We start from the raw sequence: 487,505 nt of genomic DNA on the forward strand, positions 1-487,505 counted from the left end.
CCGGGGCTGCCCTAAATAACCTTTTTTTTAAAAAAGGAAAGAATGGTTTTGTCTACAAGTAGCAAAATAATCAACCAGTAGCAATGTCAGCAAGCAGGAGTCTATTTGTCTCACAGTAAAAAGCCCAGAGATAGGTACTTGCCGGGATTGGTTCTGCAGTTAAAGAGTTGGGGCTGACATCTCCGGTTCTCTTGGCCTTTCCTTCATGGCTCCAGCCTGTCTGCGTTCCAGACCGGATGAAGGGGTAGGGGCAAGACCACTGGCATTCTACTCTTGTCTCACTGCCCAGATGGTATCCCATGGCCACTATTGGCTGCAAAGGAGGCTGGGAAATTGAATGTTTTGCTTTTATAGTCTCTGTGGCACAGACAAGAAAGGAAAATGAGGGATCAGGTGTTCGGTGAGCTAACCTACAGAGTCTGCAGAGCTTTCAAATTATATTTTATCAAGCACTGTTTAAATATAGAAACAGCTGATAGATACATAATAATAAGTTGTTAGAAAATGTTGATATGAAAATCAGGCATACAGATCTCCACTGTCAGTAATTATACATCGTAGTTTTGGCCTTTCATTCTCTGTTGGAACCAATTCTAGTCTTTGAAGAACCTCTGTGCCTTCAATCAACTGCCTGTATAGGAGGAAAAAAATGGAAAATTTAGTCATAAATGTTCACATTAGCTTCCTTTCCTAAATCGAATCCTATCCTGTTTAGCTAAGGCTATTTCCTATAAATCACATTAACATCAGTTAACATCAGTCATAAGTATCATAAATAGCTCTAGATGTGTCCACTTTGCCATAGTTCCTCCACATCTGTTCTGGGACCCCCCTTTCAATCTGTCTCCTCATTACTGTTAGATCTCTTAAAAATGAAAATTTAAAAAAGAAATTGTAAGTCTGATCTCACCTCCCTGCTTAAAACACTTCAATAATTTCCCATTATTATGATAAAAGACCGAAAGTCTCCATCATGACCTGCCTTGGTGGCCTCCCCACCCCCTCCAGTGCTGTCCTGTGGCGCCCTCCCCTGGCTCTCTGCCCCAGTTGAACTGACTTGTACCTCAGTATCCCATGTTGGTGGCTTTCTTGCCATAGCTGTTTTGCTCCTGCCCCCCCCCCTTCCCCTTTGCTTCCCCACCTCCCGATCTTCCTTCAGATTTTAGCTCAGTCATCATTCCTCAGGGAAGTTTCCCAGACCCATCCCTGCTTATGTCAAGCTTCCCATTGTCTTTATAGGAATTATCAGGGTTATTTGAACATCTATTTATATGCTTCTTGGATTAATTTCTCCCGTGAGGACATCCTTCATGCTTTACTTAGTACTCAATGCCTAACACAGTGCCCGCCCCCATAGTAGGCACTTGATCAACGTCACTGAATATGTAAATAAAAGCTCAAAGCCATGCTTGTTTGGATCTCTGTAGACATTGCTGGCCAAGAGCTGGAACTCCCTGAGTGGAGCTAGACTCATATGATGGTTCTTTCAACTGAAAGAGAGACAGCCCTAAACATAGGACTGGTACCCTCAAACCAGTGTTTGAGTTGAGGCAGTGGCTGGGGGAAGCTGCAATTTCCATTTCATGAACTTTCATAGGGACATGACAGTGCTAACACTGGTCATGCTCTAGTCATGTCTTTGCCTCAGATTATCCCAATCAGAAACCATGACACAGAGCCCAACACAAGGTTGCTGAGGATGAAGAGCAAGAGGTCAATGGATAGATTCACCTCTGACCAAAGAGGATGTAGAGCCTGTTCTCTAGATTGGTTTCACAGATACTGAAGGAGCACCCCACTCTGTGCATCTCTCCACTCTGACAGGTGTTAGAACAGAAGATGCAAGTTTTTACAGTGTGTCAAGGAGGACAAAGAAACAGTATGATTTGGGTAATCAGGAGGTTTCTGACTGAAGCCTTGAACAGGATTTTGGCAGACTAAAGGGAGGCAGATAAGCAAAGGTCCAGAGGCTGTCTTGGGAGCAATGGAACTCTGGTCCCGCTGCAGTCCAGCTGCCATGGTGAGAGTTTCCAAATCTCCATTTCCAGCCTTTGCCCCCCTTGAATACCTCCTGATGGTACTCCAGAGTTGCCACCTGCCTCACGTGTGTAGGTGTCCTAATCTGAAGCATAACTTGTCCATCCTGAATTCATGAACTTCTGTCCCATATTCTCTGTCTTGGTGAATGGCTTCAACCACCCAACCAGTTCTAAAATCCTAGGAGTTTCTCTAGACCTTCTTCATTGCCCAGTACGGTAGCCACTGGCCACATGTGGGTATTTAAATTTAAAATTTAGTTCCTCCATTGTACCAGCCATATTTTGAGGGCCCGGTGGCCACATGTGGCTAGCAGCTAACATACTGGATAGCACAGATTGTAGTACATTTGCCTCACTGCAGAAGAGTCTGACATACCACTGCTTGATCCTCTTCCCATGATCTCCCCACCGCCATCTAAATAATCATGAGGTCTTGTTGAATCTACCTTCCAAGTGTCTCTTGAATTTTTCTTTTCCTTCTCTGTACTGCTGATGCCATGGACCAGGACTTCATTTATGGCACTACTACCATCCCTTCTTAACTGGCCTTTCCAATTTCATTTTCATCCTTTGCCAATTAATTAGTTACTTCTGCTTCAAAGAATTTTTTCAAAATGAGAACCTGGTCATGTTGTTTCCAGTTAGTTCCTTCGTGGCCTCCCATCCCCTTTGGGTGGGAGTTCCTACTTAGCAGCATGACACCTATAGACCTTTGGAACCTGGGCCTTGACCATCTCCTCTTCTCCATCCTCCTGTCTCTCCATTCACCTCCGGGGTACTAAGCTCTAGCCAGACCAAATGACTTGTAATTAAGAGGCTCTCCTTATTCCTTAAAGCCCCTCTGCAAAGGCTCTTCACTCTTCCTAAAATTTGATTTTACTCATTTTGATTTCAGTTTTCTCTGGCTAAATTCTACTTGAATTTCAATACTCACCTCACCTTCTCCTGAAGCTTTCTATGACCCTTTCCCCGTATGGAAGTCCCTCATAATGAAATTAATTCCCCCCACACCAGTGTCCCCAACATATACCCCTTCTACCTATGCATGTGTGAATGGAGAGCTTACAGGCTTGTGTTTTGATATTTCCCTGCGAAACTGCTGGGCAAAACTATGGGTTGATACAGTCTCCCCTGAAGGGCATTTCTAGTGTCATCCATCTGTAGGGGCAAGTTCATATATGAGAAACTAGGGGTCAAAAGGAGGATCTGTCTCTCTGTGGACCTTGCTAAACAGGTCTGGGATTCCAGAAGCTTGGATAAACGTGGGGATGCTCTGAGATGATAGGAAGAGACAGCATTAACACCAGAGGCAGCCCTACAGTGGGGAAGGACGGTACCCCTGAAAGAGTTACACTTTGTCAGAGTATCTGCTTGCCTTTTGTGGTATTGCCTTTCAGCTTATCCCTAGTGTTTCTTTAAGGTCTTGTTTAAATACTTCAGCCCAGACTCAGCTCTGATTTGGAGATTTAAAGGATCAGTTGATATCATACTTGGGCTAGAACAATAAAAGAGGTACAGTACCTCCCTAAAAACCAGTGTGGTGGTGACAATGAAATTGAGTGAGCAAGATCCCCCTGGAGGAAGATGAATCACATAGAAAATAATAATCATTAGAAGGAGACCACATCCTCCACTCCACTGCTATCCTCTAGGGATCTGTGTTTGCTTTTACTAGAGGAGTTGGATGGTATCTTCCCTCTCTCTCCTGTATCCCCAGTGTACTCTCTACAGAACTGGCATAGCCTATGTCTCACGGGCTTACAGTTGTTGGTTTCTAATACACTATAAGCTCCCTAAATAGGGCAGAAGTTGTGCCTATTTACTCTTTCCCCAGGACTGAGTGCCATGACTGGCATACACTAGGTGCTTAATAAAATACTGGTTCAATGAATGAGTCAGGAGGTTAACAGACGTGAAAGCTGGAAAAGATGTGGGGCCAGACAGTAAAGACCCTGAGTGCCACTGTAGATTTGAGGCTACATGCATCTGGGGGTGGAGGTGGTGAAGAAGGAGGCATTAAACATTTTAAGTAGTCATGTTTGTGTCTGAGAAAGGTACCTTTTGGAAGATATGAAGGATCACCAATCATGTGGTTAAGATGACAGGAAGATACTTAAATGATCCAAGAAATTGTGTGTTATTTGGATCTTAAAATAATTGAAGAATGCATTTTCAAAATCAAAATACGGTTTATTAGGATCAGGGAAAATAGAAGACAACACATCATTTTAGGTTATGCATCTATTAATATAAAACTGTCTTTTTAAAGAAATTTCCTTTGGATGAAAATACACTTTCTGCTTTTTCAGTCTAGAAATATCACTTGCATTATACTGTAGGGATAATTGTGGTTTAAATTAAAACTACTGTGAAATTTCTTCATGGGATGAAGAGTCAGTAATTACCCCAGTGGAGTGGCTGGAATAATTAATACTTATTTAGAAAAAAGAAAAATTCTAACACTGCATCATTTCAAGGAAGGCCAAGTAAGCTTCAACTCATATTCACTTCACTATTCAAACAGAGGCATAAACACTGGAATGATAAAGGGTACATTCATCTATTTTAGGTCCACATGCCTATAAGCAATTTTCTAATAATAATTTAACCTGAGTTATTTCCACATTTTAAATTGTTCAGTTAAAAAAGTTACTTGGAATTTGAATAGTTTTCATATATCTTTTCACAGTGTTAATAGGTACTTAATGGCTTCACCTCACTTATGCATCTAAATATATCTCTGTGATGAAGCACTACAGTATCATTCATAGTAAGAAAGATAGTATCCTCAAAAAAAAAAAAAAAAGAATGACAGTATCCTTGAGGCTGAAGATAGAAGGATGGATGGATGGATGGATAATCAAAACATTACAATGGCTGGGCCTTAATGCTTTATGTATTTTTTATAAATAGCAATCTTCTTATGAAATATTTGTTCTAAACGTTTGTCTATATTTGTATTATTTTTGCTTTAAAATTTTATCTTCAGTTACTCATAAACTATGTACCAAATCTTTTTGAACCACAGTTTTAAAAAAGATTTTATTATTTTAAAGCGTGAGAGCAGAGAAAGAGGGACAAGCAGACTCCACGGTGAGTGTGGAGCCCCACTTGAGGCTCAATCCCACAACCCTGAGATCATGACCTGAGCCAAAATCAAGAGTCAGGCACTTAACCAACTGAGTCACCCAGGTGCCCCAAACCACATTTATGTATATAAGCATTATATATAGACAAACTTACAATGCACATACCCAAAAGCCACATATTTTTTATCTAGATAGGGCGTTGGTTGCAGTGTGATGTAGAATTGTGACCCGTTGCTGTGACAGCCTTTGTTGGCCATTCCAAGAACTCCCCTTTTATTATGAGGAATTGAAAAGTTTTCATCTAAAAGAGACAGTAAATAGTAGGTCATTAATATATTTCTAAATTGTATTGTTTCATATTTCATTCAACTGGACTGTTAGAAAAGATAAGCTATAAGGTCTTAATTAGAACTATTTTGAACATTTGTCTACCTTTAGTTTATCATTACCTAAAAACAAGTGTGCTAAGGAAATTAACAATGTAAAAGGAAGTACGTTAATAATGTCAAAGGAAGTACACTGCTAAGAAAGATCAGCACATTTTCTTGAGCTGTTTTGGCACTAGTATTTCATTCAAACTACTGATGTGATCATTAGAAATACCCTCTTTGAGAGGGCTTTTGGATGTGACCCTTCCCCTCACAGCATCTCATACAGACCTCTGTGGTAGTCTATAGCACTGTGCCATTGTTTACATGGCTTTTCTTCTCTCGTGGGTACAGGCAGGGACCCTGTCTCAGTATAGCTTTATTCCTGGGGCCTCCTAGCACATTAACTGGCTGTATGTGTCCTTAAATATTGGTGACGAAAGGAAAGGAATTCATGCTTAGTTTTACTAGTCTTTAAATAAATATTAATCTCAAACCTTATATAGATTGACCAAGATTTTGTGGAAAGTGGATTTTTTTTCTTTTCTAGTGTAAGGGTAACAGAGAATTGTATGGTGGTGAATTAGGCTACGGTTTTCAGGAAGTGCTGTTTCTAGCATGAAGTAAGATTCACTTCCAAATTCAAAAACACAGAAGGAAGAGGTGGAAGAGGAGTTCACTAAAGTTTTCATTCAATAACTATATAAAATTCTGGAAATAATTGAAAGATATGAACATTAACTGTTAAGATTTAAGATTTATTTGAGTGAGAGAACATGAGAGAGTGCAAGCAGGGGGAACGGCAGAGGGAGAGGGAGAAGCAGACTCCCTACAGAGCAGGGAGCCAACCGGGGGTCCCATCCCAGGACCCCAAGATCATGACTTGAGCTGAAGGCAGATGCTTAATAGACTGAGCCACCCAGGTGCCCTTCATTCTGGTTTTGATTTGCATTTCCCCGATGATAAGTGATATTGAGCATCTTTTCATGTGTTTTCATGTGTTTGTGAGCCATCTGGATGGAAAAGTCTCTATTTATGTTTTCTACTCATTTCCTAACTAGATTGTTTCCTGGGTGTTGAGTTTAGTTGGTAAATGCAGTTGCTAAGTATTCTAAGTTTCAGAGCTAAACTAACTAAGTAATTAAGCCATATCTGTAGTAGTTACTTTTTGCTTGTTAAATTACAAACTGAGTATAAACCTCTGAAATCTTATGGAATGCAAATAAGGCATATAGACCCATTTTTATATAAATGAGTCTATATAATTACATTGATGCTCCATATTCATTTCAGGGGAATTAAGAAATAATCCATTAATTTTACAGAAAATTGCATGGCATAGAAGTCTGCCCAAAGCAAAGGTTCAGAGTTTTAACAAAATCATATTTGTCATTCATTGTTCTTAGATAATATGATAAATTTAAATTCTGTAAGCAATAGGAAAGAAAACTTTCAAAGCTTAATGAACTTTTAAAGTTAATATGTAGGTATTGGCAGCCCCTAACTTATAAAGTGTGTTTACCTCAAAAAATGTGTAAAAATTAAATAACTCTGTGAATGATCATTTTAACAGAATGTTGCTGTGGAACTTAAGGACCTGAGGCTTGTTGCTTCAAGACTGGCAGTGACGGCAGAGCAGAGGGGAATTGAATGTGCCACACCAGGTAAAGCCCTTGGGTAAAAGCCCACCTGTTCTTGCTCCTGGAAGGCATCCCTCTGGGGGGAGGGGGGGGGCTTTGCTGTGAATAACAAGTTGTGGTGACCCTTACCATATATACTCAGCATGAGCTGCAGCTACGACTGGGCTGTAGGAAACTCCTTCATAGCTCACTTGGGGAATGGAGTGGACCTCCAGCCATGCTGGAACATATTACTCACTTAAAGATGGGAACCAGTGCCATAACAGTGTTCTAAATAAAGTTCCGAGAGAAGCTTTTCTGAAAAGTAGATATCCAAATAATATTTTTACATTAATAGAGAAAATTTTTTTCACAAATAAGATGGAGAGTGAAGATCCTAGGTTTAATTCAACATTTGTTCATTTGAAGAATATGTTTTGAACACCTAGTGTATTCTGAGTGCTAAATACAGAACTTCAGACTTTTCCATTATATAACAAAAATGTACATTTAATGGGCTCACAATTTTTTTAGGACAGGGAAAAAAACTAATCCAGAAGTCTACCAACCCTCTCCACAGCCCCCCACCACTTTGTCTGTGAATGGGATAATTAACTATTCTAGACTATTTTAACTCTATCAGCAGCCCTGAATGGAAAGGACAAATTTTAACAACTGACAGAAAAATGTTTTGAAGTAGGAAGAACAAAAAACATCTTTTTATTGCTTGGCAAAAATTTTAAAATTTCGGTGCTGGCTAAACTAGCATAGCGTAATTAGTAATTTTATTTTTAGGTCATGTTAATTGAGGCATGGAAGGAAGTTTAAAAGCTATGGTAGGAGCTCAGAACTCTCTCATTACATTGTCAGTGACTCAGGAATTCCTGCCTCTGCCACTTACAATAAGATATGGAAGATATGAAATTGTAGTTACTGCTCTCTGGTTAAAACTGGCATCATTTATAACATACATTACGGGTAAAATGTAACTATTTGACATAAATATCTGAATTTATGTGCTGAAGAAAAGTAGTTTCTGAATTTGTTTAAAATAGAGCTCATTCTGGTGCTTATAAAGGAAGCAACTACAAGTCTGGGAAAACTGCCATGCATTCTCTCTGGTAAAAGTATAATCAAACAGTTTAGGACACTTCCATATAATCTGACCTGATTCCTGCAATATCAATTTTGTAAACCAACTGTTCTATTTTTACTGTCATATTTAAATAACAGCTATTCACTATTTATTATTATATAAAAGTACCTGAAAGTGTACTACTTAGCATATTTTAATTGTTGCTTTAATGAAACATTTATATATAAACATGTTGACTGTGTGTGTGACATTAGGAATGAATAGCCAGTATTCATGAACACTTGAGTGGATAAATACTTAGGGTGTATTTATAATATTGAACGCTAGTGACAATGTGAGAATTCTAGCCATAGACAACATGAATGAATTTCATAGGCAGTGATGAACAAAAGAAGCATGACACACAATGCTTACAGTAGGATTCCATTTGCATAAAATTCAAAAATAGGCAAAATTTATATTGTTTAGGGACATACACATGGGTGGTAAAACTATCAAGAAAAGCAAGGAAAAAAGTCAGGCTAGTGGTTACCTCTGAAGGAGTTATTGCTGAGGATGGACAAATAGAGTGCTTCTGGCATGCTGACAGTTTTTCTTTCTTGACAGGATGGTAATATGGGGGTTTGCATTATAATTATGTTTTAATTGTACATATGCACTTTCCATATATAAGTCTCACAATTAAAAAAAAAATAGCCCTTAAATGGCTACCCAGACCATACTATCTTCAGTTATTTAGTACTGACAGTACATCAGGCTCTGTGCCTTTTATTAATGAATGCTTTCATTTAAAGTCAAGGAGGTTTAAGAATTAGACAGATGGATACTAAGTGCTATATTTGTCAATTAGGGCACAAGCTAATATTAAGAAACTTGTTTCTTAATGTAACAAGGATAATACAGTATTTTAAAATATATTCCTTTTTTCTTTTGCTTTTTGTATAAATGACATTTTCTCTAGTCAGCCCAAACCACCTAGTCGCCTTCCCTCAGCCAGTGGGAAGAATTAAGGGTATTATGCAAGGAGGAAAAAAGGGCTAATATTCAGTTTCTAACATTCAGCATAGGATGTGGGAAGACAATTTAAAAAGTGGTTTAAAACAGCAAAATGGGAGGGCACTTGACGGGATGAGCACTGGGTGTTATACTGTATGTTGGCAAATCGAACTTCAATTAAAAAAAATATGTGTGTGTGTGTATATATATATATAAAATGGCAAAATAGACTTTCTTCAAGTTAAAAAAAAGATTAACCAATTTATAAAACAATCATCAATTAAATTATTACATTCTTTTAAATTTATTGGGCTCAGCTTAATAAAAATGACTTTTGTGGTTGTAGTTGTTTTTGGCAAGGAAGGCCCAAGTTTCAATTCTGCAGCTCTTAGTCATAGGGCTCAATGAGAGAGACGTGAAGGAAGGACCGGCTGACCGATGTATACACCTCCACGGTGGCAGGGGGCGAGGGGTGGTGGTGGTGGTGGTGTGAAAGACAGAGAACAACTCCTTTGCTGTTCCAAGCAGTCACTCATCTTTCCTTTGGGGCATCTCTCCTTTTCATTTGATGGGTTACTGAATTTCTAATTCTGTAGGTGCAGACATCCTGAGTAATGGAGGCTTCCCTAAACACTGGGCCAGGCACCAGAGGACAGTCATCTCCATTCAGAGACTAACTCTCCCCAAGAGTGTAAAGATAGGACTGAGAGATAATCACCCGAAGTGCAGGGCTGTCCAGGGGGCAGGTATGTCTCCTGCTGGGCAGAAACCCAAGTTGTCTGAGACTGTGCCTCCAGACAGGAGTGCTGACAGTGGCCATGGGGTGGACAGGTGGGATAGATTCTCATCAGGGATAAAGCCTATCAGGAAAGCGTTCAGGAACATCCCTTCCCCATCTGTATGTTTTATTTTAAGACCCAGCCAAAGCTGCTCTGGGCCACTGCCCCCAACTCTCCCAGGCAGCTGTTGGTTTTTTTCCCACAGTGTTCAGTTTTTCCTCTGCAACTGCCACTGGCCCTGTGCCTGTAACTAATCTGTTTAAATATCTGTCTGCACCAGACCTAAAATCCTTGAGGCCGGAAGTTTGGTCACATCATCTTTGTTTCCTGAGATCCTAGCCCCATGTAGGCACCTAAGAGTTGCATGTTTTATTAATGAATGAATAAATAAATTGCGTCATTTGCATGGTTTCACTTGATAAAGCTGGCTCTACATGCATGTAGAAGGAAATTGGCTTTTCCTTTTCTCTTCACTTTGGTATTGGTTCAATATTACTTTTTTAAAAATCTTTTCATTGCATTAAAAAAAGACACAAAAGCCATAGAAAACTAATGTATAGGGCAGCCTGGGTGGCTTAGCGGTTTAGTGCCACCTTCAGCCCAGTGTGTGGTCCTGGGAGACCTGGGATCAAGTCCCATGTCAGGCTCCTTGCATGGAGCCTGCTTCTCCCTCTGCCTGTGTCTCTGCCTCTCTCTGTGTGTGTGTGTGTGTCTCTCATGAATAAATCTTTTTTTTAAAAAAAGAAAACTAATATATAGTTAAAGTTATTATTAGTTACTATAAGGGAAGCACCCTTTCCATCCCTACTCAGGCTAGCTTTCCCCAAAGTGCCTTGTCTGGTTCAAAAATAACCACTCCTCTGATTTTTAAATGCTCTCATATTTAGTGTTTCCTTATACAGTTGACCTTAGAACAGCACTGCTTTGATCTGAGGGGAGTGGGGGTCACCACTTCATAATATGGAGGTTTCTCAATAAGTACAGTATAAAACTGTAAATGTATTTTCTCTTATGATTTTCTTAACATTTTCTTTAGCTTATTTCATTGTGAGACTATGGTATAATACACACAACATGCAAAATACGTGTTGATCAACTGTTTATGTTTTTGATAAGCCTTCAGGTCAACCATGTTAATAGTCCATAAAATATTAGTAGCTACTAAGTAATATAGTTTAGTCTATGCCATTTTAAAAGACTTGTTAGGCCTTTTTAAGTCTCTTACTCTTCAAGTTCTGCCTCTGGCCCTTGACTTACTTTTATCTGATTATAAACCTAAGCTATTTCACCTCTAGAATTTCTCCCAGTCAGAAGTTTGCTGATTGCACCTGCATGGGACACTTCGGCATGGTTCTCTATTCTCTGTCCTTTTGCCTCTAATACCTGTGTTGAAAAGGCAAATGAGTTTCAACTTGATTGACAAGTTAGGGAACAACCGAGCATCATGAATCTCACCTGAGTTTATGTGCAATTTCTAGGAGAAACACCAGGTAAGTGTAGAAACCCTGCCGAACCTTGCGAACTACATAGGAATGCGCACACCCCTCCAACATCGGCCACAGGGCACCACACTGTGAGCTGCGTCCACCCATGTCTGATGTTACAACTTGCCTCCGATTTCAGAGAACCCGCCTTCCACCACTTCACAGTCATTCACTAGCCGCAGCTCTTTCCACGCCACCTCCACAAACGTCAGGGAGCTTTCAAGGTAGAGTGCCATATCTATTATAGTATTTATGTGTTTCTTGACCATAAAGTATATGTTAAACTATTACTGTTGCATCAGGTTACTCCTTATTTTAATGTGTCACTAAGAAAGGGTTTTTGGTACCTCACTTTTGTCATAAGTCCTGTAGCTTTTATTGCAGGATTTTGCACAGTGCAGAGATCTTTAAGACCATATTACGTCAGAACTAGTTGTATTTCCTTCAGATTGGCAGCTGGGCCCAGAGGCCTAATCAGACTCATGTTCTATCCCTTAGGTGATGCATTCTTTCCACAGAAGGCTCATAATGTCTGGTTGTGTCTGTTTTTGTGAAGTTAGCAGATACTAGATCCATTATTTCACTGGGGGCAGCAAAGTGGTGCTATTCTAACTTTGTTATTTCCTTCTCATTTATCTACTGGATACTTTTATAACTAGCAATTTTCTCTTATCTATAGTACAGTTCATATAGGAAAAAAAATCTTATCAGTTTTTAAGATAATTTATTTCCCATCATTCCCCCAAAGACAAGCTATTAGACTTTATTTTATAATATGTCATTAGGAACTCATGGATTGAAAACATTTGTTGGGTTTCAATTATTTGTGGTTACTATTCTTTTTGAAGTTCAAATCTTTGGCCAGTGAGAGCCCTTTCAAATTGTCTCCCAAGGCCTTTGATATGACCCTGGTATATCTTTTTTTTTTTTTTTTTTTAAGATTTTACTTATTTATTCATGAGATACACACACAGAGAGAGAGGGAGGGAGCCAGAGGCAGGACTCAATCCCAGGACCCTGGGATCAGGACCTAAGCTGAAGGCAGATACTCAATCACTGAGCCACCCAGGCGTCCCAACCATGGTAAATCTTTAATAGCTTTCTTGCTATCTGGTAATAGCATGACTGAACATGAAGTTCCAGGCTCATTTTGTAATTTCCTGTCCCGGAACTAAAATCTGCCATTTCTCCCAGGAGCCCTGGTATCTTTAAGTGAGAAATGAGATTTCAGAACAACAATCTTAATGCTAGGAGTGTGTGATGCCACTAGGTGGTTGTTGTAGACCAAATCAGTGGATAGAGCTATATATGTAGGTATGATACTTTGTGAGTTTAAACTGATATATCCAATACAGGATATTTTACTTATTAGCCTCTGTCATATTTCATTTGTATCTCCCTTCTTTCTGCATTGCAAATCATGATTCTCAAGAACACATAAAATGAATTTAGAATATCCTATAATTACTTTTTCCATATTACATATACAGCAGTCTCAAAATAACAATATTAGTTGTTATCACTACTGAAAATAGTTAAAAGTTTTTGCATATATTCTCCCTATTTTCTTCCAGTTTTAAAGAGGCAGGCTAAAGACAGAGTCATTACATATCATACTCTCACGCTTTATCCCTCGTTAAATTTTAGTTTCGCAAGTCATTCTGTGATTAATGCTTATCACCAATCCTTATGTCAAGGTCTCTCTCATAATTTGTGTGAAATTCCTCAGGATCAAGAAGGGCTTGTGGCAACATTATTCCCTAAAGTTTTCCATATTGAAAAGTCTATGTGCCCCTCATAATTCTGACTGAGTTTGGCTGAATATAAAAATTCTTAGCTCATGGGTAGCACAGGTGGCTCAGCGGTTTGGCACTGCCTTCAGCCCAGGGTGTGATCCTAGAGACTCGGGATCCTTGCATGGAGCCTGCTTCTCTCTCTGTGTGTGCCTCTTATGACTAAATAAATAAAATCTTTAAAAATATATATATTCTTAGCTCACAAACAAAAAAAAATTATTAGCTCACGTTTCCTTTCCTTGAGCATCTTAAATGTATTACTCCATCTTCTGGTGGCATGATAATATGATGTCAGAGAATACGATGATAACCTACTTTTCTTTCCCTTATAAATCACTTGTTCTTTTCGCCTACTGGCCAAAGAATTTTTACTTTTTCTTAACTGTCCAATAATGCTGCTAAAATATGTCTTAGTGTTGGTTGCCCTGGTTTAATCTTATTAAATGGCATTTTTCTCTTTCAATAAGTATAAGGTTTTTATACATATATTTTTACTTGAGATATAAATATATGATAATACACATTTATCGTAAATGTTCAGTTTGATGCATTTTGACAATTGTGTGTAGCTGTGTAACCACCATGAAAAACAAAACTAGAACATCAAGTACTTTTTATTTTATTTTTAAAATTCTTTATTTATTCATGAGAGACACCGAGAGAGAGAGACAGAGACACAGACAGAGGGAGAAGCAGGCTCCATGCAGGGAGCCTGACGTGGGACTCAATCCTGGGTCTCTAGGATCACACCCTGGGCTGAAGGCAGGCGCTAAACCACTGAGCTGAGCCACCGGGGCTGCCCCATCAAGTCCTTTTTAAATTCAGGACAGTGTTTTCACTCTTAGTTCTTAGTATTTGTTTCATTCCCTTGCATTCATTTAATCCTTTGGACACCTGTCCATATGTTGGATCTTCTCTTTCCAGCTATTTGTCACTTTCTTATAAATCCTTTTTAACTTTCTTCATTTCTTCTTGGTTTAAAAAAATTCCCTCCTTCCACCTTTGACTTCTTTTAAGACTTAGATTATCTGTCATGTTTATTTGATCCATGTTCCTTCTAATTTATTTCTGAAGTGTTCTTTTACTGCTAATTCTTCCCTAGTTCTGTAACCACAAGTCTGTTTTTCTAATTCTGATTTATGAGTTCTTTCCTGTCTTATATTTTCAATGGCTTCTGGCTCAATCTGAAATTTGTACAGTTTTAATCTGTTTTGTGAGCATGTCTTTCTAGTGTACTTTCATTATCTGTAGTAATGTTACTCTGCTCCTTATTCTCTTTTACTACATCTGATAACCATGAAACTTTTTGTGGCTTGTTTTTATGTAAAATTAGTTTTCCTATATGTTTAGAAGGGTGTGTGGCTTTAGAAGGGAGATAGCTTTCCTGATTTCACAAAGCTCCCTCTTGTGCTGTTTTCATGTAGTGTTCAACAACGTGGCAACTTGCTTTCTGAGATTTCTTGGGTCTGTCCTCATTCCTTCTTTGTCACCGTTGCCTTATATTCTGCATAACTTTGAATCCATTCACAGTAACACCTCCTCATTGTGGACCTGTCCTGGAAACCCTTTCAGATCAATTTTAAGAGTCCAGAGAGGTTAGGCTGCTCTGGCTTCTCAAACCATACTAGGGACCCCTTGCACTCACCCACTGTTGGCCATTTTGGGGTGCTGTTATTCTCAAGGCCATCAGATGTGCTGCTTTCTCCCACAGAGATGCTGACACCATGCAGATTTCATGGCTGTAGGTAATTTGTCCTCATCTGTTTGTATTGAGAATTCATTTAGATACCTTGTCACCCAGTTTTGTTGTAAATGTTATCCATGGGTTTTTAGTTTTTCTATCTACTTGTATGATCTGTTTTCATATTGGAATTTCAAAAAATTTAAAAACTATGCCATCACCACTACCCCATCTTCTCAGGATCCCCAATACCAGTCTTAATGGGATGATTATCAAAGTACTAAATTCTGGGTACGAGCATGGCAAATTACAAGCCTTAAAAATACAAATACAAATTATGCTAAACATCATCTTATTTGGAGTTATGAATTGTCCAGTCTTGATAGATTTGAATTACCAGCTGATATGTGACTGACAGAATGTAAAGTACATACCTTCAAATGTTGGTCCATAAATCGACTCTCCGTCATCTCCTTTTCCATATGCTATATCTGAGAAAGAACAATAAACAAACATTAGAATTTTGTTTAGAGACTAAAAAAGAGTATAGTAATGGTCAGGGGGAAAAGCTTTAAATTATGATTCCACTTATACCTAAGATACATAATTGTTTAATATCTAAACCATTAAGATATTACCATAATGATTTCACTTGTATTTTGTAAGCACTTTAACATTCATGATCCCATTTTTCCCCCTGATCATAACTCTTTGAAGTAGGCTAAATTGAAGTCGGCTAAATTATAGTGCCAAACCTTTGAAATGATGAAGTATTATGTTATAATTGTGATCACAATTTAAAGGAAGCATGTTCATATAAATCCTTCTTGCTTCACAAATTATCCCATAGTCCACCTTGCTTTTTGGGAAAATGGAAAGATCAAACTGGGAGAATGAAATAGGAACGTGAGGCCTTTTTAGAGAAGGAATAAAAATAGATGCACTAAAAAGAATAAACGTTCAAATTTTCATTTCTTGGAATCCTAGAGAGATAATTCATTTATTTAGCCAGTTATTTTGGAAAGGAAGTTCCTTTAAAATGTTAGAAGGTGGTGGTTGTTTTTTTTTTTTTAAGTATTTGTCATGTCCCATTTTGCATTATATGCCTTATAAAAATATTCAGGCTCAGGCAATGCTCCTACTGTAAACATCCTCCATGCACAAGTTACTTTTTCTCTATCTACAGCTAAAAGGGAAACCCAGCTGACTATTGGAAATAGCGGACTCTAGTGGAAATAAGGGTCTCTAAGCTCTGCACCCCCCAGCCTCCCCATCAGCACCTCTTTACTTCTTCCCCTCTCATTCACCCTCCTCGAGTACAGTGTACAATACATCTCTGTTGAAAGGCTGTGCCTTTTTAACGCAGTGTGAGTGATATACCTGTAATAAAAGCACACTGTTTTAAAGAAATCAGATGCAACAGCAAGCATGTGGAGAGAATTTATTCAGGACTGGCAAGTAGCATTTAAATTCCATTCACAGACTGGTTCAGAAGTTAATCATTAAGCCTGCAGTCTTCAACCCTACTCCACCTGATATCCCCCTGGGCCCTCAGCAGCTCTCAGGAGCATACTGCAGGGGCTGAAGGCTAAATCCAGCAATGGGGATGTCGAAGGTCCTCCAGCACCAATTCCTTAAGATCCTAGAGTTTGCTTTGCTCAGACAAATCTGCCTGTGATTTGCAACTTCTACTGACTAACTCACTTCAGTGTTCATGACACTCCTTTGCCCTGTCTCTCCAACACCCACCATTCCTCTTGCCATTTGCTTCACATCTCCCAGGTAAATATTTTATATTGACACCATTTCCATCAGTACTTGAATTCAGCCATATATATATATATATATATATATATATATATATATATATATGATACTATTTCTGTACTTCTGGCAACAAACTACACAATGCAGAGTAGTGGTTCAAAGTAGACTTTAAAATCAGACGAGTCTGATTTTAATTTTGATGTTAGTTCCCTTTCCCAAGGTGTTTCCTCATCTGTATAGGCAGGAATAATGGTAAGTGCATCCCAGGTAATTCTGAGAATTAAACAAAATCATGTTCTACCGACAGCACTTAGCGCATTGCCTGGAAGAGCATAATGCTCGTTCACTGGTGGCCATGGTCATGCAGCATTGCATGCTTATGGAAGACATCTTCTCGTTACCACCTTCTTCACCATCATTATATTGATGATGATTGACAAAATGTATTAAACTCTATCTCATGAGTTCCTTCAGAAGTCAGTGGGCCTTGTGGGAGCCACAAAAAGAAAATCTCACCAAACTGGCTTCACGACTTGGTATCTTCTTTCATTTTGTGCTTTAGAAGTGAGCAGAATGTATGTTTCCTGTTTATCTGTTTATTTGTTCATCCTTTCAAAGATATTTTTTAAGCACTCACTGTATACCAGACACCGTTCAGTGAACAAAATAAATAAAATCCTCTACCCTCATGGAAATTATTTATAGTCTAATGAAGAGAAACAGACACTAAACAAACTCTCTAGGAAATAAGTAATAGTATTTCCAGTGATGAAAAGTGCTATGAAGAAAAAAATAAAAGATTTTATTTTAAAAATAAAAATAAGGGGCTAGGAGAAGCAGCAGGGAAGGGAGTGAAGAGACTATCCTGTGTGGATAGGAAAGTGGCAGTTTTAAATAAGATGGTTGGGTAAATCTTGCTGAGATGAACTTGGCCAAAATCCAAAACAGATTAGAGGCTGAAGCAAGGGATATCTGAGGCATAGCTGGGTGGGGTGTGTTCCAGGCAGAAAGAAACAACAAAAGACGCCAAGCACATGTATGTTTGATGTTCTTAGGAAACAGCAAGTAGGCCAGTGTGTGGAGGAGAGTGAGAGGAGATGTCAGAGGATGAAGGGAAGCTGGGGGTATTATAGACCATGTAGGCCCCGCTGGTCCCATCAGGAAAGCAGTGGTGTTGGGAAGCAGTTTCAAGCACAGTGGAAAACCACATTTAGCACCCATATTCCAAAATTCTCCCCACAGCCTGGTGGGAGTCTGATATCTGAAAGGAAAACGTTTATAGAACTTGGTACTTCCAGTATACCATGTCACTGAATCCTCACTACATCCTATGATGTTATAATTTCCCCCATTTTATGATTAAGAAACTGATTCAGAGATACTAAGTGCCTAAGTACTAAGTGGTACAACTTGTGTTTATCATTTCAATTTGAATCTATAGTAATCAGCATTTTTTTTTTCCCAACTGCCCTTAACATTGCTGCCTCATTATTTGGAATCATGACCCAAGATCTGTGCATTTTACTGTTTGGAATTTTTATTTCAAATAGTAAACAAACAAGTAATGTCACCTACTTTTCACAAATCTTAGTCTGGGGCTCTGGAAGGAGAGGTGTACCTCTACCCAAAAACCAAAAATAAAACAAAAAAGAACATAGCTGAGAGCCCACCACACAATAGTCAACACTGAACTAAGTTTCAGGAGACCCTGATACTGGCCCCCTTGAGGATGGTTTTATACCAACAAATACTTGAAAACAATCTAAATGTTCACCTATGGAGAATTACAGTTGGCCTTTGAACAATGCAGGGGTTAGTGATGCCAACCCCTGCACAGTTGAAAACCCCCATATAACTTTTGACTTACCCCCCCGCCCCAATTTAACTATTAATAGTGTACAGTTGACTAGAAGCCTTACTGGTAACATAAACAGTATGAATGTTTTGTATATTATATGCTATATTCTTACAATAAAGGAAGCTAGAGAAAAGAAAATGTTATTTAGAAATCATAAGGAAGGGGCACCTGCATGGCACAGACGGTTAAGCATCTAACTTTTGGTTTTGATTCAGGTCGTGATCTTAGGGTCATGAAACTGAGCCCCATGTGGGGTTCCACGCTCAGTGTGGAGTCTGCTTAAGACTCTCTCCCCATCTCCTTCTGCCCCTACCCCACCTATGCGCAGTCTCACTCTCTCTCAAATAAACCTTTAAAAGAAAAAATACATTTCCTCTACTGTACTGTAAAAAAAATGTGTATAAATGGACCCCCAGAGTTCAGACTCCTTATTGTTCAAGGGCCAACTGTAAATTGGTACAGCAATATGAAAAACTAGGTGGACCCTAAAAAATTGTATATGTTTATCGACATAGGAAGATACATACCATATGTGTATGTGAAGTAGGAAATAATAAGGTTAGATAACACTATGGGTGCTATCTCAGTTTGTGGAGACACTGAGGGAAAAATAGTTGTTTTTCATACAAATGCTTGGATTAAATCTACATTTTTTTCATCAGCCTCAGAACATTCCAGATTGTAGAAAAATATTTAAGCATTATTAATTTCAGCTTCTGCATATTTCATCAGGTTCAAGCAAATCTTACACTCTAAGCCAATTATTTTTAAATTACTGTCTGATTATTCCCTATGGGCTTCTTCCCAAAAGGCCTTCAAAATTTAATTTTGTGCTGTTAGGAGAGACCTAGTCTGTGTGAAGTCAAAGGATTGACCTGAAAAGAGAGCAAAAATGGAGATCAAAATGCTTTAGCTCTTTTACTTTGTAACAATGTAACATCTTTGGTGAGAAATAAGTTGTTTTCCATATATTCATTCTATTTTAAAATTCCTACCTTTAGAATGTCTCTTAAAAGCACTGGATTTTTTAGGTACTCCTATTTTTTTAGGTGAGCATTTTTTTTTTTTTTAAGAGAGGGAGCGGGGTGGGGCAGCAGGAGAGGAAGAGAATCTTAAGTAGACTCCACACTAGGCATGGAGCCCAACATGGGTGTTTATTTCAAAATCTAGGACATTTCTAAAAAGAGTATGAATATCTTAATCCTTTGGCCATATAACATATCCTTTCAACATATATAATATCTAATATTAAATACATCTAATTCTATGTGCATTTCACAAAGGTAGACAACATTTGGGATATTCTGATTTGATGCTATAATTAAGTTGTATTTAAGATTTTAAACTTACCTCCTCCTTGTATCCAACCATTTGGTACTACTCGATGAATAACTGAACCTATGTAATGTAGCTTGATGCCACTTTGAGAATACCCCGCTTTTCCTGTGCATAAGACCTGAAAGTTTCTACACGTTTTGGGACATGCGTCAGAGTATAGCTACAAATAAAAAGGATTCAAAGATTAAATATTTAATATTTTGACAGTTACAGATTCCTACTTCCACTTCCCACATATCAAAAAAATAAATAAATAATAGAAATAAATAAGAACAGCAAAAAACCTCTTACCTCAAAAATCAGTCTTCCAATTGGATGAAAATCAATAGAAATGTCCAAGAACACAAAATCATGCTATTAAAATAGGGAGAAAAAGATAATGCAGGTCAGTATCTTGGAAGAGAGTTTTATTTTTTTCATTTTTTTTTATTTTTGGAAGATAGTTTTAGAAGTCACCCAAAATACAGGAGAATAATGTTTTCAGTGATAAGATTTTGAAATCATTAACAGTGGATAATGTTAACAGCAAATTTAAAAGACTGAAAAGAAAAAAAAAGGACTGAAAAGTTTGTTTCATTTTCTTATATCAAGTCTTTACAACCTATTTGAATAACATACTTTTTAAAAACCCTTTATTAGCCAAGCTTTGAATAACCTTAACATGTCACACCAGGGAGAGATCACATGGCCTAGATGTCCCCTACACTGCAAGCTAGGTGTGGAGAGGAGCACTGGTTGGTGCCTTTGGGAAAAGAAACAGACTGGGAATTTTCTGTCCTGTGTAAATTTGGGAAATATCCAACCTGAATGCCATGGATTTGGTTACCGCATGTTTTGGATTTTGACAGACATGAAGATTAGCTACCCAGAGCCAGGCCATGTCCTTTCTGAGTCGGGAAACAAGGAGACCATATCCATAGGAGGTATGGGACCAGGGGAAGAGAATATGCTGTGCTTTCGTGTTATTTCAACCATGCTCTCCGGCTCCCAGGTGCCCCCAGCTCTTGTTTTCAGCTGGCATCCTTTCTGGTAGAGACAGCTAACATTTGTGTGACCTCGTGTAGCTTCACAAGGAGGCATCCAAAATGAAAACACAGTCTCCATCATGGTAGCATTCATTTAAGGAGCAGAGCACATCTAATGGGTTACATTTCAGATCTTGGACACCATTCTCAAACATAGAGATGCCATCGGATTTAACAAGCTATCTAACTTGCCCTGCCCTGTTTCTTAAGAATCTAGGAAACATAAATGAAATCACTTTTACGGTATCACTGTCACTACTTTCTATCACTTGAGCCTTTTTTTTTTTTAATTAAAAGACTGGAATAATATTACATTATTTGGCATCCAGGAATGAAGTACTATATCCATAGTAATTATGATGGACTTTTTTGTGCCTCTCGGCTTCTGTACCACAAGTCCTGAATTAAAAAAGAATATTTTAGCTTTATTATAAAGGTACAACATAGTAAACTTCACAGGCTTGGGCAGAAAAAGAGGATACGCTAGAAATCACGATTCATTTATGAAATGGTTAAGTCCCTTCAGGCATCATTGAACTTCCCTCTGTGTCCATATATTATCTTTGTGCAGTTGTCAGTAGATAATTATAACAATTCTAATGAAAAACACAACACAAGGTCATGTCACTTAGTAGCCAAACATTTAAACAGAATTGTCTGATATATCATTCCAACCCAGAAGTAAACAAGTCCCTGCAGCAAGAAAAAATCTAGCCTCTGCACAAAAAAATGTAAGGATTTTCTCTGGAATCTGGGTCCTCCCTCTCCACTGCCATTAATTCAGGCTGTCATCATCTCTAGCCCACATTATTCTGGCAGTGTTCCAAGTGGTCCCCTTGCCACCAAGCTCTTCCCACTCCACCCTGTTCTTGCACAGCCCTAAAACTTCTTCCAAAAAAGCAAAGATTATGTCGTACTCTTCATGAAAAAGTTCTGTTGGCTCAGCTTCCTTCTAGAAAAAAATCTAACTCCTTAGTTCAGAATGGACTTAAGTTCAGCCTTTCTTAGTGGATCTGTTTGGGGTTTTTCCCCTTTCTTAACATCTGGAGATGTTTCTAATTTGGGGAACTCCCTACTTGACCCACCACCCTCTAAAGACACTAAGGGGGGGCCGGATTCTCCCTCTCGCCGATCTGAGAGCCAGGGTGTGTGGGCATATGACTTGGGCTGATTAGTGAGGTGCACCCACCGGGGGCCTTGGATCTCCAGGGAGTGATGCAGACATCAGTTGAGAAGTTAATTCTCTAAGCCTGGGCCAGCAGGCACCCACCGCAGCATCCTAACTGCACATTCCTGGGACCTGACCCTGGCCACCATTTCAGGCTGCCAGGCCTTCCTTGGTTCCCACCTGCTTTCCAAAAGCTGGTTCCCCAACTTTCCAGTCAATTGTGAGGTTACTAGTATCCTTTCAATGCATACCTTTTCTCAAGGTAATCAGGGTAGCATGGTATTGTTGGGACTGTAACTCTCATTTTTCCAGCCTCATTTCCTATTAATTCTGGCCTCCTTGATGTGTCCCCTGCCATTCCCTGAATACACGATGTACTTATAGGCTCTTGTCCTTTTGGAAATTAACTACTGTGAACATTACATTCCTCCGCATACCCTCAGAGTTTCTAATATTTTCCAACTGCATGGTTGATTCAACCAGACATTCACTGAGCTCGTACTACGTTTCAGATTGTGTTCAAGGCAGTAACAGTTAAATGAAGATAAAGGAAGCAAGGTCTTTGCCTTTTTACAGCTCAAATCCTAGCACTGGGGACGCCTGGGTGGCTCAGCAGTTGAAATTCTGCCTTGGGCCCGTGCTGTGATCCCAGAGTTCCGGGATCCCTGCAGGGAGCCTCCTACTCCCTCTGCCTGTGTCTCTGCCTCTCTGTCTCATGAATAAATAAAATCTTAAAAAAAAAAAAAAAATCCTAGCGCTGGGTCTTTCTGTGGGCACAGGCCACTATAAGCATGAAATGATTTGCAGCATGTGGTTCTTGTTGGCATAACAAAGTTTCTGAGCAAAATTACAAAGTACTTTCACCTCTATTGCCATTCCCCCCTGTTGTCTTGTCTCTCACTCTCCTGGACCTCCGGCTTCATGACTGTCCACTGGAAACCACCCCAGGGCCTTAGCTAGTCTGGTCCTGCTCTTGCCACCTAAGTGCCTGCTTTACAATGTCACCTTTCTTCTCAGTTCAACTTTCCACTCTCTTAGTGCAGCACCTCCCACTTAAGGCATTAGAAAGTACAAATTAAAATTTTTTCATACTAAGCGTGAATGGATAGTAGTCTCAACCTTCCCTGAAGCAGGAGGAGGCGTCTTTATGTCTTAAAATAATTAATGCATATCTCTAAGGGAAGTAGAAAGGTTTGAGCAGAGATGCTTTCCTCCTGTGTAGTGTGCCTGCTGTGAGGTATCCTTGCTTTACACACTGTTCAGCCAAAACCTGCAATATTATATGTAATCTTTAACTTAAAAACTAGTCTTCCGCTGTTTATATTCCTTTGTTAGGATATCAGTAATTAATGCTGAATCAATATAAATGAAAAAGATTCCACTATTGTCATTAACAGTTAGTGAAACTTGCCTTGGTATCTCTTAAGTATTTAGCAGAATAATCCACAGTGAGCGCCTCATAAAGTTCAGGGGGCTTAACGTCAACTATATCCCACATCTTGTGAGCCCATTTCTGAAGATCAGCTGCGTCACCCAGGAGCTGATCATTAACAAAACACATCACATAGGAAGAATATTCCCAAATTTCATTCTTGAGCTCCTATAGAGGAAAAGGATAAAAAAAAAAAAGCTGTATTGTTGGGAGGGGATAAAACCGACCTTGCCAAACCCACAAGCCACAGCTTGGGATAGACTCTAACCAAATCTTTAAAAAAAGGCAAAACAAAACAGACTTTTTGCCATCTTTTAGAAATTTGCTTTCAAACAGAATTCAAGAACATTTTAAAGAATCTGACATCACTGAAAGCAGAATGACCTAAAAGTAATATTAAAAATAGTACAGTCATTGAAAATAGTGATCTGGTAATAAAAATCTGTGTGCGTAGCATCTGTGTGAACCTGAAAACAAAATGCAGTCTCTGGCTTCATTTCTGAAGTACGTTTTACTGTGTGTATGCTTGGAAAGGCTAGGGGTTCTGAGTAATACACGGTTTTCAGTGCCAAGGATGGAAAGAATGCTTTTTTGAGGGGGTAGGGTCAGGGAAAGGAAATACCTCCTGGAGGCCGGCAGGCCTTCTGATGGACCCCAGGTGCAGGAAAGGCAAAAACTCACCTTTGTCCACATCTTTCGGTCCTAAGCCCCTGAAGATGAAGTGCATTGAGTGTGTTTCTCCAAATACTAACAGTCAACCTCCTAAATCCCAGTGTATGGCCATGAGTAATGCCCCTCGGAAGAGATCTGGTTTATTATGGTCTGGTGCCAGTTCTGGCAAAAGCATGAATAATCTGGGACAGCAGTTCTCAAATTTTAGGAGGCAAGCAGAATTATAGATTCCTGAGCCCCACCCGAGTTTCTGATTCCAGAATGGAGCTTGAGAATTTGCGTGTCTAACAACATCCGAGGGCATGCTGATGGGGAAATGCTGGTTTGGGGGGTGGCTTGCCTTATTTGCTGCACACCCAGCTCTTCTCCCAGATTTTATTTCCCATTTCGACGCCCATATCAAAACCTGGCTCGAGGAAAACAATAAACTTGTTCATGCTGAACTATATAAATCACTGATAGAGCCTGTAGGTCAAGAGTCCCTAAACTGTTTACATTTATCAGTGTTATCACATTTTATAGAATGGAAAACTTTAAAAAGGGATATTTATTTAGCCCAGGTATGGTTAATGTGGATAATTATGTCACCTCATGGGAAATCTATGTCACCTCGTGGGAGTACAGTAGAAGGTAGACTTTACTTGGAGGCTGACACTGTAGATCCCTCATCTGTGTGTGTCCTCTGGGTATGAGGGGGCCTGCTCACATACCTCAAGATAGTGGGCTGGACCCAGTGGTTTCTGGGGCTTTCTAGCACTGAGTCATAAGATGCTGCCTTTTTTGGAGAGAGAGAAAGGCTTTTCCAAAGGTCCAGAAGCCACCACTCAGGGGTGGCATTACATTCTGCTGAAGCATAAGGCCAGCCCGGACCTAACATTAGATGTGCTAAGAAGCAAGACATGTGACACAAAGCATAATGCTTTCATTAAGGACAAAAACTGGCCTGAAACAAGGATAAGGTGACAAGTGTCCAAGAAATGAAGGTGGGAAAAGGAAGAAAGGGAGGATAGGGAATAAAGAATGGGTGGAAAGAAACAGCTGTGGTTACCTAAGCCTCATTCAGGTCTTACGAGAAAAGTGAAAGGAAGAGAACACGAACCATCCCAAGGTCAGTAACCCAGGCTGAAATGGGGGGAAACTGCAGAATGGAATCCACACTAATCTTTAATACAGTGGGAATCTTTAGGAGGAATTGGGTACAGACCACAAAGCATGAGCTCATGGCTCTCCTGGTAGGCAGTGTAAGAAGTTTGGTGACCAAAAATTAAGAAAGATGTATTTTATGTTAAGGTATCCAAGTGTCCTGACCAGCTGCCCCAGTTTGTCTAGGACTGTCCCAGGTTTAGCACTGAAATTCCTGCTCACAGGAAACTCCTCAGAACCAGGCAAAGCAGGACCACTGGTCACCCTCGTTGTTGTAAGGACTGGAGTTAATATATGCATAATTACCATAATCTATACCTATATACACCATCTAGCATATGATGAACACGTATGTAGGTGTTTGCTACCATTCTGTCTGAATGCCAGTGAAAATGTATCATGGCCATGAGAATGGTATGAGACTTAACAAATGTATCCTGGACTCAGTCTTGCAGCATTCGTGTGACTACAGTGCAGTGGTGTCATCCAGCAACACTGTGTGATAACCACAGGATCACAGGATGTCCTCGTGCAGCCACTGCTCTGGTTAGGGGACATGGGATTTCATCAGTCACGGGGAACATGCGGTGCGGCAGGGAAACCAGGACGGGAACTTTACTGTTCTGGGCCAGGGATGGCAAGCAGGAAGTGTACCCATTCCAGCCTCACCCCAACATGAGGTATTGCTGGGCCAGGGTGCCACCTTAGAACTCTTAGTATCACAGCACCTGGGCAGCACCTAGAACCCTAGATCGGGGCTGGCACCCGAGAGGAAACCTATCTGTTGTCCCTAAGGCAAGCTCTGCTAGCCCTGGGGCCTGGGGTTTTCCAAGAGCGGTGTTAGTGGGGAGAAGGCAGAGAGGAAGCTTTAATTAGGACAAGGCTGCCCTGTGGGAACTTGGTGCCTGTCATCAGAGCTCCCTAGGCCACAGGTCCCTCCCACCCCCACAACCCCCCCACCACCACCCCACACACAAGCCCCCCACTGTGTCTGTGCTATACACCACCCAACCCTTCCAGGCTAAGGACCCTGAGTGTCAAGAGGTCACAGGAAGTATGAGTAAGCAGTGTGCGGGGAGAGCGGGCTAGCCATCAGCAAGGGAAATAGCAGCACTAAGAATTTAAAACTTACCTCTAATCAAGTCTTTCAAATGTAAATGTTTTTCTTAAAATCAGCCTGGTAAAGTGATTGAAATGATTTAGGACAAGTGGATAATTTAGAGAAACCAAATCTAGTTGCTCTAAAATCACTGCTCCAGTTTTTCCAAAACAATGCATAGATAAATAATTGAGACAAAACTTTACTCATTTCCCATACCCCGAATAGCCTTTACCCTTTTTTTCTCCTGTAGATATTGATTCCATGCAAATTCTTGAAGAGGAACTATTATAGGTTCTTCAAATTTGGATGGATAATTACTCTTCAGACTCTAGATTTCAAGACAGAATAATTATTTTAGAGTACATTCTCCTTTAAAGTAGAAATCATTTCCCCCAATTTTTATGGGGACTTCAGGAGGGTTTTATACAGTGCATACCCAGGCCACACAATTTGGCTTAATGCCCCCTGCTTGCTCCCAGAGACCCCGGTGTTTACCTCACACTGGGGACCAAGACTATATCCTAGTTTTCCCACACTCCCACTGGCTTCAACATCTGGCACACAATGGACCATCCAACATAGCACAGGAATGAGCAAATGAACAAATAAATGAGTTTATGCCAAAGTCTTGTGATTTGCCATGTTTTTTAAGGACCAGTTTTTCCCTAAATTAAACTTACTAAGTCTCAGTGGACCTACAGATACTTTTTTTTTTTTTAATGAAAAGATGTTACTTTATTTAACTGCAGTGTTTTATTAGTTTCAGGTGTACAATATAGTGATTCAACAATTCCATATATCACCTGGTACACATCAGGACAAATGCCCTCCTTAATCCCCATCCCGTTTAACCCATCCCCCCACCCACCTCCTTCTACAGATACTTTTAACTAAAATAAATGTTAATTTAATTCATTGATATGTGGAGAATGCCCAAAAGACACCCTTTGGGAAAAAGTGAAGTAAATGCTAAATATGTTTAGGTTTAGATATTGAGCGTGTTTTCGTTTAACATATATTATTTTGTCTATATGAATCAGAGAAAATTCTTACTGGTTAATAATCCCTGTCAAAAAAAGGGCGGGGGGCAGCCCCGGGTGGCGCAGCGGTTTAGCGCCGCCTGAAGCCCGGGGTGTGATCCTGGAGACAAGGGATAGAGTCCCACGTTGGGCTCCCTGCATGGAGCCTGCTTCTCCCTCTCCCTCTGCCTGTGTCTCTGTGTGTCTCTCACGAATAAATAAATAGAATTCTTTAAAAAAAAAAAAAAAAAGGCGGGACGCTGATCTCAGGTCTGGGTATCCAGTCCTGCATTAGGCTCCCTGCATGGAGCCTGCTTCTCCCTCTGCCCATGTTTTTCTCTCTCTCTATCTCTCTCATGAATAAATAAATAAAATCTTTAAAAAAAATTTGTTTCCTGATATGTTGCATTTTGTCTCCTGGTCAAGCAAGAGAAGGCAGATGAGGTACTAGCAGTGAGGCCTCACCTTTCTGAGTGGGGCTAAGAAGCACATCTGTCCAACAGGGAAGAATGACAGCTGGCTGCTGTGCCCCACACTTTCTCCACTAGCGACAGTGCCTGGAGGACCAGCTGTGGTCTAAGAGAGGACACTGGCCTGGCATGCTTCATCAGGGGTGGATATTCCAAGGGGGAGAAAGCCAAAGCCAGGGCCTGAGCGTATCCTGCTCTTGGGACCAGGGGGAGCCGAGGTGGGCAATGGCAGTTGGGTTACTTCCTTAGGCTCCTGCCCAACCAACAGATGATCATGTTCCTTTGTCCCAGTTCCAAGGTCTGTGCTCAGTTTGAGGCAATGGTGTTTCTAACTGGAGGGCCATCTGGAATAACTAATAAGCCCAACGATTTTCAAATTAAGCATACTTCATCACACTTTCTGCATAATTTAGTGTCTAGAGTGGACTACATCCAAATTAGAATCTGTGTAATATGTCTTACAAATCTAAATCTCTGACAGTAAATTAGGTGTTCAGGATTGCTCAAATGGTCATGTTGAGAAATGACTCAAAGATCCTTTATTCTGGTAGAACTCAGTTTATACTGATAGGGTTTCATATTCAAATAAGGTTACAGTAGGCAAAAGCTTAAGAAAGGGAAAATTAATATATATCAAAGACATAGTTTTCTTGACTTAGTATCCTCTACCACAGGGGCCGGCAAACTGACCCAGCTGACCAAATCTGCCTGTTTTTGTAAGACTTGAAAGCTAAGAAGAATTTTTAGATTTTAAGCAGTTGAAAAAAAATATTTTGTGTCATGTGCAATTACATGCAACTCAAATTTCAGTATCCGTAATTGGAAAACCACCATCATTTACATACGGTCTGTGGCTGCTTTTGTTCAAGGACACAGCCTAGTGGTCTAAGAGCCTAGGGCCCTGAAGGCCTAATAATTTAATATCGAGGCTTTCCAGAAAAAAAATTGCCAACACCTTCTCTACAGTGTAGAGCAGGCACAGAAAACATGCCCTCAGGAAAGGAGCAAAGAAAAACAAGGGGGGGGGGAATTCCTCAAATTCATGAACTACTTGGGATTCCTGGGGGCTCAGCAGTTTAGCACCTGCCTTCAGCCCAGAGCGTGGTTCTGGAGTCCCGGGATCGAGTCCCGCATCGGGCTTTCTGCGTCTCTACCTCTCCCTCTCTGGGTCTCTCAGGAATAAAATCTTAAAAAAAAAAAAATCATGAACTACAACTTGAGCCATAAACTATAGATCCCATCAGTCCAGCTAACAGCCCATGATGCCTACCTATTTTGATGATCCATGTATTGTTTTCACAGACATGTGTTGTGTTCTCTTCTTCCTGATGTAAACACCTATTTCACAAATCAGTTACATGAAACTAGATAAAGGGAACCTCGCTGACAATGGAGCGGGGAAGCCAGAAGGGGGAGCGCTCAGCCTTACCACCACCACTTGGCAACTGTAGTCCCAGTAGGTCAGGAGGAGACAAACGTTGCATTCCCAGAAGCAGTAAGTATTTTACTCCTCCAGCCCAAAGGAAGAGAGAATGTTGCCTTGCTCAGCAACAAGCGCAGTCAGTAAGATCATGACTCACTGAGAAACCATCACTACCCTGAACTCTCTCTCTATCCAGGGGCTTTCCTTCCAAGCAGCCCCCTCCCAGTTTCTTCCTTTTCTCTATAATGTTCCTGCCCTTTGATCTCCCAGATTGCCTTTGGTTTGCCATTGTTGCTACGTCCCAAATTGCAATTTGGGTGCTATTATCAAATAAACCCATTTTGCTGGTAAAATAATTGGCTGTTTTAAGGTCGACAGTTACTATTGCTTGATTTGATATAATTACAAACTTAATTGTATTGATATCATTGATTATATCAAACAATTTGATATAAACTTAAACTCTGTGGGCTTAGAGCAGGCAAGAAAGCAGGAATTGCTTAAGATTTCTTGTTTGAGAACATTTGGTGTCCGGTATCCAGCTGGATACTTTGGGAGATTCAAACACGGACAGGGCATGGTCCTGCAGACTGGTGGGGTTCGGCATCACCTTAACAGTAGCATTCCCGGAGCAAACCCCAAAGATGTGCCCAGTTCTGCATTTCTCCTGGATTTGGATAGGATGTGCAGTGCCCCATTGTTGATCTGGCCACATTCTTCCAGCTGCTTCAAGTGTTTTTTTTTTTTTTTATATCGTTCTGTGTGCTTACAAAGAAATACTTGGATTCTCCAAAGCACTTGAGGGTCATTTGTTGAGAAATTCCCTTAAGCACCTGAATCGACTGGAATGCAGTAAATGCTGCAGAGAAAATGTAAAGATGAGGGGGAAAAAAATCCCAAAAGAACTTCTCAAATGAAGTTCCCAAATGAAAAATCCCAAAAACCACTTGGGGAGGGAGTTCGTGGCAAAACAGAAAGCAAACAGAAACCCGTAGTCACGCGTTATCACTTCTTCCTAAACATTTTTCCACGAATTTTTAATAACCCATAACGCCAAGTAAAAATTACTGTGGAGATGAAGTATGTGGGTACCTAGAGGGGAGGGCTGCCCTCCGCCGCCCAGCAAGATTCCTGAACCTTCCGTCGCGCCGACCTCCCTTTAAAGATTTTATTTATTTATTCGTGAGAGACCCAGAGAGAGAGAGAGAGAAAGAGAGGCAGAGACCCAGGCACAGGGAGGAGCAGGCTCCAAGCAGGGAGCCCGACGCGGGACTCGATCCCGGGACCCCGGGGTCACGCCCTGGGCCGAAGGCGGCGCTCAACCGCGACGCCACCCGGGCTGCCCCGACCTCCCATTAAAGGTGGCCCCGCACGGAGCGGGGCACGGAGCGGGCACCGAGCGGCCGGGACGCTCCCCCCCGCCCCCCGGAACGTCGGCTCCCGTCGCCAGGGGGCGCGAGCCCGGGCCGCCCGCACGAGGGCAGCTCCCGCGGTTACCTCAGCGGCGCTCTTCGCCCTCTGGAAGCTGGAGCTCGTGAAGAGCCCCACCACCTTCACCCGCGGCGGCGGCTCGGGCGGCGGCGGCGAGCGGCACGGGGCCGACCTCGGCCCGCACGGCGGCGGGCTGGCCATGGCGGCGCGGGGCCCGCTCGGGGCACAAACGCTGCGCGTCGCCAGGGCAACCGCGCGGCCCCGCCCCCGCCGCCCGCGGGAGGAAGGACGCCGGGAGGGGGCGGGGCGTGCGGCCAGGCCCGGGCTTCGCTCCACTTCGCGCCTGTTGCCGGATCCCGGGAGCCGGGGGCACGAGGGGGCGCGCGGGCGCCGGTGGCCGGGGACAGCGCCTCCGCGGACGGGGACGGGGACCGCGCGCGGCCCTCGCCTCCCGGGAGCGCCCGCTGCCGCCGCCGCCGCCGCCACGCCGCCGCCGCCGCCGGCCTCTCCGCGCGGGCGGGCGGCTGCCGGGGGAGCGCGGGGCCCGGCCGCCGCCTTCCGGGGAGCGCGGGGCGGGCCCGACCACCTGTGCGCGCCGGCCGCCCCGCGGCCCCGGAGCCCGCCCGCCATGAAGCCCAACTTCTCCCTGCGCCTCAGGATCTTTAACCTCAACTGCTGGTGAGGGCGCCCGCGGGGTGGGCCCGGGGCCGCGGCTTCGGGGGCGCTCCCCGCCGCCCCGGAGCCGCTGCAGCCGCCGCCTCCCGCCCTCCTCGTCCGCAGGGGCATCCCCTACCTCAGCAAGCACCGCGGCGACCGCCTGAAGCGCCTGGGAGACCTTCTGAACACGGAGAGCTTCGACCTGGCCCTGCTGGAGGAGGTGGGCGGGGGCCCGGGGGCGCGGGGGGGGCCCGCGGGGGGGAGCCCGCCGGGACGGCCGCAGGCAGGCGTCCGCCACCTCCCCTCAGGTGTGGAGCGAGCAGGACTTCCAGCGCCTGAGGCAGAAGCTGCTGCCCGCCTACCCCGCCGCGCACTACTTCCGGAGGTGAGGAGCCCCCCGGCCCGGAGCGCGCTCCCGGCAGCCTGTGCGCCCCCGGCGGCCGGCTGAGGGGAGGCGGGGGCGGGGGCGGGGGGGGGGGCGGGTCGGGGGAGAGGCGGCCGTTCGCTTCCGGCCTCGCTGGCTATGCCCCGGGACTCGGTTCGCAGCGGCGTCATTGGCAGCGGTCTGTGCGTGTTCTCCAAGCATCCGATCCAGGAATTCACGCAGCACGTCTACACCCTCAATGGGTACCCCTACATGGTGAGCCTTAGCCCGGGTGCCCGCCGCGGGCTGCGGGGCCTGGGCGGGGGCGGGGGCGGGGGCGGGGCCGCAGTACCGGCGCGCGGCCTCTCCCGCCCCAGGTCCACCATGGAGACTGGTTCTGCGGGAAGGCCGTGGGGCTGCTGGTGCTCCACCTGAGCGGACTGGTGCTCAACGCCTACGTGACCCACGTGAGTGAGGCCGGCGCGCGTGGGCCCGGCGGCGGGTCCTGGGACGGGACGGGGCGGGGCGGGGACGGGGACGGGACTGGGACTCCTCCGGCCGGGTGTGGGGGCGGCCGACCTCGACCTCCCGTCGCGAGGCCAGATCCGCCCTGGTTATGACCGAGTATCTCGCCGAGCGACGGGCACAGCGCGGTGGAGAGCGTCAGGGAGCCTCGTCTCCCCTGCTGACCTCCCCTGTCTTGCTCAGCTCCATGCCGAGTACAATCGCCAGAAGGACGTCTACCTAACACACCGCGTGGCCCAAGCTTGGGAACTGGCCCAGTTCATCCAGTGTGTGAGCCTGGGCCTGACAGGGGAAGTGGGATGGGGCCCGGGCTTGAGGGGGCTTGAGGGGCAGCCCGGGCGCCACTTGCAGGGGGGCGGAGCCGTCCGGGAAGAAGCCCCGCCTCACCCACGCGGTTTCCCCAGCCACACATCCAAGAAGGCCGACGTGGTTCTGCTGTGTGGGGACCTCAACCTGCACCCGAAGGACCTGGGCTGCCGCCTGCTGAAGGAGTGGACGGGCCTGCATGACGCCTACCACGAGACCCGGGACTTCAAGGTGAGGAGGACCCGCCGCCTGGTTGTTCCCACGTCTGCATCCGCGGCTTCTCTCCCCGCCCGTCCTAGCATGAGGCACCTCTTCACCCAGGGCTCTGAAGAAGGCTGCACGATGGTACCTGAGAACTGCTACGTCAGCCAGCGGGAGCTGGAGCCATTTCCCTTTGGCATCCGCATTGACTATGTGCTGTATAAGGTCAGGCCTGTCCCCTCGGGGTGTCGTTACCCCCTGTGTGTCTTTTTTTTTTTTTTTTAAGATTTTATTTATTTATTCATGATCGAGGGAGCGGGAGGGGCAGGAGACACAGGCAGAGGGAGAAGCAGACTCCATCCTGGGACTCGAGGCTCACACCCTGGGCCAAAGGCAGGCACTGAACCGCCGAGCCACCCAGGGATCCCGTGTGTGTGTCTTTACCCAGCTTGTGCCGACCTTCTGTCCAGCAGGCCCTGTCTCAGGTCATCACCGACGGCTAGGCAACGGGGAGAGGCCCTCAAAGAGGTTTCTCTCTGGCCCTTACTTTTCCTAGGCGGTTTCTGGGTTCTACATCTCCTGTAAGACTCTTAGGACCACTACAGGCCACGATCCTCACAGTGGCACCCCCCTCTCTGATCACGAAGCCCTGATGGCTACCCTGTGTGTGAGACACAGCCCCCCGCAGCACACCCCCGACCCTACTCAGGGTAGGTCACCCCCACCCGTTCCCTGGGTCCCGCCCCACAAAGCAGCCCCTCCATCCTGACTCTCTGTCTCCTGCCCCACTGCCCTGCCTTTGTTCTAGGACCAGCAGAAAGGTCGAGGTTGATCAGCGTATTAAAGGAGGCCTGGACAGAGCTGGACCTGGGCGTGGCTCAAGCTCGGTGGTGGGCCACCTTCGCTGGCTACGTGATTGGCCTAGGGCTGCTTCTGCTGGCACTGCTGTGTGCCTTGGCAGCTGGAGGAGGCGTCAGGGAAGTTGCCATACTCCTCTGGACCCCCAGCGTGGGAGTGCTGCTGGGGGCGGGTGCAGTCTACCTCTTCCACATGCAGGAGGCCAAGGGCTTATCGAGGGCTCGCGCTGAGCTCCAGCACGTGCTGGGAAGGGCAAGGGAGGCTCAGGATCTGGGCCTGGAGTCTCAGCCAGCCCTGCTCCTGGGGCAGCAGGAGGGGGACAGAGCTGAGGAACAATAAAGCTTGACACTTCCGTGGCTCTGCCTTTTCCTTGTAGAGGCAGTGACTGGGGCCAGGGGTCGTCATGACTGTCATCAGACTGTCCTAATACATATCGTCGGGCTCCCACACATCTGCCCTCCCTGCCCATCCTACCACCCACATGCACAGGCAGCCCAAGCCCTGTCTGTGGCAGAAATACTTTTATTGTAAACAGTGAGGCTCCCTCCCAGGCAGCCCGGACGAGCAGGGTGGCACAGTCCTGGGGTGAGGTAGTCCTCCGGGAAGAGATGAGGCCAGCAGCCCCCTCCCCTTAGCCCTGGGGCCTTGGCTCAGGCCAGCTCACTGAGCCTGAGTTCCTCCTGGAAGCGGATAAGTATATCTCGTTGGTTCACCACATCCACCAGCTTCTTCAGGAGCTGCTCCTCAGCCTGCCGATCGGCAGGGGTCTTCAGGGCTCCTGAAGATGATGGATGACAAAGCTTAAAGGACGGGGAACCCGGCAGGGAGGCAGGAAGGGCGCAGCCCAGTCCCAGCCTACGTGACTCCCACAATTTGGGCTTTGTTTCCTCATACCCAAAATTGGGCCTGCCCATGCCAGTGGTTGATTAGCACTGTTGAGCAGCACCGTTTTCATTTTATTTTGGATGCATTGATCTATACATCATATATATAACACATACATATGATACAGAGGTAATCTCTACACCCAGTGTGGGGCTCGAACTCACAACCTCGAGATCGAGTCGCCTGCTCTTCCCCGGAGCAGCCAGGTGCCGCGCAGCAGCACTGTTCGTAAAGTAAGCAATCTTAACACAAGCACAGCTGTGAAGGCCTGACGGACGTCAGGGCAGAGCAGGGGCCTGGAGCCTCTTCTCTGGCTCCCTCCTAGAACGCCTCGTAGGGCTCACAGTAGAGGACCGTGTTGCTGGGTCAGTATCTTAAGTACTGAGGCTGTGTAGACACCAGCCCCAGATGCCCACGTCTCCCTACATCCCACCTACCTTCCTGGTTCAGGTAGCCTCGGAGCTCCTGGTCCAGATGCCACTGTTTCTCCTCCAGGTTCAGCTCTTGCACCCTGTGGGGGGCAGGGGTTGAAGAGGCACAGCTGCCCAGGGTGCCCAAGGTGCCGGCTGGGGTCTTGCTCATGTGTTGTCACCATGCCCTGCCCCTTACGTGATCATGAGCTCGGCCTCCTCCGCCAGCAGGCTGTTTTTCTTCTGAACAAGCTGTAGCAGCTGTTCCATCCACAGGGTGTTTTGCTGTTCTGGGGATCCTGGTGGGAAGAAAGAACGGGAGGGCGGTCAGAAGGCCTCCGACCAGTGTCACGGGTGTCGGGAGCGTGAGGGGTGGTGCCTGCTCGGAGCAGTCTGGTGGTTTGAGGGACTGCAGGGGCTGAACACAGCGCTCGGAGGCGGAGGGATGTCCTAGCTCGTCCCTGCTGTCTACTCACCGCCCTGGCTCCTCAAGGCCAGCTCCACTTTCATGCCCTCAGCCTCCAGGTCCCCTAGAGCCGTCTCAATCTCATGAAGTCGCCGCTGGACAGCCTGAGGGGCACGAGACAGGAGGCCTAGGAGTCTCTGGGTCGCTCAGGTACAGCTCTGGAGAAGCTGACACCTCCCCCCACCCCCGCCGAACCACGGACCTGTAGACCTCACCTGGGCCTTGCAGAACCGCTTCATCTCCTCCTCCCTAGCCCGGCGCAGCAGAGTCCGTTGCCATGTTGGGTACTTGCTCATGGTGCCTGAGTTCTTGGCCAAGGTCAGCAGAGCCTACAGCAGGGCCAGGCCAGTCAGGGGTAGGGCTTCCCTCCCTCCCCTGCCGTTGGATAGGGGCTGGAGAAGAGGATGGGTGCTGGAGAAGAGGATGGGTGCTGGCAGGAGGCCAGGTTCTTCCTCTCACCTGCTCCATGTCTGAGCCCAAAGCCGTGGTTTCCCCTGCCGCCGCCTCCTCCTCCTCCTCGCTGGAGGAGGCACTCTGTTCCTGCTCTTCCTCCGTGGCCACAGGAACTGAACAGAGGAGTAGACGTGGCCTGGGCCCCGTGCCTCCCTTTCCGTCCCCCAGCACCCCCTTCCGGAGTCCCGGTACCACCCAGCGCACCTGGGCAAGGCAAGTACCTTGAGGGCTCTGGACTGGCATTCCCCACCCCACGAAGCTGCCCTCCAGGGCCTGGCGGGCCAAGGCAGCGCAGCCACGGGGAGGCTTGGGTGGGGGCTCCAGTTCTGGCTCGGGACTGAGCTGAAGGGAGGACAGCCGCTGGCGTTCCGGGCTGGAGAGGCGGATCAGCCGTCGGGTGGGCTGGGTGGGCTGGCCGGGGCTCGGGGCGGCTCTGGTCCCCTCTGGGGGAGTGACAGCCGGTGAGGGCCCCGAGGGCATGCTCGCTTCCTCCTCCACGGGGAGGTCCTGGAAAAGCCAGCGGGCAGTCTGGTCAGTGACCTGCCGCTGTGGGGCAGGCAGCGCTGGAGACACCGGAGATACGTCAACAAGTAAGAAAAACCTGCCTGCGTGGAGCTTTCCTTCTAGAGAACATTCAGTTATCATCCCCGGCAAGGTCCGCTGGGCGTGGAGGGACCCCTTCACTCTTTCCCGCACCCCAACACGCAGTCCCGTAGCTCTTACCTGACTCCCGGGGCCTCGGTCACCGCCATCCTCTTCGGGGCCCTCCTGGGGCAGGTGCTGGAGGCAGTAGAAGTGTCCTGGGAAGGGGTGACCAGGGGTGAAGACGTGAGGCGTGCGCAGCCCGACGCCCAGATACTCTGTTTCTCAAGGCAGGGGGGGACAGGACTCGATTTACAGGTGAATTTCTGGTGGCCTCCTGCTTCCTTAGAACCCCACGTTCGGGGACTTGGATGGGACGGAGAAGACCTTGAACTCAGGGGAAGAAAGTGCCCTCTTGGGTTTGTTGCCTCCTTGTACCCAGCACCCCAGCTTCCCTCCAGTTGCAAGCTCCTCACCCCTGGCCGGGCCTGCTTACCATCTCCTGGGTGCTGCCGGTAGCCACCTGGCCACAGCGTGGCCTCACAGGTGTGGCAGCGGAAGCAGCTCCGATGAAAGAAACGGCCGTCGGCACAGAGGCGCTCCAGGATGTAGAGGTGCTCCCCACAAAGTGCGCACAGGTCCCCAGCGCCGGCCTGCACCGACCCCCAGACCACAGGGTCAGCGGGGGTCCAGGCCAGCTGCCAAGGTCTTCCTTATCCTTGCAACACCCCTTCCTGCCCTCCCCGGGCCCCTGTCCGCCGACGGGGCCCCCTCTCTCACCTCCTGGTGTTGGGATGGGGGTGTCGGGGGTACACCAGACTCTGGGACAGGTGGCTCCTCCGTACTTGGGGTCTTAGCTTCTCCCTAAGGAGGCAAGTGTTCAGGGGGTAATCTAGAAGGGCAGGCTGAGCTGGAGAGTGGCTGCGTGCAGGGGATAGAAAGGTCTGGAAGAGAAGTGAGCCAGGAAGGGCACCTGGACAGGGAGGTTATGGGATGCGTGGTACCCAAGGACCAGAGCGGGGGGGGGGGGGGGGGGCTCAGCAACCCCCACGTGCATTTACCTCCAGGCGCGGCTTCTTGCCACCAGTATCCTCCCTGTTTTCCTGCAACACGTCCTACACTCAGCATGGCTCTGAGCCCCAGCCCCTCCATCGCCCCAGGGACCCCCGCAGGAATGCCCCGGCCCGCTCCGGCCCTGCCCAGCCGCCGCACCTGGGCCCGGGGCCGCTGCAGGGTCCTCTGCAGCTTGCCAAGGAACAGCACGGCGCTGGAGGTCCCGGGAAAGCCCTGGCGGGTGGGGCCTGCGAGGGGAAGGGGTGCCAGGGTGGAGGGCGAGTCCGCGCAGCCCCTCCAGCGACTCCAGCCCAGCCCAGGATACCCGGCCCCCGAGGCCCGCATCCCCCCACCTACCCTCCGGGCCCCCCGGGCCGTGGGCCGTGTTCTTGAAGGTGCTGTGGAAGTGGCTGAGGTAGGCGATGAGACCCAGCGGGTCGCTCCCTGCCACCACCGCCTTTGCGGACAGCACGGGCGGGATGCCCAGCTCGTGCTCTGCCACCTTGAGCGCCCAAGCTGTCGCTTCCAGGGCCCCCACCCCTTGCAGCTCTGCTGGTTCCCTGAGGGACGCCAGGGACAGGAGTCAGGGAAGGACCAGAACCTGACCCCATCAACGGGGTGAGGCCGGGAGCACAGGCAGGGGCTGGTGGGGCACAAAGGGAGCACAGGGCATGAGGGGTTCTCTGCCCTGGAGCACCCCCTACCCCCACCCACCCGGTGGCCTCGGCGACCGCCACTACGCACAAACCTCCCTGCTGGGTGCATGTGACTCACGAGACTCGGGGGGTGTGGGGGTGTGGGGCTTGGGCAGAAGGACCCCAGCATGTGGGGGCACTGGCCCCCGTCCACAGTGCACCCCCCAAGGCCACAGTGCCTGAGGCCGCGGGAGGGATGGGCAGGAAGGAGGCACGGGGTGCCAGGGCCCCCTTGAGCCAGGGAGCAACTCACAGCAGGCCAGGCCGCAGCCGGTGCACCAGGGCGCACAAAGCCCGTCCGTCGGCCCAGGAGGAGGACAGGTCGGTGACGTGGACACCCGGGTACCCCGCCGTCTGCTCCCGGCACCAGCGCAGCAGCTCCTTCTGGGTGCCTGCGGGCCGAGAGAGGAGGCTGCGCCGCGCCCGACGGTCCTGGCTCCGAGGGAGCCCAGACCCTGGGCACGGGGCTCCGTGTGGGAGGGGGAGGGAGGTCTGCTCACCTGTGGCTGGCTTCCCTGCGTCCGGCCTGTCGCTGGGTCTCCTCCCAGGCTCCTTGGCCATCACGTCATACAAGTCTTGCACCTAGGGCGGCCCGTTTCAGGTCTCAAAGCTGCCTGATCCCCCACCCCAGCCCGGGGGCCTTCCGGCGGACGGGCTCACCCACGGGGCAGTGACGGGGCAGGCCCGGGCGGCACGTCTGGTGGGTGCCAGGGAGTCTGACCTGATGGGTAGTCACAGCCCGGAGGTTCAGGGTGGGGTAGCGGGTGGCCGGGTCCAGCTCATACTGGGCCACGTTGCGGTGCATGTTTTCTGGGGAGGTCTGTGAGAGGAGCTGGTACAGGCTCTCCCTGAGGGAGTAGGTGGGAGGCGCCCATCACTGCCCATCCCCCAAGAACGGGCAGGCCTTCCTTTTCTCTCTTGCCCGCGCCCCCATCTATTCACCCCGCACCCCCCCATCCTTGTCCTTTTTCTAGCCCTGCCCTCCTCACCCCCCAACTCAGGCCTCACCGCTCCGCCAACACTTCTAGGGGCCCAGCACCCTCTGCCCACCGCTTCACCATCCAGGCGGCATCAAAGGCGGCCAAGAAGCCCCGAGCCACTCCAGTGCCCAGAGGCCAGAAGGGCTGCAGGGTCAGAGAGAGGAAACAGCTCCGTGAAAGTCCAGCAGGAGTGCCCGAGCCCCCAAAATCCTAGCCGACGGGGCCCCACATCACACCAAGCAGCCCTCAGCTCCTCCCCACAACCAGCAAACCTTTTCATCCCCTCCTTCCCGGGAGGCAACCTTCCTCCCCCCAGCCATGGAACCCCTGTGCCTCTACAAGGAGATCCTGTTGCCGGAAGCCCCAGAAGCCCAACCTCTCCCTTAGTCGGAGCCCTGACCCCTCACCTCCACCAGGCAGTCCCCCACCAGCCCCAGCAGCAGGCGGGCGCCGTCCTTCTCCTGCACTCGAGCAGAGCTCTCTGCCCGCATCATGCTCGTGAAGTCGAAAGCAGAGATGTCAGGCCGCCCGTGGGCGTCCCGGGCAAACTCCAGCTTCCCGAGCTTGCCGTTGGTGGCGAAGTCAGCAGCCGCCCGGACGAAGCGCTGCAGAGCCTCGGGCACCACGTTGGCACTGCCCAGCAGCCGGTCGATCTCCGGCCAATCCTACAAGCCAAAGATCCGAACCCGCGGGGTCAAAGGGCAAAGGCGGAAGAGGCCAGGCTCCCTCCTTACCAGAGGGGACACTGTGTCCAGGGCTGGCCTCTACCTCCCAGGGCCCACTGCCCAGCCCCTCCCTGCCTGGGCCTGGGCCCCACCTGACGCAGCACCCCCAGCCGCAGCAGGCACTGCTTCTTGGCTGTCATCACAAAGTAGTGGGTGTCATCCTTGTAGTACACAATGTTCTCCAGATCAATGCCTGGGGCGGGGGGACAACACAGGGGGACATGTGTCTCCTCCACACTATGTGTCACCTCTCCAAGCACCCAGCCATGCCTGACCTCTGAGAGCTGGAATCACAGCTTAGACTGCAGCAGGTGGCCCCTACCCAGTGGCCCAGGAGTTCTGGTGGCACGATGGGCCCACCTGTCCTGGGTCCAGGAGCAAAGAGAGAAACTTGGGCGGGTGGCAGCTGGGAGACCTTCACCTTCCTTGCAGATGAAAGCCTGGCTTTGCAGACTAGGGTGTGTACACCCCAGGGAGTCAGGGCGGTGCCAAGCCAAAGGACACAGGGGGCATCTTCTTGAAGCACCACCTTCAGTTTGAATTTTTATCACTTTTATATTAAATCGTGTATAAAGAAGCACAAAGCAAAATCCCATGCATTCGTGAGAGATTTCCAAGACTTCTCACGCTGGGCGGCCAGGTGGGGCTGGGCCCACTGACGCCCCCAGGGCACAGGCTCTTTGCCGCCAAGACTACAAAGATGGGAAAGTGTGGGATTCCTTGGACTGAGAACAGGTCTGGCAGGAGGAGGGAGGAACCAGTCCACAGTCGGGGGGGGGGGTGGTGGTGAGGGTGTGGATCCTGTGAGGGGGTGTCCGACCTGTGGCTTTGAGCAGGCTCTGGAAGAAGCTCTGGTTGTAGATCCTGGCCACGCCGCTGATCTCGGGCACCTGCGTCTCTTCCACCGTGCGCCTGTTCACAAAGTTGACCGTGATGCCAATGGCCAGCTTGCCACGCATTTCTCGCACGGTGAAGCCTAGAAGTGGGGGCGGGGGGGGGCGGGTAGGTATTGGCAAGAGAGTGAGGGGTTCAGCAGCCTAGGAAGGTCCGCGAGGCTGGCTTCTTTGAAGGAAGGGCTCACTCACCTTCAGGGACGAATTTACCTCCGGCAGCAGAGATGAGCACGTCGAATTCATAGTTGGCCAGTGGGGCCGGGGGGTGGGGCTGGAGCCGGGCACGCCAGCCACTCCCTGGGGCAGAAGGTGTGCGGCACAGAGGTGGGCAAGTCTGGAGGGGCCCCTCCATTCCCAGGACAAGCCAGTAAAGCAAACAAATGCGTAAAGCGCTCTGCCATTTAGTTTAGGGAGCAGTGACCCGCTGTCAACCTTCACCTTCACCACAGTGGTGGACGTAGGTGAGGAAGGCCATGCTTCGCACGGGCTCACAAGGAGGCCCAGTGTGGTCTGTGCGGGGCCTCGCCACGGGGGGCAAGGGCGACCCACGGACGCCCAGTCGCCCCCTCTCCTCCCACAGGCCAAGATATCCTGGGCAGACGGGAGTCTCAGGAACAGAGACGTACTCACCCTTTTTGGGAGGGGGCTGGAGGCCAGTGAAAGTGACCCCCCAGTGAATTTCCACCCCGAGCAGTAACACCACTTTCAACAAGAGGAGCTGAAGCTGCCGGATGCCTGGAAGGGAGAGGAGATTAGGGACCGCCTCCCCCCCCCCCAGGTCCCCCAGGTCCGCCAGGCCCCAGTGTGCTCCTGGTCAGAGCTGGAAAGCATCTTAGACATCACTCATTTCAACTGCCCGTCCCACAGATAAGGAACCTGAGTCCTGCAGGTCACCCGGCTAAAGTGAGTCCTGTCCACTCTGCCCCCTGGCTGTCCCAGCAGCCCCCCCCACCCCACTGGCCTGTGGGTAGGCCCAGCTCACCGCCCCTCTAGGCCCCCGAGGTGCTCACTGATGTGGTCCAGGGTGCCCGTGCAGAAGCGCCCATAGAACTTCTTGGCACCGAGGGCCCTGAGGTCGTGGATGGTGAAGGGCCAGAGGTGCAGCACGTTGTGGCGAGAGAACTTGGTGCGCTTTTCCACGAGCACCACGCGGGCCCCGAGCAGTGCCAGCTCCACCGCGGCCCGCAGCCCGCAAGGGCCAGCCCCCACCACCAGGCACTGAGAACACACAAGGCAGCGTGGGCATGGCCATGGCGCCCCTCCTGCGACTCCTCCCGCGCCCCGCCCCGTCGCGGGCAGCGGGCGCACCTTGGTGCGGGCACAGGCCCGGCCCTGCTGGTAGACGGGCTGCTCCGCGCGCTTGTCCAGCTTGGCCCACAGCGACTTGGCACTCCAGTAGTTGAGCTGGGCCTTGAGCTTGTGGTACTGGGGCAGCCCCCCGCCGGGCTCCAGCCCCAGGGCCCCGCAGAGCCCCTGGAAGCTGCTCAGCACATCCTGGCACAGCTGGGCCTGCACGAAGCTCTCAAAGTGGGCATGTGCTGGGTTGGTGGAGGCGGAGGAAGCCATGGGGGCCGCGGAGGCTCCGGGGCGAGCGCAGCAGCTGCTGGAGAGGAGGGAGGAGACGGGGAAGAGGCTGGAGGAGGGAGGGAGGGAGGGAGGGAAGGAGGGAAGGAAAGAAGGAAGGAAGGAAAGAAAGGGCGGGGGCACAGGCGGCCGCTGTCCCCAGGGGCAGCCCCGCTCCTCTCCCCCAGCCCCCCGCAAGGCCGGTCTTTGCCAAATTTGGAAACGAAAGCTCGGCAGTGTTGGGCACAGCCGGCAGCGGGGCGACGGGCCTCGGAGCTCCGGTCCCTCCCCGGGGCCAGGTCCTCACCGGAGGCTGCGCAGGGGGCGCCCCCAGGGGCGGCGAGGTTGGGCCCCGGGAGCAGAGCCCCTGCGCGGCCGGGCAGCCCTCGACGACCGCAGGGCGCGCGGGGCGTGGGTGCGTGGCAGCAGGAGCGCCCGCCACCGCCTCCGGGGGCCACGGCCTCGCCCCGCCCGGCGCCCCAGGCCGACGGCTGCAGCTATTTCTGACTCACTGCGGTGCGAACACTTCCTCCGTGACCGGCGGGGCCCCGGCCCGTTCGCGCCCCCCGCCCCCCCGCCCCCCCCGCCGCGACGCCCCGCCCCCCCGCCCCGGGCGCCCGGCGCGCGCTCCCAGGAATGTCCCCGGGACAAGGCCTCCCTTTGTCCCCCGCTCGAGCCCCCACGCCGCTCGGGGGGCGTCGGGCGGCCCTTCTCACGCCAGGGCTGGGGGAAGTCGGAGGGCGCGGAGGCCGGGGTTGCCCACGGGGTAACGGGGGCGTCGCGGGGCGGCCCAGGCCGAGGCGGGGGGCGGAGACTAGAGCCACCCGCCAGGGCCGCCCGGACCCGGGCCGCCGGGAAGGGCGCAGGTCTGTGCTGGGGGCTCGCGGGACCGCAGGGGGAAGACCTGAGCCCGGAAGGGCCGGGACGCGGGACGTGCGCGGGGGGGCGGCGGGCGGAGGATGGAGAGCGAGGCGGGCCGCCGGCCCCGGGCGGGTGGGGGCGCGAGGCGCGGGGGGGCGGCGGGCGGGAGCGGGGCTACTCACCGGCCTCTCGCGGGCGGGGGGGCCGCGTCCTGCCCGGCGGGCGGCGGGGGCGGGGCGGGGCGGGGCGGCGGGGACCGGGAGGGCGGGGCGGGGGGGACCCGGCGGGCGGGGCGGGGCGGGGCGGGGCGGGCGGCGGAAGCGCGCGGGGGGCGCCGCGGGTCCCGGAGTTCGGCGGGGTGTGGGCTTCGGCGCGGGGCGCGGGGCCCGCGGGCTTTATCCGCGCCTAATTAGCATCTCGTGCCCGCGGGCCGCCCACGGCTGCAGGGTGGTGGCCTAGGGCGTGGCGCTGGCTGCCGACGCCTAGTTCCGCCTGGGGTCCCGGCGGGGCCCGGGGCGCGCGACTCCATCCCGGGGCGCGCGGCTCCATCCCGGGACCCGCGGCTCCATCCCGTGGGCCCGCGGCTCCATCCCGGGGACCCGCGGCTCCATCCCGGGGCGCGCGGCTCCATCCCGGGACCCGCGGCTCCATCCCGGGACGCGCGGCTCCATCCCGTGGGCCCGCGGCTCCATCGCGGGGCCCGCGGCTCCATCCCGGGACGCGCGGCTCCATCCCGTGGGCCCGCGGCTCCATCCCGGGGCCCGCGGCTCCATCCCGGGGCCCGCGGCTCCATCCCGGGACCCGCGGCTCCATCCCGGGGGCCCGCGGCTCCATCCCGAGGCGCGCGGCTCCACCCCGGGGACCCGCGGCTCCATCCCGGGGACCCGCGGCTCCATCCCGGGGCCCGCGGCTCCAACCCGGGGCCCGCGGCTCCATCCCGGGGGCCCGCGGCTCCACCCCGGGGACCCGCGGCTCCATCCCGGGGACCCGCGGCTCCATCCCGGGGCCCGCGGCTCCATCCCGGGACCCGCGGCTCCATCCCGTGGGCCCGCGGCTCCATCCCGGGGACCCGCGGCTCCATCCCGGGGCCCGCGGCTCCATCCCGGGGCCCGCGGCTCCATCCCGTGGGCCCGCGGCTCCATCCCGGGGGCCCGCGGCTCCATCCCGGGACCCGCGGCTCCATCCCGGGGCGCGCGGCCCCTTCCCCAGCGGGCGAGCCTACCCACCGTGGTGCGGTACCGGCGCCGCGGGCCGCTTCCCAGCTCCGGGCCGATCGGGCGCGCGGCGGGGCAAGAAGTTCGGCGCCGCTGGCGCGTCCGTGGGTGCCCTCGTCGCCCCTCCTACCCGGAGAGCCCCGGCGCCCCGCGACCGAGCCAGGCTCGGGGTCCGCCTCCCCGGCAAGGCCGCGCCCGGACCCGGGCCGCGGGCAACGGGCACGGATGAAAGTCCTGGGAACTGGGCAGCCTGCGGCTTCCCCGGCGGCAAGAGTGAGGGCTCGGCGGGGCGGCCGGGGGCGGCCGGGGGCGGGTCCCACCGCCACTGAGGGGAACTAGGAGGGGTGTGGGGGGAGGCGAGACCCGCGGCCAGGCGCGCCTTGGAGGGAGCCCCCGCGGCCTGGCGGCGCCGCAAAGCCTGCAGAGACCTCTGGCATCGACTTGCTCGTAGTCCCCCCGTAAGGAAACACGGCTGAATGCGAAGGGGCCCGAGGTCATCCCGCTAATTAATGAAGGCAATTCTCGTTGAGCAGTACCAGGAGCACAGCCATAATTTCAATGATCAAAACGGTCCCGTTTCGCTGTTAGAGAAACTGAGGCACAGACTTGCACCAGGTTTCACAGCAAGTGGCAGGGGAGCTGGGCTGGGGCCCGGTGTGTCTGCGCTCGGCCGCACCGTGTGGCTCACCCGGGACGAATGAAAGGCTGGCATTATAAGAAACGTTTCTTGGGACAGGCCCCAGGCAAAAAAAAAAAAAAAAAAAGAAACATTTCTTGTGTAGAGGAAGTGACGCGGTTACATGAGAAACATTAACAAAACAGGAATAGACGGGAGGGTCCCTCTCCTTGAGATCCTTTTTTTTTTTCCCCTCCTTTCTTCTCTCTTTGGTTTTCTCTGAAAACCCTCAGGGACCCAGTAAGACTTGCACACTCACTGCTCCCGGTTGGAGCTGAGACGGGGGCAGGGAAGGGGGGGGTGAGGGGGAAATGCCTGGTCTCTGCGGGGAGAGGCAGGGAATTCAGCAGGGACACACTCAGGAAACTAGGGCAGCCTCCCAGCCGGGGCCCTTCTTAGCTCGAGTGTGACTTGTCACTGGCCTTGAAATGAACGTGCTCCAAATCAGACACACCCATATTTAAATACAGTGTAAAAAGCGTTCTAAAGTCCACGATCAACGGGTTACCAGGCTTGGAGAATCATCCCATTTAGCTTTCGTTAGCAGATGTAAACAGCTGGCTGCCCCAACTTGGTGTGTTTGCAAAGGCCCAACAGGATCTGGCCCTTTGCTGTTGGCAGCCAAACGGGATTATGTGGCCCTCTGAGTGATAAAACGGTAAAATTTATCTTTAAAAAAGATCACAGAACAATAATGACTTCAGGGCTGAACATCTGCTGACTCGGGGTTTCATTCTCTGCCTATTAAAGATACACACTGGAGCAGAAAGCAATGGGGAATATACTGGTCTAGAATCCAGGTTTGGTCGGATTCCGGCTTCACTTCACTCACTCACTCAGTGTGACCTTGAAAAAGTCACCAACCACCATGCTTGAGCCTTATCATTTCTAAATGAAGGCAGTTTAATACCTCAACCTCCTCATTTCCGTTCTAAAAATCCTATTAATGTTGGCGACCCCAAGAAATGTACAGACTCGAAGGGCCAGACCCCAAGCCATTGAGACAGGCTCCCTTTCTTCTAACCCACATTGTGTTCCGTGTCCCAGCGGTGCCCTCCCTTGCACTGCAGGTGACGTGTCCCAGCCACCCTGTAATATGGCCTTGCACCTGTGGGTCTGTGAGGTCAAGCACCACACCCACAGTCCTGGGCCAGGAGCTAGGCTGCCCTGTGACCAGGCTGACACAGTTCCTGAGGTAACTATCGTCAGGAGCTGAGTCTAGAGTGCTGTGAACAGATATGCCAGGGCAGCCTGATTGAGATTAGAGGGTTGGGGGCACCTGGGTGGCTCAGCTGGTTAAGCGTCTGCCTTTGGCTCAGGTTATGATCCCCAGGTCATGGAGCCCCACTTTGGGCTCCCTGCTCAGCGGGGAGTCGGCTTCTCCCTGTCCCTCTGCTCCTCCCCCTGCTTGTACTCATTCTTTCTCTAATAAATAAAAGCTTTAAAAAAAAGGGGAGTGGGAATTAGAGGGTCAGGGAAGGCCTCCCTGAGGAAGACATTATACTGGTTGCTGACAGATGAGCAGACATTAGGCAGAGTAGGGGCAGAAAGCTTCCAAGCCTGGGACATCACCTGCCTCCAGCCCAAAGGCAGGATATTGCTGAGTGAATTTGGGGGAACAGCAAGGAAGCGAGTGTGCCTGAAAGTGAGAATGGGGAAGGGGCCCAAGCGGGCAGGGGAAGGGAAACGAGGGGAAGCTGTGTTGGATTATATTCTGAGTGGAGTACAGTGGGGAACTGCAGAAGGTTTTAAGCAGAGGCATGACCATATTTGCTTTAACAGGACACTGTCCGTCCATTCAGCAAGAGCCTCTGCTTGCCACTAGAGGCACAGTGGGGAGCCCAAATGCATCACCTCTTCCAGCGGAAGAAGGGTGGGAGGAGGGGTAGGAAGGGTCAGACAGGCCTGGGCCAAGAAGGTCACAGTGGGGATGGGACCGGTAGTGGATTCAAGAGTTGCAGAAACAGACACCAGGTGGGGATGGATGGGGCACGGCAGGGGAGGAGGGCCTATCAAGAACGGCTTCTAGCTTTCTCAGCAGACAAGACTGGGTGAACCACACGTTTGGGTCCCTCGATCTTTTCTATTCTTCCCTGCAAACTTACTCCTCCTCTATATGCTGCTTTCTATTCCAGGACTGTCTCCAGAAGTGAAAACATGATTTCATAGACTCCAAGATAACACGGGGGACAGAGATTAAAAATACACATCGGATCAGGATCAGTTTAAATACTTCCTTGCTTTTGGTAATGAGCGCTTTCGTAGTTCAAATACTAAGATTATAGGTGAACATTGTCCAGAGCCATTTAACCCTACTAGAATTCTCTCTGTGAGGGATATTTTTTTTTAAATGTAGAGTTTTGTTTTTAATTCCAGTTTCACCTCAGGACACTTCAGTTTGACTTTTCATCCAACAAGGATAAAAGTACTATGAGCTAAAACCAAAAGCCAAACTGTTCTTTTTGGAAAATCTTCAAATACGTATTTTAAATGATCTACTGGATATTAAGATACTAATCTATGGATTCTGAAATTCAAAATAAATAGTAAACCTATACTCTTAGACCAAGGAAGTTAGTTCCCTGACTTGACCCTTGCTCAAATTTTTCCCTCCTTCTGCATGTCATATTGGATACAGTACTTTTCAGATTCAGGTTTATAAAAAAAGAAAAAGGCTACAAAGTCTTGGTAATGTAACCTAAGCATGTTCAAATTCCTATATTTTGTGATTAAAATATGATTTAATGAATTTTACTTTAAAAGCTCTCCTAGTGTGGTACATCTTAAGTGAGAATGATTTTATATATACAGTGTGTGCATATATATATTACATTATATACAATAAACTATATATTATATATACTACATATATTACGGCAAATATATATGCATATAGCAGCCAACAAAAATGTAACTGTTGCTTAATTATGTGCAAAGACCTTGAAAGCTAGACAAACTATCATGGTGACATTCCTGCTTCTTGTAGAGGTCATTCCTTGACACCTCCTGTTTACAAAAGACAAGGGGGACTTTTTTCAAGGCTACTCCTCCATGCCTGCTGTTTACGAGAGACCAAGAGTTTTCTTGCAGTTCTTAAGGATTTAGGCTTAGTTTAGTCTGAAAAGTGAGGATAAGAATTCATCTGCAAGCTTAACACAAATAGCACAACTTAAACAAGGGGTCCCTGGGTGGCTCAGTCAGTTAAGTGTCTGACTCTTGGTTTCAGCGCAAGTCATGATCTCAGGGTTGTGGGATCGAGCCCTGAATCAGGCTCCAAGCTGGGCATGGAGTCTTCTTAAGATTCTCTCTCTCCCGCTGCCCTGCCCGCCTCCCATGCTCACACTCTCTCTCCCCATCTCTTAAAAAAAAAGTCTACCCTAAGTGTAAAAAATCCTTAGGAGTTTGAAAAAAGGGCTCACATTAATTCATGCTAAGACATTTTCATGTCAGCAGTAACTTTCATCCAATAGGTAAATTTCTAAGCTTTAAATCTAAGTAATAGGGCAGCCTGGGTGGCTCAGTGGTTTAGCGCCGCCTTTAGGCCAGGGCGTGATCCTGGGGTCCTGGGATCGAGTCCCACATCAGGCTCCCTGCATGGAGCCTGCTTCTCCCTCTGCCTCTCTCTCTGTGTCTCTCATGGATAAATAAATAAAATCTTAAAAAAAAAAATCTAAGTAATAAAATTCTAATGAGTATTAATATGGTAGTTATCATTTCTGTAGGACAGACTATGTCCCTTTTACAACTATTGTTTTGTGTAAAAAAGTTTGTGTGCTAAGATGTTAGACACAACAATTTTTAAGTGAGCTCTACACCCAACATAGGGCTGGTTCCGTGAACCCCGAGATCAGTTGTTTACTGACTGAGCCAGCCAACTGCCTCAGATCCTCAATTCTAGTCAAAAATTTGCTATTATATCAAGCAGATCATATATAAATAGAAATCCAGCTTAAAGTATCAAAAGACTGGTGATCGAAAGCCCATCTGGTAGAGGCAGTGAAGTGGGATCAGCCGGCCCCGTGCATCAGTTCTGGCTTTGCCAATTACCGTGTGACCTTGGGCAACAGGCTTCATCTGTTCGGGCCTCAATGTTTTCATCCGTAAAATAGGCATATTAGCTACCTCATAGAAATGTCATGAAAATTAAGTAAAATAAGACTGTGCTTCAGACAGATTGTAGGTACATCCCAGACTCTGCTTTCCCTCATTCCAGATGCCAGTACTCATGGGCTGAATCATGCCCCCACCAAATTCGTGTTGATGTCCTGACCCTCAGCACCTCAGAATGTGACTCAGTTTGGAGATAGGACCTTTAAGGAGGTAACTAAGTGAAAATGTGGTCATTAGGATTAGGGTAGACCCTAATCCAGTATTGACTGCTGTCCTTGTAAGATTAGGACAAAACACACAAAGGAAAGACCATGTGAAGACACAGGAAGGAAAAGAAGAAACCAACCCTCCCAACAACTTGACCTTTTAGCCTCCAGGATTGAGAAAATGTATTTCTGTTGCTTAAACCACCCACTCATATCTGTTGTGGCAGCCCTAGCAAGCAAATATGCCAGTCATGGAGGTGACTGGAGTCCCCTAATTGCAGGGAGCTGGAGAAATCCTACTTGGTGCACCACAACACAGAAGACAGTTGAGGAGCACTAAGACACAGACCTAATGTGCTTGGCTTCACCCCTGGCCTATGGTTAAAGACTCAATATGGCAGACATTATTATCCAATTTATGAAAACCTAGATGTAAGCATCAGTGATGAGAATATCATTATATTCTTCAGCATTTCAACCAGTTGCTCACAACTCTCAGAATACGGGAACCAACTGCAGAAAATAGAGTAGAGGTGGAGTTTCAAGAAGCAGATACAGGGCCACCTGACTGGCTCAGTGGGTAGAGCATGTGACTCTAGCTCACCATCAGGAGTTCAAGCCCCGTATTGGGCATGGTGCCTAAGTACAAGCACAAGGAATAAGTAACTTATTCCGATGGCAGGAGCTTTTTCTAAGGCTAGCCTTCTACTGAGAGAAAACCAAAGATTCACTTTTGAAAGTGGTAAGGTGCATGTCAGTAACCCAAAGCAAAATATTCTATTTCCTGTGAAGTACACTTTGTATTTCTGCACTTATTAAAACAATTTAAAAAAAAATTAAGAACTGTACAAGTTTAGCACAAAATAGCTTGTGAAACACTGAGCCAGCAATTTCTCAAACACACAATAGAAACATTTTTATGTACATGACATTTCCTTTGGGTACGGGGGCACTGAACTTTAGGATGTGGGATTTCAGAGGGCACAATGTGTATCTGGGACACAAAAGAGAGGCTAGATTTATAAAGCTCTCGTTTTCTCCTTTTCCTCTGATGGCTGGTCAAACCAAATAGAATTTATCCAGAAGATATTTTTATGGCTGAGACTGGCTCTCAAGTTAGAAACAGGTAGGCCTGTGTCATACAAACCAGAAGCCACTTGCAACACATGTGGCTACTGAGGACTCACAGTGTGGCTGGTGTGATCAAGGAACTGGTGGTGGGTTGTTTTTTGTTTTTTTCGGTTTCTTTTCTTTTTCTTGTAATCTCTTCGCCCAACGTGGGGCTTGAACCCTGAGATCAATAGTCGCATGCTCTTCTGACTGAACTGGTCAGGTGCCCAGGTTTCAATTTTAAAGAAGTTTAAACCAATAATCATTTCAGTTATTGAAAAGAAATTCTGTCTGCAACTGTATGTGAAGCTAGGTTTTCAACTGTAAATTGTCTGAACTATATAAATACAGGGCAGGTGTGTCCAAAGAACATTAGCATCCAAAATGAACGTGTATTAAGTGGAAAATACACACCAGATTTTGAAGACTTAATGTGAAAAAATATATATATAAAATATCTTATTAGGGGATCCCTGGGTGGCTCAGAGGTTTAGTGCCTGCCTTCGGCTCAGGGTGTGATCCTGGAGACCCGGGATCGAGAACCACGTCAGGCTTCCTGCGTGGAGCCTGCTTCTCCCTCTGCCTGTGTCTCTGCCTCTCTCTCTCTCTCTGTGTCTCTCATGAATAAATAAATAAAATCTTAAATAAAATAAAATATCTTATTAATACCCTTTAATATTGATTACATGTTGAAATGGTATTTGGCATAAGTTGAATTAAATACTTTTATTCAAATTAATTTCACCTTTTCATTTTTAATGTGGCCACCAGGAAATTCTGAAGCAAGAAAGTAACTGATGTACAGATCTTGCTAATTTTAGGATCACCCTACTCTCCACCAACATGGTGGTAACTCAGATGTACTAGTGCCCATCCTCTCTGCTCTAAAACCTTCTATCAGTTTACTCGAGAGAAAGCAATTAGAAGCATTTAATAAAGTGCACTGGGCCTGAAAACCTAACCCACATGTAATTTCAACTTTTGAAAATTATTTAAAATCCTACAGTTATAGACTGGCTACTAAGGCTCTGAGGTTCAAATTATTTTTGAGACTTGGCAAAGATTGTACTTTTTAAAATGAGGTGTCCATTTGTCAGATTTAACATACTTTGCAGTAAAAATAGATTATAAGGTCCCAACTCCAGAAAGTTATCAGACATAATACACAGATCACTTTCAGGATTAATTAGAATTCAGTAGAGTATATTTGACACTTAAATTACACGGAATAAAATTTTATATTCCAGGGTAACTGAGATAGTTTAACTTCATGAGGAAGAACAAGTATCACTGCTGACAAAAATTCAGAATTTATGGGTTGAATGTCTCTTGATCCAATTTCACACTTTAATTAGACTTTTAAATTTTCAGTAACCTGCTTTTAAAAAATATGTAAATCCAAAAAAATATGTAAATCCATGTTTCTCAGAAGAGTTCAGAATTTTTAAAATAACCTTGTACTTTTTTGACTTTCTTGTGATATTCATTTTGAGTTAAAACAGACTTTCAGTTTATGTCTTTGAATCTAACTCAAGCATGACACAAGCAGCCCACTGTACCAGAGAGATTAAATGCTGACAGTTACTCTTAGGGGATTAGCAGATAATAAAAAGGACAGATTCTCCAAGATCGTCATCTGTCATACTCAGCCCTGACTTATCTGTAGAAGCAATCGTGCTGCCGAACAGAAAAAAAGAAGTAGAACAAACCATTCTACCCAATTCAACCAACGTACGACTTCCTTTGTTCTAAAAAAATATAAATAGCAAAGTCTGCAAGACCAGAGCCTGCAGCCTCGAGCATTGGAGACTTCGAGAACTCTAATTCAATGCCTCCAAACAAAAAGGACCCAAGACTTTAAGGGACGTAGTAGAGGAAAATGAAAACCATTCATCAATACTGAATGCTAAACCCAATCAGGACGCCCTACACGACACGAATCACACACCTTGTCGCCCAGGTGGAAAGCACAGAACCGTGAGCTAGCTGGGGAGTGGAAGGCTCTGGGTGTGAGCGTCACAGAAAGCCTGCCTTCCAGCGCACGGTCAGAGGCAGCCGGCGGGGAAGGGCCCCACAGGTGACACGTGCGCACAGGTCAGCTCTGCTCCTGGCTCAGCGGTGTGGGTGGCGGCGCAGCAGGCTCTGGTGTCAGCTGCAGGTGCTGAGCCGGGTCTGAAGCGCTCGCTAAGCCGAGCTCCCCTGTTGGCTCTTGATGGGCGTGAAGATGTTCCAGGGTTTCCTTGGACAGTGTGATGACGTGCACGGGCTCACTCTGCGAGGGTTCCATCGGGCTTTCAATCATGTTGAGGCCCTGCATGTGCTCTGATTGCTCCTGTTGGGCCGAAAGGATTAAATTCTGCAGGTGTTCCGGCTGCTGCGCGAGCAGGGTGAGATTCGCAGCCTGGTCCGGGGTCATGTTCTGAGAGCTCTCTGCAGTGACGATGCTGATTCCCTGGCTAGCGCCGGGCATGAAGTTGAGGTTATGCACAGAGTTGGTCACCAGAAGCTGAATTTCCTGCTCTCCAGATGCAGAGAGCTGATATGGTTGCAGCTGAAGAATATTCCTGACCTCTTCGGTATTATTACTGCCAGAAACACTGCTGGCATCTGAGGCCGGTTTTTCTTTGCTGTGGATTTTCAGGTGAGCCTTCAAGTTGTCTAAGCGAGCAAACTGTAAGTTACACTCAGGGCACGAGAAAGGCTTTTTGCCCGTATGCAGGATGCAGTGTCTCCTCTTGGCACTGGAGTCAGAGAAGGATTTGCCACATATGCCACAGGAGTATGGCTTTTCTCCTCTAAAAAGAATACACGTTTTATCTTAAAAACAGATCTGTTTATCACTTTCTGATTATTTAGGGAGCAGAAGTCAAGAAGAGAGGAAAATTAACTCGACTAGGAGTCCTAAGTCATGGGTTCTTCTACTAACTTAAGGAGTCAGAGCAAGTCACAACTTTCAGGGGTTTCTGTTTCTAATTCTCAAAGAAAAAGAAAAGGGTGGACGTGGTGGCTGAGAAAGGGTGGTGGGTGGGGCTGGGCTACAAGTGATAACATTTTATGATTCCATAGTCTGTATTTCACATAGGAAAGCAAATATTTATATATTACACATACAGCCCCTTTTTGTGTTCATTTTCACTGCCAGATTCTTGTGGCCAAATAAGTATATGGGTTAAGCGACCGACTCTTGATTTTGGCTCAGGTCACAATCTCAGGGTCATGGGATCAAGCCCTTAGTTGGTCTCCGTGCTGAGCACGGAGCTACTCAAGAGTCTCTTCCCCACGGGACGCCTGGGTGGCTCAGTGGTTGAGCGTCTGTCTTCAGCTCAGAGTGTGGCCCCGGGGTCCTGGGATCGAGTCCCACATCCATCAGGCTCCCTGCAGGGAGCCTGCTTCTGCCTTTCCCTGTGTCTCTGCCTCTTTCTCTGTGTCTGTCATGAATAATAAATAAATAAAATAAAATAAAAAAAAGTCTCTCCTCCCTGCTCTTCCCCACTCCCCAACCCTCTATCTCCCACTCTCTCCCTAAAAACGAAAAAACAAAACATCCAAGTTGAGTAACCCTTAATTACTTGTTTTAGAATCAGATCTGCAAGTCGTATGAGTGAAAACATTTACTCAGAAAACATCAAATTCAGTAACTATTTTTGACTGAAGATTTAACCTTTGGATCAGCCCCCAGCCCAAAATAAAAATTCAAGTAACGAAACTTTTGCTAGCCAGAACCAGTTTTCCTGACTTTGTCTAAGTGAGGAATTGCTTTATTGAAAAGATAAAATAGTAAACTACACAGAAAGTTCAACCCATGCAGTAGTTTGGGGAAAAGGGCTAGATAAGCAACATATGTCACCCAACCCAACACCAGGGTGGCTCGAGGACTCCCACATAAGAAAAGTATCTGTAAACTTTACCTATGGATTCTGATGTGGGTCTGAAGGGAACTCTTTGCTGTGAAAGATTTGCCACAGATTTCACAGGTAAATGGCTTCTCACCTAAAAAAGGGACAGTGTTTAGAAATACACATCCAACATAAAGCAAGCAACAGTAATCAGGGGCGCCTGGGGGGCTCAGATCGTGATCCCAGGGTCCCGGGATCGAGTCCCGCATCGGGCTCCCTGCATGGAGCCTGCTTCTCCCTCTGCCTGGGTCTCTGCCTCTCTCTCTGTCTCTCTCATGAATAAATAAATAAAATCTTTAAAAAAAAATGAAATAAAGCTTCTGGGTGACTGAGGCCTGCAGCCCAGCTGCGAAGGCCCGTGTGACACAGGCCCCGGACGCCTCTGCTGTGCACCTGCCCGAAGCCTTCCGGCGCCCACCGCCCTGGTGCAGCCTCAGTCACAAGTGCCTCCTGGCATCTCTCTGGCAGGTCAGAAACTCTTGTGCCTCAGGGCTTTGCATCTGCCCTTCCCTCTGCCTGGGATGCTCTTCTCCCCGATGGCTGTCTCACTCCCAGAACATCCAGATCTCCATCCAAGGTGTCCCCTCAGCAGTGAGGCCTTCCCAGACAAGTCCCCACATAAAAGGGCAGCTCCCCTTCCCACAGCCTGCCCTTAGCCTGCGTTTAGCTCCTCACAGCACTGACCCCCACCTAACGTGCCAGGCAGCCAAGTGTTCTCTGCCCTCCCTGGTCAGACAGCAGCCCTCAGCAGCAGGGGCTCTGGCCACCCCACTCGCCGCTGTGTCCTCGGGACCCAGGAGCAGTGCCGTGAATGGGTGTTCAACGGCTGAGTTAACTTTCACAAAACCTGTTCATGCAGAAAGATTGTACAGAGATCCATGTTCATAGAACTCCTACCCTATGAGCCAGTGATTTTAAGAAAACAAATTACTTTTAAGGAGAAAAATTTGTGCTTAAAAAAAAAATGTTCAAAGCGGTATAAACCAATCTGACGGATAATTTTCGTAGACAATTTAACAGAATCATTAAAGAACCAACCTACAGTAGGAAGCTTTTCTTAGCAAATCTAACAGGTTTATTTTTAAGAAGTGCTCCTTACCATAAGGTCTAAAAGACCCAAACTTTTAACTTCAACTGAGAGTGTGACCTGCCCTGATCGATCCTGCCTCCTCTTTATCCCCAAAGCTGATTTCTCTGGAGGTGGCGATACATAAGCTTATACCTACTGGTTCTAGGGAAGAAAGTGAGAAAACCCTCAGTGCCTGGGCTACCTTCGTGTTTGTTTCACTGTTTCCTTTTCTAAAAAGATTCTCTCATTAAAAGTGAAACAGAACCAGACTCAGACTGGTTCCTTTTCTGTTCTTTTTTTTAATTTTTATTTTTTTATTTATTTTTAAAAATACTTTATTTATTTATTCATGAGAGAACACACAGAGAGAGAAGCAGGCTCCATGCAGGAAGCCGGACATGGGACTCGATCCTGGGTCTCTAGGATGATGCCCTAGGCTGAAGGTGGCGCTAAACCACTGAGCCACCTGGGCTGCCCCCTTCTTTTTTTTTCTTTTTCTTTTCTTTTCCCTTCCTCCCTTCCTTCCATCTATTTGGAGTTCAATTGCCAACATATAGCATAACACCCAGTGCTCATCCCGTCAAGTGCTCCCTCAGTGCCCGTCACCCAGTCACCCCAACCCCCGCCCACCTCCCCTTCCACTACCCCTTGCTCATTTCCCAGAGTTAGGAGTCTCTCATGTTCTGTCACCCTTTCTGATATTTCCCACTCATTTTTTCTCCTTTCCCCTTTATTCTCTTTCACTATTTTTTATATTCCCCAAATGAATGAGACCATATAATGTTTGTCCTTCTCCGATTGACTTATTTCATTCACTCAGCATAATACCCTTCAGTTCCATCCACGTTGAAGCAAATGGTGGGTATTTGTCGTTTCTAATGGCTGAGGAATATTCCAGTGTATACATAGACCACATCTTCTTTATCCATTCATCTTTCAATGGACACCGAGGCTCCTTCCACAGTGTGGCTATTGTGGACATGGCTGCTAGAAACATTGGGGTGCACGTGTCCCGGTGTTTTACTGCATCTGTATCTTTGGGGTAAATCCCCAGCAGTGCAATTGCTGGGTCATAGGGCAGATCTATTTTTAACTCTTTGAGGAACCTCCACACAGTTTTCCAGAGTGGCTGCACCAGTTCACATTCCCACCAACAGTGCAAGAGGGTTCCCCTTTCTCCACATCCTCTCCAACATTTGTGGCTTCCTGCCTTGTTAATGTTCCCCATTCTCACTGGGGTGAGGTGGTATCTCATTGTGGTTTTGACTTATATTTCCCTGATGGCAAGTGATGCAGAGCATTTTCTCATGTGCATGTTGGCCATGTCTATGTCTTCCTCTGTGAGATTTCTCTTCATGTCTTTTGCCCACTTCATGATTGGATTGTTTCTTTGCTGTTTGAGTTTAATAAGTTCTTTATAGATCTTGGATACTAGTCCTTTACCTGATAGCTCATTTACGAATATCTTCTCCCATTCTGTAGGTTGCCTTTTAGTTTTTTTGACTATTTCTTTTGCTGTGCAGAAGCTTTTTATCTTGATGAAGTCCCAATTATTCATTTTTGCTTTTGCTTCCTTTGCCTTTATGAATGTATCTTGCAAGAAGTTGCTGTGGCCAAGTTAAAAAAGGGTGTTGCCTGTGTTCTCTAGGATTCTAGTCTCATATTTAGATCTTCCATCCATTTTGAGTTTATCTTTGTGTATGGTATAAGAGAGTGGTCTAGTTTCATTCTTCTGCACGTGGATGTCCAATTTTCCCAGGACCATTTATTGAAGAGACTTTTTTTCCAGTGGATAGTTTTTCCTGCTTTGTCAAGTATTAGTTGACCATAAAGTTGAGGGGCCACTTCTGGATTCTCTATCCTGTTCCATGGATCTATGTGTCTGTTTTTGTGCCAGTACCACACTGTCTTGATGACCACAGCTTTGTAGTACAACCTGAAATCTGGCATTGTGATGCCCCCGGCTATGGTTTTCTTTTTTAAAATTCCCCTGGCTATTCGGGGTCTTTTCTGATTCCACACAAATCTTAAGATGATTTGTTCCAACTCTCTGAAGAAAGTCCATGGTATTTTGATAGGGATTGCATTAAACATGTAAATTGCCCTGGGTAGCATTGACACTTTCACATTATTAATTCTTCCAATCCATGAGCATGGAATATTTTTCCATCTCTTTGTGTCTTCCTCAATTTCTTTCAGAAGTTCTGTAGTTTTTAGGGTATAGATCCTTTACTTCTTTGGTTAGGTTTATTCCTAGGTATCTTATGCTTTTGGGTGCAACTGAAAATGGGATTGACTCCTTAATTTCTCTTTATTCAGGCTCACTGTTAGTGTATAGAAATGCCACTGACTTCTGGGCATTGATTTTGTATCCTGCCACATTGCCGAACTGCTGTATGAGTTCTAGCAATCTTGGGGTGGAGGCTTTTGGGTTTTCTATGTACAGTATCAAGTCATCTGTGAGGAGGGAGAGTTTGACTTCTTCTTTGCCAATCTGAATGCCTTCTATTTCTTTTTGCTGTCTGATTGCTGAAGCTAGGACTTCTAGTACTATGTGGAATAGCAGTGCTGAGAGTGGACATCCCTGTCGTGTTCCCGATCTCAGGGGAAAGGCTCCCAGTTGTTTCCCCACTGAGAATAATATTTGCTGTGGGCTTTTCGTAGATGGCTTTTAAGATGCTGAGGAATGTTCCCTCTATCCCTACCCTCTCCTTTTTTTTTAAGTAGCCTCTACCGCCAGCATGGGGCCCAACATGGGGCTTGAACTCCCGACCCGGAGATCAAGACCTGAGCTGAGATCAAGAGTTGGATGCTTAACCAACTGAGCCTGTATGAATTTCCATACAGGAATAGTGCTCAGTTAAGTCATCTCTGTGTTACTAAGAAATAGAGATGGGATCTCTCCACAGAACACTGTTGACAGCCTTCCGCCTTGGGCTTTTACATGGTCTTCTAAAATTCCCACCCAATTTATAATAAATGGAGCCCAAGGAGGGGACTCTTTCTCACTCTTCTGAAAACATGCAGCGTACCAGAAAGGAAGGACGGGATGTGAGTTTTACCTGTGTGTGTTCGCAGATGTTTCTTTAGCTGAGACACATCCATGAATTTGCGATGGCAGTGGTTGCATTCCGGTAATGAGTGGCCTTGTCGCAACAATAAAAAAAGTGTCAGTGCATATACGCGCTCTCTCCCTGCACTTCTTCAGTGATTTGTGTTAAAGCACCTCCCTGAAAAATAATCACTTTAAATATGGTACTTTAATAAAACAACAATATTTTTTATTAATTTGGTAACAGTATTTTCCTATGCATCTCAACTCCCTGTTTCCCGAGGAGAGCTGGGACCCTGCCCATGTCCCTAAAAGTACTCTTCTTTCCCTGAAGCATGGGTGTGACTGTAGCCAACTGATGTCAAATGTTACTTCCAACCCCTCATTCAGTTCTTACTAGTTGGCGGGAGAGAAAAAAAAGGACCGTGGATACAGTTGGGTGGGAGAAAGCCTGGACTGACAATTGTGGGGTGGGGAATATTTCTGTCTAAGCACCATTAATAACCAACCAACTGGCGCCCTCTTATTCAAGTGGCACTTTTGAAACATGTCAATTCTATAGGGTTTCTGTGACACCAAACTGTACTATTAAAAAATTAAATATAAATCACCAGGTAAGAGAATAACACAAGGATATCTAAGGATATTTTAAGATTCTTTCCCTAAATACAAATTATCTTCCACAAATATGAACCTATTGTTTCAAAATAATTTGTATTTGTGAATTGCTCCCCCAAATCCAAATTTTCTCTCACTTTATTGTACCTGTATGGACTCGGTAATGGCTCTTCAGTTGTCTTTTCTGGCTAAAATATTTTCCACACTGATCACAGGTGAAAGACTTCTGTCCTGCCAAATAAAAAACAGGACACTAAAAAAACATGCCAAAACTATAAAGAACAGTAACACAGTGGACCCCGGTCCCCATTTTCTGTGAATGATACAAGTGACTTGCCTACATATCCAAATGCCCTCAGAGTCAAAGCACAGGTCCATAAATGTACAAAGGTACGTAAAGCAATAGGGAGCGGTGGGGACTGGGGCAGAACTGGAAAATACAAGTTTCCCCCAAAGTCACCCAAGTAAAATCATTCTAAACTCTGGGGGTTGAACAAAACATGTTTGCACACTGAGCTCCCGCCCAGCAGCCGATTTATAAGCCCTAGCGTAAGACACAATGCTGTGCACAAGTCTAAACCTTAGTCTGGCAGAGGCGTAATTCTGTCCCCTTCAGTGACACTACGTGGGAAACGCCCACCCCAGGAACCTGGTGGCAGCTGGCCCTCTGCTGCAAGCCCAGCTACCTGAATGCAGGCTCATGTGCTCCAGCAGCGAGTGCTTGGTAGTGAGAGCCTTGCTGCACACGGTGCAGGTGTAGGGCCGCTCGCCTGTGTGCATCCGGGTGTGGACCTGCAGGGAGTGCTTCTGGGCAAAGCCTTTTCCACACTCATTACATTTGAAAGGTCGCTCCCCTGGAATAAGAGGCCCAGAAGCACAGTGTAAGCAAGAACATGCACATCTCTGTTTCCTCCTAGATTAAAATGACAATAAAAGGGATTTCTGCTAACAGGCACCTATCCAAAAGGGCCAGAACAGGAGAGAAAACATCAGCACTCTGGCAAGCTGGAACAGATGCATCCGATGCCAGCAGGGCGGAGTGCTGTGATACATACAACCCAAGGCAGAGCCTCCACAAGGCTCAGGAACTAGTGGCACCTGTTATCTCTGAAAACGGAGTAAGGGAGGATAAATGACCATCTGTTTCAAAGGCCCTGAGACCCCCCTGACTGGACCCAAGGAGCCAGAGGACTGGCCTGCTCTCCAACAAAGGATGGGCACTGTTCTCTGAAGAAGGTAAAACAGTCCCTGGACTGAGGGTCTTCGGATTAGAGGTCTCCAGGCACAGTGGAGGGGGACTGCTCCAGGGACAGCAAGGCCAAGTTTACATTTAGGGTGAGGAGACTGCCCAGCCTCCTCCCCCGCTCCCACTCTAGAGACTGGCAGCCAGGCCTACAGCCTCCAGGCGGGACGGTGGAACATCTTCGGGAACGTGGCAGGCCAGGGTAAGAGGGCTGCAGGTGCAAGGCCAGGCGTCGGGGAGGAAGTGGGCCCCCCCTCCAGTGAGGCCGCTGTGTACAGGCCCGCTCCACCCCACCGCAGTGGCCAGCAGCTTTCACTCAACCATTCCAACAATGGGATTAAATATGGTTTTTCACACACCACTGTTCAAGGAAGGCCTTTTAGTAGCTGAAACAGATACCAAAACAGATAAGGGAAAAAAAAGCAACTTGCGGAAAACAGAGGCTGCCCATGGGGGGAAGAAAACATTAAAAACTAAGGAACAAACAAGTCACTGCTGCTATTAACGAGCTCGGGGAGGGAAGATACACTGTGAACCAAAAAGAGGATTCACGATCATAATTTTTAAAAAATAATAATTTAGAGAATAAAAAAGGGGTCCTACAAATAAAATAGAGTAGACATAAAACTCTTAGAATTGAAAGATAAAGGGAAACTCTCCCAGAACAAAGAGCTAAAAGTGATGAGAAATAAGAGGTAAGGACTTCAGAGGGTGGAGGTGGGTCCAGAGGCTCAACATCCAAATTCCAGGGAGTTCCAAAAAGAGAGAGCACAGAAAACCGACGGGAGATAACCATCTATGAAAGTTTCAGAAAATTTTCTGGAACCAAAAGGTGGGAGTTTCCGAACTGCATGGCTCTACGGGCAGCCACCGAAAGGGGATGAAAACAGACCCATGCTAAAGTGACTCACTGCCAAATGTCAGAATAGTGGGGGCAAAAGGGAAGATCCTACATGCCGCTCTCCTTAACAAATGTTACAGAACTATTTAACCCTCTGTTTAGCCATCCTCTGTTACAGTTCAACAAATGTTTCCCAAGTGTCTACTTTGTTTAAAGAACCGGAGATTCAAGGTTCTCGACCCATCTTTCAAAAAACACCAAGGCCCCCAACTAAATCAGAAGTTCTGGGGCTGGTGGCCAGTCACTGGCAGTTTTAGAAGCTCCCTAGCTGATTCTACTGTGTGGGCAGGGTGAGGATCACAGGGCTAGATCCAGCTGGGTCAGAGGTCGGGAAGTTGCCAGGTGACAGGAGACTTAACTACTACTAGTCCCTATACTTAAGTTTTGTTGTTGTTGTTTTTTTTAAAGATTTCATTTATTTGTTCATGAGAGACACACAGAGAGAGGCAGAGACACAGGCAGAGGGAGAAGCAGGCTCCCAGTCAGACCCTGATGCGGGATGCGATCCCAGGATTCCAGGATCATGACTTGAGCTAAAGGCAGATGCTCAACCACTGAGCCACTCAGGTGTCCCCCTCTACTTAAGCTTACAATTAGGTGAGGGGTATTTAACTGGTAACTACAACCCGACCCAGCAGAGCAAATTCAGTAAGGGAGGGCTCAGAAGGAAGGGATTTTTGCCTAGGGCTTGCACTGTCCGATACGGTCCCAGTTAAATTATTAAAATAAAAAATTCAGTTCCTCGGTCACACTCACCACAGGTCAAGTGCTCAAATCACAAGGGGCTAGTGACCACAGAGGTCTACTGGCCAGCACTGGGCTAGAGGCACCAAGAAGGAGAAGACATTTACAGCTAGATGGGTGAGCGAGAAAGCTGTCCCGGGCAGACCTGGGCAAAAGCAGTCAAGATGAAGAACGTTCACGAATCTCAAAGTGGACCAAATCTGGCTAGTTTGAACCCCGGGCATTAGAGCCTTGAACCAATGACTCCAAACAAGAACAGTGTTCTGCAATCAAGCTCCCTGGGTTCAAATCCCAGCTCTGTCACTAAACAGGACCTGGGCAAATTATTTCTAGGACTTGGGTCTCTTCACCTGCCCGATGGGGATACCACTCCCTACACCTTGGGGGCTTGTTGTAAGAACTAAATGCAGTAACACGCATAGAAAGGCCTTATTCTAACGCCCATCACATAGAAGCTGCACAATAAATGAAAGCTGTCATCATCATCATCATCATCATCATCACTCCAACACCTGTTCAAGGAAGCTGCGAAAGTGTAATTACCCGTGTGGCTCCTCTGGTGGATTGCCAAAAAGTGATTATACTTAAACACTTTGCCACAGTCCTTACAGCAGGCCTCGGGGCCACCGGGGCGCTTTCTCCTTCCACAGACCCTTTTGGCTGAACCCTGCTCGTCTTCATCCCCGACAAGTTTGTAATCTTTAAGTTTGACGGACCTCCTGATCCTCCGCTTGCTGTACCGACTCTGGCTATCCTGCCCATCCTGGGTCTTGGGGTCACAGTTCTCATCTTTCTCAGCAGGCATTTCCTCCCCTCTACCTGGCTCACGGGCCGGCTCAGAATCCTCCATTTCTTTTGCTGGAATCTGGTCATTCAGGAAGCCACTCTCTCCCTCTTTGACCACAAAGTTATGCCTATTTTGAACGGAGTTGTTTACCCTCAGCTGTATTTCTTCTTCTGCAGCCAGCTGTGATTTCCCCTCCTGCAAACTGTTGACTTTTCTCGGTCTTCCCCGTTTCCGTTTTGGGGGGTCGTTCTTCTTATTAGAAATAACCACCACTGGAGTGCTGCCGGTGTTCAGAGTCGATGGCTTCGGGGAGCTATGATTATTCTGGAAATCTGTGTAAGCCTTTACCAGGTCATAGACTTTTAAGAACTGAGCGGTGGCCAGGATTTGTTCTGTACTTTTCTCACTGGCCTGGAGACAACCCGTGTAGATAAACTCCAGCAGGACACCGAAGGTGTCGGCAACCATGCCTTCCAGCATATATATGGACTGGCCGATCTCCCCCTCCTCGGCAAACATCATTGAGAAGTATTCGCTACTGGCAGCGAGTAAGGCTTTGTGAGCCCGGAAATGCACATTCTCCACGATCAAAGTGATGTCACAGAGAAAGCCTTTCTTCCGCTGATCCTCCAAACTGGCCAGAACAGTGTCACTGTGCGTGTCTGAGTGGACGACCAGCTGCCCAGAAGGCTCTGAGGATGTGTCTGCCATTTTCCTTAGAGGGCCAAGGAGCGTGAAGCCTGAAATAAGAAAGTGATGATCAAAAGAGGAGGAGGCATCATCTAAGGGGTTCATCCCGGTCCAGACGAACTACTACGCGTGTGACTCACTGTTAACCCAACTTTCCCATGTCACCACTTTCAGAAAGCGATGTAAAAAACGTAGCTGGGGACCCTCCCCCTTGCCGGACACCGGCACCTAGCTCGGCGAATTTCCAGCAGCCGCGTTCCTCCTCGGGGTCTGCGTCCTCCTCCTCCGGAAAACGAAGGAATGGGAACCGACCATCTCGAAAGTCCTTCCTCGGCACTAACTTTGCACCGCTGCACACACGTCAGGATGGGAAACTACGGGGTCTCGAGTTCACGCCCTGCTAACCATCTTGTCTGCGAAAACACAGAAAAAAGGGGCACAGGAAATGGACACGAGCGACGGGAATCCGGGGGGAGCTGCACTGGAGGAATGACCGCGGCGCAGCGGGCCTTGGCCTGCAAGGGTGGCACGACCCCACCCCCCACCCCGGGCTGGCGCCGGACGGACGGTTCCCCGGGAGCCCCCGGGCCCGCGGCGCGAGGAGCAGGAAGCAGGGGAGGCCCTGGGGCGGGACAGGACTCGATCGCGGGGCGGGGGGGGGAGCCCGCGGGGCGGACCTACCTCTCGGGGCGCCCAGCCCACCCGGCGGCCTGGCGGGCGCACCCCCGCACCTCCGCCGGGCCCGCCCTGGCGCCCCGCTCCGCGCCCGCCGCCGCCGGGGTCTCCGCGCCGCGGCCGCCGCCGCCAACCCGGAAGCGCCGGCGCCGGGAGCCTGCGCGCGGACGCCGGACCACGTGGCCGCGGACGCGGGGCGGGGCCTGGCGGACGCGGGGCGGGGCCTGGCGGACGCGGGGCGGGGCCTGGCGGACGCGGGGCGGGGCCCTGTCGCTGCGAGGGTGTCAGTTTTCTGTCCTATTAGGCGTAACACGTGTCAACCCGGATCGGTGTTGTCTCTTCCCAGTTGCGGAAGGTCGCGTGAAGGTCTCGGATGTGTGACGAATGAATGACATCATTTACACGCACTGCCATCATCGTCACTGTCATCATCTAATGCGAATGTAGTCATTATTACGGTTGGCCTCCTAATTATTTTACGTTCATTACCATCATCGTCACTGTCATCATCTAATGCGAATGTAGTCATTATTACGGTTGGCCTCCTAATTGTTTTTGCACGTCTGTCTTGTCCTTTCCCTTCCCACGCCCAATTTCCCGGGCCAAGGGCGTGAAGAGAGGCGCTCTCTCTAGTCCGACAGCTCTGGGGACTGAGTGAGCTTGGGCAGATTACTGGTCCTCTGAACCTTGTTTTACCTTACCTGTAAAATGGAGGTGTCAAGGCCAAGAGTCAGCCTGGTTGCGTAGCTGTGGGCAAACAAAGATTAGGTGGGTAATGAATTTAGTGTCTGGTTTAATTCATATCTACCATGATTAAAATGATCATTATTGTTAGTCAGACTTTCATCATCCTTCTTCTATAGACTATTAAGGGTTTCTAGCCAGTCTTAGCTGCAGGGCTGTTCTCTCCAATACACAGGAGTAGGGAGATCTTTCCAAATGCAGATCACATTTGAGAGTCTAGAGCCATTCCCCTGATTAAAATCCAATGTGCCCCCCTTTGCCCCCCCCACCCCATGTACCCTCCTAGTAAAGGCCAAGCTTCTTGAAATGGTCTACAAGCCCCAGCCAAATTCAGTCCTCTCCTACTTCTCTCTCCAACTATTTCAGCATTTCCACGCTCTCAGTTTATGATTCACCAACACCTAATAGCTTATACAGATCTTCCTCCACTTACAATGGGTGTGTGTGTGTGTGTGTGTGTGTTGTGTTACACCCATCGTAATTTGAAAATATCATGTTAAAAATATTGTAAGCCGTGTAACACACCTAACCTACTGAACATCATAGCTTAGCCTAGCCTGCCTCAAACATGCTCAGAACACTGGCCTTGGCCTGCAGTTGAGCAAAATCATCTAACACAAAGCCTATTTTGTAGTAAATGTCGCTTGTCTCCTGTAATTTTTTTTAAAGATTTTATTTATTCATGAGAGACACACACAGAGAGAGAGAGAGAGAGAGAGGAGAGAGAGAGAGAGAGAGAGAGAGAGAGAGGCAGAGGGAGAAACAGGCTCCATGCAGGGAGCCCCTTGTGGGACTCAATCCAGGGTCTCTAGGATCACACCCTGAGCCATAGGCAGGCAACAAACCGCTGAGCCACCCAGGGATCCCCTGTCTCCTGTAATTTACTGAATAGCGTGCTGAAAGTAAAAAACCAGAATGGCTGTATGAGTACAGAGTGGTTGTAAGTGTATTGGTTGTTCACCCTCATCATGATCACATGGCTGATTGGGGCTGCAGCTCACTGCCACTGACCAGCATCACGAGAGGGGATCCTACTGCATTGTCACTAGCCTGGCCAAAGATCAAAATTCAAAATTTGAAGTGCAGTTTCTACTGAATGCATATTGCTTTCTGCATCATTGTAAAATTGAAAAATTCTCAAGCCATCATTGTCAGGGACCATCTGTACTTTATCCCCCCCACCCCAATACACACTTCCAGAGCTCCAGCATGCCATCTATTAGGCTCCAAGATTTTGAAATTGAATATGTGATTACCAGCCTGGCTCTTTTTAAAATTTTACTAGTTTACTAGTTAAACCCCTTCTCAGAGGTTTTCCCTTTGTCTTGAATTGTCTCTAAACCCCAGCACTCGTGGGGGGCCAGGTGGAATGGGCTGCTCTACCTGACTTCTACAGCAGCAGAAAGAGAAGTCAATCTGAGGAGTCAGCTACCCCATGATTTGTCACTGCCACAGAACTGCAGGAAAAACATTGCTCCTATGCAGGTCCTCAATCCAACAGCTCAAGATGACTCAGGGCCCAGTTAAGCCAGGCACTCCCACTCCCCGTTTCCATCACTGCTCACTACACCCCAAGCTCTGTGACAGGAGGGGGCTCTGGGGGATCTTCCAGCATCTGCCACTCACCCCCAAAGACTAGTCCTTTCTTCAAGGCAATTTTGTTTAGGATTCATATTGACTTTTCTTGAAATATTTGTTCTTGTTCTCTTTGGTTACAGCCAGCCAGCTGTTCTACCTTCAACAGATCTTCATAACCTTAAATCTTGCAGAACAGGTTTTGGGGTGCCAATTATTCATCCAACAAATATTTATTCAGTGCCTAACAAGTACCAGGCTCTATGTCAGGTGCTGGGGATACAGCAACTAACAAGGCCCTTGCCCTCGTGAGGCTTACATATCTACTAAGAGGAGAAAGGACAAAAACACCAGTAAACAAATAATGTAATTTCAGAAACTGTTAAGCTTTATAAGGACTGAGGATGGAGATTGGCAGGGAAAGGGAAAGTGAAGTTAGTAGGGTGACACTGAGCTGAGATCTCAATGATACAGAGCCAGCTATCTGAAGATCTGGAATTAAGAATGCTCCAGGTAAGGGAAAAGCAAGCAGAAAGGCTCTGAGACTGGAAATGAGCTTGCTACTTTTGGCGGACAGAAAATCCTGTGGCTGGGAGCCCTGTCAATGAGCGGGGAGGATGACTGGAAGCAAGGTTGCCAGATTTTGCAAATAAAAGCATAGGCCATCCAGCAAAACTTGAATTTCAGATAAACAATGAATAATATAGCATGGGACACTCATGCTAAAAAAATGCATGTGATCATCTGAAATTAAAATTTAATTGAGCATCCTGTGTTTTATCTAACTATCTGCAATGGAAAGGATGCCTGATTCTGACAATACAGGAAGTGAAATTATGAAAGCCTTTTATGAAAATTATGAAAAACAATTCCACTGCAGGATAGCTAGAAACGACAGCAGAAAATGCATAACAGAGCTTAAAGGAAAGTAAGGGACCAAAAAAGTAGAGGGATTTGAAATCAGAGTAATAAGCTACGCTTGGAGCCATGGAAACCCTAAGCCATGGTGTTTTGTGAAACCAGAAGCTCGTGGTTTAAGTTTTAATGGGTAAACTGGAACCAGAAGACAACACCTCCCTTGATGGGTATGAGGTAGGGAGTCAGAACAGAGATCCTCCTGCAGAAACCAGGCCCTTCTGAAGGGCTACAATCTCCATGAAAAGGTGGGCTGGGGGCAAAAAAATCTGCCTTCTGGCAAAGGGAGATAGCAAGAGAAAATATCTTTCCTGGCCTTGGCTCCCATTGAGGAGGAAAAGACTCCTCTAAAAATTTGTAACCATTCAGAATTTTAAAAAGAATGACTACTCGGATAGTCCTTCCAGAAGTTAAAATGTAATCAATGAAATTTAAAAAAAATTTCAATGGATAATAGTTCAATAATACTTAATACATTACTACACACAAAACCCCACGAACAGACTAAATGGTTCATCTACCTAGAAGGTAAATCTGAAAATATTGCCAGAAAGCTAGTCTGAAGAGATTGAAAGCATGGTAGAGAGGTCAAGAGACACAAAGAACAGAGTAAGAGTGATTTGTCATATAATCGACCTGGGATTTCAGTTAGAAAGATTAATGAGAATGAGAGAGAAACAATATTTAAAGATGCTGGTGAGAATTTTCCCAAATTGGTGCAAAACACAAATCTCCAGATTTGGGAAACATAATAAATTCCAAGAAGGCTAAACAAATGAAAACTTGCAACTAGATACATTGTGGTCAAAGTGGAGATCATCAAAGGTAAAGAGATCTTTTTAAAAGACTGTAGAAAGAAAATATTAATTACCTATAAAAGAAACCCGGTCAACCTGACAGCTGACTTTTCCACAGCAACAGTGGAGGCAAGAAGTCTTCAGTAGGCTGATATTTTCAATATTCACCTATTATTTCCCCTTTAATATAGACTTTATTTTTTAGAACAGTTTTAGGTTCAGCAGCATTTGCCAGGTCTTCAGACAAAAAGTAATGTAATGACAGTAAGTAAAATGTGGAGAACAGGGAAAGGATTTTGTACTTCTTGTTTTCAATGGCTACATTCAGATCCACCAAGTAAATATAGTGTATTTGACCATTCCTGTGGCTGGACTGCGTGCTGTTATATATTATGTTAAGAACTGCTGTGCTGAAACCTTTTTCCTCATATTTGGGATTATTAGCCTGCTACAAATTCTAGGAAACGGAAGTATGAGGTGAAAGGAGATGAATTTTTTTAAAAGAAGAAGATAACACCAAATGATGGCCAAGGAGTAATAAAACGGGTGGTGTTGGACACCCCGGAAGCACCACGAGTGGCTGAATTATCTAGACAGTCTTCGCAGAGCAGAAGTCTTTCATTTGAATGAGGTCCAGTTTATCAATCATTTCTTTCACGGATCACGATTGGTATTGGATCTAAAAAGTCATTGCCATACTCAAGGTCTTCTGAGTTTTTTCCCATGTTATCTTCTAGGGATTTTATAGTTTTCCATTTTCCATTTTGATCTGTGATCCATTTTGAGGTGACTTTATGAAGGGTATAAAAATGTGTCAAGATTCATTTTTTTGCCATGTGGATGTCCAGTTGTTCCAGCACCATTTTTTGTTGAAAAGACCATCTTTGCTCTATTGGATTGCCTTTGCTCCTTGGTCAAAGATCATTTGGCTGTATATAATTACGTGGGCTCTCTTTTCTAGCCAAGTAATGATATACAGTAGGCAGATGTAGACAAGGATCTGGAGTTTAGAGGTGAGGACAGAATTTGAGATATTATTAATTGGATTTATCAGAGTATAGGTTACAAATTACTAAAGGATCACTTACAGAGTGAATATTGATAGGTAAGAGGCTATCCAGATTTTTTTCTCTTTCCTCTCCAAATACAACCTCTACCCTTCTTCCCCATCTTTTGGCCCTGGAAGCTGCAAAGACCCACAAAGCCCAGTACCAACTGGCTTCTGGGTGAATTGGGTCAATGAAGAACCCAGTAGGAGTTTGAAGGAAGGAGAAGATCACCATCATTTGGGATTTAGAGGTTGGTAGAGGTCCTTCAACATTATGAAGGGCATCAATAACATCCTTGCAGGCTATGATGCTTGACTGATGGATAATTGTAGCAGGCAGAAACTAGAGTCCAAAGCTCATGACTTAAATGTATTTGAAGGGAACAGAAGAGTGACTGACATTGTCCAGTGCCCATACGGCATTTTTATAGGGACAATACAGCACCTCATAGAGATTTTGCAGCACTAATTCAGTAGTGCTCCAGTTTCTAGGCCCCATATCGTCTGCATTTTGCAGGGATGATGTATATCTGTTTATGTTTTTATTTCCTACCCTGGACTGGAAATATACACATGACTGTATAAACTGAGCAGTCTTCCACTGAGTCAGTCTTTCTGACTCACAGGTTGTAAAATATACATATTTTTCAATTCCTGGAATATCTTTCACCCTATGGTTGGAATCTCAATTCTAATTTTTTCTCTGATTTTACCTGCCTTGACTCTAAACGGCCCATTTCATTCGAATGTTAACCCTTTAAGAATTCTTCCCAGAACCACCCATAGTTAAGGGATTTCAGGCTCTCTAGGTATAGCTCTACTCAAGCCTTCATTCATGAAAGCAAAAACAAAAATGATGAAACAAAAAATCACCCAATACTAGACAGAGGCATGCATATGTAAAATATCTTTCATTCCTTCCCTATTCTTGAGCTCCTTCCCTCTCACCAAATTCATGAAAACTTTCAACAAATGAATTGAAAATAAACAAAATACACATAATAAAACAAAATCTTTTAAAACTACCTTATTTAGTACTTCCAGTTTTGATGAATTTAAGACCACAGTTGACATCATATCCCACAATGAATTCTAGAAGCCTTAAAGAATTAACTATAGGATTCCTGGGTGGCTCAGCGGTTTAGTACCTGCCTTTGGCCCAGGGTGTGATCCTGGAGTCCCAGGATCGAGTCCCACATTGGGCTCCCTGCATGGAGCCTGCTTCTCCCTCTGCTGTGTCTCTGCCTCTCTCTTTTTCTCTGTGTCTCTCATGAATAAATAAATAAAATCTTTTTTTTAAAAAAAGAATTAACTATAAACATGCACACATAGTAGAAGAAAACAGAATATTTATTAAAGCTCTGAAGATGAAAAAAAAAATAAAGCTCTGAAGATGAAAGAACTTCCAGAGCTTAGAAAAATATTCAACATCATAAAAGAAAGATGAACAGGTTTTACTTTGGTAAAAAAAATAGGATTTATTTACTGCAAATCTGAAGGATTGATGTACACATTGCATCATGTAATATATGTATATATACATTATAGACAATATATACATATACATGATGTATATATGACATCAATAAAGAGCTCATGCAAAACAATTTAAAAATACCCAAGGAGGGATCCCTGGGTGGCGCAGCGGTTTGGCGCCTGCCTTTGGCCCAGGGCATGATCCTGGAGACCCTGGATCGAATCCCACGTCGGGCTACCGGTGCATGGAGCCTGCTTCTCCCTCTGCCTGTGTCTCTGCCTCTCTCTCTCTCTCTCTCTCTCTGTCTGTCTCTCATGAATAAATAATTAAAAAAAAATACCCAAGGAGCAAGAGGGCAAAGGGCATGAAGAAATAATCCACAAAAGAGGAAGTGCAACTGGTGATTAACATATGGAAGATTGTCCAATATTGTTATTAATTCAAATTAAAGCAACAAGGGTCTGTTTTCCACCCATTTATTCTTTTGCACCATAGTTCCTATCAGTAAATTGCCTTCCAAAATAACTACAGCCTCATGGTGCTTCCAGGGGTGTCCAATAGTACCAGTTTTATTACTCCTTGGCCATCATTTGCATTTTCTTCTTCTCTTCCTCCTCCTCCTCCTCCTCCTTCTTTTTATCTTCTTTTTTAAAACCTCATTTCCCTTTGTTTCCCAGAATTTGTATCAGGCAGAGGGAGAAGCAGGCTCCCTGTAAGGAGTCCAATGTGTGACTGGATCCTGGATCCGGGGATCACACTCCGAGCTGAAGGCAGATGCTTAACTGCTGAGCCCCCCAGGCGTCCCTAAATCACTCATTTTAGAGATTGAGAAATAAAGGCTCAGAGAAACTGAGACTGATCCAAGATCATATAGCTAATGGTTGTTTTTTTTTTTTTTTTTTTTACTTTTTGAAGAGCCAATCTTGCCATTTCATATTCTACATTTCTTACACTACTGTTGAAAAATTGATAACCTTATTTTACAAATCTCATTTAAATTCAGTTTAGTGAGTTTTCCTGTAACACATTCGTCTGGATGTCATATGATAAGACTCCAGATTTCATCCTCCTCAAAACTCCAGGTGATTTCTAATTATATTTTTTAAAAGATTTTTATTTATTTATTCATGAGAGACAGAGAGAGGCAGAGACAGAAGCAGGAGACTGACGTGGGACTCTATCCCAGGTCTCCAGGATCACGCCCTGGGCTGCAGGCAGTGCTAAAGGGCTGTGCCACCGGGGCTGCCCTGATTTCTAATTATAAAATAATGCATAGGGGGATCTCTGCGTGGCTCAGTGGTTTGGCGCCTGCCTTTGGCCCAGGGCCTGATCCTGATCCTGCTTCTCCCTCTGCCTGTGTCTCTGCCTCTCTGTGTCTCTCATGAATAAATAAATAAAATCTTGGAAAAAATAATGCATAAAGCTTCCTTCTTGAATACTTAAGAAAAAGAAAAGAGGCAGCCATTTAGTTATCTCAAATGCTTTTATTTTGTTGGGAAAATGACAGTGTCTTATGTGCATGAAGTTTACAACTCTTTATGTTGACAGTGTAACCAATTTTCTATTTTATTTATATCAATGTTAATTTTGTTTCTTGAAGATTACTAACATTTACTGAGTACTTTTCTTCAACAGAGGATGAAAATATTTAAAAGGAAATTGAACAATAGATTTATTAAGTAAAATAAGTTATCTAAATATTCTACATGGGATGACAATGTTGTTAGAGCTTGAATGTTCAGGCAAAGAGCAATACCTTTTTAAGTTATGTTAAGACGTATGCTTCCAGAAGAGCACTCCTTCCTGACTGGCAGAGCTTTGAGTCCATCTGAGGGCTCACTCAGGAGGGTGAAGTCCAGCACAGATGGCCAGATTTTCAAACTATTTCCTCAGTCCCTTTCAGATAACTCTTGACTCCTGGTTGCAGTTGCCCAAGCAAACTACCCATTGACTGGGTCTATATTTCTGAGAGAGAGAAAGATCTGTAATTTATGATCAAAGTCAATGGCTCTAAACTGAGGTTCCTTGTATTTTCTGGTCATCTTGGCACCCAGGTATGTAATGAGTTCACATCTCTCCATAAACTGCTCCAACTTCTTCTTATACTTCCTTCTTGTATATTCAGACCCTTTAGGGTTGAAGGCTGTGGAAAATGTCACAAAACCCAATGTTTCCTGTTAGGTTAGTGAGTCATTAAACTGAAAAGAAAGAGAACTATGTGTGTGAGAGAGTTGCATAGCTGAGAAGATATCCAAATCCCAAGTAAGATTTAGGGATTATTCCATTTTAGATCATAATTGCCTCTGTTCACCTTTCTCTATGGTGTGGATTATTGAGAGCAAATTGTATTACTTGTAGCCCTTGCTTTAAAAACTGGAAACTCAAATTTGATATTTTCATTAAAATATTTGCTATCCACACAGACACACAGGCATCCATACCAATGCAGGCAGCCGATTCAGCTCAACAATCCGATATATTTGTCACATATACTACAAATAATGTTGAAATAGTTCCGGGTAGCGTATCATTAAAGAAGACATACCTTTCAGGTGAAATGCTATATATAGTAGTGCAGATCTCTTTACACTTAAGAAGGGGAATTTGGGCTTTAAGCATCCCACTGCATTCATTGCTTTAATTAGGGAAGTTGCGACACCCTGCAGGGGGACAGTATAAATCACATGTATATTTGAGTTTGACTTTTAGTGGCAAATAGATAAAGAGGCTATTCTTTGGGGTTGGGGATGGGACTTATAAGGTGGTTAGATGACTACTTAACCAACATGGAAAGGAACACAAAGCACTTTTGGTCAGGAAAACTGAAAATTACCAACTGCTGAATGTCAGGTGGCTGATACATGGGCCTCATGACACAATTCTTTCTGTTTTTACATTTGATATTTTCCATAACAAAATGTTAAGGATAAAAAGAAAAAGCTTTGGCCCATTTAAATTTCCATTGCCAGAAGCTGCCAGACTGCCTCTGCTATCAGGACCCTTGACCACCCGGCAAGGAATTCCAGAAACCACAGTTGCAGCAAAGATTCTGGAGCCCTGAGCGGGCAAAGATGTGAGGCCCTCCTGATGAAACGTGGCCCTTTTATGAGAATACTCCTCTCTGGGTGAGCCTCATCTTGCCTTTTGATATTAAACCAGATTGAAGACTCGCCATCTAAGCAAGTCAGGAAAAACAAAATGGTTAAGAATTTGTGAGAAAGGTATGAGATTGTGCCCTAGGCATTAATTTTATGGAGTTTTTTTAAAAGCACTTTTAAAATAGTGGTTGATTACTGGTAAGTTTTATTATGTTTAAAAAGAGTTGTATTTAGATAAATAAAATGTGACTTGAGTAGCATTTGGGGGCATTTGCCCCCAAATTTGGGGAAAATATGACTTCGGTGGCTCAGTCTTGGTGGTATCTCAACTCAACACTTCCAAGCAGTGAATAAACCTCTCCCAGACTGAATCTGCACCTTTCAAAATTAAAACGGTTTACAGACACTGGAATTCAAAACGGGAATCTAACCACAAGTCAAGTAAACAATTTCTTGACCATCTGCTTTCTCTCCACTTTATTGCAGGTATTTGGAAATAAGCTACAGAGCAGGGGCTTTTCTCACTTCTTATTTTCACAGCCACCCGAAACCAAAATAGGGTAAGAGTGGATTTGTAGCTTAAGATCAGAAAACTCTGCCTTGAATTTCATTGTTCCAAAATAAAAATTATTGTTAAAAATACTAATACTACTAATACATGTGCACAGACAATCATGTAAGTGAACCTGTTCCAGATATCCAGGCAAAGGAAGACTCGTGAGGTGGATGGGCTCCTTTAACGGGGGCAGTTTGTATGGAAGCTTCTGATTCCAGTATTTCTCTGGCAACCTGAGAACACAAAGTTCGTTAGATGGGATGCTCACAAACGCCCCCACTGAGTACACCGGAATGTGGCTGTGTAAGGGACAACTAAGAGATCAAGTTCGCCAGCTTATTTTCTCCACTGGAGAGAATGTGACAAGTGAGAAGATGGAAGCTTCTAGAGATCTGAGACCTGCAACTTTGCCTGGTCCTGCACGCTGCTCACTGCACCTCACTTTTCTTCTTTTTCACAGCAACGCTGTGTCCTCCTGACTCCCAACTAACCCTGGACACAGATGTCAGGTTATACAGACAGAAGCCACTCTAATGGCACTTCCTCAACTGCTCACCACAAGCAGAGCCGCACACACTTCCTCCTTCCGTGGGGGAGCTTACCTCCCGTGTCAGGGTTGTCTCCACCCTCTCCATTCGACTTTGGATCCCCCTCCCGCCTCCCTCTCTACGGTAATTTTTCTCCCTCTCCCCTTCGGCTTTCCTTCCTTTTTTGGATCCTTCCCATTAACCTGCATTTAAACGTCCCCATAAAAAAAAAAGATAAAAATAAAAATAAACATGCCCATACCTTCCTCACTGAAAAAAAAAGGACAAAGAAAAACGACCTTCACTCCTTCAGTCCTGTATCACTTCTGACAACTAGTGTCTTTTCTTTTGAAACTTCTTTAAACAGTGAGCTTCAGTAGAGATCACAAACTACTGCACAAATTCCATCCGATCTGATCCACGTAGTATTTTTAGAAATTTAAATCAGTTGTGAACATTAAACACACACACACACACACAGAATAGTTTGTTTTAAAAAGAAAAATCTGGTTTCCAACTGGTTGCGAAACATAGAAGCTTCTGGCAGTAGAGAAGTAGCCTCTGCTCTCTTTATGTGGGGCCTACCCCCCCCACCCTGGGGTCCGCAGCAGACCCCACCCTGTCCTGCGCTCTCACATCCAGCCTGCTTCCCCCAGGTGATTCACCCTCGCGGCTGCTGTGGGTAACCTCTGTGCGTGTCGTCTCTGGACTCAGCAAGGTCTGCAATTCCTCACCTGGCATCCACCGTGTGGCACGCGATAGTTGCCTTCCACTCACCACACTCTGCTGAACCAATCTTGCCAGGATCACCAGTGACCTGTTATAACCGAAATCTGACACACTTCTCAGCTCTTCTCTGGCTTGAACTCTAAACCGCCTTTAAACTTGTTGCCCCCCCCCCCAGACTTTCTCTCTTGCCCTCCTCCCCAGAGCCTCCCCAACCTGGCTTTCACCTCTCTGTAGCTTCTTCTTTGTTATTCTCCTTGCAAGCCCACGGCTTTTTCCACACTGGTCTTCACGGGTGACCTTGAACGTGCTATATTATTTTGGACAGGATCATTCTAATAGCCTCAGCACTGGTATTTCTGCCTCCAAACCATGATCAACACTCCGATGATGGTCTCTCTCCAAAGCAAATTTGCTTCTAACACTCAAAACCTTAATGTATTCATACTGCCTTTTGGGTCAAGTTCAAATGATTTATGATGATTTTATCTGGCATTCACCCCCTGGCCCTGCTCACCATCTCCAGCCTCACGTCTTGACCCTTTTACTCTCTACATCACGTCTAGCAATGCTGGATTTCTTGCAGTTCTGTGATTCCCCTGGGCCAGGTTTGTTTGTCAGTCTCTCTGCTTGGAGCCTGTCCCCTTTTCCCTTCATCTACGCAATTCTCACTGCTCATTCAGGCCTTCTCCCAACAGACAATTCAGTCAGACTTCTGGGCTACACTTTACCGGAACTCCTGGCATTTCCTCACCCTAAGTGCCATCACAGTCTGCTATTGATAGGCATGTGAAGTCTAACTTACTCCAGAGCTCAGGATTTGGGACAGCATGAATCTCATCTACCATCATACGTGTATGTATATATGTGTATATGCATGTACGTACGTATGCATGCATGACTGTGTCTATACACACAAATATATACTTATGCATGGACGCACGCACGCACACACACACACACACGCACCAGCATGGTGCGCTGAACATAGAAGATATTCGCTATTTGTACCTTAGTGAATGGTCTCACCTCAAAAATTTCTCGAGTTTTTCTCTACTCTCACAAATATATATACGATCACGATATTCTAAAGCATAGTTAATGCTACCGGGTACTAGGGCCTCGTATCTGAAAGACAAAAACAACAACTATTGGATACTTAATGTGCAGTCCTGTGTACATAAAATGTCAAAAATGTCGAATTCTCTACCTATACAACCCAAGAAAGAAAGAAAATATTTTCCAGTGAAATAGTAGTGACCTTTTGACCGAAATGGTAAGACCGTTATGGGAACTGTGTATTCTGAGTAGAGATACCAGCCTACACTCCCAGGGGGCGAGGACCTGCCTGTGTTTTCCATCCTGATAGGTCACTGGACAGTAGCCCTGGAGCTCCGCACACTTGGGGAATCGGCTCTTCAGCTCCGACAGCGTCAGCCTCTTGGGGATCATGTCAGCAGGTGGCAGTGGATGAGGTGCTAACGGAGGCACGTACAATTCTGGGTTCTTCAAAAATTTCTGAAGGAAACGATTACAGCAATAAGACCGTTTCAAACAGGAGTGCGAAGCCAGTCAAAGACCCCGAGGAGGCCTTCTGCTACCGTCCAGCTTCAGCAGCAAAACCACCGGGAGCCGGGAGCCGGGAGCCGCCCTCTGGCCGCGGGGGCTCCCTTCCCGGCTGGCAGCCCCTTGCAGTCCTGCTGCCAGTGATGACATCGGAGACCCCGCTCCTGCTCACTCTCACGGATTCACGGCCTCACGCCCTCACTCACTCATTCGCATGTAAGAGCTTCGTTGAGCTTGCACTAGGTGCCAGGCTCTGGAGAGGTCACAGTCACCTGCCGGGCCCGTCTTCCTGTTCTAGGGTGTGAGGAAGGACGCAGGGGCTGTTTGGTAGGTGAGGGCACTCTACGAGGGAGGGGGCAGGCCAGATACGCGAGCTCTAGTGCCACGTCCAGTTTTAAAGCTCTGGGATGGCCATTTGCACGGGCAGGAAGGAAGAGCCACTCCTCCATACCGTGGCACAGAAGCTTCTAACTCTAGAGGAAAGCAAAATGCTCAGAGGCACCTGATTAGTTTTCAACGACCAGCCCAGCCTTTATCTTAACAAGTTAGAGACCTGATTTTACAACGGATTTGTATCCTGTTGCTTTAAACAGAAAGAGAGTACACAGGCGTAGGGGGACGCCTAGTGCTGAAAACATGTCAAAGGAAAGGAGACACCTGGGGGAGGGCTTGCTTCACTTCTCAGGACTAGGCCTTCCCTTCTGTACTGTGCGAGCTTGATCCCCGGGGCGCCCAGCTGCGGGCTGGGTCCTGGGTCCAGGTGCTCAGCATCCCCTCCGTTGGTGGGAGTCGCCGTCAGGCTTCCCTGTAGGCCAAAATGTATCTTGGGGTGCAGCATCAGGACTGACCTCCGAGGTGCCTCGTTGGCCTGCATGTCCTAGGTTCTGGTATCGGGGCTCCTGGTCTCCAGTTCCTGGCTGTTCCCAGCTGCACCCACCCTTTCCTTATCTGCTGAGTCCTGACACCGGGCGTCGTCTTTCCCTAGTAAATACGTGGCGCTGGGAACAACTTACATTCAGATTTGCCTGAGAACTCATTTTATAATAGTGCCCTCTGAACTCTGCTGCCCATTCCAAGGACCCGGCCATCGAGCAGTCAACTAGTTCACGTGACTCTGCCAAACTGACAGGGCAAAACTGCTCGAATTCACCCAGGCGGGCCATCAGATCTTGGGGTGTGATGCACAACTTGTCGATGCAGGCAGCTTTTCCTGATAGGAACAGGGGAACTATTATATATACAGTATTAAAGTTATATATTTTAATATAGAAATATATATTATGCATTTTAATATATATTTTATATAAATATATATTTTAATAGAAAACATGGTGATTTTAGAAATTAAAATGATTGCAATCACACGCACATTATATGACACATATAGTTTGTAAAATTCCAAGCCTCAGAGTAAAAAGTAAAGGTTTCTCTTCACATCTTCATCCTCTCGATTCAACATTCCTCCTGAGAGTAATCACTGTTGATTTGTATCTTTTTCAGACTCTTTTCTCTTTTTTTTCCTTGCATTATACACATTTACTTTTTGCATTTAGCACGCTTATGCCACTATACTGTAAACATTACTCTGCAACTTGCTTTGATCAGTTACTTATGGTCTTTGACATCTTTCTGTATCGGTTTATGTGATTTACCTAATTCTTTTTAACTAATGTAGTGTATTCCGTTGTATAAATTATGTATTGTTTGCTTAGCCCTTTACCTGTTTTTTTTTTTAGCCCTTTACCTGTTGATGAATGTTTTGGTTGCTTTTAATTCTTATCTATCATAAAAAAATAATAATAAATAAATACATAAATAAATTCTTATCTATCATAAATGATGTGTATATATGTTATAAACCACATATATGTGTGTGTATATATATGTATATGCATGTATGCATACCCACTTAGACACACACATGCAAATTTGCTACATATTTTTAAATTTTCTATGAGGTAGATTTCAAAAAGTAAATAGTTTGTTGACATGATGATCCTGTGCCCAGATGGCACACAAGAGAAGGGAAGAAATGTTTTTCCAAAAGTGACTAGGTTTACCCCCAAGAGTCCATTTTAAAAAGGAAGAGCCCAAGGTCCTTCAGTGAACAGGTTTAAGAGTTTTCTCCCCAATACTGTGCTGGAATGGGGCTTCCAAAGAAATAAGAGGTGTTAGAGAAAATGAATTTTTTTTTTACATATCTTAGTTAGAACGAGTAAAACTTGACCCTTAATATGTTTTTTTAATGGTTCCTTTCACTGGTGAGTTTTGCCTTTTATAAATTATTATTATGCCTAGGAAAGTCTTAAATTAACTATAAAATTATAAATCATGGTTTGTTATGTGACAATTAAACATATAAAATTGATCCTTAGGATTGGAGTGATGGTCTACAAGCCAAAGGATGCAGAGGATTGGTGGCCACACTGGAAGCTAAGAGAAAGACATGGAACAAATTCTCCCCTGGAGACTTCTGAGAGAATATGGCCTTCATAATATCTTGATTTTTAGCTTCTAGCCTCCAGAACTGTGAGGGAATACATATCTGTTGTTTAAGCCACCCAGTTTGTGGTACTTTGTCACAGCATGCTTAGGAAACTAAAACAATTATGAAAGACCATGACTTTTGTACTGTTGGCACTCTTTCTTGCCCGCTCAACCCATTCACTTGATAAAACAAAGGTGCCATGTTGGAAAGGTCTATATGGGAAGGAACTGAAGGTGGTCTGTGGCCAACAGCCAGCAAGAAACTGAGGTCCTCAATCCAACAACCCTCGAGGAATGAAATCTTGTCAAAGATAATACATGAATGAGTGTGTAGTAGATTTTTTCCCACTTGGGCCTTTAGAAGAGACAATAATCCTAGACAATACCCTGATTAGGATTGTGAGAGTTCTTGAAGCAGAGAATCCAGTGACTGGACTCCTGACCCACAGAAATGTGTGTGTGTGTGTGTGTGTGTGTGCGTGTGATTTTAAGCTGTTAAGTTTTGAAATAATTTGTTATGCAGCATAAACTAATATCCTATTCCATCTGTTGTATATGACACAGAGGAAAAAGTTGAGAAGCCCTAATATTCCTTTCATACAAAGAATATTACGCTACTATAATACTACAGTGGCATAATTTTATTCTAAAGTATTATAATGTACAGTACTATGATATAATAATATATTATATTATTAAAGTATATAGTATTATGTAGTGTTATAACATTATACTATATGGTACTACAGTATTACAATCCTAGATGCTCTTTAGCTTAGATGTGCTGAACCTCACCAATCCTGACAGTTTAGTAACAGGGTAATTTAGAATCACATGGCTTCAAATCCTAAAAGATACTCAAATATCTCTTCTTCTGTAATCTTGATGACATCTGGCGATGGCTATATATCTTAATCTGGGATTTGGCAGAATGAGGAGGAATCTCTTTAATCTTCCAGCTCTGACCTTACTCCACCTCATTAGTCAGAGTAAACTTTGGTGCCCTGATAGGAGAGGATCATTTGAATAGCATACAAAGGAAATGTGGACTGAAAAAAGAAGTCAAAACTAAATTTAAACAATCAGGTACAGGTTAGATTATTAGGTGGAAATTGAAGCAGAAGATCAATAAGATAGACTCCAATTAGATTAAACTATTCAAGGCAGAGGCAAGTATATACGGAATAATGAAGTGGATACCATGGCGCCTCATCCAGATCCTGATGCAGCCATCCCCCAGATGCTAGGAGCATCAGTGCTGATGGGTCACGGGTGCACTGGGAATTGCCCATTTGTCACAGGTTAATCCCCCCTCCCAGAGTAACCTGTGGTCAATGACAGGCCAATAGAGGGATATAGAGCCTGGCTCCTCCCCTCAATTTGGAGCCTCTGAGGGTGCATCCTCACTCCAGGGCTTCCCTATTGGATCTAATGCAAATCCAATATGCAGTTTCTCCTTCTGTCCAATTCTTGTCCTCACTTCCCACAGGTTTATTGCCTGATTAACATACAGGATGCCCAGTGAGTTTAAATTTCAGATGAACAACGAACAATTTTTAGTATAAATATGTCCCGTGCAATATTCGGGACAACTTACACTAAAACTTTATTTGTTATTTATCTGAAATTCAAATTTAACCGGGCATCTTGTATTTTTTGTTTGCTAAACCTGGCAACTCAAATCCTGAGAATACTTTCTGATAAAGCTTCTGCATACTACTTTTAATTTTGTTTAATCTTGAATCTGTTTCCAGGGAACTCAATCTAAGGCAGGGAGGGTGAAATGGGTTAACAGAAAGATAAATGAGACTCAAGTTTTGCTTTCAAAGTCTGCCGTGGAGTGTTTTACTAGTGTGATGCTATCCAAAACATCGTGAGTAGGTTTCTAAAAACTCATTTCTTTCTTCCCTTATGCTCATCATGCCTTGTAATCCTCAGATGAAAACAAATTCCCAGTCTTCAAAGAGGAACCAGAGATACTGGTTATGCCCAAATAATTAATGATGTAGAATCCTCACTGCATTCTTTCTCGTACAATATTCTTTTAGTCACATTGCTCTCATACCTCATTATATCTTCTCTGTAGTCCCATAGTTAAACCAAGTCACTAAACAGATGACTATGAGACCGTTACAGAAAAATTCTTTAGAGTCATCACTGTTTTTAGAGAATTCAGATATAGATAACTTTTCTTCTGCTTTATGTATTTTTAGAGAAAAGTCAAGAAACTTAAAGGAATATATAATCAAACATTTTCTTTCACGGATTCTGAATATATATTAAAAGATGTTTTATGCTCGTTTAATTTTTTACTTTATTCTATTTTAAAAATTTAGTGTTTTCTTACCTGCTTTTATCCTTTCCAGGTATATCTGCATATATTTATTAACCATTTGAAGTTTCTTAGTGACTTCATTCCACACCCACCATTTGTTGTGAAATCCATCAATCACATACCAGTTATGATGCTGTTCTTGATAATATTGCCTAATATCAACAATATTTTTGCGGTGTTTTGAGTTTTTGACAGCTATAATCTGTGTGCTATTGTGCAGTGGATAAGGCAAACTAATAGAGAAACAGAATGAATGGAAAAAGCTGTTAAAAATAGAGTTTTTTTTTTTCCTGGATGACTAAAGTTCAGTCGTTGATTTCATCACATACATTACCTTTGTTCCTTTTTTTTTTCCAGGAACAATCTTTTGAATATCTCCTTGGAAGGAACATCCAACTCAAAGATGACCATGGGGATGACTGACCTAGCTTCCAAGACACTCATCTGATATTTAGTTACAGGGTAGCCATCGATGATAACACTAACAAGGAGAAACATGAAAATAATTCCAAATTTCTTTTCTCTCATATCTTCCTTCCTGTCTTCTAGAGCCAGTTTATCTCTTTAGGAATAGCCTCTTGCTCTTTATTTTATAACTTGACTTATCTTCTTTGCACTTTGCCCTCTTTATCTCTGTATTTTTAAGCTGCGTCAGCCCAAGAGCCAGATGTAAGGCAGCAAACAGACAGACACAGCTCTGAATTCATACACTTAGCCTCACAGAGCTAGGCTTTGGCAGAACTCAAGAGGTAACAAATAATGCCTTGAATGTTGTGTTATTCAATTGGTGCTATTATTCTAAGCATGAAACAGTGAAAAGAATACAGGTTTCAGAGGCAGACTTAGATTTGAGACCTAGCTTGACCTTTCTGAGCCTGAGTTCTCAGTAAAATGGGGAAATGATATTCAACCCTAAGAGTTGTCCAAAAGACTTATAGATCTAGTATGTAAAGCAACTAGAATAGGCTCTGGCGCAATGAATAGTATCTTACTAAGAGCAAATATGGGAAAACAATTGTGCTCTAAGCTTAGTTTTTCTTTTTTAAATATTTATTTATACATTTATTTGAGAGAGAGCAGGAGGGGAAGGGCAGAAGGAGAAGGAGAAGCAGACTCCCCAGCTGAGCAGGAAGCCCCATTTGGGGCTTGATCCCAAGACTCTGGGACTATGACCTGAGCTGAGGGCAGATGCTTAACTGACCGAGCTAGCCAGGTGCCCCTCTAAGCTTGGTTTTATAGTAAAGTTTTGTGGGAAGGCTGGGGGTGGTGGGAGGAGAGATGGGGAGTTGGTGAGAGGACTCGTAATTATCTGGGAGAGAATCATTCCATCAGGACTCATTATGCTTCTGAACAGAAATGACAGAGAATTTAAGTTAGTCCAACAATCTGAGATAACGAGAATATAACTATCAAATTGAGAGGAAGAATAAAGGGTGTCCACAAATTCTAAGAGGAGTGGCCCCCAGTCAGGAAACTCCCTCTGACATGGGAGCAAGCAGGGCCTGCTGGCTGATGGTCATCAGGAAAGGCTGATTTAAAGGAAGTCACAAGATCCCCTTACTCAGTGCTCTCCAGCCAAGTCTCTAGCACTCGTTCTAAGTTCCATGGCAGAGAGGATTTTAAGTTAATGAAGCCAGACAAACCTAATAGAGAATGTTATGACACTGCCATTGTTGTGTTTTGGGGTTTTCAAAATAGAGAGTAGCTTAATTTCTTTGCTTGTGAAGGGTTTCTTGGGTGGTCTTCAAGATTAGAAAAATTCAGAGTGGTTGGCTAGTCACTGTCCTGGTATTAAGGTAAAATAAACCCTTTTTGACTCAAGGTTGCTTCACTGAGATCTCTTGTGAGATCTCAAAGCTGAATGCCAGGAAGGAGGTAACTCAATCTGTGTAAGTCCCAGGGTCTTCTCTGGAGGAAAAAAATCTGACACCGTAGAATCTGCTCTTCCATAATAGAAATTAGGAGGACTATCTGAAGACTTGATTGAGGACCAGTAGCGGGGAGGGGCAAAAAAGCCTCCTAAAGTAATACAACCTTGAGTAAATCAGTGTAATTCTAGGTCAGTGACATGGGCTCAAGAGTAGGGCCTTAGGCTGCACTGGCTTTTACAACTGGGTGTGAGCAGTGGCTGCATTGGGGGAGTAATGGTTGAGCAAAAAACTGTAAACTGAAGAGATAGCTCAAGCCTGGGGCTCTCCAAATGTAACATTAAGGGAGGGGCACTGCTACCTGTGCAGAGAGCTGGGCCAGTGAGAAACCATCTCCCCCCTTCTAGGGGAAAGGGGAGGGTCACTCCTTCAACATTCCATGGGGCAGTTGGAGGGTCTATTAGGCTTTGGAAGTCACAGTGGCCTCCTTGGTTGGCAGTGTAAGTTCAGAGATTTTCGGACAACATAGAGATGCTGTAGGAAGTGAAGTGGCCAGCTTGAATTCTAGCATGTAAATGTTCAAGCCAAGCTTTAGCCTGACATAAAATTAAAATATATAACCATGTAGGTGCCTAAGTTTTGAGAAGTAGATCACAGCATTTCCCAGAGCTTTAAACCTTGTTTAAGATGAGTATCTTAAATTCTGTTAGTAATTTCTTAAAAGATTTAACTCCTTCCCCATCCCCATCCCCACTTACCCTGCAGTATTACATATACTTTCCATCAGACAGATTTCTAAGGCTTGAATAGCCAGTTCATCAGGTGCTGTCATTCCTTTATGAAGATGCCAATTTAACATGAGTGCCAGCTCTGTGTCTGGTTGGTTGTTCAATATATAACGCAAAGCTTCTCCTATTGACAAATGCTTTAAGCCATATTCACTTGAAATTTTTTTGGCCACTGAAAAACATTAAAACTTTAAACTTACTCTATTTCACAAATTCACCAGTTAACCTTATTTTAAATTTCTGGTTCACTGACATCCGCAGTGGCCTAATCTTCACATTCCCCAAAGAAATTATGAAAATTAAAATTGTTACATTTTATTGAATTAATTTTGTCAAAGGTCAATCATTATTAGTACTTCAAGTATGTGGCTGATAGGTCTGGTTAATGAACCAACTCTGTGGGTTTTTTCATAACCAAACACTTAAGTGTTTTCTTCCTTCTGCACAAGGAAGCAAAAATCTTGAGAGCCTTACATGGCATACTACATGTATTATTAATATTTGGTATTATATACAAAATAACAATCTAACGCTCTTGTGTCACTGGACTGTACTATTTCCCTGTCTATCCATTCACGGTCTTCATGCTGCAATCAGAATAGCATACCCCTGAACAGTTAGGTCTCAGTTAATCCTATATGAAATATTTTTTAAAAATTATAATGCTGTACTTGACATTTTATTTTTTAATCTTTAAAAATATTTTATTTATTTGAGAAAGAGAATATGTATAAGCAGCGGGGGGGTGGGGGGGAGGCAGAGGGAGAGAGAGAATCTCTCCAGCAGACTCCACGTTGAGTGTGGAGCCCAATTAGGGGCTCGGTCTCATGACCCTGGATCATAACCTGAGCCAAAATCAGGAGTTGTACACAAAACTGACTGAGCTACCCAGGTGCCTCATATCTGACATTTTAATAGTAATTTACAGCTCATGAGGCAATTTATCTTCTGTGACTTTGATATTTTCAACGATCCATCAGATGGGTAGAATGGATATTGAAATTCTAGTTTTATAAAGGAGAGGACTGATGCCCACTAAAATGGAATAATTTATCCAAAGTTACACAGATATTTCTATTGGTTGAAAGAGGACTCACCTTGACCTTTTACTTTTCTAAATGAGACCATAGGCAATGGCTTCCAGTAACTGTTAAATGTAGACATGCTCTGTGGTGGTCTATATACCCCAATACATCATGTCTGGAGACAGTGGAATGTAGAGGACACTGAGAGAGCCCATCTTATCTTATATGGATTGCAGATTAGGGCCACCCCAGTGGGAAGCCCCTGTGAGAGCCACAGAGCCCTTAATCTCAGATTTGCCACAAATGATGGAATCAGACCTATTTTTAAGTTCTAATAATAATAAAGCTTTTATAATTTGATATCTTATTAAAATTCACTTCTTTTTCAACAAAGAAATAAGAAATCAAAACAATATGGTATTGATACAAAAACAGACATATAGATCAATAGAACAGAGTAGAGCACTCAAAAATAAACTTGCATGTGTATGGTCAATTAATTTATGACAAAGGAGGCAAGAATACACAATGGCGAAAAGCCAGTCTCTTCAATAAATGGTGTTGTGAAACCTGGACAGCTACATGCAAAAGAATAAAACTGTATTACTTACACTATACATAAAACTAAACTCAAAATGGATTAAAGACCTAAATGTAAGATCTGAAACCATAAAACTTCTAAAAGAAAATATAAGTAATCTCTTGGACTTTGGCCATAGAAATATTTTTCTGGACATATTTCCTTTGGCAAGGGAAACAAAAGCAAAAAATAAACTTTTCAGACTACATCAAACCAAAACGTTTGAAAAGTGAAGAAAACCATTAACAAAACACAAAAGCAACCTATTAAACCAGAAATATCCATTAAGGGGTTAATTTTCAAAATATGTAAAGAACTCAACTAATAATACTAGAACTCCCCTAATAATAAATATCAAAAACCTCCCAAATAATTCACTTAAAAAATGGGCAGAAGACCTGAATAGACATTTTTCCAAAGAAGACATACAGATAGTCAATAGACACATGAAAAGATGCATAACATCAATCAGTGAGATATCACTTCATACCAGTCAGAATGGCTAGTAACACAAGACAAGAAACAACAAATGTTGCAAGGAGAAAAGGGAACCCTAGTACCCTATTAGTGAGAATGTAAATTGGTACAGCCACTGTGGAAAACAGTATGGAGGTTCCTTAAGAACTTAAAAATAGAAATACTATATAATTCAATAATTCCACTGCTGGGTATTTACCCAAAGAAAACAAAAACACCAATCTGAAAAGATACATGCACCCCTATGTTTACTGCCGCATTATTTACAATAGCCAAGGTATGGAATCAAAAAAGTGTCCATTAATGGATGAATGGATAAAAAACAGGTGATATTTGTGTACTTATACACACAGTGGAGTATTACTCAGCCATAAAAAGGAACAACATCAATAGAAATCAAAAACAGACTCTTAACTATAGAGAACAGATGGTTCCCAGAGGAAAGGCAGGTGTGGAGGTAAGTGAAATAAGTGATGGGGACGAAGAGTACATTTATCTTGATGAGCACTGAGTAATATATGGACTTGTTGAATCACTATATCATACACCTGAAATGAATATAATATTGTATATTAACTATACTGGAATTAAAAAAAAAAAGAACAATGAAGGCAAACACACTCTTACCTGTAGTTTTTCCAGACTTTGGAGGCCCCAGAATTGCAATCCGAATGGGCACGGTAGGCTTAGGTTTGGGTTGGCGGATATATTTGATTGGGTTCTTCATAAATTTTTCTTTAGTTTCCTTACTAGATAAAAAATAAATATACTGGCGATGGATTACAGCATAGAATGGATTCTCTGAAGTTTCAGTTGGTTTGATTGTCTCTCCTTCACTTAGCTGCAATATATATACACCATTGAATTCATGAATTAACTTTAAGTTATAGAGCATTTCCCCCAAATCCATTTGAACAAATTTGTAAAATAAGAAAATTTTCTTACAAAATATAAGAAAAATAATTATAACCAAATATTATTATGAAAAAGTGTGTAAAAAGAACAAAGTATTTTATACCCACATGTAATTGATGAAATCTTAAATAGCTTTCAGTTTATGACAATTATAGTTCTCCTACTTCCTATATAATGTATTTAGTGTATGTTTTTGCCAAGAAGTATAAAGTTATTTGCATATATCCATGGGCCAATTTATCCTCACAAACAGGTCCATTCCTAAGGTGGTATTATGGATGGAAATGTGTTCCCCTCAATTCATAGGTTGAAGCCCCAAAGTGACTGTATTTGGAGGTAGGGTCTTTAAGGAGGTAATTAACATTGAGGTCATAAGAGTGGGGCCCTATCCGCATGTCCTTATATGAAGAGGAAGAGACACCAGGAGTTGCATAAGCTCAGAGGAAAGGTCATATGTGGACATAGTGAGAGGGTGAAAATCTGTAAGCCAGGAAGGGAGGTCTCACCAGAAACTGTCCCTGCTGGCACTTTGATCTTGGATTTCCAGCCTCTAGAACTGTGAGAAAATACGTTTCTGTCGTTTGAGCCACCAAGTCTGTAGTACTTTGTCATGGCACCCGAGGAGGTTGATACAGGCAGGATCCTGGGTTATCTTTGGGGGCATACTGGTAGGACTAATCCCACAGTCTTTTCATCCACATTTTCTATAGGCAAAATCCCACTCACATAACATAACATAAACATCAAGAGCAGCAAAAAAAGGGGAAAATAACTGAAAGGCTGCTTAACGCATAGGTAGAGGAATGGAGTGGGAGGAATGTTCCCACCTATTTGCATTAGTTCAGGATGAAAACTGGGTAATTAATTGATGTTAGGTCTGGATATCTTTTTTTTTTTTTAGAGCATCAGATGGCCAAGTATCAGCCCATAGGTATGAAGCAGTACGGTTCTGTATCACTCCTTACCCAGAGCTACCCCAAGACAGTTGTCACAGGTCAATGGTATTGTCAATGTCATCATTTTTGGGCTGGAGTAAATGCTGGGTATAAGAAGAAACTCAGGGGTGGTGTGGGAATGTCTGCTGTATATATTATATTTCATAGTAAAAAAAGCTGAAAGTCTAATGATTCCATTTCAAATTCCCAAATTAAGTGAGAGTCCTTGCAGTAGTTTCTGCTATTGCTCAAAATCCCTAGCACGTATCCTTTCTCTTCTATAGGCCAGAATACCCATAGTGTCATCAAATAAGAAATATCAAACTGTCATGCATCCAGAAAGATTCCCAAACAGCCCTGAAAAAATGATTACTTTTATGCTTAAACCCCTCCTATGACCATGCACTCCTTTCTCCACAAGGCATTTTTGTATAATCCTAATTATGTTTGGACACGAGCCCTTTCTCCCTAAATAGGGTTCTGACTTTGTCTACTTCTTCCCCTTTCTTGCTCATCTCAGAGAGAAGGGCAGGACTATCTTTCAAAAGCTTTCTAGGTGATTCTAATACACGCTTAACTCTATCCAATTTTCTATGGAGGGCACTGTCATAGGTCTCTATCCTCCAGCATGATATTTGAAAAGGTTTCTCTTGACATTCTACAGCTAAGATAAAGAAGATGGCACAATTAAGTAGAACTGAAATTGATTGTGTCAATATCAACCAGGAAGGAGGTTTCCAGTAAATGCACATGGCTCCATTTTGGATCCCATCCTCCAAAATCCTTTTTCTCTGTGACCAATAACAGTAATATATATTAATAACAACAATAACTTTTGTTGAGAACTTAGAAAAAGCCAAACACTGTTGTAAGCACTTTATAGTAATTAACTCATTTAATCATTGTAACAATATTGTAAGATAGGGACTATTCTTATTCCCATTATGCAAATAGAATGACTCGGAGAGGTTAAGTAATTTGTTCAAGGTCACTCATCTAATAAGTAGTGGTTTTGAACTCAGAAAATCTGGCTCCAGAGGCCATGATCTTCTCCACTGTGCAATGTCACTGATGGAAATAAGAAAGTACACAGGTCAAGCGAACAAGTCGCTATTGCATGACATTTTTAAGTTGTTTTTATAGAACTTAATATCATCTCAAGATATTTGTATGTTTACTTATTTATTGCTTATCCTGTCTCCCCAATCCAACTAGAATATAAGCTTTAAGACAAAAGAAACCTTGTCTGTTTTGTCCAATACTCTATCCCCAGCACTAGAACAGTGGTTGGCATGTTCTTGGTTGAGACTTGAAAATCATCCCACATGTGAGGTTACTGAATTCCAACTGGATTAAATCTGTCCACACTGCATAAAAATATGGTACTTAGAAATGCTTATTATGAACGCTGATGTCACATTTTATATTGTGTCTCACACTTTCCAGAGGACTTTATACTCTCGGATTTGATCACAGTGGCCTTGGTTGCATTATTCTTTCATCTTAAATGTAAGGAACCAGGCAGGCTCTTAGTACAGAACTAGATCTTAGTACAAGGTCTGAGACCCTAGTTGCATTAAATGACTTGCCTAAAATTAAGTGGCAAATTAGTACCAGAGGTTGGCTCTTTTTATTTATTTATTTATTTATTTATTTATTTATTTATTTATTTATTATTTTTTGAGGTTGGCTCTTTAGAGCTATCTTCAGCTACCCATCTTCAGCTACAAAGTTAAAACCAAGTTGGAATTATGTTATATCTATAGAAGTAGATGAAAGAAATGAATCCCTTTGATTACTGTTCATACTTGAAAAAGAGAAAACAATCATGTGTTTAAGAGTACTGTAAAATGCTTATAATTTTTGAAATTATCCTGTCTTCTTAGACATATTTTAACAATAAAAGAAAGAACATACATAGTCTTTAGATGCATTTGCTGACATTACCTTCACAGGGTCCCAGTAGCCAAATGCACTTATATACTTATAGGTGTAGCTAAGCATTTTCTGGGCAAGGTGTGATGCTATTGGATAACATTTTTCAAAAATACTCTCACGATTCTCCACCAGTGGCTTCAGTTTCAAATGCATACTATATTGTACAATGTGGATTTTCCGTGCTCCATTAACCAGAATTACTGGTATCAAAAGCTTCTCAAGTTCATCCTGATGAAAAAAAAAAATCATAAAACCTAATATTTTTGATGGAACGAAATCTGGTCACAGTACATAGACATTGCTGGTAACTGACTACTTCAGTCAAAAGAACAAATGTTTTTCAGCTTCTGAGTGGCTGCATATTGGCAGCTAAAACTTTTGACTCCATGTGGCTTCCATGTTGCCCTTGATTTATTCACTTGTTTTCATGAAACAATGCAGGTGGTGCCAGCAAAAGGGAAGATAGCCCTAAAATACACATTTCTTTTGAAACATTAAAAAGGAACCAAGGCATAAACCAAGTTGCATTTGTTTCATTCTCAAATGTTACATTTTGAATTATGGAAAATGAAGGAAAAGTAATAACCTGTATTACTTGTAAATTACTCATATCTGCTTCAAATTTTTCTCCCAGTTCACCTCTCAGGCGTTCAAGTGCATCAGTTTCCTGTTCTTCATCTTCCTCGCTCATCACTTCCTCATCTTTGGGAAATTCATCTTCAAGGATGTTGTCAATATCATCTTCATCTTCTTCAGGCTCTTCTTCACTAAAGTCTTCATCTTCTCTACTAATCTAAGGAAGAAAATATTCTCTTTCACTATATATATATATATATATATATATATATATAATATGCAACAAACCACTCTGCTAACTAATCATTTGGAATATTTTATGTAGCTGAAGATTGGCTGGTATGGCAACATTCATTGAGTACACAGTACAATTTTAAATTTTTTTTTATTTACTTATGATGGTCACACAGAGAGAGAGAGAGGCAGAGACACAGGCAGAGGGACAAGCAGGCTCCATGCACCGGGAGCCTGACGTGGGATTCGATCCCGGATCTCCAGGATCGCGCCCTGGGCCAAAGGCAGGCGCCAAACCGCTGCGCCACCCAGGGATCCCCACAGTACAATTTTAAATATCTGGCATCCAGAAATTTCATTCCTTTAAGACTCTGACACCATACTGATTCCAAAGTAAATACATAAGCAAGATATTAAATCCTATTTATGCCTATGGTTGCGAGAAAGTTACACTTGTTTATGTAGAATTTTTCTTTTAATTCCAGTTAGTTGACATATGTTATGTTAGTTTCAGGTGTACAATATAGTGATTCAATAATTCCATACATCACCTGGTGCTCGTCACAACAAGTGTACTTCTTAATCCCCATCATTTGATTAACCCATTCCCACATCCACCTCCCCTCTGGTAACCATCAGTTTGTTCTTTGTAATTAAGGGTCTGTTTCTCCTTCTTCTTCCATCCACCTCCCCATGTGGTTGATATCTCCATTGCTTTGGGGGTGGGAGGCTCAGGAGTTCTTACTGGAGTGCCATCTCCCTCTTCACCATCACAGGCTCCTGGTGCTCAGGATGCCACTGGCTCTGCAAATAGCAGCCATGTGCAGATCTGGGCCATATTTGGTTCTTGTGGATCGTGCGCCTGATGCTGCTGAGGGCCCACACATTCTTGTTCATGGTAGTTCACATGTAGGAGGTGGCGAGTTTTCACTGGTTAGATCTCTGCTTCATGACCACCGCTACATCTCTGTGGTGGGCGGCTGGCTCCACACCCACAGCCTTGTGGTGAGTCTGCCCATTTGGTGCGAGGAGTTGTGAGCCTTCAGGTTGGTTATTGGGCTGGGCACTGTATGTCTGCTTGTTCCTCTTGATCTGGAAGCTGGAGCAGTTTCACAGGACCATCCACTGCAGGTTGGTAGACTTCCACCATGGAAGTCGCGAAGAGGAGTCTGTTTCTTGATTTCTCTCTCTCTTTTTTCCCTTTGCTAATTTGTTTTGCTTCTTGAACTTCACATATGAGTCAGATCATTTGGTATTTGCCCTTCTCAGACTGACTATTTCACTTAGCTAATACTCTCTAGCCCCATCCGTGAACGTTACATCTTTTTGGTAGTCTTCAGTAATGATATTTAGTGGAACTCAAGGAGAATAAATCACTAGCTGTTTTAGCTTGGACAAGTTCAGTTTCCTCATCGGTGAAATAGGAATAATAAAAGTACCTATCTCACAGGGATGGTGGGAGAATTAAATTACTTAATACATGCAAAGTCCTTGCTTAGAAAAGTCAGCACGTCGTAAGCATGAAATGACAGCTATTATTGTGTCACGATAGCTATTACTTGTCACTTTGCATAAAGCACTGTATTAACAGAACAGTCTATCCCTTCAGGGGTTTATAGCCCATCCGAAGAAAGAAAAATAATACATAAATGATTATTAAAGACCATGGCAGGATATCGGTACTAGGTGGTGCTGTACAGGCTTTAACATTTATCCTCCTACACTGCCGTGACACTCTTTTCCCCCTGAAGTATTCCTTGTATCAGTTGGAGGACTAACTTTAGGTTGGAAACCAGAACTTTTCCTAACTCCTTTCCTTCCATCTTTGTACATCCAGTTTCCAAGGGCTGTAATCCTAAACAATGCCCTAGACTCTCTCCTTTCCCGAACTGTCCCACTATTTGCGCTTTCATTATCTCTTGCTTGCAATCTCCTGCTTAACCCGTTTCCTCATCTTTCTACTGATTAGACTCTGGTTCCTTTAAAGAGAACCTTGAGCTGGGATTTGGCCTTGCAGGTGCAGGGAGGAAGATGAGGGGATTAGGTCGCTTTCTGCTCTGTGTGGAGGCTCCTCTCTCTCTGAAAGGAGTTTGGCTATGGGGCAGTGGTTTTCAGTTCTGTTTGTTTGTGTGAATTTTGAAACCATTTGGTTCTCTTACTACTTTTTCCTTTTCCTTTCCCTTTGGCCAAAAAATCAAATCAAATCAAATCAAATCCTGAGATTTGATTTTCTAAGGATCATTGGAAGTATGGTGGGATGAATACACACTGCAAACCAGGGACATCTCAGTTCTAGATGAACTTGTACTCACCTCTTTTTGGCTCTACTTAATAGTTCTTCCAACTTGTTTGTTAATTAAAAAAAACTATGTAAGTTTAAAAATAGATTCATTTTGGAGTGTCTGGTTGGCTTAGATGGTTGGGTGCCTGACTCTTGATTTCAGCTCAGGTGATGGGATAGAGCCCTGATTCAGGTGCTGTATTCAGCATGGGGTCTGCTGGAGATTCTCTTCCTCTCCCTCCCCTCACTCTCTCTCTAAAATAAATAAATAAAGTCTTTTTTTAAAAAAATAGATTCATTTTTGCTAAAAGGATAAAATTATATAACATTATATAGGGTAAAAATATTTCCTTTCACACTCTCATCTCTATCTCCATTTTCCTGCCTAGAAATAATTTTGGTTAACAACTTGGTTAAGATCCTTTTAGATGTTTACACCCCTCATACTCCTGCACATACAAAATTATATTTTACACATAAATGGGATCATTCTATATTGTACAACTTGTTTTTTTAAAAATATAATCTAGCAACACATTTAAATTTCTTTCCATATAAAAACATACATCTTTTTATTCTTATTTAGCCATTCCTGCATTTTAAAAATGTTTTCTTTGTTTCTTTTTTTTAAGATTTCATTTATTTATTTGAGAGAGAGAGACTGCGAGCACAAGCAGGGTGAGAGGCAGAGGGAGAGACAAAGAAAGAAGCAGACTCTCCTCTGAGCAGGGGGCCCCATGGGGGGCTGAATCCCAGGACCCCAGGATCATGACCTGAGCTGAAGGTGGACACTTAACTGCCTGAGCCACCCCAGTGCCCCCAAACAAGAACTTTAAAGCAGTTGTTATCTCTATGACCAATGAGGAAAAGAAAAATACACTCACAATAAATGAAAAGATAGGAAATCTCAGGAGGGACTAAAAAATATAAAAACAAACCAAATGGAAATTTTGGAACTAAAAGCTACAGTATTTGAAATTTTAAAAATTATCAGATGGAGTTAATAGACTGGAGATGACAGAGGGAAGAATCAGTGAATTTGAAGATGGATCACAATAAATGATCTAACTTAAAGAAGAGAGAAAAGACTGAAAAAATCAACAGCCCCAAGGTCCTCTGGAACAACAGTGAATGATAACCTATGTGAAATTGATTTTCAGAAGGAGACAGAGAGCAAATAGGACAGAAGAAACATTTGAAGAAATAATGTCCAAAGTTCTCCCAAGTTAGTGAAGCACATAAATTTACAGATTGAAGAAGTTTAGTGAACCCCAAACTAGACAAATATGAAGAAAATGACATGTAGGCATATCATAATCAAACTATTGAAAAGCAAAGTTACAGAGAAAATCATGAAAACAGTCAGGTAACGGGAAAATAATTCAAATGACCACATTCTTCTCATCCCTCTGGTTTCCATCACACCACAGGAATGAATGAAGAGCAACAGAAATGAATAAATGTAAAGGACTTATTTTCCTCTTAATGTATTTAAAATACATATGACTGTTTAAAACAAAAACTACAATTTTTTTCTTACGGAGTTTATAATATATTTGGTTGTAAAACGAATGTCAAGTAGAGCATAAAGGGTGGAGGTGGGTGTAAATGGACTTCTACAGTCACAGGTTTCTACAGTTTTACACGAAATAATATTGACTCTATGTAGAGTGGGAAAAACTAAGGTTGTATATGTAATAGGGAACAACCATTACAAAATAATACATAGAGGTATAACTAAAAAGCCAATAGATAAATAAAATGGATTTCTAAAATACATTCAAACAATCCCAGAGATGGCTGGGAAAGGAAAAGAGAAAATAAAGAGGACAAACAGAAAACAAATAAAATTCATGGTCTCTGAGAAATAGGACTAGATTTGGGATAAGCTCTCTCATAAATTTCTATGAGTAGGGTAAGGTAGGGGCAAGGCTACAAATGAGTAGAAGTTTATGCCAGGGGGCACCTGGGTGGCTCAGTGGCTGAGTGTCTGCCTTTGGTTCAGGTCATGATCCTGGAGACCCGGGATCGAGTCCCACGTCAGGCTTCCAGCATGGAGCCTGCTTCTCCCTCTGCCTGTGACTCTGCCTCTCTCTCTGTGTGTGTCTCTCATGAATAAATAAGTAAAATCTTTAAAAAAAAGTTTATGTTAGGAGGGTGATGGGGATTACACTCAGAATTCTTACAGCTAGGGAGGAAAGGAGATAGGAAGAAATGGAGAGAAATATAGACTTGTGCGCCTTTGAGGAGCACCAGGTGATGCATGGAAGTGTTCAATCACAATATCGTACATGTAAAACTAATAATACACTGTATGTTAACTAACTCGAATTTAAATAAAAACTTAAAAAAAAAAACCCTCAATCCCCAACCTCTATACTTCATACACACCTTTGCTTTCTGATCCATCCCGAAGAGCTCTCTGCACATAGACCTTTGGACCCATCTGCTCTGTCTCGTCCCTGGAAGGCCTCAAGGATGGTCTTGGCTTGGTGCCTGGTCCTGAGCCTTGTTTCAACACCATTTGGACCCTGACTTTGGCTTCCCCTTCGTACTGAAGGTATTTATCTCTATGAACTATTCACCTGGGTGTAGTCCCTCCCAGTTCTGCTGACTTGCGGCTCTGGCTCCTTGTCCTGGCTCTCTATAGCTTTCTCCTATCTGTGGCTATCTACAGCTCAAGAGATTGAGGCACCAGAGAAGGAGCCGGGGAAGAGGAAGAGAGCCAAGATTCTGGAGCAAGGACCAGGAGTAGATGCAAGGCCTAGGAGGAGTTGGACAGTATGCAAACGAAATCTCTCTACTAAGTGATTTTTATTTATTTATTTATTTATTTATTTATTTATTTATTTATTTATTTATTTATTTATTTTATTTTATTTTTAAAAATTTTTCTTTTTAGTGATTTTATTTAGAGTATTCTTTAGTCACACTGGGAGCCTGAAGTTCCACCAGATGGCGACATTTTCCTACAAAATTAATGCAGGCGGTCCCCATGAGACTGAAGTAATTTCTGACATTAAAAATCTGTTACCTGCTGCAAAAAAATCAGACAGGACGGGCAACGGTTTTTGTTAAGGAGGAGAAGGCAAACCTGGGAAGGGATTTATTTGCATGTGGTTCCCCAATTAGCTGTGAAAAGGTGAGTCACGGAGCTGCACCTGCCTTACGAAAGGCAAATGATGAGAAGGCCCCGGTTCTGTTCATGAAGGCAAGCTCCAGGGTCTGTGTAGAGTCAGCATGGATTCGAGTCAGGGTATCACATTAACTGATTACAGCAACCACACTGTGTGATCCTTGAGACGCTGCATTTGGTTTAGTCTTCCTTTGAGTCAATAGTAAGTAAGACATGTAAAATTTTCATCAAAGGAGTTAAAAAAAATCAATGCACAATTTTCATCTTTGATTCATCAAAAATCTCAGGAATTATCTTCCCAAAGTCAGTTTGTATAAATTAATTGTGTGGGATACACAGCCAGTAAGTCTCAGGAGAGCTAACAGTTTACAAAAACCTACTTGATTTATAAGGATAGAATATTGAATTTTTGAATGAAAAATAGTAAGAAATCCCACTAGTCTAATGTTAACAAATAGAAAAAATGATAAATTAAGAACATTTAGAATTTATCCTGAAAGTTGACTCTCTTGGAGCACCTGGGTGGCTCAGTAGGTTAAGTGTCTGCCTTTGGCTCAGGTCATGATCCCAGGGTCTTGGGATCGAGCCCTGCATCAGGTTCCCTGCTCAGTGGGGAGCCTGCCTCTCCCTCTGCCCCTCACCCTACTTGTGCTCTCTCTAGCTCTCTCCCTCATTCTCTCTCAAATAAATAAAATTTAAAAAAGTAACTCTCTTAAGAAAAAGCAGATTTAACTAAACAATAGCAAAGAAGAAAAATTAAAGTATTAGTTCAGGAAACTAGGTATTATTAACTTTTCTTCCACTTTACAATGAAAAACACCTAGGTTTAGAGAAATTAAGAAACTTGCTCAAGGTTATACAACAGCAGCAAAACAACTGTTGAGTTGAGCCTACTATGTGTCAGCACTATGTTACGTACTGGGGACCTGGCAGTGAACAAAGTCAGCAAGAACCCCAAAGTCTGGAGTGTTTTGGTAATATGTTGCTGAGACAAGTGGGGTGATTCTTAAGGGGACCACTAGGGATTCCCAGGGGCTGGAGGTAGTTAAACTATGCTTGAGCTCAGGTTAGGACATGGGGTTTTATTTTATTATTACTTTTTTAAAAAATCCTAAACCTCAGTATGACTCCTTGAACAGAGTAGAATTTCGGAACATGTTTGTTCAGGGAATGAACAGTAGAATGAGGCCAGAAGCTTCTGACAGTTTTGTTCATGGCTGATCCTCCAGTGTCTGAGTAGCGTCAGGCATGCAGTGAGAGGTCAGACCAGACCGGCTGACTGGCTGGCTGGATGAGTGAAGATTCGGGCCAATAATGGAGAGGAGGGTACTTGGTCCTTAGACGGTGCCACAACTTTCTCAGGCTAATGGTTTTAGGCCTACTTTTGGTTGTAGATACTTTGGACAAGGAAACAATTGTTCCCGCCCCTATTCTGCAATGTTTTGACCCCCTGTTACGGTTGGGGTGCTCGGTATCAGTGGTCCCCTGTACTTAGGGCCAGCATGTCCATACGAGGGGGATACACGGTTCCATGTGTAGCAAGTCCTATCTCCTGTGATTCCTCTCTTCTCCTTCCCCTTGTGGGGTCGAACCTTCATATACAGATGGAAATCAGATCCTGGAAGAGTCAGTCTTGAAAAGATGGTACAGGGTGCTTTATGCCAGGAGGAAATGGCAGGAGCTGGGAACCACCTTACTGTTCGCCTTGGTTACAGGGACGACCTGTAAGCTGCCCGTATAGACAGGAGCCTCAGGTAACTGCAGAACTAGCGTGTCTAGCACACACCCCTCTTCAAATTCTGTACCCAGTAAGCGGGGCAGTAGCACTGCGGTCGGCTAGGTCATTTCGGGCACAGCTCCTCTCCAAACAAAACAGAATCCACGATCCTCAGGGTTTATCTTTTTGAAAAATCAGCAGATGGAGAAAAGGAGCTGCACCGAGTATCCTGCAGAATATAGAAGTCTGAGGGTTCACAGGCTCTGCCTCGTTCCATTCTCTACCTCAACGTAATCTATGTTTTAGGCCCAGCACAGAGGCATAGACTCCGTGTCTAGACCCCAACCCCAGGCTCCCAGCCTATCTCCCTGTGCCGTGGGCTGCAAGTGTGAAAGGCAAAAATGAAAATGCAAAAAGAAGCATAGTTTACCGTCGCATTATATTTTGAATTTGATTATTTAAACCCCTCTGGTGGTTTTCTTTCCTTTAAAAAGGTTCATTTTTCCGACTATAAAAATAATAAAAGGTCACTGCAGACAACTTTGGGGTAACAAACTAAAGGTAAAAGTGATATACAATCTTACTATTCAAACATGAACTCTGTGGACTTCAAGACTTTTTCTAAGCATCTTTTGATTTTATACTGTTGATATATAAAAACATATATAATATAGAAATATTATACTATGGATAGTCTGCCTTTAAAAAAAAAGCAACCCTTTTATTATTTACTTACCTCCCCTTTCTGTTTTTTTTCTCTCTCTGCTATAAGTTCAGCCCTTCTTTTAGAAATCATATCATCCTGTTAAAGAAAGAGACATTTAGAAGTTTTAATGGATAATGATACAATTACTTTTTGTGTGTGTGTATATATGTATAAAATGTATATATGTATAAAATGTATATATATTTCTTCCCAAAGTGGGAATAACATTTGGACGGAAGAATGGTAAACTTTCCAGAAAACCATGGGATGGTGGTCATTATCCTACTACGTCCTTGAACCTCTGGAGCTTCTGATGAGGTATTTCCCTCCAGAGCCATAAACAGCACCTGAGAACAGACATTCTTTCTACAAACTTTAGACTACCATTTGGAATTTATTATTTATTTGTTTGCTTTGGTAAAGAGGCAGATTACGCACCTGGAGAAATAGGGAAGTACTTGGAGGCAATGTGTTGAAAATGTTTGATAATCTTTTATCACGCCAATAAAATACAGCCTAATAATGTATTACATCATTTAAGTCAGTATCTCTCAGAGTTGGAACTAATTAATTAGTTGATTTACTGACAAATAGCTCAATGCCTTTGATCTCGGTGGGGTTTTTTTTGTTTTGTTTTGTTTTGTTTTGTGAAATTTACTAATAACAAAATACATCTCCGCATACCTTCCTCCTGCCAAGGTTGTTCCTTCCCTGTGGACACGTGGACCAACCACAAGCTCTCTTCAGCGTGAAAGCCCTTCACTTTACTTCACACTGCTTTCATGTCCCATCTTTGTCTTCCTAGTTCTAGATCTGAAAGCCTCATTCTTTTTAACCTTGTCTAGATCTAGAGATTTGCCTTTTTAAGACATGTCTTACACATGGAATGAATCATATGGTATGGATGATTTTTTTTTTGACCTGGCTTCTTTTACTAAGTATTATGATTTTCATCCATGTTGTAGGGTGTTATCTAAAGTTTGTTCTTTTTTAATACTGACTAGTATCCATTATATGGATATTCCACACATCTATTCATTCATTCATCCAACTTTATACAATTGTAAGATATTTATTGATTTTTTAAAGATTTTATTTTTATTTATTTGACAGAGAGAGAGAGAGAGAGAGGGAGCACATAGCAGGGGAAGCAGCAGGCAAAGGGAGAGGGAGAAGCAGGCTCCCTGCTGAGCAGGAAGCCTGACGTGGGGCTCAGTCCCAGGACCTTGGGATCAAGACCTGAGCTGAAGGCAGATGCTTAACCGACTGAACCACCCAGCTGCCCCAAACTGTAAGATATTTAAAGTGTATATTGTGATGATTTGATATAGGTGTACATTTTAAAAGGACTCTTCCCATTTAATGAACACATCCATCACCTCAATATTTGCCCCCCCCCCTTTTTTGTGACAACATTTAAGTTCTACTCTCTTGGCAAATTTTGACTACACAATTCGATGTTATCAACTATAGTCACCATGTTATACATTAGCTCCTCAGATCTTATTCATTTTATAGCTGAAAGTTTGTACCTGTTACCAACTTCTCCCTATTTCCCCCACCCCTCAGCCCCTGACAACCACTTTTCTACTCTCTGTTTCCATGAGTTTGAATTTTTTTTACATTCCACATGTAAATGATACGATGTACTATTTGTCTTTCCCTGTCTGGCTAATTTCATTTCGCATAATACCCTCAAGTTCCACCCATGTTGCAAGTGGCAGGGTTTCCTTCTTTCTCGTGGCTGAATAATACCCCACTGTAAATACAGCATCTTTTTTATCCATCCATCCATTGACAGACATTTAGATTGCTTCCATATTTTGGCTATCGTATAAATGCTGCAGCAAGGAACACGAGAGTGCTGATCTTTCTTCCATCTCCTGTTTTCATTGCCTTTGGATATATACTCAGACGTAGGACTCCTGGATCATAAAATAGTTGTATTTTAAAACTTTTGAGAAACTTCCAAGCTATTTTCCCCAGTGGTTGTACCAGTTTACACTCCCACCAACAGTGCAAGGGATTTCCTTTTCTCCACAGTCCAGCCAACATTTGTTATCTCTTGTCTTTTGATGACAGCCATTCTAACAAGAGTAAGGTAATATCTCATTGTACTTTTTTTTTAAAGATTTTATTTATTCATGAGAGAGAGAGAGAGAGAGAAAGAGAGAGAGAGAAGCAGAGACACAGGCAGAGGGAGAAGAAGGCTCCACGCAGGGAATCTGACATGGGACTTGATCCCAGGACCCCAGAGTCACACCCTGAGCTGAAAGTAGATTCTAACCCCTGAACTACCCAGGCATCCCTCTCATTGTACTTTTGATTTGCATTTCCCTGATGATTATTGATACTGAGCACTTTTTCATGTACCTATTGACCATCTGTATGTCTTCTTTGGAAAAATGTCTATTCAGAGCCTCTGAATGTTTTTTCAGATTTTTAATCTATTTTTAAATCAGATTGTGTGTGTGTGTGTGTGTTTGCCATTGAGCTATGTAAGTTCTTCATATTTTGTGGATTTTAACCCCTAATCAGATGCAAATCAGATATGACTTGTAAACATTTTCTCTTGCTCTTGATGGCTTCCTTTGTTGTGCGAAAGCCTTTTAGTTTGATGTAGTTGCCATTTGTTGACTTTTGCTTTTGGTGTCAAGTCCAAAAAATAAATAAATAAATAACTGCCAAGACAATGTCAAGGAGCTTATCCCCTATGTTTTCTTTTAGAAGTTTATTGGTTTCAGGTCTTATATTCAAATCCTTAATCCATTTTGAGTTGCTTTTTGTGTAATAGTATAGGATAGGGGTCCAGTTTCATTTTTTTGTATGTAGCTGTCCAGTTTTCCCAGGATTTACTTAAGAGACTGTCTTCCATCATGTATCTTTGGATTTTTGCTTGTAAATTAATTGACAATTTGGGCATGGGGTTATTTCTGGGCTACCTGTTCTGTTCCATTGATCTATGTGTCTAGTCTGCTATTGAACCTCTGTATTGAATTTTTCAGTTCCGTTATTGTATTCTCCAGCTCTGTGATTTCTATTTGGTACTTCCATATATTTTCTATCTCTTTCTTGAAATTCTTACTTTGTTCATGCATTGTTCTCTGGACCCTGTGAGCATCTTATGAACATTATTTTGAACCCTTTATCAGGTAAATCACTTATCTTTGTTTCAGTAAAGTCTACTTCTGGAGTTTTTGTTTGAAAAATATTCCTTTCTTCATTTTCTTTGACCCTGTGTTGTTTTCTGCACTGGTTATGAATAATGCTGTTATGAACATTCATATATACATTTTTATGGGGATCCATTTTCATTTCTGTTAGATGAGTTCCTAGAAGTAGAATGGCTGGATTCCCTACGACACTTCTGAGCATTTTATGTAATACTCCCCTGATTTCAGTTTTAGAAAAAATATCCTATATTGAATTATGGATCTGTTCATCATAGCCATGTTGGATGGTAGCATCACTCCAAGAACTAGTGAAAAAGCCATCAAAATTTTAATTCTTTTTTTTTAATTTTAATTCTCTATGTTGCTTCTCCTTCTACTTCTCTCCTGTGTCTGGTATAGGATATGTTTGTGCTGCCACTATCTTTAATTTTAAAGATGCGTTGTAGAGAAAAGTATTAACATATTGCAAATCACATGGGTTTCAAATAATTTTTAACTATTTAATTAAAAATAGTGTTAATATTTGATAAAAAGTGTTTTCATATTGACTGTGAAAGACATTTTATAACTTGAACAGATGTTGACTAAATTTACTCCCATATTTTTTATTGGATACATACCTTGATTTTCGCCTTCATTTCTTTGATGAGTTTCTTCCTTTCTAATTTCTTCTTTTGTTTCTGTTTCCACTTTTCCATTTGAGAAGTAAGGAGTCGATCAGAAATATCTTGATCATCTACTTGTATAAAAACAGCAGCATCTGGGAAAAATCCATGTTCCCCCAGAAACAGGGCCTCCTCAGGATATCGTGGGAAACCATCTAATATAAAACCTGTGGAACTTGGTGGAAATTTCATAATTTATTCACTTAAAATATTGCATTATAAATATTGATTTAAAATTTAAAAATTAATAAATCACAACTTTATATAAGATGTGCAATGAATAGTTTTAGAAGTTTACTGTAGTATCTTTTATTTCGTTTAATATTTCTACTTGGGTAAGCATGGTATGTCTTCTCCCAAATGTATTGAATTAGATTAAAATAATATTTTATAGTTCTGTTCATAGTATAGATAAGTTCTCTTATATTGTAAATAGTCTTAAATATTTGGTGAAAAAGTAAGAGAAAATAAATTCTCTGCTTGGGAATTGTAATGACTGTATCACCCTTATGTAAAGGTAGGTTTGGCTAGCCTGCTTCTAGTGGGATTCCACCTTTGTGCAGTTTTTCTTCTCGTGATGCTTCGTTTCATGAGACAGTTTTTACCCTCTTTCCTGGATCCCCTTATGATCAATGACAATTACTAACGTAGGCAACCTGGCCCATATATGTTAGATGATTATGTTCAAATAGAATTATAAAACTTGTCCAGGTAAGAGGAAACAATAAGGATCAGAAAAATAACTGGAACATGGCTATATTTTCATTATTAAACAACCAGGCTTTAAGAACTTGGTTTTGTTTACTTGAAAGAGTCTATATTGATCTCCTTTTGAATGAGAATTTGTCCCGTTTACCTAAAATTTGACTTCTTTTAGGTATTTATATTTAAATATATGCTGTCTTCTTCACAGGACTTCTATGAACATTTGACAGTTTGAGTCCTTATCTGACATTTTAAAATGTTTCCTGTCTTAGTAAGTGGGCAGATTTTTATATTTTGGCTCTAAGATGTATGCCTTTTTCCTTAGGGATGCCTTCAGCAATGTCTCTTCGTGAAGAACAATTTCATCTCTACTGTTCCAGCTGTCACTTCTTTGTCAAGCTCTACCTCTATACCCAACTTCTGAGTTTCAATTCAGAATTTTCAAAAGGTTTCTTAGTTCCTTCATTGAAGTGCTCTTCAGGAATTGTATACGTATCATACTGTCAAAAATCATACTCATTGTTACCCTTCCACACTGCTCTTGCCTCTGACTCACTGGTATTCAGGTACCAAACTTCAGAGATACTTGGACTGCTCCTCCAGCCCCCTCTTGCTTCTCACATATGAGAGCTAAGCCCTGGCCTGTCCTCTTCTGTACCCATATTTCAATTTCTACCATTACATCTTAGTTCAGGCGCTTATTATATCTCTCCAGGACTCATGCAATAGCCCTTCAAATATATGTTGATTTTTCCCCTGATTAGAAAAGCAACAAATCCCACTACAGAAAAATTGGAAAATAGAGAAAAGCATGAAAAATGGCAAGATTATCCACAATCTCATATCCTAGAGATTACTGTCATTTTGTTTTGTTTCTTTCCAATTTATTCCTCTATTTATTCCATCTTGCTATTATACTATAAATAACTTTGTATCTTTTTATTTTTATTTTTTTATTTTTTTTTAATTTTTTAATTTATGATAGTCATACAGAGAGAGAGTGGTAGAGACACAGGCAGAGGGAGAAGCAGGCTCCATGCACCAGGAGCCTGACGTGGATTCGATCCTGGGTCTTCAGGATCGTGCCCTGGGCCAAAGGCAGGCGCCAAACCACTGCGCCACCCAGGGATACCCAACTTTGTATCTTTTTAAACTTAATGTTATATAATAACATTGCTCATGCCATTACAAGTTCTTCATTTTAATATATTTTGATGGTTGCATAATAGCTATTTTATTTAGACTTTTTACAATTTCACTTTTTTATTTTTAATTCTTCAATTCATATGGTTTTAAAAAAAATTTTAATGTAGGGGATCCCTAAGTGGCTCAGCGGTTTAGCGCGCCTGCCTTTGGCCCAGGGCATGATCCTGGACCCTGGGATCGAGTCCCACATCAGGCTCCCTGAATGGAGCCTGCTTCTCCCTCTGCCTGTGTCTCTGCCTCTCTCCCTCTCTCTCTCTCTCTCGCTCATGAATAAATAAATAAAATCTTTAAAAAAATAAAAATAAAAATAAAAAAATTTAATGTATAGTGTAAGGTCAGGAGCTAAGTTAATGAAGAACAACCCATGACTACATTGGTTTTTTTTGTTGTTGTTGTTTTGTTTTTTAAAGATTTACTTATTTATTTGAGAAGGCAGGGAGTGGCAGAGGGAGAGGGACAAGCAAACTCCACGCCAAGTGCAAAGCCCAATGTGGGGCTGAATCCCATGACACCAAGATCATGAGCCAAAATCAAGAGTTGGATGAGCCAAAATCAAGAGTTGGATGCTTAACCCACTGAGTCACCAAGATGCACCCCCCCCCATGACTACATTGTTGCAGTTGACCTGCCTACGTTTACCACAACTAATGAACTAATTAGGGCAACAGGAAATTAAAATCAAAGTCGATGACCTATAACCAATGTGAATAAAATACAGTTTCATCTAAGTGTCTGTTATTATTGGTACTATAGTATCATTCTAGTTAGGAAATTGCAGTGAAGTTTTAAATCCTGATGGCATGGAGATTCTGATATATGTCCTGTCTAAAGTCATGCTTCTTCCTGATTTTTAAGAAAGGGATAACACTGGACAGTTACTAAGTGGTCTTACCTGTAATTATTGAAAGGCTCCAAGGAAAAGAGTCCAGTTCATCATTAGCATACATGGGTTTAGAATATGGGTGCTCAACCATGACTACACAGTAGAATCACCTGGGGAGATCTCAAAAATACCACTGCCTAGATCTCAACTTTACACTTCTAAAAATTTTGATTGTTGTTTTGGGGAAGGGGCCCCTAGCATCAGTATTTTTAAATTCATTCCTCAAACGTTTTTAATGTGTAGAATCGCTAGTTTACAAGAGAGTAAAAGAAAAAAAATCTTAAAATTTATGCTGAATTATGTGTTTAACTTTTCAGAATAAAGCAAATAAAAGTCAACAATTATATAACCCTATATAAAATAAGATACCGTATTGGTTCTGTAAGCCACCATTCAGAAAGAATTGTTTCAAGAATTTCGGGAGGCAATGGCTCATTTTCCATTAGATTTAATCTGATTGCTTCTTCTTCTTCTGTAAATTGTACTTCTTGAAGCTAAAAACAAAAATCAGGAGACAAGAAAAAATTTAAAACTCTGTATTAATAAATAATACTCTATACATAGTTGATTAGGGCGAGACCTTTACTTCTTAGGTCATTTTTAAAATGCTGCTTGTTTAAAAAAATAAAATAAATAAAATATTGCTTGTTAACACTTTAAAACTTGAACTCTTTTTAAAAAATCAACATTTAATATGGTTTAAAATATTAAATTATATATTATAGCTAAAAGGAGTTACTAGTGATTAGTATGAATGATTTTCAAACATGGCCTGAGGATAACTGTCTCATCACTTTGTGCTAAGATATTATTCAGTCTATCTCACACTCCCATAAGGTTTAACTAATTTTTGTCGTTTATCTTATAGTTATTCAGCTCAGATCCTGATTGAAGGATGGGCCAGCCAGCCAGTCATCTGGGATACAATCCATAGCTGGGCCCATTTACAGGGGATAATTTGAGAAGAAAAGGGTCTACCTCTATCAGAAATGGTTAAAAGGTGAGTTAGAATTAAGAATTTTCTCTTTACAACCCCAGAAAGAAACCATCTAAGATATATATAAAATTTCTTACATGCATCATTAGAATATTTTGAGATCTCTGCTGTTGCTGGGGCAGATTTTTATGATATTTGATAGAAAACAGAGAACACAATAAAGCAAAACCTCATAGTCTAGGTCAGACATATCAAATACCATAGTCCCAAATAAATGCTACACAACAGTTTTGTCAGGGAAAGCTTTTCAGATTTTTACTGGAGTCATGTAAAATTTAGCATTTTGTATTCTAGATGAGCAGTAAGATACGTATTTAACATGTGGGGTGGTTAATTTTTTTCTTCTTCCGAGAAACTTTATAGAGTTTTATACTGCTTATATTCTACTTCCCAAAAGTAACACCAGTAAGCATAATTATCTGCAAAGACAGTATTAATATTACTACTGGCTTCCTTGTATTTTCTTCTTCAATCTTGACATTGGCCTGAATTGCAAGTTCTTCAAGTTCTTGTTTTGCAAACCGTTCTTCATCAGAATCTTCTTCAAATTCAGTTCCAATTTTCTTTTCGGTTTTGAGCATTATTTTTTCTTGAAGGTATTCTTCAAACTGAATGTGAAAAATGCCCCATTTTTCTGCTAACTGCCTTCCACAGGTGGTTTTGCCAGAGCCATGGGGGCCCAGAAGGCATATTCTTACTGGAGGAGCCTGCCACAGGAGGTAGGTTGGGGAGAGATAGGGCAGGAGGAGAGGGAAGAAAAGAAAGTTTTGAGTAATTTAGAAAACATCAGGGTTAGTCATTGCCTCTCCCCCCAAGACTGAATTATCACTTCACAACACCAATAGTGTCAGAGGGCACAACCATACACATATTTCAGTAATCCTCCTGGGCACCATATAAAAATTGAAGTTCACAAAAATAGCCCAAATTATTCAGGAGAGTTTAAATTGTGTTCTATATGTTCTGTTTAAGAAGGCATTGGAATTAGGGGCACTGGCTGGCTCAGTCAGTAGAGCATGCAACTCTTGATCTCAGGGTTATGAGTTCAAGCCCCATGTTAGGTGTGGAGCTTACTTCTTTGAAAAAAAAAAAGAGAGAAGGCATTGATGTTTTTGAACGTATAAGTGACAATGTATTGTGACTTGTACATTTTGATTTTGTAATCCCATGCTAGGAAATTATACTAATAAAAAAACTCAAGAGAAACGAAAAATGACACGCCCGAAGACCTCCTAAATATTATTTCATATCCACAATTAAAAACCGCACTATGAAAATGCTATGAAAAACATCAAACAATTAGATGTTAAAATGGTACATCAAAATGATGAAGTATCATGACATCTATGTAGAAATATATAAACTTCCACTGATACAATGTTGAGTGAAAAAACAGATTATAAAATATTACATACACTGGATAGAATATACATCCATGTGGAAGAGGGTGAGAAAGCAAAATTAAAAAATGAAGGTTCTTGTCTAAAGTTGATGCAATGATGCATGTGCTTTATTTTTCAAATGGATGTGTTTTTTTATGATGGTAGTAAAATATACATAACATAAAATTTACCATTTAAAACCTTTTTTTCAGTTTAATTCAAATATTTATTTATTGAGATGGCATACTTAAATAACACAAAATCCACCCATTTAAAGTATATAATTCAGTGGTTTAAAATGTATTCATTTTAACTATTTTTATACAATTCAGTGGCATTAAGTATACACACAATTTTGTGTAACCGTCACCACTATCCATTTCCAGAACTTTTGCATCATCCCACACTGAAACTCCACAAACTTAGGGAAACACGGATTGTTCTCTAGCTGTATAATAAGACTCCTTTTCAAGCCAATGAATCAGTATCAGCCCTTGTTCCTGAGAGTCAACCAGTCAGGTACAGACTTGTCCCTATGATCATACCTCTGAGTGTGAATCAGGTGAACAGTGATCTCATCTGAGTAACCACACTTCTAATAAATGGTGGACTTTTCGTGTCAACCCATGAAAAGCCACCAATCCCTGAATCCCATTCATCCCCAAAATCCTGTCTTAATATCAGCAGACTGCTCTGTAGTCTCTAGAGAGACCAACCAGCACAGGTGGCTTTTCATGTAGCCAGCAATAAATCTAGCTGTGTCTTTTTCCTTTACCTAAAAGACAAATATTAGGTGTTGGTTTGACACAACACATTGGTTTGATTACTGCAGAAATTAAAGAAGTGAATTATTATATGTTATATTCCAAAAAATCGTTCTTGAAACTTAGATAATTACACCATATTGTTTTATCAGACTGGGGACTTTACTATTAAGTGAAATGATGAAGGTTGGCGGTCAGTCCTTGAAAAAGCATCCAGGAGCAATTATTAGGATTGGATAGGAATACTGTTTTCACCTTTAATGGTTCTTTATGAGCCACGTACTCCTCAGGATGCTCTAGAAACTTTTCTTTAGCCTCAGGACTTGAAAAATAGTAGATCTTTTCTCGATATTTAGCTGCTTCGTCTGGACTGCCTGGTTGTAGGATGAAGTTTTCTTTGAGAACCACTGGACAAAAGTGCTTTGTATCTCCCAAGTGCCTTTTCTTCTCTTTAATTCTGTCTTCATTCTACAAATATTGTTCAGTTTGGAGAACAGGGTTAAAAGTATTTTGATGTAAGACCAAAAGATGGAATTAAAAGAAATAATGCTTCTTGAATAATATTTAATCCATAACAAGATGCCTTTAAACAGTCCACAAAAGGCCAGTTCTTAGGCAAATTTAATTAGTTAAAATATCAGTTTCTTGTATCCCTATAAGCTCACATCCTGAATAATATCTAATCTATAACCGTAATCTCTTTAAAACACTCAACAATTTTATGTGTACCCTTCCAGACCCTTTTTCAAAGTATATCCTACCAACAGACTGTAAAAATAGACATGTATTTACGTACGGACACAGTATTTTAAAAAACGCCCATGGGATAATACTTTACAAGACTATTCTACAACAAGCCTCTTTTATTCCCCCCCGAAACAAGATATAATGAACAACTTTCTGTAAAAGGTGAAAACAGGAGGCTGGTCTATACTTTTCTTGCACCATTCTTGTTCAATTTTTGCATGAAAGTTATGCAAATGCTCCAAAATGAGCTGGGAAGTATTGTTATTTTTCTACCATGAGGAAGATGTTTTTAAAAAGATTTTAATTAATTAATTAATTAATTTATTAATTAATTTATTTATTTATTTATAGAGTGTGAGTAGGAGGAGGGGCAGAGGGAGATGGAGAAAGAGACTCCCAAGCAGACTCTGCTCTGGGCATAATACAGGGCTCAATCTCATGACCCTGAGACCATGACCTGAGCCAAAATCAAGAGTCGAATGCTTAACCAAGTGAGCCACCCAGGCGCCCCTATTATGTGGAAGGGTTTAAGCAACACAGGAATTATCTAATCAACAAAGGTATATTAGAAATGATTTGTAATTCCCTTCTATGATTCTTGTTTGTTCAGCTTTTATTGTTCTTCCTAAGCAAACTAGCAATTCATATTTTAAAAATCCCTTTTATCTTGACTTCAAAATGTATTAGTATAAAGTTCCTATAATTTAAACCACTCTGTTTTTAATATTTGATTATATGCCCATTTTTGTTTCAAATGTTATTGGCTGCTTCTTTTTACCTAATTGGACTTGTTAGAAGTTTGTCTATTTGGTTACACTTGCCAATGAACCAACTTTTCATTTTTTGAAATTAGGGCTACTGTTTTCATTTTTGTCTTCTTTCCTTATTTTGTTAAATTTTTGCCTTTATCTCCTTTCTGCACTCATTGGGTTTATTTGTTGTGCTTTTTTCCCAGATTCTGAGTTGAATGCTTAATTTTTCCTGCTAATAAATTCACTTAAAGTAGTTGGCAGACTTAAAAAAATATGAATGTGGCTTCCAGTTATATTTGAATTTCAGATAACAAATAATTTTTAGTATAAATTTGTACCACACATAAAAATTATTCTTTACCTGAAATTCAAATATAATTGGGTATCATTTTTTTAAATCTGACAATTATAATTTCTACTTCTGCCATACTGCAAAGCATTTATATGTGATTTTTTTGGAGGGCTAGAAAACAACATATGTATTTTTTTATTTTGAAGCTGAAATGTAAAATTTATCCAACTTCTAATAAATCTGAAATAAGGTCATGTGACACTTAAAAATTGTGTTGAATTCTAAAATCTTTGTTTAAGAACAAAGACTTTTTAATAATGTATTAAATTATAAAATGCAATTTTGTTTAAAAGCATTGTTGAACTCACAGTAAAAACATATGCACTCAAACACAATTGAAAGTATAAGTTCTGACCTTTGTGAAAGTCAGTATAATTTTGTTTCATGAGAATTTTTATTTTAATTTTTTTTACTAAGGTATTTAAAAATTATTTATTTATTTAAATTTCCAGTATAATTAACATACAGTGTTATATTAGTTTCAAGTATACAATATAATGATTCAATAATTCTATATGTTTCTCAGGGCTCATCAAGGTAAGTACACTCTTAATCTCCTTTAGTTATTTCCCCCATCCCTCCACCCACCTCCCACCTGGCAACTACCACTTTTTTTCTCTATATTTAAGAGACTGTTTTGTTTTGGTTCATCTCTTTTTTCTTTGTTCATTTGTTTTACTTCTCAAGTTCCATGAGTGAAATCATTTGCTATTTATCTTTCTCTGACTTATTTCACTAGCATTACATCCTTTAGCTCCACCATGTCATTGCAAATGGCAAGACTTCGTTCTTTTTTATGGCTGAAAGATTTTCCTCTGTGTGTGTGTGTGTGTGTGTGTGTGTGTGTGTGTGTGTGTACCACTTTTTCTTTATCCATTCATCTATCTATGGACACTGGTAGATTTTCCCTGAATCTCCAGGGCTCCTGCTTGTTGTCCTCTCTGTTCCCTAATTATCCCTTTAAAACTTCCACTTGCTTCTGTGCAGATCAGATTTCAGTTCACAGTGGGCTCTTTTCTCTATTGATGAAAACATGTCCTTATCACTTCTATGCCCAGTTTTGCTTATCTTTGACAGCGTAAAGTATCCTTTTTTTGTTGTTTTAATGCACTTTCCCTTGAATTCTACTTTTACTGATACTCAGAATGCTATTTCCTCTTTTTTTTTCATTAGGACTTGCTTTTTATATCTCAATCCATTTGAGTCCTAAGTTAATTGTAATGGCTTACATTGGTTGACTCCAGTTTTTCCTTATAATAGGTGGATCTAGAATTATCCCTAAATAAATTTTAGAAACAGAAAGTGAGGAATGTGTATAGAGGCAATAGGGTGGGGTTAGGGATATCTTAAAACAAAGGATTCTGGGAAAATGGTGATCTGAAGACACCTCCTTCCTTTCTCTATCACCATTTCAATATTAAATACTACTGGAAAAATAAATAAATAAATAAATAAATAAACAAACAAACAAACACTACTGGGCAGGCAGCTGGAATCCATCAACATCTGAGAGGAGGAAACCATATGGGATTGTTTACCACTATGGGCTAGATGAGCACTTGGAGACAAACATTAGAGGGATCAGAGTACTAAGATGTCAAGTCTTAGGAGGAATTTTTTACAGAGATCTTTGGATTTCTTGGAGAATGGTAACATCAGCAACTACCAGGGCAATTCTTGTGGTCTCTCTGGCTCACAAAAGACGAAGAAAGAGGTGTATGGGTAGGAAGAGTCCTCCCCAACCCTGCATCTGGGCAAGTATGAGATATACTTATCAGGCTTATCTTAGGCCTTAGCAATGACTAGAAAACTACCACCCATGTAAGGCAGCTTAGGCAACTGCAGGATCAGTCAGATCAAATAGATCACAAAACACTGCAACAGAGATGGACAGAACCCAATCTCTGAGTGGAAAAATAATAGGGACATTAATAGAAATTCAAGTAAACACTAGAAAGAGTTCACAGGCACCAACAAAATGTGCAAATAAGCCTAAGAAGAGAGTAACAACTTGTGGTAGAATAAGGGCCTCCCAAAGATCCCCAGAACCTGAGTGGGTTACCTTGTGTGTGATTAAGGATGTTGAGATGGGAAGCTCATCCAGGTGGTGGTCCTTAAGAGGGAAGCAAGAAGGTCAAAGGCAGAAGAAGAGATGAGATGATGAAAAGCAAAGGTTGAAGTAATGTGCTTTGAAGATGGAGGAAGAGGCCATAAACCAAAGAATGCAGGAGGCCTCCAGAAGCTGGAAAAGACAGGAAAAGATTTCTCCTCTAGCAGAAGGAACATAGCTAACATTGATTTTAGCCCTGTGAGATTCATTTCAGAGAGCTGACCTTGAGAACTAAATGATAACTTGGTTGTTTTAAGCCACTAACTTTGTGGTAATTTGTTACAATGGCAATAGGACCCCAACAAATGCCTTAAATGAGAAGACTGAATGGAAGACATATCTACAAATATATGAACAAAAAAAGCAAAGAGATGGAGAATTTGAGGGAAAAGATAAAGATATTTGGAGGATAGACCCAAGAGATCTAATAAATATTAAGTATTATGGAAGGAAAAAAAGGAAGAGATGGAGAAGAGGCAAGAATTAATTTCCCACAGATACAGAAAGATATAACATACAGATTTAAGGGCACCCCAAGCATAGGCAAGATTAATGAGAAAAGACAAACACTTGCGCATATCTTGAATTCTGCAGTGGCATTAGAACTGTCATTTCTTTTTGTACTTTCTGTTTGGCAAAAGGGAAATATCTTTGTTGTTGATTTTTCCTATTGTAAAAATGGTATCTTTATAACGTTAAAAAAACAGGTAGTATAGATAAGCACTTAAAAAATAAAAATTACTTATAAGTCCATCACTCAGAGATAACAACCATTAACACTTATAATAGCTTGACTGAGGTATAGCTGACATTAAAACACTGTACAAAAATTTTTTGATTAGTTCTGACACAAGTATTCATTTGTGTATTTACCACAACCAAGATGATAAACATATTCATGAATACCAGAAGTTTGCTCACATTTCTTCTCAAAATCTCTCTTTCCTGTCCCTTTTTGTCTCCTACCTGCTCCATCCCCAGGCAACCGGTGCTCTGTTTTCTAGCACTATAACTAGTTGGCACATTCTAAATTTTTATATAAATGGAATCAACATGATATATTCTTTTTTTGTCTGGCTTCTTTCTTTTCACATCATTTCACATAATTTTCACCTTGAGATTCATCCAAGTTAGTGCCTGTTCATTAAAGGGTTGAAAATTTCAGTCCCACCCTCAACCTTCTGAGGTGGGATTAGACTGGAGGTTAAATCAGCCAATGGCCAATGACTTAGTCAGTCATGACATTGTAATGAAGCCCCCGTAAAAACGAAGAGGACCGCTTTTTGGACTTTTCTTTTAGAAAAGCTTCCTTGTGCCACCAAGCAGGGCACCAAGCTCCACAAGGACAGAAGCTTCTTTGTTCAGGACCTTGTCCTATGTATCAATTTACCTGGCTGTGGATTAGCATTCATCATATCCTCTAATAAACTGGTAAATGTAGGTAAATGTTTTCCTGAATTCTGCTGTCTTAGCAAATTAATTGAGGAGGTTATTGGAATCCCTAATCAGGCAGTCAGAAGCAGAGGAAACAACCTGGGTCTGAGGTGGGGTATGGGGGAGTGGTCTTTTAGGACTGAACCATTAATCTGTGGAATCTGATGCTCTCATCAGGTGGATAGTATCAGAATTGAGTTTAATTCTCAGACTCTGCTGGTGTCCAAGAACTACTTGGTGTTGTGTTGTGGAGAACCTCCTCCTATGCTGGAATAGGGTCTAGAAACCTTGAAAGAATTGATAAGACTCCAAATGAAAAGAATCACTTCCAAGCACATGAGACCATGCTCCGCGTCACTTGCCATCAGGGAAATACAAATCAAAACCACAATGAGATACCACCTCACACCAGTGAGAATGGGGAAAACGAACAAGGCAGGAAACCACAAATGTTGGAGAGGATGTGGAGAAAGGGGAACCCTCTGCACTGTTGGTGGGAATGTGAACTGGTGCAGCCGCTCTGGAAAACTGTGTGGAGGTTCCTCAAAGAGTTAAAAATAGATCTGCCCTATGACCCAGCAATTGCACTGGTAGAGATGTACCCCAAAGATGCAGATGCAGTAAAACGCCGGGACACCTGCACCCCAATGTTTATAGCAGCAATGTCCACAATAGCCAAACTGTGGAAGAAGCCTCGGGTGTCCAATCGAAAGATGAATGGATAAAGAAGATGTGGTTTATGTATACAATGGAATATTCCTCAGCCATTAGAAATGACAAATACCCACCATTTGCTTCGATGTGAATAGAACTGGAGGGTATTATGCTGAGTGAAATGTCATTTGGAAAAGGACAATCATTATATGGTCTCATTCATTCGGGGAATCTAAAAAATAGTGCAAGATATTAAAGGGGAAAGGAGAGAAAATGAGTGGGAAATATCAGAGAGGGAGACAGAACATGAGAGACTCCTAACTCTGGGAAACGAACAAGAGGTAGTGGAAGGGAAGGTGGGAGGGGGATTGGGGTGACTGGGTGATGGGCACTGAGGGGAGCACTTGACGGGATGAACACTGGTTGTTATGCTATATGTTGGCAAATTGAGCTCCAATAAAAAAAAAAGATAAAAAAAATATACAAAACCAAAAACAAACAAAAACACTCAAAGTGTTAAAAAAATTATGTCTTAAAGTTTAAATTTTGTGATCAGTAACCTTTTGAATAAATGGAAATTTGCTTTTAAAAAAAAATCACTTCCTATTTTATTAGGGATAGAAAGTGACTAGATACCTAAATTGGGTGGCTATCAAATGAGAATGGTCATCAAAATTCTGGTGCTAAGGGAGTAGATTAATGCCTGATAATGACCTACTCCTTCCCCCCCACCCCCAATACTGCTCCTTATTATCATGCAAGCAGCCTTTGAAAGAGGCCTTTGCTATCTGTATTTTACATGGAACACCCATTTCCCTTAAATGTTTCTGTATCTAATACCTATAGATGTTTGCATGGCAAGAAAATTAAAAGATTTCCTTTTTCTTTTTTTCATAAGTGTAATATACTGTCTAAGTAGCCCTGGCATTCCAGGGGTCAAGGGAAGCTGGGTGGAGGCCAAGTGTGTTGAAAAATGCTATTATAAAATTGAGGATACCTGCTTATTTTCTTGGGGTCCGAAAGTGCTAGTTGCCACTCTGGATATATGCACTTTCAAGGATGTGACCCATGTGAATGAGCAATAATAAAGGAGTCATACCTCTTCCTCTTCCTCCTCTTCTTCTTCCACCTCTTCATCAACTTCAGCTTCGGCCTGATAGTCTTCTGTTTCTTCATCATAATCTTCCATAGTTAACTCCCATCCAGCATACTGGAAAGGTTCTGTTAAAAAAAAAAAAAGTAACTTTTGGGAAAACATTTTTAGGATAAAAGGATATTAGCATAGCGCAATAGCCAGAGATTAGGAAAAGTGATCTCTTACTTTAAATCTGCACATTGATCTTGACAAATTTTTTATGTGACAACTGGCCGGTTTGGCCAGTGGTCTTTGTGCCCTGTGCTGCTCTGATTGGCAGATTTAATTATTTTAAACCTCGACCCAGAATATACTGAATGCTCTACTTAGTCAAGAAAGGCTGCAAACTTTCATGGCCGCTTTTCATAAGAGTACCTGTTCTGACAATAAATGTTACGATTACAGCTCTTACTTTCCATAGTCTCAACTACTTTCTGAAGTAGTTCCTCTGGAGTTCTGTCAGCAATCTCCAAGTTTAAAATTGGAATGAAAGACTCATTGATTGTTGCTTCCAGCTGTTTCCAGATGTGGTTGAAATATTTAATCTTCTCTTTAATTGGTTCCATTTCAGGAACATCAGGATAAGCATCTTCTGGAAACTCAGGGAGTACAACTTTTGAGTAAAGGTTAGAGAAAAGAAGAAAGGGTCTTTATAAATTATTTTGGCAATATAGCTAAAGATACAATTTTTTGTTTATAATATTTTAAAAAAATTTGAAAGAAACTTAGTTTTCTGAGTAATATAAATTCATAAATTCATATTTTAATTTATGCTTTGTTTCTTATATTGGCTCAGATGAATTATCTACTAATAAGACCAAAATTATGGATAATTAATAAGAAATTAATGTGGCAACTTTAACTGTTGAATGTATAAAATAGAATGTATAAAATAGAATGTATAAAATAAAATTGGATGAAAACAGAACTATATGCTGGCTACATACATTTTTAATATAATGAGCTAAATTAATACATATTAACTGACATACAACATAGAAAGAAATAAGTAGGAAGTTGGTACTATGCTTAAAATAAGGGACAGGATCCTTTGTAAAAGAATATGAAAAGTACTTTCACACATTAACTACTTTTATAATCTAACCTGTTTCAGATAATTCTTTAGTTTCCAGGTCCTCTTTGGATCTTTCTGAAATTTCTGTTCCAACTGTAGTATCCTCAGCAAGCTCAGATACTTAAAAAAAGAAATCTAATAGTTAGCATTTGGATTTTAAAACCTTATTCCTTTATGAAATTTTTGGTGCAAAGAAAATTTCAAAACATAGTTTAATTGTATATACTACGTTTAAGTGAAACTACAGTTCCTGTTTAGTAAAGTATGGTGTAAAATATTTAATAATACAGGCAGAAAATGAAGAATATTTAAAAATATACAAAAAGACATTGACTAAAATAATAATTGACATATGACACATATAATTCTGGTGGATAACTGTTGTTAAATATTATTCAAACTTCTGTTCACATGGTATCAGACCATCAGTTCCTGATATTTCTTTTAATTTCTTAAGATAGCCCATGAAAATACACCAAAAGATCATAAAGCAGCAATGACAGACAATTATATATCAAAGTCCCAGCTGTGGGTGTAGGTGTGGCAAAACTGAGGAGAATCTCAACTAATATCGCTGTTGAGGTATAGCTCAAACACTGTTTTCCTGGACAAGTTAAGACATGCCTCACATGCAGATCCAGCATAAGTGGTTCAGGGAAAAAAGAACTAATTATCTAACTTCTCACTCCATAGTCTCTCCTAGTTCTGAGACCCAAATTTTGTGTAGACCAAATACATTTTTATATAATATTATATGAAATATATCATATTTCTACATATATGAATTATGACACTTATACTTATATACTATAATGTATAATAATTATAATATTATTATATATAACATAATATATAGAGATATATCCATTCTGTAACACTGGAAACTGTCTTCCAAGCTAAAGTAATAGTTGGGTCCTCTTTCTACAGAATTCCATAGTTAATACTCAAGAGAGTAGGATGTAGAAGAGGACAAGCCTCCAGGCATATTTAATTGTAAAGTGTTCAGTTATCTAAAGGATAAATGAAGACAAAGGCAACAACACCAAGAATATACAGAGAATTCTAAACTGTCTCAGTGTCTCTGACTAATTACGGGATGCAATAGTCAGAGATGACAAAGATCCAGCTGCAGTCTAGAAGAGTCAGGCAAGATGAATACTTACTAAATATCACCACTTGAACTAGGTCAACGCACATTAACTTGACCTTCAGGTCCATATTGGAGAGTACCAGGCAAAACATCAAAGTGAAAGGCACATATGTGTGTATGTGGGGGGGTTGGGTGTGGCTCCTATAAATAGGTATGTGGCTCCTACCTACCCTTCCTATTGATTACCCTGCTCTACCTGCTACAGCTGGACACAGTCTGCCCCATTCAAGGAGAAGTCAACAACAACAAAACAACAAGGCCCATGAAAAGATGTTATAATGAAGGGGAAGAGAGTATCAGTCCAAAGATTTAGATGAAGAACTTGCTTTTGAAAAAGATTTCTTCTATAAAGCAGAGTAAATTTTAGAAAATACATGGTTGGTGTACTCAAAAAGCACAGGAGGACAACATAGCCTATGAAATAGGAATCCTGAAGCAAAAAGAGAAACCAACCTAAGATAAAGATAGAAATACAAGAAACTAGTTGCAATAAGAAAACAATGGAAGGAAATCTAAAATGCAATAGAATTCAAATATGTATTAGGAGAGAGGCAATAAGAAGCAGAAAATAAATCTCACGTGAAGGATAACAGCTCTCCAAAGAATACAGAGAAAAAAGAACAAAGAGGTTAAAACTATCAGGGAAAAGAAGATTAACGTGGTTGAGAAACAAAAACTATCTAACCAAAAGCAATAAAAAGTGATCCTGAAAAAGGAATCTGAAGCAATAAATGAAGCTGCAATTGAAGAAGACCATTTTGAACCAGACAAAGACTAGTATAAAGGTAAAAAGAGCTCACTGAATTCCAGGAAAAATCACTCGCATACTAGCAAAGTTGAAAAAAAAATAGTATTGACGAATATGTTTTAAGCATCCCTGCAGAAAAGAAAAAAAGGGCACAAATAAAGCAATATCAGATTTTTCCTTGTGAAGACAATAGCATAATATCAACAGCAGAATTCTGAAAGGAAAAGGCTATGACAATAATTTAGTAGCATCTAAGTTATTTTTCACGCATGAAAGCAATAGATTTGAAAGAATTCACACAATATACCACACTGGATGCTTAAGAAATTATTCAAAAATACAGGCCAGATGACTAAGAGAAGTAAAAATCAGAACTGAAACCTCAGGAATGGAGAAACTGTGGAATCTGGGAGACACCCCCATGGAATCATCAACAGTCCTAATCCCACCGAGCTGCAGAAATTCGTGGCCAGTTCTAATGGGCTGGAAAGGACAGGCCTTTCCCAGTGGATGTATCCTCTAGTGGGCGTTCGACAGTGTGGAGGAGTTGTGCCTCTTATAATACTATCTGGAGGAAGTTTATCAACAATTTCAGTATGAACCGTCATACTGAAACTTTGTAAGAGTGACTCTGTTATAAGACTTAAGATGTATTCCAGAGAAAAACTTTCTCTTCGGCTTGAGTCCAGTCAAGTCAAAACAAAAGAAAATACCATGCTTAGAAAAATGGAAGGAAATATATCAGAATATTAAATATTTATTTCCTTTTGCTGGCAGAACTATGGTGATTTTCTCCCATCTTTCTATTTGTATGAATTCTACATTTCCTATAATTAGTATGTTAAATCAAACTTGACTGGACATCCAAGTGGTTTTTATTTTTTAAAAGATTTTATGTATTTATTTATTTATTTGAGAGAGAGAGAGAAAGTGTGGGCAAGCACAGGGAGAGGGAGAGAATCTCAGGTAGACTCCACGCTGAGCACAGAGCCCAACATGTGGCTCAATGTGTGGCTCGATCCCATGTCCCTGAGATCATGACCTGAGCCGAAATCAAGATGCTTAACTGACTGAGCCGCCCAGGCACCCCTGGATGGTTTTTAAACAAATAATTCAACATCAATTATATCAGAACTATGGTCACTGTCTGATAGACATTTTCCAAATTTCAAGTTCTATATTCTATTCAACATATCAATTCATTGGGACCTGTGGATACACTGTGTAGCTGAGTCATCCTTGAGTTTATGTTTTTGGGATTAGATTTTAATAAGTACAATATTTTTTTTCTATGACTTAAAGGTGATCATTTATAAAACTTTTTTCAGCCTACTTTTTTTCTTATGACAGTTCATAATTGTCAGCAAGAATCACCCGAGGTGTTCAATAAAATAGAGATTTCTAAACTCCATCCTAGACTTACTGAACCAGAAGTTGGGTGGAGCTCAGGAGCCTTTAAAATAAGAAATTTATGTTGGCAAATTGAACTCCAATTATAAAAAAAAAAGAAACTTAGGTGATTCTTTTTTATTTTTAAAGATTCTATTTATTTATTTGAGAGAGGGAGAGAGAGAACATGAGCGGGGGGAGGGGCAAAGGGAGGGGTAGAAGCAGACTCCCCACTAAGTGGGGAGTCAGGCTGAGGGGCTTGAACCCAGGACCCCCGGATCATGACCTGAAGTCAGATGCTTAACCGACCGAGCCACCCAGATGCCCCTAGGTGATTCTTTTTTAAAAAATTTCTATTTATTTGAATTCCCATGTAGTTAACATAACGATGTTATATTAATTTCAGGTGAACTATATGGTGATTCAGCAATTCCATATATTACTCAGAGCTCATCAAGATAATCACACTCTTTATCCCCTTCACCTATTTCCCCATCACCTCACCCACATCCACTCTGGTGACCACTAGTTTGTTCTCTATATTGAAGAGACTGTCCTTGGTTTGTCTCTCTCTCTCTCTCTCTCTCTCTCTCTTCTTTTCTCCTTTGTTCATTTGTTTTGTTTCTCAAGTTCCACATTTGAGTGAGGTCATATGGTATTTGTCTTTGACTGGTTTATTCCATTTAGCATTCTACCGTCTAGATCCAAATGACAAGATTTCATTCTTTTTTATGACTGAATAATGTTCCATTGTACGTGCACAGCACATCTTCTTTATCCATTCATCACTGGACACTTGGGCTGCTTCCATAACTTGACTATGGTAAATAACGCTACGATGAACACAGGGGTGCATAAATCTTTTCAAGTTAGTGTCTTTGTATTTTCCAGTAAATACTGAGTAGTGTGACTACTGGATCATAGGGTAGTTCTATTTTTATTTTTTTTTGAGGAACTGCTATAGTGTTTTCCACAGTAGCCACTGTGCATTGTGTCACTGGTTTGCATTCCCACCAACAGTGCACAAAGGTTCCCTTTTCTCCATATTGTTGCCAACTTACTGTTTCTTGTGTTTTTGATTTTTGTCATTCTGACAGGTGTGAGGTGGTATTTCACTGTGCTTCTGATTTGTATTTCCCTGATGAGGAGTGATTTTGAGCATCTTTCCATGTGTCTGTTGGCCATCAGAAACCTAGGTGATTTTGATGCGGATCATTTACTGTATACACAGTAGTCTCCTCACCCATAGTTCTGCTTTCTGCGGCTTCAGTTAACTGTGGTCAGCCGCATCCAGAAGCAGATGATCCTCTTCTGACATACTGTCGGAAGGTCAACAGTAGCCTAACGGTTACGCCACAGTGCATACATCACTCAACCCAGTTCATCTCATCACGATGGCATTTTATCATCTTACAGCATCACAAGAAGGGTGAGTACGGTACAGTACGATAATTTGAGAGAGAGGGAGACCACATTTGTATCCTGATTTTGGACTTCTAGCCTCCAGAACTGTGAAAGGATAAATTTCTGCTGTTCGAAGCCACTAAGTTTATGGTAATTTGTTAATGGCAACCCTAGGAGACTAACACATTTCCCAACAGCCTACTTGAAAACAAGCATTGGAGAGTAATGTGGAATTTAGTGAAAATTTGGCAAGGGAGCAACGAAGGGCACTTTATATTATATATCCAGTAGCAGACAGTGTTGCCAACTCACTCTACTTTTTCCGGGCAGAGCTGTGCTTTTGTTCTCGTGTTACCCTTCTCTGCCTGGCTGAGGGAGGGTGACCCCCATCTCCAGCTCCAGGAATTTATCCTGATTGGCACAAGCCCAAAATGTTGGTTGCCCTGGTGGCCCAGCGGTTTAACGCTGCCTTCAGCCCAGGGCATGATCCCGGAGACCCGGGATCGAGTCTCACATTGGGCTCCCTGCATGAGCCTGCTTCTCCCTCTGCCTGTGTCTCTGTCTCTCATGAATAAATAAATAAAATCTTTTTAAAAATGTTGGTTCCTTTTCTTCTGATATCAGGGGAGGGGATGTAACTATTGATTTTGAGAGTGCTGAGGTTTAGTTTAGCCTTTTTTTGCGGGTAGGAATCCTGAACTCTGGCCTTTTTAGAAGTCACATAAAGCTGATGAAGAACAAATCTTTAAGTGCTAGCTGGGTGATGATGATGCCAAAGCATCACTTGCTTTCCAGACATAGCATTATGTTATTAAGCATTATTTATAATTTATTATTATTATTATTGCTAGCATTATTAATAAGATGTTCCTACCCCTCTAAAAACTCTGTTTGGTAAATATTCCTAACCCTGTTTAACAAAGCACTTGAGGTGCAGAACAATGACATAAGGTGTCATATAGTAGCCAAAGTGAAATGTAAAAAATGTTAAAGAGATCATAGTGAATACCTGCACTCAGAGCTTCAAACATTCTAAGCCTCTGGCCTCTGCCTCTGCTGTTCAATCTCATCCTCCCCACTTCTCTCTTGCTCACCATGTCCCAGTCACATTCAATTCGTTTCTTGCCCATTGAACTGTGCCCACCTCTGAACCTCTGCAGTAGAAAGATCTTTGCACAGACCCTTTTCAGCATTTCTGCCTTGCTTCATATAACATCTCAGATGACACTCTTCCTTGATCATGATGTTTAGTCTTGCCTCTTCCAGATCACCCCACTGGTCTCTACCTTGCTCATTCCTTAAACAAACATTTATTGAACATCTACTAGATCACTAGGCTCTGCTTTAGTATCTTCATATATTTTACCCATAGCACTTAACACTATCATAAATTATTTTAGTTATTACTTGTTTTATTCTTCACCCATAGAATGACAACTCCTTGGCTATCTTGATCACTGCGGAGTCCCTAGTACCTAGGGCAGCACCTGTTACTTTGCCTGACACTTAGAAGAGATTCAATAAATATTTATTAAAGGAATGTATTTCCTAACGTTTATTAATAGCTGACTGTATTATAGGACCATGAAAGGCTTAGAATAAAGCATCGTGATGAGAGCCGATGGTTACTCTAAGCTCAGCTGCTTGCAAGTTCCATGTAATTGCCTATACCTAAGCAAATTGAGGACTATCAAAGTGATTAATTAGCCTCTGAATGCATCCAAATGTAATGACCCTGAAAGCACTGATTCTAAGCAACACATATGTCATTCCATTCTAAGAAGGCTAGAGTGAAAACAGGTTTGTGATGAAGCTTCAGTCATTCTGAGTATTGACAGAGGAAATGATTACCTTGTGGACCAAGACAGAGGAAAAGATGTATTCTCTAGCATGAGGCATAAAAAAAAACAAAAAACAAAAACCTGTTGTGGCTATGTATTAGTTTCCTGTGGCTGCCAAAAAAAAAAAAAAAAAAAAAAAAACCTGCCACAAACTTGGTGTCTTAAAAAAAAAAAAAAAAAAAGGAATGTATTCTCTCACAATTCTGAAGGCCAGAAGTCAGAAATCAAGGTGTTGGCAGGGCTGTTCCACCTCTGCCGTGCTAGAGGAGAGTCACTTTTCACCTGTTCAAGGTTCTCTGGGCTGCTGTCACTCCTTGGCTTGAGGCTGCATCATGGTAAGGCAATGTCTGTTTCCACCTAAACATGGGTTTCTCCCCTGCATGTGAGTCTGAGCTCCCTCTACCTCTCTTGTATACAGACACTTGTGATGGCATTTTGGGCCCACCTGGATAATCCTGGGTGATCTCTGCATCTCAAGATATTTAGTCACATCTACAGAGATCTTTCTTCCAAATAAGGTAAGATTGGCAGGTTCTAGTAATTTGGATGTGACATCTTTGGCAGCTATCATTGGCCTACCAAATCGGGGGTCTCTGGACAAAACTTAAAAATTCCAAAAGTAATGGATTTATGTTAGAACGGTTTTTTCTCTTTTCTTTTAATTGCAGTAAATTCAAATAACATAAAACTTACCCTCTTAACTATTTTAGGTATACAGTTCAGTAGTATCTAGCACATCTACATTGTTGTGCAACCATCACCACCTTTCAGCCCATAACTCTTTTCATCTAGTGAAACAGAAATTCTGTACTCATTAAATAATAACTCCCCACCTCCCCTGAGCCCCTGGCAACCGCCAGTCTACTTTCTGACTTTATGATTCTGACTATGCTAAGTATCTCATATAAGTGGAATCATACGGTATTTGTCTTTTTGTGATTAGACAGGGCAGTTTTAGGTGAGAAAAAAATTTGCCTCCTTAAGTAATTTAAAGGAGAAGACCCTTGGATAGAAGAAATAATCACTAGCTAAATCAGATACAGGCCCTTCTGTGAAATAGAATATGGTTTAATATGACTGAAACATACATTTTACAGAAGCGAACCTTTCCTGGAGAAGCCCAGTTACGTCTACATTGTCTAGAATTGGGCTAGAATTGGCCCTAACTAGAGTAGGATGCTGGCTTTAGAACATCCAAAGTAGGTTCCCTGGGGGGAAATAATCAGATAAAAAGCAACAAAAGTAAATTGTCCCCTAGACCTGTTATGTTAGTAAATACTAATCGTGAGATATTGTGGATATTGGAACTATGAGGATATGTTTGACATGTCATATTTAATAGATGTCAGTATCTTTTATTTCTTTTGGTATTTTATGGCCTGTCTTCTTGCCAAAGACAGGTGGGTGGAAGAATTGTTGTCAGTCAAATTGATTAGATCCCGAAGAAAACAATGAGATTTCTGGTCACATGAGTCAGAATGGCTAAAATTAACAAGTTGGGAAACAATAGATGTGGGCGAGGATGTGGAGAAAGGGGAACCGTCTCACACTGTTGGTGGGAATGCAAACTGGTGCAGCTGCTCTGGGAAATAGTATGGAGGTTCCTCAAAAAGTTAAAAATAGAGCTTCCTCACAACCCAGCAATTGCACTACTAGGTATTTATCCAAAGGATACAAACATAGTGATTTGAATAGGTACTTCCACCCCAATGTTTATAGCAGTGATGTCCACAATAGCCAAGATATGGAAAGAGCCCAGATGTCCACCGACAGATGAATGGATAAAGATGTGGTATATATATATATATAGGAATATGACTCAGCCATCAAAAAAATGAAATCTTACCATTTGCAACAATGTGGATGGAGCGGAGGGTATTATGCTAAGCAAAATAAATCAATCAATCAGAGAGAGACAAATATCATATGATTTCATTTATATGTGGAATTTAAGAAACAAAACAGAGGAACATAGGGGAAGGGAGGGAAAAATAAAATAATATGAAATCAGAGAGGGTAACACACCATAAGAGACTCTTAACTCTAGGAAACAAACTGAGGGTTGCAGGAGGGGAGTGGGTGGGGGGATGGAGTAACTGGGTGATGGGCACATGATGTAATGAGAAAGGACTCTTATATACAACTGATGAATCATTGAACTCTACCTCTGAAACTAATTACACTAATAATATGTTAATTAATTGATTTTAAACAAACAACAACAAAAAAAAACGTTTGTTTTTACAGAAACAACAGCAACAACAACAAAAAAACAATGAAGTTTCTGGGTAGGAGCTCAAGTCAATAGAGGCATGGAACTCCTGAAAGGAAATTGCATGTTTCATTCTGCTAACTCCTCTGTCTGGCACAGGGGATCTGATTTTATACTTATTGTCCCATAATGCTAATGCCAATCTTGTAGCAAAAATGATCTACATGGAACTTGGACTGCTCATTGTAAAAATTCCCCTTGGTCTTGGTTCTTTCACCAGCTGACAGCAGGTTCCCAGCACTTCATTGCTCCAGACTGGCATCTAGTCGCAGGCATCCGAACACCTTTAGTTTGTAGGATTAGTTTCTAATCCAATACTAACCTTGCCTGAAAGCATTTTGGTGCCTCATTCCCACCACAGTGGGGTCTCCTATCTTGCTGCTTTAAGATACTCTCTGGTTCCTGAGAGTATCTGACTTTCGTTGCCTGTAGACTCCTTCTTGCCCTTCACTAGTCCACCAACTTGGACCTCTGCGGCAGGGCTGCCTTAATGAGTGTGCGACAAGTGCAGGTGCACAAGGTCTTTTGCCTAGAGTGGCCTCACATGTAAGATTAATGCTCTTTGGGGACACCTGGGTTGCTCAGTGGTTGAGCCTCTGCCTTGGGCCCAGGGTGTGATCCTGGAGCCCCAGGATTGAGTCCCGGGATCAAGTCCCACATCGGGGTCCCTGCAAGGAGCCTGTTTCTTTCTCTGCCTGTGTCTCTGCCTCTCTCTCTCTGTGCCTCTCATGAATAAATAGATAAAAAAAATTTTTATAAAGATTAAGGCTCTTTGGTTGTCATTTTGACATTTTTAGTAATTTTATCTTTGAACTATTTTGTAAGCAAAACAGGGACTCCAATGGGAAAAGAGAGGGCATGTGAGCAGAGACATGCACAGTATGCGTTTGCCGTCCCTCGCCCTCATGTTCTCATGAGCATCCCTGATGCCCTGTCATGACCACAGAATTCCAGGGACCCACATATGAGGGAGTGTGACCAAGTGGTGGGGGGTGGGGAAGATGCCAGCAAGCAGCCCTGAGAAACCACACTTTCCTTTAAACTAGACCTTGCTTCAGGTGCTGAAAGGTGATAGCATTCAGAGTCATGAACAACCAGGGAACCTTTCTCACTCATGTTACTTTCCTATATTAGCTGAACACTTAGGCTGAAAAGGATGACATGGAAGGAAAGGAAAAGATAGGGCAACCCAGAGTTCCCTCTCAGTCTTTTCTTAAGCATTAGGAAACTAAAGGTAGAGAGTGTTCATAGAATATATGTGCATATTAAGAAGTGAAATAAAAAGCTCAGTTAGTTAATCATGCATGAAACTGATGTGATATTCTGTTAAGGATGAAATGCATATAAGGGGAGCCGGGGTGGCTCAGCCGGTTAAGTGACCAAATCTTGGTTTCAGGTCAGGTCGTGATCTCAGAGTTGTGAGATTGAGGCCTACGTCAGGGTCTGCACAGACCTTGGAGACTGCTTAAGACTCTTTCTCTCTCCTTCTCCGTCTGCCTCTCCCTCCCACACTCTCTCATTAAAAAAAAAAAAAAGGAATGAAATGCGTATGCGTGTCAATGCTGCAAAATACAAATTGTGTAATTTTGGTGATTGTGCGTATAAGTTAAATGCTCTTACATCTACATTTAAAAATAGCATTGTAAAACATAAAAGACGAACAGTAAAATTTATGCCAGTGAATAAAATTTAAAATTTTTCTTAGAGTGAGATTAATTAGCAAACAAAAAGCACCATGACAAATTGAGAAAAGAGGCCATGGGAGAAAAGAAAAAGCATGATATTTTAGTATGTTTAAAGGCACTGTTTCCTGCTTTTTGAACCATGTGACTCACAGATTGCATAGCTGGCCCTACTCCTCAGTGCCAGCACCAGGGCAGAGAAGATTTGGCTTTCCTACCACACTACCAGCCATGTGATTTGGACTAAATGGCTGCTCTCTGGGAGCTCATGTCACCATTTTTAGCCTGCTTCCATTTGATTAACACAGAAAAGACACAAAGACATGCACGCGCACACACAGATACATCCAATAGACTTGAGTAGAATTAAGGACACAGCCCTCAGTAGAGTCTAACCTGAATCGAGTTCTGTTTCGGGGCCCTCTGGTGCTTCAGACTCCTCAGGTAAGGATCCCTTGGTCTCTTTGGCTGCCTCCAGGGCCTCAGGCACTTCCTGAACTTCTGACTCCTCACCTTCAATCTCTTCATCAGCCTCTAGTTCAGTCTCTTCTACTTCTAGAAAAAAAAAAAGTGAGAAAGAAATTATTATTCAGTTTAGATCAACAAGTATTTAACTGGGTGCCAAAACAAAGAATAAGGAATGGCCCTGCCCTCCTGGAGCATGGGGTTTCATGTTTTCTGGACTCTGGTGGAAATTTCTTCCCCCAGTGAATATCTTCTGAGGCCATCTGGTATGAGATATCTCTGGCATCCAAATTTTGATCTGAACCTGGTGATTAAACACCCAGAGCAAAACAACTTAAAGTGTTCCTGAGAAGTCTGGGTCTGTACCAGGACTGCAGTGCATGTGGCTTCTAAGTGGGTGACTTACACTGTGGTGACTGTTTTGTGTCATCTGGAGGAATCATGTGATATACCCAAGGAAGAAACAGCATCTGCTGAATCCTACTAGGATTTGGGATGAAGTTATGTGCTGTACAGCAAAACTCACAATGTCTTTCAACTGAGTATCTCTCATAGTAAAAAAAAATTATCAAATATTTCCAATATGCATTTATATGTTGTTATTATAGTTATTTATAAGTTGAATTCTTATCCATATTAGGTACTTTATATAACACACAAATAAAAAAAAGCTTATATAATGATGAAGAGGCGTGTAAAAAGTTCTAATACTTTTTTTAGAATTTTAAAAAAAGATTTATTTATTCATGAGAGACACACAGAGAGAGGCAGAGACACAGGCAGAGGCAGAGGCAGGCTCCGTGCAGGGGAGCCCGATCCCAGGGCTCCAGGATCGTGACCTGAGCTGAAGGCAGATGCTCAACCACTGAGCCACCCAGGCATCCCCTTTTTCTACAATTTTAATGGACAATCTGTGTACCAGATAAGTTACAAATGCACAAAAAAGTGTTTTAAGATCTTTATACTATCTGTGATTTTTACTACGTATGTGTTATATTAGTTATTTATTGTTTCATAATAAATTACTCCAAAACGTCATGTTTAAAACAACAATAATCACACATTATCCCTGCAGTTTCTGGGGTTAGGAATTTGGGAGTAGCTTAACTGGTGGTTCTGGCTCTGGGTCTCTCACGAAGTCAAAGGAAGATGTGAGTTAGGGTTGCAACCACTGAAGGCTTGCAAGGGCCTGCAGGGCTGGCTTCCGAGGTGGCCATCCAAAGCCTGAACTGAGCTCCTCAGGAAGATAAACCCTGTGTTAAGTCCTGATCCAACATGTACAGAATAAAAATGGTAGTTGTTTTAGTTTTGGGGTGGCTTTTTGCCGACAAAGGAAAACTGAAATAGATTACTTTTCACTCTTTTGAGTCATGGACCCTTTTGGCAGTCTGGTGAAACTTACAGACCCTCCTTAGGATAGTGCTTTCAAACCCATCAAACAAAATACATGAGAAACCATTTATATTGAAATATAGTTATGAAGATATCAAAATGAATTTTGTGCTGTAGGATATTTGTGCATCTTTACTAATGCATTAAATAACAAGAATTAGCAACTGGCCTAATAAAACTACCATCACTTTGGAAGAGCGATGAAGCATAAACAAGATTAAACTGTAATGTGATATGAAAATATCTTTGTTTCTACTGGCAATGAAGTCAAGCTACTACTGATACTATTAGGGTTTGTTGCCTATATTCATTATGAAGTGAAGGAGATACTAAATTTCAGGTAAAGGTTAGTGAAAATAGAGTTGTAATTATTTTCCCCTTCAAGCTCACAGACCGCTGAATTTGATCCATGAACTCCAGGTTAGGAACTTCAGTCTTAAAAACCTGTTGGAGTCCCTTCTTCTATAAACAGAGATGAAAGTTTAAGTTCAAAGACAATGGGCATAGCGGGAGAGATGGGCTGTTTTCTCAACTCGTGCAGGATCATTCTAGAAGAAGTAATTCCAACAGCAATGTGTCATACGTGTGACAAGGGCAGCCGTTTTAAGACATGCTGCCTACACTGCCTGCTGTATACATACACTGTAGAGGATGTCGGAGGTCTTTTCCTATGACTCCATTACTCTAGTGGCCACATAATTTTTTATCCAAATGGAGACACTGAGAATGAAACTGCCTCAAATAAATATTTCAGTACCATAGGTGTAGCATTAAACCTCTCATGGGCAGACTGGGAAATATGGTCACACTGTCTGGAATTCACCTGAAATACTGCAGCTGCCTGCAGTAACACAAAATTAAATGACACATTATTAGTGATATAAATCTGTGTTTGCCTTTCGCTTTCTCGTTCATAGCTTCCAACAGTCTTTGGTCTTCTTCTATTCTCAATGCCTCTTCAGTGGCTTTTCTGAAATGAAAAGATCCAAAATTTAATCAACTTTGGAAATTCAGATATCTCACAATATTATAGGATTTGAAGCTTATAGTGGTAAGAAATAGAGTAAATTGTGTATGGTGTTCATTATACTTTTTAACTTTGTGATGTAAATGTTTAATTTGCTCATGTTGAAGCCACTTAATTTTCAGGGTCCCCCCCCATTTTTTGTTTTGTGGTTTTTTTTTTTTGTAAGAAAAGTTGCAATGTTATACTTTAAAATTTTTTGGCTATGAATTAGGAACTCTGTCAAAATTAATAAAGAATTATCTAACTCTAAGCTGAAAAGGTAAATGGGAGAAGTTGTACCATTTCCCCCTTTGAGTAAGCCAGAAAGGTCCACAAAAAATGTTAAGTGACAAAAAAGTATTATATAAAACAATGTATAATACAATTCAAAATTTGTATTTAAAGTTTATATAAATGATGATCAAAAGCCTAGAAGAATACTAATCAAATTGCTAATAATAATTATTTCTGGATGTTGCCACTATGAGAGTTTTTACTTTTATTTATTATTTTTTGCATTTAAAAATTTTCTATACTGAATAAATAATTATCTTTGTAGTAAGAAAAATTATTTCCTGATTTTGTTTCTCTTCAACACAGCAATAATGAAGGTTGAAGAGACCAGAAATATGGAAACTTAAATATCTGGAGGGAATCTGTTTTTCATTAGGGTTGAAGCCCTAAGCCTGCCTTAATGGTGAAGACAAGTATTAGGAAAGCCAGTGAAGTGATGGAGAGGGTAGCCCGGGTGGCTCAGCGTTTTAGTGCCACCTTCAGTCCAGAGCGTGATTCTGGAGACCCGGGATCCAGTCCCACGTCGGGCTCCCTGCATGGAGCCTGCTTTTCCCTCTGCCTGTGTCTCTCATGAATAAATAAATAAAATCTTAAAAAAATAAATAAAAAAGAAGATACTTCAATCTTATTTAGAAAAAGTGATGGAGAAAGGCAATATTTATTTATATTTTTTTAAAATTTTTATTTATTTATTTATTTATTTATTTATTTATTTATTTATTTATTTATGATAGTCACACAGAGAGAGAGAGAGAGAGGGGCTGAGACACAGGCAGAGGGAGAAGCAGGCTCCATGCACTGGGAGCCCGACGTGGGATTCTATCCCGGGTCTCCAGGGTCGCGCCCTGGGCCAAAGGCAGGCGCTAAACCGCTGTGCCACCCAGGGATCCCAGAAAGGCAATATTTATTAAAAATTAAAATGTATATACCTTTGACCTAGAAATTCTATTATCTTTCAGGAATCAGCATATTATTGCACAAAGAAACAAGTATAAGAGAGTTGACTGCATCTTTTTAAAAATAATATCAAAAACCTGTACCAAGTATTCACCAACAGGAGTCAAGTAGAGCCCATTCATACAAGCTGCTCATGGGGCAGCTGGGGCAGTTTTCCTATTTTATAGGGGTGTCATTCTCCATATTCAGTGTTCGCTGCATCCTTTCCCCATCCTGTGAAAATCTAGTTATTTCTTTTCTCTTCAAAAGATATTACTACACTTCTTATAGAAGATACGCCAGGAAAATAGTAATTAAAGCCATTCTTGGGATCCCTGGGTGGCGCAGCGGTTTGGCGCCTGCCTTTGGCCCAGGGCGCGATCCTGGAGACCCGGGATCAAATCCCACATCGGGCTCCCGGTGCATGGAGCCTGCTTCTCCCTCTGCCTGTGTCTCTGCCTCTCTCTCTGTCTCTGTGACTATCATAAATAAATAAAAATTTAAAAAAAAAGTTTAAAAAAAAAGCCATTCTTTTTTTTTTAAAGATTTTATTTATTTATTAGAGAGAGAGAGAGAGAGAGAGAGAGCAGGAGAGGGATAAGGGGAAAGTACATAAGAGAACTTCAAGTAGACTTGCTGTTGAGTGCAGAGCCCAATGTGGGGCTTCATGACCCGTGTGGGGCTTGATCGTGACCTGAGGCAAAAGCAATAGTCGGAAGCTTAACTAACTGAGCCACTCAGGTGCCCCTTTTACTTTTTATCATATAATTTCTTTGATTTGTGGATACTAGTCAGCAAAATTTAAGTCACAGATAAACATGGTAAAAAGAATACTCTTACCTGTGGTCAGTTCTTTTGTTTTTGTTTTTTTTTTTTACAATGTCTTCTGAGAGCAAACATTTGTTCTAGAATAAATCTGATTTGGGACTATGAAAACATCCACAACTCAGATGCACTTAGACATTCTGAAAATATTTGTAAAACTATTGTTTTTCTTAGAATTAATTAGAATTGGATCTACTTAGTAGACCACTGTTTTGATATTAAAGGCATTTCATAAATGTAACTTGTAAGTAGCTATTTAATAGCTATAAAAAATTCATTAACTTATTTTATTATGCTAGGCAGATTTTTACCTTGCTGCTTCTTCCTCTTTTTTTCTCTTTTGTAGTTCATCTAATAATCTTTCAAAGATCTTAGAGTCAACCTCATGTTTATTCTCTAAATACAGTCTATTAAGTAAATATTTTCCTGAAATACAGAGAAAGAGAATAACATTAATTTTGAAGCTCTATAAAATATAGTAAGATGCATTTTGGAAATTAATGTTGAAAAATTATTTCTGCCTATATCCAAATGGATTTCCCTTTAAGTATTTCTCTAAATGGACCGTAGGTTCTTCAAAATATTGAGACTGTCTGAAATCCTTTCTAAGAGGTATATATCGGCATTGTGAAAATAACTAAAACATGAAAAGAGGTGGTATATCATATTTTCTCACTGGAAACTCTTTTTCAAATACATTTCCTTAAAAAGCAAGACAAAAGAATATTCTTGGCTTCCATGTTAAAGATTAGTTGACCATATATGTATGGGTCAACTCAACTCTGGCCTCTCAACTCTATTTCATTGGCCTAGGTGTCTGTTCTTACATCAGTACCATATTGTTTTGATTACTATAGCTTCATTCAAAGTGACAGAATAATTAAAATTTAGTTCTGCTATCTTTAGGTACTTAATATTTCCCATTTGAAGTGAATAAGGACTAATGTATAGTCTTTACTCTCTGCCTTACTTGTTTTTCATTTAGAAGTTATAATGATGACTAAGAACAGGGTGTTAAGTTCTCAGCTCCAAAGAATAAGTGTAAGGACCTGATGGAACAGCCAATGATCCAGCACACCATTCCTGGCCATATACTTGGTGAGTGGGTGCCTCATTTTGTGTACCTCTGGGTTGTGACGGGATGGCTCATGTGGTATTTGTATGTAGGGAGAGTGGAGGGCTTTCCATTTTGTATTTTAACTAAATGTATTGTCAGCATTAAAAACTTCACTTTTAGATTTACATGATAAATATTTACCAACCATTGTTTTCTGTATCTGATAAACAGATTATTAAATCCGGTATAATTCCTTTATCGATTAAGACTACCCACAGTTCTTTTATAGTAGGGCAGTTGTCCACTATCCATCCTCCATACTTTGGGGCACCAGAACGCCTATTTGTGTTTTCTTCCACTACCTGTGGAAAATGACACACTGATATTACCATCATAGCCAGAGAAGTCAAGATATTCCTGGCGCAAATCGTTTTTGCAGACCTTATCTTCTTATAATTTTTCAGAATTATCTTTTGAATTCTTCTGATTCAAGTGGAGGCAAGATGGTGGAAGAGTAGGGGTCTTCAACTCATCTGGTCCCCCAAACTTACCCAGATAGCTTTCAAAACATCCTGAACACCTACGAATTCAACCTGAGATTAAAGACAGAACAGCTGGAATGCTACAGAGAGAACCGTTTTCACTTCAAACAAGGTAGGAAGGTGAAAAAAATAAAAAATAAAGTGGGAGAGGGGAACCACAACTAGCTGGGCAAAAGCAGAGCCTCAAAAGCCTCGAGGCACAAAAGCTCAGCCTGGGAGGAGCTGGAAACTTTAAAAATCCGTGTCTCTGATGGGAAAGTGCTTAGCAGGGAAATCGGGCAGAATTGCAGGAGGGGCAGTGAGGCCTCAAGATTTCTGGAGTCACTATAAGAGGAGAGGTGCCCAGGGAAAGCTCACTGCACACTGGGGTCCAATCTCGGTAAAGAGCCGGAGCACCACATCCGAGGTGTTTGGGAGAAGCCCCCCCTCTGGTTCCGAGGGCCAGCTCCGGAGCTCCCTTTACCCCAGAGCCTGTCAAGGAGCAGGGCATCTCCTCCTGGGCACCCACACCTGAGAATCAGCACAGCAGACCCTCCCCCAGAAGAACTGCTGGAAGGACAAGGGAAAAGTGAGTTTACTGAACAAGCAGCACTGGAAAGCTCCAGGACTGAGGGAAAATTGTATATAGAAGTAGACGATTGTTTTTATTTTTCTTCATTATGACTTGTTTTTATATCAGGTTAAAATTTTCCAGTATTTTTTCTCTTTTCTCACCTTAACTACAATATTTTACCAACTCTTAATTTTTAAGCTTTTTCCTTTTTTGACTTTCATATTTCTACAGTTACACATCTTACATTTATTTTTCACTTCTGGATTCCCTTCAACATTCAATTTAATTTTGGTAGATAGGAGATATGGGTTTTTGTTTTGTTGTTTTTTGTTTTTTTTCGGTCTTGTTTTGTTTTACAGTGGTGGAAGTCAGTACCTTCTAACACACGGACCAAAAGACACCCCGAATCAAGTGGAACACCATGTTGGTTCATTCTGTGAGACTATACTTTCTCTTCCTTCCCATTCTGTCCCCCTCTTTTATCTTGTTTATGTTTTTGTGGTCGATGATACTTTATATAAGTATTGCTGGTTTATATAAATTTGGAATTGAGCCTCTTCTAACATACAGAACAAAATACACAAAATACACTCAGAATCAAGAGGATCACCCTCTAGGTCCTCTCAGGGAGATTAAATTCTCTCTCCACTACCACTTCCTCACCACCACCCCCTTTTTTTCTTCTTTTTCTTTGTTTTTTACTATTTTGTTTTAAAATTTGTTTTTCATTTTAGTGGTCCTTTTGTTTTATTTTGTTCTGTTCTTCTTTTTCTTTTATTTTCTGGTCTCTGACCTCTTCATAATTGTCTAGGGTGCATTTTACTTAGGTTGTGGTTGATATTTTTGACTCAGCTTGCTCATATAGCCACTCTAAACTGGACAAAATGACTAGAAGGAAGAATTCACCACAAAAGAAAGAACTGGAAGCACTCCTCTCTGGCATAGAGTTATTGAACGTGTATTTAAATATGATGTCAAAAATTCAATTCAGAAGTAAAATTATAAAGTTATTGGTGCCTCTGGAAAAAAGCATAAAGGATTTTAGAGACTCTGTTACTGCAGAATTGAGATCTAATCATGCCAAAATTAAAAATACTTTAACTGAGATGCAGTCCAAACTGGATATTTTAACTGCTAGGGTTAGTGAGGTGGAAGAGAGAGTGAGTGACATAGAAGACAAGTTGATGGAAAGGAAGTAAGCTGAGGAAAAAAAAGAGAAAAACAATTAAGAACCTATGAAGAAAGGCTTGGGGAAATAAATGATACTTTGAGAAGGAAGAATGTATGTCTAATTAGGATTTCAGAAGAGACTGGGAGAAAGAGAGAGAAGGAGGACCACAAAATATATTTGAACAAATCATAACTGAGACTTCCCTAATCTGGGGAGAGAAACAGCCATTCAGATCCAAGAGATAGAGAGGACCCTCCCAATAAAAACCGTTCAACACCTCAACATTTAATAATGAAACTTGCAAATTCCAAGGATAAAGAGAAAAATTTTAAAGCAGCTTGAGATGAGAGATTCTTAACTTATATGAGGAGAAATATCAGATTAACAGTAGATCTCTCCACAGACACCTGGCAGGCCAGAAAGGGCTGGCACAATATATACAGGGTACTAAATGAGAAAAACATTCAGCCAGGAATACTTTATCCAGCAAGGCTGTCATTCAGAATAGAAGGAGAGATAAAGAGCTTCCAAGATAGACAGAAACTGAAAGAATATGTGACCACCTAACCAACCGGCTCTGCAAGAAATATTGAGGACCCTGAAAAGAAAGAGGGAGCCCAAAGAAACAATCCACAAAAACAGGGACTGTATAGGTAATACGATGACACTAAATTCATATCTTTCAATAGTTACCCTGAATGTGAATGGGCTACATGATCCCATTACCATTCAACTGATCCTCAAAAGAAAGCTGGAGTAGCAATCCTCCTCGCAGATAAATTAGAGTTTATACCAAAGACTCTAATAAGAGATGAAGAGGGACACTATATCATACAGGATCTATCCAACAGGAAGACCTAACAATTATGAATATTTATGCTCCTAATGCAGGAACTTCCAAGTATATCCATCAATTAATAACCAAAGTAAAGAGATACTTAGAAAATAATACACTAGTAGTAGGAGACTTCAACATGGCACTCTCAGCAAAAGACAGATCTTCTAAGCAGAACATCAACAATGAATTCTTCTGACTCAAAAGAAAAAAAGTCATTTAATTTTAAAGAAACACTTAATTTTAAAGAAATAAAGCTAAGTTTTAAAAATTAAGAACGAGAAGCAAAAGCCCTAATTAAATAAATATAACAATACATTTTGCTATCTGTTATTCAGTATTACAGAATTCAGATCCTGATTTAGGAGGTCTTGGGTAGGGCCCAAGAGTGTGCATTTCAAACATGCTCCCGGGATCCCTGGGTGGCGCAGCGGTTTGGCGCCTGCATTTGGCCCGGGGCGCGATCCTGGAGACCCGGGATCAAATCCCACATCGGGCTCCCGGTGCATGGAGCCTGCTTCTCCCTCTGCCTGTGTCTCTGCCTCTCTCTCTCTCTCTCTCTGTGACTATCATAAATAAATAAAAATTTAAAAAAAAAAAACATGCTCCCAAGTGACAGTGGTCCATGGACCACTTTTTGAGTAGCAGGGGTCCAGTTCAGCTTGCTGGTTTTAATGACAACACTCTTCACTTCCCTCTTGCTTTTCATCCCTCAGTGTGAGAGCTGAGAAGGTACTGACATGGTTACTAAAAGCAGTAGGAAGGAATCAGGTGAAAATAAACCTTGAAGGTGCTTAAGGAGTTCTGCTAAACTCTGCCCCCAGCCCCTCTCCGGCAGTACACCAACTCTGAGGGGTTCAAGTTTGTGTGTCATTAGGTAATCACAGGATATTAGAAATCAGAGGGGAAGAGATGTCACGAGGATGGGTATAACCAGCCTCTGCAGAATTTAAGATTACCTACCTACCTACCTACTTTCCATCTGAATGAAGAGTCCTTTAAAAGAAGAATTTTAAACACCTTGAAGTTCTTAACATAGAGAATTAGGGAAAAAAAGAGAAAAATATTGAAAAAGAAATATAAATGAAATAAGTCAGACAAAGAAAGACAAATACTATTGTAATCTCACTTATATGTAGAATCTAAAAATAATTGAACTCATAGAAACAGAGAACAGATTGGTGGTTGCCAGAGGTAGGGGTGAGAGTGGGGAGAATAGATGAAGGTCGTCAAAAGGTATAAATTTATAATTATAAGATAAATAGGTCCCAGGGGTATAATATTCAGCATGGTTTGACTATAGTTGACAATACTATATTGTGTATTCAAAAGTAGCTAAGAGAGTAGATCTTATAAATTTTGATCACACACACACAAAACTAGTATGTGAAGTGATGGGTGTTAACTAAAATTATTGTGGTAAACATTTCACAATATCTACATGTATCATTATGTTACATACCTTAAACTAATATAATGTTATATGTCATATACAATTCAAGCTGAATAAAAGAAATATAAATGGTTAATGAAAATTTTACTGTCCAGTTTCAAAGATATGAAAATGAAAGCAATACTGAGATATAATTTATAATTTCTCCATCTAAGTTTTTTTAAATTAATGCCTTCATAGTATTTTATCAAATGAATAGATCTTAATTTAATTGTTCTCTAAATATCTACATAATTTTAAATTTTAATATAACACTGTGATGAACATCTGTATATACAAATCTATGCCCAAATATTATATTAGGTTAGATTCCTAGATTATGTGTTTTTATGTCAAAAGGTATAAGGGAATGGGCATTTTAAAGACCTTTCACACACATTGCCACATTGCTTCCAAAACATCTGTATCAATTTTTGCTCTTTCTATGTGACCATCTCATTATAACCTCACTGGTATGGATTTTTATACATTTTTGAAAATCTTTGGCAATTTGACAAGAACTTGTATCCCACTGTTTTAAGTTTCATATTTTTCTCAAAATTTGAACATTAAAATTTCCAATTAACCACGTGCATTTCTTCTTTGATGAAACAATCTGTATCTTTTGCCTGCTTTTTTTAAAAAAAGATTTTATTTATTTATTTATTCATGAGAGACACAGAAAGAGAGAGAGGCAGAGACATAGGCAGAGGAGAAGCAGGCTTCCTATGGGAAGCTCAATGTGGGACTTGATACCAGGACCCCTGGATCACACCCTGAGCCAAAGGCAGACGCTCAACCAACTGAGCCACCCAGACATCCCTGCCTGCTTTTATATATGGTATTCCATTTTCCTTGATTTGTAAGAAATCTTTATATTAATGAATTAATATTATATTTATTATAAATACTTTTTGACCTTTGTCCTAAGATTTTATTATAAAGTTACAGGAGTTAATATGTGTGGTAGTGGAATGCAGGTAGACAAATAGGTCCATGGAACAGAATGCAGTGTCCAGAAATAGATCACACAGACGCGGCCACTTGATTTATGATAGTGGGGAAAGGTTTGTCTTTTCAATAAATGGTGCTGGAACACAACTGGATATCCATATTTAAAAAAAATGAATCTTAATCCTCATGATGTGAGTTTTTTAAAGATTGTTGAGAGTCCAAAACAGATTTGTTGTCTTTGACTTTCGCCCTGGAAGCTTACTCAAGGTCTCTGTACAAAATAGATCCATATAGATCCATATGGATATCTTGTTTCTTATAAGCCAAAGATAAACCTTCTGATTTGCCAGCCGTGTAACATACCATCCGAGGTTTTACTTTACCCTTAGATTGACCAATCACTTGTGTGTCCATTCATTTCCCTTATGAATACATATTCAAGGTGGTCAGGTGAAATAAATTAGCTACGGAGTGAAATTTATCTGTTTCCAACTAATTAGCTCATAGATGAAATACCTGACTTTGGTATTGGCTTCATGGGCACCATATTTTAACCAACTGAACCCCATTAAAGAAAAGAAAACTTAATGAAGAATTCATTTCAAAGCTATGAAATGGTATTGCATAATTGTTGATATATTAAAAAATTACCAAAGGGCATAAGCATTCAGATCTGGATTTCTTACCTCTTTGATGATTTCCTCTAGGATTTCAGCATGTTTTTCATACGGCTGTTCAAAGTTCATATCCTTCGTCATTTTTATAGTCTCCTCTAGTATAGAAACCACCTCTGGATGCTCTGCAGTTACCTCTTCTATTGAGTCTTCTAATAGGTCTAATGTAAAATAATTTTAGTGGACAGTGCTATTTGCAATAGAACATGATTGTTAATACTTGATCCAAGAAAGTACTATTTTTGTGTTACCACGGTACATGCTCTAAGAAGGGGGAGATAGACTAGGGAGGAAACGTTAAGTCAGGAAACATAAAACATCAGAGCAGTGGCTTAAAGCCAGTGTATCAGAATGAAAATGAACAAGGTAAGAAGTCATGTCCAGCAGGAGTCAATACCCAGGAAGCCAGGTAGAAGAGATAGGGACCAAAGGATTCCAGGGTCAAGCTAAAACGTGAGCATCTAGGGGATGAATCAGAAAACAAGATGAATGCTTCCAATTATAAGCATGGGACCATGTGAAACTGTGAGAGGATAAGAGGTAGGCAAGTAGGCAGGGGTGGAAGAAAGGGTGCCACAGGCTGATTTTTCAAGTGTTGTACTTCCTTCTTGCCCTCACTGTGTGCTAACTCCTTACACAGCTGAGTTGGCCCATAGGCTACATCATGATGTAGGTACTCATCTACTCTAATAAGACAGAAGATTGGCAGCTGCACCTGACTCCTCGACCTCTGCCTTTCCGGCTGTGCTTCCTGACCTGCTGCCCCAGTGCTCCATCACCAGGGTCTCCTGATAGAGCCCAATCTATCCTAGCCCAGAAATCTCCAAAGGGCCTTCCAAGAGCAACTGCTTACTGCCCTCTGCTGTGAAGTGGGAGGTTTGTTGTTGGGGATGTACAGAACCAGTGGTTCCTCGAGAGCCAGAGTGGAAGAGTCAAGAACCCACAATCTTCCTTCCTGTAGCCTTGAGAAGGTGGCATGATGAGGCAGAAATAACCAGGCAAAGATACCAAATGTTCTAGAAGCTGCTAGTTGTTCACTCAATATCCATTCTTCTCTTTCTTAGTAACAGAATCCTGATTTTGTTGGGGTCAGCAATGTGCCCAGCTAAAAACACTACATCTTCCAACTTCCCTTATAACTTATATGGCCCATAGATAACATGCAAGCAGATTTATTTTTTTCCCTGGTGAGTCTTCCTGTTATCTCTTTAAAGAGGAATAACTCAGCTGGGTGGAGCGCTAGTTTTTGTCCCTTGCCTTCTCCCTCTTCCTGCTAAGCATATTGATATAACAGCTGAGTAGCACCAGCCATTTTGTAACTTATTCTGGTAGCCACATGCTGGGGATGGCCAGCCCTTGTCTTCACAATATTCTTTTTCACCAAAACAATATATCACATTACCTTTTTTTTTTTGCATGTCTGTTTACAATAGAGTAGCCTTTAACATAGAGTATTAATAATTTTTTTAAATCACATTTTTCTCCTTCGAAATTCTGATGGAATTATTTGTGATTTTCAGATCCAAAATCTAAGAGAATCAAATTACCCAAACATTAATTTTCCCTTTTTGGATTCCAACTTAAGATCTTGACCAGAGCCTTGAAAACTTCTTTTAAATGTAGATGATTCACTAGTTTCTTTCTCATCTGTGAATAAAACATTGCTAACACCTAAAAACCAGTATTACATTGTAGGCGATTGCCAAAGAAGAGTGTGGTATGTATGGGTCCAGGGAGCCAGGACTCGTGTTCCCAAATTTTTTTAAATTGAGATTACAATCACAGTAATTAAATAGGTAAATAGAAGGCACATAATATCCGCAGTGAAAATAATGACTTAACCTATAACAAATCCAAGAGGAATTTTAGTTTCATATAATGCCAGTGGATCTAAATTGGAAAAAAAATATATCAAATTTGCTGCTCCTGATGTAACTAACCATCTCCTGGCTTCAAGAGGTAAAGGCTTGCAGGGAGACTGTCTTTTTACCAGGGCATGCTTCTACCTTGAACTGCCTCCCCTACAGAGAAAACAGACAGTATGGGGAAGGGGCTTTCTTTCTGTTTTGGTGCTAGGAACTCGGCAGCAGCTGGGATGAGGCTGGCAGATGTTACTTGGCCAAAATTATAATATCTCGGGTCCTCCTGTGAAGAGTGTGTGTGTGTGTGTGTGTGTGTGTGTGTGTGTATTGGAGGAGGAGAGCAGCCATACGTAAGTTTCTGACAGTACCCAGTTCAATTCCTACTAGGCTTAAAATAAACACCAGCCAAGCACACATCTATCTCAATTAAGAGGAACCAACCAAACAAAAAATCAGCTCTACATTATATAACACAGTGATTTACAGAAGCATTTAAAAACTAAATACCAAAAGGACCCATAGAAAAAAAAAAGAATATAAGTATATATTAAATATCTGGCTGAGAAGATGACTTTGTAAAATCTGAAAGGAAATGGAAGAAATCAATAAAGTGAAAGTAATGATTTGACCATAAATCTATGAAAAATCCCACTACTTCAAAAATAGCAAAGTGATTTAAAAGACAAATGACCCAATGTGGAAAAAAAAAATGAAAAATAAGTGACTGATACAGAAAGTTTTATAGAAACCATATAACTGATATAGAAACTTAGAAAAATGAGCCAAAACCAAAAATGGTCACCTCAGAAAAGAAGAAACATGTGGTTAATAAATATTAAAATATTAAATTTCAGAAATAGTCAAATAAAAATTGAATTATATTTTAAAAGAAAATATGCCAAGGAAAAAGTAATACATATTTTGTATATTACTGAGGGGAACATAATTTGGAATAACTTTTTTTTTGGAATAACTTTTATGCAAAGCAATTTGGCTCTGTCTATATCTTCATACTAATTAAACTTGTGATTCCACCAATGTCAGCATGCAGACAATGTAAACATGTCATTAAAGCATTATTTGTAGTAGTGAAAAAAAATCTGAAAAATAAGTTTACAACACAAAGTACTACTTAAAACTATTATCTATGAATAGGGAAATTGTGCAGTAATTTAAAATGAGAATTAAAATACTTCCTAATGAAGTAATATAAATAAATGTTGATTTATAAATTAAAAAAGGTAAAAATAGTTTACACTATTACGTAATTACGTTAATATACGAATGGAAAAAATTTTAAGGGTAAATAGCACTAAATGGTAACATTTCACACTCACACTCTAGTTTTGTGATGTTCTGATTCCAGAATGTTAGACAGCTCTTAAGAAAGAATTTATCTTATTAGATTTTTCTTCATTCTAGAAAATCTATTTCTGTTCTATAGCTGCTCAGTTTAAATCTATAAGCAAAAACCTATTTTTTTCAACTTATGTGTCCAATATGGGGCATCATTTTAAGCTTCAATATAAACATGATAAAATACGAAATAAATGGAAATAAGATCCATATGCATGGCATGAGCCATTCATTTTGTTACCATCTTTACCAGTTTTAGAGGCTTGATCCTGAAGGACATTTTCTGAACTCTTTTTGTCTTCATTGTCTTCTAAAAGGCTTTCTCTTTGGGATTCATGGGTGAACACTGCATGAAAGAATCATATGCTTTAACAGCTAATCTGTTTAGATTAGGAAAGATTTGGCTAAGAACATCAGGAATATATATATTTTTTACCATCTTCATCAAATGAAGACCGCGACTCTTCTAAGCTCTTATATGGATCAGTTGGGAACTTGCCATATTCTTTCCCTTCAAATTCTCTTTCAAGATCTCTTAAAGTTGACTGTTCTAAAAGATAGTAATGGGTTGTGTTAGCAAAATATAGTTGGCAGTGGAGAGACAGGGATGGTCATTAAATCTGCTTTAAAGACAGGCAGACTTGAATGTGAGTTCTGACTCAGGGAGTATGGCTTTGGCAAATCACTTGATCTCTCTGTTTTGATTTCTGCTGGGCATGAGGATCATCAAATCATCAAGTATTGTTGTAAGGATTAAATGAGTAGACTCAGACACTGAGGAAATGCTTGGCACACAAGCAGCCTATTGCATGTTAGCTGCCATCCTCCGTATTACTATAGAAGTGAAATTAGCAAAACTAGCGGTAGAACCAGCTAATTAGTGGAACCAGAAAATTCCATTTAAAACAATTTTTAAGAACCCTACTGTCAGATTTAGAGTAATTATGGAATTTGAAAGAGAAAAGGAAGAGCTTCCTAAGTTTGCAGTGTATAGAGAGATGGCATCTGTTTCTATATTCTAGTGGGAGAAAGCAATTTGTGGAAGGACCTAAAATCTATGATTTTGTGCCATAATTTGATGTGAAAGGAATTACTACAGAGTCTAAGAAATAGTACCCATCACTGTTCTTCCTCCTGGATCTTGGCTAGTTCCTTCTTGATCCAGATTTCAATTAAATGTCCTCTCTTCAGAGAGGTCTTCCCTGCTCATCATAACACTCCAGCACCCCTGCCCTAATCACCACCTGACCCGGTACTGTGTTCTATTTTTTCTATCTGTTCACTTGTTTTTTCCCCCCTCTACCCTCCATTAAAATGTGACAAACACAAAGATAGGAGTTTCATGTATCTTGTTCACCTCCGTAGCCCAATACCTAGAATCACGTCTAATACAAAGTACTCAGGTTGAATGAATTAATGAATTCATTTTGTCCAGCCTTAAACAAGTTGAATAACAAGCCCTCTTTGTAGTCTTCATCAATATTTCTTAAGCTTTAGTTTATGAGTTGTTCATGAATATTTTTAAAACTTTTGGTTTTCATTTTGAGGATAATATACTAAAAATATAAGCTCATTATTTGGATGGCATGTAATTGCAGTTTTTTAAAAGATTTTATTTATTTGAGAGAAAGAGAGAGAGAGCACATGTGTGCATGAGTGCCCACAAGCAGGAGAAGGGGCAGAGGGAGGGGAGAAGTGGACCCCCCCCACTGAACAGGGAGCCTGATATGGGGCTCTACCCCAGGAGCAGAGGATCATGACTTCAGCCGAAGGCAGACACTTAACCGACTGAACCACCTGGGCATCCAAGGGTGGCATGTAATCTTAGTGCTGGTCTTTTTGCTGTTGGGCACCATGTTGGACTCTTTTACTTATTTGTAGGCTGATGAGAAAGAAGAGGCAGATTAGGCAAATAACCTGTTCTTTCCTAGCAAAAGCTCAACGTTGCCAAGCAGGAAGGGATAATTTCCTTACTATTTAAATAGTTTCAAGAACAGAAAATGATAGAAGCTTTGCAATTTATATGAAAAGTTTTCCTCATCTGTAAAGTTACAGAATTGTGTTAATTGATCACTAGGGCTTCTTCCAGTTTCGTTGCCTTATGACTGTTTTGAACTTGAAATTAATACCTCCAAAGAGAAGACATTCATTACGATTGGGGCTGACAGCAGCAGCAGCAGGAGCAGCAACGTGAACTCCACGAGAATCCGGTGGAGTGCCCTGGTCGCTACTGGCTATCAGTAAAGGTATAAATTCTATTCAGTCTCTGGCCAATTCACAAAAGTAAATCCAAATTGGGAAGCTCTTTCTGAGCTCTCTGATTCCTTTCCTTAGAGGTCAAGGATTGAAATCGTTTCTCTGTTTACGAATCAGGTTTATGTATATTTGTGTCTCCAACAAAGTATTAAGAGGCGACCCTGTAGAAGGTGCCAGGGTTACCAAGGTGAGCAAAGCAAGTCCCAGCCCTCAGGCAGCCAAGGCTGAATTGTTGACCTACGCTCAGAACACACATTTGACAGACACGGTTCACCTTGTCTTTTAGCTTGTAGTTTTATGAGAAGCTGCTCTCTCACAGCTTTAATCGCCGTTTCAGTGGCCTGGGCTATCGTATCTCTTACTAATGTTTCAAGGGCTTTATCAAAATGTGGTTGAACAAGCTTGGCATAGTCAATTACCTGCAAAGAATATTTGAGAAAACCAACAGAAGCAGAAATCACTGGGCATTCTTGAACACATTGTGCATCTATATCTATTTCTATATCTAGACTTATCTACCTTAAACATCTCAATGCTACTTGAGGTATGTTATTTTCAGAATCCAACGATTTTTTGAGAACATGCCTTCATAGAAATTCAGTCCTACTTTTCATGTAGTATGATATACTTACATATCTATGTGTCATGTAATATATATTTGAGCTACACATTTTTATCAAGCTACACATTTTTTTAAAAAAATCAATTTTGTGTGTATGACTTACAATAAACAAATCCATTTTAAATATACAGTGTGATGGGTTTTGACAAATATGTACACATAACAACTACAATGAAGATATAGAACATTCATACCACCCCAAAAAGTTCCCTCATGCTTTTTTATAGTCAGTTCCTGGCCCCTGGCCACCCCCGTTTTCTGTCACTATATATTAGTTTTACCTCTTCTAGAATTTCATATAAATAGAATCATACAGTATGTAATCTTTTCCATGCGTTTCCCTTAGTACAATCTTTTTGAGATTCATCAATGTAAGTGTATATATCAGTAATCAGTTCTCTTTTATTGTTGAGTAGTATCCCTGTATGAAGATGCCAGTTTTTTTTTTTTAATCTATTCATCTTTGATGGATATTTGGGCTTTTCCAATTTGGGGCTTCTATAAATAAACTAGTAATGAACATCTATGAGGAAGTCTTCTTGTGGACATATGCTTTTATTTACCTTGGACAAATGCCTAGAGGTGGAATTCCTGGGTCATATGGTAAGTGGATATTTGATTTTATAATAAGCCATTAAACTGTTTCCAAAATGGTTGAATCATTTTATATTTCCACCAGCAATTATGGAAATTACAGTTACTCTGTATCTTCACCAACACTTGGTTTTGTGAATCTTTTAAATTTTAGCCATTCTAGTGAGTATGAAGAAGTATCTCATTGCAGATTAAATTTACATTCCCCTAATAACAAAAAATTTGAGCTTCTATTATGTGCTACTGGTCATTCTTTTACCTTCATGTTCAACTTTTGCCCATTTAAAACATTGGATTATAATTCTATATATATATTCTGAATATAAGTCCATTGTAAGGTAGATAATATACTTTGTATTGAATATTAGGATGTTAGAAATAGATTTCTATGTGCCTTTTAAGTTTAAATAATATTTTCACACTTTTAGATTCTATTTTGCTTTTCCTTCAATACACTTGTATTACATTATTCTATGACAAAAAATATACATCTACACATCATTTTTTAAAAAAGATTTTATTTATTTATTCATGAGAGACCCAGAGAGAGAGAGGCAGAGACGTAGGCAGAGGGAGAAGCAGGCTCCCCATGGGGAGCCTGATGTGGGATTTGATTCTAGGATCCTGGGATCATGACCTGAGCCAAAGGCAGACCCTCAACCACTGAGCCACACAGGTGCCCCTACAGCATCATTTTTTTAATGGATACACAGTATTGTATCAGATGAACATATTGCAGCTTATTTAACTAAAATGCTAACAATATACACTTAGGTATACATGTTTTTGCTATTATAAACTAGGCTATGATGAACAAAGTTATGTATGTATCTTTTATAGTGTCTTTAGGAAAAATCTATAAAATAGGATTAACAGTTCAAAGGATATGTATGGACTTTAGGCTCTTACATATTTCTAATTGTCATCCCTAATGGTTATACTCTTCCCAGCAGTGTATGAAAGTGCACTTCCCCCATCCTAGCCACACAACAATATTGGTTGTTAATAGTGATCTTTCAACTCCCAACAGTGAGATCGACATGGCATCTCTCTGTTATTTTGGCATCTCTCTTGTTATCAGGGAGGTGATAACCCTTTTCTCATGATTCTTGGCTATTCTATTGCATCTATTATTTTGTGAATGGCTTCTTTGCTATTTTTTTCCATTGGGACTTCATCTGCATATTGATTTGTAAGAGCTCTTTTGTTTTAAAATTATAATTCTTTTGTCTGACACATACTGTAATGTAATGTGAAATGGCAAACCACAGAATGGTATAAAATATTCATAATGCTTATTGTCAAGAAAGAACTTGTATACAGACAATATAAGGAATTCCTACCAAGAGCATGCAAAAAAATTTTCAATGGACAACAGACTTGAACAAATACTTCAAAAGGAGGCTGAATGGCCAATCAATAAACAGAAGAAAAAGTATTTAGCCTAATTATTTTCAGGGAAATGCAAATTAAAATCACAATGAGATACACCTGCTAGAATGGCTTAAATTAGAAAGACTGATCACAATGAAAGTTGGCAGGAATGTGAAATAATAGAACTCACACACCGCTGATAGAGTTGTAAACTGATAGAATTAGTTTGGAAAACAATTTGGCATTATCTACACAACTTGAATGAATGCATACTCCATGTCCCAGGAATTTTACTTCTAGATATTTCTCCAAAGTATATAAAGATATCAGCCCAAGTTTTATTAACACTCAACTGGATAAATAGATTACAATATAATTCAATCAACAGAACGCAATAAAAAATGTATAAGCTGCAGCTATATGCACTAATATGTATAAATAACATGCATAAACATCACAATAATAATGTGAAGCAAAAAAAGCCAGGCACAAAGAACGTAAATTGTTTCAGTCTAGAAAGTTAAGAAAATATGCAAAACTAACCTATGGTATTTAGATGCACATTTACATGGTAAAACCAGCCACAAGAGAAAAGAAGAGGAGTGAATACTATAAAGTTGAGGGCAGCAGTTACCTCTGTGGAAGGAGTAAGAGGACTGATACTGGGAGGAGACATGAGGGGGCTTCCAGGGTGGTGGCCATCCCGTTTTTGACCTAGGTGGTGGTCATATGGGTTTGTTTTGTGATTATTCACTGACCTTCACTTTTCTGTCACATTTTACAATAAAAAGTTAAAAGCAAATAGAAAATATTACACCTGCGTACAAAGGAATAGCATTTGGAATAAGGTCAAACCCCTTCCCAGGGCTGCACTGTTCTGAGTGTGTCTTCAGCCCTCATCATCTCATGCCTTCCCCCTTTTGCTCTCCACTCCAGCACTCTGGCTTTGCAGAGAACTCCTCTCCATTCTAATCCCTCACTAAATTATATCCCCAATCTGCCTGCTTCTCACCACCTCTGCTGCTATCTGGTCTAAACTAAAAATAATTTTTCTTCATTTTATTCAGGATGGAGAATAAGATCTCTGGGGAGAGAAACCAAGGAACTGACAAGAGAAAGGTGTTTGTCACCTAAGAGGCTCATCTTTGTAGATACTAAGAATGATGGCAGGAGTGACTGCATGGGGAGAGGGACGGAGAGCTAGGAGGACTGTGACCCAGGAAACAGGAGATGAGTGAAACCCAAACAGGTAATGGGTGGCACAGTCTGCATGACATAACAGTCAGATCCGTGGACTGTTGGGAAGCAGGAGAGGCTATGGGCTTGGCGTGGCTGCCTTTTGCAAAAGGTAGGACAAGCCCAGTAGGACAAGTACCCAACTGACAGTGTAAAATTAAGAAAACAGAGTACAAATTCTGTGAATCCTAAAGTCCTACAAATTATATTCAAGGATAGATAGGTAGCTAGCTAGCTAGCTAGGTAAGTAGTTACCTTTCCTTTGTAATTTTCTGCAAGTAAATTGCTAAGTGTTGTTTTCCCTGAAGACTGAGGTCCAAATATGAATACTTTAAATGGTGGTGCCGGCATAGGTGGAAGAAGATAAGGACGTGGGTTCAGTAAAAATGTTTTTAATGCTTCTTCTGATGAAAGACAGTATATTTTGCCTAGAAAACTTAAAATATGCCATAATTATAAACAACTGAAAAGGGGTATGGGCAAGTTTTAAGATTAAGTTTTGAAAATCTTACTTACCTCACAGAAAAATCTGGTAATCCTGGATAAATGTTACCTTCTTTTAAAGCCACAGGACATAAACGTCCCCATCTGCTTCTCTGCCATCTGTATCTTGGTGCGATGAGTTTATAAGATGAGAGAGTACGCAACAGCTCATCCTGTTAAAAACAAATACTACCCTAAAAATGTGGGCATAGTTTTGCTAAAATTAGCAGTATTAAGTGTTTCATTTCTTATTTGATAGTGCTTTACTATTTAAGAGATAATTTGGAAAGCAAATTTTTGCTTTTTTCTTAATTGCAACCATTCTGTATTTGTACAGAATTTAATACAACAAATAGTTTTCATTTCTGTTATAAGACCTTGTTTTATTTTTTTTAAGATTTTATTTATTTACTCATGAAAGACACACACACACACACAGAGAGAGAGAGAGAGAGAGAGAGAGAGAGAGAGAGGCAGATATATAGCAGAGGGAGAACCAAACTCCATGCAGGGAGCCTGACATGGGACTTGATCCCGGGTCTCCAGAATCACACCCTGGGCTGAAGGCGGTGCTAAACCGCTGAGCCACCCAGGCTGCCCTAAGACCTTGTTTTAAATTTTATCAAGCATTTTTTTTTTTGGAAAAATTCTTATTAAAAAGCTTTGAGGTGCTTGGGTGGCTTAGTTGGTTAACCATCCAACTCTTGATTTCAGCTCAGGTCATGATGTCAGGGTCATGAGATCGAGTCCCACCTCAGGCTCCATGCAGGGCATGGAACCTGCTTAAGATGCTCTCTTTCTCTCTCCCTTTCCCTCCACCCCTCCCCCCCACTTGTGCACGTGTGTGCTCTCTCTCTAAAAAAAGAAAAAAAGAAAAGGCTTGAAAAACCAGATTCTTAGCCAATTTAACTAAGTTTTTAAATAGTAAGATGTTATATGCAGATTGCTTTTTTTGCATTTACTTAGCTCTTTTGTTCTTCTTAAAATATAAAATCTCTTTCTGTCGGCTACCTCCAGAAAAGTTAAGAACCACTTCCAGAGACTGCAGACTGCTGATCAGGAACAAAAGAATTGGGGAGAGTAGGCAACAGCTGAGGGAAAGGGGTCCAGCTTGGCTTTTTCCAACCTTCAGATGTATATGTCACATGTATTCTGCTGGCTCCAGAGCTGAGTATGGAGGACAGATGAGACTGGTACCTATGGTCTTGTCTGGACCATTGTAGCATCAGAGACTAAAGAGGGATGCACATTGCAAGGATGCTGCACGCATGTCCAAAATTGAAGGCTGAAAGAAGTAGCTAAATGTTAAGGAAATGGTCAATAGTTAGGGGAGTTGAATGAGACAGAGAAGCTCATCGTTGGGCCATGCTGGGTTACCACCCTTCTCTATGGAGTCTACAGACAATCAACTAGGGACTGAAACCTATCTACTTAAGTCAGGAGGCAGTCACTCTTTCCTCATCATCCCTACTTCTAGTACAAACTTGGGAAAAGTGTTTGAAAGCAGACACTGGGCATTCTCTCAAAGGAAACTTGTTTAAATAGCAGATCATGCTCCTCTCTGAACCTCAAGCCTCAAGGCCACACGTCTAGCAGATGCTGAGGGGCAATGAGAAAATGAGCTTTCAAACGAGTTTGATATTAGTCTAAAAATGCTCAGGACTGCCTCTGGTTAAACAAGGCAGACTGAATACATGCGTTTGTATTTGCTGCTTTCCTAAAACTTCACAAAAATGACAGCCGCGGAATGCAAAAAAAAATATGAATTTATGAGAACACAGGCTGGAAGGGGCACCAGAAGAGCTGACAGCTGACCAGCATGGCTACACATTTTTATAAACTAGAAAGCAGATGGACGGTGGAAACTGACTTAAATTGGAGTGAGGGCTCAGCATCTGTGGTGGCAGGAATGAGTGTGGGATGGGCAAGACAAGAAATGGAGTTGACTCAGTCTGCAAAATCCTATTGGGATCAGGACCTGTTGACATCAGGTCCCTGTGAAACGGGTGACAGAGAGCAAAAGACCAGATAATTGGTTGAAAGTCTTTAAAAGGAAGTGCCGGGGGTCAGTGTTACTGCCCATTTCACTCAGTTGGCCAATTTCCCTCAATCCTGCCACCACTTCTCCTTTAATCAGAAGACTGGAGGCTCACCTTCTGGAGAGACTGAAAGATTGATCCAGAGGATCCTGTGAGGGGGACCTCAGACACAGTCAAGGTAAGAAGTACGCATGAGAAAGTTGGCAGCTATAGCCACTACACTCAAGCTCTCCTTTCACCTGAGCCTCTTGCTGATGAACTTCTGGATCCATCGATGATCCAGCAACTAGGCACAAATGCAAGGCACACAAGAGATTCTTCAGCTCTACTTCCAGCTCTGCTGAGTTGGGTGAAAGTCCTTGTACTCCATGAGCTAAATCACCAGGCCCAGGACAAAGTAGAAATGCAGGGCCCTTGCTCTAAAGTTAAGAATTTCATTTAAAAAACTGTGGGGCTCTTCTAAGGATGGGGTCCTGTGTAACTGCATGGGTTGCTAGCCCATGAAGCCAGCCTGCCCTGCAATATAGCTCTCGGATATTCTGAATATTACTGTTGGTTCTGGGAACGTCACAAGCAGCATCTCCTATCATCCTTATAATAACACTATGTGGTAGGCCTTATCATCCCTCTTTTTAAATGACTGAATAAAGCATAGGGTTAAGCAAAATCACAGATCTGGTAGGCTTTAGATTTGGAGTTCAAATCTACATCTGTCTTATTTGAAAATCAATGCTGTTACCATCTACTGTGCTAGGTGCCAGGCTGACACTGTCCCTCCTCCCACCACATACTCCTCCTCACTCCCCGCCCCCCCTCCACCACACATCCTTTCCCCCTCTAACAGCTCTCAGATGTAACAGGCTTCACACTCTTCATCAGGGAGTTCGAATTCCCACTGAGGTCTTTGTGTCTTTCTCACCCCTCAAACCAGTGATTCTTATCCCTGGTTGCACAGTAGAATCTGCAAGGAGGTCTTCGAGTTTTTTTTTTTTAATTGTAGTAAAATATACATAACATGAAATTACAATTCAATGACATGAAGTACATTCACATTGTTGTGCAACCATCACCACTATCCATTTCCAGAACTTTTTCATTAACGCAAATAGAAGCTCTGCACCCAATAAACAATAGCTCCTCATTCCGCCCTTCCTCATATAAGTAGAATCATGTTTGTCCTTTTGTGTCTGACTGGCTTGTGTCACTTGATAAAATGTTTTCAAGTTCCATCCATGTTTTAGCTCATATCAGAATTTCATTTCTTTTTAAGGCTGAATAACATTCCAGTGTGTGTGTCTGTCTGTCTGTGTGTCTGTGCGTGCATGTGTACATATGTATGTGTATGTATATCACTATTATCCATTTATCCATTGATGAACACTTGGGTTACTTTTACCTTCTGACTATTGTGAATAAAGTGGCTACGAACATCGGTGTACAAGTGTCTGTTTGTGTCTCTGCTTTCAGTTCATTTGGGTATATACATAGGAGTGGAATTGCTAGATCACATGGTAAGTCTGTATTTTACGTTTTGAGGTACCACCAACCTGATTTACATGGTGTTACATAATTTTACGTCGACACCAACAGTGCACAAGCATTCTAATTTCTCTCCTTCCTTGACAGCACTTATTTTCTATTTTTTGGATAATGGCCATCCTACTAATGGATATAACGTAGTATTGTGTTGTAGTTCAGATTTGCATTTCCCTAATAACTACTTATGTTAAATATCTTTACATGTGTTTATTAGACATTTATAAATCTTCTTTGGAGAAATATCTTTTTAGTTCTTTGTGCATTTTTGAATTGGGTGGTTTTATTATTGTTGAGTTGTAGGAGTTCTTTATATGTTCTAGGTACTAATCGCTCATCAGATATATGATTCACAAATATCCTGTCCCATTCTGTGGGTTATCTCTTCACTCTGTTGGTAGTGTTCTTTGATGAACAAATATATTTTTCATTTTGAGAAAGTCCAATTCATCTATTTATTTTTTTCCTTTGTTGCCTGTACTTTTGATAGGACTTTGATATCCTGTTTTGTTTTAATTAATACCAGAGTCCTATCCCAGATTCTGTTTTAACTGGTCTAGGTATTAACATATTTAAAGAGCTTCCTAGATGATACTACTGGGCTGTCAGGTCATGATCTCATGGGTCGTGGGATAGAGCCATGCGATGGGCTCCACACTCAGCGGGGAGTCTGCTTGAAGATTCTCTCCCTCCACCCTTCCTCCAACTTGAGTGTGTTCTCACTCTCTCTCTCATAAATAAATAAATAAATAAATAAACAAATAAATAAATAAATAAATAAAATCTTAATAAAAAAGGCCTGAGAACTTTTTTAGCACTTAGCAATTATAATTTGATCACTGTCATATCCATAATACATCAGTGTCAGAAACACAGTAGCTATTGAAAAAATGGGTTGAATGATTGAAGGAATAAATGAGTGCCTATAGAGTTGAGGGATTTTATGTCTTTGCTTCTTTCGGTGTTGCAAAATTTTAAAAATGAACTTGGGCTTATTTCTCATTATTCTTGTGGTTAATTGTTCTGATTGTATTGTCTTTGTTTCAAAACTTTTTTTCAGTGTTCACAAAAGTGAACTAATGTGATAATATTAGATCTTTTTCCTAAAAATCAAATCCATTTTTAGAAAGGTATCCTGAAACTCCTTTTGTACTTTGAAAGAATACATTAAATTAAGGTCACATCATGGAGTGAAAAGATGGACTTTCAGTTAAAAATAACTTACATTTTCCATTATGTCAGCAATTTCTTCCTCTGCACTCTGAAGTTTAGTTAGAACAGCTGCTCTTTTCAGGTTCAGATATTTAAGTCGATCCATAACTGTCTAAATTTGTTAAAGAACAAATATTTAAATACATTGGCATTTGAACATCTCAACAATTCTGAAGAAGTGAGGAGCTTCTGTAGAATACTTCCTTGCCTCTACCTTCTGGTGGTTTGCTGGCAACCTTTGGTGTTCCCTGGTTTGTAGACATATCTCTCTGGTATCTGCCTTTGTTGTCACATGGCCATTTTATCCCTATATGTCTGAGTCTCTTCTCTTATAAGGATACCCACTATATTAGGTTAGACCCCACCCTAATGATTATGGACTCACCTTAACTTGATTACATCTAAAAATATCCTATTTCCAAATAAGGTCACATTCATAGGTATTGGAAGTTAGGACCTCAACATATCTTTTGGGGGAACACAATTCAACCCAGAGAGTCTGCCCTTTGGTCCCCAAATATTCATGTCCTTAGAGGTCTAGCTCGGTGGGACTTCTTTAGGTAGAGGGAATACAGACATGTCAAGATGGAGGCAGATATTGGAGTTATACTGCCATGATTCAAGAGATGCCTGGGACCAACAGCAGCTGGAAGAGGCAGTGTTGGGTTATCCTTTAGAGGCGTTGGAGGGAGCAAGGCCCTGCCAACACCTCAATTTTTTTATTTCTAGCCTCCTAAACTATAAGGAAATAAATTTCTGCCATTTTAAACCACCTCATCTATGATACTCTCCTATGGCAGAATTAGAAACTAATAAGGACATCCTGCAGAAGAATATGAAACACTGACTCTGAGATGAGAGATGGTGGATTGACAAAGTTCTGATAGTGAATGGTAATCTGTGGTAGATTGTACTATTTGTTCATAATTTATCCTTCCTTCCCTTCACTTGTTAATTCCCAGCTCACTGTGGGTACCATATACTTCCCTATCCCACTGATACTGAGCTTCTCCATGTAATTTGTTTTGGCCAATGGAATGGGCAGAAAGGCCAGGGTGTCACTGGCAAATGAGGCCTTAACAGGCTTGGCAAGTTTCAACCAGGCTTGTTGGAGCTTCTGCCCTCTACCTTGAGAAAAGTCTGTCCTGTGTTATAAAATACAAATTCTGGATTTTTCCTAAGCAGGAAAAACCTGCTTAGGTATAGGATGTGAGAGAAATGCCTAGGTGGCTCAGTGGTTGAGTGTCTGCCTTCAGCCCAGGGTATGATCCTGGAGTTCTAGGATGGAGTCTCACATCGGGCTCCCTGCATGGAGCCTGCTTCTCTCTCTGTCTGTGTCTCTGCCTCTCTCTCTCTCTCTCTCTCTCTGCGTCTCTTATGAATAAATAAATAAAAATTTTAAAAAATATAGGATGTGATAAAAATAGAAGAGCAGCTTGATGAGTGGATTTAACACTTAGCAAGAAGGGAAAACTGTGGGAGGAGTGTACCTGGGGCAGGTGGTGGTGACAGTGGATCAGAGACTTTTTCTGGTACACCTAAATCTGAGATAACTCCAAGGCATCCAAATGGATACACTGAGTAGCAGTTGACTATACAGGCATGGAATTCAGGGGAAAGGTCTGGGATAGTAACACAAATTTAAGAGTTAGCAGCATTTAGTAGGGCAGATGGAGAAGAGTGAACAAGGAGCGAGCTCTGGGATTCTCCAACTTGAGAGATGTAGAGCATCCAGTGAAGTAGAATGGACAACAGTAGTGTGGAGTATATTCTTTATTTAAAAAGCAGGTTCACTGAGATACAATTCACATATAATTCACCCACTTAAAGTGTATAATTCAATGGTTTTTAGTATAGATTTGTACAACTACCACCATAATCAATCTTAGAACACTTTCTTAATTTTTAAAAATTTTATTATTATTATTTTTAATTGGAGTTCAATTTCCCAACATATATCACCCAGTGTTCATCCCATCAAGTGCCCCCCTCAGTGCCCATCACCCAGTCACCCCAACCCCCCCACCTACCTCCCCTTCCACTACCCCTTGTTTGTTTCCCAGAGTTAGGAGTCTCTCATGTTCTATCATTCTCACTGATATTTTCACTCATTTTCTCTCCTTTCCCCTTTATTCCCTTTCACTATTTTTTTATATTCCCCAAATGAATGAGATCATATGATAGAACACTTTCATTATCCCTCAAAGAAACCCTTTACATACTAGTAGTCACTCCACATTTATCCTGAGAGCTCCCATTGTGGTAACCATCACCCCAGGCAACCACTAATCTATTTTCTATTTTGATAGGTCTGCCTATTTTGGATATCATACGGAATCATATGATATGGGATCCTTTGTAACTTTTCTTTTACTTAGGATGTGTTCAAGACTCATCCATGTTGTAGCATCTAACAAAACTTTGATTCTGGTCTATTGCTGAATAATATCCCAGTGTATAGATTTGGCTTATTTCTACCTCTTGGCTATTGTAAATAGCGCTGCCATGAACCTTTATGTATAAGTTTTTGTTTGAACACCTGTTTTCAATTATTTTGGGTATATATACCAGGAAGTTGATTGCTGAGTTGTGTGGTAATTCTATGTTTAACTTATTGAGGATCTACCAAACTATTTTCCAAAGCAGCCACACCATTTTATAATCCCACCGGCAACATATGAGGGCTCCAATTTTTCCACATCCACACAAACACTTGCTATTGCCTGGTTTTTGTTAGTTTGTTTTTTAATTTTAGCCATCTTAGTGGGTGTGAGGTGGTAACTCATTATGGTTTTGGTTTGCATTTCCCTAATTACTCATAGTAAGCATCTTAATCACATGCTTATTGGCTCTTACTTGCTTTTACTTTTCTTTGAAGCACTTTTTGTTACACAGAGATTTTAAATTCAAATGCAATTTTGATTAAAAAATGGGCAGATAGATATAACATATTTTTAAGTGTCAAGATGACATTTTCAAAAATACATAGTGCTAAAATGTAAATACACTTTTGATGTTTATTAAAATAAGTACAATCCAGTCAATGACTTTTTGATTTTCTAAACCTTGGGCTATTCTTACAAACATTGCACTTACCATGAAGAGTTCCTCTGGGGGCTTATTTCCATCTAGCTCAATGAGATACGGGGAATTGTGCTCAGCCATTACTTCCTGCATAAAATAGAAAAGAAACCTTACAATCCAGGATCATTGACAAAACTGAACACAAGATCAGAATCTTAACATACTATGAAGAAATCATTAAAGCTAAATTGTTTAAAAAAAGCTAAATTGTTTGCTTTATTATACATGATATAATATATATTATTTTAAATGCTTTTTTGCAAAAGCCTAAACTAGTCTTCTTATCATGAATTTTATTCTTTCTGATTTTTTTTTTCAGTTCATCTTTACACTGATGTTTTAGAGTCCTTCTAAATATAAAATGTTTTGGGACATCTATCTTTCAGCATATATTCACAGAATAATTTCTGCCAAACTGATCATTGAAAATGAAATTGGTTTGTTTTACTTTTTATTTCCCTGGCTATGGGTGAGTTTCAATATTTAGATATCCATCTCTGTACATTGCCTAACCATAATATCTGTGCAATTTTTTAATTAGACTTTTTCTTTTCCTAACATTCATGAAAGTCTTTAACTCATATCAATTACAAATATTTTACCATTGAAAATAAAAAAGATTTATCCTTTGACTTTATAGCATCTTCTATAATATATTTTTATAATAAAATATATCTATTTTCATTGTTTCTGGATTTCCTTTCTCATTTATTTTTTTTAAGATTTTATTTATTTATTCATGAGACACACACACACACAGAGACAGAGAGAGAGAGAGAGAGGCAGAGACATAGGCAGAGAGAGAAGCAGGCTCCGTGCAGGGAGCCTGATATGGGACTCAATCCCAAGACTCCAGGACCACGCCCTGGGCTGAAGGCAGGCACTAAACCACTGAGCCACCCAGGGATCCCCTCCTTTCTCATTTAAATTAGATTTTCTCTATCTCAAGATTATATGAATTTTCTCCCATATTTTCTTCCACTATTTTGTTTTTAATATTAAAATCTAAAATCCACCAGATTTCTTTTTTAAAAAGCTTTTATTTATTCACAAGAGACACAGAAAGAGAGGCAGAGACATAGACAGAAGGAGAAGCAGGCTCCTCACAGGGAACTTGATGCAGGACTTGATCCCAGGACCCCGGGATCATGACCTGAGCCAAAGGCAGATGCTCAACCACTGAGCACCCAGGTGCCCCCAGATTTCATTTTTGTACATTGGAAATGTTGAACTCTATTTGAGCTCTGTAATCCCAGAAAGTAGGAAGAATTGAGAGAGATACGACCCATCTCTACTCTTCCTCAAGGACTCAGATAAGCTCTGTATTCATCCTTCTCCATCATTCCCTAAGACTTGAGGATATCTTCCTTGTTTACCTGCTTCCATAAAACGATAGGTCCTTTTCCTTGAGATGTTTCTCATTAATGAATATTCTCCCTATTGCAATAGTCTGAACAAAATCATCTCCTTATTTATCCAGGGCATTTTGTTTTTCACAATATTATGTGAGGTTGGATTCTAAGTGCTTCTTTTTGTTTTAGATAGCACATTATGCCAGTATTATTTATTTAAATATAGACATGTTATGAACAAGAAAGTACATAATACTTTTTTGTATTCAGATTCTTTTCTTAAGCTAGATTCTTAAGAGTGGACTTATTAAGTCAAAGGGTATGAACATTCCTAAGACTAAAGATACATACAAAAGATCAGACTGGGAGTCAGTTTGGGATTTGAAGACTGATAAGAATGAGAACTTGGCCTTGGATTACTCCTGAAACAGGCTATAAACCAGAAAAAGATGCTTCCATTTGCTTTCATGTCTTTGGACGGAGCACTGAATTTTGGTGATCTTGTCCTCTCAACTGAATTGAGATCTCAGCCAGGTCAGAGGAGACTAGAATTGCAGGCTCCTACCTTTTATGGCTTTCCTCCACCTTCCACTACACACACCAGTACCCTGGAATTACCATAAAAGTCAATTATCTTACTATTTAACAAGTGTCATGTAGGCTTAAAGTCTAGGTTTTTGACTTCCAGGATGGAAGACCTGTTCCTTATACTTAAAGAGATGATATCATGCCCATGAATATAGTTTTCTAACTTTCTAAACCTTGTTTTAATTATGCTTTATTTCACCCTCAGTGCCAGCCACTAAAGGAGTATGTAGGATATTTCTGTTTGAAGGAAGAAAGAACATTATAGATAGACAGGCAAAGTATTCTTAAGAAGCTATGTTTAAAGGCCAAGGATAGTAGAGGAGGTATGGAGGAATAAAAGTCATACATAAGAAAGAGATTAAGTTTGGTTCCCCTTTTGGGGATGGACAACGATGATGAAAATGATCCACTCATTTGTCTATAAAAATATATCAACTTTAAAAGAGAGCATGAAACAAATCCTTTTAGTTTCTCTATCAGATGGGAAAAGCAACTTGAGGATCGTTTTTTATCTTTGTGGTTCCATTGCTCAGCATGGTGTGTGGCCAAATATCCAAGTTTGATAAATGTTTGTTGGATAAATCGCCAACACAAATTTGGCAGAGTCTGCCCTAGACTTTTAACCATATATGCTTTTCACATAATTGTAACTTTAGTAATCATATTTTTAAAATGCTAATTATTTTAATTAAAACCTTCCTATTCCAATATATAATGGCCTTAATCATGTTTACATATAATCAACTTTGAATGGGATAACCATAGTAACCAGTCTGGGGATAATTCTTTAGATTATAATTTAAATAAATTAACAATTCCTTTTAGAATAAAAGATGCATCTTAAATGCACATTTGTTTCAATAAATCCATAAATTATAGATTGAAAATGTTTTTACAAAATGGTCCCTTAACATGGGTTTTCCAACCTCCAACTATAAATAATCCCTCTAGTGACTTTGGAAAATGCAGTTCATTTACCATTTTTCAATACCACTGTTGCTTTTTAAGAGTAAAATAATGTTTTGCGAAATGGCCTTTGGAATATAGATATATTCTTTATCTATATTGATATATTCTATCAAACTTAGGTAGTGGGGAATCAGATAATAGCACAGAGGATGAAAAATGTGAGAGAACACAAATATCAATATTTCCATTTTCATCAATATATCTTGTTCTTACTTCTAAAGGATGAAGAATTATTTCCTTATAAAGCTTAACAATGTTTTCAATATTTTCCAAATAATCTTCAGGTCTCTGAACTACATGTTGAAGAATTTCAGCCACCATCTGCATTTCTGCAATAAATGCCTAAATGGAAAAAGAAGGGATTTCCAATATATTTATATTGATGATTACTTAACTTACAAGCTACATCCCTCCCTTCTTATACCTACATGCCTTTTTTTAATAATAAATTTATTTTTTATTGGTGTTCAATTTGCCAACATACAGAATAACACCCAGTGCTCATCCCGTCAAGTGCCCCCCTCAGTGCCCGTCACCCCCTACATGCCTTTTTGGAAAGAGAAGCAGGTAGAAGGGAGACCGAGGGTTTTTATTTAAGAGATATTGAACACCCTAAGGGGCCTTTATCAAATGGAATAAAACTTTAAATTAACTTGGATACTTATTAATTTTTTTCCTCCTCAATAGGTAGGGAAGAGTAGGGGAAGAACATCTGATTTTTAGAGACAGAATTAAGAAATTAGATTTACTCTAAATACCTGAGCTTATAGTTCATTCACTCATTCATTCATTCATTCATTCATTCAAGATTGATGAGTGCCGAGCACTGTTGTAGGAGCTTGAGATAAACTAGTGAACATAATCAACTAAGACCCAGGGCCTCATGGAGCACACATTCCATCTGGGGAAGACGGAGCAGAAACAAGTACACAAGTAAATATATAACATAATGGATGGTGGTAAGTACTACAGTAGGAAAAAAAATGCAGGGTAGAGGAGATGAGGAGTGATGAGTAAAAGTGCTATTTTATATCAGGTGATCATGAAATCGTTCTCTAAAGAAGTGACATTTGAAGGCAGAGGTAATACTACATGTAAAGGTTCAGTCAGGACTGAGTTGGTGAGCTGGTTGGTGTTCAAGAGCATATTATTCCTATTAGCATCATAGTTTATTATATTAATTCTATATTAATTCTAGTTTTCACCAATGTACATAAATCCACATTTTATACTATTTGAGTCATTTTATCTATTAAATAAGCCACTTTATAACTTTTTTGAAATGTTTTAAATACTATTTTAATGGTTAAATATATTAATATCCCTAATACATGATCACCTAATCATTATTCTATAGTTGAACAAGATCAATTCAAATGTTTCACCATTATAATGTTTTACTGAATAGCTTTGTAGATATTTATATTGCTAATATCCTTCCTTAGAATAGTTCCTAAAAGTAGAAAGTAGAATTACTGGGCCAAAGATGACACATTTCAAAATGGCTTCATATACTCTGTCTTTTTCAAAAGATGCTATCAATCTTCTCTCTCCAGTAGAGGGCTTGACTGGCATACTCATGTGTTCGTCAGTACAAAGCTTATTAGGCAACTACTGTGTGTGAAGCACCCTTACAGGCACAGGGGGTATAGTACTTGCTGCACAGAGCTTATATTCAGTGGGGTAGACAAATAATAAGTAAACAAATAACATAATTTCAGAAAGTGGTAAGTGCTATGAGGAAAATAAAGCAGGGTAAAGGGTTGGATCTTTACTGTCCAGCACAATCGCTGTAGCCACACAGACCTACTGAGCACTTGAAATGTGGCAAGCGTGAATTGGAATGCACTGTAAGTGCAAAATTTCAAAAACTTGGCATGAAAAATAAGATGTAATTTTCAGAATTTTTATGTTGATTATATGTTGAACATAATATTTAGGACATATTGTATTAAATAAAATATATTATTAAAATTATTTTCACCTGCTTCTTTTTGCCTTTTAAAAAAATGGCTGCTAGCACGTTTAAAATTACATATGGAGGGAGTATATTTCTATTGCAGTGCTGGGTTACAGAGTCACTTGCTGGATGGTCTCTGAGGATGTCATACCTGGGGGCGGTGGGGACCTAGGCAAGGAGAAGGATGTGGGGACATGAAGATCTGGAGGAGAGTGTGGTAGGCCAAGGGGAGAGGAAACAGTAAGTGAAAAGGCTGGAGGTGAGATTGAGTCCAGCATAGTTGAAAACTAGCTGAAGGCCAGTGGAGTAGCTGGAATACAGTGAGCAGGAAGGGCGAGACAGCCAGGGATGAGATCAGCGAGACCAGGCCCATGGCCTTGTAAACCATGCAAGGGTGTCTGAATTTTCATCTACAGGTAATAGAAAGTCACTAAGGGTCATATTTTTAAAACATGGCTCTGGCTTTTGTAAAGAATGGACCAGGGATGCGGAAGAAAGTGGAAGCCAAGAGAACATATAGAAAGGCATTACAGCAGTTCAGGGAGATAGTTAACATTTGTGTGTAAATAAGGGTGAATGAACAGTTTCATGACATTATTGGCCATCAACCCAAGTGGGTGGCATGTTTGCATGTCTGACTTCTGAACATGGCTGCGCTTCCAGGCAGACGTCACAGCAAACCAGGTGCATGAGGCTGAATTCGGTCTGAAGACCATAATTTGATTACATCCCATAGCATTGGGCTACACTGTGTTTTTGAAATTTTGGATTAGTTGCCAACTACTTTTATTTTAAAATGCTGATTATGGCTTCTCTGGAAAAAGCAAACAACCTGGAAAAATAGGCTAGCCTTCCCACACAGCAATAGTTGGCTCAGTTGGAGCTGAGAGGCAGCTGTCCTCTGAAGAAGGGCATGCACTCACTAGCTGTCCAGTGGAAATTGCCACAGTGATGGAAATGTGCTGTCCAATTTGGAAGACACAGCCATATTTGGTAATGAGCATTTGAAATGTAGCTAGTACGACTGAGGAACTAAGTTTTGAATTTTCTATAATTTTAATGAATTTAAAGTTAAATAGCCACATTGGACTAGTGGCTACTATATTCGACCGTGCAGTCCTAGCTTACCCTAGTCCTCACTCTTTCCTATTATGTTCCTGGCCGACATCACAAATTGACATAACCATGGACCCTGTAACTAAGCGAGTTATGACTCCCCTATCTCTTACTGTCTTTGATTTAAGACAGTATATTTTACTCATGCTAAAATGACACATTTATTCCCATTTGCTATGAGGTTTTCCTTTTTTTTAAAAAAAAAATATTTATTTATTTTAGAGCAAGAGCACAAGTGAGAGGGATAAAGGGAGACGGAAAGAAAATCTCAAGCAGACTCTGCACTGAGCGCGGAGTCCCATGCAGGGCTCAATCTTATGACCCTAAGAGATCACAACCTGAGCTGAAACCAAGAGTTGGATGCTTAACCAACTGTGCCACCCAGGTGCCCTGAGGTTTTCCTTTTCAGAAAGAAAATAGAGAATAGACGCTGGCTATTATCTAATGCCTTATTTGCACAGAGAAGGTTATTTAATGTTTTTATTTATTTTTTATTTTTTAAAAATTTTACTTATTCATGAGAGACACAGAGAGAGAGAGAGAGAGAGAGAGAGAGAGAGAGAAAGAGAGAGAGAGAGAGAGGCGGGCTCCCACCTGGGAGCCCAATGTGGTACTTGATTCCAGAACCCCGGGATCTCGACCTGAGCCAAAGGCAGACAGACGCTCAACCACTGAGCCACCCAGGCGCCCCTATTTAACGTTTTTAAATGACCTTTCTTATATTAATAGGGTTTTTTAATGGAGATATAATTGACATATAATATTAGAATAATTTCAGGGGTACAACATAATGGTTCAATATTTGTAAATATTGAGAAATGATCACCACAATAAGTCTGGTTAACATTCATCACCATACACAGTTAATAATTCTTTCTCTTGTGATGAGAGCTTTTAAGATCAAACTATCATTAAAGAACCAATGTCAAAGATTCATCTAACCCATTAGTGATAAAACCAAGAAGATGACAAATGCAAAACTAAGATTACAAAGTTGGATACAAGCTCTTTAATATCCTATAGGGCAGTAAAATTGAAATCTTTGGGGGTTTTCTTTTTTTTAAGATTTTATTTATTTATTCATGAGAAAGAGAGAGAGAGAGAGAGAGAGAGAGAGAGAGAGAGGCAGGCAGGCAGAGACACAGGCAGAGGCAGAGGCAGAGGCAGAAGCAGGCTCCATGCAGGGAGCCCGATGTGGGACTCCATCCCGGGACTCCGGGATCACACCCTGAGCCAAACACAGACACTCAACCACTGAGCCACCCAGGTGACCCTGGGGGTTATCTTTTCTACTGGACAAATGATCTGCAATATATCCATTTTAAGTGAACATCTGATTTTGTAGAGTATAGTTCTAAGAAAAATAGTATTTATTTATAATATACACACAATAAATTACAAATTGCAGCAATTATAAAAATACATAAAATTCCTTAAAAATATATATAAAGTAGAAGTCACAGGTATATTTCTGTAGAGCAGGAACTGGCAAACTATGGCCCACCTGCCCAGGGGGCCAAATCCAGCCCATCACCTGTTAACAGATTTCTTCACATTAAATTTTCCACATTAAATCATGGTAGGAAATTCTTTCAGTGCTCCATTGCATTATATGGTTTGTTTTTTGTTTTTGCTGGCAAAATTATTTTATAGCATGTCACTTACATAAAGTGTCTTGAGATTGTGATACATACAAAGAAGAGATAAGTATTGAGGGATTCTGGGTAGGTTTTCAGCCTAAGATATCCCTTCCACTGCTTGTCATAGTTCATATTCTATTCTCCAATGGCTTAATTGTGTTAATACTATAAAGCTTTCAGGCTTTCCAGAACACTGAAATGCAAATATTTCTGAGGAGGCTGACCTGAGGTATTATTACATACAGATCTTCATAGGAAGCAGGTTAGAGCCTATGAGTGGAGAAAGACAGGTGTGGGGAGAGGGATGCTGAAAAATGTGGTTAGAGCACTAGATACTTTGGAAAACTGATAGCGATGAATTATGCCTTGAACTAGCCCTACTCTAGCCTATTAGCCTGCTCTAACCAGCAGCGTTACTTGCTATGTGGATACCTACTGCATTATGTTTACAAGCACTGACTTTGGGATCATTATAACAACATGTATATGTGAAGTTGAGTTTTAGATTTTTTTTTTCATGTGCTCCCTTTGCTAGATACTGGAATTGGGCTTACATTAATTTCATAAATTGGATTCTGCTTGGCTACTTGGTCTCCATATTACCCTTTGTTTTTTGTTGTTCTGACTCCTCGTTCTAGCTTGCAAGGGGCTTGACACACAGTAGGTGACCAATAACTCTGTTGCTGTGAAATGAAGCAGATTGGTCGTTAGGATGTGGAACGACTTCTGTACTGACAAGAAATGTGATGGCCACTAGATTATGATCTAATAGTTCTTAGAAGCATGAAATATTTGTCCTACTGCCAACATATTAAATAAAAATGTTAAATGTAATTTTCTCTAGTCTTTGCTGTTTTCTTTATCCACATTATCATTTAATTTAATTCTAGCAATTTTTAAGAATGTAGTATATGGTATTGGGGTATTACCTCTTCTTCTTCTTGCTCTTCTTCCTCTTCTCCTTCCTCTTCTCCTTTTCCTTCTTTCTGGGCTTCTTTCTTCTTTTTCCTACGACTTTCAATGGCTTCAGGATCCCACTGATCTTTTCTGTATATGTACCCTGTACTACTGTGCTGCCTTTGCCCAGAAATTCTTTGGCATAGATCGTAGTCGGGGCACTAAGGAACAACATCAGTAATTTTAACAAGCATCCTCCGTGATTCTGATGCACCACACTTTGAGAAACAAGGGAAGCAAGAAACTTCAGAACCTCCCTTCCTCATTTTTCTGATTTCTTCGGGCCACCTCTATGGGATGGGTATTTATTGAACCAACACTTTCATTTAGGTTTCTTAATCTTTCACACAAGATAGGTTTCAACCCTCTCAGGTAATTTTTATAATGTATATTTGCCCTTCCTTATTTAGCAACCCAGAATACCTGTACTGTGGGTCCTTGACAAAGACTACTGCCTTCCGCTGCCTCGTATTTTCACTTACAGGAAGTGACTAGTATGAGTGCAAGTCTGAAGAACATGCCTCAGAGCAGTGGTCCTCCAACTTCGGGGGCATCAGAGTCATACAGAGGGCTTTTCAACACGGATAAAAAACTCTAGGGGGTGGTTACCCTCTAGAGTTTCTGACTCATAGCTCTGGGGTGGGCCCCAAGAATATGTATTTGTAACAAACTTCTGAGTGCTACTGATCCAGTTGGCTCTGGGACTGTACTCTGAGAACCACTGCTGTAGTAGACCACTGGACCTTAATCAGTTTGTTGTTGTTGTTTGGTAGTAGAGACCCCTTTAGAATATGAGGAAACCCATTGGTTTTTGCTTCACAAAACAGACATACGCTATAAAATAATTTCAGAAGGTTCATGGATGCTGATGGGTTCCTGGATTCCAGGCTAAGAACTTCTGCTCTAGAAATTCCAAGATTTATCCCCAAATAAGGCCAAATCACCAGAGAAATGTGTCACGTATTGAGTTCTGTCTCACACTAGGCCCTCTGATTACACTTGTGTCAGATTGTAGAAACTACCTGGATACCTACTATCACATTTATAATATAAATGAGGTTAAGGGCTTCATTCTCTACATTGACGATCTTTTATATTAAGACCCATTTAAGATATTTCTCTTATTTTAAATTTTAATTCCAATTCTCTCCTTTTGTTTTTCCTGAGCAATGTCTTATCTTTTCATGGACAATGTGAATTTTATATAACTAGTCACATTTACCCTCCTACTTTGGCTCATCAAACTCAGAACCAAATTTATGCTCAAATTTAGCAAGCATTTGGAGGCTCATGGCCTGTATATCTGTGTTCTCTTGTTCTACCAGCTGTTAATTTCCTATACAATCTATGTTTCCCATGGCTTGGAATTTATATTTGGTTTTAGTGAATTGCTTGAGATCTTTTCTTCTCTCTCTTATACATATGTTCACACATGTGACAGTCTCCAGGTCCATGCAGGAATTTTGATTGGCCTCCAACCATGACCTGTGGTGGGCTGCAGATTACACCATGTGTGCTGCAACACATCCTCTCTCTCAGAACTAACCCTAACACACTTCTGGTTGCCAGCATCTGAGCGGAGAATCAGTGAATTTGTTTTGAGCTGTGAAACGCTTTGGGGAATCAGGCAGGGGAAAGTATAAAAGCTTATCATTAATTTTTCATATAAACAAGCAGACTTGGCTTCACTGAATTCTTCTTATACCCACATGAGGCAGTTATTATTTTTGTAAAGAGGAAATTGTGTCTCCTAAGTGTGATCTACCAAATTCTGTTGACAAAAGAGATTAGGAACAGGACGCAGCTTTGATTCTTAATCAATCTAGTAATGTTCTTTAACACTCATATGTCCAACTCATTTGTTCCTTTTTTCATTTCATTTAACTGTCAAACTTATCAGGTGTCTACTAGGTACCATTTATTGTGCTAGTTGATGTTTATATGAGCAAGACATGGCTCTTGCCGTCAAAAAAGGCAGAGTCCAGAAGGAAAATGGACAATTACAATACATAATAAGATAATATGATAGACAAGAGCAACATGAATGGTCATCAGAGAAGTATTTAACTTTTCTGTGGTAAGTAAGATATAGGAGACAAGGCAGAAGAGAGGAGAGGAAGGGAGAGAGAAAAAAGAAGAAAGTGAGTGTGATAGTGAGAGAATGAGTTAGTTAATATGTGTGTTGGTGTGAAAGGGGTGGTCATTGGGGAAACAGATGATGTCCACATTGACTTTCTAAAGATGACTATGATGGATGCTGTTGAAGAGGCAGGGAGGTATTTCCTATGGATGGAGCAGCAGGTGCCAAAGCACAGAGGTATCAGAAAGTTTAACTCAGGGACACCTGGTGGCTCAGTGGTTCAGCGCCTGCCTTCTGCCCAGGGCTTGATCCTGGAGTCCCGGGATCCAGTCCCACATCGGGCTCCCTGCCTGGAGCCTGCTTCTCCCTCTGCCTGTGTCTCCACCTCTCTCTCTCTCTCTCTCTCTCTCTCTCTCTCTCTCTCTGTGTGTGTGTGTCTCATGGATAAATAAATAAAATCTTTAAAAAAAAAAGAAAGAAAGTGTAACTCAGTCCCTACAGTTGATATATAAATTATTATTTCCTTAACTACGTAATATATATGTTTTAAGATTTTTATTTATTTGAGAGAGAGAGAGAGAGAATGAATACATATGAGGGGGGAGTGGCAGAGGGAGAGGGAGAAGTAGACTCCTTGCTCAGCACAGAGCCCAAAACTGGGCTCGATCCCAGGACCTTGAGACCATGACCTGAGCTGAAGACAGATGCTTAACTGACTGAGCCACCAGATATCCCATTAATATTTTTGAAGACATTCCTTAAATTTCACTTCTATCAAAAAGAATGTTAACTATAGTAACAAAGCAACTAACATGCTTACCTTAATATTGATTATAATATCAGGTTTCAAATTTAAATTTTTAATTAATTCTATTTGCTGCAGAGTAGTCATGGCATCCTGTGAAAGTGATGGTAATTCAGTGACAATATAACCTGTTGGATAAAATATAATTTGTAAAGTTGTATAATGTTATCAACATATGAGAGCATGGATTTGTTATTACTTTATAAAATATTATTTGCTTATTAATGAATATTAATATAGATCTTAAAATCTGTCAAATATTTTAAATTAATGGTTAAGTTTATTGCTACACGAAGTGTAACTGCGAATGATGTTTTTCTGATCATAAATAAAATCACTGAGCTAGGAGAAGACATCTTTACTTTCTTAATTACTTTTATTTCTTTAAAAATTCCCAATCAATTTATCTTAAGCATATGAGGCACTAGGGGAAGAAATTCCAAGCTAATAATTCTTGGAAGTGAGGAAAGCCATAAAGGTATATTAGAAGGGGTTATAGCATATTATTTTCTTTCTAATGCTAATATTTTATAGAATATGTACATATATAATATTTATATAAATATGGGGACTAGTAAAACACTCACATTCTCCCCATACAGCTTTAAAAACCAAAATGTTACCAGTATGATTTGGCTTAGCACATTGGCTTGCATCTCCACCCTGAAACCTAAATCTTTTCATTAAAATTCACCCCGTTTGCCATTATCACATTAATTTCCTTAATGTATTTATTTTTATAGCCTTTTAAAAAAAGATTTTGTTTATTTATTCATGAGAGACACAGAGACAGAGAGAGAGGCAGAGACATAGGCAGAGGGAGAAGCAGGTTCCATGCAGGGAGCCCGACGTGGGACTCGATCTCGGGTCTCCAGAATCATGCCCTGGGCTGAAGGCAGCGCTAAACCACTGAGCCCCTCCCAGGCTGCCCAATGTATTTCTTTAATTATGTCACTCTCTTGCTTGAGAAAATTTCCTCTTGTAAATAAAGTCTCAATTCTCTCAGAATTAAGGACTTCATCAATTTTTCTATTTTATTTTATTTTACTTTTTTTTAATTAAAAACTTTTTTCCTTGGAGTTCAATTTGCCAACATATAGCATAACACCCAGTGCTCATCCTGTCAAGTGCCCCTCTCAGTGCCTGTCACCCAGTCACCCCAACCCCCCACCCACCTCCCTTCCCACCACCCCTTGTTTGTTTCCCAGAGTTAGGTGTCTCTCATGTTCTGAATTTTTCTACTATTTTAATGGGACTTTTCTTTTCTTAAAAAAACTGACAGAAAAATTATGGTTATTAAGTTCTGGATATTTGGCAGACATTTTATCAATAGTGAATGGAGTGAGTTGGTCACTTCAAGGACAACTGATAGTATTTGTTGCTGAATACTGAATAAAATTCAAGCAAAAATTCAAATTTTAGAAAACATGTATCCACTGCCATAAACTTAACAACTTCCCAATTTTTAAAACTTTTCTTGATGAAATTGGTGGTGAAATTAATAAAAGTGATTTTTCGATAGTGTATAATGAAAAGCGTCAACGTTTGGAAAACCTGTACAACTTAGTAAATCAGTATTTTCCAAAATAACTACTGCATGGTGCCTCCAAATCATGCCTGGGTAAAAAAAACCCATCCAAATTCAAGACAAGACGAATGGATTTTAATGCAACAGAGTCTGAAAAGTTCCTTGATGTGGTTTCAGATTCTACAAGGCAACTGACCTTTAAGAAAGTTACTTGATGAGTTTTGATGTAGGATAAAGAATATTCACAATTATTCTAAAGGCTTTTAAAATATACTTCCCTTTTCTAACTACATATCTGTGTGAAGCTGGATTTTTCTCATATATTTCTTTTTTTTTTTTAAGATTTTATTTATTCATGAGAGACACAGGAGAGAGAGGCAGAGATACAGGCAGAGAGAGAAGCAGGCTCCATGCAGGAGCCCGATGTGGGACTCGATCCCGGGACTCCAGGACCACACTCTGGGCCAAAGGCAGGTGCTAAACCACTGAGCCACTCAGAGATCCCTCCCCATATATTTCAATAAAAACAATATATTGGAATAGATTGAGTGGAAGGAGATATGAGAATCCAGCTAGGCATTCTCTTAAGCCAGACATTAAAGAGATTTGCAAAAATATAAAACAATACCACTCTTCTCACTGTGTTTTGCTTTGAAGAATATAATTATTTTTATAAAATGTGCCATTAATGTGAACATGTGATTATTTTTATGATTTGTAAACAAATATTTTAAACATTTCTTAGTTTTAATTTCTAACATGATAAATACTTATAGATATAACCCAAGTAACCAAAAACTGTTTGGGGGCCTCAACAATTTTTTTAAGTATAAAGGAGTACTGAGAGTAAAAAGTTTGAGAACTGCTATCCTATGCAATGCCTAGAATAGTGTGATTTTAAAAAGTTATTAAGCATCTGTTGATAGGTGAATGAATGAATGTGTCTAATAAGCCAATCTCAAAATCTTCTCTTAAGATCATGCTTATTGTTTTTTATTTTACAAAAGCAGACCAACAAATATCATAGTAATCCAAAATTTCATTAAATCCTTAGGCACTTCTTCTAAGCTTTTTCAAATACTTTACTTTCCGCTAACTACGGGCAGGATTGCTATCCAGGGAAGCAATCCTAAGTAGTTTAACTTCAAAAGGCAGAAAGGGAGATCTCTTATCCTTGGTTTGGGGTATACGAGCTATAACCATGATTCTCTCCTGTCTTACTATAATCTTTTGTTTCCAACTGGGTTTACTCATTTGCTTTTGTTGTTGTCTTTGAAAGACTTTGAGTCAGTGGTGGTATCCTAAGGCATCCATTCTAGTCAAGTTTCTTTGAACCCAACATACCCCTGCAAGAATTTAGCCATGGCATTGTCTCAGGAACTGGGCCAGAACTTTCTCTACTTGCCACTTCCTGCTGTTTTTGCTTTTCATTGCCCTGACTTCTGACTTTCCTGGTTTGGTTTGGATCCTATTGTTAAATTATCCTCCATTTGATTAACCACCTTACTGGAAACTTGTCAAGACGCTGGGACGTGATGGCTGACATTAACCCCTGGTCTGACACATTTTAAGGATGAGTACTGTGGTGGAGGGGCCTATCCCTAGACTGAATTCAACCCTTTCCCAGCTCAGCCCTCCTGATTGGACATTTCCAGAGACCATCAGTCTCCAGAGGTCATGCCTTCCCCTTCTAAGCGACAGGGGGATTACATGATTCCTCCCTCTCATTCCCTCTGCTGACAACACTGCCCAATATCTGTGAATTACAAAGGGATGATAGAAAGCTGTTTGGCACTCTGTGTGCCGTGCTCTCCAGCACCACCCTGGTATTAGTATAATCACTGCTACTGCCTGGGCAGCTTATTAGGCATTTCAAGTGCAACTGTTTGTAGGTATCCTGGACTGCAGGCCGACATCTATATTGGAAGGACTTTAAAACCTGGTCTCTTTCCTAGCAGAAGCAGCACAAAAGCGAGTTGTTTCCATGGAGCCTGGTTCTCACCTGACAGGCCAGAGTGTCACGAATGGCACAGCTGAGGAGGTTAATTTTTTCATTTTTGTCTTCTTCTTTTTACCAATATTTATCATTTATAACATCTTTTTGTGGGTAAACTACTCTAAATTTTTCAAGAAGTAAGGGGAGATGAAGTATAAGCAAGAAGATAATTGCCTGCCTATCTGTATGTATACATGCTTCAGTTTCAATCACTACGCTTTGGGAGATCATTTATTGACCTGTGTTGGAATTCGGTCATTGTTCTTTTTACCTTTTTACTCATTTAACCTCCTACATTCTGAGTGTTTTCCTAAGCTCATCATCTTTATCACTGAGCAACAGATAGACTAACATATACACATATATAATAGAGAGATGGATGGATAGATGGATGGATGGATGGATAGATGTAGTTCGTTTTATATATCATCTATCTGTAGAGAAATCTTTCTACCTATAGATATAAATATAGATACAGACATAGTTTGCAGTGACGTCTGCTTTTGCTACTTCCACTACTGATTTGCTTTGGCAATCATGTTTTTGGCTTTACTGCATTTTATTTTTATCCCTGTATTCTTAATAGTCACAATGTCCTCTTACACCCCAAGGATATAAAACAGCTTGCTAAGTTTTTCTTCTTCCGTTTAATAAATCTATTTCAGGCAGATAATTTTCTCCCCGGCACACCTTTATTCTTCTTCCTTATTTTGCAAATGTCATAGGGTTTTCTCTTCTGTTTAGCCCTTCTGAGCTTTAGCAGTCTTTGTGTTGAGAAAAGTTAGGCCCTAAACCCCTGCTCAGCATCTGTTTGATGGCAGCAAGGCTTCTTGGGTCCAGAGTGAAAAGGTAGATTGAGACAACAGATGGAAGTCTTGCCCCTAGCTGGTGCCAGAAGCTAAGCTCGTGCCATTCTAGTTCCCATTTCTGCCTTTTAAGTGTGGATTAATGCAGTGGAGCCTAGTGAGCCACAGACAGGACTCAGTATTAAAACTCTGACTGAGGGATCCCTGGGTGGCGCAGCGGTTTGGCGCCTGCCTTTGGCCCAGGGCACGATCCTGGAGACCCGGGATCGAGTCCCACATCGGGCTCCCGGTGCGTGGAGCCTGCTTCTCCCTCTGCCTGTGTCTCTGCCTCTCTCTCTCTCTCTCTCTCTCTCTCTCTCTCTCTCTCCTCTCTGTGTGTGTGTGACTATCATAAATAAATACAAATTAAAAAAAATTTTAAAACTCTGAGTGAGTGGGAAAGCAGTCAGCAGAGGCTGTTGGCACTGTGAGAAGGGCCATAGCAGTGTTGATGCTTCTGCTGGATAACACAATGCTCAAAGAAGACTGAATCATTTAAATTTTTTTTTTTTTACAAATGTAGAATCTGAAGAATAAAAGAAAGTAAGCAAGCAAATAAAAATATCTAAGCTGCTTAAATGAATTCAGGCTCTGAGATTTTCCCACATCAGGGCAGAGGAAAGAACAACTTCAGAAAATATGCATGCCTCGGCTAAAGCACAAGTTTTAAGGTGCTTTGATAGCCACTGATTTATAAAGATAAACATACCAAAGTGAGAAACTTCGAGGGAGTTGAGCTTCTCCAACATTAGCTTTATGACAAGTTCATCTGGAATGCTTTGACCACTGAGCAGCATTGATTGCAACTAAGAACCAGTAAAGACAGTGTACATTAGTGTATTTACATTTGTGATACAGAGCTTTTTTAAAAAATTTAAAACATAATAACTTTGAAACTTGGATATACCTTAACTCCTGATTCAGTTTCACTGGCCATCTGTTCTTCCAAAATTGGTAAAGCTAAAATATGAATTCAAAATATTAGCACGAACTGATATTATAATTGGCAAATTAAGAAACACATCTGTGCATTTTATAACTGGTAACAAAGATTAATGTTTGTATATCACTTTAAGAGTTTACAAAGCACATTTATATGCATCATGTTGTTTAAGCCTAACCAAAGCATGAGGCAGATGTATCCCACAGAGAACTTGTCTCTGCCACTTGCTAGGTAAAAGACATTGAGGAAGCCAACTTCTTAAATACCTCTTGACCTCACATGCTTATGCCCTGTATGGTACACGAGAGAACATGAGAATGAAATGACATTATGTACATGACTGTGATTTGGAAATTGCAAAGTGCCCCTCAAAAGTATACACTAGTATTATTAGTCCAGATACTTCTATAGCCATAGAAGTTATATCCAAGCCCATTAATTTTGCACTCTGGTTATATAAAAGGAAAGTATGCATCAAGAAAGGTAAAAATAGATAAACACTGATCAGAAAAAGGGGGCCTGAGACTGGAATTCCAATGATTTGTTTCTTGTTTAAGAGGAAATATTCCATCCCTTGTAGGAGACATCCTGGATTCAGGAACTGAATTATGTCCCTAGCTGCAAGTAATCTATGGATTGTTCTCCCCAAAATTGTATCAGATTGCAATTTCACTAACAGCACGTGGAGTCCTCATTTCATAACATTCTTGCCAAAAATGATTATAGAAACTTTAAAGATTTCTTATCAATTTGATAGGCGAATGTGGATCAGTGTTATTTTAATTAGCATTTCTTTGAATAACAATAAGGTCAAACTCTCTTTTTCTAAAAAAAAATCTCTTTTCTTATATTTGTCTATTTTTATTTCTACTTTTATGAATTGCCGATTCATTCTTTTGCTTATTTTTCTATTATGACATAAGTAGTCTTATCGATTAAAAGAATATTTTATATAAAGACAACAGTCCTCATATTATATACTGCAAAAGATGCAAAGCAAAATAATAAATATCATTGAAAATAATTAAGTCTTGAAAAATGCTCTCAAGAGCAGCTGTGAGAGTTCCTTCTCATCTTTCATAAGGAGACACCCTCAAACACACATGTACCCAATAGTTCTAAATGAGGGAATTAGAGAATTAGAGGAAGTAGAAAGGAGTCAAAGACATTTCATAAACCATCCTAACTTCTATGAACAAAACGGAGACTAACCAAAAAGGAAAAATATGTCTGATGCTATTATGAAGATAATATTTACTAGGTTGATAGTGATGTATGATAAAGCAATTATAACAAAATGTTAAACATAGAATATAGATGGTGTATTCTTTACATTTTTATGCATATTTGAAAATTTTTATAACAAAATATTGGGGGGGAAAGGTAAAATTTACCTTCTACACGAATACATTTCCATGCCTGTGTTATCTGATGAGCTAAGGTTGTCTTCCCAACTCCCTTAAAAAGAAAGATGTTATTTAAAACCCAAAAGGACAGGCATTTGCCAGTGAAATAGTTATTCTCATTTTAAAAGACTCTATTGATGGTTTCAATACAAGAATATTATCAAACAAATTTTTTGTCCACAAAATAAATGAACAGCAGACCCTAGATATTTATAGCTTAATTTTCCTCTACTAATTGTCACATTTGCCACATTTTTTGAAGTTATTTATTTATTTATTTATTCATTCATTCATTCATTCATTCATTCATTCAGGAGAGACACAGAGAGAGGCAGAGACACAGGCAGAGGGAGAAGCAGGCTCCCCGCAGGGAACCAGATGTGGGACTTAATTCGGGACCCTGGAATCATGCCCTGCGCTGAAGGCAGACGCTCAACCACGGAGCCACCCAGGCGTCCCTGAAGTGATTTAAATAACATTTTTTTAAATTAAGAAAATAGCCCTGAAACCAGGCAGCTGTACCATTATGGCATTGCATTCCAGATACTGTCCTCTTTTGATTGTCAAATTCTGTAATTTTGAATACATATCATTGTGACTATATTGAAGTCCATCACTTTATCTCCTTTCTAAGTTTCTAATCATGAATGTTTCAACAGACTTCCACTTAGTAACTTCTAAGAACAAAACTATTCCTTCTTCATGGACATCCTTGAAAAGTATCATATTTTAAAGACAAAAGATCACTTTAACGAAGTAGCACTTGACCCTGTGCTGCTCTCTGTACTTGACCCTGTGACAACTGCTCTCACTGTTGACTTTTAAAACTCTATTATATGTAAAGAAACATAATGAAAAGTTATTGGAACCATTTTTTGGTACCTATTCCAGGGTCTACATAAATCAATTAAATTAAATCAAGGATGGGATCCAGCCCTTAGTCTCTGCTGTTCTGAAGAGGCTCTTTAATAACCAGCTCAGGCTCTCTAATGGTAACTACCAACTAGCTCAATGACTGAAAATACCTCTTATCTAGAGGTCCTTACTAGAAATGCCTGGAAAGGCAGGCTATCTTATGTCAGTCATTTTTGGTTTCTTCTTATTTTGTGGGAAGACAACATATAGGTCCTTGAACACACTGTGGGCAAAGTAAAAGCACATTGTGTCTCAATAGCTTCAAATATTAAGGAGAGAGCCCCAGTTTGTCTCTGTAGTGTTCTACTTTCACATACCGAGAGAGCCTTACAACAAATTTCACAGGAAGTTTTATATGCAAACTATGTTTGAAATAACCTTGGATCACAGACTAACAGTTGTCATGGTGCAATGCTTTGATAAGTTCAATTTCTTCCTAATATGAAAACAAAGATACATACAATGTAGGTTCTTTTCAATTACAGTGCATAAGACAAGATAAAGCTTACAAACAATATTATATCAGGTTTGAAGTCATACAACGAAAGTCTAACAGTCAAAAAAATTAGCACACTGTGGTTTTCATTCTTGTATGGTAACACAATATTATGAATTTTTTAATTTTAAAAATCAAAAAAATATAGTAAATAATAATAAGAGATAACTTACTGGTTTCCCAAATATAACGAAGCAAACAGGTTTAGACAGCAAAAAGTTATATTCAGCTTCATCTTCATTAAATATGTCTGCAAAAGAATGCTCTTCTATTTCCTCTTGAGAATTCATAATATAAAACACTATAATAAGAAAGAGTAAGATTGTTAGTGACTAATTTAGCTGGAAGAGGCAGGCAGGTTAGGGAGAATGAGAATACCCCGAGAATTTACTTAGTCCAGAAGCCACTCCACACCACTAAACAGGATTTGGCTGATACTTACAAATAAATTAAACTTATCTATTAAAACAATACCAGCTTGGGGCACCTGGGTGGCTCCATGGTTGAGCAGCTGCTTTTGTCTCAGGTCATGATCCTGGGGTTCTAGGATCGAGTCCCACATGGGGCTCCCCGCAGGAGCCTGCTTCTCCCTCTGCCTATGTCTCTGCCTCTCTCTCTCCATGTCTCTCATGAATAAATAAATAAAATATTTTAAAAAAATAGCAGGCTCTTAGTTTGAGACAAAAAGCAAAATCTAGCTATATGTCATACAAAAGATAGCTAAACCAAAGAGTTTCTGAAAGACTAAATTAAGGAAAAATACATATATACATACATAAACATATATGTTATGATGTATGTATTCAATTAAAGATCAAAATAAATGTTATATATGCATTCATATATATGTGTTACACAGATGCACATATATGTATGTATATGTATATGTATGTGTAGGGACTACTAATGGCTCTAACAGAAATCTGAATGGAAATTAGAAAATATGTGAAGCTGAAAAAAAAATATATACATAACAAAACTAAGGAGATATAGCTGAAGTAGTACTGAGAAGGCTTAAATAGATTAGAACCAAAGAAAGTCTGAAAAGTACATGAGATGAGCTCACCACTTTTAAGATGTTGGGGTAAAAAAACCCAGGAAAAACAGAAAAATATATTTTAAAAGTTAACAAAATATAAAACAAACAAATATAGAGAGGATCACCAAAGATACATACCAGTATTTTGAAAAAACGTATAAATAGAAAGCTCTGTCAAGAATGATAAAGAATATAGTAGGCACAATTAAACAATATTACACATCAGTTTCTTAAAAGTGTGTTTTTTTATATTTTGAAACTAAGATTTTGTTGTTTTTTTGTTTCTAATGGTCATTAATCAGAGAATATTCTCCATGGTATATTAACGTTTTGAAGTTTGTTGAGGTTTGCCTTATGGCCTACTATATTAAAAACTCCTTGAAAAGGATATGTGATTTATGTTTATTTGATATAGTACTCTTCAAATGAGGTTTACATCAACTTTGTGAATTTTATGCTTAAATCTTCCATAATGCTTATTGATTTATTGTTTACTTGACCAAGCAATATTAGACACAGAAAGGAGGAAGGGCTACAAAGATAACAATGCTATAGATATAATACAGATAATTCAAGTATATCATAAACAAAGTTATCCCAAATAAATTTGAAAACTTAAACAAAATTGATAAATTCTTACAAAAATCAGCTTCTCAAGAAAAAAAGAGAAAATCTGACTGGTTCTATAGCCATTAGGAAAACCATATGGTTTTTCAAAGAGTTCCAAGACTTACAATCTTATAGACACTCTTTCAGAGAAAAGATAAAGTGGAGACTTCTTACAACAGTTTATCAGTCTTATAGAACCTTTACCTAAATCAGAGAAGAGTGTGAAAAAGCAAAATTATGTACCAATTTCATTCATGAACAAGATTTTAAAAATCTTAATATTAGGTAACTGAATCGAGCAAATTGTGATAAGATAGTAACATCATGACCAAGTTGGGCTTTCCCCAGGAACTCAAGACTGGCTTAATATGAGGATTTAATTTAACATATTAAAAGAGAAAACTGTATGATCATTTTAATAGATGTAGAAAAAGTATGAGACAATCAACACCCTTTAATGATTAATAAAAAATAAATCTCTTAGCAACTAGGAATAGAAGGGAATTTCTTTAACCTAATAAAAGGTATAACAAAAGACAAAAATTACATTTAATGACTAAATATTAAAAATTTTCTTTTTAGGTCATAATAAGACTAGAGAAAGAAAACTGTAATTATTCCCAGTTGATGTGATTGTCTACATAGGAAACAAATATATTACAGGTAAATTCTGAGAATTAATCTGGTAATCCAATTTGCTGGATTCAAAATTATACAAAATTCAATTGCATTTCTATACAGCATGAATTGCTAGAAACTGTAACTAATGATAAAAAGACTTATCTTTGCAGCAAAATAATAAAGTAACCAGGATTAAATATTATAAAAGATATATAAGCCCTTAATGGAAAATTACAAAAAACTTACATAATGACTTTAATAAGCATATTTCAAAAATGGAACAAAACTATGTCCCAGTGGTCTGGGACACTGTTCATGGAATGATGAAAATGGATTTGGGGGGCTATATGCTTCCAGGTAAATGGAGTATGATTATATGTCTCTGTGGAATTTAAGAATATTCAAATAGGCTTAATATACCAATATTATTTTAAAATATCATTATGAAACAAAACATAGGAAGAATTACTACTAGTACATTGAAAAGATTGAGATGAAAACTTCATGACAAAAGAACTAAAACTGCAAGTTATTTTTAGCACCAAAAAATAAGTAATGCTGCTATAAAATGTAGTTATAAAGAAGAAAATGCATTTAAACCTTTTAGAGAGATGGTACATTTATTAAAAAGTATTAAGTGCACTAAAATCAGGGCCCTAAGGCCTGCAATGGAACATTTAGGTGGGGGTCTAAGTACTCTGAACCCCAGGATTACCTGTGGTAGGCAGGAAACTAGGCATGAGTAGTAAGAAGATGGACCTTAGACATCCTGATAGAGAGCCTCAACTGAGGACTGCCCAGGGGAACCCCCCCCCATTCCACCCATCTAGCAGTCGGTCTGCAGTTACATCTCAGCAGAAGAAGTTAAGTTTGCTGTGCTTACTGCATTTGTGCAGAAAATAGCCTCTTGTCCTTACTTAACCTATACCTCTAGAGAGCAGAGGGTGGAGTAGGGTGTCAAAGGGTCACAGAGGTGACATGTTAAATGGATTTGTTAAATGAGGACATGTTAACTGAGACCAGAGATTGCACCAGCCAACTCTGCTCTTTGGGATGGCCGGAGGACATTCCCTTCATTAAGGCTATAAGGAATGAACTAGTAGGGGGCACTAGTATCATTAATAAGCTCAGGGGTGGCTATCTTTTGTAGGCCAGGATTGAAGGCAGGGGGAAAGGCTGCTCTGATACTGGGGTCTGGTGTTTCAGTGGGGATGACAGGGTCTGGAAGAGCAGAGGCCAGATGGCAGCACTTAACCATCAGAGGCTAAGTAGGTATAATTGCTAGAATGGACAGCATGTCCAGCATGTCCAGCATGGCAACCAGCAAGACCTCCCAGAGACCTGTGGTGATGGCTGATAAGCCACAGAATTTTTAGGGGTGAAACAGATGAGCAGTCAATGAAAATGTTGATGAACTTACATTTCTAAAAAGGATGAAGGGGAAGGGAAGTGAGTCAAAGGCTGATTCCAGCAGCCACAGTGGAAAATTTTGATTCCTTTCCCAGTTCCTGGCTCCAAAGCCCATTTATTGAAGGAGAGGCAAGGAGCTCTTGAGAATAGACCCTACAATACCGTAATGAGTATTCACAATGGGGATTCCTCAATCCTTCTCCAAGAGAAGCTACAACCATTAACTGAGAATACACACTGAGGAAATGGGACCATCCTCCTCTTTCAAGGACAATAGGACACAGGGTCTGAGCTGACACCAACACAGTGGCTTCAAAATGCCATCATGACCCTCTGTAATAGTGAAAGCAAATGGAGAACCAGAAGTAATTGGAGTCTTGGTTTAAGTTTGTCTTACGCTGCAGGATCTGCAGGACTACTTTGTGGTTATTTTCCTGGTCCCTGAATATGTAAGGGGAGTGCAGCTGGCAAAACCTTTCCAGCGATTCCCTGCCTATGGAGTAAGAACCAATGTGGTAGCGAAGCCAGGGGGAAGCTCATGAAACTGCTTACCATGGCCCCTGGGCCAGATAAATAATAGTAATCCATTCTGAATGAACAATATGGAAGGGTGCTACCCAAAACTACTTAAAAGATCATAGCCCTGCTTAATTCTCCAGTGTGGCTTTTTGAGAAAACCAGATAGATCATGACAAATGATGGTGGACTACTGAAAACTTAACCAAGTGATAGCGCCATTTGTAACTATTGTGCCCATGAGACCTTTACGAGCTAGACATAGCTTCTTGTACTTGCTATGTAGTTACTCATCTGGCAAATGTATTTTTTTTAAATCCCTATCAGAAAAGAAGATTAGAAGCAGTTTGTATTCACTTAGAACAGTCAGCAAGGAACATTCAATTTTATTCCAGAACTCTCCTTCTTTGTAGCAAATATAGTACAAAGGGATCTTGTTGATCTACAATATTGGGTGAGCAGGAAGCGGGAAGTGTTCTGGATGCCTTTGTAAGACACATGAACAGCAGAAAGTGGAAGATAAATCTACAAAGATTTAAAGGCCTGTTACTTTGGTGAGGTTTTTTTTATTTATTTATTTATTTTTTTTTTTTCTTTGGTGAGGTTTTAAAAGGCCAGTGGTCTGGGTCATCCTGAGATATTCTTTCGAAGGTAAAAGACAAGTTATTGTACCTTACACATTCTACCTCTGAAAGAAAGAGGTGCAGTATTTATAAGTTTCTAGTTCTGATCCATTTAATGGATGACTTGGAAAGCTGTTAGTTTTGAGTGAAGCTCAGAGCAAGAGAGAGCTCTGCAACAGTTTTAGTGTATGGTACCAGAGGCCTGCCTCTTGGGCCATATACCTGCCCAGATCCCATGATGCTATAGGGAGGTACTTATAGTAGGTAAGAATACTTTTGGAGTCTTAGCAAAGCCACAACAGAAACTCTCAGTGTAGATCATGGCTGTCTGCAGCAGAGAAGCATCCTCTGTTCAAAAAGCAGCTCTTGGCAATGCTCTGGGCTCTCGGAGAGAGTGAATGCCTGGCCATGGGACATCAGGTGACTATGCAACCGGAAGTGCCCATCATGAGCTGAGTATGTCAGATCAAGTCTTGAAGTTGGGCAGGCATAGCAGCAGGCCACCAAATGATAAAAATGGAACATTGGGATCAGTTCTAAGTAAGTCTGGAGGGTACAAGTAAGTTTCATAAATAAGCAGCCCAGACCCCATGTCATCTATCTCTTGCTCACCAATGTCTCTTCCAGTTCACACTTCATATGGTATTCCCTAGGAAGAGCTGATAGAAAATTTTTAAAAATCACGAATGAACCATAATATATTGGTGAAAACCGTAAGTGGAATACTTCCAGACTTTAATCCCACTCAGGCATAGCCCTGAGTGATGATGTTTAGGGGAAATGTTCCTTGTGGGCAGATTTAAACAGTATTCCTAAGTCCTCAGTTTGGAGGACAACTGAATGGTTTGGTCAAGGATCTGAGAGGAATAAAATTGAAAGAAAAGGTAAACAGAGTTCTGGGGAAGAGGCATATGAATGAAACTATGAGAGGGGTGTAGCAAACACACTCTAGGGTGACCCCTAAAAAGTCACATCTTTGTGTGATTATTTCTTTCCCTTATGTGTGGATGGCATCTGTGACTTGCTTCTAAATCTAGCAAAAGTATTAGAAATATTATTCTCATGATTACATTATATTATATAAGATCTCATTGAGCACGTTGGAGAGACTTCTAGTTGGCTTTGAATTAAGCTGCCATGTTGTGAAAGGACTGCATGGCAAGGAACAGTGGGTGGCTTCCAGTCACTGAGAACAGCCCCTGGACACTAGCCAGTAAGAAAAGTAGGACGTCAGTCCTACAACCACAAAGAGATGAATTTTGCCAACAATCTAAATGAGCTTGGAAGAAAGCTCTTCCCTAGTAGAGCCTCCAGATGAAAATGCAGCTCAACCAACACCATGACTGCAGCCCTGTGAGACCCTGAGTGGAGGGCCCATGTAATTTCGTTATGCCACATAGAAAACAAACACGAGTGGACACAAAATATGGACTTTTGTATCTCACAAAGCAGGATGGTTATCCAGTACACGCCAGCCAGTGTTTATCCCTGGTCACTTCAGTGCTTCCAAAATGGGCTCATGAATGGAGGAGGCATAATTGTAGGGATGGAAGCAATGGAAGCCATGCATAGGCTCAACAGCAAGGCCACTGAATAGCCCACCTGTCTGCAGCAGACTGAGGCTAACCCCACAGGATGATGATATATCCACTCAGTGACAAACTGATCACATGGCACCCCTTTGCCTTGAAGAGGGCACCTTAGTATGGGTATGCCTTCCCTGCCCACAGCGCCTGGCCAGCACCACTATCTGAGGGTTTGGAGTGTGTCTCATTTATCACAATGAGATCCCATACAATATTGCCTTGGATCAAAGGACCCTCTTTATAGTAAAGGAGCTATGATAAGAAGGATCCACTGATTCTACCCCATATCACACTTCATCCAGAACCTGCTGGTCTCACAGAATATTGGAGTGGCCTCTTAAGGGTACAAGTAGAGCTCCATTTGGGATTGTGTGGGATTGAGATACTACTTCAAGATGCGAAATATGTTTTGAACTTAGGGTTAGGAATGGTCTGTCCTACCACCATTCTCAGTGATTGACATGAATTTGTACCACCTTTCCCTATGACTTCAGGCTCTGCTGGACTGCAGGTCCTGATTTTGATTGATGCAAGAGAGAGGCTTCTATCGGGGGACCCCCTTTGTTAGGTTTCACTGAATCTAAAACTGCTGCCTGGTCATATGTGGCTCCCCATGCCCATTAGGAGTTACTGCACTGGCAGCTGAGGATAGGGTTGCTGCTACATACTTGGCGCAGGGAGATACAGGTCTTGAACCCAGGGGTTTCTCTAAGACGCCTCTTGTGATGATTATAGCAAGCACAATCTGACAAAGTCATGGTAACAGGGGGGTTATACCCCTCTGGGATAAAGGCTGGCTACCATACTAAGAAAACAACTGAGACCAGCAGAAGTGCTGGCCAAGGGTAAGGGAAATCTAGAATGAGTGGTAGAGCACAGAAGTGATGAATTCTCAGTTACAGGCCTAGGATTAATTGCAGTAGTGGATTCTGTAGCTTGTCCCACTAATCATCTTTTACTAAGTCCTTTTCTTTTATTTTATTTTATTTTATTTTTTTTTTTTTTAAATTTTTTTAATTTATTTATTTATGATAGTCACAGAGAGAGAGAGGCAGAGACACAGGCAGAGGGAGAAGCAGGCTCCATGCACCGGGAGCCCGATATGGGATTCGATCCCGGGTCTCCAGGATCGCGCCCTGAGCCAAAGGCAGGCGCCAAACCGCTGCGCCACCCAGGGATCCCAAGTCCTTTTCTTTTAGAAACCGGGACCGGCCGCCACCATGAAGAATTGGTGAGGGGATGGTGTGAACTTATATGGGGGAAGGGTGGATACGAGTAGTACAAAGGTTGGAATGTAGCAGGTGCTATTAGTTGATAGGTACCTTTCCCGTGCATGGCCAGCCTGACTTCCAAGTGCTAGCATGTGTGACCCTCTGCCAAAGGGTTCTTTCCAGCTGCCATATCCAGTGGGCCCGAGCACAGGGCAGATGGGAAGTTCCAGGGAATTAAGGTTCTGACAAAGCAGGCCTCAGACAATAACTGATGGGAGTTGGTGAATAAATCCTCCAGCTCTTTTGCCCTTAAGGGTGAAATACTCTGAGATATACATCTCAGGATTCTCCAGTGAATTCATCCCACAGAGAAATTTGCTTGATAATATTCCCTTAATCAGCTTCCTTTTGCTTACTGATGCTGTTTCCTGGGATTACTTCCCACCACACAAGGCACTTGCCCTCGAATTTCTGTCTCAGGATCTGCTGCTGGGTGAACCATAACTAAGACAATGTTCAAATGGAAGTGCTATATTACAGTATGATATAATAGTTGGAAACTAAATACTGGAAACCAGAATTCAACAGATATTTTAAGAGTTGTTATCCTAAAGAAAAGCATAGTGCAAGTACTTAATACTCATACTCAGAAGAATTGGTTTCCATTTATGAAACAAAACAGAATGAAATATTCTTCCCAGTTCAAAGATCCAAGTCAATGTAAAATGCCAGAACTGACATGACCATCTTTCTAGTTCTTGGTAAAAGTAGGACCAAACTATGAAAGAAAATTAAAATAACAATTAAACACTTATTTAAAAAATTTGGTAGTTTCTCAACTTTAAATTTCAGATATAATCTCTAACATCTCACTGTTAGGTAACATAATCTGTACTATCACACTGTGTTATGTGTTTATACCATAATTCAATAGAATTTTTAAAAGTCCCCTCACATTTTTAGTGGTTGACAAAAATCCCTAGCAGAGGGTTCTTTTTTTTTTTTTTTTTTTTTTTCTAGCAGAGGGTTCTGCAGTTTACAGGCGGCCCATCTCCTGGGAGACCTAGCACTTCTGTTTGGGCAACGCCTTATACTCTCATAGCAGGTGCTCAGTATCTGGGGAATGAAGACAGTCGTTGGGTGGGAAGATGGTTTTAAAAGTAATTTACTAAATAAATAAATAAATAAATAAATAAATAAATAAATAAATAAATAAATAAAAAAGTAATTTACCCACATATGGTCTCACTCATACGGGGAATATAGGAAATAGTGAAAGGGATTATAAGGGAAAGCAGGGGAACTGAGTGGAGAACATTTAGAGAGGAAGACAAACCATAAGAGACCCCTAACTCTGGGAAACGAACAAAGGGTTGCAGAAGGGGAGGTGGGGGGAGGAGTTGGGTAACTGGGTGACGGGCACTCAGGAGGAGGGCACTTGCTGGGATGAGCACTGGGTGTGATGCTGTATGTTGCCAAATTGAATTTAAATAGACACATTTTTTAAACACCCTGGGAAAAAAATGTTTTTAAAAAGCAATTTACCCAGAGATCCCAAAGTTTCAGTTTCGTAAGAAAAGGAATTGGTCTGCGGTCCCTGCAGGAGGTGAGGTTGCACCCAACTGATACAGACGGAGTTGGGGGCGGGGGCGAGGACCCCCACTTACCCGGCCCCGCAGAACCCGCCGGCGCCTCCCCAGCCCGGCGGTCGGTGCACCGGTTGCCTAGGAAACCCCCGCAGGTGCACGGCGCAGGGCCTCTTGGGAGACTCCGCCTCGGGAGGCGGGGCTGGCATTCATTCATTTCTTAGAGTCTTACCTATTCACTTTCGCCCCTAACTTTGTAACACATTCCTTTTCACAAACACAGAAGGTGATGATTAGAGAGGGTATGCACCCTACCCACCAAGTTCACACACATCCGATGGGAGAAACCTTATTTTAACCCGCACGGCGCGCTACACTCGGCAGTCCATCGGTAGAGTTTACAAATGGCCCGTCTCAGCCACAAATCTGTGGCAAGGTCCGCCCAAATTGTGCAACTTCAGGTGATTTTTATTTTATTTTATTTTTTTAAAGATGATCTAAAAAAAAAAGAGATGATCTAAAAAAAATTCCTTGAACCACACAACTTCAGGACACGATGGATTTTGTTGATTTTTCATCCAGGTTGAAATTTCAGGATAACAAAGAGATGCCAGGGGAAAGACACCGACTCTCGGTGAAGGGCTATCAGATAGGCTTCCAGGACAATAAAAGGCAGAGGTAGGCAGGGGAAAAAAAAAAAAAAAAACAGCTTCGAATGGACCTAGCTACAATTCGGAGAAATGCTTCAAAAGAACCAACCCATCAAACCGTCCCCCTTTCCAAAGGAGGAGGACCAGATAACCGAGAGCCTACGCTAACCGCGCGACTTTAACCCCGCCCACTTTTTCCCCTGCCCGCATCCAAAATGGCGCCCTTGGCTTCCGGCCTCGGCAGCACGCAGGCTCCGGGAGCCTCTTCACGCCCTCTCTACGGTAGATCCTCCAGCCCCGCCCCCGACGTGCCCGGGGCGGGGCTTGGCTGGAGGTGGGGAGCCGGGATCCGGAAGCACCTGAGCTGGGCCCCGGTCTTGTTTGTGTGGTGCCCGAGGGGTGCTTGTCGGGCTGGAGGTCGGGGGTCTGAGGTGTCCTCTCCGCGGGCCTCCGGAGGGCAGTCTGGAGGCTGCCGCAGCTGGGCCGCGGCCTGGTGCCCTGTAGGGGAGCCCCCCCTTCCTCCGACCATGCCCACGGCCGCCGCCCCCATCATCAGCTCCGTCCAGAAGCTGGTTCTGTATGAGACCAGAGCTGTAAGTTCCCGGCGGGGCGCAGTGGGGCGCGGCGCGGGGCGGGGGGTGTGGCGGTGCAGCATCCCCCTCCCTGGGTCCCTAATCCCAGCATCACCCCTCCCCGGGTTCCTAATCCCAGCATCCCCCCTCTCCCCGGGTCCCTAATCCCAGCATCCCCCCCTCTCCCCGGGTCCCTAATCCCAGCATCCCCCCTCCCCGGGTCCCTAATCCCAGCATCCCCCCTCCCCGGGTCCCTAATCCCAGCATCACCCTCCCCGGGTCCCTAATCCCAGCATCCCCCCTCCCTGGGTCCCTAATCCCAGCATCACCCTCCCCAGGTCCCTAATCCCAGCATCCCCCTCCTCGGGTCCCTAATCCCAGCATCCCCCCCTCCCCAGGTCCCTAATCCCAGATCCCCCTCCCCGGGTCCCTAATCCCAGCATCCCCCCTCCCCAGGTCCCTAATCCCAGATCCCCCTCCCCAGGTCCCTAATCCCAGATCCCCCTCCCCAGGTCCCTAATCCCAGCATCCTCCCTTCCCGGGTCCCTAATCCCAGCATCCCCCCTCCCCGGGCCCCTAATCCCAGCCTTGGGCGGGAGTCTGAGGGAGCTTCGCCTTGTCCCTGCACCCAGGGCACTGCTGCTTTGGCTTGTCCGTGCTTCCACGGAAGAGTCATGCTTGGAACACGCTGGAAACAGGTGCTTGTGGCATCTCGGAAACTGTTCACGAAGTTCTGAACAAGTTACTGGGTTCTTTTAAAAAAAAAAAAACTTTCAGATTAAAAAAAAAAGAAAACAAAACTTTCAGAAAGTCCATTAGCGGTCTGCCGTTCTCTGCTTACAGTACAGGCAAGTGTATGAAAAAATATTTTTGACTTTTGAATGGGTAATTTGTGTGTGTTCCTAGTCCACGGCATACCAATCACTATGATTGCTGTTAATGATGTGCCTTTTTTCTTTTTAAAGGATTTTATTTATTTATTCATGAGAGACACACAGAGAGAGAGGCAGAGACACAGGCAGAGGGAGAAGCAGGCTCCCTGCAGGGAGCCGGATGCAGGACTGGATCCTGGGACCCTGGGGTCACGCCCTGGGCCGAAGGCAGACACTCAGCTGCCGAGCCACCCAGGGATCCCCAATAATGTGCCCTTTTATTGCTAAAATACTTGGTTCTCCTTATTGGAAAGGGAAGGAAAATTTATTTTGTTTAAAGACATCTGTGTGGATAACATTATTTTGCTTTTCGTTACTGTTTTACAGCACTTTTTGTTTCATTACTTTGAATTGCCATGTCAACAACTAGTAGTAGAATAAGATAAGTTTTTGTGTTTAGAGTCTACTTCCCTAAGATTTATGGAAGTGTGCCTGTAGAAGTACATACTTTGTCATTTGTGTGGTTGGAAAATAAAGCGTAGCCTTTCTGAGTTGAGGTCATGGTGATGTTAGGATCTGTGTTTAAAATTACACTGCATGCTAATAAGAATGCATATGCCAGGAGCCTTCCTGTTGTGCCGTAGAGTGTTTTATGGGGCATATTCGGTGGAACTTGGCCTGTCTTCCATTACGTAAAGTAGGTACCTAACAGTTTCTTGGTTATAACATGGTGCCAATAGCACATCTGCCTCAGGTCACAATTAGTGGAGAAACATTGCTGACCCTAAATTAATTTTTGTTGACGACTTCATTTGATTAGATCCAGCCCAGAAGATGGAATTATCTACTATTCATAGATATCTTCAGTTGTCCTCTGAGGACAGTCGTACAGACGTATTTTGACATTGAAACAAAACCTTCTGCTTTCTGTACAGTGTGCTGATAAAATGTCCCTGGTTAGAAACATAAATATTATATTTAAAACACAGAAACTTCATCCCATTTGTAAGCTGAGTATTTATTAGGACTGGCTGAGATGTATGTTAGTGTTCTTTCAAAAGCACTACGGCTCAGCAGTTTAGCGCCGCCTTCAGCCCAGGGTGTGATCCTGGAGACCTGGGATCAAGTCCTGCGTCAGGCTCCCTGCATGGAGCCTGCTTCTCCCTCTGCCTGTGTCTCTGCCTCTCAATCTCTCTCTGTGTCTTGAATGAATGAATGAATAATTAAAATAATAAACACAAAAGCACTACTTGTATTATGGAGCTCTTCTGCTTAGAAATCTTAAGGGGGGGCTCAGCAACCCCCATTTGAGGAGAGTAGATGCTGAATCTCTTAGTTTGGCATTCAAAGCCATATATGATTTGTTCCAAACCTGTCTGGTTTTATATCTAATTTAATATCAACTCAACACCTATTTACTGAGGATTACCTCTGTGCCTTTATGGGCCTTGTTCTGCAGAACAACTGTATTGCTTTCAGTTCCCTTCACCCACCCAGAGTATTTTCTGTTGCTGCTCTCTTTGTAAAGGCCCACCCCTTTCCTGTCATAACCTGCTGGTCCTCATAGCACAGATCTGGTACAGTGCCTTGCAAACAGTAAGATTCCAGTGGATACTGGTTGTGAGTGTCTAACATGAAGAAATGTGTGTTCTAGAACTTGGTTGTTACCCCTCCTCAGTCCTCTAAGCAATGGAAACTAACTCCAGCCAGTTTAGAGATAAAAGATGAGTTTTATCAGAAGGGTGCTGGTGGAGCCATTGCATAGAATCGCTGGAAGAGCTAATTGCCCAGCTTCTGGAAAGGCAGGAACAAGGCAGCAGGGTTAGAGAACCCATTCAGAGTGCTGCCAAGGACATACCATAGGTACTAGAAGAAGGAATCTGACTGACTCAGCTATGGTTGCGAATCCGCCCCCAAGTGGACAAATCATCACCGCCAGAATGGCGTCTGGCAGTACTAACTTTGTTTCCAGGAATGGTTGGCCCGGAGCAACCACCTTGAGAAATGTCTGCTGCATTTAATCTTTGAACCTTGGTTTCCTCATCAGTAAAGTATGTGATTCTTCTTTTTTATATATTTGACTTAAACATTTAAGTAGAGAGATTTATTTGAGTAATAAGCTCAAAGTTTAAGGAACATTAAATAGCTCAGAAAAAAGCATAAAATTACTGGCCACTAAATAGATCCTAGGAATTAAAAAAAAAAAAAGAAACTGTAGCAGGTTGTATTAATGAGAATAATAGCTAATGCCTATCGAACTTCTATGCCAGCCACTGGTCAAAATACTCTACATATATTTTATTATTTAATTCTCATAAAACCTTGAAGAAATAAATCCTATTACTACTGCTATCACTATTATTCACTATTATTCAGTGAAGAGAAGAATGAGGCGGAGAGGACAATGCTGTTGGGAGTGTGGTCTGACACCTGATGCCAGGCATAGAGAGTTTGTAACTGGACTGGGACAGATTACTTCTAGAAACTGGGAGTCAGTGACTAGAAACTTTTATGGCTACTTGACGGAGTAATTGTATTCCTGATGAAACAGAGTTTAGAACATTGGGTTTGTGGTTTGTGTGTCTTTGGGGTTTTTTGGTTTGTTTTTAGCTTTTTTATTATGGAAATTTTGAACAAATATAAAATAAACAGAATAGTTTAATAAACTCCCACATATCCATCACCAGCTCCAAGATTACCTTTAATTTTTTAGAAGATTTATTTATTTATTTTTGAGAGAGACAGAGAGAGAGAGAGAGGAGAGCAAGCATGTAGTGGGGATGGGGAGAGAGAGAGTCCTAAGCAGAGTCCATGCTGAGTGCAGAGCCCCATGCGGGGCTGGATCTCACAACCCCGAGATCAGTACTTGAGCTGAAACCAAAAGTCAGACTCAACTGACTACGCCTCCAGGCGCCTCCCGAATTATCTTTATTAGCTATAACTCATTCCGCTCCCCATTCACCACTTATTTCAAAATATTCTTTTTCTTTAAAATTTACATAAATTGAAATGCACAAATCTTATCTGTAGAATTTAGACAAGAAGTTACACACATATGTTAACCATACCACTGTCTTGCCCCAGAAAATTGTCTTGTGACAATTCAGTCAATTGTCTCCTTTTCCTTACAGGCAACTGATATTCTCTCCTTTTTCACCTTAGATTAGATAGGCCTACTGAAAAATTTCATACGGGTGGATTTATATAGTACATATTCTGTTGAGCCTCGCTTTTTTTGCTCAGCATGTCTTTGAAGTTCATCCATGTTGTATCAGTAGTTTGTTCCTTTTTATTATGGAATAGTAGCCCATTGTGTACATACTCCACAGTTCGTTTATCCATTTTCCCTATTGATTTAGACCGTTTTCCATATTTAGGCTGTTGTCAATAAGCCAGCTGTGGACATTCTTGAATAAGCATGTTTGTGGATGTAAGTTTTCATTTCATTTCTTTTGGTAAATACCTAAGAATGAAATAGCTAGTCACAGAGGTGACCTAAGCACATATCATTTTACACTCCCATCAGCAAGGTATGAAAATCCCTATTGCTCCAAATCCTTGTCAGCACTTGGAGTTGTCAGTCTTTTTAGTTTTAGTTAGTCTTGTGCCTGTATCTCATTATGGTTTTGATTTGCATTCCCTTAATGACTAGTGATACTGAGCATCTTTTCACGTGCTTTTTGGCGGTTTTTACATCTTCCTTTATGAAGTGTCAAAGTCTTTTTGCCCACTTAAAAATAATTGGATTGTTTGTCTCTTTATTTGTTTATTTTTTTAAAAGACTTTATTTATTTATTCATGAGAGACAGAGAGAGGCAGAGATAAAGGCAGAGGGAGAAGCAGGCTCCACACAGGGAGCCCAATGTGGGACTCGATTCCCCGACCTGGGATCATGCCCTGAGCTCAAGGCAGACGCCTGGGTGACTCAACCACTGAGCCACCCAGGCATCCCTCTTTATTTTTGATTTGTAGTTTTTTATATATTCTAGAATGAAGTCTTTGGGATACATGTTTTGTGAATATTTTCTTTCAGTTAGTGGCTTGCCTACTCCATTTTCTTCATTTTTTTTCAGTATTACTGAGGCATAGCTGATAAAATTGTAAGATATTTAAGGTATACAATGTGATGATCTGATAAATGTACGTATTGTATTAATGATCTTTTGATGAGCAAAAGTTTTTCATTTCAATGAAGTCTAATTTATCAAGTTTTTCATTTGTGGTTGCTGCTTTCTGTGTTCTAAGAAATCTTTACCTATTCCTAGAGCACAAAGATATTTTTCCATGGTTTCTCTAAAATATTTATACTTTTAACTTTTACATTTAGGGGTGAGTTTTATATTAAAATAATTTTGTATGTGGTTGTATTACTTCTTGTGGTGTATCAAATTGCTCCAAAACTTAGTGGCTTCAGACGACAATAAATATTTCATATTTCACATATTTTCAGTAGATCAGGAGTCTGGGAAGGACTTAGCTGCGTGGTTCTGGCTCAGGGTCTCATGAAATTGCAGTTAAGGTGTCATCTGGGCTACAGTCATCTGAAGGGTTGACTAGGCTAGAGGATTTACTTCCAAGGTAGCTCACTCACATGCTTGGCAAGTTCAGCTGGGTGTTGACCAGAGGCTTCAGTTTCTCACCTCAGGGGCATTTCCATAGGACTCCTTTAGTGTCTATGATGTGGCAGCTGGATTTACCCAGACAGGGTGATCCAAGAGAAAGAAGGGTGTCTTTTGTGATCTAGCCTCAGGATTCACATTCCACTGTTTCCTTAATATTCTGTTGGTTATGCAGGTCAGCCCTGTTTGTGGGCAAGGAGTGTAAAAAGGCATGAATACCAGGAGATGAGGATCATTAAGGGTTCTTGGAGGCTGGCAACAGGGCTTGAGGTTCCATGCATCAGTTGTCCAGGCTCATTTGTTGAAAATCTCACTTTATTGAATTTCTTTGGTTCTCTTGTGAAAAATTAGTTGAATAAATGTGAATTGATTCTTTTTTTTTTAAGAAGATTTTATTTATTTATTCATGAGAGAGAGAGAGGGAGAGGCAGAGACATAGGCAGAGGGAGAAGCAGGCTCCACGCAGGGAGCCTGACGTGGGATTTGATCCCAGCTCTCCAGGATCAGGCTTTGGACTGATGGTGGCGCTAAACCGCTGGGCCCCCCGGGCTGCCCCATGTGAGTTGATTCTTAAACTCTCTATTTTGTTCTGTTGATCAATTTATTTTTCTTTATAGCATTACCACCTTATCTTCATTATTACAGTTTGATAAGAAGTCTTGAAATCAGAAAGTGTAAGTTTTCCAACTTCATTCTTTCCTGAAGTTGTTTTGACTACTCTAGATCTTGTATGTTTACATATGAATTTTATAATCAGCTTGTCAATTTCTAATAAGCCTATTGGGATTGTGATTTGGATTTCATTGAATTTATAGATCCATTTGGGGAGAACTGAATCTTAGTTATATTGAATCTTTTTTTGAAATTGTGAGATTATTATTTTAATTGAAATATTTCTATAAATTAAAATTATTTAAAATGAAGATTTATTAATATTTGAATTTTTAAGATATTTCTAATTTGTATAATTAATTTTATGTAAAATGAAATTCCATGCCCATGACCTACTACAAGAAGATTTTCTTCTTTGCACTTTTGTTTCATTTATTTCTTTATTTAAATGTTTGCTTGAATTTACCACTGAAGGCACTTTGGCTGCTTTGTGGGACAGATTTTGATCATCAATTTCTATAGCAGCTGTAGGGTCATGCATATTTTCAGTGGGTCTTGAATCACATTTTTTTCTTGGGGGGGGGGTTGTGCAAAGGAAAAGGGAGAGAGAGAATCAGGCCACAATCTCACACAGGGCACAGGGTACAGTCTCACAACCCTGAGATCACGACCTGAGCCAAAATCAAGAGTCAGATGCTTAAATGACTGAGCCATCCAGGTGCTCCTTGAATCACATTTGATAAATTGTATTTTTCTTTTTTCTTTTTAAAAGATTTTTATTTGTTTATTCATGAGAGACACAGAGAGAGAGGCAGAGCAGGAGAAGCAGGCTCCATACTAGGAGCCAGATGTGAGACTTGATCCCGGGACCCTGGGATCACGCCCTGAGCTGAAGGCAGACGCTCAACCACTGAGCCACCCAGGCATCCCTATAAATTGTATTATTCAAGAAGTTTGTCCATTATCATTTTAGTTGTTGAATTTATTGGCATCAAGTTGTTCATAATATTCTCTTGTTAAAATTTTTTGTTATTATTTTTTAAAGATTTTATTTATTTGAGAGAGAGAGGAAGTGTGTGCAAGTGGGGGTGGGGGGCAGAGGGAGAAGGAGAAGGAGAAGCAGACACCCCGGAGAGCAGGAAACCTGATGTGGAGCTCGATCCCAGGGGATTAGGACTTAAGCCCATGGCAGACACTTAGCCGACTGAGCCACCCAGGTGCCCCTCTTATTAAACTTTTTATGTCTGTAGGATTTGTAGTAAAACTCTCACTTTTGTTCCTGATATTGGTATTTGGTGTTCTCTCTCATTTTTTATTGATCCATTTTGCTAGGCATTTATCAATTTTAGTAGTCTTTTGAAAGAATCAACTTTTGATTTAGTTAATTTTCTCTATTGTTGCTTTTTATTTAATCAGTTTCTGTTCTCAGGCTTATTATTTTCTTCCTCTTATGGATTGGGGATTAATCAGTTGACCTGTTTCTAACTTTATAAGGTAGAAATTTAGATCACTGAGATTTTTTTCTTTTCTAATAGAAAGCATTTAAAACTGAAAGTAAATAGAAGAGTCAAAAGACTATGAGGAAAATATTGGTAGCCTGAGCACCAAATAAAGCAGTATGTTCCTATATACAAAGGGTTTGGAAATCATTCTGAAAAATAAAACACTCCCAAAAAAGGACAAGGATATGAATAGATAATCTGACAAAAGAAGTATGAATATAAAAAGATAATACACCTTGGTAATAATTAAAACAATAAAATGAAAATAGATTCCTATTTTCATCTGTCGAAATGGCAAAGATGTGAAAGATTGACAAAAGTCATTGTTGGCAAGTATATAACTCAGAATAAGCGCATTGTTATTTTGGTTGATGGGAGTGTATTATCTGATTATGAAAGAATTAGGGGAACAAAAGAGAGTGGACAAGATGGGCTGCCTCTTGCCCTGAGCCTTCATTTGGAAGGGTAACTGGAGAGGAAAGGGGGAGTAAGTTGGTAGATAGCATGCAGAAGGTGTAGTTCTGGCCTTGTGAAAGGTCTGCTTCTTCCCAAAACTTACCTGTTCTCTCTGGTGCCCAGCACCCTCATGCTGCGCTTTGGCTCCTGTGGTGATGCCCTGGCCCTTGTCTGTGCTATGACCCAGACCTACAGGTTAACTGAGGTCACATCCAGCCTGACTGCTCGCATAGCTCAGTACAACTAGGAGTTGTCCACAGATTTAACAGGCTGAAGTTATGCTGGAGGAAACTGCAGTTTACTTTAGGTGATTTCCAATCTATAGCCCTTGCTTAATATATAATGCCCTAGAGGTCTTACCATTTCCATAAGTGATCATTTTATGGCAAATTAACATATACTAGTTGAGTTTAAAGTTGGTAGCTGAGCAGAAGTGTGGTGGATTTTTGTGTCTTCACCCCTACACAGGCTGAGGCTGTGTTCTTTACTCTCTAGCTCAAAATTGTTAGTACCTATGTATGTAGGTGTGGGTTTATTTGATTTCTGCTTTGCTCCAAAAGGCTTTAAGGAAGTCCCCCCTCCCCATCATACAAAATAGAATAAAATAAGTAGGAACCACATCATGAAGAATGCAGCTTCATTAGCCTGGATGTTAGCCTAAGTTTGTGTAATGAGGGAACAGGACAGAGCAGTATAAGGGATTAGGGCAGGAAACCACAGGATATTAAATGGAGAGAGAAGCATAGTGATTATAGCTGATTTCGAAGATGGGGTTTCCACTTACTTCCACATGGGATTTAAAGCTTCTCCATCAGTAAAGCCCTGAAGCTGTGAAGAGTGAACTTAGAGACCTCCTTTTTGACTGTCAGTGGCTCATTTCTTTTGTGCTGCGGTACTGATTGTGGGATTGCTGGAGTAGGTGAAGAGGCAGGCCCACAATACCGTTAGATTGTGAGAAGTAACTTCATGATGATCTTTAAAAATAATACCTTTATTCCAAAAGTTCAAGTGAAGTTTAACATTAATTGAAGCTGTCAGGCAACCTAAACCTCTCTTTGAAGAAAGCTGATTTTCTTCCCTCAGATGAAAAGTGAGTGATTGATTAGCCTGTCATTATAAAAGGAGATAATAATGTTAGTAGATACTGAATTTCCTGTTAAATGGATTACCTATTATATTCCATTTGCAGTTCATGTATATATTTTAGAAACACATTCATCTTCATACTAAGTCACTGCTGTTAAAACTACATATTGAAATTTTAAACTTTTTCTTAACAGTGATACTTGTCTTTCCAAAGAGGGCCAGCTCAGTTCATCTTCTGTCTTTACCGGGCATTTAAATGAAGCTTTCTCAGGGTATTTTATTTCTCTACCCCAATTCCTGCCAACCCCAACTCCCCTCCAGCATACATACAAACACACACACAAATGTTTTCCCCAGCAGTGTTGAGTCAAACGGACCTGTGTGCGCATGTGCACTCGGGCAGTCCATCTGGCACGTGCCTGATTTATGGAAATCCTGTACACTTCAGTTATTGCCCTCATCTGTTCCTTCCCTATTGCTTTTGGGCATTTATCTCCTTTTTCACTGTTTGAACTTCAGACTGTCAGTCCTGGAGATGGTCTTTCCTTCTTCCCACAATTCCTAGTTCTTACTAAGGACCTGCAGGGAATTTAACCCCAAGTTTCTCTGACATGTAAATCTACACTCAGCACACTCACACACAGTGGGGAGGGAGGGGCGTGGGTATTCTTATCGGTTTCATCTTCTCCAAGCAGTGGCTCAAATCTGGGCTGATTGCTCCCAAGGCAGTACAGTTGCTATCCTGGGATCTCCCTTCACATCATCTGAGAGCCTCTCTCGTGATGATTTCCTTATTTTCTCAGGTCCTGCATCTTCCTCTTTCTTGATTTATGTCCTCATTTTGGTGGTGTATGTCCTCCAGTTGCTTCATGAGAAAGGGTTCATGGGCAGTACTTCTTTTGAGCCTGTGCGTTCTGATAATGGCCTTATCCCATCCTCACATTTGATTGACAGATTTATTTTTATTTATTTTAGGATTTTATTTATTTATTCATGAGAGAGAGAGAGAGAGAAAGAGAAAGAAAGGCAGAGACACAGGCAGAGGGAGAAGCAGGCTCCACGCAGGGAGCCCGACGTGGGACTTGATCCCAGATCTCCAGGATCAGGCCCTGGGCCAAAGGCGGCGCTAAACCACTGAGCCACCCGGGCTGCCCTGATTGACAGATTTAATGTTGAATTAGAGATTGAAATGAACTTTCCCTTAGGATTTTGATGGGAAAGCAACCCGTCTTCTGGTGTTGCTGTTGACGATTTCTAATATTACTCCCTTCTTGATCTTTGGTTTGAAGCCTGTTCCTTTTTTTTTTCCTATTTAGAAGCTTGAGCTATCTTCTTTTTATCTTCAATTTCCTGAAATGTTACACTTCTCTCTCCAGAGATAAGAGACGCCACAAATTTCCACACCTTTTGGAGGTTCTCTGGTATAAATTGGATTGTTTCTTGACTTCCCCACTGCCAGCTTAGAATTCAGCTTTCTTCGGGACGCTTTTCAGTTTCAAATGATTTTTGTTGCTATCTCCACTCTTCTCTTTGCCCTTAGGGCTTATGTCTACAAAAAAAAAAGAACATAAAAACCTTTACTGTAATTTTAGTAAGGTGTTTGGGAGAAACAGAGGTATTGACTTTTTCATCTTTAACAGAAGACTATTCATTTGCTCTTCAAACAGCTGTGTTGTGGATTTTGCCCCCACCACATCACTGAGATTGTGCACAGAATGGCCACTCACAAGATCCTATTATCCGACTCCCTGGGCACTTCTGTGTCCTTGTCTTCCTTGACCTCTTAGCAGCAGTTTTTTGTTTTTCTCTCTTTCATTTCCTTTTTTTAAAACATGTATTTAGGGGCACCTGGGTGGCTCAGTCAATTAAGCATCTGCCTTCAGCTCAGGTCATGATCCCAGGACCCTGGAATTGAGCCCCGTGTTGAGCTCCATCCCCACATTGTGGTGGAGAGCCAGCTTCTCCCTCTCCCTCTGCCTGCCGCTCCCCCTGCTTGTTATCTCTCTTTCTCTCTGTGTCAAATAAGTAAAATATTTTAAAATGTTTAATTTAAATTCAATTTAGTTAACATATAGTGTATTATTTGTTTCAGGGGTAGAATTTAGTGACTTGTCAGTTGCATATAATAGCCAGTGCTCTATTACATCACATGCCCTCCTTAATGCCCATCACCCAGTTACCCTTTCCCCCCCTCCACCTCCCCTCCAGCAACCCTCAGTTTGTTTCCTGGAGTGAAGAGTCTCTTCTGGTTTGCCTCCCTGTTTTTATCTTATTTTATTTTTCCTTCCCTTCCCCTATGTTCATCTCTTTTGTTTTTTAAATTCCACATATGAATGAAACCATATTTGTCTTTCTCTAACTGACTTATTTGCTTAGCATCATACCCTCTAGTTCCACCCAGGTCATTGCAACTGACAAGATTTCATTCTTTTTGATGCCTGAGTCATATTCCATTGTGTGTAATATATATATACACACACACCACATCTTTATCCATTCATCTGTCAATGGACATCGAGGCCCTTTCCATATCTTGGCTATTGTGGACATCACTGCTATAAACATTGGGGTGCATATATCCCTTCAAATCACTATGTTTGTATCCTTTGGATAAATGCCTAGTAGTGCAATTGCTGGGTCATGGGGTAGCTCTATTTTTAACTTTTTGAGGAACCTCTATACTGTTTTCCAGAGCAGCTGTGCCAATCTCAGCAGCATTTGATAATGATGTGACTGCTCCCTCCTTTTCCAAATGATCCCCTCCCTTTGCTTTGATGAATCATGCTGTCCTGGTTTGTTTGTTTTTTTTTTCCCCCCGAAAACACTGGCCTTTTTTCTCAGTCTTCTAAGCTAGTTCTTTCTCTGTATCCAGCCTCTGAATAATTTTATATAGAGTGCTTCAGGCTAGTTTTCTTTGGGGCTCCATCTCTATTTTCACTCTCCGTACTAGGTTTAATCCAGTCCTATGACTTTAAAGGCCATGTATGTGCTGCTGACACACTCTTAAGATCTCTCCTCTGAGCTCTGGTCTCAGAAGTTCTCACTTGATCTCTTTGGGAATGGTGTAACCAGAAGTCTTTCCCCTCAAAGCTCATTCCCTGCAGTCCATCCCTAAATCATTAAGTGGTACCACCAGGCTCAAACAAAAGTAATTGGATTATGCTCTTAAAAAAAAAAAAAAATTGGTGTAAAAGTTGATGGCTTAACTGCCCACAAGAGGGCAGTGCAGGCAAGTGATTCTATCCACAGCAAGGCAAATGAGAGAGCAGTGGTTTTCTTTCTCACATTAACAGGCTCCACATGAGGTCGCTTTTCTCTGCACAAAACATTTTTAGGATTCTTGGACCACTTTAGAAGAGAGAATGTGGAAAGATATACTGCTCCCTGTTTCTTTTTCCCCACTCAGATCTTTTTGTAAATTCTGCGAATTTTGGCTATTGGTTCCTCTGCTTCAAGGAGTCTTTGGAAGAGTCTGGATATGGGAGATGTAGATCTGCCCTCCCATGTGGGTGTTCTAAAGGCCATTAAGGCATTTGCCCACTAGCACTTAGGAGTTCCATCTGTCTTAATGACAAACTGCCAATTCACAGTCCTATTGCAATTACTCTTTACATTTCCTAGGATCTATTAAAATTTTAGGAATTTCATTCTGGAATTTTACCTCCCTTAAAGCCATGTGCTTCCTTACTGAGAGATTGACTTACCCAAAGAAGATGGGTTTGTGTAAACCTTGTAGAAAGTTACCTGGAAAATTAAATGATTCATTTGTGGTAGGTAGTGTTCTTTTTTAAAAAAAGATTTTATTTATTTATTCATGAGAGACACAGAGAGAGAGGCAGAGACACAGGCGGAGGGAGAAGCAGGCTCCCTGCAGGGAGCCCGATGTGGGACTCAATGCCAGGACCATAGGATCACGCCCTGGGCTGAAGGCAGGTGCTAAACCGCTGAGCCACCCAGGGATCCCAGTAGGTAGTATTCTTTTACCTAATACTTTACCCAATGCCTATGGAACCCGACTGTGCTACCAGAACAGAGGTAACAACCACAGAGGATAGGGAGTCAGCCCTAGTCTCCCCAGGGCTTATAATTAAGTGAAGGGGGCAAACATGTCCTAAATAAATTTAGATAAGGCCTTCAGAAGTAAGTGCTATAGATATACGTGCTTTGGGAAGGAGCAGGTGGTGAGAGAGGATTGTTGCAGGTGGACATGGTGGGTATCAATCATCTTATCTTGGCTCTGCACATGGAGTTCTTTTGAGAGGTCCTTCAAGGCCAAACTCAGCGTCAGGACACCATCCTCTGGATCACTTGCTCTGACCCTCCCCACAATGACCTGCCCTTCCTGTGTTGTCATCATCCAGTTCATCCGTCTGTTACAGCACACTATTCACGGTTGTTAATTTGCATGCTCTTCTCTCCTGAGGACAAAGACTGATGACTAATAGATTTGTGCATTCTCCCATTCTGGCTCCATTCTGGTCCAATATCTGTTTTTCTTTCTCCAGAGGACTCTTCCCCCCCCCCCCCCGTTTTTCTATCTCTAAATGCAATAGCATAGATTCACTAATATCTCAAAAAGTAAAGGGGAGAAAAGGAACTAACAGTCATTGAGTGCCTTCTTTGTGTTGAACACCATTCATTGTGTTAGGTTTTCTATGAGCATTTTCTCGCTCAACCTCATTTCTCTAAAAAACTCACCAAACTGCTTCCCTTTCAGGTCTTTGCACTTGCTCTTTCCTCTGGTGGGGACTGTTTTCCTCAAGTCCTCAAAAAGGTGACTCCCTTCTCTGCTAACAAACATGTATAGTTTACAAACCACCCTAAAAAAGTTAATTTTATTAAATTGATTACCACCCCCCTCCATTCAGTGAGGGGCAGGGTCTCAGGGACAGGGATTAGCTGAGGCCAGGCTGAGAATCTTTGATCTCCTTCTCATTGTCCTTACCCTTCTGACTGCTCCACCAGTGCATCAAGTCCTCATCACTGGGTGTCTCCAGTTAGTTTACTAATTTTTATTAACATTGCTCTAGTTCTACCTCATTATCACTGGCAGTGTCATTTAGACTGTAACCCTCCTAGGAGATAAGGGGTTCCATTTGTTTGGCTAGCTTTCCTCTTAAGATTGGGGTAATCAGTCATCTTTTAATTGAATTCATGTTTAGTAATTATAGACACCCCCCCCCTCCCTGTCCAGGCATTAGCAGGGTGGTGCAGGGACTGGGGCATATGCCCCCAGAACCAATCATCTTTTAAAGTAGTTTTGTTCTGTATAGCCTGGAAGTCTAGATCAGACTTTTGTAAATGGATGTATACTCAATAACAAAAACTCCACCTATTTCTGCAGATCTAGTGTTACATCAATAAAACCAAGTTACAACAATGTAACCAAGCTCATATTCTGATAGACACTAAAATCCTACTTTTAAAAATCTAACCCATCCTTTATTTTTTTTAAAAGATTTTATTTATTTATTCATGAGAGACACACAGAGAGAGAGGCAGAGACACAGGCAGAGGGAGAAGCAGACTCTATGCAGGGAGCCCGACATGGGACTCGATCCCCGGTCTCCAGGATCACACTCTGGGCTGAAGGCAGCGCTAAACCGCTGATCCACCCGGGCTGCCCTTACCCATCCTTTAAAGCTCAATTCAAGTCCTGATTCCTCTGACATTTTATGTACCCGTAGTACCACACATTAACCTTTCCTATTCTGAATTCCCATGGTCTGTATATTTGTTTGGCCATTAATCTAGAGGATCTTACTTGTTATTAAATTGTTTTGTGTATCAGAATGTTATCTGACCCATAAGATGGTAAGATGCCAGTTGAGTATAGCAATGTTTTCTCAATTTTTACTATGTCAAAAAAAAGTGTGCCACTTTCAAGGACATTTTTAGAGCAAAATATCTTTTTATATTTTTCCTGTTGGGTTTTACTTATTTTCTTAAAAATTACCCACCTTGTTTGAGTTTTCTTAAAAACACTTTCTTTAAATTTACGATTTTAAAAAATATTTTAATTATTAATTGTATTCTTAGTGTTTAAGAAGACTAATGCGGTCAGGTATAATGCACCCCGGGAGTATTCAGGAAAGAAAGAATATTAATTATTTCCTGTAGCTTATCTATAAAAAGCCATTTGGGAAACTAACACTCATTTAAATCTTTTTATAGGACTTTGGGGTTTTTATTGCTATATAAAAGTCATTTTCAATGTTTTACAGAAAATTTATAAAGATTTATTTGATAAAATTTCAGTATTTTCATTGCTATAATTGTCCAAGCATTCCTGATTATATGTTGAGCTTTCTGATTCTTACTAGAGTTGCTTCTTCCTGGCAAAATTTAAACCTTAGTCTCTAGTTTGGAATTAGGTTAATCTCTATATAGTATAATTAAATTAATCTGACCTGGGTTACTGGGTACATTTCAGATTCCAGACCGATGTTTATCATGACATCACTAAGAATATTTCAATTTTAAAATTGACCTTTTAGAATCAGCCTTTCTTTAATCTGCCAGTTACATTTGACAGAAATATTTCTTTTCAAATGTAACCTGACCTTATTACAGTATTTAATTTCAGAAACCAAAGTGGTTATAAAATGTGTATAAGGAAAAATGTCTTTAAAAAACTAATGGCTTTTCTTTTCATTTATAGAGATACTTTCTAGTTGGGAGCAATCATGCAGAAACAAAATATCGTGTTTTAAAGATTGATAGAACAGAACCAAAAGATTTGGTCATAATTGATGATAGGGTAAGTATCCTAGAAACCTGAATACAAACTGTGACTTTTGTACCTGTTGTTTAAAGGATATGAAATATCCTCACAGCTTTTATTGGTATATTTTTTTTCTCTTTTAATTAGGCATCCAACAATTACAATTATTTTTCATGGTTGGCTGGAATTTAAATCTCTAATCTGGTTTCTAGGAATTACAGATGTTACAAAGAATGCTGCAACTACATGTTGTCCTTCATTTTGATTTGTTTTACAAAGCACACTCTTTGGATAAGATAATGATTGTATTTTCTTAAAGAAGTGGTATTTTAAGGATTTAATCTAATTTTTAATATTGCATACACTGAAGAGGTTATTTATTACTGTGCTTTAATATGAAGCTACACGAAGTCAGGGAGGATCTGTGCTGCAGACTTTTTATTAGGCTGCTAAAAATCACCTCTAGGTGATTTTCTGGTGACTTGCTATATGCATGAGAAAAATGTTAAGCTATTCTTATCTAGATGTTATATTATCCAGAGCAGGAATATAAACTTCATTCAGGTAGCACAAAAACATGAGACTTAGTCAGAAGTGAAATATGGCATGGTGGTATTGAATAGTTAATTTTAATTTTTCAAATGAGAGAACTTAACTCATCCTTCGTATTGAAGTTCCGTCTGTGAATATTTTGAATCCATGTCAATAGCTGGATTTCTCAAATATGTTGGTGGCTACAGCTTGCAACCCATTTTCACTAGGTTCTTCACCGAACTATTTTCTATGTTATAATAATTTTGGATAAATTGTATATTGTGATTTCCAGCACTCATGAGTAATGCTGGTCTTCATTCTCCCCCCTTTCTGGGAGTTTTTATTAATATAATGTATTGATTCTTGGTTCTCTTTGGGGATGGGAGCAGTTGATTAGGGATTTCTTTGAGAAGCTAAGAAAAGCTGTGGGCCTCATAAAAATACACGTGGGTATGTACAATCAAAACTTTGCACCTGGTTTTAAGGAGTTCACAGATTTCTTGAAATTTTCCTATGACCCTTTAAATGTATGGTTCAAAGATAAGTTCTTTTTTTTTTAAGAGTTTATTTATTTGTTAGAGCACGAGTGAGTGGGGAGGGGCTAAGGGGAAGGAAAAAGAATCAGAAGCAGACTCTACACTGAGTGCAGAGCCCGACACAGGGTTCTACCCCACAACCCCCGTGAGATCATGACCTGAGCCAAAACCAAGAATTGGATGCTTAACTGACTGTGCCACCCAGGTGCCCCAGAAGATAAGGTTTTGGTACAATTTTTTGTTATAGCAATATGTGACCAAATAACCACCCATAATTGCTAATGTTAAAGAATTTGTTGGCTTTTTAAAATTATAGCTTAGTTATGCACTATTATGTACTTTTCTACGAAATAACTAGTGATTCTTACAGGCAATAAATAACCTAAGAATAGGCACAACCTCACAGATTAAATTTGCTTATTTTTAGCATGTATATACTCAACAAGAAGTGAGAGAACTTCTTGGCCGCTTGGATCTAGGAAATAGAACAAAGATGGGACAGAAAGGATCTGCTGGGTTATTTCGAGCTGTTTCAGCTTTTGGTGTTGTAGGTAAGAAATGTACCTCCTTCTTACTATCTCTTTTTTTTTTCCCTATATAGACTACTAAAAATTGTTTTATGTGGTTTTATAATTATAACCCATTATCTGTGGTTTTGATTGTTTAAAATTTCATTATCCATCAGTCAGATATCAGGTCGTCTTTATATAGCATCTGGTATGTGCCGCTCAGTTTCATAGAGGCTATGAATAAATATAAAAGTAGTTTTTGGCCTCTAAGCAGTCTGTTGTCTAGCTTGTTGAAGAATGAAAAAGTAAAAAATTAGCTTGGACTATAAACATCTGCCCTGCCATTCATCAACTGGAAAACAGATACTGGTTTAACTGATTTAACAGTGAACAGGGATTTCTTCCAAGGAAATGCTAACAGCATAAAGTATCATAATCCTCTTCTTCGGCTACTGCTTTCTTACCCACTGAAAAACTTCATTCTCTAGAATTATAGACTATTAGAAACTTTGCTGTTTAAAATTGTATCAGTGAGAGAAAACATCCCCCTCTTACCTGGATGACTAAAATAACTTTCACACAGAGAAGCAATCTAGACTTACGACTCATATGGAGGGCTTCAGATAATGGGTTTCTAGCTATGCTAACTTTATTGTTTTCAAAGTAAATGGAACCCTGAGTCAGCTTCAGAGTCCAGATTTGATGTTGATCACTTTATATACAGTTCTGCTTTGGTTTGAACCTCTCTACTTAAATTTTACTTAAATTCCATCCTTCCCTCAATCTAATAATGACTCTTTTACTTTGTTTATTCACAAACAAATACTGGTTTTCTCTTTTAAGGATTCTGCTGTCCACCTTTGGGACAGTACTGAGATGCCCTACAGTTCTGGTGTGTACACCATCTCTCTTTGCAGTGAGTTAATCAACCTGTCCTAGCTGTACTATGGATCTGTTCCTGATTAGGCTGACTACACTAGGATAAGGGACAGACACAAATACACACGAGATAACTCCGTGATTGCGTTTAAGAGCCAAGGTGTGCAGTGGTAAGTTAAGTGGGGTAGAGATTGTATAAGAGGTAGAATAGAATAAGATTTGGATGGATGTGAGGAAGGGGTGAGAGAACCCCAGAAGGGATGACAGCAGAGGCACAGGCATGAAGACGTCCATGGTTCCTGGAATGTTGGCATGTAGTTGAGTGGGGCCAGATCACATGGGGCCTTGGCATTCAAGCAGAGGGCAATTGTATCTCTGCTTCTCTGTTGGCAGAGGCTTATTTTTGAGCCTGAAATGCTTTAAAGAGATTTAACAATTTTATCTTTGTACATTTTAAACCTGCCAGACTGTATGCAATGTCAACCGAGTGATTGGTATCTATAGATGTTAACAAAATTAATATGGGCTTAGTTTCAAATTCTTACATTTTTCTAATCAGCACTTTCTATTCTATGACTCCATATTTGTTGAAACTTTGGTTATATTCATATTCTGCAGTATTTGAAGTTTTTCTCAATGTGCTCTCATAACTCTCCAGTATAATCCCTTTAGGTCCATTTTATGTCTAGGTGTTCATCAGGGAAGGTCAAGAGTTGTAGATGTGTTTAGTCTCTTCTTAGGAATGGCCCCTTTACTACATTTTCTGCTCAGTCTTGACAAGTATATTGAGCTTATATATTTATAACCTCAATAGAGATTAACTCAATAGAGGTTATAAATATATATAGATATATTTATAGATAAGTGTTTGTGGATGTATGTCAAACGAATTCATGTGTTTAAATTCCATAAATTCTGTAAGCATTAAGTTCTACCTTAAGTGTTTCATATATTTTAAATTAAAGAAAAAAAACCTGAAAATGCAATGTGTCTTAAATTTAGCAAGTTTTAATTTCAGTATTATTAGGTTATTAAGTTAAACTTTTTTCTTTAAATGCTGATACTTTATTATAACTTTTTAAAGTAGAAATTTCCTAAGGTGTATGTTATATTATATTGGATGCCTCATTAGCCAGGGTTTATTATCCAAAATTGAACCTTCCTTGATGATTAAGAGTAATGAAGTGAAGATCAGTTATTGAGCTGTTTAAAAATAGCTGCCCTTGGGTATTCTGGAGTTGTATTGGGCAGTTTGCCTTTACATTAAATGGCCTCTAGACTGCTGTACTGTTTTGTTTTTATGGTTCTTTAGTCATCCTTCATTGTTCTTGGCATTGTTGCTTTTAGCAGTATTCTTTGCCTCATTTTAAATCTATTGATAACTAAACTTCTAAAACCGGAAGTTTGATTTTTGTCAATCGATAAGGAGGTTTATAACCAGGTATTTATTGTATACACAAGTACTAATAAACCTTGGTGAGAGCTGAAGGTATCTTGTTTCTTTTGGAGGACATTCTTAAGTGTTGTAGTAGCTATTTCTCTTACGGTGAGAGGCCTCTGAAGATTGAGACTATCCTTGGATAATGAAATCACTGAAAGACTGACCTACCAGTAAAGTGACACAATAATGTACTAAGTGAGGATTTATTATTTTTATGGAAATGTATTTTATGTATTCTCATCCAACCATGTAAATAAAGTTTCGAATCAGTGAAGAATAAATAGGGAGTTAAATGAAAGTCTGTGATTGTCTAGTAAGTACTGTCTTAGAAACAATAAGGGATACCTACTAGCAAAACACAAAATGCCTGTCTTTGAAAAATGTTGTCTGATTGTCAGAATAGTACATATGGGAAATAACTAGAATGGTTGTCCTCTATTCTGTGGCCAAAATATTTTCTCGGTTCACTTTTCAGCATGCTTAATTTGTGAATGGTATTTTGCTGGATTGTTTTTAGACTGTTATCATGGTTAGTTTAGTTCATCATCTGTAAGAATCAAGAGCAATGAGTCTAAGTTATCTGTAGTAATGGACCAGATTTTTTCCACCAATATGTCATAGACCAACACATGCTCCTACTGTACATAACTAGTCTGCAGCCTGGACCACATGTGACACATCGCATGTTATAATTACAAGCTTAGTAATACCTGAACTAGCTTATACCCTATTCAGGGCAAGTTCATTGGTCGGGCACTTGGATTGTAGCAATCTCAAATTGCTCTCAAGTTTCTAAAACCTTATTTTCAATTTATTTACTCTTCTTTTCATGAGAGTATAGAGGTTAACTCTATATTGGTACCCATGAAAAGCTCATGGATCATTGCCGGTCCCTAGACATGGGACATTTGTCTACCTTGTACATTTCTAACATGCTCCATTGTTATTTGATGGCCAGCAGGAGGTTTAGGAAACCACTGGATGGGATCATGAGTATCCCTCCCAAAGTTGTTTTATCTGGTCTTGGGGCACATGGGTGGAGTTGGTGACTGGTCACCTGTAGTTTTTGTTTTGTTTTTAGAGATGGGGAGAAGCAGAGTGGGGCAGAGGGAGAGGAAGAGAGAGAATCTTAAGCAGGCTCCACATCTAGTGCAGAGCCCAATGCAGGGCTCAATCTTACAACCCTAGGAACATGACCTGAGCTGAAATCAAAAGTTGAATCTCAACCAACTGAGCCACCCAAGTGGCCCTGGTTACCTGTAGTCTTTATTAGGCTTAGCTCTGTGACCATCCCAGCCCGTTTTGGTACATAGCTTTGGTTTATGGCCTTTTTCTGCCTATGTCACCTGTCGGAGGGTACTTTTTTAAGCTGCTAGTATGTTGAGGGGGAATAAATATCATATGTAGAATAAAATCATTGTAGCCGACTAAGTGAGGGACTCAGTTGTTGTTTAAAGCAACACCCTTAGAAATGGATTGCAGGTCCAAGGTAGTAAGGAAGACAACAACAAAGTGTGAGCCTCAGATTTGGTGTTGGAGAGTCACTTTGGTTCTTGAGGGCTCTGTTGTGCAAAGGTCCTATATACCTTGTAGAGGTTTTTCATGTTTCTCTGCCAGAGTGCTATTCTCCCTGAAGGCTTTTAAGATAATGACTAGCTGGATTAGTGACCCCTGAAGCAAGGATATTGCATTCTTCCCTGTTGGTGGGCTAGTGGGGTCCTTTCCAGCCACCAGAACTCCCACTACATCCTCTTACATTGTCCTTTTTTATATACTTTGCTTGGTGTCCATTTCAAAGGAAACAGCCTTCTGTACTTGAAGAGGGAGAAATCACTTTTGCTTGATGACTGTCATCTTAGCTTCTTGGAAGTACTCAGTAAAATTGGTGTGGGGTCAGAAGTACGCAGTGAAGATGAAAAAACTTGTTCTCATTTTAGTGTGTTCAAGTGATGAATAGGCTAACTCCTGGCAGATGTCTTTGCCTTCCTGGAGTCTTTTAATTGTTGGCTATGTTTGATTGGAACCTTTTAAAAAAGAGAGTGACAATTCCTGTTGGTAGTAAAAAGGAAGAAGAAAATAATTTCATTTATAATAAGCTGAAGGCGTTTATGCTAGTAGAAGAGTCTCTTTTGTACAATATATTTACTTCCCTTTAATCAAATTATGAAGAGAAAGGTAGAAGGTATAAGTAGTCTTGAGCTAAAAACAGAAGATTAAAATTCAGTTGGAATGTAGGTTGAGAAATTATTGCAGAGATTTTTTTGTATAAAAAGTAAGTATAACAAGAATAAAAGGAAAACTCATTCATTTTGGAAATATTTATTATTTTAGCCCTTGAGTGTTTTTATGCTGCTTCTGAGGGCTTTACTTTTATCTTTCCAAAAAGATAACTTCTTTCTAACTTCCTTTTAATGTGACTGTCATCAGCCTTTCCTCCCTATTCCTATGTCCTTTATCTTTAATCGGGGGAATTTTTGCTAGTTTCTAAGGCAAAGAAAGAAGTAAATGAACATTTTTTTAAAAAAGCATTTTGTGCTTTGTGGATCTCTAAAATACAAGTATTTTTCACTATTTTAATGGCATCTTTTCTTCAGTAGCCTGGCTCATAAAATCCTTGAGGCATCTTTCTCTTATATATTTTAGTTCATTTATGTTAATATAGTCAATTACCAGTTTCCTTTTTTTGTCATCTGAGAATAACAAGACAAGTGGGTATTTGTCAGTTCTAGAGCAAAAATTCATAGTATCAAGATACTGGCTCAGACTTTATAGAATATAACACTCTGAGAGAGAGAGAGTGCAAGTATGCATGAACACGTGCACACATGCACATGCGAAAGTTAGTTTTGAAAGATAGTTATGCTAGAGATAAGACTCTTGGTTGACATCTTTTTTTTTCTCTCTCAGTGCTTTGAACATGTTATCCCACAGCTTTGTGGCCTCCACTGTTTCTGTTAAGAAGTCAGCTATATGACTGTATCTGACTCATCCTAGGAGGGAGCTAGGGTGAGGGCAGTGGGGACCCACTATTCTTGACCAGTTATGCTAGGGTAGAGCCTCCACTTTACAAGTAGGAGCTGGTGAGAAGAAGGAAGCCCCTGATCTCAGTGGGGATTGCCTGGGAATAGAATTCCAGCAACACAGCTGGAGGGGACAAGACATTCTGGTCATACTTGTACCTTCTGAACAGAAATTGTGGCCTTGGACTGAGAAGTGAGGAGAGAGGGAAAGCACTGTCTTCTTGGCTACTCCTGCCAGGAGTAGGTACTTTGTTACACTGGACTGGGAGAGGGGTATGAGAGAGAAGCAGATTATGATTCAGATACCACACACTTGCTGTTCTGACCACGGTTAGTAGATTTTCTTGAATAAATATTTCTCCACTTGCTATTTGCCATGAGGACAATTCTCAGAATTTTTCAGTTTCTTTTTCTTTTTTTTTTTATTTTCTTCTTCTTCTTCTTCTTCTTCTTCTTTTTTTTTTTTTTTGTCAATTTCACCAGTTATGTCTGTTTCACTGGTGAGAGTTTCTGCTGGGCTCCTCATGTTACGGTTTTGGAAGTGACCCCTACCCCCCAAAAGGCGTTAGTTTTCACTCCCAAAGCAAAAGTTCTGGGAACCAAACAGTTTTTAACCGAGATTATAGAGTAGTTAGCGTGCTGGTGAGAACTTAGTACTTTTAAACCTAACACATATGGCCTTTCTTTAACCATCAATATACAGCATGTTGACTCCAATGATTTGACATAAAATATAACTTATGAATGCTCCAATATTAATAAAAAGCTTAACTATCACAAATGATGCTTGTGGAAGATTGCATGAGAGATATGCAATTTACTGGATATATTGTTTGCTGAAACCCTCCACTTTTCTGGAATCTGGCACCATCTCTCCTTGCCCCCATCTAAGTTGCCTCATTATTGTATAAATGGCTTCCAGTGCAATGTGATTCTATACCTTAGCAACTGTTGATACATCCAGGACTAGGCACCAAACCCAAAGTTGGGCCAATCCAGGTCCTTCCCTAGGAATTCTGGAATTGAACTTGATAAAAAAAGTTGTTTCTTTCCAGTGAAGCTCTTGGATATAAAGCCATTAGCAGCTGTGTTTCCCACTACATAACCCGGAGAAGTGGAGGAGGCTGGTCTATGGAGGGAGACAAGAATGGAGTACATGTTCAGAGATGCGTCTTGACTAGGTGTTTTTCTGAGGTCCAGTGAAATTGTTGCCCTTTGGTGTCATGGATCACCTCAGTATCCTTAATATAAATTTCCTTTTTAAAAAGCTGACTCAAGTTGGGTTTTGCTATGAGTAATCAAGAGTTCATGTAGTTTGTTCTTCCTTTTGAGCAGCATATTCCAAAGTGTGTTCTCAAAACATTTATTCATGGTTACTTTCTTTTTAAAAAGGAGGATGAAGTTCTATCATCATACAAATCTAGGGAGATACTTAATGCTTATCTCCCACTGAGATTCACAGTGCATGCTAGCATAGTTTTGTAAGTTTCTGAGAGCTTATTTGATTTTGTTTGTTTTTATATACTTGTTGCTCACATATATATTGATTCATTTTAAGTATATATTAACAATCTTAGCCATTTTTAAGTATACACTACCGTAGTGTTAACTATATGTGCCTAGCACAACAGATCTCTAGGACTTTTTCATCTTGGGAAATGAAACTCTCTGTACCTATTAAATAACAACTCCCCTAATCTTAGTGTATAGTTTTGCTTAAAGCCCCTCAGTCCTGTTTGGAATGAGACTAAATATAAAAGAATGAATGAAATAAAATTGTTTAGAATAATATTTTTAAGTTAGATAAATGTCAGTATAGATATTTCTAGAGATTAATTATAATACAACTGAAAATTTGTAGCTATAAATCATAGAAATAAAATAGGAAATGTGTCAAAAAATATTTTACCTTCTAAATATGTATCTAAAAGCATTACTAAGTATAGGAAACATTATATTTGTCTCTTTTTGTTGTAGGTTTTGTCAGGTTTCTAGAAGGCTATTATATTGTGTTAATAACTAAAAGGAGGAAGATGGCAGATATTGGAGGTCATGCAATATATAAAATTGAAGATACAAATATGATCTATATACCTAATGATTCTGTACGAATTACTCATCCTGATGAAGCTCGGTACGTAGTGGTGGCAACTACTGTTTGTTTGTTTGTTTTTTTTTTTTTAATATGGTAGACCAATTAGAAAACAAAATATACTCAAAAGATTATAGATATTATGTTAAAAATGTAAAATACTAGCTCAGAATTCTATAATTTTGTTCAAGGTCTATTATAAACCTCCATTATTACAGTTGATTTAGTTGAAAATCAACAAAAGCTGCTAAAGCCATTAAGTGAGATGTTATCATTGAGGAACAGAATATTTGCTCAGTCTCAACATATTCTCCATGAATCTATTTACAAAAGAAAAAATGGCAAACATACATACTCAAATGTTCAAACTTCACATCACCAATAATGAGACAAAACTAACATTATTTGCCTCTCAATATGAGGCAGTGGAAAGGACACAGATTACCTATGTAGTTTTCTTGCTAAAAATATATATGTTTTTGTTTTATTATGCTGTGCTTACCACAGTGAGTGTAGTTTCCATCTGTCACCATATGATGTTATTATAATAATATTAACTATATTCCCTGTGCTGTACTTTTCATCCCTGTGACTTATTTTATAACTGAGAGTTTGTACCTCTTAATCCCTTTCATCCATTTCACCCATCCTCCCGTGCTAAAAACATTTAACTTAAATCTAAGCATGAGGAAATAATCAGACAAATCCATCTTGTGGGACATTCTTGAGACAGCTGGCCTGGACTCTTTAGAAATCTCAATGTCATCAAAGACAGAAAAAAACAGAACAGACATAACAATCAAATGTAACACGTGAATATCTGTTGCATCCTAGATTAAAATGTATGCACACTTACATACATAGCTATAAAGGACTTTACTGGAACATTTTATATATGGATAATATACCAGGTGATAATGAATCAGTATTAAATTTTAAGTGTAATGATATTCTTATTTAGGAGATTATGTTTTTTCATAATGTGTGTGTGTGAATATATTTTTAGGAGTGAAGTGTCTGCTTCTTACTGAAGCATTATGTCTGCTACTTACGGAAAAGGTTTAGGAAAAGAAAATGTACAGTTAAAGAGAGAGAATGTATATGTGTATGTTTAAGGAGAGAGATTTAACAGTGAATTCAGATGAAGGACATAATGGTATTTATTGTACTGTTGTTCCTTCCAATTTTTCTGTAGGTTTGAAATCTTTAAAAAGTTCCAGAGGAAAATTATTGGAGCCTTGGCAATGTGGGAAATGTCTGTTAATAAGTTGATAGAGAAGAGTAGAATTGATTTATTTTAATATATAAATATGTTTGTTATATACATAAAGGTTAAAATGGAACAAAGTTAGGCAGCTTATTACTGTTTCTCTCTCTCTCTTTTTTTTTTTTTTTTTAGAAAGAGAGAGTAGAGGAGGAGAAAGGGAAAAGGAGAGAAAATCTCAAGCAGGCTCAACCCCCAGTGTGGAGCCCAATGTTGAACTCAGTCTCTGACCCTGAGATTATAACCTGAGCTGAAATCAGGAAATGGATGCTTAACTGACTGAGCCACCCAGGCATGCCTTATTATAATGTTTTTAAGTTTAGATTTTAACTACACTCTATACTTTTATAGTGTTGTTTTAGATACACAAATTTAAAGGTGATGTGGCTCTCTTGCTTACGACCCTCTTAGTAGGTTTTGGACTCCAGTGATGTTTAGAAGTTGGGTTGCTAAAAAATAATCTGTTTCAGATTAAAATAAGAAGAATTTAACAGATAAAGTGGTCTTTGCCTTGTACTAACTGAAAAACCATTATATCTTATATAGCTTATAGACAGGCATAGTATATTGACTAAAAGTGAATTAGGTACTTTCCAAAGAAAACAAAAACACTAGTTTGAAAAGATACGTGCACCCTTGCGTTTATTGCAGCATTATCTACAATAGCCAAGATGTGTAAACAGCCCAAGGATCCATCAGTAGATGAATGGATAAAGAAACTGTGGTACACACACACATAGTGGAATATTAGCCATAAAGAGAAAGAGCTCTTGTAATTCATGAGGACATGGATGGACCTAGGAGGTATTATGCTAAATGAAATAGACGGAGAAAGACAAATACTATATAATTTCATTTATATGTGGAATCTGAAAAACAACACAAATAACAAACAAACCAAAAACCAGAAACAGACTCATGAATATAAAGAACAAACTAGTAGTTACCATAGCGGGAGGAGTCAGGGGATAAGCAAAATAGGAGAAGGGGATTAAGAAGTACAAACTTCCAGTTATAAAATAAATAAGTCATGATGTTGGAAAGCACAACATAGGAAATATAGTCAATAATATTGTGATAATGTTGTATTATAACAGATGATTGTAATATAATCTAATATATATTTTATATAATATTACTTAATAATATATTATTAAACATAATAATATATTATTATTATTACATTGAGTAATGTTTAGAATTGTCAAATCACCATGTTATACACCTGAAACTAGTACATTTTTTGTCAACTACCGTAATAAGTTTTTTTTTTTTACAAAAGTGAATCAGACCAGCACATATGAATCCAAGGGATGGGAAAAAGTTTATATTATTTATAAACCTCATCTTCATGATTCTTTAGGCAGGAATAGTAAAACAAATTATGTTGTTCTGTATAGTGATTTGACTTTCTTTGAAGAGTGAAATTATTTTAGGACTAATACTGTGTAGCAGTGGACATTTTTCAGAATAAGATATAATTGTATTAAAAGCTTATTATAGTAGACTGAAGTACTATTATTAAATAGGTAAAACTTTTAAGACACTTAAGAAACTATAGAATATAATAATTTCTTTTAGTAAAAAGATTTGGTTGGGGTGCCTAGCTTGCTCAGTTGGAGGACCATGTGACTCTTGATCTCAGGGTCATGAATTTGAGCCCCATGTTGGGTGTAGAGATTACTAAAAAAAAAAAAAATAAATGAGCTTAAGAAAAGATTTGGTAAAATATAAGGAAGTAAAATACAGTACTACTAAACATTTCGTACATAATGACAAGTAGAGGTTATCCCTGCAATGCATGGTTGTATCAACACTAGAAAATTATGCTAGAGCAGTTCAGTACATTAAAATATTTATTATTGGGAAAAATTGTGATCATCTTAATGTTTGTAGAAAATATATTTGACAAATTCAGTACCCATTTGTGATCAAAAGTCTTTAGAAAGTTGAAAGAATATGAAAAAAAATGTCAACATTTATTAATCCTGAGGTGTAGATATGCAGATGTTTTACTCTGCCCTTTCTTTTGAGTTGCAAAACTTCACAACTTAAAATTACGGTTTTTGCAAACATTTTTTTGCTTGTTTTTGTTACTCTCCTCCCTCTAACCTCAAAACATTTACAGAACATATAATTGTAAAAACAAGATAGTGTTTACTTCTGTCTTGCCCCAAGTCTAAGTGCTCCACACATGTAAGTGCATGACTTTACTGCTCCGGCATAATCAGGGATGAGGAAATGGTCAGACTGTAAAGTTAAGGGTCTCTGAAGGGACAATCAACAGACTTAGAAAATGCTTCAGATGAAATTCCCACTGCAGTTTTGGATTGAATTCCTCAGAGTTTTGTTTTTGTTTTTTTTTTTTTTTAAATTGGAGTTTGATTTGCCAACATAGAGCATAACACTCATTGCTCATCCTGTCAAGTGCCCCCCTCAGTGCCCATCACCCAGTCACCCCAACCCCCCCGCCCACCTTCCCTTCCACTACCCCTTGTTCATTTCCCAGAGTTAGTTGTCTCTCGTGTATTGTCACCCTCTCTAATTTTTCCCACTCATTTTCTCTCCTTTCCCCTTTAATCCCTTTCACTATTTTTTATATTCCCCATATAAGTGAAACCATATAATGTTTGTCCTTCTCCGATCGACATACTTCACTCAGCACCATACCCTCCAGTTCCACCCATGTCAAAGCAAATGGTGGGTGTTTGTCGTCTTTTTTTTTTTAATATTTTATTTTTACGTAATCTTTATTCCCAACATAGAGCTTAAACTCAATCCCAAAATTATGAGTTGCATGCTCTGCCAACTAAGCCAGCCAGGAGCCCCCTGAATTCCTCAATTTTCATGAGAGTATTTACAAATATAAATGTATATGTTAAACCATGAAAAAATAATAGTATTGTGTGAATGTAAAATGCTTTGGTGTTTTTTGTTTTGTTTTGTTTTGTTTTTTAGGTATCTGCGAATATTTCAAAATGTGGACCTGTCTAGCAATTTTTACTTTAGGTAAGTTTGAACTTAGTTTTTCTCCTGTCTGTCACTTAAATGTTATATTATTTTCCAGGGTGTAAAAACAGAATCAGAGGACACAATAGTACTTCCTGTATTTTTTTTTAATTGATCAAATTATTTCATCTAAACACATAAAGATAATGGGTATTTCTTCCTTTTACAAATCTGAATTTGAATGGACAAATGGTCCATATTGAATGGAAAAATTATAGGGTAATTATTCTCATTATAAAAATTATCCTTGTTTTAGGTGGAATTGTAATAAAGCATTATTTTGTAATTTTTAATTATAAAAATGAAATTTTCATCAGTTTCTAATACAGAGTTGTAACAATTTCACAGATTGTTTTAGTTAACAATCTATCAAAATTAGGTAAAAATTCATAATAAGAAGAATTGTTACAATACCAACATACCTCTAATGGTCTCATAAATTAATAGTTTTCCTGAAGAGGGATGTGGCATTATTTATTTATGAAAATATATCATAAGAAAATAAATTAGAGAATATATTAATTCCTGTTTCTAAAGAGGCATGTATAGCTTCTCTATTTATGATACCCCCAAACAAGTAACCCAGCCAGTGTAGGGACAACTCAAATATCAGTAACTGAATGACAGGCAAGTAAATTCTAACAGAGCATTACAGTAGAGTATTATATCACCACCAACGTGACCAATATGTAGGCTTAGGAGATACAGAGTTATTATGCTAAATGGAAAATTCTGTCAGCTATAATATCCAAACTAAAAAGGGAGAACATTGGGCAGCCCAGGTGGCTCAACAGATTAGCACCGCCTTCAGCCCAGAGCATGATCCTGGAGACCCGGGATCAAGTCCCACGTTGGGCTTCCTCCATGGAGTCTGCTTCTCCCTCTGCCTGTGTCTCTGCCTGCCTCTCTCTCTCTCTCTCTCTCTCTCTCTCTGTTTCTCTCATAAATAAATAAATAAATAAATAAATAAATAAATAAATAAATAAATAAATAAAATTTAAAAAAATTTTTTAAATAAAAAAATAAAAAGGGAGAACACAAAATAGCATGCACCAAAAAGGATATAGACTAAACAAGGACTAAACAAGGACTTGTAGCTATTGGTGCTATGCACTGATGGGGTACTTTGCATTATTTAAAAAGTTTTTTAAATTGTTCATACAGTTAACCACTTCTTTATCTGTGAAATAAAGAAAAATGTGTCCTGTATAGAATGAGTTATGTCTCCATTGATGTAAAACTGAAGTTCATTATTTTAACAGTGGTATAGTGAAGGACTCCTAAAGAAAGATTTTTCACTTCCACAAGTGTTTATTGAATGTATATTTCCATCGTGTGTATCTCAGTCACCTGCTTTTCTGTCTTTATTGCTTAATTTTATGTTTATAGCATCTGCAAGTTGTCACTGAGACTTGGTGGGTACTGTTAGAGATGGTCTTCTCCATGATTTCAACTACGTTTGCATCCCCATCCTAAGCTCTGGGATCAAGTCATCCCATAAGTGAAAGCTTATTTCAGTTAAGGTTTTTGTGTCTAATAAGTAAGCTTTAAAATGGATATACTGCATTCTTGGATTCAGCTGGGAATAAAGCAATTATTCTAACCAGGAAAAATTGATTTTTAGAAGTTAAAAATCAACATCTCCCCCCACTGTTGAGATATCATTGACATATAACATCTATAGGTTTAAGGTGTACAGTGTGATGATTAGATACACATATGTATTGTGACATGAATACCCCAATCTTATTGGGATAATCATCCCCTCTCATAATTATGAGTGTGTGTGTGTGTGTGTGGTAAAAACATTCAAGATGTACTATCTATCAACAGGTTTCAAGTTGTAATTCATTAATGTTAATTACAGTTACCGTGCTATGCATTAGATCCCCAGATTTTATTTATCTTATAGCTGGGAGTTTGTATCATGCGACCAGCGTGTCTCCTTTTTGCCCACCCTACCTTTTCCCATGCCCTATCCCCTGAAAACTACCATTTTACTTTCTATTTCTATAAGTTTGGCTTTTTTAGATTCTGCATAGAAGTGAAGAACATATGGAAATAATCAGACTTATTTTGCTTAGCATACTGCCCTCAAATTCCATCCATGTTTTTTTTTTTAAGTGAAGGCATATTCAAAGCAGTCATGTAAAATTCAGAAATTCAAAAGCTTATCAGTAATAACCATTTGGTTGATATTTAAATATGTTCAAATGTAGAATCATAAGTTAAAACAGATTCAAGGTACTTGTTGAAATCACAAGATTGAGAGTTTTCTTTTTTTTTTTTTAAAGATTTATTTATTTATTCATGAGAGACACACAGAGAGAGGCAGAGACATAGAAGCAGGCTTCTTGCAGGGAGCCCAATAAGTAAGAAACATATCCATCTAAGGACTTCTATTTTTACTTATGAGTTCAGGAAATAATTGGCCAGAACTTAGAGAATAGCTGATAAATTTAAAATAATCATTATGAACACAGAAAATTAGTTTACTAAAGATACATAGGTGAGGATTTTGAGAGATTGGAGTGGCCATAGCTAATATCAAACTTCTCATTCTAATTATTATATATGTTGAGAACTGGATTCCTTTCACAAAGAAAAAGACAAAAACATTCAACTAAATGAAATTATAATTTGGGCAGTGACAGCTCTTAAACGGATGCCTGGGTAGCTCAGTGGTTGAGCATCTGCCTTCATGCTCAGGGTGTGATCCTGAGATCCAGAATCGAATCCATCCGTGTTGTTGCACATAGCAGAATTTCCTTCTTTTTTAATGGTTGAGTAGTATCCTACTGTGTGTGTGTGTGTACTGTTAGAGATGGTATTCTCCATGACTTCAACTTTGTTTGCATCCCCATACTGAGCTCTGGGATCACACATACATGTATATATACACACAGACACATCTTCTTCTTCCATTCATCCATTGCGGACTCAGGATGTTTCCATGTCTTGATTATTGTGAATAATGCTTGCAGTCAATATGGGACTGCAGATAGCTCTCAAGATGATGATTTCATTTCTTTTGGCTATATACTCAAATGTGGGATGGCTGGATCATATGGTAGTTCTGTTTTTAAATATTTTAGGAACCTCCATACTATTTTCTACAGTAACTACACCAATTTACATTCCCACCAACAGTGCACAGGGTTCCTTTTTTTCTCCACAGCTTAGCCAACACTTGTCTTTTGATAATAGCCATTATAGCAGGTATGAGTTGCTATCTCACTGTGGTTTTAGAATTTTTTAAAAATATTTTATTTATTTTTCCATGAGAGACACAAAAAGAGAAGCAGAGACATAGACAGAAACAGGCTCCCCACGGAGCCAGAAATGGGACTTGATCCCAAGACCTTGGAATCACGCCCTGAGCTGAAGGCAGACACTCAACCGCTGAGCCACCCAGGCATCCCTCATTGTGGTTTTAATTTGCATTTCCCTGATGTGATATTGAACATTTTTTTCACATATCTGTTGGCCATTTTCTATGGAAAAATGTTGGTCCATTTTTAATTGGACTTTTTGGTTTTTTTGTTTGTTTTGTTTTGCTCTTGAGTCGTATGAGTTCCTTATGTATTTTGGATATTAACCCCCATCAGATAAATGGTTTATAAATATTTTCTCCCATTACATACATTGCCTTTTTATTTTGTTGAGTTTTTGTTTCTGTGCAGAAGCTTTTTAGTTTGCTATCATCCCACTTGTTTATTTTTACTTCTGTTGCCTGTGTTTGGGTGTCATATCCATAAAATCTTTGCTAAAATCAATGGCAGAGTTTTCATCCTTTGTCATCTTCTAGGAGTTTTACGATTTTTGGTCTTAATTTAAGTCTTTAATCCACCTTGAGTTAATTTTTGTGAATGGTGTAAGACAAGGGTTCAATTTATTCTTTGTAAATGGTTATTTATCTTTCCCAGCACCCTTTATTGAAGAGACTGTCCTTTCCCCATGTGTCTTCTTGGCTCCCTTGTCAAATAATTGACTCTGTATGCATGGACTCATTTCTGGGCTTTCAGTTCTGTTCCACTGATCTATGTGTCTATTTTTATGCCATGCTACTTTAAATGCTATAGATTTGTAAAAAGTTTGAAATCTCAAAGTATGATGCCTCCATCTTTTTTTTTTTTTTTTAAGATTGCTTTGGCTATTAGAGGTCTTTTGTGATTCTGTACAAATTTTAAAATTGTTTTTTCTATTTCTGTCAAAAATACTTTTGGAATTTCGATAGGGATCTATCGATGGCTTTGGGTAGTATAGATACTTAAACAATATTAATTCTTCTGATCTATGAACATGGAATATCTTTCCATTTATTTGCAGCTTCAGTTTATTTCATCAGTGTCTTCTAATTTTCAGTGTAAGATCTTTCTCCTCCTTGGTTAAATTTATTCTTGAATATTTTTTTATGCTATTGTAAATGTGATTGAAAAACCACCCTCTTTTTAAAAATATTTTATTTATTTATTTGAGACAGAGAGAGAACACAAGCAGAGGGAGTAGCAGAGAGGGAGAAGCAGATTCCTCATATAGCACAGAGCCTGATGCAGGGCTTGATCCCAGGACCCTGAGATCATGACCTGAACCAAAGGCAGACACTTAACTGACTGAGCCACCTAGGCACCCTGAAAAACCAACTTATTAATATAAATTTTCTCCCTGAGATTAGGTGCTGGTAAAATTAATGGCTCCATCTAGCAAATATGGTAAAATTGAATTTCATAGATGAAAAAAATCAATTTCAATCAAATTATATGAATAAATTAAAGAAGAAATCATAATTGAAATAATATGTGAGTTTCTAGACAAAATTGTAGCCATCTGAAAATATTACTAAAATGTACATTTGTGTAAACCAAAAGAATTCTAGATACCTTCTGAAATTCTGTGCTAAAATGTACAGCTATAGATATTTTTTAAATTATTAATTGTTTGAAAATCAGGATTGTAAAATGGGTTTCTTTTGGCCTCAGGGCCAAATTTTATTTGCAAAGACTGTTACTTTAGATGCCTATTACTCTCCTAAAACATTTTTTTATTGTAATGGCTGTATCATTTGTTTATTCTTGTTTTATTATGAAGTCAGTTATGATATTACCACTAATAAATAATAGAAATATTTTTGTTCATAGAGTACAGACCACGCACTATTGCATGGATGTTGTAACATCTATAGAACTCCATTCTGATATGTATCAGAATGTGACCCCTTTGCACATGGCCATGAAGTTAGACTGATTTCATTGTGAAGCAAAAAATGCACATTACAAATCAGTGAATGTCAATCACTCACATTGTATTGTATATTTCTCTTTTTTGAAACTTATTTAAATTCAGTTAGTTAACATATAATGTATCATTAGTTTCTAATGTGGAATTCAGTTATTCATCTATTGCATATAACACCCAGTGCTCATTGCATCACCCAGGTACCACATGCTCCCACCCTCCTCCCCTCCAGCAACCCTGTTTGTTTCCTATAGTTAAAAATCTCCTATGATTTGTCTCCTCTCTGATTTCATTTTACTTTATTTTTCCCTCCCTTCCCCTATGATCCTCTGTTTTGTTTCTTAAATTCCACATGTGAGTAAAACCATGTGATAATTGTCTTTCTCTGATTGACTTATTTCACTTAGCATAATAACCGCCAGTCCATCCATGTCATTGTAAATGGTAATATTTCATCTTTTTTGATGGCTGAGTAATATTCCATTGTGTAGGTGCCCCTTTGGATTACCATGTTTTGTGTCTTTGGTAAATACCAAATAGTGATTGTCGAGTCATAGTGTAGCTCTGTTTTCAGCTTCTTGAGGAACCTCCATACTGTTTTCCAGAGTGGCTTATACCAGTTTGCATTCCTACCAACAGTATAAGATGGTTCCCCCTTCTTTGCATCCTCACCAACATTTGTTGTTTCCTGACTTGTTAGTTTTAGCCATTCTGACTAGTGTGAGGTGGTATCTCATTGTGGATTTGATTTGTATGTCCCTGATGCCGAGTGATGTGGAACATTTTTTCAAATTCAACACCCAAAGTATAAATAATCCAGTCAAGAAATGGGCAGAAGAAATGAACAGACATTTCTCCAAAGAGGACATGCAAATGGGCCAATAGATACATGTATTATATATTTCTAATTGTGCAAATGCCTAAGTCATGCAATAATTTTTTAGTGGAAACATAGTAGACATACAATATTATATTAGTTTTAGGTGTACAACATAGTAAATTGACAATTCTATACATTACTCAGTGCTCACCATGATAAGTATACTACCATCTATCATACAACATTATTATGATATTATTGACTATATTTCCTAGCTGTACTTTTGATCTCTGTGACTTTTTTTTTATAACTGGAAGTTTGTACCCCTTAATCCCTTTTATCTGTTTTGCCGATCCTCTACCTCTTTTCCCTTGGCAACCACCGGTTCTCTGTATTTATGAATCTGTTTCTGGTTTATTTGGTTGTTTGTATTGTTTTTTAGATTCCACATATAAATGAAATGATACTGTATGTGTCATTCTCTTTTTGACTTATATCACTTAGTGTAATGCCCTCTAGATCCACCCATGTTGTTGCAAATGGCAAGAGCTCATTCTTTTGTGTGGCTGAGTAATATTCCATCGTGCAGATATACCACATCTTTACCCATTCATCTATCACTGGAAACTTATGTTGCTTCCATATCTATATCTTGGCTATTGTAGATAATACTGCAACAGACATAGGGGTGCATATATCTTTTCAAATTAGTGTTTTTATCTTCATTGAGTAAATACCCAGAATTGGAATTTCCCAGATTATATAGTATTTCTGTTTTTAATTTTTTGAGGATGGAATGATTTTTAAGTTTCTAATTAAATTCATGGTTTACTGTGTTTTACAGTGCTTATTTGAATAGCATCACTTTCAAGTAATGGAACAGGTGCTAATGTCATTCACAGTTTTTTAATTCCATATGGGAGCCAAGACTGAAATATGTTTTGCTTTTATAATTCTTACTAAGTTTCAGTTATGTTCTCAGTTACAGCTATGATTTGTCCCACTCACTTCAGTATAATCTCACTGTCTTGCGAATGCCCCTGGAGATGTTAAAGTCAGAAACAACTCAGACTCGCCAGGAGAGTTTCGACATCTTTGAAGATGAAGGATTAATCACACAAGGTGGAAGTGGTAGGTGGTTTTCAGCACATCTAATGTAGGTTATATCGCATCTGTGAAATGGCATCTCATTAACTCATGTTTCCTTCATATTCCTCTGTCCTCTATTGCTCTGTGTCCTTACATGAGGTTATTTTGGATATATAAACTTGACTAATTCATTTTTATAGAGATCATTAATCACAATGTGATTTCATTTGTGGGCCAGCCAGAAAATTGTATGTTGACATTTTCCTAGCAAATTTTCATGTACTTTTAATAGAATACACTTAGATCTAGACTTTTGATGAAGTTTGAACAGAGAATTTTTTTTTTTTAATATTGGGGAATACACACCATCACCTTTTTTTCCTTCATAGAGTTTTAGAAAAAATTCACCATGAGTTCTCTCTTGTGTTGTAGACATTTACTACAATATCTCTAATTCTCATAAAAAACTCTGCTCAGTAGGTATGATGCCACTTTTAAAGAAATAAAGATTAAGTAGGAAACTGAGACATAGAGATTAAGATCACATGGCCAGTGTGCCAAGGAACCAATGCAGTGGATCAGAGGTTGTTCTTATTTTGATTGGTCCCAGTTTGACCCAGGTGTCCCCATAGGCCTTGGTTCTGTCAGGACCACTATGGGATCACTGCAGGACCACATGTGGGGGCCACCCTGGAGATCCTAAACCAACCAACCACAAAGCAGGATTGGTACTTTTATCCCTAGATTTTTGGGTTGGTCTAGAGAGCTAAAGCCAGAGGCATTGCTAAAGTGAATGTTGTAAAGGAATCATTTCAGACTTAAAGCAGTTTAGCTGAGTTGGATTTATTATGGAAACATAGTAAGTCATTAGTGTCTTGGGCACTTTGCTCTGTGCAACTTGAATAATAGTGATAATAAAGGTGTGGGTGCAGAGTTAGAATGTAATCTAAAGTTCCAGAAGGTTTGTCCTTGCAGGACACTCAAGAAGAGCCTATGCTCTATTAGCATTTTGTCAAAGGTTCTTGGTCACTCTAAGAAGACTTAAGAGAGTTACTTAAACTGGATGCCATCCCTGCCATTGCCCTTAATCTATTAGATTGACTATCCCTTCTAAGGCCAAACTCAGCGCATGCTCTCCACCTCAGAATGTCAAGATCACATAAATTTGCCCTGGTTTAGGCTCCCAAATTGTAACCTATGCTACTAGAGACAGGTGGAGGTCAAGATAATGTGTGGCTGAATATTTGCTTGCATCATTGCTTCTAAATATCACACTTAGGAATAGAAAAACTAAAAGTATTACTATGTCATCCTGAATATGAATTTGAATATTTGTTCTGAAATCTGAATTAAGCCTCTAAAAGCTACTTAATTTTTTACTGTCTCTGGAACAACTCTACGTGATGGATATGAATAACAGTGTGTATTAGATTTTTATAGCTGTTAAAACAAATCACCACAGATTTAGTGACTTAAAACTACAAATTTACTGTTACAGAAGTTGGAAGTCCAAAGTAGGTCTCAGTAGACTAAGATTAGGATGTTGGCAGGGCTCTGCTCCTTTTGGACACTGCAGAAAATCTTTTTTTTTTTTTTTTTTTTTTTGCCATTCCATCTTCTAGAGATTGCCCATAGTTCCTGGCTTGGGGCCCCTTCCATGTTCAAAACTAGCAACGGCTGGCCAAGGCTTTTCCTACATTATATCACGCTGACACTTATATTCCTGTTTTCCTCTTTCACTTATAAATAATGACCCTATGATTACATTGGGCCCATCTGGATGATTCAAAATACTCTCCCCATCTCAAGGTCATTACCAGCCTTAATTCCATCTGCAACTTTAATTCTTCCTTGCCATATAACATAACATATTCACATGTTCTGGTGATTAGGACATACACATCTTCGATCTTTGGGGGCGGGGGCACTATTCTTCTACCACATGGGGAAACAGAGTGAGGGTAGAAGATAAAGGGGCAGGTAGAAAGGAAAATAATACATTTTTTAAAAGTCCCTACTATGTCAGGTGGTATATTAGTCACTTTGCATGTATTATTTAATCTGAATTTGTCTCTGAGATAATATCATCATTCTACAGTTCAGAAAATTGAGGTTCAAGGATGTAAAGTAACTTGCCAGAGGTCACAGAGATGGGACTCTAGTTCCTGTGTGTATAATACATGCTCTGTGTAAAGCATTGAAAGGGTAGGGAAAGTTTAGGTTTTATCAATCAAACCAAGTATATTTGTTGCAGTATATGAACACTCTTACCATACCATGTTTTGAGAAGAAAAATAGCCTGCTATCCAGAACTGTTAGTCTTTTTTAAAAAAAGATTTATTTATTTGATGGGGGGAAGGGACAAAAATCCTTTAGCAGCCTTCCCACTGAGCATAGAGCCCAGGTCAGGGCTTGATCCCATGACCCTGAGATCATGACCTGAGCTGAAATCAAGAATTGGACACACAACCAATTGAGCCACCCAGGAATCCCACTGTTACAGTCTTCTAAGCCATAATCATACTTATTTCTCATTTTGCACTTTATATAAGTTTAGTAAAACTCATTGATGTTTAATCAATGTATCTGAATATGCTGAAATCACGTTTGGTGAAATTAATTACTTCATCTAGAAGAAGCCTGATATGCTAATAACTACCACTTACGGAAGTATCCATAAGGCACCAAGCTTGTTTGAAGCACCTGATGCGCATTACCAACGTTACCATCTTTACAGCAACCACATGATACAGGTACAGATGAGAAAGTGGGCACTGAGGTAGTAACACTCTTGGTTACCTCTGTCACCCTGCTGATGAGAGGCAGAGCCAGTGTTTGGATCCAGGCACTCTGACCCCAGAGCAGTGCTTCCAGCCACTGTACTCTGGAATCTTTGGCCTTTATCATGTGTTTGTCCATGTGTCCTTAATTTCCCTATTGTTTTCTTTTCTCTTAGGTTAAAAACTTTCACAAATCAGAAAAAATGTGTTCATTCTTTCACTTTGTACTGAATCAACACAGTGTTCTGGGTGATGATATGAATTCCACCCACTGAAAATGGCAGTGCTATTAATCAGGCATTTTATTTTGAAGTTAAAAACAAAAAATTAAGAACTTAAAAATGACTTGAGTGTAGACCAATTTCCTTGTATGTCTGATACCGACTTTTATTTTTCAGGTGTATTTGGGATCTGTAGTGAGCCTTATATGAAGTATGTGTGGAATGGTGAACTTCTGGATATAATTAAAAATACTGTGCATCGTGACTGGCTGTTGTATATTATTCATGGGTTCTGTGGGCAGTCAAGTATCCTTTTTTTTAAAAACTAAGATAATATTAAACTTATGGTGTATCAATCTGTAGAAGACTGTATATGAATTATCAGATTATAATTATCATTCTGTGCACCTAGCAGGAAAACTTACTCATGATATCAGGTAGTGGAAATATAAAGAGTAATGCCGACCATTTGAACAGATCTGTTATGTACATAGAGAGATAAACAGCAGGGAAGAAAATACTATGTGCATAGTAAGTGATATAGGCAATAAATATCATTCATACCTGAGAGGAGGAGCAGAATCACTGACAGGTGGGGAGGATGGGGCAGGCTTGTAGGAAAAGTGAGGCTTGGCCTTCACTTTAAACAAAAGTAGGACCTTAAAAGGAAGCAGGGAGCAAGCTCATAGGAGGGGAAAGCACAAGTGTAGGGGTAGAAAAGTTCATGGGGGTTGCATATAAAATCCTTGGGAGGTACAATGTAGTGGGTTGCGGGGAGTCAGATTGCTAGTCACCAAATTGCTTTGCTGGTCAGACTAAGTAAGTGTTTTGGGTTTGGTGCCTGAACTTTTGAAAGTGTTTTTCAAGAGGGTAACATAGAGGGGAATTCTTAGGAAGGTTGAGTTGACAGCTATTTTCAGGCTGGATTAGATAAAATGAGACTTGAGTAGGCGACATGAGTTAGGAAATTGCCGTGGTTCAGGCATAATATAATAAAATCCTGGATTGGAAAGAAAGGGATATAACAGATTAAGTAGATATAGGTTGAACCTTGGGTTAAGCTGATTTTGAGTTCAATTTTATCAATACTTTTTTCCCCTTTTATTTAATTTCTAGCTATAGTTGAAACCTTTCCAGAAAGTGTTCTTATGCTATGAGGCTTAGAGAGACACTGTATACTTTCGAGGAGTGGTATTTAGGTTTTTCCTGTCCCTTTTTGAGATCAAAAGGACGTTTGTACACCCAGCTAGTTTTCCAGTTGATGTTCTTTCTTATCTTGGGTTTTTTTAATACCTATGGTGAAAACTTTAAAGAAGTGGTTATTTTGCGATCATTAAGTGGGTGAATGTGATTAGTAATATTTTTTTCTTGTACCAGAACATTTAGGAGAAGTGGCATCAAGGGTTATACCTGGAGAGGTTCGTCCTAAAGAGGGCTGGTGGTGCCTTCTTTATGGCAAATGAGGGAGAAGAGATGCTAGATGAAGACACAGAGGAAGTTTGAAATGAGGATGAGTGAGATTTATGTGCTATACTTGCAAGTCAGGCTCATTACTTTATAATCATTTCCAAGCAGTGAGTAGTATTATCTGCCTGGTTTATTCACTGAATAATGAAATTCGGCCTTGAATTTCACTTTTCTGTTTCCAAAAGTGAAATCTACCTGGAAAGAACACAAGGTTTTCACCACCAAGGACACCAAAAAAGAATGTGCTACGGGTTCTAAAGGCATTTTCTAAGAGGTAGTTCTACACTGTTTTGTATCACCAAGAGCTAATTCAGGGCCAGGCAGGTATTATGCACAGTAAATGTTTTTGTTTGTGTTTATTTAAATAGCAAATAACGATGGTTATTTAAATCCATAACCATGGATTATAGTTTTAAAGCTCATTACATTAGATGATGAATCTCGTTTCTTAGTTACCAAGCACTTAATGGATTCCAGAAGTCTTTATGATGATAAAAAAAATGCTATTTATTCAGCATTTACCATAGGACAGACCCTGGTTTACACACATTACGTAACCTAGTCCTGCCAACCACTGCATAAAGTTACTTTACCAATTCTTATACCATTTTACAGAAGATGAACTGAGGCTCAGAAAGCTAAATAAGGTGACATAATCAAAGCTGCGTATTAACTACACAATTCACAGTGTTTAGTTCTTGCTGTTGGGTCACAAATTTGGGCAACTCTTACAGTATTATACTTACTGCATTCCCTACCTATTATATATTGTTTCATGATTAATCCCCTGTTAAGTGACATATACTCTCTATGAGAGGTGTCTGATCTCTGAAGACTAAGGAAGAATTAGTTGTACCTGTCTATATCCTTTAGTTGGTGGTGAGAGACCAGTTCTTCCCTTGGCCATTAACCCTACACCTTTTTACCATTTCCTCTGAAATTCGTGGAAACCACTCCTTCGGGAGGCCTCTTTTTGCTTTACTACCTACCTAGTTTGGAAGAACAGACCCAATGCTGCTCCCTTCTTGAGTGGAGCTTTTTGGTGTTCTTTAACCTTCTGGACAAGATTTTATTTATCTCTATCTATCTATTAAAGATTTTATTTATTTATTCATGAGAGACACACACAGAGAGAGAGGCAGAGACATAGGCAGAGGGAGAAGCAGGCTCCCCACAGGGGAGTCTGATGCAGGACTTGATCCCAGGACTCCGGGATCCAAGCTGAAGGCAGACACTCAACCACTGAGCCACTCAGGTGCCCCTGGACAAGATATATTTAAATGTATATTTAGGGTCTAATGATTCTTTTGGTGTGGTGTGACAGTTTGGTGTGAGTGCTCAAACAGCTTTAACTTCATTTCTAAGAGCTGTTGATCTACGGACGACCAGTCTATGTGACTCTAATAGCTAGAAGATCCAGTAAGTTTGCCGGGACCCGCTTTCTCAAGAGAGGTGCAAATTGTGAGGTAAGGTGGAGAGGCAGCAGTGCTGCTGACATCTTAACCTTTCACATCAGCTTTGCCGACAGAGGAAGCAAAGTGGAATTCTAGAAAGTGGCATTTCTTACTTCGGGACATGATCAAGAGAATAATTAATGCTCCGGACTATCTGAGGCTTGTCAGAAATGTGACTAGTGTACAGATGTTCTGAAAAATTGACTATCTTAGAGCAAGTTATGCATTGCCTTGGGGAGTTAGGAAACATGTCTCATGTTTTGGAGGATGAGCCATTTCTGTAATATACAGAAAAAAATGTAGTGCATATTTAGTGTAGTGACTAAAATAGCAGAACACCTCCATCAGAGGGATAAGTGGAGGGGAGCAGTCATTGGTAGAGCATCCTTGATGAGAAGACAGAGTATAGCAAGGCATGGAAACCCTTTGCCCCCTCGCTTCTGCTTTGGTTTGGCTCCAGGCAGTCTCCTAATATGCTCACTCCTAGAAAATAACCACAACAAATTCTATCATGCCATCAGTCCTGTTATCCCCTCGAAGTGTTTCATCTCTATTTGCAGTAGACAGCTTGAGTCTTACGCAGATGTACGACTGAGTAGACAGATTGAGTGAGACATTGGGTTTAATCCTGTGTTAAAATAGCAACATTGTGCTTAAAATTATATCCACAATGCAAATAGTTATAACTAGTGCTCTAAGAAAAATCGCAATTTTGCTGTTACAATTTTCAAATATTTCGAGAATAATCAAACAGACATGTTATCAATGCCTCCAAAATTATTCTTTGTCGTATCCTTCTATACGTTTATGAGTAAAGCTAACTCAAAACCTTTTTCCCTTCTGTCCATCAGGCATTATTTGAATCTTGCTCTTTTGTCCTTTCATTCCTCCCTGGTCTTCAGAATTGAAGTTTTATATTCTGCTGGTCTTCCTAACCTCCTGTATAATTTCATGTAATTGTTTTCCTTTTCTTTCCCTCTCTGCCATTTATATCACTCAAGCTGTTCTCTGTCTGCTACTTGTATTATTAGCTATTTAATTCGATTTTTTCCTAGTCTATTCTCAGCTATTTTTAATTGCCTTCTTTGTTGCGTTTTAATGGTTTTCCTTTTCTAATGTGCACATTGAATATTGATCAACATTTACCTCTTTTATAATGTCCTAAAGAATGGGGATTATAATTTCATTGTATACTTAGAAATTTTTTTCACTTCTAAGAATATAAGGTATCTTTAATGTCACCTTTCTTTTCAGGGTGATGTTGCAAATGAAGTGGAGACTGAACAAATACTCTGTGATGCTTCTGTGATGTCTTTTACTGCAGGAAGTTATTCTTCATATGTACAAGTTAGAGGATCTGTTCCTTTATACTGGTCTCAGGACATTTCAACTATGATGCCTAAACCACCTATTACATGTACGTGGAGCAATCTTTTTAATAGTAACTCTTCTTTACCCACACTTTGAGATGATGAACTGTTGTCACAGAAGTCCATAAATTCATAGATTCCAACAAAGTTTTAGAACTGGAAGGTAGATAATTTATAAGAAGGACTTCTGTTATTTTATTCAATAACTTTATAATTTTTCTTTAATTTTGGCTGCTAGTAAATTGTATTTTACTTCAGAAATGTAAGAATCAAAAAAATTTAAAAAATTAAAAAATTTTAAAAATTAAAAAAATTTTAAAAAAAATGTAAGAATCAGTCAAATTCAATAATATGTGAAGAATCAGTATCTGGATAAGCTCAACAGGAATTTGGGAAGTGAAACTGCTAGATTAGTTGAATTGCATTTCTTTAAACATTAAAAAAAAAAAAGAAACCAAACCGTATACTTCTTTTATTTGTGCTTTGTATTTTTCATTCTGGTATTTATTCATCCTTTTTATCCCCCTTAGTGGATCAGGCCGATCCATTTGCACATGTGGCCGCCCTTCACTTTGACCAGATGCTTCAAAGGTTTGGCTCCCCCATCATCATCTTGAATTTAGTGAAGGTATGATGTGCTCAGTTTGGTTATAAAACTCAGTTGCACTGGAAAATTTCTTCCTCAGCACAAAGGGGTTTACAAGTTTGCTTTACCTCTCCTCAGAAGAGACTTTTTTTTGTTTTTGTTTTTGTCTCTCTATATATTTTTTTGGTTTTGTTTATATATATATGTATTTATATATAATATAATATAATATAATATAATATAATATAATATAATATAATATAATTAATATAATATAATATAATATAATACAATTGAAGTTCTCAGAGGAGAAATTTATAGACTTTCTGTGTTGTGTTGGAACACTGTGCCTGACTGCCTAAGCTGTTGTCCTTTGGCCTTAGATTCTGTGTGGCCTCTTCCCTGGGTACCTGAGAGAAGCAGCAGTATGTTTCCCAGGGAAGGAAGTGATTTCCATGGGTGAAGTGGAAATGAGTGAAATTCTGCCTAAGTTTCCAGGACAGCTTGGAGATGGAAGCATGGAGATCACAGAACCACAGCCTAGCCTTGATACAGCCCATCCCCTTGACCATCCAGAGATCTCTTAGGAAGGTTAATAGGTAGTAATAAGTTCTAGGGGCCGGATTCGGAAATTGGAGTACTGCCATGGTTTAAGAACCAGGTGAACAAAGTAGTGGCATGGCCTTATAGTTCTGTGTTTCCTGGTGAGAGTACACTGTGTGATCAGCATATCATGTGTATATGAGTGGGCGCTTGGGTCAACAGCCTAGGATGGAGAGCAGGAGACTAGATAATAAATTGTATTTGTATCTGTTGCATCCATGTGCATTGAAAGAATTTCAGTCCACAGACAAGAAAACCCTGAAAGCATGAAAAGCAAGGGTGTTGATATGTTGTGGTTGTAGCAGTGACCAATAAATTAGTAGTATCTGAGATTGTTCTGAGAGATTGGTTAATAAATATAACTCAATTACATCAAAAACAAAAAAACAAGGAATCCTGTGTCCTTTTAGTTCATTTTTAACAAGTATTTTTTTTTAAAAAAGATTTTATTTATTTATGCATGAGAGACAGAGAGACAGAGGCAGAGACACAGGTAGAGGGAGAAGCAGGCTCTGTGTAGGGAGCCTGATGTGGGACTTGATCCCAGGACTTCAGGATCACGCCCTGGGCTGAAGGCAGGTGCTAAACCACTGAGCCACCCAGGGATTCCCATTTTTAACAAGTATTCTTGAAGGTTTTCTTTGTGCCAAGGCAGTCATAGAAATAGTTCATGCCTTCGCAGAGCTAACAGTCTAATGGAGGGGATGGTGAAGTATGGCAGAGGTACCAAGACAGGGTAAATGGGGCCATGAGAGCTTATAATGGGAGAGAATGATCTCATCTCCCTGAGGAGATGATGAGTCCATGCAGACTGAAGGAAGAGGCATTGATTGACCAGGCCAAGAAGAGAATAGTATTCATATCAGAATAGCAGGTATCAAGGCCCTGGGACAGGAGGGCATATGGTATGTTTGAGGAAGGAAAGGCCTTATGGTAGGGGTACTGCTCTCTGGCCCTCAGAGATGATGAGGGTACTATTGTGGGCTGAGGCTGAAGAGATAGTTATGGTCAGACCACACAGCCTTGTAAGGTGTGTCAATGGATCTGGTGTTTATCCTGAGAGTATCATGGAAAACCATCAAAGGGTTTGCATGATTGAGAGGATTTTGACCAGATTTACATTTTAAAATGACTATCCTGACCTCAACAAAGAGACCATATGGATTGGCACAAGGTTAAAGAGTGCTGGAAGACCACTAGGAGGCTATTCAAATTGCCTAAGAAAGGGGTGACCCTGGCCCAAATCACAGTGGTGTGGTAGATAGAGCTGGAGAGAAGTATGTGGAGGCTGGAGACTTGGCGATTGACTGGATGTGAGAGAAGGGAAGGGGAGAGGTCAGGCTTGACTCCTAGGTTTCTGGTTGCACAGGTGTATGGATGGTGATGCCATTCACTGAAATAGGGAACATTGACTCTTATTCATGTTTTACAAAGTCCTTGTACTGTTGTTAAAAGCTATGGCTAAATGGAGATTCGGTCATGATGTTTGAAATAATTCTGCATTGAGCACAGAGATTCAAAAAAATGATAACCAATACATGTGATTGTAAAGTGTTCTTGCCCAGGTTTCCTAAATGTACATTTAATTTTTTAATATTTAAAAGCTAGTCAGTGGGCTTCAAAATTGTACTTATCATTCCATTGTCATAAAAATCCTGGCAATAACTAGAGAGTAACTAGAAAATAGTTTAGAGATTAAGTTGCTGTTTTGTGGAATAGAAAAAAGTTGTTGTTTTTCTCCTTAGTTATTCATAGGAACAAAAGTGATTTATTCAGTTCACTCGGGAAAACTGTTAATTTGTGATTAGAGTCAAAGAATGCGTTTGTGTCTGTGGAGTGATACTGAGGGATATTCACTCTTTATTCTGCCTCCATATGAAGTCACTAAAGTGAAATACTTTTCTTGATTTCTTTTCTCTTTTACCGTGTGTTGTGAACCACCTCCCTCCCCACCTCCCGAGTTACCAGTTACGGAAGCTGGAGGCACTGGTTGACATTTTGCAGCCATCTACACACCTTCCATGCTGTTACTGGGGAACGATTAGGAAGTCAACCTGGATTCAAGCATAACTGTAGCTAGAGATTTTTAGCCATGGATGGTCATGGGGAGAGTGTCTGAACCCTTGAGATGATATACAAAACCACTTGTAAATGTGATGTTTTCATTTGGTTGTAATAAGGGTCTGTGACCCTAAGGAGGTTGCCTAAACAACCCAGTACACTAATCCGTGATGGTCAGCAGTGCACAAAGCAGATTCTTTACGCAGACATGATCAAAGGTTGATGAGATAACCTTTCCTCCCCATCTCATGAAATGTCAGATTTGATCAGGGAATTTCAAAAAGGTTTTGTTTCCCTGGTTGATTTAAAGTGCTTTTGAGAAAAATTCCAGATACATAATTTAATTTTCTCAGATGTAAAAAGCTAAATACATGTTCATCCTAAACTGATTTAACACTGTTCTTAATCTTTCCTAATTCCTCTGTTTGATTCATTCAGCTGTGCAAAATAGATACCGTTTTTGTTTCCACAGTGGTTATCTAATTATGTTCATGACAACTGATAACTAATCACCATGATTGAAAACAGCAGAGACCCATTTTGATGCCAGCAATAGTGCCTCCACACCATGTCAGTGTTACTATCACTGAATTATTTTTGTTTCTAAGTGAAGTCCTGAACAGGACAACAATAAAAGTAGTTAAGTTTTATGAATAGTCCCCATGTGCCAGATGCTCTGATAAGAGATTATCATGCTTTGTCTCTTTTAAACCTCACATTATTGCTGTAAGGAAGATACTGTTGTTACCCCATGTTATAGATGAAGAAAGAGAGGCCTAGGAAAGTTGAGAGCTTTGCCCACGGCTATGTGGCTAGCAGGCTGCTGCCAGCATGCCAGCCCCAGAGCTGTACAGCAGTGCATTAGCCTCTCTTGAATGAGAGGCATGTAATATGTAAGGAGGTACAGTGGGCAGGGAGGGAGAAGGTAAGATTTGGTCCCATGAACACCTGTTAACCATATTCAACCACAGTATAAAAGGGGCAGGGGGAAGTGCCTGCCTTGGTTGCCTCACAGGGTGTGTTAGGAGAGTCAAATTTAAAAACACAGGTAGGCTACAGAAGCACTTTCAGCCAGTTTAAGGATTATCCATCCAGACCCAGTTGATTTCCATCTGGTTCTTAGCTCACTGGAGTTGGGAATTCCCTCCTTCTGTTCCTTGAGTTCTCCCCTGCCAAAGCAGATTATGGAATGTGTAGACCAGGTCCAGGAGGGTGAACCAGTCCTGGGGCTGCAGGAAGTTATTTAAAAAAAAAAAAATTTATCTCCTTGAATTTTCGAAGCTAATTATCTGTTGAGTTTAATTCAACAAAGTATTTATTTCTTTGCATTTATATTATTTTTATTTTAGGTTTTATTTCAGGATATTTAAGACTTAGGCTTCTTGTCATCGCTGGAAAGTAAACATGTTAGAAGTCTGTTCCTCAACCTTAATAAATAAATAAATAAACAAATAAAATAAAAGTCTGTTCCTCTGATTTAAAGTAATTAGAACCCTGAAAATCTTTCATTTTTGATAAAGGAACGAGAGAAAAGAAAGCATGAGAGAATTCTGAGTGAAGAACTTGTAGCTGCTGTGACGTACCTCAACCAGTTTTTGCCTCCTGAACACACCATTATTTACATTCCTTGGGATATGGCCAAGTACACCAAAAGGTGAGTAGATACTCATGTTTGGTTCTGGTATTTTCCTTCTCTTGTGATGTGAAATAGCAGGAAGCTGCTCTCTACAGTAAAGTGAATGCTCTCTTTTAATTTCCTTCATGAACCTGCTGAGGGAGTTTTTTGCTGCTGATGTACAATTTGAGTGCTTACATTATTTGACCAAACTCTTTTTTTTTTTTTTTTTTTTTTTTTGCCCACGACTTAGACCACTTGCACATTCTCTTTGAAGTAGCTAGTCATTTCAGGACATCGCCGCTCTGAGACTTTCCCTTCCAGGCATTGGCTTCACCTTTCCCTGTTTCATCCCATCCTCCTGTTTAATCACTTTCTCAGATACCACGTTCAGACAGTCTCACTTGTGAATGAACCCGCAGTAATTCCTGAGTGTTCATAGTAAGTCCAGACTCCTTAGCGTAGTATTAGAGCCCCAACACCTGGCTGGTTTCAGAACGTAATAACGTTTTCTTGATTCTGGGGCCATTCTGTTCCTGAAAAATGAAACTGCATGCTCAGCCCCCAGTGTAGCAGCTAGGGTCCCACTGCTGACCTTTCATGCCTATAGCTCAACCCCCACTTCCTGGAGCACTTCCCCCCCTCTCCTGCACCCATCTTAGATCTGACTCAAAACATCTCATCCAAGGAACTTTCTCTCATTAACTTCAAATTCCCCTTTTACTCATCTCCTAGGCATCATATAAACAGTAGGTTTATTTTGAGGTCTTGTTAATTCTTTTTAATGATACTTTATTGTTTTGTACTTTAGCTCATTGCACTTTTTTTCTGAATCATTTTGTGTAGTTAGATACCCATGCACACACTCACACACACATAGGCACACATTTTCCTAGAGAATCAGCCTGATTACAGGTGGGTGCCGTTTATATTTATTTTCCATTGTTTTCTTCCCCTGCCACCCACACTGTGCATCATGCTTTCCTCACAGTCCTCTTATGAATGCATATTGATTTGGCTGACGTGACTTTTCAGTAGTGAAAGGCTCTCCAGGGGATGCAGTGTGCCAAGGTTGGGGCTTGCCAAGAGTTGATACAGGCCTTAATGTCTCTTTGCACCAAATCTTGCTAGTTTTTGAGTACACATTATACTATAGAAACTCATTATTACAATGTTCCTGTTGGATACAAACCAGAGATTTTTAAAAATTAAATCCCTGAATATGCTTACTAGGGCCTTTATTTGCTTCATATGTGAAGGTAAATATGTATTAAATTTGTGCTCTTCTCACTGTTCTCATTCTTTCTTCTCCCGTCAGCAAGCTGTGTAACGTTCTTGATCGACTGAATGTGATTGCGGAAAGTGTGGTGAAGAAAACAGGTTTCTTTGTAAACCGCCCTGATTCTTACTGTAGCATTTTGCGGCCAGATGAAAAGTACGTACGGTCTTTAAAAACTGAAATCAAGCATTTTGTTCTTATGGATAAAAATATTCTAAATATGAGCAGTTTGCACTACCTGAAAGATGGATGAATTTGTTTGGGGAGATAAGACATTCATGTGATTATGGAATGAACATTCCTGCTGGGCACAGGATTTCCTCTGGTTATCCATCTTGAGATGGAAGCCACAGAATCTTTATCTCTTACTTCATGGAGTAAACATTACACAAAATATTTCTGTAAAGTAAATTTTTTTTTGCAGTAAATTCTAATCAGCATTAAATAGGAACAGGAACTTTTTTCTACAAATACTAATACTTCTGTGAAAATAATATTTATCATTGTATGATAGTTATTTGGTTACAAATCTTTCTTTATTGATACTTTGTGAGCTTCTTCAGGTCAAGGACCATGTTTTATCTGTCTTTTAAGGAACTGATATTATATATCCCCATCATTTTATTTTCAGCTAACTAGAATTGTTTACAAAAAAAAAAAAAAGCAAAGAGCAAAACACAATCAACTGTAGTGTGTATGTCTTAGAAATCATCTTTTCGTTATGGTTTGAATTTTACGGTACCTGTGACAGTGGTTCGCAAGACCATTCCCCAGTTCAATGATGTAGTAGGAAAACTCAAAGCACTCAGCATATTGTTGTACCCATGGCTGTGATTTATTAAGTTCAGAGGATACAAGGCAAAATTATCACAGGAAAAGGCACATGTGGCACAGTCCAGAGGAAATAGGTGAAGCTTTCAGAGTCCTCTCCTAATGGGGTCACACAGAACATGCTTAATTCCCCTGGCAACTTGTTTCCACAGCACGTGTGAAATGTTGCCAATCAGAGGAGATGATTAGATACCCAGTGCCATGGTTTTTTATTGGAGGCCAGGCCCCTGGGCAGCTTCTGCTTGGCACATACCAAAATTGGCACATACCAAAAAGAGGATGTTCAGTAAAACCATATTGTTTCTACAGACAGCTTAGGCATGGTGATCCACTCTTATCCGTCTGGGAATGGTGGGAACACGAGTTCCCAGATGCCAGCTAAGGGCCAGCCATATAAGCAGGTGTTTCTGAGGATAGCAGGCAGGCCTGTTGTGTTAACTCTCTTCTGTACTGCACCTTCTTTTAAATAATTAAAATATTCCAAGAAATTAAAATGTTTTAAATCATTAAAAGCATCAATATCATTATATTAGCACTTAGAACATATTCCCAGGCATTCATTAGCACGTGGAGAAAAGAATAAGTAGAAAGGAAAATAATTAGGTCTGCAAAAACAACCAACCAATGCAACAAAGCTCCACGAAATGATGCTGGAGGAAGTAGAGAATCTTAATATTGATGGGAGAAGGATAAGACTTGGAAGATTTTATTAGAAAGATGCCCTGCAATTACTATTCATGTCTGTAGAAACCAAACAGGAAATGGCCTTAAATTAAAGCAAGAGAGATTTTGGTTGAGCATGGGTGACAAATGCCTGAGTGTGGGACATGGGGGCAAGTTAAAATGCTTCTTTCCTGGGTTCCCTGTGAGGAAAGAGAGCATGGATAGCACTCCATCTCGGTTATTTGTATAGTCACTTACCAGAAAGAATGAAAATAAGCAGAATCAGCTGAGTATTCTGGTGCACTCAGGCTTATTACTTTGATTCTTTATAAAGAGCTGGAACAAAAAATGAATAGAGATTATGCTGTTAAAATTTTTCTTAAACGTCTATTTTTAAACACAGGTGGAATGAACTAGGAGGATGTGTGATTCCCACTGGTCGCCTGCAGGTATAGATGATACTATATTAATAATAAAAAGACTCTGTATTTGTAGTGTATGATGTTTTCTGAAAGCATCCATGAGAAAGAGATACTTCTTATTTAATGCAAAATTATTAACTGTTTGGGAATGATTTTTAAAAGCCTAACTGCTAGTATTTAACTGGCAAATGATGTGCAGCCAAAATAATAATGGCCTGTGGATTTTTCCTATACATTATAAATTTTATTCTTGAGAATCAAAACATTAACAGAAATGGGAAATGAATAAATTAGAACCACTTTGGAAAATGAGCCAGAAATAATCACTTATACATATATTAATTATGCTCCAGAAAGATATGACCTCAACTACTGAATATTTGGTCTATACCAATATATAGGAAATATATCAGAAAAATACATATACTTTACTAATTGGTACATGTGGAAAATGTTAGCTAGCTGTTTTATCTTAAACTCAGGGAGAAAATTCACATATAGACTAGAAGATGTAATGATACCATTGCATCAATATTAAGTGAGCAGCAAATATAACCTTTTATACTGTTCTTCCTTATTTGTTCAGGAATAATACCCTGCCTACAGCTTTTCTTCTATTTTTTAATATAAGGGATCTAAAGTGAGATAGTAGTTTTGGTCACTGAATAATGGGTGAAAGTCTTAACTTATTTATCTTTAGACTGGTGTTCTTCGAACCAACTGTGTAGACTGTTTAGACCGCACTAACACAGCACAGTTTATGGTGGGAAAATGTGCTCTGGCTTATCAGCTGTACTCCTTGGGACTGATCGACAAGCCTAATCTACAATTTGATACAGACGCAGTTAGGTAAATCTTATTTTCTGCCTTTTGAATGCTGGTAATAACAGAAAGCAAAACTGATTAATAATAATGACTTCTGTGAACTTGTTTCTTCTTTTAGCTTCTCAAAAATTATGTTGCTAAAAGACCTTTTTCAAATTAATTCTGTAATATTTCTATTAAAGACCTGTGTTGCCATGTTATTGCCATGGTTTTTGTTATTTTTTGTTTGTGTTAATTATCAATAAGTAATGTGCTCTTTAGAGAAATCCAGAGTGCCTTAGACAAATATAGACTAGTGGGTTTTTTAAAAAACAAATCCAAGGGCACCTGGTCATGATCTCAGGGTCCTTGGCTCAGGTAATGATCTCAGGTCTTGGGACTGAGCCCCAAGTTGGGCTCTCTGCTCAGCATGGAGTTGGCTTGAGATTCTTTCCCCCTCCCTCTTCCTCCCTCTTTACTCCTCCCTACCCCACTCATGCACACTCTCTTTCTCAAATAAATAAATAAATAAATAAATAAATAAATAAATAAAATCTTAAAAAACAAAAAAACAAATCCAGAGAGCACTAGAAAGAAAAAGTCATGTGCCTTCATACATTTTGAATTAAAAATATAAGACATGTAAAAGATTGATTCTTCATTAAAGGTTACTGTTTCTTCACTGTCCATTGGATCTATAGCATTGCATGAAGTGCAATTTCTTAAAAATACAGTGATGGTTGTTATTGGTCATCTGAGGTAGTCATAAAGGCTCTGTTGAGGAAAATGATCAGTTTCCAAATGGCCAGATCCACAGATATCACAGCACTGAAAATTTTAACAGGCACCTGAAGAAATACAAGATTCAAACGTGTTTTTAGAAAAGAATATGGTTTATCTGTCAATGACAAGAGCATGTCCTTTTTTCAGAAAGGTAGAAAATTCTGTTGTGGGAGGTAAATTGATCTGGCTGGCTGAATATAGGACTCTTTCAGTAAGGTTAGAACCACTTTGGTCTGGCTTTGGTGGGCTTTGTTTTTAGTGCCCCCACTTCCATGTTAGTGACTTTGGTACTTATTAGACTATTACTATAGCATGTATTTTGCATGTGCATTTATCATCAAGAATCTCCTTGAAAGGCTCATAGGAATTCATATGTGGCTAAGTGAACAACATGTATAATGCTTTTGGTAAATTTTTTTAACGTTTGTTTTTCTTTGGTTTAGGTTATTTGAGGAACTCTATGAAGATCATGGGGATACCCTGTCCCTTCAGTATGGTGGTTCTCAACTTGTTCATCGTGTAAAAACCTACAGAAAGATAGCACCATGGACCCAGCACTCAAAAGATATCATGCAGACCCTGTCTAGATATTACAGCAATGCCTTTTCAGGTAATTCTGGAATAATAAGCATTTCTAAAACTTTACCTGATACGCATTTTACTTCTTATACATACACCTTTTTTTAAGTAGTCACTATAAGTAAAGTCAGAATTACATATTTTAAAAGTTTAGAATAGAATCCCGCTTAGAAGGTGCTCAATAAACATTTGTTCAATAAATAAAGGAATGAACTTTGTGTTTTAAATAGTGCAGTTTTGCATTTTGCCACCCATAATAGATTTTAAATAATGCAGAATACTTAAAAAAGTTTTTTTAAAGATTTTACTTATTTGTGAGAGAGAGAGAGAGAGAGAATGGGAACATAAGTGAGCTGGAAGGGACAGAGGGAAAGGGAGAAGCAGGTTCCTCGCTGAGCAGGGAGCCCAATGAAGGACTTGATCCAAGGACCCCAAGATCATGATCTGCCCTGAAGGCAGATGCTCAACCAACTGAGCCACCCAGACGACCCAGCAATGCAGAGTACTTTGATTCCTTGGCTTCTGTCACATTACAATCCATAGATAAATTTGTTTGAGGGTACTTAATCATTATTTTTTTAAAACAGGGTTCATAGTCTTGACAAGCTAATTTTTCAAATGTCAACTAGAAATGAATAGTAGCATTAACACTAAATTATATCTTGTTTTGTGACTTGTGAGTACTGAAAGTAACAAGTTGTTAAAATGGTACTTCTGCTGCCACCATCCTGATAGAATTTCCAACACAGTAGATATCACAGACCGAATCCTCATATTCTGCTCTTGGATAGACCCCCTGGAGCTGTTAACCTTGGGTTGCTGCCTAGCAAACCAAAGTAGAGGACGGGCTGAAGAGAGGGCTGCCATGTTGGGAATGGCCTGCCCTCCTAGATGTGGTTGGGCCAAAGGATCTTTGAGTGTTTACTGGTGACCAGACATAGGCTTCATGAGGGAGGGTGCTAGCATGGGATTGACCTCAGTCCTGGCCACAGGACCCCTAGCAGCAAGAACCAGGAGGTGATCACTGCATTTTTCAGGAAGGAGTTTTAAGATACTGATAGGAAAAGATGCTTGGTCCACATCAAGGAAACCGTGAGAGAGTCCCTATGATGGGAACTTCTGAAGCATGCATGAAAGCACCCATAAGAGTGAGCTTTCAGCATTTTCCATTCCCAGAGATAATACAGTCAGTTTGCTATGCTACAATACAAATGTGTTAGTTTTTGATGGTGTGTAACAGATTACTAAAAACAGCCTGAGACAACATGCATTTATTATTCCACAATGTCCATGGGTCAGAAATCCAGGCACAGCTTACCTGGATTTTCTGCATAGAGTCTTACAGAGCTGCAGTTAGGATGTCAGCCAGGTTGTGGTCTCATCTGGAGGTCTGACTAGGGAAGGATTTACTCCCTGCTTGCCTGTTTGTTGGTGGAATTCAGTTCCTTGTAGTTTTCTGTGACTGTAGGACTCTTAGTAACTTCCTTCTTTGCAGCCAGCAAGGGGAAGTGAGTCTCTAGAAATGAGTCTGCTAGCAAGAGAGTCTTGTAATTGTGGGAGTGATGGTGCATCCCTTTCCCATATCCCATTGTTCAGAAGCAAATCATAGATCCCAGCCCCACACAAGGGAAATCTGTATCAATTTGCTAGGGCTGCTGTAACAAAATAGCACAAACTGGGTGACTCAAAACAATAGAGACTATTCTGGAGGCTAAAAGTCCAACATCAAGTTGTTGGGCCAGTCACCTTCTGAAACCAATAAGTGAGACACCTTATTCACTTCTTCCTAATTTCTGGTAGTTTGCCAGCATTCCTTGGTGTTCTTGGCTTGCAGCTGTAGTACCTCAGTCTCTCCCTCCGTGGTTACATGGCCTCCTTCCTTCATGTGTCTATGTCTGTGTCAGATTTCCCTCGTCTTACAAGGACACTTTACCTATTGCATTAGGGCCCATCCTAATTTAGTATGACATCATTTTAACTTGATTCCATCAGCAAAGACCCTATTTTCAAATACAATTATACATTCACAGGTATTGGGGTTAGGGCTACAATGTATCTTTTGGGCAAGACAGTTCACCCCATAGCAGAGAGTATCATTCTAAGGTGTGAAGACCAGGAGGAGGGTGGGTCATAGACTCCACCTTGGAGCTCACCACATCAAGTTAAGACCTTCCCTGTTCACACACTGTGGAGGAGCCAGAGACTGGTTGCTAGCCTGGTGGGTGTGGGAGGGAAGTACAAGGCAATCTAGAGGCCCCACCTACCTCGATGTCCTGTCATTTACTCCATTCCTACCCTCTGTTGCTACTCTCCAGACACGCTGACCCTCTCACAGTTTCCTGAATAAATTAGGCTGCTTCTGCCACAGGTTTAATTGCATGTTGGTCCACCCATTGGAATACAGGACTGCAGTCTTCTCCTAATTCCTAGCCAACCTTTAGAGCTCACTCTACTTTAACTAACTTCCTCAAAGAAAGTCCTCCAGTGTTTGTTCTCATGGTGTTCTGTGCTTTTCCGTTGTAGCACGTAGTGCAATTGTGTGGTTAAATCATTACCTGTGCAATTAGTTCCTGCCATGGGACCTGAGAGCCCCATGTGTGGCTTCTTCACCACAGTGTCCCCAGTCCTTTGCTCTTGGCACACAAAATATATGTGGGATAAACTAATAAATGCATGAGTTAATTTGTTACCTCTGTTTTACCCAATTCCTCCTTTCCTAAAATTAAAAAATTGATAGGACTAAGTATGCCAGCCTCAGAGCAGGTAGCCTATCAGCAATGCTTTTAGTCTGTTCAGATTATTTATTTTGAAATCACGAGCCCATCATAGTATTCTGAGTAAGCTCAACATGTAACATAAACCACAGAGTCCACTATGGACCTTAAGAGTATTTAGATAGTCCTCTCTATGCCTGACTCCTTGAGCTGGGTTCAAAACTTAAAACTCAAAGTATAGTAATCCAAGCAAAACTTGAGAGTTAGGGAAATAGAATTTAGGAATTCTGGCCTGTGGCATAAATTTAAATTCTGGATTTCTAAAGTAAAAATATTTATGTATTTCCATCATCCTTTATTATACTAGGCTCTGGCTCCCAGTGAAGACCTTAATATGTATTGATGTATTCAAATTGGCTACAATGTGAGTTAGAAGTAATTAATTACTATCAATCAGCAAAACACAAATTATAATTGGTTTCATTTGTTTTTACCAATTAAAACAGTAATTAAGGTTATCTTTCTAAAGGCATTCTTACTGGCTATGCTCTGTTGAACTAGTTTCTTTAGGGCTTCTGTAACAAAATCAAGCTGAGTGGCCTGAAGCAGCAGAAATCTATTTAATCTCACAGTTCTGGAGGTAGGAAGTCCAAAATCAGGGTATAAGCAGGGCCATGCTCCCTCCGATGGCTCCGGAGGAGGATCCTTACTGGCTTCTTAGCTTCTGATACTTTCTGGTGGTCCATGGCTTACAACTGCAGCACTTTAATTTCTACCTCTAACATTGCCTGACATCTTCTCCCTGTGTCTGTGTCTACATGGCATTTTCTCTGTGAGTCTCTCTCTTCTTGTGAGGACATGAGTCATACTGGATTATGGGCTGCCCAATGTAGGGTGACTGCATCTTAACTGGATTATATCTGCAAAGACTCAACTTCCAAATAGGGTCACAGGCACAGGTCCCAGGGCTTAAGGCTTCAGCATATCTTTTGGGAGGATACAGTTCAACCTGTTAACACTTGTGTAAGTTGTGTGCCAACAAGTACGTATCTCTCTGGGGGGAGTTACCGTGGAAAATGTTGAAAACTGCCCTGATGGAGAGGGAACATCCACTCACTGCCTCTATCATCTATGTTGTGCCTGTGATGGGAATCATTATTGACAGATAAGGACCAAGTAAACTGTTTTTAAATAATACGAGGGGACGGGGAGAATGACTATGGAGCTGTACATCATTTAAAAACCAAGGAGGACTATTAAAAGATAGAAGATGGTTGTGAAAAAGTGTAATATGCACATAATGGAAAGGTAGAGTAGAACTGTGGTCAACTGAAAGGGGGAACTACTATGAAAACAATTATTTTATGAATAATGTGGCTAAAACAGACTTTATTTTGAGAAGCATGATGTCATCGGGGTATACAACTTATTTTAAAATTACAGTGGATACCATATAATGATAAAATAATTATGGAAGCATCTTCATTAAAGCAATCAAGATAATTTTACAAAACTTAACCTCCTCATGTTATTCCTCAGGAAAATACTTGAAAATACGTTGTTAGGAATTTTTTCCCCCTTGTTACCAAAAAAATTTAATGTTGACAGGCAAAAGCAAATTAAGTCAAAAGATAAGCTAGGGAGAAATTTGAAACCTACCAAAAAATGCTAATTTCCTTTAGAAATATTTATATATTAATATAAAGAGACCAGTATTTCAACAGAAAAAATGAGCAAAAGACACATATACATATAGTTCATAGGGAAGGAAATGGAAATAGATTCTAAACATATGAAAGAAAGTTTAACCTCATGCATAATAAGAAAAATAAAATTATAGTAGGGTACCACTTCATGCATCAGCAAAGATCAAAAAGATTGGCACTACTTTGTTGGCATGGGGGAAACAGGATACCTGAGAGTGTTTTGTGTCATTGAAATCTAGTTGATACACAATATTATATTAGTTGCAGGTATACAACATAGTGATTCAACATTTATATATACTATGAAGTAATCATCATGGTAAATCTAGCTACTATCTGTTACCCATACAAAATTGTTACAATATTATTAACTATATTTTCTATGTTATACATTGCAACCCCATGTCTTATTTAATTGTAATTGGAAGTTTGTACCTTTTAATCCCCTTCCCCTAATTTGCCCAATTCTCTCTCTCCTCTAGAAACTACCAGATTGTTCTATCTGTGAGTCTGTTTCTGTTTTGTTATTTTATTAATTTGTGTTATTTTTTAGATTCCACGTGTAAGTGAAATTATAGAATATTTGTCTTTCTGTCTGACTTATTTCACCTACCATAATACCCTCTAGGTCTATCCAGATTTCATTGTTTTTTTATAGGTGAGTAATATTGTGTGTGTGCGTGCGTGTGTGTACATACACATATACCACATCTTTTTATCCATTCACCTGTTGATGGACACTCAAGATGCATTCATATCCTGGCTATTGTAAATAATGCTACAATCAACATAGAGGTACACCTTTTTGAATTAGTGTTTTTGGGTTTTTTTGGATAAATACTTAGAAGTGGTACCAGATCATATGGTAGTTCTAGCTTTAATTTTTTGAGGCTCCTCCACACTCTTTTCCATAGTGGCCGCACCATTTTGTATTCCCACCAACAGTGCACAAGGGTTCCTTTTTCTCTGATTCCTCACCAGCACTTGTTACTTCTTGTTTTGCTTTTTTTATACTAGTCATTCTGACAAATATGAGGTAATGTCTCATTGTGGTTTTGATTTGCATTTCCTTGATGATTAGTGATGATGAGTGACTTATCATGTGTCTGTTGGCCATCTGGATACCTTCCTTGGAGAAGTGTGTCTTCAGGTCTTCTGCCCATTTTTCAATCAGTTGTTTGGTTTGTTTGTTTTGTTTTGTTTTGTTTTGATATTGAGTGTGTGAGTTCTTAATATATTTTGGATATTACCCTAGTATTGGGCATTTCATTTGCAGATATCTCCTCCCATTCAGTAGATTGTCTTTCATTTGTTGATGACTTTCTTCACTGTGCAAAAGTTTTTTAGCTTGATATAGTCCCATTTCTTTATTTTTACTTCTATTGCCCTAGGTTGTTAGGAATTTTATCATTGGTTTGTATAGACAGATTATTGCTGTATAGGCAACCTATCTGAGTCTCTTTCATGATCATTTAAAAAAACATTCTTGAGGCTTCACATATTAACATGCTTTGAGGTTTGTCTTTAAGAAGTACCTTTGGTTTTTAACATAGTTGGTTACATCGGCAGTTGGAGGATGCCAACAAGAAGGGATACCTAGGTACTCCCTTCAGATGTTAGGAAGAGCTTTATAATTATAACTGCCTGAAGCACCTTGTTAACCTAACTTTTTTTTTTTTACATTTACATTTTGGTAAGCTGAATTTTCTTATTGAAACTTACTGAATTTAAATCCTACTATAAGAAATATAAAAAAGAAAAAAGCTATAGGAGTCCTTCAGCAGTTAATAATAGATCTGCTGTGTACATGCATACATACACACACGTGCAATTTAAAATTGTGGTACGTGTGTGCATGCATGGAGGGGAATCATGTCTTTCTCAAACAGAGATTTTAAAAAAGAAAAGTTTACAAGGTAAAGACTTCAAAGCATACCACACATGGGAAACATGTGGAGGTGGCATCACTCAGCTTTATGATAGTGCTGTAAGGTAGTGGGAGGTACCCCCCCCCCGCCCCCTGCCACTCTGCTCACCACTGGAACAGGGGCATGCAAGGGAGGAAGAGATTTTAGTTTATCAAGACTAGTGAGGCAGCCTTCTCAAGTCATGCTTCTAACAGCAGGTTTAGAGTAGATGAGCTGGGTTTGGCTCTAGCAGGAAGAAGACACTAGGCAAAATGTTTTAAGAACATTTTAAGTAACAATAATTATTTGCCTCTTCTGCAACCAAAGCAGTTAAACATGGCAAGAGAAAAAGTTTCAGCTAATTACTCTCACTTTAAACTGACTACAGCTCTCCAAAGGACACTCAAAACAGCCTTCCAGTCTTACTGCATTTCTTATGTATATTCATACTAGGCAGGGACCATTTGGAAATGACCACTTTCCAAAAGGACCATTTCATGTCTTCTAAAATCCACAACACCCCAATCTCAGCTGGTGGCCTTGCTTGAACACGTCATGGAGCTGAACTTCCTCTTCATCTTCCCTCCCAATGCAGAGCCTGTCCTTACCTGCACCTGTAGTTTCTCTACTGGATGACAATGAGTGTAGTAGCCCTGTCTCATCTTAGGCCTTCCCCTCCGCCATGCTTTGACTCCCGTGCCTTCATGCTTTCCCTGTAAGTACACTCTCATTCCTGCACATCATCGGTTTCCCCTTTTCCACTGCCTCATTTCCATTAGCATGAAAGCACTCCTTAGTATTCTCCCTCTGACCTTTCCTTCCATCCCCAGTCCCACATCCCCCTCCAGGGACAGTCCTTTTCCTTTGCATTCCTAAGCAAAACCTCTTGAGTTCTCTGTGTGCCTGTTTCCTCTCATAGCCTGTTCTCTCCACCTGCTTCACCAGGCATCTGCCCTGTCATGCCACTGAACCTGTGGTCATCCAAATCACCAACCAACTCCATATCACCAAATTCACTGGTCACTTCTCTGTCTTCATCTTGCTCAGGCTTTCATCAGCTCTTATCACAGGTGGCCGCTCCCTGTTTCTTGAAACTCGCTTCTGTGATATCTCACTCAGTCTCCTTATTGATGTCTCCAGCCCCATTTCTAAACCCTCTTCTCTTTTCTCTCCACACTTATACCATAGGGCATCTCATCCAGCTCATAAATACCATGCACTTGACAACTCACCTTTGCGTCTCTAACCTTGCATCTAGACTTCTCTACTGAACATTGGACTCATTTATCCAAAGCCCACCTGGCTAGCCTCTCTTCTTGAATAGTGTGTTAGCTTTCTATAGGTTCTATAACAAATTACCACAAAATTAGCATCTTAAAACAACACTCATGTCACAGTTTCTGTGGGTCAGAAGTCTAGGCACAGCATTACTCAGCTGTGTTCTCTGCTTAGGGTCTCACAAGGCTGGTAAAAATGAAGACAATGAGTCGAAAGAAGCCAAAGTTAAGTCAGTGTCGGCCAACCTGGGCTTTTACCTGGAGGCTTTCAGGCTCATTCAGGTTGATGGAAGAATCCTGTGCAGGTAAAGGACTGAAGTCCCCGTGGCCTTACTCGCTGTTGGCTGGGGGCCATTCTCAGTTCCCAAAGGCTGCTTGCCTTCCTTGACTTGTGACCCCTCCATCTTCAGAGCTAGCAGTGGTACATTGAATCCTTCTTGTGCTTTCAATCTCTCCACCTTCCTTTCTACTTTCCTCTTCTGCCTTTGAAGGATTCATGTGATTACAGTGGGCCCACCCAGAAAATACAGGATAATTGCCCTATCTTGAAGTCAGTGATTAGTAACCTCAATTACATCTGCAAAGTCCCTTTTGCCATGTGATAGAAAATATTTATGGGTATGACACTAGGAAGGAAAGGTCTCGGGCCCAAATTTCTTACTACCATAGAGATCTAATAAGAATCTCAAACTGATCATTTCTGAGACAGAACCTCCTGACTGACTCAAACCTGTTTCTCCACTTGCTTTTTCCACCTCAGCACCTATCACTCAGTTCAGAAACCTTGGAATCAACCCTTATTCCTATATTTTCATTACTTAGCCCCACTGTCCCAGTCCCATCTCTCAGTGCATCTCATTGTCTCAGCCTCCAAAGTACACCCTAAATGCTTTTGCTATTCTTCATCCTGACTGCTGCTGTGTTGGTGCAAGAAACGGTTACTTCTTGTCTGAACAAGTCCTGACTCAGCTCTCTACCTCCACACTTCTGCACGGCAGCCAGGGGGATCTTTTCAAAACCTAAGTCAGATAGTGACACTTGGGTGATTCTGGGTGGTTCAGTTGGTTAAGCATCTATCTTTGGCTCAGGTCATGATTCCAGGGTCCTGAGATTGAATCTCATGTTGGGATCCCTGTTCTGTGCGGAGCCTGCTTCTCCCTCTCCATGCTTATGCTTGCTCTCTCTCTCTCTCTCTCTCTCTCTGTCAAATAAATAAAATCTTAAACAACAATAACAAAAAGCTTAAGTCAGATAGCATCACGTGCCTCTTTTAAAAACCCTTCCAGGGCTTTCCATTGCACTTAAAATATGACTCTTTATGGTGACCTACAAAACTTTGCATGCCCAGGCCCCATCTGTCTCTAATGTGGCTATTTCCCTATCCACTGCCCTCCAGCCTCCCTGGCCTCCTTCCTGGTCCTGGAGCTGCATAGTTTCTTCCTCCTTCTGGGCTTTGTGTTTGTCTGTCCTTCTGCATGGGCAGAGCACCCAGAGCTTTATGTGACCACCTCTTTCTCATTTTTACACTTCAGATGTTACTTCTTCAGATACTGCAGCCTCTACCCCTGCCCTGGCTACCCAATTTAGGTGTCCCCATCCTCTCCCTTTGCTCTCATGTCACTCTCTTTTCTTTTTTTTTTTTTTTTTTTTGTCACTCTCTTTTCATTGTCTTCATAGAACTTACATCCCTTGAATGTGCCTTGTCCATTATTTCCTTATACGTATTTTTGTTTGTCAGTTGGAATGTAAGCCCCACCCCAGAGCCAGAGTCAGGCTTGTGTACTACTATGTCCCTAGTACAGAACATAGTAGGTTCTTGGGTGAATGAATGTATGGTAGTTCTTCTTTTCAATTATGAAAGTAAGATATGTGAATTATAGAAAGCATAGAATAGTCACAATTAAATCATATAATCTTCACCTTCCAGAGATAGCCATTTGTTCATATTTAGGAGAACATAATCTTTCCATACACATAATATTTATATTCTGCTTTTGCCTTTTAGATAATGTGAGTAATCTTTATGACCTTAAATATTCTTCTACAACATGATTTTTAGTAGCCTATGGTAGTCTGTCCTTTAGAAATATCATAATTTAGTTATTATTTTACATTTAGGTTCCTTTCAAACATTTTTAAACATATACTTTTTTTTTTTTTGCATATGTTTGATGTTATCTTATGGAAATTCCAGAAGCATACTTTAGGTCAGAAAGTGTGGATATTTTCAGGGCTTTAACTATATAAAAAAGCCCTTTTTTATTATATAAAAATATATATATATATATTTATATATATACACACACATATCTATACATACACATTTTTAAATATATATATAAATACATATACATACATATGTATTTACTTTTTGACAGGAAACACACACACACACACACACACACATACATACATATCTCACGGAAACTTTGGTAAGCTGAAATGGCATAATGGGAAGAGTATCTCCCACTTTCCAGAAGTTTGAGTTATACCACTTTGCTTTTAGGAAAGACCTACATTACTACAGTAATAGCTGTTTCCATAAAAGTTAAAATCCTCTTCAGATTTCTTTCCATTAACATGAACAGGTACTAATGTAAGCATTTCCCAAGCAAAGTGGCATAATGCAGACTTTCAGAAAGCAAGTAACACCTGTGTTGCCAAATTGACTTAGAAAAAGGATACTGTATCACAGTTAATATCCCCTCAGCAGAGTGTGGAAGTGCCCATTTTGATAAGTATTTGCCACCTTAAATAGGTAAAACATGGTATTTTGTTTTAATTTGCATTTGTTTGGTAACATAAAGTTGAATTTTGGTATGTTTGTTGTCTATTTCTGTTTTTTCTCTTTCGAAAATTCCATGTTTCTCTTTTTCTATTAGGGTGTTGATCTTTGTCTTTCTTACATTAATTGGTATTTATTTCAGTATATAGTATGAAGTAGGGATCTAATTCTTTATTGTCCCCTCCCCTGCAATAGTTAAACAGTACTATTTATCGAATAATATTCCTTTCCATTACTAATTTCACAGGCCACCTCATCACAAACTTAATTTAATATTAGAATAATAAATATTCTAGTTCTAAAATATTTTTTTGCTAACCAAAAATAAGAATTGTTACATTCAAGCCTAATCTATTTAATACATACATAATAAAACTGGTTAGTGTTTAGCTATTTGAGTGGAGTGTGAATGGTACATTACTCTTTTTTCCTTTAAAGCATGATTGAGTACAAAGATAGGTAATAATTGCCCTCTTGTTATCCATAACTACAAAGAACCCACCTGTTTCAAGCTCTTGTCCATATTCAAAGTTCTGTGTTCCTAAGGGTGGTTGTCTTATTTGCAGTCAAGAGTAGCCAGGAAAATATCCTCAGGTTCCTTAAATTGGCCTTGGAGTCCTTAGTTATAATGACCATATGCATCGTAGATATATATTTATGGAAACAGCAGCACATTCAGCAAGTCTTCATTATGATCCTTCAAAGAAATATCCTTTATTTGATTGTTTCTCACATCTCACACTTTATCATACTTGCTAAAACTTAAAGGAAGCATCTATGAGGTTTAAAGGATGAAAGACTCCTTGAAAACATGACTGAAAAAACAAAAAGCTTCTCATGATAGTATTAAGATATCTTGAGGTCCTGCATATTATGAATTATTAAGTGCCATGTAATTACTAATAAAAGCAGTATTGGGGGGGGGTGCTATGTGGCTCAGTTAAGCATCTGACACTTGGTTTCAGCTCAGGTAAGATCTCAGGGTCCTCAGATCAAGTCCCACATTGGGCACCCTGCTTGGTGAGGAGTCTGCTTGAGATTCCCCCTCTCTCCCTCTCCTTCTGCCCTTCCCCCTGCTCACACACACTCTCGAAAGAAAGAAAGAAAGAAAGAAAGAAAGAAAGAAAGAAAGAAGAAAAGAAAGAAAAGAAAAGAAAAGAAAGAAAGAAAAGAAAAGAAAAGAAAAGAAAGAAAAGAAAAGAAGGGAGGGAGGGAGGGAGGGAGGGAGGGAGGGAGGGAGGGAGGAAGGAAGGTCTTTTTTAAAAAGCGGTATGTTTACTTTTGTATTGTATAAGGAGGATGCAAATTGAGGTGATAATGTCTGCATCATTTAGTACTTGTTTTCTCTCAAAAGTGGCAAAAAGGCCCTAAATATATTACCCATATAAACACATTCCTTTTATATATTACCTTTGGCCTGAAAAGTAAATGCTACTTTAATGGAACACTTCCTGTCAAAAAGTACTAATGCGAATACATGTTTGATGTGCCATATTTCATTTACTGCTTTTGCTGAAATGACCAAATAGTCCAATGAGAACAGTGTTGCTAATTTCAGAAATATCTATGTTCACCGTAGCTGTTGGAAGAAGACTGATTTTATGGTAATGTTCTCTTGTTTTGAAAGCAGTCATTTCTACTATGCTGTCTTTTTAGTTCTATGCTCATTTTCAGAAATAGGGTATTATTTAATTGTGGATGTCAGCCCCAAACTTGAATAAACAGGGCTCTGACACAAGAATGGAAGGCAGAATGAAGGGAACGAATGAAGGATGATACTAGGGTGTGGGGAAGATGGTGCTTCATGAGACCCTTTAGTGTTCATCATCATTTTTACCAAAATATAATTAAAAAAGGAAGGAAATACAATACATGTACATATGCAGCTAGTAATTTCGGAGTGATTGAATAGTTAGAATGAGGCTGTTATCCATGTGCCTACTTTACCTTCATTGTCAAACACAGAAGGGAATGGGCCAGACCCACAGCTGAGGGGGACAGAAAATGTGGTAAACATCGTCTCTGCTAAGGAAATGGAGAATATCTTTTCAAGGATTAGAAGTGGAAACTATGCAGAGCAACTTGTTCTAGGTTGTGCAACAGAATACGGATAGCAGTTGGATCATTTTGTTTGTTTCCTACAGCTCTGCTTGTCTTTGTAACAAAAGGGAAGATGTATTTGTTTCAGGTAGACTAAGGAATGGTGAAAATTTGTCACCCTAAAAATAAAATCACTATGGTCTGATGGCAGTTCTTGAAGATTAAGAGTCTCTCAAAATTCAAGAAGCAGTATGTGCTCACTGTCCTCTAGATTATGAGAGGAATGGAGCAAAAAAGGAAGCAGTTTGAAACAAGATTTTAATTCTGCTCAGAATCTTGGTGACTATTTTAGATTTTGTGTGTGTGCATGACTTCTGAAGTATAAATACTATTATTTTCAAAGGTGTGTTTTATGAAATCACAGTTGTACCCTCATCCTCCTGAGAAAACATTCTCTTCAGTTGTATATCTCAGTAGTGGTTTTCTAAAATGCCTATTTTTGCTTTTTAGATGCCGATAGACAAGATTCCATTAATCTCTTCCTAGGAGTTTTTCATCCCACTGAAGGGAAGCCTCATCTCTGGGAACTCCCGACAGATTTTTATTTGCATCATAAAAATACCATGAGGCTTTTACCAACAAGAAGAAGGTATTTTTCTTCCTGGTCTCCTATGGAAATTCAGATTTGGTGTTACTTTGAATATGAGATACTTTCATTTTTGAGCAATAATCACCAGTTTTACTAAAAACTACTAAAGTCACCAGTTTTACTACACATTTGCCGTAAGGAATTCAGTATTGTTGGTGTCCTAATACTGGTCTGGGAAATTGTCATTAATAATTGGGGGGGTTTGCATTTTTCATAAGATAGAAAGTTTCAGAACTTCGTCACTGAACGTAAGTTGTAGCTCTCTCACTAAAGCAAACCATGAACATTATTTCTGAGTGCTTCCTACAAGTTAAGGAACCCTCCCATATAAGGAGTCAGTTTTTGATTTTTCAGGTGAGGGATCCAAGCAGCATCACTTTGGAATTCTAATATTCTTTCTTTCCAGAAACACAGCCAGCTCTTAGTGACCCTGGCAAAATCGGGAAATGAGAGCAATGACTCTGGTGGCAGATACCACTCCCATATCCCTTTGTACTCAGGGCTTTCTGGAGTTAATAGCTATTTCAGGTTATTTTGATGACAGTTGAGTTGATATTAATATTCTCAAAAGAAATAAAGTATTTATCTGTAGTGTAGCCTCAGGGTCAGGTTGACTCTGTAGCTGGGTAACCTTGGGTTAGTTACTTAACTTCTCCCCACCTCATTTTCCTTATGTGCGAATGTGAGCAATGGGACACATTTCCCAGAGTCATCGTGAAGGTTTAGTGAGAAGACTTTCATTTCTTTTAATGGAGGCATCACGTACTAACATAGGGAGTTTTGCCACACGAGTAAAAAGTTCTCACCTAGGAGGCTGGAGACTGGTGCATTCGGCTCAAAGGCCTACAGTGTCAAGTTCCCTCATAATGCTCTTCTCACAGCATCATATTTTGTGCAACAGTGCTTCCCAAATACTATGGGGGTCACTGCCAGCCTGTGCTTAATTGTGTGGACAGGCAACTGGACAATTAGCAAGTGCTGATGTTACAGCTGTTACCAAATTCTGTGTCACTTCGGGGTGCTTAGAATATTAGGGATGTGTCAGAGTTTCTGTTTCTCAGATTTGTTCTCGTAAGCGCGTATTGTTGGAATAACCAGCTTGTTATTTGAGTTTCCTTCCCTATTAAAGAAGCACTGCTCATTTTCACTTTAAATGATTGCCTCTGAATTCTTGCTGATAAAAAAGTTGGAACTAATTATGTTTATTTGATGAGAGATGAGTGTAAATACCCATATTTAGCTATGGTGATACAATTGACTATGGGTAAATGTGGGTGATTTTTCCAAAATTTTGTTTCACCTTCAAGTATTAAAGCTATTAACACACAGCTTGGGAACAGCCAAAACTCAATTGTCTACTGCACAAATTAGCTAGTGTATTACACGTGTATATTAAACCACTTGCTTACCTTGAGTTATGTAACTGATAACAGGCAGGCGGTGTTGGAGCTTATTTGTGGCATCAAAAGAAGCTGCTGTTATGTCCCCATTTTCTTTAAAAAAATAAAAAAAGGAAACTGAGGTTGCAGAGAGAATGTGTCTTGACTGAGATAATTCAGCTTATTAGATGATTCAGCAAGAATCAGCAGCAAGCCTGCCACTGAAAATAAAGTTTTATCGAAGTAGATAATATGGCTCTCTCAGTTGGTTTGGTCTCCTGTTTTTGTGGGTTCTTTGCTCTAGAATGTCACAATTCCAAAAATTAGTTTATGCTATCAACAGAAGATACTGCTCATAAATAGTACTTACAGATACTGTAACATAAATTTCAGTGTTTTTATTTTGGACTTTCCAGTGTCACCTACCTATACTGGTTATTTTGGTAACAGTTAATATTATAATTCTCAGATAAAATGAAAAATTTATTTTTTTAATCTGTATTTTTTAAAAGATTTTATTTATTTATTTATGAGAGACACACAGAGAGAGAGGCAGAGACACAGGCAGAGGGAGAAGCAGGCTCCCTGCAAGGAGCCGGGTGTGGGTGGGACTTGATCCCAGGACCCCAGATGCTCCACCACTGAGCCACCCAGGTGTCCCCAAAATGAACAATTTAGTCAGAGGCAGTTAACTGGGTGACAGCATGGACTTCAGGGTTGGGTGGGGCTGAGCTAGAATTTCTGCCATTGTGTGACCTCAGACCTATTGAACTCTGGAAATCTTTTTTCCTCATTTGTAAAATGGAGATGACTATGTACATCTCACAGGGTCATTTTGAGGATTGAGAAAATGTGTGGGGACTACTTAGTACTGGGTCTGACACAGAATCAGCGTAGTCCTCAAGCTGCCAGGCTCAGAGAGATGGCCTCTAGTTAAAATTGCTGTGACTATGGGCAAGTTACATAACTAAGTCTCAGTGGCCATTATCAGTAAAATAGAGATAATAATACTATCTAACTTGTGTATTTTTCTGAGCCTCAGATGGGTTTATATTAATGCTTAGCACATGGTAAATGTGATAGATGTCAGTACTGTGATTATTCTTTAAGGAGAAAATATTCCCTAGTTGTGACATTTATTCAAAATCTTACAGGATGACCATAAAATCTAGAAACTTAGATAATATTATTTTATCACTTATTATAATGTAATATCAATAAACACTTTACATATATTTGCTTGTGTTTCTAAACTTGATGACAGTCCTATGTTTTATACTGTGTTTACCAGTGATTTATTGTGATATATTTTTATTGAATGATAAGGGAAGGTGGAATAATTGTAGCTCTGACTAGAGTTTATCCAAAATAGGTCCTCTTGGGGTAGCTGCTTCTATTACTCAAAATCCCACATTTTTTTTATCTGCCTAGAACCACTAAATGAAGCTTTCTTTGAATTAGGTTAATATGTCATATATCATCTAAGATGCTATTTATTGATTTAGTGTTTATCATGTCACCAAGATGTCTGGAGATATTAAGCATTAATTGCTTCATTGACTCAGAGTTGGGAGGTTTCTCGGCTCTCTTCATTGTCTGCTATGTCAGTTCGCTCTGTGTCTCCCCAGGAGAGATCATCTGGCCTGTGCAGATTAGTCCTGGTTTGTCCTCTGGGTCATGTCTGGTTGAGACAGTTTTTTTCCAACAGTCTACGTATGTACTTCTTCCTCATATCACTCTGAGATCTGCTGCTCTGTAACTCTACCTACTAATCTTAGTCCAGTCTACTGAGACCCAAAGAACACAATTTCCCTATCCATTTCATAGTCTTTTAAATATTTGAAGACAAGTTCACACCTTCTCTGAATCTCTTCTACTCCAGGTTAAACAGCCCCACTCTCTTCAGCTGTTCCTCACAGACTGTGGTTTCAAGTCTCTCTGGGATTAAGAATGCTTTCCCCTTAGGGCTTCCAGTCAATGTCAATATTCTTTTTATAAACTGTGCTACCCAGACCTGGGTTCAGTAATGGTCACAGTTTGATCTGATTTGTGCCAAATATTGTGGGACCATTGGAGCCATTATTCCTCTTGTCCTGGATACTCTGTGTTTATCATTAACTATAAAATTGCACTAGCTATTTTTAGCAGTTCCGTCACAATGTTGACTCTCCGAGGTTCCTGTCCATTAGAACTCCTGAGTGTTTTTAACATGTCCTGCCACCATGCCTTATCTATACCATTCTTGTATGCTTATTTGAGCATTCTGGGTCATGTCCATATATGCTTTGCCTGCTTCCCCAAAAGGGGGTTTAGATGTGTATTCTTTTTATTATTAACTATTACCTGTAGATTTACAGCTTCTTCAGATTTAACCAGCTGGCCATCTTGATCCCCATACAAATCCTTCTTCTTTATCTTAGGTAAGTTAATTGTGAGCAACATTATTTAGGAAACTTCTTATATGGTAGCTGATACCTTCTTCGTTTTCCTCCTCTGCCAAGATTAAGTGATTACAAAATAGACTTTACACCTGTACACACATGGCATGCACACACACACATGCACACACATACCTTAAGCAATTAGTCTATGCTTTTTCATTCATATGATCTGACAGTCTGATTCTCCTACGAGAAACGCAAATGAGATTAGACTGGTATATTTTGGTTGTGGATTCATAGAAGTCACTGGCCATCTTTTTAATACTCTACTTAATACTTGATTCGGCGATCTTGCAGGAAATGATATCGCACTCACCAGTGTATAGTTTGTGGAATCTATTACCCTCTCACTTTTGAGCATCAAGACTACCTTTGCCCATTTTTAGCAAGGATGCTTGAATGATTTAGAGGTGCTCTGCTGCTTTGTTCCATCTCTTGGACTGTACAAGCTTCTCTCTTCTCTTGTTTTTATCTTTCTAGCATGAAACTTCTCATGACTATTGAAGATAGAAATAGTGCTGGAATTAAGCAGCTCCCCTTTTTTCTGTCATTATTTTCAACGTGACATTTCTAACACGTAGAATAGTGTTTGACACACAGTGGGCGCTCAGTAAAGATTGAAAGACTGAATGAATTATTGACAAACAGGAGGCATAACCCTTTTGTGTTCTTTTCCTATTCAAAAAGCAGCATGAGGGCCAGCCCCTCTGGCATCACGCAGGAGCTGACCATCAATGCAGAATCTCAGGCCCCACCTACTGAATTAGAATCTGTTCTTCAACAGGATCTCCCAAGTGTTCATCTGTGTAGTGAATTTTGAGAAGCACTGTTCTAAAGCATAGCTTTGGTCTCAGGCAAAACTTGAAGAGCCTTTCCTGTTATCATCTCACTTTCCCCCTCACAGTTCATTAGGCATCATATTCCTTTTTTTCTATCATCTTTGGTTATGTATTCTACTTGCCATCTTTAGGAGAGTTCTCTCTGTTGCCTGTTTCATTTAAATGCCCCTATTCATCATAATTGGGATTATTCAAGATTGTAATGTCAGTGTTTTATTTTTAGAAAGCCTTTATTTAAAATTCTCTTTTTAGCATTTTTGGTCATAGGCTTTTTTTCCTGAACCTTTTGAAAATCTATGTTTTTAATACATTTTGATATACCATTTCACATCATTCACCTTCCTAGTGTTCATGAACTTTGATACAGCATTTTCATCCTAAAAGCCCAATTTATCAGAATTTGATTCAGAATTAAGTTCAATGTTCAGAGAAAGGGCAGTTCAGGATTTTTTTCAGATTCTCTGCTCACAGCAGATGAGTCTTCTGGCAGAAATCCAGATGATTGAAATTCCCTGCCTCCCTCTGGCCTCTGTAATCAAGTAGTGAATATTTACAGTTAAAGATTAACAGGGCCTCTACTATTTTCTAAGAGAATTTGTTCTTTAGGACTCTCCGTTCACTTAATGATTTTACTTAGCTGTTGTAATTCACTACATACACAGACTCATATACCCAGAGCAGAGTGGAAAAAGTAAATCTGGCTCTTATATAACCATGTGCAAGAGAGTCTTGGTTGTAGAACTTGGGTAAAAGTCCTGCTGCTTATTGGCTTACAGAGTAATGCAGGCACAATCACTGGGGAAAAGTAAACAGCAGCTCCTAGAGTCTGGCTTAGTATACCCAAATATTTTTTTGGCTAAAAGTAAGTAACATCAGAGCATCTTGACTCTCAGATGTGTTCACGGCATTTTCATAAATCTGTGATATAGTTGAAACAAGAAAGGTGTTGGAAAAGAAACAAACATGTTGAAGACCTCTTATGCCAAACCTTTACACATGTTTTAAAAAGAAAAAAATTCACTTTGAAATAGAGGCAGCATCTTACTCTGTAAACCCTGTTTACTCAGTGAATTGTAGAAAACCAGCATTTATGTTTGGTCCCTCTTAACCTTTTCATTTATTTTTTTAATTTTATAGTTATACTCACTGGTGGACACCAGAGGTAATAAAACATTTACCGCTGCCATATGATGAAGGTAGGTACACTGTTTCTCTTTTAGTTTTTATAACAACATATTTTGGAATTATTCCTAAATGAACTCGAAGCATTAAATTCTTTGCATATAATATTTCATTAAAAAGACGTGAATGACTACTCAGTTTTATGTTACTGCTATACTAGGGGATTGTAACATCTTAGCTTTTTAAGGGTGGAGACTGTGTTATACTTCTTTTATCCAAGTAGGCCAGTACCTTGTATTGTGTTTTAGTTATTAGGTATGGCCCTTAAATGTCTAATAGATATACTATATTAGTTTACCATTTAAAATTATTACTAATTACATTTCTAGATATTTGAGGGTAATGGGAAGGAAGTGAAGACCCATTCACAAGGAGATATAAAAACTTTTCCTGTATCTAAACTGTGAAAAAAGACACAGATGTGTATATAAAAGTGCATTTTAGTCAGTAGGGTTAAAATTTAATTTCAGTAATTTGTCGAAAGACAAGAAAATTTTTATATTAAGTGAATGAACTTAAATGTACAATACATTCGAATGATATTTGCAAATTGAAATAATTGCTCAGTTCTAAATAGAGTGTACTGCTGTTATTGATTCTCCTGACCTAAACAAGCCAGTTTTCCCAGTTATGAAAAGGCACTAAGATTGAGTGCCAATCTGGAACTTTCCACTTAAAGACTCCCATCTAGTCATGGTTAGGTATTCCAACTTTGGGTGGTAAAGGCCATAAACTAAGTTCTAAATAAATTATTAATTAATTTTTTAAAAGGATTTATAACCTTGAAATTCTGGGAAAAATCATAACTCATATGGCGAAGATTTGTTGTTCTAGGAGAAAGGAAAAAGATTTTAACGGTCTAATATTGGCCATAAACATGATTTGAAATATAAAGGAAAATTTAGTGAAATAACTGCATGATTTTTATCTAGAAGGCAGAGGGTACATATTTAAGTGTAAAAAAGGAATTTAAAGAGTTGAGTAGTTTGATTTCTAAAATAACTGCCTGTTCCCACCCTGTCTTCAGGGGACCCTCCTGCCTCCTTGGAGCTTGTCACACTTGACTTTGTACTGTATATTCTGTGCACACACCTCATCTCTCCCAAGTGTGTGAGTGCTAGGAGCAGGAGCTGAACCTCGTTTGCCAGATGTAATCTAAAGACTTTACAAGTAACAGGCATATCTCTCTTAGTTATCTGTGCTGCAAACTTAAAGAAGTTGATAGTGAAGAAATTCCACAAATACGAAGAAGAAATTGACATCCACAACGAGTTCTTCCGACCGTACGAACTGAGTAGTTTTGATGATACCTTTTGCTTGGCTATGACAAGCTCAGCACGGTATGTTGTGAGTGTCCTGAGACTGAGGATTTAGGAACTTTAGTTTTCCTAGTCTATATAGACATATCTTGCTTTGACATAAGTCCATTCCAAAAGTCCACTAGTGGGGATTGTACAGCCTCTGAAAACCACCGTGATGGGGAGCCCACTATAGGAAGCAGTCTCTTCTAGTGTTAGACAGCTGGAGTTCATTTCTTCCCTTTGGTAAGTTGAAACCTGACTCCCATTGATACTAGTTTGTTATTTGGAATAAACACACTTTTAAAAATTGAACATAGAAATCAAGAGCCAGCATAAATTAGTGGAAAAAAGTATAGTCTTTGGTACTAGAAAGGTAGGGATGTGAATCATAGATCAGCCACTGCCTACCTGTGTGACCTTGAGAAAATTATCTTACTAATCTGAGTCTGAGTTTCTTTTTTCACGTAGATAGGGGCATGTGTATCATACACATACAAGCCAAGTCACAGGTACATCGTAGCTATCATATTATAATTCTTATTAGGACTAGGACAAGTCTGGTTCCTTTTCTGTACGACAGCCCTCCAGATATTTGAGGAAGCAGTGTTAATTTTTTTTAGGGTAAATGTCCTTCATTCTGTCTTTTCATAATTCATGTGACATTGTTTCCAGACTCTTCATCTTGGTCCATCACTCTTTAATATACTTCATTTTTCAGAGTTTGTTGGAATCTTTTAGAAAAGTGATGAAACTAGAATAAGAAAATTAGACCAAGCAAATCACTTTTTGATTATTACATTTTATACTGAAGCTTACATTTTTGTATTTTACATTTTAATCCAATGTGATACACGTATGCCTAAAATTAATGCACATGTAGAAACACATTCTGTGGTTTTGCTTCCTAGACCACTCTATATTTTACTTTGGTTTCAGATGGAAAGTTTAGAATTTTTACTTGGTTGATTTTCAGTTAAACTTATTAAAAGTTTAGAAGTTGGGGATCCCTGGGTGGCTCAGCGGTTTAGCGCCTGCCTTCAACCCAGGGCATGGTCCTGGAGTCCCGGGATCAAGTCCCACATCGGGCTCCCGGTGCATGGAGCCTGCTTCTCCCTCTGCCTGTGTCTCTGCCTCTCTCTCTCTTTATGTCTGTCATAAATAAATAAATAGAATCTTAAAAAAAAAAAAGTTTAGAAGTTGTAACCATAAGGTTATTTTCATTTCCAGAATATGTCAACCCAGCAAAGGATAAATGATGTTATACATATATGAATATACAGTTAATTTTTGTGTTTGCAGGAGTTATGTTCTAATAAGTTCCTGCAACAGCTGGATTAGAGAGTACTAAACCATTGTTCTTTGGGGGAAATGCAGGGTTAGGTTCCTGGCAAGCCTCTGGTCATATTTTTATCACCCAGTCAATACATAACCATGTTATGTGTGTTTCTGTTTAAAAATGCCTTATTTAATATATATTGTTGATTTACTAACATCGAACTCCTAGCAGTCAACACTATTTGTTAACATTGAACTGATAGCAAACAACAGTATAACTCATACCTGAACAAAGCTTCTCCTACACACATATTTTCTTTCTAATACACAACTTTCTTAGGCCTAAAAGCACTAGAGAGCTTCAACACTATGCTTGGGGTCATTTGAGACAACAAGGTTACCAACAAAAAGCACAAAAAGGCAAAAAACGTGGCAGTAAATAGTCCATGGAAAGGACACTTGTTTATAGTGTGAGAGCCGAAACAAGAAGCCAGAATATTGCCTTGCTCTCTGTCAGCTAGAACATAGCGTTGTTGGGTTCCTCTAATTTTTCACCTTTCTGCACATGCATGTTTGCAAGAGATTGTGAAAGCTCTGAGTGTTGGGTTTGGGGTTACAAATAAATGTTAGTAAACAAGCAAATTCTCAAATACGGATTCCCCAATAATAAGTATCAACTATATATGTTCAAAAAGAAGGAAAAACTAAACCACTTACATTTTTAAAATAGCATTTTCAAACTGCCAAATAGGCATTTTGGGTCAAATTCAATGTTACTTTCTTTTCCTTCAAAAAATGTAATGGGTCACACTGGGGGCAGTATCCTTTCCAGAGCCATAAGTCTCATCAGCATAAATCATGTGACTCTTCTCTTACCTTTTTGGCATCTATAAGGAGGAGTTCAGTCTGGTTACAGCAATAATCGGGAGGTAGGTCTTGCATAGTGTGGAAGTAGCTTCAGCTTATCTTAGTATGTGGTAAACTAAGAGTCTCTATTTAAAGTGTTCCAACAGTGTTTTAATGAATTAACCCCAGCTTAATGAGGTAGATGCTGATACTTCATTCTGCTGTGTTTTTGATCATTATGTCAGCCTCCCTGGGTGGTATAATGTAATAAAAACATTGTCTGTAAAACTGAGCAGCTTAGTGTTTGGCCATTAGTTTTATGAGTTTAGTTTTACCTGAAAAGTAATTGTGACATATAAACAAAGCATATACATCTTGGCAGTAATTTAGGTATAACTCTGTTCCAGTAGAGAAAATCTTAAGTTCAAAACCACTGGGTCTCATAATCATGAAGAAAATTCACAGTGAAGACTGAGAGCATTGAAGTTACCGGTGCCATTAGTTCATGGGATTTTATGGCCTTGATCACCTAAGCTCCCCTGAACATTTGGCTCAGAATAAGTAGCTCTGAGGGCTAAGAAGGCATGGTATAAGAATGTGAATTGAACAGAAGCCATTATCATCTGGATGAAAAGCGATTCACATGGACTTTCTTTTCCTCTTTCTTCAGTGACTTTATGCCTAAGACTGTTGGCATTGATCCAAGTCCATTTACAGTGCGGAAACCAGATGAAACCGGAAAATCAGTATTGGGGTAAGATTTGTAGATAGAATGAAATTTTAAAGACTCATGTAAAATAATATGACACCTGCAGTTAATTTTCACCAAAAAGAATGACTGCAAGTCACATTCCACGTATTGCATCTATACAGGTAGTTTATTATCACTAAACAATGCAACATTGAAAGAATTTATAGGAATTTCAGCAACATGGTATATTTTGTTATTTTAAATTAGGAATATCACAGATGGCATAAGAATAGGTAGCAGATCTTATGTGTTATGTCCTAGAAATAACTTAGCATCCTCTGTTTCCCACAACATAAAATACTTACATAAAAATTTATAGTCATTTTATTTATTTTTTGTTGGCATCCAGAGGAACCATTAAAATAAATATGCTCAGGTAGAGAAACTAATAGATTTTCTGTGTATTACTGTAACATTATTTGGGGGAAGACTATTATATCCAGTAATGTGAGGAAGAAGTCAAACCATGTTTACATCTTCATGCTTAGAAACTAGAGTGAGATGTTATATGTTTTAGCATAAGGATCGGTTTCTGCCATTTACTTGAGTAATCCCAGTGATGAGACTTTTTTTCTAGACTCTGGCTGGAAACCCTGGCCAGGCTGTAGATAATTGAGTCCTAACTGTATTTGTGAGCGTGTGTGAGATCCTGGTTGGATTCTAGCTACATGTGGTTTATACAATGGGATATGTATTACTATTTCCAGATACACCATTTCTATGCCTTAAATATATGGCTTTAAATAGCTGCATGTTAAGCCTTGAACTGAAAACTAAGGAATTTAAGAGATGTCCTCAGGAGTTCAGAATTCAAGAGGTTCCTGGAATAAATATGTACATGATCAACTACATTACTGAGTAGCACAGAAATGCCATTGACTTTAATTTTTACCTTGCAGAAAGTCAGAAATTAGCTTATTTTCTAAAATATTTAATCCATGGTCAGACAGTATTGCATTTTCCTTTCTTAGAACATTTCAGAATATTACAGTATTTAATATTATATTAAATAATATTGTAATATTAAAATATTACAGTATTTAAGTCTTTTGTAGAAAGTAGTTTTTAAAGAGTGAAATATTAAACTTTTTTCATAAAAGCCAAAAATATTCTATAAAATATTATCTGAGTTTTAAAAAGCAATAGTCTTACTACTCTCATATTTGGAACTAGAAGTAAGTACTTTTATAAGTCTGGGTTTTTGGAGTTTTTTAACCCCCATCTATTCCCTACTATTAGCAGAAATGTCTAGCAAATATGGTTATGTACTGGTAACAATAATTTTAAATTTTGGTTTATGTTCATCAGTAGCTCAATACTATGGTACAAATCGTGAACTAATGCTGTGATTGATCAAATCATAGAATGAAAGGAAATTTACATGGATTTGGCTATTGACTCTTCTTGAAACTTTTACAAATTATAGGTAGATAATTTTACTAATGTCACAAACACATAGTCTACAATTGTACCATAAATTTTGAAAATATTGATTTCAGTTACCAAAGGAAAGCACAGTAACCAGGTGGTAAGAAGACTTTTCTGCATTGGTTTACTCCTACTTACTGGTTTATTTTTTGAATTTACAACAGGACTTAAATTCATATAAGGTCCGTACATGTACATGGTAAAATGTTAAGGTTTTCTCTTATTCGTAACCTGAACCCAGAAACTAGTTTCTCACCGCCATTTTCTTGTGCTTCACTAGAATTAAGATTTTGGACAGAGTCATACATAGTGACTGTCAATGGTTTGGTTTAAAGATGCTCTGTAGCAATGTTCATCTTTTTAAAGGAACAAGAGCAATAGAGAAGAAGCTGTATTACAGCGGAAAACAGCAGCCAGTGCCCCACCACCTCCCAGCGAGGAGGCCGTGTCCAGCAGCTCCGAGGATGACTCTGGGACTGACCGGGAAGAGGAGGGCTCTGTGTCTCAGCGTTCCACTCCAGTGAAGATGACGGACACGGGAGACAGTGCCAAAGTGACCGAGGTGTGCAGGATGGGTGTGACCTTGGGTCCAGCATGAGGCTTTGGAGAAAGATCTCTAAAATTCTACTTTCTGTTAAAAGACTAGGAGTCAGAAAAGGTCACATTATCTCATGCACACTATTCTAATGTGTGGTATTTGAGGCACTATAGAGATGAATACTTTTTTTTTAAATTGAAGTATGGGCGACAGACAATGTTGTATTAGTTTCAGGTGTACAGCATTGTGATCCCACAACTCTCTACATTATTCAGTGCTCACCATGATAAGTGTAGTAACACCTATGACCATACAGTGTTATTATAACATTATTGACTATATTCCAACTGCTGTGATTTTCATCTCCATGACTTATTTTATAACTAGAAGTTTGTACCCCTTAATTTCATTTATCCATTATTCCCATGCTCTAACCCCCTCCTTTCTGTCAATCGCCACTTTGTTCTCTGTATTTATGAGTCTATTTCTGTTTGTTTTTTAGATTCCACACATAAGTGAAATCCTATGGTATTTGCCTTTCTCTGTCTGACTTATTCATTTAGCATAATAACCTTCAGGTCTATCCATGTTGTGAAAAATGTCAATTTCGTTCTTTTTTATGGCTGAGTAATATTCCAGTGTGTGTGTGTGTGTGTGTGTGTGTGTGTGTGTACACCACATCTTCGATATCCATTTATCTATTGATGGACACTTAAGTTGCTTCCATATCTTGGCTATTGTAAATAATGCTTCAATAAACATAGGGGTGTGTATATCTTTTGAATTTGAATTGCTTTTGTTTTTTTTTAGGTAAATACTCAGTAGTGGAATTACTGTATCATGTGACATTTCTATTTTTAATTTTTTGAGGAACTCCATTCTGTTTTCCACAGTGGTTGCACTAATTTATACTCTCACCAACAGGGCATGATGGTTCCCTTTTCTCCACTCTTGCCAACACTTGTATTTCTTGTCTTTTTGATACTAGCCATTGTGACTGGTGTAAGGTGATATCTCATTGTGGTTTTGATATGCATTTCCCTGATGATGAGTGATGTAGAGCATCTTTTCATGTGTCTGTTAGCCACCTGGATGTCTTCTTTGGAAGAATATCTATTCAGGTCCTCTGCCTATCTTTTTAATCAGAAAATTTGTTTTTTAGGTGTTGAGTGTAGCTGTTCTTTATATATTTTGGATATTAATCCCTTGTTGGATATATCATTTGCAAATCTCTTCTCCCATTTAGTAGGTTGCCTTTTTTTTTTTCTGATGGTTTCCTTTGCTGTGCAAAAGCTTTTTATTTTGGTGTAGTCCCAATAGTTTTTTTTGCTTTTGTTTCTCTTGCCTGAGGGGATCTATCCATAAATATATTGGTAAGGCTGTCTATGTTTTCTTTTAGGAGTTTTATGCTTTCAGATCTCACATTTAGATCATTAAGAGATTAATACATTTAGCATAGACATTATTGAAATAGCTTCATTTTGAAATAAAATTAGTGTTTTTATTCCCACGTAGAACAATAAATTTCTCAGCACTTCAGAATTTTTAAGAGAACCCTGTCCACTTTTGAGCAGCATATCCACCTGAGGTCCATTTATTTCCTTCCTTAGCACGCTGTTGGAATGTGGGGTTTGGACCTGGGCCTCATAATCTTTGTATAGCCTGAGTGGGAAATTCACCCTGTTCAATCTGATTTACCAATATAAAGGAACATAAAAGGGAAGTAAACTTCAAAATAACCAAATGTAGCTTTAGGGAAATTTAATTTCCAGAAATAGCCAAAAGTCACAGAAATAGTTATGGCAAGTAAAATGTGATAATGTAAGAACTGAATTCATTATTCCAGGAGTTGGCAAAATATAGTTAATGGTCAAAATCCAGCCCACTGCCTGATTTGTTGGCCCTCACCCATGCCTATTTGTTTACATATCATGTATGCCTGCTTTGGCACTATTACAGCAGTGTGGAGTAGCTGCAGCGGAGATGGTATAACCCAAAGAACCTAAAATATTCACTATCTGGCCCTTTGCAGAAAAAGTTTTCTTATTCCTATATTATACAAAGGGAACTGGTAGTTATTTAATAGCTTTTTACTCTAAAACAAAGTATTTTTAGTGGAAACAAAATCAGATTTTTTAAAAAACCATTAACTGAGTTTATTGAATAGATTGAAGAGATACTGTGATTGCTTTTGTGGAAAATTTCACAGGCTCATGTTCTTCATCTTTGGAAATAATTAATATGCTTGATGTCTAAAAATTCTTCCTGGCTCTTTATTTGTAACCCTAGAATGTGGTCCAGCCCATGAAAGAAGTATATGGAATTAACCTCTCAGATGGTCTCTCAGAAGAGGATTTCTCCATTTACTCAAGGTAAACTACTTTTATGTGGAAATTAAGAAAAAAATGCAAATGTATTATCACAATAACATATCTAGTATAACTTCAAAAAATGAAAATAGTCAACAATATAGAAGGACATGAATTCCACTTGGAATACAGTGGTAGTGTTTAGAAGGTCAAATTCTGAAATACTGATTTCTATTTGGAGTTAAAGCCTGATACTCTCAGTCCCCTCAATGATAAAAATTTATGATGTATCCATGTATTCTCACTGCCCATACATAAGCTGAAAACTGAAGTACACATACATTTCTGTATTCTTGCATCCACAAAGTCTCAAGATCAGATAACATCTTACAAAATGAACCTGGGATATTGATGATTGAGGACCTTGCATTTGCATTAGCTGTGGAGTGCTGGTGGGAGTGGTGGAAGAAGGAAGTGGTGATATAAGGGCGTCAAGAGTCAGAATGTTCTAGAACATTATTAGACTAAGCTGAAAGAGGATCCACCAAAAGGTGTTCCCTGAGTATGTATACATAATTGTGTGTGTGTTTGTGTGTACATGTGTTTCTGAGAAGACTCACAGTTAATCAGATTTTCTTTTTTTTTTTTTTTATTTACGATAGTCATACAGAGAGAGAGAGAGGCAGAGACACAGGCAGAGGGAGAAGCAGGCTCCATGCACCGGGAGCCTGACGTGGGATTCGATCCCGGGTCTCCAGGATCGCGCCCTGGGCCAAAGGCAGGCGCCAAACCTCTGCGCCACCCAGGGATCCCTAATCAGATTTTCAAAAGAATCCCTTACCTGGAAATCTTCAAGAACCCATGATGACCACTGTAAACACTTCCTCAGCTTAATACATTCATTAACAGGACCTAATTATTGCATGTGAATACCATTCCACTTCATTCACGTTTGGCTTACATAAACTCTGTGATATAAATGAGCATTGATCCTGCATTCTTTTTTAAGGAGAGTATTTCATTTGTTGAATCCATCAAACTGGATATTGACAGCTTTTTACTCCAAGCTAGTAAGATCTGCTATAATATGTAAGATATAAAAATGTATAGCATCTCCTAACTGCAGAGGCACTAGTATGACCCCACATTACTGCCTTAACAGAAGCCAGTTTAGTCACCCAAAATTCAGCCTGGACACGCAGGTGCACAGTCACTTATCCATCATAGCTGTCCCAGCAATATGGCTAAACTTCAGCATTTGAAGTGAGCCTTTGTAAGCTACATGGTCTGGAAGAATGAATTATCTGGGGTTAGTGACTGTCTAATACTACTTTGCTTGTTACAGGGAGCGAGGGGGTTTAGGCTCCTATTAACTAAGCGAAAAGAAAGTGTCTCTTGCTTCAGGCATGACTTTCCTTTGGAGCCTTTTTAGCTCAGTCTGCCTTTGAGGCCCACTTTTAGTCATCCCTTCTCAGGGAGTGACATACAACCCTGTTTAGCCAGAGTATCGCTGGGAAACAGTCTAAGAAGGATATGAGGATAGGCGCATGGGTAGGGAATACTGCAGGGGAGGAAGGAATCCATGTTCTGGAGTTCTGTACTTGATATCCTAAAGAACAACACCTCCTCCTTTGATTTGTGTAACACTTTACAGTGTTTTATTTGTTCTTTAGACAACTGTGTAGTAGGCTGAAAGATAGTATTATCCCTCTTTCTAGGCTAAGAGCACAGAAAGAGCCATTCAATGACTTATTCAGGAGCCCTTCCCTGGGCTTCATGGGTATCTATGATTTTTGACCATGCAACCTCTTTATTCTCTTAATAATATCAGCTGCCCCTGCTTGTGAGGCAGACCTGGGGGGAAGGGAAGAAACAAAGGTCTAGTCATCTCTTCCCCTCTCTGTGAGTAGTTCTTTTCTGTGGGCAGACTGTCCCCTCTGGCAACAGGAGCGCCTCCCCTCTCCATCTGTCATGGGTATTACTATGGCAGGGGCAGCCACTCTCCATCAGTATGGGGGGTGTAGCTGTGCCAGGGGATGGCTATGGATGCTTAGGAACCGACTGGTACCCCTTCTGGCCCTAGCTGGGCCCTGGGGCTCTCCTGGTGCCTCCTCTGATCCAGAGAGCAGAGCTTCAAGGGCAGAGAGCCTGTGTCATTTTGGTCTCCTCCCACTGCAGTCCTGCACCCAGTTGGCTAGTATCCAGCAAAGATTGTGGGTGTAAAGACAGTGCCCTGGCCTGGCAGGCCTGTCGCAGCTCCCACGTGGGCAACCACAGAATGATGACAGGAGGAGAGATGCTCTAGAACTGGCAACTGTAACTTGTCTTCTAACTTCCTGTTCTCTTGCCTGTTTTTCCTACATTTGACCTCAACCACCTTCAAACTGCTGAAGATCTCTCAGTTTTGTAGTTTTTTTCTAATTGCATATCCCTAGGCTCTATACCTTCCTCTGCCTTTAGCATTTCTGATATCTTTGGTTTGCAGTCTCAGCCAGACCCAGAGATGTTCTGCTTACCAACTCAGAGCCTCAGACCTATGGCAAATCTTCCTTTAAAAATAAAAAATTCTGACAGTGATTATGCACATGATTTAGGAAGTTGAAAGTTCTGTACTAGTAACAGGTGTCATGTGACACTTTTCCCCAAAAATGGATAAAAAATGTTTATTTGCTGAAGATCAAAATTGAAAAAATGTAAGTTATTTGGGAGTTTTCCAATAGCACCCTAACCACTTAGTAATTGGTAGTTTCTGCAGCAATTTTTTTGATCTTTAAAAAAAAAGCCAATAAAAATAAATGATACAAGTATCTATAATCATCAAAAGAAAATATTCGAATTTGTAGAAAAGTAGGAGGGGGATCAGCCCTTTAAACATGCCCCATAACCTCCCAGGGGCACATTAGAACACAATTACAAGCCCTGTCCCTGAGGGGACTACAGATGCCTGTAGCACAGACCACACTAGGACAAGTATGCACTTGAGGAATAGCTGGTGGTCCTTGGCCCATGAGCCCATTGGCCCATTGCTAAGTATCCTCCTGTCCTGTGGAGCTGGCTGGGGCGATTCCCTGATTCCCTGTGACTCTCAGCTTCAAGCATGGCTTAGTGTTGTTCCAGGCTTCTCTAGGGAGGGGTAGGGTGGCAGTGGGGCTCCACAGGCACCGTCCTTACCCCTCCTTCACAGTTGAAAGTACTGGAGTGGCTAGAGTACACTTGGGGATTCTCATGGTCCTAAGGAAACAGTGTCCATGTGCTGGGTTTTCAGCAGTGTCCCTGCTTTGGGAGATGGATCCCTGGCCTGATCCTGTTCTTTCTTTGTCATTTGTCTCACTGCAAATGCCTCCCCTCATGTTCACCACTTCCTGCTCCAGGTAAGGCTTAGATAACTGAGGCTCTGAAAGTTCATCCCCTTGGCTTCAGGAACACTGTGGTTCAAGTTCTCCATCGCGTTTAAGTAAACGGAGACACAGGATTCCCCCTCCTTCCTTTGTAACAAACCCACTGTAAAATCAGGCCCCCTTTTGTGTTGCATACGGTACTCTCGTGTGCTTTTCTGAAATAAGCAGACTGTTGTCCTGTGGAAGCTCATACCTTCTCTGTGTAATCTACTGAATTTATTGTAAGTAGCCCCTTCTTTAGTTCACTTGTTATCCATTGTAACTTGTAGATTTGTTCAACTGGGTCAAAGTCAACATAAACAAGACAGGAGCAGCCAGCAGCTCTGTTCCAGGTGCCCAGATGGTGTTATAAAACTGTAAGTATTAGATTAGACCTTTAAAAGATCTTTGTATTCATGTCATTTGTCATACTTTTTTTTTTCAAACTCTTTAAGAAATTGATTCAGTTTGTCACCATATTAGTATAAGCCCTAAAGAATCTCCAAGAAAAGCTGGGTAGCTGTGGGGATGGGGAAGAGACCAGCAGCTTTGACTTGAAGTGTACCCTGTGGTGGGATTGGAGTTGGTGGCGGATTCTCTCCATAAACTCGGCTCTCCCATGGGTAGAAATGGGAGTGACAAAATAGTTCTGACCCTGGAGACAGGCACCTCCAGTTCAATACAAGACCCTTGAGGGCAGTGATGAGTTTATCTCTTCTAGCTGTATATCCCCACTGGTTCTAATGGCGTGCTGTAAGTTAAACAGGTGTTTTAGTAAATTTTTAAACAGAATCAGGTTCATATCCTAGATCATAGCCTACTATTTCTTTTTCTTTTTTTTACCTTGATTAAGTAACTTAAGTGTTTATGGCTCAGTTTCCTCATCTGCAAAATGGGATGGTAGTAGCACCTACTTTGTAGGAAGGTAGTAGGCTTCAATGCAGTAATGCATTCAAAGTACTGAGAACAGTATCTGGAAAAAGTTCTCAGTAAGTTGTGATCAGTACCACCATCATCATCATCATCTTCATATTCATCTTCATCATTATTCTCTGCTTGTTGGGACCAAACAAAGCAAAGGTTGTGACCAGAAGTGGCTCCTAATGCCATATACTCAGTTGAGTTTCTCCTAGAAAATGGATCCCTGTGGTTATTAAATTAGGTGGTATATATGTGAGGTGTCTAGATCAGCATCTGGCATATAGTTGACATTGAGCAAATGTTCTCTTCCCTTAGAGCAACTTTATCAGTTCATTTAATAACTTTTTGATGGATACTGACTGCCTGACTTCTCTGTGTACTACATCCGCATGCTCCTGATTGGTACTTAATATGCTGTTGTATTAATGCAGGCAAAGACTGGAGTCTTGGAGAGTAGTGGCTGGGAGGAATTAGGAAATGGGATAGATTTGGGAAATACTTAGGAGGTGAGATGGATACTGACTCATCATGGAGGGAGAGAAAGAAGACCTTATCAAGAATAACCCTTAAATTTTTTGGTTTGTGTAACAGGTTTGATTGATTGATTGATGCATTTATTCATGTAGCAGATAGGTATTGAGGACACCTGTGTTAGGACGATTCAAAGCTTTCATTTACTGAGGTAAGGCATGCCAAAGGACGATCCAGTTTGGATTTACAGTAGCATTAGGTAGCCATGTGTAGAAGCAATTGGGTCAGGTGTTCTGGAATTTCTGGGATTATGCTAGGGATGGTCATTTCCTTCTGGGGATGTACATGTCTATAGATGATAATTAAAGCCACTGGCTAGGATGAGACCACCTAGGAAAAGAGAATAGAGTGAGAAAGCTCTTCAACTGAGTCTTGAGGGGATCTGAATCTAGCAGCTGAGACAGAGAGAAACCTCCCAGGGAGGCAGAGATAGCTAATCAGAGAGGGGGAAGGAATGGGATAGAGGTTTATCACAGCCTCCAGAAGGGGTACTTATTCCTCCCTTCTCTCCCTGTCACTATTTTTTTCTTTTTCTCCTCTTTTTAAAAAATATATAAACTCCTATTAATTTAGAGACCATTTTTCCTTTCTTAAGTCTCATTAGCAAATGGAAGTTTGAGCTCCCAAATGAATTAAAATAAATGTGACCAGAAAAGGAAAGGAAAGTATTTAAATGTGTTAGTTTAAAAAAAAAAACTCTTAATTAACTAAATTGCATTATACACATTGATTATTCCATTAAAATAGTATGGCACAATTTGGGGAAAAAAGTGAATATAGCATAGAAAATAAAAGTATTTTGTATTTTCCTCAATATTACACCACTTTGATCCACAATTGGCCTTGCAGTAATTACCTTTAAATTTTTTTCTTAAAATATTTAATATTTGCTTTTCTGGGTCCTAACCCATATGGAAACCTTATGGGTCTAAAATTTTTTTAATCTGTGCACTTAATTAGTAAAGAATCTAACACGAGTGTCTTTTTGCACAGCATCTTAACCAGGATATCAGAAAGCCTGATAGGTTCAGCATTGTGTCATCATGGCAACTGTCCAAGAGTGTTGTTGTAGTTGTTTTGGGGTGTTTGTGTCTTTGTGTGTGTTCATGGGAGCCTGCTTTAACTTGAAATTCTCTAACTAGTTTCTTAAAATGTCAACTATTCATTTTTAGATTTTGAAAGCTATGCCAAGATCAAGAGCAATTAGATTTGTATGAAATTATTGAAATTCTTGTTATGTTTTAGGTTCTAATATATTTTAAAAACAGTAATAAGTTTAAGTTTATATACATACATGTCCACTCATTGTCAGATAATTTGCAGTCTTACCATTTTTTCTTGAAATCCTGAGGCAAACCAATATTCCTTTTCTAAATGTGAGGTAAATACAACACCAAATATAAAAAGTATTGACCATAAACAACTGACAAGGACCCAGTGTAGCTGGGGCCCCTGAAAGGGAGGTGCTGAAACCTGGGTGGGGTAGCTGGACACTTTTCACCCAAGGTTCTGGGGACATTTCTTAGAAGTGGATGTTAAATCCAAACTGGTCAATGTCTACACTGTTAGCCCAAATACTCAAAGCTGTATTTTGTTTGAATGTGACCCTGCCCTTTGACTCATACCACTCCTTGAGTGTATGGATGGTGACTAGAGAGAGATGACATCAGCCAACATTTACTGACACTCACTTAATACTTTAACCTGAATTAACTCAATTCTCATAAATAACCCTATGATCTTTCTATGATCTTCATTGTATAGATGGGGAAACTGAAACAGAGAAGTTGTGAAACTTGCTCAAGGTCAAACAGCTAGCAAGTGGAAGAACCAGGATTCAAACTCAGATAGGCTGGCTCCCCATCACTAAGCTATAAATGCCTAGAGTTACCAGCTGCTTTTATAACGACAGTGGTAGAAATACTGAGTAATTAGTGTGAACAGCCCTCACTTTCCTTTGATCCTCTGACCTCATCTGGGTTTGTAGACATCTCTACATGCAGGCATAATGTTTCTGCTTTGCTAATATTGAATTTGTTTTCATATTTAAATATAATATTTAAAATTATTCTTTTTCCAATACCCAGCATATTGTCCCCAATGTAGACATACCTCGTGGGCAAGGATACTTTGCTTGACTCATAGGATGGTATAGAGGCCATTTACCCATTGTCAGAACAGCCCTGCTGCTCTTTACGATTATTATCCTACTAAGAATAAGTTCCTAGAGGGCAGCCCATACAAAGAATAATATGTTAAATTGAGTTCTCAGGAAATATTTGCTGAAATGTTCTGAATCTTGTCCCTACCCCATCCCTCCCATTACTCTCAGAGTCTGTATGAGGCCCGCTGAGCATCCCTGTGTAGAAGCCCACCTCACCAACATCTCCCTAGTTTTCAGCCACCCTCCCAATGTCTCCTTTCTCTCCCTATCCTTGAACATTTTTTAGTTTTCCCCCCTATTCTGTTTCCTGCTTATAAATCCTCTGCCCTCCCCTACTTTGTTCCCTTCTGGCAGAAGAAAAAACTAAGCACACCAAATTTTTAGCCTTTCTTCTTCTTCTTCTTCTTCTTCTTCTTCTTCTTCTTCTTCTTCTTCCTTCTTCCTTCTTCCTTCTTCTTTCTTCTTTCTTCTTTCTTCTCTGTTCTATTTACACTTGCACCTGTGACCAAATGCAGAGTGAAGAGGACCCGAGTGGAAGGACTGGTTGCGCCAGGGCAAGTGGGTTGTTGCGTGGCTCACCAGTGATTCACTGTATTCATGCAAGACCGACCTGTTTCCATTTTACACTCCTACCAGTTCTCTGGGAGTTTTTAACTAAGCAACAAATGCCAATCAGTGTAGGTTAAAAAGAGCATGAACACACATATTATTAGTACCTTCTATTCTGTGGCTCACCTATTCCAGGAATATGTCTCACTGGTGTAAAAACTACCTCTAAGAAATAATTCAAAATATAATATGTAGAGTTTGGATGTAATACTAACTTAGGGTTCTTCCAACACAGGATGAACCAAAATAAGGTAAATTTGTATGTTTACTCTTTTAGGACCATCAGGTTGAATTTATTCCCCAAGTCCATCTCATAGTAAGAAGCATTTACTGACTTTACGGTGAATGCCCCTGGGTAAGGGTTTCTGTTAGGGGACGCGCTTCACAGATCACAGGGTGCTTTTACACAGAGTTAGTGCACCTTTTCACACTGATGAGATGAGCACAGCACAGTGGCCGTGATTCACTCCACTTTGTTTTCTTTTCATAAATCGTTTTCAGTTATGTATTCCCTACATACGAGGAGTCACTCTCTGCGGTCCCCCGCACTGATTTCATCTGGCCCTCTATAGACAATGCTCTGGTCTCTGCAGCGGGTGCAATATTTCCACTTTCATGGATAACACTTGTTATCCTTCCTAAACACCCTGAGTACAGTCTTTAAAGATTTAAGGATTTAGAGCATTTGGGAGGCAGTGATCAGTGATGAAGCAGCTAATTCCCTCCACAGGCAGGAGATGACAGTTGACAAGGAAACTAGTCTGTGACCTCTTGCTCACTCCAGAAGTGGCCACGACTGTCTCTGTTCCCCTTTCGTTCCTGTCTTTACTTTTCTGTCTTCTTCTTTACTCTCTTTGGCTTTTCCTTTTTTATCTTTTCTATTCCTACATGATCCCTATCTGCCCACTTTCTGCCCTTCTTTTACTTTTACCTTCCTCTCTCTCTGTCCATCTCCTCTCCCTCACCATCCTCTCTCTGTCCTTCCAGGATAGTTTTAACTGTTTTTTTCAGATACAGTAATCTCTCTAAAACACAAGTTTCCTTCAGGTTTTTTTTTTGTTTGTTTGTTTGTTTTGTTTTAGATTTTATATATTTATTTGAGAAAGAGAGAGAGCACAAGCAGGGGGTGGAGAAGGAAAAGAGGGGAAGGGAGAAGCAGATTCCCTGCTGAGCAGGGAGCCCCACGTGGGCTCAGTCCTGGGACCTCAAGATCATGACCTCAACTAAAGACTGAGCCACCCAGGCACCCCTCTTTTGTGTATTTTAGAATAGTGCTTTTTAAACTGTAATTCTTGACTCATTCGTGGGCCATGAAATTGATCGAGTAGGCCTCCACACAAAGAAATAAAATGAAACTGAACTGAATCCATGAGAGAATTCTAGTGCATGACGCAAAGTATAGTTGTCTTGTTAAGTGGAATTTTATTTCTCTGCATAAATACAGCTATATATTGGTTTGCTGTGCAAAGTGCATTTCTTATTTTCAATAATAGTCACAGATTGGATTTATATGAAGGCACCTTTTCTGGAACCACATGAATTAAAAAACTTAGTTCAGTTCCCAGCATGTAGGCATTTAATAAATGTTGATTGGATCAATGTGTGTGTGTGTGTGAGAGAGAGAGAGAGAGAGAGAGAGAGAGAGAGAGATTTCTCTTGGGAATAATTAGAAACAGAGAAGAGAAGTCAGGAAGAAAAGGAATCAGTAAGGGAGGAGAGTATTCTGTGGTCTGTCCATAGTGGGTAAAATAAATGCAGGCCTTGAAAAATATACCCTCGTTATGTAAAATAAATCGAGAAGTAGGAGGGGCCCATTGGGGAGGAGGTAGCAGGAAGCGGGAGCTGAAAGTCAGAATGAAAGTGCCATTAGATACATAAAGTGAATGTCTCTTGGTTTGAATATTATCTACAATAGCGTCTGCATACTATGTTAAGATAAACTTAATAGAACAAGGTGAGTTTGGTGAAACTCTTAGGGAGGGTATCCTGAAAGATTTCTAGCATATAAGGAATAATAAATGTAAATTTAATTGTAGATACTTTTGTTGTTAATTTAAGGTATCAAACTGTCTTTATTGTATATTTTTAAATTATATGTATTGCCGGTTTTATTTTGGTAACTCCCATTTACGGGTGCTTTCTCAGGTTCACATGAGGTCCTAAATACCCCCTTAATATGGATTTTGTTGTTGTTGTTGTTTTGAGAAACATAGCTCTTCTGTAAGGTAAGGTATACTTATCTTACACATAAGACATTAAAGGCATCAAATGGCAGATATTTAATGTATGCTCATTATGTGCCAGGTTAGGTGTTCCAAGTGCATAGTTGAATGGGATATAGTCCCTGCCTCTAAGGGTTTGCATTGACCTAGGTGGGGTCAGTGTTTCTAGGTGGTAGGGAGGTGCTATGAAGATGTTAGCAGAGGAGGCTTTGGGGGTGTAGAGAAGAACCTAAATCCTTCAGAGATTCCCAGGCAGGCTTTATTCTCAGGTTAAATTTTAAGAGAAAGATGGGAGTTACTTGGTTGAAGAAGACTAAGAGGGCTCTGGGCAGAGGTTCCAGACCATGCACCACTTTTGGAGATCCATACGTAATTAATTCTATGTCTAATGCAAGGGGATTGTCAATGAGAGACACAGGCAGGTAGGAACAAGATCAAGCAGAGATGGTGTGAGTCTGTGACCCTTACCCTATAAGCCTATTTTAATCAGGGGAGTGATAGGCTTATATTTGCATTTTAGAAAGGTCGCTCTGGAAATAGGGTGGAGAATGGATTGGAGGCCCGGAGATAAATGACATATCAGTTGGAAACATCAGGACAAGAATCGGATGAGTCTGCTATTGGCAGTTAAACTAAAGAAAGGATTATTTTGCAAAGGTGGAATCTATACAGCTTGGTAAAACTCGGTACAGTGGATTGGGTGTGAGGAACATGTGAGAGGCTGTTTTCTAATTTTGTTGACTAAATCTAGGTCACTGGGATTGGGGATAGATGACAGACTTAAGTTTGGAGGCTAAAGTGTTTCATATATGACAGTAATAGCACATACAAGATGATTTGGTGCTCAAGAAGTTCTAGATTACAGAGAGTAGATAAGTTTAAGTTTGGGGGATTTTATTACTGTTTTTTTTTTTAAGATTTTATTTATGTATTCATGAGAGACACAGAGAGAAGCAGAGACATAGGCAGAGGGAGAAGCAGGATCCCTGCGGGGAGCCCCATGTGGGACTCTAGGATCACACCCAAGGCCAAAGGCATCTAGACACTCAACCGCTGAGCCAACCAGGTGTCATGAATTTTATTACTCTTGATTTAAAAAAACAAGCAAGTAAAATTTCTTTCTATAAACAAGTCCAAGTTAAATAGATAATATTATACATACTTTTAAAATTTTCTGGAGACCCATGTTCAGATTAGAGGGGGGAAAATCCTTCAATTGCTGATAGAGATGAAGAATTTATTATGGCTCTAAATGTATTTTTAGCCGATAAAACACTGTCTTATTTTGTATATGAGCAAGCAGGTCAGTCCTGGGGGAACAGATTTAGATATCTGATATGTAAGGGGTATTACTCATTGGTTTTCTTTGCTCTGTATACAGGAATCACATTTTGTAACTGTTTAACCTTTTGCTATTTTGTTAGTTTACCAAATTACCATCAATTTTGTGTATGGAAGGTGAGTGGGATGGTTTTGAGCAGATGGGATGATGATTGAGCCTCGCACTATGTCACCGTGGCTTCCTTTTGCACAGTGAGAATGTGTGCCCAGGTATGATGTATTCGTGGCCCCTGCCTTCTTTGATTATTATATATGAGAAGTCTTTGCAGTTAAGTTTTTGATTGAAAGACAGAAACACTTTGGATTTCATATTTAACATAGCTGTACTATCCAGGATGTTAAGTCCTGATCATGTTTAATATTCACCAACAGGCATCAATAGTCTTTTAATGTTATATAAATAATTTTTCTTATTTAGCATTTTACATTATTACTCATTATCCTTATGGTCCTATGAAGAAATTTGAGGAATACTACCATGGAAATCAGTTACACTATGTTTTCATAATTAGAAGTCTGCTCATGTTTTATAAACATCCTTCTGCCATTCCCTCCCCATTTTATGGGAACAGAAAGTCCTTGGTAAATAGAACTCAATATGTGGTATTTTTTTTAATATTTATTTATTTGAGGGGGAGAGAGAGAGAGAGAGAGAAAACGGGGGTGGCAGAGGGAGAGGGAGCGGGGGTCCCTAAGCAGACTGTGCTGATCACTGAGCCTGACACAGGGCTAAATCTCATGACCTTGAGATCACGACCTGAGCCAAAACCAAGAGTTGAATGCACCACCCAGGTACTCCTAATATGTGGTATTTTTAATCTAAAATCAATCTAGGGATGGATGGCTGGTTTGGTTGGTGGAGCATTTGACTCTTGGTGTTTGGGGTTGTGAGTTCAAGGCCCGTTTTGGGTGTAGAGAGTGCTTAAAAATAAAATCTTAAAAAAAAAATTTAATAAATAAATGAATGAATGAATGAATGAATGAATGAATGAATAAATAAATAAATAAATACATACATACATACATACATACATACATACATACACTGTGAGTTACTTGAGGGCAAGGTGGATCTATTTTTGTATCCCCAGGCCCTAGGAGGATACCTGGTACACAGCAAGCATTAAATAAATTATAAATGAGGACTAGTCAATATTTGATAGTTTTTTTTTACCTCTTTTAGGAATATCATGCAATAATTAAGTGTGAGGGAGAAATATCAGGGTTAACCAATTGAAGCAAATGGCAAGACAAATGATAGCTTTTTGTAAGTTTCTATTTGACTGTACACTTGACCCTTGAACAACATGGGGGTTAGGGGTACCAACGCTCCCTGCACTGAGCAGTCAGAAATCTGTATTTAACTGTGGACTCTCCCAAAGCTTAACAACTAATAGTCTACTGTTGACTGGAAGCCTTACTGATAACAAAAAGTCAAGTGACACATATTTGGTATGTTTTATATATTACATATTATATTCTTACAATAAAGTAAGCTGGAGAAAAGAAATTGTTAAGAAAATCAGAAGAAAAAGAAAATATATTTACAGTACTATAGTGTATTTATTTTTAAAAAATCTCCTGTAAGTGGACCTGCACAATTCAAACCCATGATGTTCAAGGATCACCTGTAGTTTATTTTCAGTTTTAGAGGTAGCACCTCAAATTTCTTATCAGGTATCTCATGAGTTTTTCAACTGACAAATATTGCTGTCTGTATTAGTTAACTTATACATTATATTAGTAGATAGACTAAAATAGGGCCATGATTTTCTTTTTTTATTTTATTTGGGTTTAGCTGTATTGAGGTATAATTGACATATAACATTAAATAAGTCTAAGGTGTACAATGTATTGATTTCATATATAGATATATATCATAAAATAATTACCACAATAAGGTTAGTTGTCACATCCATCACCCCTCATAGTGAGATCATACAGTATTTGTCTTTCTCTGTCTGACTTATTTCCCTTAGCATAATGCCCTCAGAGTTCATCCATGCTGTCACAAATGACAGAATTTCATCTTTTAATGGTTCAATAATATTCCATTACACACACATTTCATAAATATATACATCTCACATTTTTCTTTATTCATCCATTGATAGCCATGTCTTGGCTCTTGTGAATAATGCTGTGATGAACATTGATAGGGGTGCAGATAACTCTTCAAGATAGTTCTTGGGGAGTCTAGCTAATGGTTTGTCTATTTTGTTTATCTTTTTAAAGAATCAGTACTTGATTTTGTCAGTCTTTTTAAAATTTTTCATATAGTCTCTCTCATTATTTCTGCTTAAATCTCTTTTTTTTTTAAGATTTTTATTTATTTATTCATGACAGAGAGAGAGAGAGGCAGAGACACAGGCAGAGGGAGAAGCAGGCTCCATGCAGGGAGCCCAACGCGGGATCCCGGGTCTCTAGGACCACACACCAGGCCGAAGGCGGCGCTAAACCGCTGGGCCACCGGAGCTGCTGCCTGCTTAAATCTTTATTATTTCCTTTCTTCTGCTAACTTTGGGCTTAATTTGTTCTTTTTTTTTTTTTTTAAGATTTTTATCTATTCATGAGACGCACAGAGAGAGAGGCAGAGACATAGGCAGAGGGAGAGGCAGGCTCGATCCCAGGACTCCAGGATCACACCCTGAGCCAAAGGCAGACGCTCAACCACTGAGCTACCCAGGCATCCCAATCTGTTCTTCTTTTAAGAACTACATAAGGTGTTAAGTTAATTAAGTTTAGTTGAGATCTTTCTTTTTTTCTTCATGAATATGTTTATCTCTATGAACTCCCCTCTCAGAACTGTTTTTGCTGCATCCCATAAGTTTTGGTATATTGTGTTTTCATTCTCATTTGTCTCATGCTATTATTTTTTATTTCCCTTTTGATCTCTTCTTTGATACATTGTGTTGTTTAATTTACATGTATTTGTGAATTTTCCAATTTTCCTCCTGTTATTGATATATCTAGTTTCATTACATTGTAGACAAAGATACTTGATAATAACTTCTGTCTTCTTGACTTTGTTGAGACTTATTTTATAGCTTAACTCATGATCTACCCTAAAGATGTTTTGTTGTATGCTTGAGAAGAATGTTTATTCTGTTGCTCCTGGATGGAATATTCTATATGCGTCTGTTAGTTCATTTGGTCTATAGTGTTTTCCAAATCTGCTATTTCCTTATTGACTCTGTGTCTGGATAATCGACCTATTGTTGACACTGGGATATTAAAGTTCTCACTTATTACTGTGTTGCTGTTTATCTCTTCTTCTAGTTCTGTGAGCTTTATATAGTTAAGTGCATAAGTATTTACAATTCTTATATCTTTGTGGTAAATTGACCCTGTTTACCATTATAAAATTACTTTTCTTTGTCTCTTTTGACCATTTTTAACTTAAAGTCTATTTTGTCTAATAAAAGTGTAGCTACTGCTGCTTTTTTTGGCTACAAAAAAGCAATTGATGTATCTTTTTTCCATCCCTTTGCTCTCAGTTTGTATGTGTCCTTAAGACTAACATGAGTCTCTTGTAGGCAGCATGTTGTTGGATCTTGCGTTTTATCCATTTAGCCACTCTGTATCTTCTGATGGGAGAATTTAATCCAGTTATGTCTAAAGTAATTGATGATAGGTAAAGACTTACTCTTGCCATTTTGTTCATTGCTTTCTGTTTTGTAGCTTCCTTGTTCCTTGCTTCTAGTCTTAATTGTCTTCCCTTTGTGATACGATGACTTTTTGTAGTAGTATGCTGTAGCTCTTTTTGTTACCTATTTTAAACTGGTAATGACAACTTCAATAGCATACAGAAACTGTATACCTTAACATCTCTTTCCCTTTACATTTTAGGTTCCCGATGTTATAGTTTACATCTTTTATATTATATATCCAATAACAAATTACTGTATTTTTTTAGGCATTTATTTTTTTCACCTTTAAACTAGAGTTGAAAATAAATTACACACTACCATTACAATATTAGAGAATCTGACTTTGATTATATATTTACTATTACCAGTGAGTATTACACATTCATATGTTTTTGTGATACTAATTAGCATTCTTTTATTTCCACTGCCCACCGAGCCCCCCTTGCCAGACAGGGCCACCAGCTTGGCTAAGCAGATAAGCACAGCCACTGCCTAGGATCTCTGCTGGGGCACAGCTGCAAAGAGAAATGTAGTCTGCCAAAATTGAGTACTGGTTACTGTAAACCCTGCCTACCTTCTCTGCTTCTGATTCTCAGTGGTCAAGTCCTACAGATTTCCTGTGACCCCTGTGAGGCAAGATCCAAATGGGCCTCCTGGGAAGGACCCTGCAATGCTGGGGGAGCTGGATGTCCATTTCTGGATCTTTCTTCCTCCCACTGTAGAAACCATAGGCCCAGGGGGCCCCTCTTGGTACGGTGCTGTGCCCCTGGGAAGGGGCAATGTGATCAGAGTGTAGCCACTCCTCTTAACCTTTCTAAGGTCATCCTTCTCGGTCTTTGTTTTCCAAGTGGGTGCTTCAGCATCATCCATGGGTTCTGAGATTTCACATTGCTGTCTTGTCTATGGATATTTGCCAGTTGGTCTTACAAAGGGGACTGAGGTCAGGAATGACCTATGTCACCACCTTGATCCATACTTTTCTGATTTTCAGTTCCCTGCTGCTACCAAATTGCAGAAGCTCTTCAAAAGAATTCCTTCCCCATATGTAACTAGCTCTTAGAGTTCCATGATCAGCATGCCTAGAATAGAACCATGACTTCTGATTTCCATTTGCCTGTTGTTTTCAAATACATGAAGCTCTAAAAGTTTTGCTTTGTTTTTATATTTAACTTGCTCTTATAATCTTATGATTAAAAAAATTATGGCAGTTTGATCTCAGTTGAAAAGAATGAAAATTTTTCCATTTTTAAAAATATTTCCTCCCAAACCCATTTTCCATTAGCTTGTGAAAAACTCTCTAAGGTGGTTTACATCCATTAGTAAAGGGTCATGGTTTCTTTCTACTGTATGTGTGATGTCACCAAAATACTAATTAAGCCCCAGAATATCTGGATAGAATGTATCCTATCCTTCTCCAGAAGTAAAAAGGGATTGGGACTATCTAGACTTTCTTAACCATTTTGTCTTACTCTGTATACTTGTGTTAGAAATTTGTTACTTAATGTTAAAATAAAGTCAACCACCACTGTACATCAAAGTAATATTTCTTTGAAAATAAAACTCTTTTAGGTGATTTCAAAAGATGAATAGCTAAATTGATAGTTCCTTTATGATTTGGTTAGAAAACAGGAAAGCACATGGACTACAGTTACTATGTTAGATACATTTCTTTTTAATAATAGAATAGAGCTAGGAAAAACATTCTGATAATCTCAGAAGAATCAGTAAATATTTAACAGAAAAAGAGCAAAATTTAATTTAGGGTATCTTTTTGGGAACTCTAAATGAAATTGCTAGCATACCTCAGATATATTATACGTTTGGTTCCAGACCACTTCAATAAAGCAATACTGCAATGAAGCAATTCAAATGAATTTTTTGTTTCCCAGTGCATATAAAAATTATGTTTAAACTACAGTGTAGTCTATTAAGTGTGCAATAGCATCATGTCTGAAAAAACAATGTGCAGACCTTAACTTAAAAATACTTTATTGTTAAAAAATGCTCACCTTTTAGCAAGTTATAATCTTTTTGCTGGTGTAGGGTCTTGTCTTGATTTTGGTGGCTGCTGACTTATCAGGTTATGGTTGCTGAAGGCTAGGGTGGCTCTGGCCATTTGCTTAAAATAAGACAACAATGAAGTCTTGCTGCATCGATGGACTCTTCCTCTCATGAACAATTTCTTGGTAGCATGAGATGCTGTTTGATAGCATTTTATCCACAATAGAACTTCTTTCTAAATTTGAGACAGTCCCCTCTAATCCTGTTGCTGCTTTATCAACTAAGTTCATATCATATTCTGAATCCTTTGTTGGCATTTCAATAGTCTTCATGGCATCTTCACCAGGAGTAGATTGTTTCCATCTCAGGAAACCACTTCTTTGCTCATCCATAAGAAGCAAACTCCTAAAAAAAAAAAAAAGAAGAAGAAGAAGAAGCAACTCCTCATGTACTAACATCTTCTCACAAGATTGCAGTAATTCAGTCCCATCTTCAGACATCGCCTCTAATTCTACTTCTCTTGCTAATTGTACCACATCTGCAGTTACTCCCTCCACTAATCCTTAAGGTTTGGAATCAGCTTCTTGCAAACTTTTGTTAATGTCAGTATTGTGTTGTCACATCTCTATTGCAACTAGCCTTTAAGAAACTTGTCAAGGGGCACCTGGGTGGCTCAGTCAGTTAACCATCTTTCTTGGGCTCAGGTCATGATCTCACAGTCCTGGGATTAAGCCCTGCCTCTGGTTCCATGCTCAGCAGGGAGGCTGCCTCTCCCTCTCCCTCTGCCCTTCTTCCCCTCTCTTATGCACTTGTAAACTCTCCCTCCCTCAAATAAATAAAATCTTTTAAAAAAATTTGTCAAGTTATGGTGCAGTATCAAAGAAAAACAGTCACAATTATCTGGAATGATTTATAAAATACTCCTTCATTTTCTAACTACATACCTCTGTGAGGTCAGAGTTTCTTCATATACTTCAACCAAAACAACCTATCATGACAGATTCAGCCAGACACAGATTTAAGAATTCAGTTGTCTTGTATTAAGACATTAGAGATCATGAACATGTCAAACATTACTTCCTTTGTCACTAACTTTCTTTTGTTTTGGAAATTGTAGTTATTTTTCATTAAAACATATTATGTTAACATTTAAGCATATTGGGGTCCTCAGGAATGGTTTTAAGAGTGTTGAGGGGTGGGATGCCTGGGTGGCTCAGTGGTTGAGTGTCTGTCTTTGGCTAGGGTCATGATCCCGGGGTGCTGGGTTGGAGTCCTACATCAGGATCCCTGTGAGGAGCCTGCTTTGCTCTCTGCCTATGTCTCTGCCTCTCTTTGTGTTTCTCATAAATAAATAAATAAAATCTAAAAATAAATAAAGGATAAGATGATTTATAATTTCACCTCACTGAAAGATTGCAGATAGGGTGGCTCCAGAATTAGTTGGCTGAGGAGCTTCATGGGATCGCTTCCTGGAAGCTTCTGGCTCCCATCCTCATTGTATCTGCATCTTCAGACTGGTATCAAGACAGCCACAGCAGATCCAAGTGCCCCCATCAGACATGGTAGCGCCAAAAGGAGAAGATGGACATTTTCCCAGTATCTCCTCCTTAGCAGCAGGGAGCACCAGAACCTGGGTAGGAGAACTTTTCCTCTTGCTTCCATGGCCAGGATTGGGTCACATCCAGTCCTGAAATGTGTCAGTGCCAAGGGTTGTGGGCTAACTGTGATTGGCTTGAAATCATCAGTTTGGGGAAGTCAGATATGAGGAAATCATCTACAATGGCTTAGTCATTAAAAACAAAAAAGCTCCTTGTGCCCCATAAGTTAACTGGAAGTTCATTTGCACAGATGCCCAGTAAGAGAGGCAGCATGAATCTGTGGCAGGTGTTCTAAGCCTGAGAAACAGGAGCCCTGGGGTCTGGTCCTGCATCTGGTACTCTTGAGGTCTGAATCCCCTGTCACAGCCTCACCTGGTAAAGTAGAGCACTAGTTCCAAGACCGTCTGCTTCACTGGTTTCTTCCTTCACTCACTCACTCCTTCATTCAGTAGCATTTATAGAGTGCTTACTCTATTGTGGAAGTCACAGGGTACAGATACGCACTAGGCGGTTGCCTGTTAACCACAACCATCTGTTATTCCTCCGGCACTACATACACAATGAGAGCCCAAAGAGGAGTCAGATCCAAACTGGTTTTTCGCTCGCAGAATAAACTGTTTAATGCCCTTGGCAAGGAGCCCTTGCCACAAAGCTCATTAGCAAAGAGTGACATCACGAGAGTTCTCTGTCATCTTATTAAAATGTAAAATTTATCCAGAAATGAGAATATAGAGCCATAATGATATGCTGACAAAGACAGGTCTTTGTCTCGGAGAAGATGCTCCTGGGCCTGGCCGGCAGTGACAGCTGCAGTTCACTCAGTCTCAGGGAGGCTGTGAGGCAGAGGAGCAGGTGTTAAGAGAACAGAAGGACGGTCATGAGAAATGAGACCGAGCTCTCTGAATACTCAAGGGCACTCTTACATTTTTTTTCTCAGGTAAGACATCAGAAAGCTTTTACTGCTTTAAACCAAGTTGCTAAAATTTTATAGGCCTTCATCGGACACGGTATTGGTTCATTTTTCATGTCACGTGAAGTGTTGAGATAGCTGTGAGTATTTATCTGGGAGAAGAGAATTAGGAGTCATGTGCTCACTCCCTCAAGGAATATATGAGCCACTATCAGGTGAAGCAGAGCTTTTTTAAGTTGCTTTAGGGACTAATAGGAGTGAAACATGGAGGAAGATCTAGGGTCACTGAAGAGAAAGATTTTTCCAACATCTAGAGCTCTCAGCAATGACATGTAAACATTCCATTATGAAAAGTCGTGAGTTCTCCCTTTCCTGAGAGTGCTCAGGCAGGGGCTGGATAACCACCTGACCTGCCAGCCGTGCTGTGAAGAGGTGCTTCATTTTATCTAAGTGGGGACAGAGTGACTTGGAAGGAAGGTCATCTCTCAGATTCTATCATTATCATAGCAATGAGACCTCTGATGTCTTGAGGTCATTAGCAGTTTGAAACAGCAGGTGATTCATTTACTCATAAAATATTTATTAAGCACCTACTATGTGTTAGGCACTGTTCTAGACACTAGAGGTACGGTAAAGAACAAGACTGACGAGATGCTTGGGGCACTTGTGATCGAGGACAAGCAGACGAGCACTGAACAAATAAACAGGTAAATAACACCATTTCCTATTAGGATATGTGCTCTGAAGAACACAAGCCAACATGATGGGAGAGAAGGATTGGGGCAGTAAGGGTGGGAATCTGTTTTAGGTTAGGTTTTGAGGGAAAGTCTCTTTGAGGAGTTAACATGTGAGCTGGGACTGGAGTGCAGAGGACGCTGGGAATGCCAAGATAACTGGAGAGGAATGTTTGAAACAGAGAAGGCAAATGTGGAAGAGCAGGGTAGGGACAAGCTTGGCGGGTCTGAGAAGCAGGTAGAAGGCTGAGTGAGAGGCCGAGAAGGATGCATATGGGAGGGGGTGGGCTTGGGAGGGGCCACATCTCACAGGACCCCCATGAAGGCTTAGCCGCACTCTGCCCAGCGGGAAGCCACTGCAGGGTTTTGGGTAGATTGGCATGCTCCAGTTCACATCGGTAACAGATGACTGTGCATGCTTTCTGGAGGATGAATTGTAGGGGGCGAGGATACAAGCTAAAGAGGAAAAAAAGGAAACTGAAGAGAAATATGGTCTTATAGAAACCAAGGGAAGAAAATGTCTCAAGAAGGAGGGAGTGGGCAGCAGTGTTGAAGACAGAAAAATCAGCAGGAAAGTTGATGGCCTTGATGAGCAAGTGTTTATGGGTGGTAGCTTTGCAAACCCATTTAGAATGAGTTTAAGGAAAAAAATAGGGGGCGAGTAAGAGGACATGGGGAATAGAAGCCATTCTTTCAAAAAACGCGAAGGAGTGGAAAGAAATAGGAACGTATCTGAAGGGGACTATGAAATCAAGGGATTGTTTCTAAGATCGAGTTATTCTTAGCAGCTTCTCTGTGTGCTGATGGAAGGGGGTGTACAGGGAGGCAGATGCTAGGGATGCTAGACAAAGAGTGGGTAAGTGCAGGAGAGAGATCCATGAAAGGTACACTGTAAGTTGTTTTGTATTTTTATTGAAATGTATAATTCCATTATCTTCGATATTGATTAGTTCATTGGGGTGCTCTTGTATGAAGATGAACCCTTTGGAATTACCAATATTCATACATTTTTGACCTACAAAAAATACCATCATGTAAATTCTACCTGTAGCAGAATTAGGATTTTCTCCCCTTAGACACTTAAATTTCTGTCATAGGTCTTTATATACATTTCTCTCTTTTTTTTTAAAGATTTTATTTATTTATTCATGAGAGATACAAAGAGAGAGGCAGAGACACAGGCAGGGGGAGAAGCAGGCCTCCTATGAGGAGCCTGAGGTGGGACTCAATCCCGGATTCTGGGATCACACCCTGAGCCGAAGGCAGATGCTCAACTGCTGAGCCACCCAGGCATCCCTATATTCATTTCTAATATGGAAACAGTCTCAATCTTACATAAAAGTTGCAATTACAGAAGAACATGCTCCCCTCCCCAAACCATGTGAGAGTAAGTTTCAGGCCTGATGTTCTGTCTCTCTAGCATTTGAGTGGGTATACCCTAGAACACTCTCCAACAAAACCACAATTTACAATCTAGTAAAATCAGGAAATGAACATCAATACATTGCTACCAGCTAATCCCCTGAGCCCATTCAAGTTTTTGCCAGTTGTCCCAATGATGTCCTTAAACACAAAAGGATCTGATTTCACATCTCACGTCGTGTTTAGTTGTCATGTCGCTTCAGTCTGTCTCACCCTGGAGTTCCTCTTTCTTCCTTGATTTTCATGACCTCAACACTTTGACAGATACTGGCCATTTATTTTGTACAGTGGCCAAGGATTTGGGTTTGTTGTGATTATTTTCAGGTTATAGACCTTCACAGTACAGTAGCCAACCTTCAGATTGGCCCCACCTCCTGTTATCTACCTGCCCCCCCTTATGCAGTCTCCTCCCATGTGGTACCAGAGCTGGTCTTTGTGACCCAGAGCATATAGCAGAAGTGATTAAGTTATGAAGTGATCTCTTGGATCACTTGCTCTGTGGAAAGCAAGCTTCCACGTCACAAGCAGCCCTAGTGGATAGGCCTACATGGCAGCTGATGCATCTGGCCAACAGCGAGTGAGAAACAGGCCTGCCAGCAATGTTGAGTGAACTTGGAAGTGGATTCTCCAGCCCTGGTTAAACCTTGAGTTGCCTGTCACCCTGGCTATTTGACTTCAACCACAATCACCTAACCCCCGGAAACTAGGACGTAGTAAATGTTGGCTTAGGGTACAAAATGAATACACGCAGGAATATCACAGAAGTGATGATGTATTCTTTCCATTGCATCCTATCACGAGGCACACAATTTCAATTTATCCCATTACTAATGATCTTTATTTCCATCTTTTGGTTGAAAGTGGTGTCCTTGTGAGCTCTTCCCCTATGAAGTTGCTCTTTTTTCTTTTAATCGATGAATATTTTGTAGGAGATACTTTCAAACTACGTAAATATCCTGTTCTTTATGCAGCTTACAACTTGTTCAGTTATTTCTCTCAGTATGGGGTCTTGACTTCTTATTTTATTCAATGGGATATAATCCGTTACTGCCGTTATTTATTTTGATGGTCAAATTATCCCAAGTTTCACCTGAGCCCCTTCAACCTGGTTCCTGTGTTCTTTGGACATGTCCTCATCATTCTCTGAACACTTCCCTTGATTTCTGGCACACGATGTTCTAAGCTCATCATGTTCTTTGCCTGGCCCCAGCCCTGAAATCAGTCATTTTTCCAAGGATCCCTGGTTCTTTTTAGTGGAAAATGGTATAAAAGCCAAGGTTTGGGCACTAGGTGTATCTGTTGCTGTTGGGGTGTTGCTGCCCCCAGGTGCACTCGAAAGACATGAACACATTTGCATATGTATCTGTGTAAACATGTATAGACATATGTATAAATACAAATGTGCACAAATATATGTATATACAAATATATGCTACATATGCTTTATATAGTATATAATACAAGTGTATATAATTTATAAGTATAGTAAATTTAAATATACATATATTTAAATCTGTAAGTTCATACTGATACCTCTAATTGTAGGATATCCAGGGTTTCTATCCTTCTCCCTTTCCATATTAGAGACTTCTTTCTTCAACTGAAAACTTGGTTCCTGTTACCCTTATGAGGTTTATTATTTGATTAATCCCCCTGATATAATCAGTCTGCCATCAACATTGAATCTACTGCTTTCCCCATATGGACACCCTCCATTCGGGCTCTGACTTCCATTGCAGAGGCACCCACCCTCATGAATGACCTCCTCATCGCCTTGGACCCCAGGCCACCCCTCCCTCTGATACCCACACCTGCCTCTCCCTGCTCAGGCCCTGACATACCACCTCAGGCTGCCCCTACACATGGATACCCTCCTCACCCACTCAGACCTTAACTCCCTTCAATCTGTACTCTATAGGGACGCCCTCCATACCCTGCTTGACCTCCGATTTCCCACTTCAAGCCTTCCTTCCCAGTGTGGATGCCTTCTTAACTCCACTTGGGCTCAGATACCCACAGGCTGTCACAGGCTTGCCTCTCCTTGGCTCTGCCTCATCTAATGGCTCTTGGGCTGACTTGTTCAGGGGAAGAAGGCAAAAGCAGGGATTTATGATTTTATAAAGGATGTCATCCTGAAAGGGCCATTCTGTCCCTCCACAGCTGAAGGACATTGAATTTCTTCTATTTGGTGGGTTCCTAATCTCTGATAACACTGCAATATCTTGGGAACTTGTTGGAGTACAAATCCCAAAGCAAACAAAGGACATCAGTAAAAACAGAACAACCAAAATGTCCGTAGAAAATGGTTAAATAGATTATAGGGAAGCATTCACTTTTCATTTTGGACTTTTGGTTACTCTTTAAATTTTCCATATATACTTTTATTTATTATAATAATACTAACAGACTATGGGCCATGCTTTATAATTTTCTATATTAAATACATAATTAGCATTATTTTTTTAAAGAAAATACAGAATACAAAATGCAGAATTTAAGACCCTGTTGGTAGAGATTCTAATTCAGTACATCTGGGCTAAGGCCTGGGAATCTGTGTTTTATAAAGGCCTCCATTTGAATATAATGATCAGCCAGGTTAGGGAGCCCCTGCTCCATAGGAGTTCCCTCAGCGGCTGTCCACATATCCACCAGGCAGCAGCCCCAACATTCCATCACAGATGAATGTTGACAGAAATGAAGCCATGGGAGTCTTTCTGAAAACTCAGGTCTGTTAGGTTTTGATTTGAAGGCTCATGATCCATCTGATACCTCCTTCCAAAGGACCATTCTCTGTGATTCTCCTTGTTAGTAAAGTAAAGGAGAACTCTGAAAAGATGCAGGCTAGCACTCTTCAAAACTATCAAGGTCATCTAAGACCAAGAAAATCAGCTGTCACCCCCAAGAAGAGCCTAAGATGACATGATGAGTGAATGTAATGGTTCTTGAATGGACACGTATGGACTTTAGCTAATAATAATGTGCCCGTATCAGTTCATTAATTGCAACAGATGTCCCAGACTAATGGAAGGTGTTCATAACAGGGGAACCTCGGTGCAGCTATGTGGGAACTCTCTGTACTTTGCACGATGATTCTATAAGTGCAAAGGGGTTCTAAAATAAAAAGTTTATTAGAAAAACAATGCGGGATATCATGGATGTAATGATGTGATATGGCAAAGTCAGTGGTAGCATTTTGTAAACCGAAAAGGTAGAAATTTCTGAGCGGGCGTGAAGAATATAAGTTGGGGATTTTCCCCTCTGTGAGGGGAAAAAAGACACATGACCATTACTGTAACCCCGTGGTGTGAGTTTTCAGGAGTGGCAGGCACACTGCCGCTGCTGTGCCAGGAAGTTTGAGGACAGAAGGCACAGATTGCTTCCAGAGGTCACTGTGTAATGTCTGATGGATGACCAGGTACCCAAGGGAGAGTCTGGGCCTGCATCAGGCAGGGAGAGGTTGACTCTGGGAGGTGCAGTTACATTCTTTGCCCTTTGAGAACAGCTGTTACGTGTTTGATGTGCCACCTGTCGTTTGTTGGCAGGACAGCCCCAATGCCATACAGGGTAACCAGCCCCTGTTGCCTGTGGCTGAAAGCCGAGCATGCTGTCATCACACAACAGCTGAAATGTTTAAGTCACAGCCTGCAAAACAATGGAGCCAAATATCGCTGGCTGCTCCTCTGGTGTTTGCAATAAAACATAGCTGAAAGAGAGGAAAAACTGCCATTTCTTTTTATACTAAGATAGGTCGCGTGCCCTACACATGAGAGGGAAACCATACAGTTTATAAATCGCTAAATTGGAAGCATTTTACATATTTTAGATTGGAAAATCATCTCGCTTCATTTCTCTAAACCCAAAAGTTCTTTTAAAACACAAACGGCATTTTTGTTTTGCAGTTCTCAGAATGTACAGTGTCGCTCTGCTGTACGTGGACAAATAAAGATATCAATGGGTATGGCCAACATATAAAAAGTACCACCATTGCCACTCATAAATGTGCTTGTGTTGGACTGCTCCTTCAGACATACTCATGCCCGGCTGCTGGAAGTATCCCCGTCCTGCTTGGCCCATCTAGGAACAGGGGTCACCTGAGAAAACTGGCTGCCCGCCCTTTGATAAAGCAACAGAGAGCCAGAGCTGTATGTGTTCTGTTCATTGGCAGGCTATGTTGGTCAGAGCTCAGTTGCAGAAAACAACCCATTTTAGATAGATTAAACAGAAAATGATGTATGATAGGATTTTAAGTGACTTTCAGAATCAACTGGAGGGCTAAAGAAGAAAAAAACTCTAGACCAGGCTTTTAGGAACAACTCCCAAAACCATATGGCAAACCCACAGAGCGGCTTCTGCATTTGCCTTGCTCAGGAAACTATCACAAGTAGCTGCTGGGTGCAGAAGCTGCCCCCTCAACTCTAATCAGGAAGCCACCACTGCTGTGACCAACCCAAGAACGTGTTGCTGCAGTCAGCAGAACTGATAGCCATTAGCTTGCTTCCTTCCATATAACTCAGTTCTAAACCAAAGCCTCCTGTGAGTACATGTGGTGAGTAGAACCTAAACCACATTTTGAACCTGAATTGCAAGGGAGTCTGGGATTTTTTTCCCCATGTTTCAGCTCCTGCACACTGGAAGGAGTTCAGGTAGATATTGGGGAAGCTAAACACTGCTATCTGGGTTCTGCGCAGCCGTCTTTATCAGGTCCAGATGAGACTTCTTGTAGTCTGCTGACCCATAAACAAAAGACTACCTGTCTGCTCCCAATATACAGTGGTTGCAAAGGAAAATAAAACTCTCAGAAAGGGAGAGAATAGGAAACATACGACTGTCATTTACACTAGCAGTCCTCGCTCCCATTAGGCAAGAAAGGTGAAGGCACCCAGCCTGGAGAGTGGAATAAGCAACCTGGGCAGCCCTCTGGAAGGACTGCCTTGTCCACTAAGCCCTGTGACCCAAATCTAACTGGTATACCAGCCATCTCCCATCCACTGCAATAAAAGAGTAGCTGATAGGCAGTTTTTAAATTTTCCTAACTCTGCTTGGACTGCTGCTACTACATAGGCACTGCCGAGTTAGCCAGATGCAGATGAACCACAAGATTATGGGCTCCCCCAGGTCTCTGCGTCACTGAATAGCTGCTGCATCTGCACAGCTGCAGGATACAGCTGTCCTGGAGGAAAGCAAGTCCTGATAGAGTAGAAATGGGAATCAAGCTGGAGAAGACTTTCCCTCAGAGCAGCCTTGCCTGGGTGAGCAGAGGTGTTGTGGCAATATCTACCTCGGTAGCAAGGACAGTATAGCCATGCAGGCAGTAATGTATCACATTTAGGAATCAGCTTTGGAAATAGATGAAAAATATTCTTTTAAAAATAGCTAATCCTGGGGACACCTAGGTGGCTCATTTGGTTAAGCATCCAATTCTTGATTTTGGCTCAGGTCATGATCTCAGGGTCATGGGATCGAGCCCTGCATCAGACTCTGCCACCCTGGGTGTGGAGTCTGCTTAAGATTCTCTCTCCCTTTGCCCTTACCCCCTCTAAAATAAGAGCCATGCCTACTTGGTTCTGGGAAGAAGACAACAACACAACATAGTTTAAAACTCTGAATCCTCACGTAAAAACAGAACAACTAGGTAGCAAAACCAAGCACCCACTGGCATTTACCTCAAAACGAGGTGGTAAGATATCCCCACAGATCCCAAAATATAAGCAGGTGGTAGAGGTAAACCACCAACAGCCACCAGACCTGCATTCCATCAGTGTTTGTACAAGAGGAAGAAGCAGGGAAAGAACAACAGGGTATCTGATGCATCTGAATAGCTAACAGGAGTGAACTAGAATCACTATAGGCCAGAACAACAGGGTATCTGATGCATCTGAATAGCTAACAGGAGTGAACTAGAATCACTATAGGCCAGTTTGAGCACAGCAGCTGAAATTGGTGGGGGTGGGGTGTTACCCAGTTCAGTATAGCTGAGTGCAGGGTTTCTGGGTGGATTCAGGAAGGAGATGGGGCAGTCGAGGCCACATAAACTTTTGAAACCAAACAACCAAAGCTCCCTTCCAGCTCAGGGGACCCCTCTTACTCCCTATGGAGTCCAAATTGAGCAAGACAATGACAGTGGACATGAAAAAATAGAAAAGGAGAAAAAGGGGAGAGGTTCAAGACATCTCAGAAAGTGGCGTGCCATGGTTTTGAATGCTTCACAAAAACAACCAAAGAAGGAGTTATGTCAATCCACCAAACTTTCTTGAACTACACCTTCTAAAGGCTCAGGAAAACTAATTTCGCATCACAAGTGTCAGAAAAGTATCAAGATCCAATCCCATATAAAGTTATGAAAAGAACAGAAGAACACAGAGCAGGAATGTTTCCCTGCAGACCATGAAAGCATGCCAGGAAGGTGTCAGTAAAGGAGATCAAAACTGAATGATTCTATTTCAACATGTGCTTAAAATACAAAACTTAAAATTTCAAAAAGAAATGAAGAAGAACAAAGATTTAAGAGAAAGTGTCAAATACTGGCAGTAGGTCAAGAAGATTTAATATGGATAATAGGAGTCTCAAAGAAGAAAAATAAAGCAAGGGAACAACAACAAAAAAATAGTAGGGGTGCCTGGGTGGCTTAGTAGGTTAAGGCATCCAACTCTTGATTTCGGCTCAGGTCATGATCTCAGGGTCATGAGATCAAGCCCCACATCAGGCTCCACACTCAGTGGGGAGTCTGCTTGAGATTCTGTCTCTCTCCCTCCTCCACTGCCCCTCTGAACCTCTCTCTCTCTCAAATAAGTAAATAAATCTTTTTTTAAAAAAAGAGAACAAAAAAATACTAAAAACTGTAATGCCATAAAAACTTTCTGAAATAAATAACTACCTAAAACTCCATATTGAGAGAGCACACCACATACAAGAGAATAGTAACCCAGAATGTTACAGTATAGTAAGTAAATGACTTTAAAGGAAAAAAAAAAAAAAAGATCCTTTAGATATCCAAACAGAAGGGAAGACTTCTAAGGGAAAAAAATTAGATGATCCTCAGACTTTTTACATGCAACTCTTTATATCAAAAAAAAAAAATGGAGTACTATATTTAGGACTCTCAAGGAAAAAAAAAAAAAAAACGCGAGCTGAGGATATTACTTCCAAATCTTTTAAGTATAAAAGCAGAGACAAACTTACCAACAAGTAAGAACTTGGCATATTGTTCCCATGAACCCTTCTTATGGAAGGTACTGGAGAATGAGCTTTAGACAATTAAAATGACTCAAGAGCCAGTGACCTAAAGACCAATGTGAATTAGAAATGTATAGAATCAAAATGCAGGTTAAAAGAGAGAGAGCATAGTGTGTGAGTGGCTATATGCTCAAACAATGTGGCTATAGTACAACTCTGAAAAGATGAGGAGGTGCTTCAGGGAGCCATGAAGATAGAGAGTTTTCAAGAATCTTATTAGTGGCAATAGTATTGTTATTCCGGTGCTGACGTATGTTCAACAGGGGATAAATCAAATCAATAATTATGGGCTATTCTAATTCTGTCATCCTCTTTGTCCTTGATATGCAGGACTCTCTTCAGCATGGCATAAACACACACATAAATGTGTATGTACATACATGTGCACACATGCAATGGCCCAGTAACAAGGAGAATCCCTAGTACCCACATCGTGTGGTCTTGAAAATACCAGTTCCCCACTGAAAGGAACCAGAGCTCTGGGAGATGTCATTGATTCCCGGTCAGTGTCAGGAAATGGACAAAGAACCTGGGACATCTTGTCAATCCAGATAGCAAGAAAGCTATTAAAATTGCTGGGATCATATCAAGAGGACACAGGAGTGAACTCGAAAAGGCTCCCACTGAACAAAGATAGGACAGTTTGAACTTCAATAATAGTAATAATTGCAGTGGAATGGGACTCATCAAGTATGTTTACATCCATAAGTTTATAATGTTTTTTTAAAAATCCTGATCACTTTGGCAGATTATAGGGAATCATTTCATTATACAGAAAACTGGAAAATAAAGTGGAAGAATCAAGCATGTAAGACTTTGAATCGTATGAATTATACCACTGGATAACCAAGTAAGAGGTGAGGGAAAGCATCTAAAAAAAAAAAAAAACTGTTACAACTAATTAATGAAAAAGAAATAATTATCATTGGCAATCCCCAGTGTTACCAGATGCAGGCATTGAGCTTTATTGGCTGTTAACCTCAAAAGAGATAAACAACTTAGACAGTATGACCCTCCTGATGAAACAACACACCACCACCTATAGTCTTGCCGAAGCAATTGAAGCAAATTCTCACCAAGCTTCTGGAAGCAATTGCTGACTTGCAGAAATATAAAGGACAGAGGAGCATTTTGAATTGCATCATAAATATGCGGTCAGCAAATCCAGGCTGAGAGTAACTACAACCTGGGTTCTTCAACCGATGAATTGTATGTAAGGAAAAGAAGGGAGAGAGAATCTATAGATTAAAAGGCATGTGGGGGCACCTGGGTGGCTTAGTCGGTTAGCATCTGCCTCCATCTTGGGTCATGACCCTGGGCTCCTGGGATCAGTCTGCATCTGGCTCTCTGCTTGGTGGGGAGTCTGCTTCTCCCTCTCCCTCTGCCCCTCCACTGGCTTGTGTGCGCTCTTGTGCTCTTTCTCTATCTCTCTCTTTCTTTCTTGCTCTCACTTAGTCTCTCTCTCAAATAAATAAAATCTTTAAAAAATAATTTAAAAAATAAAAAAGGCATGTCACACTCTTGAAAATGGGAAAGATTAAACTAAAGCCTAGGGATGCACATTTGAATGAAAAAATCATTTTTCAAAGTGCAAAGAAGTGAATCCTGTAGGATAATGGCTACTATGGTTGTGATGGGAATGGGGCACATGAAAGGGGCTTGCTTAGCTGCCAGAATTCCTATTTCTTGACCTGGGTGGTGTTCACCTTAAAATATTTCTATGTGTCCATTTTGTGTGGTTTCCTGTGACTATTTTATTTTACAATAAAAATGAAATACGTTGATAATTCTGAAGCACAGTAGTTTTTCCATGGTAAAAATTGGGTAAGCATTGTTAATTTTTTATATCTAATTGACATATACATATGGCAGTGATGTAATGTAACCAAAAACTTTTCCCTGACAAACGTATAACAGCCTCTAGGGCCCTTGTGTGTATTACACTGATTCTTTTACATATGACAATATAAAAAGTCACATTTTAAGAGCAAGATGTTCCAACTCTATCTAAGAAATAGTAAATGTTACAATATGTTGTCTAGATTTATTGGTTCCATTACTCCAAACACTCATCAACTATACTTTTTGTTCAGTATCTGCACATTGTAAATGTCCATAAAACGAACATGATAAAAATGAGTTCACATAGAGTCATTTAAAGTACATCATTTTGTGGGGAAGGTTGAAATATATGGATTGCATCTTTCCACAGCATTATGTCTAAACAACATATGTGTATATAATGTACGTAAGCATAAATATATATTGTATTTGAGTGTATACAAGGATAAATAAGTATCATATATAAATATTTTATGTGTGTATCCTGTCTGTGTGTAAACATAAGCTATTTTTTCATCTAGTAGATCTGATGAAAAATGACAAATGAGTCTTCAAAAGATATGGTTTAGCAGCCTTAGACATTACAAATGCATAAATCTTTTGAGATATATTAAGGTCATTGTGTTCTATAAATAATTGTTCTGTGTTGTTGTTGCTTAGGCTTAGGCATAAAATCTTCCACTGTTGTGAGACTACAGTGCTTCTCTGGTTGGCCTGTCATTGACATGGCTCCCTGACAGGTTGAAGGCAGATGAGTGTTTGAGAAAACACACAATAAGGATTTTGCTGTCTTCATGCTCTCTCCATTACCAAAATGCCACCTACTTCTGTCCTATCAAAATCTTAAAAGACCTAGTCTACTCTTTGGAGTCAAGGTTGCTTATTGCTGAGCCTCTGAAGGGCCTCCCATACAGACAGCAGCCTGTGTCTCTGGTCTGTGAGGTTATACATTATATGTTCCACCATCACAGATTATATTCTTCACCTTCTTCTCATCACCACTTTTTGCTTCTTCTGTGGTGGGTCATTTAAAGACTGGCATTACTGTCATCTGCCCTTTAATGAATTTTAACTTGCCTATGAGATTTCCAATCTCCTTTTCAGTGTCTCTGCTGGAGGACAGTACAATCATCTTGTTACAACAGCAGCTATTAAAAGTATTTGGACATGTTTGTAGATAAAGAAATCAGATTTGTCCATTTTTCTGTGACATGGCATTAGCTTTCAGTGGCATAATAAGGCTGAAATAATTGGACTTTGTTAGGGATCATATATTCTATTCATAGCATTTTCTTTAAAGATTTATTTATTTATTTTATTGGAGTTTAATTTGCCAACATATAGCATAACACCCAGTGCTCATCCCGCCAAGTGCCCCCTCAGTGCCCATCACCCAATCACCCCCCACCCCCGCCCACCTCCCTTTCCACCACCGCTTGTTCGTTTCCCAGAGTTAGGAGTCTCTCATGTTCTGTCTCCCTCTCTGATATTTCCCACTCGTTTTCTCTCTTTTCCCCTTTATTCCCTTCCACTATTTTTTATATTCCCCAAATGAATGAGACCATATAATGTTTGTCCTTCTCCGATTGACTTACTTCACTCAGCATCATACCCTCTAGTTCCATCCACGTCGAAGCAAATCGTGGGTATTTGTCGTTTCTAATGGCTGAGGAATATTCCATTGTATACATAGCTTCTTTATCCATTCATCCTTCAATGGACACCGAGGCTCCTTCCACAGTGTGGCTATTGTGGACATTGCTGCTAGAAACATCGGGGAGCAGGTCTCCTGGCGTTTCACTGCATCTGCATCTTTGGGATAAATCCCCAGCAGTGCAATTGCTGGGTCGTAGGGCAGGTCTATTTTTAACTCTTTGAGGAACCTCCACACAGTTTTCCAGAGAGGCTGCACCAGTGCACATTCCCACCAACAGTGCAGGACAGTTCCCCTTTCTCTGCATCCTCTCCAACATTTGTGGTTTCCTGCCTTGTTAATGTTCCCCATTCTCACTGGTGTGAGGTGGTATCTCATTGTGGTTTTGATTTGTATTTCCCTGATGGCCAGTGATGCGGAGCATTTCCTCATGTGCTTGTTGGCCATGTCTATGTCTTCCTCTGTGATTTTCTGTTCATGTCTTTTGCCCATTTCATGATTGGATTGTTTGTTTCTTTGCTGTTGAGTTTAATAAGTTCTTTATAGATCTTGGATACTAGCCCTTTATCTGATAGGGCATTTGCAAATATCTTCTCCCATTCTGTAGGTTGTCTTCTAGTTTCGTTGACTGTTTCTTTCGCTGTGCAAAAGTTTCTTATCTTGATGAAGTCCCAATAATTCATTTTTGCTTTTGTTTCTCTTGCCTTCATGGATGTATCTCACAAGAAGTTACTATGGCCAAGTTCAAAAAAGAGTGTTGCCTGCGTTCTCCTCTAGGATTTTACACACGCTCTCTCTCAAATAAATAAATCTTTAAAAGGTTTATTTATTTGAGAGAGAGCATGTGTACACATGCACAAGCAGGGGGAGGGGCAGAGGGAGAGGAGGAGAATCAGCCTCCCCACTGAGCAGAGGGCCCAAGGGAGGGCTCGATCTCCTGAGCCCGAGATCACAACCTGAGCTGAAATCAAGAGTCAGAGGCTTCACTGACTGAGCCACCCATGGGCCCCATAGATTCATAGCATTTTGTGTGTTAATATAGACTTACTGTCTTTTAGTAGGAATAAAAAAGTAAATTAATTTCTTTACCTTGATAATGTTTAGAATGGCATCAGCAGGTAATAACATGCTTTAATTTCCCAACACATGGGTAAGGACTCTGCCCCTCAAGCCTGTCACCTTCACTCTATGATATCACATGTATATACCCGAAGACATGTGAAAGCACCCTAAGAGGGGCAAGGCAGCAAATAACGAGTGCTGACCCATACGGCCAGTGTTGAAATTGGCATGACAGGTTTGTGAAAGGGAATAGAGGCAGTGCCTGCTTTCTCGGATCCCAAAATAGAGGGCTGTGTTTTGCCTTTTGTTTTATTAGAGGTGATTTGAAGGTTGACACATGCCATTTATTAACTTTGTTAATCTGCCTGAGTCGCTGTTTTCTCACCTCTAGAGAATAAGGACTCACCCCTTCTGCCTAACCATTGTTTTTTGACCAATGTTGATGGCTTTACCCTGCTAGAAGGCACTCCAGCCTGCCCTCAGTTGCCTTGTCCACATATGGATTATCTGAAGAAAGGAACTTAGGAGCAAGGCTTCTAGTGGGAAACCCTAACCTCCTCGTCATCTCAAGTAATCCAAATCACAATGAAATCAGGTTCTGAATTTAGAAAACCAAGGTAAGGGATCCCTGGGTGGCGCAGCAGTTTGGCGCCTGCCTTTGACCCGGGGCGCGATCCTGGAGACCCGGGATCGAGTCCCACGTCGGGCTCCCGGTGCATGGAGCCTGCTTCTCCCTCTGCCTGTGTCTCTGCCTCTCTCTCTCTCTCTGTGTGTGTGACTATCATGAATGAATAAAAATTAAAAAAAAAAAAAAAAAACAAGGTAAAATTTTAATCCTTAACCAGATGTCATTAATTCATTCTTTTTTTTTAAATAATAAATTTATTTTTTATTGGTGTTCAATTTGCCAACATACAGAATAACACCCAGTGTTCATCCCATCAAGTGCCCCCCTCAGTGCCCGTTACCCATTCACCCCCACCCCCCGCCCTCCTCCCCTTCCACCACCCCTAGTTCGTTTCCCAGAGTTAGAAGTCAATGAATAACTTTTGAGCACTTACCATATGCCAGGGGCTCCTCTGGACATTGGAGATAAAGAGGTGATCAAAATGGAGTTCGCATTCCTAGTAAGTATATAAATATTCCTAGTAAATATATAAATAAAAGATCAAAGAATAAGAAATGGTATACAGAGATTTATTAGGGTAATGGGCTTAGAGAGACATAAAAGTACACAGAATTTATGAGGAAAGAATAATAGGAAAGAGGTTCTAAGTCTTTCCAATAGATCTTTCTGTGATGATAGAAATAATCTGTATCTACACTGTGTCAAACAGTGGCCATTAGCTATATGTGGCTAGCAGACACTTGAAATGTGTGACCGGTGCTACTGAGAAGCTAATTTTAAATTTTATTTAATTTTAACTAAATTTAAGTAGACACATGTGGCTAATGGTTACCATATTGGATGGGTATAGTTTAAGAGCTACTTTTTTGTTTGTTTGTTTGTTTCATATATTTTTTATTGGAGTTCAGTTTGCCAACATACGGTATAAACCCAGTGCTCATCCTGTCATGTGCCCCCCTCAGTGCCCATCACCCAGTCACCCCATCCCCTACCCACCTCCCCTTCCACTACCCCTTGTTCATTTCCCAGAGTTAGGCATCTAAGAGCTACATTTTGGATTTAGGTGTCTATACTTATGCACAGAGTGTAAGTAATACACAACATTCTCTTGAGTTTTTAACATGATAAAGCAGACACATTCTCGCCCCATCATCTTGGTAAAATAGATTCATGACTCGGCTTCAATATACGAGTACCTTATTGGAAAGATACCAGCAACCTAATAAGGCAACTAAAGAGAAGCAATGGATCGTCCAAAAAAAAAAAAAATGTAAGATTGCCATCCACACACTGAGGGCTGAAGGCTCTGAGCAGTAGTAAAGGCTAGAGAGAGAGAAATTTATTTCATGGCAATGTGTTACCTTACCAATGGTTAGGTAAGGGCCATTATTTTCTAATTGTAAAACGTACAGAAAGACAGATAGATTAATAATCAAGGGCTGGGGATCCCTGGGTGGCGCAGCGGTTTGGCGCCTGCCTTTGGCCCGGGGCGCGATCCTGGGGACCCGGGATCGAATCCCACGTCGGGCTCCCGGTGCATGGAGCCTGCTTCTCCCTCTGCCTGTGTCTCTGCCTCTCTCTCTCTGTATGACTATCGTAAATAAATAAATAAATAAAATTTAAAAAAAAATAATCAAGGGCTGGTGCTTTTAAGGCATTTGCTGAGGTTTCACTCCACCGAGACCAGAAGCATCCGATCAATTTTGAACCTGGCCTCGTTAGAGTTTTCTCTCAGAAAGCAGAGGAAATGATGAAAGAAATGACCTAATGATCAGTTATGACCAACAAAGAGTTATTTGGTGATGTGAAAGAAACATAGAACTTGGAGTTTGGGATGGCAACAGAAGGGGAAAGATATTCTGTGACCAGAACCATTACTAAATTTTCTGGAAATGCCAAATGGGATTTGATATATGCCAAAATGCTAATCACAGGAAAGCTATAACCTTTTAACATATGCAAAAGCATCATCACCTGGATAGTATTATTGAAATTATACAAATATTGTCCCATTTTTCTATGGCCAGCCACAAATTACCATGACATAACTGAATTCAGAAGACATTTCAATCTGACCAATTAAATATCTTCCTGTCAGAGCAGCATGTTTATTGAGTATTCTGTATGTGTTAGGAAAAAAAGCCTCAATAGGAATTGAACTTTAAAGGAGACTGAGACATTAGTTCTACATCCAAGTGTAAGATACGGTTATTGTCAGACATGGTCATATAATATAACCAAGTGAGGAATACCACATTTAAGAAAAGGCATAAAAAGGCACAAGTAAGTATTTTCTTTAAGAACATGTGGTGCATCTTATGAATTTCTGCCTGAAGTGTTTCTCTTCTGTGAATGGGAATTGCAGTTAAGGCCAAGTGTCATCGATCTTTGGTGTTTGAGTGTACCAAAGAGGTATGGGTTAAGCAGCCCATAAATGAACTGGCAAATATATTATTTTAAATAAGACTGTTACATTCCTTGAGGGGAAATACAGAGCTCTTCTTTGAAGATGGAATGAGGTTCTGTAGATAAAAAGAAATGAGCCTGCACATTTGTAATTATAATATTTTATCTCCAGAAATACTACTGGCATTTGAATTAGGGGCAGTAGGTCTTATCCCTTTACGGGGCTCCGAGGACAAGTTGAAAACAAAATTCCCTCTGTTTATGGCCAAGAGAGAAAAGTGGAACCATCTTTTCCACCATGAAAGTGCAGTAATAAGCTAGCTCTCTCCACCGGAATGAATAAAAGAAAGTAGTTTCACAATTTCCACATCATTTAGTGTTTAAGTACTGGTCTTTTAATCTAGAAACAGATGCCATCTAAGCTAATAAAAAGACTATTCCGTGTAGTTTCGAAAGCATTATGGAGTTATCCATCTCTCTCCAATACCCTCAGAGACAAGGTGCTGACCAGCGGCCCCTTGTGAGGGTTTTGGATGTTTTTGTGTTTCTTTCCCACCTTGGAAATGGTGTGTAAGCCAATGGGGAAAATCAAACGTGTCTCCTCATTAGGAAATGTGTGGTGCATCTAATATCACTGCTTATGTATTTACAATTAAACATCAAATTATCATTGTTGATGGAAGGTTAGTGGTAGTATATCATTTGAAAAAAGGTTTCTGGTGTAAACATGTACAGTGCTACTGACTGACCAAAAATAAATCTTATTTAGCATTTTAGATAACATTTTAGCCTCCTTAGACCAAAGAGTCTCAAACTTAGCAAGTGTTAGAATCACCAGGAAGCCTTATTAAACATCTTTTCTGGGTCCCACCCTCAGAGTTTCTGATTCAGTAGGTCTGGAGTAGGGCCTGAGAATTTAGATTTCTAACAAGTTCCCAGGTGATGCTAACACGCCTGGCCTGGGGACCACACTTGGAGAACCCCTGCCTTACGACCATGGGGAGCTCATTGAAACTGGCTTCTTGATGTCTGAGTAAAATGAAGAAACAAGAGTTTTTCTGAATCTGCCTCTTCCTCCTCATTTTTCTGATTATGCCAAAAATATTGAGTATATCTTAAGCTTCTTTCCAGCCCAAACCCAGTAAGAGCCATTTTAATATCAATTTTGTTGATTAATACAGGCTTTGAATCTAGAAGAATAAAAAGGACAAAGAGGATAGTTGATGCATTTTCTGACTCCCTACATTGTTTTGAAACCATAGTGAGGTGGTGCTGGAGCCCAAAACCCACCCGCCACTCAATCTGATGCCATTTCAGGCTGATATTTCAGACTTAGTGAAATGTCAGACATCCACATGGCAGTGAAGCAGTTTACGAAGAAGTAGGGTGAGGACTCCTGATTGATTTACTGGTAAGCAAGCAAAGGCACTGGGCAGAAATGGCTGGTCTATGGCCCCATTCATGGTTGTCCCAGCCCTACGTCCACAGGCATTTTAAATTGGCTTTATTTTTTTTTTATTTTTATTTATTTATGATAGTCACAGAGAGAGAGAGGCAGAAACATAGGCAGAGGGAGAAGCAGGCTCCATGCACCGGGAGCCCGATGTGGGATTCGATCCCGGGTCTCCAGGATCGCGCCCTGGGCCAAAGGCAGGCACCAAACCGCTGCGCCACCCAGGGATCCCTTAAATTGGCTTTAAATATCTCATCTGTGGGCAGCCCTGGTGGTTCAGTGGTTTAGCACCACCATCAGTCCAAAGCCTGATCCTGGAGACCCGGGATCGAGTCCCACATCAGGCTCCCTGCATGGAGCCTGCTTCTCCCTCTGCCTGTGTCTGTGTCTCTACCTCTCTGTGTGTGTTTCTCATGAATAAAAAAATAAAATCTTTTTAAAAAAAATCTCATCTGTGAAATGGAGGGTATAATCCCAGTGCTTCCTGTGCCCTGGTGCTATTACATTCCTCAGTCTGCCCACCTGTATATTCAGCCGAGGCCTCTGCAGAAGGACAAAACAATGACTTGGTCACTTGGCATTTCCCCTTAAGCCTCATTAAGGTTTAGTACCCAAGATAGCGTCTTCCTGCATCTCTTGGGTGTCTGGTGTGATTTCTGCCAGAGAGGTCTTCATTAATGCACAGAGGGTTCTGGGCAAAGGTCTGGCTTCCAAGACAGGATAGAAACCATTGGTCCCATTTTAAAATCGACTTTAAATATCTCATCTGTGAAATGGAGCATATAATCCCAGTGCTTCCTGCCTCCAGGGCAAGTGTGAAGATTAAGTAAGATACTATATGAAAAAGGGATTTGAGAAGGGGAAGATTCTAGACAGGTATAGGTGATGTGGTTCAGGAGTAGTTGCTCTGGCTGGTACTTTGAGGAGAATCTCTAAAAACCCTAATGGAGTCTTCATTTTAAAGGTTCAGATTAAAAACGTTTGACCCTAAATATTATCAACCATTAAAGAATTCTAACATTTCAGTGTGAATTATGTAAATGGCTAGAGAGTTGCTATGTTTTTATGAGGGAAAATTGAGAAGAGTTCATGTATTCATCATCCTAGTTGTTCACCATCACAGCGTGTTCTCCACAGACATCAGAATAACTGTAACTTGTGTGTTTCGAAGAAAGCACTGCAGCCAGGCTGGAGGACAGATGGAGATTCAGACATCTCGGGATTCTTTCACCTTGGTCTTTTTTTTTTTTTTAACTTTGAGTAAATCATTTTCCTTTGTTTTTTTTTTTTTTTCATTTCCTTAGATAAGGTTACATTCTAAGATTGTGTGAAATAATTTAAGTGCTTTAAAAAAATGGGGTATTTCACAAACTATATACCAAATTTGAATTGAACTGTATTATCCTGAGATGAAAACAGTTGAGGTTGGCTTCCAGGAAGAGTATTCCACCTCCAGCTATATTTTGTTTTGATGTAATGTAATGCATCTCCAGCCATGGCAGGATGTGCTAGTGTTCCAGGTACAGACAAAGCACAGTGAGCTACCTTGACTGTTTTCTGGGTAAGAAAGATCCACATTTGATTGCAACGCATCCTCTGAGGATTGGGGTGTTACTGTTCGACTCCTGTCTTCTGTGTGTCTCCACTTCCTGATGTCTCTTGAAATGCTGACATTCCAGGTTCAGACTTACTGGGACTCAGGCCCAATTCTGCTCCTGACAGCAAGGTATCCCCCCGCCCCCAGCATCAGGGGTCCCAGCTAAGCAAACAGCCACATATTCAGGATGCCTTCCTGATGCCTCTGATATGATGAGTAAGGCTAGATTCCAGCCCAGCAGAATAGAGTCTTCAGATCTTCTCCCTCTGTGTTATCTTGCCATAAGATGTATCCCCCACTTCACAGGGCCAGCCGTGGGTCAAGTGGTAGAGTGTGGAGTCCCTCACAACATTTTAGCTTCCCGTCCTCCCCATCAGTGGCACTTTCTTGACCTTCCATCCACACTCTACACGCATGCTCATTCTGCACCACCCCTGACTTGGCTGACTGACTCATCCCTTGAAGGCCAGCTCTCAGCTAAGGATGTAGGTGCTCAGTGTTCATTGAGTAAAGGTTGTGTCAGACACCAAACTGCATTTTGATGAGGCTTTTCTGGAGACAACACCTTCTCCAGTGGGTGAAGGAAATTTCAAGCCTTAAGTTAGCCTGGATGGTGGGATATGGAGGGATATTTTTGAATAAAGAGATTCTTGGGTGCTTTTCAATACCCCAGAAAGGAAGGAGCCTGCCTATTACAGATCCACAATCTCTTATCAAAAGCCTGAGGCCAGATGTGTTTTAGAATTCAAAGTTTTGGGGGTGTTAGCATAACAGGATGGTACATCCCCCAGTGTGATGTGAGGACTTGTCTGATAACTGAACACATTAATATTCACACAAAATGGAATGGGTATTGTTGGTTCAGGTTAGGATATGCCACTGAATGAATTTCAATTGGGTCAGGTTTTACCATCAAAGTGACATTTGGTCTTAAAGCTTTTGGGATTTCAGAATTGCAGATAAGGAATTATGCACCTGTAATTATTAATAATAATTCACGTTTACTGAGCACTTACAGTGTGCCCAGCATTATGCTAAGTGAGCCCTTTACATGTATAAACTCGTTTGCTCTTCTTATCAATGTGAGGAAGGAATTAGTATCTCTTACTTCACTGATTCCTACTAAATCTTCCTTTAAAAACCATAGATAACTGTTAGAACAAATAAATTAATTCCATAAATACACCAAAAAAACACATTGTGTTCCTATGATGTGTCAAGGAGCAAAAAATATACAGCCCCCACCTAAAGTTACTCCAGTCATGCGAGGGAGGCAGATGGGTGCCCAGACATGGGTGTCCCCAGGGCTGCCGGAACAGAGAATGGGTGCCCACCTAGCCTGTGCTTCACAGAAGACTTCCCAGGCAGGTGCTGGTCCAGCTCCATCCTCTGGGCAGGAGAGGAAGCCAGCTTAGAGAATGCGGGGTGGGGGTGGGGGGCCTACAACCCGTTATTAAGTCCACATCACATGGTCAAGGTCAGTAGCTCTTGAATGCTTTGAGACCATAGCTGCCTGTGGGCCCTTCACTTTATTTTCTTTCATGTAGCCTTTGTCTTCTCTTCCCTTTTACAGAACACCTATCTCAGCTTTCTCACAAGACAATATCTATGAAGTTCAGCCTCCAAGAGTAGATAGAAAATCTACAGAGATCTTCCAAGCCCACATCCAGGCCAGTCAAGGTATCATGCAGCCCCTTGGAAAAGAAGACCTCTCCATGTACCGAGAATACATCAGGAACCGCTACCTCTGACGAGAAAGCAGGTCCACCCATGAAATTGCTTTCGGTGTCATCTGTTTTGTCTCATCTTAAAAAGTTAATTTCCTAGGAGTCCTTTACATCTGAGAGTTGTTCCTTTTTGTAACTAGTGAACTGTAAATTATAGGAAATAAAGAAATGATTGAATATTTTTGCTCTCGTTGCCTTTGCTTTATTTTAGAAACATTTGTTTAGAAATGCAGTCAACAGGGGCGCCTGGGCGGCTCAGTTACTTAAGCATCCAGCTCTTGATTTTGGCTCAGGTCATGATCTCAGGTTGTGAGAGTGAGCCTCACGTTGGGCTCCATGCTCAGTTGGAATCTGCTTAAGATTCTCTCTCCCTTCTCCTTCTGCCCCCTCCCCCACTTGCAAATTGTCTCTATCTCTTTTTAAAATAAATAAATAAAATCTTTTTAAAAATGCAGCCAATACAGTATCACACCATAATTAGGAAATTAACAAGTACTTATGGAGTGCCTGCTGTGTGCCCAGGCACTATCTATGGTAGAGTCTAGGAGTAGCACAGTAAGCAAAACGCCAAAAAACTCCTCTCTTGTGCAAAATGAAGTCATTTTTCTTCAAAGTATTTTTCTTTATTGTTAACATATTTTTTAAATGAATTCTGATTTTATGTTAACTTTGGGGTTTGATTAAAAAATGTATTACACTGAAAACTCTTGTTCTTAGGAAATAAATGCTGAAATATTTATGGATAAAGGGACAAGATGTCAATAAAGTGCTGCTCCCCAATGGCTCAGTAAAAAAAAGAACAAATGGGGCAAAATATTAATAATTAGTAAATCTGGGAAAGAATAAATGGGGATTTTTTGAACAATTCTTATAAATATGAAATTCTATCAAAAGAAAGCATTAAAAATGTGTTATCCTGTATAACTTTTGTGGTGTACAGTTGTGTTACCTGATTAGACAGTTGGTGTCCAGTCAGGGTTGACTCATCACCTACACATGGTTTGCTCTCTGTGGAGTCAAATATAACGTGGGCAACTTTCTGCATTGTCTGACAGTTTGACATAAGTGATATGATCTCATTATGCCTATGCTTATATATAATATATATATAATATATATAAAATGCCTCTGTTCTCCCTCCTCATAAATAAAATAGAGTAGAAAACCAAGCTGTCTAATGGGAGAAGGAAAACTATCGGCCTAAACGACCTTTAAGGTATCTCCAACCTGGGATGCCTGGGTGGCTCAGTGGTTGAGCATCTGCCTTCGGCTCAGGGTGTGATCTCAGAATCTAGGGTCAAGTCCCACATTGGGCTCCCCACAGGGAGCCTGCTTCTCCCTCTGCCTGTGTCTGTGCTTCTCTCTCTCTGTGTCTCTCATGAATAAATAAATAAATCTTTAAAAAACAAACAAACAAACAAAAAGGTATCTCTAACCCCGAGATGCTGGAATTCTGTGGGAAGTTCAACACTGCAGGTAAAAAGCCCCTGATTAGTAGATATTTTTTTATTGCTGTCATCATAAAACCTGGTTTAGAGAATGACAGCAGGCAAGAGAAAATTTGTGTTGGCATGGTTTGGTTATGTCCCTCGGTAGCTTGCTACTGTATGTGCAGTTTCTCCCGAGTCTTCCCAAATCAAGAAATTATCTCGCATTGCCAGGGAAGTGTCAAGTTATAGACCAAACACTGATCTTCATTTTTAAAATTTATTTTTAAACATGGCTTTTTGGAGGTCTGTCTCCTTGTGACGAGAATAAAACCTTTGTGAAGATCTAGAATCTAGGACTTCTCTCAGATCCTTCTTTGGCTGGGAAGTAAGGCCCACAGTGCCTCCTTTGTTGGTGTGTTGTGAAGTTTGGAGGGAATGTATGTGAAACAGGTAGCCAGGGTTCCTGGCACATACATGATGCTCAGAAAATGGATAGTTGTGTGGTGCAGTGATGGTGGTTGGTGATGGTGGCGCAGACAATGTTCTCAAAATAAGGCCACTGCTTAATTAAACATGATTAACATGGTTTTTAACATAACAAATTAACATTATTTCCACATAAGATGACATCCGAACCATTGATTTTACCATTAATTCAGATCACTTCCACTTTAGCTGTACAAGGAAGGCCTTACAAATTGATACCAAACTAGATATAACATTTAATCTCTAGAAAGAAGTTAATGACCTCAAGAAGCATATAATTGAAGTGAATGTATATATGAAAACACTGAAAGGCTAACATGTAAAAGGAAGTACAGAGGCTGCTCTAATTTTTAGACCCAAAGAGAAGAAACATGTACTTAGTTAAGAGCATGAGCTATGACCCTTGTCACTTACAAGTGATCTCTAAGCCTCAATTTTTCTCACCTAATATAAAGGATGGTTGAAAGAAACAAGAAAATACCTATTGGGCTTGGTGTCTATCACGTAGCAAATATTCGGCAAATGTTAGCTTGATAAGATCACCGATAATGTGTAGTCGCCACCACTTCTCACCTGGTGCCTGAGCAACTCAGAGCAAGACCAGGTCTCCACTCACCATGCCATTGTCACTGCAAAGGGAGAAGAGAAGCCTTCCTACTTCACCGTGGCATTTTCCATTTTAACTTTTTTAAATTTTTTTTTGAGATTTTATGTATGTATGTATTTATGTATGTATTTATTTATTTGAGAGAGAGAACACAAGCAGGAGCAGTGAAAGGGAGGGAGAAGCAGGCTCCCTGCAGAGCAGGGAGCCAGCTGCAGGGCTCAATCCCAGGACCCAGGATCATGACCTGAGCTGAAGGCAGACACCTAACTGACGCAGCCACCCAGGCGCCCCCTTAATTCTTTAGATCAACCAATATGAGTGAACCTTGAAACACGGTAGATCATAAATTAAAATATCAGTAAACAATGATGACATTCTGTGAAATAAAATTTTATTGACCATGTTATCACACCTAAGAGCGAAGTAAAAATGTTCACATCAAAATTCAGTGTGAACCTACTAGGACTGTGTGTGTGTGACGGTGGGGGACATGCTTTCTTAAAGCCACTTTGTGGAAATCTAAACACGGCAACAGAGGAAGCTACGTCTTGTTTCGGGAAATGGAGAGATGCTTTGGTCCTGGTTGAGCTTTTCCAACTTAGGCGCTGCTACCAATGATGTTGAGAAGGCTGGAAGCTTCTACTGCACAAATGATCAGACATAAAAAAAAAAAAATCAGTCTGTGGTCATGAGGCAAAAATCCATATGACTGTGACCTGTCCTCAGAAGAGTTTAATTTTAGATGTTGTGGATCCAAATTGAAATTGTTTTATGTGAATTCCATTTCTCCAACAGAAAAACAACTCCTGTCAGAATTCGAATTGATTTTATTCTCCTCTTCTATGAGAATAAATTAGTTGCCACTTGAAGATGCGATTCCAACTTTGTTGGGTTTCTGCAGGTAGAGAGTTCAAAAATTATCCTGTATCTTATTATATGTTTCACAGTAAAGCTCCCCCCCCCCCCAACTCCATGAGTTTTCTCCTTCCTAGAATTTACCAGCTGCTGAGTCAGAAGCCTTTTCTCCTTTTGGGAAATGATGTGCTTCACCGTTGTCCTCACACGTGCCATTGGGGCTGGCTGGTCAGAACAAATTGCTTAGAGGAGCCAGAGAAGGCAAAGCTGGCCGATTACCCCAAACACGCTTTTCTTACAAATCACGTTTTGCTCTTTTAAAATCAGTTTAAAGATACATTCCCTTTTTCTGGTTTGCCCCTCTGGCATTTTTTATTTATTCCTTTGAGATCTATACCACCTCTCACGATCTCTCCTGCCTGACAAACAATAGGGCTAACTGATGATTATTATGGTTGAATGAATCCTTTATTGAAGGAAAAATGAAATATTTTTCTTCCTTATTGAGACTTAATTTGCTCCCTTTTGGAAGAGGTGACAGATGACTCTGGAAACCACACGTGTTCTGACCTACTCGTAGCGAAGTTCAGGTTTCTAGATCTGCGTGCACATGAGCAGCTTTCATCAGTAGACTCGTGAGTCCCCTTTTCATTTTCAGAAGCTGGAGGGCCATTTATTAATAAAGAACAGTAAGCTACCATTTCACTCTCGCTACCCACACACAAAATATTTTATGGGTTCATTTCTTGAGTGCATTCATCTGAGTGGACTCCCATTGTCATTGCCATCCAACTGGTATGTAAAAACTAGATCCTCTATAATTGAAGAAGACTTTTCATAAAGAAAATCACAAAACTAAACCACTGGTATTAGTTTATAGAGGAAAAAAAAGGGGACTGGGAAATAGGATTTGCTAAGCCAGGCAGCAGCCAAGATGCTGATCAAAGAGAAACATGGCATGGCTGACCAGAAGAGGGTCACAAATCCTGTTGCCCCAAGATTGGTTATAGAGACAAGGGCAGTGCCGCCATCTGCTTTTTCTTCGCTGTTAAAAGGTAGAATATTCCAGCACTCCCCAAATAACCATCACTTTTCCTTTTACAGTGGGAATTATAATTTAAATACAAAGTTTTCTTCTCTTCCCTTGTCCCTTCCTCGCCTCTCAAGCATTGCACTTTAAGGGTGATTAGGCTGATGATAAAATTTACCATCCTGTCCCACAGTGGCAGAGCATCTAAGACAGGTGCATCCCAAAGATCCAGCAGTCAGGGAAGAGTGGTGCCATGACATCATCTCTGGTGACTAGACATGCATTGGATTCTGAATGATTTCCTCTGGGGAGGGAGTGCATGGTTAAGTCTGCGTGTAGGGATCTCCAGCTTCTGTTGGAAGACGTTTCTGGAAGGGGAAGGAAGAAGGTTTATGTGTGTGCTGAGCAGCTAGGGTGCACGTGTGAGCCGCCCAGGCCTTCTTCCGAGGACTGCCTCGCCACACCTCCCACTATGATCCCTCCCTCTGACCCAGAGTCATCAGGTCAGGGCAGGAGAGTGAGATGAAATTCCTCTCCTCTGCTCCTTTCCTTCTCAAAGTTATTGAGCATCAGCAGTATGCTCGGAGCCATGCTAGCTGCTGGAGTTTAATGAGTTAAGGGGGAGGAAGATTGCTCCTTGCCCCAAGCAGCCTGCAGCATAGAGGGAAAGACAGATGTGTAAACAATCTGATACAAAATGATTTCTCAAGATCACTGCTCTGCCCAACGCCCCTGGGGCCCTGAGGAGGATGTAACTACGTAGGGTAATGAGGGAAATTTTTTACTGAGCTTGATTTTAAGAGAACGAGTAGAAACCTGACAAGGAGAGCAGAGAGGGCATTCAAAAGAACAATAGGAACAAAATGCGCAGCCTTTTGGGGGGGGCAGAAAGTCATTTGGCATTGCTGGACAGAGGGAGGGTGGCGGAAGGGGGGGGAAGGTGATGAGAAGGGAAAGGTCAGGGAGAAAGTTGGAAAGATAGGACAAAAAAAAAAAAAAAAGAAGGGCAGCCCCGGTGGCCCAGTGGTTTAGCACCGCCTTCGTCCAGGGGTATGATCCTGGAGACCTGGGATCGAGTCCTACGTCGGGCTCCCTGCATGGAGCCTGCTTCTCCCTCTCTGTCTGTGTTTCTGCCTCTCTCTCTCTCTCTCTCTCTCTCTCTCTCTCTCTGTGTGTGTGTGTGTGTGTGTCTGTCATGAATAAATACATAAAAATCTTTAAAAAAAAGAAAAAAGAAAAAGAAAAAGAAAAGACAGACAGGTCAGGTGAGATTGTGAAGGGCCCAATAGTCTAATGCAGTGGTTCTCAAACTTTTTGAGAACCTCATTACAATTTTTAAAATTATGAAAGACCTCCATATGGGTCTTATCTAAATGTAGACATTTACCACATTCAGAAACTGGTAACTCCTTTTATTTTTTTAAGACTGATTTATTTATTTTAGAGAGAGAGAGAGAGAGACAGAGAGAGAGAGAGAGAGGATGTGCAGGATGGGCAGAGGGAGAGAGAAACTCAAGCAGACTCCATACTGGGTGTGGATCCCAATGCAGGGCTCGATCTCAGGACCCCGAGACCATAACCTGAGCTGAAACCAAGAGTCAGATGCTTAACCGTCTGCACCAGGTAGGCACCCCAGAAACTGGTAACTTTTAAATATTTATCAATTCATTGAAAATAGCAATAATAAGGCCATTCCACCTTAACTGTATAGTTTTAATAAAAAATAACCTTTCCAAAACAAAAAATAATAAACTCATCAGAGGTCAACAGAAATAGCATATTTTATGAAAAATAACTTCAAAAAAATTTAATGAATATTGGCATTGTTTCACATTTTCAAATCTTCTTAACGTCTGGCTTGGCTTATTGAAGACAGCTGGGTTCTCATATCTTATGCATTCAGTCTGTTTTAATATGTTATTTTGGTTAAAACATGGGAAGAAAATCCATTTTCACACAGATACATAGTTGAAAAATGGAGAAGTATTTTGATAATAGTCCTTTTGGATTATTATGGATATTTTTTCTTACTATCCCAAAGCTCAGTAAGTGGTCGTTTCTTAAAGGTTAGTTGCATTGTGAAATTCAAAACTGTATCAGTGAACTTCCCATAGTCTGCGGCATTAAAATTGGTATATCTTACTTACACTTCGAATGGGTCTTTTACCCAAGCTTGATTTTGTTACATCACAGGTTGGTCATTTGGAAAATATTGGTTCCCTGAGATAGACAGATCTTCCAAATGTTGACGTGTTCATTTGTAGCCAATTTTAAGCGTTGAGAAGCTGCCAAGCCCATAGAATTTCCAAAATTCTAATGTTTGCTTGGAAGCTCAAATGTTATCATTGGCAACAAATATAGCCAGTTTTCTATATAACGGCAGACAGGCTGATTTTATTGACTTTCAAGAAAAGTGGCTGCCAGATAGCCAAGCCTGATGACTATGGTTGGTCTGACAGTACTTTTTTTCGAGGAAAGATGGTCTTCCTTGGAAAGAGTGGCTAATCCAGCTCACAATTCAAACAATTGCAATTTTCCTCAAAGCGGCCACCGTACTTGGGTATGCAGCCGAAATGCTTAGGTGCCCTTCCCCTGTGATCGCACAAAATTTCAAAAGACTACATTCAGGGGTGGAAGTTTAATAAAAATCACTTTTACTACTTTATCAGGGACATTCTTAAGTGAAGCTAGCTGTTCATGGGAAGCGGTGGGTGACGCAACAGGGTACTACCGTGTGTCCCTGCCTCGAGTCATGCTCGGCTCCCGCAGTTTTCTCCCTATTACTTTGGTACCATCAGTGCCAGTGTCAACACAGTGAGAAAAGCAAATAGTATCTTCCTACCATTATGAAAAGAGCTTGACCTGGCGGACTCCCTGACCTAGTCTGGGGAACTCCATGCCTCCGTGAACCACACTTTGAGAACTAATATGCTAAGGGATGACAGGCTTTACGGGTCACCTATTAGACAGGTGGGACCCATTGAGGGTCTTGAGGAGGGTGCCTCAGTTGGACACTTTCTGCTCTGGTTGTTCACAGCATCCTGGCTTCTGACAGCACTTACCACACTGTTCTGTAGTGGGTGTCTGTCTTCCCGGGGAAACTGAGCACTGGGAGAGCAGAGCCAAGCCCCCCTCCTCTGCATCTCCCAGCCCAGAGCCCCTCTAACTGGCACTCAGTACACGCTGTCAAGTGAATGCTTGAGAGTAACTCTGGCAACCGTATGACACTGTGGGGGCTCGGAACCAGCAGGAGACTTGAATCATCCTCTTGCCTTTGAGTGTCTAACGCATTAATTAAAACAATGTTCATTCATTCCTGCTTTGAAAGACATCCAAGGGAGATGTGAGTGCACCTCCCTTTGACCCCCTACTCACCAACCTGTTGCATGCCTCTGTCTGTGGCCACCAGGGATGTGCTATATGGACAGACCATAAGCCTTGTCTTTCTGGAGAAAAGAGATTTATTTGAACATGGATTTCTCTTTTATTTATCACATCCAAAAGAATCAGTCAGTGCCAACTCCAAATTCTGTTGGATTGAGCCATTATAACATTAAATATTCCACTGACAAAGTTGAAAATTCTTAACTATGTGTATTTTCACCCCATGTATTTACTTTTGATGGCTTTTAGCAGGGGAAGGTATACTAGAGGTTATATTAATGTGCTTTTTTTTTAAACTATTCACTGAACTATGGAGAATTATAGTGTAATTTTCCACTTCCAGATGGACTATAAAGGTCCGGGTTTTTCCAAAAGATATGGATAGCAATTTTGTTAAGTTTGGCATTGCCTCAATCAAGTCTAATACCTCTGAAAAATCAATTTGAGAAAAGATACCACATGTTGGCAAATCATGTGTGATAAAAGCTTTCATGAATCTCACTTCCCTGATTATGAAGTCATCTTTAATTCAGTTCAATAAAACATTTAATTTTGTCTGTATCTTCAGAGGCAGAAATTCGCAGGTCAGCTTGTTCACAGAAAACATTTAGTAAATGGAAGTATACGATCTTTCTAATCATCATTTTAGGTTAAAGTTGTGTAAAAAAATCTATTTTATCTTTTTCTTATGAATCTTTGGGATAATATAATTAAATGTCTCTATACATCTTCTGAGAGTCTTCTGCATTAAAAAGAAAGAAAGAAAGAAAGAAAAAAGTTCTGTTCAGGAAACTCAAATTCCTACCTGCATTAAGAATCCTCATTTTACAGGCTTATCAAGGGGAGTTTATTATTTTTTTAGACAAAACTTGCAGGGTGTTGGCAGCTGCAGCAATAGGGTTCATCTAGATCTGGGTCGGTGGATCCAGATCCACTGACACTCACCCAGGAGACTTAATGTCCTCCCAGGGGCTAGGACCAATCCAGAACAATAGGAAACTATTCTTGAATAGTGGCACTAATCTCCACTTTAGACCCTGGAGTGTGGTATTTTTGATTCACCACAACCTTGGTCAATGGTGGGGGAGCCATTTCAAGGGCTCGGCCCTGCTTACTCTGAGAATTCTTAACCGTGTTCAGTCCAAGGATCCAGTGTGGAGATTACTCCAGCTGCCACGTACATCAGATCCAACGACACACTCGCTATCTGGGCAAGTGGCCACCGCAGCCCCCATGTGGGTCCATGGCGAGCTGGACTCTAACCTGGTTTCCATTTATTACCTGGCCTCTGTGAGTGGCCACTCGCTCTAACCAGGATCACAATGACACTTTGCATCTCCAGGTATCAGTGTCAACCTATCAGCTCCTTGTTTAAGACACATTGAGAGGTGCGGATTCCCTTTTTAGCAACAGAAATCTGATGGAATGGGAGGATCTACCTCCAGCTCAACAAATATTTTATGAGCACTTATGGGGTGGCAAGCATGTGCCGACAGGCTGATCTCAAAACATAGTTTGAGGCCCAGCGCTGACTGGTAACTGCTGGTTGTTAGAGGACCCAGAGCATCCTGGAAGGTCCGATCTGCAGCGTGGGGCCCCTGCGGAGTGTGGACCTAGGGCTCTTGTTGCCAGGGTTTTGTGACTCTCCCACTGAGTCCATGTCAGCACCATGGGTTTTGAATGAACCCGGTTTATGAGGCAGAAATAATGCGCTGAGATCAGTCTCAAAGTTAAAAATGCCTACGTATTTGGGGGAAAAAATAGATGTGCGTTCCTCAAAGTGAGAAGGCTTTCCGATTGGGATTTCTGGAGCCAACGACGTTAGCCATTCCTTCCATAGGGAAACACGTTATGAAATCGGGTGGGGACTTGAATGGGGCAGACATTTCCTATGGAGAGATTTACAGGGGGGCTTCCTTCCTCTGTTGGGACACAGTGTTCTCTGGGGCCCACGAGGAAAGGAAAGTCCCGCTCAGCCTCATGGGGTGGGGGCTGCCTGCCAGACAGTGTGAAGGGTGGGATGCTGCAGGAGGGCAGGGCCATGGTGCCCATGTCTGGCTGATGGGAGCCCCAGCGCCCGGGAGGTGGCCCAACCAGGCAAACCAGGAGCCCCGAATACGCCTCCGCCTTTGGAGTCAGCCAGAGATCTCCAGATCTGGACACACTTCCAGAAATGAGCACTCCTGGGGGGTTCCGGGCATTGACCCCTCCCCTCCCCACTACATAGCCACCAGCCTCCCATGTGACTCTTCCTGTCGTGAAAGGTCCCCACCTGAGGTCCCCCCAGAGCATGGGGAGATGCCTGCTTGGCTAAGGTAAGGGACTAGGCCAGGTACAGGAATGCATCCGTCTCTCCTTGGCTTAAATATACCTCCAGCTAATCCACTCACCAAACTTTTTTTTCCCTTTTCTCTGTTGCATCTGCTATGTACGAGGCGGGGTGCAAGCTTAGGGAGATGATGGGATTACAGGCCAGGTCTCCCCAGGTGTGTCCACCAGTTACCCAAGGGAGGACGCGGCTCTTGCCTGTGGCTCAATAGGACCAGTGGTCACAGTGTTAGGACCGGAGCCTCGGGTAATGGGAAACCCTTTGCTAGAGATTGGGGGATCGATGGCAAGCAAAACACAGCTTGCCTCGAGGGGCCGTGGTTTGACAGGGCAGACAGGCCAGGAAGGGCTCCTTGGGCGGCATGACGGCCCGTGGGAAGTAGGGGTGCCAGAGGGGAGCGCGCAGGGGGCCCCCAGGCCATCACGATGTTGCTGCTTAGCTTGAGATTAATGCATAAAACCAAGCCTCGTGGGGACAACGTCCTCGGGTGCCCGACTCCCTTCGCCACCGCACTCTCGGGTACCACCGAGCAAGGGAACTCAGGAACAAGCACCGAGGGGTGCTGGGCTGTGTTGTGAGATGGGGGGCCGGGGCCCCAGAGCCCCTGGAGGCAGCCCCCACAGCCGCCCGTCCTGTCCCCACAGCCACATGGCCTGGAAAGCGCCTCCGACGACCTCGGCCCAACGCTGGGTCAGCCTGGGGTGGCCTGTCGCCTTTCTAACAGCTTCCCGTAGATCACTGAATGTGCTGGGGTCCCAAAGAAGGCTGTGACCCCAAAAACATCGGCTGAGAACGCCGCACTGGAGTGGAAAGCGCAGAGAAGCACAGGTGTCACCTGTCCAGGCCAGCGCAGCCTGGGCCCTTACACGCTCTCCCTGCCCCGAGAGGGTCACTGTTCCCCCATAAAAGGATGTAGGCCCGTCATCCTAGGGCCCCACTGTGCGGGGAGCGTAAGAGACAGTGAAGGGGATCAAAAGGGAAGGGGGGACTGAGTGGGGAAAGTTAGAGCGGGGACAAACCCTGAGAGACCCCAACTCTGGTAAAAAGAGGGTAGTGGAGGGGAGGCAGGCGGGGGGACGGGGGACGGGGGAATAGGCCCTGGGGGGGCAGGTGATGGGGTGAGCCCTGGGTGTGATACTATATGGTGGCAAGTCGAACTCCAATAAAAACAAAAAAGGGGGGGATTTAGGCCAGCTTCCCCTTTGCTGCGAATGACAAAGCAATTTCCCACATGTTTTCTTGAAAAATTGTTTTCATTATGAGCGTTTGACTTTCCTCCTGTTTTCTGAAGAAAGGGCAGAGAAGGTAGTAGGGGAGCCCTCGTCACTGCGGGCAACGGACCGTCCCCGGTTTCTCAGGCCGGAGCCCCAGTGGGAGGCGCAGGTGACTCCTTGTTTGGGGGAGGGGCGGTGCAGGGAGGTACCTCCGTGTCCTCGGGTGCAAGAGTGAGCAGTGACTCTGCAGGCTGCGGGGCTTTGAAGACCCCGCTCTTTGGGGACCCAGAGGTCGCATATGAGAAGGCCCCACTCGCTGGGCCAATGCACCCCCGAGCTCCCCAGGCGGGCGGCCCGGGCAGCTCACACAGATGATCTACCCTGAAATGAGGAGCTGCCACAGGGGCTCCTGGGGGCCCGCGAGGCCCGCGAGCGGATGCCCTCTGAGAGCCGGAGAAGCGGTTTAGAGCCCTACAGGGCCTGAGGAAATAGCATCGCCCTCTCCAGATGCTCTTAAAGGACTACTTATGAATCTCTACCATCGAGTCAAGTTTATATTAATTCACCGTCCTCAAGTCACCCCTGCGTAGCAACAGCCACTCCACTGAAGGGCCGGGCCCGCATGCGGTGGTCTCTGCAGACGAAGGGCAGACAGGTTCAAGTTCAAAGTTGTTGCTAGGTTTTGCAGAGGTTCTCTCTTTAATGCTCACAAGTCTCTGGGATCCTTGTTATTTTCCTTGAGGTGGGAGGGTATCTGGGGAGATGCCCTTGATGATTCCCTCTTTTGCTCCCTCTCTCCCCTCACGGCCAGGCCCCCATAGGGATCACAGTCGTTGATTGCAAAGGAAACAGAGAGAAGCATTTCTGTCTTGGTTTCCACAAGCCAGTGACAGGGAGAAAAGAGAGGACTACTAGAAGCACCAAAATGTTAGAAGATTTAAAAAAAAAAAAAAAAAGGAATCTTCTTTCCATCCCTCCCCCCCACCCACATTAGGAAAAGATGTTGGAGGAGAAAGAATAGACTTTAGAGGGTGCTGGAGGGGCTGTGGCAGGTTACAGTTTCCAAAGATGTTCACGGCGATGTCCCCCGTGCCTCATGCTGTCCCTACAGTGTGACTGTGACAATGTTCTCAAAGGCAGCTGGGAGCTAGGGCAGGCTGGAGACTCGTGGCTGAGGGGTCCGAGAGTCGTCTTAGAAGGCCACACAGCTCTGCTTGGGAGCTGAGAACACTGGCCTGTGGAGCCCTGAGCAGGCAGGCTGTGAGGAAGCCCAGGTCACAGGGAGGGGCCCCAAGGAGGTGTCCTGGCCAGCAGGCCCTGCTGAGGTCCCCACCGCCATCCACAACCGCTCATGAGAGGGAAGAAGCTTCCAGATGACTCCAGCTCCCAGCTGTCAAGTTGTACCTTTCTGAGAGTCCGACATCCGAGCGGAGAGAGGTAAGGTGTCCCCATACAGATTCCATGAGCATAATACAATGATTGCTGTGAGGCCCTACGTTTTGGGGTGATGCCTTGTGCAGACGTAACCAGAACAGGGCCCAGCATTTTTTTTCTCCAGGGCTGAGGAAAGTCTTAGATCCTATTGGTGGGTTTAAGGATTCCAGAACTGAGGATCTGTGCTTCTTGGGAGCTCTGGGGTACGATCCCAGAGACACACGGCTACATGATGGTAGACAGGGCTTTGGGCGGCCTCTCATATTCTAAAACTTACCACACTCTGCAGTTAGCAGGACAATCCCTCTATCCCCAAGCGTGGCATCAATGGGAAGAGATGATAAGAAGTGGTGACCTGTGAGGGCAGATGACCAGGGTCAGACACGGTGGTTTAAAAAAGTCCAGGTGGTCAGATGGCACCGAAGACCAAAGGCCACTCTCTGCTGCAGCCCCACCAAATACTTGGCAACATGCGAGACCTCCCCAAAACTGAGACACAACTAAGAATCCTTGGCTGTCCCGTGTTAGCCCTTTTGGATTCCCAGGATTAGAGGTTAGGGACAAAATCTTGGTCCCAGGGGAGAACCAGTGTGCTGAGAAAAGGTAGAAACATTTTATGTTTCAGTGTCCAGCAGGCATGTGTCCCACATGACAGCTCCTAGCTGGAGGCAATGCAAGCATGCTTCTCTGGCTTTGCTTGTTGGAAAACCAAGAGCCTCATGATAGGCCATATCCACAAAGAGCCCACAGTTAGGACCAAGGAGGCTAGGGTGGGGCTCAGGTGGAGTTACCTTGGACATCCGAAGGAACAGAGGTGGGAATCAGAGTCTCCAGGAGTGTGGGCTCAGCCAGTACTCGTTTCCTTCCCTGCCGTAGGCTGCCAGGACCTGGAAGGAAAAGGCTAATGGAATCCACACAGAGTTTTCCTGACAGAAGCTCTGGAAGGGGAAATGGCCTCATGGCCTTGAACTTCCCCAGTGAGATCCCTAATCTCTGTCCTAGCAAGTTCTGAGTCAAGAGAGACCTAGAAGTTGCAAAATGCCAATGTGTGTGGGTAGCTTGCAGAAAGGAACAGGAGAGTCTCAGCGGTGGCTTGTGCCAACCAATGGCTGATCACAGAGGGGGTGACAGATATTCTAGTAGATGGACCTTCCCCAGCATATCGCCCCACATATTCTTCAGTAATATGTGGGCAAGGATGCAATTCTGGGAAATCTGAATGGAACAGGATCCTGGAACGGATTGGAACATGCACCCCAAAATACGCCACTTTGGCGTACTGGTAATTTTGACCTGAAGACAACCAAGGAACATGAGATGCAGGAATGGCTCTCTGACCTCCTCATTTCTACCTAAAGGCAGGGCATAAATTTCCTGAGAAAGGTGACCTCCTGGTGTCAGGAAGAGGAGAGCATTCTTATCACTGGAAATGGAGAGTCAAAGCAGAGATGAGTCTGCCTAAATGTCTGCGGGTGTCTCTTCCCAAGGCCACCATGGCCAACCCAGGCTCCACCTCACTGTTCCCTCCCCCAGGAAAAGGACATGAGTCTTCCCTTTGAGGACAGGGCTCCAAGAAGAAGAGGAGCCGGCCACAGTGGAGCTGAATTGGAGTCTGATGCAAGTTGGCTTTCTGTTGAGTGTATGACTGGGGGATGTCCTGATGCAGCGGGGGACCCTCCTCTCCTCGCCCAGGACCCACCCTGTGCCTGAGTCTTTTTTGTTTTTTTAAGATTGTATTTATTTATTCAAGAGAAACACAGAGAGGCAGAGACACAGGCCGAGGGAGAAGCAGGCTCCATGCAGGGATCCCGATGCGGGACTCGATCAGGGACCCCGGGGTCACACCCTGAGCCAAAGGCAGACTCTCAACCGCTGAGCCCCCCAGGTGCCCCTGTGCCTCTGAGTCTTCCTGGCAGTGGCACTGCGGTTGTTTTCCCAGTTGGCACCCTTCCTTCATCCAGCTTCGGGGCTCACGTTTGTTCCCCCAAACAAGTGCTCATCCTGTAACAGGTGGGTGCTCGGAGCTAAAGACACAAACACAAATAAGCGTTTTTGCAGAGATACAAACGCTCTCTGCCTCTTTTAGGGGAGCCCTGCAGTCTCTGACAATCAGCCGTCTCTAAATGCACACATAGAGGCCTCTATTGAGCACTTAGTATGTGCCAAATGCTGTTCCGAACTTTAATTTTTTTTTTAGATTTTATTTATTTATTCACGAGGGACACACAGAGAGAGGCAGAGACGCAGGCAGAGGGGGAAGCAGGCTCCCTGCGGGGAGACCCATGCGGGACTCGATCCCAGGACCCCAGGATCATACCCTGTGCCGAAGGCAGACGCTCAAACACTGAGCCACCCAGGCGTCCCTGTTCCAAACTTTTGATGTGTGATAACTCAATTAATTGTCACGGCAATCCTTTGAAATTAATAATGTTCTCATCCCATCTGACGCAAGAGGAACTGAAGCCCAGACAGAAGTAATTTGCTTCTAAGTAGAGGAACCGGGAGTTAAACCAGACACTTCGGTCCTTGATGCTGAGCTCTTAACCGCGAGGCCCAAACCGTAGTGTCTCTCGACAAACCTTCAGGCAAGACAGGGTTCGTGAGCACCTGTGAGACCCACCTCGAAATCCAAGAGATACCTGAGGGGCTCCCCTGAACAGAGCCAGGGGAGACCCAAGGGAGGAGCTGGAGAAGAGCTTCACTTTCTGATTGTTCGTGTTGCCCACGAGCCTGGTGAGAACTGTGGAAACGGAGTTTGTGTCTAGGATTTCAGGTCCCCGGGCACGGGTGCTTATGTGCAACTGGGTGTCCCTGCCAGTGACAGGAGGAGGAGCTTGACATGAATTAGAAAAAGTGGAGTGGAAGCAACCTTGCTTCTCCTCCACCCAAGCCCTCAATGTATAAATGGGGAAACTGAGGCCTAAGACACGGTATGACCTTGAGATCAATGGTTCGGTGTGTGAAAGCCAGGCCAGCCCTCCCACCGCTGCCCTGTGGCCTTCGGTCTGCCGGGAAAGATCTCCAGGCTGCAGGCATGAGGCTGGGATTACGCCTTCTTTCTTTGTATCCACCTCAGCCCCCAACACATAGGTGGTGTCTAATAGGCCCTCATGGAATTATGCCGAATGAGTGCATGACTGCTGGTTGTTCTAGAAGAAATGCAGCTGGAGAAACAGGTGCCTATGATTACTTGCCCTGGACCCTCCTCCCGCCTGTTCTCAGCATGTGCGTGTGGCAGTGGTGGATCCATGGGCTTTCTCTGGATGGTCTTTTAGCCCCCCAAAAAGGTCTTACCTCCCAGAAAGTTCTGGTTTGGCAATTGACTCTTCACTCCCAGGAAAACTTTTCATGAAAGTTAGCCAGTCTCTGAAATTGGCTGGATTTGCATTTCTTTACGGCATAGAGTTTATTCTTCAATCTCAGGGCTTCCTTCAAGTTCTTCTTTTCCAAAAATGGCCCATCAGCTTAGCAGGGTGATCCCCCCCTCCATCCTGCTACTCCAGGGCATGTCTCTGCACCTTAAGAAATACCCTCTGTCTCAGATAGTGAGCTGGGCTGCAACCCCTCTGTGGGAGCCCCATTTATCTATGTCACAGACGTGTTGTTCCTTCTTTCCCTGTTGGGCAGTTTTATGTTGCCATTAAGTACAGTTCTGTGATGTTTGAATGTGGTGGAACGGCAGGGGCTGGCCCACAGCATCTACCCCCTCCCGTCATCCTCGTCATCCTGTGCTTGGCTCCAACTCCCCCACAAGTAGACACCCCAGCCTACGTGCCCGCACACCTGTAAACAGCCACCCTTGGCTAGCCCTCAGGCCCAGGGATACAAGTGCCAGTGTGGCAGTCAGCCGTGGGGGTTAGCCTGAGGAAGAGGCCCACTTAGGGCCCAGCAGTGGGCTCAGGGACACTGGGGCAGTCCCCAGTTAGTCTGTTTGGACTGTTAGAACAGAACGCCATAGGCTGGAGGGCTTAAACAACAGACATTTATTTCTCACACTTCTGGAGACTAGGAATGCCAAGACAAGGGGCTAGCAACTCCTCCTGGTTCACAGATGACAACTTTCTTGCTGTGTCTTCACATGGTAGAGACAGAGATCACCTCCCTCATATCTCTTTTAAGAGCACTGATCATATAAGGGCTCATCATAAGGTCTCCCCTCTTATGACCAATTAATTACCTCCCAGAGGCCTTATCTCCGAATACTATCACACTCGGCACTAGGGTTTCAACACACAGATTTGGGTGGGAGGACTCAAACATTCAGTCCATAGCACATAAGGAACACTGGGTCCTGGATACCTGGTGCCTGGCCCAGAAGCAGAGGGCTCACAGGCTGTCAGCGGGACACATGCCCTTGACTCAGTGGATTCCTGACCCACGGAGAGAAGACCAGAGCTGGGCCCTCTAAGCTCAGAGCTCAGGGTGGGCCCCTCTTTCCTGGTCTAAGGAGGTATAACGCAGCCCACCGTGTCTCCAGGCTCTCCTTGGCTGAACTTCAGAGCAAATGGAGTGGCCGGATGTGAGGCTGTCTGACAAAGATATGGAGCAATGACTTGGAAGGCCACATCTCAAGTAGGAAAAGCGAAACCGAGGGTAGGGCCACGAATTTCTAGTAAAAAAGAGATCCTAAACTTGAACCCGGCCCATCCAAGTCATTACGAAGATATATTTGTCAAAATAGGAGACTAGAACATACACTGAGTGGTTTATTAATTTGATTTCTATCTTCAAAAGTTAGACCTGTGGGTATAGGCCTTCCTTGGTACTCCCGTGTGGAGGTTCAGGGTGCCATGCTCAGGCACACGCAGCGCCACCTCTATAAAACCCATGACTAATTATCTTCTCATTAAGAGCCTTTCTGCATTTTTACTGGATGTTATGAAGGACACTGTAGACAGAGGTTATCTCTAGTTGTTGAGTGTTCTCTTCCTCCCTTCCTGATTGTCCACCATTTGACCTGGAAACCCTTGTACTCTTACAGTCTCGTATGAAAAGCAGTCACTTTATAAAGCAATGTATCGATGATAAAATCCTATGGCAGTGTTCGGAACAGTTAGGGGAATATGAACAAGTAAAACTTTGTCTCTTCCTTAGTGGAAAACAGTCCTAAAAGCACCTGCTGCCCAGCATACAGTTGGTCACTCTTCCTTCGAGTCCAGGAGGTGCATAAATCACAGCATTTGCTGAAATTTGTTTTGTTCCTATCCTCTCCATCAGATTCAGAGATCCTCAAAAGCAAGCACCATCCCTTCCCCCTTTTTAGATTTCCAACACCCAGCCCTGTGCTGGGCACATAGATAATGTTTTATGTTGTGCTATAGTACAAAACGTATGTATGTGCTCTTTGTCTCTGGTTCCTAGCACACAGTTCCTAAAATCCTTGGAATTTCCTGAGTGATAGGATTGTCTTTGCCTGCTAATGACCTGACCCCACTGGGGGGGTGGGAGGGCTAGATAGCTTCAGGATGGGGGCTGGTGGCCAGAAAACCAACCATGTGATTAGAGAGTTCGAACTCTCAGCCCCACCTCCCGACACCCAAGGCGGGGAAGAGAATCTGGAGACTGAGTTCAATCACCAGTGGTCAAGGATTTAGTCAGCCAAGTCTAGGTAATGACGTCCTGATTAAAACCGAAACAATGAGGAGGAACTTCTGTGTTGATGAACATGTTGCTGTGCTGGTGGAGGGTGGGGGCCAGGTACACCCGGAGAGGGCATGGAAGCTCTGCATCTCCCACCACAGATACCTTGCTCTGTGCGTCTCTCCCACTTGGCTTTTCTTGAATTGTATTCTTTATAATGAACCAGAAATCATTAGCAAAGTGCTTTTCCAAGGCCTCCGAGTCATTCCAGTGGACTCTTAAATCTGAAAGGGAGTTAACAGGAACCCCCAAATGTGTAGTTCAGTTGGATGGACGTATGGGGAGCCTGGGGACTCTGGTGTTGCAACTGGCCTATGAAATGAGGGGCAGACTTGTGAAACTGAGCCCTTAACGTGGATCTCTGCTACACCGGGTACTCGGGCAGAATTAAATTGAATCACAGGACATCCCTTCAAGGCAAAGGCCATGTCCCCTCCCTTGAATGTGGGCAGGTCTGTAATTGTTGCAACCAATAAGTGTACGATGGAAGTGACACAATTTACCTCCAAAGGTAGAGCACAAAAGATCGTGAAGCTTCCATCTGGTTCTCTCTTAGAATTCTCCTTCTGGGATGTTCCCTTTTGGAACCCAGCTGCCCCACTGTGAGAAGCCACAGCTACCAAGTAGAGCCACAGGGAAGGTTCCAGGTGCCCAGCCATCAAGTGCCTGCCAGGTGCCAGCCATGTGAGTGAAGAGGCCCCCAGATGTTTCTAGCGCCCCAGCCACTCGACTTCCCAGCTCGAACTCCAGAATCCTGGAGCAGACACATGTGATTCCAGCTGTATCTTATCCAAATTCCTGACCCACAACATCCAGGAGCATAATCAAAGGGCTGTTGTTTATGCTACTGTTATTTGGGGCAGTCTTTCACTGTGTAATGGCCAGCTTTCCAAAAACTTTTTTTCTTTATTCTGAGTGATTCTGTTTATTATAAGGCCTGTGTATATAAAAATCAGACCATCAGAACATTGTCACCTGTTAGTTACTGAAAGAACGGGTGATTTTTTTTAACATAAAAAAATTAATGGCTTTTCAGGATGTGGGGAAATACTTTTTGTGTGACATAAATCCTTCCACACATCTTTAATTATTCTCTTAGATAAATTCCTAGAGAAATTCCTAGAGATGGATCTACTGGGTTAAAGGATAATAATAAAAGGTTATTATTATCATCGATCCACATGGCCAGATTGTTGTAGCGCATCCCTAACTCAATGCCCTCCCTCTGCCCCAGGCTTGGGGAGCAGCCTGGAGAGAGGGCTTGGGCTGTTCTTTCACGCTTTTTCCTCTTCCACATTCACTGTTTCTAGGTCCCCTGGAGCAGAGTGTGGGGAGGAGTGGAAGAGATAGAAAGGGGGCAAAAGTCTTTGTACCTGGTATGGTTGTGTCTTGGGTTGCGTTTCCCCCAAGTGTTGGACATGCAGGTGCTCACCGTCTTGCAGAGCATGCGGTAGGTTCTTTGGCGAGGCCTGTGCGATGCCTCCCGTCCCGTGGAACATGGGCCTGTACTGGACCTTGTCCTCCCCCGTCAATCCCAGCCCCCACTGGAAAACCCACAGGCTTTCGCTGCTGATCCATTTCCCTGCAGCCAGCTGTCGCCTCTGAGCAGGGTCCCAGCAACACAGCACACGCCTGGCTCCCTGCCGCAGCACCCACTTGGCCACAGGCAGCCGGTGCCTTCTTATCACTGCAGATGGTGGGTGGGGCCGTGCGGGCTGCTCTCTCTCTCTCTCTCTCTCTCTCTCTCTCTCTGCATGCCGTCTCTAACCAGTTCCTTCTCTCCTGCTCACTCAGCACAGGATGCAGGTCAGCAATTGTGCTCTAAGCAGATGTTCAGAGGTGAGCTGCCTGTCTCTCCTCGCAGACGCTCTCAAATCCTACGATCCATCTGGATGTGGGGCCAGGGAAGCACCCTCTCCTAGGTCAGGAGCTCCCTATTCGATGCCTCCTCCAATTTCCACACATTGGGTTTATAGAAACAGAGTGGAGGGTGGCACGGAGGTCAGTGGAGCACGGCGGGGATGACTGTGGGGGTCCTCCCTAGGATGGAGAGGTAGGGCATCTCCCTCTCAGCTCTGGGTCTTGTCCCATTAAGCAGACAATGGGAAAAATTCCATTTGACATTCTCTTATAGGAATTGGTTAAATAATTATGATATATTCTCTACAAAGGAATAAAAGCTAGCCGTTCAAGATCTAAAGGCTTCTTCTTTTTATATTTATCGGTATGCATTTATTGATGTATATTTAAGGCTGTGCTGCTAAATGAAGAACTTGAACTCCAAAGCCACAAAATTCCATATTGGTAAAATCCATATTGTGTATTTATCTATGCACAGAAAAAAAAAATCCTTAGAACGTTCACCACACTGTTGTTTTCCCAGAGGGACAGAATTATGGGTGATCTTCTTTTCTTCTCTATGCTTTTTTCTTTGGGGGAGGGGGGTTTCCCATTTCTATGAGCACATGCTATTTGGATAAGAACAAAAATTATCTCTGAAAAATAAAATCACATGTTAACCTTCCTCTTATCCACCCCCCCCCCAAATGCTCTTTCTCCTTATTCATTTTTGAGTTTTCGGTGCGGATGAAGCTGTTCTCCTTCAAAGCAGAGGAAGGCACAGAAAGAAAATCCACCTGTGCTGGTGCTGACTTCTCAGCAGCCGGCGACCGCACACCCGCCCGGGACCTGCCTCCGTGGGGGCCTGAGGGGCCCCCTCCCTGCAGCTGTTCCAGGGAGAGGGCCTGGAGCTGGGGCTGCACCTCCTGGTTGGAAACACCTGGGAGGCTTTGAAAACAATTGATGGCATGGCAGCCGGAGTAGAAAGCCGCAGTGGGTCCAGGGTGCAGCCCAGGTGAAGAACCTCCTGCCCAAGCAGGAGCCTCACCGGCGAGCTCACCTTCCTCATCTTGCAGGCACCTTCTTCTCTGGGGAGTCTCTCGGGGGTGGGGGGGTGTCTCCCATGTCTTCTCCTACATCAGCAACTGAAAAGTATTTGATTACAAATATAGTCTCCAAAATTATACCTAGAAGCAGGAGGCAGGAAGATAAGGGTTTTAGGCCATTTTCTGGATGGAGTTTTGTCCTCAAAAGATGCGCACCAGCCTGGAACCTTAGAATAGGCTCTAGTTAGGGTCTTTGCAGATGTAACCAAGTAAGATGAGGCCAGACTGGATTAGGATGGGCCCTACAGCCCATGTTTTACAAGGAAGGGAGATTTGGAGACGCACACAGAGGAAGGAGGCTATGTGCTGGCAGAGGCCGAGGTGGGGGCGATGCCGGGATGCAGGCCGCCTCCAGAAGCAGGGAGAGAGGCGGGCGTGGGTTGTCCCTCAGAGCCTCTGGAAGGGGCCAACCCTGCTGATTCCAGACTCCTGGCCTCCTGGACTGTGTGAGAGAATAAGCCTGTTGTTCTAAGCCCCCCAGCCTGTGGTAGTTTGTACAGCAGCCCTAGAAAATGAATACCAGCCTTTCAGAGGTCGCCCCCAGAAGCAGAGAAGCGACTCTCCATCACATCTCCCTAAGAGGCAGATGCTCTCCTCCGCACAGCCCTTTTCTGGACCTCAAAGGTCTCTCCCCTCCCTGCCCAGTTCTCTCGGTGCACATGGGGAAAATGCCTCTTAGATGATTCACGTCAATTTTCTTTCAATTATGTGGAGCTCAGGAGCACTTTGGTTTGCAAGGTGGGAAAAATCCCCACTATACATTTTGTTCCATTGCTTTTCCGGGCTCAGTCAGAAGACTTTGCTCATTAGATCCACTCACCTGGTAACTAATGAGAATCGCCAGCCTTTGAAAAGCAATTACTTCTAAGTAAAATAAGCACTTCCCCGAAAGAGTCAGAAAAAGCTGTATATACTGTAAACAAGGCACTATAGGAGTCGGACTCTGCTATTTCTGTTCCAGTCTTGAAAAACTTCCTTCATCAGGACCATCTTCAACAGGGGATTGGAAGAACGGCTTTCCCCAGGGCAGCACCAGCTATGTAAATTAAGTTCCATTCAGTTGAGTAAATCATGGCTTCAGGCCCTCTCTGCTAGAGGCTGGGAAGGCAAGGAGACTGCTGCCCTCGGAAAAACCAGAGTCCACAGGGGAAGCAGCCAAGCAACAACAGATGCGAGCCTGAGTGTAATGCAGAAGCACCTGCATGCTCAAGAGGTGGCGTGGAACAACCTTCCAACGAAACACGGTGGACTGAACCTGAGTGTGCATCTCTGCTCCCTGCTGAAAATGCAGGAAAATGAGACTAACAGGGGGAAAAAATGTACATGCAAACCAAAAAGGGCAAAGAGAATTGGAAAAGAGACCACAGCAAGTGAGAAATGTCACCAGGTTTGGTAGGACGGAAAATAGAGGAAAGAAAGTAAAGGAGCAGAGAAATCTGACCACCAGGTACCCACGGAGGGTGCAGAACTACACCCACATGAGCCACGGGAGGGAGGCCTTGGTGGGTAGGAGGTGGGAAACTAGAGGCTTGGCTGAAATTCTGTTTAAGGAGGAATGAGGTCCCCGGGTCGCTGTCCATCTGGAGCAGCAGCAAGCGGTGGTCACAGTGTCCACCCGGGAGAGCAGAGCCACGAGGGGCTGAGCCACAGCAGAAGGGTGGGGGTGAAAGGCTGTTCTAAGAGTAAACGTTGATGTCTGAACCAGGAGGCTCTGGGCCTTCCCCCCCCCTCCCAGGAGACTGACCCCAGGCACAGAGCCCACAGGCAGGAGACTAGTACATTCTCTATGAAGAAAATGAATGGTCCCAAAGAAAGGGTAGAAGGATAATGACAGTTGGGGTTTCTGGAGGGAAAAAAAGGGAAAAAAGGAAAAAGAAACCCAAGTCTTCCCTGAATCACCTTATAGATCCTCACCCTAAACTCTACGCGTCCCTTCCGCAAATAGCTCGCAGAGTTCAACTTCTCAGTGTTCAGTGAATGACCCGAGTAGTCTCAGACATTTGAGGGGAAAAAAATTTTTTTTTAAGATTTTATTTATTTATTCATGAGAGACACACACAGAGAGGCAGAGATACAGACAGAGGGAGAAGCAGGCTTTCCATGGGGAGCCCAATGGGGTACTTGATCCCAGGACCCTGGGGTCATGAACTGAGCCAAAGGCAGACGCTCGACCACTGGGCCACCCAGGCGTCCCTGAGGAAAATTCTTAGCACAAAAAATAGAAATAAAAACATGTAAGCAGCAAAAGAGAAAAGAAAAAGAAAGAGAAAACGATTCCTGGCCTCCCAGTCCTGTAGTTCATAGCTTTGGAGACAGAATGCACCCCCAAACCAAGAAAAGCTCTGCTGTTCGAAATGAATGTTGTTCACAAGAGCCAAGCAGTGGAAACCACTAAAGGCGCATAGACAGACAGCCGGATAAAGAAAATGTGGTGTTACCACACACGATGGGATATTATTCAGCAACCCCCCCCCCAAAAAAAAGAAGGAAATCCTGTCACCTGCCAAACACAGGTGAACCTTGAGGACAAGGTATGCTAGCGATGCTAAGTCAATAAGCCAGGCACCAAGAACAAACCCTGCATGATAACAAGGGCCGGAGGTATCTGAAGAAACCAAATTCATAGAAGCTGAAAGTGGAGTGGTGGCTTCAGGGGCTGGAGGGAGAAAGGGCAGGAGCTGCTAGTCAATGGTAGAGCATTCCAGCCATGCAAGACAGAAAAGCAGATTTGCCCTGCAGTGTGCGTGTAGTTGACAAGGGTGTACTACATACTAGAAAATGTGTTAAGAGGGCAATTTCCTGCTATGGGTTTTCTTACCATAATAAAATACCATAATTTGTTTTTTTTTATTATTATAATAAAAAACAAATGGGCAGGGGCACCTGGGTGCTCAGGACGTGAAGCATTTGCCTTCAGCTCAGGTCATGATCCCGGAGTCCTGGGATCCAGCCCCGCATCAGGCTCCCTGCTTGTCCCTCTCCCTCTGCTGCTCCCCCTGCTTGTGCCCTCCTCCTCTCTCAAATAAATAATAAATAATAATAATAAATAATAAATAATAATAAATAAATAAAATCTTCAAACAAACAAACAGACCCGCCTCGGCCCGGGCCCATACTGGCTGTGGTTCGTTGCCTACCTTGCTGAAAGTTCTGCTTGATGTGACTTTGTTCAATCCTCCAACATACTCTTTTTACCCCATCATTTGCTTTTGCAAGGAAAGATGTTTAAAGGGATGTGTTTAGGTCTATGCCTTCAATTTAACAAATTGAACTCAAACTTGATTTGAACATTGAAAAAAAAAAGTTGTGGTTCTTCCAGTTTCTCCGCAGGTGTTTTTTTGTTTTTTTTTTTTTTGTTGTTGTTGTTTTGTTTTTTGTTTTTTACAATATAGATCCTCAGGTATTTATTAAGGGTCTCCCAAACTTGGTAAGTTCCTAATGAGACACTGCTTTTAATCATGTGGAAACTTCAATTAATTTTCTAACAGCAAGTTTTTTTTTAATACAAAAAAAAATGATCCATTAACAAAGATGAAATGGTTATCTTAAGAAGGAACTACCTAACTATCTATAATTCTGTGAATTCCTAAGAGCTTTTTGTCTGAGCTTAGAAATAGAAACAAAAGAAAACAAACAAAATAGTTAATAGACAAAAACCTTGAGGAAAATATTTTAATATCAATGTGTTTGCTCAACCAGAAAAGGAAGTAGTTCAAGTTATTAACGTGGCAGATTGCCATAGATGGGTTTTGTGAAGAACCCACAAATCAAGCTTTTTATGCTAAGGAAACTACATTTTTTTTAAAAGTTTGTTCTTTTTGTGAAAATCATGGTAAAATCTACATAATACTTATCATTTTAACCAATTTTAAGTGTATAATTCAATGGCGTTTGATTACATTTACAATGTTGTGCAACCATCACAGTTATCCATTTCTAGAACTTTGTCACCACTTCAAACTGAAACTTCATGTGCTTTAATTAAACCATAACTCCTGATTCCTCCTACCCCAGCCCCTGGTCATCTCTGTTCCACTTTCTGTGAATGTGTCTACTCTAGATCCCTCAGATAAGTGGAATAAGACAATATTTGTCCTTTCGTGTCTGGTATTCCACTTAGCAAAATGTCAAGGTTCATCCATGTTGTGGCATGAGGAGCTACATTGTATGAAAACAAGTCAGTGTTCCAAAGATGACGAGGCAAGGAAAAGAAATCCTTCCCACCTAATTTAGCTGGTCCAACCCTTCACCTGAACCTTCAATGACCAATACTTTTTTTTTTTAAAGATTTTATTTACGTATTTGGTGGGGGGGGCGGACAGGAGCAGGGGAAGGGGCAGAGAGACAAGCAGACTCCCCAGTGTTGGGCTCAATCCCAGGACCCTGAGATCATGACCTGAGCTGAAGTCAGGTGCTTAACCAAATAAGCCACCCAGGTATCCCTTCAATACCCAGTCTTACTGAGGTTTGAAACTCACCTTTGGAGTGTGGGGGTGCATTTAGATTTCCTCTGTTCCCCTTGCATTCCTCACTTCATCAATGTCAGGGGAGGCCTTTCCTCTTCCTGTTTATTAAGCCCTGGTATATCCCCATAAATATACTTTGGGGTCAGAGAAAGAGCCCCAGACTTGATGTGACCTTGGGTGACTCAGTTAACTGCTATGATCTTCAGTTGTCAATGAGGTGAAGATAGAAGTCATGACCTAACAGAGTTCTTATAGGAATTGAAGGACATGCCAAAGTGCTTTGCAAACTGTAAAATGTTATACAAATACCATGGCAGGCTGATCAGAGTGGGCTGTTGTGGGGCATGTGAATAAACATGAAGCAGCCAAATGTTTTTGAACCCAATCCTTACCCTTTAGGCTAGAGCAATGAGATACCAAGATGGTTGTCGTGTCTGTTTTACATGAGAGAGTCCTCCTCCTGCCATCTCGCCATTACTGTGAGGATCACAACACTGGCAACTCACTGAGTGATTATATAAAGTAACTAATACCTTAAAAAATACCGTCTTGCTCATTGCTCTGTGAGACCAGCAGACAGTCAACGCTGGGTGACATGCAGATGACAAAAGGACTAGATGGATAGCTGTGCCCCCAGAGAAGCAGGCTCTCATTTTGCCAATAGGGTCAATCTTCCCACCACTATCTGCCCAGAGTTGCTAATGAGTGGCAAAATTGACTGCTCTCACCTCTTCTCGCAGCAAGGGCTCGCCTCTACTGAAAGTGCTAATGAGCCCTGACACTGTCCTCAGCAGGAGGCCGAGGAGGAGAAGTAAGAGTCCTGAATAATCCACTCACAGTTGCAGAATATTCCAGAACCAGCTATGAAAGGAGAACAGCCATCTTCTCCCCAGCTTCTCCTGCTTGGTCAAATGTCTCTAGAGTCTGCCTTTTTTTTTTTTTTTTTTTTTTCCACCAGGGTCAACACAGTATCTCACTGTGTCAATCCTCATGCCCTCAACAAGCTTAGACCAGAGAGAGAGTCGACTCAATTTATTTGACCACTGGCCCCTCAGGAAGCAGAGAGCACTGACCTAGGGAGCCCATCCCCTGGACTGTGTCTCCTCCACCATCCTTCATCCCGTTTCCCCAGTGGATTGAGTAAGAGCTACTCTAGAATCGCTGAGCACAACAGAGATGCATAGGAAGAAGGAAGTGTTGAAAGCCTGATTTCCAACTGAGAAGGTGAGAGAAGCCCACAGAAGGGGTCAGAACTCGAGCTTTGTGGCCCCGGTGTAGGTACACTGAAGTTCGTGCAGACACATTTCAAGAAAGGCATGAAAGGATGCGTGCCAGGCTAGGGCACACTTGACTGAAGGGCGAGGGGATGGGTGGGGAATGGAGAGGAGACACCACTATCAAATGTCCGCTTCCTCCCTGTCTGCGTTGTAATACCAAGCATGGATAACTTTTGTATTAAGAAAATTCAATAAAGTGAAGGAGAAAAAACAATCTAGGGGTTTTCTTGTTGAACAACAGTATTTCATATCCTCTAAAACCCTTCATTTTACAGTGGAGATGAATCACTCCCAGTCTCCTGAGAGCCAACACCACAAGCATGGGTGGATTTGTTCCATTCTCGGTAAAAAGAAAGAATGAATTTCCAAAGAACATTGGTTATTTCATGACACCCCAAGGTCCCAGTTATCTAACAAGTAGGTGTTGGAGATGGGAAACCTGAACAGCTGAGAGTGTAAAGAGTTTATGACCTGCAGGTCCAGTGACCAGCCGGCCTGGCCCATCAGTCCAGAGGCATTGCATGGACGCTGAGTTCATGGGCGCAATAACCTGGGCAGTTGTTGATAAAAGTTAAGTTGCTGTGGCCTTTTGCAGATTTACAGCTGGAGGACACTCTGGGAGCCAGCAATGACTTAAGCTTGGCTCACTCAGAGGAAGCAAAGGGCCCATTCTCAAGTTCCTCCTGCGCAGGGCTCCCTGTCCCCGGAAGTCACAGCCTCAGAACTTGCTCTAACTTTTGCTATAAACCAAGCAGTGTGCACATCTCCTTCACTCTAGAGCTCATCTTCACTGGCCTACAGGAATCTCACTGCCCATCTTAATAATCTTTTCTATGCTCCAGGGAATTCTGCAGGGAGACATAAAAGTCAGCAGAGTCATATTCATAGTGGAGATTTTTGTAATTTAGGGAAGGAATTCGTAAATATTGTTGGATGAAGCATCCTTCTCACCGAAAATGATAACAAATACAAATAGAAGAAAACAAAACCTACACGGATCTTTTGTTGCGTGGCTCCAGAGAGTTCTGGGTCAAATACTGCCTCTCCAAGTAGAACAGCAACATCAGTTATGTGATGTGCCAATCCTGTCTCCCAACAGCAATACCCAGGGAGGCTGCCATAGATGCTAGCTCAAGAAAATAAAGGATGAGAAGAAAAAAAGAAAAAGTAGGGACTCCAAGGACAGAGCAGGCGCTTAAATTGCATATTAATTGTAAACAAGAGGTTAAGTTAACATGACAGAAGACCCCTTCTGAGGGCAAGTATTCTTAAACTGTGGATTTGACCACCAAAAACCATTAGCGATCCTCCTTTTCTTGGCAGTTAAATACTTCCTTCTTTCTCTATGTTGCTATAGATCACTCCTTGCCTGCAGAGATTAAAGGCAGTGGAGCTTTAAGGACTTTTCTTGTTTTGTTCCCTTAAACTTTCTCCTTTTCTAGCTTCCCAGCATTCATGCACCTTCCACTTGTTAGGCAGTGATTTGCATGTGGCCTTAGCTTCCTATAGGGTCATGCATGCTCTGTCCTGCTCTGAAGACAAGAAAAAGTATAGAATTCCTCAGGGTTCTGAGAAGGTCCTTCATGGTTTCTTTTATCTCCATCACAGGGATAAGTTACCAAGATGTGGTATATTCAAATTTATCATTCCTTTTTTCAACTTTTCCCCAAAATATATTTTTGCCCCTTGTAACCTGCTTGGCCTGACATCACATGTTGAATGAGTCAGAGCTGTCTCACTTAAATGCAGCTAACACTAAAATTGCGTTATCGATTTCTGATGCTCTCTTGACTTTTTCCTTTTTGTTGGTTTGTAAAAGTTGGCTCGACTAATATTACTCTAAATATGTAATGCTGGCACTGGCCCTGTCTCTTTCCCAACTTGTCTTGCTTACTGTCATTTATTGGAGTCATTTACGTCAAAAAATATTTTTTTTAAGATTTCAAATAATGGATTTTTCCATTCTAAAATAGTTCCAAATGTTATCCCATCTCCTTCTGGTCACAATAAAATACATCCGTGCTGATGCGGGGCATTCCTTCTGATGTGCATAGGGTAATAGTAAACCAGTATACAAGTTTGAGCATTGGAAGACCTGGGAGAAATCCTGGCTCTGCTACTTACTACCTGCATGATTTTGGGCAAGTTGCTCAACATCTTTGAGCCTCAATGTCCTCATTTATAAATTGAACTCTTTGCATTTATCCACAGGGCTTTGGTGAAGCTCAAATGAGATTATGTAATGAGGGTGGTTTGTTAATATTATTACTAATCTCAAATAGCCCCATTCAACTCCCTCTTAAACTGAAAACACAACCAGGTAAGGTCAGAATGGTCTTGTGAAGACCAAGAGAAGGACCTGGTGCGAAAAGGACTTGGATCTCCTTCTTAGTCTCCTGGTTAATGTTATTTCAATCTTTTAAGACCCAGCCTAAAAAAATCACCCCCTGAGAAGACACCCTAGAATGCCGCCAGGTCAACAGGGGATTGCCTTTCTTTGTTCTCCAATAGTATCTATGGTAAGATTTCTCTCCAACCATATAACACAGTATCAGAAAATCCCTAGGAAATCCAACATTAAGGAGTTTAATACCTTATATGAAAATATAAGTTGAGAAGTAGAGGCTTAAGTGACTCTATGAAACTACTTATTATATCCACTAAAATAAAATAATTAGGATGGCATCTTAGATAAAGAAAATATTAATAATATTTGCACATCCTGCATTAGTAGTAATGTATACTGTATAATTAACTTCCCTTTGTTAAGAGAAAAATCTTTAGGCTTTCCCTTCCTCGACGTTTCAGTGGAATGGTTAAAAGTTTTACTTTCTTATAAATAAGTATGCCCAGTAAAAGAGATTTACCTTTCTGCCTGCTTTGCCACCCAAAGGTTCAAAGCTTTTCTGATTCTATATCTTAGAGTTGTCAGCTCCTGACATCCAGCTCTTGCTTTTTCAAAATAACTTGGAGAATTGAGAGGCCTAGCTGCATAGAAGTGTATCAAGTCCCTCCCCTATTACACAAGGTCATTCCGCTTTGGCTCCGACCATGATAACTTCGTGCACATCCCTTCTGTTAGCCTTTCTGATAAACATCCCCACTTCTCGCCCTCCCAAGGGAGATTCTCAGTTTCTTTGCTCTCTCTTCCAACACTGCAATGAAAGTGTCTCTGTTTCAGCCCTGCCATCCACAATATCCCCTTTCTCCATTCTTACCCCAAGCTCTATTCTCTTCCCCAGCTCTTGAATTCCATTCAAATGGGAATGATTCAATGCATAAATACCAGAAGTGGAATTCCTAAAATATATGCTAGAATTTCATGTTAAGAGGAACTGAGGTTCTGGAGAATTATCGTTGTCATCACCTCTTCAGTGTCTGTCTCTCCCATGAGAGCTTCTAGAGCCAGAGGATGGGGGCAGCAGTTCCCTGTGCCTCATTGTGTCTTTAGCACCAAGAACAGACTCTGATGTGTGGAAGGGCCTTGATCCATGTTGGTTGAGGGGACACAGGCTTGCCAAGAGATCACTTTCGTGACCTAGTCTACTTGTCAGTTTCAGACAGCTAGACTTTTTTAGATGTCCTCTTCCCGATGATCATTCCAGCTACTACATTAGAGAGCTATAGAAAAGAAGTGTAGAAGGGCAGGAGGAAAAGAAGACAAAAGAGCTACGGGAGGGCTCAACTTCTTTCTACCTCGTTCTACTTAACTCAAGGGAAGAGGTGTAGGAGAACCAGGCAGGCCAGGGAGTCCTGTAGAGCAGCTCAGGAGGTTGGGAAAGGGCTGGTGCCCTTCAAGGGAAGCCTTCAGAATGTCCCACATGTCTCCTGCTGTCTCCTCTCACAGTAAAGACTGCCTGGGATCTGGATCTTCTGCAGGCTGACCTACCCCTATTTAATGCCGGGGGGTGGGTGTCCGTGTATATGCAGTTGGAAGCCCAGGATCAATATGTCTTCACAGATTCTACAGCCACATCCGTCGCCTACCCTTCTCCAAGGTCCAGTCTCACAGCTTTCTGTGAAGCCATTAACACAAATGTTCGCTCTGAGTTCTGATTTGCCCTCACCTGGGGTCCCCCCACCCTGGGCTGTCCAATGCCAAGACATGCACAGTTTCAAACTGAATACACTCTGGGGGTGGGAGCAGACTATTTTACGGAAACTGAGGGATCCGGTACTACTTTTTTCCCTTGCATATGAAAGAAGGGAAAGCTCAGAAAAGCCAAGTTTTCAGGACAAACCAGGAAAGCCAATGCCCTTCCATCAGGAGGAGCTGACTGTATTGGTGAGGGAGGTGGGAGGTGGGGGTAGAGCTGGTGTGCCGGGAAAGAGAAAGAAATGGTGAGACTCTTGGCACTGGGAACAGAGGGGACCAAACGTTCATAGAGAAACCACTTCTTCACCATTTCAGGTCCTGAAAATTTCCCAATTAACCATAGAAAATTTAGGGATATTTTCACAATGGCGTTAACACATGGAATCACGTTAGTCAAAGGTCTTGGAGAAAAAATAATGTCCCACAGAGTACAGTTACTCCAAACCATGTCAAACTGGATCCACCTTTTGAGATGCCAACTCAGAGAAACAATTGGCTTGACTCATTTTTTTAAATTTAGATTTTAGTCTTTATAGCAGTTTTAGGTTTACAGAAAAATCGAGCTGAGAAAAGAGTTCTTATATACCCCATCCCTCACTTCCTCACACACATTTTTGCCTACTATTAACGTGTTGCTTTAGTGTGGTACGTCTGTCACAGTTGATGGGCCAATATTGATATATTGTTTATATTGTCTATTTAGTTTATTTCACATTTATTTAAAGATTATGTGTTTATGTTATTGTTTTTAATTTTTCTTACCTAATTAAGGTCCACGTTAAGCTTACATAATTTTCTATACACAGAAGTTTACAATAAGATTTATTCTTGGCATTTTACATTCTATGGATTTGAGAAATGTATCCATCATTACAGCATCGTACAGAGTAGTTTCATTTCAATAAACATTCCTTGTGCTCTACTTGTTCATCCCTCCCTCCCTCCCCACAATCCCTGGGGACTATTGATACTTTACTGCCTCCCTACTTTTGGCTTGTCCAGAATGTCATATTGTGGGAATCACACACTATGTAGCATTTCCAGACTGTCTCTTGCTCACTTAGCAATATACAGTTAAGTTTCCTCCATGTCTTTTTGTGGCCTGATAGCTCATTCCTTTTTATTGTTGAATCATACTGTGTTTTCCGGGTATACCACAATTTATTTATCCATTCATCTATCGAAGGACATTTTGGTGGCTTCCAAATTTGGGTAAAAACCAAGGAACTCTATTGCAGAATTGCATGGTAGGGGTGTGGTCAGCTTTGTGAGAAATTGCCAAACTCCCTTTCAACGTGACTGTGCCCTTTTGCATTTCCACAGCAATAAAGGAGAATCCCCGTTGCTCCACCTCTTTGCCGGTGTCGTCGTCGTCGTCAGTGTTTGGGATATGAACCATCCTGATAGGTACGTAATGGATCGCACGATGGTTTTAATTTGCGATTCTCTAATGACATATGATGAGGAGCAACTCATCATATGCTCCTGTGCCATCTGTGTATCTTCTCAGTGAGGTGTCTGTTTCACCAATGTTTTGCCCATTGCCTATTTTCTTTTAATTGGCATTTTAACCGAATGAGCTAACCGCCAGAATGGCCTCGTTGTCGCCTCCTCTACTGACAGAGATTTTAAGCAACTATAGCAAAAAAAAATTGCTTTACAACAGGGCACTAACAACACAGCTGATCCACAGAGATGGGTGATTTCTGTTACGTTTTGTGGTTTTGGTAATTGTAGAACACCTAAAACTGTTTTTCTAGAAACAATCAAGGAACATCCCTCCCTCATCTTCCTTTCATCATTTTAAAATACCACTTTCATTGTTTCCCTTAATTAATACAGTGATACATTTTACAAAAGAAAAGGAAAACCCAAACCATTTCTTGAGTACTGAGGAGAATTTTTACTTGCAACAGCAAAGCATGTGCCAGAGAGTCCAGCCTTCAGAACAACTGGCTCCCAGAACAAAGAAGGCAAACTTTGTAGTTCAAGTTGTGTGGCATCAGCAATTCTGATGGGGTACAGCTGGGTCATTTTGATAAACGCTCGAGGCTCTTGACTTTGAGGCTCATTCAGGATGCAGAGATTTGTCCCTCTTTTGTCCATCAGAAAAACTATTATTCAGGATTTGTGCCTGAATGCAAGGCTTTCCCGAATGTAAGCTTTCCCCAGCCACCTGGTGTGCATTTGTTAACACTTTGATAAATATTTCTAAGTATCTTCCAGAAACATTTTTATAATTCACATGCCTACCAGGAGAATAAAGGGTACCTGCACCCTTACAAAACCTGAATAGTTTAACAGTTTAAAATGTCTCAATTTGACACATGAAAAAAAAAAAGGTATCTTGTTTAATTTTTTTTTTCTTTTCTTTTCTTCAGACTTCTTTAATCCAGGGACCCTGGGTCTTCAGGGCCATACCACAGCACCAGCGTCATCCACCACTTGGTGTTTTCTCAGAAGAGAAACTATTTTTTAAATTTATTTATTAATTTATTAGAGGGAGAGGGAGAGCGCTCAGGGTGGGAGGAAGGGCAGAGGGAAAGAGAGAGAATCTCCAGCAGACTCCCTACTGAGTATGGAGCCCGACATCGGACTTAATCTTACAACCCTGAGATCATGACCTGAGCTGAAACCAAAAGTCAGGTGCTTAACCGACTGAGCTACCCAGGTGCCTCTCAGAGAAGAAACTTAATTTTCGATTTTAATGACTATGTTCAAGGTTTTTTTCCTTCCTTCCTTCCCTCCCTCCCTCCCTCCCTCCCTCCCTCCCTCCTCCTTCCATACTCCCTTCCTTCCTTCCTTCCTTCCTTCCTTCCTTCCTTCCTGCTTTTTCTATTTTTTAAAGATTTATTTATTTATTTATTTATTTATTTATTTATTTATTTGTTTAATTATTTCAGTGAGAGACAGAGAGAGAGTGTGTGTGTGAACACAAAGTGAGGAGGGGCAGAGGAAGAGGGAGAGAGAAACTCAAGCAGGCACTGTGATGAGCGGGGGCCCAACCAGGGGCTTGATCTCATGACCTGGAGATCAGATCTGAGCCAAAACCAAGAGTGGACACTTATCTGACTGAGCCACTTGGGCGCCCTACCCTTTTCTATCTTTTTAAGCGAGGGGCCTATTTCTTTAGAGAACGGCCCAGGTAAGACCACGGAAGCAGGGTTATGTCTTTTGTGGCTTCCTGTAAGGAGAGAGGCAACCATAACAGAGAGGGGCTGGTGGTGCATCAGTGGGGGGGTGGGGGGTGGGGTTCTAAGTGACCTGCCAGAGACAGCATGTTTCATTCTGGGGTACCCTGGAGTAGGACTGTCCCAGGTAACAAGGGCCTGCAAGGTGGACCCACTCTTTGAGATGACTCTAATCTGTGTCCCACAAGAGAAAGAGCCAGACTATGGACATTCGTCTTATCTAGAGAATTCACCATCAGATAATAAGTGCAAATATATCAAGTAAGGGCCTGTGGGCTGCCCATTCCTCCTCTGCCCCCCTTGCCTCAAGCATGCGCAGTGGAGGGAGTGAGGGTGAAAAGAGGTAGCTTGCAGTCAGCGGGGGAATAGCGGAGAAACCACCCACACTGCCTTTTACCGCTGCAGGTTTCCAAGCCTGAGTTCAACCTGCAATTGGAAAGGGAAGAATTTTTAAATGGGATGAGGACTGCAATTTTGCTTTAAGACAGAACTGGACTTTTCATGTCTCAGACTGACCAGAAAGGGCTGTGGGATCTGAGATTTCACGCAGGGGTGGGCGTGGATCGCCTAACGGCTGTGTAGGGAGAGGCAGCCGAGGAAGAAGGTAACGTTGGGGGTTGTTTTGTTTTGTTTTGCTCCTGGAAAGAGATGAGGAGTTTTTTAAACTGCAATCAAATTCAGAAATTGCTGCAAAAGGTTTGTGGGAAGTCTACAAGATACTGCACTTATCTGAAGATAAATATTTTCTCTACGTTCAGCAAGGCAATTCCTTCTTCACCTCTTTCCAGGTCCCATCCTTCCATCCGTCCCTCTCTTCATCAGTCCATTCATCCAGAGTGCTTGGAGTTGACCCTGGCTCTACCTCTGCGTGACCTAAGACGTGTACGATCATCTCCCGTGCCTCAGTGTCCTCATCTGTAACATGGATCCATAATTTTATGGATCTTATAGGAATTTTGTGAATGCTAAATTAACACCTCTTTGTCCTTTAGCAAGCTCTCAGTAATCTTTACAGTTGCTGTGGTTTTTATCACAAATCGTAAGAGCGGGTAGGTACGGATTAAGAATAAGAGACTTATTTCTCCCTGTTGAAAAGAAGGAAAACGATTTCTTTCTCCCTCACTGTTTTGTGTCTTTCTCTGTCCTTTTCAAATGTATGTAAATACTTACAATAACTAAATGAGTTATTTAGTAAGATGTGTTATGTGGATCCTCTGGTGCCATCTCTGGGCTGGTGAGAGCCTAAAATTGTCTCCGGTGATTAAGAACTGTCTGGCCCTTCCTGGTAGAAAGGGGGGGAGGGCAGAGAGTTTTTCTTGTGTCTGCTTTTTCTCAGTTGCCTTCAGCTGAAAATAATCATCATACCCGAGCGGCATATTCTGGGGTGTCATCCTCTGAACCCCTTCAATGCACATCACATTCTGGTTTAATGCTTCTTCAACTGCCGTGGTGTAGGTTTCTACTACCCTTGTGGAGGGGTTTTCTAGGTTGGGAGAGATTTCGTTTTATATTTTCCCAATACTGTCCAATAAAGCTTGATTAAGTGCCTGCCCTGCACCACACCCAGTCTCCCTCTTCAGCGAAGCCGAGAGCTGGGGGGACCACAGGAGGTCACCTCAGCTCCTCCTGGGCCAGGCTCTGATGCGACCACGATCTTCTGGCTTCCAGAGAGCAACCCTGTGTCCTGTGGTGTCTTCCTCTTCTCTCTGTCCACTCATCTCTTAGTGCTCTCTTAATTAAATCATCCCACCAGTTTAAAGATTTCTCTTTAGTGATTCTAGTTAGTGTTTACCAAATGCTGGCTGTGTGCTTGCCGCGTGTTATGCAGTTACTTACGTCGTCTGATTTCATCGTGGCCCTGACCCTGTAAAGTAGGTACTGCAATACTCACCATTGTATAGATGCGGAGTGAAAACAGGTTAGATAATTTGTTCATGGTCACAACAGTGATGGAGCTGAGATTCAAACCCAGGACCCTCGGGCCCTCAACCTATGCCAGGATGGAGCAGCTCTCAGCCATGAAGGAGGAATGGAAGGCAGGAGGCTCCTAGCAGAGAGTGACACCCAGGAATTGAGCCAAAAAGGAGAAGAAATGGAAGGGGAAGCTTTAATAGTGAGTCTCTGTCCCACCTCAGCAGCCCCAGAGACCTCCTCCAGAGAACCATGGCTGAGAGGTCCTCATGTCTTTCCACAGCTGAGGGAGGAGGGCCCAGGTGTCCCTCCCCAGGTATCCAGGTCCTCCGCACTAGTCTTGGTTGTACTTGGATATTGCAGGAGTGTGGGGACATATCTATAGCTATCGTTATCTCTATCTCTATCTCCATATATATAGAGACACACACACATATATATGAGATACATATATGACATTAAATTGGTCAGAGATGGAACCAAGTCATGGGGGTACAGCCAGGGTTCATCCTGGGGCCGTGGGCAGGCACCAGTGGGGATGGAGGGGTCCTGTTTGCAGGCTGCTGGCCTAAGGAGTAGCTGTCTTCATCTGCGACAAGGACTGCTGGGCTCCAGAGTCATCACTGGCTCTCCTGAAGCTCCAGGGCCTTGAAGATAGCTCCTGGTGGGGAGCCTTTGCCAAGTCCACCCTCTTGGCTCATTCCATCTGGGAGACTCAAGGCAGAGGAGGGAAAAACAAGGGAAGAGATGACTTAAAACCTCAAACAACTGTCCAGCCACCCAGCGTGCACATACCCCATCCCTCCTTCCGTTTTACACAAATAGGAACCCACTGCATTAGTTTTCTGCGGCCACCTGCGCCCTTCTCTTTTTTTAACTGATGTCCTAGGGCTCTTTCCTTATTGGTACACACAGTGCTGACTTGTTATTTTTGATCATGGCTAATTTATTGGACGCTTATCCTCCTGACAAACTTGTAAGGAACATGCATTCTTCTTTGGGTTTGGTAGTTGAGGGACCCATGGCTGCGAAAGCTTGAGTAATGTGTCCAGGCCCCAAAGCCTACAAGTTCAGAGTAACAGCCCCAGCATGGGTGTCACAGCACAGGGTGGGTGGGAACTCTGGGCTCCGGGGTGACACCCGGTGATGCTCCGTAGGGGCTACTTTGCACTCTCCCTAAGAAGCATTCCCTGCTGGGCTCTGGACACCAGTTGAACACACAATGCTGGGTGCCAATCCTCCACCTTCAGCCGTGAGAATGTTAGACGTGGTTGACTTTCTTTGGCTCAGGGCAGTCACTGAGGCAGAAGGCACCTTGGGGCCACTCCCCAATTACTCCTTTCACCCCCATCGTGGCGCTAGACTTGCCAGGGCAGCAGAGCGGGTCAGTGCCTCCCAACACCCCTTACTGGCTAGAAACTGAGAACCCCTCCTCACAAGTGGCCTAGGAACTGCCAGTTTCCAGAAATTCCATAGATCTACATGGTAGAAAGAATTCCCCTCCATCTCCCACTGCGGACAAGCTAGGGGAGCAGCCTGGGCAGGGGCCAAGTGGGGGTGTTGGGGAGCGTCTGCTGCCCCGGGGAGGGGTTAATGCCATAGACTGAGGCCAGGCCCTTGAGGGAAACTGCACTGGTGCTTTCTTCCTCCTCGGATTGGCTTTCATCTCTTTGGCTTTTCTCTTGGGATCAAGGAGAACATCGGGGAGAGGAGGCTTCTGCCTCTGGTAAGGGTCCGAGCACGTGGCAACTTTGTGGGCAAAGGGTATTCAGAGACTGACCTCTTTTCATTCGGAATTACCTTAACAGGTTAGGAATCAGAAAACCCACTATCGGTGTGGGCACAGGCACTTAACCAACCCCAGGGACGTACGCCAGGCCGTGCAGCCTCTCTGGGGTGTTCCTGGAAGGGCCCTGAAGGACTCTGACCGGAAAAGCTAACATTGTAGATGTGACCAAGAAGACTCAAGTATTCATTAGGTAAAAATAGACCATCCTTTCTCTTGAGTGGAATCCTTTCCAGAAGAAGCCCTACTCAATTCCCAGTAAAATCCCTCGGGTTTGGATGGATGCTCATTCTTCCCATGGCAGCATTTGGGGAAGGGCCGCGGCAGGCTGGCCCCGGGGCCAGTCCCTCCCGCAACCGGCCCTGCGCGCAGGTGGCAGAGAAGCAGGGGACGTGATGGGATGGTGGCAAGCAGGGATTTGAAATCTTACCATGCGCGGAACTCAGCCTGCAGGTTTGGCTTTGTCTCGCCATCCTCTGTGAAACTCGGTGATAAGAAGTATTGGGTCGTGTTAAAATCAGGAAATAAGTTAAATTGAAACCTGCTGAAGTTCCTTCACTTGGAGAATAGCCACTGAGGTGTATCCTTCAAAACTGTTCTCCGTTGTATGAGTTTGCTAGGACTTCCAGAACAGAGAACTGGGGGGACTCAGAAATCGACTCCTCCAGTCCTGGGGGCTAGAAGTCTAAGATCAAGGTGTCAGCAGGTTTGGTTTCTTCGGAAGCCTCCCTCCTTGCCTGGCAGATGGCCACCTTCTTGCTGTGGCCTCACATGGTCTTACCTCTGTGTGGGCTCATGTCTGTGTCTGAATTTTCTCTTCTTATAAGGATATTAGTCATATTGGACTAGGATGCACCCGAATGACCTCATTTTAATTTAATTGTTTCATTAAATACCTTATTTCCATATACGGTTACATTCTGAGGTACTGGGGGTTAGGACTTCAACATGTAAATGTGGGGGGTACACAATCCAGCCTCCTAATCTTTATGTAAAAATATGCATTTCTCCCCAAATGGAAATTGTAACGTAATAACTATTTTGTAACCTGCTTTTAAAATTTGTTTAATATGTACTATTTTTATGCCAATAGACACAGAATAGGTTCTGGTTCAGATTGACGGACTAAGTAGATGCATTTGCCTCCCACTCCTTCCGAAGACTGAGTTAATAACAATAGCTCACATTTACTGGGTGCTTATTACGTGCCAGGCACCATTCTGACTAGTTTACCTGTATTCAGTTATTCAGTCCACACAGCTCTGTGAGATGGGCATTATTATCTCCCTTTTCAGATGCTGAGTTTGTGAAGAAAGAGCCGGTGGTGTCTCCTGTGAGGGACCAGGAATTTCTCTCCTGCAGGGAGAGCCTGGAGTGTGTTTATAGATGCAGAGAAGGACTGGGAGACGGGGAGGCTCAGAGGTGGCTCCCTCATGGCCAGGGCCCCCTGTGTCTGGCGTCTACACCCTATACCTGGTCCTGTCCCACTGCAGGTGTCTGCATCTCTTGACTCCCACTCAAACCCCTGGGTGCACCGAATCTCCAGCACCCAGCAGTACGCCTCCTGCATAATAAGCTCGTATAGATATTTTTGAAATAAATACACATTAATATGAGCATCCTGTAAGTGTCTGTGATAGAATCATTCTTATATATTTAAAGATCTTAAAAATATTTCTAAACTTCCTGGGGGTAGGGAGCAAGCATTCTCCATTCAGCAAGTTCCATTTCCGGCCATGACTGAATGTAACACACTTTTTTTTTATTATTATTATTAAGAGGGAGAAAGAAACGAATGAAGGGCAAAAAAACCCCCCCTGTGCTTCTGAAAACAACAAAAAACCCAAAACCCAAAAACAAAAACAAACTCGTGGCTAATGGCAGCAGCATTAGTATTATTTCACTTTACCATTTGGAAATTGTTTTCAGTTGGTAGGGGTTCTGGCCCTCGGATGGAAAGAATTGTTGAGCTCGTGTGATGACAGCGCTCTCACTGTCCCCATCACCATCCAACTCCACTTAAGACAACTTGTTTCCCCAAGACTATCCTCAGCTTGGATGACACTATAGCCCCACCAGCTTTGTCTGCTCCTCCCCTCCTCCGGTGATGCCCAAGCCAGGAGGCCCTCCCTCCTGCACACCACCTGTCTCCACTAACACCTAACAAGAAAAGTCACCTCCACCACGAAGCCCTCCCAGACTTCTCTCCCAGCTCCTCTGCTCGGCCCTGTATCTTGGCTCCCTGAGTCCACAGGCGTCTGCATCCCTGGGTGCAAGGGTCAGCCACTAATTCGTCTGCTCCCCTTGGCACAGATGCGTGGAAGTCCCACACCTGCATCACCAGTCCTCATGACGTCATATTACCAGAAACACAACACTCAGGGCTCCAGAGGCGCAGGTCCAGTGCCTCGTGTATGTGCTGAATGGATGCTTTGTCGTGGTGACCAGTGAGCGTCGTCAGGGGTGGTTGGTCACTGTCCCTGCCTTTGCCTTCTGTTTTACCCACATGCTTTCTAAGGCTTCCAAATGCCACAAAGGCTCCTCAAAGGGCACATTACAAACATTCACCCCTCTTGTCTTAGTGATCAATATATTCTGATGCATAATTAATGTTTTTTCTTAATATATATATTTTACACGCGTGCACACACACACACTCACACAACACTTACAGTTTTATTATAAAGGATACAACTCAGGAGCAGCCCAGTGGAAGAGACAAGAGCCAAATGGAACAGGGCCAGGTCTGGGCTGAGGGGGTGAGAAGGGGCGCAGCATAGGAGCTTCTCCCCCTTGGATTTGGATGTGCTTGATGCTTAGTCCATGTTTAAAAGCCATTATGTCACCTTCTTTTGTGTCTGTCTCCTTGCTGCTTGGAATAAAAAGAAATCGAGAGGTGGAAGAGGAATGAGTGGCTGTATTTTCCTGCAGCTCCTCCCTCCCATTTTCCTATAGCTCCTCAGGCTGGATAAATTGATTTCACTCACAATTGTGAAAAGACAATCCTGATCACACCATAAGCAATTTCCCATCCATCTTAACAAAAAGAAAATTTCCGGGTTCTGAGTGATTTGTATACACACACACACACACACACACACGACACAAATTGTTAAGAGAACAAAATGTGCATGGTCTTTATTAGCATGGCTTCTCTATGTCCCCTGAAGAGGACATACCGTACAGGAAACACAAAGTAGTACATTTAGGGAAGTATAAACAGGCAATTCTGAAGAAACGATTTTAAACAAATAATTGCCAAAAGAACAGAGCTTGAAAGTCTTTAAGGAAAAAAAAAAAAAAAAGGAAGAAACCCACAAGATGAATAATTGCCTGTTGTCAGGTTGCTTGTCCTCCAAGGAGAAAACAAGGTTCAAACTTCCCTCTATTGCCAATCAGTGTGTGCAAAACCATAAGCCACTATTCTCTCTCCACTCTTTGGCCTTCCTCCCCCTGCTCCCCACATTACACAGGCTCTCACCTGGTGAGAATACCCTGGCATCCACAGAATGGCACAGCCTATGGGACACCGTGCTGCTGAACAAGAGTTTTTCCATCCCCATGGTAACTGTGGTCTGAGCCAGTGTTGCCCCCATGTGTGGGGAGCCAGGCAGCTCCCCAACCTTTCAAGAGAAAGATGGTCTCTTGTTCTTACAGAATCAAGGGTGAAGAGGTGTGAGGTGTGGGTTGGGGAGGAAGCAGTGAGCAATGGGCAAGAGTCACTACAAGCAAGCCCCGAGCTGACGTGGGCACTAGAGTTCACCGGATCCCCATTTCTAGGTAACCTGGCCAAATGCAACATGAGAGAAGTGCTTTGGAAATGGAGCTAGCTGATGGGGCTACCTGATGGGCTAGAACGTGGCAGGGGTCATGACTCAGCAGTGGGGAAAGAGCTTTTTTCCTCCTCCCAGTCAGGAAGGACACAGTTCAGTCTGGTGACCATGGGGAAGTCATTTAACCCCTTGGAGTCTCAGTTTGCTAACCTGTGAAATGTGAGATTCATCCAAGAAACCCTAGAAGTTTACCCTAAAGATAAAACCAGATAATGTGTATTAAAAACACTTACTAAATCAAACATAGTCTTCCCACATGATTCAGCAATTCCACTCCTTGGTATTTACCCAAAGCAGTTGAAACCTTGTATCTACACAAAAGCCTGCACACAAATAGTTATAGCAGTTTTATTTGCAATTGCCCAAACCTGGAAGCAACCAAGACACCCTCTAGTAGGTGAGTGGATAAACAAATTGTGGTACATCCATACAGCGGCCTGCTATTTGGCGATAAAAAGGAATGAGCCATCCAGCCAGGAAAAGACATGGAGAAATCTTCAATAATGCTAAGTGAAAAAAGCTAACTTGAAAAAAGCTACATTCTGTCTGATTCCAAGTATATGACATTCTGGAAAAGATGAAACCATGGAGATAGTCAAAAGACCAGTGGTTCCCAGAGGTTTGAAGTGAGAGAGGGGACTAGATGGAGTGTAGGTGACAGGGCAGTGTGACTATTCTGTAGAAGGATACATTTCACTCTACATTTGTCCAAACCCATAAAATAAATGTACATCAAGAGTGAGCCAGAGGGATCCCTGGGTGGCGCAGCGGTTTAGCGCCTGCCTTTGGCCCAGGGCGCGATCCTGGAGACCCAGGATCGAATCCCATGTCGGGCTCCCGGTGCATGGAGCCTGCTTCTCCCTCTGCCTGTGTCTCTGCCTCTCTCTCTCAATCTGTGACTATCATAAATAAATAAAAATTAAAAAAAAAAAAAGAGTGAGCCAGAGATACCTGGTTGGCTCAGCAATTGGGCGTCTGCCTTCAGCTCAGGGCATGATCCTGGGTCCTGGGATCGAGTCCCACATCGGGCTTCCTGCAAGGAGCCTGCTTCTCCCTCTGCCTGGGTCTCTGCCTCTCTCTGTGTCTTTCATGAATAAATAAATAAAACCTTAAAAAAAAAGAGTGAACCATAATGTAACCAATGGACTTTGGGTGCTTACCTTGTGCACATGTGGGTTCATTAGGTGTAACAAAGCTCCCACTCTACTCGGGGGTGTTGAGAACTTTCTGTATTTTATGTTCAATTTTGCTGTGGACTAGAAACTGTTCTAAAAAAAATAAGGCCTAAACTATAATATTTAAAAATATACCTGGTAGGATTCAAAAGAATTTTATTACTTGGACTGATGATTTCAGTTGTAGAGCGGGGCTGGTATTTTTTTTTTTTAATTTTTATTTTATGATAGTCACAGAGAGAGAGAGAGAGGCAGAGACACAGGCAGAGGGAGAAGCAGGCTCCATGCACCGGGAGCCCAATGTGGGATTCGATCCCGGGTCTCCAGGATTGCGCCCTGGGCCAAAGGCAGGCGCCAAACCGCTGCGCCACCCAGGGATCCCGGGCTGGTATTTTTTTTACTGAATCTTTATTTATTTATTTATTTTGACTGAATCTTTAAACACAGGCATACTGTCAACTACTTTTCCCTCTACTGGAAACTTTATGATTAACAGTAACACCTTCAGGAATAAAGACTAAACTCACAACAGGCCCCAGACTGAACTAGAGATAGCAACATCTGGAAGGTACTTTAAAAGCGAGCTTCCCATCCCAGCTTGGATCTCACGTTCAAATAGGACAATCATGGCTGTAGGAGTGAGTGTGCAGGTTCCCTGAGGAGACCCCCAGGGTTTGAGGGAGGACAAGCTCAGGAGGACACCAGCCAGTGGAGGACACAACAACATCTGTTGTGGTTCCCTTGGAGCTCAGATGAGGCCCTTACATGCCCGTGCAAATGCCAAGGGGAACCCAGTGGCTGGGAAAGGTAGGGTGGAAAGCCTGGAGTCAGGTTTTGACCTGAGAGGGAAAGGGAGGTGAGGAGTTTTAGCAATGGTCTGAGGCAGGAGAAGTTCCTGCTGGAGCCAGGTGCCGGGCACAGGTAGGCAGGTGAGCACAGAAGGATCACGCAGAGACAGGAGCAGGTCTGAGGCAGGTGGAGGAGAGACAGCCAAGCCCCAGCCCTAAAGGCAACCTGACCTCCCAGGCCTGCCCCTCCCCACTCCTGTACAAATTCTCTGTTGGTTTCCGCCCTGCCTGCAGACGAACTTGGGGTTTTTCCAGCACCAAAGATAAAGCTGCTGGTCACCGCTTTTCATGCCCAAGAGAGCTGGAGGCCTTTTTTTTTTTTTTTTTTTTTTTTTTGCCTCATGCCACACTTTTGTCTCACTCCAGCTCTATCTCACCTACAGTGAGGTCTGCAGGCTGCAGCCTCTCTCAATCATGGGTGTGGATTAGATTTTTTTTTGTTATAAGGGACAGAAGCATAGCTCGAAACCACTTATGCCTTGAGGAAATGATGGAAAGAGGGGGCAGGAATATCACCGAAGGCCTCAGGAACCCCTGGATGGAGGGACCCAGAAGGCAGAAGAGCTCTTTCCACCTGCTGTCTCTCTCCTGTCTCCTGCTTATTAGGTCTTGCTATAGACTGTCTTATCTTCATGACAAAACAAACAATGTGATTTCAATAAATTTGAAAAAACATGATTTCAATTTTTAAAAAATCCAAGTTTTATAATCTACAGTTTTTTTTTTTTAAGATTTTACTTATTTATTCATGAGAGACACAAAGAGAGGCAGAGACACAGGCAGAAGGAGAAGCATTGTCGCTGCAGGGAGCCCCATGTGGAACTCGATCCTGGGACCCCAGGATCACAACCTGAGTCAAAGGCAAATGCTCAACCACTGAGCCACCCAAGTGCCCCACAATCTACAGTTTTGACTTTCAAAGACTTCCTTGGTCTTCAATCCAAGTCTCCCCTTGAATGGACAGACAGCTGAGGCCCAATACCCAGCTTAGACCAATCAGTGATGGCCCCAAGTCACGGTCATGTCATATATTGCCTGGGGCCAAGACTTATTAACCTGTTGGTATTTCTGACTTTTCTTGTCTTCTTCATCTGCCTATTAAAGAGAAGTTTGCCTTTATCCACTCAGAATTGAATTAGAAGGCATATGAAAAGGCACCACATACATATCCAGTGACATTCTTATTCATTGAGGAACTCTCCAGTCTGCTGCCAACCAGCTCTGCTCTACATCTTTTAGGAGGGAAAACAGTGTTCCAAGAGACTCTATGGGAGAGGTTGCAAAGGTTATAAAAGAGGCAGGGGTAGGAGGGAAGGAGAAGGGAAGACTAAGAGGCCAGGTGTGGGAGAGATTTAGGGCCGTGGGTCACTTGGAAGAGGTTCTGGAGAAGCTGGTGTAATAAGAGAAGAACTGGAGAGGACAGGAAGTGGGGTTTGCCAAGGACTGGGGTTGACCATGGACTGGAATCTCATGAGTATTCTTCAGGAAATATGACTAAATATTGGGATGCCTTTATTTTTAATGTTGGCTCCTGGACAATATGTAACTCCATGCAGAAAGTAAGCCAAGAGGGGCTTTACTGATGTCAAATACAAAAATGAACAGATTCTTTTGATTCAGATCATCAAAATGCCGATGGTGATGTTGGCGGTTGTGGTGATGATACAGACATTCCCTGAACATTTCCCATGTGCCAGGCTCTCTGCCAACTGCTTTGCGTAGATCTGATGTTCCAAACAACACTACAGAGCAGATATAATTATTATCCTTCAAAAAAAAAAAAAAAGATGAGGAAATTGAGGCTTAGAGAGGTTAAATGATAAGTCCAAAGGCATGTGTTTAAGTGGTAGAGCTGGGATTTGAATTTGGGTGTCATTTTGGTATGAAATGGATAGAAGTGAAAAAAAAAAGATATGGATAGAAGTGCGAGGTACTGAGAGGATGGGTGAGTAAAGTTGCTGTGTGGGAAGAGCTTATGAAAATGAATGCTGGGCAAACAATCCCACTCAGGTCCTTTTAAACCCCGCTGGCTTCTCTCAGAAGAGGGCTGTTCCTTATCATTTGGGTCAGATTAAGATGTCCTCATGCTCTTTCGAAGTTCGACAGGCCCCATGGACTTCTTTCCTTGAAACCCAAGACCTGACCCGGCCTCACCAATTAACACTGGCAAATATGGTCCACTGGCTTCTTGAACCAGCCATCCAGCCCCCCAACCATCTTACCTACATGCCTTTCTCCAAAACTGCTAGCAACACCACCTGTCACCCAACCTGTCCATTTAAAGGAATATGACATCAGAAGATTGGGCTACAACATGGCCAGGGAAAGGAGGCTCCAGGGGGCTTTGTAGTAGCATTGGAACCACTCTCTCTGGGTGAGCATCAGAAGCCCAGCTGTGGACTTTGTGGTGAGAACCCAGAGAGAGAAGAGGCTAATGATGACCACCCCTCTGCAAAGGAAGCTGGGAATATGAGCCTCGGGGAACCCAGGAATAACTGAGGTAGTGGTGGGTTCTAGGAAGCTGAAGTTCCTGCAATTTCAGACTGAGGTGAAGATAATGACATGTTTTACTCCAAGACTGATGTGGCCTCAGAATCATAGGTCTTGCTGCCAACTCGTTTGTTTTGGGATGCTGTATTTTACCAATGTTGCAAATTCCTCATGAAGGTCACATTTTCGAATCCACATTCATTGTTTGCGGCATCTCCAAGTCCAGAGTGACCACTCACAGGGCAACTCACAGGTTACATGCTACATTGAGATGTGGATGTGTGCCCTGCATCCCATGGTCAGGGGAAGAATTTGAGACATAGAAATTTCGTCTCTAGCAAAAAGGCTACAAACTGGCAGACTTCCTGGGGTACTAGTTAGCCCAAGCTCTTCTCTGAGAACTTCTTGATGTATTAGCAAAGTCCTTGTGTCTCTATCCCTGATTACCACTGACTGCAACGAGGACCAGACTTCCCTTGGAGCAGCAGGATGAGGCTGAAGGGAGGACCCCATGGGACCATTGATTCCCTCATCATTATGGGTCAAGGCAGTTGTTAACTATGACAACCAAAGACCCATTAGCGATAATGCAGTCAAAATGGAAACTCAAAATGGCTCAAGTCTAAGACAAGAGCAGAATCTGTGAATTAAGAGATTGAGTCATCCTCTCTAAGCCTAAGAAAAATATATCAATTTATAGATTGTCATCTCAGTACTTGAGAGGGAGCTCAGAGAAACAGAAAAAGGAGAAATATGCAGAAGTCCAAGTTAACTTACATTCTGCGAGATCATAAATAATAATAATAATGATAATAATAAGACTTATATAATATTACCATGAGCCAGGCCCTGTTCTAACTATTCTACATATAGAAATTCATTTCGTCAGACCACTATGGAGCCATCTCACTGATATGACCAACGCGGAGCTGCCCATTCCTTAAGGTCTCTCCTTGATTTCTGCCCTTTATTGTGACCTGGCTCATGTGATATAAAGATTAGCTTAGTCATGAGGTGCCTGAGTGGCACAATTGGTTAAGCGTCTGATTCTTGGTTTTGGCTCAGGTGGTGATCTCAGGGTCCTGGTATGGAGCCCCACATCAGGCTCTGTGCTCAGCATGGAGGCAGCTTGAGATTCTCTCTCCCTTCCGTTGCCCCTCCTGCTTGTGTGCTCTCTAAAACAAATAAATAAATCTTAAAAAAAAAAAAACAGCTTAGTCATTAGCCTATAGTGAATGCTTGAAAATCTATCATGAGCCACTAGATAAAAATATTGTCATTGGTTAAATGCAAATCCATCTGTAATGGGTTAGCCCTTTACATTCAAAAAAGAAAAACTGTGCCAAATCTGATCTATGGGTTAGGCACTATCATAAGCATTATTTCATTTAATGCTCACAGCTCCTGCAAGGCAGGTGGTATTTGGTAGAAACTGAATTTAAGAGAGCCCAGAAAGCTCACTCAAGTTCTCCCAGTTAAAAAGTGGAGGGACCAGGGATCCCTGGGTGGCGCAGATGTTTGGCGCCTGCCTTTGGCCCAGGGCATGATCCTGGAGACCCAGGATCAAATCCCACGTTGGGCTCCCGGTGCATGGAGCCTGCTTCTCCCTCTGCCTGTGTCTCTGCCTCTCTCTCTCTCTCTCTCTCTCTCTCTCTCTCTGACTATCATAAATAAATAAAAATAAAAAAAAAAGTGGAGGGACCAGGATTTGAGCCCAACATCTAGCTCTAGTAACACCCAACATGTTCTTGCTACTATACCTTATGGCTTTAGCCCTATGTCAATATATTTTCATTTGTTATTCCTTCACTATCAGTTTTTAATAAATAGTGACTTTTTCAACATAACCACTACACAATTGTCATACCCAACAATATTAACAATTATTGACAATAAAGCCCTAGTTGTCTCAAATATGTCTTTTTAAATTGGCTTGTTCAAATCAGCATGAGCCACACACCTTATTTGGCTGATTAGTCTTTGCCTCCCTATAAGTTTTTTAAAATTTGAAACCTGGGCAGCCCCGGTGGCTCAGCGGTTTAGCGCCACCTTCAGCCCAGGATGTGATCCTAGAGTCCAGGGATTGAGTCCCACATCGGGCTCCCTTGCATGGAGCCAGCTTCTCCCACTGCCTGTGTCTCTGCCTCTCTCTCTCTCTCTGTCTCTCATGAATAAATAAATAAAATCTTAAAAAAATAAAATTTGAAACCTACCGAAAAGTAAAAAAAAAAAAAACCAGTATAAATTAACCCCTATATATATATATATATATCTTAATAAATGTCACCAAAGTTGGTATATGTCTTAAATCTCTTCTTATCTATAATTGTTCCACTTAACTTAAGAAATGTCATCTATTTCTGGATTAAACTAAGTCATATGACCCGTAGAATTTCCCACGTACTTAACATTTCTGGTTAAATTACTCATGGTGTCATTTAACATATTCGTCTATACCCATATTTTCCTGAGAACTGGGAATTAGATCTAGGATTTGATTGCATTCAGATTCTTCTTTTGGGGGGGGGGGGGGAGAAGAATATTTCACAGGTGATGTTGTATACTTCCTGTTGTATCCCATGAGGAGGTGCATGATACCGGCTTCATTTGACCTTCATCTCTGGGTTCAGATGGTGTCAGCTTGACCCAAACTTTATAGAACTTCTCATCAACCATTAACCTAATGGCTTTAGCAGCCATTGGTGACTGTTGCCTCCCACCATTATTTTGTTAGATTTTGCAAACTAGTGCTATATTATCATCATGTTGTATGATAACTATCAGGGGAAGTAACTATCATAACTATCATATGTTATCATGATAACTATGTTATCATTCCTACTGCATTTACTAGTCGCATGTCTTCTATCAAGAAGTTTCCCACAGTAACTATTTGGTTGCCGTGAAGTACAGTTTAGGAAAGGCAGGATAACTAGTAGATTATTTTCCTTTATTTGTTGATTTTCAGGATAATGAGTTGGTGTTCTGGCAACTTCCAAAGCTGACTGAGGAGATTTCACTTATTGTGGCTGTGGGAAAGAGGTGTGGGGGATATGGAGTATATGATGAACTCAGGACTTTTACATATTTCACTCCACTGCAGTATTTTTTTTATGTTCAAACTGTCTCATCCTTGGTAAGTGGGGGCCCCTTCATTTTGGCTACCATGTCATTTTGATGTGATCATAGTAATCTTTGACAGCTTCTTTGATTTCAGGCATGACAAGATGTTCCAGCTCAAGGAGCCCTTGTTCCCTTTAGTGGGGAAAGGCATCTAGAAACTACCATCTGGGAACGAGGGGCATTTATTGTTGTTGAGTTACTATCGCTTCCAAATCTTTTCAGTGGACATCACTAGGAAAATCTGAATTTTTAGAAAATGAAAAAATAAGTCATGAGTTAATACTGATATTTTCAATTTGAAGCAAGAAAAACAGGATTTTATCTAAATTTCCTGATTTTATTCATTTATAAGTCTGTATTGTATCTCCTTGCACTGAAAATCTTGGTTTCTTTTTAATAAGATTAGGGCAAACACATTTGTTTTATCTGATTTTCTGGTTTCAAAATAATATCAACGTTGCCACCACCAGTAAGACCACTGAATGCAGAGGAAGGTCTCTGGATATCTTGGTGGTTCTTTTTTGTCCTCAGGATAGATACCACTAGGGGTATGCAGTGGAAAATACTGTGGCATTATATTTTTAAATAACCCTCCTACAAGTAGTTATACCACCAACTAGATATATAAGGTTTTTCTGTTTTTAGTTTGCTGTCAATTTGTAGGGGACTCTTCGAATATAATAAAAAATTAGAAAAAAAGAATATTTGCTGGTTCCAAAGTCAAACTATAAAACAAGGTACATTCAGAGAAGTCTAGCTTCTATTCAACGCCCTTTCCTCCTGTCCTCTCTCTTCCCCAATGGTAACTTTTTAAAAATGAGTGTTTGTGTGCATGTGCACACCCATATGTGCTTGTGTGTATCTTGGAGATACTCCATAGTAGTTTGTGGAGATCTTTCTCATTCTCTCTGATGGTAGCATGGCATTCGATTTTAAGTATGTCCTATAGTTTATTCCACAGATTCTTTGTTTATGGACGTATGGGTTGTTTCCAGTCTTTGGCTCTACACATTGTGCTTAGTGACTAGTTTGATGTGTATATCATCAAGTATTGTTTCCAGAGTATCTGCCAGGTAGTATCCTAAAGGTGGAGTGACTAGGTAAAAGGGAAAATTCATTTGTAATTGTGCTAAATATTGCCAAATTCCCATTGTCAGGGGTACCATTTTGAACTACTCAAAACTAGTGTGTACTGAGTTCTTTCTGTATGCTCGACATCGTTTTTGAGAGTATTAACATCTGAGAGAACCTGCTGCACTTGATCTTTGGAAAACTTGATTGCTTTGTTTATCAGCTAGGTTTTCAGCCACCTTGAGCCTCCTGCTTTCATTCTTCTCTTCTTTGAAATAGCACTTCAGTTTGGTGTTATAAGCATAGGTCAAGGATTCCAGGTATGAGCAGAAACATGCTCCCTGGAGTGAGCTCAGAGACCTTGTAAAACTGTGAGCTGCAGCCAGATAATATTTATATGTATTGAGCCTGCTGGCAGATGGTTGTAAGCACAAAATTCACCACACATGTGGGACTTATTCATAGCAACCAAGAATAAAAGAAAATCCCAAGTGAGTCATAATTTCTGAGTGCAAATTCTGACAGACTTTATACTGGAGATTTGTAGTTGGGAGATCAGAGGAGTAAAGGTCCTATGACCTAAATCCATGGCCACCAGGTCCTTCTTGCATTTGATTTCCAAGTTCTTCTTCTATGATTCCCATGGGGTTCCCATCCTCCATTTTTCAGACCACCTTTCCATACATGAAGTTGTTGGTGGGAGTGTGGGGCTTCATCTATACATAACTTACCTTGTTTAACCCTCACAACAATAATTCTCTGAGGCAGGTCTTGTTATCTTCACTTTCTAGGAAAGAAAAAAGATTCAGAGAGAATGACAGGCCCATTTTCAAATATTATATAGTGAAGTCAGCCTGTGTTCTTAGCTGCTGCACTGAGGTCCAAAACCTGTGAGGTGGATGAAACACACAGATGCTAGCTCCAAGACCCTGGTAATTGTCACACCCCCTAATTCCCATGTATTTCTTATTCTGAGGAAGGGTACCCTAGAATGGATATTGGGGTTGAATAAGTAGCCTGCAGTGTGGGTTTGTTTTTCTTATTGAGGTCCCAGAGGTCATCACTGGGCTCTATTCATCCGAATGTCCAGCACCCATAGACTCAGGCCTCTCCTGCTGCCAAATTTGGGAGAAGACAGGCCAAGCAGGCCAATGCTCTCAGTGGGAAAAGGCTATAATGCACCCTCATGACCCATGGCAGCCATATGGCAATTGTTTGAGCACCAAAGTGTACCTTTTCTCCCTTACTTCTTGTCCCTCTCCTCGTGCCCATTTCTGACCAGAATCATGATCCTCATGTCATTGCCAACCAGAAATGACCAGTTTGCTCCATTCTCCATGCAGCCCCCTAGATTGAACCCTGTGCTAATCTGGATAGCCAGCCCTAGGATTAGGGTGTACCCACTCATCTATAAATACAGAAGCTGACCACAGAGTCCAGGTGCTGGGAACCTCTATATATTGGGCCACTTCTCAATGAATGTTCATTATTTCTATTATTGGCAGCAGTATATAAATTCTTAGGTTTGGTATGTGTTCATTTCAAGTGATAACCAGGACCTACAATCTTAGCCATAGAATTACAAAGACCTACAGGACTGGTGGGAAGAATGGGTGATCAAGTAACATCTGGGAAAAACACTGCCCCATGGCTTTTGATGGTCATTAGGTCCTAAGTTACCAGTCAAGAGGTTCATTTCACCACTGTTATGGGGTGATTTTTCTGAGCCAGGGATCATACCTGACTCACCTTCTCTTGGTTCATGGTGACTTATGAGCATTTTGAGTCTAACAGGATCTGGATTGCTACTACTTGTTGTTCCAAGTGGTATGACTTCACCAAAAGCCACAAGTGTGTGGTGCAAAGCCTAGATAGATGCTGATTTCATAGCCCAAACTTCTAGAGGGATACCTTGACCATTTTCTCTATCAGTAGGGCAGCAGGACCATGAAACACTCATTGGGAATGATTTTAGTTGTGGGACTAGACTCAGGCTGTAGCTGAGAAACAGTGTAGAGGAAGAAGCTACAACCCGTGGACTGACCTTTTACTGGGTGTAGCACCAAGCTCATTTGGGAAATTGATGGGGGGGAGGGGGGAAGCAATAAATGATACATCATCTAAAACTGTCCACTATTCAGAGCCCTGGTTAATGATAAAATGACCTATATAGTCACCCAAGCCAAAGACCAAAGAGTATTCTAAATGTAATCTTGCTTTTCTTTTTCTCCAATTATATAAGTAGCTGCTAAGTTCTCCTAGTTTTATATCAACCTTTTCCTATCTCACTGCCATGGCCTCACTTCAAGCCTTCAGATTATTCTGCTGCTTCAATTATCTCCTGACTGATCTCTGTCCTCAGCCACATCCTTCCATGCAGCCACCAAACACAATCATGTCACTCTCAAGTTTCAAGCACCTCTCACATCTCTCCATGGTCCAGGTGTCCAAATTCCTCGGCACAGAGAGAAACAGCCCCCCAAATATCCCATCCAAGGTCTATGGCCTGCCAATCTCTCTACCCTCGCTTCTCATCATTCCCCACATGTCCTCTATAAGTCAGGATAGGTTGGGGTATACTACCGTAACAAACAACTCCCCGATCTCTGTGTTTCAACATGCCATGTCCTCACAAAGAAGGTAGGAAGTGTAATCTCAACTGTGCTGGGCGAGAAAGGAGAACCAAATATGGCTCAACACTAGTGATGTTACTGTATAACCCGTATGCCTCAGGTATTCCCCAAACCCGTGGCCACTGTAGCACACCCTGCTGTGGGATGCCTCCATGGCTTTGCACATGCTTCCCCACTCTCTAGAATGCCTCTCTCCTCCCTAGTTTCCCATCTCTCCCAGCTTTTCTGTCTCTGCCAGCACATCATCTGGGAAGCTCTCCTACTTGGTTTTCAGAAACCAGACTCAGTATCTACTCTGTGAAGTCTTCCCTGATAGCCTTAGGCTCCAACAATGAAGGGTTTGCACCCTCCTTAGTGCCACAACACTCCTGGGACATGGATGAGTCATTGAGCTTACCTTTGCACGTTGACATCATTTATTGATGTATCTGTTCTTCTAGCTTCCTTATGTCCCAAGATCCCGACACAGACTCTGACAGCAACAGTTGCCCAGTAAATGTGGATAGAATTACACTGAGTGAATGAATGTGGCACTTTACTGGGGAGGGCACAGGTCTTTCCTCATGGGCCCCGCCCTCAAACAGACTTTCCAGGTCCACGGAGGTTCAACACAGCAGTCCACATCAGCGCTGATATCCTCTTATCTCCCTAAACCCTCTACCTTTATGTCAGAGAGTTTGAGCTTGCTAGGAAGGAGGTCCTACATCAGTTCTCCTTTTCCTCAATTGCCTCCTAATTTCTCCCACTATGGCAGGCTGCTTCAACTGGCCCCTACTTCTAGGGCCCTGCTGACTGGATCTCAACAGGCCCTAGTCTGTAAACATGGTCTCAAACCACCTGGCTTCCTCCTTCCTGTCATTGAAAACTAATTTTCCAACTAATATTCCAGTCCTCTCTGGAGATCTGATTTGTGGGCAGGACCATGCTAATTCAGTATTCTAGCTGCAAGAGTAATAATTGGTATTTCCTTCTTCCTATCATCTTACCAATAATCTGTGCATCCAGGATATTTTCCCTTCATTTTCATCGTCTGTCGTCAAAGCTCATTTTGTTGTTCTCATTCCACATACTTAAAAGCTCAGAGTGAGTTAGTGTGGCGTCTGCGCTTCCCCCTGGCTAGCTGTGCCTCCCAGATTAGTATCCACAGTAGATTTAATTAGCACAATATTTACCTCTGCTTCTTGCTCATTAATAAAGATATCACAGCAGAGCAACTCCCATGACAGCCCTCCTGTGCCATATCCAGGTGTATGAATGTGAGAAGAAGGCCATTTGATTATTTGTGTGATAATTGACATAATAATGTGTTCATAAGCATTTTCCCAGAGGCTCAGCAGCCTCCTCAGAAGCAATTGTCATACAATTATTCATTACTTTCAAATTTTTTTAAATCAATAAAGCATTTATGAGAACTTTAAAAAAATATTCTCTTCACTATTCCACATATTCTCATTTATTCAGAGGCCCGAAAATGGAAGAATATGCAAAGTCAAAGGCACAGAGTTGATGGAAGAGAAGAGAAATAATGAGTAAGCCTTCTGCAGCGTCACTAGTGGCTACCTGCCATGGGTTGGAACACACAAGTTTTGCTGCACCTTGAGAGGTGATTGTTGGGCATATTTGGTTACCTACTCATTTTCTCATCTAAACCAACTGGAATTCATGTTTGATTAGGGAGATTTCACAAACTAATGCAAAAACCTCTATCTGCAACACTGTGAACACTTCAGTTAATAATCCCAGAGCTCCAAGAGTATTTGAAGAAGGCAAAAAAAAAAAAAAAAAAAACGAAACAAAACAAACAAAAAAACAAAAAAACAAAACCCACCTCCCTTATGTGAAATATTACAGTAGGGGCATTGAACACGATTGTTATACATTATCAGTATATACGGTGATAAAGAACATAAACTGCCCTCCCACAAAGATATTCATAAGACATCTGTGTAAAGGGTGACAGTGACATAGGATATAACTGGGAGTAGGACATGGAGATAATAGTAACACTAACTTACAACTGGATAATGGTAGCTCTTAGAGTTGCATCAGAGGCTTTTCAAAAACCCCCAAGATTTAGATTCAGTTGATCAGGGACTGAGGTCCAGACATATTTTGAAAAAGCTCTCCTTGGGTACATCTTTTGCACAAATGCTCCTTTGAAGAAGCACTAGTAGCATTTCATGGTTTTCAAAGCACTTTTCCATTCCACACAACTGCTTGATGAGGCTATGTCCATTTCCTTATTTCATCACTTTTCTTATTTTATCAAATTCAGGGTCACTTTTCTTAGTTTATCGCTTGGCCTCTCAGTTGGACTACTCATTCCTTCTGATCACTCTTTTCTTTTCTTGCCTTCTGGGACACCACTCTCTTGCTTTCTTTTCCTCTGTGACTGCTTTACTGTGGTGACTGTTGTTTCTCAGTCCCTTTTGTTAGGGACTCAACATCATCTGAATGTTGGAGAGGCCAAAGGTTCAGTTCTTGCATAGCTTCCATTGTTTGGTGAACTCAACCAGTCCCATGGTTTTAAATACCTCCTCCATGCTGATGAATTCCTCATTTCCATCTCCAGGACCTGCTTCCTGCAATTTGGACCCCTATACCTTACTGCCTAGATAACATCTCCTCTTGGATATTTAAAAGACCCTATTGCAAACCTAACATGTTTAAAATAAAATAGAATTCTTTTTTTAAAAATTTTTTATCCATTTATTCATGAGAGACATACAGAGAGAGAGAGTGAGAGAGAGAGGCAGAGACACAGGCAGAAGGAGAAGCAGGCTCCACGCAGGGAGCCTGATGTGGGACTAAATCCCGGGTCTCCAGGATCACGCCCTGGGCTGAAGGTGGCACTAAACAACTGAGCCACCCAGGCTGCCCAATAAAATAGAATTCTTGATTCCTCCAAGTCTGCTCCTTTCCTAGTCTTCCCCCATTTCACTCTACCGGCAGTGTAAGCCAAAAATCTAACCTGCCCTCTATTTATCTTTCCCCCACATTTCCAGTCCTCCAGCACAACTCTGTACTATCTATCTGCAACACATGGCTCAGCAGTGTCAATCTCTCTCTCTCTCTCATTCTCTCTCATCAGCCTAGACCAGCCCATCCTCATCTTCAGCCTGGACCCATGCAATAACCTCCTCCCTGGTTTGCTTGTTTCCACTTTCCTTATAGTGACCAGAGAAATTTTTTAAAAACAAAAATCAAATCATGATATTCCCCCACCTCACCCCTTCTGACAACATTTTCATGTCTTTCTGTCTCTCTTAGAATAAAATCTCAATTCACTTCCTGAGTTTACCAAGGGCTGCAGGACCTGGCCCCTGCCTTCCTCTCCTCTTTACCCATCATGCTCCAAGCTTATTACCCTTTCTTTGTTCCTCAAATATTCCAAGTTAGTTCCTTAACAGGCTTTTGCCCTACATGTGTCTTCTACTAAAAGACTTTCTCCCTCATCTTTGCATGGCTGGTTTCCTCCTATCATTCAGATTTCAGCTTTAATGTCACTTCTTCAGAGATATCTGCTTTGACAACTCCCCCTTCTTTTTGTTTTGTTTTTTTGTTTTTTGTTTTCTTTACAACTCCCCCTTCTAAGGCAATCATCCCATCTCTTTCTTCACATTTTCTGCTTATTCATCTGCACAGTATTTACTCCCTACTTATTATCTTTTTCATTCATTTATGTACATTCCAATGAGAGCAGATACCTTGTCTCATGCTCATTTGAAATGTTCCCAGCCCTAAATAACTATGGAATGAATAGATCAATTTACTTAGCTATATCAAGCTGGCTGTGAGAGAGGTTTGATCATCCTTCTTCACAGATGAGAAAAATGTCATCCAGCTGGGTCACATGACTTCCTGAAGGTCTTACTGCTAGATCAGTGATAGAGCAAGCCTTCCGAGTCTTACTCTACCTCTCTTCCCACTTATGTTGAGGCTGCTTCCACATGGAGAATTCCACCTTGAAAATATATCCTCATCTTCCTTTAAAAATGAGATGTCCTGAACAGCAATGCAAAATAAGAATGGTGTGCAGACTGTGGGTGTCAATGCTGGGCGAAGTGAGCTCTGCCTGAATCCTAAGGTATGGTGGATTTCTGTCTACCAAATGTGGTGTGACCTCCAGAAAGGGAACATGGTGGAGCACAGCAACAATCAAATTGGGGGTTTTGTGTGTGTGCATGTGTAACAAAATGAATACATATACACACCCCACTTCTCATCTGCAGCTCTTTTGTGCTTTCCCTGAGCCAAGGCTCCTAGGATGAATCATAGTCACCAGGATGCATTCCTTGAACTGAAGCAACAGCATCTCCCTCACCAATCATTGCTCACCTAGGAAACAAGCCCAAAGGGAAAGCTTGAGTGTACCACTAGGCAGAGTCTGTAGGCACCTCTATTATTAGAAATGGGATTGCCAATTTTCAAGTTGGGAAGGAGGTCTTCAGGTTCTATCTTTGGGAGGTGATCACCTGGCCATTCTTTCCCAGGTGAACCAGTGGCAGGCAGCACAGGCATTGACAATGACAGCATTTACCCAGGTCTATTTCAGAAAATGTGTAGGAAATTGTTCCTATAGCAACACGAAGATGGCAGTTCAAGTCTGCTGCTCCTGCTAGATCACAGAACGCAGCAGCCAAGTTCTTCCTCTTCAGACTAAAGCTCTCCTTGAAAAAGAAACAATCACATTCTCAAGCATACCTTAACTTCCACTTAGCTTCCCAATCTACTAGTTCTGAAAACACAGTCAGGGTCCTCAAGGCTGCATTTCCAAAATCTCCTAAGGTCATCCAAGGAATGGAAAGGCAAAGGCTGGAAACCTGCTCACCTCCTGCTGGCTTTTCTTAAACCTCCAGTTTATTCTGGGCTCTCTGGTCAGCCCTGTTTTGTTGGCCAGCTAATTACAAGTGTTAACACCTGGGCTTGAAACTCCACCTGCCACCCTTCATTTTCCTTGGTCTCTGTGCCTGAGCCACAGAGATTGTCATGGATATCTGTGAGGATTAGCAAACCCCTGTTGCTTTGGGGACTCTACCCTGAATGGAAAGAACTGACTGAGGAGCACGGGAAATCAGCTGGGGGCTTTACCAGCTGTTCTGATAGTGAATAAATCCCTTAAGCTCTCTGAGTTTTAGCTTCCTCCCTGTTAAAACAGGGTTTATATGTTGTAGGATTATTATAAGCATTTAGTACAAAAGATAGAGCATCTAGTGCAGTACCTAGCCAGTGGTGGCCCTCTATAACTGCTGGTTATCTCCCCCTTGATTCTCCACTCCTGAGACCACAGCTCTTTCAAGAAGACAGACTTTCTAGACAGAAGCAAAGACTATTGAGAGGAGAAAGCTTCCTTGATGGGCAGGGAGGGAACAAAGAGGGGTGGTGGGTGCCAAAGAATGGTATTTTTCGGGGTGAACATGGGGTGTGTGTTGGGTGGAATCCAAACAGAAAAGACACAGGATGTTGGGAATATTTGGTAGAAATCTTCCAGGTGGTTTTTTTTAAAGGCTGCTAAATAACACTTTCTTGGTTAATTGACATTTTCCTTGGTCCTGCATTGCTTATGAGTTTTACCAGAGCTATGCAAATGAGGTTTGAAATCTAGAGGGACAGGAGGATGCAGAGTAAAGCAGGTGAAGCAGCACAGGGCAACCTTTGCAGGCCTCCTGATGGAAGCCACACACCTCCTTTACATGAAGAGTAAAAAGAGGAAGGGGGGATGGGTTATTTGATACTTCTTAATTCTGCAACCTGCTCATCTTTGACCATGGAACTGAGACAGTTCTCTCTCTTTCTCTCTCTCTCTCTCTAACAACACATTGCCTCCTCTAGGGGAAGAAAAAACTTTTTTCTCACCCTCCTGGGTTCTAGGGCTGGAGCCCTAGAAATTAAACTGACAAAAGACATATTAACAAAAGAAAAAACATTTTTCATTATAGGTGGAGGTGGTTAGAATTTGGGAACTCATGTACCATCCCAGAGGGGCACAGAGGATGGAGAAGAGGTAAGACAAAGGAAAAGGGATTCGGGGCTTTTTTTTTTTAACCAAAAGTATATCTACTTCAATTATGACTCAAAACAAAAACCAATAAGCCTTTTTCTAGCTTAACCATGGATGCAAGAGGTCTTCCAAAAATGGCAGCCCTCATGATTCAAAGTCACTCCCAAAGATATTCAAAAAGGAGAATGACTTAGATGAACCCTCTGAGACCTGGCAACAGTCACTAGGAAGTCAGCCACAATGGGATACAACCCATCGTTCTGTCTGGTCATCTATGAATCATGGGGCCCCCAACCTATAGACACCGACCTACCAACCCATGCCCCTGGCAGGCAGAGAGTCAAGCCAAGCTCTCAGGACATGAAGGAAGACAAACAGGAAAATAGTGACCATCCCTGGGAAGGAAAGGACCAATAGCCAATTAGTACTCAAAACCAAATTCACGAGAGTCACAATGCAGATAATGAATTCTTATCAATATTTTTCTCTTGTTAATCTAAATTTGGCAAGGAAAAGACAGAGACTTTGAGTTGCCCTCTGTCCATTGGACTCTGTAGGCCGAGACCTGCAGGCTGACTAAGTAAGAGTTTCTACTCTTTATCAGACATTCCAACACTTGAGTGAGTAAAGTGTCCCAGCTTCATGGCTGCCAAAACTGTAGAGAGAGGAAGAAAACTCTTCCTCTACCTTTGTAGATTCAATGGCTGGAACCTATAAAGCAAACTGATAAAAGACTAACTACAGAAAAGATTTAATTTTGTATGTATGCACAGAAGTTCACAAAGAAAAATGTGGCTCAAGGAGGCATATAGAATTGGGGGCATATACCCACCCCAAAAGGTGACAAGGTATGGACAGAGGCTAGATAAAGGATGAGGAGCTGGAGGCTTTGGGGTAGGGGAGGAAGTTATGAAAAGGTAGCTAGGAAAAGTATCCTTAGCAAGGGTGACTTAGTAGGGTTTGCTATGCAGATTTAAGCCAGCGCCTGCCTTCTCCGTTAGTAAGAGTTAGTCAAGCGTCCTTCCCTTCCTACCACAAGAGAGGGGGACACCTTTGCAAATGGAACTTTCCTTTATGAAAGGGGAGCTTAGGCTTTGTTTTTAGTTTTTCCTGCATCTGCTCTTCCTCTATTGCCTTCAGCTCAAAATAATGCTTATGATAAAGAGGCGTATTTGGGGGTGGCATGTTCTGGTCCCCTTTATTCTCCAACCACCAGCAGCAAAATCATGGCTGTAACATAGGTTAATCTTCCATGCCCAGAAACCTCTGACCCCTAAGCAAAAAATGGCCAGAAAGTAACAGCATGAGGGAGAAGAATAGGAAAACCTTCAGATAACTCATGCCTAAACTAATAAACATTTCTATAATGAGTTGCCTCTGGAATATACATATTTTTGATATTCAAAATGGAAACAGCAGGGGCACCTGGTCTGACTCTTGGTTTTGGCTCAGGTCATGATCTCAGGGTGATGAGATCAAGCCCAGTGGTGTGCTCTTCCACTCAGTGGGGAGTCTGCTTCAGGTTCTCCCTCTCCCTCTGTCCCCTTTTCCCCTTCTTTCTCCATAAATAAGTAAATAAGCAAATAAGTAGATGATAGATAGAAAGAAAGAAAAAAGAAAGAAAGAAAGAAGAAAGAAAGAAAGAAAGAAAGAAAGAAAGAAAGAAAGAAAGAAAGAAAGACCAGCAACATTGGAAGGTGAAGTCCCCCAAGGGGCAATAACTGTCTCTTCTCGGAAGGAGGACCCAGGTGTCCTTGCAGGGATTCTGCAGAATCTCTGGCCCAGGTCTGTCCATTTGACTGCGGAGAAGCCCCACCCAGAGACAGGGGATCCAAGTGGAGAAATCTAGAAACTAGAGGGAGGATGTCAAGATGTCTTGTTTATCAACCGCCATGGGCTTCCATGAGGACTGTTGGCGAGGAGAGCAAAAAAATGGGAAGGCAAGGAGGCCCTGGGCCTGTTTCTCAGGGGACTCTGGGCACTGAGCTAAGCCCATCCTACACAGACCCACTGTCAGTACACAATAATGGAGCACTAAAGAGTCTCCTTTGGTGTGCAGTGATGGAGCACTAGGGATTCACCAGGCACCATGACTGAAAGGGGGCTATCTTGTACCTTTGCTACCTCACAGGCCAGGGCTGCTGAGTTGGTGAGAGGCTGCCTGCCACCTGAAGGAACCAGACTGAGCCTCAGCCCACCCCAAGCTGCAGGTTCCTGGGACCTTGGTCCTCCAACACTAGCTCTCACTCCCAGGCTGAGGGACGATTGGATATAGAGTTTGTAGCAAACACAGCTGTGAGGCTGAGGGCCCAGGGATCTGCAGCATCCTCAAGGGTTATTAGTCACCCACTACTGGCCTCAGTTCACACATGCTTCAATCCCAGAACCACCGGGAACTCTGTGCCCCTTGGAAGGTGCAGAGGTGATTTAGGGAGACACACTGTCCTTACCCTGATCAGTTTGCCCCAGAGAAAGCAAATATTTTACAGTATTTATTATTTCTGGTTATTACCACTATTAGTGCTCAGACAAAATTTTGCCAATTAGTCCTGGTTCTAAAAGACTCTCAATCTAGAAACTAGAAAACCAGCAACATTCAACCCCCACTCCTCCCTTCCCCTATGCCATTTCCCAGCCCCCAGACCTCTGCACATGTGTAAAAATTTAATGAATTGTCTAAGTACATGGATTCTAAAGCCAGCCTAGATTCATTTCCTTTTTTTTTTTAAAGATTTTATTTATTTATTCATGAGAGACACACACAGAGAGACAGGGAGAGACAGAGAGAGAGAGAGGCAGAGACACAGGCACAGGGAGAAGCAGGCTCCATCCAGGGAGCCTGACATGGGACTCAATCCCGGGACCCCGGATCACACCCTGGGCCGAAGGCAGGCACCCAACCGCTGAGCCACCCAGGGATCCCCCTAGATTCATTTCCTAACTCCATTCCTCACTAGTTGTGTGTGATTCTGAATGAGTTTTATTAAGCCCTTCAGTGCCTCTTCTTGCAATTTTTAAGAGAAAGCTAATCAGAGTACCTCCCTCATTTCTTTTTTGAAGGTGATTAAATGAGATGATATGTATCACTTATGTGCACGCCAGGCTCATTGTTCTCGTGGGCATGGCATTATTATCATCATCATCCTCTGGTACCTCTGTGCCTAGTGTAATGGAAAGAAAAGCAGCTTCGGTCTAAAACAGTCTTGGGTTCAAATTCTGCTTCTGCTACTTATCCATAGGGTAATCTTAGACAAACCACTTAACCTCAGTTAGGCTCCAGTTCCTCGACTGGAACTTCTTTCCCCCCAGCAACGTGGTCAGCACCAAGGAGAGTCACACAAATAAAACCTCCAGTCTGGAACCAGCCTGGCACCTGGAGGGTGCTCCATAGCCATCTGCTAAAGTCCTTTCATTTCTTCAAGACCAGCTTACATACCACCTTCTCCTCAAAGTCTTCTAGACCCCATGGAACCAATGATTCTCTCCCTTACCGTTCCATACCCCTCATTTATTTTTACAGCAAAGTCCTATATTAATTTTTTAGGGTTGTCATAATAAAGCACCACACAATTAGTGGCTTTGATAGCAGAAATGTATTTCCTTATGGTTCTGAAGGCAGGAAGTCCAAGATCAAACAGGATTCACTTCTCCTGAGGTCAATCTTCTTGCCTTGTAGGTGAGCACTGTGTCCTCACATGGCCTTTCCAGTCCTATCACATTAGGACCTCATAGCACTGATTTAGGTCATGTGACCTCATTTAAGGTTAATTACCTCTTTAAAGGCCCCATCCCTAAATACAATCACATCGAGGGTTAGGGCTTCAACCTATGAATGATGAGGGGACACAATTCAGCCCTGACCAGGTTCCCTACCATAGTGCCTGGCACAGTCCAAAGCAAAGACGTGAACTCAGGCATAGACTGAGCATGTGTCAATGGCAACCTCCTCCGCGGCTGGATGAGCAGGTCAGTAGTGGCCTTGTCTCAGTCAGTGTCACGCTGGTGAGAGGGGGACAATATATTATGATAAAAGAATTTTATAAAACTCTTTCTCTCCCAAGCTCCAAAACATTCATTCACTCATTCAACAAGTATGTGCGAGGCATCGGCAGATTCCTTTCTTGTGGATCTCATGGTCCAGTGGAGAAGGAAATCATTAATAAGAGAATGTGTAGACTCTGGTAGTGCTGTGAAGGAAAAACACAGCATGGGGGAGGCAGTGCCCTGGGGTACCTGAGCCAGCCTGGGGGAGTCTGGAGCTTGCTGGTGGGGCCAGATGACAGGCTGGCCTCCCTCTGAAGGAAGCACCTTGAGTCCATGACTGCCCGCTCCAGGACAGCAAAGTTTTAGTGAAATTGTTCTGGGCAACCCCGGGCTAAGGCTCCCTCCCCCATCACCTGGATCATCAGGGTCTGCACCCTCCCATTTCCCCAAAGCTGCATGTTAGTCAGTTACCTGCTCAGAATCTTAGTAAAATTTCTTCAAAGAGGAAAAAAAAAATTTAAATAGCAATACCAAAAGAGATCCTATGACACAATTTTCTGGCAAGTTCAAGCAGGAAGGTGGGCGAGCTGCTCAGCTGCACCTCGGTTAACAGAGCCCCCTTCCCGTTCACGTGCACATGGGGGGCGAGAGAAAGACCAGGGGCACAGGCTGCTGGGGCCCCTGTTCCTCTGCTCGGGCCTAGGACCCCCACCCCAGGGAAGTATCCCTCAGCTCCCTGTGATCTCTTGGGTCTTGTGAGGGCTCCCTCTGAGACAAAGACAATTCTAAGAAAAAACAATCAGGCAAAGGAGGCAGGCAGAGAACAATGAAACACTTAAGTGGGATCTCAGCTTGGCCTAAAAAACAAGGAAGAAAAAATCTCTTGTTCTCGTGAGAATGCTGGCCTGCTGCTCATAACCAAGGCCAGCCACAGGAAAGCTGTGAAACCAGAAAACCCACTGCCTCACACATCCCCCTTCCTGGTGCATCAGGTTTCAGAAGATGCCCTTCACCCTCACCCCCACTCACGGGAGGGAAGGGCAGTATGACATCATCACTCAGCTGGCGCTAGGAGATGTACCACATCTCAAGGAGCATTTGTCGTGTCCCTGCTGTGCGCTCGGCATATGCCAGGAATGAGTGAGATGTGGCCCGGATGCAGGAGGGAGCTGACCAGGGACCAGAAATCTGTCGGGCCCCGCAGTGGGGGTCGTGAGGGGCCTAAGTGAGCCTGGGAGGATCCTGCACAGGCTTGAGAGAGGAAGTGAAGATGCCAGGCTGACAAGTAGGCAGAAAGTATTTGAGGCACAGGGAGCAACATGGACAGAAGCTCAGAGGCATGAAATAAAATAATGTTTTAAAATGACAAATAGTTGTATATTGCTGGAGTTGTATATTGCAAAGAATAAAGGAGAGAAAAGTGGAACTCATGGAAACAGAGTAGAATGGGGGGGTAAGGTAGATGGGGAGGGTTGGTAAAGGGGTACAAACTTTCAGTGATAAGACAAAGTCTGAGGATCTAATGTCTAAAGTGATTATAGTTGATAATATTGTGTTATATAATTGAAATTTGCCAAGAGAGTAGGACTTAAATGTTCTCACCACACACAAAAGGTAGCTACAAGAGGTGATGGGTTAATTAACTGTGGGGTTGTGGGCCTCCTTTCACAAAGTATATGTCGATCAAATCACTACCTTATGCACTTAAAACATATTATAATTTTATTTTTCAATTACACCTCAATAAAGCTGGGGAGAAAAGAATGAGAGAGAAAAAGAAAGTGGAAGGGAGAAAATGTTGGGTAGGAAGGTGAATACCAGATCATAACAGGCCTTAGGTGCCATCATTAATGGACTCTGAGCAGAAAAAAAAAAAAAAAAGATTTTGTATGATCAGATTTACAGTTTAGAAATATCTTTCTGATACAATATAGAGGCAGGGAAATGATCGCAAGATCATGATACAAATCTAGACATAGGATGAAGAGAGTCTGAACCCAGGCGGTGGTGACAGGAAATGAAGAGAAGGAGGATGGACCCTGTGGATATTTCAGGGTCTATTCCCCTGGGGAAAAGAAAGTAGAAACAATTGTGGTATCATCTTGGGGAAAACTGAAGTAGAAGCAATTGTAATTAAGAATGTGGGTGTTGGGGATCCCTGGGTGGCGCAGCAGTTTGGCGCCTGCCTTTGGCCCGGGGTGTGATCCTGGAGACCAGGGATCGAATCCCACGTCGGGCTCCCTGCATGGAGCCTGCTTCTCCCTCTGCCTGTGTCTCTGCTTCTCTGTCTCTCTCTGTGTGACTATCATGAATAAATAAATAAAATCTTAAAAAAAAAAAAAAAGAATGTGGGTGTTGGAGTCAGCTCACGAGTTCAAGGCCCAGCTCTGCTATTTACTAACTGTGTAGTACTGGGCAAGTCACTTAATCTCCTAGTACTTTCATTCCGGCATTTATAACTAGAGATAAAAAGTATTCCTTGCCTTATGGGGTTGCTAGGATGATAAATCAACAAAAGTAAAACACTCAAAGCAGCCCACCTGACACATAGTAAGCACCTTCGAGAGGTTGGCTATTATTAGTATTAATGGACGCAGAGAAAGAAGAACATCTAGGAGAACAACTAAGTTAAGAAAATGGACACATCTGTTCCAGTTTGTACTTTGTTTCAGGCAGAGCTTGTGGTTCTCTGCAAATTGACTCTGTTCAGACTGGGCTCAAACTCCTAGGTGTCCTAGCCTGTGCAGTCTTTGACATTTCTGTTCAGCCCTCAGCCCCTGGGCATCATGCACTCATACCCTGCACCCTCCAGCCCTCAGTGGCCAGGACTCTCGTGTGCACATTGTCACATACTTTCCAGCCCCCATGGCAGCCCCCAGTCCTCATCTCTGGTAAAATTGTAGCTTTCCACCAGAAAATAGAAAGAAGAAACACTTTCCAGTTCATTTGATGAAACCTCCATAATCTTAATACAAAAATCTAATAAACATAAGAAAATAACAGATCAATAATCTTCATAAACATAGATGCAAACATGCACAGCAAAAGACTAGAAAATAAAATCAAGCAATATATGAAAGGGAGGTTTCTCCCTTTTATCTCTTTATTGGCTTATAATCAATGTACAGTCTGTTCAACATTAGAAAATACGTCAGTGTAATCCACCATATTAATAAAATAAAGGAGAAAAAATATATGATTATTGAATCAAATAAAGAAAAAAGCACTTTTAAAGTTTTAGCACCTTTTCATTATAAAAACTCCAAAAACTGAGAAAATAAGGGAACTTCTATTTTGATAAAGCTAACACTTTACTTATATAGAAAAATATAGAACATGTTCTCATTATGACTGATAATATAAATAATGTCCACTTTTATCACAGCATTTCAACATGTTACCAGAGGTCCTGGCTAGTGAAGCAGGGCAATAATAAGAACTGGAAAAGGAATAAGCAAAAATTTATTCGAAGACAACACAGCTGTGTTTGTAGATAATCTTAAGGAATCTACAAAAAAACTCCTAGAACTAATAAGTGAATTTAGCAAGTCACAGAATAATGAGATCAACCATTCACAAATTATTTTTAAAAATATTTTGGTGAACAAAAACTGAAAAATTTAGATATTTAAAATAGCAGCAAAAACCTTAAAAAATTTACAGTCTGGAAACTGCCAAACACTGTTGAGGGAAATTAAAGACCTAAACAAATAGAAATATATCACGTTAATGAATTAGAACATTTAATATTGTGAAAATGTCAATTCTTTCAAATTGATCAATAGAGTTAATACACTACCAATCAAAATTCCCACAGAGTTTTCTTGTAGAGATTGACAAGTTGATTTTAAAATGTGTGTAGAAAGAGAAAGGGCCTAAAATAGTCAAAACCATTTTGAAAAGAAGAATAATATCAGAAGACTTATACTACTTGAAATCAAAACTTACTTTAAGGCTACAGCAATCAAGGAGATGTGGTATTAACATAAAGACAGACATATAGGTAAATGGAACAGAATAGGATCCAGAAACACACTCCTACACACACACACACACACACACACACACACACACACACATTTTTGTTTTTAAAGCTCTTAACAAACATATCAACCCAATTCAATGGGATATGAAATCGTTTTTACAATAAATGGTACTGGAACAATTGGATATTTATAGGGAGAGGAAGAAACTAACACCCTCAATATGTACCTCACACCACAGCAGGGATCAATTCAGAATAAGACCTAAATGTAAAGTCCATAGAACATCTAGAAGAAAACATAACAGAAAATCTTTGAGCCTTTGAGGTAGGCAAAGATTCCTTAGGATTCAAAAAGCATCTACTATAAATGAAAAAAAATGGATAAAATGAACTTTGAAATCAATTTATCTTGTGCTCTTTAAGAAGTTCATTTGAGAAAGTAAAAAGTCAAGTCACAGATAGGGAGAAAATATTCATAAAATATATCTGAAACAAATTGCTTTACCTACAATATACAAAAAAACAACTCAAAATGAACAAGACAACCCAGTTTTAAAATAGGTAAAATACCTGAACAAATAAAAGAAAATTCATGAAAAAATGCTCCGCATCAATAGTCATCAAAGAAATGCGACTTAACATGACAATGAGATATCACTTCACAGTCATCAGAATGACTGAAAGGAATAAGACTGAAAATTAATAAGACTAAATGTTAATGAGGATGGGAAAAATTGAAGCTCTCGTAAGTTGGCTTAACAACTTTTTATAAACTTAAACAAAAAAAATAAACTTAAACACATGCTTACCACATGAGCCAGTCATTCCACTCCTAAGTATTTACAATAAAATTATAACATATGTGCAAAAGACTTGTACACAAATATTTCTAGTAGCTTTATCCATAATTGCCCCAAACTGCAAGCAACCCAAAAATATCTATCAGGAGGTGAATAGAAAAATTGTAATATAGCTAGTCAGTTACCCAGAAATAAAAAGGTACAAAGCACTGATTCAAGCAACAATGTGGATGAATCCCAAAAACATGACGCTGAGTGAAAGAAGCCAGATACAACCAACTATGTACTGTAGGATTCTATTTACATGAAGCTTATGAAGAGGTGAAACTAATATCTGATTATAAAAATCAGGTAGTGGTTGTTTTTGAGAGCAGGGGTAGCCTATAAAGGAATTCAGAGAACTTCCTTGACAGTGATGGAAGTTTTCAATATCTTGATTGGAATGTTGATTACACGAATATTTCGATTTGCCAAAAGACAGAATCATACACTTGATATTTGTGCACGTCCATCTATGCAAATTTTACTTTAGTTTTTAAAACAGCAAGAAGAATAAATTATAAAAAAACCCCACAAAGCTAGCAAACAATTCTCTTCAACTTAAAAATAATCTTTTCAATTTACCCAAAGTAGTTAAAACTTTATGTCCATGCAAACCTGCACACAGATGTTTGTAGCGGCTTTATTCACAATTGCCAAAACTTGAAAGGAACCAAGGTGTCCTTCAGCAGGTGAATGGATAAACTGTGGCACATCCAGACAATGGGATATTATTCAGTGATAAAAGGAAATGGGCTATCAAGCCATGAAAAGACATGGAGAAAACTTAAATGTGTATTGACAAGTGAGAGAAGCCAATCTGAAAAGGCTACATTTTGTATGATTCCAAATATATAACATTCTGGAAAAGGCAAAACTATGGAAACAGTAGAAAGAAAAGGATTCGGAGAGATGATTTGGGGAGAGGGAGGGGTGACTAGATGGAGCAATTGTCGCAAATATGCCACTCTGGTGGGGGATGTTGACAGTGGGGGAGGCTGTGCTTGCGGGGGGCAGGGGAATATATGGGAAATCTGTGTCTCTTCCCCTCAATTTTGCTGTGAAACTAAAACTTACACTCTAGGGGCTCAGTGGTTGAGCATCTGCCTTTGGTTCAGGTCGTGATCCTGGGAGCTTGCTTCTCCCTCTTTCTGTGTCTCTGCCTCTCTCTGTGTGTTTCTCATGAATAAATAAATAAAATATTTTTAAAAAATATGCTCTAAATAATTAAAGTCTTTTAAAGTATTTTTTAACTCTGCAACACCACATCAGAAGGTTTGATATAACAATTTAAAAGAAAAAGAGCACAAATAATTTCAACATAACAATATAATGTAACAGTGTAATGTAAAACGTAAAACTCCTCTCTCTGTCTGTTGTGTTGGGTGCAGAGGATACTAATGAACAGACAGCACAGACTCTGCCCTGGGGAGCACACAGCTTCGTAGAGAAAAAAACAAAATTGATTATGCAAGCGGTGATGGTCAGGCAGGTGCTATTAAAGGAAAGCTCAGGAGGCCCTGAGGTTAGCGGCGGAACGCCTCTCCTACTTTCAGGACCATGGAGAGATTCCCTGAGGAGGTGACACACGTTGAGTCTAGGAAGTTGTGTGAGCAACGCCAAGAAGCTGGAGAAGTGGCCCCAAGCCAGAGCTGCATCTTAGCAGAGCCCAGGTGAAAAGGAAGGTGGCCAGTGTGCCCTGAGCACGCACAAGAAGGGAGACAGGGCCTGGAGGTGAGGCTCACAGCAGGCCCAGCCCTCAGAGCCTCAGGTTAAAGATAAGGGAGTTTTAGCTGTAAAGCAGCATGAAGTCATTGAAGGGAATAAGCATGGCATTGACACGGTCAATTTTGTCCTTTTAAAAGATTACTTTGGGTGCCGAGTGAAAAAGGGTGTACCCCAGCACTATCTATTAGAAATATAGTGCAAGTCGGGGTGCCTGGATGGCTCAGTCTGGGCACCTGTGTGGCTCAGTTGGCTGAGCATCTGGCTCTTGGTTTCACCTCTCTCTCTCAAATAAATTTTTTAAAAATCTAAAAAAAAAAAAAGGAATATAATGTAAGCCACAAATGCAGATCACGTGGGTAACTTAAATTTTCTAGTAGCTACGTTTGTGAAATGTAAAAAAAAAAAAAATTCAAACCAGATAGAATTGATCTGAATAATATGTTTTATTGAACTCAAAAGTCCCCAAACATGTCCATTTGTTGTTTTTAAGCCTTTAAACTCCACTGTGCTCGCTCTACATCTCACTTCAGGCAGGCCACACCTCAGGTGCTCAGGAGCAACAGAAGGAACTAACACCTACTGTGCTGTGGCCAAGTGCATGGACACTGAGGCAGAGCTGGCTGAGGGGTCAAGGAGGATGAGGATGGTGGCCTGAGACAACCATCGGAGAAAGAACTGCCAGCTGTCAGGACTGATTGTCAACACCTCCAATAAACTCCTCCTAGCAGCCTGGCCCCTGAGCTGTGTCACATCTAACACACAGCAGCATTTGGTAGCTGAGCATCTTCCCCTTGAAACAGTCCCCTCCTTGACTTCAATCAAGCACATCGTACCCTCCCACTTTTCTTTTTTGACCTCACTGGCTCTTCCTCCTAAGGCTTTTTGGCTCTTTCTTCCACATCTGTCTGTCCTTCAACGTAGGAGGGCTCCAGAACTCAGGCCTGCGTCCTTTCCCCCCCCCCGTCTATGTCCACCCGCTTCCCTGCTGAGCCCACCTGGCCCTGTGGCCTTCAATATCATCTGCAAGCTGGTGACTCCCAGATGAATAGCCCCAGCCCAGATCCCTTTCCTAAATTCCAGATTTATAAATCTAGCTCCTGCTTCACAACCATACATGGGCATCTGATAGGCATCTTAAACTTCCCATGTCCCAAACTGAACTCCTCATCTTCCTCTGCAACCCATCCTTCTAGCTGCCTTGAGTCATCCTTGACACTTGTTTCTCTGTCATAACACATACACCCAGTTTTGTCGTCACCTCCTCACACAACGTAGGTGCCCATCTTTTGCCTGGAATATTGCAAGAGTCTGCTAACTCATCTTTCTGCTTCTACTCTTTCTTCCTCTATACAGAAGCCAGAGTAACCCTGTTAATGTACAAGTTCATCCCTCTCCTTCCAAAACCTTCCAAAGGCTCTCTACTTCACTAGTGGTGAAAGCCAGTCTTCCTAATGGCCACGAGTCCCAGTGCAGCATGTCCCTTAAATCTCTGACCATTTCCTCTTCTCTCCTTCTGTTGTCTAGCCCTGCTGGCTTCGTTGCTTTTCCTCAACATACTAGCAATTTCCTGCCTCAGGGCATTTTCAATTACTCTTCTCTGGAATGTTCTTCGATAAAACAGCTGCTCCCTTTCTCGCCTCTTAAATTTTTGCTCAAAGATTACTTTCTCAAGGAAGTTACCTGACTGCCCTATCTAAAACGGGAAGCTGAGCACCCTCATCTTCTTCTCTGTTATGTTTTTCTTCATAGAACTTATCACTTGCTAGGCTATGTAATTACCTATGAATTTGGTGTATTATCTATCTTCCCTCACTGGAATATAAGAAATGGGGGGATTTTGTTACTTTTTAACATATCCTGAGCACTAGAATAGTACCTGGCACACAGTAGGCATTCAACATTGGATGAACTAGTTAATTAAGTAATGAGATGGAATGAGATAGGGTGCAATGAGATGAGGCAAGATAAAATGGAATGAGAGGAGGAGTCAGTCAAGGTCACTCTCAGATTTTTAGCCTCTAGTACATGGCAAAACGTCTGTAGCCTGAGAATGTCTTCAAATTGACTTCAGAGAGCCACCCAGGAGTCATCAGATGCTGCTGGCTTCAACAGCCACACTTGTGTGATCCTGAGGGGTAGCTCACTGCTACTTCCCATGAAACAGAACAATCTTGACCCTCAGGTGCTCCCAGGAAATATGTCATCCCTAAGTAGCCGAGTTTCTCAGTAGTTTCAGCCCTGAGGTATTTCTATATTAACCATATTTAATGGGAAGTTCGAAAACACACAAAACACTCTCCAACCTCCTAAAAAAGTGTTCAAGTTAACTTCTTGATGAATTCCGGATCATTGTCATGAGTGAGAGTGCTATGAGAGGAAGTGTTGCAGAGTCTGCAGGTAGAGAGATATTTGCTCCTCCACTGAATACTCACAGAGTTTGTGTCTGGTCATGATAGTTCAATCATCTTTACTGTCAAGATACCAGCTGTCGTTTCTGAACATGGCCACAGATCCTTTCTTCCTTCGATAAAATGCAGCCTCAAAATACAGTCAAAGCTTATCCTTATTGTGATGAAATTAAAAGTAGGTTCTGGTAAGAGATTTGCCTATGGTTAATGTGCGAGAACTGTTGCACATAAAATGTGGAGCATCAGTTGTCAGGGTACTTGATAGAAGAGTTTGCCAGACAACTGGCGTGTTATTTTACAACTCATAATTGAAATCAACTTTTGAGAAGGTCAATGTTCCTTTCAGAAGTGGGGGTGGGGAGGGGTAAGGAGAATGAGCCTCAGAATTCTAGTCAACTATTGGTCTAAAGTCCGAAAGGAGAGGAATGAGGTATCTGAGACTTATCAGGGACCTGTCAGTTTCTCAGCAGACTCTGCTCTTCTCTAAGTCTTAACTGATATTTCTCACTGTTTCCCACTTCTATCCAGGGATTGCCAGCCACAACCCTGTCCTTCCTCCTTTCTTTTTTGAAAACTGTTTTAGGGATCCCTGGGTGGCGCAGCGGTTTGGCGCCTGCCTTTGGCCTAGGGCACGATCCTGGAGACCCAGGATCGAATCCCACGTCGGGTTCCTGGTGCATGGAGCCTGCTTCTCCCTCTGCCTGTGTCTCTGCCTCTCTTTCTCTCTCTGTGTGACTATCATAAATAAATAATTAAAAAAATACATACTATGTGTTTAAAAAAAAAAAGAAAAAAAAAGAAAACTGTTTTAATTTAAAAATTTTTAAAAGATTTTTAACATTTATTTATTTATTTATTTATTTATTTATTGAGAAAAAGAGAGCGTGAGACAGAGTGACAGCAATGGGGCTGGGATGGGGAGAGAGAGACTAAAATCAAGACTGAGCCACCCAGGTGCCCCTGCCCTTCCTTCTTGCTCCTTCCATGCCCATGCTCCCAAATGCCTTAATTTAGCATCTGCTCTGACCCAAGGCAGCAAATCAACCATTTTATGTTTCTGAGCCACTTGAGCACCTGGAGGGCAAATTCTGTCTTTCAGATCTTGCACAAGACCTGCCTCAAGAGCAATCCATTAAAAATGACCCACTTCCCTAGCAAGACACTTACCAATCCCTTTTTCCCATGTCTATTCACCATAGAAGTGGACAAGCCCAGGCAGATTTTGCTTTTCCCCCATTTAGCCTTGCCCTTTACTAGGAGCCCACCTGCAGGGCACTCATTCCTGACAAGTCCTGGTGATGACTGGTTCCCATGCCTCAGGACCCCTTGGTATTTCTGCATGGTGTAGTATCCTCCCCTGTCAGTCAGACCTGGCTTGAACCTCTCGTCTTTGCATTTCAGGAGGACCCCTGGTGAACCTCAGCAACCCTACATTAAGGATAGATAGCATGTTCCTCTTGCTAAAGATGTGGCGCTGTCCAAATAGGCAGATTCTGTACGAAAGCAATGAACAATGTCTTCTAAAACCCTATCAGTGGGTAACCAAAAAGGCCATATTTGGAGAAAATGAGAGTTAAAATTGCAGTATATAGCCTTCCATGCACATAAGGATAATATTATAGCTGAAAGATAATCATCATCTTGCTGGCTGTGGTAGGCAGTATAATGGCCCCCACAGATATCCACATCTCAATGTCTGCAACCTGGAAATACGTCACCCCATATGGCAAAAGGGACTTTGAAAATGTAATTAAGGCTAAGCTCCTAGAGACTGAGAGAGTATCTTGGATCATCCAGGTGGGTCCAACATAATCAGATGAATCCTTAAAAGCAGACAATCTTTCCTGACCATAGTTAGTCTGAGATGGGGCTATAGAAGAAAGGTCAGAAGGATGAGAGACATTGCTGCTCTTGAAGATGGAGGGAGGCTCCAGGAGTCAAGAAATACAGGGGAGACCCTAGAAGCTGGAAAAGGCAATGACAACAACAAATTATCCACTAGAGCCTCTAGAAAGGAATGCAGCCCTGCTAACGCCTTGGCTTTAGCCCAGTGAGATCCATGTGGGACTTGTAACCTACAGAACATTGAGATAATAACTTTGTGGTTTTTTATGTCCCCTCCCTGCAAAAAACCAACAGGAAACATCATGGAGATGGAGCCTTCTGCTACTCCTGTTACCCCAGAGTGGAACATGTGCCAAGTAAGACATTTGGCCCAGTATCTAGAGATGGTCTGGAGTGACAGATGTTTTTAAGTGATGGAATCTTTGAATGCTGAAGAAACTGGCTCAGTTATCCTTCAATCCCTCCGGCTATTAAAAAGCCACTGAAAGAGTGATCTGTCAATGACCCCCCTGGGCTTGGAAAGAGACGATATGCTTCCCCAGTCTTGCTTCCTGGCCATGCCTATCCCCTTGGCAGAGCCAAATGTCCTCAATAGACTGGAGGATTTACATATAGTGCATGTCAGATTCGGGTGCTTCCTGAACAGAACTTGGTTGCTGTGCCCAAACATAGCTCCAACTCTAGGAGGCAGAAAGAGAGCTGCTTTGGAAAAACAGGGAGCAAAGCTCATGGCAGTAACCAGGCTTCCCTCATACACAAGGCAGACAGATAACCCTGTTAACAACCGACCTTTATGGGACATGTAAAATGTGCCAAGCACAGTGCTAAGCATTTTCCATACAGTCCCTCCCTTAAGGCAGTCTGCATGAATAAGACAAAATGGCATTTTCCAACTGTTCTTAGTATATTTATTTCAAAAAGATGCTGTGTGAAGTTATGATAAAGTCCCTCCCTTTTGCACAGAAGCAGTGATGGCTCACCCCACCCCTGCCCTCCTTGTGCAGAATACACAGGGCTTCCCACTAGAGTCCAGGAAGCTCTATCAGCCCTCTACTGTCACCAGTTCCAGGCCATTGCTCATCGGACTTTGACAGACCTCCTAAAATCTCCACAGAGGAGAATGTTTGCAGGCTGCAGGTTTCCTCCTCATTCACTCAGTACACATTTACTGAGCCTGCAGCATGTGTCAGGCCCTGTACTCAGTGCTTGGAATACATTAGTAAATGATGTGTTGATCCCTGCCCTCAAAGAACGTATGTTCTAGTGAGGGGAGGGTGACAATAAACAAGAACATAATAAATGATTAAATTATATGGTGTGCTAAAAGCCGAAAAAGGACCCTGGGGAAAAGGTAGAGCAGGAAAAGGTAGGAAAGGGGAAAGCAAGGGGTGGGAGTGCAAGTTGCACATAGGGTAGTCACAGTGGGCCTCATTGAGCAAGTGACTTTGAGCAGACTTAAAGCAAGTAAGGGAGTCAGCCATGATATCTATGGGAACAGCAAAGAGAATGGCCAGTGCAAAGGCCCTGTGTTGGGAGTAGGCCTGGTGTGTTGGAGGAAGAACACGACTAGTGAGACTGAAGTGGAGTCAGGGCAAAGGAAGGCAGTAGTTGTGTTCAGAGAGGAAGAGGGTCAGGCGAGCCATTTGGGGTCCATGTGGCCAATGTCAGACCTCACAGGATGAAAGCCACTGAGACTTTGGATTGGAGAAAGGGGAGAGTCTAATTTTCATCTTTAAAGCTTTATTGTGTCAGGAATAGAACAAACTTGGTCAGAGTTGAGAATAGAATGAAGGTGGTTAGAGTCAGCCTTGAAAGAGGGGACATGGTCAGTTCCTGGCTCTTTTTTGAAAGTGGAGCCCACAGGATGTCCTGATGGATTCATCATCTGGAGCTGATAGAAATATTTTCTAGAGGTCCATGTTTCTCCCTATGCTACCAATCAACATTGTAAACCCTTTCCAGGAGGAAAGAGAGCTTTCTTCACTTCATGAGATGTGTCCCGAAAGATGAACAACAACATCACGCCAAGATGCTGGGCTGTTGGCCAAGTGCACGCATGAGCTGAGCCTCTCAGAACAGGCATCAAGTCTGTGCCTCAGTAAAACCCCCAATCTCTGCCTGCCTCCTATGTGGTCCATGTTGCAAGTGTTCAGGTAGGAGGTGTAATTAAGAGTAGAGTTCTGAAACCAAATTGTCTGCATTCAAACCCCAAAGTGGATACTTACTACTTATATAACCTTGAACAAGGGACTTTCAGCCCCAGTTTAAAGTGTGGGTAACACTATTCCTCATAGGGTTATGTGCATGATGGCCCATGCTAATGATCCTGTGTCTGCAGTCTGGACACATTCTCAAATACAGCCAGAACCAACCAGGAGGGACGTAAGGCTCTAGAAACTCTCCCAAAACCTACCCAAACCTACTTCCTCACCTCATATGTAGCAAGTGCACCTCCCAGCAAATGCTTAAACAGCCCTTCCTTAGCTTGGCTTAGAAATGCAAAGTTGGGGGTGTTTTCTCCTTGGAGACCTCCAAAGCCATGGACACCTTAATGTTGTGTATAAAAAAAAAACTTCAGATGGGCAATATGATCCTGAGAAGTCAGGCACCTCTACATGCACTGAGATGTAATTTGCAAATATTCCCACAAGAATGGAGACCCCCCATTTTTCTCTTTTATGAACACAGGCCTGCTAAGTAACAGCCACATAAGTGAACTGAAGAGCAAAAGATGATGATGGATTCTTAAAAAAAAAAAAATTTTTTTTTTTTTTTTTTTTTTTAGAGAGAGAAAGAGAGCATGCAGAGGGAGGAGCAGAGGGCGAGGGAGTGAATCCTCAAGCAGACATCCTGCTGAACGTGGAACCCAGTGCAGGGCTTGATCCCAAGACCCTGGGATCATGACCGGAGTGGAAATCAAGAGTCAGCCACTTAACCAACTGAGCCACCCAGGAGCTCCATGAGATGATGGACTCTTTGCAGGGATATAGTGGTGATGTGTGGGACGCCAGAGACTATTTTTCACACCAAATGTGTGAGAATAACTGAAATGTCAACACTATGTTTCAGTGACATCTGCTTTTCTTCATCTGATAGCTCCCTTTTATTTTGTTATATTAAGTATTCCTTATGTTTCAGGATAATTTTCCTTTCACAGTGTAAACAAATGCCTAGAAAAAAAATTAATTAAAAAAAATGACTTTAGTCATTTGGAGCAGCAACAGCAAAAAGTACCAGCTGAACTGAAGCCAACTTAAAATGAAATCGCTGGTACTTGCCTGTAGTTTAGATAAGTAGACATAATGTAAATATCGCATTATTATTCGGAATGAATGGGGACACCTCTGATCTAGAAATGTATGAGGCGTTGGGGGCGGGGGCAGGGGTTTTCCGTATTGCTGATTCTGGCATGGCTTCCAAATCAGTTGCAACTATTCTTAGGACCCAGTAACACCAGGTACCTCCTCGGTCACAGTTATGTAACACACCACTACACACGCGTGTGTGCAAGCACACGATCACATACAGAAACCACAAACGCACACCTACATAATATGCATGTCCTTACACACACCCCCAATGCGACACAGGTGTACAGTTCACATCCCCATATGCACACACCCTTGTACGACACACAGGCTCAAAAAACACATGCCCACAAGACACACATGAATACACAGACACCTCTTGAAAGTGTGGGCATCACCCATGTGCCAACAAAACATAAGCCCTACATGGCCACATAAAGCATGCGTAACACCCAGCTGTGCCAAACACACACGAACACAAACACACACACTGACTTTTCTCTTGGTCCTCACAAGCCCCAGTTTCAAGATCTTGATCGAAGGACCGCACTCGGGCAGGGAAAGGGCCACCTAGACCATCTCAGCTTTAGTTTTGCCATAACTCAGTGTCTCCAGCAATCTAAAAGGCTACTATAAATATGCCCAAATCATCACAGTGGAATCACATCAATATATTATTCCCAGGACAGTTGTGAAGCCTTTTGAATGAAAAGTAAGACAGTCCATGGACTAGGGATGGGACAATGTGTCTTTTCTATAAAAAACAAAACAAAACAAAGCAAAACTGGTGAACACAGTCAAGTGCTGACTTGACACAATTGTTTGAGCAGAGTGTGAGGGCAGGTATGACTGAAACTTGGGACAGGTGGTTTTGATGAAAAATTTTCACCGAAAGAGAAATCATTTCATATACAGAACTTGGATTCTAATTGTCGATATAACCAGACATGGCTTTAAAATGTACAAAAGTGTTATATGTGATTTTATTAAGCTGTCAAGTGACAGAAACTCAAATTTTTGTGACTTCAAACAAGACAGAAGAGGAAAAATCATTCTGTCTCATGTAGATATAGGGCATCCAGAGCTGGTATATTGACCCCATGTTAATCCAAGACCCAGGCTTCTTCTCTCTTGTTGCTCCAACACCTTCAGCTTCAGAATCCCAGATAGTTTCTCCACCCCCAGACATCATGCCCAAATTCCAGAAAGCAAGAAGGAAGAAGGAGAAGAAGGGCATGCCCCTTCCTTTCAGGAACACCTTCTGGAAGCTGCCATACAACACATCCATTTGTATCTCACTGGTCAGGACAGTTAAATGACCACACCTCGTCACAAGGGATGCCTAGAAATATGCTTTTAATTCTAGGTGGCCATGTGCCCAGCTAAAATTGGAGGTTCCATTATTATAGAACAGAAGGAGAATGGATACTGGAAGATAGTTTCTGGGTTCTGCCAATGCACTAAATATGACACATTTTTTAAAAGGATAAGTACAGCCTCCACTCAGAGGTAATCACTGCTAACATCTTGATAGGTAGCATATAGACATATACATAAACATAATTTCTTTTTCAAAACTGAGTCCATGCTGTACACACTGGTTTTTGTTGTTGTTGTCTTCATTTTAGGAATGTCTCTTTATGACTATACGTAGATATCTATTCTTTTTTTTAAAAGTTCAAAAGAAAAATATAATTAATCCGCATCCACCTAATAAAATAAGCATGTTATACAAGTCATTCGAATCAATCATTCTTGCTTGAAGCATCATCCAGCTTGAAGTACAGGGTAGGGATGTCAATCTACATCAAGTAAGAAGTCGGGAGGATGTGAGAACCCATGAGAGGGCAGGGTCTCTAGCTGAAGGAACAGTCACCGACACCCTGAAAACAAAGGTGTAAAGAAAATCCTTGGCTAGGATTGTCCTCTGTGTACATAGGAAGGAGGTCTGGAGGGAGGGGGAGAGGGAAGAGCCCAAGTTCTGCTGGCTAGATTATTGAGCTCATGATATTTTTGGAAAATTATTTTATGGATTCAGCTGTTTGTGATACTTAGGGCTTTATTCCCTTAGCAACCTCTCCTAGGTTTTAGAATCCTTCTCAGAAGATCAGGGGATTACATTTCAGATAAGCATCCAGAATGGTGAGTTATCTTAGCAGCAACTCAGAAGTCTCAGTTCCCGCTTGCTCTCCTTGATGGGCCTGCTTTTGTTTGCTTGTTCCCCACAAGTATGTCACAGAAAAGCAGTCACTTTCTCCTCTCCACTCCCTGCTGTCTTCCTGAAGCATCCATTCGAATCATCTCTCCACTCAGAATCTGCCCCGCGTCCCTGTTTCCTCTTGCACCAAATCCAAATTCTTTCACTTGACCTGCGGGACCCTGCAAAATTTGCTCACTGTCCCCCCAGCTGATTCCCTTTGCCTCAAGCCACCATGCTTTGCATGGAATTCAAGACACCTCAGCTCTCCTTTCCAGAGCAGAGACCTTTTCTAAGGAAGTGAGATGGTCCCACAGGGGCATGGGTGGGTAAAATGATGTGCCTGGTCCATGGCAAGGATCTGAATGAGTGTGACTTTACTCTCCCCTCTCCTCTTCTCCTGTAATTATTTCTCTCTGTTTAGGGATTATTTTCTGTTCAGAGTTTGCAGTGGGTTGTATTCCAACCAGATGTCCCTTGTCCAAGGCTGGTCTATTCTGTGCTCCCACTGGGCTGGGCTCTTCCATTACCCAGAGCCTACTGGCCTCCCTTGTAGCTGACATCCTAATCTCTGACTGCTCTAAGGAGCTCTGTCCCATAACTTGAGAGTCATGGTCTCCTAGCCCTGCCCAAAGGCTCTGCTGTCTTCATGTGCCATGACCCTCCTTGGGTAAATCATACAGCCCTGGCCAGAGAGTTGGGCTTTTGGCACTCAGAGGAGACTGCAGCCTCTCTAGGATCCAGGCTCTTCCAGGACTTTTCATGTCCCCAAAAGATCTCTGTCCTCTCTCTTCTCTAATAAATGTCAGGAAAGTTCTACTCTAAAGCCAGGTAAATGCCTTTCTTAGGCTAGACAGGATGTATATGTTATCTTAAAAAAAAAAACTTCATAAAAATATAATACTCTCGAACAATCAAAACTACAGTGAAAAAAGGGGAAATTTCCTTCAAGTTTGACATGCAAAGGATTAATATCTACCGTAGACTTGATCAGCTATATAAAACCAGCTTTAAATCCTATCGGACTAATAAATAAATAAATAAATAAATAAATAAATAAATAAATCCTAACGGACAGAGATTAAAAACAGATCATTCAAATAAGAGAAAATTCAAATGGTTTGAAGAAAGAGAGACAAGTGGTCTACCTTAGTGGAAATCATATAAATATAATTGAAATCGTTAATGAGGTGCCGCATATGCCCTCCTAATTGAAAGAACATTTTAAAATAATAAAACCCAGTGCTATAAAAGCTGCGGAGAAACTTGTATACTTAAACAGAGTGTTATTGGCAGTGGTAAATGATTATAGTCATTTTGAAAAGCAATTTGGCAGTGCATTTCAAGAGCCATGAAAATGTTTCTGCCCTTTGGCTGACAATTTTCATGTCAAGATACTCATACAAGATAAAAATAATTATGCTCATGAAAGTAGTCTTTGCAGAGTTATCTACAAGAGCAGACATATAAACAATTTAAATGTCTAACTGTAGGAGAATGGTAAATTAAATACCACTCTATGTCTTCAATGTAATATTGTGCAGCCGTCAAAATGATAACTGTAAAGTCCCCTTCCATTTACCCTCTATTACCTGAGGTCTTCCTATTCAAATTTCACAAAGAATGACAAGGAGATAGATCACTGAAGTGTTTGGCTCCCCAGTTTTTAAAATTTACATGTATGGATCCATCTGGGCCCCTTGTCATTCTTGCCCCTCCACCTGTTTTCCTGTTTCCTACCATCTCACCTCCTCAAATAGCTCCTTTCTCCGAAGTCAACCTTGGCCTCTCAGCCATCTCTTTCCCCCTTCAAATCTCTTCCATTTTTAAGGAAAAGTTCTCCCTTGAACTTACACCTCTATCTAGCTACTGCCCTATTATTCCCTTCCTCTTCAAGCCAAACAGCACTCCCCTTTCTCATCTTTCATTCATAGCCCATTCATGCCAGCCGGGCTGCCTACCATTGCTGTACTTTCAGTGAAGTCACCAATAATCTCTTGAAAACTGTTCTGCTAATACTTCTTCCTTGGCCTCTCAGGACATCCCTTGAACTATCTTCCTCCTGAAACTCACCTTTCCTTTGACTTCTACACTTGCTCTCTAGTCTCTGTCTATGGCTGGGTTCCCATGATATGTCCTGCTTCTCTGACTACTCTTCTCAACTTCCCCATCTCTCCCTCAGTAAAGACTGTATTCCCCCAAGGAACTGTCTCTAGTCCTCTTTGCTTAGGTTTATCAACTCCCTTCAACTGGATTCAGATGAGTGGTGTTCAAATTCTGACTCTCACTTTCCAACCATGTGGTGTTACTTCACCCCTAATCCTCAGTATCTCTTCTGTAAAATGAGGATTATACTAGGATCTACCCGAAGGATACCTTAGTACAAATTCAATGAATAGTAGCCTTAGTATTATTATTATTATTATTATTATTATTATTAATTTATTTAGTACTTTAATTTACTTTTCCAATCTAGACTCTCTGCTGAGGTTTTTTTTTTTTTAAGATCTTATTTATTTATTCATGAAAGACATAGAGATTGGCAGGGACACAGGCAGAGGGAGAAGCAGGCTCCCTGCGGAGATCCTGATGCTGGATCCCCAGGATCCCAGGATCATGACCTGAACCAAAGGCAGATGCTTAACCACTGAGCCACCCAGGTGCTCTTCTCTGCTGAGTTTTAGAACAACCCCTCTGTTCATCTTTACTGGGGATCTGCACCTGAATGTCCCATATTAAACTCGGTATGTTCACAATTCCATTAACCAGGTTGCCTTTCTCAAATCCCACTCCTGTCCACACCTGAAATCTGGAAGTCATCCATGATACCTTCTCTCCCTTTATCTGTCTGTCTACCTTCCCACCCACTTCCAGGCATGTCCCACAAAATACTCCAGGTAGAATTCTCCAAGCTCATTTCCTAATCACCAGAATAGTGAAATGCTAAAATGATGAAAGCTGAAAACCCTGGAGTCCTAGAGGAGGGTAGAACTAAAGATGAAGAGAGCTGGATTTCCAGACTGACTTTGTGAAAGGCTGTCTGCCAGTCAGAAAACCTGTTTTGAATTTCATGTGAGTAAGAAACAATCTTCTAGTATGTTATGTCACTAAAACCTGAAGAAATATCTTTCATAGCATCTAGATTTACTTTAAATAATATAATATCCAAAACAAGCAAAGGATCCATCAACTTTTCCAATCTCCTCCATCACTACCCCATTAGACCCCTCGAATCTCCTGTATAGATCCCTGCAACAGACTTCTCACAGGTTTGCCTCACTGTACTCTTACCCTTCTCTACTCCATTCATCATATAGTTGTTGGTAGGTAAGAGGGATCCAATCTGATTAAATCAGCCACCCTTGCTTAAGAAAATATTTCACTGGTTCTCCATTACTTTCAGGATAAAGTCTAACTCCTGCCGTGGCATAGGAGACCAGTCCTGCATGAGTTGGTTCCACCTATCCAGTGTATCTCTGCTTTTGCTTTTTGGTCTGACATGCCAACCACAATTAACTACCCACAGTCCCAGTGACCTGTGCTAGGCTTCTTTGACTTCATGCCTCTGAACTTGTAGCTCCCTCTGCCTGAAACACTTCCATGTCTTCCTAATTTAAATGACTGGTACTCGTCCTTCAAAATTCAGCTTGGGCGCCATCTCTTCTGAGAGGCCTTTTCTGACTCCTCCAGCTAGGATGAGTCTTCTCCCGAGTGTCCCCATTACCGCTGTATAATCATAGAATCTTTACTTGTTTCTGAAGATGGGCACTTATTTTGGCTTCTTCATTTTCTGGCACAATGTCTAGCATGTAGTAAGTGCTCAATAAATGTTTGTTGTGTGAATGATTAAGTAAAAGTAACTATAAAATAACTAATGCAAGACATAAAAATATTGACAACATACTCTATTATGAAGTGAAAATTTAGATTGTGTACTATGTATACAGTAGGCATACTAGGTACATAGAGATAAAATATGTATGTCCGAGATAAAATATGTATGTCCTAGATAAAATATGTATGCATGTGGTAAATTCTGAAAATAGTCATTCATTAAACATTTCTTGAGCACCTACTATGTGCCATATAGATCATACTGATGGAAAAATTAAGAACTGGTCCAATCCTCAAGAAGTTTATAATCTGGGGGGAAAAAGAAAGCAATCCTAGTTAACTGATGGGACTATGGGTGAAAGGTTATCTTTCAAAATAACCACTAATGTTTTACAATACATTTAAAAAGCAATTTATAAGGCAGAAAAGGGTCATCTATAAACAGCTACTCATAGTAATATTGAAGTTATGAAATTCAATCTCCATCATTTTGAATACATCTGTTCCAAGTAAAGCATCTTAGAGTTTTGGAGTCTACATACTTTTGCACACATTGAATGATATTTGTTTTGCTTTCCCATAATATTGCTGACATCTTGTACATAATGTACCCCTGATGTCCTGTGTGCCCTTGAATAATTCACTTTACCTCTCTGAACTTCAATTGCTCCACCTGCAAAGAAAATAACCCCAAAATCTATGTGATTGCTTCAAAGAATGAAATGAGATAAAGAGTATGAACTTGCTATGTGAGGTCCAAAGCACTTTGAAAATGTAGAGCGTGGTAGGTTAGAAGATTTTTTTCTGTGTTACTTTTCTTTGTTTTTATTTTTTAATAATAAATTTATTTTTTATTGGTGTTCAATTTGCCAACATACAGAATAACATTCATTTGAGGAATATAAATAATAGTGAAAGGGAATATAAGGGAAGGGAGAAGAAATGGGTAGGAAATATCAGAAAGGGAGACAGAACATAAAGACTCCTAACTCTGGGAAACTCCCCTGGTAGAAGGGGAGGAGGGCGGGGGGGGGGTGAATGGGTGACGGCTGAGGGGGGCACTTGACAGGATGAGCACTGGGTGTAGAAATGACAAATACCCACCATTTGCTTCAACGTGGTTGGAACTGGAGGGTATTATGCCAAGTGAAATAAGTCAATCAGAGAAGGACAAACATTATATGTTCTCATTCATTTGGGGAATATAAATAATTATGTTACTTTTCAAAAATACCAGTAGACCCAACTTTGTCATTCTCATGTCCAATAATCTAATCTAACTGAATCTGTATTGTAACATTAAACATATCTCTATAAAACCCCATGAAAGTTATTTTTGCTCTTTATGAAAAAGGATATATGTCTTTATTTTTTTAAGATTTTATTTATTTATTCATGAGAGACAAAGAGAGAGGGGCAGAGACATAGGCAGAGGAGAAGCAGACTCCTTGCAGGGAGCCTAACGTGGGACTCGATCCCAGGACCCCGGGATCACACCCTGAGCTGAAGGCAGATGCTCAACCACTGAGTCACCCAAGCATTCCAGGACATATGTCTTTAAATGCTACTATTTTTCCTAATTTGTTTCTTATGCAAAAAAGAAAAAATGTTGCTCACCACTGAATTGAATAAAAAATTTCAACTGCCCTGCACAATGTTCTGCAACTTGTGGGCATGTAATGATAATAACAGTGGTCTGCTCTTTTTCTAAATTTGGTGGGAACATCAGGTTATGCTGATCTCCCAGAATAACAGCCCTTTGGAGTAAAGACTACTCACCTGGCATGAAGCAAGACTATCCCTAATATGTTTGAACATGCTGAAGCGGTAGGTAGGTACCTGGGACATGACATACCTCCAGTGCCTGAAGGGGAGAGGAAAGCCTGGAGACAAGTGAGAGCAGAGAAATGAAGATATTTTGAATATCATTTGTCTGCCTCAGCATGTGTCCCCAAAAGATTACACTCCATCCAATATCCTGGATCTGGACAAACAATGTGGGCTTTTCAAAGGCCCTTTGTGATTGCTGCCTCTTTCAGCGACAATCTTTCTTAATAACAGCTTCATACATCTCACTAAACACCTGCTCTCTTCCTGAGCCGTCAACATAAGTATCTGTGCACCACCGAATAGACATACTTTCCAGTAGAAAACTATACTGCTTGTCTCTAAGAACCACGTAGAGTGAGGGTGTGTCGTGGGGTGGGGGTGGGGGGGTCTGCAGATGCCCAGACACATGGGACAGAATTGTTAGCATGGGTCTTTCCAACCTAGTTTTATAGACAGCTTGACTGACTACAGCTCTAATTTTGTGAAACAGAATGGATTTGCAAAAATCTGGGCCAGGAGAGGGCACACCTGGGAAATGGCTGTCAACTCAGAACAAGGAAGGAGGCAGATGAACAGGTATCCCAAGAGTTACCAAAAAATAGAGGGTCCAGGACAACAAGAGTTTGGATTTCCCTGATGGGAACTATGGAGTTCATCAGAGCCAAAAGGGAAGCAAGTGTCAGTAATCATCTTGGACCATAAAGGAGGTTCTTGTGGGTGTAGAAAATTGAAGGTTTTCAGAGGAGATCTGGTTAATGCCTTACATCAGAAATTAAACTAAGTGACTGGATTGTTACTAAAATTCCTTTGTTGCAATTATTTCACACTCCAATCTGCCACTTCAGGAGTTTTGCTGCGTGCTAAACTGATAAGGAAGGAGACGGTACGATTGCTCGGACAAGTGTTCTCAACCCTGGCTTTCTATCAGAGTCTTTAGAAAAGTTTATGCCCAGTTCTCACTCCATACCAAATGAATCAGAATCCTTGGGTGAGGGATTCAGGAATAAATAGTTTTTAGAAGCTTTCTAGGTACTTCTAATGTGCAGCCAGTGTTGGGAATCACTGACTTAGGCTGAAATGGGCAAGAGATACCCAGGGGAGCCAGAGAAGGAGTTGTGATTAAGAGGTTATAATTTCTGGGCATAACCTTAGACAAGGAAAGCATTCTCATGTTAGTGGTTGGATAGTGGTAGAATAAAAAGGCACCAGAGGATATGATGGGCATGCCACAGGGTTGGCAATGATGAATTTAACCTGTGACTACAATCCAGAAACCAAATTTCACATGGCCCACACATAACCAGAACCAGACAAGCTGGTAGATGAATAATACATTTCATCAAGTATCAATGATCACAGAACAGAAATTCACTCAAGGTAGCTCAAGATTAGGAAGGTTCGTGGTAGAGACACAAGTAGCAATCTCAAGGGATCCAGGGATCCAGACTCCCAGAGTCAGGAACCAGACCCTCAGCAACTAAAGTCATCCCCTTCATCTCTCAATCATTTTATCTTAATCTTCGTTCCTCTCTGCACATCTGCTTTATTCTTTCATTGCACCTGGCTCTCTCTAATTACTCATTTCACGCAAGGATCAACATGAGTGCTCCAGCCCTAACTTGTAATGATCTTTTATGTCCAGAGCTCGACACCGACTGGCCCTTTGTCACCAACTGTCTTTAGTTCACATTTTCAAGAAGAGGAATCTGGTCACTGGTTCAGTTAAGGATGGCTGGTCTTACCTAGCCTTGGGTCAGGTGTCAATCTCCTTCCATAAGCTGGGCTGGGAGTGGAAAATGTCATATGGTTCATAGGCTGAACATTTTAGAAGACCACTGGAAGGGAGGATGTTTGGGAGGAACTGTTGGCAGAGCAGGTAATGAAGGGCATGTAATATTCATTCATAATTGGTGGCCATACCCCTTTCTTCTTTCCTCCCAAGAGATGGGTGGGCAGGGGGGGCGATATAGAGAAGCTTGAAAGAATATGTTCTGGCTGCTTTCAAGGTTCAGTCCAGCACCTGAGAGAGGTAACCACAGACTGGCACGATCAAAAGACAACCTACAAACCTTCAACCAGCATTTATGGACATAATTCTACATGTGCTATCTTCCTCCTAAAACCACCGAAAAGTCCACTCTTAGCAATGATGAAAGCCGCAGGATATCCAAGACACAGGATCTCTGTTCAAGTTGAATCTCACACTTTCTGCTGCTTGCAGCCTGTAAAAATGTAACACATTTAGACATTAAGAAGGATTCTCCTTCTCCTGGGCCTTTATCTGATTGTCTGGGAAATTTGTGATTAATGTGTTATTACAGTGGTTTGGCAATTCACTTGACAGTTGTAAAGCATTCTTGGCTTTTACATGAGAAGCCCTTACTGAAGCTCAAAATGGCTCTTTTTAGAAACTTAGAACTTCAGTCAGTTTGAGGATTGATAAAAATGGTGATTGCAGAATTTTTAAAACTTCCCAGATGGAGAAACTGTGTATTAACTCTTTCCATGGTCCAACAGTATCTATTGCAGCAAAGAATTGAATCGTCTTTCTTCCCTCTAGAACTCTAGTTAAGTTCAGCTGCATTGAGGCAGGGTGTCCAGAAGGACGCTGGACTTGGGGGCTATGTTTAGAGGGGAAAAGCCAGGGTAAAGACTCTACCTCCCACCCCAGCCTCTACACAGTCTGAGTTTTGTTCAGTTTGGCTTTTCCTTGTAGAGCCCATGCAGCTAGAGGCAAAGTGAAGCCAGGAAAGGGAAGAAGATAAGGAGATACACAGGGAAAAGTAGGGGAAGCACCAATAGCAAATGTTGTCTATTTTCACTTTTCCGAGAGCGTGTGGTCCCTGAAAACCATGACTGTGACCTCAGTATTATGCCATCATGCCAACGTGCAGTCACTTATTTTAAAGCCTTAGAAGGAGTCGATTATTTCAGCTTTTGCCTAAGTGCAACTACTGGAAATTCTGGCTGATTGAATAAAAAAAAAGAAGAAGAAGGCTACTACTTGTATTTTACTGACAAAACAAAACACCTTTAAACCAAAAGGATGATTTATCTGGGCTGAAAATAAAACTCCTGCCTACTGAAGTCTGGTGCAGCTGAGTTATCACTATTTTCATCCTGTAATTTGTTTTATAGGGTACTAATTAACAGGGCAAAGTCTGTTGCCAGGAAAGTAAATCACATTTTGCTGTTTTCTTCTTTTCTAACAAGACACAGACCTGGTATTTAATTGAAGAGCAAGTTCCAAGGGCACTATCCACACTGAAATGGGGAAACATTGGGCTAGGAAATCATGGTAAAACCTGCTGTGTAGAGTTCTAGAAAGACAGTGGGCGGGGGAGGAAGGGACGGAGGGAGAGAGAGAGGAATTGCACAGGTTATTTCCCAAAACAGGAAAGAAAAAAAAAAAGACTGTTTTCCTCAAATGTCTCATCTTTTCTCTGTTTCCCACAAGTCTACATTTCTTCTCTGGCTGTACCCAACTGACACCCTGTGCCACAAACATCCTCTCAAAAATCTCATTTTCCCCTAGTCCGTTCATTCCTGTCCCCAACACAGTACTGTATGGTTTTTTTTTTAATTTTTTTTATAAATTTATTTTTTATTGGTGTTCAATTTTTTAAAGGTAGCGGGTCTGTGGTCAGGCCTCCCCGCCGAACCGTCCGCTGCTCCAGGGGCGGACTTGGCCTTGATGCTCTCGGGAGCCCCGCGGGGCAGCTCACACCTGCACCCCCCCCCCCCCCAGGAGCTCACCCTCCTCCAGGACTTCATTCCCCTCTCCCTCTCCTCCTTCCCTCATCCCATTCCTGGACGTTCTGCACTGGAGCCGACCGCTCCGGCTTCTCCTCCTTCCTCCGCCCCCCTGAGCCGCGCTTCGGGGGAGGAGAGACGGGGCCGCGGGGTTAGTGATGCGCGCGGGGCCCAGCGAGTGCAGCCTCGCACCCGGGAGCGGGGAGCCTGACGTCAGCGCGCCCTGCCCATCCCTCTCCAGCGGGCGCGCTGCTCGCAGCCGCCTTTTCTGCCTCCGGCTGCGCCTCTCGCTCTCGGCGGCGCCCGCACAGCCACAGGCGCCCCGCGCTCCGCTCCGCGCGGGCCCGGCCGCCCCGCAGGCGCAGGCTCAGTCCGCGCGGGGAGCGCAGCCCGGCGCCCCGGCCCAGCGCCCATGGTCAGCGACTTCCAGGAGCCCTGAGTCCCCAGGTGAGCAGCCCGGCTCCCGAGACCAACTTTGAGGGTGTGGACAGGGGAAGGGGTGAAGCGTGGCCATGCATGAGTCCCTCCGGCCGGAGAAACGGGGCCACGCCCGGCTGCACGCCGTCCCCAAGCCCCCCTTTCCCGGGGACCTCCGGGGCCTCAGAAACTTCGCTTTCAGCACCGCGGACAGCGACAGCGCCCGCGTCGGGAGGCCGCCTAGCGCGCCGCGCCCCAGAGCCCAGGCGGGACCCGAGCTCGGGGCGCACGGGTGCGTGCGCGACTCCAGGCACCCTCGCGGGACTGGCGTGTGTGCAGGCGAGCGTCTGTGCAAACACTCAGATCTGTGTGTGCGGACATTCGCGTGCATCGCACGCACACGCTCGCTCAGTCACTCAACAGGTATTTACTGACTTGAGGCCCTTCCTCGCTCTGCCTTGGGGTCCCGGGGTGGGGGGGGGCGGTGAGCAATAGGAGCCGGGCACCTACGCCCCGGGAGGTGCCCCGGCGGCTGGAAGCCCACACCTGACGCTCGGCTCTCCTCTTCTCCACGCAGGGTGGCAGCGGCAGGCCGCGATGAACGCGAGCGCCTCCTCGCTCAACGAGTCCCAGGTGGTGGCGGTGACGGCCGAGGGGGCGGCGGCGGCGGCCACGGCGGCAGGGGCGCGGGACGGCGGCGACTGGGGGCCCCCGGCTGCGGCGGCGCTGGGGGGCGGCGGCGCGGCTAACGCGTCCCTGGAGCTGTCTTCCCAGCTGCCGGCCGGGCCGCCGGGGCTGCTGCTGTCGGCGGTGAATCCCTGGGACGTGCTGCTGTGCGTGTCGGGGACCGTGATCGCAGGCGAAAACGCGCTGGTGGTGGCGCTAATCGCGTCCACGCCGGCGCTGCGCACGCCCATGTTCGTGCTGGTGGGCAGCCTGGCCACCGCGGACCTGCTGGCGGGCTGCGGCCTCATCCTGCACTTCGTGTTCCAGTACGTGGTGCCCTCCGAGACCGTGAGCCTGCTCACCGTGGGCTTCCTCGTGGCCTCCTTCGCCGCCTCGGTCAGCAGCCTGCTGGCCATCACGGTGGACCGCTACCTGTCTCTCTACAACGCGCTCACCTACTACTCGCGCCGGACCCTGCTGGGCGTGCACCTGCTGCTCGCCGCCACCTGGACCGTGTCCCTGGGCCTCGGGCTGCTGCCGTGCTGGGCTGGAACTGCCTGGCGGAGCGCGCCACCTGCAGCGTGGTGCGCCCGCTGACGCGCAGCCACGTGGCGCTGCTGTCCGCCGCGTTCTTCGCGGTCTTCGGCGTCATGCTGCACCTGTACGTGCGCATCTGCCAGGTGGTCTGGCGCCACGCGCACCAGATCGCGCTGCAGCAGCACTGCCTGGCGCCGCCGCACCTCGCGGCCACCAGAAAGGGGGTGGGGACCCTGGCCGTGGTGCTGGGCACTTTCGGCGCCAGCTGGCTGCCCTTCGCCATCTACTGCGTGGTGGGCAGCCGCGAGGACCCGGCAGTCTACACCTACGCCACCCTGCTGCCCGCCACCTACAACTCCATGATCAATCCTATCATCTATGCCTTCCGCAACCAGGAGATCCAGCGTGCCCTGTGGCTCCTGTTCTGTGGCTGTTTCCAGTCCAAAGTGCCCTTCCGTTCTAGGTCCCCCAGCGAGGTCTGAAGGCCCCCTCCGTCCCCTCGCCGACAGCACACCCACAACCAGCCAGCGGCTCGGTGAGCTGCTCGGTGCCTGCTGATGAACCCTGGGATCCCAGGGCTGCCATCCTGACTTCGGAAAGAGAGAGAGAGAGAGAGAGAGAGAGAGAGAGAGAGAGAGACTAAACATAAATACACCAAACTCACAAAAAAAGAGGCTCATTGGCACTTTACATATACAGTGTATACATGTGTACATATATATACAAATATTTGTATCTTCTGGAGCTGTTCAGGATGTGGGATTTCCTGTTCTGTGAGAAAACTAGCAAAGGTGTGGTTGTGCACTCAACTCGTACATCACATTTGTCAAGTGAAGACATCCCAATACTGCTTAATTATAGCACTTTATTTTTAGCTGCTGAACTGCCAAAACAGTGTTGCCATTTTCAGGGGCAGGAGAAGAAGAGTAAAAAAAGGTGTATTTTTGTTGTATGTGATAGAATATTTTGCTGCACATGCATCGGTGAATTACTACATATTTTGTACACAAATAAACATAATAAAAATGTAATTTTGGCCATGTGACTACTGGATTACTATTTAAGAGCTGCAAGATTAGTACATTTACTTAAAAAAATTATGATGTATCGTCTCCCTCCTATGAAATCTAAAAAAAAAATTAAAATGCATATGCATTTGCACATTGTTCATAAACTGTCACTGAAATACCTACTACAGATTTGGAGTGGGGGCTGAGAGGAAGTCAGACAGTCACGTAACGATATTCATAGGACGCTAAAGGGTTATTGATGTGATCTGTGCAAATTCATCTACTCCCTGGTTTCCAGGTTTGGAAGATAAACTCCAGGGGATGCCTGAAACTATTCCTTCCTCTTCCTACATGCGCACTTATGAATTCTGAAATCACAACTTTTAGTTGTAGCTTTTCCGGTCTGGAAAGAATTTGAAATGTTTAAAATTCATATTGACTGAGCGTATCTTTGCTGCCCAGTTCTTGCAGCAAAATTCACAGCCTTATAAAATAAATCCTTCAAAGACAGGATTCCAAGATACATTGTGCTCATGAGGTAAGCGAAGGTATACCCAGCAGCCCCTTCTGAGGTGCTTGTATCTTCAAAACAGAGTGTTAAGACTCCCAGGGACTAAACATTCCCATTCCACCAATGGATATGAGTCACAGTTAAATGGTTCCCCTCCTCCCCTTCTTAAAGGATGATGTGAGGATAAATAAGCTAACATATATGGACATACACTGGGCATCTACGAAGAAATCTGCACACAAGGACATGTCTTAGGCCTTAGGAAAATACCACAAGCAAACCTTTTTCCTAGAGTTCACAAAAATTTATCGAGTGCCTACTGTTTGCTAGACACAATTCCAGGGCTGGGAATACAGAAGTGAACAAAATAGCCAATAAGTTTCTGTGCTTGTAGAGCTACATTCTGGTGGTGGAGATGGCCTACAAGCAAATAAACACATACATAGAGAGAGATTTATTATAAAGATTTGGCTCATGGGATGCCATTGAGAAGTCCCAATATCTGTAGTCAGAAAGCTGATGGTGGTATTGTTCCAGTCTGTCTCCAAAGCCTGAGAACCAGGAGAGCCCATAGGCTCAAGACCCAAGAAGAAATGATGTTTTAGTTTGAGACCAAATGCAGGAAAAGACCAATGTCCCAGCTCAAGATACTCAGGCAAGAGTAATTTCCTTTTATGTAGCCCTTTTATTCTTTTCTGGCCTTCAATCGATTGGATGAGGACCACCTACATTAAGGAAGGAAATATGCTTATTCATTCTACCATTAAATGTTAATTTCATCCAGAAACAACTCAGAAATAAGGCTTGACCAAATGGCTATGCATTGTGTGGTTTAGTCAAGTTGACATAAAATTAACCATTATGCCAAGAGAGCACAAAGATCCAAAATAAAGGAAAGTGTTTAAGGATGAAGTACTCAACTGTTCAAATGCTGCTGAAAAGATAAGTAAAATGAGAATTAAAATCAATGGCGATAGATATTTTTTAATGTCCATATCATTGGCGAACTTGACAAAAGAAACTTCAGGAGAGTGCAGGGGAAAAAACAGCTTGACTATAGAAGATATAAGAGAATGTACATGATCAACCTAGTCCCCAACATCTTGCAACAGAGGTATGACCTTTTTAACACTATGAAATATATTATGTTTTATAGACAAATGGTTTTATAGTGTCTGTAAATTTAGAGCCAGGAAGCTCAGCATTGTTGCTCATTCATCAAATTAACATTTTCTAAAGAACTAACCTTCATAGACTATTCAGCATCATGAGACACTTTCAGGCTCTATTAGTATCCAGAATGCGTTCAAGCAGACTGAAATAACAAAAGCTCTGGTTGTAAACATTTCCAAATATATGGTAGAGAAAACAATATAATTTCAGAGATGGAACAAAGAAGTCAATATTATTATACGTTTTATAATTATAGACAAAAATTCCTTGCAATCAGTGAATTAAGAAAGTTCCACACTAGGATAATAAGACAGGGACCGTGGAACTGACTTCATTCCATTTGGTATTAATATTCAACTTCAGCCCTAGCCCTAATCAAAATGTTTGAGAGAGCCAAGAACAAGAAGATACTAAACAATCAGGTTGTTAATATCCTGGCTTACGCAGTTGGCCAAGCTGTGTACTGTCAATAGGCTTCATATTAACCAACTTGATTATGTGGGGATATAAAATTGTGAATAGGTCTTGAAACACTTCTATGGAGGAATGTCACATATTCATCTGACTTATCAAATATTAAGAATCTACTATTTCAAGGCCCTATGCCAGTTGCCAGAAGCATAGTCTTTAAGAAAGGCAAGATTCTAAAGAAAAAAAAGAAAAGAAAAGAAAAAAGAAAGGCAAGATTCACTTAAACATCCAATTGCTTACCCACTTTGCTAAGTAATGAGTGTCAAAAATTTCATACATTTGAAAAAAAAAATTTCATACATGTGGGACACCTGGGTGGCTCAGCAATTGAGCGTTTGCCTTTGGCTCAGGTTGTGATCCTGGGGTCCTGGGATCGAGTTCCACTGCCTATGTCTCTGCCTTTCTCTCTGTGTCTCACTGAATAAATAAATAAAATCTCTGCCTCTCTCTCTGTATCTCACTGAATAAATAAATAAAATCTTAAAAAATAAAAATAAAATAAAACAAAATAAAATAGGGCCAATAATTAAATAATAATAATATTAATAATAATAATTAATCTTTAGCCAAGAACCTGTTCTTATTCCCTTCTTTACTATCTAGGTTAATGGCAATGTTGTCTTTCCAGCTGTTCAGGCCAGAAGTCTTAGAATCATACTTACCCTTCTCTTTCTCTCATACCGCCTATTCAATGTATCAGCAAAGCCTGCTGTCTTTACTTTTAAAATATACTTTACTTTCAAAATGGCTAGGATCCACCCATTTCTCACCATTTCCACCACTATCATCATCTCTTGCCTGAATTACTGTAGACGCCTTCCTCTGGTCTCCTGGCTTCCATTCTTGTGCCCTTTATTCTACTGTCTACACTGTGGCTCATCCCCACAAACAGGTGCTCCCTTGACTACCCTTCAGATTCAGGCATGAGGCTACCAGCAGTCTATCTCAATGGGACAAACTTGGAGAAAGAAGTATTGAGGCCTGGAAATAGGCCTGGAGTAAGAATTTCTTGAGGAAAGAATTTGGGGGTCCTGGATACCTGGTGCCTGGTCTAGAAGTGAGGACATAGACTTTTCACCCCAAGAGAAGGAGCACAGCTGGAAGAGTCCTAGAACACGCATGAAAGGCCCTGCATGGCCCAGGATATCAGTTTTCTATTGCTGCTATTAACAAATGAACACAAATTTGGTAGCTTAAAACGATACACAGTTACAGGAACCTGGGTGGCTTAGTTGGTTAAGCATCTGCCTTGAGCTCCGGTCATGATCTCAGGGTTCTGGAACCACCCTCATCACACTCTGTGCACAGTGGGGAATCTGCTTCTCCCTCTACCTCTCCCCCTGCCCCGACGCCCTGCTCTTGCTCTATCTCTTTCTCAAATGAACAAATAAAGTATTTAAAATACACATTTTTATTCTTTTATAGTTATGGATATCAGAAGTCTGAAATAAATTTCACTGGGCTGAAATCAAGGTGTCAGCAGGGCTGAACTTCCTCTGGAGGCTCTAGGGGGAAAATCTGTTTCCTTACCTTTTCCATCTTTTACAATGGCATTCCTTAGCTGGTGGCCCCTTTCTCCTTTCTCCATCTTCAGTGTATATTTTTCCTAAATGGTCATGTTGCCATCTTCTGTAGTCAAACTTCTCCCTTATAAGGAAACTTATGATTACATTTAGGGCCTGCCCAGGTAATCCAAGATAACCTCCCCATCTCAAAATCCTTAACTTAATTACATCTGCAAAGTCTCCCTTGCCATCTAAGGCAACAGTTACAGCTCTGAGAGCAGCACTGATTTAAAAAGGTACAATAATAAAAGTAAATACAGAGTGATAAGGATCCCATACGAAGGTTAGAGAAATTGTATGGAAGACTCCACTAGGATGGCAATACTGAACCAAGTCCAGAAGAGCAAAAGAAATTTGCAAGGCAAAGGACATTAAAGAAGGGCTTTTCAGGGATCCCTGGGTGGCGCAGTGGTTTGGCACCGGTCTTTGGCCCAGGGCGCGATCCTGGAGACCCGGGATCGAATCCCACATCGGGCTCCCGGTGCGTGGAGCCTGCTTCTCCCTCTGCCTGTGTCTCTGCCTCTCTCTCTCTGTGACTGTCATAAATAAATTAAAAAAAAAAAAAAGAAGGGCTTTTCAGACCAAGGGGACAATGTGAAGCACAAAGTGAGGCCCATTTAGAGAAATGTAGGCCATTCAGTATGGCTGGAGTATATAAGATTAAGAGCTTAGGGAGAAAGTAGCAGGAGGTAAGTCTGGAGAGGAAGGCAGGAGCAAGATCACAAAGAGAAGCATTGGAAATGGATTGCAGGTGGGAAAGACTAGAAGCCAAAAGACCACTTTGGAGTCTGGTTGCAGCAACCCCGGTGAACAGTGAGCCTCAGCTAAGAAGGGCAAAAAGGGTAGGGGGAAAGGAGATGAACTTGAGAGACCTCAAAGAAGTTGAGTGTGTCCAACTAAGTGAGTGATTGTGGGATCAAGGAAAAGTTTAGGAGTCAAGGATATTCAACTGAGTGGATTCACTGAGATGGGAACATATGGGGAGAGGCAGATGTGAGGAAGATGATGGTGAATCAAGTTTCTACATATTACATTTCAGGATCTGTGGGATAGTCACAGGAAGCTAGTGACTTTGAACCTCACAAAGATGGTGGGGCTGGAGACATCATTTTGGTAATTACCAATCTTAAATTGAGGTAGAAGTAAAGCCATGGGAAGCAATGAGGAGAGGCTAAGGTCATGCTCTGGGCACAATAATATATGGAAGTACAATGCACGAAAGCAAAAGAAAACAGGAGACGAAGGAGGAGCATCCAGGGGAGACTCTTGGAAAGCCAAGAGGAAAAATGTTTTAAGAAGGTAGTAACCAAGGATGCCTGAGTGGCTCAGTGGTTGAGCATCTGCCTTTGCTCAGGGTGTGATCCCCCGGGTCCTAGGATCAAGTCCTGCATGGGGCTTCCCACAGGGAGCCTGCTTCTCCCTCTGCCTGTATCTCTGCCTCTCACTCTGTGTCTCTTATGAATAAATAAATAAAATCTTAAAAATAAAAAAAGAAGGTAGTGACCAAGTAGCATAAAGTCTGCCCAGAAGTTAAGTAAGAGAGCATTTAGAACATGTTAGATTTAGGGACATGTTGGTCATGGGAGCCTATGGGAGAGCAGCTTCGTGGAGAACAGGATGAAAGCTAGAGTGCAGTGACCTGAGGAGGAAATGGAAATTCCTCCATTTTTACCCAATAAATTTAACTTGGAATGAAAGAAAAGAGACAGAGTAGTATCTAGAGGACAAAAAGGTGTCACAAGATCGCCTTTGTTTTGTTTCTTAAAGATAGGCAAAAATTGAATATATTATTAGAGTGAGAGGCGAGTACCATAGAATTAAAAAAGCAGATTTCAGCAGAGAGGAGAAAGATCGCTGACAGGGTGAGTCTTCAGAGAAGAATGGGGTCCATGGCAGGGTGTCACAGGGAGAGAGGGCCTTAGTCAGGAGGAGGTGGAGACACAGCTCTGCTACTCTGACAGGAGGAAAGGTGGGAATGATTGGTACTAATAGAGCTAAGTTTGTAAGTGGTGGGAGGAAGTGCACAGAGTTCCTACCTGACAACCTCAATTTATCTGAAGGAGGAGTGCCAGTTAAGACACTATTGCAAGAAGTATCAAGAACCTGAGTTAACAACATTGGGAACAAAGCTGTGAACTTTGATAGCATGATCATTTAATCAAAATTAAAGGTCAGACCATACCATATCGATGGTGAGAATGTAAAGGGGTACAGTACTTTGGGAAATACTACAGTAGTTTCTTAAAAAGCTAAACCTATACCGACCATACAACACAGCCACTCCACCCTTAAGTGTTTTCCAAGAGAAATAAAGCATATGTCCATATAAAGACTTGCACATTTGTGTTAACAGCAGTTTTACCTGTAATAGCCAAAACTGGGAAGAGCTCAAATGTCTTTCAAAAGATAAATGAGTAAACAAGTTGTGGTATAATCATACAATGGTATAACCAGGAATTAAAAGAAAAGTACTATTATTACATGCAACAACATGTCAGAATCCAAACAATATGCACTGAGCAAAAGAAGATAGACCAAAAAAAGTATATATTGATTGTAAATTCCATTTATATAAAATTCTTGAAAATGTATAGTGACAGAAAGCAGGTCTGGTTTGGAATTGGGGGAGTAGAGATAAGAGACACAGACAAGGATCACAGTGGGGCACAAGGAAACTTCTTGAAGTGATGGATAAGTTCGTTATCCAAATTGTGATGATGTTTTCATGGGTGTACACATATGTCAGAGCTCATCAAATTGTGTACTTTAAATATGTACAGCTCACTATATGTCAGTTACATCCTCAATAAAGTTGTAATAAAAAAAGTTCAGAGAAAGAATTACAGTAAAATAACAGCTAATTAAAATAATACTATATGAAAATAAAGTGCAAAGTTTCAATATGACATGGTGTATTAGTCAGAATAGGCTAAGTTATGCAATAGTAATAAACAGCCCCAAATCATAGTGACTTAACACACAGAAAAATTCTCACTTGTACAATGTTAACTGCACTACCTGGATGACTTCCCAAGGCAGCTGTTCCCTGTACAGCAAGAGAACCATTCCTCTTCTGGCTGTATTCCTGCAACATGAGGCCTTCTCCACATTCACTGGGGCAAGTGAAGGGAACACTGGAAAGTATCACGCCAGCAATGAAATGCTTTGGTGCATAAATTACACTTCTACTCACAACCCACTGGGCAGAGCAAGTCAGGTAGGGCCACCTAATTACAAGGGTGTAGGGAAATGTAACACTGTTGAGTGCTCAGAAAGAAAGGCCAATCAGAAATGGACGAATGCAAGAATATTTTTCCATTCCTGGCTTCGAGAACAAATACATTATGTTTGCCATTCCAAACTGACCACCAAGTTGCAGACAGAGAAAAGATTCTCAAGATTCAAACCCAAATTTTCAAATATTATTTAAGACAGAAATTTGTGGTCCTTTAATAAAATTTATATATGAGGGCTGTGGAGTGCAGTTAGCAGAATACAGTGTGAAAACAGTCAAGACTTGAGGTGAGCATTGAGGAAGTGCTGTGCCAGAGAGGAGACTGATGTTCTAACTCAATTGGACTTTGCCCCTGGTTACACAGGAGGAGAGAATTACGAAGGTTTAGCACAAATCCTTCTCTGAAAACAGAAACAATCCTAAACCCATGCTGTTGGATTTTTGTGGATGTACAAATTGAGGGTAAGAGTGCATTTAATGATAGTGGTCAGAGGATCCAGAAATACCTGAATTCCACCCACAACTTTATCAAGCACCTCAGGGAAATAGTGTGGGACAATATGAAGTCAAAATCAATAGCTTTTGGAGGAAAGGAGGGAGAAAGTTGGCTGTGACTGTGAGCTCTGGCTTTGGCATACCCCCTAAATGTAGAGCATCCTGGGAGGCTGGGTTGTGTCATACAAACTGTCCTTTGTCCTGAAGCCAGGTAGGCCTAAAAAGGCTCCTCCTAAAGATTGACTTGCTTTGCCCAATTTAAGCCCTCAATACTCAAATTTCAGGTCTCAAATCTTGGCATTAATGGTTACAAAGCAAAACAAACCAACATCAAACTTGCAGCCCCAAGGAGAGGAGAATCAGAATGAAAGAGAGAGAGAGAGAAAGGCCAATCTCTAGGTAGCCTGGACCTGGTTGCCTGGGAGGAGAGGCAAAAGGAACTGCCCAAGCCTCCAGACAAGGAGCACCACTGTCTCTACTACTCCAGCCAGAAGGAAGAAAATATGCAGTCGGCCATTTACTAGATGGACCAGTTGGAGTAGCACACCTGCCATTTAAGGGTGGGAATGAGAAAGAAAATGGGAAGCGGAGAACTGTCTCTTACAATGCAGTCTCCTGACTTCTAACTAGCTGTGAGACCTTAGGCAAATGCTCGCCTGTACAGTGGGTAGTGATAATAATAACTGCCTTCCAGGGTTGTTGTAAGGATTAAATGAGTTAATATATAAAGGTCGAATAGTGCCTGGCACATGGGAGCATTATAAATGCCTTGGCTGCTGTTGTTATGACTGTTCGTGAGGTTGTTATTAAGCAGCCTTTATGAATGCTGAATTTCACATAGTTTAGATTTTATAGCCTTAAGTGCATTTTTTCTCGTTTCCCTCTTTCATATTTTTCTATGCTGTTTTCAGTAATCTATATATCTCAAAACTTGTCATTTCAATATCTTTAGCTGCTGCTCTGAAAATAATATGAATACCACATACAATATTTATATAACATTTTTGACACATAGTTAAGATTTATCTCCAAAACAGCAATCCAAATCAATATTACGCCCATCTTTTTCCAGTGAACTGAAATTAAGATCTGAATATTTGTTTTAAAATACTGATCTTTAGGGGCGCCTGGATGGCACAGCCGATTGAGCGTCCGACTCTTGGTTTCAGCTCAGCTTGTGATCTCAGGGTCGTGGGATTGAGCTCCACCCTCAGTGCCAAGTCGGCTTGGGATTTTCTCTCTTCCCTCTTCCCTCACACTTGTGCTGTCTATTTCTCTCTCTCTAAAATACATAAATAAATGTCTAAAAATACATGTATACATACATACTTACATAAAATATTGATCTCTCATTGTCAAATAGAACCTTGATACTTAGGGATATTTGAACAGAATAACAATGACGCTGATAATGTCATCTCAGCTTCCCTCAAACCAGATTCTTTGTACAGAAAAACAAGGAACTAACCAGCAAATATACACAGTCTCTCTGTCTCTCTGTCTTTGTCTCTGTCTCTCTCTAACACACACCCACACATACCACCTACACTATGTAATATACCTGCGAGTCCCTGGGATTCCCAGGGCTCACTCTCTAGGAGGATATACTACACAACCAGTAGTAGTTTGTGTTCAAGGACGTTCTACAGAACTGGATTATTTTCTAGAGAATTGCCATGAGAAAGAAATTTGTTGAGATCAACTCCAGAAGTGTAGACAACCAGCAGATCAAACATTCCCAGGCAGAGTGATGGCAAAATGAACACATTTCAATGTAGCCATGCAAGTGGCAACAGTGGGGAGAAGGACCTATCGTCACTAGGGGGAAAGGGTCTACGTTTTAGCTGGGTGTGCAATTGACAGCTGTGTGCTGGAAGCCTCCCTGTGTGTTGGGTTAAGTCCTAGTGTAACTAAATCCAAGAATGAGTATAACGCCTGATAGTAGGGTGTTACTGTAATATTCAATAAGCCTTATATTAAAAGAATAATTCTCCCCAGATGTTATTACTATTATTAATGGGAACACACAGTAAATAAGCTCGAGACAACATTTTTCCTTTTGCTGGAAGCGTGTTAAATTTGTTTTGCACATATTTTACACAGAGGTGCCTATGAAAACCACGGCAGGAGGTAAAGACAGCTAAACAGTCATTTGTTTCATAACATTTTGATAAATTGCATTTCCACTACCGTGAATGCACATCCACTTTATTACTGAAATGGTGACAGCTGATAACATTATCGTCTGTTGCTGAGTCATTTAATCAGTGATTGGTGCCACAGGACAGGCTGGTACCAAACCAGCAGAACTTTCTATACCATGCGACGTGCATGTGAAAACCAACCCACCTGGACTTTGCAAATGGCATGTAGCTCCAGGTGCCCGGGGCTCTCTCCCTTCTTCTCCATATAAGGGCTGCCTTCTCTGTCTAGAGAGGCATTGGGTCTGCTGATGGTTTGGATTGCAGAATCAGAAAGGACCAGGGCTGAAAGGGACCTCAGAGGACATCTGGTATCGTTACCTTGGGTTTCAGATAGTGATATTGGGCCTCAGAGAGTGTGGGTCACTTACCCAAGACTGCACAGCTAGTAAATGAGGAAGACACATCTGGAACTCAGGTTATCCAAGCCTCCTGGTGTCTCTTCCCTGTTACATGAGGTGTGGGATAATCTGTCAACCATATAGACTCAGTTGTGCTCTCATCTGTCTGTACAGACTGTCTCGGCCCCTCTCTCTGTGCTCAGAGATGTTCCTCCCAGAAAAGCAGCTGAGCCAGGACTCCCCACCACCCCTAGCGCCTACACTGAGCTCTGAGCATTGTAGGGATGATTACCCAGGTCTGATCTTTGGCAAGGGGGTGCTAATGGAACTGTTCGCAAAGCCTGACACTCTCTCTTCCAGACCACAAATCCAAGGTCCCATGGCTTCAGAGTCCTGGTTCTTTGGTGTAATGGGGGAAGAGAGTTTTGGCCTCAGACTCTGATTATCATTCTCTCAAAACTCAAAGTTTGGCTACTTTTCTTTTCATCAGAGCCCACAAGACAGAATAAAACCACCCAGGAAACAGAGTTTGGTGGCAGCTTCCAGCTCTATTGTTGGGGATGACAGTCTTTGGCTAAGCATTCGATGAGTTGGTTGACAAGCTGAGTCATCAGCCCTAATACCAGAGCCAAATTCTCTTGTGCCCTGTAATTCAATCCAAGACCTGCTCTGTTTGGTGCTTCAACAACTAAATCATGCAGTCGACCATCTTAAGGACTTTAAGTAAAGCTTTTAGTCTAATGAGTCGAGTTTTCTATGTCCCCCAATTAACTTTAATATATATTAATGAGTTAAAAGTTAAATTTTCAGGGGCACCTGGGTGGCTCAGTCAGTTAAATTCTGCCTTCAGCTCGGGTCATGATCTCAGGGTCCTGGGATTGAGCCCTGTGTCAGGTTCTCTGCTCAATGGGGGTCTGCTTTTCCCTCTCCCTCTGTGTGTTCCCTCTCTGAAATAAATAAATAAAATCTTTTTTAAAAAAGTTAAATTAAAAAAAAAGTTAAATTTTTATTTGATTAAAAAATTAAAGGAAAATCCAAATGAGTACCTATCCATGACATGTCTAGAGAAGGGAAGACTTTCTGAACTTAAAAGCAATGAGCAAAATTACAAGGTACATAAGAAATTAAAGTATGTGTACTAAAACAAACCCTGCTATAAGCAAAATTAAAAGAAGAACATAGTACAGAAAATATTTTAAAAATATATATGACAACAGCATTACTCTATCTGAAGAATTTTTACAAACCAAGACAATATTAATAAACCCAACAGGAAAACTGACAAAAACCATGAAAGACATTTCACAAAGAAAAATAAACAATTGCTCAATTACCCAAAGAATGTAAATTAAAATGAGATGCCAGTTTTCATCTAGCAAGTCAGATAATTTTGAATGAAATTATCAAATATATATTTAAAAAAAAAAAACAGGGTCACCTGGGTGGTGCAGTTGGTTAAGTATCTGACTCTTGGTTTCGGCTCAGATCACAATCTCAAGGCCATGAGATCAGGCCCCATGTAGGGCTCTGCCCTTAGTGCAGAGTCTGCTTGAGACTCTCTCCCTCTCCCTCTGCCTTCCCCCACTCCTGCATTCTCTAAGATAAATAAATCTTTATATATATGTATATATAAAGATATATTAATATATAAAATATATTAAAATATATGTAGAACTAAAATATGTATATATTAAAATATACGTAGAACTAAAATGTAAGACGGCAATAACATTTTGCTGTCTAAGAATGGAAATTTATGAATTAGAAAAATGCATGGTGGAGAAAACGAACAGTCTCTGCATTGTTTGGGAAACAGTAACAGTGCTGTATTAGTTTCATTTAGCTGCCATAACAAAGTACTACAAATTGGAGGGCTTAAAGCAATAGAAATTTATTCTCTCATAGTCTGGAGGCTGAAAATCAAATCCAGGTGTAGGCAGGGCTATGCTCCCTTTGAAGGCTCTGGAAGAGAACACTCTCTTGCCTATTCCAGCTTCTGGGGTCCCAGTCATTCCTCAGCTTGTGGCTCCATCCATCCATCTCTGCTTCTATCTTCACATGGCCTTCTAGAACCTATGCATGTCTGGTCCTCTTCTGTCTCTGATAAGGATCCCTGTCATTGGATTAGGCCCCATCCAGCTAATTTCAGATGATCTCATCCACTCAGATCCTTAATTACATCTACAAAGACCGCTTCCCTAAGTAAAGCCACATTCAAACATATTTTATTCAGCATGTATAGTTTTCTTGGTGGAAGAATTAGTTTCTCACAAGGTGGGTCTATGTCATAGACAGAGGTACTTGCTATGTTTTTCATGAGTGAATTCAATGAGTTATCGTGTTGTTTTTCCAACTCCTGCAGAACGTGTGTTTTCAATGTGTGCATTTTCAGTGTACATATCAATGGTGGTGTGCTGTGTGAGTCACTTGTATTTCTTAGCTATTTCTCTCATACCAGGCCTTGTGGCTGTCCTTGTGGCTGCTCACTGTTGCATCTCGGTGTGGGCCACATTCTAGTCCCCCGGTAATGACACTCAGATTGCTCCCAACTCCCTACAATAGTATCGAAAAGAATATTCCTAGGTATGTCCCCTTATTAACCAGCCTGAAATTTTCTTTGAATTATATTTACCCAGGAGCAGAATTCCTATATCACTTGACTCAGAATTTCTGAGTCAAATAATTGCTAAGTGTGACTAAGTAATACTATGTTGTTCTCCAAAACGCTTTCTCTCTATATTAATTGCCCAGTATCACAGAAGTATCAGTAGTTGGAGTTTTCCTTGTAGCAGGATAGATACAGTAGTGATGCTTATCATTGTGGTCTCACTCCTGCCGCACACACACCTCATTCTTGCCATGGCATCCTTAGTTTTGCCACATGAACTGGCTCCACAGGCCACAGCTGCTTGGACAAGAGTAGACACCAGGGCCATGCTGAGCCAATTCTCGGATACTCTCTACCAAGAATTTGGGATAAGGACATTGAAAGACCCAGTTAGAGGATCCAGACACTTGAACTGAAAGTTTATATTAAGTCAGAAGTGGACCGGTTCCACCATCTTCAGTACCTTTTTGCACTTAATGCTAAGCAGGAAAATTGGCACAGAGAGAGTCTGAAAATGGACTTGACCTGTGGCTCTGCCAGAAATGAAAGAACCACTTGATCGCCTTGACTCTCTGGACCTGGTCCTTGTGTGTCTGGCTGCATGTTTGTTTCCCATTTTGGATACCTACAAGATTAGCTCCTTGTTAAATCCTCAAAAAAAAATTTGATTTTACCTGTGCTAGCTTTAACAGGCTAAGTTTCAAGTAACCAAATAGCTCCTAAGGAAATACATAGCTTATTTTCCTATTTTTGTAGACAGAGCGCCTAGTTTTTGTAAATAGTTTTCTTGGTACACAGCTAACTCATTCATTTATATATTGTCTACAGTTACTTTTGTTTTTGTTTTGTTTTTTTTTTAAGATTTTATTTATTTATTCATGAGAGACACAAAGAGAGAGGCAGAGACACAGGCAGAGGGAGAAGCAGGCTCCCAGCAGGGAGCCCAATGAGGGACTCGATCCTAGGACTGGGATCACGCGGCCCTGAGCCAAAGGCAGATGCTCAACCACTGAGCCACTCAGGCATCCTGTCTACAGTTGCTTTTGTACTGCCAAGGCAGAGTTGTAACTGTATGGCCCGCAGAGTCTAAAATAGTATCTAGACCTTCACAGAAAAAGTTTGCCGACCCCAGCTAAATCTTTGGATAACTCAGTGGCATCATTATGAGTATTATCCATTGCAGTCTGCTTTGGAACAGTATTGCACTCAGGGTTCTTGAGATGTACAGATGGCTGTTTGTGCCACATTAAATGTCCCCAGAAAGCTGTTAAACTCTAGTGACCGGTTTTCTCTCTCCCCCACCCACGGTTATTGAGCTCTGGGTGGGATGGTGGCACCATGGTAGCTGTTGATGTGTCTCTGCCCTGACTCTTCCCTTACGTGGCGATGTGACCTCAGAGGAGGCCCTTCACCTCTCTAGACCTTATCTTGTTCACCTGTAAAATCGAAGGGTTCTGATGCAGGTGAATTCTAAGTTCTCTTTTAGCCCTGCCACTCTTACAAGCAGCTCACCAGCCAAGATCCTATCTGTGACGGAGCATAGCGAGATGCTGTGTTAGCTGAGAATCAGCTTATTCATCAGGATCTCAGGGAACCCCTCACTTAAATATATTAGATGGGGAGTTCATTATATTCAGTGGCACCTCTGTGCTTCGTGGTTCTGACTTAGGCAGAAATGCTTTGAAAATTGGTGGAATTTCATGTTCTAGAAATACACCATAGAGCTCCAACCACATTAGAGAAGTATATGAAGAGCAGGAAAAGTGAGCTAATCTTGTCAGCTTCTCTGCTGTATTCCAAATTATTTATGATGTGGCATATTACTAATGGAAATATAAATTTATAATAAAGTATAAAATAGGAGATGCAGTGTCTAGTATTAAAGGCAATATAGTATTGTGACCTTACAAAAGTTACAAATGTAGTACTTGGCCTCTTGTTCCAAATTTCTAGTTCAATTTCCTGCCAGTATTCTCCACACACAGTAGCAAGGTCAACTCTTAATCAACTCTTAATCATCGTAGCGAGAGCTGGGATGGCGTGGGCTTGCAGCAATCATCTCTGTAAGAACAACCACCCAGCAACACATTTTAGGACTAAGGATGAGTCACTCAAAAATACGCTTGCTGGTGGAGTTTTACAGAAAGTCATACCAACAAACTGTGGAAGCCATGGTACATGGGAGCCCACTGAGGAGAAAGGCCAGCTTTTATCCATGGAGGTTTTAAAAGGCTTAAGAAGAACATTTTCTTCTTTTAGGTTAATTAATTCCAAATTAAGGATTCTTTTGGAAATTGAAAAAGACAAGAAAGCTGATGTTTACCATTCTATTTAAGAATAAACAAGATGAGGAAGGTAAAATCTGAGCTGATTACATGAATTTCATGTTTAGTTAATGTCTGCTTATTTTTAAGCAGGTCTTTAGTACCTTCAAGCTTATTTCCTATGTGTATTATTAGTTTAGTTAACAAATCACCACAAATTTAGTGGCTTAAAACAACACATGCTTTTTCTTTTGCAGTTCTGGACGTCGGAAGTCTACAATCTCACTGGGCTCAAGTCAGCAGGGCTGGTTGCTGCCAGAGGCTCCAGGGGAGAGCACAGTGCTTGCTTTCTCCATCTTCTTAAATCTCTCATTCTTTGGCTCACCACTCCCCTGCACATCTCGTCTCCTGCTATCTCCATCATTATGTGGACTTCTCTGACTCTGATCTCCCTGATTCTCTCTTATAAAGACTCTTGTAATTGCATTGGACCCATCCATTTAACCTAGGATAATCTCCCCATATCAAGATCCTTAACTTAAAAAAAAAAAAAAGGGATCCCTGGGTGGCGCAGTGGTTTGGCGCCTGCCTTTGGCCCAGGGCGCGATCCTGGAGACCCAGGATCGAATCCCACGTCGGGCTCCCGATGCATGGAGCCTGCTTCTCCCTCTGCCTGTGTCTCTGCCTCTCTGTCTCTGTGACTATCATAAATTAAAATAAAAATTTAAAAAAAAAAAAAAAAAGATTCTTAACATCTGCAAAGTCCCTTTTGCCAAGTAAGGTAACGTTCACGGGCTTCAGGTAATATGACATGAACAACCTTGGGGGTTAGAGGGTGGACAGTCACTGTTCCACCTACCACACTATGTATACCAAAATTCTCTATTTGGTTAAAATTAACAAAACTTTTGAAAATAAAAAGAGCAAACATTTTTGCAGTTAACAAAATTGTTTTAATATCTATTTTATGTGATAATTATATTACAATGTGGCAACAAAAAAGTGCTCAAATTAGAGAGGATTCACATTTTAATAGCCTCATCAATTTTTCTGACAAAGGTGAAAGTTTTCAATAAAAGCAGCGTTTGTCTCAGCTATGAAGGCCAAGAAGTTTTTAATTGATAAAAAATGCCTGTTTTAAAATTAAAATACTGATTAAGTCTTCTTGACTAGAAATGAATCAATTTTATTCTAAAGCTTCAGAATATCTAACCATCAAGATATCCTCCATACATGCCCTCTAACTTGTGTGATAAGTGCAATATGATGACCTGCATCCTTTCTGTTAGTCTAAAGAAGAAGTACCAGTTAGTATGTACAAGAATATTGCTCCAGCTTGGAACAGCCCTTACCTATCTGGAACCCAGTTAGGAACTAGGAAGTGAGCAGGAATGAACTCTGAGCCTCCAAAACAGGAGGTACTAAAGATCCCCACTCGACATTCTGGACTCCATTCTCAGGAGAGCCATCAGGTCCTCACACAGAGCCACACTACTTTACTTTAGACACCTTGCTAATAATTGCGATCATCCAATTTCCTGAGGAGATAGGAGAAGGTGATAGGAGAAGGGATTGACTGACCAGAGGCCACACAATGGCCACAGCAACAGCGAGGTCTGGGGATGAAGATGTGTGTGGGAATGTCAATGACCGTGCATGCTCACCCATGGCCACATTTCCTGTGTCCCTATTCCAGCAAATAATGAATAGCCAAGGCCCCTTTAGAGTACTCTGAACCATTGCAAAATAACTGTTGTTCAAAAAATTAGCTTAGTATCGCCTAGAAAATGAAAATGATAATGGCTAGTTCTCCTTAAGGAAACAAAGAATGGGGTGCCTGGGTGGCTCAGTCCATTAAGTGTCCAACTCTTGATCTCAGCTCGGGTCTTGATCTCAGGGTTGTGAGTTCAAGCTCCCTAATTGTACTCCACACTGGGCATGGAGCCTATTTTTAAAAAAGAAAAGGAAACAGAGAACGATGAATGATTTTAGAAGTTTCACAAAAATTAAAAATGCTCTCTGCCCCTAATTTGTGTGAAAGGATAAAGTCTCTACTGCCCAGAAAAGTTGGCCCCCTAAAATGGCTTACTCTCTGGTATCTAGGTAGCTATGTTTCCTTTATAAATTACATTTTCATTAATTTGCATTCTACTCATTCAGAATTTTTGATAATTCTATCCTAGTTGAAATGACTTAAATTTTGCCTTTGTAAAACATACAAAGAAAGAGCTTGGCAAGCAAACTAAAAACATAAGACTTTAGAGAGATATATTTAATCTGCTTATCAAAAAATGTAAATAAAATCCCTTGAAATCCCTCTATACAAATAGAAGCTACTCAGATATGTATTTTCTGTTCATTATTCTTAATGTGGTAACATTTCAAGATCAGTGTCAGTTTACGAACATAAAAATAGTTTTGGAGATGTATATTTCTTTAAATATTTAATTCAGACTCACCACCTCAGTTGGTCCGTGTTAATGAAAAGTTTTTCTCTTTCCCCTATATATTACAATTAAATCTGTGAAAACTAAATAGTCTGAAACCTATTTATGTAAAATGATTTTTTTAAAGACATAATCACCATTCATGACAATTCAGGATATGGATTATATTCAGAAGCCTTTCTTTGTTAAATTGAAAATATCAAACAGATTTGAATTGAAAAATGCACCCAAATATACCCAATATGTACACCCCAATATATACAAAAGTTTCATAAATGTTTGCTCATTGTCCTAATTTTTCTCCGGTAGTCTTATTTTAAAACAATGAAAAAACAATATTCACATTCTGTAAATCACAAGCCAGCAGATTAAAAAGCTGAAATTGCAGATTGGAAAAAGTTGCATGTGTCTTGTGGGATAACCAAGGAAGGATCTGGAGTTGCTCACACAGATGCAGATAGAAACACATCTGGAAGATTCATCTGGAGGGTGAGGATTAGTACTTAACATTTCTAATTTAAAATTGGTTAGCACCTTGCTACTTTATGTTCAGAAAAGTTTACAAAGCGTTGTATCTGACTACACAAACTATTTTGGAAAAACAGTTAAATTCAGCCCCAACAATTATTTTATTTCCTCTAGCAACTGAATTTGGTCACATCCAGTGATTTATAACTGGACAGTAATCAGTTAATACTGTCGACTTCTAAATGGTTGATTATTTACATGATGATTTAGAAAACAAAAGGTTTGACTAAGTAATATTATACCTGAGATTTGCCTTGCATTAATCCAGGTGTGGAGGTAGATTGTTATGGATGAAAAAGATGGGCCATGAGTTGAGGGCTGCCAAGGGTGGGAGATGAGTACATAGGGACTGGTTATATTCCTCTCTCTGTTTTTGGTATGTTTGACATTTTCCATAATAACAAGGAAAAACTATTTATGTTGAAGACAGTTGAAAGAAACTAAGACTAATTACTAGTTTAGCATCAGAAAAGGAAAAGTGAACCTCACCTGTGAATAATTAACCTTATTTTTGGCAATGACCTCTCCAGTGTCTATGGACACCTTCAGATGGTTCATACAGTTCAGTCCAGAACAGAGTCTTCAGGCCTGCTGGACACACCACACAAGCAGGGGTGAGTCAGTCCCAGAAAGCTGGCAGCTTGACATTCCTTTTCCATAGCATCTGGGTGGTCCCTGGGCAACCTCAGCCCACCTGCCAGCCAGATACGATTAGACCCAAGGAATCCATGGGTGAACTCTATGAGACTTTCACACAATAGTGAATCTGTGATATTCCAAGCCCTCAGGCCCTTCATTGGCTTTGAAAATGGGCAAATATGTACAAGCACACCTACACTTGCACATTTAAAAAATGTATAATTACACCCCTACCTTGTTCCTGAAAGAATTTAAGGTATTTGTGCACATGTGAAATAAAACTTAAATTAGTTTTGCCATTTAAAATTTCTCTCCCTAAAATAAAGCCCCATGAATATTTATTTCGTATTTGCATAAAACAGGCAAACACCTTGTCATGAGACCCTTTGTTCAGTTGGCTCACATCACTCAAGCTCAGGATGAGGAACTTTCCTATTTATATACAGAATGTTCGATTTGCTCTTGATTGGAATGTAGTTAAGATCAGAAAAGTTGCCCCCTTAAGAATGTTATGTTTCCTCAGTGGCATCAACTTCAAATTCTGATTTCACGACTCCTCAGACTGGTGGTAGTCATGGACTTAGGGGTCCATGCTTTGTAAACAGACACGCGTAAGTCCAAATGTTGCAATGCCTCTTGCGTAGGACACTCTACTGGAGGCGAGTCTGCATTCCTCTTTGTCATCTCATCATCCATCACTGATAAGTCTCAGAGTCAAAAAGTAAGGAACGACTTTCTTGTTAAGCTAAAGCTAAAGAAGCCAAATCTCCAAGGATGACTTTGACCATTCAAAGGCTTAAAAAGTTGAAAAACTGTTCTACTTGAGCACCATGAGCAGGGACATTACACATTTACACCCACTTATGATCAGTGCATAACTGGAGCTTCACTTGGCTAAAATTCTCCTGTTAATTTGCAAGCAATCAAAGCTCGACCTGCCTGGGTAGCAGCGGGGCAGGACATGCTCCAGGCCACTCCAGCCTGAGGAACAAAGGGCCATAGAAATAGTGGGAATTCATCTCAAACCACCCTAAAGCTCCTAATGCCCAGGTCAAACTCCAGACCAATTATATTGGAATCTCTAGGGATAGAATCCAGGCATCAGCATTTTTTTTAAAGATTTTATTTCTTGGGATCCCTGGGTGGCGCAGCGGTTTAGCGCCTGCCTTTGGCCCAGGGCGCGATCCTGGTGACCCGGGATCGAATCCCACGTCGGGCTCCCGGTGCATGGAGCCTGCTTCTCCCTCTGCCTATGTCTCTGCCTCTCTCTCTCTCACTGTATGCCTATCATAAATAAATAAAACAAAACAAAAAAAATAAAAAAATAAAACTGAAATACAAATTTATTTCATGGACTTTTTAAAAAAAAAAAAGATTTTATTTCTTTATTTATTTGTGGGAGACAGAAAGTGAGAGAAAGAGCAAGCATGTGTAGTCAGAGGAGGGGCAGAGGGAGAAGGAGAGAGAGGATCTCGGCAGACTCCTCATGCTGAGCATGGAGCCCATGGCAGGGCTTGATCTCAACACCCTGAGATCATGACCTGAGCTGAAATCAGGATTGGACATGTAACCAACTAAGTCACCTAGGCACCTCCAGACATAGGTATTTTTTTAAAAAACTGCCCAGATCGGGGCACCAGAGTGGCTCAGTCAATTGGGCATCTGCCTTCACCTCAGGTCATGATTCTGGGGCCTGGAATTGAGCCCTGCATTGGGCTCTCCCTCTCCCTCTCCCTCTGACACTCCCTCTGCTTCTGCTCTTTCTCTCTCAAAGAACTAAAATATATATTTTTTAAAAACTGCCCAGATGATTCCAATATGAACCCAATTTGAAGAGCTGGTGCTTTACATTTGTTCTGTTTTAAGATTTTATTTATTTATTCATGAGCGACAGAGAGAGAGAGAGAGAGAGAGAGAGAGAGAGAGAGAGAGGCAGAGACACAGGCAGAGGGAGAAGCAGGCTCCATGCAGGAAGCCTGACAGGGGACTCCATCCTGGGTCTCCAGGATCAGGCCCTGGGCTGAAGGTGGCGCTGAACCGCTGAGCCCTCCCCCCACCCCCTCCCCGGGCTGCCCTGCTTTACATTTGTGATCTGATCTCATCTTTAAAATAACCTCGTGAAGTGAGTGTTTCCCATTCGTATCCTATACAGGAAGAAATAGGCCCAGAGAGGTCTTGAAATTTACAGGTAGTTTCTGTTCCATGTTTGCCTGATTCCAAAACTAAGGTGAGAACAAGGGCTTTCATCACGTTATTATCTAAGGAAAGCAGCTACTCAGATGTTGATCCTAATGTATCAGAATTCAATGACACATCAACAGATGAGTTTATCAGCCTCAGAAACAAAAAGCAAGACTCCTAGTGAATGGAGCCCAGGAAGGCAATTGTTCATAAGAGGAAAAGGTTGGGGTGTTTCGGACTCCAGGTTACGATGATGCTACAACTCTGGAGTCCCATGGCCTGAAGTATGCCTCTTGTCTGAACATGAGGTTGATTGTGTTGTACCGTAATCTGGTTAGGGCCTGATGGATGGATGCTCTTCCCTTGAAGAAGAAATCACCCTAAGCCACTAACAGGATGTCTGTGGGAAAAAGAACTCTTTTGTTCTCTCTTGAGTTAGATGTTCTAGGAGTCCAAGGCTCTCCCAGGATGCTCTGGGTGGTAGAGGGAAACTGGAATATGCCTTAGTGAGGCAGTCTGGAGGCCAAGCAGTGGGGTACTTTAAATCTGGAGGCCAAGCACATCCAGGTCCTCGGACAGACCTTTTTAAGTATGTAAGTTCCCAGACTCCACCCCAGGCCTATGGGCCAGTTTCTGAGGGAGGGGTAGAAATATCTCCCCTAAAGTTCTTCCAGGTGGAAAGCACTTGGAGCCACTATGGACTGAAGATGATTGCACCATATTTTAGAACCATAAAAAGCTCTATCTTCCTTTCTGTGTTTCTGCCGCCTTTTGTCATCCCCCCAGCCCATAGCATAGCTTGTTTCACAATCTAGTCTAGTCTATTGTGTACTGTGAACTGTGTATCCAGGCTTGTGCCAAAATATGAGAAGTAAAGTAACACCACCCCCAGGCTAGTGTGCTGATAGAAGTGGTATCTTTGAGAGCCGTCAGTAGTTAAAATTCAAAACAGAAAAAAACAGGTTCAAAACCTGACAGTTAATGAAGGCTCAGAGATCAGCCTTCATCTTTCTGAGCACTGGTTTCCTCACCTGTTAAATGCAAATGAAATAAAGACTGCATATAATGCATTAAGTACAATGGCTATAGGTTCCCAAAGCACAAATTTTTTTTTCTAAAAAAAACTAGCTGCCTTCTCTATGTGGCAATAAATAAAAATGCTCTCTTTTCTGCCAGCTTTTGCTGTGAAAGGCAGGAATAGCCTCCCATCCCTGGTCAAGGAGAGCTATATTCAGGTGGAGGATATTGGGCCGTGAGGTCAGCCCAAGGACACTGGACTCAGTCATGCATGTACAAAACTGTAAACTTGTATCTGAATGATGGAGCATTCATTATTCACACTCCATAATAGGTATTATAGAAAAGGACCAAAAGTGGGATTTCTTCAATCTGCCAGCCCTCTGGTATATAAAATAGAATTTAGTCTACACAAAGCTTTCTCAGGAAATCACCTCCTGCATTAAAGAAGATCCAGTATTTATCTTTATGAAAGAGAAATTTCCAAATGTAAAACCAAGTACAAGATGAGTGATCAGCTGGGGACAACTGAAAAGCTCTCATTTTCCAAGTTTTTGGACTAATTCATCCTTTCATGTAGACCCAAACCACCAGAGGTTACCATTGTATTTGGCAACTATTACGTCCACAGCATTGGGCTAGGTTGTAGGGCCAGTTTGAGTGGGAGCTGAGGACTGGGATACATGAAGAGAAATAGCGCATCGCCCTTGCTGGGAGAGTCAGGCAGCGACTGCAGTAAGAATAGGTGCATCCCCTTGCCTTGCTACTCCGAGGCCCCATGCTATCTGCTCTGTTCCCCTGTCCCCACACTCCTCGGGGCCCACTCTGCTCTGCCTCACTGCCTCTTGATCAGAGGGAAACTGGCACCATTGCCTCTTCTTTTTTTAAAAAAAAGTTTTTAAAATTTATTTATTCATGAGACTCACAGAGAGAGAGGCAGAGACACAGGCAGAGGGAGAAGCAGGCCCCATGCAGGGAGCCCCATGTGGGACTCGATCCCAGGACTCCAGGATCACGCCCTGGGCCAAAAGCAGACGCTCAACTGCTGAGCCACCCAGGCATCCCCCATTGCCTCTTCTGAAAGGCCCTTTCTTGACCATCCAGTTCAAATGAATATCCCTTCCCTCTCTAGGGGAAGCACACTAGGATATTTCCAGTGCCTATCACTATGCTTGGAACACAGTGAGGATCCAATAAACACCTTTAAGTACATGAATGAGTAACAAGTCATAGCAAAGCAGGAAGGAAGATTTGAAATTAGAGAAATTAAAGACATCTGAGTTCAGAGAAGAAAGGGAGAGCCCCCTGGGGCTGGGGGAAGATATTGTGTTCCCTATTCTGAGTGGTTCCAGGTCACTCATCTTACTAGATTTGTGGGGAGCATGGATGTTAACCACATCCCTTGTCGTCTCGTGGTAGATAGCAACAGGGTTAGTCATCCAAGATGCCCCTGAGTGTTTGGGGGTATCTCAGTAAGAGGCCAGAAAAACAGGACAAGTTACCCAGATCCTGCTTCATCATTATGAATTTACCTCTGAGGAACCCAGGCTGAGCAATCCTGGAAGACCATTCTTTAGACCATGACCAAGATCTCCTCAGTGTCTACAGCATTCTTGCTCTCACCCTGAATGTTAGTAGTTCACATTTATCAAGTTAGGCACTAGCTTTCTTGTTTGGTGCCATAGCAACCCTATAAAGCAGGTATTACTGAGGAAACTAAGGCAGAAAGAAGTTAATTAACTTACCAAGGTCACCCACACCAGGAAGTGATAATGCTAGGGTTCAGTCCCAAGCATATGGCTCCAAAACCTGTTCTCTAAAACCCCGCGCCACGCTGCCTCCCAAAGCTGTTCACACACACTGTTGATTGATTTTTACTCCTAATCACTCTAGCCCAAATAGAGTTTGCTAAATATTGAAAAGCAGTTCTTGAGTAGAACAACCTATTTTGGGAAATTCTATTAACCTTCCCTTTTGAGAATGTGGGAGCTCAATTAATTGATCTGTGACAGTGGAGTGGGTCTTCACATACACTAGGATGTTTTTAACAACCTGGTTATTCAGCATCTTCCCGGTGCAGGGAGAGATCCTGTCATGGTCTTACCCAGCTTTGGGGCTACAGGGTCAATCTGCTGATTTGTTGAAAGCCCTCAGAGGTGTCCTTCCACCACTTGACAAATCCTCCTCCTCCTCCCCCTCCTGATCCTCCTCCTTCTGCTTCTTCTCCACAAACTGCATTTTGGATTTCTTCCCCATCTTGGCTGGTATACAGCCTCAAATTAAAATGCCAGCTGGAAGACTGGCACACACAGTCACACGCCAAAAGCTCACGTGGAATGGTAAGTGCTGCTATTACTGAGAAACTGCTGGTAGCATGCAAGGGGCCAAAGAACAGATCCTCAATCTTTTTCATCCAAAATGATGCAGAGTCAAAAAAAAAGCACAAGTTCACTGAAAACTCAAGGTGGTGTTGGCTTTTCATGCTCGATGTTGGCACACAGTTGTTGGAACTGTCTGTAGTGTTGGGACTGTGTGGGGAGGGGAATAAATTGCTTGGTTTCCTGTGCACAACTGCTGTGTAAACTCATCCATGCCAATATCAACATCTGGATCTATTAGGAAAGAGTATGGGGGAGACAAGAATCTCCTGTTGTCTTTTCCCCACACGAGTGACAGCTCTCACAAGAACCAGTTATGCCCAGAGCTCTACTGCTTTTTGTCTCAAGACCCTTTGTTGTGACAGAATGTACGTATAGGTTTACAAGGGGGGCAGCTGGGTGGCTCAGTCGGTTAAGCACCTGCCTTCAGCTCAGGTCATAATCTCAAGGTCCTGGGATGGAGCCCCACGTGGGGCTCCCTGTTGAATGAGGAGTCTGCTTCTCCCTCTCCCTCCAACTCTCCCTGCTTGTGCTCACTCCCTCTCTGGTTCTCTGTCAAAATAAATAAAAATTAAAGAACTTTAGAAAAGAGAACATACATAAAATTTTAAAAGATTTAAAAGGGAGCCTGTATAGTGTCACACCCAGTGATACAGAATACCATGTTGCCAGAAATGTGTCCTTTTTCTACCCTATGTCTGTTGCAATTCAAAACAAGATTTTTTTTTTCCTCAACAGCCTGTAGAAAAATATAAATTCACTTATGGCCAAATTTTAGAAAACCACAAAAAGACATTTTTAATCTTAGGTGAAGCATCAAATTATACTTTTTTCCCCCTGCTTGCTTATTGTTACAAAGCCATTCCAACAAGTTCTCCTGGAGACACTTCTAAAAGCCCATAATTAGGGACACCTGGGTGGCTCAGTGATTGAGCATCTGCCTTTGGCTCAGGGCATAATCCCAGGTCCAGAGATCCAGTTCCACATCAGGCTCCCTGCAAGAAGTCTGCTTCTCTCTCTGCCTAGGTGTCTGTCTGTCTGTCTCTCTCTCATGAATAAATAAATCTTTAAAAATGAATGAATGAATGAATGAATAAATAAATAAATACCCATAATTAGAAGCAGACAGAGCTGAGTCTTCTACCAAACACGAATTTTCATATACACCTGGAGATATGTTATCAGTGGTCACCTGGTGGTGGTGTTCCCAAAATGGCACGACTAGTAATAAACAATGTCGGATCCTGAGTACAGCTACCTCATTGGGTGATCGATTGTTACAGTATCTTTGAGAAATGGTTTTGCTGTGGAAATAAAATATTTTTTAAATACTAAAATAACTATGAAAGCTGAACAGATGCACGCCCCGCACCTCAGCCATTTTCATTGTCACAAAATTGAAATTTCCTAAGGTGGAGCCCCAGGCATTGTAATTCTATCAAGTACCTCAAATAGGCAGGCATGTACGAGAATATTCATAGCAGCACAATTTGTAATAGGCAAAAAACAGAAGCAACCATAATGTCTCTCAAAGGTAGAGTGGACAAATGAGGTCTAGTCACAGAATAGAATTCTACACAACAGTGAAAATGAAAAACTATTGCTACACGCAACAACATGAATAATCTCATAAACAGTGTTGCATTCAAGAAACCAGGCACAAAAGAATGTATGTTGTTTGAGTCCACTTGAACAATGGAGCTCAGAAGTCTCCACCTGGGTGGCTCAGGGGTTGAGCATCTGCCTTTGGCTCAGGTCATGGTCCCGGGGTCCTGGGATGGAGTCCCACGTGGGGCTCCTTAGTGAGCCTGCTTCTCCCTCTCTTTGTGCCTCTCATGAATAAATAAATAAATAAAATCTTTTTAAAAAAAGTTTCTAGCAATAGTGGATACAGTGATGTTTGCTTTGTAATCATGACCTGGGCTATGTAGCGTGTGTTTGCTATTCTTTTCCATATGTGAGCCATACTTCACAACAGTGACGATATGATTCTTTTGAAAAGAAATGGGAAGTAACTAGAGTCAATGCGTATGGTTCATATCCTCCAACAATTTGAGAAAGAGAAAAAAAAAAACAAAAAACAAAAAACAACCCTGGCTTTGTCTTCATCCTTATACCCATTCAAAGCTGGATAAATGAGGCCAGAAACCAAAGGCAAGCATGAGTCTTACCAAGGGCCTTTATTATTGCTCTAAGTCAAATCAGCTCTCACGTTCCAAGTCCCACTTGGGAAAGATACCTAGTCTTGAACTCCAGAGTTCTAAATTCCATGTGACCAGCTTCCTAAAGGCATTTTACTTGATGAACAAATTGCACTGCCAAGAAAGCGTCAAAATTCTATCAAGCTTAATTATGCAATTTCTGTCTGTCAATGACATACCTCCTGTACCCGGTGAGACCCACCCATGCACTAATAGGATGTGACAGCTGCATCACCAACAAAGCTTCCCCCGCCTTCACTTCTCCTCAGAGGTGAATGTCTCCTGCTTGAGAGGCACTGACAGGCCCTTTGAGAAACATGAATTCAGAGAAGTCTCAAATCAGGACAGGGTGACCACCCAGGCTCACCTAAGGACCATCCTGTACCACCAATGGGTGTACATGGAGATGAGGCGGAGGGATTCATCACATTTTTACCTTTTCAGACCAAAATATCTTCTTGATGGAAGTTGTGGCATTCTTTTCATGATGTTTTTTGTTTGATTGAGTTTAGCTTTGGTGAAGGTCACATGCAGCATATTCCTGTCCAGAGATCCGGGAACCCACAGGCACCATTCTGTGAGCATGCTGGACTGAGGATATACCGTAACCTCATACTGTTACCACCTGTGAGGCAAAAGGGAAAATATTTGTTCCAAGGGTTTTCCTTGTTGAGGAAGAAAACAAATGACTGAAAGCTTAGGTCTCTGATCTGAACAGAAAAAAAAATAATTGTTTTAGTACTGGCTACAAACATATTCCTTCCCAATATGTTTGGGTTGGGAAAGGGAAACATCCAGTGAACTAGAAAGAAAAAAGGAACAGTCCCCTCACCAACTCTCCTGAACCACATACCCAATCCCTCCCTCAATTCCCCACTTGCTTTGAGTTCAATGGAAGATGCCAGAAGAAATCAGAGATCAATCAACGTATGCACACCCCACCCTTAGCCCCCTACCACCAGCCTTCTAGGAACTTCCTAGGAAACATAAGGTAACAGGACCGGGTGCTTAGGTATGTTTCACGAGGAGAATCCAAGCAACCTCTAGATCCAAAGATGTGGAGGCCAGTGGAGGCTGTGACATTATCTTATTGGTGCTGATCCTATCAAAAACATTTTGGTAATAGTTCTTTCAAAATTGTTTTTGCATGCAGTGAGGCGCTTTTGTAGTGTAAGTATTGGGGCAAGCGAGTGTGGATGATTTTACGGAGCTAGTTCAAAGGGCTGTTCTTGGTGTTCCCTAGTAAACTTTTTAGGGGAGAAAGAGGGAGGAAATGTCAGGAATGAGAAAGGAAGAACTCAGGGCTGGAAAATTCTCTAAATCAGTGGTTCTCAAAGTATGGCCCTTGACTGGCAGCCTCATGATGACCTGGGAATTTTTAGAAATTCATGTTCCTGGCTTCCTTTTGGAACTACTTAATCCAAATTTCTAAATGTACCAGGTTTCTTTTTTAAGTCTGATTTCATTTTCACTTTCTTTTCTTTATGTAAAAATAACTACTAACACCTTTGGATTCTTCTCTAGCTGTCATTTGGGGATCTTTGGGGGAATGGATCCTGTCCCCCAGGATCCTAAACTGTATGATTTCACATTAGTACAGAATAACCCAGTCCTGCTTTCCTGTGTGTCATTAGGCTGCTCAGTGTGAACTAGGTCATTTCTGCAGCTCACTGATCTGGTTTTCCCATAGCTAGTAAGAAAAAAAGGAAAATCATCCAATGCAATTTCCCCTCAAGAGGCAGCTGTTTCTCATGTTTAATTAATTGTCCCTTCCTTGCAGAAACTCTATTCGAGTTAAGCCTGGATTTCCTGACCCTCTATGAGAGAAAAAAGAGCTATTTCCCTGTCCCAAAGTACTTGAGAACTCCTAGGGGTGGGGGATGGGCCTGGCGGAGGAAGGGGTGGGGTGCAGAGTGGGCATGAGGTGTAAGGGAAGGTGATAGTGAAGTCCAGAGAAGGTCAGGAGACGGGGACCATGAGGTGCTCCATTGAAGGAAACAGATCTGGAAGCCACAGTAAGAGGAGGCCTGCCTGACTCTATTCAAGATGTACTTTGTCTTTATAAAACCATGTCAGTGCCTTTTTTTAAAGTAAATTCAAATAAATGAAGAAGCGTTCCATGACAATAGATGCTCTCTCTCCAGCAGTACTTCTATGCTTATTCTGTTTCGCCACAGAACTATTGGCTACCAAATAGATGTTTGTGATTTCAATATGGAGGATGACAATGTCATGAAAGAATACATATGAAACATTTTAACTTCTCTCAACAATTTCTTTTTTTTTTTTAAGATTTATTTATTTATTCATGAGAGACAGAGAGAGAGAGAAAGAGAGAGAGGTAGAGGTAGAGACACAGGATCATGACCTGAGCCGAAGGCAGCTGCCCAACCGCTGAGCCACCCAGGTGTCCCTCTCAACAATTTCTAAAGACTTTTGGAAAGGGATGGAAGACTCAAAACATTTATGAAACCAAGAACTGCTTCAGGAAAGCCTGGATAATTTTTGAAATTTCTCCAGCAGATTTGTTTCTACAGAAGAGAGAAACACATAGATAAACAAAATGTGGTGTAGCAGTACGCTGGAATATTATTCAGCCATCAAAGGAATGAGGTTCTGATAGATGCTACAACACGGATGAGCTTTGAAACCATTATACTAAGTGAAAGTAGCCAGACACAAAAGGCTACATGTCATAGGATTCCATTCCCCAAACAGGGAAATCTTTAGAGAGAGTAGATTTGTGGTGCTCAGGGCTGGGGCCCAGGGAGGTGTGGAATAACTAGATGATCACTAAGGGTGTGGAGGTTTTTTTGGAGGTGATGAAAATGTTTTAAAATTGTGGCGATAGTTATACAGATCTGTGAATACACTGAAAGCCAATGAATTGTGTCCTTTAATTGGGCGAATTGTATGGCATATGAATTGTAGCTCAATAAAAGCTATTTTTTTAAAACTCCATTTTCATTTTTTTTTTATTTTTTTTTTATTTATTTATGATAGTCACACACACACAGAGAGAGAGAGAGAGAGGCAGAGACACAGGCAGAGGGAGAAGCAGGCTCCATGCACCGGGAGCCCGACGTGGGATTCGATCCCGGGTCTCCAGGATCGCGCCCTGGGCCAAAGGCAGGCACTAAACTGCTGCGCCACCCAGGGATCCCTAAAACTCCATTTTCAGAAGTTGCTAAGTTTTTGACAGGAAACCCATGGTGCTAGAAGGAGAACGCCTTTATGAGATGCATATTTATTATTTCATATACAGCAAGTGTCACAGGGCTTGACTCCACTCCCATAAAATAAAATCTGGAGAAAAACTGAACCCCAGGCCTTTGGGCACCCAAAGGAAATGATATAAACCAAACTAGTTGAAAAGTAGGGAAAGGAGGTAGGGAAAAGCTACATGAAACTCAGCGTAAGGAGCCAGCCCTGTATTTGGGGACGTGAAAACGGCGTCCGAATGAAGACTCCAGGGGCCAGCCACGGCAAGGACTGGATGGAGTAAGCAAGCACCGGCAGGTGACCTGGCAACACGGATGAGGAGGGGCCCCGGGCAGCCTGGAGGTGAGGACCAGAAGCAATAAGTGGATGACCCAGCTGTAACCACTACCTCCGCCAGCGGGCCCATCTGCTGGCTGAAGGTCACAGGACCACAGCTGGCACTCAGCCAAGTGCCCTCAGCCCATGGAGGCAAAACCCCAAAACTGACCAAGTCAAAACACAGCACCCTGAGACAGACCTTGGCTAATGTTCCAACCCGGAAGACAGGTGCATGCATCCTTTGAGAAAAGGTACATAATGTGGTGCCAGGGTGCTGCACTATCACATTTCCTAGTGTGCAAGGGGGCTGAGTGTCTATGCTGCGGAACAAACAGGACCCTCCCCAGTCCTCACCCAAGGCGGGGACAGCCAGACCCCACTGACCCCTTAGCACTGGCAGACACACAGTGTCCATGGGATTTGGGGAAAGCCATTCCGACGGGGGTGGAGGCACAGAGGCCAGCAGAGAGCCTGAGTCTTGAACCCCCCAAGCGAGGACTCCCTAGACTCTTCAAGTGGGTCAGCCCGAGGCAGTGGTTTTCAAAGCCTAGTCGGGGAATTGTTAGGAATGTGCTTACATTCCTGCTGAATCAGAAACTCTGCTGTAACAGGATGCACTCAAGTTGTAAAACCCTTAACTAAGTCACTTCCTACTCCAGGGATGCTAATAGTGAGCACCTGGGAGCTCAGTCCTACACACTTTCTGAGGAATGTTCAGTTGGCTAGTCAGCAGCGACAGTGTCTGAGGAAGAGCAATGGCCCAGTGACAGGCACCAAGGACAGAAAACCACCAGAGCTTCACCTGAGCAACCCATGGCGGGCCCTCCGATGACTCCCTCTTGTAAGCAGCGCCCAAAGGGTGAGCCAAGATCTCGCGCAAACACATCTCCCCACCCTACCTGCCCTCCACACACTTCCCACGGGGTGATGACTCCTGACTTTCCAACAGGGCTTTTCGGTTGTGGAGTCCACTCCCACATAAGGGCGGCTTGAGTTACTCCTCATGGGAACCTTGTGAGGTAGGGCCTTCCCTGCAGAGATGAGGGGAAGGGGGCTCATTCAAGATCACCTGGCTGGGAGAGGGGGTACGAGGACTACACCCCATCCTCTCCCTCAGGTCAGAGTACGGTCCCCCGAGCTGCTACCTTCCTGGGGAAAAGTTTCCCAGAAGCTTACACAGCTGACTCGAAGCCTATAGAGACCTGGTGACCTGCAAAATGAAAGCAGATGTTCCAGGTTTCTTCACTCTTTCTCTGAGTGGTCCTTAATCCCTTCCAGAATCTACTACCAACCAGTCTGGGCCATGAGGCACTCTGCTTATCAGTCATCCTAGCTGGGTGTGAGTGGTTGCCTCTGGGTTCACGTGCCTGGGAGCACCCACCATGCATGCACCCTCATTTCAGGCGTACTGGCCCCAGGAGAGCCCTTGGTCCCCACCTTGGACCATTCCAATGGCTGTATGGAGACTTCATCTTATCGTTTTTGCACCTCCCCAATCATTCCACAGTCCTGGATCCCAGTAAGTCCTCTACCATTTTTTTTTTGGTAATAGTAGAGGCAGGTAATGCTTCACTTACTAACTAGCTAGTGTAGAAATTGTCACATGATTCTAGCATTTCACAACCTTGTGTGTGTGTGTGTGTGTGTGTGTGAGAGAGAGAGAGAGAGAGAGAGAGAGAGAGAGAGAGAGAGATTGTTACATGGGAAACACTGTACCACACTCCCCCTTATCAAAGCACATTAGCTTAAGAGCCCCCAGAATTTCTATAATCAAGAAACTTATTGAACTTTATTTACCCATTGCCTTCCTCCCCCCACCCCCCACCAAATATATTTGATTACAGAACTATTTCTCACAGGTGACTTATTTCTCAGAACATGAGTATCCCATGGAATGCATTTAGGGTGATGGGATCCTCCATTCTCCCCCAACCCATTCTTACCTCCGTTGGGTTTGTCTGAAGCGTGGTCACTGGGCAGCCTTCAGACAACTGCAGCTCTTGTTCTTGGATTGTTCCCTGGCCCAGCTTTCTAGGTGTGGAACCACCCTGTCCCTTGGAGCCTGGCTGCTTCTCCAGCTGCGAGGAAGGACAGGATAGCCTCTGTCCGTTTTGAAGTCCACAGCCCACTGAGGCTGCCCACCGCATTTCTGGTTTCCTATCTAAAGGGTGTTTCTGGTGTTTGCTTAATTCTAGGACAGAGAAGACTGCGGTGCTCTAAGCTTGGTGAACGGCCAGACCTTTCATGGGGCAGGATCCCAGTCCCCTTACCCCGGCTTTCTTTGATGAAGGGTAGGTCAGGCATAGTCTCCCACTTGTTGGAGATTTAGAACCACAGAAACACAGCAGACTCCAGGCACATTGACACGGAGACTTGTAGGGAAGGACTAAAGTGCAGACCTGGTCTTGGGAGGGAGGTGAGGGCCAGAGTTAGAGCACAGAGCTCAAGGGGCCGAGGTGGGGTGGGGTGCTGAGGACACCAGAGCTTCAAGGGCAGAACAGAATGTGAGACTTGAAATATGAGGACCAGACTCTGAAAAGAATCGGAGACTTCACTTGGCAGCCTCCACCTGAAAAATCTCTCATTTGTTCTCATTAGACCCATTAAATCGAGTACAACTTGGAAAGGGCCAGAGCTGACAAACACTGAGAAATTCCACTGCAAAAAAAGGTAGGAGGCAAACACCAAATTACTATTTTCAAATTTTTAGCAGAGGCACAGAGAATTGATGAAACAGAAAACTTCTCCAAGAGTAATGTTTTATGGAATGTTTTTCCGCATACTTTTGCAAAACCAAGAAGGGAAAACACCTGTGAGTTACCTTGTATAGAATAGTTGCAATAAAAACTTCGAGTACCTTTTACAACTCCTTATAAATGACAACTCATCTTTAAGCTCAGGATGACTTTCATGTACTATGTGCAGCTTCTAACCAAACTCTGCAAATCATCCCCAATCCACGCATTCCTCACTTCCAAGCACTGTGGGTTTTAGAGCTCTTTATTTCCAAGGAAATATTTCGCATTCTGGTAGAGATGTCCCAAAGGAGCAAGCCAACAATATTAGAAAGAACAAATGCAATTAGTCATTAAAAATAACTCAACTACAAAACAAAAATGTATTTCAAAATCGCATTCACACAATATCAGTTCAAAATGATTTGCACAGTGGAGTAGAGGGAAGGAAACAGGGAAAAAAATCATAACCTTGGTTATCTTTAAAAGTTCTGCTATTTAAAAAAACTGCTATTTAGAATAGAATAGACATTTTTCTTCCTCATTGAACAAGGAGCCCCTAACTGCCTCCTTTGAGACTTTGGCAAAAGATTACTCCTGAGGCAGAAGCACCAAACCTAAAGCACTCATCATGAAAGCCTGAGATTATGTTGTTTCTTCTAAATTGGTCACCTAGTGAGATTGACTCCAGGTAAAAATCAAAAGTGTGTCCTCCGGATACCTTTAAGTCTTGTTGAGGGAGGGTCTCTGTTGCCTTTCAAAAAACCAGAAGCCCCTTAACAGCTTACAGAATTATAGGCAGCTTCTCTCTGGCACTTGTTCAAATTTAGCACCTGCGTTGTAACATCAATAAAGAAAAGAAGTCTGAATGGGCATGTGTGCTGCATGCTCGAACAGGAGCCCACATTTTTGTCCTTGGCCCATGGAGATAATGGTTCTTTTTTTTTTTTTTTTTTTTTAAGATTTTATTTATTTATTTGACAGAGAAAGCACAGCAGGGAGAGCAGCAGTTAGAGGGAGAGGGAAAGGTAGGCTCTCTGCTGAGCAGGGAGCCTGATTGAGGGGGGTGGGGTGCTTGATCCCCAGACCCTGTGATCATGACCTGAGCTGAAGATAGACAGTTAACCGACCGAGCCACCCAGAGGTAATGGTTCTTGGGACCAGCTGTCAGTCATTGGTGGTCAGATTCTTTTATCCAAAGAGCTTGTTAAGACAAAAATCAGAAAGTGTTAGCAATGAACGTTGTCTCTTCCTGGATCTTCTATAGGCACGTTGTTTTAAAACGTATCTAGGATTTGTCTCCACCACGTATGGTAAGACACACAGACATGGACAGAAAAAGAGTTAGAAAAACAAATTAGAAAAAAAAAATTTACTGGCAGATTTCTAGAAATAGGAGGCATTGCATACCACATAGGAAGCACCAGAGTTGGTCAGGAGGCAAAGGGAGTGAAAGAAAAGCCTAGGCCAAAGCCTTTATCAGGGTTTGCAGTTGGCTTATGAGAGAGATAAAGGAGGTGATTGGGAGTATGGACTTTGGATTGGTTGGATTGCATATGAAAGGTGTGCTCCCAGGCAAGTTGTTTACTGTCTCCAGGAATTAGCTAACCCTGGGGAGGGACAATCTTTCCAGGATTCTAAGGCCCCAAGATGTCAAAGCAATATAAAATGTAGAAAATAAAAAAACATCACCTGATGTCCTTCCCTGCAATTCTCATTTCCTCCTCTCTCATTTCCAACAAGGGACCAGGCTAGTCTGTATAGGTCACTAGGCCCTGGGTGTGCAGTACTATCCTCTCACCCATGCAGGAAGCCTCCTCAGCATTCTGATTAAGAAACAGCTAAATGTGGAGGCCAAGAAAATTAAGGCCATTCCACCTCAAGTTTAGCATTAGCACAAGTACAGCCATCTTAGGCCCCTGTGAATAAGAGCTGAACTTTATGGGAAAAACTGCAGAATGTCCTTGACAGGGAATCCCATGTCAGAAAGACAACAGAGCTCAGAATGCCCTCGGCAGAAAATCCCATATCAGATCTTAAGAAACTCCCCCACCCTTTCCCCCATATTGGAATGGAAAAAATTCCTTCACCCCTTTTGAAAATCCCCTAGACCAGCCCATAAAAAACCCAGCTGTAACCCACCTCAGGGTCCAAGCCCCTGCTCTGCTGTGTGGAGTATACTTGGACCCAAGCTCGAGCTTGTAAATAAATCCTTGTGTATTTGCATCGGTGTCGGCTCCTTGGTGTGTCGGCTCCTTGGTGGTTTCTCGGATTCACAATCTTGGGCACAACACTAAAGACACCTGTATGTCAAAATCACTCAGGGGTAATTTATTAAAAATACAGTTCCTTGATCCAATTTCAGACCCACAGAATCAAAATTTTCCAAGGCAGAGCCAGGGCCTTTTAAGATGGTTAATCCTGTATCAAATTTACTAGGTCTCATCATACCTAGATATCTAATTAAACAATATGCTTTTTAAAAAAAATAGATGTGTTTTAAAAAATCATATATTTATTTACTTACTTATTTATTTTAAATTTGAGAGAGAGAATGAGCGGGGAAGAAGCAAAGGATCAGGGAGAGAAAAAAAATCTCAAGCAGACTCTATACTCAGCCTGGAGCCCAATCTCACAACCCTGAGATCATGACCTGAGCCAAAACGAAGAGTCAGACACTTAACTGACTAAGCCACCCCATGCTCCTAATTAAATAATATTCTGAGGGTGTTTCTGGATGAGATTTGAATGAGAGTAAAGCAGACAGCCCTTCCCAATATGGAGGTCTCTGCTCTCCTGGGTCTCTAGCTTGCCAAATGCAGGTCTGAGGATTTCTCAGCCTCCGTGACTACATATATCTCCCATTGATTCTGTTTCTCTGGAGAACCCAGACAGTTACACCTTGAAATTCCATCAAGTGCTTCAGATCTGCAGATATAAATCTGGGGTGTGTACCCTCTGGTCGCCCGTCCATTCTGGCCCATGAAGACTTCTCTGCCCCAGCCCACACAGAATTCTCCTTTCTCTTAAATGCTTGGGACCCTAATGTCCAGAACTACCCATTTTTCTATATATCTATGTTTGCACTGTCCTGACTACTGTAGCTTTATGTTAAGTCACAAAATCATGCAGTATAAAGAACTCCAAATTTATTTATTTATTTTTTAGATGTTTATTTATTTATTTATTCATGAGAGACACAGAGAGAGGCAGAGACACAGGCAGAGGGAAAAGCAGGCTCCTTCCAGGGAGCCCAATGTGGGACTCAATCCCAGGACCCCAGGATCACAACCTGAGCGAAAGGCAGATGCACAACCACTGAGCCACCCAGGTGCTCCCAAATTTATTTTTTTTATTCAAAATTAACTTTTTATTCAAAATTATTTTGGCTCTTCTGGGTCCTTAGCATTTCCCTATAAACTTCAGAATCAATTGCAATTTCTGCAAAACTCCTGGGATTTTGGCTAGAAATGCATTGAATCTATAGATCAATTGGAGGAGAACTGACATCTTAATAACATCGAATCTTTCCATCCATAACCATAGTATATATCTCCTTTTATATATATTTCCTTTAATTTCTCTAAGCAATGTTTTACATTTTTCATTGTATAGGTATTAGAAATATTTTGCTAAATTTATTACTAATTATTTCATAATTTTGATGCCATTATAAATAGTATTACTAAATTATTCATTGATTATTTATAAAATTTCAGTTATTTTTGTATACTTGCCTTGTATCCTGCAACCTTACTAAATTCATTTATTTATTCTAATAGATTTTTTGGAGATTTCTTAGGATTTCTTTACATAGACAATCATGTCATCTATAAATAAATTGTTTTATTTCTTCATTTCTGATCTGTATATCTTTTGTTTCTTCTCTAATCTTATGAGACTAGTTAGAATCAATACAATGTTGAGTAGAAATGATAAGAATAAACATTCTTACTCTGTTCCCAGTCTTAGGGGGAATGCATTCAGTCTTTCTTCATTTAGTATGATGATAGCTATAGGGTTTTTTGTTGTTGTTGTTGATGATCTTTATCTAGATGAGAATATTTCCTTCTAATCTCAGTTTACTGTGAGGTTTCTTTTTTTTTAATCAATATTGAATGTTACCTAATGCTTTTTATACATTAGATCTCTTGAGATGATCATAGTATTTTTCATTTTTAGTTTGTTTTATGTGATGGATTACACAGACTAATTTTTGTATGCTAAACCAAACTTGCATTTCCTGGGATAAATCCCACTTTGGTCATAATGGTTTTCTTTGCTGGATTTAATTTGATAATTTTTTTAAAGATTTTATTTATCTATTCATGAGAGACACAGAGAGAGAGAGGCAGAGACACAGGCAGAGGGAGAAGCAGGCTCCATGCAGGGAGCCCGATGTAGGACTCAATCCCGGGTCTCCAGGATCACGCCCTGGGCTGAAGGTGGCACCAAACCGCTGGGCCACTGGGGCTGCCCAATTTGCTAATATTTTTAAAGAATTTCTGTGTCTTTGTTCAAGGGGGATTTTGCTCTTGAGCACTTTCTATGTGCCCAATATCTGCATTATCTTATTTTGATTCTCACAAAAATCTTACAAAAATAATATGTTAGTGCATCTTAAAGTGGATATAGGTCTTGAAAATACCTGTCAGTCAGGCACTTATGCTGACTTTATTTTTCTTTCTATTACTCATGTTGATGATTTTGAGATAAGAAATGAGGCTCTTTCTTTCAATAACTTATATTAATGAGGCTCAAGAATTGAGTAACTTGTCCAGGTCTTAGAGCTGGGACTCAAACCCAGGTCTGTCTGGCTATCACCATAATTCTTGCTGCCTTTAGAGGGAGGCAATTCTCTTTCATCTTGTGTACAGGTGGTTAAATGGCAGGTGCTGGTAGTCACTTCTGGATTGGTTATAGAATACAATTCCTCTCTTTCCATCTCCCCTACCCAACTCCCTATTTACACTGGCTTTGGAACCTGCTTTCCATTAAAATGAGATAATGGGGAAGAAACATAATTTATGTTCATATCCATGTCACCATGAAAGGAAAGGGTGCCCTGGCTGTGACAGGGCCTAGGACAGGAAATGCTAGATTTTATCCATTGCATGGACTTGCAATTTGTGGAAATTAAAACAGATTTTAATATGCTCGAGGTGCCTCCCAAAGGAACCTTATGATGTAGCCTCAGCAGGAAAAGCGACACTCATAAGAGCAACAATACACTGAATGTACTTAGAAAGAAGCTTCGCCTTCCATGTATGAGACCTGCCTAAAGACAATGAGAAGGCTTTGTGACAGACATGGGTGAAGAGGGGTGCTGTACAAGCCCTGAATACGGAAATGAAACCTGAAAGGCTTGCAAAGTAAGGGATAAAATGCTAATTGTTCTCTTATTACAGGTAACAATAATTTTACCTATGGATTGTGGCAAAAGTTATATGGAATGGTGTCAATGAAAAGCAAGGCCAGTACTCGCTATATGTTAACTATTAGGACTATTAGTTAATTTTAACCAAACAAAACATAATTTTTTAAATTATTTATTTATTTATTCATTATATATATATATATATATATATATATATATATATATATAGAGAGAGAGAGAGAGAGAGAGAGAGAGAGAGAGAGAGAGAGAGAGAGGCAGAGACACAGGCAGAGGGAGAAGCAGGCTCCAAGCAGGGAGCCCCACGCGGGACTGATCCCCGGTCTCCAGGATCGCGCCCTGGGCCCAAGGCAGGCACTAAACTGCTGAGCCACCCAGGGATCCCCCAAAACATAATTTTAAAGGAAAGCAGAAAGAATTAGTTCTACCAGATATTTAAATACAATATAAAGTGATGAGGGACACCTGGTGGCTCAGCGGTTGGGCGCCTGCCTTGGGCCCAGGGCGCGATCCTGGAGACCGGGGATGGAGTCCCGCGTCGGGCTCCCTGCTTGGAGCCTGCTTCTCCCTCTGCCTGTGTCTCTGCCTCACTCTCTCTGTGTCTCTCATGAATAAATAAATAAAAATCTTAAAAAGAAAAAAAAAACTACCAATATAAAGTGATGAGCAAAAACAGCAAGACATTGGCAAAAAAAAAAAAGAAGAAAGAAAAGGTGGAGATGTAAATAGAGCATAGAAAGTATGGGGGGACTTATTCTGATTGTGAAAATTTAATAGATAATAAAGGAGCTATGACAAAATGATGATGAAAAGAAGGATTCCTTAAATATTCTTGGGAAAAGACCAAGCTATTTGGAAAAAACAATTTAGATCAACCCTTCATACCGTGCATTGAGAATAAATTCCATACGTGTATTAGTTTACCATTGTTTTATAAAACAGAAAAATTAGCAGAAGACAAAACAATGATTATAAGGTCTCTGGTGGATAAATTAACTTAAACCTATAACATGTGATGAGGTTTTGGAATATAGGTGAGGTTTGGTGGGGTGAGGTCAGGGGCCCAAGACCAAGAAAAAATTCTTGAGATGTCTTTGGTGCAAAATGGTGGTTTTATTAAAGCCTGGGGACAGGACCTGTGGGCAGGAAGAGCTACTGCCCTGGGCCTGTGAGGGGTGGCTGATTACATACCTCGGAGTTGGGAAGGGTTTGAGGATAGCGTACTCTCTAAGGAATTTTGGAAGCAAAGTTTCCAGGACGTGGAGGGGGCTAGCTGTTACTGGGAAAAGGTCATTTATTATCGTCTAATAAAACCGGAGTCATGAGACCCTTCAGACGAACATCAGTGGGTTATGTGCTTGGGGGATGATCGCCAACACATATCTTGGGGGCTCAGAGATAAAGGAAATTTCTAAAGGAATTTTTATATGTTAAAGGAGATTTACAGGATCCTGGGGGGTTAAGATTGCATTTTCCCCTTAGGGGAGTATTAACGTCAGGCAATTGAATCCCTAAAGGAATGTCCCTCTCACTGTTTCAAGGACTCATCAATGTGCTTGGCTCTGAGCTAGTCCTCTGTACCCCCACTGAAGTGATCAAAGTGTTAAAAACAAGACAATATGTCCAAAATGCAGTCGATTAGAGTAAGTCCCACATCACCAAACCAAGAAAACTTAATTCCACTTTCGGCTTTCCTAGAAATGGATATGTAAGCCAATCAATCAGGAATTACCTGATCAGCACTAGTTAGGTGATTTGCCTGATAGACCCCTGCCATGCTTTTTTTTTTTTTAATAAATTTATTTTTTATTGGTGTTCAATTTACCAACATACAGAATAACACCCAGTGCTCATCCCGTCAAGTGCCCCCCTCAGTGCCCGTCATTCACCCCCACCCCCCGCCCTCCTCCCCTTCCACCACCCCTAGTTCGTTTCCCAGAGTTAGGAGTCTTTATGTTCTGTCTCCCTTTCTGATATTTCCCACACATTTCTTCTCCCTGCCATGCTTTATAGGAAAGTAACCTTGCAGCAACTAATGGCTTTTTTTGCCTTCTCGTAACGTCTTTGTTCCTGCTCCCTTCTGGCTATACAAGTCTTCCTTTTTGTGCAGCTCCTCAGAGCTCCTTTCTATCTGATAGATGGGATGCTGCCCAATTCATGAATCACTAAATAAAGCCAATATGATCTTTACAATTTTCTCAGTTGAAACTTGTTTCTTAAGAAAATACAAAGGTAAAGATCACTAGAACTGACTACTTGAGAGTGTAATAGTTTGAAAGGACAAAAACTGAAAGAATAGTACACTAGAAAAAAACATTTTTATTAAAAATCCAAAAGATTAGATGAATAACTCACAGTCATTAAGAAAACATTAAATCCCTGACTTACTTGTGAGAAATGATACATACAATCCACACAAAAGCAGATATAATTAGCCAAATATATAGGGAAATGTGAACATTCACATCCCCCTCCATCTCTTAAAATAACCACCAAAACAAATTATTAACCTAAATAGAAGAACTAGAGTGCACATATTAAATTGGCAAAATGTAAAAAATCTGATAAAACCCAGTGTTGATGAGACTAACAAAACTTGTACATTTGTACACTGTAAAGCGTTACTGCAATTTGATACAGAACTTTGGAAATTACTTTGTCAATACATATTGAAAGCCATAAAAATCTTCAAATCTTTTGACTTGCGAATTGTGTGTGCGTGTGTGTTCTGCATATAATGATGTTTTGATGTCTTAAGAAAGCCTTCTGGCTAAGGAGAGATTGCCCCTCTCAGGCTAGCGAGTTCTTAGAGACAACAAAGGCCTCAGTTGGGAGCATGGCTTTGATATGCAAACTAACCGATCCTGTTTGCTCTCGGGCCTGGGCATCCCACAAAGCGACAGTCCTCTGCCTTTCAGGGCCACCATCCAGCATAAAGCAGGAGAACAAAATAATGAAAAAAGTCTGATACACTGTGGTGAAAACATTATGAGTGAATTTTTTTTTCAATTTCTTGAAAATTTTTTTCATTTGAGTGTTTTTCAAATTTCATTTTTTTCAAATGAGTGAATTTTTTCAAATTATGAAATTCAAAATTTCAAAATTTTTTTCACTCATAATTCATAAATATAAAATTTACAAATTTTATACTTGTAACCTATTAATAATGTCCACACAACTGAAAAATTAAAAATTTTATAGCTAATAAATGTAAATAGCTTCTAACATTAGGGGATATAGGTATCTCAAGAATATAATATGAAAACATCTGCACCCATTTGAATTACTACTTTTTATCTTTTAACTTAGTTAAAATATAAAATGGAAGAGTTCTTTCCCTAGAATTAGTATCTACTTTAATATGGTCTTTAAATTGTGAATCTTATCAAGAATGATAACTGGAGTAGCGAATGTCAAGCTTTCCCCATGGCCTACTAGAATATCTCCTATGGCCCATGATGCCCTAGAAGAATCCACTGCCCCAGCTCTGGATTCCCACAATCTTTCATTTCTCCCCCAGGTGCCAAAGAGGCAATTTTATCTCAGTCACATTTGAGCTCAAAAATCCTCTCTGGGATTCACTCCAACAAAGGCCACTTCTTAGAAATGATTTTTTAAATATGACGCCCAAAGCACAGGCAACAAAAACAAAAATATGTAAGTGGGACTACATCAAACTGAAAGGCTTCTGCACAACCAAAAAACCAAAAGCAAAAGCAAAATGAAGAGCCATCTATGAAATAGAAGAAAATATTTGCAAGCCGTGTATCTGATAAGGGGTTAATACCCAAGCCACATACCTAATAAGGAACACACACAACTCAGTAGCAAAAAACTCCCCCAACAATCCAATTTCAAAAATGGGCAAAGGACCTGAGTAGACATTTTTCCAAAGGAGATATGCAAATGGCCAACAGGTACATGAAGAGGTGTTTAATATCACTAATCATCAGGGAAATGCAAATTGAAACCACAACCAGGTATCACTCCATACGTATCAGAATGCCTATTATCAAAAAAACAAGAAACAACAGGTGTTGGTGAGGATGTGGAGAAAAAGGAACCCTCATGTACTGTTGGTGGGAATGTAAATTGGTGTGACTAGTCACTGTGGAAAGCAGGATGGAGGTTTCTCAAAAAATTAAAAAGAGAGCTACTATATGATAAAGCAATCCCACCTCTAGGTACATATTAAATCACTGTCTTTTTTTTTTAATATTTTATTTATTCATTAGAGACACACAGAGAGGCAGAGACACAGGATCACACCCTGGGCTGAAGGTGGCACTAAACCACTGAGCAACCCGGGCTGCCCTAAATCACTGTCTTAAGGGATATCTGCACCCCTCTGCTCATTGGAGGATTATTTACAAAAGCCAAGATATGGGGACAACCTAAGCATCCATCAACAGAAGAATGGATAAGGAAGATGCGACATGCATATACGATGGAGTCGTGTTCAACCATGAGAAAGAAGGAAATCCTACCATTTGCAGTAACATGGATGAAGCCTGAGGGCATTATGCTACAAGAAATAAGTCAGACAGAGAAAGACAAATACTGAAAGATCTCTCTTACATATGGGATCTAAAAAGAACCAAATCATAGAAACAGAGAACAAATCGGTGGTGGCCAGGCCCAAGGGACGGGGGTGGGGAAATGGGTGAAGATGGCCAAGGATTAAACCTCCAGTGATAAAATAAATAAGTCCATGTACAGCATGGTGACCACAGTTAACTATTGTATGTTTGAAAGTTGCTAAGAGAGCAGATTTTGAAAGTGCTCACCACACGCAACACAGGAAACCGTTACTGTTTGTGAAGCGATGAACGTGCTAACTCACCTTATTGTGGGAATCTTTTCTCAATATGTACATATACAAAATCACCACACTGCACCCCTTAAACTTACACAGTGCTGTAGGCCAATTATATTTCAATAACACTGGGGGGAAACGGGATATATCTGAGGCTAAAGTACAGTGGGAATCTGGGCTGAGTCCAAAACCCACCGGCAGGTTTATGATTTTTCAATTTGATCCGGAGCTAACAAGAACTAAATATTCAGTAGTGCGGGTATTTCCAACTCACACATAGACTAGGACAGAATTGTTGCAAAATCTAAAACAGTAATGATAATAAAAAGCATTCAGATTCCCTGATAGGCCCCACATAAATTTACATCAGAAAGTCTCCTTTTAGGGACGCCTGGGTGGCTCAGTGGTTGAGTGTCTGCCTTTGGCTCAAGACATGATCCTAGTTTGGGGATCGAGTCCCACATCAGGCTCCCTGTAAGGAGCCTACTTCTCCTCTGCCTGTGTCTCTGCCTCTCTCTCTCTTTGTGTCTCTCATGAATAATAAAATCTTTAAAAAAAAAAAAAAAAAAAAGAAAGTCTCCTTTTAGCCTAACCACTTTTCTCAGAAAGCGGATACGATAAATATCCCATTTTTAGCAATAGGCTTGTTTTCTCTCTTGGCCACTGTGATTACACTGTGATTATGTTCCCTTTTTTGCTTCGGTTGCTAGGAAGCTCAAAGTCAATTTTGCAGTCTGCATCTGCTGTCCAAGACTTAATGATCAGTAATGATCTCAGTGTTTTTACCTCACCTTTAATTTTTATCTGCTTTTCCTTCCATTATTTTCCCTTTATTTTCAGTTTTCTCAACTACTTATCTTTTATCCGGTGCCGGATAATTTTTTAAAGTGACTCCAGTCCATTTTTTAAAGAAGGAAGCACGCAGATTAGTCAAATATTGAATTATGCCTATTGTCAGAGTTCCTGAGCCTACTCCTCTAGCATCTGCCCATCTGAAGAAGTACAGCTTGGGGCACACTATGACTTTTGACAAATGCAGACACCTAGAGATCAATCATCCCAATTGAGATGTAGCAATTGTCATCACTTCAAAATTTTCCTCGTCCCACTTTCCACTCAACCCCTCCCCCAACATCCTACCCCTGCCACCACTTAACTGCTCTGTGTCATAAATCAGACTTCCCTGTAAAGTTTCATACAAATAGAATCTTACAGTTTGTGCTATTGTCTGCCCTGCATATTTTGTTCAAATTAATGTTTTTGAGATTCATTCATGTTACATGTATAAGGAGTTTGATTATTTTCATTGATGGGCAGTATTCCATCCTATGAATGTGGCACATTTTGTCTATTCATTCTTTTGCTCATAGGTATTTGGGCTGTTTCCCGTGTAATGCTCATAGAGATGTTATGGACATTTACATAAAAAAAATTTTTTGGACGTATGTTTTCACTTCTCTTGGGTAGATACCCAGGGTCATACGGTAAGGAAATGTATGTTTAACTTCATAGGAAAGTGCCAAACTGCTCTTCAAAGTGATTCTGCTGTTTTATACTTCCCTCCAGCAATGTGTGAGTTCCAGGAGTTTCAAGCCTTGTGAACACTTGATATTGTCAGTCTTTTGAAATTTTAGCCATTTTAGAGACTATGTCATGGTGTTTCACTGTGGATTTAATTTGCATTTCTCTGATGACTAAAAATTCTGAGCATTTCTCATGTGCTCATGGGCCTTTGTATATATTCTTTTGTGGAATGCTGGTTCAAATCTTTTGCCCATTTTTTTCACTAGATTTTTGACTTCTCATTGTTGAGTTCTTTATATCTTCTGAATACAAATCTTTTATGATGATAGCTGGATATAAATAGCCACAAAATATTCACAAATATATTTCTTTATATTTAGTAATGGTATTTTATCTATTTATGAATGTAAATACAAATATTGAATTTTTATTTAATTTCTATATTTTATGTGGGCTATATAGTGTAGAAAATAAATATGTTATTTACATATGTAATTTATGTATAATATAAACACATAAATTTGTGAATGTTTTATCCCTGTTTGTGGCTTGCCTCTTCATTTTCTTAACATCTTTTGAAAAGCAGAGATTTTAGTTTTGAACAGATCCAATATCTCAATTTACTTTTCATGGTGTGTGATTTATGTGTCTTAAGAACTCCTTGCAGCCCGGCGGTTTAGCGCCGCCTGCAGCCTGGGGCGTGATCCTGGGAACCCTGGATCGAGTCCCACATCAGGCTCTCTGTATGATGCCTGCTTCTCCCTCTGCCTGTGTCTCTGCCTCTCTCTCTGTCTCTATGAATAAATAAATAAAATCTTTAAAAAAAAAAAAAAAGAACTCCTTGCTGACCACAGAATCACAAGGATTTTCTCCTATGTTTTCTTCTAGAAGTTTCCCGATTTTAGCTTTTATATTTAGGTCTGTGATCCATTTTGAATTAATTTTTACATGTGATTTGATGTAAGATTCTAGGTTTAGTTTTTTCCAAATGGATACCAGCATCATCTGTTGAAAAGGCTATCCTTTCAGAGCACTTGACTGGCTCATTTGGTAAAGTAACTCTTGATTTCAGGGTTGTAAGGTCAAGCCCCACATTGGGTGTAGTGATCACTTAAACATAAAATCTAAGAAAGGAAAGAGAAAGAAGAAAGAAAGGAAGGAAGGAAGGAAGGAAAGAAAGAAAGAAAGAAAGAAAGAAAAAGAAAGAAAGAAAGAAAGAAAGAAAGAAAGAAAGAAAGAAAGAAAGAGAAAGGAAGAAAGGAAGAAAAAAGACAAGACTATCCTTTCCTTGTTGAATTACATTAACACCTAAAAATATGCTATTGAAAATCAAATGACCATATATATGTGGATCTATTTCTGGTATTTATTCTGTTTCACTAATGGATATAGCTATCATTATGTCAATACCACACTGCCTTGATGACTGTAGCCATACAGTAAGCCTTGTAGTTAGCTAGCATAAAATCTCCAGATTTGTTCTTTCTCCAAATAGTGTTGACTACTTAAGGTCATTTTGCATTTTCATACAAATTTTGAATCAAGTCGTGAATTTCCATTTTTAAAGATGCCTCTAAAATTTTGATTTGAATTGGGTTCACTCTATTAATCAATTGGGGAGAACTGACATCTTAACAATATTGAAGCTTCAGGGCGTCTGGGTAGTTCAGTTGGTTGAGCATCCAACCTTTGGTTTCCACTCAGGTTATGATCTCGCAATTGTAGGATCGAGCCCAGCATTGGGCTCCATGCTCAGTGTGGAATCTGCTTCAGATTCTCCCTCCCTCTCCCTCTGTTTCTCTCTCAAATAAATAAATAGAATCTTTTAAAATTTTTGTTTTTTTCTTTTAACTTTAAAAATATTTTCTAATTTCTCTTATGATTTGTTCTTTGACCCATGGGTTGTTTAGAAAGGTGTCACTTAATTCTGAATACTTGGAGATTTTCTAGATTTCTTTTTGTTAGTGGTTTCTTTCTTTCTTTTTTTTTTTTTTTAGACTTTATTTATTTGAGAGAGTACAAATAGGGGAGGGGCAGAGGGAGGAGAAGCAGACTTCCTGATGAGCAGGGAGCCCTGATGAGGGACTTGATCCCAGGGTCCTGGGATCACAACCTGAGCCAAGCGAATGCTTCACCAACTGAGCCACTCAGGTGCCCTTTTTGTTAGTAATTTCTAATTTAATTTTACCGTGGTCAAAAAATATACTCTGTAGGAAGTCAGCCCTTCAAACTTACTGAGACATGATTTATGGCTACCACTTGGCCCACTTTGATGAATGATCCATACATACTTGAAATACTTGAAATAAATGAGTAGTCTGCTGTAGTTGGGTGGAATGCTATACACATGATGGCAGCTTTAGAGCAGTCTGGGAGGGCCTTTCAGGGAGGACCATGGTTAAAATTATAAATGACACAGAGAAAGCAACCAGGTAGAGACCAGGGTAAGGGCAGGCAGGACAGAGGGAGTGGCTAGTGTAAAGACCCTGAGGTGCGAGGTAGACCCCATAACAGCTGCCATCACTGGATGGATAGAGTCTCATAATTCATGCTCACTCCAGGGTTGGAGAGCTGCTGTTATACCTGGACTGATTCTTTCTATCCTCCTTGCTCCCCTGACCAGAGGCTGGTGAAATTGAAGGGCTAGGCATCCAGTTACCCAAGTAGAGGACCTACCTCTACTCTTCGCCCCAGGTGTGATTCCCAGGCAGCTGCCTTATTCCCAAGACTCACTGAAACAATAATAATTCTAAAATAATGAGAGGAGTTATCACATTTTATACCATACCCAACATTTTATATCATGCCCAGCAGATTTCACTGAAGTAGGTCTCATTGCCCCTTATCCATGTAAGGAAAGTGAAGTTCAGGGGATGCTGAGGAACCTGTACAAGTTCATGCAGCTGGGAAGCAGCAGGGTTGGATTTGAAGCCCAGACTGGTCTGCTCTAAAGCCTTACTTTTAACCCTTAGACCACACCACCGCTACTCACAGATCTTGTCTATACCGGTTATGTTCCCTGAATCCCCCAAGTATTTCAGCACACTGGCGTGGAGCCCCGCTTGCTCCTGCTAACTCTCCTGTCCTGGACACAAAACTCGTGGCCAGAACCTGCTCTATCCTGCCATCCTGATCCCACTACCCACCTCATGGTGTAACCTAGGACTCCACCGGGACGGATCTTCTGGGGTCACATCAAGGGCTATGAACCCTCTGTTGTGGGATTCAGCTGTTGGCCCCAGGCCTCGACCTTCCCCAGGCCTTTCTGACTAGGAGATGGGGCCAGTTCCAGATCTCAGCCTGTCCCCGTCAGCTGCATGCCTCTGTGGCTCCCCGGACCCTGGATCTGACAGACTTCCCACTGCCTTCCAGCTTCCACCTTCTTCTGGGCTTCTGTGTAGTTTAGAATCCTGAAGCTGATAGGGACTCTATTTGCCCTTCACTTGCCCTTCCCTGCACCTCATCTTCAGCAGCAGACATCCAAATGTTATCACCAATCCCATCAGTAACACATTTTGCACCTGTACATTTAATTATATATAAATTATATATAAATTATATATATATTATAAATTATAGACATACCATGCTGTACCAATATTTCATATACTTCAGAAAGCACAAAAAATACGGAAAGTGTTAAGGATTGAGATACAGTACTCTTCCTTTTTAAAATATTTTATATGTTACATATTATAACCGCAGCACTTCAGCATGCACACTAATATTTTATATATATTATGTAGTATCCACATTAATATTTTCCACCTTATGAAGTCCACCTTGGGGGCAGCCCAGGTGGCTCAGTCGGTGAGGTGTCTGACTCTTGATTTGGGCTCAGGTCATGATCTCAGGGTCGTGAGATCAAGCCCTGACGCATCAGGCTCTGTGCTGGACGTGGAGCCTGCTCAAGATTCTCTCTCTCTCTCTCTCTCTCCCTCTGCCTCTTCACCTCTCTCCCAAAAAGGAAAACAAATAAAATTTAAAAAAATAAGGAATTCCACACCTTAAAAATTAGTGTCTGCCTAATATATGAGAGAGGGTATGCTTCATTTTATCTTATTCTTCAACACTTTTCATGCTTTTGTGCGTTATGAAAGTATGTAACTACTGGTATAGTGGTGCATGTCCAATGTATAGATACGCGTTAATGTTTTCTATACCAAGGATTTTCATGTGGTTGAAGTGCACTACCCTCCTCTGGAGACCCCTGAACCACAGGATCCAGGCCAAACCCTTCAGGGGCCTTCCTGTCTCTCTGTGGACTGACGTGTCACCTTCTCTACCCCAGTCTAGACCTCTTCCTCTGTCAGGCAGCTCACCCCACTACCCCCTCCATGCTTTTGAGTCAGAACAACCTGGCATTAACTCCAGACCGCAGCTTACCAGCTGTGTGAGCGTGGACACCTACGTTACTTCACTGGGCCTCGGTTCTCATCGGTAAAACTGGACGATGGCACTATTTGTGGTGAGGAAAAGAGAAGAGACACCTAGAATGGGGGCCTGGCGGTCAGTGAGCGATGCCCATCACCACCGTTTTGCCAGGAGGACCACTCCTGCCTCCCGCCCAGTTCATGCCGGCCCATCCTGCTGTGCTGAGGGCCCCTTACCCTCCACCTTTCCCGATCACTCCAGCCCATGGGAACTCCTCCGCCACTACCCTCCTTCACCTGGACCTCCGACCTTCTGTGCTTAGGCCCAGGCATCCCCCGATTGCCAATTAACCATTTCTGGTTCTTCTCACTTCCACAACCACTTCCAAGGGCAGGGGCCACGGGGGGCCCGCTTCTTGGGGGCCCACTGCAGGTGGCGCTCAGGCACAGCCATCGATACCCTTAAGTGATGGATCTGAAGTCTTCCTGAACCCCCACCTCCCAGCATTTCCCCACCTCTGTCCATCTGCTGAAATCACAAGATTGTCTCTGTTGGCCTGTGAGATCCCACAGGCTCCCGTGCAAGAGGCCACTCCAACCAGACACTCCAGCAGGTTCCGCCGAGCTGGGATCAGCATCTAATCATGTTTCCATCACAACACAGTGAGAAACGTGTGACTGGCCCTTAGCAACGGTCTCTCAAGACAGCTACCCCTATAGAGAGCTCATTAAGTTAGCTGAGCACACGTGAGGCAAAATCTAAAAACAGACTTAGGCTGTCTGGAGTCTCATGCAGCACGTGGCAGGAGCTGGAAAGGGCAAGGATGGGGCCTCGCTCCCCCCAAGGGCGGGGAAAGAGAGGGAGTCCAGATCCCTCAGCAAGATAGCCCTGGACACCTGCAGGGCTGAGGACCCTGAGGGCGGGCCGCACTAGCCCAGGGGTCCCCCCACCCCACCCACTGCTCCAGGTATGGGGAGCTCTCCTCCCCGTCCTACACCTGTAGGTCACTTGGAACCCAGGACCCGGCAACTCCCAGAAACTGGCTGTGAAGCGTTTTTGGAAAAAGTGGGAACTTAACATTTTAAGTTTATTTCAATTCAGCAAACCCCAGGCACCTACCGTGCTGCAGATGTGTGTGGCCTCGGTGACACTCCTCAGCCTCAAGAGGTTTACACGGAGGCTGGGACATATCACAGATAACCCACAACTCAGGATAGCACACAGTAAACACTCTGATGCAGGGGCAGGCCGGCATTCTGGGATCAGGGAAGAGAAAGGAGGAGGAATGGCACCAGATGGGACCTGGGCCATCAGGATGGGCTGCGTGGAAGAGGCAGCGCTTGCCCCCAGCCTTGGCTCCTGATTCCTGGCACCTGCAATTTGTCTTCCTCAGCGCTCGGTTGAATTCAGCAAGTAGGACTTCAAAGGTTAAATAAGAAGGTGTCTGGGAACTTGGTTGTTGCTTGTGGAGGGCGGCCTTGAGGTGCTACAGCTCCTTCTGCCTTTATGGATCCAACCGGAAGGGTCTAAAGGGACTCAGACCTCCAAGAGCCACCGCCAAGCACGCTACAGCTTTGCCCTCTTTGCTGGGTGTCCCCCTCTCTTGCGGAGACCAAGGAGTAAAATGGGCTTCCGGGCTCACTTTGATGCAAAAATATGATAGTAAACTAGGGCAGCGCATGCTGGTGATTTATTGCTTTTAAAACAGCTTTGAAATGCAAAACAGTCCCAGCCACCTGCCCTGAAGCCTTGCCTTCAAGCCAAATCAGCACGAGGGGTTAACACTAAGCCCTTGGCCTCAAGGGTACAAAAAGCAATCTTTCTGCAGCCAAGGGGCAGCAAACCTGGAAAGAGAGGCAGGGAGGGGAATGCTCCACCTCTGACAGGTTGGCTGTTTCAAAAGAACTCAGAAGAGCAGGTGCAGGATCAGGCCGTCTTGAGCCTGGAGGTCTCAGCAGACCCCAGGGACCGCGGGAAACGGGGTCAGAAAGGTAACAAAGCCCTTGCAGGCACACACCCGGGCAGAGAGGGAACCTTCGGGAATGTACAGAGTTTAAAGCAGGCGGCGCGGACATCCGGGCCACCAGAGCTTGGGTGAGAAATCCTGATCCACTGTCACCAGCGAGGGTGTCAAGAGAAGAATAGAAGAGAATTCAGGGGTCACCTTCAAAGGCTCCGGGAGGCTCCATCCTCAAGAGGCCGAGACCTGAGGCAAGGGGCCGGCCCCCACGTGCGCCCGGAGAGCCACACTCCAAGCTGGAACACGTGGAGATGAGCCACACTTCCCTCTCACGATGGAGCACTGTACCAATGTCAGGGATTTTTTTTTTTTTTTTTAAGATTTGACTTATTTATTTGACAGAGAGAGAGAGCACAAGCAGAGGGAGCAGCAGAGGGAGCAGGAGAGGGAGGGGGAGAAGCAGGCTCCCCACGGAGCAAGGAGCCTGATGCGGGACTCGATCCCAGGACCCCAGGAGCACGACCGGAGCTGATGGCAGATACTTCACCCACGGAGCCACCCATGTGCCCCTGCCGGGTTTTTGTTTTTAAGGAGATTAATTGGAATCGCTGGTTCCCAGCCTCTGAGCAGCTGGTACGGTTCGCTTCAGCCCCACCGTCCTCACTGAGCCTTAACCAGGTCAGTTCTTTATTCCTTTACTCAGTTCTTTCGATACAGACGTACAGAGCTCCGAAGGTGCACGACGTCCACCAGGGTGAGTAAGGTGCGGCCGGGGCCCTAAGAAATCCACAGCCTGCCAGGAAGGCTCTCAAGGTGCTCATTTTGCCAAGTGCACAGGAGTCGGAGAGGGAGCGCGGCTGGCTTCCCCTGGAGGGGGAAGGATGGGGCACTGCTGAATTCTTTACCAGCCAAAGACTCAGCCGGAGCTCGCACCCAAGTGTACCCTCTTATTATTTTTAAAGTTTATTTATTTATTCATGAGAGGCACACACAGAGAGAGAGAGAGAGAGAGAGAGAGAGAGAGAGGCAGAGACCCAGGCAGAGGGAGAAGCAGGCTCCACGCAGGGAGCCAGACGCGGGACTCGATCCCAGGTGTCCAGGATCAGGCCCTGGGCTGAAGGCAGGCACTAGACCGCTGAGCCACCCAGGCTGCCCCCTCTCTGATTTTTAAAGAACGGCTCCTCTCGGAGTGGCCTTTCCACATGCAACAAAATGAAACCGGTTGTTCTGACTTTGGAATAAGCCACTATTTCCATTAGAAATTTTCTGAAAATGGACATGACCGCTTCTGGCAGCTGTTCCCCGCCAGCTCTGAGTGTACCCTGCAGGTTGCGTGAGCACTGCACAACGTGTAATTATTTCCTATTTCACACTGTCCACTCCGGGGCCAGGCTAGTCCTGCTTCACGTGCATGGAGCTCCTTTGATTCATTTTAGTTCTATTTTCAACTTCCTGTTGACCCAAATCCCTCTCTGGCATCAGGAGTTAAGACTCCATGTTCCAGTTACATAAATTCTAGGCCCCAGAATAGCCATGCATGCTGACAGCCTTTGGCCCTGTCCCCTGGGCCCTGGGGCCCACTGTCCCCCTCCAATGACCACAGCACCTGCCAGCCGTCTCAGGTGCGCAGGGCCAGGAGCGCTGAGAAAGGCTCCTGGAGGGGAGGCCCACACCACCCGGCCAGGCATCCCAACTCACAGCACCCACTCCTCATTAGAGGACACGGGGAAGAAGGTTCTTAACTGTCTTCTGAGAAGTTTTGAACAAGCAGAAGCATCTCCAATCTCAGGACTTTGAGGATATGAGAATAAGAATTGTATTAGTCGGCTAGGGCAGCCATCGCAAAATACCACAGATTGGGCGGTTTAAAAAACAAGTTCAAAAAAATAATAATAAATAAATTAAATAAAAAAACAAGTTCAAGAGGCTGGAAGTCCAAGATCAAGGTGGCTGCAGAATGACTTTCCGCTGAGGCCTCTGTGCTGGGTTTGCTGTTTCTTCAGAATGCTCGTACCTCCGTGCACACATGCCCCCCGCGTCTCTGTGTGTCCCAACTCTCTCTTCTTGTAAGGACACCAGGCAGGTGGGATTGGGGCCATGCCAACGGCCTCATTTTCACGTAGTCTTCTCTTTAAAGATGATCTCTGAATACAGTCACATTCTGAGGTTGTAGAGGTTAGGACTTCAATGTATGGATTTGGGGGACACATTTCAACCCGTAAGAGTCTTCTCGAAATGGATTGTTTCATCAGTGTTCGCCAGTCCCGTCTGGAAGCCTTTCCTGGGGTGTGTGGCACCAAGGTGAGCACCACGGGATTCCCGTTAGCTTCCTCATCACCGCACACCACTATCCAGGAGGCAACTGATTCTCCCGGCCCAAAGGCCCCCAGGAAGGACAGCCACGTCTTGGTTGTCCTGTCTGCTGACATCTGCTGAGAAGCAGCAGGACGAGGAGGAAAGGGTGGGGTGGGGGAGTGGATGGGAAAAAAAAAGAGAGAGGGGAAGATAAAAAGAGAGAGAGAAAGAAGGGAAGGACAAAAGGTGAAAGCAGTGATGATGAGCTTGGAAGGGAGAGGCCTACTTGCCTTTGTTTCCAGAATCAGAGGAGATTCTAGCCCCACCCAGTCATCTGGAAAACCAGACCCAGGCTCTCTGGCTCGTGAGCTGTGTGGCTGTGGGTCAGCCACTTACCTTCGTGGTGCCTCTGTTCACTCACTTGTTCTCTAGTTCATTCTACCAGAGTCTCGTCTTTCAGACACTGTCCTAGGAATTACTGTCTTACCGGCAACACGGGAATAATAATCGCATTTGCAGGGTGGTTGGGAGGAGTGGCTTGTCTCTGCGGAACCAAAAACGTAGGTCAGCACCAATAGCCCGGCTTACAGGGAAATCGGGGTGCAGGTAGTCGCGAGTCACATAAGACATTCTATTTAGGGGCTCGGTATCAGTTTTCATGTTTGTGTGAGGCGGCAAATTTATCATCAGAGATGAAGGATTGGGGCTGGCGGGCCGGTATGTCCCTCCCTGTACTAGTTTCCTGTAACGATCGTCTTTGGCAAAGCGCAGGCCCTGCCATAGGGCAAGCACCCTTGGGAGGGTGACACGTGTCCCCGTGTTTATTCACACCCTGGTGAGCACGTTCAGCAGCTACGCTCCACAGACTTCTTGTCTGGGATTATCAGGAAGGGCACGAGCCCTGTAAAGTGTTGGGAGGACAGGATGGGGGAGTCCAGTCCCTTTCCTTTCAGAGGGAGGGGCCCTAGCAGCCTGTGAGGGACCAGAAGGGGAGAGACAACTGCTCCCAAGGCTGTTTTTTAAGAAGCAGAACACTGAGGGTTTACATTTCCTGTATTTTAGCAAAGGAGCTGGGGGTTCAAAGCAGTTGGGGCCTGCTGTATCCTGGGCCCACGGCTAATCTCCCAGCCGCCTCAGCGCAGAGGGACGCACACGGAGGCCTGTCCCTGTCACTGGTGAGTCCAACAGAGCAGCTAACCACAGAGCCAAGATAGGGAGAGGCTCTGCTTCCTGAGGGGGCAGCGGCAGAAGGGGGTTACCCCCCGGCTGAGGAGCCTCCAGCCCCAGGACACCTCACTTCAAGGTTGCTGGCAAGGGTCCTAGTGATGCCTTCACACGTCCTATGTGGTTGTGAAGACTGTAGGTGTGAAATATTTTAACCCTAGTCAAGGAACACGCTTTCCCTCTGACCTCCCCTCCATCACACTCTTGTAGAGTGGTGGGAGGCACTTGGTGCCCTCCATGACCATCAAATTTATTTTTGATCAAAATAAATTTGATCATCAGCAGAGGAGGAGCTGGGGGAGGGGTCCGTTGAATTTGGGTTTCATGGGACTTCCACGTGCTGTGAGATTATTGCGGGCCACCCTGAGGGATGGCCTCCCGGAGATATCCTGCGCCCTCTGGGCATTCTCACTTGTCCTTCTGACGCGCAGGTGCAAGGTCAGGGGCAGTGTAGCAGTGTGTGAACATTCTGGAACATTCTGTGGGCTAGCAAAGGAGAGCTAGAGTTCCAAGAGCTGGAACGTATGAAGGCAGAAACAAGGAAAATCCACCCAGTTCTTACAGCTCATACAGAAAAGAAACTTGGTAGCTGTTTTCCAACACCGACAACAAGCCTAAACATGACCTTGCCAATGAAGTCGGAAGAAACTCGACCCAAGTATGATAATGAAAAACAAATGTTGATCTACCAGATTTGATGAAAAGTGAAGTATCTTTCTCTTTTTCCCTATAAAAAAAAATTACAAAATCATTGTCACATGACGAGGGGATTAAAGAGTGTGCAAGCAAAAAAAAAAAAAAAAGAAAAGAAATAGGGTTATAGAGGCATTTCAAAGAATTAATGAAAATACTACATTGTTTGAATTTCCTAATATTTGTGTTCTTTTTTATTTGTGATTTCTTTTCTCATTCTAAACAGACACTTTTTTTTTTTTAAGATTTTATTTATTTTTTCATGAAAGACACACAGAGAGAGGCAGAGACACAGGCAGAGGGAGCAGCAGGCTCCATGCCGGGAGCCCAACCACTCAGCTCAACCACTGAGCAGCCCAGGCGCCCCAATGAATACTCACTTTTCTACTTACTTTTGTAAGGTGTGTTTTCGTTTCCAAGAAGGCCTCCAAAATTATGTAAGCTTCAGGGCCCCACAAACCCTGGATGGAACCCTGGCAGGGAGTCACTAAGGAAATAACTAAACCCATCAGAAAGAAGTCTGCCACGTAACAGCAATAGTGACGTCCTCCAAACCGCCCCAAACAGCTGGCCCATATATGAAAGGCGTCGGTAAGTAATAGTTACACGGGTAAACATTCGCACCTGCAGGTGGATCACGCACATTATTTGGTGCCTGGGTACAAGGTGAGTTGCTATAATGTGAGTGGTGGGTTAGTAGCTGGGACCTCAATGGGAAGGCAAGAGCCACCATCAGGTCAACTTTGTCCCTGGCCCTGGCAGGGTGCGGCTGGGGCATTCCCCAGGGGGACAGGGAACGGGACAGACGGACATCCTGCCAGGATGCACAGTAGCACAGGAGCTTCCCCGACCTCCATCAGAGGAGAGGGATCCTCAGACATCTCCTGCACGAATCTGAGCCTTTTGAGGAGGAATGAATGCTTTTAATCTCCTGAGTCTTCTTGGACAGCCCATTTTTCCCCCTTGGCTTTCATTCTCTTCCTTTCTTTTCAAGGCATTTTATGTTTGGGGAAGAGAAACATCAACCAAAAAATCAGATTGACAGCAACGTGCTCCTGCAGCTTGAGAGGGTGGCCGGAGCCCATGCTGCTGCTGGGCGGGGCCTGGGATTTTAGCAGTTTGAGGCACCAGTGACGCCACAAGGTCACCTTCCCCCAAATCACCCAGAACGTCCCAGTCGGGCTTCCTGGGAGGACCTGGGGCCCTGAAACTGGCATTTTCAACCAGGTGTCCAGGTGCCTCTCTTACTCAGGAGCCGTGAGCTGAGGGCCAGGGCCCTGGACCAGGCCATCCTCTTGTGAGGTACAGTCCAGGTTTTTAGGAATCCTTGGGACCCCAATCGTACCCCCATCTCAAGAGGCTCTTCTGGCTTATTTGGAGTGTATCAGTTACAAAGGCCTCACTGGAAGGCCCACGGAGAAGTAGGGAGGCAGGCGCCCACCAGTGGCCACACAGGCTGCCCACAAGGGCCTGGAAGGAGGGGCACAGGGGGCTATGGAGCTCCAGTACTCAACCCCCCTGTCCCGGGCTTTGGCCACTTCCTACTCAAGCTCACTTTGGGCTGGAAGACTTACAGCCTAGAGAATCTGAGGAACTCAGAATGTACCTACTACATTGTTATGATTCTGTGTTGGGAAGAACGGCTGTCTGGGTTCTAGAGCTGTGCCGGTGGCCTGGGTTTTTTGTTTGTTTCTATTGAAGTACAGTTGACAGACAACGTTATATTCGTTTCAAGTGTACAACATGCTGATCCGGCAACTCTGTAGGTTACTCGGTGTTCACCATCTGTCACCATACAATGTTATTACGATATGAGTGACTTTTTTAGACTTAAATTCAATTAGTTAACATAGAGTGTATTACTAGTTCCAAAGGTAGAGTTCAGTGAGTCATCAGTTTTATGTAATACCCGGTGCTCATCACATCACCTGCCCTCCTTAATGCCCATCCCCCAGTTACCCGATCCTCCTACCCCCTCTCCTTCCCCTCCAGCGACCTTCAGTTCATTTCCTCTCTGATTTCATCTTATTTTATTTTTCCCTCCCTTCCCCTATGATCCTCTGTTTTGTTTCTTAAATTCCGCAAAGGAGTGAGATATATGATAATTGACTTTCTCTGATTTATTTCGCTTAGCGTAATACCCTCTAGTTCCATCCACGTAGTTGCAAATGGAAAGATTTCCTTTTTTTGTTTTTTTCTTTTTTTGGATGCCTGAGTACCTTCATATATATGTATCACATCTTCTTTATCCATTCATCTATCGATGGACATCTGGACCCTTTCCATAGTTTGGCTCTGATGGACATCGCTGCTATAAACGTCAGGGTGCAGGTGCCCCTTCGGATCACCACATTTGTATCTTTGGAATAAATACCTAGTGGTGCAATTGCTGAGTCATAGGGTAGCTCTATTTTCAACTTTTTGAGGAACCTCCATAGTGTCTCCCAGAGTGGCTGCACCAGCCTGCATTCCCACCCACAGGGTACAAGGGTTCTCCTTTCCCTGCATCCTCACCAACAACTGTTGTCTCCTGACTTGTTAATTTTACTCATTCTGACCGGTGTGAGGTGATATCCCACAGTGGTTTTGATTTCCTGATGCCGAGTGACGTGGAGCATTTTTTCACGTGTCAATTGGCCACGTGGCCAAGACCTGTTGGTAGGTCTTCTTTGGAGAAATGTCTGTTCATGTCTTCTGCCTGTCTTTTGATTGGATTATTTGTTCTTTGGGTTTTAAGTTTGATAAGTTCTTTATAGATTTTGGATACTAGCTCTTAATCTGATAATGTCTGTTGCAAATATCTTCTCCCATTCTGTCGGTTGTCTTTTGGTTTTGTCAACTATTTCCTTTGCTTTGCAAAAGCTTTTTAGCTTGAAGTCCCAATAGTTTACTTTTGCTTTTGTTTCCCTTGCCTTTGGAGACATGCCTAGCAAGAAGTTACTGGAGTCAAGGTCATAGGGGTTGCTGCCTATGTTCTCCTCTACGATTTTTTTTCCTTTTTTTTTTCCTCTAGGATTTTGATGGATTCCTGTCTCACATTTAGGTCTTTCATCCATTTGAGTCTATTATCGTGTATGGTGTAAAAAAATGGTCCAGTTTCATTCTTCTGCATGTGGCTGTCCAATTTTCCCAGCACCATTTGTTGAAGAGACTGTCTTTTTTCCACTGGATATTCTTTCCTGCTTTGTTGAAGATTAGCTGACCATAGAGTTGAGGGTCCATTTCTGGGTTTTCTATTCTGTTCCTTTGATCCATGTACCTGTTCTTGTGCCAGTGTCATCCTGTCTCGATGATTACAGCTTTGGAATATAGTTTCAAGTCCGGAATTGTGATGCCTCCAGCTTTGGTTTTCTTTTTTAATATTCCTTTGGCTATTTGGGGTCTGGTTCCATACAAATTTTAGGATTATTTGTTCCAGCTCTGTAAAAAATGTTGATGGTATTTTGATAGGGACTACACTGAATATATAGATTGCTCTAGGTAGCATGGACATTTTAACAATATTTATTATTTAAATCCATGAGCATGGAATGTTCTTCCATTTTTTTGTGTCTTCCTCAATTTCTTTCATGAGTGTTCTATAGTTTTCTGAGTACAGATCCTTTGCCTCTTTGGTTAGGTTTATTCCTTGGTATCTTATGTTTTTTTGAGGTATGTTCCCTCTATCCCTACACTGTGAAGAGTTTTTTATCAAGAAAGGATGCTGTGCTTTGGTGACTGACTATTTTTATTAACCCCATACGTTGGGGCAAAGCACTCAAGTTCCCTATATGTGGCAGAGTTACATGGTTAAAGAGACTTTCTTCATTATTCTTGGGGATGAATAATGCACATTAATTTATAGGATTTGGCCAGTTAGAATCCCAAAAGGAAGTTGAGGCAGGGCTGGACCTCTGAGTTTTGGGATAAGAGAGGCACTTGAACACCTTGTCAAAAATGCAGCCTCAGGGGTCTGCTCTAGAGATCCTGGTGCAGGACTGAGGAAGACCCTGGAAGTCTGCACTTTAAGAAGCTTCCAGGTGATTCTGGCAAAGATGGCTGGTGACCTCACTTAGAGCCTTGCATGAGACTTAAAGTAGATTAAATTCACAAAAGTGGTCAGAGTGGTACTTCGTGCATCACAAAATGCTAAAAAAAAAAAAAAACAAAACAAAAAAACAAAAACTTACTGCCACTCTCCTCCATTCTGGGCTAGATTTAGGGGAAATAGCAGGGGACCAGATAAGCGTGTTGCCTGCTGTCCAGATGTCAAAGGTAGAATGATGTGAAGAGCTGTGGGGATGGGGGTTTTGCCAAAGCCTACTTTATAATTGGAGAAGCTTTTCTGGGCCACAGCCAGGAGCTCCCTACCCTTACCCAAGGTGCCCATCTTGGCTCTAGAATTTGTACATAGCAAGACTGAGCGTCAGTCTTGTTGGAAGGTGAGCAGGAGAGGTGTCTTGGTTCTTGTTTCCATGGTTCTGTACAGAGGATTGAAAACTCGATGTCAATTTCTCATCAAACACTAGCAGTGGAGAGAGAGTCTGGTTCCCACGGCTCCAGAGGAGGAGACCAGGCAGGAAGCTGCTCTCACCAGGCATGGCACTAGGTCCTTTCACAGGAACCACATCACCTGATTGTCACAATGACCTTGTGAAACGGGCCACGTCGCTGCATCTTTACATGTGAGAAGGCCAAGGCTCAGAGAGGGTGCACTACGCCCAAGTTCCCACAGCTAAAGAAACGGCAGCTGTGTCTAACTCCAAAGCTGCTGTTCTTCCCAACACAGAATGGTGATCTGTTAGGTACACCCCATGAGCTGCCTTGGATTCTCTAAGCTCTAAGTCTTCTGGTCCTCAGCTACTCTTGTTATCACTGTGCCAGATGGCCCATCGCTTAAGACTGACACCCAGAATGTATGACTCCCTACACCACCCCTAGACCCGAAGGGTCCAGCCACACCATAAGGCATGGTGTAGGATTCCTCAGTGGTTGCCCCAAGGGCCAAAGGATGTGAGGGGATGCAACCCAAAAGTGTGGGACATTTAACTACACAGGAGTTGAACTTGGACCAGTGACTGGTAGGAGTCAGGAGGGACCCAGGAGATAAAGGTCCTCTCCATTGTTCCCTCCTCTTCTCCAATAGACATCTCATGGGGCCAGCTAACAGGTGGGTCTCGTCTGAAGCCTTGGCCAGCCTGGGAGCACACTGCTCCACACCTGCTTCCCGGCTGTCCCCATCTCACCCTGGCTGCCCCAAAGTTGCACTTCATGTTAAAGCATCAACACTTAGGCTTTGCTTCACATTCTGCTTTCCAGGCAACCCAGGCCAAGATTAAAAAAATAGCAACCTTCAGATCGAATTATCTCATTTAATACTTACAACACCCACAGAAGGTAGTATTATCACACTTTTACAGATAAAGTAAACTTATGGTTAAAGTCCCACAGCTTTGTGAGCAGAGCATCCAGCACACTTGACCCTAGATCCCATGCTTCTGCCTGTGCCAGGGCATGTATGTTCCTAATGGCCACCCTCGCCTGTCTGGTCCTTTATGTGTCTCACCTCTGGTACATATTCCCCGTGGAAGAGAATGCTAGATGCATGCCATTATTCATTCTCTCCATCTTATGAAACAATGCAATTGTAGGCAGTTCCCAGTGTAGCCCAGCCTCCCTAGGCACAGCCTTGTGCCTAAGTGCTGAGCTCTGTCACATAAGAAGAAATAATGTGAATGATTTCTAGAAGGTGCCCTCAAAGGGAGGGAGACCTCCTCTTCTCCAAAAACTGGAATGCAGACACGGTCACTGGAGTTAGAGCAGCTCAACCATGAGGGGGAAGCTGAGTGATGCTGTACACTGTGATGACAGGAGCATGGGTGTCCACCCCACAGCCACCAGGCCCGCCCTGGACTACAGCTCTCTGACTGGGAAAAAAAGAGAAATTAACTTCTAGTTTTTTTCCACTCTTCTTTCAATTTTTGCCACCATATCCAAACTTGAATCCTAATCTACTTTCCAGTAGGCAGTACAGCACAACTGGATGGAAGCAGGCCTCTGGAGTTAGACAGATCTGGGTTCAAATCCTGCCTCCGTCCAGGAGGATGGCTCCTTGATTCTTGTATTCATCTTCTTTGACGGCTGCTTTGTAGACCTACTTGAGTGACAACTATTCATGTATCATATGTCGTCAGCATGACCAGGGTTCGGTGGCTGAGCCCAAGGACTCAGACTGTTGGGCTCAAACTCTAGATCCATATGTTCCAAATGTATTACCTTGGACAGGTTATGTAACTTCTCTGTGCCTCAATTTCTCCATATGTAAATGAGGATGCTAATAGTGTGGTTTAAGGCAAGGGAGACCACAGCCACCCACTATGAATGCAGAGCAGATCCAGTTTCCTAAGACTTAAAGATTCCTGGCACAGGCCTTGGTATATGATAAGCATTCAATAAAGGTTAGCTGCTGCTGCTGTTGATTATTATTATTATTATTATTATTATTATTATTATTATTATTATATTGTTATTATTGTCATTCCTACGCTGAGCACAAAGTCTGGTGCGTAAGAGGCATCAGTATATGCTTTCAAAAGGATTGAATGAATGAAGATCGAAACCACATTCTGTGGAGTTGAAGAAGTCACAAAAACGAACCAAATGTCAAGACGAGGGATTTCACCCCAGTGCAAGATCAGTACCCATCCATGCCCCTCGAACAATGCTGCTCCTCAGTCCACAGACCTTCACAAGCATCTCTCAAGTTTGCAATAAGGGGGTGGGGGTGGGGGTTCAGTGTTGTTTATGTCCAACCAAAGCCTAGAGTAAGATTCCTTAGAACGGGCTCCCACACAGCCCCGGGGAACTCTTCGGAGAAGGCGGACGCCCCGTCCACTTTCCCTCCCAGCCTCAACTCCTGCTATTTGGTGAAGCCACAGGAACCTGAGACAGTTGTCATTCCGGAATGGCGAGTGTGACTCTGACCGGCGAGGCCTGGTTAGGGCGGCCTGGCTGGGCACCAGAACTGTTCCCCGCCCACGACACCACTCTCTCCAAAGGCACGGGCTGCCCGGGATGGACGCCTGGACTCCATGGCCCGGAGGTGCCCCCTGCTCGGGGCAGCGGGGCTCCAGCAGGGCAGAGGTGCAGCCTGGCTCCCTGGCCTCGCAGCTCACGTCTGGCTCCCTTGAGAGTTCTGGGGTCAGGCTTCCCTTTCTGACCCTCGACGGCTACCCCAGGGGTGGGTCGTAAGAGAGCAGCGCGGCAGCAGGCGGAGGCCTGCACCAGGGCCTCCGACCCGGTGTGCGGTCCCCCTGGCCCACGGCCCTGCAGGCTCTGCCCCGGCGGGGCATCCAGTGGCCCTGGGAGCACCTTGCCACACCCCACCCCTACCTGGGCAAGCCCGCCAAGGCTTTCAGTTCAAAGTGAAGGGAAAAGAAAATCCTTTCCAAGCATTTCATAAATTAAACGTGAAGTAGCAACTGGTGGAGCCCCCCGGGGGGGGGGGGGCGCGCTTTCCCCTCCCCTGGGCCTCTCAGCTGAGGGCAGACGGTTCTGGAGGAGGGTCCTGTGGCCCGTGACCCCTCCATCAGGGTCCCGGCCTGGAGCTGTGCAGGCCCCGGGGGCCTGCCGGGCACCAGCTCCTCCGCTCAGAGCGGCAAGGTTTCTGGAGAAGTGTTGGGTTTTGTTTTGTTTTTTCATTATAAGCTTATTTTTTATTCCGTCTAGGGTTTTATTGAGAAGTGCTTCATCTGCGCCCAAGCCCAGCCCCAGGCTCGGGAAGGCTGCCCCCCCCCCAGGGCTGCCTAAGGCGGGGACACACTGCCACCTGTTGATCACTCCGAATCCTCGCTGGAGCCCGAACCAACGTGTACACACACACACACACACACACACAGACACTTTGCAAAACTCAGTCCAGCCTTTTACTACCGCCGAATACTTCCTACTACATTCCTTATCTTATCTTCTCGCTCCACGCGTCAATTTTTAAGCAAACAGCTGGCAAACAGACTTAAACGTCACCTTCCGGGGCCAGTTCCCTATTGGAAAAGCCACTTCTGACCAACCAGGCGCCCACTTCCTACACATTCACGAACATTCTATGAGGTCAGAGGAGCGAAGGAGCCTCGAGCTTCAAGAGTTCCCGGTGGTGCTTTTGCTTGGCCGCTGCCAGCTGTGGGGCCCTCTGGGAGGTGGGGAAAGGGGGCACCTCCAGCCCCGGCCCTGCAGGTTCTGGGCGCCCAGGAACACCCCAGGACAAGGCGTTGCAAGTACATTTTAAGGACTACGGGTAACTGCAGAAAAGTATACTGCAGATGCTCTGTTTTAGGAAAATTAACGGACTCTCTCTGAGGCTTCCACAGGGTGCCGGCCGGCCCTGCAACGGTCGGTCGGGCTCATGGAAAAGAGGTGCGCGCCCCAGGTGAGGGGGTGGCTGGGGGGGCTGCACATTCATCCTCCCCACGTATGGGATCTCGTCCTTTCAAACAGAAGGTGGGGTGCGCTCACACCACCCTTGGCGGCTGCAGGCACGAGGAGCCCAGATCTGCCCCTCACCCCACACACTCACGCACACCCACACGCACACGCACATCATGTGAAGAACCCCTGGGGCCAGAGACCGTCAGGCCTTGGGACCACTGCCTGGGAGTGTCCCCACGCCCTCCCCACCGCCCCCAATCCTGGGCACGGTTCGCAGCCCCCGTGAGGACTTTGTCTCCCACCAGGAAGAACAGGGCCCAGCAGGTCGCCTGGTGAACCCCAGAAATGGACGAACAGAGGCATGCAGAGGCGCCCCAACAGCCCGGCCTGTTCCACCGCAAAATGAAAATAAAGCGACCCATTTGCTCAACCTTGGAAAAGCCAGTCACAAATGACAGCAACCGGAAAAGGACCTTTGAGGGTGGAATTTTCAGAGCACTGCCTACGCTTGGGGTCACGCCGGCCACGTCTGAAGCGTGTGCCCCAGTGTGGCTCGCGTGTTCCCAGACGTCGGGCCTCAGAGGCCGCCCGGGCCTAGCGGTCGGAGGACCTCGCCACCGCCTTGCAGGCCACAAACCTCTCCTCCGGGTGGGCCTTGGCGACGCAACTGCCCCCAAAAGAGAGGCCCTTGGTTTCAGTTTGGGCCTTGTTCTCCGAGTCTCCACTGAGCTCCTCCTGCAGCCCTGCGGGGGGGGGGGGGTGCTGTCCACCAGCCTCCCCGCCACCACAGAGGGGCCGGGGCCCTGGGTGTAGGCCGCGAGGCGGCAGCCCCAGCCCAGGTCTGCAAAGTGACCTCACCCCCTAAACTGATGGATTCCACACACACACACACACACACACACACACACACACACACGTTCCCTCCATGTTTCTTTGTGGAGCATTCCAGGCTGTTCCTGATATAAAACTGATTATTGGGCAGCAGCCCCGGGTGGCTCTGGTTCAGCGCCTGCCTTCAGCCCAGTATCTCCTGATCCTGGAGACCCGGGATCGAGTCCCACGTCGGGCTCCCTGCGTGGAGCCTGCTTCTCCTCCCTCTGCCTGTGTCTCTGCCCCTCTCTCTCTCTCTCATGAATAAATAAATAAAATATTAAAAAAATAAAACTGGTTATTTTCATATTGTGCAGAGGTCAGCAGCCAGCTGCCTTTTCCATACAGTGGCCTTGCGAAGGTCTTGGGAGTGTCAGACGGCCCTGCCCACGGCAGGAGGCCACAGAGGGGCGGCTGGGTTCACTCTCGCAAGGTCAGGAAGGTACGAGAACAGTCTGGGAAGGAGGACTCTGCAGAAGCAAGGAACTAGGGGCTGGCAGATGAGGGTGCAAGGGGAGCGGGGCCACTGTCCCTCTCCCCCTGGAGTCTCCCACGGGGGCGAGGGGCAGGCCCCGGAGCCCCCCAGGGCCCACTGCACCTCCTGGGGCTGCAGACGGCTACCAGCCCAGGGAGAGAAGGTGCGGGAAGCCCACGGACACTCAGCCCCGGGGCCCTGCGGAGCCGTCCCGGTCAGCTTCACCCACAGCCGGCCCGGTGGGCTGCCATCGAGGCTGCGGTGGCCGCACCGCAGAAGAGGTGTCAGGAAGCCACAGTGTGTTTCCCTGTTCGTTTCCTCCTTCCACCCTAATCCTCACTTCCCGGCCCCAGCCGTCCAGCTGCCGGCCACCTTCCAACCAACCCGCATGTCCAAGACGATTGGCCAAGCTGCTTCAGCCAAGAATTCCCTTCAAAAAGCAATCTGGGGGGCACCTGGGTGGCTCCGTGGTTGAGCAGGTGCCTTCGGCTCAGGTTGTGACCCTGGGGTCCTGGGATCAAGTCCTGCATCAGTCCTGCTTCTCCCTCTGCTTAGGCCTCTGCCTCTCTCTGTGTGTCTCTCATGGATAAATAAATAAAATCTTTAAAAAATAAACAACCCAAAGCAATTTGCGTTTTATTAATGGATCCAGAGAGACAGAGAAGCTTCCAGAAATCAGCAGTCAGTGCAGGCCTGGGGAGGTAGAGGTGGTGCGGCCTCCGGGGTAGGGAGGGAGGCCAAGACTTTGGAGAAGGCCAAGCTGAGGAGATGGAGAACAGAAGCCCATCGCACTGGTGTCTGCCGCAGGGAGGCTGAGCACCTTCTTCGGAGGACAAAACAAGAGAAGATGAGTTTACATTTCAGTATGGAATATATACTGGATACAGAAAAAAAAAAAGGCTGCAGATGACAATAATTATTTGAAACGATTCACCACCCTCTCCTATCATTGTCTGACTTCGTGATTTTCTTTTCTTTTCCTCTTAGATGCTATATATTTTTTAGGTTCATTTTTTTTAATTAAACAGATTAACAGAACTTTGCTTTTAGAATTATCCTTTGAACTTCATTATATGAGATATCCTGAGGCATTGTGGGAACACTTTGCAAATGACAGTGTTTTGGGTTTTTTTTTTTTTTAACGTTTGCGCAAAGCAAATTAAGCAGACTTCGCTAAGCAGAAACTTCCGCAGCAAAGTACTTATTGAAATGACCGCCACCCAGCTGTTTATAGGAGTTCCACATCCTTTCGATTTGCTTGCTTGCTTGCTTGCTATTCATTTTGACGAGTTTATTCTCTTATCTTCATCCCTCACACCCATTCTTCTTTAATCACTTTCCCATGGGCAAACAATGCAGAATTTTTCATGTATGTATTTTTGCATATCTGTGTTCCTATAAAATTCATGTTGTTTCGTTGATAGGGTGATACTGCCTTCTGAAGCTCGTCTCTGTGACTTTCTCCACTGAGCATTATGTCTTCAGTGTCCCTCTAAGCTACTATCTCAGTAACTAGACGGGTACCTGTGCCGTAAAGTAGCCGGACAGCACCCCATCACTCTTAGCACCGCCCTCATCATCGGGACCCTGGGTTCCTTTCCAACTCTCTGTCCCCACAAAGGATACTGTCAAGAGCAATCTCCTTATAGATCCGGGGAGAGTTTCTCTGGCCTAACACCCCGGAGAGAATTGACGGGTCATTGGGGGATGCAGATACTACATTTTTCTAAGTAGGGCCAGAAACCTTTCTGCTCCTTCCAGAAGGATCGAATGAATCATTCCTTTCCTTGAGTGGCGCTAAAGGGTTTCTACAGCCTTACAAATACCTGGGGTTATGTAACTTCCTATTTTTGCCTATTTAGTACAAATTAACATTTCATTGTTGTTTTGGTTTCCATTGTCTGATGGCTCATTATTTGAAGCATCTCTTCATCTGCACTACATAGTGTCATACAATTAGCGGCTGGGGTGGCTGCAACTGGCCAACCCTGTCCCTTGCTCATTTCTTCTATTGGGGCCTCTGCCGTTTTATTTTTTATTTGCAGGAGGCTCTTGTGTGCTTAAATATTAATCCGAGGTCTAGTTTAGACTTCGAAATGTTTTGTCATCCTATCATCTCTTCATTAACTTTGTTTTTCACTGAACAGTAATGTTTGATTTTGGGTTAATCCAATTCTTTTGTTTGTTGTTTGTTTTGCCATGTGATTTGTGCTCTCAAAGTTTTGTATAAAAATTCTTTCTCTGGAAAAAAAAATTCTTTCTCTGGGACGCCTGGGTGGCTCGGTGGTTGAGCATCTGCCTTCGGCTCAGGGTGTGATCCTGGGGTCCCGGGATCGAGTCCCCCATCGGGGGTTCCCCCAGGGACCCTGCTTCTCCCTCTGCCAGTATCTCTGCCTCTCTCTGTGTCCCTCATGAATAAATAAATAAAATCTTTAAAAAAAAAAAGAAAAAAAAAGCCAGTCTTTCCCTGTTCCTGGGTCACCAAAGTAACTCCTGTATTTTCTTGGATTAATTTTGTAATTTTATCTTTTATATTTTGGGTTTTCATTCCTCTTCAGTTCACTGATGATGTGATGTAGGGTCCAGTTATATTTTTCTCTATATACTGAATCAGATTTCCCTTTTGTACTAAATAATCTCTCCCTTCCCTACTGATGTGTGGTGTCATCTCTATACTATTAGTTTCCGCACACATATGGATTTGTGGATCCATTTGTCTGTTCTTACTCCAAAACCACACTTCAAATGAGTAATAATGCCTTGGTAGTGTGTCAGGATCTACTAGGATTAGCCCCTTTCCTGTCTTGACTCTTCTTTTTTTTTTTAAAGTTATTTATTTATTTATTTATTTATTTATTTATTTGAGACACAGAAAGAGAGGCAGAGACAAAGGCAGAGGGAGAAGCAGGCTCCATGCAGGGAGCCCAGTGCAGGACTCCATCCTGGGACTCAGGGATCCCGTCCAAGCTGAAGACAGACACTCAACTACTGAGCCACCCAGGTGTCCCTACTCTACTTTTTTAAGGTGGATTAGTCATGAAACTTTATTCTTTCATATAAATGTTAGAGTAAATTAATCAAGTTCCTCAAAACAAAGAAAAAACCAACCGGAATATCGATTGAAATCACATTTGATTTATAACTTTCTTTGACATCTTTATAATATCATATCATGCCATTGAAGGTTATGGACTCACTCTTCTTCCGTTGACATATTCTATGGTGTTTATAACAGTTTAAAAGTTTTCTCCACAGAGTTATCATATAATATTGGTCAAGTGAATTTCTGGATAATTTATCATTTTCTCTTCTTATTATAAATAGTATCTTAATTATGATTATGTATTATAAAAGATTCTATTAATATTTACAGGTCAAGCTTATGCAGCAAACTGATGTTAGTATTACTGCTAATAATTTATAATTCCTGTTGATTTTTCTAGAAAGACCATGAAAATGAAAGACTACTGAAAAGAGTGAAAGTTTCAACTCTTCCCTTTCGATCTTAACACTTGTTTTTTTTCTTCCTTTTGACTATTATCCAGGACCTGTAGTCACCTGTAAGTTAGTATTAAAGGGTAACTGTAGCAGCAGGAGTAGTGTTCATTAGTATGTAAGGGGCATTTTGTTCTGATCCCTATCTTGAAGGAGCTGCATCTAAACTTTTCCTGTTATGGGTAAGATGCTGGCACATAAGCTTGATCAACTTAAGAAATTTCTTTCTATTCCTAACTTGATAAGAGTTTTTTTTATCATAAATAGGTATTAATCCTTTCCAAAAGCCTTCTCTGTAAAGATTGAGATAATCATATAATTCTCCTTTATATGTGTGGAATGTGGGGGATTACACCGATTAAGTTTCTGATGTTGAACCGTCCTTTCATTTCTGGGATAATCCTCGCTTGATTTTGACGTGTTATTTTTCTAAATAAACCCATGTATTCAGTCAGTATTTTACTCCCTGCTGATATATCTACATTTATAAATGAAACGAGACTATGATTTTCTTTATCTTCTGTCTTTGGAATCAAGGTGATACTAAATTCATGAAATGAACTGGGCAACTTTCATTCTCCCTGTTTGCTGATACAACCGGTTCAACTGCACAAGATAGAAATGTCTATTCCTTGAAAATTTGGTGAAATTCACCTGTGTGTTTGTCTGAGCCTAGCATTTGGGGAGAAGTGGGTCTTTGACCTCTTTTTTAGTTTCTTTCATGCTCATTGCTCTAGGTCAAACTCTTTCTTCCCTGTACCAATTTGAACATTTCATAATTTTTCTATACATTCATTTCTTTTGTCCTGGCTTTGAGATCTAGTGGCAACTAGGTGTGTGCACGTCCTTCTCTACTCCTCTCATCTTTCTGTTGTAGTTCTTTCCCTCTCCTTATTTTGTATACTTAAATATACACCAACTCATTTTTTCTTAATCAGTCTTGCCAGAAATCTGTCTTGTTAATTCTTGAAAATACTTTTTGCTATCCTGTCCACCGTGCTGCATCTTTCAGTACTTTATTGATTTCTGCCCTTACAAATATTTCCTTTGTTCTTGTTTGCTCTGTTGTCCTTTCCCAAATTCTCTTATTGATTGCTCACTTCACTTATTATTCACATTCCTGTCTCCTGATAAACGTATGGAAAGCTGGACATTTTCCTGAAACCTTTGGTGGGGGCCCGCAGTTCTGATGGGCGATTTTCAGGGTAGTTCTGTTCTTCCTGCAATTCCTTCATGATTTTCTCTGGAACTCAAAGGTTGTTCAGTAGCTTGTTATCCTATCTCCTAACAAAAGGAATTGTTCAGTTCTGGTTTTCTTATTAGTTTCTGAATGTATTCATTATTAATTTGTTGCTCAGAACATAATCTGGTTTTGTAAATGTTCCATTATGATTGAAAAGAAATCTTTGTTTTATTTTATTGTTAGGTCACTGAGAGCTCTGCTTTTTTTTTTTTTTTTAAGTAGGATTATCTATTCCTCTCTGCCATTCTTTCAGATGGTTGGAATATTTCTGAAGCTTTCTTAATAGTATACACATGTTTATAATGGGTATATCTTTTCTTCCTTTATTCCTTTTATGCACATATAATGTCAATCCTCCATCTCTTGTGATATTTTTTGCCTTAAATTCTTATTTTGTAAGATATTAATATTGTTGTCTCAGTTTTTCTTTTTGTTCATAATTGCCTGGAATATATTTTATCTGCCTTTATTGACAATTTTCTGTATTTCTGTCATAAGTGTGTCTTTTGGGGATCCCTGGGTGGCTCAGTAGTTTAGCGCCTGCCTTTGGCCCAGGGTGCAATCCTGGAGTCCTGGGATCGAGTCCCGCATTGGGCTCCCTGCATGGAGCCTGCTTCTCTCTCCTCCTGTGTCTCTGCCTCTCTCTATGTCTATCATGAATAAATAAATAAATAAATCTTAAAAAAAATAAGTGTGTCTTTTTTTTCTATTTTCTTTTTTTTTAATTTTTATTTATTTATGTTAGTCACACACACACACACACAGAGAGAGAGAGAGAGAAAGAGAGGCAGAGACATAGGCAGAGGGAGAAGCAGGCTTCATGCACCGGGAGCCCGGCATGGGATTCAATCCCGGGTCTCCAGGATCGCATCCTGGGCCAAAGGCAGGCGCTAAACCGCTGTGCCACCCAGGGATCCCTAAGTGTGTCTTTTATAGACAACTCATTGTATCATATTTTGCTTGTTTTTGAATAAACTCTGAGAGCCTCTACCTTTGCTGCTACACTAGAATCTAGCTCCACTATCTTACTTATTTTTTAATAATTTTTTATAGTCATCATGGTGTACATTATATGCCCAGGACTTATTTATCTTACAACCAAAGTTGGTACTTTTTGACCACTTTCACCCATTTCACCACCTCCCCTCCACTGGCAACCACCAGTCTGTTCTCTGTATCTGTATCTGTGAGTTTGGTTTTTGCTTTGCTTTGTTTTGTTTTAAGATCCCACATATAAGTGAGATCGTCTGTGTTTATTTTTTTCCATCTGACTCACTTCACTTAGCATCGTACCCTGAAGATCCATCCATGTTGCCTCCACTAGGTGTCCTCCATTTGTTCCACCTGCTTTCTCTTTCTTTTCTCTGTTCTAAATCCCACTGGCTTTATCAAGTTTTCTTCTGTAAGATTGAGATGATACATTCTGGTTTTGTCCTTCTGGCGGTCGACCTTAAGCCCCAGACTCCTGTTTACCTCTATTCTCCTAAATGCATTACTCTATCTCCCACTTCCTTTGCTACGTAATGTGGACAGAATTTTAGTTCTGAGTTATGTGAGGCGGTTTTCTCCCTTCTGACACCAAATCCATAGTGCTTTCTCCCAACAATAATTCATCAACTAACCCCAACTTCATGTCTTACAGTTCAATTCTGAAACTAACCACCCAGAGTGAGTAAGATTGCACAGGTTCAAGAGCCTTGCCTTCCAAGACTGCTCTCACCTCCGATGCCAGTCACAAGTATCGGGTTCCTGGGTCACCCAAGCTTCTGTCCAATTTGGCTATAGACTCAGGGGTTTTATAACCCCCACCCAGGTTCAATACTTTACTAGAATAACTGAGAACTGAGGAAAACACTCTCCCTATTATTATGGCTTCTTATAAAAGTTACAAATAAAGGTGCCCTGAGCACAGGAGTCTCTGTCCATATGGAGTTAGGGTGTACCACCCTCCCAGCATGTGGATGTATTCACCAACTTGGAAGTTCCCCAAACCCTATCATTTAGGGGTTTTTACAGAGGTTTCACTACATAAGCATGATTGATGAAATCATTGGTCATTGGTGAGCAACTCCATATCCAGCCCCTCTTCTCTCTCAGGGGTTGGAAAGTAAGGTTGAAAGTGCCACACTTCTAAGCAAGGTTTGGTTTCTCTGGCCACGAGTCCCTATCCTGAAACTATCTAGGGGCCTGCCAGGACTTGTCTCATTAACACAAAAGATGCTCTGACCACCTTATTCCAAGAGTTATAGGAGCTCTGAGCCAGCAATCAGGGAACAAAGACCAAATATCTTTCTTATTATACCACATTACATAAATATATTTCCTTCCATCCTAGCTTTTAAGATAATAGAAAACTTTACCAAGATGCATGAAAACTCTTACTTCTCACAACTCTCGCTTCATGGTCAGGACTTATTTCTTCTATTATTTCTTTCTTATTGGAGTTCAATTTGCCAACATATAGCATAACACCCAGTGCTCATCCCATCAAGTGCCCCCCTCACTGCCCATCACCCAGTCACCCCCACCCCCCCGCCCACCTCCCTTTCCACCACCCCTTGTTCGTTTCCCAGAGTTAGGAGTCTCTCGTGTGCTGTCTCCCTTTCTGATATTTCCCACTCATTTTTTCTTCTTTCTCCTTTATTCCCTTTCACTATTTTTTATATTCCCCAAATGAATGAGACCATATAATGTTTGTCCTTCTCTGATTGACTTATTTCACTCAGCATAATACCCTCCAGTTCCATCCATGTCGAAGCAAATTGTGGGTATTTGTCATTTCTAATGGTGAGGAATATTCCATTGTATACATAGACCACAGCTTCTTTATCCATTCATCTGTCGATGGACACCGAGGCTCCTTCCACAGTTTGGCTATTGTGGACATTGCTACTAGAAACATCGGGGTGCAGGTGTCCCGGCATTTCACTCCATCTGTATCTTTGGGGTAAATCCCCAGCAGTGCAATTGCTGGGTCGTAGGGCAGGTCTATTTTTAACTCTTTGAGGAACCTCCACACAGTTTCCCAGAGTGGCTGCACCAGTGCACATTCCCACCCACAGTGCAGGAGGGTTCCCCTTTCTCCACATCCTCTCCAACATTTGTTGTTTCCTGCCTTGTTAATTTTCAAACTCTCCCTCTTCGCAGATGACATGATATTGTACATAGAAAACCCAAAAGACTCCACCCCAAGATTGCTAGAACTCATACAGCAGTTTGGCAGTGCGACAGGATACAAAATCAATGCCCAGAAGTCAGTGACATTTCTATACACTAACAATGAGACTGAAGAAAGAGAAATTAAGGAGTCAATCCCATTTTCAATTGCACCCAAAAGCATAAGATACCTAGGAATAAACCTAACCAAAGAGGTAAAGGATCTATACCCTAAAAACTACAGAACACTTCTGAAAGAAATTGAGGAAGACACAAAGAGATGGAAAAATATTCCATGCTCATGGATTGGAAGAATTAATATTGTGAACATGTCTATGCTACCCAGGGCAATTTACACATTTAATGCAATCCCTATCAAAATACCATGGACTTTCTTCAGAGAGTTGGAGGAATATTCCATCTTAAGATTTGTGTGGAATCAGAAAAGACCCCGAATAGCCAGGGGAATATTAAAAAAGAAAACCATAGCTAGGGGCATCACAATGCCAGATTTCAGGTTTTACTACAAAGCTGTGGTCATCAAGACAGTGTGGTACTGGCACAAAAACAGACACGTAGATCAACGGAACAGAATGGAGAATCCAGAAGTGGACCCTCAACTCTATGGTCAACTAATATTAGACATAGCAGGAAAGACTATCCACTGGAAAAAAGACAGTCTATTCAATAAATGGTGCTGGGAAAATTGGACATCAACATGCAGAAGAATGAAACTCTTGCACCGTACACAAAGATAAACTCTAAATAGATGAAAGATCTAAATGTGAGACAAGATTCCATTAAAATCCTAGAGGAGAACACAGGCAACACCCTTTTTGAACTTGGCCACAGTAACTTCTTGCAAGATACATCCACGAAGGCAAGAGAAACAAAAGCAAAAACGAACTATTGGGACTTCATCAAGATAAGAAGCTTCTGCACAGCAAAAGAAACAGTCAACAAAACTCAAAGACAACCTACAGAATGGGAGAAGAGATTTGCAAATGACCTATCAGATAAAGGATCCAAGATCTATAAAGAACTTCTTAAACTCAACAGCAAAGAAACAAACAATTCGATCAAGAAATGGGCAAAAGACATGCACAGAAATGTCACAGAGGAAGACACAGACATGGCCAAAAAGCACATGAGAAAATGCTCCGCATCTCTGGCCATCAGGGAAATACAGATCAAAATCACCATGAGATATCACCTCATACCAGTGAGAATGGGGGAAATCTTCTATTATTTAAATACTTCTTCCAAAAGTTTTATCAATATGGGTCTTTTTGTGGCGAAACCTCTGAAGTTTTTTATGCACAAGAACATTTTTTGTGTGTCTTTTTGTTTGAATAATAGCTTGGCTAGATAAAATAATTTAGTATTAGAAAATTTATCATTACTATTTCTTCAAATATTGCCTTTTCTGGTTTTTATTTTCTCCATTTCTAGGACTCTAATTATGTGGCTGTAGACATTTCTCTATCTTCCATTTCCTTTATCTTAATTTTTTTAAAAAAATACCTATTTCCTTTCTCATTTTACCCTTTTCTGTTGCATTCTGGGAGAATTTCTCAATCTGACTTTCTAGCTCACTGATTGCCTTTTAGCTCTACCAATCTTACCAGTTATCCCACATCTCCTGTTCTTTATTTTATTGCTTATCATTTTCATACCTAATATTTCTCTTGGTTCTTTTTGGTGATTTTTTTATTCTTGCCAATATCTTCCTTTATTTCTTTAGGTGTATTTATAGTGCTTGTTTTAAATTCTGGGTCCCTCCGTTCAAATACTTCTGCCCAATGGCATACATTGTGCAGTTTATTTATTTACTTCTTTAGCTATGTATTTCTCCAGCTACTTTGGCTTATGAACTTCTCTTCCTCTCCTCTCCTCTATTTTGTAATATGTATTCCCAGTACATAGGGCCAAAGACACCAGACTGCGTCTGTTCCAGTGAGTTTAAGAAGGAAGGAAGGGATGGAGCCCTAGAGTGGAGAGTCCCCAGCAGCCTGGGATCACTACTGATCCTTCTGGGCTTTTGGCCTTCCATCACGCAACTCCTTTGGCAAGCTTTTGTCTTTAAATCTTTAGGATAAGGCAGGATTGGGAGGATGCAGTCCCCTAGCATTCAATGCCCCCTCCCTGGGGTGTGGAGAGGGAGGAGAAAAGGGCTGACTCTTAGAGGTTAGCTATTTGACCCATATCCATTTTTTAAAGATTTTATTTATTTGACAGAGTGTGTGTGTGTGTGTGTGTGTGTGTGTGTGTGTGTGTGTGTAAGAGAGAGCACAAGCAGGGGAAACTGCAGAGGGAGAGGGAGAAGCAGACTCTCCAATGAGCAGGGAGCCTGACCTGGAGCTCAATCCCAGGACCCTGGGATCATGACCTGAGCCAAAGGCAGATGCTCAACTGACTGAGCCACCCAGGGGCCTCTGGTCCACATCCATTTTCATCTCTTCTTTCTCCTGGCTGGGCTTTTGTGCTGCCATGAGTTTGCCCTGGAGACACCTCTACCAATAGTCTAGGCTACAGCCACAGGAATCTGCATTCAAGAGGCAATGAGTGCCAGGAGGCCACCCTGGGGAGATGCAAGGACGGTCTTTAAAAGGCTTTTCTTCAGTGATCCCTGGGTGGCTCAGCGGTTTAGCACCTGCCCTCCGCCTGGGACATGATCCTGGAGTCCTGGGATAAAGTCCTGGGATTGAGTCCTACATCGAGCTCCCCATGTGGAGCCTGCTTCTCCCTCTGCCTGTGTCTCTGCCTCTCTCTCTGTGTCTCTCATGAATGAATAAATAAATTTTTTTTTAAAAAAAAGGCTTTTCTCCAATTGGTCTCCTCACTGTACTGCCTCTGGTTTTCCATAAGTGGAATCAGATAACCACTCTGGGCCTCCACCCACCTGACTATTGAGAAAAAAAAAAAAAAACCTATTTCAGTGATGGAGGGAGCTTTCCTTCCTAGAGTCATGCAGAAGTCCCAGTAGAGTGAGTCTTATGGAGCTTAGAATGTTCTGGAAAGGGCATTTACTTTTCAATTTCTACTGGCTTCTTTTGGAGGACTCTGTGCAGTCTTTGGACAGAGGCCATTCTCCTGCTTCTCTGCCAGGCATCAGCGCAGGAGGTTTTCTCTGAGATTTCCAAAGCAACAACTGAAAATGTACAACCTTCCTCCTCTCAAATGTTCACCCCATCTGCTGGGGGCTGAATAGACATAGGAGGAGACCAACCCTCACAAATCAGAATCCATGTCCAGTGATCTTTCTTCAGTTGTAGGGAATTTCTCTTCCTTTCTCTTTAAAATCAAGGCCTTCCCATCTCTTTACCTCCAAACATGACTCCAACTTGCCTGGGCGGGACCCTTCAGCCTGTTCCCGCTTCATGAATTTGAAACATGAAAACTCCCCTGTGGGGTGTTGAGTTTAAGGATGACAATTGAGAACATCAATAACACAATGCCACATTTTCCAAGGGCAAAGCTGGGAAAAGATGAACTAGCTAAATTTTGTTTATTTATTTTTCATTCTTGCCTTATCATGTAGATGTTACATCATTTCATTTCCTCCCACACCCCACACCCTGTAGTAGTTGCTGCAGCTCGCTGCCCAGATCCACCCAAGCTGGTGGGGGTGGGAGGGTGTTTGAGTCACTTTCCTTACCCAAGGTCACAGCCTCTCCCCAGGGATGGCCAGTGTCCCGTGGCTAGTTGATGAGGGATAATGGGTGAGGTACAAAGTCCTGGCTCCTCTTGGCTCGAGGTGGCACAGCTCTGGAAGGCTGATGTTGGAGCTCCCTGTGAAAGTGGCAGAGGCCTTGTGACTGGCTGTCCCTTCTCCTGCTGCCCAGTCCTGCTTCCTTAATCTTCTCCTACATGGGTTGGCTCCCCAAGGCCATTCTTCCCTGCACACAGATCTCTGCCTCAAAGTCTATTTCCCAAGACAAGCACCAAGAGGTGGATGTCATATATTCACACTTCATAGATATAGAAACCAAGGCTCTGGCAGCTCAAGTAACTTGGTCAAATTGGAAATTTGATATTTGATTATAAAATCTAATTCTCAGGCCTTTGGGTAGAGTTTTGGTCTGAGGGGTTCCTGCCCTCACTAGAGTAGGAATGTGGAGTAAAGAACATTCGTTCAACTCTTGGCTCCCAGATCCTCCCTGAGTGGCACCATGCCCTGAACCTATAATGACATCACACACACACACACTTCTTTGCACCAGGGCTACCATCTCTTTCATGACAATTCTCAAAGAGGAGTAGGAACCGCAGGCTGTGAAGGTTTGTACTGATGCCATCGCAACTTCAGCAACACAGTGCCAGGCGCTGGGGCTGGGCGAGGGGGGCTCTGGCTGACTGGCATTCCCCTCAGGGCTCACGCTGTGTCCCCCCAGAGCCCTGAGCCGGGAGAGCCACCAACCAGGCTCCAACAATAGCTGCTGCCCCCATGAGGGCCTCTCAATTTCCCCACCTCTTCTCCTCCTCCCCTCCAACTCCTGAAGAGATCAGAGCTAGGGAAGTGCTGGTTTTCGGTTTTTAAGACAGAATCAGGAGTTGATGTATTCTTTAAGAACAAATGCCATCTGCTGTCAGAGCTCAGCTAATGACTCTCCCGGGGCCTGCGGCCGCCGCTGTAGCTCGCTCACAGCTCACTCACTCCCCTCCCCCGAAGGCCCACGCTCCTGTGCTGCATGCTGAAATCTTTTCTAAGGGCAAACATACTTAGTCTTTGCCTGGGGTCTTTTAAAGAGGTGGTCTTGTTGTGTTGGAGCAGAAGCACCCTGAGCCCGCCTGGTGTGGGAAAGGCACCCTGGGGGAGCCGTGGGTGCAACCTCAGCCCACACAGAGGACCAGCTGGGCCCCACGGCAAAACCCTGCCTGCACAGAACCTCCTGCTGGATTTCTAACCACTAGGCCATCCTGTGCACGATCCATGCTGCTCGTTTCACACAGGGGATCCAAAGTGCCTGAGGGACCGCTGTGGCTTCGTGGTCCCCTGAGACCCGGCTCTGGCCAGCCCTCCGCTTTCCTGGTGCTGGAAGAGCAGAGGAAGAGAGGATAGGAGTGTGGGGGGGTATTCAGAGCCACTGGACAGAGGTGCAGGGTGAGGCCCCACAGGCCAGCCAAGCGCCCGCAGCTGAGGATAGCAGCCTTTGCTGCTGGGCATTGAGGCGAGGGCTCCAGTAGTCCTGCTCGGCTTTTCTTCCCTACAAGTTGTATTAAAATACTGGAAAGAAAGTTGAGTAAATCACCTGAAATGCTTGGTAGAGTGAAATCATTTTGGTAGCAGGAAGGGCACTGCCACCACTGGAAGCGCAGCAGCCTGCGGGGGGCCCAGCCCCAGCAGGTGCTCGTCCGCTCCTCCTCTTGGTGGAGCAGCTGCGGTCCTCGCACCCCCTGTCTGTGCACATCCCCCTGCTGGGCCACGCCGCCCGCTTCGTGGACACCCATGTGGCAGTCCCGTGCTCCCCAGGATATTGCTGGAGTCCCAACCCAGGGCCAAGCCCTGCACTGGAGCTGGGAACAGGACGGCGAGCGGAAACATAAATTTAAAAACCATCACGGAACTTACCAAGTCTAGGGAGGAAGAGCGACACCAAATGCAGAGATTTAGACAAACAGACGCAAAGGTATGGTTGTGCGGTGCCGAGGAAAGGACTTGAGCTGGTCAGGCCCCCCTCGGAAGCGGCCACTGAGCTGACTCCGAAGCAGGAGCAGGCAAAGCGGGTGACAGCCCTCCTGGGCAGCGGGGACAGCGGTGGCAGGAGAGGGCACCAGACTGTCAGGACAGAAAGGCGCCCGCGTGGTAGGGCGAGTGTGCCGTGAGCCTGGGGACAGCCAGATGGGCCACAAAATGCCAAGTCCTTAACCTCCGTGAACTGGCCCAGGAAACAATCAGGTTTGCATTTAAAAGATCGGTATTCGGGACACTGACTCAGGTCATGATCCGGGGTCCCAGGATCGAGCCCCACATCGGACTCCCCGCAGGGAGCCTGCTTCTCCCTCTGCCTGTGTCTCTAACTCTTCCTCTGTGCCTCATGAATATAAATAAAATATTTTTAAACATAAAAATAAAAGATCGGTATTGGCTGCAGCAGAGAACCAAGTAGGAAAAGATGGTGTAGACCAGTTAGGAGCTACCACTGGGACCAGAGTGAGAGTACAGATGGACAGGAGGGAACGGGTTTTAGAGATCCTGGGGAGCAGGGTCAGCAAGACTGGGTGATAAGTTTCAGGTGGGGGGTGAGGGAGAGGGAATGTCAAGGAAGGAACGTCAAGGAATGTTTGGCTTCATAACTGGTTGTAGAGTAAGAAGAGAATCATACCCGAGAGTGAAAGAGAAGGAACACATTTCAGACTCTAGCTTGAGGTGCTGAGAGACACCCCAGTTGTACAAAGAAGCAGCGGGATCCCTGCAACGGGAACTCGGGGCGAGGCACCCGATTCGTGAAGTGCGCGGTCACTGCAGCCCTGGGCGTGGACCTGGGGGGGGACCTAGGTGGAGCCTGATGGCTGTCCTGCTCCAGGGGACAGATGCAGGCCAGATTGCCGTCCTGTTCCAGGGGACAGGTGTGAGAGTTTGGGGAGACTGTCCCCGTCGTCCCTTTCTCTGCTTCCAGAGACCCTGAGTGTTTTGAAATCTGGGTCTCATGGGGTGTGTGTGGGGGGCAGAGCACAGCGTGGTGGTGGGGTGACTGCTTAGAACCAGCTGCAAGTAGCCTGGGGAGCAGGTAAACGTAGAGCCTGCAAGGGACCCCTGGGGGGCTCAGTGGCTCAGCATCTGCCTTCAGCTCAGGGGGTGATCCTGGGATCGAGTCCCACATCGTGTTCCCCACAGGGAGCCTGCTTCTCCCTCTGCCTGTGTCTCTGCCTCTCTCATGAATAAATAAAATCTTAAAAAAAAAGAGCGAGAGCACGCAGCCTGGATAGGAGGGTGACAGAGAGGCCCCATTCTTCCTGGAAGGTTCAAGGCCAGTGGGAGAGAGTTTCCCCCTCTGCTGGCGGCAAGGGACTGACTGAGAGGGGCCCCCACAACCCACGGGGGTTATCCAGCCCCTTTCGGGGCCAGCCAGCCCAGCGCCTCTCCTCCCCGTTGGGGCTGCTCGGACTCACCGGCCTTTGGAGAGCTGTGTGCAAGCCCACCGGTGCCTGCCAGGTCGCCGTCAGAGCTGGGGGGAGCCCCCCGCCCACCCAGAGCCCAGGCCGTGGAGGAGACACAGCTCCCGTGTCCTGGTTCACGCAGCCGGTCACCTGCTGACCTTCCCAGCTGGACCCGAGGCAGCCGCGGGGAGAGGCTTCCTGCCTGTCCTTAGGGCACAGGGCCGGGGGTCCCCGAATCCACCGGCCAGCGGGCAGGCTCGCCGGGCCCCCCGGAGCCAGGGCTGCCCCAAAAGCCGCGTGCCAGGCATGCAGCCCAGGGCCAGGGGCGCCCAGGCCAAGAACCTCCAGCGGAGAAGTCTGCCCAGGCAGGGGCCAGGCCGGTGGCTCCCAAGGCACTTGCAGCCGGGCCAGCCCGGGCCAGCTTGGCCGGGGGAGGAGAGGAGTCGCATGGTGACACGGACCTAGTGGCTCCCCGGTTGGCCTTCCTCGAGAGTGTTTGGGTCCAGCGCAGGATGCTGCTCATCGCCCACCGCACGAGCCCCCCGAATTTCTGCTGAGCTCGTTGGTGCTCAGGGAGGCTCCAGGCGTCACAATGTCTAGTGATGACTGTCATGCACCAACGGGGGGGGGGGGGGGAGTCAACAGTGGGTCTGATTCAAAACATTAACGTCCAAAATGCTCACAAATGAACCATTTCATCTGCAATCAACTGGCGTTTTATTTATTTTTTGTTTCCTCCTAGAGATAGAAAATAGATAATTACTGAGAAAAGAATGGGGAAAACTTTCCACGCGCCTAATCTGGGCCCAGACACACGGAAACAACCATTTCTCAGAATGTGCCAAGCGGTTCCGTCCACAATCTGTCGTGAGTGTAGACAGGCTTCTGAAACGGCCTGGGGACAAGAAGCCGTGGCTGAAAACTGTCTGTGGTGCGGAGCACGTGCCCCTCCTGATAGAGACCCTCCTCGGTGGGGCCCACGCGGAGCGGGAAGTGCTGGTAACACAACCCGAGCTGCAGCTCTGCGACACACACGCACAAAAGGATGAGAGTCAGGACTCGGTGCGCAGGGGAAAGCCGCCCTAACTGCAGCCCCTGGCTGTGCAACTTGGCCTTTCCCAGCCACGACTCAGGTGGGCCCTGTCCCACGGCGGGAGGGGCCATGAGGCCAAGGCGGCAGGCCGGCTGCACGGGGTGGGGGGCGCTGGAAGGAAAGGAAACCTCTTTTGGGGTGCAGGGTCCAGTCGGCCCAGGGGCCACCGGGCTGCTGCAAACTAGGTGGGGACACAGGAAAAACATCAGGCCCGAGTGGAGAAGAGAGAGCAGATGGGACCCAGAGGGAGGGTGTCAGGGGTCGGCTCTTTCCTCCTGGATAAGGCTGCACCCAGGCAAGAGGGAGGAGGGACTGGGGGGAACCCCAGAACCCCCCTTCCCCATTCATTAGTAGGTCCTGGCGTTGTGGCAAAGCACATTTAAGCTGTTCGTGAACCGCCGAGTGGATCCAGAGGGTGAGCTCATTTCTTCTCACCGACTCCGGGAGAGTTGCACAGAGCGTGCAGGGAGAGGGGCCCCTGACCCAGAGTTAGCGTCAGCCCGTGATCTGCTCCGAAGAGTGGGAAGCGGCCTGGCTGGTGGCGTCTCAGGGAGGACCCGGGCTCAGGGGTCCCACCTCGTGGCAGCCTTGGGCCGGAAGCATCTCCCCACTTGGCTCGCTCTCCGCTTTCCCTCCGAAGCCCACGACCTGGGGCTTGGAAGTCCTCCCCGCCCCGGCCCACACCCCGTGTGCTCTACCCGCCAGCACCCTCGCTACACCTGCGTGCTGCTGGGGCCACGGTCACGCCTGCCGCTCCCGGACTCCAGGTGGGGCCTGTGCCCCTCAATCCCTCCAGGTGGCCCTGTGCCCCTCACCCCCTCCGGCCCTGTGCCCCTCACCCCCTCCAGCCCTGTGCCTCTCACCCCCTCTGACCCTGTGCCCCTCACCCCCTCTGGCCCTGTGCCCCTCACCCCCTCTGGCCCTGTGCCCCTCACCCCCTCCGGCCCTGTGCCCCTCACCCCCTCTGGCCCTGTGCCCCTCACTCCCTCGGGCCCTGTACCTGTACCACGTCGTGCACCTGGCCTGCCCCAACCGTCCCCCTGAGGCCAACACCCCGAGATGAGCGCCTGAACCCCTGCCCAGCTCCCATCCTGGCTGGGCCCCTCCTCTCTTGCCTCGACTGCTCCAAGGCTGTCCTGAGCTCCGTGCCTTTGCCTCCTCTCTGTCCTCCAGTCTGTTCCCCACGCGGCAGCTCAAGTGTCTTCTGGTTGCAGTGAGAGCAGAACCCGGAGTTCCTCCCTGGCCTTTGGGGCCCAGCACGATGGGCGGGCACCTGCCTCTCCGGCCTCTGCTCAGACCACCCTCCCCTCTGCACACGCTGCTCCCGACACCCTGCTTTTCTTCGCTGCTTCCCACCTGGCCTCAGAGCCTCCCACTTGCTTGTCCTTCTCCCTGGAACACCTGCAAAAGCTCATTCCCTCCCTCCAGGTTTCTGCTCTCCTTAGCCCCTCCCCCTGCCTATTTTACTTAACACCCCCCACCCCCACCACCAATTCCCTTCTATCCCTTTACCCGGCTTTACTTCTTTTTGCCACACTCATCACCACCTGTGTTAGTGTCATAAGGGTTTGTCTCCCTCAGGAGAGTGTGAGGTTCCTAAAAACAGGGACTTGCTGTTGTATAGAGTTCACTGCCTTTCCCCCGGGACTCCACACAGCGCCTGGCACACGGTGGAAGAAACACACGTGTAAAGAAAAACCACCGTACATTTGTGTACATGCGTTGGCTGTGACATGTAATAGTCTAGTGGTTTTTTATTTATCTTTTTAAAAGATTTTATTTATTTATGAGAGACAGAGAAAGAGAGGCAGAGACACAGGCAGAGGGAGAAGCAGGCTCCATGCAGGGAGCCCGATGTGGGACTCGATCCCTGGTCTCCAGGATCACGCCCTGGGCCGAAGGCAGGGGCTAAATCACTGAGCCACCCAGGGATCCCTTAGTGTTTTTTTTTAAAGCTACTTTTGATGCTGTTGCTAAATGATCTGGCTCCTGTAACAAATGAGGTGGTCAAAGAAATCATTCTGCCAGAGAATTAAAAATACCTGGGGTCAAAACCTGGTGCTAGCCCGTGTCTCTGGTGGAAAAGAGGTTCCAGAAATTTGGCTAACAGAGGAGTCTGTGCAGAAGTCAAATAGGACTTGGAGCTAGAAGAGACCTGTCCCCTCAAGGGAGACGTATACCCTCCTCCTCCAAAGCACGTAGACTGTTCCTCCCACCCCGTGCCCCGTGGGCTCACCTACCCCACGCTGGCTCACCAAGCCATCCTCCCAACACAGGTACCTCCCCCGGAGGAACCCTCCTTCTAGTTGCTACCAAAAAAAAAAAAAAAAAAAAAAAAAAAACCTCTCTGTATCATTACAGAATTACAGCCTATTTAATGACAGCACCATGTGTTGAGCATGAACTAATTAATTGCCACATAATTGCCATTCACTGGTGTGATCCTGGAAGCGACCCTAGGAGGTGGCACTATTATTAGGCCCGTTTCACAGAGGAGGCCGAGCAAAGCACAGACTCGGTCAAGGTCATGAAGCTCATGCCATGCGGAGCCAGGTTGCAGCCCGCGGCTTGTTGTCAGCATCCGTGCTCTTCATCGCCTGCAGAATCTCTCCGCTCGTAGCTGGAAGGGTTTCCCATTTTAAAGAGGAAAGAGCTAAGGCAGTGACAAGCTGGGTGACTTGGCCAAGGTCACACAGCAGGCAATGGGTGAAGGGGGGCACATCTAAGGCTATGTTCCCTGTTCTCTCCAGTCAGCTTGAAAGACCTCAGCGAGGTATTTCTTCCCCTGGCGAGTGGGCAGCGGGGAGGCCTTAGGATGGAACCAGTCCCAACTACGACGTAAAACCAATAGAAGAAATTGCCTCGAGTATTAAAAAAAAAAAAAAGAGGGGGGAGTTAATTAAAGCAAATATCCAGAACTTAATCTCATTTTAAATTAAAAAGTGTGCCTTTTGAATTCGGAGTTTTTTTCCTTTTTACTTCTTTCACTACAAGGTATTATGTGATGTCTGCTTAAGAAGTACCCTAACCATGGGCAGCCCGGGTGGCTCAGTGGTTTAGTGCTGCCTTCGGTCCAGGGCCTGATCCTGGAGACCTGGGATCGAGTCCTGTTAGGCTCCCCGCAGGGAGCCTGCTTCTTTCTCTCTGTGCCTCTCATAAATAAATAAAATCTTTAAAAAAAAAAAAAGTACCTTAACCAAGTTTTTCTCTGCTGGCCCCATGAGCAAGCATACTTCTTTTAAACCTGGTGCAGACGGTACCCTCTGTGTTCCTTAATTTTATCACTTCCAAAGACTATCCACTGCGTGTGGCCCCCACGGAGTCTGGGTGGCTAACCAGCATTGCCAGGACTTGCCCTGGTCCTCGTGCCTAAACACACAAGGTCAAATAGGTGACCTGGAGCAAGTCGGACCTGCGACCCACAGGTTCCTCATCTAACACAAGGGGGTAGATAGGCCCGCATGGATTGCTTGTACTCTGAGACGCCTTCTGGTTCTAGACATAGACTCCGTGGTCATCTACTGTTTCCAGGCATGTGCGAGTGTTCTGTGTGCATTTCTCATTAAATCCTCTCAGCATCTCTATGAGAGATGCTCACCATCGTTACCCTGTTGTACAGATGAAGAAACGGAAGCTTAGCCAGGTTGGGATGTGTGCCCAAGGTCACACACCTAGCAGCCGGGTGGCACGGCTCAGATCCTACCCTCCTGCCCACCCTGAGGTGGGAGAGGGCTCCTTACAGAACCTTGGGGAGCAGAGGTGCCCGCAGAGCATCCTCCCTCAGAGTCCAGATGAGTACACTCAGGCCAAGGGAATTTGAGTGACTTGTGCACAGTCACATTACCAGGCAGTGTTAGAGCTGACAGGAATTCTCTTCTTGGATGTTTACGGTGACTGTCCCATCAGGTTGACTCTGGAGAATGAACATCTCCCCATCAACAGGCTTCCAATCAGACTCTGAGCCTGGTTTACTCACCTTCTATCCAGGAACGTATTAAAAATAGTTTGGGGCAGCGTAGGCATCCCCCATGCATTCGATTTCTACACGTTTATGCTAGGCTTAAGCCTGACCTGATGTGCCTATCCTTTATTATTATTATTTTTAAACTAGCATTTTATTTGGAGTTTGCGTCCAGAATCCAATCTAGGTTTCACACGGGATGCTACTGGTTGTCAATAGGATGCTCTAGTGCTTCTTTACAGGAACTTTCCCCACAAACCCACTGTGGGATAGGTCTGCAGAAGGCTGAGGCTGAACTGATCGCAGGGTGCCTGCATTTTATCCCACATGCTAAGCCCTAAAGCAACTAGTCTTTTACACCATTGCTCCTTCACACCATCTACAGACTTTCGAATTTTAGGATGCTTTTAGACTGGGGCGATGAGTCCCAACTCTGGTTGTACATTAGAATCATCTGAGGAACTTAAAAAAAATACTAGAAATTTGGGACCCACTGATCACTGAAACCATTGAAGTCCAAAAACCATTGAAGGTTGTTTGAGCAGGAACATGATTTGGGGAATAGTACGTATGTTTTTTAGGGAAGTTGTTCAGATTGCCATATGCATTGTTAATTGGAGAGAAATTTGTATAGTATTTTTGTGAAAAAGCTAGGTTTCTGCAACCCAAGCTCCCAGTTTTGGGGTTACTCTTGAATCATGGGTTGCCCACATACCCCATTCTTTCTTTTCATAGTTTCCCAGGGAGTTTACCTGGCTTTTCTTTCTTTTTTGCAGTTCTCACTCCACCTAGAACAGTTTGTGGAGGAGTATGTGCCTCTATATTGTTCTTTTCCTACTTTATTATTAATTTGGGAAAGATATTGTGCTCACGTGTTAAAAACATTCAAAAGGCACACAGCAATATGCAGCAAAAATGGGTCTCCTACCTTTCCCCCTCTCAACCTGGGCCCACCAGTTTCCAGTTCTCAGGGTGCCCTTGCAGAGGCGGTCTATGCACATACAAGCAAATATTATGTGTATGGATTTACCCAAATGATAACCTTCTCTTTTTAAAAAAAATTTCTATTTTAGGGATTTTAGCCACTGGGTGGTTGAGCATCTATCTGCCTTTGGCTCAGGACGTGATCCCAAGGTCCCTAGATCGAGTATCACATCAGGCTTCCTGCAAGGAGCCTGCTTCTCCCTCTGCCTGTGTCTCTGCCTCTCTCTCTGTATCTCTCATGAATAAATAAAATCTTTAAAAAATATATTTATTTTAGAGACAGAGAGAGAGAGAGCATACGTGGGGAGGAGCAGAGAGAGAGAGAATCCGAAAGCAGATTCCCCACTGCGGGTGGAGCCCTATGTGGGGCTCAATCCCATGACCCCAAGATTATAACCTGAGCTGAACCCAAGAGCTGGGAGCTTAACTGAC

The 487,505-nt window shown here is 42.0% G+C and overlaps 7 protein-coding genes across 21 annotated transcripts; 3 read left to right on the forward strand and 4 right to left on the reverse strand.

The window, feature by feature from the left end:
- Nucleotides 1-424: 424 nt before the first annotated feature.
- PPIL6 (peptidylprolyl isomerase like 6) lies at nt 425-31,017 on the reverse strand. Of its 6 annotated transcripts, none has more exons than XM_055330105.1 (8): nt 30,862-31,011; nt 26,685-26,780; nt 23,515-23,703; nt 20,202-20,264; nt 19,923-20,070; nt 15,382-15,438; nt 5,294-5,429; nt 425-631 (listed from the first exon to the last, which is right to left on the reverse strand). In XM_055330105.1, the coding sequence occupies exons 1-8, from the start codon at nt 30,994-30,996 to the stop codon at nt 520-522; spliced, it is 936 nt and encodes a 311-aa protein (XP_055186080.1). In that variant the 5' UTR covers nt 30,997-31,011; the 3' UTR covers nt 425-519. The 6 variants fall into 6 exon arrangements, with proteins under 6 accessions (XP_055186080.1, XP_055186086.1, XP_055186085.1 ...); XM_055330107.1 differs by having other exon boundaries at nt 522-631; nt 5,283-5,429; XM_055330108.1 differs by lacking the exon at nt 425-631 and adding an exon at nt 14,912-15,026 and having other exon boundaries at nt 5,331-5,429; nt 30,862-31,016.
- Nucleotides 31,018-31,309: 292 nt separating this feature from the next.
- On the forward strand, nt 31,310-34,062 carry SMPD2 (sphingomyelin phosphodiesterase 2). Its single transcript, XM_055330104.1, has 10 exons — nt 31,310-31,473; nt 31,576-31,672; nt 31,761-31,837; nt 31,999-32,092; nt 32,194-32,283; nt 32,525-32,607; nt 32,746-32,878; nt 32,969-33,073; nt 33,405-33,558; nt 33,657-34,062. The coding sequence occupies exons 1-10, from the start codon at nt 31,424-31,426 to the stop codon at nt 34,043-34,045; spliced, it is 1,272 nt and encodes a 423-aa protein (XP_055186079.1). The 5' UTR covers nt 31,310-31,423; the 3' UTR covers nt 34,046-34,062.
- Nucleotides 34,063-34,212: 150 nt separating this feature from the next.
- MICAL1 (microtubule associated monooxygenase, calponin and LIM domain containing 1) lies at nt 34,213-44,703 on the reverse strand. Of its 6 annotated transcripts, none has more exons than XM_055330103.1 (25): nt 44,499-44,703; nt 42,157-42,448; nt 41,859-42,066; nt 41,479-41,583; nt 41,041-41,145; nt 40,776-40,931; nt 40,048-40,148; nt 39,638-39,895; nt 39,259-39,374; nt 38,972-39,098; nt 38,751-38,832; nt 38,504-38,642; nt 37,913-38,115; nt 37,715-37,803; nt 37,564-37,605; nt 37,283-37,366; nt 36,999-37,155; nt 36,644-36,720; nt 36,142-36,427; nt 35,927-36,033; nt 35,683-35,796; nt 35,478-35,571; nt 35,201-35,300; nt 35,029-35,102; nt 34,213-34,484 (listed from the first exon to the last, which is right to left on the reverse strand). In XM_055330103.1, the coding sequence occupies exons 2-25, from the start codon at nt 42,412-42,414 to the stop codon at nt 34,357-34,359; spliced, it is 3,210 nt and encodes a 1,069-aa protein (XP_055186078.1). In that variant the 5' UTR covers nt 42,415-42,448; nt 44,499-44,703; the 3' UTR covers nt 34,213-34,356. The 6 variants fall into 6 exon arrangements, with proteins under 6 accessions (XP_055186078.1, XP_055186074.1, XP_055186076.1 ...); XM_055330099.1 differs by having other exon boundaries at nt 42,157-42,451; XM_055330101.1 differs by lacking the exon at nt 44,499-44,703 and adding an exon at nt 43,455-43,503 and having other exon boundaries at nt 42,157-42,451.
- A 6,963-nt stretch (nt 44,704-51,666) lies between these two features.
- On the reverse strand, nt 51,667-64,384 carry ZBTB24 (zinc finger and BTB domain containing 24). Of its 5 annotated transcripts, XM_055330571.1 has the most exons (8): nt 64,270-64,384; nt 63,817-64,001; nt 62,655-63,638; nt 59,910-60,077; nt 59,371-59,454; nt 58,616-58,699; nt 54,497-54,578; nt 51,667-53,383 (listed from the first exon to the last, which is right to left on the reverse strand). In XM_055330571.1, the coding sequence occupies exons 3-8, from the start codon at nt 63,607-63,609 to the stop codon at nt 52,684-52,686; spliced, it is 2,073 nt and encodes a 690-aa protein (XP_055186546.1). In that variant the 5' UTR covers nt 63,610-63,638; nt 63,817-64,001; nt 64,270-64,384; the 3' UTR covers nt 51,667-52,683. The 5 variants fall into 5 exon arrangements, with proteins under 5 accessions (XP_055186546.1, XP_055186547.1, XP_055186548.1 ...); XM_055330572.1 differs by lacking the exons at nt 59,910-60,077; nt 64,270-64,384 and having other exon boundaries at nt 63,817-64,256; XM_055330573.1 differs by lacking the exons at nt 54,497-54,578; nt 64,270-64,384 and having other exon boundaries at nt 53,112-53,383; nt 63,817-64,257.
- Nucleotides 64,385-72,351: 7,967 nt separating this feature from the next.
- Nucleotides 72,352-186,500, reverse strand: AK9 (adenylate kinase 9). The gene is made up of 41 exons (XM_055330350.1): nt 186,479-186,500; nt 177,370-177,497; nt 175,774-175,837; nt 174,344-174,396; nt 174,146-174,242; nt 169,083-169,195; nt 166,155-166,343; nt 160,723-160,851; nt 157,609-157,687; nt 154,530-154,624; nt 149,763-149,902; nt 149,502-149,682; nt 145,695-145,839; nt 143,601-143,714; nt 143,406-143,510; nt 141,506-141,593; nt 139,959-140,103; nt 133,991-134,147; nt 133,040-133,154; nt 130,564-130,637; nt 128,207-128,365; nt 117,355-117,444; nt 116,662-116,862; nt 116,214-116,335; nt 109,321-109,533; nt 107,366-107,626; nt 106,292-106,416; nt 103,084-103,303; nt 99,321-99,386; nt 91,227-91,433; nt 90,650-90,868; nt 87,480-87,693; nt 84,741-84,942; nt 82,449-82,595; nt 82,127-82,347; nt 78,306-78,502; nt 77,075-77,244; nt 76,756-76,854; nt 74,604-74,706; nt 73,365-73,479; nt 72,352-72,962 (listed from the first exon to the last, which is right to left on the reverse strand). Exons 2-41 carry the CDS (start codon nt 177,484-177,486, stop codon nt 72,760-72,762), a joined length of 5,754 nt encoding a protein of 1,917 aa, XP_055186325.1. The 5' UTR covers nt 177,487-177,497; nt 186,479-186,500; the 3' UTR covers nt 72,352-72,759.
- Nucleotides 186,501-187,381: 881 nt separating this feature from the next.
- On the forward strand, nt 187,382-310,067 carry FIG4 (FIG4 phosphoinositide 5-phosphatase). Its single transcript, XM_055330220.1, has 23 exons — nt 187,382-187,640; nt 203,428-203,526; nt 204,988-205,111; nt 212,387-212,543; nt 216,724-216,774; nt 223,812-223,960; nt 227,097-227,225; nt 229,752-229,852; nt 231,095-231,257; nt 231,741-231,838; nt 235,981-236,114; nt 237,394-237,510; nt 239,252-239,297; nt 239,971-240,119; nt 241,301-241,467; nt 254,376-254,514; nt 260,311-260,369; nt 261,548-261,695; nt 264,448-264,531; nt 266,323-266,518; nt 268,784-268,866; nt 272,471-272,557; nt 309,732-310,067. The coding sequence occupies exons 1-23, from the start codon at nt 187,575-187,577 to the stop codon at nt 309,907-309,909; spliced, it is 2,724 nt and encodes a 907-aa protein (XP_055186195.1). The 5' UTR covers nt 187,382-187,574; the 3' UTR covers nt 309,910-310,067.
- Nucleotides 310,068-399,865: 89,798 nt separating this feature from the next.
- Nucleotides 399,866-400,953, forward strand: GPR6 (G protein-coupled receptor 6). The gene is given in 2 exon segments (XM_055330881.1): nt 399,866-400,472; nt 400,475-400,953. Coding segments are annotated over 2 exon segments (1,086 nt in total).
- Nucleotides 400,954-487,505: the final 86,552 nt, after the last annotated feature.

This window comes from Nyctereutes procyonoides, unplaced genomic scaffold, assembly GCF_905146905.1.
Source record: "Nyctereutes procyonoides isolate TBG_1078 unplaced genomic scaffold, NYPRO_anot_genome, whole genome shotgun sequence".
Taxonomy (NCBI): domain Eukaryota; kingdom Metazoa; phylum Chordata; class Mammalia; order Carnivora; family Canidae; genus Nyctereutes; species Nyctereutes procyonoides.

Bases quoted from the DNA above. Each gene is read 5' to 3' on its own strand.
- PPIL6 (XM_055330105.1), bottom strand. From the start codon at position 30,996: ATGGCCAGCCCGCCGCCGTGCGGGCCGAGGTCGGCCCCGTGCCGCTCG. The intron at 5,430-15,381 runs GTATGTACTTTA...TGTCTCTTTTAG, and splicing joins TTATGGACCAACATTTGAAG to ATGAAAACTTTTCAATTCCT. The intron at 632-5,293 runs GTATGTGCATTG...CCTCCTATACAG, and splicing joins AAAAAATATGTGGCTTTTGG to GCAGTTGATTGAAGGCACAG.
- AK9 (XM_055330350.1), bottom strand. From the start codon at position 177,486: ATGAATTCTCAAGAGGAAATAGAAGAGCATTCTTTTGCAGACATATTT. The intron at 117,445-128,206 runs GTTAGACTCTAC...TCTTTTTTTAAG, and splicing joins CGAAACAGAACTCGATTCAG to TATCTGAGCTTGCTGAGGAT. The intron at 73,480-74,603 runs GTTCACTTACAT...GTCCCCCTGCAG, and splicing joins TGCCTGGATATCTGGAACAG to GGTGTCGCAACTTCCCTAAT.
- SMPD2 (XM_055330104.1), top strand. From the start codon at position 31,424: ATGAAGCCCAACTTCTCCCTGCGCCTCAGGATCTTTAACCTCAACTGC. The intron at 31,838-31,998 runs GTGAGGAGCCCC...CTCGGTTCGCAG, and splicing joins GCCGCGCACTACTTCCGGAG to CGGCGTCATTGGCAGCGGTC. The intron at 33,559-33,656 runs GTAGGTCACCCC...CCTTTGTTCTAG, and splicing joins CACCCCCGACCCTACTCAGG to GACCAGCAGAAAGGTCGAGG.
- MICAL1 (XM_055330103.1), bottom strand. From the start codon at position 42,414: ATGGCTTCCTCCGCCTCCACCAACCCAGCACATGCCCACTTTGAGAGC. The intron at 40,932-41,040 runs GTGAGTGAGCCC...CCCCACTTCTAG, and splicing joins AGGTAAATTCGTCCCTGAAG to GCTTCACCGTGCGAGAAATG. The intron at 38,116-38,503 runs GTGAGTTGCTCC...GGCGTCCCTCAG, and splicing joins CGGCTGCGGCCTGGCCTGCT to GGAACCAGCAGAGCTGCAAG.
- FIG4 (XM_055330220.1), top strand. From the start codon at position 187,575: ATGCCCACGGCCGCCGCCCCCATCATCAGCTCCGTCCAGAAGCTGGTT. The intron at 237,511-239,251 runs GTACGTACGGTC...TTTTAAACACAG, and splicing joins ATTTTGCGGCCAGATGAAAA to GTGGAATGAACTAGGAGGAT. The intron at 272,558-309,731 runs GTAAGTATTAGA...TCCCTTTTACAG, and splicing joins CCAGATGGTGTTATAAAACT to AACACCTATCTCAGCTTTCT.
- ZBTB24 (XM_055330571.1), bottom strand. From the start codon at position 63,609: ATGGCAGACACATCCTCAGAGCCTTCTGGGCAGCTGGTCGTCCACTCA. The intron at 59,455-59,909 runs GTAGCTGGGCTT...TTTATTTGGCAG, and splicing joins GCACATGAGCCTGCATTCAG to GACAGAAGTCTTTCACCTGT. The intron at 54,579-58,615 runs GTAAAACTCACA...TCCCTTTTTTAG, and splicing joins ACATCTGCGAACACACACAG to GTGAGAAGCCATTTACCTGT.